The sequence below is a fragment of the Dermochelys coriacea genome, chromosome 18 (genome assembly GCF_009764565.3).
Source record: "Dermochelys coriacea isolate rDerCor1 chromosome 18, rDerCor1.pri.v4, whole genome shotgun sequence".
In the NCBI taxonomy this organism is placed as follows: Eukaryota; Metazoa; Chordata; order Testudines; family Dermochelyidae; genus Dermochelys; species Dermochelys coriacea.
In genome coordinates this window covers 8,058,204-8,540,908 of record NC_050085.1, presented here as the reverse complement: position 1 = coordinate 8,540,908, position 482,705 = coordinate 8,058,204, and the positions used below count along the sequence as shown (strand labels likewise).

Genomic DNA, 482,705 nt, shown 5'->3' with positions numbered 1-482,705 from the left:
CGTATTTATCCTGAGAGCACTTGAATCCTGACACCAAGCCCATCAGCTGCAAGAGCAATAGGACAGGTTCAGCCATCACGGATCAATAATGCAGGACCGTCCCCCTGGCCTGCTGGCAAGGGGAGTGACAGTAAAGCAGCAGCCCTGGAGGTGACTATGTTGGGGTGGCTTGTGGTGATGGAGGGACTTCAGCCTAGCCGGAGAAGCCATTCCCATGCTGCACTCAGCGGCTTTGGGTGAAACGCAGAGAGGGCTTTGGCTCCAGCGCTTGCATTTACCTGCTTTTGAGGTGACCCATGAGAACAAATGCGCTTTATGGTTCTCAGAAGTGTGCTGTAGCTGTGTGGGTCCCAGGATAGGAACCAGACAAGGTGGGTAAGCTAATGCCTTGTTTGTACTGGACTCTGGTTACCTTCCCCAGCCCTGGGGAAGAGCGCTGTGCCACTCTGCAGCTCGTCCCGGCCACCAACAGACGTTGGTCCAATAAAAGCTATTCCCTCACCCGCGTCATCCCTCTCGCTCTGGTTCGCATCAAACCATTCCTAGCTGAGCTTGACAAAGCCAGCGGAGAGACTGGGGTGTCCGGCTCCCACTTGGAATTCATGGGGGCTGGGCATTCCAAATGCCCCCCTCCAGGGACCTTGATCCTGCCCCGTACAAGTGACAACACCTGGCACCAAGCAGGGCAGGGCATGCAGGAAGGGATCCCAACCTGACCCTCATGGGAGCATGTTTGGGCAGCCACCAGGCTGCCCCAGACTAGCAGCAGGAAGGGAGCAAGTGGCTTCGTTAGCGTAAGGATCGCACCTGAGACCATGTGTCAGATGCCACCTTCTCCAGCCACATCCTGACCCCTTTTGCACACTGCTCTCTTCAGAGCAAGAGAGATCCAAGGGGCCGGAGACGTCCCACCACTCAGCAGAGAAGGCTGCACCCAGCACCTAGCCTCACTTGCACCCATGGACAGTCTGTTCACTCTACACTGGAGCACAATAACCGCGAGTTCCCTGCTGAGCACCATACGAGGACGTGCAGGAACACGTCCAGAACGAAATCAGGTAGGGTGCAGAGAGGGGCTGGATCTGTCCTGTTCTGTTACTCAACCCTGCCCCCACCAGGCGGAGAGATCAGCATGACTGGAGCTACAGGCAATGAGGTCTAGTCCACATGCCCAGGGAAACAGCCCACATCCAAAATGGGGGCAGGGAAGGGGAGTGACCAAGCAGCTGTCTCCACACATTAATCTGAATTCATTTCCATCTCGGTTCCTAGCACCAGCCTTCTTAGGTCCCCAGGCACTCTGGCTGCTGCAGGAAAGCTGGGTGGGCTGGGACAATGGCTGGGTAGGGAGGGGGCCGAGACAGGATCTCAGCCTGATCAGCGCAGGGAGTGGTCCAAGAACCACCCTTCTACTTTACTCTGTTCCTTCCTGGTACAAAGGACAACGTCAAACCCACCTGGGAAGGAGAGGCCCCAGAGCTTCCATGGGATGCATGCAATTGATGTGGAATAATGGTCACTGGCCCTTTAACGCTCAGTGGGGCAGGGGGAGTGCGTGTCTCTCTCTGTATCACAGGAAGCCCTCCCAACCATTCCTTAGGCTCCAGGTAGCTTGAAACTGCCTTGCTAAGGCCTCTTATCTCCCTCTACCATCTGCCCTCAGCCAGCCCTCTCATCTCAAGGGTTTTGAAGGTCATTGGGAATGAGCTGCTGGGACAGACTGCCCAAGGTTCGGGGGTCACTGTGAACCAGCACCACTGGAGGACATTGCTGCAACCAGAGACTGCTGCAGAGCCACGCCTGGAAGATGCAAACTCCCCGGACAAATCAAGATGCACCCAAGACAAATGGCTCTGCGGAGCTGTCTCGGTGAGCGCTTCCTCTACTCCATTAATCTTGGGACCTCATTTCCCCATGGGAGTCACACAGACCAACCCTCCTATACACCTCTGTGCCAACAGCCCCCAGACTGACATTCCTAGGCAGGGCAGACTAGGTTTGCTGATTGCTGATTGCTGCTGGAGGTTTATTTAGAGCTGCAATTACACCAGGACACCCTCACTTCCTCAGCCCCAACCATGGTCTGTTCTGAGAGCAAGGAAAGCATCAGGCAGCACCAGACTCTCAACTGGTGTCACTATAGCTATGCAGAGTTACACCACCTGAGGATCTGGCCCTAATTGCTTAGGAGACACTGCAGCTCTCATCAGCAAAATACTTGCTACAAAGCAGATCTGGGGGTCTTTGGTTGATGGCCACATTTTTGTTGAGATTAGCAGCCATCTCACTTTCCCCAACTAGCAATATACCGATTTTACTTCAGTCGATGTACAGGGGTGCAAGTGGGGCTCAGAATCAGACCCTCAGTTGCTAAGAACGGCTGAAGACTGTGAGTGAAACATTTTGTTCTGTTTGCTGCAGAGATTAATTCAGGCTGATTAAAGCTGCATTTTTAAAGACAACGTTAAAATCCTGCTGCTGCCCCATGAACACCATTCAGTGCAGAGACACACCTGCCGGCCTGGGCTGCATTTCCCTGCATCGGTTCTATTTCCCAGCTCTCCCTTCTTGGGAACATTTGCAGGACAAAAGGATCTTGGCTTTCACAGAGTCAGCTCTGCTGTCTTCTTCTCCCTCTTTTTTTACTGTAGGGTCTCCCTAGCAGGGGCATCACAATTTCTACAGCAGCCACCTCACTGCCAGTGACACAGAGATGGGGTTGTGATTTGGAAGGAGTAGCCAGACAGGACAGCTAGGCAGTTCAAGAGTGAGAGGTGGCCCAGTGGTTCCTGCTATAGCCTAGGACTCAGGTTCAGGTCCCTGCTCTGCCTCTCCTATGTGACCTTGGGCAAGTCATTTAAGCCCAGATTCTCATAACTATTTCAGTGCCTAACTTCCTAGCCTCCCTTTGAGGATCTGGGCCTCAGCCCCGCTGTTCCTCATCTCTAAAATGGGGGTTGTAGCACTGCCCTAGCTCACAGGGGGGCGGTGAGGATAAAGCCACCAAAGACTGCGAGGTGCTCAAACACTGTGGGCCCTGTAATGCTCAAGATGGAGACGATCAGTGTAATCTCGACGTTGTCATCAATAAGGATGGAAAGTTAATGGCTACTGGCTGTTTGGTGGCCACAGTCCAGTTCCTAGCAGAGAAGCATCCTGTACAACTGGCGCTGGTTGTCCCCCTTGTTGGTATTCCCAGCCGTGGGACTGGATGATAGAGACTGAGAGCCTCTCTGATCCCTAGAGATAGTCCCAGTGCCCAGACAGCATGCCTGTGCCATCCCTGCTCTGTAGATGTCTCTCCAGGTCAAGAGGTGGCTGGAGCATGTTCACATACTTCCTTAGATTCTCATCAGCCCCCAGACTGCTTTTACCTTCCGCTGGTTTTATCTTTCCATTCTGCTCAAACCATCTGAAGCGTTGATAGCCCGTGCCGAGGGTCCACACTGCGGCATCTTCACTGCCGTTCTTAGCCGGGCAAGCTCAATTAAAGCTAGCCCAGGTACACCTACCCAAGTTGCAGTCACACCTCCAATTGCAAGTGTAGACATACCCTCAGAGGAGGAACCCAGCTCCAAAAAGGATCAGTGCCCCCGAGTAGTTAAACTCTTAGGAACAGGAGTCATTTGAGACTATCCCACTCATTTTAACCCAAACCTACCGGATTCCGCCTTTTGTAAACCTGGAAGAAGAATTTCAAACATGCCCTCATCCAGCTAAGAGGCCCAGAAACTTTTCTTGACTTTGTGGATATTCTCTTTGGACCAAGGGTTCCACCTAGTGGTGAAATAGTTGTAACGGGTTTCTGTGGAGAGATGTTTCAGAGTAGCAGCCCTGTTAGTCTGTATTCGCAAAAAGAAAAGGAGGACTTGTGGCACCTTAGAGACTAACAAATTTATTTGAACATAAGCTTTCGTGAGCTACAGCTCACTTCATCGGATGCATTTGGTGGAAAATACAGTGGGGAGATTTATATACACACACACAGAACATGAAACAATGGGTTTTATCATACACACTGTAAGGAGAGTGATCACTTAAGATAAGCTATTACCAGCATGGGGGGGTAAGGGGGAAGGAAGAAAACCTTTTGTAGTGATAATCAAGGTGGGCCATTTCCAGCAGTTGACAAGAACGTCTGAGGAATAGTGGGGGGCTGGGGGGGGGAAATAACATGGGGAAATAGTTTTACTTTGTGTGATGACCCATCCACTCCCAGTCTCTATTCAAGCCTAAGTTAATTGTATCCAGTTTGCAAATTAATTCCAATTCAGCAGTGTCTTGTTGGAGTCTGTTTTTGAAGTTTTTTTGTTGAAGAATAGACACTCTTAGGTCTGCAATCGAGTGACCAGAGAGATTGAAGTGTTCTCCAACTGGTTTTTGAATGTTATAATTCTTGACGTCTGATTTGTGTCCATTTATTCTTTTACGTAGAGACTGTCCAGTTTGACCAATGTACATGGCATGCTTCAGATTGGGGGGCTGTCTGTAAGTCCTTACAAATACTCACCAGCAACCACACACCAAACAACAGAATCACTAACCCAGGAACCTATCCTTGCAACAAAGCCTGTTGCCAACTCTGTCCACATATTTATTCAGGGTACATCATCATAGGGCCTAATCACATCAGCCACGCTATCAGAGGCTCGTTCATGTGCGCATCTACCAATGTGATATGTGCCAGCAATGCCCCTCTGCCATGTACATTGGCCAAACTGGACAGTCTCTACGTAAAAGAATAAATGGACACAAATCAGATGTCAAGAATTATAACATTCAAAAATGTTGCTGTAGCTCACAAAAGCTTATGCTCAAATAAATTTGTTAGTCTCTAAGGTGCCACAAGTACTCCTTTTCTTTTTGTGGAGAGATAGTCCCTGCACTTTTTACTCCAGAGGATGCTATTGGACATCAAATATACCAGCTGTGTCAGTGACTTTTCCTGCTCTCCCCAGTTGCAGGGACACGGATTGTTGGCTGTTTCCATTCCTGGTCAGCAGCACTGGTTCACTGTGTAATGGCGGCTTTAAGGGGCAGAAGTTAATAAACTCAGGAATTATTTTTAAAATGTTCCCCAAATAGGTTAAGTGCAGCAGAAATTCAGAGATGTCCCAGGTCCTCCAGTATCAACTTCCATTCTGCCCTAGCTTTGCTTGGAATAAACCCAGTTCAGGCCCAGCATAAGCAGACACCCGACTTCTTGGGCATCAGTAGGGTTGCATTCGGCTCCGTTGCCAAAGAACCACGAAACCATGAGGCATGAAAGTTAAAACTAATTTATTTAAGAAAAAAATCCCGTCAAAAGGAAAAATATATTGATTACAAGCTCTGGAAGCTTTTGTCAGAATAGCAACAAAGAGATCAGCTTTATACAACAGAGCGAAGGTGGCTAGCAAGACAGGCAGGGCTGGCCCCCAGGTCCCCAACCAAATGTCTTCCTGATTCCCGGCAGTGTGAAGGGGAGATAAGGAGCAATTCCCAGCTAAGTTCCATTCCCGGCAAGGAGATCAACTCACCCCCTCCCTCCACTGTCTGTTAAAGTGCTGCAGAGAAGCCAAGGCGGGAAGGGGACATTGGAAGAGTCTATGACACGTACCCCAGCTGTGCCCAGACTCCCTGGTATAGGGATGCCACCCAATCTGTCGCTGGCTCAACCAAGCTCCGTACTGAGCGAGGATCCCCAGTGCTCACTGTGCACCCTGGCTCCCTCCCATCAGAGAGAGCAAGGTGCACATGAGCTCTACAGGCAGGCGAGCCAGAAGGGCCCCTCTCTCAGGTGCCAGGCGGAGCAGAGAGAGACCCCTCCATGCCCAACAGCTCCTTACAAAACCATTGGGAACAGACACAAATATGGCAGGAGGTTTGGCTGCGCGGTGGGGTGGGGAGAGGAAGGATGGTTTCTGGGTCCACCTGTAAAACATTAGGCCTCGAGCCTCAATTCTGGCTGGCCCCGGGAAGGGAGCAACCAGCAATTCAGGCTAGCAAGCAGCCAGCTCCGACTCTGAGTGGCTGAATATCTCCCAGTCACTGACCCTTTCCAAGTTGTGGAGATGCCAATGCTGCCTGGATTCTCCTCTCCCCTAAGCAATATCGGCCTCCCCCAAGTCCCCTGACACTCCCCAGCGGGCCCTGCCTTCCCCCAGGGGAGCTCTTCCTTCTCAGCTGGGTGCACACCAGGTTTGCAGTGGACTCAGACTAGGCAGCAAGCAAGGAGAGTCCCTCCTGCCCCTTGCTCTGCTTCTCCTTGACCCACCCCAGAGGACGAGGGATGGGAGGGAGCGCCAGGCTCCATCAATAAACCGAGGGACATGAGCAAGTGGAAAAGCACTGTTTTCTGAGGCAAGACCAATAAGATCCAAAGAATGCAGAGCATGGGAGTGCTGGAGAAATACAGAGCCCCTAGGACCTCCCCCACTCCCTTCCACCAGCCCTCCTGGCTCCTGTTAGGCCACCATGTCATTCCTGTCCCAGGCCCCAGCATGCATGTGCATCTCCTCCCGCCCTCAACCCCCAGCATGCCCCGCACACACCATCTCCGTCCCGCGGATAACCAGCACTGGGGATAAAACCCTTCTTAGGAGCCCCCATTTCCCTTCCGGAGTCACGTTCAGGGCAAAGCAAGAACCAAGACTTGCCTGAACCCAGAGCTGGGTGCAGTTGCAATCAGCGAATTCCTCTGGGTATGGAGAAAGAAAGATCCTCTTATCCCCTAGCCAAGGCCTCAGTGTTGAAGTCTCCCTACACCACCCACCCCTGAGGGGCAACAGAGAAGCAGGGCATCCCTGCCCTACACCCCCAGGAGGCTGGAGGGATGCCCCACTCCCACCCTCACAGATGTCCCAGGAAAGCAACAGGGGGTGGAGCAAAGAGAGGCTGGTCCCCCAGCAAGAGTCCGTTAAAACTACGGAGGAAAAGTAAGATAAAGCATAAGAGGCTCCGAAGCCCGGTTCCAAACCCTGCAGAGCCAGCCCGTGCCAACCTCAGCCCCAAAGGATCCCGTCCTGCCCCTCCCGGCTGCTGCCCCTAGCCTCCCGCCCCCTCACAATATATTATCACTATGATGTGCAAGTAGGTTTGCTCAGATCCCCCCACGCTCCCATCCCCACGTCTCAGCCCAAGCCCCGTCTGCGCCTCGGACACTCTTGCCCACCCCACAGCGCCGCTAAGAGCAAAGCATGATGGGTAGTTAGTAGACAGGTAAGACGCCCCGCAGCCCCACCCCCTCCCCCGTGCACCACCCCCCGTCCGCACTGCAGGCTGGAAGGACAGTCCTGGAGGGCGGGGGTCACTCCTCGCCGCCCCGGCCCTCCTCGCGGTGGCGGTTGGAGCCGGGAGCCTCTTCCACCTCCTGCTGGTGGTGGGCGTAGTGATGGGGGCTGGGCCCCTCGGCGGGCAGGTTCTCCTCTGCGTTCAGGTAGACATTGAACAGAGCCCCCTCGTGGCTTGGCTCCTTCCCGCAGGCCTGGCAGCTGCAGTGGAGGATCTTCTCCACCAGCTTGTCGACTCTGGGGATCTCGGCGTTGCCCGGGCAATCCAGCGTCACCTGGATCAGAGGAAGAGGAGGGGGGTGAGCGGGAAATAGTCCCCCTCCCCTCCAACACATACCCCCCCGCCCACTGCAGGGCTGGGCGGGGCACGCAGCTCGGAGCCCACTCTGCCCCAGTCCAGCTGCAAGCTCTTATGGGCAGGGTCCGTCATTTCCTAGGAGTCTGCAAAACCCACTGGTCAGTGTCCCATGTTCAGAGGATGCACGTCTGTTACAGCTCAGCGAGCCTCAAGCAGTAGAGCAGCCGTCTCCAACCTTTTGACACCTAAGATCACTTTTTGAACCGATGGGCAACTCAGGATCTAACCCGCCCCTTCCCCAAAGCCCCGCCCTGCTCACTCCATCTCCCCCTCTCGCTCTTCCCCGCCCTCACTCACTTTCACCGGGCTGGGGCAAGGGGCTGGAGTTCGGGATGTGGTAAGGGGTGCAAGCTCTAGGAGGGAATCAGGATGCAGGCAGGGGCTCCGGGCTGGAGCAGAGGGTTGGGGTGCAGAAGGGGGCTCAGGGTGGGGCTTGGGGTGCAGGAGGGGGTATGGGGTGCTGGCTCTGGGAGGGGGTTCAGGGTGAGGCTTGGGGTGCAACCTCCCGCTGGGCAGCACTTACTTCCTGTGGCTCCCTGTCGTTGGTGGGCGCAGCAAGGCTAAGGCAGGCTCCCTGCCTACCCCAGCCCCACACCACTTCTGCGCCCCTTCAGCCCCTGGGATAGGGAGGAGGGGGGACGAGGCTCCATGCACTGCCCCTCTCTGAAAGCACCACACCCCTCTCTGCACCCAAACTGCAAAGCCAGCCATCCCCAGGTACTAAGAGGGCCTCAGAAAAGGAGGGGTTACTCACGATTTCCCACATGGACTGCGCAGGCATGCAGGAGTCACAGTGCACCAGGGACTCCGTAGACTGAGGGAAGGTGTTGGGGACGCTGTAGCTAAAGCACTGTCCCAGGCAGGCCCTGTGAAGAAAAGGAAGGAGTAAAGCCCCATGTAGCAGAGTATTAGATGGGACTGGGAGCTTGATGCAAACCAGGCACGAGACACTCCCTGCTAGGGCTCTGGTAGCAGGCGGTGCTTGCGGGAGGTGAGGGAGGCAGCAAGATCATGGTCTTCTACGAGGACAGGCTGGAGATAGACGGATAGAGAGATGTCACAATGGGGAAAGAGCCAGGGCTTCTCTCTGCAGTCGCTCAGCCCCACAACCAGAGCTGCTCCAGCTGCCTCATGCAGTGATGAAGCAGGTAGCGTCTCAATGCAGAACCCTTCTCCTCCTCCCCATGAAAAGCTCCCCGTATGCCTTACAGTGAGTCAGCATCCAACGGGCCAGAGAAGCAAGGTGGGACTGAAGGACTTGGATGGAAGTGGTGAGGAGAGGAAGGAGGAGTCCTTGCCTTGGCTTTCCTATACTGAGACACATACGGCCTGCATGTGTGACCCCTGGGCTCAAGGAGTGACTCAAAGAGTGACCCAGTTGAACAAGATAAAGCTACATTGCCATAAACACTGTGCGCGCCCCACAGCCACTTGGGATGTCGGAGGGGAGAACTCAGATTCTCATGCATCAAGAGCCCAGCTTGCCACTTGGGAAAAACCAATTGCACTACAGGGCCTATGACACAGCTGAGCAGTTCCAAATCCATCCAGTAGAGGGCAGTGGTGTACACACAAAAGCCAGTTCGTTACGGTATCCTGCTGCCAGTGACCAGAGCAGGACCCAGGAGCTGTGGCATTGCTCTTGGACTCTTCCAGGAGAGGACATCACCAGGGTGACTGCAGCTTGAAGTCACTTGCAAGAGAGTCACACTGCGCTTTAATGACAGGTTTCAGAGTAGCAGCCGTGTTAGTCTGTATTCGCAAAAAGAAAAGGAGTACTTGTGGCACCTTAGAGACTAACAAATTTATTTGAGCATAAGCTTTCGTGAGCTACAGCTCACTTCATCGAATGCATCCGATGAACTGAGCTGTAGCTCACGAAAGCTTATGCTCAAATAAATTTGTTAGTCTCTAAGGTGCCACAAGTACTCCTTTTCTTACTGCGCTTTAAGTCTCTTAAGGGGGAAATGAGGGCTTGAGTGCATATTTCCATCAGTGTCTCCCTCTGACTCCAGCTTGGAGAGTGGTAACAACCTGTTCTAGGAACCTCCTCCTAGTTCTGGCTGTGCCACCCGACCAATCGATTCCCTACTACAGCCCTGGGTGGCTAAGTCCAGATGGTGCCAACTAGGGCCCTGATCCTGAAATTGACTCAAAATCTTCTCCCTTAGCAGGGAGTCTGCATCAGGCAAAGTAACCAACCTGAATAGTAAAGGAAATAAGTTGCATCTTGAGAAGCCCTGGGCTGCATTTCAGCCTACTTCCCCCGTACCTGTTCTGGATAGACTTCGACTCACAGCCACTGTGCCCCACAATCTGGGTGATATTCTTCGCCTCGCACCACGCGCTCTTGTCCGGGAAAAGGGCCAGTTTGTTAATGGGAGGTGGCGCGGCCAGGATCACAGCTGGGAAGAGAGCAGCCACCAGGAACCGTAACATCATGGCCAGCTCCACCGAAACCCTAGAACTAGAATCCAAAGAGCAAAGCTTGAGCAGGTGGGAAAGTGAGCCCCGTCCCCTCCCTCCCCACCCTCAGATCTCAAAGCGCCCTAGGAACCTTCCTGCACTAAGCCCCACAAGCCCCCTGGGAGGAAGGAGCATGTTAATACCTGTTTGCCTAGGTTCCTGTGGGCCCTGCCTCAGACTAGGGACCAGACGGTGAGCACTCGCCCATTCCACCCGGATGTGCCCTATAAATCAGGCCCTATATGATGATGTAAATGCTGGAGTCTGGTCCATCCTTCCTTTGCAGTACTGGCCTCTCTGCGAGCCAGGCATTTATCCATCACAAGCCAGGTTAGAGGAACAAGAGTGAACGACAGGGCAGATGCTGGGGGTTGTTCCTGATGGGGAGGCCTGGGTGAATCATTCCCTTGGGCTTTATGGGGGACCAAACCCAGGTGCCACAATGTGTAGTGGAGGATAGGATGGACCACAGCAATGGAAGCCGAGCACCTCTTCCATCACCTACTGTCCTGAAAAGGCACTCGCCCCGCTCCACCGCGGTCTGCTCCACAGATAGACCTGCTAGCAGAGAGGCCAAACCCCCTCCAACAATCTCTCCCTCCCCCGGCACCTGGTGCATCCTCACCGAGGGGCATGTGGTACCTGGCACAGCCCTAGCGTCATCCTGCTATGGAGACTGCAACAGAGCCTGGCACCCAGGGGGTTGGTGATGGCTCCCCCAGGGCCACAGACACAGTATAAAGTGTCATGTGTATGCCTCAGTACGACAACGGATCATTTCTCAAGCATGGCAGATAAGGCCCAGGGCTGCTCTGCCCTGAGGAACTTAGAAGCCACACAGAAAATAACAACAAGGGACCAAGATTTGCCCCTTTATTTCTTGTTTCCTTGCTCCTGCATCTGCCCCCACCTTCCCCCACCCCGAGCTTTTGACGCTCTCCATCATTATGCTCCTGCTGTGGGCACAGGCACTTGTTACCCATGAGCAGGTCCCGCACTGAGCAGCGTGGACCTGGGTGGCACGGAAGGTGTTGGGATGACAGGATGCCCCTTCTCTCAGAAGCTGGCAGTCTGGGAGGAGGCCACCTTGGTAGACTGTGGCGAGCTGAGCAGGGAAAGCAGAGATTCAACCATCTACTAGGGAAGATGGGGGTTTGTATCTAGTGCATCACCTCTCTGGCTGCATACACGCTCCACACATTGCCGTGAGAACTGGCCAAGCAACCAGTGCCAGCAGGCATGGTCTCTCACGCAGTGGAGAGATCTGAGTACTTGCAGACCTGGCCCTGTTTGCACACCAGAGCTCGCTGCCACCCCTAACCAGCTGGAGCAGAAATGGGTACAGGAGGGAGCTCAGCACATCAGAGCTAAGACATCCTGCAGGAACAGAACCTCCCACCAAGTTTCTCCTGGGGGACTGGGGGAAGGAACTGAGGTCAGTTATCACCTGAACCCTATACTGAAGGCGTTGGGCCAAACCACACCTTTCTGGAAGGGCTTGAATTCACAGTCACCGGTCCCTGGTTACATGTGTTACCTTGCACCACACACTTTTATCCAGAAAAAGAAGTCACTTACATCCCAGAGGGAGCACAGCCTATTGGTGAAAGCAAACATCTTAGAGTTAGGAGACCACACATCTGTTCCCAGCTCTGCCACCAACAGGCTGTGGGGTAACCAATTCACTGGATGCTATGCCTCAGTTTACACACAGTGTAAAAGGGAGATAAGAACACCTCACCATAGTCTTCGGAGGGCTTATTCATTTGGGTTACAAAACCGCCTTGAAATCCAGGTGGACCAAGGAACCAGAGGAAAGCCCAGTAGGTACAAATGGGCCTGAACCATCAAGTCAAGATCCAAATGGGCCCAAAGCTTTCAGGGCTGAGTCCGTCTCTTGGCAGCACTGACAGCAGCAGAGCTGGGGAGATGAGCATCTCTCCTGTAAACCACCGAGCAGGGCGCCCTGTGCCCCGAGAACCCTTCGCCTTTGGGTTGAGAAAGAGACCTGCAGGAGAGGCCTATTCCATTGCCTTGTCACATTTCCTACCATAACCCTCTGCCAATTCAATCGCAGACCGACTCAGGGCTGGCCAGCAGCTGATGCCTACCTGTGCCAGCAGCGATCTTACTCCTTCCATCGCTGCTCACAATGTGCCCAAATAATAATAATAAGAAAAAGCATCACAGGAAGAGGTTGAATCACTGTCTGGGGCTTGGTCTAGAGACTAAGCACTTGCATTACAAACCTCCCTCCCACCCCAGCCTTCTTCCTAGTTAATATTCATGACAACATCCCTTTGCCGTTCTCTGTGGTCTCCAGCTGCCGGGCAATATTAATTATCCCATGACTGTTTCACTCCCCTCCCTCTGGGGCTAGCCAGGCCACTTCTCTGACCCCTCCTGCAGCTCTCGGTTGGGGTAAGTGTGCAATGCATCATTCTGTGTGTTTTATATTCAGGGCCAATGAGGAAATCACCCATGGTCATTCGTTGCCAGGGAGCAGAGAGCTCAGAAGTTAGAAGTGAAGAAACCGCTCTGATTTCTGGTGCTAAAAGCAGCCCTGCAGGAGGTTGAAAGCATCTAAGAAGCAGGCCAGAGCTTAGTGTGGCTGTCCTTTAGAGCTGCGAATGCTTCTTATTACGGCCTAGGGCCACATACACTGATAGCACAGAACTCTGATAGCTGCAGCATCAGGACCAGGAATTCATCCTCTTTAGATCAGAAAGCACAGTGAATTATTGCCTAGGTGTGGCTGTGTGCCACTTACAGACAGCGGTCTTCTGCTGAGGAGCAAAGGGATCTTTCGCTATCTAGAGCCGCCTTCCATACACGATCAGGTTTCCTTGCATGCAGGCTAAGAAACTCCAGGCGTTTCCATTCCCAGAGGTTCTTCCCAGTTGCCCCATCAGGGGAGCAGAGTTTGTCTCCTCCCCACTCCAGAGGGGTTGAAAGTTTTAAAATGTGTATTTAGACTGGTGAGATGCAGGGAGAGAGAACTGTCCCCATTCCTGCTACCGCCATTAAAAGACAAACCACAGTCACCGTTAACAAACCCTCTTTCCATGGCTTTTTCCATTAGCTCAGAAACAAGATGCAACCAGTTTGCTCGATGGAAAGAACTAAAGGCACAAGCTAGGGACTCTGAAATCACACGCTTGAACCTCCTCCATATAAGCTCCAGGTTTCCTTAGCAGTCGGAGAAATAGACAGCTTCATTTCCAGATGTCTCCAGCAGGTGTTGCTGCAGGGCAACATCAGGTAGTGGGGTTAGGAAACCTCAGGCTGCATGCAAGGAAGCCAGGGAAATGCCCAATCTATATAATTTGTTTTTATGGCCACATTCAAATTTAGTGACGAGTGGGGTGAGGTTTTCGATTTGCATTAACCACAAGGACTGGGACTCGGTCTGTGAACTGGAGGATTTCTTGAGAGTGGAGGTATAAAATTACCCTGCTACACTGATCAGCATCGAATATTACTTGCCACCAGACATATGTTTCCTTCTAGGCCAGAAACACAGAATATATGGAGAGAGAGGCCTGGACCAAAGTGCCAGCTATTAATACCCCGATAACAGGGAAAAGCAGGCTTCATGGAAATAAGAGATTTTTTTTTCCTTCAGAGGGTTTGGATGGAGTTGTGGCTGGAGTCAGACATTTGGACTACTTAAAATACTAGTTAAAAGCATTTGATTTGTTATTTCCGTCTATTTATTTATCCAGTGCCTGATCCAAAACCCACACAGAAGCCAATGGAAAGAATCCCACTGATTTACATGGATCCAGCCCTAAAAGGTTTGCTGGAAGCATATTTGCTGGAAACACACAAAAAATTACAGCCTAGTGTCAGAGGAGGCTCTGGATAAGAGAGTCCCAACCCTCTGCCCCTCCTCTTGTCATTCAGATAATCTGTATGCAACTCTGCAGGGTGAAATGTACCAGATTAGAGAGTCCCCAGATGTTTTCTGTAAAATACGATAGTCTTATTTAGCAGCTCCTGTGACTCACGGATTCATACATTTTAAGGGACTCTTAGATCATCTGATCTGGCCTCCTGTATAACATAAGCCGTAGGCTTTCACCCAGTTACTGCTGCACTGAGCCCAATAACTTGACTCAAGTTTATCTCCCAGAAAGGCACCCAGTCTTCTGTCATCTCTCAGCTCCTCTGAAGGGGTGCTCAGCACCTTGGGCAACCAGCCCTTAGGTTGCAATTTATGAAGAGTGTCATTTATTTACTAGCCGTGATGCAAGAAAAAATCATCATTTTCTTATTGCGCTAATACATGATGCTTACAACGCAGGCCTGTCTCTACAAGCCTCACTCACACCAGCAACCTTCATCAACATGCATTATCCCAGAGTTGTCAATGTGCTCCTCACGTGAGTAAGAGTTTGCAGGCTCAGGGTGAGCTGCGTCGGGGATCTAGCCTTCTCACAGCTTCCACTGAAATTTAAGAAGAGTTGGGTGGCTAAATCCCTTCACCGGCTCAACCTTGGGTTCTACATTTCTCCCAAATTGAATCGTGGGGGGCCTGATCCTGCTCTCATTAAAGTCAACGGGAACTTTGCCAGCTCCTTGAAAGAGTGCACACTTAGGCCACAAATAATTGCTTTTAAAAAACAATGCGAATTGCACAGCAGCATCGTTAACCTTTAAGATATGTATTGGTTGGGGGGAGGAGTTCTACACAGGCTTACAGATCTGCCTGTGCAGATCTGATTGCAGAATCAGGGCTCCTGGAGACCCAAAGAGCAGCACGGAGTTCCCCAAAGGGGCATTAATATTTCCTCTGGGGTTGGCGTGGCACTTGCTTAGATATTCCAAAGAGAAAAGCGATTCCTTCTTTCCACAGAAGGCTTCTCAGGCTTCTCTGCACCCAGAGGCCAGTCCCAGCCTGCCCTGCGGTGAGGCAGCGAGCTCTGTCAGCACTTGAGGCCTGAGGAAGGGCAGGGTTCCGTGAAATGATACTTTTGCTGCAGATCGGAACCTGTCCATCATCACAGCTCCTTCACCAGGGGTGTCCAGGATAATTCCACGGCACCTGGGCTCCGGCCTCACTCAGGGACTCGTGTGAAAGACAAGCAGTATTCCTGCTGAGCCAGTGCACAGTCCCCCAGCCCGCATTCAGGGAAGCACTTTAGCGTGTGTTGAAGTCCAGTCCTTCCCTGCACAGGGAGGGATGCATTCTCCACCTGGGGCCTCTAACAACGCAGACCGCAAACGGTCTCATTTGGAAGGGCCTAGTCAGCCAGCCGGGGGATCCTCTACAGGAGATTTCCTTGCCCAGATCAAGGGCCCAATTCTGCATGGTGCAAAGCACCCTCAGATCCCATTGATTCACTGGTGAGAGCATCAAACCCTTAGCCCTTTAACGGGCCATGTTCACATAGTGTTTTAATTTGCTAGGCATGCAGTTGAGGCCCCCGTCCCAAGCTTCTAGTGAGCACTGGGGCTGACTCAAATGGGTAGGAAAATATCCTACTTGCGGGAGTTAGGGACTAGAGCTGGGGCTGAAAACCAGCCCAACATGTAATTGTGGCATGTCTGCATCTGGTATAGCTCAAGCCAGTCATGCGAACAGAGCTGCCACTAAACCTTCTCATCCGACAGCAGCCACTGGCTGGGAGACAAAAGCGCCGTGTTCCTTCTTACCCTGGGCCTGGAGGGGTGGAGAGGAAGGAAGATGAGGCACCGCAGCAGGTTAACAATCTTCTTATTAAATAAAGACATTGACCACATTCCTCCATGACAAGCTAAATTACATGTTCCAGCCCCTGAAGAAACAAGCGTGTTCCTAGCAGCGCTGACCCCCGGTCTGCCAGAGAGCGAGACGGTGCACACAGGGATTCTTTCTCCTCTCCACACAGGGCCACATTTTTTCCTCCGAGGCAAACCTTTTTCAAGCAGAAAGTTCAGCTCAGTTCCAGCAAAGCTCTCAGGCACTGTGAAGGTTCCCCCTCCTCCCTCACTTCAGGGCACAGCAATCTCCACTTCCCCCATGGACCATTCTCCGTCCTTTGCAGTCGTTACGGCAATTCAGACCCCCAAATCCAGCACATTTCTTCTCCTTTTGGGGCCAGACTCTGATCTCTCTCATTCAGTTGCAAATGAGTGACTCCACCGAAATCCATAGGGGCAGGCCATTCCCTGTGGGATCAGATGCGAGCCCGTAATGGAGAAGAATGCCAAGGAGTGTCTTTCAAGCAGGAAGATGCTGTATTAAGCAATACATCTGGTATCCACTGTATTTCACCCCCAATCTACCAAGCAGGCCGGAAGCCAGGGTCAGTTAACCTGGCACCTTGTGCTGAAATCAGATAAAACCACATTTACTCAATTACAACCCAACTCCCTAATCCTTTCCCAGAAAGTCACAGGGGAAAGAGCAATCCAACAAGCAGGCGTCTGATCCCAGTGCATCCTGGCCTAAAGAGTCCAGCAGCCGCTCGGAACAATCGCGCTGCATTCTCATGATGAAAGGACCAAAAGCAGCTTTTGCTCCTGATTGTCCCGTAACGACATTGCCACTTTTCGTCCAGCAGCCCAACCCCAACTGTCTGAACTGAGCACTTTGTAGGGCTCAAGAGACCCTTTGTGTGAGGCTAGTTAGATCAATAAAACTTCCAGGGCCATTTCAATCAGCACAGAGTGAGAACGGCACCGATACAGAGACCAAAGAGGAGCACATCTGGGAAAGAACCAGGAGGCCAAGGGAAAAAATGGCACGACAGGCAAGTCATTGCTGTTATTATCCCATAGACTCATGGGGAATTTGAATCCCAGCTGTAATGTGAAAAGAAAAGGAGTACTTGTGGCACCTTAGAGACTAACAAATTTATTAGAGCATAAGCTTTCGTGAGCTACAGCTCACTTCATCGGATGCATTTAAGCTGTAATGTGGTTGCACATGTGGGGTGTTCCTACCTCCAAATTCCCCATCAGAATTTACAGGGGTTAGGAAGAGTGTATCTCTGACCCTCCAGCCCTTCCTGCACACATGCGACTGAACCGAGATCACTCACACTTTCCAGCTGACAAAGATAGGATCAAACCACCTCGGAGATGAAGCACCTTAAAGATCAGCCCAAAGGCAAGGAGAGTGGCAAAGTTATAACCAAACAAATCTGAATGGAGGTGGGAGCTAGAAATAGAGCAAACTTTTCTTGGAATTTTTGTCCATTAACTTTCTGCTCTCATGTTTGCTTCCCTTTTGTGTCTGACAATGGCAAGTGTTTGTTCACCGGTGTTTCCCTTCCCCACAAGAAGATACAGAAGGTGAATCTGAAGCTTGCACATTTGAATTCTCCAGGGAAAACAGAGACCATTTCAGTGAAGACTCCTAAACATGCATTTAATATATTTTACTGAGAATGACTCTGAGGCAATAAAACACCAGCTGATTACAGATGGGTTGAGGGTGAGTGAGGGGAAAATTTTCAGAGGTGATTTTGGATGCCAAACTTGAGCCCAATTATCAGAGTTGCTGAGCATCCATCACTCCAGTTGAAGTCAATGGGAAATGCAGGGACTTGGCATCTCTGAAAATCAGACTCCAGGTGTCTCAAACTGGCATCCAAAACCGATGCACCTAGAGTCTACGGCCTCTTTTCAAAATGTTGGCTGGAGCAGCTTTATAAGAGAAAGACATTTTACTAGATCTCAGTGAACAATGGTATTACAGCAGCTTTCATTGGAGGAGCTCATAAGTTACACTAGTTAGTCCAGTCTCACAATCCCCATGAAATTCATTACACAAATGGGGTAACTGAGGCAGAAAGCCATAAGGTCGACGTTTTTGGAAGTGTGCATGAACTTCTGGGCACATGCAAATGTGGAGATCTATGCATGTGCACTCTTGCACTAACACTTTTAAGGCCTAACAGATATACCCAAAAGCTGGGCCAATGGCAGAACTGGAAAAAGGACCCAGAATTCCTGACTCCTGGTTTCCTGCTCTAGCCACTAACTCGTTCCTACTATCCTAAATTCAGCATTTAACATTCACATGGGGTGTGCAATATTCAACTGCTGGCAGTGAACCGAGGGCACCTCCTTCTGTATTTCAAGGATCACGACGGGACTCAATTGCCCAAGTACTCACCTTGGCATCTAAGAGCAGATCTGAACACTCAGGTTTGAAAACTGGCCTCTCAGTCAGTGGGTTAACGCAGCTTAGGTCCCATCTACAGACACCTCCATGTCAAGGGAGCACGTTACAGCACATTCGCCCTCTGAGCCAGCTGAAGCACGATCCCATTTTGCAGCGTGCTGTAGATGGGACCCGGCATGTCTGCAGAAGGGTGCTGAAGCCTTGGGTGTGCTCTGGAGAGCGGGTTGGGTACATGTGAGTCCACCGGGGCTAGACACTGGCATCACACCAGCACACCCAGAAAGCAAGAGCTGCGTTACTCGGCCAAGTCTGCCTGGGTAAGACAATCTGGGAGGATCCTAGTCTGGTCTGGGCCCAAAGCTCTGCATGGAGCTGAGAGAAGCAGGACCTGTCTTCTGCTCCCCAGGCTAGTGTGAACTGCACATGCTGCAGAGACAAAGCCCTGGGCGCAGGGAATGTTTCACATCCAAACCACTCTGGCAGATATGGACACCATGTTATCCAGCTCCTGAGGGAGTCGCAGCCAGGTGGTAGCCATAACAATGTGAGACCACCCCACCCACAGCTCCATGCTGCTCCTCTGACCTCCCTGGCAGCACCCTCAGGAGCCAGGCTGGCAACTTCCAAGCACCCTGCCACTTTGCAGAATTCCCCTCGCTGAAGGGTTATGGGCATGGAGCCCAAACTAACTGTGCTTCAAGCATCAGTAGCTTAAGCCCAGATATTCAGTACCTCAGAGAGCATCTCCTCCCCTCCCATCCTAAATCCCTGAGATCCCTGCAGGGACCTCAAGAAAGCAGGGGGGCAGTGCCAAGGAGGCAATTCTCCCCTCCCCTAGCAGCATCCCCTCCACCCATGGAAGCATATGGGACAATGAGTGCCCTAACATCAGCTGAGGGGTGACCAGTGGAATGACTGCTGAGGCTGCATTCCCACCCCCAAGCCTGCAGCTGTTCCAAGCCATCTGGAAATCAAACACTTGTGGAAAATGAAAAGATCTTGAAAGTTTTTACCCTCTTTTTCCAAAGGGAATTTTACACCAAAATATCAAACAACCTAGCAGGTGGGCGGAGGTACCGTTTGCAGAACAGTTTACAATAAAAATCTATTTATATCTGTTTATCTCATTCAAACTCTTGTGATTTTGCCAAATATATAGAAAACAGGGATACAGACAAGTTGTGAATAAGGCCACACACGGACACGGACACACACATGGCATCCTGGGGTTCTGGGTGCCTAACAAACACCCGGGCTTTATAAACATTACTTAATGAAGACTCTGTCCATGGGGAGGTCCAATCATGCCAGGGGCTGAGTGCCCTCAGTTCCCATTGCCTTCAGTGAGAGTCAAGTCTGCTCCGCAGCACAGAGCACCATAAAGGGCCAGGTCCCATGGCTGGCAACAGCTTAAATGTATTCTTTAGCAAGCACATGTTAAAATCTAAGGGGCCCGATCCTGCAAACCCTTACTCACCCAAACCATCTGCGTTCACATTGATTTGAATGGGATTATTCCCATGAGTCCTTTTAAAAGCATCAGACTCTTCACAAAACAGAACCAATCAGCCCAAGCCCTGAGCTGATTATCACCTGGTTATAGGAAGGACTTTCTAGCAACTGCACTATTTTAAAAAAAAATTCTGTTCTGTTCCTGCAATTGATTAGCCATTCCAGGTCACTGACCCACTATATTCTTCAGTCATTTTAATATATAGGAAAAGTTACCCACACTCTCCTCCTAGGGAGGGACCTTTCCAAGGAGCCCAGTACCAGATTTACAAGTGCTCAGTACCCACCAGATTGCATTGAGTCCCTTTGTGACCTTTATGGCCAGATTTGTGAAAGAGCTCCAAATCCAATACACTGAGCTGTTTGAAAAACTGATCACTTACTTCAGTACCTAAACAGAAGCAAACTTCTTTGAAAATCTAGCCCGTTAACAATTATATTATATACGTATATACAATTAACACATATATACTTCAGAAAGCTCAAGAGTATCGCTCCTCTGAAATAAGGAACTTTACTCATGCAGAGCATCCTAGTGATTACAGAAAGTTGAACTTTAAAAAATCCCAAGTCAAATAATATTCATTTACTTACCCAGACAAAACAAGGGCAAGTTTCACACCATTCTGAGCATACAACATTTTTAAATGAAAGCTGACAAAACCGAAGTTTTTTAATACTTTAAACAAAAATTAAAACCAGTGGAATTTACTTGAAAATTTGCATTTTTTAATCTAAAAGAATCTGCTTTTCACTAAAACGTAGTTAATTTTTTTCTTTTTGAACTCCGTCACAGAAAAATGCAAACTGCAAAAGTTTTTAGGAGACCAATTCTTTCCAATCCCACACTTGTTTTTGCAAGCCTCCAATTAACTTGATAAATGTCACAATGAAATAGACAGGGGAGAGGGTTATACATGAAATGTCTTGAAATAACTCGTAGGGGTAGCAAGACAGACAAGTGCTTAACCCAGCACAGAAATCCAATTTGAGCTGGGAGCTTTGGTCTTGCTCTACTGAGCTGCAGAAGATTGGAAGGAAATGTAAAAAAAAAAAAAAAAATCTAACTTGAGGAAGGTCTATTTCTTTTTAAAAAAATGAACCCAAAAATAATTTTTGAAACAGGATGGGTTTTGTGTCGTTTCTCACTTTGGGGCTGCTTGGTTGCATCCTTTGGAACCCAGAAGAGGCTAAGTATTATCCCTCTGCAAGTTTCCTTGACATATTCATTCACCCACATGAGCTTGGGAAGTTCATAGCAATAAAACAGATATGGAGGAAAAAGGTGTATTCTAGGTAGAATTTGAAGAAAAGCTCAGCACTCACAATTTGGCCAGATTTTCAGAAGAGCTCAATACATTGAGTGGCTCTTTTGAAAACCTGGCCCCCCGTTGCATCCGCTGAGCACTTGATAAACTAGCTTCATGCATCTGCAGAAACCAGCTCCGAAACCCACTGAAATCATTGGAAAAACTTCCATTGACCTGGATAGGCTTTGGATCAGACTCCAATAGGCAGATGGTGGAAAAAGCACAAGTAACTGCTTACCAGAATGTGAGGTGTGCAATATACAATTTGTGGTTAACACAAACCATTCATAATTCACCTTCATTTCTAATTTTCTTTCAAACAAAATATGATCAAAGTCAGTAAATTGTATCAACCTGTGACACAAAAATATTTTCTTTTCTCCCCTCCCATCTCTGAGATTTTTTCTTCTTCCGACACCTGTTCCATTAAGAGAGCTCTGTTGTCCTATGTAACTATTGTGGTAATCTTGCTACCACTGACTTCAGTGGAAGTGAGGAGAGACCTTGTGTTTGAAACATAGAAAATGTACTCGTTACTGCCTCAAACACCATGCTAGCAACAGCGGAGGTTGGGAGCAGGGTTTAGTAGCATCAAGGTGCACTAACGATGTGGACAGGGATGCGTGAAATGCATGCTACAGAGCCTTTATAGAGTGGCTTAGTCTGTAGCATGGTACAAAACCCTAAACCTCTTTCTGTAGCTTTATAAGTTTCTGCACTGGGAAGCAACAGGCATTTTTAAACACAGCTGCTAGCATCATTTCAGCTGTAGCGTTGCAAAGGCCTAGCTCACACATATAGACCCGAATCAGGGCTAACTTCCTCTTGTATTTTTACCTTGATCAGAGACACTTATTTTCCCAAGAAACAATTCAAACCTCACTGCTGCAAAGTGAAGAATGAAGCCGGCGCGACATTTTGAGCTTGGCTGGGATTGTCAAAGGAGCACAGGGGAATTAGATGCCCAAACCGCAAAGTACTTTGCAAAGGAGGGTAAGTATTATTATCCCCCATATTCCAGAGCTGCGACTCCACTGACCACTCCAAGCAAATTCCTTTTCCCCTGAATCCTTAATCCAGGGCTTGCTCACTAACAATACATCAATTACCCTATTGTGTCTCCACAAAGCACCTGGCTCAGCAGGAAGCTCACAGAGTTGCACCCTGTGGTAGCATTTCTCATCATGCCGTCCCTACTGAAGTTACAGCCCCCTCTCGTCTGTACCACGCTGACAGCCACTTTCAAGAGAGTTGGGAGTACAATCCAAACCACCTTCAGGAATGCTCTTGACATTAATTTGCTTTCACGCTAGAGCTTGATTTGTAACGGGACATCAGAGACATCCATCTAGCTAACAGATGGGATTTTCACTCCTCACACAGCCCAGTTCTACTCTCACTTACAACCTCGGAAACCTGAATCGAGTTATTCCAGATTTGCACTGGTGTAACTGAGACTGGAATCTGGGACAGCGTATTCATGCTCAAAACAAGCACAACTGGAATTCGATCACACCCATTATTTAAAATAAATAACTGCACTGGGATTTTTTTTTAATTGAAAATAGACACAGTTGAAAGCCATTTTCAAGCCAGAGACGGACGTTGTCTCTGATGCAGGGTACAGATGCCTTTAGCTGGGTCAGTCATTTATTACAGAACGTATATAAAGGATTGATTCAACTAGACTCTGAACACCTGGTGCTCACTCATGGTGGGTTCTCTCAGGATCAGCTCTGAGCTGCAGGGAGGAGGGGAAGGGGTATTACAGAGGAAGGAATTTGGGGCTAAAGGTCTGGACCTTTCAAAGAAGCCTCAGGATCATTCATCCCTTCCCAATAACCAGGGCAATATCCTGACTCCACCGAAGTGAACAGCAAAACTCCCATTGACTTCAGTGGGGTCAAGATTTCACCCCTCTGACTTTGTTTACCTGCCTTTTCAGCTGTGGGAAGTGCCAGTGGCACTGAAACAGCAGCATTAGCGTTAGGTACAATGATTTGGTATTCATTGTAATATCACTGGTACTGATTATAAAAAATCCTTGGCATTAGTATCAAGGCCTGGGGATTTCTATAGGGTTCCCAGAGTCACTTAGCAGCTCCAGCATCTCAGCTCAAGAGGCATTTTCAAGCATTACCAAAAAGGCCTTGGAGCCTGATTCCAGAGCTGTGACTCAGGCAAAACTCTCCCCACCTCCTTATCTGCCAGATTGGGCCTACTGACTTCAGTGAGATCAGGAGCAAACCAAAACCTTTTCCAAGCTGAGAAAGTCATCTTACTGCCACAGCCATTGGAGTGGGAGTTTTCTCCTCACACATGATGAGAAGACTAAAGACGCACGTTAGAATGCACCCAAATCGAGGGCCCAATCCTAGAGTCTTTCCCAAAGCCAAATTCCAAATGATTTCAAGGGGAATTTTGCTTCAACAAGATCAGGCCCATGATCTGCAGCTGGTGTAAATCAGTGGAGCTCTTTTGAAGTCAATGGAGCTGATTTACACCACCAGAGGGTCTGTCCCAGACTAATTCTAACTCTAAAAGCCAATCTCCGCTTAGCTGGTAAGGTAGAGAAACAAAAGTCTGAGGAAGATGGCAAACAACAATTAGCGGCAGTGGTAATGGAAAGCCCAGAAGGACTAGCTCCTAGTCCCAGCTGCTATGTGTAAATCCCACTAGACTCAACCCCCAGAAGAATCACTATCCTATATTCACTTGTTAGGTTAAGAGCCCAACCCTGCAGTGACTTCACTGGGAACTGGGAGTACTCAGAACCTCATGGGAGGTGCTCAACACCTTGCAGAATTGGACTCTTGGGCCTTGGGGTTGAGAGACTTTAGGGGCCTGATGCTGCCCGCACTGAAATCACTGGAAGTTCTGTAAACTGACTTCAAAAGGAGCAGGAACAGGGCCTAGTAATATGCAAGTTTCAGGGTCTGATTTAAAAGGACTATGGTTCTGGGCCCAATCCTGCATTCCTTGTGCTCCCAAAGCTTTCATCGACTTCAGTAGGGGCTTTGGTTGCACAGGGGATACAGAATTGGGCCCTCAAGAAGCATAACTAACCCACCCGAGCCCCCTACAACACCACAAATGACCAAATTGGACTCCACGACACAGGGTGAAGCCCCGATCATTGCCCTTCCTTGGGGGTATTTGCAAACGTGAGAGTCTCTATATTTAAGCTGAATTCCATTTCCTGGCCTGAAGTTTTAAGATTTGGGGCAAACCTCTCTCGTCAAGATGGGAAACTGCATTGCAAAAAGGTTAGATTGCACGCAATTTATTTTGAGTTGGTCGGAAAATTCCAAATAATACATAGCTCTTTGTCTAAACATATAGGGTGAAATGCTGTCTCAAGTGAAGTTTGTGGGAGCTTTGCAATTGACTTCAATGGGGCCAAAATTTCATGCATGGCATCTATATTGTAAAGATATCTTGCTTGTGTAATGTTCTTTCACATGAAATAATTCCACTGAAGTTGATGAGAGTACTCATATAAGCAAAATTTACACATATGACCATGCATTTACAGGATCAGGATCTATATGTATGTAAGAGGATGATATTCTGGTAAGATAAATGCTAACAAACATGTTAAAGTGTAAGGAGTTGTCTAGGTCAACTTTTATATGACATGAAAATACAGTACAGAAAATTCTGTCCTTGAAATATATCACTAATATCACAACTGAACTATCATTATATATGGAAGATGTGGAAATTATGTCTGTAACAAATTAATAGTATTATAAATATTTACAATGCACCTATCAAATATGAAATTTATTTTTATTATTATTATTACCATGCAAAATAGATATAGGTATAACATATACAATCATTTGTAAATGCTTGCATAATATTTCAGTGGTTTTAAAAGAAATATTTACTGTATTTGTCAGGTGTGTGTATATTTGTAAAAGCAGTACAATATATGTAATTAACAGAAATACATTTGGAGGTAAGTTTACAATATGATCATTTTCTTTCCAGTAGGAACATTTCCTTTCATTATTTTGCCCAAACTATTACATTTTTCTGATACTCCGGTTAATCAATGCACTTTAAGGATTTTGGTTAAATATCTCTCCCCCACCCTTTCTTATCTGCATCCAAAAAATTCATGAAAATTGATCAGAAAATCTGCACACCAAAAATTTGCAAATGATACAAAATTAAATTGCTTCTAATGGATGGGGGTTGTTATGTTTTTTCTTTACTTTTTGGGGGGCGGAAAGGACTAGGGTGTTGGCGGAAATATTTTAATGATTTCAAAGCATATCTCCTGAAGTCTTCCTCATCTGTATCTTATTTCTGTTTGTGGCAATTTCTCATCCTTCAAGCCATGAATCACTTTGGGGGGAAAAGGGGTGGGAAGAAGAAGCAAAAATCTGGTCTTGATAAATCAGGAAGAAAATGCAGCAGGTTTATTTTTTATTTAATTCAGAGAAGAAGAAAAGTTTTGCAATTGCAACAATGTCTAGCAGTTTGCAACTTTATGTGGATGAAAAGTGCTTTGGAGGGTGTGTGTGTGTGGGGGGAGGTTACTTACCATGAAGTCGATTGAAGGAAAATCCCATAAGGTCCTTGGCTAGAAGCTCCGAGGGAAGCCAGCAGATCGATACAGATCACTCTCCGAGGACAGAAATTTCAGATTGCCCCAGCAAATCAGCTACTAAAAAGAACTGGGATCTTCCCGCAATCTCCTCAGAGGAGAGAAAAAAAAAAAAAAAAACAAGGAGCAAGCCAAGCTCAACACCTCAGCTCTGTATCCTCTCCAAATCGGGAAATCGGAGGGGGGGGGGGAGAGAAAAAATATATCTGCCCCCTCTAGAAGTTTATAACATCCTCATCCCCAGCAGCAACAGCATCCTGGAGTGCAGGGAATCCAGAGGGATTGAGAAGGTCAAAATCCTCGCAAACCCAGAAGTGCAGAAACTTCCTCCACCACAAGCCAACAGGTAGGAAAGGAGCAAAAATAATTATGAATAATAACAAGTGGTTGAGAGCCTGGATGAGAGCCTCAGTCAGGCAACAGAATCCAAAAGGTGCAGAAGGTTCAAGCCCATCTGAACAGAATTTCACAATCAACTGGGGGGGGGGGAAGGTTGGACAGGGAGGAAAAAACTTTCCAGAAAAAAAATCAGAGGAGCCCCAGTTCACTCCAGTTCACTAGCGTGAAAGGCAAGAGCTGGGCTGGAAAGGCTGCAGAAACCCCCAGCCAAAACCAAACCCCAGTTGAGAAAGGTAATGGGGCTTGGGAAGCTCAACCTGGTACTGGAAGGATCCAGCCCCTCCAAGGCATCTGCTCCAAAAGATTCCCTGCCCGTGGAGAAATGCCAGAAAGGCAAGGAAGCCCAAAGCAAATGGCAAACTCCACTCTAATGCAGAGAGCTCTCTGTCCCCTCCTGGCTAGGCTCAGAATGGAGACAGCAGCACTGCACAGAAAAATCACAATCAGTCTGTCTCTCTCTCTCACACAAGCAGAGCAATTCCAGGCTGCCTTCAGTAAGGAAAGGGGCTTGACTCTGAGAGGATCTGATTATATTGTACTAGACAGGAATGAGCAAGCAGGGACAGGAAAGATTTAAAGTGCCCTCAGCCCAATTTCTTAGAGGTTTACGCTTCTCTCTCTCCTCTGCAGCTCACCCTGGAGAGGGGCCAGCTGCAGCTAAGCTACAGGGCCAGAGATCATCTGAACACTCCAAAAAACACTGAGAGGGTGTGTTGTTGTTAGTGGTTTTAATTTGACCTCAAACTATTTGTTTTTAATTTGTAGAGACCCCAGCCACCGCCTCTGTCGTCCCCCCCTTTTCCGAACATGCTCTTCCCTGACCTCCAGCCAGAGATTACTAACTCCAATCCAGTCCTTTATTCAAGCTCCTAACCCTAGCCACCACTCAGACTTGCTAGCTCCAGCAATGAGAAGAGACCCCTCTAAGGAGGAGGGTGGTGTAGATTACTGATGGGTCCAGTTTTTCAATGTGTCCGGGATGTTAGAGATCCAGTTGACTTGATCCAGTTGTTAATTAGTAAGGATTTAAAAATAAAAGTTTGGAAGGAGTATAAACCGCCCTACTTTGAGGCATAAACCCCCGTCCTCTCTACTTGGTGGGGGCAAGGAAGAAGCTTCCCTTATAGAGGTAAGTCATTCCATAGCTGCCTAGTCTACCTCTCTTGGAGGCATCTGGTGTTGACCACTGTCAGAGATAGGATATTGGACTAGATGGACTGCTGACCTGATCCACTATGGCGATTCCTACGGTCCTAATTCTCTGGGAGCATCATCATAAGGGATCCCTGCCAGTGAGATCGTGAGAGCCTCCTCATGGACCTCTTTGAACTTGGCACCATTTTATGGTTTAGCTGATGAGATGGCCTTGGCTTCTTATGGTACAATCAAGAGTAGGCTCAGTTTAATATCTGTTATGTCCTTTCTCTGTGCACTGTTTCTTGCCAATGCAGGAGGCTAGACTCAGGACTGAGCTCCACCTAAAACATAGGTCAACTTTGCTACATTGCTCACACCCTAAGACAGGGGTTGGCAATCTGTGACTCCGGACCCACATGCGGCTCTTCAGAAGTTAATATGCGGCTCCTTGTATAGGCTTCAACTCTGGGGCTGGAGCTACAGGTGCCAACTTTCCCTAGGTGGGGGGGAGGTACTCAATGCTCAACCCCTGGCTCTGCCCCCACTCCACCCCTTCCTGCCCCCCCCGCAAGAGCCTTCTGCATGCCATGAAACAGCTGATCAGGAGGTGCTGGGAGCGGGGTGGGGGAGCTGATGGGGGGCTGCTGACATATTACTGTGGCTCTTTGGCAATGTACATTGGTAAATTCTGGCTCCTTCGCAGGCTTAAGTTGGCCACCCCTGCCCTAAGAGATGTAGTTAAGCTGACCTAAGCCCCCGTGTAGACACTGCTAGGTCGACAAAAGAATTCTTCTGGTGACTAGTTACGCCTCTCTGGGGGGGGGGGTGTGGATTTATTACAGTGATGGAAAAACCCCTCCCATCACTACAGCAGGTGTCTACACAACAGTGCTTCAGTGGCGTAGCTGCAGCTGTATTGTTCTAGCACTTGTAGTATAGACGGACCCTCAATGATCTGAAAAGGTGTTTTCTTTGTCTAATGTGTATGATTCCCTTCATTTAGGTAACACCCTCATGATTTAATGACCGTACTTTTCCTTTGTATTGTACCTTTCTCTGGGGGATCTGCAAATGCTTTGCACACATCAATTAATGAAGTCTCACAAACTGGGGGCTCTTGTTATCATTATTCTTATAATTTATAGGGAGAAAAGGAGGTATACAGAGAACATAAGAACATAGGAATGGCCATATTGGGTCAGACCAAAGGTCCATCCAGCCCAGTATCCTGTCTGCCGACAGTGGCCAATGCCACATGCCCCAGAGGGAGTGAACCTAACAGGTAATGATCAAGTGATCTCTCTCCTGCCATACATCTCCACCTCTGACAAACAGAGGCTAGGGACACCATTCCTTACCCATCCTGGCTATTAGCCATTAATGGACTTAACCTCCATGAATTTATCCAGTTATCTTTTAAACCCTGTTATAGTCCTAGCCTTCACAACCTCCTCAGGCAAGGAGTTCCACAGGTCGACTGTGCGCTGCATGAAGAAGAACGTCCTTTTATTTGTTTTAAACCTGCTGCCCATTAATTTCATTTGGTGGCCCTCAGTTCTTTTATTATGGGAACAAGTAAATAACTTTTCCTTATTCCCTTTCTCCACACCACTCATGATTTTATAGACCTCTATCATATCCCTCCTGAGTCTCCTCTAAGTGACTTGCCTAAAATAACCCAGCAAGTAGGTAGCAGAGATGATAATATAAGTCAGCCACTGCAGCTGTATCTGCTGGAAAATAACCTTAGGAAGCATCCTTCTGTTTTTGCCTACACACAGCTTTGATGGACTCGGTCTGACAATCAGTTTTCAATGTTAGTTTTAGATGTCAATAAATTTTACTGAGGCTGTGCAACCTATTTAGGCTTGCCCGTTCCGGCTGGATGAATTCCTGGAGGTTTCCTTGCATGACATATTCTTTAATTAAAGATTACTCTTTAATTCCTGGAGACTCCAGGACAACCCTGGAGTGTTGGCAACCTAAACCTAGTAAGAGCAGTCTTTCTATGGTCTTATTGTTCTCTTATCTTTGTGCTTACACCATGTCCATCACTGTGGTACCTGATTCGTGGTAGGCATGTAGGATCACGGTTAGTTGTACAGGGGTATTAGGAACTCTCCATAGGAAAACTATGGTTGCGAGGAGGCCTGTTGCTGGCTTGCTGCCCATTCATGGTCTTCGCTTTGTTTTATCACTAACCCTGTAACCGGAGTTCAGACTTGAGGTGAACACAGGGGAAGGGGAGACAGGAGTTCTGGATGCTGTTGCCAGCTCTGCTAGTGCTATCTACTTGCTTGGTTATTTTAGGCAAGTCACTTACGCTCCATATACACCTCCTCCAAATGCACCCAAACAACATGGAATTGGTTTTGGTTTGCTCTGTTAGATTACGAAGCATTAGAATAGTTCACTCTGTTGTTTGCAGTGTTTGAAAAGCAGGGGGATAGCACCTGGCTGGGACAAGAGTGCTAGCTGTTCAAATAAAGGTAACACAAAGAATCTCAAGAACAACAGATTGAGATACCAATAGTCATTGACAGACCGTGCTGATTATTTTGAAAGCTGAGCAGCAAAGTACACTGATTCCTAAGATCCAGCAGTCGATTCTTACACCCCCACGTGAGGTCACATTCGTTAGGCCTCTTGTTTTCCCCCATGGACACTCCTGGTTCATGCAGGATTGTTCAAATGTGTACATATCCCCGCACATCATAGAATCATAGAATATTAGGGTTGTAAGAGACCCCTAGTCTAATCCCCTGCTCAAAGTAGGACCAACACCAACTAAATCATCCCAGCCAGGGCTTTGTCAAGCCAGGCCTTAAAAACCTCTAAGGACGGAGATTCCACGATCTTCCTAAGTAACCCATTCCAGTGCTTCACCACCCTCCTAGTGAAATAGATTTTCCTAATATCCAATGTAGACCTCCCCCACTGCAACTTGAGACCATTGCTCCTTGTTCTGTCATCTTCCACCACTGAGAACAGCCAAGCTCCATCCTCTTTGGAACCCCCCTTCAGGTAACTGAAGGCTGCTATCAAATCCCCCCTCACTCCTCTCTTCTGTAGACTAAATAACCCCAGTTCCCCCAGCCTCTCCTCATAAATCATGTGCCCCAGCCCCTTAATCATTTTCATTGCCCTCTGCTGGACTCTCTCCAATTTGTCCACATCCCTTCTGTAGTGGGGGGACCAAAACTGGATGCAGTACTCCAGATGTGGCCTCACCAGTGCCGAATAGAGGGGAATAATCACTTCCCTTGATCTGCGGGCAATGCTCCTACTAATACAGCCCAATATGCCATTGACCTTCTTGGCAACAAGGACACACTGCTGATTCATATCCAGCTTCTCGTCCACTGTAATCCCCAGGTCCTTTTCTGCAGAACTGCTGCTTAGCTAGTCGATTCCTATCTAGTTAGTCCTTTGCACTGCTGCAGGGCCACTGCCTTGTAAAACACACGCTCGGGCATTACAGCTGGGCAATGGAAACCTACCAGGAACACATGCTTATATCCCTCTGGAAGCTTCACTCTCTTACCCACTGCTGCTGTTCCAGGCCTGCTGACATGCACCCACAGTGCCAGGGGCTCCCAACTTGTCAGGACAGGACTATGAGCTGTGGGCGTGAGAGTTAAAAGAGTTTATTAAAAGTTAAAAACAAAACTGTTTCTTTTATTTCTGTTTTAATGCCAGTTCTATGGCTCCCTGCCCATGGCTGGGACTCTGGAAAACACCTGCTGGGAAAAGGAGCTGGGAACAGGGAGAATCCAGGGCAGCAGGGCGTGGCAAGGAGAAGAAGAACTGTTCTCTTAGATGTGTCAGCAGCTGGGATTGTGCTCTCTTTCTCCCTCCACTAACCCACATGTTGCTCACTATCTCACAAACATGTTCTAAGGGGCACCTGACCTTCATGAGGTGGGGATACAAGATATTTGGCCAGTCCAAGAGAGGTCACAGAAGGAAGGATGGGCTTATGGTTAATCCACTGGTCTGGGATTCAGCCTATCCTGGCTCTGCTACAGACATCCTGCATGACCTTGGGCAAGTCACTTCATCTCACTGGGCCTCTATTCCCCATCTGTAAAATGAAGATAATAGCAGATTTCCTTTTTCACACCTGCTATCTATTGAGAACGTAGGTTCTCTGGTACAGGGACTATTATCTGCTGAAGCAAAAGGCAACTTCCTTTTGCAGCCAAAACCCCCTGACATCAGCAGCAACAATCTCCACGTACTGAAATACATAGCACATATGCAGCCAGCCTTATCTTCCAACAGCTGCTAGCTTCCTTCAGGAGTCAAATAGCTAGTAATTCTGTCCCAGTGGAGTGAGGAGCTCACTAAAATCAGTGGAGTTGCACCAACTTAGGTTCAGAATAAACCCTTGAGATCGCTCCAACATATTAGCACAGGACACTGAATCTGAGATCTATGAGGGGAAAGGATTCATGGTGCAAGACACAGGCTGCGATTTAACGGAGCAATAAATGAGACGATCACATGGTCCAGGATTTCCTATTGCGAGTTCAGGTGGATGAAAGGAGGGAGAAGAATGAGGGTATAAGGAGGGAGCCTTCACCATACCAAGCTGGAGTGTGTGGCTATCGAGTCACATAGTCACGTATCTAGGAGCTGAGAACTGTGTGTGTATCACACACTCTTATGGATCGTAGCACTAGTAAAACCCCTCTTACACTGTCATGTTCTAGCTGAGCCCCAAGCCATGTGGGTAGGGACGCGGTGTTATACAGCTCAGACCCTTCTCTGCACATTCAGAAGACTGGCTTGACAATGCACCTGGCCAGGGGCACCATCCCAGCCCACCCCCCCCACCCCTTTTTATTAGCCATAAGGGTGAGCAACAGGGAGGAGGCGGAGCGGAGTGAGCAGGGGGCCAGGGCTTGGGGGGAAGAGGTGGGATGGTGGAGGGGTCTTGGGGAGAAGGGGCGGTGTGGGGATAGGGCTATGGTTCAGGTGCCCGTGGCCACCCCGCCTTTTAGGGTGCTTCAGCATTCATCTGACTGAATGTGCTGTGCAGAGATTATATTGGGAGAGAGGCTAGAGGGGAAGTCTCGGGCAACTGGGGCATTTGAGCTACTTGGCCTCATGCACTGCTCAGCTTTCGGCCCCGAGGAAGAGCTCTGGGTAAGCTCGAAAGCTTGTCTCTTTTACCAACAGAAGCTGGTCTCATAAAAAATATTACCTCACTCATCTTGTGAGCTTTAGAACAGAGAGACACAAGCCTTGAGCTGAATCTTTGTTAACAGACAGCCCTGACTTGGGGCCTGAGCTGTACAGGCTAACTTGGCCAGTGGGGTGGCACGGTATAAGTGGTATGGGTAGACTCAACTGGCAAGGCCTGAGCTGATGGGGCAAACTGACTGTCAGGGCTCAAGCTGTAGGGAGAGACCTGGTTAGTGTGGGGGCAGGGGCTGACTTAGGGGCACAGAGCCAGCTGGCAGAGCCTGAGTTCCATAAACAGACTGCCTGGCAGGGGTTATTGGGCCCAGCGTATAGGGCCGACCTAGCCAGTGGGGCCTGAGCTTAGGGAGAGACCCACTTGGCAGAAGCAGGGATGCAGGACAGATCCAGCTGTAGGGACTGACCAATAGGGACAGACCTGGCTGGTGAGGTGTAGTGTCTGACCTATATGGAGAGACCCCTGTGGCAGGGGCTGAACTTGGTTCTGATTAAAAGGATTTATCATAGAACTCATTAGAAAACATCTGGGCTTGGCAAATGATCTGGAATGTGCCTCAGCAGTGGGGAGCTCCTCTCTTCCTGAGTCTTGAGAATGTGAGCTCCCGCAGGGTAAGACTCGAGCCAGCTGTTTCCTCTAATCCCATCAGCCTTTCCTTCGACAGGGGTCCAAAAACTCAGAGAGAGAGAGAGAGAGAGAGAGAGAGAAAGAGAAAGCCCGGTTCCCACCCCTTAGTGGCTGGGATTAGTGGTTTCTCTGTGCTGCAGTGCCAACACATTTTGGGGCCCTGGGGCGGTACTTAAAAAAAAAAAAAAAGCTCCCCTCCCATCTCTGAGCAAGTCCAAGTGTGTTTAATCACTTCATTTTCCACCTTGCCCAATTGCTCTTGCCTCCAGGCATCCAGGGCCCCTTCCTCCCTCCCTCCTCCCTGCTGCTGGTAACTCAGGTCACACAGAATCTGTCTTCTATTAAATCCATGGCTGCAGGGACACTTTTGATCAGAGGGTCTGGGAATAGGGTATTGGCATTAATTCACAGGTGCCCTCTTGCCTTGGAGCTCAACTCTTTTTCGTCTACTTTAAAAATATGTTCTCTTTTACTCAGTTAGAAAAGTCTAAATCCCTTCTGATAATGATCTTACTTTTCCTACAGGGCTTTCCTCCCAAATCTCTCTCAAAACATTTTTTTATTACAGTAATTTTTTATATAACACAAATGCCTACAGGCCCCAGCCAGGATCAGGGCCCCCTCAGGCTGGACACTGTTCACACAATAAGAAGATGTTCTTGCACCAAAGAGCTTACAAAATATTTGCAGACTGTACAAACTAATAATATGTAGCTAGACACAGGGAACACTTTGTCCACTACTAGAATGCAGCCAGCACTGGGATCAACCTGGTGACTTGGCCCAAGGAATACCACATTATAGATTAGGACAGGAAGTTAAGAAGACTACTGTAAACTCACACAATTTTATGGTGAGTCACACAATGTTGGATGCTCTTCTTAAAAACCTATCTTCTGGAGTCCTGCTACTACATGAGAATCTCAGCTTTCATTTTTTTCTTAAAAAAAGTACGCTTCTAGCCATCATAGTTACTGAGAAAAACCTGAAAAGGGTGACCTGTAAAGGCTCAAACAACAGAAAGCAAATTTAAACTTTAAAAAAAAAAATCATGATTTTTAAGCCAATCTCATGAATTGTGACTTTTGAATTCTTAGGGTTGGCAATACTAGTGTAACCAATTGGAAAAGTAATGGTTTCAGAGTAGCAGCCATGTTTGTCTGTATCCGCAAAAAGAAAAGGAGGACTTGTGGCACCTTAAAGACTAACACATTTATTTGAGCATAAGCTTTTGTGTGCTACAGCTCACTTCATTGGATGCATGCAGTGGAAAATACAGTGGGGAGATTTATATACACAGAGAACATGAAACAAATCTCCCCACTGTATTTTCCACTGCATGCATCCGATGAAGTGAGCTGTAGCACACAAAAGCTTATGCTCAAATAAATGTGTTAGTCTCTAAGGTGCCACAAGTACTCCTTTTCTTTTTGTGGAAAATTAATGTTCCCCCCCCCAAGTGATTTGGCCAGGAGACTTATCTTAACACCTCTTCATCTGCAAGAAGCGTCATTGGATGGGTAACAAACATGGGATTGTCTTCACTAGAAGATACATTGAGGTTTGGTACCTCCATGTACATCTCCACCTTTTCTCTCACGTATACACAAGTTAACATTTCCGACCTCGAGACAGCTGGTCTACCTAGGAAAGACCTGGACCAACTACACAAATGTAGAAGACATGACTTGCATCAACACTAGAAAAAAGGTTGAGGCATAAGGTAAGGTAGCTAACCCACGTGTATTTCCCTAGCATATATGCTCCCTGTGATAAGACATGTCTCAAGCAAGTTTGGTAAAACAGCTAACATCTTCAAAGGGGTGGGGCTTGAGAGACTACTTCCTGCCCCATGCTGCCTTGTTCTACCTCACTCTGAGCCCTTTCCACTTGTGGCTGTGTCTCAAACCTGTCCAAATGGAATTAAGGCACTTCCCCAGTCCAGACAAAACAATAATTAAAAATCAGAGCCACTGCTGAAGCAATTCCTGCAGGACAAGGAGTTAACATTCCAAATTATTTCATGGACTACTTTAAGAAAGCCTCTGTTAAATATTATCATAGGTTCTTCCTGTGCTTAGAGAAGTCACAGTGACCTTTTCTCTATCTGCCAATCTACCTCTCCTTATGCCAAGTATGGCTATAAAATTCACATTTTAGCAGATAGTGAACTGGATCCTCCCCCTAGCCCTCCTGACACTAACATGTTTCCCAGGATTTAGGAGTGTTATTCCTTCTGCCTGAAACAACAGCAAATTCCATATGTTGCACACGGTCTTATGTCGTGCAGGGAAAGGCACTGTGCAAACTTTCCCACACAGGCCTTGAAATGCACCTCCAGTCCTGACCTGCAAACCCACCTAACTCTGCCAGCCCTCACTCTCCAACTGCCCCTCGTTCACTGATGCATTTATTGACATAGGAAATACTCCATCTTGAGGCAGATTATCTAGGATACCACACGATCTACAGAGAGAATTAAAAACTGGGCCTTATGCCCGGAAAACAAAACAAACAAAAACACCATCAACATTCCCTCAAATTAAAACAGGCAAGAGAGCATAGTACAAAAGGGAAGAACTGGTAACATTCATGAGGACAAAGCAATACGGATCTGAATAGAAATAGCTTATACTATACCTCAAAGGGGGACACAGACATATCCAGTGTGTGAGTTCCACAAATCAGATTCCTGAACTGAGAGGGCCCTGCTTCCCGTTCAGTTCAAATGAAATCATGGGATGGAGACCAAGGAAAACTCAGTCACCTCTAATGGCCTTGGGGAAGATTGATGAGTGTTTAAGTCCAGAAGAGACCATTAGAATATTCAGTCATCTAGTCTGATCTCCTGAATATCACAGGACATTAAATTTCACCCAGTTACCCCAGGATGGAGCCCAATAATTTTGCTCTAATACAATATTTAGCTACACATATCTTCCAGAAAGGTATGCAATCTTGATCAGAAGACATCAAGAGATGAGAATCCATCACTGCCCTTGGTAGTTTGTTCCAAGTAGTTTGTGATTAACAATCAGTGTTAAAAATGTGTGCCTAATTTCCAATTTGAATTTGTCTGGCTTCAGCTTCCAGCCATTGGTTCTTGTGATACCTTTCTCCACTAGGTTCAAAAGCCTTTTAATACCCAGTGTTTTCTCCCCATGAAGGTTCTTTTACACTGTAATCAAGCCACCTTTCAATCTTCTTTCTGAAGACAAACTGATGGAGCTCCACATTTTTCACTGTAAGCCCTCAAATATTTTTTAGTGGCTCTTCTCTACACCCTCTCCAATTTTTCCACACCTGTTTTCAAATGTGGACCCCAGAACCGGATGTAGTATTCCAGTCTCATCAATGCCATATACAGAGGTAAAAATCACATCCCTACTCTTACTCGGTACGCCCCTGGTTATACATCCAAGAGACTGCAGTGGCCCTTTTTGCCACAGCATCACATGGGGAATTCGTGTTAAAATTCTTTTCCTGGGGCCACAGCCAGTATTGCATCTCGGGGAGGAGGGCTTCAAAGACAAGAGGCTATTTTGCTAACCCATTGTGTCATTTAAACCACCTGCTTAGAGCATTCCATTTCTCCCTCCCCCATACCCCAGGAGCTCCACCCTCTCCCACCCTGACACCATTCTTCCTTATTGCTCTGCGGCAACTTTGCCTTGCAGAAAAAGTGTGTGAATGGGATACGAAGGTGCAGAATTCCTCACCTGCCATCAGGGGCTAAGTAGTTTCCCATCACAGGACTCGCACCTCCAGCTGGCTGAGAAAGCATGAGACCAGATAACAGATCCCCTGCGTGTAAGCACATTGCATTGCCTCTGTACCACTGGGTCACAAAGTAGTATGGTTCTGCTGTTTAGGCAATACCCTCCAAATTTCTGCCCTCCCTGGTGACACGCGTCTTCCTGTGTAATTTGTAACAGACACCATTTTAATAAGCAGCATTAGTATCTGCACTCTGTAAAAGTGACATTGGAGAGGAGACCAATATCCCTATTCCTGCTGGCAGGATAATGAATTATTACACCAATGCTCTATTATCCAAGAGCTCTAGGCGTCAAGCAGTGTTGGAAAATGGTTATAAAGTATGACTCAAAAATCACACACGGTACTTGCATAATAGTTTGTTCTTCTATAGCACCTTCCATCTGGAGAGCTCAAAGCACTTTATAAACATTAGGGTGAAATTCAACCCTGTGCAGATGGCCAACACTCAAAATAGGATTTAAGTGGTTCATAGACTTTATACTGGCTCACTGCACAAAGCTGAATTTTACCCATGAATGAACTAGACCTCTATGCCATTGCAAGATAGGTAGGTACCATTAGGCTCATTTTATGGGGGAGGCAGAGAGAGATTAAGGGAGTTGCTCAAGATCACAGGGAGTCTGTATTGGAGCCAGGAATAGAGCACAGACTGCAAACATTTAGACACCACAGTGAGAGGTGGTCTATAGATGCCTAAACACAAAGTAATCCATGTTTCCATAATAATCACCCATCAGTTTATGTTCCTGGGAGGTAGAACGGATATTATCTCCATTTTACTGATAGGGAAACGAAGGCACAGAGTAATTAAGTGACTCATGCAAGGCCAAACAATGAGTCAGTGGGAGAGCCGGGATTAGGCTCAAGAGATAGGTGCCTGCTTTGGGTCACTAAAGCTCTTTATCTCTAGTTCAAATCCAACCCTGAATTGGTAGTAGAGAAAGTCTATGAAAAAAACAAAGTGATGATTGTTTTTACCCTAATTTTTTAACTTCCTTGAGTCAACCGACAATACTATTAGTATCTGATGGCCATTTGGTGGCTTCTCTGAAATAATGTGGTGGACTTGGTCTAGTTTCCCCATGGACAGTCATCCACTTCCATGCTTGGCACCTCTTTTGGCAGATTCAACAGAAAGGGCAAAGACTGAAGGGTTTACAAATACTTAGCCCACAAATCTAAACTCCCACTTATGCTCCAGAAAAATTGCATGGTGGGAGACCTGGTTACACACTGGACAGTGGTAGCAGTAACTAACTAGGCCACCTGATTTACACTTTCACATGGTTGTACCTACAGATTAGGGAGAGTCTATGATCATGTATACTGCAATATTCATCCTCATCAGGTGATCCTGAGTGTGTCCCTCATCATGGATGTCCCCTATCCTAGTTAAAACACGGTTCCATCCTGTAGAATAGATGGAACTTAATCATCCAGCCTTGGACAGCAGCTTTGCTCTGGAATACATTTACAGACTGAACAAAGTTTTAGAGAATAATCTTTTGCAGGCAGCTCAACACAAAAATGGATTTGAGCCCCCCCAGTTTTGCTCAGATCTGCATCTGAAATGTTTGTCCCTTACCTCCATAATGAGCCAAAACAAGCCCTAGGATCCAAACATCACAGGTCAGGCTTTTCTCTAACATTAATTGGTGGTTGTTATCCAAATGGGAGCACTCCAAAGCTATTGAATAAACAATCATTCCCCATTATGTGGAAGGGAAAAAGATTTACAAAATGGAATCTGAATTGGTTTGCACATGACCATCTCTAGTGGCAAGTACTCCTAGTCCTGATCTGAGAGCCTCTGCAACAAATACTGCTGTTTGGAGAGATTTTAGGTGGAGTGCTATTATTTACCAACTTTCTCAGCATCTTTACAAGCTACAGAAGAGGACACGGTTCACTGCCATGAGGAACATACAGATCTAAATAGCTGGCTGTGTTGGGCTATGTGCTGCTAGCCAGCAGTCATAGTAGAGACAACAGGAATCTACAGCTGAATTTCCATAAACTGTTTTCCCATTTAGTTTTGATCTGACTCAGTTGCACATTTCACTGTGGGTGGCCCGAAGGCAGGGCTCTCAGAGCACTTGGACACAGTCAGCATTGCATTGTATTGTATTCTCCTGCCTGCTGGAACTTGAGTCCATTTGCCAAATTCAGTACTAGTCCCTTTGGCAGTTTACAGGAAATAGGGGCAAGTTCATTTGTTTTATTTCCTTCCACCAGGTGGGTCAAGCTACTGATCCAAAATAAGAGAAAGGATTGGATCCAATATGAATTCTTGTTCTCTGGAGTGGGCAGTTGCTCATGGACAGAAGTGTAGTAGTCACAGAGTGATAGGAGGAGGCCCTTATGTTGATGGAGACCCATAAGACATTATTTATAGCATTCAGGGCCAGTGATAAAGAGTAATCCTCTCCTAGACCAGGTACCTGCATGTGCCAATTTTCAGCTAGGAACAGATTTACAGAGGCCCAGTGGGGCAGAGGCAGGGTGGGCTGGTAAGGATCCCGCTCCACTGCTGTGAAGAATATTAGGTAGCAGTAGGCTTGAGGGTAGTGGTGTTGCTAGCTAAAGGGTAAATAAGGTTTAAAATCAATCTTTGCTTGCTTTGATCTGCAGGAACCAAAAGGCAACAGCTGCAGACAGCAGCCATGACCAGAATTCAAGGAACAGTGGAGGTGATCATTTCTTTGAGGCTTACCTCCACTAGTCTGGACTTGGGGGGCAGGAGGAAGGAGAAGAGTGATCCTAGCTTGCAACCTTGAAACCGCAGGGGCATTCGGGTAGGAATTCTCACACAGTTTGAAAATAGTTACAAGCTGCTTTTGAGGAAACACGTCTGCAGGCTGCATCTTGATCTTCAGGAAGAGAAGGGGGGCAACAGCTGGGAACACCAAGGCTAACTAGATCATATGAACCAGCTTAAGGGAAATGCTAGGCTTAGATAATAAGCATTGACACTTCTATTGTTTTAACCTTTTTCTCCCAGCATATATCTGTACAGATAAATATTTTATTTTGAACAAGGTGGCTGGTGTCCCTGCTGTCATTAGAAGTCCAAAGTCAGTTAGACAGCTGGAGGTAACACTGCTTGAAACAGGGAGTGCTGTAGCATGGTGATGTAATCTAAAAGTGGGGTGAAATTGTGCAATTGCATTTCAGACCAGTGCAGGTGTGCCTAAATACAGGGGCAGGCTACAGTTAAAGCTTAACCCCTGAGCCATAACACCTGTATGGAGCCACTCTCCTAGATAAGCAAAGAAAATGCAAACCTAAAGTCACAAATGACCTCTTGCTAGCCCAACTTAGCAGTACACCATCCTCATGCTCCAATTTTCTTGCAATCCTGTCCTCTCCTGGTTTCCTTCTCTCTCTCTCTCATCATGCCTTCAGTGAGTCCTTCAGAGAATCTTCTCCTCCCTCCACCTCCACCTCCAGCTGGGGGTTTCACAAAGCTCCGTCCACCATCCCCTTCTCTGCCCACACCTTATCTCTAGGTAAACACACAAATGCAATTGCCATCTATACCTGAGGCACACCGTGTTTCACAAACACAGCCTTCGTGGGAGGAAGTACAATTATTCCTATTAGACAAGGGAAACAGAAACACAAAATGGTTAGAAGTCTTACTCCAATGTCACACAGAGCCAGTGAGTGGAGAGCCGAGACTAGCATATAGAAATCCTGACCCCCCCAACCCCTAAGACTAGTCAGTGTCAGTCAGCTATCTCCCTTTACTATGATAAATCGGGGAGAATGAGATCTGCTGACTGAAAGGGCTGTAGCATAACTCCACTTTGATGACTCCCAAGCTACAAAGAGTAAGCAGCCTTTCTGGAGTCTCTGACAATAAATCAAAATTGAAGGATGGTTAAAGCAACTATCTAAGTCCTGGGCTCAGTTCCCAGCTCTGTCACATTGTGTGTGTGACTTTGGGCAAGATTATTTATAGTCTCCACCTCAGATCCCCATCCGTAAAGTGGGGCTAAGCCTGCCACTCTCTGCTTTTATTAATATTAAAAACTCTCCTGCACATGGACTGTTTTTTACATCACCAAGCTCCCTGGGTCCCTAGGCACCACTGAAATACAAAGAAAAGACAGTATCTTGATCAACACACTAAGAACCAAGATAAACAATATCAAGCTACATTTGTATTCCCCCCCCCCCCCAGCAAGCTCTGCTTTTCTGGTACTTGTTTATTCATTTCAAAGCCTCGGACAACATCTAATCAAGCTGTTAAGAAGTCTCAGATTTGTGGCTGGTCTGGCACTTAGGGAGCTGTTAAGCAGTCAAAAACAGTTCTAGTCAGCAATTTAAAAGAAAAAAAAAGATGGAAACATGGTTTCTTGATTCTTTACTACCCACCCTCTATTTTCCTATTATATTGAAATTGCACCAGGGATGACACAAGTAGTTCTTTTAGTGGAGAAGTTACTAAGTTCTCAGTGGGAATACCTGCCTGTTTTCGGCCTATATTGTGTGCACTCTGATAGGGATCCAAATTATGCTACAGAGTCTGAGCGGAAGCAATGATTTCAGCAGGCTTAAGAGGAGGAAAAATGTGATAGCTTCCAGATGAGCATATTATACTAAATTTAACATTCCTTTTGGTACTTAGAATTTCCACTTTTTCCCCTTCCATTTATATAATTAGAAATCAAGCAGCAGGAAGCCATTCCTATTCCAACCTCAGTTAGGAACATTACAGTCTTACTCCATAGAGTGAGACAGGAGACCTGCCCTCACAAGGAGCCATTTTACATAATTTATTTGGACAGGTTCAAGACCTATTTTTGAACCAATACAATTTAAATTAAGCTACAAACAAAGCCCAATTACGGGTTAGTTAAAAAAACAAAAACAAAAAAACAAACCCAGAACGGGGAGGTCTTGGGGGGGGGGGGGGAAGAGAACATTCAATCTAAATTGCTAGCTATCCCTTTCCAGTCCTTACCTCTTTTTAAAAGTCACAGTTTCTTTCTGCAGATTGAAAGAGGTCAGTACTGCAGTATGCACAATGGTGAATTTTACAGTAATGCTTAAAAGGGCAATATTCTCCAGGGCACACAGACAATACGTGCTGTTTTGTGAAAGGAAGTTAACTTTATGACCCTTACAAAAGCAGTTCACCTAAACTAGTTCAATTTCTCACTCAAGGCCAAGCCGCACAATCAGCTAGCGCTTTCCATACACAAGTGTTGGCAGAGAATATTTTTTTAGGGCGCCACAACTTTAAGATTCTTTTGTCGTTTACCCAGCCTGATGCTCTCCTCTCTGGCTAAACCCATTAGCTTCCCAGCCTATTAGCGCTGCAGCACACAGAGAACTTAAACAAAAAAACCTCTCCAAGCCACAGAGGAGCCGTGGCTCCAAAGTACACAGCTCAAATTAAAAATTGGGGCCAGATAAAATGATTCAAAACTGGAAAGAAAAAAGTTACTGTTTCCAATAAACTGTTTTAATGACCGATTAATGCTGCCCAACAAGGGAGAGGAGGTGGAAAAAACAAGGACATGCTCTAGCAATGGTGCTGGATGGTATCACAGTTTGGTAGAGTCCAATCCTGCTCTGGCGCTGAAACTGTTTTATCCAATGAATCTGTAGCTCTGGGCTAAATCTTCACTGTTGCTCACTCTGGGTACAGCCTGGCATGTTTCTTTAGCAAGTGAGATTTGTACTCAAACCCCTCAAAGGGATGTGGGGGTGGATGATTACTGTAGTGCCTATACCAACTCCAGTTACTGTTGCCCAGTAATATCAGGAAGGAGCTTCTCAAGCCTTTTCTGATCTCTAAGCACCTCCTCAAAGTCCACCCCCTTCCTTTTTTGGCAAGGTTTTTAAAAGCATTGTGCAATTTTTATTTTCCAGTGTGTGTTCTTTTTGGAGAGAAAGTTATTCTTTCCTCTGCCTGGCTCACCATGGAGTAGAATAAATTTTCAAAAAGGAAATATATCAACACAGGCCTTTAATGTTAGTGTTAAAGTTACCAGTACAGGAACAAGATAATGCAAAAGAGACCCTGCCACCAAAGGTCAGCTAGGAGAGAGCAAACTGAGAACAAATAGCGTACTTTTATTTAAAAAAAAAAAAAGTGTTTAAGAAAAATAAGGGGGGGAGGGAAGGGGGGCATTTAAACAGTTATTTACCTCAAACTACATGGTAAGCTCCAGAGAGAAGCTGGCACAATTAATTGCCAAAGCATTCCTTTGTCCCATTCCAGATATAAAACCTTAGACTTAATACAGAAAAGAGATTAGGGGCTGGGGGTGTGTGAAGGTAAAGCTCTGTCCGATAGCACATGGATCTGTTTAATTAGCTCACTATGCAGGGAACAGTTTCAAAGCCTAGCTCACTTCAAGACCCTTTAAAGCTTCAAGAAGCAGCATCAGTTAGGTAAGCCAGTAAACCAGTCAGATTTGCACTCTCCTATGCTTGGAGAGGACAGAACTTAGGTCTTAACAGCAATTGTTGTAGGGACAGAACACTGGAATTTGTGCGCCTCCTAAAACCAGCCCAGGCAGCTGGGTGTCCAGCAAGTGATGTGAGGTAGGGATATTTCTGTGAACTGGATGTTTGGTGCAGGCTGCCTGTCACAGTGGGAAGGAACACACAACAGCTGTCATTTCACAAGGACTTGAACAGTGGCTTTAACTAGGTGGTTCCAGCAGCTAGCATTACAATAGGAGTCCTCTCCTTCCACTCACACGCAAAGAAGCCAAGACACCAGGGGGTCCACTTTTGTTTTATTTATTTTTCAGAAGAGTTCCTCCTGGCACTTTCTGGAGAGAAAATACAAAACAAGATGCAGAACTTTGTTTCATGTACATAAACAGCTTGTTGGAGTATAAAGAGCAACTGATAAGTGTTTCAGAAGAACGTTGGCTTACTCCAGGGGCACTTCAATATTCCTGAGGAATAACCATGATTTCTCCTTTTGTCCCACTGGGATGTTCTTAAGTCATTAGTCACTGTTCCTGTAAAGCAAGAAGACTCCCATTACATTTTGTATCCTATAGCACCTTCTTCCTGAGAATCTCAAAGCAAGCAGTTTAGCCTATAGCACCCCCATGAGGCAGGTTAAAATTTTGATCCTTATTTGATAGAAAAGCTGAAGCCTGGAGAGATTAAGCAACCACATTCACACAGGAAGTGTAGAAACCAAACCTAGATCACCCACTGCCTGGTCTCATGCTTTATGCCACAATTAGTAGAACTTTACTGAATACATTTGGGGATACTTTGGGGGGCAGTATCTAGATTTAAGGGTAGTCTCCTGTGCAGGTGTTATTGCACTCCCCATTCACTTTGATAACCCAAAGAATGGATTCAAATGCTGTATAAAAAAGTTAAAAATCAAGTTCTAACATCATTTTCTAGGAAAACAGATGAGTGTGATAAAGCAACAATATTTTCCACACTGCTAACTACCAAAAGTGAAATAATTTCACTTTAATAACGCTGGTGCTTTTACTCATGACCAGACATTTTGGACAGAATTAATGATATTAACCATTAGATGGCTTCATCTCTCCCTTCCCTCCCTCCAACATGCTCAGACTCTTTGTGCCAGGGAAAGCCAGCAGAGACCGTACTGGAAACTTTGTCCTCAGCTCTAGAGCCACGGAGGCAGCTGTGCTTCTGTGCAGTATCCCTCTGATGACCTCATTCTCAGAGAGACCACCCTTGTTACAGAGTTGAGATTATGCCTTAAGACAAATATAAACCCTTGCCAGGCTAGACTCAAGTCGGCCTTCTATTTCTCAATGTTCTCAGACAGTTATTTTGCCATAACAAGCATCTTCCAACGGACAGTGTTTCCTAGAGTTTCTGGATTGGGTGTTCACACACCCAGAGTCCAAACTGGAGAAAATTTCATTCTAATTTATTTGACTAAAGTCCACAAAAATAAGACAACACCCCACAATGGTTTTATGTTAAACTCTCATGCACTTCTGTGGCAAACACTCCTAGATGGATCTAGAACATTACGGGGTTACATTTGTTTCACTCATACAAGATGCCAGCTACTCCATGTTTTTATCCAATATAAAAGTTTCTTTAATGTAAAGGGTTGGCACTCAGTCAATGGCAGAGCACATTTCCAGTACAATATTCTGAAGCAGGTGGGTTTGCTAGGACTGTAAAAGCCTGTTGAAGGCTAATCATTCAATAAATCCAGGGATGATTGACTTCATATTCTTGAGGTAAAAAAACAGGAAGAAAAACCCTTCCAGGCCTTCTTTATCCACCATGAAGGAGCCAAAAAAAATAAAATAAAATAAAATAAAATAAAAGGCATAGGACCATTCCCTCCCTTAGCCCCCTTTGAAAGGTCATTTTTAAGTTTTCTGGCAGAAGGTTTTAAGTGAGCACTTTGATGTTTTATAATGTAACTTTACACATGCTCAGGAGCATGCCTCTGCTACCGTGTCATCTCAGTGCTTTCAATGATGCATCCCTTCACAATGTCTTCTGAGTTCCACAGAAATAATCCCTATTTTATGTTTAATTTTTATGTGATGGAGTGGGGGATTTTTACCACCAATGCAAAAATCATTCTAAGGTGGTCACTTTGTGTGACCATAATCATGCCTATCATAATAAAACTAGATTAAATTGTACCAGCCACTTGGCTAGTATCACTATTCACCCAAGCCACTTACAACACAACCCTCTTTAGAGAGGGTGGACCCACAGTCACCTCTTTAAATTGTGCCATGTCTAGAGTCTAATGATTCCAAATTCATACGTTCAAACAGTCTACAGTTCATTTATCATCCTTGAGGACAAAGGAGACTTTATTAGTTTGAGTCATGAAAACACTAAGGCCCTGATCCTTCAATCAGATCCACCAGTACAGAACCCTGGGCAGAGCCCCACTGAAGTCAAAAGAGCTTCCTACAGGCAATGAAGTCATCCCCTCATATATCCGATCGCAAGACGGGGACCATGCCGTTTATGGTAAGATTAATTTTCCCATATTTCTTACACACTTGTACATTGTGGAAAAACCACCTGCAGCATCTAAGCTGATCCTGTGAAGATTCCAATGCCCTCAAAGAGAGATGGTATGTAGCATAAGTAAAGTCAAAAAGAATACACTGAATATTTGAAAGGATCTGAAAAGTTTGACCAAAAAAAAAAAAAGATGCCACACACAGGAGCTCTCCTCCAGCTAGTGGCAACGTATTACTTCTACGCTTGTTTTAGACAGGAGCAGGAATATTTAAGCACTGAATAGTGCCTGCATACATATTTTATTTTACTCAAATACTTACTTTTACAAACTTGCCATGGAGAAGATATGGAGACTGGAAATCATGCTGACAATTAGAATAAGCCATTCCTAATCCCATCCCTGACCCAAATGCAATAGGCCATGTCTTTCCTGTGTGTGGAGGAGAGAGAGAGAGAGAGAAGCAGAGAAACAAGAGATATTGAACATAAAAATGAGAAACACCGCATTAATTTCAAGCTATAATGACAATTTATCAAACAATGCCAAGAAGTGGTAGATTACTGGAAAACATGCAGTGTGCATTTTTAGGTTCTATGTATTCTGAACTCTCCTAAAAAAAAAAAAATCTTAGAAAGTTGCATTAGAAAGCAACAAATGTCATTTAGAGTCTAATGGGAATAAATCCACGATACAGTATTTAAAGAAGTCACATTAAACTATCCTAGCAATTTCAATCTGTGGATCTCAAGTACTCTACAAGTATTGATAAGCCCACAGTACCAGATCCTCAGCTGGTGTAAACTGGCATAGCTCCACTGATTTCAAAACAATTATGCCAGTTTACACCAGCTGAGGATCTGGTTCATTATATCTTAGTGCCTTCCAGATCAAATTTGCTCATCTTAAAAATAAGAGGATTTTTCTTTCATGACGAGTTTGAGCCAGAATCTGAAAGTCTGTATGTGGTTGGGTTTTTTCTTTTTTTTTTTTCCCCCTTTTTTAAAAACACACAAGCAAGCATCACCACTAATAAAAGGATCCTGCAACTGGAATTCAGTTAGCAGAACAGAATCCAGCCTTGTATTGGCTCTGCAGCATTAACAGAAGTTGTAAAAGTTATTGTGAACTCTTTGGGGGCAGACATGGTTGTAAGAGTTTATACAGAGCCTAGCAGGGGCCAAAACTCTGACTGGGTCCTTTCACCTCTACCAGAATGACAAATAACACACACACACAAACAGCAGGTTTACTGAGTAGAAAAGCAGTTATTTTTCTGACAATAACTGCATTTTGAAGAATATTTCATAACTTAGATCATACCATTAACAAAAAATTAAAACCACACACTTAACAGAGCAAACAGAACCTGCCAGTCTGCCACAGTTTGCATTTTGAAGTCATTTGCCTCTGTGCCTAGGAAGAATCTGGAGTCAGAAACAACATGTACTCTGCTACCTGTGCTAGAGTTGAGGATTATTCTAGTATCAAGAAAGTAATTTAAAAAAAAAAAAGTGAAGAGAGCGGAGACTATCTAGAAAGTATTAGAACCCCTGCAGGACAGGTTAGGGCAGATGTCTAGACATATGGCTAATTAGTATTTAGATGCAGGGTGTCTCGTAATTCCAGAGCTTTGTAATCAGAAGCCCGAATCCATGCCCAGCCTGAGTTCTGAGATGTTTCATATATAGTGACCTTGTTTGATCACAGTTAGAAGTCTTGCTAATTTCACTTCAACTAATCTATTTGGACAAGTAATGGACAAGTTGGCATAACATACTAATTAAGATTTACATGCTTCAAAGAATTCTGTTTAAGAGGTGTACCCAAACAATCCAATATCATGACAACAAACAGCTAAGAACATAGTGACACTTACTTTTAAAGAAGATAACTGAGAAAACAATTCCTAATCCAAAACCAGCACCTGCAAAGAGAAAATTGCAATAAAGGAGGAAGTCAGACAATATGTACAAATGGAAATCAATTCCATTCTTTTCATTAATTACTTGTTCTGACTCAGGAATGCCATCCCAATCTTTTAGGTTTCTCCATATCTAAAGAACAGGTAGGTTATAGGGTTGGCAATATTTCTTTTAAAAAATGCTTTAAAAAGTTAGATTTAAGCAAACAGACATATACCCAAGAAACCTACATACAAATACAAGAGACCATCCCATGACATATCCCCCATTTCTTATTAGAGAGTGAATCCTGGTCCCAGCAAAATCTATGGAAATTTTGTCACCAACTTCAATTGAATTAGAATTTGCTTTGTTGTCAATAGAAGAGAAAGCTCAAGGACACACAGTTCCACCTTCGCTTCAAAACCAAATTAATTTCCTTTTAGGTTTGCAGATTAACATCTTATTGTACTGCAAGTACTTCTAACTACTTCAATGTGCATCCTCAGGGCAATAAACTTATGATGCTTCCCACTATTCTATATCTTACAAAAGAAAGCTCAGGGCTGCTTTCTTTTACATCCACAGCATTCATTAGCCAGTGTAGTTAAACAGATTGGGAAGGAATACTTTTCACATCCTATATAGATTTAAAAATTTTATTAAAGCTAATGTTTAAAATCAAATTTACACAAGTTAAGAGGGAAGGTACTGTACCTCTGGTGTCAGGCTTGAGTTATGAGAAGTTATAAATATCGGTTGCAAGGTTCACAAGATACATACATAGCACATAACCAGTATAGACCCAGATTGCGGTGCAGGAATTTTTAAAGTGTCAGTGAAAAAGTGGTCTCGCCACCCATAGAATGTATTTAGAGTCCAAGTCAGTGTTGTTGTAGCGAACAGGTACATGGGTGGGGTGCATCCCCTTGGTTCATCAGGGGAGGAAGTGGGTTTTTCCCTGACCAGTGGTCTCGTTTACTCGTCCTACTACTGACGGTGGCCCATGATGTGCTCCGTGTAGATGTCTCTGGACCACTTGATAGTGTCGGATACCATGAGCTGTCTCACGTGCCAGGCGTAGCACCGATCGACTCCGCTCGCTCTCAGCTCGTTGTGGGGGTCCCACACACGCAAGGCGTGGATCTGGGCTTACACTGATTGAGTTGTAACAGCTCAGAATTTCTCCATCACCACTTGAGAAATTATTTAGCGTGTTTCAGAAAAAATGCTTCTGTAACTCAAAGAAAATTCTTTTCCCTGGAAGATGAATATTATGAATTTTGTGAAGAGCTGGGGAAGTTGTCAGTAGATTTTTTGTTATTTCAAGAACATTAAACAAAATAGCTAAAAATTCAAGTGCAATGGGAAAGTTCTGCCTTCAATTACCTGGGCAAGGCCACTGACTTTAGAGGGGACTGCAAAGGTAGAATAGCAAAATTCAGCCACATATGCACTTATTTAGCAAATGAGCAAAAGTTACAAACACACTTAGAAGTAAAAAAGAAAAAAAAAAGTGTCTGGGCTTGAATTAATTTTTTTAAGCAAAAACCCCACCATACTTAAAGTTAGTAGATCTCACCATTTACTGTCTGCACCTAGGATTATATTGTACTAAAGAATGGCTCCTACTACATGCATCAATGAATAAGGACCACCTTATACTCTCACTGTGGGTTGGGACTTAAAACAGCTAAGCAAAATGGCCCCAGGACCTAGAGTGGACAACCCCCAAAAATCACATATATCTACAGCCGCTTCTGTGTGGGCTGAGCCCCCTTTTTAGTTTGTTCCACTTCCCCAGGCCAACTTACACAGCCTGCAAAGAAAAAATAAGTAATGACAGCTCCCACTCTTTCATCACTCTTTGCTCCAATAAGCAGCTCTGCACTTCGCTGCCTTAGCGAATAATCTGTGAAGCATCACAGGTGCTTTTATTATAGAAAAACACTGCATTTTAGGAGGCGAGATAATGACTTGGTCTGAACAGAGACAACCGACCTTTGCTCTCAGAGAACCTAAGTTATCTTGTTAGAACAAGAGCTAGAAACAAGAATGGTTTCTGAAAGCTCTCTTCACTCTACTACAGCGTTTCAACAGAACCGATTATCACAGAGGTAACTACTTTACCAGGGCATTATGGTTATTACAGGGCAGGATTTCAAAACATGCAACTGCAAGGGAAGACGTTTGATGACAGCTTGCCAAGTGGTCCTGACATCAAACCCCCAGACATCTTAACAATTGAACATTTCACAGAAGGACAGATTTTCACTCGCCTCAACCAGTTTGCATAGTTTGCAGTTTGCATAGTTTAAAAAAAAATAAGCTGAACTCCTCAGAGCTCTTTAGATGCCTGGTCAGACTCATGCATTTTCTGAATTGGGGACACTAGCAAACACAATACTTACTAGAATCTTGTGTAAACAACTCTAACCATTCAGACTGTATATAAAAACTCTGGTCAGTGATGCACAATCTGGGAGATAAATAGTAGGTCACCATTAGCCATGGCTCAGTTACGCCTTTTCCCCAACTGGAGCTTCTCTTCAGTACCTTTGCAATAGCACAGCTGGTGTTGGCTCCAACAGAAAGTAATTATCCTTAATAGCATAAACAATCTACAAGTATTCATCAAATGGACAAACTGTTTGGCTTCCTGATCCCGGCCTCCTTCTGACTATCCTTTCCTACCATATGTGGCTATCCTGTCATTTTGTTTTGGTTTGATTGCTGGACTATAAAATCTGAATCTGAACTGAAAGCGATTACTTCAAGAAATTGGACAGACAGCACTAGGCGTTGTTTGAACTGTCCAGCTGAAAAGGGTAGTCATGCAGCGATACTGCTTTATAATTCCTGTCCAAGAGGAATTCTCTCTGCCAATCCAAACAGTTAGGTAATCAATGAGAAATTATTTGCAGAATGACAAATTCTACATCAGCCACACGCAATGCCCAAGTAGTTGCTAATGTCACCACATTTCCATGCTGTCTGTCAGACCCATATTCCTCTTTGCCACTGCTGTGGCAAACTGGTAAGTTTTGAAGGGTGTGATAAGAAAGAATTATATACTTGGCAGACAGGGGAGAAATAAACCCAAAACAACATCAGACATGTCCCCTCACCTTTAGGAGTCTCTCATCTTTGTCGGAACCACTAAGATTCCCCTCAGTTTTTCCCCCACTCAATCACTGGCCTAAACAGAAACCTATCAATGCTCTTTCTTAGCTGGCTGGTAGGGAAACTATAGAATGAACATACAAAGTCATTGCCTGTGCAAGTAGAGAGCAATATAAGGCCAGGAATGGAACCCACATGTTTCCACACTAGGCAGCCAGGCTAAGCCATATTAGACATTTTAATATAGAAAGGAAAATATGTTCTGCTAGGGACAGGAACATATTCCTACTGAACTCATTGCTTTGGTGGGAGTGCAGCAGACTAAATAGGTGACCTGGGTTAGGAAGAAAAAGCTAGGAGCTCTCGTTATCTGGGCTGCTGAAATTCAAACACGTCACAGGGGTGACAAGCCTGGGTTTCAGGGAAGGGACAGGAGACCTGGTTTAGTACTGCCTCCTGGGAATGACGATGTCCATCTTTGAAGCAACTTACTCCATCCTATTTTATCTGGAAGATGAGTAAAACGGCAGATCCATACTAGAAAATGGAGTAAGAGGTTTGGATTAGCTGGTAGATCTAGGGAATGGGAGAGGGCAGAAGTCTGTTACTGTTAATGTTTTTTATCATTTACATGAGGCAGAAGTTTCACAAATACGAAGCTAAAGAGGCAGACTCTTCGAGTTTTGTTGATCCCTGCTCCCAATCCCAAAGGCTGTCAAGCTTCATTCCACTCCCTACTGGGGAATGGGCTAGAAATGATGACGAACTCTCACCTGGTGGGAAATGTTGTGATCAGGAACAGTAAGAAGTGTTCAGATATTCTCCCCACCCACAGAAATGACTATTTATGGTGAGTCTGCTTTTTCCAGGCTGGTTTTTGCCAGTAAATATTGGTTTTAAACTTAAAACCAAAAGCCTAAGCTACGTTTAAGTTTTTATCCTGCCGGGTTAAGAAACTGTTATTGTGGATAATTTCTCACTCATCATCATCCCACTAGGAAGTAGTTGTGGTTATGTGGTCATTTCCTATGCGTCTCCAAAAAAAAAAAAAAAAAAAAAAAAAGGAGGAGGGGGGCCTAAGTCATTCTTTCTTGGAAACAAAAGGAAAAAGTGTTTCACTTTAATTTTATATAAAGTTACACTAGAGATAAACAATGGGAGAGCTTGCTGATGCGTTTTACAGGTTCAAGTTCTCACATGCTCAATTTCCTTTTAAAAAAGCAACATGTTGCTTCAAAGAGCCTCCCACCTGATCAGAGACACTAACTCTACAGCTGTTTCCACTAAAGATTGGCACCTCTGGGCCAGGCTTTAACTTCATAAACAATAAAACATGAAGGGTTTATCTTACAATAAAAACAAAACGAACATGGAAAAAGCTAAGGGCTTGATCTGTGCTGGGTTGCTTCTCACCTCCCCCATGCCCACCCCGCCACCTTCTTGCCCGACAGAGCCTCTTTGGAAGAAAAGGCCACCGGAAAGTGTAAAGAGCATTTTTCATCTTCTCTGACAGCTTTACATGTTTAACTAGAAAAACAGCCTCTTCAGCCCTTTGTCGTTTCAATTTGAACCCATTTATAGTCAATACCGACAGCGAACATTAAGATTCTATGTATATCTTCTTATCCTATTCCTGCCTAACAGTAAAGGCTGTTTATGTACAAGCAGATACAGAACTGGAATTAGGCCTCTAAGCCTAGGCTCTGTGCCTTTTTTTTTATTTTTAAAAAATACACTTTGGCACATGTACTTTGAGAGATCATTATACCCCAAATCAATCTAATATACACAAGAGCATGTGCCTCATACCCAAGAGGATATCATAAAAGGATCACAGATAAGCAAATCTTTGAGACAGACTTATGCCTCAACAGTACATCCAGGAAAAGATTCTTCTATAAAGTTTATCAATGCTCCCTTCAACGCACACAGTTAACATGAGTTTTAATAGTCTGTCCAAGCAACAGTGGGCTTAAGCAATTATAAAAACTAACAGTCATACTTAGATATGTTTTCCTTCTTAAAAAGACAGTTTGAGACTAAAGGTGAAAGAGTTAAATATGCTCAGTGACAACTGCTGTTACTGTGTCACACAGAAGTTTTCCAGTTTCTTAATGCAATTTTCTTTTGTAGTTCATTAGACAACTACATACATAAAAATAGCAAACTGCATCTCCCTCCCTTCAGGTTTTGTTCTTTTACATAAAGAGCTAAGGTATTAAACAAAATGCAGACTAAGCTGCTGGTAGATAGCTACTTAGTTCTAAGAAAGTAGTAACCTGTCTGTACAGGTTAAGCTTTCTGGAACTGAAAAGCTAGAGTCATCTTTTGAGATCTAGTCCTGGATAGGACTAGATAGAAAAAGGACAATGATCTTTCATAAAGCCAACTTGACTGGAGCAATGGCCACCATTAAAAAGTCTGGAAATTTCAGCAAACCATAATGAGTCAATTTTACTGTTGAAGTGGTGGTAGCAGCAGCTTTGGGGCAAAATGGCAGCTGTCAGCATTCAATTAAAAAGCTATTGAAAAGGATTAAAAATTCAGTGTGATAAGTTCTGAATAAATATCAATGCAGTAGCTAGGTAAGGTATTAGAACTTCTACTTTGTAACTTACAAAAACTATTTAACAACACTTTTTGCATAAATATTAATTACAAGCAATATTCTTTAATCAGAATTATGACACAGTGCTCCCCATAGTCTTGCCAAACTTAACTTCTTCACTGGGGCAAGATAAGGAAGGAAAGACCTATATAAAAATAATTGTTGTACAAAAATGCCTTTGTAGATTAGGACAGGGCAGTTCAGCAGGAATTACATTTCTAAGAACTAGTTTTCATTTATTAGAGGTGCTTAGGGTCCAACAAAGTCATTTAAGCAGACTCCAAACTATATTCCTCAATCTTTTTGAGGCAGGAATCAGATTTTCCCAAGTGCCAATGCTCAATGCCTTCTTTAAAAAAAAAAAAAAAAAAAAAAAGCCACAAAACAAACCACCAACTACTTTTCTTCTATTCGGTTGATGTTGTTCACATAGCAAACAGGGAAAACAGAAGGATGGCACAGGGGAAAACAGTGAAACCTGATTATATACAGTGTCTTGTCAAATACACAAAGTACTCTAAAAATATACAGCAAAATGCATTTTTACTTGGTTGTTGTACTGATTTGAAGTACTTGAAATAGGTTTAAAAATTCCAGATGTAGTTGTGATTAAGTCATCCCTTTAAGAGAAAAATCAACCAAAAAAAAATTGAAACACGGATTTCCAGGCAACCCCAATGCTACTGCTGTTTGTCTGGTATCCAAAGGCTGGCTTTAGATACTCAAAGGCTCTTCCAGCTTCTATTCAATACTTCCACAATGGAACAAAAAGATGCTACCCACACACTTTCCAGACATCCTGGGTAAAAACCTATACAATGGTATAGGCAGGTAGCTCCAACAGGAATAAGTTCATTTCACATCCAATGGTAAAAAGGCTGGTGGGGCAGAGGGAGAACATCCCCCTGCTTCTGCTAAAGGGGGTGGGGGGAGGAGACAAGAGTGAAGGCCTATGTGTAACCCAGGCCAGCACAGCATCTTGTCAATACTATACCAAGGCTTTTGTCCAGATTAAACACGTATGGATAATTTAGAGGGAAAAAATGTTACAGTGGTGTCTCACTCACTAAAGGAAATGCCATGGAAAGAAGCCTAAATCCTCCTCAAATCTCCAGCGAGGAATTTATCATTTACAAGGACAAGTGCCAGTAGTCCTTAAGTTCCTCAGAATTTCTTACAAAAATAAGTTTTATATATCAAGGAATTAAGAGCCAGGAAACATTCCCACCTACTGGCATCGTATCGCAGGGATAAAATAAATGAGTGGATGGTTTAGGACACCAGTTGGCTGAAGTCCCTTTCCACTGGCTGATTGGACTTTCTGGCAACATCATACAGCTATGTACCAACTCCCCAAGAATGCACAGCTGGGGCCTCATCACTGCACAAATATAGCGGACCAGAAGTCAGTATATTTGGCTTAATTTACATCATAGCAGACCTTCTTCTGTCCAGGCTTTTGAACAGGCTGCACAATCATAGGAATCCAGACTCAGAACTACCCCCCAATTTCTCTTCTCCCCTTGAAAAAAAAGAGTCCCACCCTGCAGCTGTGGAGATTGAAGTGAAGGCCAAAAAGAACTTCAGTTCTCTTCCTGCACACAACTTCAGCTCGTTAGCGGACCAGATGGAGCTACGAAGGAGGGAAGCATCTTCAGAGCTGCTTTCAGACACCTAAGGTTGGCCAAACAACTGAACACAAGCTGATCCCCAACTCAGGCAGCTTTTCTCCTTCCCCAACTCCCTTCTCAGAATTCCAAGAGTTAATGTGAGGAGCCAAGTTCTGAAAAATACAACTTCAACTCCAACCTCCAATGGCTGAATGGAGATGGAAGAGAGTCCTGGCTCAGCATTGAGTCCTTGCCCTGGTGTAAGGTAGCAGAAGTAAGCCAGAAGACATTCCCCTAGCTTCCCTTGCAGTTTGAAGTTAAGTCCTCCATTAGCTGCAGCATGTGGAAGGAGAGACAGCACAAATAAAGACAGCAGCAGAGCAACACATAGGAGCAACGGAGAATTCAAAAGAACAAAAAAATTCCCTGCAAGATAGGGCCCCAAAAAAGATTACAAAGAAGGGAAAAAATAAAAGTCACTTAGTTTTAGGGTGGGACTAGTATTTGAAGTTCAGCTACCATCTTTCAGATTGGGTCTAAAATGTGCCCCCCAACTAAAATCTGAATTTCCAGTTTGAAAGGGTAAACACCCCTTTAAGTAGAATACTGAAATAAGCCATCTGTCTAAGAAACATATCTTTTCTAGGATCATTTTGTACCCCAAGACTACCCATCTGTAATTTACTTAATGATATTTCCTCAGAACTGGCTTCATGGGCACACATTCTATATTATACTGAGAAGTGATCTCCCCTCTTAAAGTTCTAACTTGTTCTCTCTCCTCTCTGTGAGACAGGCTTCCAAAACAAAAAGGGACAAAAAAAGGTGTCCCACTTCTCCTCAAACAAGTTATTTATGCTCCAACGGCTGCATATTTTGTACTTGAGTTACACCAGAATGTGTATTGCTTATCTGTTAGTGTACATGTCGATAGATGGACTCAGCACACCTTAGAAATGCCCCTGTTGTGACTTAGTGAGGATGTAAAACCTGCCAAGTGAACTGTCAAGCTACAATGAAAATTGAGTTCAATCCAGATGGTGGTGGGGGGCAGTCAGCACAGAAATATGGACTGACTAAGATTTCACTAACTGTGTAGGTCACTTTTTACAAGATAAATTTGGACCCTTTACACCCTAAGGACAATACCACATAGCAGTAGTTTATAGGTAAATGTCAAATATTTCTAGCCTCTAAACAAAAACATACCTAAAAAAGTTAAGGAGTACTTGTGGCACCTTGGAGACTAACAAATTTATCCGAGCATAAGCTTTCGTGGGCTACAGCTCACTTCATCAGATGCATTCAGTGGCACTGTATGCATCTGATGAAGTGAGCTGGTAGCCCACGAAAGCTTATGCTCGGATAAATTTGTTAGTCTCCAAGGTGCCACAAGTACTCCTTAACCTTTTTGCGGATACAGACTAACACGGCTGCTACTCTGAAGCCTAAAAAGGTTGTTACACACATGCAACTCTATTTAAGGCAATAGGGTTATAGGCTTGCCCACGTGTAACTAAGGACAGAGTTTTGTCCACGATGGGTAATGAAAGCACTATTTGACACTATTTGACTTTATCTGTGCCTTTGCCAAGGACTCTGATGACTTACACATATGAGGAAACTAGAGACAGACGTAAGGAAATATGCACTACTCTAAAAAGTTTCTAATTAGCTGATTTTTTGTATTATTATTATTACTACATTGTCTAATTTTGATTAAGACGACATTACAAAGGAAGCAGCTGTAGTCAGCTTGATGTATATCAGGACAGGAAGGTCTGAGCTGGGGGGAAAAACAGGGAACAGGAATTTTCTACATTTGAGTTTGGTTATTTTTCCAGGGATTTTTTGGTTTAGGGCCCAATCCTGATCCCACTGATGTTCCTGTTTCTATTATTAAAATGGCAGCCCCGAGAGATTACACAACTGCCCTGCTCATATCAAGAGGCAGTTTAAAATGTTCAAGTACTTTCCAATGATGTTTTGAAATTTAAAGTAATTTTTCTGTAGTTATCCAAGGCAGTAGTAAAAAATCACTACTGATTTCCTTAAAATAAAAAAAATAAAAAAAAGGGGGGGGGACACATTAGAGTCCTTACACAAGACAAGGCGGCAATACAAGAAATCCAGATACAGTTAAAGACAGTTTTTAAAAGGCTTTTACTCCAAATGATAGCTAACATGCAAGATGACATTTGAAATCAAGCAGCAAAAAATAAACTAAAAAAAATTGAAAAGGCAAGTTAGCACTTTTTGTTTAAAGAAGTTGTGCAAGCCCTTTACGTTTATATAGCACAATGGGAGATGCTGGCATGAAAACAGTGAGCTCTCAAACCTACTAGTATACCATTCTGTATACAGCTAACAGATTCTCCATAGGACACTGTTCTAATTTATATTTCAGAAGGATCTTTAGTTTACCTTCCAAGTTTGCATTCAATTTCATAAACTAAAATTCTAGAGAATTATGCAACAATAATTATAAGGGCAGAGCTAACGGGTTTTCAAATCTACCAAAAACTATATCCACTTGGCGAAACATGTTTCTGGAGAGTATTTAGAAGAACCATTCAATGTAATAAAAATTGAACAGGGTCTTTATCCTAATGCCATACTGTGTATGCATTAAAGCTGTGAAATATTAATTCAATTAATTACCAGGTGCACTACATAAAAAGTTGTGTAACAAGTCCAGTTTTCAGAAAGGTCAATAAAGTTTTATAAGTAAATACAGAGAATCATAACCCCTTCATAACCATAGGAAGGATTACCAATAATTGCTGACACTGCAATACAGACAATTAATCTTACTGAAAATCATTCAGACTACAGAATAGGCCGACACTAGAACAGTTTGAGATTTTACCCTCAATATACAAAGACAAGATGATGCGAGCCAAGAGAAATCACATTTCAGCTGCTGCAGAAGCTAAAGTGCCTTTTTTCTCTCATAAAACATTATTAAATGAAGATTAGAGGCATTTCATGCTCAGATGTCGAAACAAACAGAGGATTAGAAAGAAATTAATATTACCACTATAGTCAGGGTGGGTTATTTATGAGTTTTTAGGCCGCAGCTTGGTCATGTACAGGCATATGTTGAAATAGTACAATATCCTCCAAATAATGGATTTCAACAGAGTCATCTGAAATAGAAGCCAAGAAACCAGCAGCTTTCCCAGAGTTACTTCTTAGTGACAAATGGATTATAGCATTTGTATCATTTACCTCACTTAATCATTTGAAAATCCTTTATACTACAGTTTCAAAGAGGGACCTTTGCTGTTTTAAATATTCCCGAGAACATCAACAATAAGAAACAGTTGTTCAAACTAGTATCCTTTTGTCAAAGTGAAGATCTGCCAATCTTTCAGCAATTATTGTCATTCAGAATAAATATACATTACCTAGAAGTCTTTGATACAAAGTTTAATCAACAGTACAAAAGAAGCAGAAGACACTGTATTTACCTCCCCATCCTTAGTCAAAGTAATAGTTCATGACGCAACTTGGATTAAAAAAGTTCACGTCCTTTTTAAAAACCCTGTAATATAGTTTCAAGCAAGAGCTTTTGCCATACGTGTTGACATTCTAACTGCTTGACTAAATATTACCATTTATACATTCCACAATTCTCTAATTTCATATTAGAAGTAGCTATGCCATTTTCAGCCTATAAATTAATAAGAATTAATTGATTAAGTGACGTTTCTCAATCTTAAATGCATAAATTCAGGTTAACAATCATTTAGAATAGTTTTAAATGTCACTTAAAAACTCCTTATATTTAAAGTGAAAGAATAAAGATCTAGTTCTCTTCTCTCAATTCACTCAATTTGGAAAATAAACATGGACAATATAAAGAAATGAAACTGACTAATGCATTTCTTTTTGGTTTCATTTTGCAACTGTCAAACATAAGTAACATACTGCAATGGTTTGGGCTGTAAACATTGAAAATTTTTGAATTCAAACTACCCCAGTCTTCTCCCTTTAAAGAGGCCAGACAATCTTGGAAAAGCCAGAAGTTAACATATTAGAAACAGCAGGTGCATTCCTGATCCACTGAAGTCAGTGGCAAAGCTCCCATTTACTTCAATGGGCCAGGATTTCACCAAGCATGTTCTATTGATGTCTTCTTTGTTTTTAAGTATTTATGTTTCAAACACACCGCACACAAGTGCGCAGCTGATTCAAGGCAGCACAGATCATGTGGCACATCTTAATGTCACACACCATTAGAGAGTGTTTCCCCATTCTGATGGGGAAAAGAGGGATCATTCTTATACCTTCCCTCAAGGCACATTTCTGTTGCTGAAAGTCAGGAGTATGAAAGAATTTATTGGGATGACTAATGGGGTCAAAAGGGGGAATATAAAGACTTGCAAATTGGGAGGAAAAGCATTAGGAGGAAGAGATTGGAGCATGTGTATGTAAAAAAACCACTGGTGGCAGGAAAATATAGTGTGTCTAAACAAGAAACATAAGCAGGATCATGCAAGCTTATTAAGATTCATAACAGGTATTAGCATTCAAGTCTCTGAAGACAATAGCAGCTCAAATGCAGAGAGGCTGCCAAAACAGCAAAGAGGAATCTCAATATGATAGTGCACAGGAGTCAGGATGTCAACAAAATGGCCTCCATTTTCAGTTTTGCTGATTTTATAAAGGCAGTTTGGTTTGGAAAAAAACTGACATTTCTATGGTTACACCAATATCAAAGTTGAGTTAAAAAAACAAGCAAATATGATGTTAGGCTTGTCAATGCACCTTGTATTGCAAGGAACTATTTGGTTAAATACTTTTTTCAACCATTGGCAATTTAATTCGAAAAATGAGTGAAAGCCCTGACATACATTTTCCTCTGATACAGTCAGTTCTGTCTAAAAGAAACCTGTTTCAGGGTTTTGAACTGATTTCATTAATTATACTGAACAGTCATGATATAGCTTTCAAAGTACCTAGCATGACTGGCAGGCTACATTTAAATTAAGTCCATTAAAGTACGTTAGACACTTGGATTTTAGAAGAGGTCTATTTTCGCAGTACATCACTGAACACAGACAAAGGGCAATACTGTTTTTGGTTCATACCTTAGGTGAATTATTTGCTTATTGCAAATTCTCTTCATTTTAACTTCTCAAATACTCCAACAGAGAAGGCTTTAAACGTATCAGTTATGAAGTCTTCCTCTTCTGCCTGCAAAAAGTTTACCGCTATTTTACTCTATGTAAAACCTAAAGTTGCTAGTGTCTTTGTGCATAATCTGGTTTCCCATAAATTCAACCAATTAAAATTTTAATTGGTCTTCTTTAAGTTGTGCTTTTGCATTTTAAAAGTCAGACCTGCAAAATTTTATTTCCCTCTTCTCCCCTCCATACACTAACACATTTGAAAGATATTTTTCTCTTGGTAAGCAGGAAAATCCCTTCCCTTTCCCCCAATAGTAAGTGTAGGCAAGCAGAATGTGTGACTGGACTGGTAAATATTCTTGACATTCTGCAGGCTGGGGTGAATTGATTTAGGCAACCCAGATTATAACACAGTTTGGCTTGCCACAGTAAATTAAACTTAACTGACCTGTAACTAGATTTAAAAGTGGGGGAGGGAGAGAAGTGTCCTAGTCTAGGTCTCTACCTTGGCCTATCCCCAGTGTCTGTCAAAAATGTGTTGCAGCCAATTTCAGTCACAATTGAGTTTAAACAACACTTAGTCATGGGTTTAAAGCCCTGTGCAGATATACCTAAAGTTTTACAACACTCTTTGCTCTTTCAAATAAACCACTGTCTAAACTGGAAATGAAAATATGTTCTAATGTGATGGAAAAAAACAGTCTAAACAAGCAGAAATAACAGTAAATTATGAAATGCAGACAGAGTAGCAACCCAAAAGTCTAAAATAAAGTATTGAAGTACAAGAGGAAATGTATAAATATATATTTTGGACAGTTTACTTGGAATCATTCCAGGAACTTAATCTCCAAGTAAAACAATACAGTATAATTACAAATAAGCTGTCTCAAAACAACTGAAGAGGAAAGCATGACAAACTACACAAGACAGAGGACTGGCTGTGCAAACCCCCAGCCATAAGTCAAAAGTTTACCTTTGTTAATCAAGACATCAACATTTGCTGTTGGTTTCCTCCCCACTCCAACGTATGAAAATTGCATCCTATGTTCAGTACACCACTGTTCAAAGACTTACATTTGCGGCTTGCTGTGACAACAGAACCTGGAAAACTCTCCAACAACCAGGACTTCAGAAGATTCATTTTCTTTTATTTGAATTATGTCAAATGGGAAAATTGTATAGAGCTACCCAAAATATTTGTTTTTCCCCTAACCATCACTTAGAAAAATCTCTCTGGCAATAAAACAAAATATTTTTATAGATTTCACAATTAATGGACACTAACCTTATCCAGAGCATGCATTTCCAATCTAAATTTGGATCATCATATTAAATACTGTGAAATCTGAAGCCATTGGCTATCAAAAGGAAACTAGGGAAACTTTGCGTAGCTCACCATTAATTGATGGTATCCCATATATTTTATCAAAATTATCTGATCTTCAAATGAGAATTATTCATTTGATTTCTCGGTTTTGTTTTTCTTAATAAAAAGAGCTATTCACCCAGCATTTTTTAATAAGTGAATTTAGTGCACAGAAAAATACCGGGGGGGGGGGGGTGGAGTTTACCAGCTGACAGCCCTGGAGGTTGAAATCTTCCATTGACAGAGTACGAGTAGCCACAATGCAATGTCAGTTAGCCCCCATGTCCACCCAGTCCTTGCAGGGACTTCTAACAAGTATGTCACTTTTGGTGATAGTTTGTGAATTCAGCACCTGGGCATCAGGCACTGGACTAAAGCCACCAATTCATTTTACACTGAACATCCATCACTACTTTCAGCAGTTATCAATTAAGCATCAGTAAGCTAGATGGCTCACGTACTATGTCTATGTTTTCACAGTGCATATTGCATCATTAATATTTAACAATACATTTTAATACTGTATTACTAACATAGCAACTTTAATGCAAAAAAAAAATCATCTTAGAGTGGTTTAAGCACCTCAACCCCCACATTCCCAGATGAGTGCAGTGCATATTTTGGCAATATATCACAAGGGTCTATAATGGGCAAAATTTTCCACCCTCAGCATCAAGATTTGACATTTCATTTCTCCTCCACAAACTTTCAGATAAAATATCTTCCTATAATATTGTCAGTTTCTTTTGATCACCCATCCAAACGGCAGCGACAAGTATAATCATTAGTCGAAAAAAAAACGTATCCTAAACTTACACATTTAGCTTTTGTTTTTCCTCTCGCCAGTCTCCTTGCCATACTAGAATTTTTTTTTAATTGGTTTTATGGACCTATTTATTTAATCTTGGGATTTGTTAAGTCATTCATCTTATGTACCCTGCCTAACAGTAAGCTACAAGCTGCTCCCCTACACCTCAGATGGCAGCAAGAGCAGAATGGAAGTGGAGACATTTCTGTTAAACAGACTGCAGCAGGCCCATTTTCCACAAGTTGAATTTTGATAAATAGGAGTGAAGTTAATGTGATTTGTAAGAAAGCTACATAATGAAATGATTGTGAAGTAATCATATTATATATTCAGTGTATAAATACTATACTGCTTACTGAAGATTATTCACTTTTTAAGTGACAGTATGCTAGATATCAATTTTCATGAAAGATGTCCTCTTTAGCATTTTTACACTAAGTCTGCTACAATTCATAGCTCTGATGGACTAATGAGTTTGATATCAATTCTAGTCAAAGTTCTCTCAGTGATACCATGTAATTTTTCTACAGTTTACTGCAGATTTACATTACACACAAGATAAACATTTGTCAAACACTCTTTGGATTGCGAAAATGCATTTAATCCCTGAAATAATGTATATCCAGTAAAAAACCAACACTGATTAAAATAAGTGAACACCCTACCAAGACAAAGACTATTTGTTAATTTTATTCTCATACACAGATGAGGACCAAGAACGTATCAATACTGAAATGTAATACTTCTAGCTCCCGTTAAATTTCCTGCAATAAGGTTTTGGCACCATGTCACAAACACATGTACCAAGGCACAATCTAACAGAGCCAAGATAATACTTAATTTGTTCGGACACAAAAAAAGCATCCTCCCATTTTGTATTTTTTGGTCTACGCTGAGCACTCTTGTTATAACTACTTAGCTATCAAGATGTATTGACAGCAATTTGGACAATGGCTGAAACAAAAGACATAATAAGAGTTCCAGAAAATAAACTGTGGAATCCGCAATTGCCCAAAAAGCAGACAACATTGTATAAAAATAGGCTACAAATAGCTATTTTATCATATACAGTATAAAGACTAAATACAGATTACATCATAATAAAAAACCTTGCACATTTATCTGGTTTTAACTATTATTTCAAGAGGCACCTTGGTCTACTGAACTTACTATAGGTCTGGAACTCCCCAGTTACATTTCCAGAGCGAAGTGAGCTGTAGCTCACAAAAGCTTATGCTCAAATAAATTTGTTAGTCTCTAAGGTGCCACAAGTACTCCTTTTGTTTTTGCGAATACAGACTAACACATCTGCTACTCTGAAACCACGTTTGGAGGATCAGGGCTTCAAAGACTCAACAATGATGAAGTGAGCTTATGCTCAAATAAATGTGTTAGTCTCTAAGGTGCCACAAGTACTCCTTTTCTTTTTAACAAACTAACTAAGTGTTTATCAAGACAATTCCTGATTGGTCATCAAACTAATCAGATAATCCTTCTAAAAGGAGAAAGGAATAATTGAGGAGTCATGACCAGACACCAAAATTAATTAGGTAGGAAGAATGGGGGAAGTGGGGAAAGGCTGTTTCACAGACCTTTTCAGGGTTTTTTTTACAACTCTCTGACAACAGAACTATTAAGTGCCACCAAAATGAGCAAATGGGATACTTGAGCCCGTTTTTCACTTATGAGCCTTATCAGAAGCCAAAGCCCTGCCACCCGGGGCTGAAGCATGTAACTTAGTTTTGCAGGGCCCCGGGCAATTGCCCTCCTTGCCACCCCCCAAACCCATTCCATAACCCCCAGGTTGAGAAACACTCATCTAGATGAGTTGAGTACCCTATGGAAGACCTCCGAGTACCCCCAGAGGTACATATACCCCTGGTTGAGAACCACTGCTCTAGACCCAGCACATGGCCCCAGAGACCCATTTCCCTGGTATAACAGCCCTCTGCTGCAGCCAGTTAATGTAGTTAGTCCTGTAGCTCAAGCTATGCTGAAGGCTCACAGTTCAAACCCTACACTGATGCATGGGGAAAGGAGTGGTTGTTATAGTTGCCCAGAAAATCTGTTTTTATTTTTTTTCCTTTCTATAAAAGAGAAAGTAGGAAATTACATGGGGGGAGAAGGGGGAAGACACCCTACTGTTCTCAACTTTGCAACCTAAATAATACTTTAATGTATTTTTATATGTAATTATATTAACACTTCTAGAAGACCTATTAACAATATCTGGACCAAAAAAGGCTTTTGAGTTGGAGTCTAAAAACTGAAATAATTCACCATCTAGATGTAAAGTGCTACTAGTAGATAGGAGATCCTAATTGAGGTAGTCCATTACTTCAATTTCTTTGTTTCAGCATAATACTTGTGACTTTGTGTAGCAAGATCCAGACATTAGACGAAGCTGTTCATAGAATGTACACTACAAAATATACAGTCCTGTACCATGTACATTGCTGGTTCAAAACTAACAGCACATAAGATAGTATCAAATAACATTTTTTTAAACAAAAGTTGTTTTATGTGCATGTCGACAGAAGTATGTTAGCAGATTTTTAAAACCGTTTCCCCATCCTGAGTGAAATGAGCAAAGACAGGTTTTATGACAAAGCAGGGCCTCATCGAGCCTCAGTAGGATCAGCCTACTATTTGAGGGTCTTGTACTCAATAGGAATAGAGATCTTCATGTCTTTCACAGACAAGCCAATCTTAAAAAGGAAGTCACCAGGAGGTCAAAAGCAGGTATGAGTGAATCAACAGGGAAAGAGTATGAAATAAAAAGAGAGAGGCACAAGCAGGCATACAGCTGGCACAGGAAGAACCATTCTGCACTGGGGATCCACGTGAAAACCCTGCAGCTTTCAGACATTGCTCTCTTGCTTGTCATCAGAATCTCCCCAAGGTCACCTTTCAAACTCACATTTTGCACTAGCACTTGGGATACAGTAATAAAAGTATCAACTAAAGAAACACCTGGGAGGAAGGCGGTGCAGAAAAATACTGTGACTACCTAGCAGTACTACAGAGAATGAGCACCAGCCACTGGCAGCGCCCTGCACTGCTGCAGCTTCATGCCCTGCAGTTCTTACCCATGCCCTAGGCTGCGTGTCACCATCAGAGCAGGAAACCGGGGCTCAGTCTCCTGAAGTGACACAGATCCCAGATCTGCCCGGGGCCTGTGTAAATCACACTCCCTCCACGGACCCACTCGGGGTCCCGGCTCCCGCTCCACAGACCGGCCCAGTGAGGTACCCTCCCCCCTCCCCTGACCGTCCAGGGTCCGGCTCGGCCCCCACAAACCCACCCACATCCCAGGTTCCACCCCCCGGCCTAACTCAGGCCCCACGGCGGGGGTACCTGGGCCGCCGCATAGCCCGTGACTGAGCCAGCTGCTGTGCCCCCGCTTCTCCCCGGCGCCCCAACCCCCTTACCCAGCTTGACGACCGAGTCGGCCAGACACCGATCCCACTTCCTGCCCAACTCGCCCTCCGACGCCATCTTGTTCCCTCCCCCCCCGCAGAAGCAGCGGGGCACGCTCATCCCCGCTCCCGCTCTGGGGCCAGGCAAGCATCGCGAGAGCTGCCACAGGCCGTTCCGCAAACCTCGCGAGCTCTCTCCGGCCCCCCGCTGGGGTTGCCAAGGTTACCGCTGCTAGGCCGGCCCTGGCTCCTGTGGGATTGACCTTGGGACCAGGCCTGGGCTGGAGATGCTGTCCTTGCAGTCCCCGCGCCTTTCCCCAGCTCCCCATCCCATAATAATGAGGAAACTGGTCTCCACGCCCCATCCAGCCCATGGGGCCTGCTCTATTCAGCTACCCCCCCCCCTCGTGGAGGGTCCAGCCGGTCCCCGATCCCCTGTAGGGTCAGATGTGCCCTGAAGGACTCCCCACCCTGTTAGAGGGCTCAGTCTTTCCTACAAGACACCTGTCTCCTCATAGGGCCCAGTCTGTCCCTTGGGACTCCCTTCTCCTGGCAGGACCTGGTACCTCCTGCAGGACAGTCACCCCCCATACGGCCTTCCCATCCCATGTCACGGACATGCAGGTAAAGGCTGCTGCCTACCCCGGTCCCTCAGATTACGTTGTGGGGGTTTGATCACCGTGGAGTAGGTCTTGCATCCCAATCACAGGACCCAAAACGAGAGGTTGGGAGCTTCTGAGGATGGGGTAAACCCTGGGGGAGAGAATCTGTGATTCCTAAAATGAGGTCAAGCGCTGGGACATCATATGACAGTGCAGAATTGTTGGGGGTAAGGGGGAGAATGTCACTGGAGCTCTTCACTGACACATAGGGTAGACAACTTTCTGATTGCAGAAAACTAAACACCCCTGCCCTACCCCTTCTCCGAGGGCCAATCCCCACTCCATCCCCCCTCCCTCCATCGCTTACTCTTGCCCTCCCTTGCTCACTTGCTCAATTTCATTGGGCTGGAGCAGGGGGTTGGGGTGCAGGAAAGGATGAGGGCTCCGGCTGCGGGCTCCAAGGTGGGGCCAGAAATGAGGAGTTTGGAATGTGGGAGGGGGCTCCGGGCTGAGGCAGGGGTTGGGGTGCAGGAGGGGATGAGGGCTCCGGTTGGGGGTGCAGATGTAACCCATACACCTCCAGGGTATGGTGTTCTGTCCCATCTATTGGCACTGAGACCACTTAGAGAGAGAGTTAAATGAGTCTGCTGTACAGCCTTAGCTAGCAGCCAGTTCGATTTTAGTTCATGCGGTAGAAGCTCATGCACTAAGCACTAGAGGTTCTGGTTCAATCCCGCCCGCCAAAAACCAGGGTCTGTTGCTGTTACACAGGCTCCAGGGTGGGGCCAGAAATGAGGGGATTCTGGACTGGAGCAGGAGACTGTAGGGGTGCAGGCTCCGGGCAGCGCTTACCTCAAGCAGCTCCTGGAAGCGGCCAGCATGCCCCTGTTGCCCCTAGGCAGAGGCGTAGTCAGGCGGCTCTGCACACTGCCCACATCCACAGGCGCCACCCCCACAGCTCCCATTGGCTGTGGTCCCTGGCCAATAGGAGCTGTGGAGCCAGCACTTGGGCCGGAGGCAGTGCATGGAGCCTCCCTGGCTGTCCCTCTACCTAGAGGCTACAGGGACATGCTGGCCACGTCCAAGAGCTGCGCAGAGCCAAGGCAGGCAAGGAGCCTGTCTTAACCCTGGGTCCCTGCCAACCAGACTTTTAATGGGCCAGTCGGTGCTGATCGGAGCCAGCAGGGTCCTTTTTTGAAGAGGTGTTCCGGTCAAAAAACGAATGCCTGGCAACCCTACTGAACACAGAAGTCTGCCCCCATGGATTGCAGGATCTGGGGCATAAGCACAAAAGAAACTCATGCATAGTTGTTCCTATAGCAAGTTTTTAATGTAAACAGGGATTTTTTTCCAGAGAATTATCCTAGACAAGCCTTACTATAGTTTATAGTACAAATTTCAGGGAATAAAATCCCTTGTTCACACTCATTAAGGAAACTCTTAGCAGCAACTGTTTTTGTGACAACTTCAAATCCTTCCACAGTCTACTGTAGCAGAGAGACAGGACTTTTGACTAATGACTGGTCATGTCACAGGGTGACTGGCTGATTAAAGAGATAATGGGCCCAGCCAATCTGTGACTCACTTTCAGCTCTCCTTCCTAGGTGGGAAAAGTTACTAGGGTTAAATCCAGAGGTGAAAGTAAGCTGATCCAGTCCGGTCCAGCGTACTGGCAAGAGCCAGTATGCCATGCCGGACCGGACTGGCTTCCCTGGCGGTGATTTAAAGGGTCCAGTACTCCTGCCACTGCGGGGAGCCCCAGCCCCTTTAAAGTGCCACCGGAGCTCTGGCAGCGGGGCTTGGGCGGGGGCTCCACGCAGTGTCCAGAGAACCAGGCCCTTTAAATCCCCGCCTGAGCCTGGCTGCCGGAGTCCCAGGGCTCTGACAGCCGGGCTCCAGCAGGGATTTAAAATGCCCGGAGCTCTGTGGCGGCCGGAGCCCTGGGCCCTTTAATTCACTCCGCCTCTGCAGCTGGTAGCTCCGGGGTGATTTAAAGGCCCCAGGGCTCCCAGCCAGAGCCCCGGGGCCTTTAAATCGCCTCTTCCAGTTGAGGCCACGCCCCCACTCAGGACTCGGGCGTACCGGTAAGTCCTTTAAGTTCCTTTCACCCCCGGTTAAATCGATAATAATCAGTAATAAAAGAAAAGCCTCCAGAGAGCCAAGGGAGGAGAGAAGGAGACAGTTTGTAGGGGAGAATACCTGCTTGATGCTGTGGTGTTCTTCACACTCCCCATGATGGCTGTGGGCCCTCTGAATCAAGTGAAAGAGGGGCTCTGTGAAGCAGGTCTGGAACATAGCTACTGTTGGGCTGGGGGAAGATGGTGTTATTCACAGAGCAGAGGGCTGTGGGATTCCTGAACCAAGGAGAAGTGTTTGGGACTGAGAAGCCAAACAATATAATCTGAAAAGATTTAGGTCCTGAAAAGATACTTAGGTGCCTAAATCATAATTTTAGGCTCCACTGTGATCCACAAAACTCCTACTGAAACCAGTAGGCACCTAAACTCATTTGACGCCTCAGTTTTCAGGGTAAAAGTTCGCTTGGCACGTAAGGGTATGTCTACACTACAAGTGCTACAGCAGCACAGCTTCAGCTACACCCCGCTAGTGCACTGCAGACAGTTGCTGCAGTGACAGAAAGGGTTTTTCCATTGAGGTAGTAAATCCATCCTTTTGAGAGGTGGCAGCGAGGTTGATGGAAGAATTCTTCCATTGACCTAGTGGTGTTGGCTTACCTGCATCTCAGGTGTGAATTTTTCACGCCACTGAGTGGTATAGGTAGGTCAACCTAAATTTTAGAAGCTGAAATTAAGGACTGATCTAAACCTGAGTATGCACACTGCTGCCTCTAGCCAGGTGTCTGAACACCTATCACTTGCCTAAGACCCAGATAATTTCGCAAACGGGCATTTGTCTGTCATGTACAGAGCCTGATCTGGTATTTGGTCCACTCTGGAAAAATACTTAAATATTCATTGGACCAGAGAGAGAAAGTGAGAATGACTGAAGTCCAGTGGTTAGGGCCCCCCCCAAGAAGTGGGAGTCCCAGGGTCTAGTCCCCCTGGTCCAATCACTTTTTCACTATTTATCCACTGTGGAACAGTTTCAACAGGAGCGACTGAGGAAGCCCACATCAGATTATCCCATACCTCAGTGGTTAAAGTACTCTCCTGAAAGATGGAAAACCACATTGAAATCCTTACTCCACCTCTGACAGGAAGGAAGGAATTGAACCTGGGTCTCCCACATCCCAGGTGCATGCTCTACTATCATGCATCCACAGGATTGGTGCTATGTCCCCAGCTTCGGAACAGTCTCTTGGAGGACCCCCTTCAATTTGCCAGAGCCCTCAAGGGTTCTCACCATTCCTTCAAGATAGGCCACTTGACCTTACTGCCTCCTAAGACGGCATCTCTGGGGTTTCAGCACTCCTGCTTCATACCATGAGCTCTGTTCAGTGAATCCAACTGAGATAGACCCCCTGGTACAGACTTGTAAGTCGTGTAAAAGGCACCCCAGAATAGAGAATTAAGGGGACACAGCTGTTCAACAGTGCAGATTGTATCCTGGGGAATGTCACATCACCAACCTGCCTGACTCCATGAGACAGGTTCCCATTCATGGATCTCTAGCACAGCTAGGTGCCTCCGCGGAGCCCAGACTTAGGTGCTTATCTGGGTGGCGTTATCAAACCCCCCTCTCATCAGCATATCCCATTGGCTATCTTAGGAGGCTCCCCGCCTAGCATGCTGACTTTTGTGGACTGCAATGTAAGACACCTGTCTTTCCCCATTCATTGTATAGTAAGCCTAGCTGCCTAACTCAGGCTTTGTGGATCACAGTGTTCTTCCTGTGATTTTCTAGGCATTGTAAATTCAGGTGCCATGATACTGAGCGTTGCAACACTAAAGTCACTTAGTGGATCCAGGCCTTAATAAATAAGATCCCATATAGGAGGATCTTACTTGAATTATTCTGGTCTCTGAGTGAGTTATTGCAAAAACCACAAGGTTGCTGAGGGTGGAGCACCTGCAGGACCATGCTGTACTTAAAGTGGATGTCCTCTAGGACAGCACTCTGCTACAGGCTTATTTTTCTGGGTCATCAAATCTAGTTTTTATTCATCAGATTTTTTATTTCTGAACTGGATCCAGGAAGATGGACCTTCTAGAAATTGCAAAAAGAAAAGGAGTACTTGTGGCACCTTAGAGACTAACAAATTTATTTGAGCATAAGCTTTTGTTATGCTCAAATAAATTTGTTAGTCTCTAAGGTGCCACAAGTACTCCTTTTCTTTTTGCGAATACAGACTAACACGGCTGCTACTCTGAAACCTGTCACTTCTAGAAATTAAATCAGTTAAATGAAACAAAAGAACAAGGCCATAACTAGAACACAAAAATATCCCTGCTGGGTTTGCCAAAATTTTCCAGAGGTTTCTATTGTTGTTTTTGAAATTGTCCTTGTGCCATAAAAGTTTTTGATCTAAAACAAGAATGGAAGATTTCACTATATTTAGTTTATTCAACACCCTCTCTCCCAGAAATTGCTTAACCAGCCCTATTAGCAGTGATGTTTATCTCATAAATATTATAAGCACATTTTTTGCCTTTGAAATGCATTAGATTGCCCCAAATAGCAATCAGCTTAAAAAACTTTTCCTGGAGGAGGCTATCCCAGTCCCCCTATAAGGGAATATTTTCTTCCCTTGCTGCAAATTTATTCAAAATCAAACATTGCCTTAACCTTAGTATACAAAATAGTGGTGTGTACCAAGTTACTTGTGAAAATACCAATAGGATCTGGCAGTTCTTTCCCTACCCAAATGAAGTGTTTTCTAAAACCACAGATCCAGTGGTACATCCCAATGTGCTAACTCCAACCTCCATTTCTGAGCACCATCGGCTCTGGAAAGCATCACAAGAAGATGCTTGGCGCCTCCAAATGCCTTTTTCCCCCCAAAATCAAATTCCAGAAATCAATATTTTAAAATAACCACGAAATGCAATCTTCTTCTTGGCAAAAATAAATGCTTGACACAGGCTAATGTGCAGTCTCACTTCACGCTTACTCATTTTCAGATGTTGTAGGCTCACTGTAAAGCTCTGTTTCTTTGGGGGTGGAGGAACAGGGGTTGAGCATTTGGATTCTGAGTGAGGTGCACTTTATTAATGGTCGGATTGCTGTATAATGGGTCTCAATGTATATGACAGCCTTGTATAAGGAACCTGATGTACAAAACTTTTTTTTTAGGACATGGTTCTAAATTGTTTAGTGTAATACTTTCCAACACCCAGCTTCCCTTTGAGAATTCTGTCTGCTTCTTTTGAATACTGGAGTTGCTGAGTGATCAGAGAGGGCACTGGAAAACATTATCCATTAACAATCTAGAATCCATTCCACCTCCTGGGAGAAATTAATGTAGATGGGAATATGTCCAAAGGCAGACTTTTCTCTCCATTGCCACAGTTACTTGGCAATTCGATCCTTTCAATGCAATATTGACTGTTTATTATCATATGAATTCAGGGTGATGTTTAGAATACACTGTTTGAAAAACCTCTTTTTGCATTTCACAGTCTAATATGCACTGTCCTTTCCCCCTGATATGCACTGTGTCCTTTTAGCCTGTTTTGTGAGCAGAATACAGTATATAGCTGTAAAAGAACAGAGGAGGTTTGAGGGCAGGCAAGTCAGAAATCCTTTCAAAATCCATGTTTGCCTTTAAGTTAGCACTTACCCCCAAAGGGCCAAATTCTGGCAGATTCAGGCATCAATTCAGAAATGTACTTAAGCATGTGCTTAACTTTAATCATGTGTTAAATCAATGGGACGACTCATATGCTTAAAGTTAGGCAGGTGTTTAAGTACCTTCTGATTAGGTCCCTCAGTGCAGTGGTTCTCAGCTAGGGGTCCAGGGCTCCCTAGGGGGCCTCGAGTACATTTCAGGGGGGCCTCCAAGCAGGGCCAGCAGCATTAGACTCCCTGAGGCCCAGGGCAGAAAGCCAGAACCTCACTACATGGGGCTGAAACCCAGGTCCCTGAGTCCCATCTCCCAGGGCTGAAGCCTAAGCAATGTAATTTCATGGGGGCCCCTGTGGCCTGGAGCCCAGGCAATTGCCCTGCTTGCTACCCCCTAACGCCAACCCTGGCTTTTATATGCAGAAAACCAATTCTTGTGGCACAAGTGGGCCATGGAGTTTTTATAGCACATTGGGGGGGCCTCAGAAAGAAAAAGGTTGAGAACCACTGCCTCAGTGCATAAGTGCCCACCCGACAACCCAAAGCCAGTGGGTACAATGTATCTACCGTGATTCTTCAATAAGTAGAGCCCTGTGCGGATACAAAATTTGTATCTGTATTCGACCCATGATCAACAAAAATGATCCATGGATATCCATATCTGCGGATTTGCAGGGCTCTATCAATAAAGCCATTCTGCTGACCCTCTGTGACAAGAGTCATTCACAGTTGATATTGGGCAGGTCCAGTTTTGGGGACTTGGCCCCCCATACATTTACCTGCATATGTCCTTTATCTCAGTAATGGCCCCTTATGCACAGATCCCCCCCCCAATTATTCCTGTAAGGGATGGGATGAGGAGTTATTCAAAGGACTATTCACAGCCAAAATATAGGTACTGTTTTATCAGCTCTTACTTGGGGGATTGTTACACCAGCATTTCCCTCACACTAGCCAGAATTTAGTGTGAATTCTCCCTCCTCTTAAAATACAAGTCAATGTTTTTAAACTATTTACACTGTCTCCTACTTTTGCTGCATTGGTGGTTTATTCCAATACTTTTTGGTTAAGAAATTCCAAGCAAATTTCCTTAATATCTGACTCTTCCATAGGATGAGTACATGGCCCCTTATTTTTGTATTTGGCACTGTTTCAGAGTCCTGTAGCATCTCTCCTGCCTATTCCCTTTAGCATTGTATTGACCATTACCTACTCTGCTACAGATTTCATTTCTCTGATATTTCATGAATTCCCTCCCATGCACAGATTATTTTTTCCAAGAGCAGCAGTAATCTGCGTAGGACAGGAGTGTAGGACGCATCTGCTTCACATGGTTCACACAGCTTCAGCACTAGACCCCATCCCACTGGATCTCCATTCACAAAAAAGAACAATCTCTGCATGAGTTTAAGGAGAATCAGATTGGGGCAAAACAATTCTATTCCATACTCGCCACCCTGGTTGAGATTTTTCACACATGCTTCATGTGCAGCCAGAAGCCAGTAAAATATTATTCAATTTTTGTCATTATCTTCATGGTAATGGGCAAGTAGATTTTGTGCCTGGGGAAATACATTTTTCACAACAATTTTGCAAGGCTGATGTAATGTAATCTTCATCAGTAAGCTGTATTAATAGTTACAGTCCTCAGGTAAAGCTGAATGAAGTGGAACTTTGGAAAATGGAACAACTTCTATAACAGCTGGTTGCTCATTCTGTTTCAAGTTGCTTGTGCTATGATTGTGAAGTTTGCCCCCAAACATTCAGTTGGAAGTTGCATTCATGTGGAAAGACTGATTTGAGTTTTTGCAAACTCACATGTTCAAAGATACCACTCTCTCTCTCTCTCTGGTATCTAAGCACCAATATGATGCTTCTGACTTTATTTGAGCTGTACTGTGCTGTGATAGCTTTTGTGGTTTGTTTTGTAGTAAAAAGACCATATTGATAGAGCTTTCCTAACAAGACGGCAAATGGACACAAATTTTTCAGTTCTATAAATTAATCTTTTCCATTGCTCTACATCAGTGGCTAATTCCATACACATTCTGACCAGTGAACTATGACTCCGGTGTTAAAAAAGAATCTAGGCCTCTGTGATTCTGTTGACTATCATACTGGTAAGTTCCAAAGGAAGTACAATGTGTCAAGGAAAAAGCAAGGGAATGGAAAGTTTTGTTTCTGTCTGGTGCATTTAATCAGCCTCTCCTTGATTCTTTTTTAATGACAAGGTATACTCACTGAGCAAGTCTGAGAGAAGTTCTTCTGAGAACTAATCTCACTTTGGCTGTTTCTGAAATTTTGCCTGGCCTCTTAAGCAAGCGAGTGATTTGTAAGTACAGGCTAATATATTAGGCAGCCATCTAGGACAATACTTCTAAAAAGAGCCATTAGTCCCAAAATGCACTTCTCTGGCTGTAATTTCTAATTGTGTGGCAGTCCCCCACTGAAGGGGTATCCCTATTTTTCCTTAGTCATGATGGGGAGATCACAGGTGTGCCTCAGAATCATTTACCTATCTGCTCCGGCACTTCATGTGAAGCACCACTGCAGGATACCTTCTAGGGGCTTGGCTACACTTGCGAGTAACAGTGCAATAAAGGAGCCTCAGGCTCACTAGCTCACTCCCCGTCCACACTGGCAAGGCACGTAGAGTGCTCTGTCTCTGCAGCTGCAGCTCTGCTGGTACTCCACCTCAGCGCATGGAATAACGTTTGCTGCACCAACACTAGAGCGCCACGGCGCCAGTGTGGATGCCCTGGTCTGTTATTGCACTGTGGTTGGCCTCCAGAAGTATCCCACAATGCCTGTGCTAGCCACTCTGGTCATCACTTTGAACTCTACTGCCCTGCCCTCTACCAACCATCAGACCTGCCCTTTAAATTCTCTGTGAATTTTGAAAATCCCCTTCCTGTTTGCTCAGCCAGGCGTGGAGTGCTCTCAGCAAATCTTTCCAGGTGACCATGCCTCCACGTGCCAGGCGAGCCCCAGTATGGAGCAATGGCGAGGTGCTGGACCTCATCAGTGTTTGGGGGGGAGGAAGCTGTCCAGTCCCAGCTGCGCTCCAGCCACAGGAATTATGATACCTTTGGGCAGATATCAAGGGCCATGATGGAAAGGGGCCATGACCGGGTCGCTCTGCAGTGCAGGGTTAAAGTGAAGGAGCTGCAGAATGCCTACCACAAAGCCCACGAGGAAAACAGTTGCTCCGGTGCTGCCCTTGTGACCTGCCATTTCTACAAAGAGCTGGACGCGATACTTGGGGGCGACCCCACCTCCATGCTGAGTACCACTATGGACACTTCAGAGGCTAGTTCAACAAGGCGAGAGGAGGAGGAGCAGCAAAGCAGGAGCGAGGGTGCTCCAGCAGAGAAAGACACCTCAGAATCCCTAGATTCATGCAGCCAGGAGCTGTTCTCAAGACAGGAGGAAGGTAGCCAGTCGCGGTGGCCGGAGCTTGGGGAAGGACAGACACCAGAGGAGGTTCCCGGTAAGTGGTTTTTATTTTGGGAAGGAAGTTATTCGGTGCGGGCTCTTGGGGCGAGGAGGGTTAGGGCTGCATGCATGCCGAGATGCGGAATAGGGCGTTGATGTGCTCTCTCACATCGCGGTAATCGGCCTCAGTGATCTCTTCAAAGGTCTCAGCCAGAACTCGGGCAATGCACTTGCGCAGGTTTTTTGGGAGACCCACTGTTGTCCTCATTCCAGTAAGGCTAACTTGTTCATACCCCTGTACCGTGAGGAGCGGGGGGACCATTGCCGCACACAGGCAAGCTGCATGTGGGCCAGGGTGGAAGCCCCATTGCAGTAGAAGACCCTCCCTTGCTTCCCTGGTCACCCTCAGCAGCGAGATATCTTCCAGGACAAATTCCTGTGGAAAATGTGGGGACAGTGTTCAATATAGGGGACCCCTTCCACTGTTGGCTCTCCCCAAGGCACAGAAACCCAGAGGACAGTACAGCCGTGAAACAATCAGTCACACTTGAACCTGTGCTTACTCACCATTTTGGGGTTCCCGTGGGTTATGTGTGCTCGCTTTGGGACAGGCAAATTATGCTATTGTGTAGACTGTGCTTGCCCTTCAGTACAGGGGAATCATTGCTCTGTCTGATGTGAACAATGCTGCCTCTGTTAAGTGTTGCATTTTGCCTTTACAGATGCAACCTTGAGATCTCAGCTGTCCATGTTATCAACAGCTGAGAGGCTGCAAAGAATCAGGAAGAGGCCACGTAGAAGCCAAGAGGACATGCTGCATGAAGTCCTGCAGCATTCAACTAATGAAAATAAAAAAGTACAGGAGTGGCGGGAGAGTAAAAAGAGGGTCCGCCCGCAGAATGCGGCTCACTGGCACCAAAGCACAGAGCAGCTGATAAGCATCATAGAGCACCAAGCGGACTTGATCCAGGCGCTCGTAGCCATGCAGGTGGAGCACTACCACGCCCGCAGGCCCCTGCAGCCCTTGTATCAAAACTCTTTCCCTTGTGCCACCATGTCACCTCCAAACCACTTTCCTCAACATCAGGGTTCTTACCGCCACCTGCTGCCTCCAACACCTGTAGCTTCACCACCCAGCCCTGAAAACTGTGACCCTTATCCACTGTACTCAACCCCCATCACCATGCAGTATAGCCATCCTGAAGTGCAGCACGCATTGCACAGCACTCCAGACAGGACATACGCAAATCTGTGATTGTACCGTTCCCCACCCCACCCCTTTGCCCTTTGTGTTTCCCAAGCAGTTGTGTTGTGTTTCTTTTTAATAAATTGATTTTTTAGCTTTGAAAACATTCTTTATTATTGCATAACATTAACATAAAAGAAACCTTAGCCCAGGAAAGCAATAGGTACTGCAAGTCAGTGTATCATATGTAGCAAACACAGATTCCTACCACACTTCACTCCCATGCAGGGCACCACACCAGACATTAGTGTTGGCTTTCAGCCTCAAATTGCTCCCTCAAGGCATCCCTAAACCTTGCAGCCCTGGGCTGGGCCCCTCTAATAGCCCTGCTCTCTGGCTGTTCAAATTCAGCCTCCAGGTATTGAACCTCCAAGTTCCATGCCTGAGTGAATCTTTCCCTTCACAAATGTTATGGAGGGTATAGCATGCGGATATAACCGCGGTGATGCTGTTATCGGCCAAGTCCAGCTTCCCATATAGAGAGCGCCAGTGACCCTTTAAACAGCTAAAAGCACACTTCACGGTCATTCTGCACTGGCTCACCTGTTGTTGAACCGCTCCTTGCTGCTGTTAAGGCTTCCTGTGTAGGATTTCATGAGCCACGGCATCAAAGGGTAAGTGGGATCTCCAAGGATCACAATGGGCATTTCAACTTCCCCTACGGTTATCTTCTGGTCTGGGAAAAAAGTCCCGGCTTGCAGCTTCCTGAACAGGCCGGTGTTATGAAAGATGTGTGTGTCATGCACCTTTCTGGGCCAGCCTGCGTTTATGTCAATGAAACACGGTGATCCACAAGCGCCTGGAGAACCATAGAGAAATAGCCCTTCTGATTAACGTACTCAGAGGCTAGGTGGGCTGGTGCCAGAATTGGAATATGCGTCCCATCTATCACCCCTCCACAGTTAGGGAAACCCATTTGTGCAAAGCCAGCCAAAATGTCATGCATGTTACCTGGAGTCACGGCTCTTCTGAGCAGGATGTGATTAATGGCCCTGCAATCTTACATAAACATGATTCCAACAGTCGACTTCCCCACTCCAAACTGGTTAGCGACCGATCGGTAGCTGTCTGGAGTTGCCAGCTTCCAGATTGCAATAGCTATCCGCTTCTCCACCATCAGGGCAGCTCTCAATCTCGTGTCCTTGTGCCACAGGGTGGGGGGGAGCTCCTCACACAGTCCCATGAAAGTGGCTTTTCTCATCCAAAAGTTCTGCAGCCACTACTCTTCATCCCAGACTTGCATGACGATGTGATCCCACCACTCAGAACCTGTTTCCCGAGCCCAAAAGTGGCATTCTATAGTGGCAAGCATGTTTGTGAATGCCACAAGCAAACTCGTGTGGTTTGTGTTACTCAAGTTGATATCATAGTTGGAGTCCTCACTGTCACTTTGGATCTTAAGGAATAACTTGACTGCCAAATGTGACGTGCTGGCAAGACTCATCAGCATATTCCTCAGCAGTTTGGGCTCCATTCCCGCAGATGGAAAGGGAAGACAGAGTGTGCAGTACAAAAACCGTTGAAAGATGGCACCAAAAGTGGACGGCAGCAAAGGAAATTCTGGGATGCGAACCGATGCATTATGGGGCGTTGGGACAGGACACAGAATGCCCCGCACTCCCCACCCCCTTCCCACAAGCCACAGCGCCAGACTGGGAAGAGTTGCTCTGTGGGATAGCTGCCCACAATGCACTGCTCCCAATGCCGCTGCAAGTGCCGCAAATGCAGCCACGCCAGTGTGCTTGCAGCTGTCAGTGCCGACTGCAGCACTTTCCCTACTGCGCTGTACGAAGGTGGGTTTAACTCTCAGCGCTCTACATCTGCAAGTGTAGCCATGCCCCAGGGCACATTTGCAAAGGATTCCAAGGCATGTCTCAGTACAACAGGGGCTCCTAATATGTGACTGACCACTGCTGGGGTGAAATAAAGCAACTCTTTGACAGTGCACAGGAACACTACATAATGCCAAAAGGAAGATAGGCTGTATGGTTAAGGCAATGGACTGGATCTCAGGGGTCTATTCCTCCATCTCAGATTCTCCCTGTGTAACATTAGGAAAGTCACTGAGCCTGTTTCTCTATCTATAAAATGGGATAGTGATACTTATTTTATTTTCACTCATTCCTTGTCTTACCTATTTAGATTGTAAGTTCTTCAGGGCAGAGACTATCTCTTGTCGGGGTGGCCAACCTGTGGCTCCGGAGCCAAATGTGGCTCTTCAGAAGTTAATATGCGGCTCCTTGTATAGGCACCGACTCCCAGGCTGGAGCTACAGGCGCCAACTTTCCAATGTGCCAGGGGGCGCTCACTGCTCAACCTCTGGCTCTGCCACAGGCCCTCCCGCCATTCCACCCCTTCCTGCCCTCTCCCCTGAGTCTGTTGTGCCCTCGCTCCTCCCTCTTCCCCCCCCAGAGCCTCCTGCATGCCATAAGACAGCTGATCAGGAGGTGTGGGGCGGGAGGGGGAGGCGCAGATCGGTGGGGCTGCCGGTAGGCGGGAGGTGCTGGGAGCGGGGTGGGGGAGGAGGGGAGCTGATGGGGGGCCGCTGACGTATTACTGTGGCTCTTTGGCAATGTATATTGGTAAATTTTGGCTCCTTCTCAGGCTCAGATCGGCCACCCCTGTCTTACATGTTTGTACATTGGAGCTCTGATCTCAACTGGGCCTCTAGGTACTACTGTCATAAATAAAAATCATAATGTTTATTATCTTCTTCTTACTTTAACCACATTTAACATTTGTATTAATGACTTGGAGGAAAACATAAAATCATCACAGATCAAGTTTGCAGGTGTCACATAATTTTAAGGAGTGGAAAATAATGAAGAGAACAGGTTACTGATTCAGAATTGGTAAACTGGGCGCAAGCAAACAATATGTATTTTATTATGGCTAATCATAAATGTATACACCTAGGAACAAAGAATGTAGGCCATACTTACAGGATGGGGGATTCTATCCTGAGAACCAGTGACTCCGAAAAAGATTTTGGGGTCATGGTAGATAATCAGCTGAACTTGAGCTCCCAATGTGACGCTGTGGCCAAAAGAGCTAATGCAATCCTGGAATGCATAAATGGGGGAATTGCAAATAGGAGTAGAGAGGTTATTTTACCTCTATATTTGGCATTGGTGCGAGTGCTGCTAGAATACTCTATCTGTGGGGTTGAGTGTGGAATTCAAAACCATTGGGTAGCTTTGTGAGTATCTTTGAAACACCGTTTTTGCTCTTTATATTTCCAAGAAGCACTCAGGTTCTCAGCCTCAAGCCAGCCAGTGTCACTGGTTTACAAATTCTGAGCGATCAAAACCACAGAACTGTCCCTTTACCATGGCTAGAAATGGAGGCTCTTTCAGCGGTAAATTGAATTTCAGAATACAGTGGGTTTATGAGAAGTCCTCATGAAAGCTCATATGCTTTTAAATTGCCACAAGCTTAAAACAAATAAATAGCTGATGTGGGGAGCTTTTATTTAGTTTTATTTTTTTACAGAGGAAGAAAATGAAAATTCAATTAACTCAAAAAAGTTTTCTGTAGGACCTCTGTCACAAAGCCAATAAGCTCTTCCATGCAGCTTCCCTGACCCATGCTAAGCACTGGAATAAAGACCATAGAAAGCATTTCACCATGCATTCCATACATGCAGGAGGATGACATTAAAAGCATGTCATGTCAGACCACAAATGCTTTACAAAGTTCTGGCTTAATGTGAAAGCACTTCATAATGCTAATAAAAAGTATTTATCCTTTTGCTTCCTTAAATACAGTCAAGTTTACAGGGAAAGCACATGGATTTTATAGTCACTGGTTGCAAGATCAAAAGCCCTGTTATTAATTGCACATGAATCTGACCTTGCAGAACTATTAAGCTGTCAACTGACATCATTGTTTGTCTCCTTTGTTTATATTCCTCTAATTTTTAAGACACTCTGTGCCTGACCCTAAGCCCCTCGGAACGCATTCAGTTTTTCTTGTGGTGGATGATCCTATATCATCATTTGAAGGAGATGTATGCAGTATACTAAACCTTGATCCAATGGAACTGAGCAAGGTGCTATCTCTGGAGGTAGTGAAACAGCTAATCCACCATCGTTTTCCTCTCTCTTCAGTCCGGTGCTACCGGTATCTCCCTCTGCCCCCGCCCAAACATTTCTTCTGCAACTGAACCTGGTGACAAAAGCCAGATCTTGAATGTCTTGTTTTCTTGTGGTTGTAATCAATGCACAGCTGTGTTGAGACATCCATATGCCACTGGATCTTAATTAATCTTTAGCATCAACATCTTACCTGTTGATGTTTAAATAAAAATAATATCATCTTACATTCATGTAGCACCTTTTCCATTCAAAGATCTCAAAATACCTTTTAGATGCAAGTAGCATCTCCGCTTAGCAGATGAGTTACAGAGAAGTTGAGTTGGTTGCCCAAGCTCACACACCAAGTAAGTAGCAGGGCTGGAAACAGAATTAATCTCTCTGGGCTCTGAGCCTCCTCCCTCTAACTGAAGTCTTGCTCGTCAACTTGTCTCCCCTGGTAGACTCCTGCAACTCTAAAGGTCTGATTCTCTGTTGCTGTGCACACAGTGCAGGCATTTACACCAGTGCAAAGGGGGTATCAGATGTTACCATTCCAATGTAGTAGCATAGGCACCGACATCATGGGTGCTCCAGGGCTGGAGCACCCATGGGGAAAAATTGGTGAGTGCAGCAGCTCCCCACCACAGCTCACCTCTGCCTCCGCTCCGCCTCCTCCCCTGAGTGCGCCGCATCCCCGCTTCTCCCCCTAGCTCCCAGCGCTTGCCCCTGCAAAACAGTTGTTTCACAGTGGCAAGCTCTGGGAGGGATGTGGGAGGAGCGGGATCGTGGTGTGCTGGGGAAGAGGTGGGGCCGGGGCAGGGATTTGAAGAAGGAGTCCAATAGGGGCAGGGAGGAGGTGGAGACTTTGGGGAAGGGGTTGGAATGGGGGCGGGGCAGGGGTGGAGTTGGGGTGGGGGAGGTTGAGCACCCACCGGTGCTGGGAAAAATTGGTACTAATGTGTAGTAGTACTTTGCACCACTGGTGTAAACAGTAGTAAATTACACTGGTGTAAATGGTGTAAAAGTACACAGCAATAGAAATCTGGTTCCTGTCCATAACTCACTTTCCACTCTCACAAATCCCTGCTGCTAATAACATTTATCCATCTTGCCCTCTGTCCTCCTCATTTCCTCATCCTGCCTTATGGGTCCCAGAAAGATGGCTTCCTTAGCTGCCTCTTGAGGTGTATCCTTTACATGTGACCATATCCTGAAGTCTCTTCTCTTGGGTAATGTTTAAACCTTGATTCCATCCTGTGCTTCCCATTGCTTTCTTCAGTTTTCACTCTTTTTAGTACAGCACCATGTCAGTGTCAGGAATTTCCCTGAACACAGACTCAGAGGACTTCCCATTTCCGCTTTATTCCAGCTGTCTATCAGTTGCCTTTACATTAGTGTGCTACACAACAGAACTGGGTAAACTCATCTCACTCTTTGTTGTCAACAATACCACAGCATTCCCAACTGAATTTGTTTCTCTTAGTTAAGAGAAAACCAGTCGAAAAGAAGCCCTTGAGGAATTCCACTATGATTTCAACAATTTCCATCCCACCATCAACCTCAGCCTGGACCAGTCCACACAAGAGATCCACTTCCTGGACACTACGGTGCTAATAAGCGATGGTCACATAAACACCACCCTATATCGGAAACCTACTGACTGCTATTCCTACCTATATGCCTCTAGCTTTCATCCAGATCACACCACAGGATCCATTGTCTACAGCCAAGCTCTACGATATAACCGCATTTGCTCCAACCCCTCAGACAGAGACAAACACCTACAAGATCTCTATCATGCATTCTTACAACTACAATACCCACCTGCTGAAGTGAAGAAACAGATTGACAGAGCCAGAAGAGTACCCAGAAGTCACCTACTACAGGACAGGCCCAACAAAGAAAATAACAGAACGCCACTAGCCATCACCTTCAGTCCCCAACTAAAACCTCTCCAACGCATCATCAAAGATCTACAACCTATCCTGAAGGACGACCCATCACTCTCACAGATCTTGGGAGACAGGCCAGTCCTTGCTCGCAGACAGTCCCCCAACCTGAAGCAAATACTCACCAGCAACCACACACCACACAACAGAACCACTAACCCAGGAACCTATCCTTGCAACAAAGCCCGTTGCCAACTCTGTCCACATATCTATTCAGGGGACACCATCATAGGGCCTAATCACATCAGCCACACTATCAGAGGCTCGTTCACCTGCGCATCTACCAATGTGATATATGCCATCATGTGCCAGCAATGCCCCCTGCCATGTACACTGGTCAAACTGGACAGTCTCTACGTAAAAGAATAAATGGACACAAATCAGACGTCAAGAATTATAACATTCAAAAACCAGTCGGAGAACACTTCAATCTCTCTGGTCACTCGATTACAGACCTGAGAGTGGCTATCCTTCAACAAAAAAACCTTCTAAAACAGACTCCAACGAGAGACTGCTGAATTGGAATTAATTTGCAAACTGGATACAATTAACTTAGGCCTGAATAGAGACTGGGAGTGGATGAGTCATTACACAAAGTAAAACTATTTCCCCATGTTATTTCTCCCCCCACGGTTCCTCAGACGTTCTTGTTAACTGCTGGAAATGGCCTACCTTGATTATCACCACAAAAGGTTTTCCCTCCTTCCCCCACACCTTCCTGCTGGTAATAGCTCATCTTAAGTGATCACTCTCCTTACAGTGTGTATGATAAAACCCATTGTTTCATGTTCTCTGTGTGTGTATATAAATCTCCCCGCTGTATTTTCCACCGAATGCATCCGATGAAGTGAGCTGTAGCTCACGAAAGCTTATGCTCAAATAAATGTGTTAGTCTCTAAGGTGCCACAAGTACTCCTTTTCTTTTGGCCTCATACACATATATTGCCTTTCATCTCCATGCTTTCAAAACCAATACACAAATTATCTATTGATTATTATTATTACCAGGGAAACATAAATATGCATGGCTCTTTTAAGACAAATCAAAAATAATACAGAGACAAATGTAACAAGATCACTTCACCCAGCCCTGAAATGTATACACCTCTGAGGAGGAACACAACAGCTGTTTAACAGAGCAAAGGAATTACTTTGCAACAACGTAGGATAGAGGAAAAAATCCTGTAACCAACTGAAAACTGCAAAAAGAATTTAGGGAAGGACTGTATAACTACCCAAGTGTAAATTGCCCCAAGACATTAGGGTTAACTAGCATCACATACTCTCTGCAAATAAGTGCTATGAGATCTTTAATGGCTCCAAGCGAGAAGTGCTCCCCCCCTTTTTTTTAGGTCTCATAATAAAGAGGGCACCTTCAGTAACACAGTACCCCTTACATCAGGGGTTGGAAAACTATGGCCTGCGGGCTGTGTCCAGCCCATCAGACCTTCTAATGTGGCCCTTGAGCTCCTGTGAGGGAGCGGGGTCGGGGGCTTGCCCTGCTCCACTCTTGCCATGGGTCTGCAGGGCTCCCAGAAGCAGCGGCATGTCCCCCCTTCAGGCTCCTATGTGTAGGGGCAACTAGGGGGCTCCACATGGTGCCCCTACCCCAAGCACCAGCTCTGCAGCTCCCATTGGCCAGGAACCACAGCAATGGGAGCTGCAGGAACGGTGCCTGCAGACGGGGCACTGTACAGAGCTGCCTGGCTGTGCCTCCAGTAGGAGCCGGAGGGGGGACATGTCGCTGCTTCCAGGAGCTGCTTGAGGTAAGCGCTGCCTGGAGCCTGTGCCCCAATCTCCTTACCCTAGCCCTGATCCCCCTCCTGCCCTCCGAACTCCTCAGTCCCAGACTGGAGCACCTTCCTGCACCCTGAACTCATTTCTGGCCCCACTCCAGAGCCCGCCCCCCCAGCCAGAACCCTCACCGCCTCCTGCACCCCAATGTCATGAGCATTCATGACCCGCCATACAATTTCCATACCGAGATGTGGCCCTCAGGCCAAAAAGTTTGCCCACCCCTGCCTTACTTTGATGCAATATGAACTCCTGAAATCACTACCACCACCTCCTCCAATGCTTACACATTTTTGCAGGTCTCCCATTCACAAACTGATCCAGCCAAGCCTTACTTAACTGATAGTATCTCAGCAAATCACAGCAGAGGGTGAGATGGCGGCAACTATAGTTACATACACAAAACTCTCTCCTTATTAAGATATCACCCAGATTGCAAATTACAGCTTACCAGAAAGACTCTGATCCCACATCTTAATAAACAAAAAAAGTCCTTCAAGCATGTCGTGCCATAAACAAGCAGAGCAAGCAGCTGGTCCTCATTTAAAGAGATGTTCCATCAATTTGAGCAAGAATTCGCAGATCATCTTAATGCAAATATTTCTGGGAAAACAGAAAGCAGCTGTTTATTCTTCTTTATACCTTCTAGCAGGAAAATAAAGTCCAGGATGCTTGTATTTCTGCCACAAAGAAAAACATCCTCTTGGCCTCAAAGTTCATTTGGACTTTGGAAATTTTTTAAAATAAACCAGGCTGCAATTTCCGTCTCCTGCTGTATGTTCCTTTGCTGAACAGCAAGGTGCAATTACAGCCTATAAGCAAGGAGGCTGGGCCTGAGCCCAACTAAATATACAGCCTGATAGTGCTGGCCTACCTATGGTGTTTTGAGGCAAAAGTCATAGGATCAGTCATCACCTGGTGTAAATGGACATACTGCTAATCTCCTCAATGAAGCTATACTTATTTACACTAGCTGAGGATCTGGTCCATGGAACATAGCGCTAGAAAAATGATATTAGGTCCATAACCCACCTACAAGATAGTGCAAGATTATTCCCTACTGTACATGTGATAATGTTTTGCCCAGTCTAGTTTTAAATGCCCCAAGTGATACCCCTTCTAGCGTTTCCCCAATGATACAGCCTAATAACTTTCCACTTTCCAGGGGCCCCCTGTCACTGAGCTAAAAAGATTGTCAGGCAAATTCAAAATGTGCACAACTGCATATCTAATTTGCATGTGCAGTGACAGATGACATATGTGCAATTTGGGTAACTTTTCATGAAAAGTCACCTATTTATCACAATGTAGGTACTATTATCCAGTTCACCTAGTAGCTGTGGTAAGTGTGCACTAAAACTTGTCTGAAAACCTATCCATTTTCAAAACTGAAATTTGCAGCTGCTTAGTTTATGCTATGTTACATTAAATACAAATCAACAACGGCAGAGCTCTTCCCTTTGAAAAATACTGTAACATTTCTGATATATTTAATGAGATTTAGGTTCAAGCAATGGACAATGGTGTTAACCTAGTAGAGTCAAATTAGAGCTGTTCCCTCATCATCTCCAGCCAGAAGGGTATACAGGCATGATATTATATCCATGGAAAATTTGAAGTAATTCCCCAAAGAATGCAGAGTTTCTGTTACAATCTTAATGCAAGTGTTGCACTCCCACAACATATCAGAGAATTTCATACCAGCTCCAATGACATTACATCAGAAGAGGAAGCATTTTGTGACTCCTCGTCAGCATTTCCAGTTTCCACAGCAAGCACCTCCAGGCTGAGAAAAGTAAATGGAGCGACAAAAGGGTTTTTGGTTTATGCTAGGGTCAAGTATGCAATTTGGATGCCAAAAAGCACTAACAGAGGGTCCTGCGGAACCTGGCACTCCAACTCTTGTGAAACACGGGCCAAACACTTGTTCCAAAAAAGCTATACAGGAAAGTGCTGCCATGAAATGGGCCAGTTCTCCCTTGGTGTTACTCTCCTGACTTCAGTGGAGTTATATTTGCTGTACAGTTGAACTGGGGTTTGAGTTGCAGAAGTACGGAGCACTCACGGCTACAACTGAAGTCAATGGAAGCTGTGCTTTGAACACAAGAACTTTTTTGTAATACTCAGTATTCTGAAAAATCAGGACTTAAACACCTCAAACTGGGCACCCAAAAATAGTAGACACTTCTGACTTTAATATCTCTGTCTCAGTTTTCCATCTGTAAAATGGAAATAACACCACTCCTTCTCTTCACAGAAGTGTTGTGGAATTAAATTCATTAATGTTTGTGAAGTGCTCAGATATATGGGGATATGCCCCACAGAAAAGCCCACGTGGAAATTAATATTTCTGTTTTCAGAGGAGGTTTTGAGTAGTGTTTGAATAAAGCCTGGGGTCGCACATTAAACAATAAGGCTAAAACAAAATATTGAATATCTGCTTACTCAATGACAGGTTTCAGAGTAGCAGCCGTGTTAGTCTGTATTCGCAAAAAGAAAAGGAGTACTTGTGGCACCTTAGAGACTAACAAATTTATTAGAGCATAAGCTTTCGTGAGCTACAGCTCACTTCATCGGATGCACTCTCCTTACAGTGTGTATGATAAACCCATTGTTTCATGTTCTCTGTGTGTGTATATCAATCTCCCCTCTGTTTTTTCCACCATATGCATCCGATGAAGTGAGCTGTAGCTCACGAAAGCTTATGCTCTAATAAATTTGTTAGTCTCTAAGATGCCACAAGTACTCCTTTTCTTTTTGTGAATACAGACTAACATGGCTGCTACTCTGAAACCTGTCATTGAGTAAGCAGATATTCAATATTTTGTTTCTAAGGTGCCTCAAGTCCTCCTTTTCTTTTGGCTTACTCAATGACCACCATCCGTCTCATGCATTGACTTGAGCCGGAGGTCCTGTGGAAAAATATTATGTAATAATGTAATTAAAGACGGTATCATAATGCATACGCACAAAGGGACCAAATCCCAGTTGCATGAGCAACCTTTATTCTCCCATTTCCTAAGTTTTGAGGGCACATTGTTTTAACATTTTTTCAGCTTATACCTACACCTCGCCCTTACCGCTGGGAAAAGCCTTCCAAACCCGACCCCAAGTTTAAACACATGCAGTGACGCCTGTCTGAGTCTGCAGGCAGCCTGAAACAGCAGCTGCGAGAGAGGGGGTTGGCCGCCTGTGTACGTCAAAGGAACAAGATTACTCTGAAGCCCAAAGGGTAACATTTCACACAGCAAAAAGAAAAGGAGGACTTGTGGCTCCTTAGAGACTAAGAAATTTATTAGAGCATAAGCTTTCGTGAGCTACAGCTCACTTCATCACACAGCGACACTCCCCACACCCTCCTGCCCGCATACCCCTTTGCCCATGGCTTGGGTCTCTCCTCCTCCCTGCCCGGATTGGTCACTCTCCTCCCTTCTGGCTCCCCCACGCTCCCTGCAGTTGGTTGCTCCCTCCTGCCCCCCCCCCCGTCTTCCCCCCACCCCCGAGCTCTCTCCTCCACGTTTGTTCCCCTCGCCCCATCTCAACTCCCCCTCCCTCGGGTTTGCCTCTCCCTTCCCCCTCATTCTGTCTTGGTTGAGCTCTTCTGTCCCCCCAGGGGAGAGAATGGTCTCTCCCACTCCTCGCTTCTCCCTTCCCCCCGCAGGACCCGTGCTGCGCTCCATACTTGGCGATGGCCCGCGAACCGCGTTCTGATTGGTTGCGTGCGGCGATGGGTGGGGCCGAACGGTAGTGACCCGGATGTGCACTCCTAGGCAACGGGCACGGCGGAAGTGGCAGGGCTGCGGCCTGGCTCAGAGAGAGACCGGACGGGACCGGGAGCCGCCGCCGTTGCTAGAGCCCAGCCCAGCGGAGCCATCATGGTAAGAGCAGCTCGGAGCTGAGGGCCGCCGGAGCGGGGCTGCCCCCACGCTTACCCTGGCGCCCAGCTCCCTGTGCGCTCTTCCCCGGGGGCTGTCGCCCCTCGCTCGGTTCTGTTCCCCGGCCCCTGGGGGGGCCCCCCCCGTTTGTCGCATGGTTCCCCCTCGCTCCCAGTCACATCCTTCCCCGTGCAGCCTGGCCCGCAATGGGTGCCCTGGGCGGGGAGGCCCCCTTCCTAAGGCGGGGCCCGTTGCGCTTCCTGCTCCCGGGCGGAGCGGGCATGGGTTGCCTGGGGCTCTGAGCAAGTTCCCGGTAGGTGGTGCTGGGAAGTGAGGAGGGATTTCGTGGCTGGAGAGTAGTGCGGGAAGGGCTGTGACCGGGTTGGATGATGATTTGGGGAGGGTCTGGGAAGAGGTGGCTCCAGGGTCTACATGATGTTGGGGGGAGGGGGAGGTATGCTTTCAGGGCTGGAGAGTGGGAAGGGTAGGGTTGGGGCGCTCTGCTAGTGTGATTTGGTGGTGAGGGACTAGATGTGTTAGCAGGTGCCTGGAGGGCTGCATGGTGTTGCAAGGGGAGAGGCTTGGAGGAGGAAGAAAAGGCTCCAGGCGTGTGGTGTCTGACATAGTGAGTGAGTCTCCTCTTTAAACCTTGACCTCAGGAGGTTAGAAGGGTGATGTCAGCTACAATGGTGAGAATGAGAGTCTTCTTGATGTTTGTAACAGATGAGGTACTGGAGTTCTTAACAGATGTTGTGAACTACTGCAAAGCTTAATTTCTGAATGCTAAGATTTCACGAGTCAACAGCGCATGTGCTAAAATGTTTAGGTAGCTTGTTTTACAACTCACTGTCCATTTCTGAAAAAAGAAAGAGTACTTGTGGCACCTTAGAGACTAACAAATTTATTAGAGCATAAGCTTTTGTGAGCTCCAGCTCACTTGATCGGATGCATATGGTGGAAAAAACAGAGGGGAGATTGATATATACACACACAGAGAACATGAAACAATGGGTTTATCATACACACTGTAAGGAGAGTGCATCTGATGAAGTGAGCTGTAGCTCACGAAAGCTTATGCTCTAATAAATTTGTTAGTCTCTAAGGTGCCACAAGTACTCCTTTTCTTTTTGCGAATACAGACTAACGTGGCTACTACTCTGAAACCTGTCCATTTCTGTTATATTATCAAATGAACATATACTGTTTAGTCCTTTACAGCTTTTCAGGACTGGTACTCTAATCCCGTGTTTTAAATGGAAGTGTAATTTGTGTATTTTTACTGAAGAACAAATGTAACTATGCAGCTGTAGCTTTTAAAATTAGCTATTGTGATTATATAGTAGCAACCCTTAAGAAAGATGCCTGGCTAAATTGTTATTGCTGCTTACTTGAATTGTCATTATAAGGCTTGGGCTTCTCAGCAAAACATGCAGACTTCTTTATTAAAGTGGACTGAAAATTCAGTAAATAATTTTAATACCTGATACTAGGAAAACATCTTGAAGGATAAGCTGATCTTTCCTCCTAGGAAAGTCTGTACTTAGCTCTAAGAATGTGCAAAATGCAGGAAAAGTCAGCTCACTTGCAAGACCATATCATGACTGTGAATTTTATTTTCTTATGTGGATACATAGGTTTGCTCAGTCTTGTATAAGGAGATCTGAGGCCCACTTAGTGAATGGAATAACCTGTTTTCTCAATATCTTCCAACTATTCTGAAGTTTGTTTAAAATGGACAGCAATTTTTACTTTTCATAGATTCCATTAGGTACTTCAGATATAAACAAGCACAAGACTGGCAACAGTGACCAAGGATCTGATGTAATCTCGTTTCTGTGTAGAGCCCCACTTAAGGTAATGCAGCTTCATGTGTGAGGGATGTCCCTGCATTCATAGGGAGACTGAGGCCCCAGAGTGGTGGTAGAATAGTTTGAATCTTACAGTTGAAGGTGTAAAGGGAATTAATATAGCTATATGAAGACTGGTTGAGAAGACACTACTGATATTGTAAAATAATACTTTGTTTTGGGGACTACTACTATGCAGTATCGGTATCTGAAACCTTCACTGGTGCTTTTAAGAACTTTAAGGCACAGTCCTTTATTTTTCCTCAAATCAGCTGGTAATAAGGATTTGCACTTGCTGTACAATTTAAATATTTATGTTGTGTATTACAGTAGTTTCTAGAGGCCCCAACCAAGACTCGGACCCCATTGTAAGTCATCGGAGGATGGAATCCAGTCATGGCTTGCATAATTAAAAGCTTCCTTGCCAGACTACATAAACTCCAATGGCAGCATGTTCAAGATAGTAGATACATGATTCTAAATGTGCTCACAAACATTCAGTTTTTTGTTATTGCTACCTCATGCAAAGAAGTGTAAACAAAATCTGAGTACCCCTCCCCCAATTAAATAAATATCAATTTAAATTGTCTAATGAATCATTGCCTGCACTTCATCTGTTAAAATTTGTGAGGTAGCTAAAAAGCACTGAAGCATGGCTAGTGATGCATGGGTATAATGCTGATACTAGGGTAAGTAGTTTTTGTTGCCTATTCTAAGCAGTTTAAGATTTTTTTCAGGGAAAGGGCTGTTGTGCAGGCACATTGGTGCTTGACAAATAAGTCTCTGTTTGTGGAGCTGCTAGCAAACCAGTGTTATTAGATGGTTTAGTTTTTCTTTTCGCACTTAAGACACTGTTTCCCGAATTTTTGAAAGCTGATCCCCATCCCCTGTAAGAAAATCAAACCAAATGCACCCCTCTTTCAACCCCATCCTGTAAGGCTGAAGGCCTACTGTCGTAGGTTATGTTTTCCATGCCCACTGGTTAGTCCTTTGTACCCCATCCTTTGGGAAATACTGACTTACAATTTGAACAGCACATAAGATCATAGAATATCAGGGTTCGAAGGGACCACAGGAGGTCATCTAGTCCAACCCCCTGCTCAAAGCAGGACCCCAACTAAATCATCCCAGCCAGGGCTTTGTCAATCCTGACCTTAAAAACCTCTAAGGAAGGAGATTCTACCACCTCCCTAGGTAACCAGTGCTTCACCACCCTCCTAGTGAAAGTGTTTCCTAATATCCAACCTAATCTTAGTATTCAAATGAAGTGTGTAAATTAACTTATCTTAAACTTGTTGAAAATTTGCTTTTGATCAGATTGAGACATTCAGTTTGAAAATCAACTTTTAGTATTGAACCCAATGATATGTCCTCTTACACAGTGCCTTTTATGAAGTGAGCTGTAGCTCACGAAAGCTTATGCTCTAATAAATTTGTTAGTCTCTAAGGTGCCACAAGTCCTCCTTTTCTTTTTGCGAATACAGACTAACACGGCTGCTACTCTGAAACCTTTGTTTACCTTGTTCTGCTGTACTGATCTGTAGAATAATTCATTCTCTAAACTAGGGTAATTCAGGTATAACTTCCTCATATTTGGTATAGATGTCCTATGGCATTACGCTATTCAGCATCCAGCTGTAAAAGTAAATGTACAGTGTAATATTGAGCTTAGGCTCTATTTTTAGAGCATTTAGTACTGTACTTGCACAGAGAAATGCCTCCTTTTGGAGGAGGCAGGCATTGCTGCCCTATTAAATTTCTACTTGTACTTTTGTCAACTATGCTTTCTGTCAATCTGCTTTGCTTTACAATGGACAGCTGATGAGAGCTGTGAGGACACAGAACTACTGTAGTGATGTCTGGATCTGTTACAAGATTTGACCATGCAACATACCAGTCTAATTCAGTTTTGACTGGATAGATGCTTGCTTCTGAATATGGTCTATGCATCTGCGTCTATATTCTCCTTTTACTCTAGTGCTGTTCTGTGAACACAAGCTGTAAAACAAAAATAACCCCCTACTCTTCCTTGAATTAGGTTCCATGGGGACCTGAATTTCTCTACCATAGTTACATATGATGATTTTTAAATCAGTGTATATGATCTTATGTGAGTGGGGTTTGGTGGCTTTTTTTTTTTTTAAATCTCACTTGCTAGAGAATCAGTACTTTGACTGGACGTCTACCATTGTGTAGTATTTTTACAGCATTAATTTTGGGATGTTTGGGCAAATGTCTTGTGGAGTTATGAAAGGTGTTTGTATTGATCTCCTGATTAAGGTGGGCTTCAAACTTCTGTGCTAAGCTCTGTTTTCACATCAATGATGCTTATTCAAATTGGAGTGCTTAAAATAAGATTAGCAGCCGTGTTATCCGCAAAAGAAAAGGACTTGTTGCACCTTAGACTAACAAATCTAGGTATACATCTTTTTTCAGATAATTTGGAGCAATAGAATTAAAGATGTGGATATGCAACTTAATCAAAAGTTGCCTGTCACTTCCCACTTCATGGTTTTGTGATGTGCATGTATGTGCTCAGCTATGGTAGTTCATCAAACCCAAATATCATACTATACTTGCAGGAATGGGTAAGTTTTAAACCATGGAGCACTCTGATGGGAGAGATTTAGGACTCCTCATGCTCTGGAGCTAGAGAGTAGACAAGCAAGTGTATTAGAAATTTTCTACGTTGAAAGAGGAGAACTGGAGGAGGAATGTGATGTGAAGACTCAAGAGGGGAACTTGGCCTCATCAAGTAATGTGGTGAAGAGGAAGTGTCTAGGAGCAAAGAAGCGGCTTCCTTTTCCCATGTCACCCTGGCAGGGATTCTGGGGAGTGAAAAACCCTGTATTGCTCCATTGTGCATAGGGTCCAGAAAGCACAAACATTTCTAGGCAAAAAGTTTAGTTATGATGAAGTTTGAGTGCACACAAAATTACAAAAATGTTGCATAACTTTTAAAAACAAATGTTAAAAACTTAGAATTTTAATTTTATAAACATCTGGATGTATGAAAACACACAAATGCAGTTAATATACCCAAACAACCTAGCCTCTGCCCCAGTCATGTAGGCAGACTTTTCAAGTTTAACTCCAGCTCAGAGTTGGCTGCCTGGAAATTCTCTTGGGAATCATTAAACTTAATCCCCTCTATAATTTAATCTAAAAATGAAGAATCCATACTACTGAACTTCCAAAAGTATGATGAAGTCTGAACTATACTTGGGTTCTCTTTTAATGTTGGTAACTGGCAGGTGAAATATAACTGGTAATAGTTAGTGCTCCTTCTTGTAATTTGGGTATTGTGTCAAATCTCAGTTGTAGACTTGGGTTGCTATTTCATTGAAATGTTTCAGAGTGGAGGCATTCCAGTGCTTGATGTAAGTATTTTTAAAGCCTTTATTTAGACTTAGAGAGGCTCTGGACCTGGCACAGCTCCCTGCTCAGCTAAGGCAATCTGGGGCCCTAGTCCAATGAAGTGCAGGCACCATGACTTTTGTGGGGGCATAAAACATTTTTGTTACAATTAATTTTTTTTAAAAGTTAACTTATTAATGTTCTTTACATGTAAATATTTTTTGTATTTACATGATGCTTCCAAATAACCATGTGACTAGACTGTCACTAGTATAATGTTTTTGACTGACAAAATTGTGGCCAGAACAAAAATTCATTTGAGAATCAGGCACACCACTATATAAAGGTTCCTATGACCACGCCCTGTTTCTGTGGCTCTAGCCAGCCATGGACCTGTCTCCAATTTGAACGAGTAGTGGCAAGTGCCACACACATGATCTCGCTTCTGGACTTGTGGAGGGGAGTGAGGGGCCTGCCACTATTCCTTTTTGAACCGGTTGGGGCCCTCCCTCTTCATGTGCAGTCTGTACCAAAGGAATAAGGTCTCTGTCTTCACCCATCCAAGCAGAAGATGCTATGTGGGCAACACTACTTCAGCAAGGGCCCTTCCAACTCAGACCTCTCGAGGGGTTGTCTGTGTCTTCACTGCAAAGTGGACTGGTTACCAGCTTGTGTGAAAGCAAACTACACCTCTTGCTATGCTTGCTAATCCTGGGTGAAAGCATCACTTAAGTGAGAGACTTTTTTGTATGAGAACAAGAAGGGGTTGGGGCAACATCTGAGTAAGAGCCAAGGTTAACTCTGCACTGCAAATATACCCTTAGTAATCCAGAGCCCACTATTAATTTTGTTCTTCTTCTGTAAGAAGATCTTGTTGGTTGTTTAGCTGGTACTTGGCTGGCTGTCCTGCTGACAGAGGTACTCGGTTTGAAACTGATATCCTGCTACCTGACTTCCCTGGTTATTTTTGCACTGGTGCATACTTGAATTAAAAGTGGCCTGTCATTACTTCAGATGGCTGGTGCCTGCAGTTTGATACTCTCCTCTTGCTGTGTTTATGTGGCACAGGCAATAAAAAAATATTATCTAGACTCTGGCTCTCAACGTTTCCAGACTATTGGATGATCCGAGGAATGGAAAACCTGTCTTACGAAAGGAGACTCGAAGAGCTTGGCTTGTTTAGCCTAACCAAAAGAAGTCTGAGAGGAGATATTTATAGAGAGCAATCATATATCAGAGGGATAAATACCACTGAGGGAGAAGAATTATTTAAGCTCAGTACCAATGTGGACACAAGAACAAATGGATATAAACTGGCCATCAGGAAGCTTAGACTTGAAATTAGAGGAAGGTTTCTAACCATCAGAGGAGTGAAGTTCTGGAACAGCCTTCTAAGGGAAGCAGTGGGGGCAAAAGACCTATCAGGCTTCAAGATTAAACTCGATAAGTTTATGGAGGGGATGATATAATGGGATAGCCTAATTTTTGGCAATTAATTGATCTTCAACTGTTAGCGGTAGATATGCCCAGTGGCCTGTGATGGGATGTTAGATGAGGTGGGATCTGAGTTACTACAGAGCATTCTTTCCTGAGTGTCTGGCTGGTGAGGCTTGCCCAGATGCTTAGGGTTTACCTGATCGCCATATCTGGGATCGGGAAGGAATTTTCCTCCAGGGCACACGGGCAGAGGCCCTGGGGTTTTTTTGCCTTCCTCTGCAGATGGGGCACGGGTCACTTGCTGGAGGATTCTCTGCACCTTGAAGTCTTTAAACCATGATTTGAGGACTTCAGTAGCTCAGACATAGCTGACATAGGAGTTTGTTATAGGAGTGGATCTGTGGCCTGTGTTGTGCAGGTGGTCAGACTAGACTATCATAATGGTCCCTTCTGACCTTAAAGTCTATGATTCTATACTGTACCCCTTTCAGGAGTCTGATTTGTCTTATATACCCCCCAAGTTTCACCTCCCTTAAAAACTACTTGCTTACAAAACCAGACATAAAAATACAAAAGTGTCATAGCACACTACTACTGAAATTGCTGACTTTCTTATTTTTACTGTCCAATTATAAAATTGGAATATAAATATTGTACTTGTATTTCAGTGTATATAGGGCAGTATAAACAAGTCTTTATATGAAATTTAAGTTGTACTGACTTTACTAGTGTTTTTTTTTTTTTTTTGGTAGCCTGATGGCTAGGCAAATATTTAGGTGTGTTGATGTACCCCCTGGAAGACCTCTGTCTAGTACCACTTAGGCAGAGGTGAAACTAAAAAAGTTGCTGTTTTTCTCCTAACAGTGCAATGGGGGCTTATTCTAAATGTTGTTCTTCCACTTCTTTGTGGCATGAAACTCGTGGTATGTGTCGGTCTGTGAAGGGCTAGATAAAGCAATTGTTCATTGAGTTGCAAAGAAGGTTAGGTAAGTAGTTTAGAAAATTGGTTGCTAGTCAGATTATTCAGATTTGTGTGTGGTGTGTTTTTTTTCTTTTTTATTACAATCTCAATATTGTACACCTATCAGTGTAGTAAGTAGAGCCAGCAGCCTCCAGAAGTAACGTCTTAAAAAGAAACTATATATGGTAAGGGTAGGTTTTCTTAGAAATAAAGAATTCTGTAGTGGAGTACTAAAAGCTCTTTATATATAAACTTGGCAGTTGAACAAGAATACTACTCAAGGTATGTTTCTAGTTTTAGCCTTCAGTTTTGTCCAGTTCTTCCTAGCTTCTGTGTCTTTGGATACCTCTATAGAAGGTCAGAACTAAAGTCATGCAAGCATAACGGTGCTTCAACTAATGTCCTATAAAACAGCAGGTTAGTGATCAATAGTCTCACAGGCTGCTTTTAGTTTCTTCACTTTGAATTGCAAACCCAAGTTGACCTTTGTTCCTACAGCCTGCAATGGAAAACCAGTTCCAAATATGAAATGCAGATGAGATCATTGCCATTCTATTTCTTGTAAAAGCACTAGGTTGACCCTATTCTGTCAGATCACTTAGCACAGACTTTTGTAGCAATGGAAGCTCTTTCTCATGGTTCATTAGTGTCAAATAACAAGGCCTAAAACTGGAGGATTTTAATGAGAAGCTCCAAGCAGGTATAAAGTAGTGTGCTCTCTCTGGGTATGTCTACCCTGCAGTCAGACTTCCCTGGCTGGCCTGTGGCAGCTGATGTGGGCTCACAGAGCTTGGGCTGCAGGTTGCAGTGTATACTTTTGGACTCAGGTTGCTTGGGCTTTAAGACTCTGAGTTTCGAGGGTCCCAGTGCTTGGGCTACAGCCTGAGCCTGGAAGTCTAGGCTGCAATTAAACAGCCCTATGCCCTGCAAGCCTCAGTTAGCTGGCATGGGCCAGACTTGAGATTTTAATTGTGATGTAGATGTACTCTAAAAGGCTTCATGTCTTCTCAAAGTGCTGTTACTCACACATGCCTTGTATTGAAGCTTCTTGCAAACTGCGTTGCACAGGAACTTAGCTGCAGAATTGTCCAAATGTGAACTTACAAGTTTTTTTATCTCTTACATTGAGAGAAGAAAAAGCATCAACTTTTTTTTTTCATACACTTAAGCTTTAGAATCAATATCCTGCACTGTTGCAGTAAGATTAATTTGCCTAAAAATCCAGAATACTTTTCATTTAGAAAGCATTTATTTCCAAAGACTTTTTCTTCACTGCGAAAGGATGTGTTTTACATCAAGATAGCCAACTCAAGTCAGAAAACATATCCAGAGAGACATCATCTTAAAACGTAATCGGCTTGAAATTTGTGAAAAGTACTTTTGGTGCTTTATGTGCACATGAATTCTCCTGACAATTCTTTTGGTTTTACAATCACTTTATGTAGAAGTTTCCCTCCTTTGCTTCTGTGTGAATGACCGTCCCCAAAACAGGAAATGAACTAACCAGGGTGGATGGTGAAGTGTTGTTAAATGCACAGGGAAAGGAGTACTTGTGGCACTTTAGAGACTAACACATTTATTAGAGCATAAGCTTTCGTGAGCTACAGCTCACTTCATCAGATGCATTTGGTGGAAAGTGAGCTGTAGCTCATGAAAGCTTATGCTCTAATAAATTTGTTAGTCTCTAAGGTGCCACAAGTACTCCTTTTTCTTTTTGCGAATACAGACTAACACGGTTGCTACTCTGAAACCTGTCTAAATGCACAGGGTACACTTCCTCTAATCTTTGTAGCACTAGCAGTTGACCAACTTTCACACAAGTGACTGAATACTTACCAAAATATCTTGCAGAATGACTGTTCAAAACCCATGTAGTTAAGGGCAGTCCTTCTAGGTCAAGTCCTGGAGTTGTCATAGGGGCATTGCAGAGATCAAACTGTACATCAAGTAGCTGGTTGAAAATCTGTTTAACTAGGAGGGATTACGTCTTTAATTTAACTTGCCAAAAGATGAAATTATGCAAAAAACTTCTAGTGGTAAGCATATGGCTCAAAATAATATCTGAAAAATACCTCATGAGTAAGGTTAAGATTTTTGTCATGGTTTTTTTTTAGTAAAAGTCACAGACAGGTTGCAGGCAATAAACAAAAATTTGACAAAAGTCTGTGACCTGTCTAGGGGACGGGCTGACAGCCTGGAGCCCCCCACCACCCACGGCAGAGGGGCGGGCTGGCAGCCCAGAGCTCCATGATGAAGTCATATCCTTACTCATGAACAGTTTTACAGAGTAAATGCTGGTCCTTCTGGTAGTGAACCTCAGTTCTGTTCTTAATGGTAGTTTTGAACAAGAACCTGTTTTGCTTTTAGAGTATGGGGTAGGAGAAAGCTTGTACTCTGCCTACAATAGTTGGGTCAAACCAGCTAATGTCTTCAGAGCCATGAATAGGCTTTAAAGCCATTTTCAAGATTAGGAATATGATGCCTTCTTGTTTTCAGTTTGAGTTTAAAATTTTGTGGGGACTTCAGTGTTTGTTACAAAAACTTTAAAAAGGGTGACAATAGGTGCAAAATAACTTTGCAGTTTTCTATGTAAGTGTTGGAGTAAATCACTCCTGTTTTTGTAAACTTTCAAAAAAAAAAAAAAAAACCCAAAACTCTTATGTTCTGAAAGGTAGCTGGATAGCATGTTTCATTTTAGCAAGAAAGTAGCTCACTGGTGGGGTGTTTCGTTTTTTGTTTTTGTCAAATGCTGATGGCATGGATAGTTTCTTTAAAACTGACAATGTGTGTATGTGGGCATAGGATTGACAAACAGAATGAACACTAGTGCTGAAGCCATTCTGATACTTCTGAGCTGACTCCCTGTTCTGGAAGAGATGGTGGCTTGGCTTGGTAACCAGGACCACCTTGCTTATCAAGGTACCATATCTCCTTTCAGAGTGTAGCTGGGACAATGGGTGACTCCCGGCACGCCCCCCCCCAAGTCCAGATTAGTTTCCTGTCCTGTAAGGAGAGATGACAGTTACTGAGCTGCCATCTCTTTCTGGATCCTAGAGTTGGGAGTGCCAGAACTCCCAGGACCTGAAAATCAGTAAAAACCAAATAATGGCTTTTATAAAAATCTCAGAATATTTTGGTAAAAACTTGAATAGTTAGAAGTATTGTAGAAGTCATAAATCTGATAAGTATTTTTTTACTAAGTCAAAACCAAGCAGTTGGAGAGATTACTTTCCTTTATCAGGAGACTGAAGGAAGTAGTGGGAGGAATCCATGTCTCTGCAACTTATTAAACTCGCCCATTACTTCTCAGGTTAGTTCTTGCATTTCCATTACTTAGATAAAGTTAAATCTGGTAAGATTTTTGTGACACCACTCTAATTTTCAAAGTTTTTGTGTATTTGTAGTCCACCACATCATTGGGCTTTCTAAGCTGTTGCAATGAGTGGCAGTAAACTGATATCTAGTGATGTTTTGTGAGCAGGGGAGAAGAAAAGAGAAATTCAGTACAATGTACGACTAGAGAGCTATTTTGTTGTCGGAATGCTTCACAAATTCTAATTTGGCAGATAACTTCCAGAGCTAATAGGGGAAAAACATTCTTATTAGCTCTCGGTTATTCACACTCCATGTTGGTGGGAGACAAAGTGGGAGGAGCAATTTCTGTTGGTTAAGGAGACAAGTTTTTGAGCTACACAGAGCTCTTCTTCACATAAGGTCTCAACTGGAGCTCTAATATTTAGAGATGAGCTTAAACCCTGAAACAAGAGGTTTAATATCCCTTCCAGAATTTGTTAGCATTTGCTCTTATAACTCTGGGTGTCCTTGTTATCCATATAAACATCCAGACTCTCCTTGAATTTTGAAGACAAGCTTACCAATCACTTCCTGGGGCAATGAATTCCACAGTCTAATTACCCATGAGGGTTGTTATCTGTGCTGAATTTGCTACCTTTTAATTTCATTGTCCCCTTGTTCTCATGTTATGAGACAGGGAAAACAGATGCTCCTGGTTCCCCCCCCCCACATTCATTTTACATATTTGTGTTTTGTTAGTGTTCTTGCTAAAGTAAACAATCCCAATCTTTTCAATCTCCATGTGAGGTTTTTTCCAGACCATTCTGAGCCCCATTTAGTTCTGCAATATCCCTTTTAAGATGGGGTGACCAGTACTGTGTGCTGTATTCCAAATGAGGTTATACTGTGGATTTATATAATGGCAGTATAGTTTTCCATCTTCTCGATCCCATTCTTTATGTATCCTTAACATCATGTTTGCTTTTTTGACTGAAGAGGTATTCATTGAGCTGTCAATAACGACTCCCAAGTCACAAAGCAATCTCTTAACAACCCCCCCCAAAAGCACATATGCTGAAAGTTTGAAAATCACTGATCTAGATTACACCTCTTCACAACTACTACTTTGCCCCAATAATGGCATGCGATCAGTCCTATGCATCTGCACACAGCATGTGGCACATCATCAACAGTAGTGGAGCTAAACTGTTTTAGGATATTTCAGGTTTTGATCTAATGATCTTGCTGGTCAGCCATTCTGTACAAAGGCAGCACCACAAATCTGATCCTGGGGGGGAGAGATAGAAGGGTTAGGGCGTGTCTATGTTAGAAATGCTACATCGCTTCAGTGTAGATGCTGTTTACGCTGATCGCAGCAGTTCTCCCATTGGCTTAGGCAGTTGTGATGGGTTCCCTCCAGGGTGCCATCTGGAACTGGGCTACCGCTGAGCCCCCTGCCCACCAACCTGGGCTCCTGCTCACACTGTATTGCTGTGACAAGCTGCAAAGCCCTCCAAGATTGCACTTTCACCAGCATTCACAGAGCTAGGGACACAGAGGGCCCGCATGCAACTGCAACTGGGTAACCACTAGCCTCCCAGCCTAGGACCCCAGAGCAGTACTGTCCTGCCCTGATCAAATCTGGCCAGTATGTGGGTTTAACGCTTGGTCCGCCTCTCCCTCAATGTGAAGAGGACCGTGCACACTTGTACTTACCAAGCTGAGATTTCCTCTCAGCTCATTAGCGCAGCAAGCCTGGGAGGGGGAAGAAGCGGAGCTGCGGCATGCTCGTGGGAGGAGGCAGAGCAGAAGTGAGCTGAGTTGGGAGGGCCGCAGCAAGGGGGGGGGCACAGAGGAACCATTCCCGCCCAGCTCACCTCTGCCTCCTCCCCTGAGCGTGCTGCTGCCACTCCACCGTCATATCGGGGTAGAGGTGTACAAACTACCTTTGCTTCACAACTTGGGCTTCCCAGGTTTTCATACACGGGCTAGAAATCCCTTTAGCCTGGGCCCATCACTTCCACCAGTTCAGTCTTTGTTCCTCAGGTGTTTCCAGGTGTGTTGTAGGGAGAGTGAGGTGACATCATGATGTCATTTCCCACTTTATATCTTTTTCTCACTTGCTGGAAAGCTCTCTTGCTTTGACCTGGCTCAAACAGTTTCCATTGTGTAGTTCTATCTCTGAGAAGTTTCTGTTGTACACAGTTCCTGGGGTAATCCTTGTGCTTGTGTGCATTTCCTCAATAAGCCATTCATGTTTGGCCTTTTTACAGTTGTACCTAAAAGGCTGCTTGTGGGTGTCTTCAACCTCGCCACATGTTTCAGTAACACAGATAGCCTAACTTCACATATGATGATGGCACATACAATCCAATGAGATCTAATGTCTAGCAGATCAAGACTTTTAGAATACCTCGCAAGGCATACTTTGTACAAAACATACCCTAATGACATGACCGTGTTGAATAAGGGAGTGCCAGGGTATCAGTGATAGATAAATTCTGTCAACATAGCTCTGACTACAGTGTGGGTAAGGTTGGCTTAATTAAGTAATTCAGAAGTGTGAAAGGTCACACCTTGAGTGACATAATGTAGCTGGGTTGATCTAACATTTAGTGTAGAACAGGCCTTAGAAAGAATGGAGAGAAATACACTAGAGAGGTGTAATATGAAACTGTTAGGCTTGCAAATTCAAACCCTCAAAAGTTAGAAAATGCAAAAATTAAGGTTGCCTGAATTTAACATGGGTGAAACTTTTTTTTTTTCCCCCTCTAATCTTGTTCTCAGAAATAGCCGAACTATTTCGGCTATAACTTTCAGGAAGAAAATTCAGCCTGAGGCAGGCAACCACTATGGAAAACTTCAGCCCAACTGGTTAGTTCGGCAAAGTTTTTATAAGCAACTGAAAACTGGGTCTTATAATGGAAAAGTGTCAGGCAGCCTTAATACTGGTGGTGCTGACAGCCTTGGCTATAATATACTTAATGCATCTGACAAGTGTTAACAATTGTGGTTCCTAGAAGGCAACACTCTAAAAGATAGCTTTGTTCTCAGGAGACTTCCTAAAGCCCACTCTCTTGCAGCCTTTGGTTTCTTTTTATAGATGACAGCTGCTCCTTACCAAAATACTCCTAACTAAAACAACCTGTTCTTTTGATAGATGCACGCCTCATCAGATCTCTGCTAGCTCATATCAAAATCTAACAAATATATGAAGCATTTGCAGGTGTTCTACATACTGCTTTTCAAAAAGAACTGTTTCAAGATGGCCTTCTGGTCTACCTTTGCCTTAAGTTCAGTGTGGCTAATGTGTCTGAGATTTGGAGAACAGATATCCTTTAGCAGTTAGCAAAATGTTCCATGTTCTGTGTAGAAGATACTTCCAAAATTGTTATGTCCATTTATTCTCTAGTTGACTTGGAGAAACGGATTTAATTTCCAAGGTCTATTGTCCTGGACCATTGTGAAGGTCTAACAGATGCTGAAAGAGCGCTGCACGGTGGAGTAACGATGGTGTGCAAATGGAGTTCTGGCAAACATATCCAGTATTAATTTATATCGTGCTGCATTGGTTAAAATGTGTAGCAAATTGATTGACTGTACTTTGCAGTTTGGTATTAATGTTCAAGAGACTAAATAACCAAGCTTAGCCAAATTTGTCTGAAGACAAAACAGTACAGGAAAGAAAGTTAATACAATTAACCCATCCCAGGAAGCAGATTCTCACAGCATTTTCAGTTTATTTTACACAGAAGTTGGGCTCCTGGGTTATACCCTTAAAACCACTCACATATGGGGTGCCTGTTTTCAAGTTGGATATCACTTTTTACATCATGCAAGACTATTTCCCAGTTGCCTCTTTTTTCTGGTACCTGATGTACACCTTCTATCTCTTCCAAACTGGAAGGCACTGCGCACACGCGCACACGCACACACGCACACACGCACACAGAGCAGGGTAAATCATTAATGAATTCTGTCTTATAGGTTTCCTATCCAGCTAGGCCAAATACTGAGTTATACTGTCACAAAGTATTGTGGGATACTTTGCATAAATGAGCAAGAATAAGAATAATAGAATTTAGCAAGATTATCCAATACTCAATTCATATCATGCACATAATACTTATGAATTTGGTGTGTGAGACCTAGATGCCCTGGCTAACAGCAATAAATTTTAATTGTTTGCAGTGTTGTAACCATGTTGTCCCAGGATATTAGAAGTTGGTCCAGTAAGAGATACTACTTCACTCACCTTGTTTCTTAAATTTTCATGGCAGTTTAGGTATGTTCCCTACCCAAAGAGCTTACATCTGGTAAACAATACATAGGGCAACAGTTAAGTGAGAGTGTGAAGGATTCCTAGAAGAAGTGGGTTTTAATCAGAGATTTGAAGGGATGAGTGCTTGAAGGACAAGAAATGAGCAATTGTTCAATGCACATGGGGTAGCATGAAAAGCAAAAAAGAGTAGGCAAGAGGATTAGGAGGTATAGTGCCCTGTTTATCTTAACATCCACCTCCACCCCTACAGATCTACTTCTATAGAGTGAGATTAAGTCTGAAAAATTGCTGACTTAATCTCAAAAGTCAATGGGACCTCCTATATGAATACAGGTTTCAGAGCAGCAGCCGTATTAGTCTGTATTTGCAAAAAGAAAAGGAGGACTTGTGGCACCTTAGAGACTAACAAATTTATTTGAGCATAAGCTTTCGTGAGCTACAGCTCACTTCATCCGATGAAGTGAGCTGTAGCTCACAAAAGCTTATGCTCAAATAAATTTGTTAGTCTCTAAGGTGCCACAAGTACTCCTTTTCTTTATATGAATACAGTTAAGTGTTTGGATCAGGGCCTTAACTTTTTTTTTAGTCTTCTTGTTTTTGACTTTAGCTATAGCACTCTTACCAAATTCATGACTTTGAACTAGTAGAAGCATCTAACAAAATGAGCACTTTGTTGCAATTTTAGATTAAAATGTATTAGGATAATTTAGTTTTACAAAGCTTTGGCCTGACTTTTAAATCTGTGTATTTAAAAAAAAAAAACAAAAACACACACAACATAAATTGTGCTTTAAAATCAGTGATTGATTCACATTGCTCCATCCTGGGTGAAATCAACACTTACCAGTTTATTAAATTCTTAATTTACCTTTTTTTTTTTTTTTTTTTGAAAATTGCTGGAACTGTTTGGAAAGGTGTAGGCTGAAGTGCAAGTATCCAAAAGAATAAAATGGGAAAAGTGGCAATGGAGGGAAGTCTGGGAGAGGACATGTGGCCAGCCATTTCTCAATGTAATGCTTGTATGCAATCAATTAAATCTTAATGCCGTATTTATTGGGCAGTGATTACTTCTTGCAGAAACTTTCCTGTTTATAGGACTCTTCTTGGCACCAGATGACAGCAATTAAATTACATTGTCATGTTTAATGGCAAGTTTTATAAATAAACATCCCTTCTAGTATTCCAAAGATAAACATTGGTGCACAAATCGTGGTGATTATGACAAGGTCAAGAAAAATAACTTTTTTTTCCAAAACATACTCCTTGTCCATGTGTGACTGCACTGTGGGAATTTAGGTTTGCTTTTCTCTTCTTCCTTCCTGTGTGCTCCTCAGCTCTGACTGGACAGGCAATTGAGAACCTCCTGTTGAACTTGTAAAAATTTAAAATATTGGCAGATGTTAAACTGATTTGGAAGATTTAGATTGAAGTTCATTCCTTAAAGTAGTAGTAGTAAAGAGGCACCAAACACATAATATACAGTAGATATTGACAGGTTTCAGAGTAACAGCCATGTTAGTCTGTATCCGCAAAAAGAAAAGGAGTACTTATGGCACCTTGGAGACTAACAAATGTATTTGAGCATAAACTTTTGTGAGCTACAGGTCCCTTCATCGGATGCATTCGGTGGAAAATACAGTGGGGAGATTGATATACACACACAGAGAACATGAAACAATGGGTTTTATCATACACACTGTAAGGAGAGTGATCACTTAAGATGAGCTATTACCAGCAAGGAGGGGGGGAGGAGGAAGAAAACCTTTAGTGGTGATAATCAAGGTGGGCCATTTCCAGCAGTTGACAAGAACATCTGAGGAACAGTGGGGGGTGGGGCGGGGGGGAGAAATAACATGGGGAAATAGTTCTACTTTGTGTAATGACCCATCTGTAATTGAGTGACCAGAGAGATTGACGTGTTCTCGGACTGGTTTTTGAATGTTATAATTCTTGACTTATTGCAGTGTCACAGAAACATGGTTTGGTCCCAATCAGATTGTACTTGGATATGATGGGACTAGTGGCATAACTAGACTGATGAACTTTATATCGTTCTTCATGAGGTATTTGTGGCACACATGTAAGAATACTCCTAGAAACTCTCTAGAATGAATCATTGCGTTTTGAAAACTGTTGAAGACTTAACGTTTCTCAATATGATGACTGTCAAAATGACAGTATTGCTGGATAAAGTGTGGTCACTTGGGGTGTCTCATGGACATGTATGATCAAACCAACTTTCTGCCTGGTGATGTCTCTGTGCAACTAGCTACTTCTGTGTTTAATTTTGAATGAGGTGCAATTTGTATCTTAGGTTCCTGTAATTATTTAAAATTTGGTTTCTAACAAAACTGAACCATTTTAAGGCTGTCTTGCTGTTAAGTACTTCATAATTGCAGTACAGCAGAAGCAAGATTAATGAATACTTGCTTGGTATCTAGGCACCTTGAGCAAAATTGTGAATGGTGAATTGATATTCCAGTGAAACCAATTTACTGACCTACCAGGTGTATCCAGCTGGAGGGGGACTGTGCAGCCAAATAGTTAACCAGTTTCATTACAGGATACAGCTGAGTCTGAGTGAAATCTAGGCTATTTCTGTCCCTTTCAGATCACCCAAAGATCTCCTAAAGCAGTATTGCTCTGTTCTGCCCCTCAGTTGCTATCATGCCTATACTAGGAGTGTCCTATCATAGGCTCTAGTCTAGTTTGGAAAATTAGTGCAGTGTAAGAGGCCTGTTTACCAGAAGGGATTAAATTAGGGAAAGCCTACTGCTTAGCACTGACATAGGTAGCCCAAATAATTGCTTCTCTGATAGCTAGATTGGAGGCTTTTTACATGGACAATAGAGGACTGAAACTAACTCTGGTTTTATTTTTGTTTTGAATAGACTAATTCTGTTCATGCTCAGCAATAATGTAGTCTAACTGGCAGGAGGCATGAAAGCAGAGTTAAGCAAACAACCAGTGCTGTGCAGCCTGTGGAGGTACTGTAGGTATCTTTTTGCCTCTGCACAGGTGGCATGTCAGTGTCTGCAGACCTTAAACCTTTCAGATTTCTCAGAAGCCCTTAGGTTCTTAAATAAAAGATTAGTCTGTCAAAGGGATAGAACTCAGTGTGTCTGTAAACCTACTTTCTGAATCTGAAGAGGCACAGACCAAAGCTCAACTACTTTGACTTGCAGTGGGCTGGTCTCCAAATCTTGTGAATGCACCTTTTGACTTTCTGTACATGCAGGTAATTGCATTTACTTGTGGAAGATATAGTAGAACCTCAGAGTTACAGACACCTGAGTTATGAACTGACTGGTCAACCACACACCTCATTTGGAACCAGAAGTATGCAATCGGGCAGCAGCAGGAACCTGTCACCCCCTCCAAAAAAAAAAAAAAAAAAAGTACAGAACTGTTAAACTTAAACTACTAAAGAGGGAAGTTTAAAAAGCTGACAAGGTAAATGAAACAAGCACAGAAAGAGTTCCCTTAAATTAAAATGGTTAAAAGCAGCATTGTTCTGCATAATAAAGTTTCAAAGCTGTATTAAGCCAGTGTCCAGTTTAAACTTTTGAAAGAACAGCCATAACATTTTGTTCGGAGTTACAAACGCCGGGGGAATGGAAGTTGTTTGTAACTCTGAGGTTCTACTGTAGCCATTTGTGCAACTATCTTTGGAAACATTTGAACACTCTTCTGCAACTGAAATGCTTTCATTTCTTCATGGAGGGAACTGAAATCTACATTCCATACTGAGTGACCACCTAAAAGCTAAATTGGACAATTCATTAAGCTGATTTCTGAGAAGTGTTAAGTTTTGCCATTGATACTCTGGCTTTGAGGTCTGCAGGTGCATGTTTTGGCTCTACAAATACCTGCATTTGTCTCTGTTTTATAACTGAATGTAAATTATAATGCAAATTGGGTATAGTGCTCATGCTTGGCAGGCTTCCAGTGCACATCTTGCTGCAAAGCTTAAACAGCTGTATTAGAGCTGGAGTTTACTGATGCAGGGTTGTTTGTTCTTAAGTAACTCTTGCTGATTCTAGGATCCTCACAACTTACTGTATCCTTACCAAATATTAACTGGTGTTGGTCAAATTGCTGTTGAGGGTAAAATCACTTTGAAAAGAATCAGGGAAACCATAATGCTTTTTGTGCAATGTGATCTGTGCAATCTGCATCCTCACTTATGACTGCAGTGACTCCTTTTTCTGACCCTGTTTTTATATACATGGGGTCCTAATGGTGGCATAAATACCAATAAAGACAGGGTGAATGGTATTTCTGAATGAAGCAATAGGATTTAGCAGACATTACATTTTTGATAGTTACTTCATTGCAACTTCTAATATTGTGAGTCTTGGCAGAGGGCTTCTATTCTGGAAATAAGCGGGATGAAAGGGGAAGACTGAAAAGAATACCAGATACAGGAGAAGGAAACTAAACAAACATTAATTATTTCTAGAGACTTACCTTAAATTTATTGTTGGCATTCTCTTCTGTAAGACAGCACTTAAAACAGATTCTCAGGAGAAGATCCTAGATAGCAAAACATCTTTACAGGAAACTTTTATTAAAGAAGCTTTAATCTAACCTAATGTTCTCAATAATGTCTTTGAGGTTCCTATGATTTCTAAATTCTTCTGTGATTTGAGTTGTAATAAAACTTCATTTAGAATTTTCCTCAGCACCCCTTCCTCCTCCACAGGAGTCATTACTTGACATGAGACAGTTTTCTCCTATCTGTACTTAATCCAGGAAATACTAAACTCATTAAATCCTGCAGCCTCAAAGAGCTTGACTCAACTTGCAGCCTCCACTTAATCGCCACTCAATGAGTATTATGTAGGAGTTTATGTAGCTCCCTGTATCTAAAGATGAGGTCTCTAGATTTCTAGACAATCTTTAAGATGTGATTCCTGTTAATGTGTAACTTTTTTTCTCAAGTGAAAATGGAAATCCAGGGAAGATGGAAAGTATGGAAATAAGCTTGTTGAGATTTTCTAAACTCTGCCCCGGTCAAATACAGAATAATCAGATTGACACACATCATATATTGATGGTCCCCAGAGAATGCCTTACTCTTCATACAGAGGTTGTGAAGATTTTCCACTTGCATGGTGTCCATGAGCAACCCTTGGAGTCTCACTTGCCAATTCAGAAATGTAAAAAAGGATAATAAAAGCAACTTTCCTCAGCATCTGAAGGGCACATGTGCCACCACCACCATTTATAGCATCATTAAACACAGTTCGTGTACCTGTATATGCAAACAACACAGGCAGTTTGCTTGCTTCCCTATGCACTTTAACTGGAGTGGAATTCTGAAACAAAGTGGTGGCTCTACAAAACCTGCCTAGTTCAATGCACCTCTTAAAAACCCTGCTTTGTGTTGGTCAGAATTAACAGCAGATCAGCAACATCTGCAAAATGGTACCAGAGCATTTTGATATTTATTTCAAAAGTGCCGTATTTTGAAGTTCAATCTTAGTGCTTTTTTGATATTATCTGTGGCCAAAATGTAATGGACAAGGCAAATTTTAAGAGGTGATATGACATGAAGATTTGGATCAGAAACCTTAATTAACATAAAATGAGGAGTACTTGTGGCACCTTGGGGACTAACACATTTTATTTGGGCATAAACTTTCATGGGCTAAACATGAATCCTTTCTCTCCACCTGCACCCTTTATGTCCCTCTTGTTTGAAAAGCCCTTTTCTTCGTACTTCAAAAGGATCAAAGATTTTTTTTGTGTGTGACCAAAATGCTGCTATTTCTCCATAGGAATGTGCATAAATGTAAGACACTTAGACACCAGGATGTCAATATGTGTAACTGACTCAGAAACCCTTTGTTTCTAAAGTGATGACATTAAGGAAGGCCAAGCCATTTTCTCTGTGCCTAAGAGGGGAAATGCCATGATAGCATAGGAAACACTGAAAGAAACAAAAAGAACGAGGAGTACTTGTGACACCTTAGAGACTAACAAATTTGAGCATAACCTTTCGTGGGCTAAAACTCACTTCATCGGATGCATGCAGTGGAAAATACAGCAGGAAGATGTAGATATATACACAGGACATGGAAAAAATGGTGTTGCCATACCAACTATAATGAGAGTAATCAGTTAAGCTGAACTATTTATCAGCAGGAGGGGGAAAAAAACCTTTTGTAGTGATAGTCAGGATGGCCCATTTCCAACAGTTGACAAGAAGGTATAAGTAACGGGGGTGGGGGGAAACATGAGGAAATAGTTCTACTTTGTAATGACCCATCCACTCCCAGTCTTTCTTCAAGCCTAATTTAATGGTGTCCAGTTTGCAGATTAATTCCAATTCAGCAGTTTCTCATTGGAGTCTGTTTTTGAAGTTTTTTGTTGTTGTTGTTGAATTGTGACTTTTAGGTCTGTAATCAAGTGACCCGGGAGATTGAAGTGTTCTCTAACTGGTTTTTGAATGTTATAATTCTTGATGTCTGATTTGTGTCCATTTAGTCTTTTACGTAGAGACTGTCTAGTTTGGCCAGTGTACATGGCAGAGGGGCATTGCTGGCACATGATGGCATAAATGACATTGGTAGATGTGCAGGTGAACGAGCCTCTGATAGTGTGGCTGATGTGATTTGATGAAAAACATTTGTAACAAGCTTGTAATATTTACAAAGTCTGTTGGCAAAACCATCTAAATTTAAGGGGAAATGAGAATTAAATCAGGGGTCTGAACCTCAATTTACCTTGGGGCCAGTGCCAGTCTTCAAGTCCTCCCAGCGGGCCAATGATGTTACTCATGCCACCTAGAACCTGCTCCCTAAAACTCCGCCTGCCTAAGGCTCTGGGAGGGAGTTTGGGTGGGGTAGGGGATTGGGGTGCAGGCTGTGGGAGGGAGTTTGGGGGCAGGAGGGGGTGTGGGGAGCGGGTGCAGGCTCTGGGAGAGGGTCAGAGGCACAGCACTTACCTGGGGCTCCAAGGTAAGGAGGCTCCAAGGGGTGGGGGCCTCCATCCCCACAGCTTCCCATTGGCCACAGGGGTGCTTGGGGCAGGGGCAGAGCATGGAGGCACAAACTATCCCCATCCTGGGGCCACAGGGAGGGGCCAGCAGAGCGAGCAGGCAGATGCCATTCAGCTCCACTGCAATCCCTGGGCCATCGTAAATCACCCGGGCGGGGGAGCACCCAGGGGTGCAGGTGGGGCCAAGGCAGAGACCTGGCCCCAAATCTGCTGGAGCCCCATGGGCCACATTGGGGAGGTTTGCAGGCTGCAGATGGCACATGGGCCGCTAGTTTGAGACCCCTGTCTTAAATGGTGCATTTTTGGATATATAGTTTAAGTAAACAGGTGGACCAACCACAACAGGATTCCTTAACTGCCTTGCTGGGTTACTTTCACTCTTGAATCTGGAAAATCAGATCTGTTGACTGAATGCACTGTATTCTAATATTCCACACTGGATAACTGATACCATTGTGCCTTTGCCCATAACCATTTTTGCTAGTCTGCACATGTGCGTGTTGTCTCTCCCTTGAGAAGCCCTGCACTAAATAAACAACTTGCACATGTCTGTTACAACACAACTTCATTACAATTCATCACTCTCAAACAGATGGGTCCAGACCCTTAATCCACAAATTGCAGACAGTACGGACATTACTTTACTCAGTATACTCTCATTCCAAAATCCAGTCACGCTGTAAAATGCTTTCTTTAGTGATGGTATTTAGTGTGGCCTCTCCCTAGTTTTCTAGCTGCCTATTAAACAATTCCAGCTGGCAGAGCAGGAACAAGCACTTCCGTAAGCATTCCCACGATCCTTAAGTAAGGAGCATGACCTTGCAACCATGTGCCACTTTTCCTCCCTTGATATGAGAGAGTGGGAGGTAAAGACAATACTTGGTTAGAAGGATCCCCTGCCTGGGGTTGGCTGCTGGAGCTGGGCATTCGTAGGCCATCTAAACAGTATCTTCCTCTAGGGATTGAGAGGTTAGGAGGGGAAAGCAACTTGATTTCTTTAAATGTGAAGAATGGAAGAGAACCAAACCAGACAACTCTCAACTTATCAACTATAGTAGATTATACTGTTGAGTTGTGAACTTGGACCCATTTGTTACAAAATGTCAATTTAAACTAGAGAAAAGGTGTCCTTTAGCTCAGGGGTTCCCAAACTGTGGGCCACAGCCTAAAGGCGGGCTCTGACAGTCCTGGGTGGGCCACCATGTGCAGAGTTGGGGGGCATTGCTTGGGGCATTTCTTCCTCTTTTATGTGAAGTGTGGATTTATTAAACCATAAAGCCAAAATTCTTTTCCTGCAAAGCAGCAAGAATACATACTGGACCGTTACTCAACCTTTTGTTTTTCTTCATTGAAAAATAGTGGGCAGCTCTAGATTACTGGATTTTTCTTGCTGTGTTTGCCATCTGAAGAGCAAGGGCTTGTTCCTTGATGGGAAGTGACCACTGGCCATGTGCTTCCCTTGTGTGATGCGAGTTCCCTGTTCTGTGAACACATCCTCTTGAAACAGACAAGCATTGTGACTGGAGTTCACAATAAATATCTGACTATTACTTGCATAATTTACAGGCATACTTAGTATCAAGAACACTTAATGTTCTAGCATTCCAGTCTAGTTACCATATTCTCATTATTCAAGGTGGAAATCAGGCTTTCTGTAGGAAGTCCATGTGTTCAACTCAAATCCCCAGAGTTGCTACTTAAAACAAAAAGAAAAGGAGTACCCGTGGCACCTTAGACTAACAAATTTATTAGAGCATAAGCTTTCGTGCACTACAGCTCACTTCATCGGATACATTTTGAAGTGAGCTGTAGCTCACGAAAGCTTATGCTCTAATAAATTTTAATCTCTAAGGTGCCACAAGTACTCCTTTTCTTTTTGCGAATACAGACTAACACGGCTGCTACTCTGAAACCTTAAATAATCAAGACGCTCTTGGAAAATGGGAACTCTGTGGGTTTGGGGAAAGCAATAGAGAGAACGAAAACTAAGAGCAATGTAAGGTGATGCTGGAAATGCTTGATAAAAATGAAGAACCAGCCTATTCTACAGTTCAGTGGAATTATGACCTGCTGAACCAAAATTTGAGCAAAAGTGGTGTTGAGATTACCTCTGATGCTACTGAATATAGCTTGTGCAGTGCTGCAACTTCTACTGATGGGTGCCTACTAGTAAGAAGTATATGTTTGAGGAGATGGCAGGAACAAGGTACAGCTGGTGAACCTACTGTTGCAGAAATGTTCTGAAATAAAGGGCACACTTGAGTGTGGCTGCAGATGAACTTTATTCATCACAAATTAATATCTATGGCATTAGTTAAATAGAGGAATTGGATAAATTGGAAGGGTTATTTTTAATGATGTGGTATTTGGTTGATTTTGCATTGCAATAGAAATGTAATTTCTTTAACCACTAAAAAGCATTGAAAGTTTCTGGTTTCTTGTAATGAATTGTGCCTCCACTTGCACTAAAGAGTAAACACTTCACAGTACAGTATGTGTCTTCATGATTAATCTCCAAGGGAGGTCGGAGAGGAAACACTACAGAGACCTCTGATTTCCACAACTCTTATATCTCTGTATCGAATCCTAAATCCTATGCATGGCTTGCGTTTCAGTCTGGTACAAATGATGAAATGCTGATTCTACTTAAGCCCTAAATTAGGACATTGTGTAAAGTGCCAATAAATACAACTAGGTAATTATGGAGAAAAATCACTGATTAACTGTAGAAAACAGGGATGTTTTGAGAACAAGAGGGGTGTTTCTGTGCTGCTGTCTGACAAAGAATGCCGGTTGCATCTAGTCTCATTCTACCTTTTGTATAAGGAGCAGCCTATGTATTTCTTGCTGTATTTCTTATTTAGCTATTTTGTGCATCCATAGTTTAAATAGTGTATACTATGGTGTTACCCGATAAACCACACAAAGCAGTGTTGGAACACACACTGGCTAACCAATCTACTGAAGGAGATCCACAACTCTGTCAGGATTTTCTGTCAGGCCAGTTAAATTGCAGACCCTACCACAGGAGGTGGGTATCGAAGTATGCATGTGTATCTGGACTGATGAACACCTATATTTTCATTAGTAAAGGAGGGTAATGAAGGGCTCTAACAGGACTTTAATCTATTACCTCAAGATGCAGAGATGTCATAGTATGTTATCATGCACTGGGGTCAGGGCAAGGCCAACTATTTCCACAGATATCTATATCTATGATCTGGGCAACTTTTAGGCTGTTTGGCCTATTTTGACTTTAGAATAATGTCAAGCAGGCCTTCTTACCTTTTTTCTGCTTCACCTTCTTGGTCAGTTTTGGTACATTAGTGTCTTCTAAAAAAATGAAAACTGGTGTACTAGATTTATTGATGGAGTCCTGATAAGTATCTACTACACTTGGATAGGAAGCTGTTAGTGAATGGTGATCAGCTGTGGTTAGCATGGAGCTTGAACTTGTCCCTGATAGGCATTTTAAGCCCTGGTCTAATGTGGTGGCTGAAGGCTTGTTAGCTTGCAGTAGCATTAGCTGCCACTTGGAGGAAACCCATGATTCTAAAGATCTGAACTGGGAGCCTCAAAAGTAGGCTCCTTTGCATCTGCTTTTTTTAATGCCATATTCAGTAATGCAGAAGTAAGTTCTTTTACTGTAGGAAACTCATGCAGTATAATATGAATGAAGTTAGTTGTCTGGTATAGTCAGAGATTACTAAATTCTATTTTAAATATATATATGTAGTTAAAAGGTGACTAACTCTTTGAAACTGGAGCCAAATCCTCTAGCCATATGTAGAACAGTATTGTGATGGAAAGCAACTGAAGTGCTCCTCATTTTGTTTAGCTGTGATACATTGTCTGCATTCATAGACTGAACAAACACTACTTTTCTGCACTAGTTGCAGGTGACCAATTTTTCTTCTTTCCCCAGAGTGACCAGCAGCTGGATTGTGCCTTGGATTTAATGAGGCGTCTGCCTCCCCAGCAGATAGAGAAAAACCTCAGTGACCTGATTGATTTGGTAAGTGGCATTAATGGGCTAAAAAAATACTGAGCATCAATAGGTGGGGCAGGAGAGAGATGGCTTATTATGTGACTATTCGGAGGTGTGGTGGCTTTGTTTGTAGTTCCTTCTCTGAAATCAACTGAAATTATGGCTTTGACAGTGCATCAGAGGTAGGTCCCTGACCTTGATGGGAAAGCCACTTCTCTCTCTCAGGTTACTTGGCTTTCCTTAATTTCTTATCGGAAGTGGGTGTTTCTCCTTGAAGGGTGGCTTTTTAAAATTAGAGAACCTTCTGAAAAGGACACTAATGCATGCGTGCATGTTTAATTCTGGGCAAGTAAGCATTAGCAACACTCAGAATGCAGGGTCATCCCAATTTTAAAGACCATACTCAACAATGTAACTTCTTTGCTATAGTTCATCAAAACTTCATATGATGCACTTCCCATCACTACGTACCAGGATATTTATATAACGGATGCTACTCCTCAGACTGCCTTCATGCTAGTCCAAAATGCGGTTTGGGCTGCCACAATTTGCAGTCTGACACAAGTTCCTCTTCTGTAGTTAAAGCAGTGATTCTCAAACTTTTTTGTTCTGGTGACCCTTTTCACACGGGAAGCCTCTGAGTGACTTTCTCACTGCCCCCATTAAAAATACAATTTTTATATTAAACACTTATAAATGCTGGAGGCAAAATGGAGTTTGGGGGTGGAGGCTGACTGCTCTTGCCCCCCATGTAATAACCTCATGCCCCCCTGAGGGGTGTCAACCCCAAGTTTGAGAACCCCTGTGTTAGAGTGATGTCAGATATTCAAATGCCAATGAATTAATTGGATTACTGTAGGCTGGGTATTCAGCATATGTTGCTATGAGGACCCCATTTTTAAACTTGAGAAGAGCAGCCCACTCTAGGTGGTCTTTTTCTGCTGCTGACAAATGCATGCTCAAATGGCTTGAGGGTGAATGTGAATACTTAGTGGGAATATTCTTCTAACAAACTTGGATGAGTGTTGGGAAGCTTAACTTTTCTCTAGAAAGACTTTTGGTCAACATACATGTTAGAACTGCAAATTATTGATGTGCTGGTATGGTGCCTGCTCCAAGAGAATTGCTATAATGCTAGTATATGAAGACTCGGAAACCTGGGATTTCTGAAGAGTATCAGATACTTCAAACCGAAAATGACTCCACACCATGTGGTCTGCAATCCAGTGAATATTTTTAAACTAGTTTAAACTTTGTGCAAGTGGTCAGATTTCCCTTCTACCCCCAAAGTATGTTTCACTTTTCTGGTGAATTACTGTGGGTGGAAACAAATTCCTTGTGAGGGGAGAAAAAAGCATAGTTAGATCTCTGCCAGACTGTACAGTCACTTTCTTTTTGGCATGAAGTATTAAATCTCCCTTAAAACTCAGGTTTGTGCCACATACACAATCTCATTTGTGGAGAAACAAAGCAGATCCAGATTACCAGAATATGGATATATTGCGCACACCCTATTTTACTGTGATAACTGGCAAAACTGATTTTGTTCTCTTGAAATATGTACAACAATCCAAAAATGCTTCCTTTGAATTTGATATTTTGACCTAGGCTTGCTTGTACTGCAAGCTTTGTGGGGGCAGGGCTGTGTAACTCAAAGAGCATCTTGCAGACCAGGGCTATGTTACTGTAATATAACATTAAGGTTAAAAGAGGGGGAGGCTTAACATAATCCATTGGCAAGAAGAATCCAATCTTAGTATGTGTTGACACTGGCACACTTTGAGCCCTGCGCCAAGGAGTTCAATTCTCAAAGCTAACATTTCTGCAGATAGTCAGGACTTGACTTAATTTTTAAAGCAAGAAACACTAGTTTAAGTGTCCTGAGCTGCTTCTCATGTTTATGTATAGAATAGTTGCTGCTTAGGTAATGGGTTCAACTGACCTTGTCTGGAGGGCTGCTCTTATGTAGCTGGACAGGTCTGCTATAAAGTATTATCATGAGTGGCCCCCAGGTCCTTCTGGATAAAGTAGTAGGTTACAGGAACTGTTCAGATTCGTAGTGTCTAAACAAGTCTTGCAAATCAGTGCACTTGTATGTGTTTGGGAACTAGAGGTGGTGCAGAAAGGGAAAAGACCTTGCAAGTTGACCAGGATTTTGATATTTGATCTGGTATGGTCTCTGCATATTCCTCCTTCAGCAACTGGAGGTGCCCTCCAGAAATAGAAACTGCAAAAGGGGCTGCAAGCTCTTGAAATGTGTGTGCTGATCTGGGTCAGACCGAGAACTAGATTGCATGTGCACGTTATGTGAAAAGGTTCAAGGAAACTGCTGCTAATGCCATGCTGTGACTTAAGTTGGTTTTCAAGTGTTGCACTGGCTTAATGAATTTATGGAGGCAGGAAGAGAAGATAAAGAAAACAGAACTATCCTAAAGGAAATAGCCACCACACACTTTGGAGGCATCTCATTCGAACATGGTTTAATCTGAAATGTTATACTTCTATTGCTGACTGGGAGTCATTCATTCAACTTCAAATAAAAATATAAGATACCAAACTGGTAATAAATCTAACATGTAGCCATTATCCCATTATTAACCTTTTATTACAGTGACTATCTGCCCCATCAAGATCACCCCCATTGTCCTAGGTGTTGTACAAACATACAGGAGACAGTCTGCACCAAAGGGCTTAGTCTAATTTAAAACAAGTGGGTGATCAGAGGGGGCTGGGGATGAAGGCAGAGGTTTATAATGCTAGGAACATCTGGTCACAGACAAGCTGTGTGCACAACTAGCAGATTCAAGGCTATTCTTAAATATTAAATCTGTCCGAACTGATCACCATCTTAGCCATTATCAGTTGGCAGTCTTCTACCATGAAGCCAATAGTAAGTTTTAATGTGGAGAAGAGTGTTCACTCTAAGGAGCTAAATGGAAGAAGGCTCTTGTAGGAGAAACAACTCTGCAGATGAAGGCTGCTCTCCAGATAGGAGAGCAGAAAGGAAAAGGTCATAGTGCAATGTGAAAAGTTCAGTGGGGCTCATCTAATGTAAATTGCTAGGAATAGCTGTAGTGGAGGCTGCAGAAATTGGAGGAAAGTTGTGTGTTTATGGCCTAGACAAGTGATCACACAATGTGGATGTGAAAGTAAAGGACAGATCTTGAAACGATGGAAGAAATGGCAATATTTGGATAGGACCTAAATGTGTACTGCCAGGCTGTGGAACTGAGTTACTGAGAGGTGATATTGGGGAGGGTGGTAAGGGTGTGGGGAGGAAGAGAAGACTTTTTGGAAGGGAAGTTTAGTAGCTCAGTTTTTTTTTGGTCAAGTTGATGGCAAAGGTCCTTGAGCCCGCTGTCAGACATGGAACAGGATGGACGGAAACAGCTCAAGAATAGAAGTGCTGACTTGAGTCATCGGGATTAAAATTGTGGATACAGTCATTTAGTGATAGACACACCACGCCCTGATCCCTGTAGGATCCTTACCAAGAGTGGAAGAGGACCCATCAAATGAGAACAGAAGGATTGAAGATCAGAGGTAGGAGACCCAGAAGGTGGTGTCCAGATGTGGTTGGCAGCACTTCAAGATTTTAAGGGGAGACGGTATATTAATTGGTATCAAAGTGTAGGGAGATACAGGAGGACACACTTACTGTGAGGGAGTCTTGTCTGCCTGCTGCAGATCACCTCCCCAACTCCACCAGCCTGTGACAATGCAAGCATGCTGGCCTCACTCTGTAGAAGTTATTGATAGGCACACACCAACCCACAAGTCTTCCAAGTGTCCCTCTGGAGTGCCTAGCCCCTGTTTCGCTGAACTATGTTTTACTCCCAAAGGAATAGTACACACAAGTTATACAATATTCAATTCAGGATCACCACTCCACATAACGTATGAATCTAAATGTTTGTTTTTAAAAAAAAAACAAACAAAAAACAACCCCACATATTCTACTGATAGTAAGTAAGAATATTGGAAACAAATGGTTACATATAAAACAATCATAATGTGCTTTGTAGAACATAAACTTAAGACATTCCCCTGTTTCCTACAGGATAGCTTACCCCAAATACTTCTTCAGCACTTTCAGCCAGCATGGCTGAGATCCCCCTTTCCTAAAACCAAGCCTGCTGGCAGCTTGTTGTCACAGACTGAAGGATGCCAAAGCATCTCTCTGCACCTGATGTATGATAACAGACTTCTGATTTTCACCTGAAAACAGCTGCCCCCTCTTTACCTCCCTCCTTTTAAATTTCCTTCTGGAGTCTCCAAAAGCTCTTCATTAGCATTAGACTCCATATGCTAACACTTCTGTTGTAAGATGCATAATGGTCCACCAGGAAGCTAAACATCTCCCACATCCTGTCTGGAGAAGTTTGTCTTGGGAAACGCTACCTGTGAGTGACCTGCCTTTAACTACAGGGCTTGGGGAACATAATTTTCAACATGTAGAACTCCTTGCATATTTTCCATGCATCTTGCAATGATTATGGTGACCATTGTGACACGTGCTTTCAGTAGAGACCTTACATGACCACCTTTGGTGAATCCAGGGGATCCCTGTACCACTATGAACCTCTGTTCCTTCTGCCAGTAGGCATTAAAAGCTTCCTGGGTCAAAAGTAAAGATACTTAAAGTCAAACTAAGTTCTTAAGCAGCATTTTTCTTTCTTTGCCTATCTGTAAGTTTGTTCATGGAAATATTTTTTGTCGTTTTGTGTGTACAGTGAAATTGATATTAACCAGTACTTGCAGATAAAAATTAAACCTTCCAAGCATGCTATAAGATTTTTAAGAGCAGTTTCAGCAGAGAAGGGTCTTGTGACCTCCAAGACACTGCTTTCCAGAAATTTCTTAAAGCTAATGCTGAAATGTAGAGTCAAAACTTGAAGCTCTGTCGTCTTAGTAAAGATAAAGTAATTCTTGATCTTGCTGCTGCTGCCTCAGACTAAGTATGTTGAATCTAAAGTATAATTGTGTGCTTAGTCTCATTTTAATCTCACAATGAGCAACAGGTCACTAATAGCTGGTAAATTCAGGAAAGAATAGACGATGCCTTCACTTCAGGTTTCCTGAACCTGTGGAATTCAGTCACATGAATTCACTCATATACCATGGCTGGCTTTAAAAAAAGCTGGATAAACTTCCTGAAGGTGGTTAAATAAGCTAAGGTCAAAGTGATCCACATTTGTGTGTCGCGACGTAAGCTATTCATTGCAGGGGTCAGGAAGGAATCTTTTCCCTGACCACTTGCAGGTAAAGCCCTTTGTAACTGGCTAGATTTGCATCACCTGGGTTTTTGGTAATCTCCTGGAGTCTCTTGTCCCTGCTGGAGGCCAAAGGTAGGATACAGACTCATTGGTCTCAATGATCTGACTACAGCAAATCTTGCTTCTTGTGAAGCTTTGAAGAATAAACAGTTATTAAAACTTGAGACAGTACAAAAAATATCCAGAACAAGTTGTCTAGGAAACTTCATGGGAAGTCTTGAATTAAATAATTGGTTTGAATCTTCTAATAGCACTGAAAATTGTTAGTTATTTCTAAATGTTTGTTTGAATTACTTTTTGGAAGGTGCTTAGTAGTGCTCTGCATGCTTTCCATCAGCAACACTCTCTATAGGCTTCTTGTTCATATTGAAAGGGTAATATGAAACAGACCAGTTTGGACCATTCCTGTTAGAATACGAGCCCATATGATGTGGTATTCCCCCCCACTATTGATAGTGCAGTCTCTGCTGGAGACTGAACATGAAACAGTCTCTGAAATTCATTAGAAAACCTCTTTGTCCTCGCTGTCGGATTGCCATAGGGTAAGGGTACACAAGCCTTGCAACAATGTCACACGGTCACCACTCCAAGAGCCAGAGGTCTGCACTGAAAGTGGATAAAAATCAGTTACTCCTTTTAAAAATTGTCTAAAAAAAAAAAAATCCTCAAATTTTATTTGAAAGTATGACGCTTAAGACCTTAGTTTATTATGATGTACTAATTTAAATATGCTGCATCATTGTGCCTTCAAATTTGAATGCGTTAAAAGATGCTGTTTAACTAGATACTGAATCGAAGGAAAACCTCTAACTTTTGAGATCTGTTCAAATTCTATAATTCAGTAAATGACATTGTGACATTTTAATATCCATTTTCATTCTTTACAGTGGAGTGAGTGCTGGTATTTACATTTTTCCAAATGTAAGCACTTTCAGTTTTTCTTCAGAAAAGATTTTGCCTTAAATACTGTTCAGTTTAGTTAGTAGGTTCAGAGAGTGTTTTTTCTCTTGACTAGGTGGTTCAAATTTCAGAAACTGAATAGGAATTGGAAAAGCAGGAAAGCTTATTTTCCCTCTTCCTATCTATCAATAAAAACCAGGTGGGAGAGGATGGGTGCCTTTGAAGCCAGGTTGAAGTCATGGGAGGTGGAAGTCAAGGGACTGAAACAATCAATTCACTAACTACAGTTAGTGGGTCCTTTTGTTTAATCATTTTTAAATGCAAAACCCCATCTTGATTTTTTTAATGTGTCCAACATATTTAAGGTAACTTTGTTTAATTAATAGTGCTATTTGTGCATTTAATTTCCAGTTTCCACCTAAATGCAGCCTGCCACAAATCACCAGTGTAAAAACAAAAACCTCCCCCTCCTGAGTTTTTTTTCCCTAACATAAGAAAAAATGTAAAAACGGACTATCTGAATAAATATATGTTGGCCTTTATAATTGCTTAAATATAGATAGTGTTGCCTCCTGGCTAGCAAAAAGTACCAAATGTAATGGTAAGGCAATATTTAGTTGCCAATCAACATGCTTTAATGGTTATACCAACCAATTTGAATCTTTTTTTTTTTTTTTTTTTTTAGGAAAATTAAGTACAAATGCAAAACCAGATTAAAATTGATTTTAAATCAGGGTTTCCTGCTTGCTGATTTTAAATAAGATTTTAATCTTCCCCCGCCTCCACCTGCACTTAACTTGCATTTATTTCCATATATTTACATTAATTTTGTCCATTTGTACTCCCATAATGTACTTAATCCCATGCTTCTGGGGAGAAGCACATTTTGGTATTAACAGTGCTACACATTCCAAAATCTTAAGTCAGGACCCCCCCAAATTGAGACTGTTAGCCTCAACTAATGTTGGAGGGTTTGGTTTGTTTTTTTTTTTTGGCTGCTTTGTTTTGATCCTTTAGAGTTCATGTCTCCAACTTTTTCACTGTAACATTGTAGGGATAGGAACTTCATTTTGTTTTAAATGAAAGCTCAGATTCTCAATCACATGACTCCAGGAGCTGGAGCTTTAAAAATTAAATTTATGATTAAATGGCAAGAGATGCCACTGCTGACATGTTACCTTATAGCTGTCTCCTTCTGTTTCCCTCCTTTTTCTATCCATTTTCCCGTGTTCCCTGCTAAAACCACTTCTGTCCTTCTTGTTCCTACCCAAACTTCTTTTCTGGTCTGTCTTCAGCTCTTTGCCAGTTATTCAAAAGAGGTACCTTCCTTCCCAGGCTACTCACAGCCTGCAGAGAGCTCTTCCTTTCCTTCTTCAAGGTCCTGACAATAATGCAGCTGTGCTCCCTTTTAGCCCACCCAGTATTTACTACTTAGTTCTGTTAGCAACTCTTAGGCACCTGCCTGAACAGACAAGTCACTTCCAGTGATTAACAATGGTTATGACAAACATTTTCTTCTACCTTCTGAATTCTGGCAGTGACTAAGAATTGCAGATATATTTGCCATGGACTGTGTGCTTGTATTAGGGTGACCAGACAGCAAGTGTGAAAAATTGGGATGGCGGTGGGGGTTAATAGGATCCTATATAAGAGAAAGACCCCAAATTCGGGACTGTCCCTATAAAATTGGGACATCTGGTCATCCTAGCTTGTATTAATTGTGGATTTTTTTTTAAATTAAGAGTGCAAACACAAAGCATTTACTGTGTTTATGAAATTGATATTGCGTTTTGAAAGTTTGCTCACAGCCCACCTTCTTCTCCTGTGATGCATATGGAAAATTTTCAAAAGGGCCTAAATGACTTATCCTCCCATGTCCCAAGGCATTCTGAAAAATTTACCCATGATCCTGTGTGCCATCTTTCAGTTGGGTTTTGTACAGATCACTGTCATAACCGACATACTGCTGACAACATTACAAGATTAAACAGAGAAGATGGTCTGGGTCTTGCATGCATGCAAAAGTTTCAATAACTAATGTGGCAAAACCTGACATCTGTAGGTTTATGATTTGGTTTTTGATTATGATTAGGTTTTTGTCAAACTGTTCAGAAGTACACCAGTATTAAATTCGTCATTTAAAATTCTTCTCTGTCAAGGTGGTATCTGTTTGTTGCTCATTAAGTATATTAATAAAAATTCAACCACTCATTGCCAACATGAACTTGCGCAGCCCCTTAAAACTAACTGTATATTACTGCCATCAAGTGTTCTTGACTGGGGAAAAGGGTCAGACTTGAACATGAAATAATAAGGTAGGAAGAAGACAAACTTTTTTGGGTCACTGGCCCTCATAAGACCAAACACTTTTCATTCATTAGCAAAACTGTTTGTGGTTTACCCTTTTGCCACATCTGTTGTTGCTTTCTCCCACTGCAGAGCCTGCAATTAGAGTTCATTAGAGACCTTGTCAATCATGAGACTCCAGAAGTCCTGCCTGAAAGAAGCGGTGCATGGTGCTGGTAATGTGCCTTGGCATGGAACGCTTTGCTTTGAATTTAATTAGTAATTATTTGTAAACAGACTACTCACAGGCTGTCAGAATGCACAAGATAACTTTAAAATCACTTTGAAAAAGACTTTAGAGTAGGAAGCTGCTACTTTTTAAGGATCATTAGCTTAAATTAGAACAGTGTTTTTAAGCAGGAAGTTAGTGTAACTGAAGCCTTGAAATGGGTACCTGACAGCAGTCCATGGGGTATGTTGGTGTTTAATAAAAGGTACTGTATTTGTCCATTAAACTGTTCAGTGTTCACTTAAACTGAATTGCCATGATGATGGACCAAATGGAATGATCCGAAAACATGGACACAATTCTTGTAACAGTACCTGCTATGTATTTACTTTAATTCATAGCCTATATTGCCTCAATTATTTATTCCCTTAGGTTGGTGTTTTCATTGTTTGTGAGAGAACTTGTGCTGTCAACAATTCTCCACCTTTTTAATAATTAATAAAAACCTTCAAGCATGCATCTACTTTCTTCTTACACCAAATTGGCAGGCAGATTTCTCTAGAAAAGGAAGGTAGTGAATGAAACACCTTCTGGATGATAGTTGATTTGTAGCATGAGTATGGTGGATCAAATTATTTCACCTAGAACAGGGTGTCAGATTTGGGTGGGGAAGGTGAAAGAAGCTGGTGGTCTTCATGTTCGGTACAGTTTTTTAGGGTAGCTGAATGGTTATCTTAACATGCTCAGAGTAATAGCTAAAAATATGACAAGGAAGCCTTATGAGGACTGTCTAAAAGTTGATGAAATGAAAAGGAGTAGTTTGTCACCTTACGAAACACTTTCTGAATCCATGTGCTTGTGGCAGGAGAACATTCCATGGAGGCAAACTTGTTTTAAAGTTTCGATCCTTGCAGGCTGACTATCTGCAGAAGCTTAGTTTCTGCAGAGTATTCATCAGAAGAGTGCTGACGTGGTATACTACTTAGTACAGAGTTAATGTAGTCTTCCCATAAGGAGGGAAACATGGTAAAAAGAAAAATGTTGATCAAGAAGCAACTCAAATGCTTCATGTATGGTTCCAAGATATTTAAAAGATGAAGTGCACTCTGGAATAGCTTAAGCGATTCCAGTGTTTACGATGAATGCATGGCTACTTCCATTCTTCAGATATTGGGAGAACGTACTCTTGAGGACCCATGTTATAACTGCAGTATAAAAAGGGGAATCTGATGGAAATGAGGTGCCCCTCTTTAGTCTGTGAGGATTGTTTTTTCACTCTGGTACTTCAGCTCTGCAGATCTTCCAGTCTCTACCAGTTTAAAAGACATCAGAAATGGTTATTAACTTGGATTCCCCCTTAGTACTGTTGGTAGGTTTTAAGCAGGGTGACTGACTAGACTATCTTCCTGACAAAGCAAGCCCCCAAAAGAGCATTAACCTTCACTACTTCTCAACATGCTGTCTAATCAGGCTTTACACTAGTGCCCCTGTGCCTGAAGGATTTTCCTGTTGAATACTTAATCTGTATGTAAACCTGGCTGGGTTCTTTAATCTAAATTGTACTTGTATAGACTGAGAGAATTTAGATCTAGGGGAACAAGGATAATATTTGCCCTGTAAAATAGAGGATTTTAATTAAATGTAATACACTTCTTGGCTGCAGTGGACATGCAGATTGGCCAAGGGAAGTAGTTGTGCTTACAACCACAACTTCATCAATCTTCCAGGTATGATTGCTTTATCAGTGATCTACCAAAATGAAAAAAATGGTGCTTAAATCCTTCTTTGCTTTGGTTTATAAGAAGGCTTTGAAAGCTGTTTAGACTTTTACAGTAGAAAATAGTTTTGTCGTCCCTCTTCCCATCCCCCCCCCCTGGCTGTAGAAGAATCTTTAAGATGATGAAGGAAATGACCAGCGTGGATTTAAAAATCAATGGTTTTCTTTTTAAAAATCCAATTTTTTATTTAAATCAGATTTTTAAAGCTTTTTTCCCTCAAAGCATTTGATCTGACTTTTTTTAATTACATTATAGCTCAAAGATATCTCATCATGGAATAGATTATAAATTCTAATTCTATAGTATGAGACAATATATTCATGTAATGTTTAAAAAACATTTTGTAAATGTGTTCCAATAGTTCATGGATAGGGACCTAATTTTATCGGGTTCCAAGGGCTTCTGTCTAGATTATTTAAGTTAATCTTTTTATCTACCCAATGGGACTCAGTGCTCGCTATAGAAGATACTATCAGAGATTTGATACCATCATTAGTTTTGCAATTCTCAGACTGCAGATTTGTGTCTCCATAGATGACATGCTTGTTAACAGCAAAAATGGTTTTAAATAAATAATACGGTATATAGAGGTGAGAAATAACAGACCTCAACTCTATTGTCCCTCTGCAAATTTGTGTACACAGTCAATCTCTTGCCTCTCTAAAAGTGCAAAGTTTCAAAAAGTTCAATGAATAGAAGATTGTTGGGGGCGAAATAGATCGGGACAAGGAGAAGAAATCTAGAGATAAATGTGAGAAGGGAGGGACAGGCTATATAAACAAAAGTAAAACTGTTTTTGAGCAGCATATTCCAGAAGTCTTGAGGTCTTTCTGAGTGTAGCTGTCATGGATTTGAGACCTACCATACCATTCTCTCATTAGAAAGGGAAACCTATAATGGCAGCAGGCTGTAAAAGAGACCCAGTTGGGGAATAAGAACCATTCAAGAAATATGTTTGCTGCTGATCTTTTAAAGAGAGTCTCACCAGTAAACTGGTGGAAGTCATATAAGCACTTGGATTCAGAAACTGGAAGTGATCTCACTTTTAATAGCAATAGCTTCTTCTGCCAGCATAGAATATTTTCTTCCTTTGGATTACTTCATTCCAAATTGATAAATTGTTTGGGACCTGAAAAGGCAGGAAAGCGTGTTTTTTCTCTTCCAGATTATGAACAAGCAAGAAAATGAAGGTGAAGACCACTGAGTTGGCTGCAGAAGCCAATACTTTAAGTTTCTCATGTTGACCTGGCTGATGCAGTCGATTTTAATTTTTGTTTTGCTTTTTTAAATATTTCATTAACTATTTTAGTTAAAACTATTTTAACAAACAAACCTGATTTTAAAAAACTTGACTGTTTAACTAAATTAAATTCATATGCATGTTTTTGTTTGCTGTTGAAGAAAAAAACCCAGACTACATAACGTTGTTGTTTTTTGTTTTTAATTAAATACACAATTTAAATGGCTGTCTGATGGTGATCTCCTCTTAATACAGCATTGCAAAAAAATCCTCCAATGATTTAATAATTTAACCTGTTAAATTTGAGATAGTTCACCTCCCAATGACTTCATAAATTTCTGAATCAATAACCTTTGGTCAAATGAAATAAACAATCACTCATTTTCTGATATAGCTGTAAAACTAATCTGAAATTTTTTCAAAATAAATCACTTAAAATCTAGTGTGTACCTTCTAGAAATGAAACCTACATCTGAGTTGTGAAGAATATGTATTAAGGTTATAACAACCACCAAGAATGCACTCTCATGTAGAAATCCGTGATTAAATAGTCTTCCTGACTAGTGATTTAAATCAAATCCATCCTGGAAATGACCTCAACAACGAAAGTTGAGCCTCTGAAGGCTTGTCTAAGTGGTGGTGTAGAGCAATATACCAGTATATACCACTACAGTTATATCTGTCTGGACACTCAAGTGTACATGGGAAGCTGCAGGAACATGATTATGCTGCTAAAGTCCCCATGCAGACAAGCCTTCAGATGAGTATGAAATTTTAGTCAATTTTAAAACTGTTTTTAAACACCTATAACATCAATTCTCTAAAAAGGAAAAGGAGGATCTTTGTTCATCTTCCATCCTTTCAATTAAGGTATTGAAAATAAAAAAGATGCTCTGAAACTTTACTGGATCAGTTTGTGAAAGTGCAAGACCAGAGTTGATATTTCTAATTCAAGGTGGAAAACAAGCAAACTTAACAATTTTGGGTCTTTGATGTATAAAGTAAAATGGTACAAGCTCAGCTTTTTTTTTTTAATTGCACAAACTAGCTTACAAACTAGTAAAGGAGGATAGGTTACAGTCTTTGCTTCGATTTTGAAGTAATTGAGGTACCTGCATGATGGAACACCATTTGAACAGATGCATCAGAGACGTCTTTGAGTGGATGGTCCCGCTTGGTTTTAACCATCAGAGGAGTGAAGTTTTGGAATAGCCTTCCAAGGGAAGCAGTGGGGGCAAAAGATCTATCTGGTTTTAAGATTCTACTTGATAAGTTTATGGAGGAGATGGTATGATGGGATAATGGGATTTTGGTAAGTAATTGATCTTTAAATATTCAGGGTAAATAGGCCAAATCCCCTGAGATGGGATATTAGATGGATGGGATCTGAGTTACTATAGAAAATTCTTTCCTGGGTATCTGGCTGGTGAATCTTGCCCATATGCTCAGGGTTTAGCTGATTGCCATATTTGGGGTCGGGAAGGAATTTTCCTCCAGGGCGGATTGGAGAGGCCCTGGAGGTTTTTCGCCTTCCTCTGTAGCATGGGGCATGGTTGACTTGAGGGAGGCTTCTCTGCTCCTTGAAGTCTTTAAACCACGATTTGAGGACTTCAGTAGCTCAGACATGGGTGAGGTTTTTCATAGGAGTGGGTGGGTGAGATTCTGTGGCCTGCGCTGTGCAGGGGGTCGGACTAGATCAGAATGGTCCCTTCTGACCTTAGTATCTATGAACTAGTCACCTTATAAAGTTAAAAGCTTGATATCGAGTAGAGGGCATTACCCAACCTCTACATATAACCTGAAGTTCTGCAAATGCTTTTCTCTTACCCTTAAACGTAAGCCCTGGTATGCTGCTGCTGCCACCTCTTAGCCATTCATGTTCTAATCTGCAGTGGAGCAACAAATTCAACTATACGTGCTTAACTTCTATTAGAATAGGGCAGTGGTAGGCACCAGGATCCATTGATGTCAAGGTACTTTTTAAAGAAACACTGAGCCTCAGGGCTGGTCTGCGCTAGAATTGCTACCTCAGCATATCTGTGGTGTTAGTGCATCTGGTGAAGAGACTCTATGCTGACGACAGGGGAGCACTCTTCCATCAGCGTAATTATTCCCCTTCCACGAGAGGCAGAAGCTACATAGAGCTGGTGTGGACAGTGCTTAGGTTGCGGTAACTTGCATCACTCTGGGGGTGTCTTTTTCAGACCCCTGAGTGATGCAATTTAGATCAACTTAAGCAGTAGTATAAACCTGCCTATAGTGGCCTGTGGCTCTGTTCTGATTCTTCAGAGATGACTGGGGAAGCAGAAACTAGAGCATATTTAAACCACTTATTCAGGCCTTCCCTCACCCCAAAAAGGAAGGGGAGATTAGACTGCTCCATAGGCTCTGCATGCAGTTCCCTAATTTAAAGGGCCCCTGAAAAGTGTTCAGTGCTTCCATCACAAATCTTTTTCTTTTCCAGGGGTTTACCACTTAACAAGTCTCCTAATAGACTGAAAGCGGTCTCTGTACAGACTACTCGGGTAGTGTCCAAGGAAGTAGTTTGTAGTCAGAACACTGACAAATGTTTGGGCTTGTATTCAACTTCAATGCGAGCCTTCCTCCAACTGTGAGTGATTCTTTCAGTTTCCAGATTGATTTGTATTTGGCAAGGACAAATAATTGTTGGTGTATTTATGTTGGAACTCTCTGCACCACACATGAAGGTTTTATGGATGCCTACAGTCTCAATAAAACACATTATGGACAGTCACTTGAGATTTTTCATTTATGCTGCAAGATGGATAAGAATTTTTGAAAAATAGCCTGGACAAAGCTCTACTTATTAAACAAGTCTATGGACAACTGATACATTTTAATGGCTCTAGGGCAAATTGATCTTAACGCACTAAATTAGTACGTACAATCCAGGGATCCAGGCTTCAATTACTTTGAATTAAAAAAAATTTTTTTTGGTCTATGGGTAACTTGCTTAGAATAATTTACTTTTAAGTGGATATTTCTTCTATATATGCAAAATTGAGTTCTGACATTATTCTGTGAAACTTCTTCTGCAGTGTACAATTTGAAGTATATTTAATGGCAATGTTGTGGGGTTGTATCCCCAGAGCCTGTCTTATACACACAGATGTAAAAATTAATATTGTAATTCCTCTTAAAATAATACTTTTTAGATCCTTTAAATAGAATGGAATTCTCCAAATTTGTATTTTGTGAGATGACTAGTCTGTTTTGAGCCCTAAAACTAAAAGCTTATCTGTGCAAGAAGCTTTGCAGCTTTCAGTGTCGTCATAGCTAAAGTGGCAAACCCTATAATATGGATGCAGTGGAGGTGCTTTGACTGGTGTAGCTTATTTTAGTTCTCATGCCAGTGTAAGCACACTTACAACAGTGTAACTACACCTATTCTAGGGCTCTTACTAGCATAATTGTCAGCAAAAACCATACGAACAAACACCATACCTTTTCCTGATACTGTTCTGCTGGTAAAATTTATGTATAGACCAACCCTAACTCTCTTGGAAAGATGGTTTTCCAAAAAAATTCTTCCTGCTATTAATAATCCAGACAGAGGAAAACTTACTGCTAGCTGTTAAGTTGTTTCTGAGTGAACCAATTTAAGTTTAACTCCAATTTAATGTGTGCATAGTCATGAATATTATTTGGCTCAACACCACTTACCTGGGATGCTCTTGAATCATCTTATCAAAACTTAATTGAACTTCAAAACACCTCCCTACAGTAAAAGGGTTTTTAAATCCACTTAATGGGTAAATTGAGTCTCAAATTAAAATTGAGACAGTGCACCACGATAGCAGCTGGAAAGGCAGTCTTGTGCTTTAGCCTCTGTACTCTCTCCTGTCGCTGACAGACATCTTTTGAAACATATTCAGCCCTGATCTGCTAAATACCTGAAAACAAAACAGTCAATGTGCACAACACCAGTTCCTTTATGAAGACAAAGATAGTCAAAGTTACAATGCTCAGTCTTCACAAGTACATTTTTTTTATTTTATTTTGACTTTTTGGCCAGCTGCACAGAAATAAACATCAATTCTAGGAGGGGTATGAGTAGTTCTCAATTTCATATTACAGCAAAAGCGTGAGGATTTTTAATTTTGGGTGGGACTTGCATAAACTAGGAAAGCAAATTAAAAGGTACTAACTATGATACAAAAGAAAAATGCAGAAAAAGGAACAAGCACTTGCACTAAAATATTTTTTCATGAGCGTTAAGTTAGACTTGCCAACAGTATGTATCAAAAAGTGTAGAATATCAATCAGCAACTTAATTGGATGTCTCTGGTCTAAAGATTTGGAAACTGATGTAATTTCCATTCTCTCCCATCTCTTCATCCCAGGAAAGCTGGGGGGTGGGGAAAGGAACTTTTATTGGAGGTGAAGGAGGAAACTCTAGTCCGTCAGCCAACTCCTAGCTGCTGAACGGAGGGGGGGTGGATCCGTACACTATATATACACACCAGTAGGTGTAGAGAGCAGGTCTGGCCTGGCGGCAGCTCTATTACTTCCCAACTGGAGCCCAGACACGCAGCAAGATGGATTTGTATTTCAGCTCACAAGGCATGCCCCGAGCACTCCAGGTGTCCCCTTGCGGTATCCAGCCCTTGTTTCACTGGATGCTCACAAAAGAATAGTACATGCTAGTTTACTAGTTACACCTCAGGATTACTACTCTGCTCAACACACAGCATTTAAAGAAATGTCTTTTTACCATAAACATATCTAACAGATTTGAGAACAAGCAGGTAGAATTAATAGAAACAAATGGTTATATGCAAAATAAAATCATAACGTGCTTTCTAGACCGTAAACTTAAGTAACAAGACATTCCCCTATCTTATGAAGGTTAGTTCTCCAAAAACTACTCTCCCGTGTCAAACAGCCAAACTGGCTTAGATTCTCCATTCATAAGACAAGCCAGGTGGCAGCTTGTCCTATCGGTGAAGGATGCAGAGTCTGTCCCTGTCCCTACAGTTAGGATTTTTTTTTTTTTTGCTTTATTATCTTCACTTACAAAAAGTACCCTCTTGTTTTTTCTTCTTGTAAATTTCCCTCCTTGAAGACTTCACAATCCCTTCATTAGCATCCAGCTCAGACTGTAAAAAGGCATTCATTCTGAAATATACAACTCAGTCTATATGAAGCAAGACTGGTAGGCAAGCATCTCCTAGCTGAAATAAACATGTTTATCACCTTCTGGTCATTATCCCTAACCCAGACCTTAAGGACCTAAGTGTCAGTATATAAAATGATTCCTTATATATTACGCATACGTACACTTCATGATTCTGATGATCAGTGTGACCCAAGCTTTCAGTAGAGAACTCGCATGATGCCTGTTGGTGAACTAGTATGAAGAGACCAGACCCAGTGGATCCCTGTAAGCTTTGTGCACCCCGTGGCCTCTGCTAATTAGCACCAAGAGGGCCGAGGTCATAGAAGCCCAATACATTAAATCACTCTTCTTTTTATATATAAAAACTCACTAACTGATCCATAAAAGCATAACCATTAAACTTGCAAGTTCAGATATTTGGAAGATCACACTGATGTTGATATGGAACCAGCTTGATGATGCAGCTTAAAAAAATGCACTCAGACAAATGAAGTACCTCCTCGCTGCTTGTGCTTTTGGTGCCTTTTTTTTTTTTTTTTTTAGTGGTATAAAAAAACATAAATCTCTAGAGGACTCTTGTTTCCTAGGCTGCACAGGTTGCAAAGAACATGAGGCCATAGGTGAAGCCTTTTGAGACTCATTTTAGAAGCTTGGAGTCCTGAAGACTAGATAACATAATTCAGACAAGCGAGTGAACAGATGGTTACCTGAATGTCTGGAGAGGGCAGAATGTTAGACATTCTGAGACACCTGAGAAACCTTTTGAAAATCAGAACTGCATTGCTGACAGCAGAGTGGATTCAAAAGTGAGATCTCTAATGTGGTACTCGTCAAAAACTGGTGGCTAGTATGATAAGCAGTGGGCAGTCAACAGCTAGATGTTTAAGTATTTGCTGAGGCTCTAAACTGAGTGTTTTTGCCTAAAATAAGGGGCTCAGGCAAACAGAATAAAATTCTTCTCAGTGACAGCCAGTTTTCCTTTCAAGTGGCTGTAAATAGAAACTCATCTAGTTAGGAAAGATTACCTTGATGGTAATTAAATACCTGATTTAATATATGTAAATGGTTAAAGGGACACATCTTAAATTATACTGTAACTTCGCTAATAATCTTAGATTTAAGTTGTCATTTTAATCTAATTTTCTTCATTCCATTTTCTGTTCTCTGTATTAAGCTTGGATAAAAATGAAATCATTTTCTCTTAGTACTGCAGTGCTTGGGTTGCAAATACTTGAAGGAATATTTTTTATTTTTTAAATAACCTTCTGTGGAACTTTAAAGAAATCCATACCTTTTTTATTTGTTGGGCTTTTATAAAAATACCAATTTTTGATCAAAAATTGAGTTTGTTCCCTTTTTGAAAACTAGAATAGCTGGGGAATAGGTACATCACTATAATGTACTTCATATTAGTGTTCAGAGTAGCAGCCATGTTAGCCTGTATTCGCGAAAAGAAGTACTTGTGGCACCTTAGAGACTAACAAATTTATTTGAGCATGAGCTTTCGATGCATCTGACGAAGTGAGCTGTAGCTCACGAAAGCTTATGCTCAAATTTGTTAGTCTCTAAGGTGCCACAAGTGCTCCTTTTCTTTTTTCATATTAGTGTGCTTCTCTAAATTATAGTTGTTTTTGTTACTGGTGACGTCTGCTAGATTCGTGACACAAGTAGATAAGACTTCCTGGGATTCATAAATTCTGAGGCCAGAAGGGACACCATTGTGGTGATCTAGTTTGACCTCTTGCGTACAGTAGGCCACAGAACTTCCCTGAAATTTCTAGAGCATAACTTTTTAGAAAAACATCCAATCTTGATTTAAAAATGATCAGCGATGGAGAATCGACCATGATAGTTGGCAAGAAAGGGGCAAATATTGGGGATTGGCCCTGCTTTGAGCAGGGGGTTGGACTAGATGACCTCCTGAGGTTCCTTCCAACCCTGATGATCTATGATTCTATGAAGATGTTCCAAGTAATTACTCTGACTGTTAAAAATTCACGCCTTATTTTCACTCCTAATTTGTCTACCTTCAGCTGCCAGCCATTGGATAGATAGTGTTACACCTTTGTCTGCTATATTGAAGAACCCATTATTAAATGTTTCCCATGAAGATACTTGTAGCTTGTAATAGTCACCCCTTACCCTTGTTTTTGTCAGACTCAAGCTAAATACACCGAGTTCCTAATCACTATAAGGCATGCTTTTAAATCCTTCTTAGGGCCCTACCAAATTCCCCATCATGAAAAACACATCACAGACTGTGAAATCTGTTCTTTTGTGGGCTTTTACCCTATGCTATACAAATTTCACAGGGGGAGAACAGCATTTCTCAAATTAGGGGTCCTGACCCAAAATAGAGGTAAAATAACCTCTACTTTTACTTGAGGTTCCCTTATTTGTTCCTCCAAGGCATTGCATTAGCCCTTTTGGCCTCAGCAAGTGAATAGATGGTTACCTGAATATCTGGAGAGGGCGGAATGTTAAACATTCTGTGACACCTGATGAGCCCTTTGAAAAAACAGAACTGCATTGCTGATGGCAGAGTGGATTCAAAAGTGAGATTTCACTTCCAGTGCCTCAGCCTCTCATTGGAAGCTCTTGTTCAGCTGATCATCCACCATGACCACCAAAAACTCAGTGTCAGTTGCTTCCCAGGATAGTCTCCCATTGTATCTATATGGCCTACATATTTTCTTCCTATGTATGTGTATATTTACTTTTAGCTACATTAAAACATAGTTTGCTTGTGCTCTGCTTATTAAGTGACTCAGATTACTATACCAGTGGCCTGTCCTCATCCTTATTCACTCCTCACCCAATTTTTGTGTCCTTTGCGAACTTTCAGTGACTTTTTTTTCCCCTGCTCATTAACAGAAATTTTAAATAGCATAGGGCAAGAGTAGATGCCTGTGGGATTGCAGCAGAAATGCTCATTCAGTGATTCCCTGCTTATAGGTACATTTTGGAACCTATCCGTTAACTGGCTTTTAATGCATTTAACGTTTGCTATGTTAATTTTATCTTTCTAGTTTTTTATCAAAATGCCATGTGGCACCAAGTCAAATGCCTTACAGAAGACTACACTAGATCAATACTATTGCCCTTATCAACCAAATTTGTAATGTAATAAAAATCAAGCTGTTATACTGTGATTGCTCATCAGATGCGTAACTGGTATAAATGCCTTCACCTGTAGACTATTGGTCAAAATCTAGGGCCGGTTGGGGCCTGCCAGATGGCAACTTTCAACTATTCAATGAGTTACATGGAATGAGGTGGTGCTTCAAAAGTTATCACTATGTTGCCAGTCACAGGAAAAAGGCCAAGGATTTTATGGGTATGAAGAGTAACCTACCATAACGCTTTAAATGTGGTCCCTAGAGATCTATTTTCAGTGCTCTGCAAATAACCTAAGTGTCACACTGCCTATGATGTACCTCTTATGCACTGAGCAACTTTTAATCGGGTCTGCAGAGTTGTCAGACTAGCACCTTTCTGTGGTAGTAAATTCATTTTTATATATATGGCAGTTTTAAATTTAACATAGACCCTTCCAACCCACCTCGTATGTATAAAGGTTGGCTGTTGCAAATATAATTTACATCGGAGTCTTGAGCCTCAAAGTTCATTTGAGTCTCACTTAATAAACAAAGCTTGTGTCAAATTTGTGAGCATGGACATATGATGGATCAAATTAAGATTGAGCAGCATATGTGGATTTGGGGGAGTGACTTTAATGGTGGCTTGTAAGCACAAAATGAGTGGAGCCAGGCTTCCTTTAAGTTTCCGCAACATCCGTTAAGCTGTGTCTGTGTTCTGGTGGAACAGGAAATTCTAAGGCTGCGGAATGACTCAGTAGAATTATAATGAAATTTTATTAGATGCTGGCCCAAAATGGAAGGAATGCAGTCTGAACTGGGTGGCATGCCAAAATGATCACTGTTATGAAAGTGCTGGCTAAGTGTTGGCTGTTTTTTGCATTCAAGTGGTTTTCTGATTGATGTTGACAATTTTTTTTTTCACTTCCATACAGTGACATAAGTCGTATAAGAATTCAAATAAAAATAAGAGCCTTAAAGACTTAAATGTAATTAAAATGTTTTGTTTTTAAATTTGGGGATGTTTGCTTTTTAATTAAAAAGCTGCATGCATCTTACGTCTCTGCAGATACCTGTATGTTGTAGCGTCTAATTCAAAGGGCAAACAGGTCCAAGTGCATAGTCTACCATTTTTCTGAAACTCAGTCAAGCTGGAGCTATTAGTACTTTAATGAGCCTTCCTTTCCAGCTCTCGTCCTTGGGCAAAATTCATTGACCTTTAACATCACCAAATTTTGCACATACTTTCCAAAATGAGGTTACTGGAAGGCTGGTGCACATTGTAATTTGGTCTTTAAGCATGGACAGGCCTACTATTTATATGCAAATTAACATCGCATAGCATTAGGATTACTGTTGTAAACACTGAAGTCTGTAAAGACACAAATTAAGGCTCTAGTAGCAACCTAGCCCACTGAGATTGCAAACTTAATATTTTAGATGAATATCTGTGTTGCTGAATACATCCTTAATACACGAGGGGGAGAATTCTACTGTCGTGCACACCCAGCTCCACTAGAAATTGCCTGGGTATATCACAGGACAAACTTGGGGCCTATATATATGTAATGTAGGAGTTTAATTCTCTTGTATTTCATCAATACACAAGCGCGCACACTCTCTCTCCTTTTGTTTTTGTTTTTGTTTTTAAAGTTAGATCATATCTAGATATAGAATCTGTTCTTGACCTTTTAATTCTTGATTATGCAGGTGATTCTGTTGGTCAAGCAGTGTATCAGGAAGGAACAATTATTAGGCTGACTGGCTGCTATAGAAGGTATACAATTTCAGGCTAGACACAGGTGATCACTTGTACTGCTGATATGAAAATGGTTAACTTAATTAAAACTCTGTCCAAATACCTGGCTCACTAACTCGGTGAAGAATACTGTTACACAGAAGACAATAGAATCCTTGTTCAACCAACATGCACTATAATATGGTGGTCTCATTTTCATTCAGTTTGTTTCCTTCATTCATTGTATATCTACTTAAAAAAGTACCACCACTTCATTCCATGGTACATGCTTGTGAATAGCCCTGCCATTTAAGCCCCATTTGAACAACTGAATTTGGTCCCTGGAGACTTGCCTTTTTGTGGGTTTTTTTTAAATTTACTTTGGGGGTGGTCTCCATACACCAACATGTGAAGGGGCAGTCATACCTATTTGAATGCCTATCTGCAGAAGTGAAGATACCTTGGGAGCCTCAAACAGTGCAGAGGAAGCCAAACTTAAATTTTAATTGTGATCATTGGGCCCAGGGTAGGATGATAGGATTATATACTCGACTCAGTCCTTGGCAGAACTTCTTTGGTTATAAATGGGGAAGTTTGCCAAAGATAAAGGGTGAAGTATGACCTGTATGTAGAAACTAAATTTAATTATTTCATACTTTGTCCCCCTTCAGCATCGCTAATTGCGGAAAATAAGATCACCTTTTGGAATCGGCCACTATTTTTGCCTTTTGATTCTCTGCCTTTCCCCTTTCTCTTGCTCTTTACCTCTTCCTTTTGAGTGTCCCACTTCCTTCTCCCCCTCCTTCCTTGTAACAATACCAGTTCCCTCCATATGTGTTTTGATCCCACCTACTTTCCCCGTCCGTCTGATGAAATGATACTTAGTATAACCAGGTTTTCCAGTAAAATGAATAGACCGTATAGGTAAGGGGGTTCTCATAGCACAGAACCAATGATTCAGGTTCTGTAAATTCCTGATGACAGACTGGTTAACCTTCCAGTGCAAGTTGTTTCTTTGCCTAGAATAAGTTTTTTTTTTTTTTTTTTCAATTAAATAGAAAGTTTCCAAGCTTCATGACTGCAATCTGAATATGCACTGTCATGTAAGTGCATGGGGCGGGCTGGGATGGGTATTTGACAGTCTTAAAGTGGGAGCGGAGGAGGAAGAGATTTAATGAAAGGTGCTTTTTTGGTATAAAATACTAACCCAAAGATTAAATTATTGCTGTATTTATTTAGTGTCTGTCATTAGCATGTTACATTTAGCATCTTGTATTGTTAAATGTACTGCTAGTCTGAACTCTGCAGACAACTCATGCCTAATGGAATACTCCATTCCTAATACACGTGTTGCTGAAGCATTTAAAGCTACAAATAACTTTTACAGACAGCTTTGAAACACCACTTTCACAATATAAGCAGCTCCACAACATGGAATGTGAAGGCCAGTGTGTTAAGTATGCCTGTAACCCTCTCTGAGAAAAGTAGTATAGCAGTTGTTACATAGTTGATGTAATAAATACTATAAAACAACTGCCCCGTTGGGCGACTGGGCCACGCTTAAGAGTGTTGTTTAATTGAACAAGAATAATACATTGCCCTTGTATAACCCCTTCGGTGAGGTATCTCAGATCTTTTATAAATCACTGTATTAAATCTCTCAACTTTGTTCTGGAGTAGAAAAGTGTCATTTTATTCCTAGGGAAACTGAGGCATAAATTTCCCTGCCTAAGTCACTTCGGAAGTCTATGCCAGAAAAAGGGATAGAATCCAGTAAGTGCATCATTGCAATTGATTACCCATTACAGCTTGCAGAATTACTCCTTCCACAGTATATCTAAGGAAGATGAAAAGATTGCAATCCTTATCAACACTTAAGATATTGTGATTATCTGTAGATGACATACGCTTGGGTCAGACAATGCAACCTCAGAGAAGTCCAGAAATGGTTTGATTTCAACCAGAAAGATGGGAAATGCTGACTAAAAATTGAGCCTGCCTGTCTAGTTGTGCAGCTAGTATTGCAAATAATATCCAAGTGTGGATGACTCTGCCCATGTAGCTCTTAAGGGAAATGCTATCCTTAACACTTGACTACCGAATTTTTCTGCCTTTTTCAGGATTTAAATTAGCTTTTTAATACTGCTTTAAGACTTTTATGAGATGTGAATTTATTATAAACTTTTTTTTAATCCCCCTCAAAGTGCTTTAGGCACTAAAGTAAACCTCACAACATGATTGTGAGGCCATCATTATCCTATTTGGCAGGTGGATAAACTGAGGGACTTAAAGGAACGCCATCTTTAATCAAAAAGAACAGGAGTACTTGTGGCACGTTAGAGACTAACAAATTTATTTGAGCACAAGTTTTCGTGAGCTACGGCTCACTTCATTAGATGTATGCAGTGCTGAGCTGTAGCTCACGAAAGCTTATGCTCAAATTTGTTAGTTTCTAAGGTGCCACAAGTACTCCTGTTCTTTTTGCGGATACAGACTAACATGGGCTGCTACTCTGAAACCTATCTTTAATCAGTTTCTTTGGAGTTAAAAGTAGTTGATTGTCCTGCAATTGTCCCCTGAAAGCGCTGCCTTTTTTTTTTTTTTAATAGTTCTATTCAGGTTCTTACATCATGCTCATTGCCATAGTATCTTAGTGCCAACTGAGTGCTTTAGGTGATATGACTAATATCTGTCATGTGGTGGTTTGTTCTTTCATCTTCTCTTTGAAGGAGAAGGGTGTACAGTGGAGCATCTTGTTTTGGTTAGGGTTTTATTTGTATACTAATTGCTATGTATCTATCAGAGAACAATGTCAAAGGAATGCACCTTGCACTTCAGAGTGAAGGTGGTGTGGTTTGTGATGGTCCATAATTTCTGGGGAAGTTCTTTTCCCTTCTCGGTCTGGCCCCAGAGAAAGTTCTGTCTCCTGTACAGATGAGTTCTAGACCCTTTATTGTGGAGCAGTAGTCACCAACACATTGATTGCGATCAACTGGTCGATTCTGGGGACTCTCCAGGTCGATAGCAATCTCCGGGGGCGTAGCGTGGCTGCTGCTAAGGCAGGCTCCTTGCCTGCTGTGGCCCCGCACTGCTCCCGGAAGCGGCCAGCCTGCTCCCAGGGAAGGGGTCTCTGCGTGCTGCTCCTGCCTGCAAGCACTATCCCCGCAGCTCCCATTGGGAATGGGGAACTGTGGCCAAAGGGAGCTTTGGGGGCGGTGCCTGCAGAGAGGAGCAGCGCGCAGAGCCATGTGCCCCCTGTGCTCCTCCCAGGGGCCGCAGAGGTGCGTTGGCCTCTTCCGGGAGTGGCGTAGGGCTGGGGCAGGCAGGAAGCCTGCCTTAGCCTCACTGTACCGCTGACCGGGAGCCACCCACGGTAAGTGCCGCCCAGTGGGAGGCTGCACCCCAGGCCCCTGCACACAGCCTCCTCCTAGAGCCAGCACCCTATGGGCAAGTGACCGCAGTAAGTGCTGCCTGGTGGGAGGCCACACTTCAAGCCCCCTCCTGCACCCTCAACTGCCTCCTGCACCCCAAGCCCCTGCCCTGAGCCCCCGCCCGGAGCCCCTTCCTGCACCAACAGCCTCTCACAGATTGCAGCTGTCACCCCCTTCTGCACCCCTGCCCCAGGCTCAGCCTGGAGCCTCCTCCCACTCTGCGAACCCCTTGGCCCCAGCCCAGAGCCTGCACTCCCTCACAAACCCCATCCCTTGCCCCAGCCTGGTGAAAGTGGGGGGGGGGGGGGAGAGCAGAGGATAGAGGGGGCAGGGCCTTGGGGAAGGGGCAGGGTAGATTCTTGGTTGCCCTTACATTTAAAAAGTGATCTTGAGCGTAGAAAGGTTGGGAGCCACTATCGTAGAGTGTTCCGTTGAGCCAGAGGAGAAGTTTTTGACCATTGCGTTCATCCCAGAGCTTTAGGCATCCTTTTAGTTAAGTTTGTGCCCTTATGTGGGTACAGTCTCATTGCTGTGTGTGTTTTCTGGCGGAGGTAAGCCAGGTTGCCTAAACCATCTCATGAATACAGAAAAATTTCAGTTACATCTTCTCTTATGCTGATTTTGCAAGGGGAATCCAGGTGGCTACGTAGCAACTTTTTTGCAGTGGAATTGACTCAATCTGCTGTGTCCTTTTAAAACTAAGTTCAGTTTTGCCTGATGAAGAATAGTAAAGAGACCTCTGCTGGTCTTCTACTGCACTTGCATTGTACGGCTTTTTCCAAACAAAAGTGATAGGAACAGAAGTGGATTGGAATTGGAGTCTGGGAAGAACGCCACTCTTCTCCCAATCATGTTTTCATCGCTATTACTCATCTAAATGGGCAACAAAATGAACAGCATGTTACTAGATTCTCATCTCTAGGGGATGGGCACTTGGCCATAAAGCAGATCAGAAGATGGAATGTATTCAGCTGGCCAGTTTTAGGAGGTAGAGGGAGTATAGTTCCTGAAGACAAAGGCATTTTGGATCGTATTGTACATGTGTCTGAAATTGCTGCGTATTTCGCTGAAGAGTTCATCTCAAGTTGCTCTCTGCCTGAATAACGATTGTAAAACTAATAGCTAATGGAAAAGAGGAGGAAGAGACAAAGTAGAACCAGATGAGCGTATGTACACAAATATATCATTTCACGTAGTTTGTGGTATGACACTTCTGATTTGTATCTCCTTTGTATGATCAACTCCTTAGAGTATTGGATTTGTCCAATTTTGGAAAAAGGAAAGTTTCTTCTAGAAAATGCTCACTACTTTTTTTACTCCTATGTTGAAACACTCTCTTTAAATTGCAGTTTTGAGCCCCTTGTCCCCTAGAAGTAGCTGAGTCTCCTAGCTTGAACCTTTGAATATCCCATATCGCAGGACTTGACCAAGGCGCATGACTGCTGGGATTAAATACTCTGCCTGCTTATGGGGGGAGGTGGGTGATATGGTCCCATTGAGAGCATGGCAATTTCAAAAGCTCTAGGTAATTTGTACATGGTGCCCAGTAGAGCTTGTTGGATTTACTTCCTCACCTGAATTTCTACAGGAAATTTATTTAAAAAGAAGAATGGAATCCATTTTGTGTTTAACTTGGCAAGCTACATAGATAAATCACCTAACTAAGGCCCCTACACCAAGCGGACTTACAGCCGATCTTCTGTATCCTACAGTAGCGAGCAGCTGCCAACACTCAGATCTAAAATTTAAGGAAATATCCTATAAGCCATTTAAATTCATTGGGAAACATTCTCTAATATAATGCTGCTATTTGAACCCTTGACTCAAATATCAAAAGCTAATAGGCAATAATATAGCTAAATGGCTCCCACAACTTCCATACGTTAGCTATGTCAAACCACAGATTCTTCGAAGTAGGAAAACAGGTGTTTGTTACAGCTGGGATTTTCAAAGCAGCTAGGTTCCCAACTCCCTTGGATTCCTTTAAAAATGCCAGCCTACTTTTTTTACGTACATCTTTCAAAACTTTTTGAATCCTATGGGTAACAGTTTGAAAGACACTTAGGTCAGCTAACTTTTAATGAAGTTTGAGCTAACTGTAAAACTCTAATACGTCTACAAATGGAAAAGCCAAGATATCACATTATACGGGCAATATAGCATGATACTGCTAGAGCAAGTCATTCTTATGTTACTTTATTTGATGGCACTGCTGTTCTCTTATTCTTAAGGGCATGGAAAGCGTATACTAACACAACATTAATTTCATTATTTTCCTGTCAGTGCAGCAGCAGCAATGATACTTCCATTTACAATTTCATTTTCTATAGATATCAACATAAGGTTTTTTAAGACTTGCTAATATTTTCCCTTCTAATGATTATAATACAGTACTATCATAGCATACTAAAACATTGCAATCTTGGTTTAAAACCACTTTATGAATTTTTAATGTAGATGCACCTAACTCCCCTCTCTACATATTTATATATGTTTTATATGACAGCCAAGATGGGTCTGATGTTTAACCTGTATAATCTCCTGTTATTAATGTGCCTGTCAGCTTTTTTTAAAAAAAAGCTATTTGTTTGATAAATGTTTTAAATTTATCCTGTCTGGGATACTTGCAGAAGATTACATGTATTATCAGTTTACATAGTGATTTCATGCCAGCATGAAACTGCATATTTATATTTTAACATTAGTGTTCATTTAAGTGTATACATAAGAGAGAAGAAACAATAGCAGAATCTTAAAAAAAACACTCACCTCAGATCTCTCCAAACAACCAAAATCTTGTCTATTTTAATTATATATGTGACACCAGACAATATTTACACCTAAATGTTATCCTTTTGTCTGTCTCTTAAATTCTAGATTCCACCCCCCCCCCCCGCCGATGAAATGCAAGATACACCAGTTGTGTTTAATAGTGGCTCTAGGAAGTGTTTGAGAGTTAGCCACCAGACTGAATATGGCACACTCTAGCGTGACAAATAGCAATTCTAAACTCTGTACAGGGGAAATGGAGGTGGTGTACTGAGGAAACTACTCGAGTGGGCAGATGCTATTATAAATTTGGAAAAGCCTGCAGCAGAGGGAAGATTGATATTGCTGGTATGGCTCATGTCAGCTTTTGTGCTAGAGACCAGAGGAAAGAACTTGCTCCGCTTACTTGTGCTGAGGCTTACACCAGCTTTGTGCTGCAAAATGTCATTACATCTTCCCTGCAATATGTCAGAAATTCTTTGCCATGTTCTATTCAGATGCTGATTTGTTCCTTTCTCCGGATAAAGCACAGGGTGGCAGCTGGGATTATGGATCCATTTAAAAGCTACCTGTGTAGCAGATATATTTTGATATTTTTTTTATTAGCCAGCATACTAATGTTTTGGCAGGTTGCCTGGAAAATATTCTAAACTCAACCCAGAGCAGGAGCCTCTGAAAAATAAGTCCTAGTGCATGGACAGCTTATTCTCTTAGCAGCTCTCTGGCTTCCACTCCATTATAAATATTTACCTTTTTTCATCAGTTCTCAACAATCTCTTCACTGGTCTTTGTTGGCAAGAAACTAACACTGAGAATGTATGTATTTAAATTTAGTAGACCATACTAGTGGCTGGATAATGAAGTCTGAAATTATTTGGGGGGGGGGGGGCGGAAGAGGGAGAAATAGGGTAGAAAAAAATCATAAGTGCAACTTTTTGGGGGCAAGTTCAGGATAAATAACTAGATTTTAGAAAACAATTTAGGCTTTTTTTTTTTAACTGTGGAGGTGGGATATTAAGTGGTAAAGTTTAAAAGTTTGTCCACAAATCGCACAACCTGTAATTAGTAGAGAAACCAGCCCCTTTTAATCTTAATGTTGCCCCCCGCATCTTCTTTTATTATTAGGTCCCAAGCCTCTGTGAAGATCTCCTGTCTTCTGTTGACCAGCCGTTGAAGATTGCTCGAGATAAAGTGGTGGGAAAGGACTATCTATTGTGTGACTACAACAGAGATGGAGACTCGTATAGGTGAGCTCATATCCCAGGAATGCAGCTGATCTCATGGAAGGATCGTAGTGCAAATCATTATTAAAAGACAGCATCACTTTCCCTTCTTCCTCTTGTTTTTGAGCAAAGCTGAGCTGAGATTGACCTCAACTTGCTAATGAAGAGCTTGATTCTGCCACCTTTGTTAGACGATACCTTACTATATAAGTAATCCCAATAGAACCAGTGGAACCATGTAAGGTGGTGTCCAACACGAGTAAGAGTGTCAGAATCAATCCCTAACATCTCCTGCTTCTTTACTCAGCACTAGAAAACCACTGAGTTAACCTTCCAAGAACCTGGCAATATTGCCATTAGTCTGATATCTTTTGGGGGGAGGGGAGTGGGAGAGCCACTACATACTGTGGTAGGAATGAGTTTGTATGGCTGGCACCATTTACTCTTGATTGAAATTTAGAGCAGAGGATCTTCATCTGAAAGCATTAAAACCAAAATTTAAAGAACAATTGTAAAAAGATTTAAAAACCCCGAAATGAATGAGGGGAGAACCTGGATCAGTATGGGTACACAGATCTGTGTACAAGTCATAATCACAAATCCTCCTAAACGAGAGTTTTCTGCACAATCATTCTGCGCAAATCCCTCTTCTGCATATTACGGAATATCTAAGTAGAAGACGGATTTGTGCAGAATGATTGTGCAGAAAACTCTCTTGTTTAGGAGGATTTGTGATTGACTTGTACACAGATATGTGTACCCATACTGATCCAGGTTCTCCCCTCATTCATTTTGGGTTTTTTTAATCTTTTTACACTTTTTAAATTTTGGTTTTAATGCTTTCAGATGAAGATCCTCTGCTCTAAATTTCAATCAAGAGTAAATGGTGCCAGCAGTACAAATCGGTGACTGGAGGGTCACAATGGAAATATTTGCAGAGCCTTAAATTGAAATTGTTTCCTTTTATCCAATACTTACTTCCTTCTAATGGTTGTAATAATAGTGGCATAGTCCCAAAGATTTTAAGAGACTCAACCTGTGCTCCAGAAAGTTTTGTGAATGTTAAATTGCCTATTGTTTACCCCTCTCTTACATGGGAGTACTAAACTACTACGTAATGGCCATAATTAATCTTTCTGTCCCAGGTTAGCAAAACAAAGCCCTTTACCGTTGTTACTGAGTATGTATATATTCTGGATTGTGATGAGAGAGGTTCCATTCCAAGGTTCTGGCTTCCATTGTTACTTTAAAGTAACAGCTCACATTCTTTAGTGGTGACAACTGAAAATGTTTTGCAGTAGTTCAGGCATGCCTTGCTTAAAAAGTAACACAAAGAGGTGGCTTTCACTTACTTGCATCGAATGGTCCAAGAATTCCATTCCAAGATGAACTTTCAGAAAACAGCCTTTTTTGGGGGGGAAGGGGGCGGGGATTGACCTTTCCCAAAAATGGACAGTGTATCTAGTGGTAGTCAGACTTGGAATCACAGGTTTTCTTCCAGTTTTGAGATTGACCTTCTTTGACACACAAATTAATTTGTTCTGTTTATCCACTTATATGGGATTATAAAAGGATTAAAAAGAATTATAATCAGAGCTGTCCCTGGGGTATGGTGAATTGGGGTGACTGCTCTGGGCCCTGCTCTTTGGGGGGGGCCCGACAGGCCAGTGTGATTGGCTGGTGCGGTTGGTCCCGGAAGTGACGGGTGGGTCCCGGAAGTGATGGATTTGTCACTTCTATCCCAGACCCCCCTACAGAGATTCCTGATTATAATACTAGGACTTTCATAAGCACTTCAAGATCCATGAAAGATGTGACATATATGCAAAGTATTATCCTAACTACAGATGATGGACATGGAGAATATATTGAGGCCCTTTTTATTTTGGGGGTTGAGGGGTGGAAGTGTGGTTGAGAAATGGCAGATTGGATGCAAAGTTGTGTAAGTAGCCTTGTCTGAGTTGCAGAGGTTGCATAAATTGTAGTGAATTCTTTAGATGTTCTGTATGACAGGAAGCCAAGAAAGAGAATTTTCTAAGGTGAAGTGTTCGTTGGAGTTCCATGAGATTTTTCCAACAGAGATGATTTGCTCAGGCCAACAAAGAGGGTCTGGAAATCTTGAAAAACTCCAGGATGTTAATTGGTTTCTGTATCCAAGTTGGTCAGTACCCAAAGTATGTTTGTATTTCCTTTGCCCAACAGGTTCCATAAGGAAGCTGGCTGCGGTCAGTATGGGCAGGGGGAGAACTAAAAGCCATGAGAGGAGGTTAGAGAAGCATTTCATTTCTAGATTGCTGACTGGAAGTGGTTATTTTCTGATGTTTGGCCTAAGTAAAGCAAGCTTGTAGTCTCTCCTCACTTCCAGAAGGAGACATTCCTATCTGTTCAGGGCAACTGCACCTGTATTCCCCCTTCGTGGTTCACCAAGGACACCCACTGTAGACTCACAGATCCTCAACTGTCTCCTCTCTTGGCAGAGCCCTGTGTGTGTCTTCCTCCTGACCAGGGCTTTTCCAGACTGTGTTTTATTCCCAGTAACTCAGGCTACCCAAACTGGCCAGTATGTGCACTTTGCCTTCTTTTAGAAGGCTATAAAACAACGTGATTGCCAGTCATCATAAGTTACCACATAACAATAAATAAGCACATTTCTTCTTAAGGTAAAGGCATTACAGAGAAATCCTATAAAAACAAGTTCCTAGACACATGCCAAAAACTTACAAGAGGTCATCAGTCAGTCTTATGGGCCTCAGTAGGCCAGAGTCCTTCCAACCCTTCCCAGAAAGGATTGCTCATGCCTCCACACTCATCCTTGGATAGAAGGTTCTGTCCATTTGCTGGATCAGAAAAAAGGCCCTGAGTCAGTTTAAACTTTAGCTATTTATCCAAAAGTCCTTTCTTTGTCGGTTGGTGTCTGGAGAATCCAGTTTGAACTAATATATGTGAGCCAGTGGTGGTATATCTGTGGAGGTGTTAAAACCTAAGTGAATTTGCTTAATCACCTCCCACTGTTCTCTGCATCTGGAGGAGCTGTGGTCAACTTCCCCATGGAATTGCATGCAATCTCTGGCCCATGGTGGTGTATAAAATTAGTACAGTAAAATCTCCCAAAGATGTTGCAGGAAATTGCTATATCTGTCATATGCCACACTGACATCTTCTCTGGCAGCCTCAGAATTAACGGGGATTAGATCATGGAGACTGCACTTCCCTATTCCCTCCAAGAGGTCCTTCCTCATCAGAGCTGATGCATATTGGCAGGGCATAAGGAAAGCTGGCAATGCTTCTTGTGCTGCATCTGTGCCATGGGTAGAGAACTTCAGTCTTCAAGATGCAGCCAAGCATCTTTCACTAGCCCTAAAATTAAACGGTCACAGTTCACTTGAAAATGACACTTGTGTGACACTATTGTACCTGCTCCAATTACTTGAAAGACCTGAGATTTTGGTAACTGAAAGGCACTAGAGAAAAACATTTTTCTCCCCGTTATTTTGTGTGTGTTTAATTTGTGCATTTGGCAGTCCTTTCTAGAAGGTCAGCTTCATTATTTTCTCTTTATAATTACTCAGATTATCTCCCTTTCTGAAAAGATCCCTTTATAAATAACTAAAGTGGAGTGGAAAAAGAATTACAATTTTTCTAAATAGATTTTTAGAAAAAAATTGACTTTAAAAAGTAATTTTAACTAATCAGTATTCTGTGTGAATAACATTTTAATTAAATATGAAGAGGGAAATTAAAGCATCTTCCTTTGGTGATAGGGTTAGTGATTGGCTTTTTGTTTTGCTTATGCTATTGTGCTTCTGCTCTGGTAGCAGCTGCACATTCATATGGTCTTGTAGGCACTGATTTGCGTTCTCCTGCAAGGACAAAGGTGTCTGGGGGATATCAACTGGCAGTGGAATCCAGAGCGTGAAGGCAAAGCTTTTTGATATAAAACTTCAAGGTCTCTGACTTCCTCCACACACTTCCATCCTAAGTATGTTTGATCATTTGCTTAAATGGAATCCTTATGGGGAGGCTGGTGCCAATAGCACAGTTTGAAACCTGTTAGCTGAAACAAAAAGCATTCTCTCTCTCAAGGAAATTAGAAGCCTGATTTTTGAAATCTAAGTGCTTTTGTCCATCTGTCTTTCTTCAAATAGTCTCCATTTAAGCTTTTAAATGTGTTCTGAGTGCTCTTCCACCAAAAACATTTTGGGTCGGGTTATGAATTTTTTTTAGATAAAATTACTGCTGGCTCCAGCTGTAATGGGTTGAAAATGCCACGATCTACTAGCCAGAAAAAATGTAAGTTATAGGTTTCTCTTAAAAATTCCATTCCTGCAGTCTGCAAAAGAGATCTAATACTTGCAATTAAATCATACCCACCTGAAGGAAAATTGGAACACTTGCACAGAGATTACCTGCTTCAGAGGCAAAAAAAAAAAAAAAATGAAGAGAATGTTGAAAGGCAGAAAATTAATTTTGTCCTGTCTTTTTAAATTTAAATTTAAATGAAGCAGAGATGCATGCTGCTTTTTCTTGCTCGTATTTATTTGTGAAGTGTGTAAGTCCTAGCATATCTTTGTGTAGTCATTTTATTTTTTTCATCTGGGAAGGTGAGTGAAACGAATAACTACCACTGCTACTTAGTGATGGTTACTGTTTTGCAAGGGGCTCTGGTCACACACACATCCTCATTGGGCTGTGTGGCACAGGGGTCTGAAAAGGTGAAGCCTCTTTTGAAGAGTGGGGCCTTAATATCTATGAAGAATAAACAGAATATTTAGGAATCAGGAAGGAAGGGTTAATGGCCATGAAATAGCTAATCCATTATGTACAAGATTTCATGTTACAAGCTAACATCTGGAGAAAGAAGGCACAATTGATCTATAATAGATTGGGGTGCTTCTCCATTCTAGGGCTGTATTTTATAATCCAAGTATAAAGGTGAATGCAGGACAGTCCTCATTCTGTGGAATGTGTTGATCCGGTTTAGTCCTTAAGGCTGAAAGTCTAAGTGAACAATGTTACATAGAAATTCCAGGTGCCAAAAACTGGTTTTGCATCACAGATCTACAAATGTAGGATAAACACTTTTGCTGTCAGTGAAAATGTTATCCGTTTCACAACCACTAGTATCTTTGGTGTTACCCAACAATCAGCTGGGATGAAATGCATTGGGGAGTTTGTTTTGTAGGAATGGCAATCTTCAACCTTGACCCAGAAATGTGGAATACAATGGGTTATTCTGACCCAGTGATGCTAGGTGAGTTACAATTTGGACAGTTAGTTCTGATCAGATTTTGTTTGCAGGGAAATAGTCTATGGGCAAATTAATACTGCAGCATAGGAATCTATTGAATATAGACCTTATGAATGATAGCAAGTCAGCCTCTAATATTTCTGTACTGGTGCCTTTTCTTCCTGTTAGTTCCTATTTTTATAGTCTCTCTCTTATCCATAAGCTTATGTAACATTTGGAAATAAAATGCTTTAGGACTTCTTGTTTATTGGCACTGCTTCTGCTTCTTGGATGAGATGAAAGAGCTGGCACTGGCCTTAGTCAAATTTTTAATTAGGAGTGTAAATAAAATTGAGTTTTATATAGTGAAGGGGATAAAGAGGTTGAAACATCCATTCAGAGTTACAATTCCTTTATGGGCAAAGGTTTTGAAACATTTTCTTTTATTGGATGACATTGAACAAATCCTGTAGTAGGCGTGGAAGTAAACAATTCTTTAAATTTAGGAGCTTTCTGACCCTCAGCTCTGCAAGAGAAGAGTTAAATTCAGATTATTTTTAGCAATATTGGGTAACTCGTGTTTTAAGCAGGTTAAATAACTCTGTCTAATTGGAGGAATTGTATCTTGTTCAATCATTTGCCATGCTAATACTTGTAGGTAGAACTGAAGTGTTACTATTCCCATATCACAACATAATTAGGTTCAAAGGGAGCAGGTAACAAAAGCCCACCTGTAAGTATGAAAAAGGTGACCTTAAAAGAGAATTAGATGTTTGGGAGGATGGAGGGGAACATGGAAAATTACTAACCGATCATAGGAGCAACAAGAGGGAAATCAGTGGGGGAATCGGCTCAACATCGTCGATATCTATGCTCAAGTGCCAGGTGTATGGGGAATAAGCAGAAAGAACTGGGAGTATTAGTACATAAACTATATCGTGACTTAATTGGCATCACAGAGACTTGGTGGGATAAGTCTCATGGCTGGAATATTGGTATAAAGGAGTATAGCTTGCTCAGGAAGGACAGGCAGGGTAAAAGGGGAGGAGGTGTTGTTTTTTACCTCTGAGGTTGAGAAGGAGATGGGAGGCAGATGAGTTGAGTCTCTAAGGATAACAGGGGTAAGAAAATAGGGATGATATCTATAGTAGACTGCTACCATCACCACCAAATTGGAAGTAGAGTTGGATGAGGCATTTCTAGAATAAATAACGGAAATATCCAAAACACAAGACCTGGTAGTAATGGGGGACTTTACTTTACTTTTCTGACAGCTGTCTGGGTAGTTAATAATATGTCAAAACATAAAATTTCCAATAAGTTCTTGGAATGTATTAGGGACAACTTTTTTGGAGTAGGTAACCAGGGGGTCATCCATTTTAGACTTGACTCTGACCAACAGGGAGGACCTGCGAAGTAATTGTCCCACTCTACGCAGTATGGGTGAGGCCTCAACTGGAGTCCTGTGTCCAGTTCTGGCCACCAAACTTTAAGAAACATGTAGACAAATTAGAGAGAATCCAGGGGAGAGCAACAAAATGATAAAAGGTTTAGAAGACCTGACCTATAAGGAAAGATTTAAAAAACTAGTCATGTTTAGTCTTGAGAAAAAACTACTGAGCAGGGGGATCTGATAAGTCTTTAAATATGTTAAGGGTTGTTATAGAGGATGGTGATCAGATGTTCTCTATGTCCGATGAAGATAGGGCAAGAAACAGTGAGCTTAATCTGCAGCAAGGGAGATCTTAGATTAAGGAAAGATTTTCTAACTTTAAGGGTAGTTAAACTGTGGAATAGGCTTCCAAGGAAGGGTGTGGATGGAGGTTATCAATGGAGGTTTTAAAAAACAGGTTGGACAAACACTTGCCAAGGATGTTTTAGGTTTACTTGGTTCTGACACGCCACAGAGTGCTAGACTTGATGGCTTCTCAAGGTCCCTTCCAGCCCTAAATTTCTATGATTCTATGCTGCATAGCTTCTATTTGGATGAACAAGACCCTTACTTCCTTGGATAATTATAACTTAGTAAGGTTAATCCTTTGTTGGTTGTTTCGCCACAAAAATTGTTTGATAACTTGATCTAGGAATTTTTATAATGGGGAAGGTTTGTAAGTAGCAGTCTTGCTGATATGTTCATTTTAACTAAATGAACACTGCCCCATAATGAGGGCTGGAGACGCTGGTTATTTATCAGGTCAGTCTGTATTTTGTTGAGTAGTGGTGGAGTGTTTAAAGATATTGTTTAGATTTACTGATGTTACCCCGAGACACACAAAAACTCTATAGGTGCTCGTCATAACTGAAAATGTTTTATTAGTGTCTGTCTTTGTGAGGGTGCAGTTTTCAGTTAATTTTAAGACCACCCAGCTTCCCAAAAGAAAGGAGTTAGATCTCTTCTCCAGGGTGCAGAAGTTGAGTATGTTAGCAAGTTGTCCAGCAACACTAAAACTTCACATTTCCAATTTTGACTCCTGCAATAGATTAGGTGATGGAAATGGGGATAGCCATGGGTTCAGAGGCCAATGTTTATAATAGGGGATAGGCAGCTTTGTGTGTTTCCTCTTGCCAGCTTAAAGGGCTCTGAATATATTAGACAATATGGTTTCAGTTGGCATTTGATTGATTCATGCACAAAATTTGGATCCCAAACTGAGCACTTCTAAGATTGCAATGAAAAGGACCAAGAAAATGCTGTCATGTGCCATCTGAAGCAAGAGTTGGAATGGGTGCATCACTTTTGTGACATTGTATATTGTTGCTATATTAAAGCTAGATTAATCAGTACGTTTAATAAATGTTGGGAATAGAGAAGTCAAAATGCTGGGAGACACCATAGTAAGAACATTCTGTATGTGAATGAAGGAGATGGTATATTAAGTACATAGTTCCAGGTTTTGTAGCCTGAAGATTAGATGGTTGGGTTTTTGTTTGGAATAACTGTACATTTTTTTGTAAATAGTTGGTGTGGTAAGAGAACTTCCTATAAAAACTGAAAGAGTAGCCCTCAGAACCTGCTTGGATAGGTTAATTGCATATTAGATTTTGTTCAGAGCACTGCTGTCTTTTACACTTTGATATTTTCTGCTGATTTGAGGAATGTTTCACTTCAGTTGGAACTTTTGCATGTCAGAACTATGCTTTTCTTCAGAAGTATATAGCAGACAAACTCAGAAATGCTATCTTGTTTAGTAGTTTTACCCAGTATATTTGAGGTTTTTAGCAGTGTCTTAAGAATGCCCACCTGCTTCTTTGGATGCCTTTGATAATCCTTTATAAATAAAGACCCATCGGTTATCCCAGATCAAATCAAATAACCCAGTGATAACCTAAGAAAAATTGATCAACCTCCCCACAAAGTCACCACCCGAGAACCATTTCACTAACCTTCCTTGATTGAGTCTATAAATTTGTTAGGTTTCAGATTATAAGTCAGCCAGCATTTTACCATGTTCACTTCTGCAGTAGCTGCTTTCCACATGTTCCTATGGCTCTTGAGGTCCTAATTCTCACAGCTGGTCCTAGTAAAACATTTGTCCACCTCAAGGTGATCACCTGACCTCTTTTTCACCCAATAAAACAATTGCTTGGAAACTGGAATATTTGATCCAGTCTGTTATGAAGGGCAAAACAACTGTTGATGGGAAAAGGTGTTCGGTGTCCATGTTAAGTAATGCATAATTGATTGTTGGAGAGGAGGGGGCTGCAGGGGCACGTCTCGTCAACACAGGTTTCCTGATCACTGGTTCCCTTTCACCTAGACGAGTAGCAAAATGTCATCTGGAACTGCAGAAAGACAACTTACTTTTCAAGACTTATGTGCTTTGAAAAAAAGATGGGAGGGGGCAGCATTTACGAACAGAGGCTGCAACTATGAACAAACAGCATATATATTAGATGAGTGCTGCAGACTGTATGGGATACTTGCAGGTTGCACTGGGTGCAGTTTCTATTTTATTCATTCCTCATAGGGTGCATTATAGAGGCTGATGTCCTGTCTGCAACTCTCTGATGCTGTCTGGTTTGGTTTGAGATTTTAGATCTGTTTTTGCACTGTCTTATGTGTGCGTCTGTTTCACTTATCAAAGCCTGCACTTTCGGGGGTGGGGAACGCTTGTTTTGTGTATTTAATCTTTCTGACTTGACAGAATTCTCTGGTAAACAAGTAATACAGTCTTGTAACATTCACTAAAGCAACTGAGTTTTCTTTTTTTTTTTAAATGGGAAACTGCTGCCTGAAAAGCCTTCCTGTGGCTGGATGTGACCCAATGACTTGACTCTTCCTAGTGTCTCACCTGTTGAGCCAAATCCAGCAGAGAGGAATAGGAGGGGAGTGAAATGTGGTGGAAGCAGAGGGGAACAGACTATTCTTTGTGCTTGCGTTAAACAGATGTCAAGCTAGACACCTCTTAGAGAAATTAATAACAAATGGCAGTTACTGAAGGAAAAGGCCCTTGCGTATGGACTACATTAAATCTGATGTGTGTTAGCAGACTGGAGCATTTTTAAAAATCACCTTTGCAAAGGCTAGGGATACCTTTTTAAACTAGCAATGGTTATACGCAGCTTGATTGTTCACAGGGGAAATGCAAAGGAGAATGTGGGCTTATAAAATGGGAATTCTAAAATTCTCAGAGGCAGGCACAAGGCTCCATCAACCCTTTAATATCAAGCATTTCACTGAGAGCACGCAACCTTTGCCACCTGCAGAAATTCATTAAAAAACCTGCAGTTTTACAAATCCTGTTTATTCTTGCTTAATGTTTAAATGTTTTCCTGATAATTGCACAAAAATAGTAGTCTGTTTTATAAAACCAGTTAGTAGAAGAGAACGTGAATCTTATTTTGTAGGCTATAATATTGACTCAAATCCTGACAAAACTCATGGTGTACAAAAATTCCCAAATACATACATACCACACCCACACCCAAAGAGCCACTACTGAAAATTACTCATACTTGAAAAAACAAACCAAGCCCCAAACATGACTGCACATATACTGGTAACAAAAGATAAGAGGTGATCCATAGGAAAAGTTAGAAGCTATAAACAAGATTTAGGAATCTGGGTCCCCTTTCTATCAATGTTCAGAAATGGCTGTTTATGATCCAGTTCAGACAGATTAATGGTTCTTGTTGCAAGTTCAAACATCTGTGGTTTGAGCCTACACTTCTCAAAGCCTTTCAGAGTTGACTTGATTGTCTAAGTTTCTTTTTTTTTTTTTTCCCTCTTGCCTCCCCACAGATCACCATGGAGTAACAAATACGATCCTCCTCTAGAAGACGGTGCCATGCCATCCGCTCGCCTGCGCAAGCTGGAGGTGGAAGCCAACAATGCCTTTGACCAGTACAGAGACTTGTAGGTCAATTCTACCATGTAGAACCCTCTGCTTTCTTTGCTTCCATCATTTACATATCTTGAGTCTAGGAAATACATTCACTTTACGTTCACTAGTAGCCTTTGAGTGTGTGTATTGAAGGTAGAAGGGCACACAAAGGCTTATTGACTGATATATTTTATCCATTTGTAACATTAGTAGAGTAAGGAGTGATCAAACATGTCAACTATTACTGAAGCCAAGCTCTGAAGGGGGTACGGAGGCAGAATTCTTTCCTGGCACACCTGCTTTTCTTTTTCTAACTGCAGTCCTGCCCTGGAATGACCTGTGTTCTTATTTGTCTTGACCAGGTTCAGTCTTAAGCCATCTGTTCTTCCTCTTTCTCCCAGCCCTCCAAAACTGAGTTCTCGGAGGGGGTGGGGGAAATCCCAACAGCAGAGAGTAAATTTTAAAGAGACTTGAAGTGACTTGTACATCCACTTGTAAAACAATATTTGCAGGCATACTGAAATATATTCAGTTGTGTGGGGTTTTTTTTAAACTTTGCTGTTAGTGCAAGGATCGTTCAGTAAGACTTGTATCCAAACAGTCAGGTCCTCCTTTTTCGCATCAGTAGAGACAGAATTCCATTAAAAGCTTTGAAACCAAGTAGAATGCCCTGTTTTCTGGACTCCAGCAGGCTAGACTGGCTAATTCTCCATTACTTTCCATTCCACGTGCCTGGAAAGTGGGAATTACCAGATCATATGTAGAAAAACTATTGTCGGGGGACAGTTTAGCAGTAGTAAATTGACAGTCTCTCTAAGGTTTTAGTGGCAACATTTCTAAATCGCTTTCCTTACTGAATAACTTTTTTGAAAGCTGAGGCTGGATTGGGTTTTAACTCCCCTTTCATCATAGGGCCTGATTTATTATCAGATTTAGCAAGGGGTTTGTGTAGTCCATGGTCTCTTAGTCACTGCTGAGATGTAAATAGTAATTCTGTTAATTTCACAGTGCATGCATAGATGGTAGACTGAAATATAAATGCTATATTATTGGAGATTTCTAACTACTATAAAAAGTAATGTGAGCAAATCTCAGTGTCTTATGCACGTGTTACCAGAAGCCAGTGATAAAAACACAGCCTTAGTTACTTACCATGGTTAACATTTAGACTATGCAGGCACTAACAAATGCAGGCAAAAAGTAAAGATTTTTAGTTCTTGACCACTTCCTTTCTTTTGTTCATCTGACCTGCTATCAATGTTTCTCTGGCAAAATATTAAATCTTGGTGCTTTTTAAAAAGGATAGTCTTCTGTAGAATACCACTGAGATTCTTAAATCTGTGTTTTGACTTCATGTTTTGTAACACTTTTATCTCTCTCTCTCGCACCCCCCCCAAACAAATGTTAAAGTTAAGCACTCAAAAGTTAGGAAATGCCAGAATTAAGGCTGACTGTGCAACTTAAATTCAGTCCCCTTGTGCGTTATGATACAATCTTTAATTATGTGATCACAAACTATTTTCCTTTCCCTGTGTCCTTGTCTGATCTCTGTTGCCCCTTCCCCATGTTGGTCGGTTTCCCCTCACTCTTTACGCAGGCAGTCCTAGTCTACATCCCTGTCTCCTAAACTCCTGGTCCTAGTCTACTCCCTCTATTGCTGCCCCACCCTGCTCAAATCCTTGTCCCATCAGCATTCCAGTCTGCCTGGGTGGCAGCAGGGGAAGCATTGAGAGCACACTCATTGCTCTCATTTCTATTACCCCGGCACCACAGCAGTCCTCAGTAGTTGAGAGCAACAGTTGCAGCAAAAGTCCTGTTCTCAGCCCCTCCAGCGAGCTTGGAGGATATCTTCAGAGAATTTAGCTGCCAAACTCCTTAACAAGCCTCTGCTGAGCATGTGCAAACTGAAAATTTTCTGAGGCTCATTATCTGTGCAAGTTGGGGCCTTTTTCTAGAGGGATAACGAAGGGCATATCCCTGACATAGAGGCAAACCCTTTCCAAATTTCAAGTTCCTGCTCTAAAGCATTGTAGTGCTAGTTTCTCAAACATAATGGTTGAAAAAACAAATTTTTAATGTGGGTAAAGCCATGTATTTTTCCCTAATTTTGTTCTTGGAATGGCGAAACCATTTTTTTCTGAAACTTAAAATAAACACTATCCGCTTGAGACCAACCACTTTGCGTGTGAAACTTCAGCCAGAAAGATTAGTTTGGTAAGTTATTAGCAAGTGAAAGTAGGGTCTTACAATGGGAAGTACTGGGAAGCCTTAACTATAGATGTTGCTATCTGTGCTTCCTGTAATACACTATGTAGGCAATGACTGTACTTGGTTAAAATGCAAGACCATAAAAGTCTACACTTATTATGCTGAATTTGTGTGTACGGTGCTATTTAGGTAAGTGTGACCTTTCAAACTCTTTATTCATCAAGAGGACTCTGAGAGCATAACCATGAAGAATACTGGAGTAATTTGTGATACCAAAGTCTTTGAATTAATTGTCCATTGGAACGACGTTGCACGGAAAATGTATCTCTGCCCCCTGTAGTTTTAAGTTTGAAGGGAGGAGAATGTTTTTAGTTATTTTAAACATAGATTATCAAGTCTGAACAGCTCTCATTATTGGATGCTTATGATTATCCCCACTGATTCAACTAATCATTTTAGTTAGCTAGTTCCATTGCATATTGCAGTGCTGCAGGTTAAATGCAATGATACCCAATCATAGTCACGCTCGGGAAATAACACCATGTAACACAGCTGTTACAGTTTGACTAGCTAGTATTGGATTTAAGTATACATCACTAAATGTTATGCCCATCATTCATATGGGGAAACTGAGGCCATTAATGCGCTTTAACAGGGAGTATTCAATATGTGCATGAAATTGGAAATAACCACATTTCTCTTCTTGTATATTTAATAAAAAAAAAGAACTTCAAGAATTTTACTGCTTGACTTGGTGAAGGTACTTCAGCCATGCATCCCAGCAGCCAAAATTAAAATTGTAACTGCATGCCTAGTTTTATTACTACATTTAACTTGATATGAAAGCAAGTTGTGACTGTTAACATTATTGAAAATAGATGCTGTTATTTCTTACTACAATATTTAAGGACTCTAGCAATCCACTGAGAATAGAATCCCCATGCTTTTCCAGCAAAGAGAAGTCTCTAGTTGCGGACCAGATCCTAAAGAGATGAAAATGAATTGGTCTGTGGAACTAAGGTGGTCCTAATTGTACCCCTGTCTCCTCTGATGGATTTACTACCTTTCAAAACAAGTTTAGTCTGCAGGAAGCAACACAGATTTCTTTAATATTTAGGTGAACCGTCCTGCAACAGGTTTGGAGTATGGTACAACGTAATCTACAGAAGTAAAAAAAATTGATAAAAGGAAATTGCATTCAAAGTTAATCTTTCAGTTTGGCAGGCCAACTTTTAGAGAGGCTTCGTTATTAGAGGGGATGTGTGAGGATTCCTTACGCAGACTTCTTTCTTATGTCATCAGTCAGAAACGACTGAGACACTACACACTGACATGCAGAGTAGTCAGACTAAATAAGAGTGACTGTGAAGGCAGGACTCCTTTTGGAATTTTATGATCGTCTCAGAAGTGCACTGATGGAAGAAAAGCGTGGCTTCTATTTTCCCGAATTATGCAAAAATTCCTTTATACCTAGGGAGAATTTTCAAACAGGGACCGGGAAACATGACCATTGTAAATGTTCATTATGTCTGAAATTGGAATTGTTTTTTTAGCTAAAGCAGGCATGGAGAGACGTCAACAGCATAGGTAGTTTCTTACAGTAGTCCTTGAGTCTGAATTTTCCTTAAACACACAGCTGGGTTTGGCTGTTAGCAATCCATGATTGCTCTGACTTTAAAAAATGCATAACTAAAAAAAAAAAATAATTCTGATCAGTGTTCACGGATCCTGCTGGCCACCAAACAGGTCCTGCCAACATGTTCCTAGTCATGGCAGATTGACTGGAGCTTTTTAAAAAACAGCCTCTTCTCTTTCTTCAGTTGCATATGACTTTAGCAGCTGATGTGAACAATACATACTACTGGAAAACTCGGGATTTCAAGCTTTCAGATAGAATAAACACTGCTTCTGAGTCCAGCAGTTACCACTGTAACAGCTGCTAAAATCATGGGAATTTAAGTGTGGGGAGAGCTGAAAGGGGAAAGCAATATGATAGAACGCAGCGATGCAGTTTTGATGGTCTGCTATAGCTGGGGGTGGGGGGGGGGAAGTGCTGCACATGCATGAGAAAACCAGAAGTAGCTCTGATTCTTGAAGTACCTGACTAAAGGTGTCACTGGTCTCTCTGGTTTGGCAGTGCTTTTTTGTGGCACTGGTCAAGGCCTGAATGGTGCAGCAATTCCAATACCCTGGGCCAGTGTGGTTATAAATTCCCAGTAAAAGGCGGACTTCTCCCAGCGCTGTAAAATGTCTCCAAATCAGGTTTGGAATTATTGTGTGTTAGCCTAGAAACATGAATAGGCTGCTGACTGTCTTAGTGCTGTCTTATATTAAAGTGACACAGCCTCTCTTGCGTGCCAAAAAAAAAAAGGGGGGAAATTCATGCTCTAAAGAAACCACATCTTAGTAATACTTTTCAAGTTGCAGGAAATACACAAAAACGCTTTGAATGATACTCTAGAAACTCATTTTCACCACTTCAGAATGTCTGTCACATTGAACAGACAGGTTCTCTGTTCAAGTGATACAACTTTTAACCATGCTTTTGTGTGGCAAACTTAAAAACAAAAAAAAACACACTTGTGAAGGTACCTTGCGTTGCTTGCACTGTTATGCTTGTCTTCTGCATTGCAGATGATGAGAAGGGAACCCCAGAACTTCCTTGATGACAGCAATGCCTCTGGGATTGTTAGAGCAGATGCTGAGTGTATTGCAACAGTCATTCAACAGGCTAAGTGTAAACATCTCCTTCTTCCTCCAGTTTAGAGGATGTTTTATATGCAATACTTGAAAGTGCCGCCTGAAACAGTTGTGCTGTTATGTTTATGCCAGAGGGATAACAGACATGTTACCAACAGCTAATATAAAATTTAAACATGAAGTATAATTTCTGATGCTCAAAAAAAAATTGAGAGAAGAATTTTAATGAGAACTCCAGGCTCTAGTATATATTTCCCCAGGCAGTTAAATGTCTTCCATAGTGAGGGTTCATCTTGGGGTTTGCACAAGCACTTTGGTGCTTTGGTGCTTTATCTTCACTCCAGCACTTTCCTTTGCTGATTAGTTGTAGGTACCTCTTGCTCACAGTTCTCAAGGTAACGTAAGTTGTTTGGTCATTTGTCATAGCCCTCAATGACAGTAAGATGCTGCAATGCGCTTGTTCATCATGGCAACATAGATCAATTGGGTAGATGACTTAAAACAGCAAAACTACTTATATTGCAAATCCCACCAGAGATGCTGCTAGCATGCCAGGAAGCACAGATTAGAAGAATCTTGTAGAGCTATCTCTCTGATGTTGAATGATGATTTAAAATTGGGAACCATATTGTCTTCTCCTAGTGCTTTCTGAATTTGAATTCTGGATTAGATCTGTCATCTTCGAATAATTTGATTTTGAAGCTGTATCATTAGTAAGCAGTTGTCTGGGATTATTGCAGTCAGACAATGTAATAGGCTTGACTGCACACCAGTCAGTCTGGGAGACTGCAGGCACGAATAATGGGTTAGATAAAAGCAAAGCTCTTCTTGACTAGGCCCAAAGTAATGCTAAGACCTTGGTTCTTAGAGTTCGTTCCATATGTCATATGCTTTATTTCCTGTTTTTAAAAGATTTCTGACAGATTATTCCAATATCATTTCTTGGGGTGGAAGAGAAATATATGCATCTCTTGAAGAATTGAGTGCTTTTGTGAGCAGGTTCTGTTCCCAACCTGTTTTTTTTTTTTTTTTTTCCCCCCAAAATACAGGCAACAGGATGTAGAGTTCAGACTCTCCCCTTTCCTGGGGTTTGGTTTTTATTAAATTAACAATAACATTGCATGAAGTTCAGCTCAGACTTTGTTCAAAGAATTGGCTGCTCCTAAGGTTCTCTGCACCAGAACTGCTCAGCCTATACCTTGGATCGTTTAGAATACTGTTCTAACCCTTTATATGCAGGTGGAGAACAAGTCACTTACATGAATGAACCATCAGAACCTATGTAGCAAGTGGTGATCCTGTTTGGGAATTGCTTCAGGAAAACAGTGCTTTATATAAATAATCTGTTAGATAATCTGTTCATATTTGTTCACTAGTGTCAGAGTCCTAAATTTTGGTCATCCGTAGACTACTTATTGGCAATTCATTTGATGTCAACACTTTAATCTGAAAACATGTTGGATAAAGCTTGTATTACAAAATCATATAGAATTGCTTAGAATAGTAGAATCTTGAGCATTAAGATACTACTAGGTTGCAGAATATTCAGTCTTTGTAGCCACTGCAGAATTGTTCATTACCATGTATACCTGGTGCCCTGTCCAATCTAGTTTTAAATAATTTCACGGATTGCCCCATATCCCTTGTTGTGAAACAGTCTCCCAGTTTTTGTCAGTAAGCCTTCTTATTCCTATTTAATCCTTCGTAACTGCATATCATTACTTCATTCAGCCATGCTAAACTCCTCTCTCCTTGCCAGTTATGACCTTATGCCGTTCCGTTTGATTTTAATTTAAATTCTCACAGGAATCTTCAGACAGTTGTTGGTGCATGTTAATTTCACAAATCTATAAAATCCAGTAGAAACCAAGGGGGGAAAAAGAGAACACTTTGCCAGGCAGGTAGGGTTGGGTTAACACTTGTGGAAACCAGAAGTGAATTCAATTTGAGTCTGAAGAAGTAAACTTGGTATTGATTCAATCCCTAGCAGATACATACCATACAATTAATAATCTTAAAATGATGTATTTCACAGAAACGCAGACCTCTTGCTTAAACGGTAACTTTAATTTTGATCTCTTGCCACCAGATTTAACACTTTTATACTGCCTAAAGCTAATGCCCTAATATCCTTTTGTTCATTAGTTTATTACTCCCATATGCAGTCTAGCATCTTACCCAATTCGGTTAAATCCTTGACTCTCCACTTCCCAAACTGAGAAGAATATTCCTTCAAACACGTGGTTGTAATTTATTGCCTTTAACAGGCATATGTGTAATTGATTGAAATCAAAGCATAATGAGGACCAGTGAGTCTGGATAAATGTACTGTAACGATTTTACATTCCATATTCCTTTTGTTTAGGGTTGGAAATAATCAATGCTTTAAGTAATCTAATCATCCCTTATTGTTAGGAAGAAGAGGCTTCTGAAGTGAATTAAAATAACTTCCCTGTGGAAAGATGCCTCTTGTCTGGCTTTTTTAGAAAATGATTTCAGGAAGATGAGTCTTGGCAGCCTTTGGCTGGTTCAGTAACCTGGGAGAAGTTTAAATGTTGACGTTCCATTTTGGGGAACCTCTTTGGTCGGTCTTGGGTTAAATAGGATTTATTAAGTTCTTGTTTGTGACAACTTGAAAGAAGATCACAAAGTGTTCTCATAGTCTTAATCATCTCATTTCTGAAAATGCACTGGCTGAGTAACACTTAATAGCGCCCGCTATCCTGTTGAATTGCAGGCTTGGTTAGTGTCCAAAATGAAGTAAGTTATTCAAGCATTCAGTTTGTATTAACTGTGCTGCAGCTGATACTGCTGCCATAGAGATCTTAGATCATGGATTTACAGAGGCCCTCAGTATAGTAGACGTAGCCTAAGTGAAGTGCTCACCACTCTTGTCCTTCCAGCTTGAGGAAGAAGTGTTACAACCAAGTTTCCCTATGCATATGTTTATACATAGATATAAGACTCCTAGTAGATGGATTGAGGTGATTGTTGGTCAGAAACGGCAATGAAATCCCATTGACCTAGGTAAACTGATATCGTACCGTTCTTTTTAGTCATCAGTGTTAACCTCTTTTTGCTTATAGTTTTAATCACTTTGTATTGTACAGACTTCATTTGCTGAAGTCGAATAATAAATAGTTCTCCTTGTTTGACCGTGTGCATCAGCTCTTCTCTCTCAATCTCTACACTGGCTTTATACAAGTTTCTTGTAAACATCCTCAAAACTCTTCCCATTGCTGCTCATACACATTTCTTATCCCGCTTTTCTACATCCACTTTGTTCTACTGATGGTGCCAGCCCTAAGTTCCCTCTAAGCTGCATAGCAGGCTATGAAGGGCCGCGCAGGCGGGGAGAGGCACCTTTCTCCCTGCCAAAGCCCCCGGGCAGCCTGCACCCCAAATCCCTCATCCCTGGCTCCACCCCAGAGCCCTCAGCCAGAGGCCTCACCCTCCCTCACCTCAACCCTCTGCCCCAGCCCTGAGCCCCCTCCTGCACCCCAAACTCCTCATCCCCAGCCCCCCCCTTTGCCCCAGCCCTGAGCCCCCTCCCACATTCTGAACTCCTTGGCCACACATCACCTCCATATTGGTGCACATAATAAAATTCATTCTGCACATGGATATAAAAAATTAGAGGGAACATTGCCAGCCCTTGTGAACCTACTTGGTCAGCTTTTCACACATAAGTGGCTGTGCCGCCTTCTATGTTATCCCTATATGAGCTCATTTGCAGTGCCGCTACTAAGTTAGTGCCTCCTAAAGGCACTGCTCTGTTGTAAAGCCTTTCTGGAAACTTGTTGAATGAAAATACTTAATGCATTCTGGGTGCTACCAGAAAGAAATACTAATATGCCACCACTTGCAACATTTTTGCATGTGTGCTTAACCAGCTGAGTTTCCTGTATAAGGAACAATCCTGATTCCACTAAGGAAATAGAGTATACCATGTGTTGGAGACATAATTAGTGTTTAGTTTTTACATCAACCACCAGTACCGTGCACTAGAGGTGGGGGGGTACAATCACTGAAGCTCAGATTTCTCCAGCCTGCAGTGTAATTTTCAGCTCTTGAAGTGATTAGGCAGCTGTGAGCTCTTTATGCAAGAGTTCTGTCTGTGTTTAGATGTAAACCTAGTTTTCCCAAACTAAAAACCATGGAAAGCTTTGAAGTAACTTTATTACCATTAGCTCACTGTTCCTCATTAATGCTTACTAGCCCTTTGTGATGGCTTTCTCTTCAGGCATGATAGTTACTGTGGCTTTCACAGTGAGGGCTCTGCAGATTGAATCCAGATGTGTTTGTTATGCATCCCAGCACTAAGGAAACCTGAGATTTTTCTATCCCACTGCTGGCTGGGGCTTTGCACAATAGGGTGTGACATCGGGATTATGTCACCCATGAGTCTTGCCTCTGGGTCTGACTGATAAGTACAAGATGACATCTCATAAGACCAGTTTAAATCACCAAAATGCAAGTCAGTGTAATGTTCAGATGCTTACAGAATTAAAAACAGGACAATTAGGCCAGCAAACTCTTCAGAGAGCATGCAGTTAGGGCCAAATCAGGGTCCCTTCCTTAACTTGCCTTTAGCCAGCTCAAAGCCTAATAAGAGACAGCTTTGCACTATGTAATTATGCAGGCTGGGATGAGTTTTTAAAAGGGGTGAGAGAGGAAAGCAAGATGAGCATATTGCGAAACATCATTCAGTTGCTGTTGACCTGATGCTTTTGCAGTGCTTCATTTTTGTGCATCTATATGCAGAATTCCTTCTAAAGCACCTTTGAGCATTCCGAGCATGCTAATCAGAGTTGTTCTCTCCCTTGGGTTCCCTTTCTGCACTATCCTTAGGGTCTTAACATCTGAACACAAGAATTGGAAAAGTCCTATTAGGTCATCCCTGTTGATGCAGCATTGGCCTCACAGCACACGTTCCTAGCGTAGGTTTCAGTGTCCCAAGCAATGAAAGGAGTTCTGCTGCTTCCTTAGGAAACCACTTTATAGCGTCCTACTTCACTATCAGGAAGTCTTTTGTAATATTCACACTACATTTTCTATTTAGCTTTCTCCAGTTCTTCCTGGCTATGCTCATTATCACACTGAAATCCTTTCTCTGGTATTTCAATCTTCAGTTATTTATGGATTATTTTATATCCTTCTCCCCTCAATGCCCCACCAGTCACCCTTTTAATCAAGATGTGTGCATTTACTTTTGATTCTCCCCCCCCCCCCCAAGCAAATGAGTGCTTCCAGCCTCTCATCACTCTTGGAATTCAGAGAAAGAACCCATCAGTTTCTCTAACAATAGGCTTGCTTCTGGTTGGTGTTCAGAACTCCTCTCTGTTCAGCAGAATCTGTGTACTGTGATTAATGTGCTGATCGTTAATAAGACACTAATGCTACCTAAAAAGTGACCTAATACCAGTCTCTGCATACGCCATTAGATTCTTTCTTAAATCACGGTTATCTGTACTGTATACGCTCTTTGCCAATTCTTGAGCCACATGTTTCTGTCCAAACCAATCTCAAATGATTTTTGAAGTAAGAATTTGTAGCACAAAATCAAATGCTTTACTGAACTCCACCTAAAATGGCACTTACGTTGCCCCTTTTCTAATTTTATGATTGTTACAAAAATTTTGATTCCTCAAGAGCAACTTAATTTGCAAAAGACCATGACATTGAACATTCCAGCTTTACCTCTGTGTGGCTGGTATTTTAAAAAGAGCCTCAGGGAGTTGGGTGCCTGACGTCCATCAGAATTCCAGACTCCCTAGGCTTTTTTGAAAATCCAAGCCTAGATGTTTAGTGACTCTTACCCCTTAATACTGCTAGGTCCCTGTTCTTGAGCCACTTAGAATGCTTATCGCCATACATTTGTAGGTGCAGCTGGTTGTTTGATAATTCCAAAGCTCTTGACGCCCCCTTCAACACAATGTTTGGCCGGACAGATGCATCAGAACAAGATAGTGAGACTGATTAAGGATAAACTTTCTAGCTCATATAGCTGTTTCTTATTGCTGAACATCTGAATCTGGGTTAGAGAATGTACATGTATGCTCAGAATAGAGCAGTTTATCCTTAAAAGTACAAGGAGAGATTTTCAAAGGCACAGATGTCAGTTAGGTTCCTAACTCCATTTGAAAGTCAAGGTACACTAAGCTACAGGTCTGTACGCAGTAAAAAGGAACTGGATCTGAAACTGGCCTTTGGACTATCTGATGGTTACGATCCAGACTGGGGAGCCTAGAAAGTGGTGGAGGCAGGAGTCTAGAAAGTGGTGGAGGATACTTTCAGTTTAGGTTGAGTACTACACTGCCATTTGCACTTCTGAAAGCTCTCCCACAGTGTTTTAAAGTATGCTGTGTTTTTAATGAATAAGTTGGTATCAGACTGTGAAGTAGGGTTTCCAGGTGCCCGGTTTTCAACCAGAAAGTCTGGTCAAAAAGGGGACCCCAGCAGTGTCCGGCATGACTGGACACCAAAAGTTCAGTTACTACAGGGGGGCAGAGGGGGAGGTGGCACCGGGCCATCAACCCATGTCAGCCCCTATTCAGCTAGGGTGGTCTCCTATCTGCATCTCGTGGGCATGCAGGCTTGGTATCAGGCTGCAGCTCTGGAGCAGAGGGAGCGGGGATGGGAGGGTGAGCGAGGGGGGAAGGGCCTGGGGAAGAGGTGGGAGAAAGGGGAGTTTGGTTTTCAGCAATTAGAAAGTTGGCAACTCTACTTAAAAGGCTAACTCATCAGTGAATAATAGTCCTTCTTGTAACTTGACTGGCTAGAGTAAACTTGATGTATGAATTAATATGCCATACAATATTTGTGCCAAGCATGATTTCAGTACATTTAATGCCTCATGCACAAGAAATGGTTTATTTTAGGCCTCCCATTTTTTCTGCCAAATATATTTTAATACTCAGTTTTATGCTTCAAATAAAAATAACATGTTCCTAAGTGGTAAGTTGAAATACAGAGATTGTTCTGTGTAGATCAGTAAAGGTGAATGATTGGTGAATTTAAGGAGGCTTAACTCTAGGTTTATTGCATCTTTCCTTAAAGCAGCAGGGTGACTTGTCCTGCACTTCCTAGATTCACACCCAAACAGCAGGTGGAGTAGCTAGTAGTGCTTTAGAGTTCTCCAGCCTAGTTTGTAAAGGTGTAAATCGTTTGAGAGCCTTCAAGATCTAATTCCTATCAATGTATTGCAGACCTGTAACTCCGCGTATCTTGCTGTAGTTTGTCACAAGACTGCTATCTGAAGCTGTTTACCCCTGTAGTGTATTTGTGATAATTTTCCTGAAGGAAGTCACTTACCTGTATTTAGATTTTGGGGCCTCCACCCAGAGCTGTAATTAGGCATTTTAGTGCCTAAGGCAAACAAGCATATTTGTGTTCCCGAACTGTTTTTCCATCCTCCCGGCTTTGCGCCCAGACAGCTGCCCCACTCACCCCGTCCTGATTACGGCACTGCCTCCACTAGGATCCTTTCTGTAACTATGTACGTCTAAAGAAAAGGAGTACTTGTGGCACGTTAGAGACCAACAAATTTATTAGAGCATAAGCTTTCGTGAGCTACAGCTCACTTCATTGGATGCATCCGATGAAGTGAGCTGTAGCTCATGAAAGCTTATGCTCTGATAAATTTGTTAGTCTCTGAGGTGCCACAAGTCCTCCTTTTCTTTTTGCGGATACAGACTAACACGGCTGCGACTCTGAAACCTATCATTATGTACTGAACTACTTGTTGAAATGAGTCTAGGACTCCTTTGTGTACCTCTGCAATTTGCCTCTTAAGAGACTGACATTCTAGTTTATTTTGGAACAGCATGTGTGAGCAATTGTAGTTTGCAGAATGTAAAACTTGTCTGCGACTTCATTAAATATGCAGCGGGCTCGCTACAGAATGGCCTGCTCTTGGTTACACTGAGTATTGGTGAAAGGCTTGCAAGCAGCAGATCTCTGCCTCTTGTGGTTTAATGAGCCTTTTCTGTAACTGGAGACAGACCATGGTGTTGCAAGGTGACTCAGTCTTTTGTGTTGGAGGCTAATGGTAGTTTGCTGGTGACTTCTCAGAGAGGTTTTGGCCCATGACATTTCAATCACTAAGTACAGTTGAATGTTTGGGAAAATTCCACTACGTGCATCCGATGAAGTGGGTTATTCACCCACGAAAGCTTAAGCTCCAGTACACTACGTCTGTTAGTCTATAAGGTGCCCCAGGACTCTTTGCCGCTTTTAAATACCATTGTCAAAAATGACAGTCCCCAATGTATTGAAAGTCACAAATGCCAGGATTCTAAGCAGCTTCTGACTTTTAGCTGTTCTGTTGTTTTGAATACTGTTCTCCTGACATGCAGCATTGTTAGTCTTTATAGCTCTCATCCAGCCGCAGTCCAGATGTGCAGTTAAGTGTAACTGGCATTGAAGTTACACATACCTAATTTTATTGGTATGCTTGCTCATAGGACTGTTGCACCTGTGTGTGCTGGAAATTTCTGTAAAATACCTGTACAGAATCTGCAGGCATATTTTTGGGACATGTTCATTAAACTGGACTGAGGACACAAACATCTTATTTTTTCTAGTATTCAGGGAACGTCCTTAAAGAACTTCATATGGCCACGTTCCTGAGTGTGTGTGAGATGAGGGGAAAGGAATAAAAGAATTTTGAGTCATCTCTAATGGAGCCAGTAAAAAGAATCATTTCCTGCTCGTTTTTCCCATATCAAACTGTCCTGTGCATTGTCATGCCTGTTATTTTATTGTTGAACAGTATTTTGTATTTTGTTGCTGCTGTAAATCTGGGATGGGGAGAAGGTAAACGGTGAAATTACCTGATGACAAAACTGAGCTCTTTCTGTAGCCTTAAAATCTTTTTCCATCCATGCGCTAGTAATATGTAGTCAGTTTGAATAATGGGCTTGCTGAAATTGGCCATTTTCTTTATACTTAAAAAGCAAAAATGCAAGTGAACAGTTGGTTTAGGGTGAGGGAGGTACATGATGAAAATTGTGCTGTCATGTGTCCTACCAGCCAGTTAAACTTCTGCCTTCAAATAGGCTCCTCTACTGAACTCCCCGTTGTATTCAGTCACCCATTAGAACTGCCAGAAAACAGCAGCCCTTTTGGTGGTGATCTTAATGCTTATAGACAAATGTTCAAAAGCATTTTTGGGAAACAATAGGACTCTTTCCTCTATCGATATCAAGAGACTTAGACTCGCTTCTAGGTGCTGACCAGCTGTTCCTGTTACACTCTGCAATTGCAAGAAGCATCTATATAATTATCTAGAAAAAATCAAAGTGAACAATGTCATTTTATCAAATCCAGTCTAAAGCACCACTTAACATTTTAAAATGGTTTTCATAAACAAATGGTATTGGTACTTGGCATTGGGTTTTGTGGCTTAATGTTGTGCTGCAAAAGGCATGAGCCAGATACAAAAACCCACCCGCTGTCTTTGGCACTAGATTACCAACTGGAAAATGCCCAAGTGTTTTTATGGATGTGACTTGGTTCTAGTGAAATTGAGAGCCATAGCTTGTTTTCATTGCAGTGTGATGGAAACTCACTTTACCAGTGTATAGTCCAAAATTCATACCAAGTGTTGTGGAAAGAGCTTTCCAATGCCACCAAACAACATCATTAATAATCTGGTCTTTAATGGTAAAATAAAGTGATCAATCTGTCCCCTTTTTTTTTTTTTTAGTGTGTGCTATTGGGGAGAAGGGAAACTTCCTCCCCAACCCAACTCTCTTGAAGTTATAGCTTTGTTCTGCCAAGCTATTACTCTCTAGAGTTCCTTAAACAAGTTTCCATCCTATGTGTCCACCCACCCAAACTTCAAACACTTCATAAAGCTTTGGATTTCTCAACTTAAATATTTTATTTTCACATTCATAAATTAGGTCATTTAAAAAAAAATTTTTTTTAAGTGTGACATTTTTTGTGTAAAAAGACTTTTTTTTTCCAGGAATTCTGTGGTTGAAGAGTAATGGACATAAAATCTGTGTACCTGACCACGACATTCAAACTATAAAGGGGTTCCAATGAAAAATGGCATGCTACTCTGAACTTTAGATGGCGAGAGTTATTGATATATTGGATCTAATGCCTTTTCAGTAACTCCAGGGATCTACTTTTTGTGCACAGTAAATATTTCCTGAAACAGAACTTTAAGTCTCTGAAACAGTTTCAGCATTCTTTATTGAAGGTTGGTTACCCCTTAAAGCCTCCATAATATAGGAGTGTGTCAACCAGCAGTTCGGCCTTCTGATTTCTAATAAAGGGCGGTGGCTGGTTAGTACAACCAACATGTGTTTTTTTTTTTTTTAAGTAGTCTCTTGCTGCAAAATCTTGCCCCTTCCTCCATGCCAAAGAACAATCTGGAGATATCCAGTCCTTTAAACTGAAGAAGTTTTGAGTTCCCAGCTATTCTTATTAGCTTTGGAAAAATGTATTCTCATTTGGGAAGCCTTGCAAAGCACCAGAAGTTGCACGGGAACATAGGAATTGCCATATTGAATCAGACCTGTGATTCATCTAATCAGTATCCTCTCTCTGACAGTGACTAGCAACCAGATGCTTCTGAGGAAGATGTACAATTATCTGCCCAACACAGCAGTTACAGGTACAACAATCTAGAAAGCTCAGAGGGGCATCACCAAGAGTAGTGATTCATGTAGACTGTCACCTCAAAGAAAAAGGTTCTAGCAGTTCTAGGAGCCTCTTGGTAGATGCCAGTTCTTCACTGTGTTTAGTTCCCTTGACCTGGTCCTGCTTTCCAGTTCACCCATGCATTTCCTTTCTTCATTATAGAAGGCATCAGTTTATGCCATACAGCAGAATTTTCCAAGTCAGTTGCCTACCGTTCTGCTTAGTTTTTTATTAAGTTCCTCTGTCTTATCTGTGGCTGACGAAGCTTTTTTGGATATAGTCCAGTCTTTGTGTTTCAAATCCATGCTTACAAATATAGATTTCAATTCCTGCCAATCTCTGTCCAATTTTCTGTTACATAATAGCCAATTAACTTGTAGCATCATCTTTATTTTTCCTGGAGAAAGTAAGCTTAAAGAAATGTTCTCTAAGCATGTTGTCCTGGGTTTATGTATTTATCAGACATGTCCCACATCAGTATGGGTTATAAAAACTGATTAGGGAGGAATAGAACCTGAAGCCTAAAATTTAGTCTCCATGTGACTTGGGCTGAAATCTAGTGCTTCTGATCAGTGATATACACTTTCTTCTCAGGAAAACCAGTGAATTTTTGGAATAATCAAATATTGGTGAAGCACACAACTAACATTTATCCCTTAAACACGACTACATTCAACTGTTCGCATTATTGTTTGGGTCTCAATATACCTAAGATGGCTATGGCAAAGTAACTTTATTGAAATAGCATGTTAGTATTTAAAACAATATTAATACTATATTTGATTCATTAAATATACAAAGACTAGTTAGTGTTTCCATGTGTGTGCTGTTAGTTCTGGCGGGAGGTTCTTCAGATGGTTTTATGTGGTTTCAAACAACATTTTAGCACATTCTTAAAATACCCACAAAAGCCTTTATGTAAAATCTCATAAATGTGAGTCACATAAAAATTATTTTTTCCTGTTTCATGTCATTGGGATCAAAGTACAGTAGGTAAGAATAAATTTCCAAAAAACCTTGTTGTAGTCCCTCTCTTAATTAATGTTTCAGGCTCATAAAATGTATAATGGGGAAACTGTCTGTATACCATTCAGTAAAATCACTGACTGCCAGTTCACCCACAGTGATTTTTAGCACACTTGCTATGGAGGCAGAATTAGTTTCTATTGTCTAGCCTTTCAGCCCTTCTGCTCTCTTCTCCAAGGAAGCATCTGTCAGGCTGGAACTTCAGGTTACTGAGGAACTGCAGGGTACACTGATCAATGCACAAGTTACAATCCATTCCCAGATGCTTCAGGAGAGTGTGAGGGTTTTTTTTTTTTTTTTTTTGTAACCCAGCAGAGTTCTGGCTTCAGCATGTCTGCTCAGTTGAAAGATGTTCCCTTTTTAATAGGGGTAATGTCTCTGGATAACAATTCTTCATAGGACAGTACTATATGCTTCTTTGTTACTAAATACCAAATCTGTGCTTGCTGATCCATAGTGAAGGTCCCTCACTGGACATTAACTGTTTATACCTGTCTCCCAGTCTTTAGCATTCTTTGGTATGATGGTAGATACGTGCCATAAGGAAGAATCTGGGCAGCATTGGGGTCACCGTGTGTGTGTGTGTGTGTGTGTGTGTGTGTGTGTGTGTTAAGCTTTGATTTGTGTCCTACAGATGCAGAGAGAATATTTGAGTAGAGTAGGCCACATTCCTTTACAATAATCTTTCTATCTGTTCACACTATTCTGTGGGCACTGAGTGGGGAGGACACATTTTACTGCTGGAACTGTCTGTAACATATCCGGAGATCTAAAATGAACAGCACATGGAATCAAACCTTAAATGCAGTTAATAAAAAGATTTTTGTCATGTTAATAATGGATTGGGGTTTTCCTTTCTTGCTGAAGGGAAACATGAAATTACTTGTAAATTTTAAATGAACATGCTCCTCAAAAGGCAATTAAAGTTAGGGCTGCAAAACTGTTTAACCTGGATGACTTTTTTTCCTTCCCTTGGCTATGAGCCTCTATTCCAGTGTGGGGGCTACCGCTCAAGCAGCCTTCTCAGATGCTTGCATGATCTGCTCTTGCATTCCTCAAAACATGGATTCTCTGATATTGTGTACACCCATAAGTGTACATGGTGAGCATATGAATAAAGAGCACTCATAAAATGAACTAGAGGTCTATAGCTATATGAACACTTGTCTCTTGACTTTTTCATCTTCCTATACTTGCACCAGACTGTGTGAACAGCAGACAGTGCATTAGAACCACACTATTATGAACAGTATACACATTAGGTAGTGGTAGTATACACATTAGGTCCTGTCATAACTAATAGCTAGCAGTATGAGAGACTAGTTTAAACAGTAAAGCAGAAACAAAAGCCAAATAAAAATCATGCTATTAAATGGTGTGACAAATCTTAAGCCTTATGATATGAGTGTTGAACTCTTATAGCTGTGTGAGTCACGGAAAAACCTATAAGTACAAAGTTAAGAGAAGCAGGGACTGAAATTCTTTGCTATAGTAGTTAAATTACTAAAATCTCAGTTTTCTGCATGCTGTCGGAGAATATTCATGCTTTACATCTCTTGCATAAGGAGAGCTTGAGATTCACTGTAGACACTCGCTAAGTTGGGAAGAAGGAATTGTAGTAATTTATGCTAAAATGCTATAGGATTACAGTTGCAGTCTGCTAAAAGCAAAAGGTAAACCATATGCTCCCCAATCCCTATGTATCTGTTTACTTTACAGTAGATGTTTAATCTACCACATGTATAATGTGGTACAAAAGGTGTAAAGCAGTTAGATCAGCAAAAGAGCAGGTGTGGGGTTTTACAGAGTTCATAGTTCTCAGTTTTGCAAGAATGTACTTTTTGGCCACTAAAAAAAAGAAATTCAATGTTTTAGGTTTATTCCCTGGTTTATACTGCTCCCAAAGCAGGATACCAGGTGGATTAATATTTAAACCTAGCCAGTGGCCCTCAGTACCTTCTCAGACAACGTGAAAAGTGCCTGCCTGGAGTGGTATACATACTGCTATATTACATGTCGACCAATGGAACAATTAGCATCAGATGATCATGTAAGTAACCTTGGCTTTCTGAAAAGGTCTCTGATATATTAGCGAGAAAGGCAGAAGCACACAAGCAAGATGTCCAAGTACATAAACGGCTGAAAGAGATTTTCTGGGCCACGACAAAACGTGACCGTGGGATCTACATCAACTCTCTGGGAGATGGTATAGGCCAGCTTGAAGTACGACCATCTGCATCAGCCTGTGGAGCCATCGCATGCCTGAGTGGCAGCCATAAACAGCCTTCTAACATTCCCATCACAAAATCAAGGTCTGGACAGAAGGAAAACAACACCACATTATGAAAATGTGCTGAATTAGGCATTTCTGATGACTGTCTGTCTGGATCTACGAGATCTGGCAAAGCACATGGCTGCTGATCTAGGGACAAACACTGATCCTTCATCACTCAAAATGTAAAACACCCATCCAAAAGTTATGGCATGGGTGTGCTGCGGGACTGATGGTATTCCACCTGGGCTGCTCCAAGGTGACTTGGAACCCCAGTGATCATTGGCCTACATCAGCCGTTAAGTGTGGGCATCAGGCAAAGTACCAGCCTCCTGCATGAAATCCATGTCTGTGTTGCTGTATGGGTCAGAAACCTTACAAGCAGACTTGGAATGGCTAGACATATTCTATATGCGCGGTCAGCCCCAAATCCTGAACATAAACTGGTTTGTCTTTGTGTGAAATGTCATCTCATAGAGATCTGGCCTTCCTTCAATCACTCATCATATTCAAAAGCAGAGGTGCATTCTTTTCAGCCATGTTGCTGGGATGGACAAAAACATTCCAGCACACCATACACTCAAACTGTCCATGGACACCAGGCATAGCCTGCAGGGCTGCCCCAGAGATGTGTGTATTCAGAGGATTGAGCCAGATCTGGAAACTTCACTACACCATGCCTGGTGTAGCACTATCAATGGTGGTTACTCTGGCTGGCCCAATGGTCCTCTGTAGACTGTTTGTTTGTTTAACTGGCCCTTCATTTCTAAAAACTTTGGTTTCAATCTAACTCTGATTGCAATAAATCAAAATTGTCAGCTTTCTTCACACAAACTTCAGACTGTAGCATAAAGCCACCTGTTGGTTCCCTTTTGTCTTAATTAGCAGATTTTACTATAAAGAACTCCCAAACACACTCGGTAGTGAGAAGGAAAAACTACACTAGAAAATACAGCCCTTACAAAGCAAGCTACAAATCAGGCTGAAAGTAACAGCTGTTGCAGTTAATTGGAATCGGAGGAGGAGTTCGCTCAAGTTGGATAGACATCCATAAATAGCTATTTCTCACTAGCCAATGTAAGGTTTTTATTTTCCTTAAGAGAAAAGTACCATTTTTATTAAAATGAATGATGTAAAATTATGCAAACTTAAGTTTTTGGGTATCTATTAGGCTCTCGACAGAAGTTTAAAAAAATGTTCTGGAATCTGAGATCTTTTGCTTATCTGGGATCTTTATTGGCTCTTTTCCTGCAGGTATTTTGAAGGTGGAGTCTCTTCAGTTTACCTCTGGGATCTGGATCATGGCTTTGCTGGTGTGATCCTTATTAAGAAAGCTGGAGATGGATCAAAGAAGATTAAGGGATGCTGGGATTCCATTCATGTGGTGGAAGTTCAGGTACATCCTGTGAGGCAGCTGATAGTCCTAAATGAAAACAAAAGCTAGTTAATTCCAGACAATAAAGGCGTACAGGTGCTCAGCTGAACAATGCAGTGTTATGTTGGGGCTGTGTAAACCTTTCCTCTGTTAATTTTTGAAGTCCCTTAAGCAATTTGAATGAAAATAAGTCAGGGCTGTAATCAAAAGGATCCCAGAAAGATTGAAAATATGTTTTCTGTGCATGTAACCATGAGCTTTTTTTAATGTAAAGGTCTGCAGATAAATATCACTAATTAGTAATAAAAATGGGATATTAAGGATTAAATTGCTTGAACTAGATTTGCCTTTAGGAAAGTGTGTGTGTGTGTGTGTGTGTGTGTGTGTGAGAGAGAGAGAGAGAGCGCGCGCGCGCACATGCACGTGCATTTTTAAAATATAAAACATTGGCTTCAGTCTGGCCATTCAGCTATGCTTTGCAGTCCTGTGGCGGCTATGTGACTCCCCTGTGCTTTGCCATCTTTTAGGTTTTATGTTTTAACTTCTCTCCATCTTCTTTCCCTCTTCTTCCCTTTCAGGAAAAGTCCAGTGGACGTACTGCCCATTACAAGTTGACCTCCACGGTGATGTTATGGCTGCAAACTAACAAAACTGGTTCCGGTACCATGAACCTCGGAGGAAGCCTTACCAGACAGGTACTACAATATACTAGCATTAGAGGACATGTCTGTCAAGGAATAAAAGAACCACAGCTGACTCAGGCTCATGGGGCTTGGGTTGAAGGGCTAGAAATCGCTGTTAGACGGTCAAGCTCGGGCTGGAGCCTGATAACTCTGGAACCCTCCACCCTCACAGGGTCCCCAGTCCAAGTACAAATGTCTATACAGCTATTTTTCTCCAGCCCTGGAACCCAAGCCTGGTGAGCAGAGTTAGCTGACCCAGGCCAGCTACAGCTTTTCTTTTTTTTTTTTTTTTCTTTTTTTTAATTTCTCTGTAGACATACCCAGAGTCTTACAAACTCAAGGCATGTCCTTTGTTGTTAGTATTGCAATAGCATCCAAAATCCCCCCATCAGGATTAGAGGCCCCATTGTACTAGGTGCTGTATACACTGGGGTTCCCTACAATCACAATTCATTAAGACAAGTAACATTTTTCAATGGTTATCCTGTTGCCATATGAAGTTTTTCTTGGTGGTGGTCATGTTATTAACAAAAATAATAAATTCAGTAGGAATTTGGGTTTTGTTGTCAGTCCTTTAATGCTGTGTTTGAAGTGCCCTTGCTGAATTTTCAAAGCTTCTACTTTTACATGCTTTCCTGATTAATATCCTTTAGGTTAGATCTTACATAAGTACAGATAGACTTGTTCATTTTGCTCCTGCCTGCCCTTACAAGATCAGGCTGCATTATAAAAATGTCTCTATCTAAAGCCAACCTGGCCTGTGAGATTAATCCTGTATTCTGTAGGATTATTTTGTTTGTTGATTATAATAACTTTGTGCATTTTTCCTAAGACTTCAAACATTCAGTACTTATAGAAGTGTTTGGCTGCTACTGTACCTGACTGTTGTAAAACAAATCCTAGTGATCCTCCCTTTAATGGTTGGTTCTTCATACCAGCATTTTAATTGTATTGCCTTTGCAGAAAAAGGTCAACCTTTTGAGAGTAGGGTGTCCAATTTGTCTAAATAGTCATAAGTGTTGCTGTCGAAGGCACATTTTATCGTCAGTAGCGGTTAATTGAAATACTGGTGGTGGCCAGCAATTCAGCTCCACGATGAGAATCTCCAAAATACACATTGCCTGTGATAAGGCAGACAATGTATACTCTGAAATGAATATAACAGTTCATATTGCTGTGAGTGTCTGTGCCAGGTGTGAAGGGGGAAAGGGACATGTATCCACGTAGCAGAACTGAAGCACTGTGTTGCTATTGGAAGCACCAAAAATTTGCTATAGACCTGCATGATTTTTCTATGTTGATGTTACAGAAGAAACTGGGAAAGCAAAAATATGCATCTGGAGAAAGTTGTGCATTACGTACTGTTTAAAATCCTTATAGTAATTATGCCTTGGTTATGGTCACCAGGACAAATAATTATTGCTAGGCCTTCCTAATGCTTTCAATCTTAGCCGTGAAATGGAGACCAAGGATTTGACTGTGGCCGTGGCCTTGCACTGCATGACAGCTCATGCCAAGGAAAACAATAGCCTGTTGAGAGTGATTGTCCTCAGTACATCTTGGCCTGCACTACTAGGCTTTGTTTGGTTTGACTTTCACTCTCTGAGCTTTAATGAGGAAATTCATGTTTCTGTCGTCATTTTAACAGCAGACCATGTAATTCATATGTGATGCATTAAAGCAGAGGCCTGCGTCCAATGTAAGTAACTATTTAAAAAAAAGCCACTAGGGAAATGATGCACTACTTCTGTACAAACAATGGAAAACTCTGAAACTCAAGTTAGCTTCAGATCTCAGATTTTTTTCTCCGAAAATGCCATAGTAGCTTTATTTATGTAAAATAGCTTTGTCAGAATCCAGTGCAAATGGATAATCGGCGAATATTTAGGCTCTTCTGAAGAGCTAGCATGCTGTGTGTGCAGGAGTTCTGAGGTAGTTGTATGTCTGTCTAGGGTATCGTGCGTAAGCAGTTTGCTTTAAGGTGGCTGGAGTTGTCAGCTAGAGTACTTCATGCTTTAAACCCTGTGTATCCCATCACCTACGGGGGTATCTTATGCCTAGGAACAGCAATATATATTTTCCTTGGTAGGCTTTTTATGCAGTCTACCATAAAGTTCAACATGTAAAATCATGTTTTTGATTGAATCAGGTCCTTAATTAGATCTTTCCATTGACATTTTCAAGACACTATATTTTAGGGTCACCAGTATAGTTTTGAAATAACTTTGGCTATTTGTTTTGGTTAACTCTCCATTTAAATTAGTACTGTATTGACCAACTTGAGGCTTGAAACAAGAATAGCAGATGTGTCCTTGTTTCACTGCAACCTTTTAAGTGTTCACTAGCGCCAAAATACTGTCTTGTGATTTGATGGCAGAGAGATTTTTGATGCCTCAAAAGGGAATTCTACCGAGAGTCGTAACTCGAAACCAATTTGGTCTCCTTGTCACAAATTGTGTACTTTCCTTCAATGACTAACTTGGTGGAGGAAGCGGGTGCAAAGGAACAGCTAATGTAATGCATCCAAATTCACCCACTCTGGCAGCTACAGATAGCTGGACAGGTCTCACACTGAAATGTTATGGTGCTGTGCTATGGGAACCATGTGCAGTTTGGAATGGAAACACTTGCTCCTCACTAATTCCCATTGCTGTTCTCTGTACTCTGCCTGAGGTTACTCTTGATGTGGCCAATTCATCATTACTGTTACATGCCTGCACAGTGGGGTCAGGGAGTTTTTTCTCCATTCTCACGTGTACCTCTCCTCTGCAGTTGTTTCCCATTGGCAGAGTATTGTTGGCCAGCACAAGAACCATACAAGTCCTGTACCTGACTTCTTCCTTGCCTTTTTTTTTTTTTTTTTTTTTGGCGGCCTTCATCTGCGACTCTTTTGAGTTTCTTTAGAAGAGTGGTTCTCTGTGTTTCTGCTATAGAATCCTGTTGCTGTACAAACTGCTTATCTATTTGAAGGGTCACAGTTAGGTTTTTCCTGAAAAATAAATACAGCAGACCGTCGCTAGAGCGCGCATTGCTATAGTGCGGATTCACATATAGCACATTCGCGGTGATGGATCCCAAATTTAAATATTTAAATTGGGATCCCTGGTAACGCAGCCCCCGCTATAACGCAGGTCCCATGCATGAATCTCGAGCCTCGCATTTTAGTGAGGGTCCGGTGTATTCTAGTTTGAGAATAACTGTTTATTTTCCAAATCAGACACTCTGATTTGTTGCAGAACTAGACTTCTGTTGGACTGAAAGGAGAAAAGATAGACTTTTATCACCAGAGTCACTATCTGTTCTGAAGACAAGCTTGGACGCAGTTCAAGAGAACTCCAAATTGAGGCAGTGCAGGCCAGGATGGAGGAAGTAACTTCCAGCTTCACATCCGACATTGGCAGGCTTCAGTAAATATGAGGGCTGAGGTTGCAACTCAGGAAGGGACAGAGTGAATCGGTCACTTATATGCAGTCTGCATTGACTGGGAACAACAGAAGGAAGTAGTGCACAGCTGAAAGTGAAACAGGCCATCTTTAACTTGCAGATAAAGGTGCAGCTCCTACAGGGAACAGGAAAAAATACCAGCTGTATTTAGGTCAAATGCTGTCCTCCAGTGGATGCAAGTAAACCCCAGACATGTTCAAGTCTGATGCTGGGCAGATGCTGTGTGTTATATCAGTTTTTGACAGATATGATGGCTTTGCCTTTTTTTACACATTGGAAATGCTTGCGTAGTGTGACAGGCAATGTTTTTTTGGGGTGGGGGGAACTGAGGTGTGATTTCAGCAGTCTGCACTTTTATTCAAGATAAGAGCAGCCTGCTCGATCCTGCTCCAGTTTAAGCAAAATAGATGTAGCCTTCAGGCTCCTGGCAGATAGTCAAAATAGCCTTTGGTTGGGCAAAGCTTTGATGCTCCCAGTTTAGAGGTAAGACTAACGGGTGCCTTTTGGAGACTCTTATTATGCACAAAGAACCTGTGTGTTTTTTGTTAAGTGAGGTTGAACGTTGCAAGGAAGTGCTAGTTTGCTGAGAAGGAAGCTGGCTCACAAGCTATAGTTTATCCACATCTGGAGGTGTGGGAAAGGAAGAATATAAATCTGGGGGGGGGGGAAATGTAGCCTGGGATTTCAGATTAAAGCACTGCAGATGTGTGATATTCAGATTTGAAATACATAAATAGTGAAGGTGGAACACTTGCACTGCTGGATGAAGGCTGGTCTGTTGCAAGCTGAGTTTTCCCTGTGTTCAGGAAGAAGTACCCTGTGATATCGCTGTGCAATAAAACACCAGTACAGACATTCTGCCATTTATCATAATAGGAAAATCCTCCCAAGCTTGGGCTTTGCAATTAGTCAAGCCATATATTTTAATCAAATAGAGCTTTCATGTAAAGGCCTATCCCACTGATTTCCAGATGTTGTAGAACTAAGTGAGAAGTAGGGGAATGTATTTCTACCAGAGGGCTCTTAAAACTTGTGGTAGTCACAGACCTTGTGCTCCCCCTTAGCAGATGCCTGGTTTCCTAAATGTGCTGTCTATGGGGCAGGGAATCGAACTGGTATTTACTTTGGTTCAGTTCAGGTTTGAGTTCAGTTGCATTCTGTGTATTTGGGTTTAATTACAATTCAAGCCACCCAAAAAATCAATTCAGTTACCAGTTTGAACTGGTTCACATCATATTTCAGTCTTATTAGAGATAAATTTAAAAGAGAGAGTGAGTTGAAACTTACAGTTGAAATCATTCTGATTTTTGGCCATTTGTTTGTTTTTATCTTTAACTTTACATGAGTTTTCCTATATTTTTCTGTTGTCAAATAAACATGATTATTTTCCTATCGGGTATCTATTTGAGTCAACTAACCCTCTTCTAGGATTTGCTCTTGAATATTGGACGTTTGTAGTGAATGGATAGATGTGAGTTTGGGGAATGGCCATGCCTCAAGTGGAGCATCTGGAGGGAGAAGCTGCTGGAGATGAGTGGGAGGAGGGCCTGTCCTAAGGGGGAGGAGGTTTGGGGAGCCATTACTTTGGGCTTGGAGAGGTATTCTGGGACCAGGGAGCATTCCACCTCTTCTCTCCCCGGGGGGAGCCTCAGAGGGTTCTTCTATCCAGCAATAAAAGACCCAAAGCACAAAGTTTCAGAGCCCAGGTCAGCTGGCTCAGGCTTGCGGGGCTAAAAATAGCCATGTAGACAAGCAGGCTCCACTGGAACATCCCACCACCTCCAGTTTCAGAGCTCAGGCTCCAACCTGGACCCAAATGTCTACATTTTTAGCTCTGCAGACTGGGCCCCCTGAACCAGCTGACTTGGGCTCTGGGGTTTGCTGTGGGTTTTTCATTGCTGTGTGGATGTACCCAAAGATGACTATTCAACCTCTCTGCCCTCTGGCTGCCTCACGTGGTGTGCAGGCAGCTCCTAAGCTTACCCTTTCCCTATCCATGGGCTGGCCTTCATCTGTTCTTCTGTGAGTGCTTGTTCATGTTGGTTCCAATCAGGTGTGCGCACATGCACGGGAGCTGGAAGATTTTTCCCACAGCAGCATCCATCTGGTCGGTCCAGGCACCCTCTGGAGTCGTGCCTTCATGGGGCTCAATGTAGAGCCCTGCCGACCCGCCACCCCCTCAGTTCCCTCTTACGACAGTGGCAGTAGGCTGGAACTTCCCGGAGTCCTTACTTTAGCAAGCGCATTCAACTTCAGCTGTTTGTACATAGTTAGTTTATCTTAGTAATTAGAGTTGTTGGGGGTTTCTTCCCCCCTTCCGACTCCCCAGAGCCATGGTATGCCTTAGTCCCTGGGGTTTAACAACTGTGTGGTCTGCATGAAGCGCATGCCAAAGAGCCATCATGCGCCTCGTATTTACGGTGCCTGGGGGAGGGGTCACCAAAAGGATCGCTGTAAAATCTGCCGCGAGTTCCGCCCTAGAACTCTTAAGTAGAGGCAGCCGCGACTTAAAGTGATTCTCATGGAGGCAGCTCTATGTCCCCATTCGGACCCAGGCTCAGGGGACCTGGGTCCTAGCACTTGCTCATCGACGCGGAGTGCTCCAGCGCTGTCACCAAGTTCAGTGCCGAGAAAGGACTCTTCCTGGGATGCTCGGCACCAGCAGGGCACCTTCCGAGGCCCAGCGGAAAGCAGGCATCATTCTCACTCGCTGGTGCTTCAGAAGAAAAAGAAGCCGGACAGTCTGTCACCCCTGGGTAAATCTAAGGAAGTGAGACCCCAGGCGGGCCACAGCTCGAGATCCCCTGTTAAGGTCGCGTTGACTCCTGCCCAGGCGAAGCAGTTGGGTCCGGGGCCCCCACGTTCACTGGTCGCTCCGGGCCAGCAGCTGCCACTTCCTTCGATGCCAGAAGCTTTTGAAGCTGCTCGGAATCTGCTGTACCTTACTGTGTCCCCTAGGAGGGAGGAACCTCCGGTGCTGGAGGTCCCACTCAAGCTGCCATCAGGAGGGAAGCCGGCAATGATGTCCAGGCATTCCCCCTCTCCTTGTCCTTCGGCACTGGCCCACTTGGACAGAGAGCTTAGTTGCTCCCCAAACTCTTGACACTCAATGCACCAAAGCTCGGCTCCTCCATGGTCTTCAGTCTCGGAGACCTTGGAGTCGGAATCTGACTCGTACTGCTCTTGGAGGAGTAGGAGCCGATGATTGAGGTCAAGGTGTGAGCTCCAGGAGTGGCCACCTCAGTGGCAGAATCCACCACAGTGGCCATTCTGGACCCCTGGGCCTTTCATGAGAGCGAGGGAGGGATCCAAGGGCACTGCTCCGCAGCGTCTTGGGTGACCTCAGCCACATTAGTCCCACCGTCAACCACGCAGCCCGCCTCAGCGCCTATCCACACACCAACGCCATCGGCTGTGGCACCATTGTCAGCACCGGCCTCAGCACCAGTGACTCTCCGTTGATCTCAGCGCTGATAGCAATCTCAGTCATGATGGACAATACAACAGCAATGCTTTACTTCAACAAACGGGGGTGGGGGTGTAGGTGTAGACTTCTCTCCCCTGTGCCAGGAAGCCCTCATGCTGTGGAGAGCATTCAGTACATCTGCAAGCGTCATACCTCCCTGGGGTACAGAACGAGCTGGTGGACTACCTCAGCAGGTTGTTTCACAGCCACAAGCGGTATCTTCTCCCAGATGTGGTGATTTCAATCGTCCAGAGGTGGGGCTTTTCCCAGATGGACCTATTCACCACACGACACAACAGGAAGTGCTAGCAGTTCTGCTCCTTCCAAAATCACAGCCCGGGCTCCAGCGCGGATGTGTTCCTCCTCCCGTGGGGAGGTTGTCTTCTATATGCCTTTCCGCCCATACCACTCGTTCACAAGGTACTTCTCAAGATCTGGAGAGAACAGTCATATTGATAGCAGCAGCCTGGCCCCGTTAGCACTGGTACACATCTCTCTTAGACATGGAAGCCCCAATTACCCTGCCGCTCTTCCTGGACCTTCTGGCACAAAGTCACGGTCATCTTGAACATCCGAACAGGGAGTTGCTTCACCTCATGGTATGGAAGCTCCATGGCTGAACCTGATGGAGCTTTCCTGTTCAGACCAGGTTAGACAGGTCCTCCTTGGCAGAAGAAAACCCTCTACAAGAGCCACATATCTTGCCAAGTGGAAGAGATTTTCAGTCTGGTTGGCACAGCACCATTCGTCCCTGACACTAGTTCAGAATAAATGGCACTGAGGCTGTCTCCTCCATCTGAAGTAGCCTGGGCTTTCATTGTCCTCAATAAGAGTACACTTAGTCGCCATTTCGGCCTTCCACCCGGTGCGGAGGGCCGCTCTGTGTTTGCTAACTCTGTGGTCAGCCAGTTCTTAAATGGGCTTGACAGGCTATACCCTAACGTCCATCAGCCTGTTCCTGTTTGGGATCTCAACCTGGTCCTTTCTAGGTTCATGGGACTCCCCTTTTGAGCCATTAGCGACATGCTCCCTGCTCTACCTCTCTTACAAGGTGGCATTCTGCAAACCTGTCAGCCAGGAGAGTGTCTGAGCTCAGGGCCCTAACATCAGACCCTCCCTACACTGTGTTCTATAAGGACAAAGTTCAGCTCAGATATTATCCTGCTTTCCTCCCAAAGGTCGTGTTGCAGTTTCACGTCAACCAGGACATCTTTCTCCCAGTCTTCTATTCTAAACCGCATTCCAGCAGCAGGAAGCAGAGGCTCCACTCTCTGGATGTCTACAGGGCACTAGCCTTTTACATCGAGAGAACGAAACCATTCAGAAAATCAGTCCAGTTGTTCATGTCATTGGTGGACAGAATGAAAGGTCTCCTTGTGTTGTCACAATGTATCTCGTCATGGATAGCGTCCTGTATTCGTGAGTGCTACCACCTGGCAGGTGTTCCTGCACATCCGATCACTGTGCACTCCACCATGGCGCAGGCTTCATCAATAGCTTTCCTGACTCAGGTTCCCACTCAGGAAATCTGCAAGGCGGTGACGTAGTCCTCCATCCATACTTTCGCCCCGCACTATGTGATTACCCAGCAGGCCGAGATGATGCAGCCTTTGGCCGAGCAGTGCTCCAGTCAGTGGAAGACTCTGACCCCACTTCCTGAGCTTGAGCTTGTGAGTCACCTGATTGGAATAGACATGAACAAGCACTTGTAGAAAAAACGGTTACTCGCCTTATCATAACTTGTTCTTTGAGATGTGGTGTTCATGTCCATTCCAATACCCACCCTCCTTCCCCTCTGTAGGAGTAGACGGCAAGAAGAAACTGAAGTGGTGGCAGGTCGGCAGGGCTCTATATTGAGCACCATGAAGGTGCGACTCCAGGGGACATCCGGACCGACCCACGGATGCTGTTAGGGGAAAAATCTTCTGGCTGCTGTGCACGTGCATGCACACACACCTGATTGGAAAGGACGTGAACACCACATCTCGAAGAACAACAGTTACAAGAAGGCAAATAACCTTTTTTTTCTCATTATACAGAGGCAGGCCTTGCTGGTAGCAATCTCATGCCTATGTTTTATAATGAAAATAAGATCACAGTGGTGTGTGGGGTTTTGGGGGGTTTTTTGTTTTAAATATTCAGCTTAAAAAAATGCTGAACCTTTATTCTAACAAGTAATACACTTATTTTTTTCTGTTCCGTTCCAGTTCAGGCTCAGTATGTAGGACAAAATGTATGGTTCAAGTTCAGATCCAGTTCAAGTAAAAATACTAGTTTGAACTAATTGTCCCTGTTCTGGGGTTGCCCTGTTTGCTACATGCATAACATTTCTGGGTACAATAGAATGGATGAGATTCACTGGTAATTGCACAAGGAATTCCTTCTGCTTCTTCATGTGAACTTGTCAGACTTTCCAGTTGTCCAGTCACATAATAGCTGGTTTTACAATGGGAGCGGGAGGGAAGGAAGAGCATGCATAGACCAGCAGAGTGCAGAACTGGTTTACTATCACAAGATGGGTAGTTTAAGGCTTTGAATATACAATTCGGGGAAAGAGGAAGGGCATATTTCGGCTGCATTGCTTGAATAGGTACATTTGAAGGCCGTGCACAAAGAGAAATCTTCAGTGGAGTTCTACAAAACTGTCAGTATTGAGATATGTGGAGTTTACACCCTCAATTTTACTTTGAGGCATCTGCTTTGAATTTAGAATTAAACTTAGTGGAAACTGCCAAGTTTTGCCTCACTTGGTGTCCAAACATTTTGACATTTTTCCCACCTCAGTCCCATGCTCTTCCTGATGGCCTTGGCTTGTGGACCTTTGGGCAAAACTGGTCATTTTAAATTCTCTTAGAGAAGTTTGCATTGCTCCATTCTACAACAGCTGTATACATTGATTGGGATTCTTCAGAATGACGTGGATGAATTTTCTTCATATCTTTCTACTATTCTCAGGGACACTCAGGATGGACCATAATACTTATCCAACTTGTATTTTTCTTTCATCTTACCTTGTTTTGCAAAAAGTCCAGACAGCAGCACAGAGCTGCTGTATTCTGCATGTGCGATATCCCAAGTCTCCAACTAGCTATCCAGAGCTTAATATACCCAGAAGAGTGAACTTCCCTCAGAGCTGGACTTGCAGCAGATGGCTCGGGAAATGAGGCAAGGAAGCCAGCTAATGCGCCTCAGATGGGAGAGGAGTGACTGAGACATGTAGATGGGACTTAGCTCATTCTGGAGTGTTAGCTTTTTTTGACTGAGCTCATTGGCAGATGGGGAGTGACAGTGGGAAGATGAGCTGCTTGTTAACATCAACTTACAGAATGGAATTTCCCCTCCAAAGTAAATTAACCCCCTTTTATAGCAGCTGTAGGCTTTCTGCTTGAAATCTTACATTAACAGCCCACTGAAGGAGCCTTTAAAAGAAAAAAAAGCTGCTGTTTGTATAACATGGCTGCGGACTGACTCCGAACTCCCTTAAAACAGCCTCTCATAACATCTGGGCTTCTACAGCACATAAAAATGTTTTCCTTCTGGCAGCAGATTTTATGGAGACGTAATAAAATACGTTTTACAAAAATAATTCTATTTTCAGATTGTGTTTTGCCAGTGAGCGGGGCCTGTCCAGGTGTGGAGGAGATTCAGTGGGGAGCCTATGGAAGTAAATCAACCATTCCCAATGCCCCAGTGTCCCACATTTGGTCAATATATTGATGGCCCCCCAATCTCACCATAATGTATGCTTGTTATAGTTCAGATTTATGTTCATACTCTCTGCGGTCAGATTCTTTTTCTAGGCAACATGTCTCTGTTGTATGTAAACAATCTGACTAAGGGGAAAATTAAACTTTCTTCTTCCCCCTCTCTCCCCTCACCTCCCAGGTTATTTTTTGTCTTCAAGGCTCCAACTTAATTAAATGCGCCTCCAGGCTTGTTAGACACTTAACTTAAAAGGAGAAACCTGTAGTTGCACTAGATTTCCAGACTAGACCTCGAGGGAGGGACAGGAACAGATGGATAAGAGAATTCAGTGGATTACTGAAACGCTGAAGAATCCCCTGTCTACAATATCTTTCTCCCTTCTTTGTGTTTATGCCTTCTCAGCACATCTGTATCGATTGCCTGTCCTAGGATTGATATTCACTGGTTGGCAGCATATCTACATTTAGCAAGAAGGATTTTCACCTAAGGCAGCAGAGAAGCCAATCTCTTCACTAGCACCACAGGTTTACAGATTACACGGGGCTTGCTGCGGTCTCCAGATGAATGCTGCCTTAGGTTGCTCTAAGTAGAGGCAGAGCTTTAGTCTCTAAGGTGCCACAAGTACTCCTTTTCTTTTTGCGAATACAGACTAACACGGCTGCTACTCTAAAGGGAACATGGTATTCTAGTGTCAGCTCTAACTTACTCTCAGTGGGGAAAGGGGTTCTAAGTCTCAGTTGGCTCATTGGCTGTCCCCTGTTCAGTTCCCTAAGCAAGTGTTCTGCCGTGCATAACTGGGGATTTTACTCATTAAAACAATAGCATCAATAGCGGGGCTAAACTTTGTCTTGGTTGCAGAAACTTCATGTTAAAAGTTCGCCATGTTAACTATATGTGCCTTGCAAAGTAGAATCCTCTGTGCCGAGTACTTCTTAGTGTCTAGAACACCTTTGCTCTTGCTAATAAGAGATGAATTTTGGTGGAACTTCCTATTTCTGTGTGCCTGCAGTTTGGTAGCAGCTGAAGGTGGGCAGTAACCTAAATTATCACCTAATGTTAGCAGACTGCTGTGGTCTTTCCTTCCCAAACCACAGCAGCTTGGGACATCCACTGTATTGCTCCCACTTCTGTTGGAAGATAAATAATTTCTAAAGTGCAGATAACTGGGAAGATCTGAAAATATCGAATTTGCTCCCATATGCAGTTAGAAATGGTGCTGAGATGAAGAATAAAAAACAGCTGTTTTACAGGGACTGACCCCAGATGTTAGACTGACAGCTCCATGCAATGTGCACCTCATCAATAGCTCCAATGGCTATGAATCCAGACAGCTTGTGTCCCCCCCCCCTTCTTTCTGTCCCCATCAAAGGATAATTGCATGCATTGTGTATCTACTGCAGCCACATAATGGACAGTGCGTGGCCAGCTCTGCAGTATACACGTATCCCCTTTAGAGATGAGAGGTGAGTGCTGGTGCAAACAGAAAGGGTCTCTCATGGTATTGTGGGGTTACTGCAGGTGAAATGGGATTACTGAGAAATGTCTGAAGGACACACCAACATGACACTGTCTCCAGCCTGGGGATAACTTGTCCTTCATCTGAGATGGTTGCTTGAGTTGGCTGGTGTACTGCTCACTAATGAGATTTGTACTTTTGGGGTTTCCCATTTGGCTAACAAACCATATGCATTTTATACCTGACCTTATTCTGAAAAAGGCTGTATTTACTCTACAACACTGGCATTTACCCACATTCTCCCATCCCTGCTGTTAGTATGTGGAACTATCATATATCCCTTCCCACCTTGTTTCTCCATTACAACTCGTTCTATTTCTTTTCTCTCCAGATGGAGAAAGATGAAACTGTGAGCGATTCCTCTCCACACATAGCCAATATTGGACGCTTGGTAGAGGTAAGTACATTGGGACCATCGTAGCTCTAGTAACTTGCATTGTACCGAGGCTAAATTTCCCAGCCATCTTTGCTGTCTGAGTTAAGACCCTTTGTGTGCTTCACAATAGTTCTTAGCTGTGAAAAGTCCTTCCTGCACAATTCTAGTCACTCTTTCCTTACCTTTCTCCCCCACTCGATACAGTAATAACCTTCCTTGAAATTGAATGGCTGTGTCCTTAGTATTAGTAAACACTTTCCCACCCGGAGTCACTTACAGAGTCATTGTGTTTGACAGAATTACTGAAAGCCATGCCATAGTGTACAGAGCTGCCCTTTCAGCTGACATGTCAGCGCGTAGGAAGTGCTCATTAAGTGCTCTGCAGTTACATTTCACAGCACTTGACTTCATTGCAATTGTCAGTCTTATCCTCAATGAACTATGAGTCAAGGATAAGATTGCATTAGTTGCTGGAAAAGGGGTGTGGAGCAACACTTGGTTGGCTGCTATTTTGGCACACCATATTTTTGAAAGAAGCTCTTATCCTCATCCATTTCAGACTTCATAGTCACTTTGGAAGGAGGGGAGAAAATTCTTAGTTAAATGTGTGTGCACATAATGCTGTTGCTAAAGACCACCAGACACTCAAAGCATCAAGGATAAAACCCACTTGATTTTGATCCTTTTGTCAGAGGAGGGGTGGCCAGTGATTCAGGCGAGACTGAAGTTGCTGGGGGAGGAAGTATCACTTCCAAACATATTGCAGTTGTACCATTAGCCACCAACTCGGAGAATTCAACTTTGTTCTATAGAACCCTTAACTTCTTGGGTTCCTTAAATGGCTGACTCAGAACCTGGGAGTTTGTTCTGTTAGGGATTGGGACTAACAAGAGGCGGCGAATGGGCTGTCCTGTTTGCAGTGGGATACAAGCAAGGAGTTGGATCCCTGAACAAAAACTGCCCTCTTGTGGTTCTGGACAGGTATTTTGTGTATATAGCCTTCCACAGTAACCAGGAGCAAAGTGAATCCTCAGACACTCCACCTGTTAAGAGAAGTGGGGCACACAGTCTGACATGAAAACTTAAATAACAGGATACAGTGGGCCAAATCATGCTGTGGAAAGCATTGCATCTCAGTACAGTCAACTGAGCCGGTGAAGGGGTACTCATAAGAGACTGTAGTAACTTCTAATAACCATAGAAACAACTGCAGTGATTAATAGGCTGGTTTCTCCCTTTCTTCTAGGACATGGAAAACAAAATCAGAAGTACGTTGAATGAGATTTATTTTGGAAAAACAAAGGACATCGTTAATGGGCTGAGGTAATGGACCATCCACAGCTGGCTCTTAGAATTCACTTAGCCCCTCTCCCTCCCCCAGCAGCATCTGCAGTATTGTCCCACAGTCACAGTGACTGGCATTCCTTTGCTAGAACTTCCCTTTTCCATATCTCCAGTTAGTCACCTCATTGTGTTTTGGAAACATTCACTAGTAGTGGTGTATTTAGAGAACATTTCTCTTACACCTTTTGACTACAGGAATTTGCAGCACTTTAACCCCTTGTTCCCTGTTCAAGAAAAGCATAGCACAATAAGATACTATAGCTTGATGAGATTATTTTTTAATGGGCAGCTTAATTATTCAGACTGAAGGTTTTATTTGCTGGGTAACTAAATTTTGACTCATAGACCTAAACTTATTCTTACAAATAATTCTCAAATGCCAAACAATCATAAGGAACTGGTGATTCTATGAAAACAGAGCTTGTAGTTTTTTTTAAATGCGCCACTTATTTTCTTCCCCACTCCCTCAGGCTGGAATGTAGTTTACCAGAGCAGACCAAGTGAATGAGCCGAGCCTGCTGTGTATTTCTGCAGGGAAGTTGTGTGAGGCTTTGGACCTTGATCATGTCCAGTCAGGAACTTTGCATAGCAAGTTCTGGGTTGGTGTTTTTTAACTCTTGGATGGGGGGGAGTGTAGAACTCAGAGGTGTTTGCTAAGTAAACTCTTCTACCCTGTAAATTGGACTCCCCAGCATAGTTCAATAACGCAGAAAACACAACAGACAAATATGCAGATTCTGCAGTTTCCATGCATACTGATGTATGAAAGCATCAGCAGGTCTGCCCTGCAATGGTAGAATTATGGTGCTGATAACACTTCTGCTGCCTTCCTAATGGCAGTTTGGCTGGAGTGGGACCTAGCATTTGTCACTTATTTAATGAAGTGCTGGTTGAAAATTGTCCCTCATTTTCATTGTGGTATGTGGGGAATTGGCCAGGCAGCTGCCATTAACATCACATGGAAATATGTAACTGATTATTTTTTCCTGTGTGAACCTTGCTGAAAATCTCTGTAGTTGAATCTATATTCTCCAGTACTTCAGTCTAAAAGAGCTAATATTTTGGGCATCAATGAGGTAATCTGTTTGGAACCGTTATCACCCAGAGTATCTGGGTCTGGCTTTTCCTTCTCACCTTTCTTGTTTCCTCTGACTCGTGTATTTACACTTGTTCTTCCTGAACACGTTCCTAGTGGCTTCCAGGATGCCAGCTGTCTGTTACTGGGTTCTTCTGACTGTTCTTTTCCCTATTCGACTTCACTCATTTCTGAACTACTCTCTGTAGATCTATTGATGCTATTCCCGACAACCAAAAGTATAAGCAGTTGCAGAGGGAGCTTTCTCAAGTGTTGACCCAGCGTCAGATCTACATCCAGCCTGATAACTAAACCAATCCAGGTACCCCTGCCTGTGAGGTGTGACAATCAGCATTAAACTAGGAATCACCCTGCCAAGAACAGGCTGTCTTACCTATGCATGACAACTGAAACCAGAACTAACCCCGTAACTCCTGCAGACTGATGACCAGTTTTTAATTTGTTTCACCCGAGGGCTATTTCTTCATAGAACCAATGAATGCCTTGATCTTTATTCCCACTGTATGGAGTTCTGTGCACTGAAACGTGGGGGGATTTGCCAGTTTTGTTTTGCACTCTGTCTTGGGGGGCAATTATACAGTAGATGGCCACGTACCCAAAGTGGTGGTAGCTCGTAGTCACTGGTTTGACCCAAAACCCTAGGACTCCATTACAATTGCACCATCACTTTTTTTTTTTACAGCAGCTGTACAGATCTTATAGAATACTCATTCCTTGTAATTTTACAGTACTCCTTTCCCTCTGAATAGAAGGAAGGTTTTGGAAGTAAATAGCTGTCCTTTCAATTGTAAATGATGAAATACAAAGGGCACTTTGGTCTTGGTACTTCCAAGGCCAATAGCAACCAATGCTGATTTCCCCCTTCCTTCCGAATCCTCTTTTTTGCCTTGTATATATGAGTCTTTCTTGGAGCTTGAAAATTCAGCTCCACTCATGCTACTGAAATGTTTCTAGCCTCCATTTTCCTGTGCTGTGCACAGCCCATTATAAAGGGGTTTGCTCATATACTGTAGGTTGCTCTTGGAGTTTTGATTGCTTAGGATGCATGGCAGTGACTAACCTTGGGCCAGTTTTAACCTTCCACTCCAATTCCTAATGAGTTACAGATGCCTTCTTAAACATGCTACGCTGACGGAGGGGAAAATGAGCACTGTTTGTTGATGATGGCCCAGAACCATTACTTTAACCTGTGACAAATGCAAATATAAAATGTATATATTTATATTAAAGCAAATGAATTCTCCAGAGACGAGAGAATGGAAATACTTTCTAATAACATTAGAAAAATAACTCTGATACAAAAAATGGACTTGCTTTTCAGAAACGAGCACCCAGGAATAACCTGACCATAGGAGAGAATGTAAAATATAGAATATATGGAGAGGAGTCTACTAAATTGGATGCTAATAGCTTTCCTGAGGAGTTAGCATCTCTTTAAAAGGCCAGTGTCATTGTTCTGTTATCTGATCAGTTATAAAATCCCTTTTTAACTAGGGATCTTTATTGTACCTTGCTATATAACGGCTGAAAGATTTTTAGCCATGTCCATGAAAGTATTAATAAGCAAAATCAAGGTGATTCTTTAAATGTGTGGCTTTTTTCTAAATCCATTTACTAAGAAAGCCAGGGGTCTATTTTGTCTGCAATACCATTCACATCTATTCTGCTTCACCTGCTTTGGTTACAGTTGATGATTGTAGATAAAGAATAAACTGGAGATGCAAATAAGTGCCTGAACAGAAATCTCTGGACATGCTGTACCCCAGTAAAGAACTGGGATAAAGGAATAGTATGTGTAAAGCAGAATTGTCTCATCATATGACTTTCTCACGAACTGCCAGCAGATATCGGAAATATCTCATCTGTAGCTGAAGATCTATAGCTGAAGATCTATAGCTTCAGCTCAAAAATAAAGATTTTTAAAAGTTAAACTGCTCTAATATCAGTGGTTCTCAACCTCTCCCATACAGTGACCCCTTGAGATCTGTTCACCATCCTCTTGGCGTTTGCAATGCCATGTTGACAGTTGCTCTAGTGGTCTGCTTTGTTGCAGCTGCTAACTCAAGAAGGAAAATACTCTCCCTCCGATCCCCAAAGCAGCAGCAGAAATGCCACTGAACACTTCCTGCTTAGGGTACCAGTGACGACAACAGCCCCAAGAGTTCCTTGTTGGAATTTTTTTTATTTGATGCGTTCTGCTAGAAGCCCATGATGGGGTTTGTAGCTAGTGGGCCTCCATTCCATAATGAAAGAGTACTTTCCTTCCAACAGCTACATCGTAGCTTATAGGAAAATACAAAGACTAGCTTCTTAAAAATCTCTAGCTTTCTAATGTACATTTTTATCTGTTTAAACTAAAAGCAATAGCTGCCCGAATGCCTAGGTGAACCTAATGCTTTGTGTCTCGAAGCACATGGACATACATGAGAGATTCACTATCTTGGTAATTTATTCCATAAAGCGGCTTTCGCAAGCCAGAGTTAAAACAACTCTCATTTGGACTCTGCCCTAAGAAGAGAGAAACTTCTTAGTCTTTCTGTAAAGCAGCTTCTGCTCTTTCCATGAGTAAGTGCATTGGAAGGGATGGTATGACATGGCTGCCACATACTGAGATATTCATTACCTGGACTATTTGTTAGGTCCTGCAAACAGGTCCATTGCAGTTTTGCCACAGAATAACTGCTGGATTATCTACCTTAACGTCATGATCACTTTGAGATTGATCCCCTCTAACACACAGTCTGAGGGACAACTAGATGTTCCCAAGATCTAATGTAAAGGATTGGGATTCTCCCCCCCAAAGAATTGGAGGTAGTGAAACTTCAGAGGAAGTATATCTGTGGTGACTCCCTGTTAGTGAATTTTGCTATATTTGCGGAAAAGTGTTCACTTTACCTTCTGTCCTCCGTATTTGCAACATGCAAATAGAGGTTGTTTCCTCTAAGCCTGCTATTGCCTCAAATCCCAGAAGAATACCTGTTAAAAATCACTGCTTTCAAATGTCCCACTTTAATTTGTTTCCTTCCTCCCAACAGGTCTGTGCAGACTTTTGCAGACAAATCAAAACAAGATGCTCTTAAAAATGACCTGGTGGAGGCTTTGAAGAAAAAGCAGCAAAGTTAAAATACTCTTCATGCTAATAAGACATGCCATGCACTCATTAGATTCCTTTCTTAGAAAATTCATTTTTCCCCAGACCCCCCTTTTTGGTTACATCACATCACAATTTGCATCCAGTACTATCCATATGCCGCCATCTTTCCATGAATAAAGCTGTACAAACTTTTTCAGTCTCTGAAGCTTACTTTGCACCACATTTTACTATCGAGACCTTAGAATATATTTCTGTAGAAGTCATGCATTTTTCCCCCTTCTCCCATTTATATGCATAAACACCATTCATTGTTTCTTTTCCTCCCCTCCCCCCTGCCTTTTGTTACATTGGTGTAAAAAATGTAAAACAAAATTTATTAAATACTGTGGTGTGTGAAAGAGGAAAAACTGGAAAAACATATTCCACGTATGTGTGGGGACTGGGCATGGGGGATGGCTGGTGGGAGGGAGGGAAGAGAGGGTGTTCCTCAGTGTTGTACTATACTGACTAAACCAGACTTGCAAGGAAACATTGATTTGGGGACCCACTGAAAGTTCTGCTCTTCTATAATAGCCTTGTTCCAAGGCACCTTTCTGTCAATTTTTATGGAATGCAAAAGGGGTTTTTGTTTTGATTTTTGTTTTTTGTAAAGCTTGAATTGAATCTACATCTTATACTTGAGCCTCCATACTAAAAACAAAAAAACCCACAAAATAAAAATTATAAAATCCTGGGAAGCAATGTGCATCCAGTGTCCTTTTTATTTCTTCTTCCTTCCTGTCTCATTGCTTAGCGTTTACGCTCATGATGCATTCTTTTATGGGAGTAGAGAGCAGCTGCCCCGTCTATACACAGACGTTTGTAATTTAAACTACTATACTGTATGGCCACAGAAAGCAAGTGAGCTCTTCTTGTCTCACACCAAGATCAGCTGAAACTTATTTGGTTGAAGGGAGACTATTTGATTTACTTTGCTAGTCACAGATGGGGTGCATCCCGCCAGCTTTATGTGGCTGTGTTTTTCATTAGCTTGCCATATTTTCAAGATGTTGGCATGAGGATGTTGGCACCCTGCTGCATTCTGGGATTGGAGCTTCAGGCATATAGCAAATGTGGAACAGATGTATTCTAAGAAGAATTAGAATATCTGGCATCATTGCGTATGTTGAACATATTTGAGGTAAATCCTGTTTGTTAAAGCACTCGGGGAGAAGAGAGGCTTAACCAACACTTGGAAATGTTAAATGTGGCCAATTCTAAGCAATGGCACTAGTGAAAAACTGTTCGACCACTTCATTTCCTCCTAGACACCTTTTTAACTTACGTAAGTGAATTTAGTGCTTGTGGAAGGAGCAAGACCTGTAGCTCTGTGGTCAGAAATCTACTTATTCACACCAAGAATGTCTTTCAAGTGGCAGTTGGAAGGCCTTTCTCTTGGAAGAACCATGTCCAGAAGACCATCAGCTTCCATGTCCCTTCAGTCCATGGCCTGTCTCCTGAGAGAACCAGCAGGGGTGCATAGTGGACAGACACACACTACACCACAAAACGACTGAGCCTGCCATGTCTCATCTCTGGTTTTTGAAAGTATTTACTTGCTACTGGGTTGGAGGAGGGACATGAAAGGCCAGGATGTAAGATGGCGGGTGGTTTGGTAGGAATAGGAAAGTGCATCTCACCCTCAGGGTCAGGTCAGGCTTTGACTAACGGTCATTTGGGAAATCTGATCCAGAGGGCTGCTCATGGAAGAAAGTAATAGACTTAAATGTTTTTGTAAAGAGTGACATTTGTCCCATGTTTGTCTTCCCCCAGCAAGCAGCACTCCTAGGAAGATGGGGGCATGACTCCCCTTCATAACTCAGCTCCTAATAGCTATCAACAGAAGCTGGGAGTGGATAAGAAGGGGTGGATCACTTTGGTTGCCTGTTCTGTTGATTCCCTCTGAAGCATCTTGCATTGGCCACTCTTGGAAGACAGGATACTGGGCTCGATGGACCCTTGGTCTGACCCAGAATGGCTGTTCTTATGTTAACACACTTCTAGTAGCTTAAGTTAATGCTGTTAAGGGAGTTGCCAATGTTTCCCTTTACTAAGTTGATTATGAACATCTTAGAAATTTGTTCAACTGGCTGCCAAGGAAGTGAGAGAAATGTTAGACTTCATCTGACTCTCCCCAGAACTGAGAACAATCTGGCCTGACCTACATATACTTTCTCTATCCTCAGCTGGCAAACAGCTTTCATTGGTGACCCATAATGCTGGGTAACACTTGCCAATCCTTTGCCCTATCATCTGTTCACCCTTGCTCTGGGCTAGATTAGCTAACCTATCTCCTTCACCTTACTTTCTTCCTGCAGTGCCAGTATTGTACCAGAGAGCACCTTTTACTTTAATACTGACCTCAGTCCAACTTTGCAGTTGCACTGTATGGTTTGAGGAAGAATGGTTTTGTGCTTGACCTTGGATTAGGACAGCTGGATTCAGTTCTCAGCTCTGCCATGGATTCCATGTGTGATCTTGGGCAAGTCACTTAATCTTTGCCTCTTGTTCCCCACCTGTAAAGCAAGGATACTTCTCTACCTCACCTGGGATGGTGTAAGGAGAAACTCATTTATGTGTGGGAGGTGCTCAGATACACCAGTAGTGGGAGAGATTTGAAGTCATTACAAGTAGCCAATAATTGGTCCAACTCTTTCCTTTGCTCATTAATTTACAGAGATGACCTATAAGGTATTCTTATTATTGGGAATATAAATTGTCTTCACAGTCTTTTTGGTTCAGAGGAATATCATAGAACTGAAGCAGCTGGCTACCTGTAGTCAATCTTCAGTTTAAGCTTTAGCCCAATTATGGTGAAGTGGTAGAGTTTAGTCAAGCTTTCCCATCAGTCTGAACTGCAAATGGGGCCTGATATGGGTTTTAGTAAGTCTATGGAGACACATTTTAAGCAGCTTTGAACATGCTGTCTGGTCTTGTGCTTTTTTGTTTATAGTGGGTGCTGATTAATTCCCATAAAATACAATGAGAGGGAGAAGGAAGCAAATGCCTGATGGGCTGTCAGCATCTGGCCTACAGAATTATCCTCTGGATGACCCTATGTGAATGTGAAATGAAAATGTAGGCATAAATATTGATTGAAGTACTTTTTTACTCTAATTATGCTGTTCCAATGTGACCTATTTAACATTCAGACATCTGCATGTGATTAAAGCCCCATGCCTGAGTGTTTACCCATGGGGCTTCTAGTGTCTCTAATACAGGTCATGTGAAAGGACTGGAGCTAAGGAGTAAATGTACATACTCCCTCCTTAAAATCTGCAACTTCAAGAGTAACATTTGAGTTTGTGGTGTTGCCATTTGGTTCTGTAATGTGGAACTTCTGAAGTTAGAGCAAAATTTGTAATAACTCCTGAAGTTTGAAAATAGTATGTCAACTTAGGCTGGGGAGCAGCATGTTCCTCCCTGCTGTTTCTAATTCTACCGGTTACCTGTTCTAAAGCTGCTTTCTCACAAGCTCCTCCTACCCCTGGTTAACTACAGGTGAGACTAATATTTATATGTTACAGGGATTATACTGCTAACAATACAAGCCTGGTCTACACCTAGATTTAACTAACAGAACTATTTTAGTGAGGGATATAATTTTTAAAATCAGCCATTAGTGATGCATCACCACTGTGAATGTAGTTAATGGTATAGCTTCTTCCCCTACAGGAAAATAAGCTGTAGCCTTATAAGCACTTTTCTACTGCCATCAGTGTATCCATACTAGGGTCGTTGTACTGTTTTAACTATACCTGTGTAAAAAAGAAAAGGAGTACTTGTGGCACCTTAGAGACTAACAAATTTATTAGAGCATAAGCTTTCGTGAGCTACAGCTCACTTCATCGGCTGCATTATGCTCTAATAAATTTGTTAGTCTCTAAGGTGCCACAAGTACTCCTTTTTCTTTTTGCGAATACAGACTAACACGGCTGCTACTCTGAAACCTGTCATTATACCTGTGTAGTTAGTCTAGAATAGTAGGATTTATGTAAGGCATTGTCTATATACAGTCAAATGAGAGATTCACGCTACCTATCCAGAAGCAGCATTGTCTAATGGGGAACATGGTGGACTGGAGACCTACGTTCCATTCCTAGCTCTGTCTCTGACTTGTGTAACCATGAGGGAAGTCACTTCTCTGTTCCACTCCCACCTTTTGGCTAGGTAAGGCTCTTACATAGTATCTAAGACAATGGGATCCTAAACTCCATTTGTCCTTAGATACAATTTTCTATTTCTCAAAGTACACCAGGAACAGCTCTGGCTTCTGAAGTACCATCAAATAGGCACAGGACAGGTGTCCCTCTAATACTGTGTCAACATACCTTGGGCAGGGGCAGGGAAGAGTTATCTCCCTCTTGCTGACTAATATAGTTAGCAAGTGATAGGGTCTAGCGTTGATAAGACTTTCAGCATCTGCCTGGAGAAAATGTGTGGCTCTAAATAAGAGGTTCTCATGCTTCTTTAAAACATGGACCACACTTTAATCGAGTATACCCACCTCCCTGCCTATTTGCAATTGCTTACCTGGAAAAGTAATTTAGCATCATGTAGCCGGACCAGAGGAATGGTGAGCCCCTCAACAGCAGTAAGTGGCCAGAGCCCATAGTTCTAAAACCTCATTTAATGTAAAGCCAGATCCTGCAGTGATGAGCACTGCTATAGCTGTGTGTAAAGGGCCATGATTTAGCAAAATATTTTTGAACTTGCTTAAAGTTAAGTATATTGAAGCACTCTGCTGAATTGAGGCTTCAGTCCAGAAATTTGAGTCAAACTTTGCTAATCACCTTTTGAAACTGTTACTTTGTTTCCATCTTCCTGAAAGAAAAGATAGTTGTCTAGGTATGACAACAGAAGCAGCTCCAACCCAGAGCTGGTTATATATAATCTGGCTCTGGCCTGTGTTCATCTATGCTTCAAATATTGCTATGGCAGAGAACTTGATTATAAAGCGTTGTTGCCTAACCTGGTTACAAATAGGGGCCTAGCTCCTTAACCGTAGTGAATTGGCATTGCTCCCTTGAATTTCAATATGCTGTTTTACACTGGCTAATCTGTTTTTTGTAGTTCCTGTTAGAACTAAAACATGGACTTGAATGGAAGAGTTTCTTAAACTGGCAGGATTTTCTGACAGTCAATCTAAGTCCATCCTCTTTTAAAAGGCACAAAAAGAGGGAATTATGAAACTCATGAATTAGTAATTATTAGGGTGAAAATCTTAATCTCTCCCCTCAAGAAAGTAGTGGGAGAACTCCTGGAAAAATCAGTTTAGTAGAAGCCAGTATGGAATCCAGCAGCGGAGAGTGTAATTAACTAATCTCTGAAAAATATTCCTACTAGGGCATTTCTCTTAAATTGAGCATTTGTAAGACATGTAACTTCTTTCCATCAGAGCCCTGGCCAAAGTTCAGTAATCATGCCATACAATTAAGTTGTCCTCCTGGCCTCTTCCTTATTTTAAGATCAGCAGCAAAACAATGCAGAAGGGATTAGTATGTAGGTACAGGCTGTGTTCTTTCCCTAGATTAGAGAGCTCTTTTGTGAGCTGCTTCACCTCATGTGAGGGGAAGGTTTGTAGCAGCATTGTGGAATCCTGATTACTAAGAGCTACCTCGTGACTAGACGAGGGAGGTTGTGTGGGGTTATACAGCCCTCTCATGGCTGAACCAGTGCTCCTGATTATGCAGAGCAATGCCACCAACTACAAAGCTATATGGGGGAAAGCTTCACATATCCTGCCCCTAAGTAGCTATTCATTTGAGAAAAAACAAACTCACTTTCCTCCCTCCCTTTCGTAGCAAAGGACTAATAATTTAGTGCTACTGTGAGCCAGGTATATTAATTCTTGGTATACTTTATAATGAAAAGTACAGGACTATGAACCCGGTTTCTAAGTCAAATGGACAAGGATGATGAAAATAACCTGAAGTTTCATTGTGCTCACCTGCTTGCTAGAGCCTGTGCTTGAGCTGTGCTGTGAACAGAATCACTACAGGCTGATTTCCTGCTCTAGGAACTGTACCTCCTATGCACCATCCAGCTGTTTTTAAAAAAAAAAAAAACCCAAAAAAACAACAAACTTCCCTTCCCACCTCTTCCTACAAAAGTTGTGATTTGAAGATTAATCTCACCACCTCTGGCAGGGAAGCTTAAAGGTAAGTGCTCCCTTTTCCCCTTCTTCCTTCAAAAAAAATATAGTGCACATATTGTGCACATCCCCTATGCCAGCTGAGTCTGGATAACAGGTTCGCTGGCTTCTTGAACTACTAATACAAGCAAGTGCTAGTTGTGTAACACTAGTGAACAGACTCTCTCCCTCTCTGCTTTACAACAGATATGGACAATATAAGCTGTGACCGGTCAGCCTCTTGCCTCCTGCTATTGGGCCAGTACTGACTACCCCTAAAGGCCAAATGTGCATCAGTAGCCACCAACTGGCCCATTGTTGCACCCATGTGGGGTGCAATGACCTAGGCTTGTTTGAAGTAGTAGGGATCTAAGGTATGTCTACACTGGAGCTGGAGCGTACCTCCTAGTCTCGGTAAACAGAGACATGCTAACAGTGGTCAAGCTAGCACACCAGAGATGCCATGGACATTGGGGCCAGGGCTAGCCCCCCAAGCTTGGACCCACAGCGCAGAGGAGGCAGCTCCTAGCTCAACATCTCACCCTGCTTTTTTTTTTTTTTTTTTAAATTAAAACCTTGCTGATGTGGCAGCAATGCCACTCTTGCAAGGCTGGGAGGCACTGTCCCACCTCTAATGGAAGTAGCTGCAGTAGCTCTATTTGACTCAGTAGAAGACTCTTCTGCAGTGTATTGTAATATGGAATTGGGGTTGAAGCTCTCCAGCTCACAAGCAGAGACCAGCTAATTTGACACAGATTTAGTGCCAGGTTGGGATGTTCTGCTTGGATTTTGCCCACTCCTGGCTGTAGCAAAGCTCTTGTCTCTAAGCCACAGAAAAGTCCAGGGTAAGTAAATAAATATTCTTCACATTTTACAAATGTGTAAGCCTAAGCCACAAAGAAGGCAATTTGCAAGGTCATAGTAAGAGCTAGGAATAGAATACAAGAGGCCTAGCTCCCAACCTCTTGTGCTTGCCCTACCTCTGCCAGTCAATACTGCCAGGTTAATAGTGGCTATAGATTCCCCCATTCACACATGGCTGTGCCGTACTGGTTCTGTCAGCTAGTTGACCTGTTTCTTCTGAAGGCTCTGTTGTAGAACACTTGGTTCTGCATCCCAGGAAGGGCCCCACTACTACTGAGTTGGTGTCGGACTCCACTGCAAAGTGAGTGCTCCATTTAGCTTTTATGGAATTATAACAGCTTTTTACCTCTTTTCCAAATCAGTTTTTCCATGGGAGAGGAGCACCCTTTGCAACTCAGGAACGGTAAAACCCAGTGAAGGATTATTACAGCAGTACTGTCCGTCTCTGGCCTCATACCCAGCATATTTGAAAGTTCTATCACCAACAATTCTACTTTCAAAGAATTGTGAAATGAAAAGGGGTAGTTAGTGTCTGGTTTAGACCAAAGTATGAGGTTAAGTCTCTCGGTCTTCTAACACCCTAAAATGGGGGAAAAGTAGCTTCTTCCTTGAGATCAAGTTTGAGAATCACCTCAGATTTAGTCATTACCTAGAGAGCTGCCACAGCCTCCTTAGCTACATGATGGTTCAGTAGGAACGTAGTCTAGACCAGAAGCTTTCACAATACATTTTTGGGTGGCCTCAGAGCATCGTCACTAACTCTTGCTAGTGGCTGCGCTGACCATTTTTCCTAAAATAACCAACTTTAGGAAAAACAAAATGTACCAACTTGTCCATCATTGTAAATTTATGCAGCAGGTTTTCAGACTCAGTAATAAATGTACAATTGTCTATTCTTTACTAAACCTAAACAAAATTAAAAAAGGCACTTTGTTGGCTTTTTTTTTTTAAAAAAGGTTTGCTAGCCATAAGTCTGCTGCTGTGAAAAGTGATTTGTTAATATCACTTTTCACAGCAGACTTACTCAGCCCCAGCAAGCCCTGAGACAAATTAAGCCCTGGATGGGGGAGATGGGCAGGGAGGCAGCGGGGCCTGGGGTTGGAGGCTGAAGCCTGCCCCCTGTACACCCCTGGGAAAGTGGGGAATTCACCAGCTGCCTGCCCCTCTAGTGTTTTTCCTTCAAAGGGGGGCAAGACCCAACCCCAGCTGGCAGCTGTGGGAGACTGGTGCGGAGGAGAAGGGGGCAAAGCTGTGGCCTATCACAGTGCAGGAGCCTGTGGCCACAAGAAAAGCCTCTGGTGGCCACATATGAGAAATGCTGGTCTAGGCCTATCCTGCTATTGGGCATCTGCTGTCTGGGGCAGTTATCTCCCAGCAATCTCAGTGGACAGCTAATAATTAAAACATGGGTAAGGTGAGGCTGTGGGTGTGGATATACTGCCCATCTTGAATGGTAGACAGCTAAGGTAGTCTCTGCCAGCATATCTGCTTTAGAAATGAAGGAAAAAGCTTACCTCTAGGGAAAGAATGGATGTGAAAAACTCACCCAGGACCAAATGAAAGTTCACAAGGAGAAAGTGAATGGCCATGGGTAGGGGGTAGTCACACCACAAGCCATTGTAAAGACTAAATTGTACAAGTGGAAGAGAATGGAGACAAGCCAAAACTGAAGTGTCATTTGAAATCAAAATAAAAGCCAAAGGGAGGCATGTTGGACAAAGATTTATTTTTCTAGAAAATATTTCGATAAAATTACATGTATTAAAACGCCTTTCTCCAACCCCAGCACTGGCCTCACTCCCTGCCTCAACTGCCAGAAGAATGTGCAACATTATTCGGATAGGCAAAGGGAGCCACCAATCATAAACCTTTAAAGGTGAAGTTAAATGGCAGCCGCTCTCAGCATCTGTGTTCATTTGCTTAAAACAGGAAGGTAGACAGCCTCATCTTTCCTCCATCCCCTAAAGATTTTTCATTCTTGCTAGTAATGTCTGATGCAGAGCTGGCTCAGGGCAGCCATCTGGAAGGGAGGAAGGAAAGTGGAATCAAATTCAGCTAGCTTTTAGAAGTGACTATGATCCAGGTACAGAAATTTCCCAATATTTAATCCCTTTTGAGTCATCACTACAAGCAGGTGAGATCTACCCGGAAAGTCTTCTGCAAGGCGGCCAAGCACTTTCTGCAGGAAGCATCATACCGCACATTGGCTTGCAACTTCTTCTGTTAACAGGAGTTGCCCAAAAACAGGTCTAGGAACCTGATGGCAACTCGCTATGGCTTAGTTTGAAGCCAGAGTTCTCACCAGTATCGATTCTTGCTTGGGGATAGTTCCTTTGTCAGCTCTCAAGGGGTTTATCTTGCTTGCCAAGCAGGGCCTCTCTGTCAGAAGTGCGAGGCCTTCTCTTCCGATAGGCAAGGAACTGGAAGGAGATCTGAGGAGGTGTTAAGCCTTATTTCCGTTACATAAGGTCTAGATAGGAGAAAATATGTAGCTTTGTCTAGGGAGGAAGCCTTTAGTGCCAGGGAGAAAGAGGTCGGGTTGTTTCTATGCCAACAGGTGCATGGCTACCATTGTAAAATGGGGATAATCATCTCCTTTGTAAAGCACTTTGAGACCTACAGATAAGGACTATTTCATTGTATGAGGGTAGTGACCGGAGGTCCCGAAGAGGATCAGGGACCCTTCATGCTAGGAACTATACTAAGCATTTATTGTTCCAACATTATTGTAAGAGATCACTAACACAGAGGGGAAAGACTTCAGCTGCAAAGCACAGGTTGGCTGTGTAACAGCATCAGCAAAAATCTGCCTCTGAACAGCCCTGCCCACCCACCATCCCAGAAGAGACCAGCTTTTTAATGGTTATTTGTGCAGAGCATTAGAAATAACGAGCTGGCAACACCACAGAAACTTGGGGCAGGGAGCATTACCAGAAGAGGATACAATCACATCAAGAGACAGGACCCCCAGGCTGCCAATCAGCCAGGGGACGTGATGAATGATGTAGTTGCCTTCAGCTTGCCCTCGGTCTGGGTTCTTCAGAAGCACACTTATTCCATACAGCGAGTTCCCCAGCATCACCAAAGCGAAAAGACAATATGAGACACCTTTGGTAGATTTTCTCTTGAACTGGAAGAGGAAGCCATATTAGAAGGGGCTGGAGAATAAAAGGACTTCCTTGATAGCGGAAATACTCTAGATATACCAGGCATGGATTCCCAGGTGATATGCAAAGGGAGGAGGATCTAGATGATAACTAAGCTTATTGAGTGCTGGTATCCATTGTTTGAAGGACAAGCTTCTTAGAGTGTTGGCATGCTTAGGGTCACTTGACCATGCTCTGCTGTGACCCTAGTAGATGCTCCAAGAAGAGCAGGGAAAATTAAAAATGGGAATTGTATCCTAGAGAATTGGCCAGCATCTGCATCCCTTGTTCATCTCTCTCTCGCCCCCCCCCCACTCCCCAAAGACATCCATCATAGCAGAATCCTAAATGATGGGGTGGGCTCAACAGCAATAGTCTTTCAGCTCCAGTTGTAAAATATTAAGCAAAATTAGAGTCCCACCTTTACAATGGGGAGAAAAGGCTGCTGCATGGAAGTCAAGAGGTTAAATCAATCAGGACCCATTGTGAAAATACAGAGAGATGGCCCTTGGGAAGGTTCTGGAAACAGTTGGTTATTGGCCTGGAGCCCTCTGCCTCTTGCATCAGCAGCCCTTAGGGATAAAGGAAACTCCCCTACTCCCAGCTCTAGAATCTCAGCGGAAAGGGAGCTCCTTTCACCTTCCCCCAGGGAAGATAACCCCAGCAGCAGGTTGGATCCCACCCCCACCTCCAGTGGGTCACTTACATTAGTGTAGATCTGTGGCACTCGGGAGAACAGATATAACAAGGAGGCGATCGAGCCAACAGTGAAGCCAATTATTTCCTTCTTGGTGAAAGGCTGCAGGGCAAGACATAACACCAAACTGTTATGCATTGTACAAGGCACATGCCCCAGAACTGTATCCTTGGATTTACAGGCATCTGGTGGCAGAGGTGAGGTCACATGACTGGGTTTAGCTGACCACCATATTTGGGGTTGGGAAGGAATTTTCCTCCAGGGCAGATTGGCAGAGGCCCTGGAGGTTTTTCACCTTCCTCTGCAGTGTGAGGCATGGGTCACTTGCTGAAGGATTCTCTGCTCCTTGAAATCTTTAAGCCACAAGTTGAGGACTTCAGTAGCTCAGACATAGGTCAGGGGTTTGTTACAGGAGTGGGTGGGTGAGATTCTGTGGCCTGCATTGCGCAGGAGGTCAGACTAGATGATCATAATGGTCCCTTCTGACCTTAAAGTCTATGACTGACCAAACCAGGTATGCACTGTTTTTCCACCTGGTCAATAGTTCTTTTGAGTTGCCTGGCTAGCTATTGGTTGAAACTGTCACATGACAAGATTGCCAGCTCTCCCTTTCTGTGGGACATTCCCATTTCAGACTGATTATTCATCATCTTTCTCACAAATCCTCAGCCTCCTCCCTGCCCCCCTATATCAAGAGGGGCTCACCTCCCATCCAGCCACATCCACTGCGGCAGACAGAAGAGTCCTCCCTTTAAATGTCACCGTTTCAACTGTGGATCCAGCTCTGCCCAACAAGGATGTTGCTGACACCGTTCCCAGAAAAATGAAGGCAAAGGCTGCATTAATTGGAGCAGAGACTGGGAAGAGAAAACAGAGGTGAGTTACAAAGTGCCACCAACGAGAGGGAGTTGCAGTGTCCATGCACTACACGAGGCAACCTGGATTCCAGTTAAATCTGCATCCCATCACCTCCAGAAAAATCGGGCCAGTGTCATCCTACAGAAGAGGGAGGCATCAGTTCCACAGTGGTAGGTTCAGATTTCTCTTGAAGGCAGGCCTTCCATAACCAAGTTCCATTCCTCACATGTTGGTACTGGGGAAGGGCTATGCAATGCATGCGGCAGACATTTAAACACATCACAGGTTAGCAGCGCCTGCCTTCAGTGCAGATATTTGATTACTCAAAAGTTAAAGAGTAAAGTCCCTCCTTTTGCCATTATAAGACCTCCTAGTGAAGAAAGGAAAAACTGTAGAATAAAAGCAATTCTAAAAATCTACATTGTTTCATTGTGGGTAGGTCTGCACTGAAGCCAGAAGGCGTAGCTTCCAGCTTGACGAGAGAGAGACCCTCACGCTAGCTTGATTGAGCCAGCGTGCTAGAAACTAAAGTGCAGTCATGGCTGCAGAACAGGCTAGCCAGCCCAACTATGATCCTGTCTGAAACCGTAGGCAAACACTGCGTAGCCCCTCCTGCACATGGAGTGTGGAGTATGTCAACGTGGATACTCTGTCTAAGCAGGAAGTCACGCCTCCAGCTCCACTCTAGGCACACTCTGTTTCAAGCCTGTGGCTGTATAGTTAGTACCAAGTAACTTCAGAGAGATTAAAAAACCACATTTGCTATCTCATGATAAGGCCAATTCATCCACTATGAAAAAGGAAATCATTCTGAGCTTAACATTCTTAAAAGGAACACTGCCAAGGCTAAAAAAATCCTTTAAGGTTTTTCTGTCTTAATACCACTCAACAGCACATACACCAGAATCGGGGCCTTAAGTAATTCATTTTGTGCCGTAGCCTCTCTGATTTTTGTCCCTACATGCTTGTGGGTTTTTTTGTATTCATCTTTAGCAATTTGTCTATGTTTCCACTTTTTGTTGGATTCCTTTTATATATTCAGGTTACTAAAAATGTTCCGATGGAGCCATATTGCTTCTCTCTTTTCCAGTGCCCCCTCCTATCTAAGGGGGGGGGGGGGGAGAAATCTTCTTGAACTTTGAAGTGACATTTCCGTTACTGCCCTTTTCAACAGTTTCAGGCCCAGACTATACCTGGTAAAGAAATTCATCTACCAAACCCTGTATCTACTCTTAACTCTGCCACAGATTCCCTGCAACACCTCAGGCAAGCCATGTCACCTCTTCAACCACCCCCGCAATCTGTAAAATGGAGATAATAGCACTCACTCCCTTCCTCCTGCCCTCCAAAGAGTTCACAGTCTAAATCGACAAACGGATGGAAGCTGGGTTATTTCTTGTTATGTGCAGGTGCTTTCTCTCTAGGCATTACTGCAATAACTGCTACGCTGCAAGTCACCAGGCTGGTTTTAACCCCTCACCCTTTTAAAGATATGTCTTAGTTTGTTTCCTCCTCCTTAGTGTTTCTTCTATGGCTTAATTAATTTTCATACGGTACTAAGTGACAAAGCTAGAACATAGATGGGAAAGAGGCACTATATAGGTCTAACTCTACTATAAACCAGTCCTATGGAGGAGTTCTACTTAGGCTCAAACACAGAATATCGATCAAAACACAGAGTAGTGTCTGGGGATTAGCAGAGGACCTAAAGTACAGCTGATGGCCATTAATACTACAGGAAATGCTCTAGGTGAGTGGTTCTCAAGTCGGGGACGGGCCCCCTGTGGGGGCTGCAAGCACATTTCAGGGGGTCTGCCAAGCAGGGCCAGCATTAGACTCACTGGGTCCCAGGGCAGAAAGCTGAAGCCCCACTGCATGGGGCTGAAGCCTGGGGCCCTGCCTCCCATGGCGGAAGCCGAAGCCTGAGCAATGTAGCTTTGCTGGGGCCCCTGTGGAATGGGGTTACAGGTAGTTGCCTGGCTTAGTACCTCCCTAATGCCAGCCCTGGTTTTCATATGCAGAAAAACAGTTGTGACATAGGTGGGCCGTGGCGTTTTTATAACGTTGCGGGGAGCGGCGGGCAGTGCCTCAGAAAGAAAAGGGTTGAGAACCTCTGCCCTAGGCCAGGGGTTCTCAACTTATTTACTATTGTGGATTGCATAGGCAGCTCTCTGTATGTTACGTGGACTGCATGCACACAAATATTATATTATACATACACAACCTGTATGGCCCTGATGATGTCACATGGGCCACAGCTGTGTGCTGATTGGGCCAAAGTGGCCTGCAGGCAGTAGCTTGAGAACCACTGCCCTAGGCCAGTATAGCTTTGGTTTATGCTTAGAGACAGATTACGGAAGCTCCAGGATGCTAAGAGATCAGACTCTTTACCAGGATAAGCAGCAGCTCAGAAATAGCTAGAGCTCCAGCTCCACAGGCGTTTCCATGTTTATAGATTATGTTGCAAGCCTTGAACCCAGTAAATGATTTCACTTGCTAGTCTAGTTGCCAGTCATTTTTTACTAGTTTACAGCTAACTGGTATTTACAGTATTTCTTTCTCAATACATTAGTGTTTAGGGGATTTTAAGATGGCTCTAGCCTGGAGCCCTTTGGGAATTATTTGGCTTCTTAATCTCATAAGAGAAATCAGATGCTCACCCCTGTGTGAAAGAGGGCCCTCCTATTGCTAACAGTTGTAATAGTGTAAATTCGTGATACTGCTACCCTGAGGTGTCCTTTGGCCACCATATCCCTGCTGTGCTCTCCTGGCTGAATGGGAAAGATGTTTAAACCCAGCAGGCTGCTGCTTGAGCTCCTCCCACAGCCATCTGCAGGAGGAAGCAGCTTTCAAAGTTGCATTTGCAAAATGTAAGTGTTGCCGGATTGCGTTAGTAACTATCAACTCACAGCCTCTGCTCTGGTTCTTGACTTTGTAGTAGAGGTAGAGAGACAACATGATCAAGTCTGCCAGCACGTAGTAAATGGCAGTGTAAACCTGCAGGAGGAAACACAGTCAGTCATATGGCAGAACTGCCTCCCTCAGCTCATCCACAGATGGACCCTCAGACTCTGCTCAGCCTAGCAGCTTTCCTCAATCTGATTACAGAGGATCAGCTAATGGTAGCTACAAGGCCCAGCCTGGAAAGCTCTCCCTTGGTCCAGCCAGAGGCATTGCATGCTCGCTCTTAGAGTCTCCACAGGCCACATCCAGAATGAGGGACTCTACAATGTAATAGTTATAATCCCAGTCTCTTACACAGTGCTTGTCATCAGTAGAGCTCAAAGCACTTTATAAAGGAGGTCAGTATCATTATCCTCATCTCTAAAATGGGGATAATGTAGAACTCTGGGGCTCCACTTTCACCACCCTGATCCAGCAGGAGAAAAGATGCCCTGCCCAGGATTTTCACCAACTAGCCTTGCCTCCTGTAAGAAAATGAATCACAGAGAGACAGACTATGCATGACACTGGAACAGCTCTTAGTCTTACAGAGCAAAACCTCCTTCCGTCAGGCTACAACCATGACCTAGACAGCCTCCAGAAACTCAGGGGCTCCTCTTTGGTTCAGTGCATCCTTCAGGAAGTCCACAGGGCAAGAGACGTTTCTTACCCAGGTGCTCAAGAAATTAATTTGAAAGTAAGTCAGCTGATCTTAGCTGCCTGTAATGCTGGATAGAGCAAGATACTGGCAGAGCTTAGACCCGGAGTCTCAGACTGCACACCAGCCTCTATCCTGGGTCAGATCCCTCTGTCAATCAGAAGGTGATCTTTTCTGATCAGACAGTGAGAAGGGTCTGAAGCAAAAGCCCTGAGCCAGACACGCCTGCATATTGGAGAGTTTTGGCTCCAGATCCCAACTGCATGGCTCAGGCCCATCTCTAGTTATTGTAACAATCTTGCTCTATAATAAAAGAACAGCAAGCAAAATCATGGTCATTCTTTTAATAAGTATCCTAACTCCACTCACTCCCCCACCACACACACGTGCACACACACGCAGCACTGGCTAGGGAGTCCCTGTCATACCAATGAGCTCTGTTTTCTCCTCCCTACCACCCACACAGATAATCTGGACACTAATCCTTGCCAGCCAAAATGCAAGTCACACAGAAAAACCTAAATCATTACCTGTAGTGGCAATTGATTGGCCAGGAAAGAGCCTATTAGATTTAAGGAATCTCCTCCTAGCCATCCCAGCAGGAAGTATATGGAGAGAGCCTGGTCCATATTACCTGTTTTACAGGCCTGGTAATATTGGCTGTGGAGAGAGAGAGAGAGGGAGAGTCAGTTCTACACAATCAATTCACCAGTACCCCAGTGGAGCAGAGGCCAGAGGTTCCTTGAATGTGGGACCCCCTGATGATCCGGATGCTATGTTAGTTTTTAAAACTCCACAGAGGAGTACAAACCGGCACCAGGCTAAGGGCTTATCTACGCAGGGAAATTTACTAGCAAAACTATTGCAGTCTAGCTTTATGGTACAGTTCTGCTGGTAAATTTCCTCACGTAGACAAGCCCGAAGGCACTGACTCACCTGTGGTTTTACCAGGAAGATCTGCAAGGAGCGCTTTCAGTGGGTTCCTTCCCCTCGCTATAATGTGGGCTGTGGCAGTAAGTCACATACATCAAGAATGCACAACCTTGAAACCCCACATCATTGGAGTTACTAGTACTGCTATTTTTTTCCTCTTGTGCCCTTAATCTGGACCTTGTTGAGGCTGTGGAAAACTGACTCTGCTGATCTACCAACCAATGAGTGCTGTTCTAACCCCAGAGGGCACAACTATTAATGAGGGCTGACACTGGAAGGGAAGGAGGGTATGGAGATCAACTGGCTTAATCCAAAAGTTCACTCTCTCCACTCCACAAGTTAATCACCTTTGTGCTGTGGGAAATCCAGAGCAGAACTACTTTAGTCACATAGCCCATGACTGCGGCCTGCCACCCTGCTGTCTGCCAGAACTCAGGATTATCAAGGGTGATGCAAGTGGAGAATGAAGGAGAATTGGCAGGGTTGTGTGGGAAGATGCTTGCACATCACCTGCCTGCACTGTGCATAGTGTTATCCACCTCTCACTTTCACGAGGGAAATGTTAGGTATAGTGATTAGAACAATAGCCCAAGAGCTAGGACTCTGCTTCTCTTCTTCGTTTTGCCACCAGTTCGTTGTATGATCTTAAACAAGTCTTGGTGTCTCAGTTTACAAGCCAAGCCCAACCAATGCTGCTCTGGGTCTGATCAAATTTCTAAGCCAGCATGTAGAGAAGAGACGCAGGCTACACCTCCGTGGCCACTCCCCCTTTCTGAGTCAGCATGGAGAACAGGTTTACCATACTTTGCAGTAGGGGGAAGTACAAGGTTCCACAGCTTCCCATCATAGGCAACCTTCTCAAAAAGCAGGTTTCCCTGCATTTGCCTATTGTGAGATGAAGAACTATTGTTAACTGCCAGCAAAAAGTCTGCTCAGTCTGACTCACAGTATCTGGAGCTTCACCGCAGAGGCTAAGACGGCATCAGATGATGATCCCAATCCCCAGCAGCAGCCGCAGGTGATCTGCAATTCAAACCACCTGCTGGAACCCTCCTGGGCTGGCCCTGGGGATACCCTGGTTCCTATTAAGCTGCCCCACAGCACATAGGAAAGGCTTCTATCAGAATCCCCAAGGAGGAGGAGCCCAGCAATGCACATCAGACTAGAGCATGGTTCCTGCTCACTCTTCTCTGGGTAACTTATCAGCTCAGTAAGTCTGGCTGACACAATCTGCTGATCCAGCCACATCCGTGTGGGTTCAAGAGTTCATTTCACAATGCAAACTGGAAGTCACTCAAGGCAGACATCCCATGGCTGCAAGAGGGGCAGAAGGGAAAGAAACCCCAATGTGCAAAAGGCAGGTTTTCAGGCCCACTGTAGAAGGCTACCTGTCCCCATCCCCCCCCCTTAAATCTATCCAGACAGAAATATTAAAGTCAGATAACAGGCACTGTGAAAGTTGCAGCAAGAACTTTGCTCTCCACTAGGCAGCCCCAGGTGTTAAGCAGCCCTGGTAGTTTTTTCACCATGTGATTTCCAGTGCAGCATTGTTCACCCTTCAGTGGGGTTGATGGGCTGTTCACTTCTAACAAGAGATTCCTGCCCCTGTTCCCCAAATAGGCTCTCAATGGGCTGAACCTCTATTTATTTTAAAATGGGATCCACAAACCAATGCCATAAGCACCTTCTTCTGGCTGACTTTGGAGCAGCAGGTAACTGAACATTCCCTGAGCTGGGCTAATATAGCCCCTGTCACTCCAAACTTAATACAACCCCTGTGAAATGCAGCTAGGTATGCAGCACACTGGGCAACAGGAGAAAGGGGAGGGACACTGGGGCAAACTCCCACTTGTACAAGAAGAGCCCTGAGCTCTTCAGTATCTAGTTTAGACAGCTCCTTGGTTTGTTTAGAAGCAGCATAGATGATTAGGATAGAGGCATCCTGGTTTCTGTCTCCCACCACCTCTAAACAGGTGGTCACCCTTTATTTGTGCTAAGCGCTTTAGAGATGGAAAATGCTAGATCACTTTACTGTAAATCAAGTTGTGTTGTGCGCATATCCCTGCTTAGCACAATATTTTATTCGGATTGAAGAGTTATGTATTTGAAGTAATATGCTAGGCACTTGCCAAACATTACCAAGAGCTAAGTTCCTGATAAGCTGTCAGCTGCGGGGCCATGCAGCAGCCTATTTAGCACCGCACAGGCACTCAGGCCCCTCCCCTGGCCTGAACTCAGCTCCGGACCTGCCGTGACCAGGGAAGGGGTGACCCAGCCCCAGCCAGGACCTGTCACAGCTGGGGTGCCCCTTCCCCAGCTCAACCCTGGACCTCCTGCAGCCAGGGGAGGGGTGGCCCGAACCCAGCCCAGACCTGTCACAGCCAGGGGAGGGCCGCCTATCCCACAGTCCTAGCTCAAGAGCTACTGCTTTGGGGAGAGGCGCCTCTCCACCCCCAGCCCAGGTGCTGTGCAGGGAGAGTGAGCCGGGGTGTGTGTGTGGGGAGTCCTTGCTCCCTGCCGTAGCCCTAGAGCACCCTCTTGCACCCCAAACCCATCATCCCTGGCTCCACCCCAGAGCCTGCACCCCCAGCTGGAACCCACACCCCCTGCACCCCAACCCTCTGCCCCAGCCCTGGTCCCCTAATCTCCAGCCCCACCCCACAGCCTGCACCCCCAGCCAGAACCCTTCTACCCACACCCCAAACCCCTCAGCCCCACCCCATGAATTTTGTTATGTGCACCAATATGAAGGTGATGTGTCATGCCATACATGTTTTTAAGGTCAGGCTTGACAAAGCCATGGCTCGGATGATTTAGTTGGGGACTGGTCCTGCTTTGAGCAGGGGGTTGGACTAGACCTCCTGAGGTCCCATCCAACCCTGTGATTTTTATGGTTCTATGTGCAGAAAAAATTAAAGGGAACGCTGACCAAGAGTGCTCCCTGCTCCGAATCTGCTCACTATCAGAGGAAAGACAGAGGTTGGGAAAAAGGAAATAAGCAATTTATATAGAGGTGAACTTGATTAACTATATGCAGTCTGACCAAAGCACATCTTTAATAGGGACTTAGATGTTGGCATGGCAGAGCCTAGATCAGATCCCTTGCATGTCTTCCAATAGTTTCGATGTCACTGTCCAAACAACTCACTTCTCTGCACCATGCTTTTTCTGTTGGTCTGGAGCAGACACCAGTGCACCTGGGAGGGTTATGCACTGTTCACTCCTGGCTCAGTTCATGCTTTGAGAAGCATCTATCACTCCCTGCTTACGTTTCTGAGTCTCCACACTTCATTCCACTGGGTAACGGCAATGGAAAGACATGGGCTAATTTGCCCTATGCCAAGTCCAACTGCTGCTGCCTCCCTAGGCAGCTTTTGTTCTGAATAAGAAGTTAGTTAGGTGTCCTGCTCACAGAGGGCTGATTGGCACCCACCCACTTGGTTAGGTTTTGCAGCCCAAGAACAGGCCTTGGGAAGGGAGAGTACAGCTTTGGGAGGTGAATGGATTCCACTGAGGGCAGTTGTTAGCCAAGGATGCTGGTATCACCTCAAGATCTGACCTGACCTCCAAGTCCCCGAAAGAGTGACAGCTGGCCTGAGATGGGGCTGCACCAGTGTTATAGGGGCCAGGAACAAACTGGTCTCTCTAAAGACAGGGGACCTACAATTGGAGAAAAGGGGATAAAGTCTACATGCTGGGACAGAGTGATCAGATACCATTGTGCCAGCTCTTCTCCAAGGTGCTGATGCCATTTCCCTGCTTTCCAGCTTTTGAGAGGATGGGAGTGGAAGCTTAGGAGGTGAAAATGGATGTGGCAGGGGGTGGTGTTGATAGTCCCTGATGGATTAACTGGCAACAGTAGCATCTCGCCCATTATGGGATTTGGGTTTTGTAAAACGGTTCATTGGTCGGGTGCCTAGCACACATGGGGAGATATTTGCCTGGATCTTCAAAATGTAAGTGCATGCTAGCTCTGCCCTACCTAGTACTTGCCACAGACTCTTCATAGAAAGGCTAGAACGGAGGCAAAAAACCCCCACACATGAAAGCAGTGAGAAGAGTTGCTCCTGCAGGTGGGCAGAGAACTCGTCCCTGAAAAACAAGAACTAAACTATTGGGGGAGGCAGAGCCATCAATTCCTTCCAGGAGATCCTGCCTTACGAGGGCAGAGAATGAGAGACTGCTTTCCATTAGTCACTAGCTATTATTTAGCTTAGTCAGTCACTACCCACCCTGGTCTAATTGGGCTAAGCGGGTAGCTGGGAGCTGATCGCCAGATAGACTGGGTTTAACCAGTCAACAAGGTAGTGACACATGCCTTCCAGTTACAGCAAGCACCCAGCCTTGACCCACTTCCAAATCTCCCTACTGACCGTTGTGCCTTTTATAGGGGTGTCTAGAACAGCAAGAGTGAAACAGACATGCTCATCAATTGTATGCAGATGGATTGCATTCCTAAACTCAAGAATGAGTCACTTCCTGGTTTAGGAACAGTCACAGCGGGTTAGCCCTAACATGGCAGTCCAGCCATACCCACACCTTCCCATTCCATGTGGGCTGTGGACTAAACTCATCTTCCAAGAGACTGCTGAGCTCACCCTCTTCAGACTGCTTTCCTCAGAGGTTTATGTGTACGCGTGATCTGCATGTCAGTCTGATGGGTGAGGGTGAGGGGGGGCAAAACAAGACAAAACACTGCTGATCTGCTAACTTGCTCACCACAATTTATGCATAAGCAGAAGTTCCAGTAGAGTAACTGCCTCTCTAATTGTGAAACAACCTCACTGTATATGTGTATATATATATATATATATATATATATATATACACATACATACATACATACACACACACAGTCTGTCCTTTTAACAGTTTTGATCTTGAAGGAGCCCAAAGTGTTATGAAAACTATACACACAAAGGAATCACTTCAACCACCGAGATGCACCTACCTTGTGGATGGAACACTACAGCTGTTTAACAGCACACAGCAGCACTAGCACGAACTATGCCTTGTTTTGTGTGGATGACAAAGTTGAAGCTGTAAATTGAACTACTATTCCTTCTCCACTAGCCCTCTCCCCATTTTAAACCCAGCCCTTTAAAGCCAAGACCAGTCAAGTGGCTGTGCTCAAGATCTCCAATGAAAGCTCCTGGATTTATGTTTTGGAAGCCATCACAAATGGAGAAGGACAAAACTCCAGCCAGATCTCAAATCCCCTCCACTGGGCATGCAGGACATGCACCTGGCCTGGCAGCATAAGAGTTTTACTTACGGGAAGGAAGCTGCTGCAAAGCAGAAGATGGAAACCAGACCCAACACAATACTGGCGAAGTCCCGGATATCCTGGGCACACTCACTGAACACATCCCACACCCATTGGGAGCCATTGGGACAGTCTGAGAAATTCCCTCCTAGGGAACCTTGCCAAAGCTGTGAGTCCATAGCACCGTTAGCAAGGGGCCAGCCCACCCTTGAGGGAGGAGGCTGCAGTGGTCAGACGGGAGGAGGCTGCAGTGGTCAGACGGGAGGAGGGATATCTTTGTCCAGAGCCAGACACCGAACCTGTTGGAATAAACGGGGAGAAGGAAAGAGCCTTGATTAAAAACAACAAGGGACCAGATGGCTCCTTTGAGCACTAGTTTGTTAGTTTAAAGCTGGCTCACCTTGCAATTAAACAGTTACTATCTAATGGGCGGTTAGTGGTCTAGTGGAGAGGTAGTCACAGACTGAACTCCTTTATCAGCAGGCCAGTCTCCAGAACTGTCAAGCCAGCACTAAGTTCACTATAAACAAACGTAAGGTCTACGTGGCATGTCTTTCCAGCAGCACACAGGATTATGACACACATCTTCTTGCTCAGCTTGTGCTTCTCACCAAAGCAAATGCTCAACAGATTTTTAGGAGAGTCAGGTGACTGTAGGAAGTAGATCTGGCCCTGGTCACCTGTGTTCATCAGCAATGACTGAATAAGAGATGCAGTAAGACAGCAAGGGGGCCCCTTTGCAGCTACAGAATATTTATTTCTTCCTCCTACTCCCTAGGACCTCATTTATTTTCCTTCCAAAGGAAGAGTCAGTGCAGAGAAAAGAAAAAGCAAAGGGCTGGGTTTGTTTTTTTAAAAAACTGAACCAGACACCTGAGAATCTGTCAGGCTGGCCTGGCTGACTGGCTGTGCAGAAACTCATGCTAGAGAGTCTCATCATCAAATCAACACACCCGAATTGCCTTCTCTTCATTGAAAAGACCAGCTCTGATCCTCTTCTCACTGGGGGCTCAGAAAGGGCCACTGAAGCCAGCTGAGTTAGACCAGGATAAGCAAGAAGAGAATTGGGCCCACTGTTGGACATCCACTGGCTCTGCAGAGACACGGTGCTGGCACTGGTGTGACATCAGCAATGGAATAGGCAGATCTTGCCCCTGTCCATGGAAAACTCAGGCTGTTTGTCAGTAAAGGGGCAGCCTTCAGTCACGCCAAGTTTTGGGAACAGACAAACGGAGAGTTTGAACTAGAACCAGAGGTGTGTTTCCCTCTTCTCCCCTACCCTCCCATGCCACTTTGTTCCCTCTGAAAGGCCCCATCCAAGGCAGCCCATCTCCCCCTGCATCTCTTCGCTGCACAGTAAGAGGGAGAAGACCCCAGACAGAATGCCACCACAGTGCCAGGCCAGATGATCAGAAGCAAGGGTGAGAGAACCTCCAACTTGATTAAAATTCCCCACCGAGATCCACTGGTTTAGCCATGGCTGGGAGAAAACTGCTGGCTGTTCAGTAAGTCACATCACTCCAGCCTTGGCTGAGGTATATGCCTCAACAGGAAGAGAGTGTTGCATAGCATAGAGGAGGAGCACCTGTAGTTCTGAACTGAAGTTCAAATTTACTGCTGTCCATAGCAACCCCAGAGAGCAGCATATGCAAGAAGTCAGCCAGAGGACACATGTAACCAAACTTGGGACAATTCACAAGCTATGGACTGTAAAAGCTGTTTTATCTGGCATATTGGGGGAGAATGCGGGGTGTCGATAAGTGAAAAATGCCAGTTAACTAAGAGAAAGGGAGTTTGGGTGCAGGAGGGGGTGTGAGCTCTGGGAGGGAGTTTGGGTGTGGGAAGGTACACGGGGCAGTGGGTTGGGGTGCAGGGTGCCAGATCCAGAGGAGCGCTCACCTCCGGCAGCTCCCCGCAAGTGGCAATCTGCCCTGGCTGCGCCTAAGTGGAGGTGTGGCAGCCAGCTCCGCACGCTGCCTCCACCTGCAGGCGCCACTCCCATTGGCTGTGGTTCCCAGCCAATGGGAGCTGCAGAGCTAGCACTCAGGGTGGAGAGGGGGTAGCGCATGGAGCAACCTGCTGCACCTCCACTTAGGAGCAGTTGGGACAGGTTGCTGCTTGCGGGGAGCCGCCTGAGCGCCCTCCTCCCAGATCCGGCACCTTGCACTCCCTCCCGCTGCCTCAAGTCCCCTCCCGCACCCAAACTCCCTCCCAGAGCCCCTGCTCCACACCTCCTCCCGCGTCCCAACCTCCTGCTGGTCCCACACCAAGTGGACTATGAACTGGAATTTCAACAAAGAACTGAAATGCTGGTTTATAGAGCTTTCCGGTTAGTGAAGTGCTGGATAAAACAGCTTTTACTGTATTTTGTTACCACATACTCCGTGGAGAGCTGGTCCCTATTGTGCATGAGATCACACAGAAATTGCTCCTGCACCCCCAAAAGCAACAGGGGGAGGTGAAAATTTCACAGTTAGGAATTCTGAGACATTTCCATTGGAACTCTTTTCTTCCACTAACACCCCACCATATCTTAATTAACATAGGCTAGATACAGCACTAACTCAGATCTCCACTGACTAGTGGGGATAGTGTGTTCTGACAATGAAAAGAGGTAGGCTTATTCTCTCCCTCCAGATTTATGTTGGAAGCAGGGCTTTCCCCTTCCTTTTCTGAGAAATGATTGTAGATTGAAATGTTTTCAGTATTTTGAGAGCAATCTACTGCCAGGCGAGCTACTGAGATGCCCCCAAAGCTTTAGCTACACATCACCCAAGGAGGACAGAGACAATGACTTCTCTAGCCGAAATACCTTTGTGAAAGGATCTTTGTTCAGAGTTTAGAGATTCAACTCCAGACATGAGATCAGGTGAAGCTGGTGCCAGTACATTTGTGCATTGTCAACTCTACTCAGCTGCAGATGCTGGTCAGAAAAGTTTCTATTTCTTATTACCACAACACCCAAGCCAAGCAGGGCTCTGTTACAAACCCCTAAAGTTGTTTCTTGAAGTACAGCAGCTGAAACTTGCACTTTGGCTACCCTTTGTAAGCCTGAATGACTAACTACAAGGTCTCAATTTCATACACAGCTGAGGTACCTCCTAGGTTCATTTAGCATGGTGTTTGTAATGCTTTACAAACACACTCACAGAAGATTTAAATTACACCCTATGAGCAGAAGGTGCATAGCAGCTGATCATCATGTGCCTACAGCGACTCACTTAATAATGATACTTTAACTCTGCTTCCACCAGAAGAGCTCAAAGCACTTTACAAAAATAAATTAAATCTCAAAAATACCTGTGAGATTGCTATTCCCATTTTACAGATGGGAAAACTGAAACCAAGTCTCAGGGGCTTGTTCAAAGCCAATCAGTCATAGAAGCCAGATCTCTTAAGTCTCAGGCCTATACCTGATCTATCAAGCAGACATTCAGTTGTAAGAGAAGAAAAAATAGTAACTGCGAAGCAGAGGTACCAACTGGTACTGATGGAAATACATGATGCCTACACTGCCACAGTTTAGTCACAGCTCTGTGGGGTCTAATGAGACTTGGATCTCATCCAGACTGCAAGGGCAGCCTTGGCACTGTCACAATACTTCCTCTCCCAAGCTACAAGCATACCTGAAATTTCAACAGCATCATGTCTGATGATTCAGAACTGCCCAATAAGCTCCCAAACCACAAGCACCTCGCAGTGACAGGAAAAAGTAACCTTAAAGCAAAATGAAACATAGCAATTGATTGTATTTCTAGGTTAATCTTTCATTAAATAAAATTCTGGTGTAGATGAAGGGGCGGGGAGGGGCAAAGAGTGGTTATTAAATACTAGTAAATTGGGAAAGGAGGTTCAAGTCATTCTGGTCTTCCCATAATGGTGGAAATCTCTTATCCTGTTCCTTCTGAGCTGTCTTCTACCATCTACAATTGTGCCAAGTGCTTCCAGGAACACTAGGTATTTCCTAGTAAAGCAGGTCCAGGGCAGAAATACCAGTGTAAGATTCTGCAGGTAGGCAAAATGCGCACTCCTTATTGGCATTTTGCACAAAGGGACAGAGGGCTTGTCACCCATCCTGGAATTTGGGTGACCATACTATAGTTCATCCCATTTCTCAGCCACCACAGGCCCACAAATGTCAGTTTAGGGGCCTATGAGAAACATCATTATGTTGGGATATTGGTTGATAGCAGCTGAAGTCCTGTTAGATCAGGGGTTCTCAAACTGGGGGTCAGGACCCCTCAGGGGGTCACAAGGTTATTATATGGGGGGGGTCATGAGCTGTCAGCCTCCACCCCAAGCCCCGCTTTGCCTCATTTATAATGGTGTTAAATATATTTTTAAAAAGTGTTTTTAAATGTATAAGGGGGGGTCACACTCAGAGGCTTGCTGTGTGAAAGGGGTCACCAGTACAAAAGTCTGAGAACCCCTGTGTTCGATCATCAGTTCTCTCAGCCAGAGATTGTTCCCCATCACAGGTGGGAAGGGCACACTTTTCCTGTGTTAACAGTAGTTTCTATTTATTTGGTTTTCCAGGACTTTCCATTGAATTAAACACTTCAGGATCAGCTTTCTGAGCTAGAGTCCAGTACTGACTGTTCAGCACTGTAGCTAGCAGTACCTTTGTAAACAACCCACAGCGCTAATGCAGTTGGCTATCACATGGCGTCCAGGGGTTAAAGGAAGGAGGAGCAGGGTGGGAGACAGGCTTAAAAAGTACAGTCTCTCCCTGGCTTGGGATAGCTACGGTCCCTTGCAGCTGCTTCTCCTTTCTGCCTAGCGTGGTGAAAACTCTCCCTCACTCAACCCTTCAATCTACTTTAATCTCTACTGTGCCCCGGCATGGCAAGATGCCAGTGCCAACTACGACCATGGGACAGGGGAAGAGACCATCCAATGAACCCTGCAAAGGGGGTGAAGAGAGAGAAAGGGGCTCGTCCCTGGGAAACAGTGGAGCGTCCTCCTGATCCGTAGGCAAACAGGCAGCCCCGCCCAGCGGACGAGGCAGCAGGAGACCTGGTTCTTGTCCCTGCGCACGGTCACTGACTGACCTTGAGCCAACCACGTCCCGTGCCTCAGTTTCCCCCCAGCTGTAGCGTGGGGGTAATGACACTGCTCCCCCCGCCGCACGCACGCTCTACAGCGGTCGGAGGCAAAGGCGGGCAGGGTTATGAGCGGAACTTGTGCTCGCTGGGGACGGGGAGGCGGGCGGAGAAGGAAAGGGAGAGACGCAAAGTACCGCGGGGCCGGGGCCGGGTAGCGGGACGGGTCCGCAAAGATTCAGGGGCCGCGCAGCCACCCCCGAGCCCCCAGCGCCCCCAACCCAGCCGCTCGCCAGCACCCCACCGGGCCCCCCTCACCGCTCCGGCTCCGGGCTTCTCGGCGGAGCGAAAGACGCCGCGGCTCCTCACCGCCCCCCGCCGGGCTCTTTGTCAGGCGCGGATGCCGGACCCGCCGGCTTCCCTTCCCGCCGCGGTGGGCCGACTCGCTGCCCGCCCAGCCCCGCCCCGCCCCGCCCCGCCCGCCGGGCAGGGAGCCCGGGGCGCACGGGTCCCGCGCGAGGGCCGTAATCGGGACACACATACCCCCCCCGGGCAATGCCCCCCCGTGCAGTTACCCCCCCCCCCCGCGGCAATAACCTGCACCCCCAGGGCACATAGATCCCCTCCTGGGACAATAGCCCCCCCGGGGCAATAACCTGCACCCCCAGGGCACATAGATCCCCTCCTGGGACAATAGCCCCCCCGGGGCAATAACCTGCACCCCCAGGGCACATAGATCCCCTCCTGGGACAATAGCCCCCCCGGGGCAATAACCTGCACCCCCAGGGCACATAGATCCCCTCCTGGGACAATAGCCCCCCCGGGGCAATAACCTGCACCCCCAGGGCACATAGATCCCCTCCTGGGACAATAGCCCCCCTGGGTGCAGTTACACCCCCAGAGGCAATAACCCCACACCCCCAGGGCACATAGATCCCCTCCAAGGGCAATAGCCCCCCCGGGGCAATAACCTGCACCCCCAGGGCACATAGATCCCCTCCTGGGACAATAGCCCCCCCGGGGCAATAACCTGCACCCCAGGGCACATAGATCCCCTCCTGGGACAATAGCCCCCCTGGGTGCAGTTACACCCCCAGAGGCAATAACCCCCACACCCCCAGGGCACATAGATCCCCTCCAAGGGCAATAGCCCCCCCGGGGCAATAACCTGCACCCCCAGGGCACATAGATCCCCTCCTGGGACAATAGCCCCCCCGGGGCAATAACCTGCACCCCAGGGCACACAGATCCCCTCCTGGGACAATAGCCCCCCTGGGTGCAGTTACACCCCCAGAGGCAATAACCCCACACCCCCAGGGCACATAGATCACCCCTGGGGCAATAGCCCCAAACCCACAGGCCACATATACCCCCCTCTGGGATAATAGCCCACACCTCCTGTGTGAAGTTACCCCCTCCAGGAAGGCTTACTACCTCTGAAATGCAAAAAATACCCAGCACCCCCACCCCCCAACAACAGGGCAACTCTGCAACCTCCCCCGCCCTTCAACAGCCACTTACAGTGACTCAAACCGTCATGCCCGTGGTGCGCTTGCATGGTGGGCAGACAGCTGCTATATTTTCCATCATTTTGATCTGTTATCGTTTAAACTGCAGAAGTGGGAACACTACAGCCAGCATCTTTAGCTGGACACAGAAACTTTTAACATTAGCTACCCCAGTGTATTGTGATAATAATGCAAATCTTTAGACCCACATAAAAAAAAACCTGGCAGATTTAATAACTTTTCTTGCAACTGGCAAATCCATAAAGAACCCAGCCAGGCTGGACAATTGCCGGCCAGGTGGTAACGTACTTCCAGGGGGCAATAACCCCCACCCCCACGGCACATATACCTGCTCCTAGGGCAATAGCACCACCATTGCCAGTACACAATCCACTCATGGGTGTAATAAACTCCCTGTCTCCAGGCCTAGGCCCACAAACCTTCCCATGGACAGTAACGGCCCAGGAAGAAAAATCCAGGGACTCATTCCTTTCCCCTCCCCCCATGCTATCTAGGGAAAGACTGGTTCTCTTCCCCCTCTATGCCCCCCCCCCCCAGTATCCTAAAAGGGGTCCCTTTGAGGCTAAAAGGATTTGAACTACACACACTGGGGGCCTTGTCGGCATGCGTGGATGTTTTTCTTTAATTCCTCCCCATGTTCTATAGCATCAGTGCAGCTCTAGCAACGATAGGAGCAGTGAGAGCACTAGGCCCTTACGCTTTTGACCATGTGTCATCTAGACCTGCTCTGAACAGGGGACCAAACCTATTAACTAGCCATAAATATGAAATGTGACAGGGATGGTGGCCATCAAACAGGTCCGGGGACAATACCCTGGTGAGAAGCCCTGCCTAACCACCTCTAAGTGCTGGGAGGGGAAGGGTGCTCGGTTTACTACCAGGGTGCTGTCCCTGGACCCAGCTGGGGCTGTCTTTGTTGCATCAGCCACTGGCTTACAGGCGTCTGATACCTGTGAAGCTCCAGCCCCTGGCAGCTGACAGAGAAAAAGCTTTTTGGTTTCCTCATCCCAGCCCCCAACTCCAGGGCCTGTAAAAACACACCTTTTTGCAGAGAAGACATAGGCTTTGTTGGCGTTTGGGGCTAACGCCCCTGTTGGGGTGCCGGGGGCAGTTCACACCTCTCTCCTTTGTTTCAGGCTGCCTGCAGACTCAGGCAAACGTCACCGCATCGGTTCACACTCACTTTACATTTCAGAGTAGCAGCCGGGTCAGTCTGTATTCGCAAAAAGAAAAGGAGGACTTGTGGCACCTTAGAGACTAACACATTTATTAGAGCATAAGCTTTCGTGAGCTACAGCTACAATGCATCCGATGAAGTGAGCTGTAGCTCAGGAAAGCTTATGCTCTAATTAATTTGTTAGTCTCTAAGGTGCCACAAGTCCTCCTTTTCTTTTCACTTTACATTGGGGACGTTTCCTTTGCAGCCACTAGGGGCAGAGACGGAGCTATTGGGCACACAAGATGGAAGCCATTGACTAGGGGAACGTATCGGTCCACAGTGAGCCGGCCCCGCCCCTTGCTAGTGAATCACACCCTGTCACGCGGAGGCGCATGCGCAGCAGGATGCTGCTCGCGCTGCGGCGGTTTGAGGGCGAAGTCCGGCCGCTCTGTCGCGTTCGCTCCGCCATGGCCCAGTCGGTGCGGCCCCTGGGCGGCCCGGCCCGGCGCCCGGCCTCGGTGCTGGGCACCATGGAGTTCGGGCGCCGCACGGACCAGGAGGCGAGCGGGGCGCTGCTGCGGGCCTTCCTGGAGCGGGGGCACCGGGAGCTGGACACGGCCCATATGTACGGGGGGGGCGCGTCCGAGCGCATCTTGGGGGCGCTGCTGGCGGGCGGCGACGGGCCCGCAGGTACGGGGGAGGGGGTCAGGGCGGGGGCTGGAGAGGTGGGCGGGGCATGGCATGGGGGAGGGGGGCTGGAGAGGTGGGCGGGGCATGGCATGGGGGAGGGGGGCTGGAGAGGTGGGCGGGGCATGGCATGGGGAGGGGGTCAGAGGGCGGGGGCTGGAGAGGTGGGCGGGGCATGGCATGGGGGAGGGGGGCTGGAGAGGTGGGCGGGGCATGGCATGGGGGAGGGGGGCTGGAGAGGTGGGCGGGGCATGGCATGGGGAGGGGGTCAGAGGGTGGGGGCTGGAGAGGTGGGCGGGGCATGGGGGAGGGGGTCAGAGGGCGGGGGCTGGAGAGGTGGGTGGGGCATGGGGGAGGGGGTCAGAGGGCTGGGGGGCTGGGGAGGGGGTCAGAGGGCAGGGGGGGCTGTAGATGTGGGCGGGGCATGGCATGGGGGAGGGGGGCTGGAGAGGTGGGCGGGGCATGGCATGGGGGAGGGGGTCAGAGGGTGTGGGGGCTGGAGAGGTGGGCACAGGGGGTGGGGTAAGAGGGTCTGGGGAGTTGGGCATGGGGGGCAGAGCATGGGAGGTAAGAGGGGGGCACTGGAGAGTTGGGTTTGGGGAAGGGGCTAAGAGAGGGTGGGGGGCTGGAGAGGTGGGCATGGGGGGGTGGGGTATGTCTTGGGGAAGGGGTTAAGAGGGGGGGCTGGAGAGGTGGGCATGGACATGAGGGTGGGAGTGGTGTAAGAGGGTCTGGGGAGTTGGGCATGGTGTGTGTGTGGAGAGGTGGGCATGGGGGGGTAGTTGGGGGAGCGGGAGCTGCCCCTGCTGAATACCTCCCCCCATGGATAGTCAGTGGGGCAGGGACCCTGGACTCACCACATTCCAGGGGAAGTGGGTGGAATCCCATCTCCTTTACCTGGGCTGCTCCCCAGAGGGGAGCAGTCTAGGGTCTCCCCCTCCGACATGCTGAGGGGAGAAGGGACACTGCTGGGGTCGCAAATGTGAGGTGTTGGGTAGAGAGATCGGCTCCCAGGAGCCTACAGGGGGGCTGTGTGTGTGTGTGTGTGTGTGTGTGTGTGGTAACAATCAGGGTATTAAGTATCAAAGGGTTAGCCATGTTAGGCTGTATCCACAAAAACAACGAGGAGTCCGGTGGCACCTTAAAGACTAACAGATTTATTTGGGTATAAGTTTTCGTGGGTAAAAAACCCACTTCTTCAGACGCAAGGAGTGAAAATTCCAGATACAGGCAGAAATATATATTGGCACCTGAAGAGAAGGGAGTATTGGGTTCTCCACTTGTAAGGTAACTCCCTTCTCTTCAGGTGCCAATATATACTTATGCCTGTATCTGGAATTTTCACTCCATGCATCTGAAGAAGTGGGTTTTTTACTCACAAAAGCTTATATCCAAATAAATCTGTTAGTCTTTAAAGTGCCACCTGACTCCTCGTTGTTTTAGTCAGAGCATTGGGAACTGCCAAACAATTAGGCCTGTCTCTGTGGACACACTGTCTCCCTCCTTCATCCCACTCCTTGGCCTCTCCACCAGAGAGCACAGCACTGACTGGCGTTTATGCGGCTGCACACCCAGGGGAACCCCAAAGCACTCAATGTTGTCAGGTTCCCCAGACTGGAGCCAGGTGTCACTCCCCTGGTCACTTGTTCGATTGCCCATTCTCTTATGTTTGGGCTTTATTTTGCCCTTTGCATTCATGAGTCTCGTGCCCAGTGTGCTCTGCGTGAGGAAGTGACAGAATTCACTTTGGAGGTCCTGTAAAAACAACTGCTCATCTCTGTTACGGGAACACTTTCATGTTTGCAGGGAAAAATCCCTTTAAAATCTAATCATCACTGATGCTGTTTACTTGATGCATTTGGCTTGGACAAGATTTAGGTGCCTAACTTTGCGCAGCCATATTAGGGTACAGAATAGTGGTCGTTATTATACGATATCTGTATTCTAGTAGTATGCAGGGGCCACATTTAGGATCATTGTACTAGATGCTGTACACATGAAGACATAGTCCCTACTCTGGAGAAGGTACAATCTAAACTACAGATTAATTTTGTGCTCCGTTGTGGGGAAGCAGGGATCCATTGAACTGACTCTGAAATAAACGAGTTATGCCCTATACATCAAGTGAACTGGACTAAGGGGAAAACAACTGTTACAGCCACTGTGACCACCCAGCCCTTTGAAGAAGACTAATGAGAGAACTTGTGTAGATTGCTGGATTGGGCCTCTAGGGTTTTACCTGTTCCCTTTTCTGGATATTTAGATAAGCATTAGCAATTCTGTAACCCTATTAATTTGGCTTTCCCTTTGTGTACCGCAATTTGCAGATGTTACCAGTCTTGCCTGGGGCTTCTGTAAGCTTGTACCATGTTACGCATTAATTTTAAGTGGTTTGTGCCCACTCCTTATCCCCATCCTTCCTTCACCCTGGTTACTAAAGATGAAATACAGAATTGGTTATTTTCAATCTGGTTCTGTCTCTGTCTTAGTGAAGATGGCAACCAAAGCCAATCCATGGGAGGGGAAGACTCTGAAGCCTGAGAGTGTCAGGTCTCAGCTAGAGACATCCCTTGAGAGGTTACAGATGAAGAGCATAGACTTGTTCTATCTCCATGCCCCTGACCACAACACCCCTGTGGAACAGACACTACATGCCTGCAATGAGCTATACAAGGAGGTAAAGGCAGAAGCCTAAACCTGTGACTGTCCATTTGGTTTTTGTTTTGTTTTATCTAGGTTTATTTGTGTCTTCTCCTGCTTTCCATTGCAGTGGGTAGTGTGAGTACAGTGGTGAGGGGACAGAGTTCCACAAGGCAGGGAGAAGAAAAATCAATGGCCCGTGTAAGGTATAAGCAGCTGGTACCATATAGTATTTCCAGGTGAATCATTTAGTACCAAAATAAGATCTCATAAGTTCTAACAAGCTTTAGGATTTCTGATCTTTGCCTCCGGCTTAAATTGGTCCTGTGCTATGTTTGGCATTAACAGGTAGGGAAATGAGTTTCTAAAGGATGTAAATCCAGGCCTTCTAATTCAAACAAAACAAAGGAAACATTTTTATTCCTATTGAGTCTTGTAAGTCATCCCCATTTGGAGAAGGGGCGATAAAAAAGGGCAACTAATTTGGGGACTAAAATCAGTTGACAGTCTGTTTCACTATGTTAATCTTAAACTGTTTGTGTAAATACATGCTGCAAGAGACTGGGATTAAATACTCTCTGTATTCCTCTACAGGGAAAGTTTAAGGAGCTTGGTCTCTCGAACTATGCAGCTTGGGAGGTGGCAGAAATCTATACCATCTGCAAGTACAACAACTGGGTGCTTCCAACTGTGTATCAGGTGAGGGTTGCAGATTTAATATGGTCTACCTGATACTACATAGACTCCTGCAGGTCTAGTCACTTTTTACCCAACCTGGAGCTAGAGGCACCTGTCCCAGTGCTGTTCAGGTGGGGACTACTCCTTCTCCAGGATGATGTCATGAAGCGTCATCCACTGAGGAAAATTGGAGCTGTAGAGTCTCACTGAGTGGTTTGGAAAGCCTAAGCAAGTCAAAATTCACAAACTTTTAATCTTGTTGCAAGAGTCCTGGGAACCTGTTGCTTTATTGTGGTAGGTTTTAGGAGCCCATGTCTCAGACCGGGACCCTATTGTGCTAGTTGCTCTGCAAACATTGAACAAAAAGATGTTTCATTTAGTCTGGTAAGACCTTTTTTGGACAAGTGCAATTAGAAAGCAAAGTGAGGTCACTACTCGGACATAGTTAAGAGGATACGTGTCTGTCATTTGTTCCAGCAATTTCCTGCATGTGAAACTGACAATAATGTAATGTTTATCAGTTCCATACAATGGTCCAGGAAATCCGTTTTTCAGCAGGCACCAATCTAGTGTGACCTGGGCATTCTCTATTCTGACTCCTTCCATATGACACAAAATGTATCCATGGAGGAGGAGGAGGACGAAGAGGGCTATTCCAGCTCCACTGGAATTTTGCACTGTTGATTTGAATGCAATGCAAAGACATTATGGAGCTAAATGAGAATCAATCTGTGCATATGCAATGATGGTTAAATAACTGTTGCAAAGGAACTTGCTGCTGGGACACACATTTCTTCAGGATGTTTGGAAGGGGTTAACATGGGCAGATGCCTGTCTGTACAAAAGGCACAGTCCTGCTAATGCCATGAGCACTGATCCAGAGCACTTGGTTTTATCTCTGAATAGCTGTAGACAAGACAAGGTGAAAGAAAAAGCAGAACCACATTTTTTTGAATGTTAGGTAATTTACCCTGCAGACGTGTGGCTGTGAAATTGTCATTACTAAATCAGGTCCAGTTGGTTGTGGGAAGTTAAAATCTGTGTGCAGCTTTGATGCTGCAGTTCACTCGGGTGCCCCTGGTGATCAAGGGCAGGGCAGTGACGGGCACGTCAGGAGTGTAGGTAAATGGTGCCAACAGTGTTGACAATCCACTAGGAACGGGACTGAGCCACTTCATATAGGTGGCCAAATAGCCATCAGATGGCAACACATCTGGATCATTATTAGCCTTCTGGATTCTCACCATCAAATAGGGAGCTCTTCCTCTTGCATTAGCACCCCATAAGGTAGCCAGGCCCTACTCTGAAGTTCTAAGTGCTCTTATTTGTTATAGGGCATGTACAATGCAACCACTCGCCAAGTGGAAACCGAGCTGTTGCCGTGCCTTAAGCACTGTGGAATGCGGTTCTATGCCTACAATCCTTTGGCTGGTATGAGCTGGGCAAGGGTGAGGAGGAAGGGTCTGCTAAATGGGGTGGGTGGGGGGAGGGAATTGAACTGAACCAAACAAAACAAAAATAGGTTGGTTGTTGGCCTACTCCCTTCTGAATAGGGCTCCCACCACTGCAGCCAAAGTGCCACCACTAACAGTGGGCTTAGAAGTGAATAACAATGGTGGAGGTGGGGTGACTGGGTGGCTCTGGGGACAGGACAGATAATGAGCTATAGAGCCCTCCACCTGTAAGTCACCATTGAATGAGTTGATCCCCATCTTTCCTAGTTTACCTGTATGTCTGTATGCCACCCTTACAAACAGGCCCTTTGTCAGCAGAGATGAAGGATTGAATTGGGCCATGAAAGCTGATCCTTTGCAGGCCAAGGCAGAGGCTACCCATGCTGTATTCATCTGTTTTCAGGGCTGCCAAGCTGGCACCTTTCCCCAATACTAGATTCATAAGAGATATTTACACAAAGTAAAATGACAGCTGTAATGACTCAAGTGTCTTGATGCCAAGAAGCCCGTCTTGCCGCCAAGAAGCCCGTCTTGCCTTACCAGGGTTCTTACTAGGGCAGAGGGCCACTTCACCATAAAGGGCTCGTTCTGCTGGTCAGAGCTGAATAGGTGGAGTTTTTACACCCTACATTTCAGATCTTCTTGCCCTGTCCCATCCTGGGGTTTATGCCTGGGCTGCAGGAGAGGCTCTGTGTACAGAGGTGCAGGAGGTCATGGGGTATACAAGGCTACAGTACTTTTTGCAGGCTGTAAAATTCCATCCACCACAAAATCCTGGCCACTAACAATAGCATGTCATTGAACCCCTGCAGGAGGGCTGCTGACAGGGAAGTACAAGTATGACGATAAAGACATGGGTCAACCGACTGGCAGGTTTTTTGGAAATGATTGGGCACAGACCTACAGGGACAGGTAAGTTTCCAGATGGTAGAATGGCAGAGAGACTGACCTTTCCTGAGGATAGAACAGTGGTTCTCAAGCGGGGGGCCGCGAGCTGGTTTCAGGGGATCTGCCAAGCAGGGCCGGCATTAGACTTGCTGGGGCCCAGGGCAGAAATATGAAGCCCCGCCATATGGGGCTGAAGCCCGGGGCCCTGCCCCCTGCCATCCGGGGCTGATGCCGAAGACTGAGCAACTAACCTTTGCAGGGCTCCCTGTGGTGTGGGGCCCCCTGCAGTTGCCCTTATTGCTGCCGCCTAATGCTGGCCCTGGCTTTTATATGTAGAAAAACAGTTGTTGTGGCACAGGTGGGCCGTGGAGTTTTTAAAGCATGTTGTGGGAGCCTCAGAAAGATAAAGATTGAAATCCCTAGGCTAGAATGTTACCTTTGATTCAGCCTAGATGAATCACCAAGTGAAGATGCAGGAGAAAATACAAATGACTGAAGTCTGTTCAGTGATGTTGCCCACAGGCAGGTGACCTCCCTCAGTTATTGCTGTCCCTGTACAGTGGTGCTTTGGCGGTCCCCTGCAGCACTCGGGTGGTGGGAATTTGTTAAATAGAGGGATGGTTTAATGATCATAAAGAGAACAAGTGTGGTGGCTTTATTACAGCAGGGGTGCTTTCTATAGTATAGTTCAGGGGTTCTCAACCTTTTTCTTTCTAAGTCCCCCGCTTCCCCCCCACACACACTATAAAAACTCCACAGCCCACCTGTGCCACATTAACTGGTTTTTTTGCATATAAAAGCCAGGGCTGGTGTTAGGGGTAGCAAACAGGGCAGCTGCCTGGGGTCCCATGCCACAGGAGCCCCCGTGAAGCCACATTGCTCAGGCTTCGGCTTCAGCGCCATGCAACGGGACTTCGGCTTTCTGCCGAGGGCTCCAGTGAGTCTAATGCTGGCCCTACTTTGCGGACCCTCTGAAACCTGGTCACGGTCCCTGAGGAGGCCCCAGACCCCTGGTTGACAACTACTAGTCTAGTTCCAGCTTTGCCACCAACTTGTTCTGTGCCCTTGCAAAAATCACGTAAATAGCTGTTTCCCTGTTTTTGAGATGGGGGATATTGACCTCCTGTACAGGAGGCTGAAGGTGAATGTTTGCAAAGTGATTTCAGCTCTTGATGAAAGGCCTACAAGAAGAACAAAAGGTAGTCAGGTTTTTCTAGCTAGCCATCTAATATCTAGTGCATCCTTAGTATGCTAATGGTCTGGTATCTGGAAAAGATGCAGGGGCATGAGCTGGCTGCTGTGAACTTGTTTGCTGTATATACACAATCTATTATACTAGCTATCTAAAACAAAAATTTAAATTCCACACCAGTGAAATAAGTTATTGAATCTGAAGCCTCAAGAGGCAACATTATGCTTGTTAAACAGTGACTGCAGCATCTCTGATCTCTAGGGAGGTTGCCTTTTGGATCACCCAAAAACCATGTGGGTAGCATAGGCCATAAGGGCTGCATAGGGTACATGCAATAGTCCAGGCACTAGTCTTGGACCTTTTGGAGGTAGGAATGCCCCTTTGTTCTCTTGCCTGCAGTATGGATCCATGTGTCAGTCGTAAGAGGAAGCCAGAGATAGCAGAGTCAGTAAAATTAATGCTCCATTCATGTGTCCTTTGCTGTAGATACTGGAAGGAGCACCATTTCCAAGCCATTGCCCTGGTTGAGAAAGCATTAGGGGAGACTTATGGCTCTAACCCCCCCAGCCTAACTTCAGCTGCTTTACGCTGGATGTACAACCACTCTAAACTTCAGGTAATTGCTTGACTTTAATATAGACAGTTGGTATGTACAACAGAACTCGAACGCTGCAACTGGATTTTTTTGGTTTTTCCAGTTGCAGTACATCAGCAGTGAAATCTGTCTTTTAATCCACTCAGACCCTACTGCTCTGTTCTTTTTGAAACATTACTCTGGTCTTCCAATGCCAGGCTGCTGCACACAGCAGACTGTAGGAGTGAATCAGCTCTACACTTCCTTCTCTATTTTGTCTCCATGGCCTGAAGGAAAGTGGAAGATGTTAAAACTAGAGCAACTAGCGTTTGACTTTTCTCAGCCAGCTACTTCCTCATGAGGTGATAAACTGGCTTTTCATATGGCTGGGAAATTTAATGGTTATGTTCTCTTCCTCCTTCTGGCCACCCACAGAGCATGAATTGGCAGGCTTTGAGGGGCTGGCGAGACTTGGAGGCAGGGACAGACACTGAGTTCTGGCCTTGTTAACAGGATTGCAGTTACGACATATTTCCCCAAATATCCAGTAGTTGCCAAAGAGCAACATTCAGCTGAAAGACTAACAGAGCTGAAGTCTGATGTTTGTTACAAGATGGGAGAGAAGTTGGTTTTCCTATAAGGTAAACTCCTCTCTTTCCACTGTAGGGTGCCCTTGGAGATGCAGTAATCATTGGGATGTCTAGCATGGATCAGCTGCAGCAGAATCTCACATGCAGTGAAGAGGGCCCTCTGCTCCCAGCTGTGGTGGAAGCATTTGATAAAGCCTGGCACCTAGTAGCACATGATTGTCCCAACTACTTCCGCTAGAAAATGGGGGTAGCAAATTTAGTGTGGGGATGGTAATCAAGTATTCTGGCATCTGAGACCTCCTAACCCCTTCCAAAGGGTTTCAGAGGAAACTTCACCCCTGGATTGGGGTTCCAGGTAGTGAACGTATTGGTGCCACATTGGGGTTGCCTTGCATTAGAGTTGAAGCTCTTTGTACAATCACAAGCCTCACTGTTTTTATGCTGATTTAATGGTAGCTGTACATGGGGTTCAAGCCATAATGTCTTGTTTTTCCTTAAAACTAAAAGCCACAATTGCCATGAGAATGTCCCTTAATAGGGCAGCTCCTATTTTCACCCAAGTACACACAATAGTGTTGTGATTCAGTGATGTAATTTGTATAAGGAACAGGCCCTGTGATATGACCAGTTGAAGTCTCCAACTACGAATGTGGATATTTGTCTTCAATCATCTGTCAGAATAAAGCATTTTCTAATGCAGGCCATGCCTGTTTAATTGAATTTTGGGTTTGTTTTGAATTTCTGCTGCAAGCTGTTTTAATAACAGCCAATCACAGTAGCACTTACAAGGGTAGTTGTGCTTAAAGCAATGGAGTTCTTTTTAGGAAGGGTGCAGGTTTCAATTTTGCTTGTGCTGTTCACTCATGAAGAGACTTTAGCCCAGTTACTTGTTCTGTTTCCAAGGCAACAGCTGTGTAAATAAGCCTCTCTGAAGATGAGAGAGGAACTTCAAAGTGCAAACTAGGCTTTCTGAAACTGTTTTAAGCCATCAGGATTTCAGCCCAGGTGCAGGCTTCCTAAAACATGTTAAATAGTAGAACTGCAGAAATAGCCTTAATGTAGTTTGTTGGCTCAGGAATGGGAACTATCCTGCCCATTAAGTAACTGTTTAAATAGCACTTTGTTTACTCCAGTCTAGCTAGATCACGTCCTCAATTCTTAAAAAAAAAAAAGTACTTGTGGCACCTTAGAGACTAACAAATTTATTAGAGCATAAGCTTGCATCTGATGAAGTGAGCTGTAGCTCACAAAAGCTTATGCTCTAATAAGTTTGTTAGGTGCCACAAGTCCTCCTTTTCTTTTTATGGATACAGACTAACACAGCTGCTACTCTGAATTCCTCAATTCTGTTAACGCACTTGAACCATGGACCTCATACACAGGACCAGTCCTAGGGGTGCCAATTTTGGTTGGGTATTCCTGGAGGTTTCATCACACAACAATCTTTAATTGAAGATTAATCTTTAATTCCTGGAGGCTCCAGAACAATCCTGGAGGACTGGCAACCCTAATCCTACCTCTGGTGGAATTTTCCATAGGCAGTGTGTAACCTTAAGTTGGGGTTCAATCTAGACCACTGATCACCAACTGGTAGATTGTGATCATGGAGCCTTTGACAGTTGATCTTAGTCTAGGGTTGCCAACCCTCCTGCAGCCAAACCAGGAGATTGATTAACAGTCCCATGGTGCAGCTCCTGGGGGAGTCTCTGTATGCTGCCCTTGCCTGCTGGCACCACCCCCTACAACTTGCATAGGCTGGGAATGGGGAACAGTGGCCAATGGGAATGGTGGGGGTGGTGCCTGCAGACAGGGTCAGTGTGCTGAGCTGCCTCTCCTTCTGCACCCAGGAGCTGCTGCTGGACATGCTGGCCAAATTCCTCCTGCACTCCAACCCCCTGCCCAAACTCCCTCCTAGAGCCTGCAGCTCCTCTTGTTCCCAAAACTCCCTCCCCCAGAGCCTGCACCTCAACCCCCTGCCCCAGGCTCAGCCCAGAGTTCCTTCCACACTGAACCCCTTGGCCTAAGCCCAGAGCGTGCCAGTGAAAGTGAGGATGGGGGAAAGCGAGCAATGGAGGGAGGGGGGATGGAAGGGGCAGGGCAAGAGCGTTTGGGTTTGTGTGGTTACTGTTATTTCTACATTTTCTTTGAGGTAGGTCCTGGATTGCACTTAAATTCAAAAAGCGATCTTGTGCTTAAAAAGGTTGGAGACCACTGATCTCGACTCTTGTAAGTGCCACAGGCACTAATTACAATTGGTCATGTGACTACTTTACCACCCCAGTGCCCCCTTCTATCTTGGTCATGTAGTTGCAACCTCAGTTCTGCTTCCTAAAGTCTTAACAGGATTTTGCCTGCTCCTATAGATTGAGTATTGTACACACATACTCCTCACTTCCACAGCAGCTCTACTTCAGAGGTTAGTTACACCAACGTTTAAAGTATAACCTTTAGGACTCTCCCCTTTTAAAAAAAAAAAATTACTCATTCCCTTTAAGCCTTGGAAGTGCTGGGCCAAGAATCAGTTACAGGAAAATCACAGGTATTCTATACTAGAAGTTGGAGTGAAGATAATTCTTCTATTTCAGTGGTTTTCAACCTATAGTCCACAGACCCCCTGGAGTCTGAAGACTATGTCTAGGGGGTCTGCCAAAGGTTGGCATTACCATAGAACTGTGGTTTTCAACCTGTGGTCTGCAGACTGCTTAAGATTTCCAAAGGGGTCTGCACCTCCACTTCAAATTTTTTAGGGGCCTGCAAATGAAAAAAGGTTTAACTACTGCTCTGTTACCATTATACACTGAGGAACAAGCCATGCCTAAGGGAAGCTGCAGTAGTTCTGGTGATGCACTGTTGTTAAACAGGCTCAGTGAAGACAGAAGGAACTTACTAAAAGATGGTAGAGGAAACTAGCTTAGTCATTACACTTCATCCTTTGGCTTCAGTGGTAATTTAGTCAGTATCTGCTCTCAAAGGAATAGTCCAGATTGTTCTCTTAACTTTTGAATCAAGACAAAACCCAACCTTCTAGGGATCCTAGGAAATATGAATTAGCACCTTCTACCCTTTGGAGACAAGTTGCATTTAAATAGTTGCTCTCTATACAACTGTCATTTCTAATGCAAAGTGAGCAGTTCAAAAGCAATTCTCTGTAAAGAGGAAGGATTATGGGGCAGTGGAGTAGATTTGCCAAGATATGGCGCAAGTTTGAACAATAAGCACAGAGTGGAAAGGGTTTTCCTTCTATGTGAAACTTGAGCCTGTTCTCAGGTTCTGCACATTTTCTCTTGGTCCACGGATGCTCAAAGAGGCTGCACAAGCAGGAATCCAAAATTTACACTTAATTTTATATATAAGCCATTTGCATCATCTTTGATAAATAGCAAGTCTGTGGGTTGATCAACTTTGTCCTGCTGCAACAGAGGGGGAGTACCCATGGGCTTCAGTGGCCTATTCTTGAAATAGAACAAACTGTCTCATGTCCGATAGCAGGTCTTTCAGTTAGTTGCCATTTTCTTCGTCGTCGTTATCCTCCTCCATCTCTGAGGTTTCTTTTGTCTCTTTCACCAACTGCTGGAAGTCTCCTGTCTCAGAATGCCACATGCACTTGATGGTCACTTTAAACTCTGCCATCTCATAGCCAAAGAGTTTCTGAAAGGGAGACAAGAACTTGTCACTCATACTGCTAGCCTCCTTGGGGCAAGGCTAGCTCCCACATTAACACTTTTAAACTGGGTTATGACAAAACAGGGGATGTAAGCAAGAATCAAAAGGTGCATTTTAATACAAGGATAAGTTGTTCAACTTGAGCTAGACCAAAAGCATGAAGCTATTTTAATGCAGACTTTTCCCTTCAAGCTCGATTAGATGGATCCCTTCCTCAGTCCATGCCACTCTCAGGCAGCTATGATTTTTACTGCTGGTTTCAAAATGCACAGTATAAAGCTAGAATGCAAAGGTAGGATTCAAATCTCAACATGCAAGCCATTTAATTCTTTTAGCAATACCTGATCTATCACCCATCATCCATTAGCCTGGTCATTTCTCTGTGTGTTCTTATAATTAAGCAATACCTGTCTCAGCACAGGGTATCAGCTGAGCTCCTTCATTTGCACTTTAGGCTATTCTTCCAGATGGTCATTAATCCCCAGTCAAGCATTATTGCTTAGCAGCCAAAACAGCTCTTAAGGATGCATACAACCCTAATGAACAGCAGCTATTCATTATGATTAATATCCAGAACTGGAGTAATTTGATTTGAGCACAAATGGTTTCACACACTGAATTAAGTTTACTGGCCACACTGATTTGTAATTTCATGAAAGATCCACAGGACTTGTTACTGGATGGAAATAGTGGCTGCCCCTGAACTATAGCTAGATAACTGTGCTGCTAATATGTTACTCACCAAGACACGAGCCTGTTCAGGGGTCAGAACATCCCCTTCCTTGCAGACTTCATAATCGGAAAGCAGTGTCACCACTCCTGCAGGAACAGGGAGGAAGAAGGGGATCCAGTCAGGGGGATGAATACCACATGGAGGTTAGAGAACAAATGGAGCAGCTGTGGTAATCAGAGCTCCCAGCCTGGTTCTCTATTGCTGGCATCATAGAGTAATGAAGCTTCAAACCAGCAGCACAATAAATTGTTCTGAATTTTACATAGGCTGACAGTTCTTTGAGGAAATGCAATATAATGTAAGGCATGTATCAGTGGTTGAAATTGATATACAGTGTAAATCCACTTCAGCAACTAATGTCTTAGCAGGTGTTTGCTTCATGCCTGTCCTCTCCCAAATGCTGAGTTCCCCCTGGCTCCCCCATTTTTATGCAATTACTAATTCAGGCCGATTCCTTCCTCCCAAGTCCTTTGACAGAAACAACAGGAGACTTCACATGACCGCCTATGGCTTTGCCAAGGCATATAATGAAATAAATAAATCACATCCTCCATGAGAAATCATTGTGACCTGCAGGTCAAGCCCAGCTGACTGATATGAAAAACCAAGGCATACAGGAGATGGGGCTTTCATAAGGTGCTTGGCTTATCCTGACCAGCTCTTAGAAACAAGAATTTTATGATATAGAACAAACAATTTCAGTGCCAACCATAGGAGGAGAAAGGGGTTTTTAATATTAGATGTTCCCTGCTGAACATATGCTCTGACTTCTGCTTCCATCATCTAACACTCACTCTGCCCAGCCTTCCTGCATATATGCTGACCAAGATGCTACCAACATTTATTGAATAAAAGCCAGTAAATCTGGAATAATTTTAGTGGCAGAGAGGGAATGATCATATGCCCCATCCAGCTCACATACCTTTCTTCAAAGCCGTTGGCAATCCCAGCTGCCGTAATTGAGGCTCCATGGAGTGGGGAAACTGCTCCAGGGGCCCTGTGTCCAGGCTCACTGTGAATGTTGCCTTGTTACCTGCCCGGGCAAAGTCCACCTCTTTGAACTGAGAGAACCATCTGGGGGGTGGGAGGAGGAAACAAGAGTATTACTTATTTAAGAAACCTCCAGCTGTAAAATAAACCTCATTTGGAATGGGTCAACCTTGGAACTCATCTATCCTACCCGAAGAGGGGCGGACATTGTGAAATCAGCATCTATGGGTTTTGTACTACTACCCATCACCACAGTATCCAAATGCTTTCCATGTAAAACAGATCAGCAGTAATAAAGCCCAGAGTAATTTTTTTTTTCCTGCAGGGGGTATGTGTCTTGAGGAGGATGGGAGAGATGGAGGAAAAGAGAATGAGTTTGTGAATGTTCTGCTGATGGTGGAAAAGCTTTACAAGGCGGCAGGGTTGCAGTTTTTCCTGCTTCCTCCTTAAAGAAATACATCCTTTTCAAGCTAGGTTTACAATTGCCCTCCCCAGCAAACTTCCTCTAGTTAGCCTGGGTCCACATGACGGCTGACAGGCCAACTTACCAAGAGATGTTCTACTGCTTCCACACTCAGTCTCTCCTGCACAGGCCAGCGATACCAGAAGGTGATTTGTATTTGTGTACAGTGTCCATGTGTGTAGGTAACTCTTGGGGACTCTGGAAATCTTTGTAGCCGTTTGACCATATGCTAACTTTACAGGTAAGTGCAAGTTATGTTAGAGCATGAGATTCAGGAAAGGAAAAGTCCAGTCAGATGTGTTTGTGGGGTGGTGGTCAGAGATTGCTCACCCTGTGGCATTAAGATTTTATTGTTATGGAGATTACCCAGTTTAAATGGACAAGCGTAGTTCAACATCTCCAAGAAAGCAGCCACGTGAGTCAGAGTGTAGCACCTCCCATTCCCTTTTCAATCATGGCATAACCTGATATCTTCCCCCTGCCTTTTCCACTGTGAGCCTTTCCCATCGCAACTCCAAAGGGAGGTATGCATAGAAGCATTTTAAGCTGAACATTGTCATGAGATCAGCATCAAAAAGAGCAAGAGAATTGCTGCCAATAGCGGCTTCTATTTCAGTGAGGGAGAAGAGGCTCAGTCTGAACTTCAGTTCTTTCTCAATCAAGATGCAACACTGGTGGCAAGTGTGCCATTAGACCGAAGCCCCTTTGTTACTCCTACAGATACTTACTCGTTCACTTCTTCTTTGGTGCGATTGGTGAACAGGAGACCAACTTCACCTCTTAGGTGTTTGCTGACCTGGAAAATAAGCAGCATGTGGAATTCAGCAGTGCGCTTATCCTGGACTGTGCTAAAGCCCCCTAATACCACGGAATTTACTCAGGAAGCCCAGATAATTCAGAGGACCCAACCCTTAGATTTGCAGATATTGATTCATCAGCCCTGACGTGTCTTGCAGCCCTTTGGTGTTGTGAGGAAGACTAAATTAAGGACAGGATGTAGATGACAAATTTATTTCAGGAGACTTTTCCTCCTAGCGTGAAACCTGTTCTGTGGCTGACAGAAGCACTGGCTTGGCAGGACATTCCAGATGTAAATTCTGGAGAAAGGAAATTAGATTGTGGGAGGAGGGAAAGAGTATGAATCACTGGGGCCTAAAAAAGAATTTAGCTCAAGATTCCCAGATGTTTGATCAGGAAAAGGCAGAGAAATCCCATTTGAAAAGTCACTATGATCTAGTCATAGAATTACTGAAGAAAAATTAGTTAAACAGAGAATTTTTGGACTCCTGTGAGGGCTCTTAGCACTGGAGTTTAGTTTTTCAAACTGCAGCAAGAATTCCGTAGGGCTGAGGCTCCAAATTATTTTTAAAGCTTGGATGTATGAATTCAGACACTAGCTGCAGTCCTACTTCAGTGAGAGGCTAAAAAGATGCGAAGACACATCTACTGGTGGAGGTCCTTCGAGCTCTCCCAACAATTGTGCCTCCACTGAAAGAAAATTAAGCAGTATTGGCTGAGAGATGCCACTTGTACCTGCAACCCAGATCTTCAGGATTGAGTTGCTATAGTACTAACAGGGAGTGCCCTCAATTAGGTATCTTGTCAGCAAGGCACGGTGATTTTACCCCTCACCCCCAAACATGCTGGAAGGAGGAGAGGTAAATACTGCAACATCCTCATGCACCCTTCCTTTGATGAACTGATAAAAAGGACAAAATTTCTTACTGTAGTGGAAGAACCTATGGTGAACAAAGCTACACTGATGTGAAGCTAACCATCACCAGAGTTAAAAGGCTGCCCACACTGGCAACGGGATTGTTGTCAAAGGCAACTTGCCTAAAGATCTACATATCAGTCAAGGACTGGCATTTATCGTCATTGTGGTAGTGCTTAGGCACCCCAGTTGTGGACCAGGACCACTTCATGCTAGGCACTGTACAAACACAGAGCAGAAAGATGGTCCCTGCCCCCAAAGAGCTGACAATCTAAGTATCTGAACCCCATTTACTGCCGATGGAAAAGTATTAATCCATTCTGGCTCTCCAAAGCAATTCTTTATTTTCTCTTGAGATTTACAGAAAATAAGGCTTACTTCCAAAACATGCAAAAGCTATGGAAGTCAGAACATACCTGGTGTAAGTTCTCCTTGTACTCATCAGCTGGCCCCCGTCCCAGTGCCACCATCATAACTTTGTTTTTCCCAAAGAAAATCCTATTGGAAAAAAAAGAAAAACATCCATCATGATGGGCTTAATACATCTGCAGAGTTGAATCAGGGATGAAGACAGGGGTTCTCAATCTGGGAGTTGCAGCCTCTCCCTTTTTAAGGGCCGGGGAAGGGGATCCTGAAATTTCTCTCTTGTAACCTAAGAATTAGGAAAGGTACTGTTCTGCCCCAAACAGGAGAGGGAAGGCAGGTGATAGTAATTGCATCACTTTAGCTCTATGTGCCAGTGCCTGAAAGATGCAGCTGCCATCGAACACTGACGTTTTTTAAATCCTAGGGTTAACCCCAGCACTGCAGCCAAGAGCCCCAAGCTACTTCCTGAAAACTATCATCTTGAGGGGTGGAAGAGAAGAAAATTCATAGAGCTCTTTTAGCAGCTTACCTCCCCCTCCACAGAAGTAAGTACAGTAATCTGTCTAAGATATGTATACACCTATAACACAATATTCATGATCACTAGCCACGAGGGGAAGCAATCTCGGAGACTACTGCTCACCTGCTGTGCTTCCAGGCACTTCTGATATCCTTCAGCTTGTTGTTTCTCATATTGGCAACAGAGAAGATGAAGAGGTGTTTGTAGGTGTCCACACATTTCCGCAACTATAGGAGAACATGATATTGAGCAGTTATAGCAAACATCAGAGAAATCCCCATTGCATACCAATGCATTTCAGCAACAGCTTAAACACAGAAGATGGGATGGGAGGATTGTTCAAAAATTCTATTCATGGCAACATCTCTAGCTCCCCAGCAATATCGGGCACTCCATGGAACTAACTATGATTTTGATGCGAGATTCTCCATTTGAACTAATCAACTGTAAAACTCAATTTTTTTTACATTAAAATAAAACTATGTATTATAAAACAAACACAGGATTTGTTAAACTCTCTCTCATGCTTAGCCAGTCGGCCATAGAGATTATTCACCATTTGGTCTGTTCCTGTGCAACCACAAAGGCTTGACAGCCTGAGAGTCCAACATCAGAACAGATTGATGAACCCATGTAATAGGGGGTCTGTCTCTGGGCTGCCTCCACCCCTTGGTTGGTGGAATTTTATTCCGGATGTTACAAACCACCCGGAGAATGTAGTTTGCTGGAAAGTCCTGTGGCATCCTTGCGACATGGCCAAAAAGTGTAAGGAGCTGCCTGCGGACAATGGCCCCAGTAGTCTGTAGACCCAAACGACCAAAAACATCTGCATTACAGATAAAGTCATTCTACTTTATGCCCAAAATACAATGTTGACATTTTGTGTGGAAAGCCTCCAGCTTTGTCCAGTCTGCACGGCATAGTGTCCATGTTTCACAGCCGTACAACAGTATGGGAAGGATACAGCTCAAATAAATCCTCAACTTGGTTGTCATACTAAGATGATGTTGATTCCATATCCTTTGTAAATGGCCCATGGCAGATGCTGCGATGCCAATCTGATGGAGAACCTCTGTGTGAGAATTGGAGGAGCTGATAAGTATAGAACACAGATAGCAAAAGCTGGAAACTGATTCGACAGTTTCGTTGTTCAAAGAGACTGGAGTTGCAGACGGACCTGGTCCTAGATTTTGCAGTTTTGTGTTTGACCATGAAACATGGAGACCATCTTAGCTAACTTGTCCTCTATCTGCTGGAGTGCCTCACGAAACCTGTTGGGGCTCTGTATTAAAAGAACAAGGTCATCAACGTAGTCAAGGTCTGTGAGTGAGAGATCGCCAATCTCAATGCCTATGGACCTGATGGAATGCTGCATTATGAAATCCATTGCCCAACAAAAGAGTGCAGGGGCCAGAACGCAACCCTGCCTAACACCAGATACTGATTTAAAAGGCGCTGACATCCGGTTCCCCAGATGAACATGGGAAGGAGTTCCATTATGAAGCTCTCTAATTAAGTCCAGCAGAGTGGTAGGGACACCTATGCCCTTTAAGGCCTTCCATAACATGACATGGACTACTGAATCAAATGCAGCCTTAAGATCAACATATGCTACGTTCAGATGCTTCCTGAACTCGCGGTGTATCTCTGACAATAAGCGAATGGCCAAAATGGTGTCTAATGTTGACCCGTTCCTTGTAAAGCCTGACTGTTGGGGACGACGCTTCCGATGTAGCAAAGGCTCCAGGCGTGCCAGCAAAATATGTGCAAACACCTTCCCCGGAATGGAGAGCAAGGTGATCAGCCTGTAGCTTTTACATTCACTGCGTGGTCCCTTGCCCTTATAGAGTGAGATCACAATACCATCCTTCCAGGCAGTCGGCAGGGTTCCAGTTCTCCACACCAGAAGAAAGATGGCCAGAAGTGATTCTGCTACAGGATCAATAGCACATTTTAGCAGCTCTGAGGGGATGCCATCAGCAGCAGCTGTGCGTCTGTATTTCAGTTTAGAGACGGCACACTTCATCCAATATTGGTACATCAGTACAAATGTCTGGATCTGGAACCGCAGCGACTGCCAGATCATCCAGTTCTGAACAAGCGGCAGCTGGAGGATGGTTCATGACACTGTGATAATGTTCCATCCAGCGTGAGAGAATGTCATCATCCGATTTACATGGATGGCCTTGGCTGTCGTTCAGGATGCTGTTTGTAGTGACTACCTCGACCGCTAAACTGCATTACACAATTCAGCCATTAAGCCCACTGTCCTGCCCCTGGTAGAAGCCAATACCAAGACCAAGAAGCCTCAGTAATGTAGTTGGTTAACTGTATGACCCAGTACACAGACAGCATGATGAATTCTTTTATGGCCCTTGTGGCACTCAGCTTAAATCCTGAGGTAGTTTTACTGTATGCATTGTAACTTAGACTAATAATGAATTCATCTGACAACAGTTTCTCAAACTGCTTCTTTTCTATATTTCTGGGGTCTAGCCAAATTGCCTCGGTGTGCCTCAGTTTCCCCACATTTGTAAAGCATGTCGTGAGACTTACTCTGTGTAAAGTACAGTAAGATCCTCACAGGAGGAGATTCTACAGAATGAAAAGAACATATCTATGTTTTTCTCCAATACAGAATGAAAAACTAAATGCAGCACCTTATGACATATGTTCTTACTTACCTCTTCTATTAAGCCCTGTTTGACTTCTAAACCTTTCTTTGTGGTTTTTGTTAGGGAAACTGAAAGGAAGAAGAAGAGCTTCAGCATCATTGATAACTTGGGCACTGCTTACGGAAAATAGAATTAAAAAGCACAGAAATGTGGCTGCCAAATACACTCTGGCCATCAGCTTTAATGAACTCAAAGACTTTTGACTCACTCCTAGAAGATCAGGTGCAACCTTCTAGCACTGATGCTTTGCTGGGAGTCCCCCCATGGTTGTAGGATCAGAGTTTCCTTTACTGATTAAAACCATGAGCTACAAACCATCATTGAAATAAAACATTTCAGGGTTTCATATTGCACTGATACGCAACAGCACGCTGCCAGATATTTGCATCATCCCTGGTAGGAAACAAGGAACTCATGAATAGAAAGGAAACATCTTTACTGAGGCTGCCGAATTGGTTCTATAATTCCCAAACCAACTAACACAGCCTATTCTGCCTAATGTCTGGACGCAATTCCCCCCACCCCCAACCTTAGTGGTACTTAGACCTCAGTAAGTGAGGAGTCCGGTGGCAACTTAAAAACTAACAGATTTATTTGGACATAAGCTTTTGTGAGTAAAAAACCCACTTCTTCAGATGCATGGAGTGAAAATTACAGACACAGGCATATGTGTGTGTATATATACACATACACACACACACATATATACACACACACACAGGCACATAAAGAGAGGGGAGTTACCTTACAAGCGGAGAACTAGTGTTGACAAGGCCAATTCAGTCAGGGTGGATGTGGTCTACTCCCAATAATGATGATGAGGTGTCAATACCAAGAAAGGGAAAATTGCTTTTGTAGCGAAGGTAACTTCCTTCTCTTTATGTGCCAGTATCTACATTTATGCCTGTATCTATAACTTTCACTCCATGCATGTGAATAAGTGGATATTTTTACCCACGACAGCTTATGCCCAAATAAATCTGTTAGTCTCTAAGGTGCCACAAGGACTCCTTGTTGTTTTTTGTGGATACAGACTAACATGGCTACCCCTCTGATACTCAGACCTCAGTGGTTCAGGAGCCCAATCAACATTACCCCAAAGAGACACCGGAGTCTGAATCCGTTGTTCCGTGTGTGTATAGATATAATTCTCGCAGTAAACTGACTGACCAAGTATTCTACGATAGGTTTAATCGCAAAGTAAAAGCAGCCCGGGCGGTTAATAATTAAATCACAGTGTTTTTATGTCCCGCGCTGCCCAGAGCCGCGGGACGCACAGTCAGGATCCCCTGGCGGCTCCCACGCCGCGGTCTGGCATCGCGGCGTTACAGCAGCCAGGTACCCGCTGAGGGTGGGGCAGACCCGGCCGGGGGCTCCACCTCAGCGGGGCAGGGAAGCTGCCGCCGAAACGCGAGTGGCCCTGCCCGACCCCGGAGCCGGAGCCGGAGCCTCCCGCCTGCACAGGGGCCCGGCGCCGGGCGGGCAGCGCAGAGGGGCCCCTGCGGTCAGCCCCAGGCTCGGGCAGGGGCAGGGCGCGCGGCTCGGGTCACTCACTCTTCTTGTCCCGCTTCGACTTAGGCATGGCTCGCACGTTGCTGCCCCAGCTGAGCGCTCCAAGGCCCCCGTGCGCCGCGAGGGCTGCCGGGATAGGAAGCCCCTGGAGGTGCCCGAGAAGGTGCCTGACTAGAGTTGCCCTTGCTGGGGTAATCCCAGCCGGCCCAGCGCGCCCTTTTTCCCCGCGGAGGCTTCCGCCTACGCCGCCGTTTAGTGCCAACACCAATAGCAGACCCTGCCCGGGTGGGGGTGTTTTTCCTCACTAAGGCGCCCAACAAGGCAGCCCCTGTGGGCGAGGCCCCCGCCTGGCGGGGTCGCTCGGGGGAGCCGGCGCGCTGCCTGTCGGGATAGGGCTCGGGCTCGGCGCAGCTTCCGGGGTCGGAGCATGGCGGCCGGTGCTTGGCCGCGGCTGCTCCTCCTGGTGCCCCTGGCGGCCGCGGTCTACGAGGATCAAGTGGGCAAGTTCGACTGGTGGGTGCTGGGGCCACATCCGGGTATTTAATTCTCCCCCTCATGTCCCCTGGGGTGGGGGGCTGGGCACCCCCCCGTGTCCACTGCGGAGAGGTCTGGACACCCCCCCCGTGTCCCCTGGGGTGGGGGGCTGGGCACCCCAGTATCCCCTGCGGAGAGGTCTGGACACCCCCCCAGTGTCCCCTGGGGTGGGGGGCTGGGCACCCGCCCAGTGTCCCCTGGGCTGGGCACCCCCCCCGTGTCCCCTGGGGTGGGGGGCTGGGCACCCGCCCAGTGTCCCCTGGGCTGGGCACCCGCCCAGTGTCCCCTGGGCTGGGCACCCCCCCCGTGTCCCCTGGGGTGGGGGGCTGGGCATCTCCCCTCCCCCGCACCGTTCTCTCCGGCAAGAGGGGCCGTGTCCGGGTATCTCCCGCCCATCCCTGGGGTGAGCCGGGGGAGAAGCGAATCCTGAGCGTCAACCCATTGGAGCCCGAGTCCGACCCCGCTGCCAGACTGGGCGTGAACGGGCAGAACGGCTGCCGCTGAGCTGAGCTTTGCGAGGTGAGCAGGAGCCTGCTGGCAGCTGAGCTCTGCCCTGGCCCCGAGCTGGCTGCCGGTCACGGGTGCGGGTATCTCTGGGGGAAAACGTGTCCCCCAACCTTGCCATGGCCGCGTGAGAGCCCCAGCTACAGAAACACCTGCAGCAAACAGGCCCGCACTGGCCATCGGAAAGGTGCATTAGCTGATCAGGTATTTGTCCTACTGTCTAGGATCTAGAGCCCTTTGCCTCACGAAGCTGCTCCGTGTCTCCCTTTTCTCTAAGGGATAGCTGAGGATGTCGATTTCTGCTTCCCATCTCACTGGGGAGGAAGAAAATGACCTTTGCACAGAAGTGACTTTCAACCTAAAGACATAAGAATTGCCATATTTGACTCACACCTAAGGTCCATCTAGTTCAAAGTCTTGTCTCTGACAATGGCCAGTTTTGTAGGAATGAGCATGAACTGTGCAGCAGGCAGACATGAACCTTGAGGCTTAACATCCCTTCCAGAATGATACAAAACTACTCGAGATACTTAAATCCCAAGCAGACTGCGGAGAGCTACAAAAGGATCTCTGAAAACTGGGTGACCGGGCAACAAAATAGCAGATGAAATTCAACATTGATAAATGCAAAGTAATGCACATTGGAAAGCATAATGCCAACTATACATATAAAATGATGGGGTCTAAATTAGCTGTTACCACTCAAGAAAGAGATCTTAGATTCATAGATACTAAGGTCAGAAGGGACCATTCTGATCATCTAGTCCGACCTCCTGCACAGCGCAGGCCACAGAATCTCACCCACCCACTCCTATGAAAAACCTCACCCATGTCTGAGCTATTGAAGTCCTTAAATCATGGTTTAAAGACTTCAAGGAGCAGAGAAGCCTCCCTCAAGTCGACCACACCCCATGCTACAGAGGAAGGCGAAAAACCTCCAGGGCCTCTCCAATCTGCCCTGGAGGAAAATTCCTTCTCGACCCCAAATATGGCAATCAGCTAAACCCTGAGCATATGGGCAAGATTCACCAGCCAGATACTACAGAAAATTCTTTCCTGGGTAACTCAGATCCCATCCATCTAATATCCCATCTCAGGGGATTTGGCCTATTTACCCTGAATATTTAAAGATCAATTACTTACCAAATCCCATTATCCTATCATACCATCTCCTCCATAAACTTATCAAGTAGAATCTTAAAACCAGATAGATCTTTTGCCCCCACTGCTTCCCTTGGAAGGCTATTCCAAAACTTCACTCCTCTGATGGTTAGAAACCTTCGTCTGATTTCAAGTCTAAACTTCCTGGTGGCCAGTTTATACCCATTTGTTCTTGTGTCCACATTGGTGCTGATCTTAAATAATTCCTCTCCCTCTCCTGTATTTATCCCTCTGATATATTTATAGAGAGCAATCATATCTCCCCTCAACCTTCTTCTAGTTAGGCTAAACAAGCCAAGCTCCTTAAGTCTCCTTTCATAAGACAAGTTTTCCATTCCTCGGATCATCCTAGTAGCCCTTCTCTGTACCTGCTCCAGTTTGAATTCATCCTTTTTAAACATGGGAGACCAGAACTGCACACAGTATTCTAGGTGAGATCTCACCAGTGCCTTGTATAATGGTACTAAAACCTCCTTATCCCTACTGGAAATGCCTCTCCTGATGCATCCCAAAACCGCATTAGCTTTTTTCACAGCCATATCACATTGGCAGCTCATAGTCATCCTATGATCAACCAATACTCCAAGGTCCTTCTCTTCTTCCGTTACTTCTAATTGATGCGTCCCCAACTTGTAACTAAAATTCTTGTTGTTAATCCCTAAATGCATAACCTTACACTTCTCACTATTAAATTTCATCCTATTACTATCACTCCAGTTTACAAGGTCATCCAGATCCTCCTGTATAATATCCCGATCCTTCTCTGAATTGGCAATACCTCCCAGCTTTGTATCATCTGCAAACTTTATTAGCACACTCCCACTTTTTGTGCCAAGGTCAGTAATAAAAAGATTAAATAAGATTGGTCCCAAAACCGATCCCTGAGGAACTCCACTGGTAACCTCCCTCCAACCTGACAGTTCGCCTGTCAGTAGGACCCGTTGTAGTCTCCCTTTTAACCAATTCCTTATCCACCTTTTGATGTTCATATTGATCCCCATCTTCTCCAATTTAACTAATAATTCCCCATGTGGCACGGTATCAAATGCCTTACTGAAATCTAGGTAAATTAGATCCACTGCATTTCCTTTACCAAAAAAATCTGTTACTTTTTCAAAAAAGGAGATTAGGTTGGTTTGGCATGATCTACCTTTTATAAAACCATGTTGTATTTTGTCCCATTTACCATTGACTTCAATGTCCTTAACTAATTTCTCCTTCAAAATTTTTTCCAGGACTTTGCATACTACAGATGTCAAACTAACTGGCCCGTAGTTACCCGGATCACATTTTTATCCTTTCTTAAAAATAGGAACTATATTAGCAATTCTCCAATCATTCGGTACTACTCCTGAGTTCACAGATTCATTAAAAATTCTTGCTAATGGGCTTGCAATTTCAGGTGCCAATTCCTTTAATATTCTTGGATGAAGATTATCTGGGCCCCCCGATTTAGTCTCATTAAGCTGTTTCAGTTTCGCTTCTACCTCAGATATGGTAATATCTACCTCTGTATCCTCATTCCCATCTGTCATGCTACCATTATCCCTAAGATCCTCTTCAGTCTTATTAAAGACTGAGGCAAAGTATTTGTTTAGATATTGGGCCATGCCTAGATTATCTTTAACCTGCACTCCGTCCTCAGTGTTAAGCGGCCCCACTTCTTCTTTCTTAGTTTCCTTCTTATTTATATGGCTATAGAACCTTTTACTGTTGGTTTTAATTCCCTTTGCAAAGTCCAACTCTACTCGACTTTTAGCCTGTCTCACTTTATCCCTACATGTTCTGACCTCAATTAGGTAGCTTTCCTTGCTGATCCCTCCCATCTTCCACTCCCTGTATGCTTTCTGCTTCTTCTTAATCACCTTTCTAAGATGCTTGCTCATCCAGCTTGGTCTACAACTCCTTTCTATGAATTTTTTCCCCTTTCTTGGGATACAGGCTTCCGATAGCTTCTGCAGCTTTGATTTAAAGTAATCCCAGGCCTCCTCTACCTTTAGATCCATAAATTCTTCAGTCCAATCCACTTCCCTAACTAATTTCCTTAATTTTTGAAAGTCAGCCCTTTTGAAATCAAAAACCCTAGTTGCAGATTTATTTTTGTTAATCCTTCCATTTAGTTTGAACTGAATTAGCTCATGATCACTTGAGCCAAGATTGTTCCCTACAACCATTTCTTCTATGAGGTCCTCGCTACTCACCAAAATTAAATCTAAAATGGCATCCCCTCTAGTCGGTTCAGCAACTACTTGATGAAGGAATCCATCAGCTATCGCATCTAGGAAAATCGGAGCCCTATTATTATTACTAGCACTGGTCCTCCAGTCTATATCTGGGAAGTTAAAGTCTCTCATGATCACGCAGTTTCCATTAGTATTTACTTTATTAAAAAGAAAAGGAGTACTTGTGGCACCTTAGAGACTAACAAATTTATTCATGAAGTTGACAGATTTCCACTCTATACGGCTAAATTCAGTGCCTTGCATAATCACAGGTTTCAGAGTAGCAGCCGTGTTAGTCTGTATTCGCAAAAAGAAAAGGAGTACTTGTGGCACTACATGAAGTTGACAGATTTCCACTCTATACGGCTAAATTCAGTGCCTTGCATAATCACAGGTTTCAGAGTAGCAGCCGTGTTAGTCTGTATTCGCAAAAAGAAAAGAAGTACTTGTGACACTCCTTTTCTTTTTGCGAATACAGACTAACACGGCTGCTACTCTGAAACCTGTGATTATGCAAGGCACTGAATTTAGCCGTATAGAGTGGAAATCTGTCAACTTCATGTATAAATTTGTTAGTCTCTAAGGTGCCACAAGTACTCCTTTTCTTTTTGCGAATACAGACTAACACGGCTGCTACTCTGAAACCTACTTTATTAAAGACATTAAAAAGGGCTCTATCCATATCCAAATTAGATCCCGGAGGTCCATAGCACACCCCAAGCACTATCGTAGGAGAGGCTTTACTAGTTTTCTTCCCCAATGTAATTTTTGCCCAGACGGACTCTGTCTTATCCATTGCTTTGCTTCTTATTTATTTACATTCTACCTCATCATTGATATACAATGCTATTCCACCACCTTTACCTTTGTTTCTGTCTTTCCTAAACAGCACATACCCTTCAATACCTGTAGTCCAGTCATGACTACTATTCCACCATGTTTCTGTTATCCCTATAATATCTGGTTTCACTTCCTGCACCAGTAGCTCTAGTTCCTCCATTTTGTTACCTAGGCTCGGAGTCATTGGAGTCATTGTGGATAGTTCTTTGAAAACAACCACTCAATGTGCAGCGGCAGTCAAAAAAAAGCTAACAATGTTGGGAATCATTAAGAAAGGAGTAGATAATAAGACCAAAAATACCATATTGCCTCTGTATAAATCCATGGTACATCTTGAATACTGTGTCCAGATATGGTCGCCCCATCTCAAAAAAGATATATTGGAATTGAAAAAGGTTCAGAAAAGGGCAACCAAAATGATTAGGGGTATGGAATGGCTGCCGTATGAGGAAAGATTAATAAGACTGGAACTTTTCAGCTTGAAAAAGAGACAACTATGGGGGGATATGATAGGTGTGTAGAAAATAAATAAGGAAGTGTTATTTACTCCTTCTCACAACACAAGAACTAGAGGTCACCAAATGAAATTAATAGGCAGAAGGTTTAAAACAAACAAAAGGAAGTATTTTTTCACACAGTCAACCTGTGGAACTCCTTGCCAGAGGATGTTGTGAAGGCCAAGACTATAACAGGGTTAAAAAAAGAACTAGATAAGTTCATGGAGGATAGGTCCATCAATGGCTATTAGCCAGGATAGACAGGGATGGTGTCCTTAGCCTCTGTTTGCCAGCTGCTTGGAATGGGCAACAGGGGATTGATCACTTGATGATTACCTGTTTCATTCATTCCCTCTGGGGCACCTGGCATTGACTACTGTTGGAAGACAGGATACTGGACTAGATGGACCTTTGGTCTGACCCAGTATGGCCTTTCTTCTGTGCTTAATGTTTGTTTTTATTAACTATGACGGCTCTGGATATTCTTGATATCCCTATAAATACCCAATGCTGTTTTGGATATTGTAAAGATGGGTTCTTGCAGGTTGTCAGAGACTGACATTTATTTCCAGTCCCTTTCAAAGTGCTCGTTTCACATCCATGGTGTCCTAAAACAGAATCTTTAACATAATAGGAAAAACATTCTCCAGCAAAGTTATCCAATTCTGATGTGACCTAGTGAGTAAAGCAATGGATGGGGATTCAGGAGACCTGGGTTCTAATTCTGGCTCTGTCACTGGCCTGCTGAGTGACCTTGGGTAAATTATGTAATCTATCACATGCCTCAGTTTCCCCCTCTGTAAAGTGGGGCTAAGAATGCTTATGTCCTTCGAACTTTGAGGTCTATTGATGCAAAGTGCTGTGTAGGAGCTAGGTATTACTAATAAACTTTTATTACATGTCTCTTCTCAGTTGCATGTTTGTTGGATCAGATGGTAGAAATCCATTGATGCTATCCAATATGCAGAGAGCTCAGGGAAGAATTTAATATGGTCCCAAAAGAGCTGTGAAGACCAGAAACTTCCTCTTTGCAAGGGGCCATCTTAATAGAAGCAGCACATGGCAGCTCTTTTCATTGATAAGAGTACATTGTTTCCTTTGGTAGTAGTTAGTGAAGATGCAAGAATGAGACTGGTTATACTGCAGTGCAACAGAGTATTAGACACTTTGTTTTCTTTGTGTGAATTTACTAGAAGCAGATTTGACATTGAGCGCCAAAATACCACAAAATTCCTTTCTTGCTCATTCAGCCTCAATTTCTCTTTTCATTTACAGTGATTTCCCCCCACCCCCGCAAGAAGGATTATAGTAGTGTTGTGGTTTTCCTCTGTCAGTCCTTAATAGTTGCAGTCAGTGCCACCATATAGTTTGTGTTCTGGCCACCTGCATTAATTTTAATAATCCTTTCCCTATTTTTCAGTAGGTTAAGTGGAAAGTGTTCTTTTTCTCACCTTCTTTGATTTTCCTGTTCCTTAGGAGGCAGCAGTATGTAGGAAAACTCAAGTTTTCTTCCTTGGAAGCTTCACAGGGCTCCAAGAAGCTTATTGTGGCTACTGAGAAGAATGTGATGGCTGCTTTGAATTCCAGGAACGGAGACATCTGTGAGTGAACTATTGTTTTATGACTCGGGATTTGCTATTTGTGTGGGAACTAATGCACATGCGACCAAAATTAAGCCCTGGCATACATTAAAAGTTACTCCTGCTCACACCAAAGCTAGCTTTTGGCACATAGTCCATTTTAAGGGTTGTGGGGTGGTTAACTAGACATTATTTTCCCTGGAAACAAGGAATTTTTAAAAATATATTTACCATTTTATTTAATTTTTTTCAGGCTTAGTAGCTTCATTTCTAACTTTCAAGTATCAACTTATGATGTGCTGGCATGACTAGTCTGTGTACTAGCTTACATCTAGAACTGTTCTTGACCAATACAGTGGGACCAAGAACTGAATGGGGCATAAAGACTCAATTTCTGTCTCATCCCAGAGGTGGTCCTTCTGGATAAGAATTGAGGCACATTGGAAGGGCCGTTTTGAGGAAACTTGCATTGGCAATATCTATACTGTACTTGGCCTGTGGTTAGATAGAGGATGTCAGTCTGTGACAATGCCAGTTGATACCTTTCTTCAGCATGAAATATCCCAGAGGGGAAAAAATTTCATTCCCACTTGACTCCTTGTTCCTTTCAGTGTGGCGTCATGTGGACAAGGGGACTCCCGAAGGAGCAGTAGATGCCATGCTGATCCATGGACAGGGTAAGCAAAGCATTTAGCCTTCCCTGTGTGATAAGTGTTCATTCCCATTACAGACCTCCAGCCAAGTGTGGACAGAGGGCTAAATTTGCTAGAGCTAATAGTCATGGTGAGCCTGTAGTGGATACAGGCGCAGTGTTAAAGATTGTGTGGTTTATTTCTTGGCCTGTCCTCTTTTAGACACTTGAGGATAATTTCCTGCTTATCTGCTCTGTTTAATTTACCACTTGGTGCTATCAGGATCACAGCTACACACAATACTTTTGTGACTGTGCATGGCATTAGGAATCCTGGACTCCTAGTGCTGAGAGTATAAGTGAACCATAAAACCTGAAATCCTCTGCACGTCATACAAATAAAATGACCTTCTTGACTATGAAACAGACCGGGTGTCTTCTGTGCAGTGGTTGATATCTAATGTTCTATTCATACCAGTGGAAGAGCAAGTAACCTGGAGGATGAGCAGGGAATTGAATAAAGAAGCCAATGTAAAAATATTTGATTTGTTGTTCTCTCCTCCCGGCCAGATGCCATCACTCTGTCTAATGGTGGGCGCATTTTGCGTTCTTGGGAGACAAACATTGGAGGGCTGAACTGGGAGACATCACTGGACGCTGGCAGGTGGGAAATCTTCAGTGGACTGTCTCTCTATACCCTTTGGAGAGGGGAATTTGCCTTCCTTGTGTGTAGTTGTGTTTTAGGGACAATGTCAATTAGCTATGCGGGTCATAAAGTAACTGTTGTGGGAATATTGTCCAGGTGCTGAATTTTGCAGTCATTTATTCAAGCAGGACTAATGCTATATCCTGTGGTAAACATGCAAAATTCTCACCTGCTTGGAGTGAATAGTGGGTTATGTTGTGTATCTGGGCTGTTAAATTTTCATGAGTATTTTGCAATGCTGAAGTGGGGGCGGAGGGGATTGAACATAGTCTACATTTATTGAAGGAGGAAGATTGAAATCCTTTAATTATACATAAGCTTCCCCTGTTAATGTGCAACATTCTGGACCTGGAGTTCCACTTTGGCCTGATGGGATGGTTGGTCTTCAGTCCCATCCTTGCCCTCTCTGCAATACCAACTGTTATGGTGGTTTGGTCGCACAATATTAACTATATCTAGGTAAGAGTAGCCATTTTTAAGAAAAATTTTGGTGTTGTGCCCGCTACCAGGGTGGAGCAGAGAAGGGCTGTTGTCTATAATTCTAGTGTTGCTATGACTCCACAAGCTGGGTAAAGTCTGTAAGTATTATCGTCTCACCCACTGTCTTTGGCCTGTGCTTAGTTTCCAGATGGCTAGTTTGGTCGGGTTCCAGGACACAGTGAAATATTTGGCTGTCCTGAAAAAGACTGCCCTTTCTCTTCATTACCTCTCCAACGGCCACCAGAAATGGGTGGAGCATTTACCAGAAAGGTACAAAACAAGGATAGATCACTACCTCACAAGCTTGTCTTAAGGGGGAGAGGACCCCATTGTTCCCTTTTGCTTCTGAAAAAGTTCTGCTTAGTATCACATGGGGGGATTTCATCCATTCCCTGCACATATGAGAATATAGACTCCTTGGGAGCAGGGACCTTGCACTGTACAGTATGAAGAGAAAATATTAGCACTATTTGGGTGATTGCGGGGAGGGAGGGAAGAGGGTCTTCCTGTGCATAAAGACAGGAGCACATCCATTTCTATTTACTGATTTTAGTGCAGGCAAATTACAGACCAATTGACAGCATTGTGATTTATGCACTGTATGGTACTAACATGGACTTGTGATAAAGTGACCATATGGTATCTGCACTTCAGAGTCAGTTCAGATTAAGATAGGGTGTGAATTTAAAGAGCAGTAGCTATTCCTGAGTGAGTCCATGTGTAGACAAATCTTTTGATTAGTGGAACAAAATAGATCAGGAGATGACATCTCTTATGGAGAAAAAGCAATCTAAGAATAAACTAAGCATATTACCCCAAACAAACCAGTTTGTGCCAGTAGCAGCTTCCAGTCAGAAAACGGGCCCACCCAGGTCGGGGAGTCCCTCTGTAATATACAAGAATGTTCTTAAAGGGGCTGATGTGATTGACTTCTGAAGGAAGATTAAAACTACTGAATAGTTACAACTAGGCTAAGCAGTGATCGCTAAATGAGACCTGACCATGTTCCAGTGACTGAGGCCAGTGGGAGAGGGAGGATGGAACAAGGTTACCTGAAGGAAGGAGGTGGAGTTGATAGGGGAAAAACTTTCTAATGGTGAATCTGGTTCACTTGTGAAATAGCCTCCCAAGGGAAGTGGAGGAAGTCCTGTGGCCTGAGACACCTACTATCCTGCACTGGCTTGAGAAGGCTAAGGGGAGGATGGATAAAGTGACCCAATAAGTTGTCTTCATCAATACTGTCTCTGGGTTTTCAATGTGTTCAACTGCAGGAGGCGATGGCTAAGGGGAGGAGTCCCTAAAACATTTATAAATGTTGACGGGCAAAAATTCTCCTATTGGCCAATGCACCTAGTTTAGCTGGTCTTTCCTTGCGAGACCTGTGATGACATTGAATAGGCTCCTAGAGCAGGGGACTTTACAGGTAGCTCTGGGCAACTATTGGAGAAGGTGATTCATTGCTGCTTCTCCTCTTGCAGTGAGAGTACCCAGTACCAGCTGGTGTATTCGTATGGAACCGGGGTGGTACATGCACTTGGAGTTGCTCCTCAAAGCCATTTGAACATTGTAACCTTCAACGTAGAAGATGGCGAAATTACAAAACAGGTAGAACTGATGCATTGATGCATGGTGTCAGCTCGTCACCAGGTTGGCTCTAGTGTGGATCCAATTTAATGAAAGCTCCCATCTGGGTAAATTGAATGTGATGTCTAGGGAAGTTAATTGCATTGCTGGCACATAGGTCAAAATGTCATCCTGTCTCCATGGGATGTCTCATGGGCCTGGAAGGAGACTTCACAGCTGCATCTCCCAGACACAGGGCTTGGAGAACATAGTAAAGTTGAGATCAACCTGGGTAATCTCAAGATGGATGGCAGTTTACCCAGGGTTACAAAATCCTGGATTTATGGGGATCCATGAAGAAGATCCACTGTTCATTGATAAATGGGATTCTCCTGCTTTTCACACAGGCTTAGTGTGACTAAGTTTAGAAGTGAAATGTAGCATTAAGCCTTTGATATCACACAGTGGCTGGCAAGATACAGGCCCCTTGCAAATGGACACAATCAAGGCTCTTTCTGGAATTTCTTTGTGGGGTTTTCCAATTGCTGCCTCTCTCCCTTTATTGCCCTGCAGCTAAGAGTGTCAGCTCCCTGGATGAAGAGCCTAAGTGGCGCCTGTTGTGTGGTGGGCGAGGCAGTACTGGTGTGTGCGGACTCTGACACACAATCGCTCTATGCTTTATCCCTGGAGACTGAGCAAGAAATGAAGCAGATCTCACTGCAAGTGAGCAATCCTGAAATAGCCTTGCATGTAAGTGGACATGAGATTTGCTGACCCAGTCCCAGGGGAGTGAGGAGGGGAGGGGTATTGGGGTCACTAGTTAAGTGCCGTGCTTGCGGGAAGCATAATCCACATCAGACTAATTTGGAGGAGGAAAAGGGAGATCACATTGCTTCCATGTAATGGTTGCTTTATGGGGTGATGATTTCAGCTCTTTAAATCTTGTTTTTTGTTGTATCATGGGAAGTAGTCCATCCTGCATGGATTGCTGGCAGCCTAATAGTCACCCCAGACCTCTGCACTATGGCTTCATGTTCAATCAGATACGGACTAACCTAATACATAAAGGTTGTATTGTTAGTGAGGAGGGGGATGTGTTTTATCGAATTGTGTAATAAATTTCCATCTTGCCATGTTTGCTTGTTCCTCTTCTCAGGCCCTTGACCTAGAATTTGCTGACAGTTTCCAGCCCAGGATTTTGCCCACTCAGCCCAATCCTGCCAGTGCTTCACGGGCTCAGTTCTTCCTGCAGCTGGCTCCAAGTCACTTCACACTGCTGCAGTACAGAAACGGGCTGCTAAGCCTCATCCGGGACTTCCAGCAGGTAAACAAAACGAACACAGCTGCAGATCCCTGAATAGAAGAGATGAACTACAGCAGAAATTCAGTGAATTGACGTCGGCTGGCTCCATCCACCAGTAAAACCAGAACCTTCATAAAGCACGCACTAAGCGTTATGAACAAGCTGTTGAAGGTCAAGTTTCAATCATACTTTCTATAGCATTGGTTGATCCTATGTACAGTAGCAGTTAAACTATTTGACATCAGTTCAGGAGGATCCAGTTTCTGACAATTGTCACCAACGTGGGAGTTTACTAATACAGGGTCTGTGCTGAGTAAAGAGGTGGTTTGCTGCTAGAAAGCACCTAAATGACCAGTCGTTCTAGTACATTTAATACTGCTGGTGGTAGTTCTTGTGGATCAGAAGTACATGAAATGACCATTCCAGATTCAGTGCAGTATTGTCTACAAGAGACTGGCCAATTGGGGATGGGCTCAGTGATCTAATAGGTTTCTATTAAGTAGATATGGAAAAGACCACCTTTTCCCGATTAGGTTCTTGTCTGTCTTTCTTTGACTTTGGTGGTAGCTTTCCATCTCTTGTGCATCTGAGTTTCATCTTTCATATTTAGTGGTATGACTGTTATGGGTGGGAACCCTGTTAGTCCTCAACTCCGAAGCCTCAGGCTGAGCATGCGAGTGTGAAAATCACCACCGCAGGTGAGACGCCTCCGTGGCAGTGCCTGGAATTTTGACAGGCTTCTGATTGGTCAGTGGTAAAATGCTAAAGATTACTGGTTCCCAGCATGAACCTTCTCATCAGTGGTTGTACCAGAGGTTGCTTCACTGCCTTGTAGCGAAACTTACTAGAGTCCTTCAATCTGTCAGATTTGCTTCATATGCTGAAAATGAACTGACCTGTTGGAAATCGGCTGGAGAAAGGGCTACTGTTCTAAACCAAATGAGAATTAAATCCTCTGCACAAATGTGTTCTGATTTTCCTCTCTGTTTTTCAGGCAGCTTTGGTGAACTTTGCAACAACTGGGGAGAAGACTGTGGCTGCTGTCCTGACCTGCAGGAATGAAGTGGTTAGTTAGTTGCACAATGGAAATTTCAGATTTGCTTCTAGTTCTAAAAATTTGAGGGTTTTTTTAGTTAGTTAGTTTTGTATTGCTTTTTTATTGTTACAAAGGTTTTGAGGGGCCACCGAAGAGCAGTCTTTTACCACTGTCCGACTGAATGTACCACTTTGACTTAAACACCTTAGGTTAGAAGAGGCCCAGGCCGGTAATTCTGATTTAGTCTCCATTGAAATCAATAGTAAAACTTCAGTTGACTTCAGTGGGGCCAAGGTTTCATCTGTTGTGACTATCCACATGGAGAGCTGCTGAGTGCCGAGCAAATTCAGGATGGACCATGGTGCAATGAATATACAGAGCGAGATGACTTTTAAGGATTGTCTACACTATGCGACAAAGCACATTAGAGGTAGAGTGCTCCAACATGCTACACTCTAACTACCCTGTGTAGACCCTGCTGGCATGACCTAAACAGTACGCAAGTTTGTGTTAACATAGTCACTATGTTAATGCGAACTAAGTACGTTTTAGTTTGTACCAGCAGGGTCTACGTGGACAGTTGGAACACAGCACATTAGAGTGCTCTGCAAGTCACATCCCTCTAATGCGCTTTACCACACTGTGTAGACAAGCCCTTAGCAAAATAAATACCTTATTGTTGGGAAGGAAAGGCTGCTGACTAGCTGATATGGTGATGGGCGACTAGACACTATCATTTTAAAAAACAAAATCCTACCTTTTGCACTGTTTTAATAACCAAATGCCCTCACCCATTTTTCACTAAAACCAGAGATTATTAAAAATGGAAGAATTAAAACAAAATCCATTTTCTGTTGATAACCGATGCTATTTAGTCTTCATTTTTCAATCTGAGGGGAATGTAAGATCCTAGTCAGTTACAACTCTGTTTAGTCAATTTCCCGTTCAGGTTCATTTTCAGGGTCTCCTGTGCTGAGCACTAGGGGATGAGATAAAGTGGGGAAAAAACACTCCTCAGACTCTGCTGACAGCCTTAGTGTAGCTGGATATTCCTGCCAAAAGCATGAATTAAACAATATTGGTTATAGGCTTCAGAACTAATACCCTGCTGTAATGAATGTGGTCATTTCAGCCTCTCTGAGCTAGTGGAGCAGGCTGCCTGTCTGCAGATACAGGTAACCAGCACTACTTCAGGTCTCATTTGGAAGGTTATCGTCACAACCCAAAGGGCTAAAAACATTAAATAAGAAAACTTCTATTTTGAAGAAACTGATAGTGCTCCATAATACAGCTTCCCTCCATGGGTTCACCGTCTCCTCCATCCCTACCCACCATCCCTTTAGCACGGTGCAAAATTTGTGTTGCAAATGCTGCAGGGGAATTTTTAAAAAATCTTTTGGGATAGAGAGGAAAAAAAGTCATGACATATTTTAATTGGTCTTAGGTTTTGTGTAAGGTATTTTCACACAACCTACATTTTGGGCCACGTTTGACTTGACAGTTTCCATATACAGTAGAACTTGAGAGTTACAAACACTAGACTTATGAACTGACCAGTCAACTACACACCTCATTTGGAACCAGAAGTATGCAATCAGGCAGCGCAGAAACAAACAAAAAAGCAAATACAGTACAGTATTGTGTTAAATGTAAATTACTAAAACAGAAATTTTAAAAAATTGACAAGGTAAGGAAACTGTGTGCTTGTTTCATTTAAATTAAGATGGTTAAAAGCAGCATTTTTCTTTTGCATAGTAAAGTTTTTCAAAGTTGTATTAAGTCAATGTTCAGCTGTAAACTTTAGAAAGAACAACGATAACTTATTGTCCAGAGTTACGTACAAGCTCCATTCCCAGGTGTTTGTAATTCTTAGGTTCTACTGTAACAGTGACCTAAAGTCTTGTGAGAGGAGGTACCCAGCTAACCACTCTATTTTTCAATAACACTTATCATTTGCTCAAGTTTGCAGCTGCTGAGCAGGGAGGCAGAACTTGTTCCTGTTAGACACTTAATGTTCTTATGTTTTCCATGCCTTTGTCATGCTCACCAGTTCTCTTTCTGTTCCCATGTTCTTTGCAGAAATCAAGAACTCCTGATCAGGCAGACAGCACTTTCGGACATTCCCAGAGGCAGGTATGGAAAGGAGCTTGTTGTCAGGAATTGTAGGCAGTCTTTGCAATTAACAGGCTGTTACTGTCTCTTGGGTTTGGAAGGCTGAATGGCGGAGGGGGACAGACTGTTACTCTGGAGAATTGTATTTTTGCATCAGCCCCATGAAACTTTATCCAAAAGCATCTTAAAACTATTCATTTCCTGAAACTGTATGGAACTAGATGAACATGCGACCCTCTCACAGCATTAAATGAAAGATCGGTTGCTTTGTAGACCCCCATTTCCCCACCTCAAAATGGAAAATGCTTTTTGAACGTCAAAGTTTATTTCAGAAACAGTGTCTCTGTGTAGTTAGGAGAGAGTGCTGCCTGGTATTTGAAGCAGAGCATTGGGAGCCAGGACTCCTGATTTCTATTCCCAGATCTACCATTGACTTGCTGTGTGATCTTGTAAAAGCTGTGTAGTCTCTCTGTGCCTCAGTTTACCCTGCAGTTTAATGTGTGCTATACCATCTACCCTGCGGGGTGCTGACACTCAAATTATTGTTTGTAAAGTGCTTTGAGATCTTCAGAAGAAAGGCATCATAGATCCCTGCTCTGTTCTGTCCAAATGGGCTCAGAATTACAGGAATTACTCCTCAGGAAAACAAATGGAAGCACGTGCAGATGCAAATGTCACCTAGAATTTGTTTTCTGTCCCAAACTGGTGTGCTGTTTGTGTACTGTTAAGCAGCTGCTGTGTTGTGCTCCAGAAATGCTTGCTTTTCAGTGGTGGGTGAATTGATCCTTGTAAAGAGTTTATTGTATACAGCACTTTGGAATCATTTGTGATAAAAAGTGCAGTGTAAGTAGATTACATGTGTTTAAGTCAGCTTGTCTTTTATAATGCTCTAGGAATACTTAGCCTGCTCCAACAACACCTACAATATTAATCTGTATTTGGTTGAAACTGGGCAAAGACTGTTGGATACCACGATTACCTTCAGTTTAGAGCAGAGTGGCGCCAGGCCTGAGCAGGTAAGTTAGGAGCCTCTCTCCTGTTGTTGAAAGTGGTCAGAGATGGGTGCATGGAGTTTCTCTTTACATCATACTTGTCTGTATCTTGAGGCTTATCAAACTTTTTCCTGCAGCCAAACAGACAAGCCCCTAATTTAAGGTAGTATGATCCATTGGATAGGATAGTAGTTTGGGAGTCAAGGAGATCTGGCCTCTACGTGCCTCTACCACAAACTGCTGTTTGACTGTGACCAAGTCATTTCATCTTTCTGCATCTGTTTCCCCAGCTGTAAAAGGGGATTAGTGAAATTTACCCACCTTTGTAAAACACAAGATCTACAGCTGAAAAGTGCTGCATATTATGACCACCTTTCCTGACTGGCAGGGCCGGTCAGAGCTCCTTGGGTGATCAGAAGGGATTGCTGGTAGTGAGAAGTGACTGCAAGACCACCCATGTACCCATGATGTTTTTGATCCACATATGGTGGCATTGCTTATCCATGGGTTTATAGAGCCTGGTTGTATAGGGCAGGATCTCATATAGAGCCTGGTTGTATAGGGCGGGACCTCATATATCAGGGGAGGGTTGACGCCGTAGAATAATATTGCCAAGCACAAAATAGCTGCTGCATTTGCCAGTGTGGTGTTGGCACTGCTGATGTCTAACTCGGTGCTTTAAAATATCTGAAGTATGAGAGTTGCTGTATGAAACCAGACTCTAGTCTGCCTCTAGATTTCTGAGACGTGTACCCCGAAGATAGCACCTCATCTATTTGTTGCTTTAGAATAGTGGTGCTCAATCTATTTACCATTGTGGCCACCTATGCAGCTATCTGTGTTATGTGGGCCACATCCACACAATATATATACTACCTGTATGGCTCTGAGGATGTCACATAAGCCGCAGCTGTGTGCTGATTGGGCCTGCATGTTGAGAACCACTGCTTTAGGACCTTAAATGTAACAGTGATCTTAAATCCTTTCGTCTTCTCCCCTTTGGATTGCGTCTTGCTTGTTTCGGGCAGGAGGTTATAATCATGATCATCTCCTCTTTCCTTGTCTCCCTTTTCCAGCTCTATATCCAGGTCTTTTTGAAGAAAGATGACTCTGTGGGTTACCGAGCATTGGTGCAAACAGAAGATCACATGCTCATGTTCCTCCAGCAGCCAGGTAAGTTGGAACCAGATTGTCTGGTTACCCCTGTCCTATAGTGTATCCTCTCTTGGCACTTGCAATAGTGCAAGTTCAGTGGCCATTGTGTCTAGTCAAGCAGATTATTTCCTGAGCTAAATCCCATAGAGGAGTGGGAAAACTAGGAATATCTCTCACCCCGACAACTTGAATTTTCCTTCACTACCAGAGCTGAGAATCTGATCCTGCAATGTGCTTTGTTGAAGCAACAGCCTGTTGGCTTTAGTGAGGCTCTGCAGGGTTTCAGGGTTCTGCCCACACAGAACTTATTGCAGAACAGGGGCCTGTAACAGCTATTCTTCGATGCCTTTTTGAAAAGAAGGGAAATTCCTCAGACAAAATATGGTGTTAAACTTTAGGGTGGAGTTAAGAGTCCATTTCTGTTGCTTGAGTCTTTGAGGCCTTGCAAGAATGTTAGAGGTTGAACTTCATGGTTTGGGTTTTTTTTAAACTTTTGTTTTTGATGACTCCAACCCTTTTGCAAGCCCTTCAGTGCTCAAGTCATGGGTGTGTACTTTCAACAGTGTCTCTAGTTTAATGAAGTGAAGGGGGGTTGTTAGTGATTAAATACCTGTGTGTTCATTATTGTAGTAGATAGTAAATATCGATATCCAAATTGCTTCAGAAATGTGGCATTTTGCGATTTATTAAGCAGCTGTTTACGTTTGTGAAGACCAGACAGAAGATCCTTCAGTCCCAAGTGTTAGGGGTATAGCTGTCAAGGGACTGGATTTGTAAGATCTTCATGTCTCCCGATTGCTCTCAGGAACGAACATAGCACAGATCAGGAAATGCACTTGCTTTTTTCTTTGAATCAACCTCTGTTGCCTTTTCTTTGTATCTCTCTAGGAAAAGTTCTATGGAGCAGGGAGGAGTCATTGGCGGAAGTGGTAAGCTTGGAGATGGTGGATCTACCTCTGACGGGTGCCCAGGCTGAGTTGGAAGGGGAATTTGGAAAGAAAGCAGGTAATAGGCAGGGCCCCACTCAGTGTTCCCTCTAATTTTTCCCACACGTGTGGAATGAATTTTGTTATGTGCACCAGTGTGGAGGTTGGGGGAGGGGAGGCCAGCCCACCTACTGGCACCTCTACCTTAGCGACCTTTCATCGCCCAACGAGACCCAATCACAAAGCCTTCTTTCCGGGGCCAGCGCAGATTACAAGTCCCAGCACACATTATGTCCTGGAGTGGGCACGCCGGACCAGCAGGAGGTGCATGATAGTCTGCGCTCCTTCACGGCTCTAAACCAATCAGAATATTCTCAACCATGAGGCATGAGAATACGAACCAAACAGCGCCTGAGTTGGTGTGAGGATTTGGACCAATTAGTGCCTGCCGTGGCTGGGCTGGGTTCAGGCCACCCCTCCCCCGACTGTGGCAGGTCCAGGGCTGGGGGAGGGGCACCCTCCTCCTGGATGTGGCAGGTCCCGGCTGGGTGGGTTCCCTGAGTGTCTGCATGGTGCTAAATGGGCTACTGCACGACCACGCAGCTTACAGGGAACTTACGACCCACTATTATAGATTCATAGATATTAAGGTCAGAAGGGACCATTATGATCATCTAGTCTGACCTCCTGCGCAACGCAGGCCATAGAATCTCACCCACCCACTCCTGCAATAAACCTCTCACCTGTGTCTGAGCTATTGAAGTCCTTAAATCATGGTTTAAAGACTTCAAGGTGCAGAGAATCCTCCAACAAGTGACCTGTGCCCCAGGCTACAGAGGAAGGCGAAAAACCCCCAGGGCCTCTCCAATCTGCCCTGGAGAAAAATTCCTTCCCGACCCCAAATATGGCGATCAGCTGAACCCTGATCATATGGGCAAGATTCACCAGCCAGATACCCAGGAAAGAATTCTCTGTAGTAACTCAGATCCCACCCTATCTAACATCCCATCACAGGCCATTGGGCCTATTTACTATGAATATTTAAAGATCAATTAATTGCCCAAATCATGTCATCCCATCATACCATCTTCTCCATAAACTTATCGAGTTTAATCTTGAAGCCAGATTAGAGCTGAACTTTGGCTGGGCTCTAGTTTTATGTTTTGTTTTTCATGCTTTTATAGTTTCAATTTCTCTCTCCCCAAAGCTGTAAACCAAGCCAGCTCTCATCCCAGATTTCTTGTGCAGACAATATGAGCAAAATGAACTAAAATAAACTTGACTTCCGGGTTTTGGGTTGGTCTCTCTAACTTTTGCATCCTCCTTCTAAAACAAGATCACACATAAAAGCTCTACTAATAGATTTTCCATATCCCTCTGGATCTAACAGACATAAAATGATAGGGAAATTACAACAACCAGCTTGCCCACACTTACCAAAATGCTTCTGTTCGATTATCCTGTATTGTCTTACCCTGAAGACTGAAATATAATTGCCTTTATTGTCTTTCTTGCCATCCGGATCCAGCCATTCAAGGTAACCCAAAGAATCACATGCAGTTCCTTTTTTCTCTTTGCTGGTGGATCTTTGTCCTCCCTGTTTGGTTTCTTTCTCAGAGAAGAGATAGATTAAGCATAGGACATGGCTCCTAACTGGAAGCCAATTCAGACTTCAATTGCCAAGATTTGGGTGCTTCACCATAAAGATGGCTCCTGTTATGCGAGAAGTGAAAGCAGGAGGCGTAAGATCAAGTACACTAGTTAGTTTTAGTTGGGGTACTTGCGGGAGTGATGGGGAAGAGACTCTGCACACGGTAGTGTTGCGGCTGGCAGGAAAGCTTGATCTGAGGCGAGCAGAGTGCCTGCTGAAGTGGGATATGGCAGTGTGTATTTAGGGGCTTGGTAGGTGGAGGAGCTTCTGTGATGGTAATGGGATATAATATGATCCAGGTGTCGTGGAAGGTGAGGCAGAATTTTCTTAATTAATATATACAAGTATGGCAGCACATGACTTTTATAGACTGAGGCACTAATCTGATTTGCTGGGCTGTGTGTATGTTTCCCCTGCTGTGGACCATTGCTTGTTGTGCTAACGGTTGTCACTGACTTGTTTGCAGACGGCTTGCTGGGGATGTTTCTGAAGCGCCTCTCCTCCCAGCTCATCCTGCTGCAGGCCTGGACTGCACATCTCTGGAAGATGTTCTATGATGCCAGGAAGCCGCGGAGCCAGATTAAGAATGAGATCAATATCGACAACTTGGCAAGAGATGAGTTCAACCTGCAGAAAATGATGGTGATGGTCACTGCTGCAGGAAAGGTGAGGAGGGCAGGGACTGGAAGCCATTCCTGGAAATGGAGCATACTATCCTGGCAATGGTGAGGGGGATTCAGTGCTGAAGCTGTGGTGGGAAAGGTGTCAGGAGACTAGCAGAGTGTCTTGTAGTGGAAGAGGGAACCCAAAGCAGAACGCAACATCTAGATGTGAAAGATACGCTGTTACATACATTGGTTTTTTTTTTGTCTCTTTGCTTCAGCTCTTTGGTATTGAAAGTAGCTCCGGCACCATCCTGTGGAAGCAATACCTACAGAACGTGAAGCCAGGCTCCTCCTTTAAATTGATGGTCCAGAGAACAACGGCCCACTTCCCCCACCCCCCACAATGTACGCTGCTTGTTAAGGACAAGGTGAGTCCTTTACACACACACCCACCCTCGGGTGGGTTTTACCTCCCCATAGTGAAAAATCCACAGTGTTAAAAATAGCAGATTTGTATTTTGTAAATGCTTTAAACAACAAAAAAAAAAGAAAAGATTTCACTCAATTGCTTTGTCCACTACATGAAGCAGAAAGTCAGCAAACTGTGTATGCTAGTTAAATAGGAAAGGTTTTCCCTCTGCTGGTCACACGACAGTATATACTCCACAGAAAATAAAAACACTCTTGCTTATTTTGGTGACATTCTGGACAGGCCACGGTAGGGTCTCATTCGAATTGTATACATCGTACGTGAACGCTGTGGGATCAGCAGAGACGAGGTGATTTGAGTGCACAGTATGTTCATCTGTAGGATAAGGAGCTCAGTGAAGGGAGAAAGGAGGTGTATACAGTTACATCCGAATATAAACCAAGCCAGCAGGCAACTTCATATGCTAGAAGAACAACCACCCTTCTCTGTGTTTGCCCTAACTAGTTTCACATCCTGTTGTCTGTTTCAGGAGACCAAAATGAGCTCTCTCTATGTCTTTAACCCCATCTTTGGGAAGTGGAGTCAGGTGGCTCCCCCTGTTCTGAAGCGTCCAATTCTTCAGTCTTTGCTTCTGCCCATCATGGATCAAGATTATGCCAAAGTGCTACTTCTGATCGATGATGAATATAAGGTAATCTTGGTCCTAGGGCAAAACGATCTCCATCTGCAGGATAAATATCTCCCCTGTCAAGGCAAGAAATAAGAACGTTGTCAATTAATAGTCTCATTCCCTTTGTGGGCTGACTTCAAGGGACTTCATCAAGATAAAACACATATTTAAAGCTATATCTTTATCTTTGTCATTAATAACCCCATTAGAAAAAAGAAAAGGAGTTCTTGTGGCACCTTAGAGACTAACAAATTTATTTGAGCATAAGCTTTCGTGAGCTGCAGCTCACTTCATCGGATGCATTTGGTGGAAAAAACAGAGGGGAGATTTATATACACACACAGAGAACATGAAACAATGGGTTTATCATACACACTGTAAGGAGAGTGATCACTTAAGATAAGCCATCACCAGCAGCAGGGGGGGGAAAGGAGGAAAACCTTTCATGGTGACAAGCAAGGTAGGCTATTTCCAGCAGTTAACAAGAATATCTGAGGAACGGTGGGGGGTAGGGTGGGGGGGGAGAAATAAAACTTTCCCCATGTTATTTCTCCCCCCCCCCCATCCCACCTCCCACTGTTCCTCCGATATGCTTGTTAACTGCTGGAAATAGCCTACCTTGCTTGTCACCATGAAAGGTTTTCCTCCTTTCCCCCACCCTGCTGCTGGTGATGGCTCATCTTAAGTGATCACTCTCCTTACAGTGTGTATGATAAACCCATTGTTTCATGTTCTCTGTGTGTTTATATAAATCTCCCCTCTGTTTTTTCCACCAAATGCATCTGATGAAGTGAGCTGTAGCTCACGAAAGCTTATGCTCAAATAAATGTGTTAGTCTCTAAGGTGCCACAAGTACTCCTTTTCTTTTTGCGAATACAGACTAACACGGCTGCTACTCTGAAACCCCATTAGAGTAACATAGAAACTTTAAAATATAACTTGCTCCTTGTTGTTCTTGCGCTTTGTTTACCTCTTCCATTTCATTCAGATTGTACCATGAAACTAGTCATTGTCTTCACGCTTGACTCTAGACAGTGTAACTCTCCTGGCTCTTGTGCATTAGGTGGCATAGTGCCATTTGTTTTATTTGGTCGTCTAATACTGCAGGGGAGAGCGACATTCCAAAACTGATGACTTTCATTGCAATTGAAAGAGAGAGTCACGAGAATCTATTTAGTCACATTAGGATTTGAAACCCCCATGGTTTTTAAAACAAACTCTAAATTTTCAATCTGCACTAAAATGATTCTACCCCTCTTTTTGGCCTCCTGGTGCAGAGGTAAAATACAGCAAGTCTCTGGCTTACAGACCAGAAAGCTGTGTTTCAAACACCAGCCACAGCCCCCTCCCCAGTGCAGATTCCCTACAGGCCTCTTTATGTGGATGCAGATTCCCTACAGACCTTTTTATGTGGATGGTAAATGCCAGGCAAAAATATAAGCCATTTATTTATTTACAGGGAAGGGTAGTGTTAGCTTCCCTATTACTCAAGCTGCCTCTGCCCTTGTTTAGCCAAATTCATCCTTAATTCAAGCCATTTACATCAGTGGAATTTACATCTGTGGTAAATTGGGCCCAGTAAACTTAACTGGACTAGCTTACTTACATATGTGAGACTAAAAATTGATGATAACTAATGTCTTTGTTTAAACTCTTCTTTATCTTCCCAGGTTACAGCTTTCCCAGCAACTAAAAACATCCTCCGCCAGTTAGAGGAAATAGCCCACTCCATCTTTTTTTATATAGTGGATGCTGAACAGGGCAAACTCTTAGGTTTCCGGCTGCTAAAGGTACAGAAGATGCTCTGTGTTATGTAAGAAGTGACATGTTCATCCCACAGAGTGGATGTATGGTGGAACTTTGCTGTCATTGTATGGGATTTTGGTTTGATGTATAAGAAGTAGAGCTGGGTATGAACTTCTGACCCTTCTCAAAAGCTTCCTGAATTCTTTGTAAACTCACAGTTGTAAATAGTCTTTACTGAAGAATCCAGACTTGACTCCATCGTGCAGTTTGGTGGGATTCCACAAGAGAGAGCAGTTCTCCCATATTTCCCTGTTAAGATGCACTTCGGAGCTGAGGCGAGATGAGAGCACAGTAGTTCAAGTAATCTTTCCCACCCAGCTCCCCAAGGCTGTTGCCTATTCTGAGAACTAGTTTGGCTGCCCTAGTCAATCGGCAGAGAAAGCATGTGATCTTCCTCTAGTAAAAAGTGTTGACACCTGTTCTGGTGATCTTCTAAATCAGCGGTTCTCAACTGGGGGTCCATGGCTCCCTGGGGGTCCATGAGCCCTTTCAGGCACCGCTGAAACCCTGAGCTCCGGGGCCCCCCCATGCAGCTGAAGCCGGGAGCGGCCTGGGGCTGAAGCCCTGGTGCTCCCCACCCCCAATCCCCCTGCGGGGCTGAAGCCCCACCCTTGGTGCCCCCCCGCATGGCTGAAACTCTGAGCTCCCCTCCTCCACCCTGAAGTCAGAGCAGTGGGGAGCTGAAACCCCGAGCTCCTCCCCCGCTGAAGTGGGAGCAGTGGGGCTGAAGCCCCGACATGGGCAGAATCCCTGAGCCCACAGGCAGAGTTAAGGGGGCACGAGGGTGTTGCCACCCCCCACCAAATTGCAGTGCCTTACCCAGAGTGGGGCAGTCAGGGGGGCAGCTCCACCTCCCCATATCTCCTCCTCTCCCTCAGGCCCCCTCAGCCCCCACCCTCTGGCCAGATCCTAGGCAGGAAGCTGGAGCCAGGCAGTGCGGGGCAGCTGCTCCTCTGGTTGGTGGTGCCATGAAGTGGGTGGCCGTGGCATTCCCCCGTCTGCTGCTGGTGTCCAGGGTTGCGGCTGCTCCTCAGCTCCCAGCCCCCTTTGACTGCTCATGCAGCCTGTCAGAACTGCCCAGGCAGGGTCCCGGCTCCGGGGCTGGCAGAGCCCTCAGGGAGCAGCCACCAGCACATTGCCCCAGACAGGTGAGTGGCCTGCTGAGGTGAGTCCAGGGGTGAAGGTGGCGCTTCCTCCCTGGACCCTGCTGTGCAGAGCTGGCCCGAGCCCTGCTGGCCCTTGCCCCCTCCCCCCCCCCAGATGTCAAACTACACGTATGCCCAAGGGTCCCACCCCTGGCCCGGAGCCCGAGTCACCCCCCCACGCTGGGCCCTGGAGTTTTTATAGCATGTTGAGGGGTTGTCGGAAAGAAAAAGGTTGAGAACCTCTGCTCTAAATTGCACTCTCTGCTAGCTGCAAATGACATGGATCCAATTCCATCTGTATGTTTTATGTGGGAGGATTGTGATCACCCACAGATCTGTACTAGACCAGTGGTGTTTAATATATTAATTAACAATCTATAAAAGGGAGCGAACAGTGAGGTCTCAAAATGTATAGGAGGCATTTAACTGTTTGCATTAGTTGAGACTAGAGAAGACTGAATAACACCAGAGGTACCTGACAAAGCTAAGCAAATAAGCGGCATGATGGCAGGTGAAACTTGGTGTCCACAAATGCCAAGTAAAGTACATTGGAAGTAATAAGTTGAACTACTTGTACACAGTGTTGGGGTCGACATTAACTGTAGCTACTAGGAAAAAGAATTTGGCTGCCATTGTGAATAGTTCAAGGCACAGTGGTGGACAAAAAGGCAAACAATGTTAGGATGAACAAATAATGGGATAGAACGTGTTATGCAAATAAATCACTGATATGCCTTCACCTGGAATGCTGTGTTCCCTTCTGATCACCCAGTCTAAAGAAAGATCTAGCAGAAACAGAGAGGGCCTAGAGATGGGTGACAAAAATGACTAGAGGTGGGGAAAGGCTGTAAGGATTGGGGACAACAAAAGCATGTAAAAGAATGAAGGGTGTACAGAAGATAAATAGGGAACCTTCCTATTTATCCTTTCTAATACAAGAATGAGGGGACATCTAATGAAGTTTATAAATTTGTTGCATTTAACTGATAAATAGAAATAGTATTTGAGAAAACAATTAACCTACGGAACTCCGTGCCACATGATATCATTGAAGCCAAGGTCTTAGGAGGATTCCAAAAAAGATTAAACATGTATCTGGATAATTTACATGAGACAGAATTTTATTTATATCATTATACATATAAAAAAAGACAGTGGAAGAACATTAAGGTTGCAAAGTCAAGCGCTAAAAAGTTGGGAAAGACAGAATTAAGGCTGCCTTTAATTCAGCACCCTTATGATAGTCTTTAATTACATGATCGCATTCCAGTATCTCCTTTGAAGACAGAGGCAGAATGCCAGACTGTATGGAGCACTGATCTGATTCACTGTAGGGAATCTCCCTATGTCCTATAAATGGAGACGGTGTCTTTCAGAGGCTCAGGAAACCTTATTTTGCATCTTGTCTCTGCTGTAGGATCTGACAACAGAGGAGAGCTGGCAGATGACCATCCCAACTGAAGTGCAGCGAATAGTGATCGTGAAGGGGAAGAGATCAAATGAGCATGTACACTCCCAAGGCCGTGTGATGGGTGATCGCAGTGTCCTCTATAAGGTATTGCAGACATTGTTAGCTGAGCTTTGGTGGCTGTGAGCTGTATGCTAAGGTTTCTATGGAATGTGGCACGGAAGCATCAGGGAACCTGATACCCACCTCCTGGGCTTGTAGACACTAAGCATGTTTTAAAAGCAACACTTAACTTGGTTGGAAAGATGTTTTTGCCAGCTATGCTGTTGTCTTGAGCTGTCTGGTAGTTCTCTTTATAGAGCATCCCATATATTAGCAACAAAGGTAGCAAGTCTAACTTGCTATTTATTATCTTCCTGATCCTTTTTTTTTTTTTTTTTTTTTTTTTAAAAGACCAATGCTGAGGTCGAGAGAAAGGGGGAAAAGGGGTGGGGAAAAATAATGAGACTTAATGTCCATCCTGGGATGCATCCGCACTTGTCCAGGCCTTTTACCAGACTGGTAAAGGGAGGACAGAAGGAATTAACTCTGGATTTGCTATGATCCTGTTCTCCCTCTCATGCTTCCCAACGTCGTCGTCCTCCTCCATCAAACAATTCTAGCCGGGCAATGGTGTTGTGAGCTTCCAGCCAAGAGATTGGTTTGGAAGTAGATTGGAGATTAATGACTCTAGGTAAACAGAGACCAAGTGAGTTACAGAACCATTGAGCGTGGTCTCCAGGAAGATGTCGCTGGCTGCTGCATTCTTGCAGAACTGCATCCCAGGTTGGAGGGGCTGACTGTCTGGGTGGGTTATATGGCAAGTGAAGTATTGCATATCAAGGCACTTGCCTTGGGGAAAGATTTTAAAACAAGTGTCTGATAGAACTTTTGTTCTTTTCTCTCCTGATTGGGGAGCACAGCTTTGTAATTCAAAGCCCATTTCTAGCACTGCTGGTCCTGAGTCCTGACCCGAGATGGGACAATTGGTGCCAGGTTTCTGCATACCCACCAGTGTCTCTAAACTTTACTGGAAGACAGGAGAAGCTGAATTTGGGCAGAGGAAATTTTCCTCTCTAAAAGTTTTCAGACAGCTATTAAAGACTATGGCTGTATCATGACAGCTGCGACTGATTATAAATCTGTCCTGATGATGTGTGCTGCTAACAGACATCTTGTTGCCACCATCTTTGGCTACATAGGTCTGGGATAATCTGCACAGATTGCTGCTGGCACAATGGTTATTAACTAGGGGCTTCCTCACATCTCTTTCCCTGTCCTTGTTAAAGTCTTTGAACCCTAACCTGCTGGCAGTGGTAACGGAGAGCACGGATACGCACCATGAACGCACCTTCATTGGAATCTATCTGATTGATGGAGTCACAGGCCGGATCATCCACTCTTCTGTACAGAAGAAAGCAAAGGGTCCTGTCCACATTGTCCATTCAGAGAACTGGGTGGTGGTAAGAAAAAGTTATTGCTGTAATCCTTTACCAACTGCCTATGCTGCCCAGGGAACGCTCCCTGACTCCACACCAGTAATTGTCCAGCCACCCTCTGTGTGAATTGACTTGTGCTGAAGCATTCTGCTCTGCCCTCCTGAACAGTGTCTTCCCCTCTTGTCTCAGTACCAGTACTGGAATACTAAGGCGCGCCGGAATGAGTTCACTGTGCTGGAGCTGTACGAAGGGATGGAGCAGTATAATGCCACAGCCTTCAGTTCTCTTGACCGCCCGCTGTTGCCTCAGGTCCTCCAGCAGTCTTATATCTTCCCATCTGCCATCAGTGCCATGGAGGCCACCATCACTGAACGTGGCATCACCAGCCGTCACTTGCTCAGTAAGAATTGGGTTAGGGCAAGGTGGAGGGATTGGATTACATGTGTGTCAAATTTTATATTCAAGAAAAGGTCACTACAGTATCTAGGGCAATCATCGGCCATGACTGTCCCAGGGGCTGCGTTAGAGAAAAGTATATTTTTAAAGCTAGCCTGTGATTTGAAGAAATAGTGCCGCTACAGCCCTTCCTTTGACTTAAATCCTGGTGCATGCTACTCTTCTGTGCGCATTCAGACATTGCGGCTGTCTGCGTGGGCTGTGCCTTCGCCTTTCACTCATGAGCTGCCTTTAGAGCAACAGCAGTATTCAGCCTAGCCCTCTGCTTGCTTCCACGCACCCTCCCTCGTCACCAAGTAGTGGACTTGGAAGCTCTCTCTGGCATGTTTCAGAGTAGCAGCTGTGTTAATCTGTATTCACAAAAAGAAAAGGAGGACTTGTGGCACCTTGGAGACTAACATTTATTTGAGCATAAGCTTTCGTGAGCTACAGCTCACTTCATTGGCTGCATTTGGTGGAAAATACAGTGGGGAGATTTATATACACACACACACAGAGAACATGAAACAATGGGTTTTATCATACACGCTGTAAGGAGAGTGATCACTTAAGATGAGCTATTACCAGCGGGGAGGGGGGGAGGAAGAAAACCTTTTATGGTGATAATCAAGGTGGGCCATTTCCAGCAGTTAACAAGAAAGTCTGAGGAACAGTGGGGGGAGAAATAACATGGGGAAATAGTTTTACTTTGTGTAATGACCCATCCACTCCCGGTTTCTATTCAAGCCTAAATTAATTGTATCCAGTTTGCAAATTAATTCCAATTCAGCAGTCTCTCATTGGAGTCTGTTTTTGAAGTTTTTTTTGTTGAAGGATAGCCACTCTCAGGTCTGTAATCGAGTAACCGGAGAGATTGAAGTGTTCTCCGACTGGTTTTTGAATGTTATAATTCTTGACATCTGATTTGTGTCCATTTATTCTTTTACGTAGAGACTGTCCAGTTTGACCAGTGTACATGGCAGAGGGGCATTGCTGGCACATGATGGCATATATCACATTGGTAGATGCGCAGGTGAACGAGCCTCTGATAGTGTGTCTGATGTGATTAGGCCCTATGATGGTGTCCCCTGAATAGATATGTGGACAGACTTGGCAACGGGCTTTGTTGCAAGGATAGGTTCCTGGGTTGGTGGTTCTGTTGTGTGGTGTGTGGTTGCTGGTGAGTATTTGCTTCAGGTTGGGGGGCTGTCTGTAAGCAAGGACTGGCCTGTCTCCCAAGATCTGAGAGTGATGGGTCGTCCTTCAGGATAGGTGGTAGATCCTTGATGATGCATTGGAGAGGTTTTAGTTGGGGGCTGAAGGTGATGGCTAGTGGCGTTCTGTTATTTATTTGTTGGGCCTGTCCTGTAGTAGGTGACTTCTGGGTACTCTTCTGGCTCTGTCAATCTGTTTCTTCACTTCAGCAGGTGGGTATTGTAGTTGTAGGAATGCATGATAGAGATCTTGTAGGTGTTTGCCTCTGTCTGAGGGGTTGGAGCAAATGCAGTTATATCATCGAGCTTGGCTGTAGACAATGGATCGTGTGGTATGATCTGGATGAAAGCTAGAGGCATGTAGGTAGGAATAGCGGTCAATAGGTTTCTGATATAGGGCGGTGTTTATGTGACCATCGCTTATTAGCACCGTAGTGTCCAGGAAGTGGATCTCTTGTGTGGACTGGTCCAGGCTGAGGTTGATGGTGGGATGGAAATTGTTGAAATCATGGTGGAATTCCTCAAGGGCTTCTTTTCCATGGGTTCAGATGATGAAGATGTCATCAATGTAGCGCAAGTAGACTAGGGGCGTTAGGGGACGAGAGCTGAGGATGCGTTGTTCTAAGTCAGCCATAAAAATGTTGGCATACTATGGGGCCCTGCGGGTGCCCATCGCAGTGTCGCTGATTTGAAGGTATACATTGTCCCCAAATGTGAAATAGTTATGGGTGAGGACAAAGTCACAAAGTTCAGCCACCAGGTTAGCCGTGACATTATCGGAGATACTGTTCCTGACGGCTTGTAGTCCATCTTTGTGTGGAATGTTGGTGTAGAGGGCTTCTACATCCATAGTGGCCAGGATGGTGTTTTTAGGAAGATCACCAATGGACTGTAGTTTCCTCAGGAAGTCGGTGGTGTCTCGAAGATAGCTGGGAGTACTGGTAGCGTAGGGCCTGAGGAGGGAGTCTACATAGCCAGACAATCCTGCTGTCAGGGTGCCAATGCCTGAGATGATGGGGCGTCCAGGATTTCCAGGTTTATGGATCTTGGGTAGCAGATAAAATACCCCAGGTCGGGGTTCCAGGGGTGTGTCTGTGCGGATTTGTTCTTGTGCTTTTTCAGGGAGTTTCTTGAGCAAATGGTGTAGTTTCTTTTGGTAACCCTCAGTGGAATCAGAGGGTACTGGCTTGTAGAAAGTGGTATTGGAGAGCTGCCTAGTAGCCTCTTGTTCATATTCCGATCTATTCATGATGACGACGGCACCTCCTTTGTCAGCCTTTTTGATTATGATGTCAGAGTTGTTTCTGAGGCTGTGGATGGCACTGTGTTCTGCACGGCTGAGGTTATGGGGCAAGTGATGCTGCTTTTCCACAATTTCAGCCTGTGCACGTCGGCGGAAGCACTCTATGTAGAAGTCCAGTCTGTTGTTTCGACCTTCAGGAGGAGTCCACCCAGAATCCTTTTTTTTGTAGTGTTGGTAGGAAGGTCTCTGTGGGTTAATATGTTTGTCAGAGGTGTGTTGGAAATATTCCTTGAGTCGGAGATGTCGAAAATAGGATTCTAGGTCACCACAGAACTGTATCATGTTTGTGGGGATGGAGGGGCAAAAGGAGAGGCCCCGAGATAGGACAGATTCTTCTGCTGGGCTAAGAGTATAGTTGGATAGATTAACAATATTGCTGGGTGGGTTAAGGGAACCACTGTTGTGGCCCCTTGTGACATGTAGTAGTTTAGATAGTTTAGTGTCCTTTTTCTTTTGTAGATTAGCAAAAGATGTGTGTTGTAGATGGCTTGTCTAGTTTTTGTAAAGTCCAGCCACGAGGAAGTTTGTGTGGAAGGTTGGTTCTTTATGAGAGTATCCAGTTTTGAGAGCTCATTCTTAATCTTTAAGTCTATTTCCCCATGTTATTTCTCCCCCCCACTGTTCCTCAGACGTTCTTGTTAACTGCTGGAAATGGCCCATCTTGATTATCACCATAAAAGGTTTTCCTCCTTCCTCCCCCCTTCCTGCTGGTAATAGCTCATCTTAAGTGATCACTCTCCTTACAGCATGTATGATAAAACCCATTGTTTCATGTTCTCTGTTTGTGTATATAAATCTCAGGTTTCAGAGTAGCAGCTGTGTTAGTCTGTATTGGCAAAAATAAAAGGAGTACTTGTGGCACCTTAGAGACTAACGAATTTATTTGAGCATAAGCTTTCGTGAGCTACAGCTCACTTCATCGGATGCATTTGGTGGAAAATGCATCCGATGAAGTGAGCTGTAGCTCACGAAAGCTTATGCTCAAATAAATTCGTTAGTCTCTAAGGGGCCACAAGTACTCCTTTTCTCTCTGGCATGCATCAGGAGGACCATTGGATTAGCCATCAGAGAGCAGACAGAAATGGTCATTGCTAAGAGAGAGGGTTTTGTTTTTTGTTTTAATGTGCAGTTGGGCTTCCCTCTGGCTCAATTCTCTCCCTTCCAAAGGCTCTGCTGGATCCTCGACGCCCAGAAATCCCTACAGAACAAAGCAGGTAAGCAAAATGCCATGGCAGTAATCCCCGTTCCCAGGCACCTGCCAGAAGGGGGAAGGTTGAGTGTTTTAATGCTTTAGTCTGGAGTACATTAATTTATCAGTTCTCTCTGGCCAGATTCAGAGTTATTCTTACTCTAAATTTAGAGAGGCTGTTGTCTTTATTGGCAATTGGACTGCTTTACTGCCAGTCCAAGTGTGAATAAATTAGTCTGGAACACAGTAGTCCAGAAGGCTATCAAAAAGCATCTGTTAGCATCATACTAGTGACTAGTATTCTACATAATTATCTATTTTTTTAGTGATACTTTAACTGATTTATTCCTATGGCCTTGAACCTAGTTGGTTGGTGTCATAGACTTTAGAAGGAGGTGGACACTACCCTAATTACAGCATGTCCTGGGCTATCAGTTTGTCTCCCTCTTCCTAATAGCCTTTACCAAGCATCATGGGTGAATGACTAAATTATCTGTATAAAGATTCTAATGTTGTATCACCAGACTTGAGTTCCAGATAACAGGCTGCTTAGGGATTTTACCCACTGTGCTGTGTTTGGTTGGGTTTTGATATCTGTCAAATATCTTTCAGGGAAGAAAATTTGATTCCCTATTCCCCAGATGTCCAGATCCATGCTGAGAGGTTCATCAACTACAATCAAACCATATCCCGAATGAGAGGGATTTACACCGCCCCCTCTGGCTTAGAGTCCACATGTCTGGTGAGTCTAGATTAGGGTTTCTTTTTGTAAAGCATGATGCAGGATACAACAGTATGCCATCACGCTCCCTTTCAGGGAAAGTATGTAACTTCAAGCCTTGTTATAAATCATTGCTTAATGATTTCCTGAACTGTACTTTGCTTGAGCAGAACCATAGGGATGGGCCTATTATTAAGGCTAAGATTTTTGTCAGGGATATTTTTATTAAAAGTCAGGGACAGGTCACGGACAATAAAGATAAATTCATGGAAGCCTGTGACCTGTCCCTGACTTACTAAAAAATATCCATGATTAAATGGGAAATGGCTGAGCCGCTTGCGGGGTGGCTGGGAACTCTGGAGGCCCCCACCACCCGTAGGGGCTCAGAGCTCTAGAGTCCCCCTGCTCCTCCCAGCGGCTGTGGGGGACCCCTGCTGCCCCTTTGCGGCAGCTGGGGAGCTGTGGGGGTCCACCGCCTCAGGCGGTGGGGGTACCTCACAGTTCCCTGCTGCCGTGGGAGGTGGCAGGACCCTGCAGCTCCCAGCCACCGGGGCTGAAGTCACGGAGGTCTCTGGAAGTCAGATTCCGTGACACAATCGTAGCCTTATCTATTATTAATGTATCTGGATTTCTGCTTGAAGCTGCTGTAACAACTGGTGGTCTCACTTTAGGTTGTTGCATATGGCCTGGACATCTTCCAAACCAGAGTCTACCCATCCAAGCAGTTTGATGTGCTGAAAGATGACTATGACTATGTGCTGATAAGTAGTGTCCTTTTTGGACTGGTTTTTGCCACTATGATTACAAAGAGACTTGCTCAGGTAAAGCTGCTGAACCGTGCATGGCGATAAGTGCATGGGTGAAGGGAACACTGAGGGCACCAGTGAGGCTGGAGAACAGGCTGGCTGGGATTCTGAGTAGATGATCATCTGCTGGAGTGCACACCACAACTGGGTTTAATTATATGTTATAAACTGTACGGTTGTGACGGAGGCCAATCTTTTTATCACATTTCTGCTGGAGACATCAAAGAGAGGAGCTGCCGGTGGAAGAAAAATATGCCTCCCCTGGGAAGAATTTCACCCAATGGCAAGGAATTAATGAGACGACAAAGCAACATTCATCTGTCCAGGACTTCATTGAATCAGTGTGAAAAAACCTTCTACAGTTTTTTTTTTTTTTTTTCCCTTCAACGCGCTAAGATGATGACATCACTTTCCACGAAAAACCTTCCCCACACTTAGCTAAGATTTGATATCAAAATACTAAGAATGTATTTCTTCCCCACTTCCGGGGTGCACTTTGAGACCAGTTGATGGCTTACCTCTTTCCTACCTCAACCATTACTAAAATCTTGGAGGAGAACCCTAGATTCACCACAGCTCTGATTGGAAAGCTAGATTTTGTAAATGCGAGCTACTGTACATGGGGCATGGGAAGAGGGGATGTTCATAAGATAGCCAAGAGACTATTAAGAAAATGATGCATGCAAACTGATTGCTATAATTTCCTTAAAAGGTTTGATCAATGAGGAAGGAGTTCAGGGAAACATGATGCTTACTATAGTCTCCATATTCTTTATTTATTGTGACTGCACTGTATGTTCTTTTTCTGCTTTTTAATCTTTCAAATGGTTGCACAACACAGACCTCATTGATTAGCTATTTCTGGGAGTTTTTCTCTGGTTTAAAAAAAAAAAAAGTAAATATTTTGAAGGGTTTAGCAAACCTGAGAGATGCCAGTTGCTGTGAAGTTGCATCTAAAAACATCTCACCTTTTATGTTATTTTGCCAAACAGCTAAGTTGATAACTTGAAACTAGGTTAAAAATATTGTGATTTAGGAGTAAAGAAGCCTGCAATTTGTTTTCTCTCCATGTATCAAGGATGTTCATTCTTGGTATGTATTCAGTATCTAATTTTAAATTGGAATAAGTTTTTACAATTATCTGTAACTCATTGGGAAAAAAAGTTCTAATGTTGGTTCTGAACCTCCTATGTACTGAAATGATTGCAACTTGGCATATGAAGCAAAGGGCTGTTGATTTATGTTTGGCTGAGATGTGATCAGTTAACCAGATGCTGTAACAAACTAGATCTTGTTTTTAACTTTGAAACTGGTCCACAGTTGTTTTGTGTGGAAGAGTGTGAGCAGAAAGGATGAGGAATATAAGGTCATTTCTGTGTAGTGGAGAGCAGGTCATCTAAATAAAAGTGATTTGATCAGTATCAATAAGCATGTCTGAATTTTCTGTTAGATCTTTTTGATTGGTATCTGTAGTTTACTTGTAAGTTAAGTATTTCTCCTTTTCTCCACTCAAAAAATGCAAAGACACTTGTTAAATCACTTAAGTGTAAACAAGAGGTAGTGGTGATGGCTTCTACCCCACTGCACATAATGTCAGTGCCTACCAGATAAGGCTGGACATAGGTAGTGGGATGTACCTCTCTTTTGAGCACTGCATAAAAAGCAAAAATGAGAACAAAAAAAATAGCAATGAGTTTCTGATAGTCCTCTAACTTCTTTTAAAAACTTGCAACTAATTAATATTCCAGATCTCACCTTTCATCTGAGAATTTCATTACTTTAAGGATTAATAAATTAGAGGTCACAATACACCCACAAGAAAGCTAATTAGCCTTACCAATTTTAAAGAAGGGAGAATTGAGGTTCAGAGTCAGTGAATAGCCTGAGGCACCTTGTATGTCACTAGCTGTCTGAGAGTAGAACCCAGCAGTCCTGACTCAGTGGTACCTGCTTGAACCAGGAGTACTCTTGCCCCATGAAAACAGTATAGAAATAAATGTGCTTAGTGCTGAAAAGAATGCCAAAGAAACCATAATGCCTGCGACAAAGAAGTTTATGCTCTAGGAGACAAAAGAAAACTAGGAGTTTGGTGAGGACACAGCTCATCACATATCCTCTGACTACAAATGAAAGGATGTTTGACGCTATGGTTCAGATCACTGTTTGTATTACTGTAATGCCTAAAGAAAAGGACTTGTGGCACCTTAGAGACTAACAAATTTATTAGAGCATAAGCTTTCGTGAGCTACAGCTCACTTAGCTCACGAAAGCTTATGCTCTAATAAATTTGTTAGTCTCTAAGGTGCCACAAGTACTCCTTTTCTTTTTGCGAATACAGACTAACACGGCTGCTACTCTGAAACCTGTAATGCCTAGGCATATCAACCAAGGATAAGAGCCCCATTGTATGAGGCACTGTTCAGAGAAGCATTAATGAAGACAATCCCTACCCCAGAGAACAGGGCTATGTGGTGAGAGGCCATAAAGGCAAAGACAAGGAGCTAGTATGTATTTACTCCCCTTTTGTTGGGTTTCTTTCTAATTGCTCAGAAAATAGTTTCTTTATACCTGTTTTACAAATGCTAAGAGGGAGGAACTTACCATACCTACTTCGGGTAACAGCACCCATCTCTATGTGAAAAGAAAAGGAGTACTTGTGGCACCTTAGAGACTAACAAATTTATTAGAGCATAAGCTTTCGTGAGCTACAGCTCACTTCATCGGATGCATTTGGTGGAAAAAACAGAGGAGAGATCTCTGTGTGTGTGTGTATATAAATCTCTCCTCTGTTTTTTCCACCAAATGCATCCGATGAAGTGAGCTGTAGCTCACGAAAGCTTACGCTCTAATAAATTTGTTAGTCTCTAAGGTGCCGCAAGTCCTCCTTTTCTTTTTGCGAACACAGACTAGCTACTCTGAAACATCTCTATGTGGTATCACAAGTGTCAAACTCTTAAACCTTCCCCGGAAGTTACACTTTAAATAACCCCAAACAGAGCTGTGCGAGGCCCTTTGCCTAGATTGTGCGCCCCATGGCAAGCGAGGTGGCGTGAAAGCGAACAGGGAAGGAGTTACAGCAGCTGGGGCTCAGACGCTTTGAGCCCCAGTGCACGTGCCTGGGATTGACCCAGCAGCAGTGAGCTGACAGCCGGCCCTCGGGCAGGATGGGGCCCGGCTTAGGGGCGCGGAGACTCCTGGCTCTGGCAGAGGGTTGGGGGAGGAGTGAGAGCCCCACGCCCCCGGCTTCTCCTGCACCTTGGCCCTTTACGGGCCGCTGCCTTCGCCGCCCCCGCCAGCGGCACAGCTGAGCATGGGATTGGCCGTTCACGCACGGGCTGCTCACGCGCAGCTTGCGGGGGGGGGGACGAAAATAGCCTCCTGCGCATGTGCCGAGATGGTGTTGACGCATCTGCGCACGCGCCTCAGCGCGGCTCCTCTCGCGCCCCGCCCCATCTTCTGTGTACGTCATACGGCGGAGCCGGAGCGCCGTGCGTCGCGCGCAGGCGAGGGAAGGCGGATTCGGTCACTTCCTGTCCCTGTAGAAGTGTTTCCTGTCTCTCTCTCTCTCTCTCTCTCTTTCCCTTCCCCCCCCCCCCAACCGAGGAGGCGGCAACAAGATGGCGGCGTCGGGTGGGGGAGCGGAGACCCCGGGGGAGCCGGGTTGGGAGGTGGCGGTGCGGCCGCTGCTCTCCGCCTCCTACTCGGCCTTCGAGATGAGGGAGCTGCCGCAGCTGCTGGCCTCGGTCATCGAGAGGTGGGGCCGGGGCCGCGGGGGTGTCGGTCCGCTTCTCTCGGCTCTGAGGGCGGGGACCTGGCGGGGTCGGAGAGCGCCCCCAGCCCCGCGCCTGTCCCTCCCGCCCCCGTTCTCCAGGCGCGGGGCTGGGGGCCCTCCCCCACCCCGAGACAGTCCCCTCCCCTTTCCCCCTGTGCCCCCGCCGGGCTGGGGAGCCCTCCCCGCTGGGGGGCGGATCAGGGCTGCGCCCCTCTAGCGCTGCCTAGCTAGCGTGAGCCGAGCCCCGCGCCTGCAGGCAGGCCCCGCTCTCGGGCCTCGGCGGCAGCTCAGCGCCGTCTCCAGCGGCCCCAGGCCGAAACTGACCAGATTCGGTGTCTGGCTGCTGTGGGCAGCTGCCGGCGTGACAGCAATGGATCCTCTGGGAGACCTGGGGAGGGCTAGATTGGCGGGCGCTCCGGGGCATGGGGAAGGTGTCAGCACTTTGTCTTTTCCAGACAGGGATGGGGTAGGGCTTAAATGTATCTAGCAGCCGCTAGCCCGAGGCTACTATGGAAAATGGAATTCCAAGCAGCGTCCAGGGAACGACACCCTGGTAGGATCCCTAGCATCCTGCCTCTCCCCAGTTCTGAGAATCTGGGCTTCTCAGATTGTGAGCTCCCAAGGGCAGCAAGTGGGGATAGGGTTCATATCCCCTTTCTCCATTTTTTGTAGCTAATTGGTGCCTTGTAAAAAAGATGAGCTCTGCCTTATCCTTGGTAATTATACCCTTCTCATATTTTTAGACTGTTGTTCTGTGTTCATATTTCTCTGGTTAAAAATGTGTTGTGATCTTATATGCTGCATAATGCAAACTATTGTGGTCCTTGGACGATGGCGTATGAGATCTTCACCTCATTCGATTAAATGGGTTTGGGTTTAGGTTCTGTCACTGAAACTATTTTTAAGAAATACGGAGGTGGCAGTTTTACTCAAAGGCAAGGTTCATTCTGATCTTGTCTGTCTTTCCCAGAAGCTGGAGGTCTCACACTATGCACTCAAAATGAATTTGCCATTGGAAATATTTTCTAAAGTTATTAATGCATGACTGATAGTTTATTAAGTAGTTCTTGTATAGCCTAAACTTTAAGTATGAATACCACTACCTTATGTTCAGTTAAAGAGAAATATAACTCTCAATTGCCTGTTAGGAAGCAAAAAAACTAAAACAATCCTAAACTTGACACATTAGGAAAACAGTTACAATAAAACATTGTTTTGCCAAATCAGACAAAATACCCTAAACAGTAGACACCTAAAGCAGGAAGCTTTTGCATGTATGTGTATGATGGTTCACCTAGAAACCTGCATATGTGTCTATGCTATTCAAGAATATTCTTGCAAATCCTGCTTTTGAAGGCTTCCCTAGCATAGTCTTTCTCTTGTGGATCTCAGCTGTCGAGTAGGCAAATTCATTACAGCCTTAATAAAATATATATTTCAAAAATGTGGATCATTGTATCGATGGCTGTCTTTGATCCTTTATGTTCTTTCTTCAGTAATGAAACTATTGACCTGATTTATGGATTTAGACCAATGATATATCATTATTGTGAGAACTGTTCTTGGAGGGCCTAATCTGATGTGTTGAGTGCCCTCCAGACCCACTGAAGCTTAGGGGAGTTGAGGGCACTCAGTGCTTTGTAAGATTGGACCTCCTGTTTCAGACTGTGGCCCCACTGTGGTGCTGCATAGCACTATGGATTTGAGGACCCTTAACTGAGGAAGAAAACGGAAGATAATACATATGATTATATTTTAAACCAGGCTCAACTTTTAGACATGGTAGAAGTTATTTTCAAAAAGATACTGTTGAATTTTCTAATTTGTGTATCAGCGGGTGTAATTCATGAAATCCATGAGGTGCACAGTTATCATCATGATCAGCATAATGTAATGCTGTCCGAATAAATAAAGAGTGCATGTATTTAAACACTCTGAAATAACTTTCAAAAACAGGACATGAACTATTTTCCTGAGAACTGCTGCTTTTGGCTCTTAGGTTTAGGCATTAACAGCTTAATGGAGGAGTTTTCATAATGACAGATGTTTGGCAGCTACTAAGTTTGGGCCCTCTTGCTTAAATATTGTAAAATTAACTTTGAATTATGAAACTAATGATGTGAAATTGCACCATCAACTTGGAATCCAGTTTGTATACAAAAAAGAGTTTTTTGAGTCAAACGGGACAGACTCGGGGGAGATGTTCATACATTAAGATAACTTTTTTTTTTTTTTGCTCAGTCTATTCCTCTTCAAGAGGGAGGTCTTAGTGATAACTATTGTACATAAAGGGCCTAATCCTGAACCATTAAAGACAACAGAAGCTGGCTCAAATCCAAACAGTACAATGGGCATTTGCTCATGATTAGAGCCTCTAGGTGCTACTGGAATATAAACAAAGATTACAATCTGTTTCTGACCCATGTGTTTCTCTCAGATGGTTCTGGTTGTGTGAAATAAGATTTCATCATGGTGAATGTGTAATATCATAAATTAACAAACATTTGTGCACCAACATAAGTTACATAGTTGAATGTTTTTGCTGTGCTTCATTATTTACAAAAACAGACCTGTTGAGAATATAAATTACTTATTGACTGTGTGACTGCTCTTTTAATAATAAAAAACCCAAATCTCTCATCTTCAAATCGAAATGTGCTACATTTAATTTCCCTGCTTTCTAGTTCCTCTGCCTTTGGCCTCATGTAACCCTGGGGGCATTTGTATATCACACAATTTGCCTTACACAACAGAACAGTAGCAATAGCTGAGAGTATCTGCCAAATTGTTGGATACGTGATCATCCCCAGATTGTTCTTGCTCATTCCCTTTAAAATACATCACGTATGGATGTTGCTGCTAATTTACGATTGTGCACAAAGAGGTAGAAGAGCAAAACCTACTACTGAATGTGAACATGTGAGAATATGAACTTTGGAGAGGTCTATTTTCAATCCTCTAGATTCTTTGGATTTATGGTGAAGCAGTCTGATTCCTAAATTACAGGAATAAATTGTACTGAGAACTTCCAAATTATTAAAAACTAAGCTACGTGCTACCCTAAATCCACATACAATTTCCATTTGTATTGGTAGGTGTTGTTCTTGCATCTGAATTAGGTTTACAACATGAGAGTAAAATACTGGCAGGAGGTAGGAAGGGGTGAACCTTAGAAAATCAGTAACAGTTTTTTTGTAACTGAATATCATGAAATGAAGCCCCTAGAATCTTACTGACTGCTGTTGCCTACGTAAAAGTTAAAGAAAATAGTTTTGAATTCAGAGCTACAGACCTGCTGTCTTCATCCCTTAGAGAGGGAATGTAGCACAGTTTATTTTATTTCAGATAAGTTTCACAATAAGATGGCAAAATGTGACTGGAAAATAGAAAAGGGGAAAAGATTAGTCATTAACTGATCGCTGCACAGGTCAGCAGGGAGTTGTTCCTTGTCTCCTCATCCTGGATGTTTAAGATTAGAGCAATGTGCAGGTAACGTAAGGGCGTGATGTATTTTGCCTGCTGGAGACAGGGTACCAAACCTGAGGGTTCATTTTTTCGATCTAGTACGGCAAAGTGTTTGTTCCTATGTGGCTGACTGACATTAAGAACTTCCTAAAAATAAATAGCTGCAAAGTACTGATAAATAATAAATGTGGTGCTGTGGAAATCACCGGAGCATATAACCAGACATGTAGACAGGATGAAAGAGTATTAAAACTTCCTCTCATGTTTCCAGGGATTTAAGATGAAGCTGTAGGAGTACTTCTAGATTCACTTTGGATGTGGGGAGAGTTTTGGTTTCAAATGCCTAAACTCTAGGAAGGCAGAAAACTAAGATAGGGATTCTTCAAGTGAATATTGGGAGAGGCAGATCATCCAATGAGATTAGAGTCAGGAAACTGCAAAGGTATCTTCCACTTGTTTTCGATTCATTTATTTTGAGAGTTTTTCCTCCACTCGTACCTTACTCCAATATTTCCTTCACTGTCTATATTTGATTTATTACATATCTGATGAGGGGGATTAGGGAAATCATTCTTTGTCAGTTTCTTATTGCTGCATGGTCTGCGACTGAACGCAGTCATGGAACTCAACAGAGGTCCAGACACACCGTCATGAAAATGTTAGCTGAGCACTGGGTCACTGTAACTGCTCTTGGATCTCTGTCTGCTTCCAAAGCAGTGGCAACTGGACAGGATAAAGTCAATCATGCAGTCAGATAGTAGGCAGGTACGGAGCATTGAAGAAAAACAATGTACTGAGAGGAAGGATGATAGTCTTGTGGTTGACAATGGACTGTGACTTGGGTGATGTAGGTTCAATTCTGCCTCTTCTGCAGAATTCATATTATCATGGGCAGGTCACTTAATTTCTCTCTGCCTCAGTTCCCCTGTCTGTGAAATGAGAAGTGCTTTCATTCTCTTGCCTTTTGTCTTCAGTCGTAAGGGCAGGACTGTATCTTACTGTGTGTCTGGGCAAGTCACCTTAATGGAGTCCTGATAGCCTCTCAGTTGAGTTCTCTAGAAGGTACAGGAGTATAAATGATTAATAATAATCCTATAGTGATGGGAAAATTCTTTCCCTCTCAGCAGAGCAACAGATTGTATTTATAACCTGTGTAAGTCTTGCCCTTGCCAGAAAATTTAGAAACTATTCCTGCTGCTTCCCCTGCCTCTGCTGAATTTAGGCAGGTTCCAGGGTTTGAACTGCAATATCTCATTTGTTACTGCAAAGTGTCTTCCGTCGGCCATCAAACCACACCACCGCATTTTTTGTGACCAGTAGGCCCAAGCCTCTCGTCCTAAATTACTAGTTCAGATCTGGTTGGTACTGAATGACAGTTACGACCCTCTGATGGCTCGTGTGATGCGATTCATTAGGTAGTGGGCCAGGTATCCACATCACACAGTGTCACCACCATGAGCACCACTACGTCAGTCACAGGAAAACCTGAGGACTGAATTAGCCCTTAAGACACAAGCTACCTTCTCATTCCAAGGGGGCCTATCCCTGCTAATGTTGAGGCATATCAATGGGACAGTGTGTGAAGCTTGATCTGCCACTGCTCATGCTATTTCTGCTCTGTGGTTAAGTTGTCTTCCTTCTCCCTGACTGTCAAACAAAGAACTAAGCTGCAATTATTTTTTAAAGATCTTTCATGCACATAGGGGTGTTTTTTTATTTTACTATTTTTAGTCCGACATTTGAGCTGACATTAACACTTCCTTCACTGGGGTGAGCAGTTTGTTTCCAGCATTGACATTGATTTATGTGGGGAGCACAAAAAAATCTTAAATGAATCTTTGAGGCCACATGTCTTTGCCTCTAGGACAGATTTCAGCAAATGTATTTTTCTCCAAGTGTGTGGCAGCTCTGTCAAAATTTCCCTTCCTTTTCTCTCTTCACAAAGTACGTTGTTATATTTGTCACTGTAACTGACTGTTTTGAACTCTCCATTCTGCAGAATTGCCTCCTGTCCTAGCACACCCCCAGCCAACAGTACAAAACTTATAGGCAGCTAAGATGAGAATGATTCTCTGTTAAAAAATAATAGAAGGGGATGTTGGGATTAAAGGTAAAATGTGCCAGACTCTTGAAGGCAGAAGGGCAAAATGTTTATTGCATCAGAATTCTCTTCTCAGATCCACAGTGGATTTTGACCTTGGCATTTTCCTCTCCCTGTTTATGCAGAAGTCCCCGTGGATGATGTCAGAGAGCTCCTTGCACATAGGGAAGAGCAGAGATGCTGCACTACTCTGTGGAAAATAGTTTTATTCCCCATGTTTTATTTTGAATGTATATTTGGAATTAAAATCATTAAATTTAAATCATCTTGCCTTCCATGTATTAATAAATGTCACATCTTCAAAGCATTCAAACATTTACTGTTATTTTTATACAACTGACTTGCTTTCCTGTTATGTTTTCTTATTGCAGTGAATCTGAAATCCTGCACCACGACAAACAATATGAGCCCTTCTACTCCTCCTTTGTTGCGCTCTCCACTCATTACATCACAACAGTGTGTGGCCTAAGTAAGTGTTCAGCATGTCCTACTTCTTGTCTAGTGACTGGGTTGTAATGAACAGGGATGTCATTCTTTTGGTACTTGCTTCAAGTCTGTTTTCTGAATCAGATGTTAATGAAGAGTTTGTGGGTCTGGCACTTGCCAGCGGTTGTTCTAGCAGTCTGTTTCACGAGTGTGGGGGAAGCACAGCCCTAAGGATCTAGGCATTGAAGTGAACTCTAATACAAAACTAATGGTGAACTCTTTGCTTTATGACTTTTCTCATTTATTGAAGCCTTTTAGTGTCATTGTAATGCAAAATAGCAAATGCTATTATAGCGGAAAAGAGTCCTGTGGCACCTTATAGACTAACAGACGTATTGGAGCATAAGCTTTCGTGGGTGAATACCCACTTCGTTGGATGCATGTAGTGGAAATTTCCAGAGGCAGGTATAACTATGCAATTTATACCTTCCTCTGGAAATTTCCACTACATGGATCCGACGAAGTGGGTATTCACCCACGAAAGCTTATGCTCCAATACATCTGTTAGTCAAGAAGGTGCCACAGGACTCTTTGCTGCTTTTACAGATCCAGACTAACTCAGCTAGCCCTCTGATACTAAATACTATTATAGTATCCCTTGTATCTATGGTGGCCTTTACACCTGTATAGATGATTATTCTTGCTTTACAGATGTTCCTTGTATATTATTGTCTAATAAAGAAATAGACTAAACTTAATCTTCTATCAATTCAATGTTTTTCTGCAAGTGGTTCTGTTGAAGTTACTGGGACTAAATATGGAGTGAGGTGCTATTTATAAGAGTATTGGAATCAGACCCTCTCTTGTCTCTCTCTCTTGCGCACTGTTTTCTTCAGAATAGTTAAGAATGTATTCCAGTGATTTAACTCTCGGAAGGTGGGGTTAAATGATACAAGCTTTTTACTTTTGTAGTACCCAGGAACCAGCTGCAGTCTGTGGCAGCTGCTTGTAAAGTTCTGATCGAATTCTCACTACTGCGACTTGAAAACCCAGATGAGGCATGTGCTGTTTCACAGGTGAGTAGAAGGGTGGATTTTGAGACTGGAAGCAAAACTGTATCAGAGAAAGGGTTCATGGCTTCTTCTTTCATAGTGTCTGCTCTAGTGTAATTCTGGGAGCTGTTGCAAGATGCAAAGTTATTCTAGAAATATTTAAGATTTAGTGCCCTAGAAGGGTAAGACTTGTAACACTATCCTCAGTTGGGTAGGGGTTGCAGTGGGGGAAGGAAAAAGGAGAGAGACAGGAAATGCTTCTGCAGGGATGGAAAGTGACCTAATCCACCGTCCCTTGCCTGCCTGCGACACATGGTACTTGTAACCTACTGGATCTTCCTTGTTAATGCCTTCTTTTTCCAGAATTCCTGTGTGCAGGCTTTAAGATGAGTGTTGCCTGCAGATTTGTGATTAAATAGACTTCAAGGAGCAAAATTAACTCTGAACATCCATTCTGATTTTCTGTTTTCTCTGCTTTACTTTAATATAGTGATCTTGAGAGATGCTTTCGCATTGCCAACTCATTTGTTCTTCTTGTGTAAGAAACAAACTCTTCTCTGGTCATGTGTTCTCCTCCTACAGAGAGTTTTTCTCTTCCACAAAAAGAAAACAAGTTGCTGAGTTTCACAATCAATTAAAATCCTAAAGGTAAATTGGCTTTTGCGGCTCAGACACAGGGTGATCGCTTACTTGTTCTGAGCCCGAGTGCACTATCGGAAAGATTGCTTCTCCAAGTGCTGTTCCGTATCAGGGAGAGGATTCAAGTCCTGGCTGCTCTCTTATCTGCTGTTCATTCCCTTCCATGCTCCTAGATGAGAGACCAGCTTTGGTCTGTGAGGGGAACATAAGAACGGCCACACTGGGTCAGAGAAAGGTCCATCTACCCCAGTATCCTGTCTTCTGACAGGGGCCAATGCCAGGTGCTCCAGAGGGAATCAATGTTGAGGGAAAAATAGGGAACAAGAGCACTTGGATTTGATTTGGTGTCCTTCTTTTTGTAGAAACACCTGATTCTGCTGATAAAGGGGCTCTGCACTGGCTGCAGCCGCCTGGACAGAACTGAAATTATTACTTTCACAGCAATGATGAAATCAGCCAAGCTGCCTCAGACCATCAAAACCCTCTCTGATGGTAAGTGCTTCAATGTAATCTTAGCACATGCTTGTTGTTTCAGTGCAGTACTTTCCTTGGGTATACAAAGCACTGCACTCTTCCTACCCTTGACATGTGGAATGACACTCTCCTTCTGAACCTGCAGTGGAGGATCAGAAAGAGTTGGCCTCTCCAGTGAACCCTGAACTGCGACAGAAAGAGGTGCAGATGAACTTCCTGAATCAACTGACATCAGTTTTCAACCCTAGAGTGCCAGCATCACCATGTCTTGCTCCAGACACCCAGGTGAACAAACAGCCTTAGACTAGAAGTGCCATGTTCCTAATACTACTGGTGTGAGCATAGGGGGGTGGGCAGAAGGCTATAGGAGATGAACAGGGAGCTTCTAATATATATACTCTTCTGCACTGGTTAAATCTCATTTGCATGTGGGTAAGTGTCAATGGGGTGGAGGAAAGTATGGTAAATCTTTTGGTGATTGATTTATCACAGTATGGAAAGCTAACATCTATGGAGGTGTGGCTCCTCGTTGAGTTGTGTTGCGTTGCAGATCAGTCTTGCTCCCATAAAGAGACCTGCAGTAATACCCCATTTTCAGATGCTGGTTGTCCTGTATTTCAGGAGTTCTCCACAGCCCAACTGTGCCACAACTGGTTTTCTGCATATAAAAGCCAGAGCCAGCATTAGGGAGTAGCAATCATGGCAATTGCCTGGGTACTCACGCCGCAGGGGTCCCCGCAAAGCTACATTGCTCAGGCTTCAGCCCCGGGTGGTGGGACTCGGGGGCCCTGGACTTCAACTCCATGTGCTGGGGCTTTGGCTTTCTGCCCTGGGCTGCAGCGTGTCTAATGCTGGCCTTGCTTGGCGGACCCCCTGAAACCTGCTTGTGGCCCCTCAGGGGGCCCTGGACCCCTGGTTGAGAACCACTGCTGTATTTAACGTCTGCTTGTTTATTAGGTGGAAGGAGAAAGTGATAATCAGACATCCACAGATCAAGCCTCTGCGGCAAAGACCAAAAGTATATTCATTGCTCAGAATGTAGCCAGCCTGCAAGAGCTTGGTAAGAATGAGCTTTTAATAATTATTATTATTAATTAATAAAAAGTGTTCTTGGAAGGTCCCAGAATGTGAGCCCTGCAGCTTGAAGTCCTCTACTGCAGAGATGCAGCATGGGTAACGATAGTGCAAGCCTGCCCTATATTACACCCTGCCATCCCTAACCTGAAGGAACTAGCTCTATGGGTGGAGGTTCAGTTCTTCCTCCAAGACCCACTCAGTGCTTTGTCCCTGCATTGAGATTGCCAGTAAAGTTGGTGGCTGTGATGTGGATACTTGTTTGTTAGGAACAGGATGAAGATGATGATTTTACTTTTATGCAAATAGCTTTGATACATAGAAAAAAGGCAGTGTAAAATGACAAGGGATGGCATATTGACCTGGCATGAGTGATGGGGTTGGGAGTCGCTACTGCATAAGTTAGGTCTTATGTACCACACAAGATGAGCATGAGACCTTCCATATAGCCACACAAACATTTTCTGTTACTTTTTTGGCTGCTATCCTGTGGTGCATTTAAACTAGATTTTTAACTTAAGTTTCTTTATCCCAATTATCTGAACTGTGGTGCCATCCCTATATTTCCTCACAACAAATTGCAACTGCATTCATTTTAAAGATAATGCCACAGGTGAAATATGGGGAAAATTTTATCCCCACTGATTTAAGCCCATGGCTCATACACTCTGTCACCTTAATTCTAGTTTTAAAGCCATCCAGTGGAACAACAAAGGTAAAACAATAGCCCATTTTTTTTCTGATTTATGTGTGATAGGTGGCTCTGAAAAGTTGCTGCGAGTGTGTCTGAACCTCCCTTACTTTTTGCGATACATAAATCGATTTCAGGATGCAGTGTCGGCCAACTCGTTTTTCATAATGCCAGCCACTGTAGCAGATGCTACTGCAGTCCGCAATGGGTGAGAGATTTCAATTTTTCTTCCTTTGTTTATATTGGGTATGTTATATGAGAGAGTGCAAATGTATAAGTGATACAGTACTGGCCACTGTCTGTCTTCTATTGATGCCAGAAAATCCTCTCCAGAGTGTAATGTGCTTTTCTTAACTTTCAATTGTGGTTATAGCTTTCATTCACTGGTGATAGATGTGACCATGGCATTGGATACTTTGTCTCTCCCTGTGTTGGAGCCCCTGACTCCCACACGGCTGCAGGATGTGACTGTTCTTGCCCTCAGCTGCCTTTATGCAGGTGAGTTAATGTCCTTTGGTAGCATCATGTTTCTAGAGATCAAAAGTCTTTTCTCTCTCCCCACTCTCCCTGGAGCCCCGAGTAGCTCTGCATTTCCTCTGCTTTGTAACCTGCACCTTTGAGACGCAAACAATGACCTCCTTCCTTCATAGAATCATAGAATATCAGGGTTGGAAGGGACCTCAGGAGGTCATCTAGTCACACCCCCTGCTCAAAGCAGGACCAATCCCCAACTAAATCATCCCAGCCAGGGCTTTGTCAAGCCTGACCTTAAAAACTTCTAAGGAAGGAGATTCCACCACCTCCCTAGGTAATGCATTCCAGTGTTTCACCACCCTCCTAGTGAAAAAGTTTTTCCTAATATCCAACCTAAACTGAGGGAGGACTGAACAGGACACTCCTTGAAGGCTGACTTTGATTGGATGGAGCAAGAGGCATGGTTGACTTGAGGGAGGCTTCTCTGCTCCTTGAAGTCTTTGAACCATGATTTAAGGACTTCAATAGCTCAGACATGGGTGAGGTTTTTCATAGGAGTGGGTGGGTGAGATTCTGTGGCCTGCGCTGTGCAGGAGATCGGACTAGATGATCAGAATGGTCCCTTCTGACCTTAGTATCTATGAATCTAAGAGGCATGCTGAATTCCTAGGGGTTTGCTCCCAGTCCATAGCACTAGGAACCAAGAGTGCCCTTTCCTTTTTGTAAACCTGGTAGTATTGTGTTCAGGTTAAGCAGGAAATTGTTGTAATGTCACCAAAATGTCCATGGACAGGGCTAATGCAGAGTTTCTGTGACTGAGAGCGCATTGGGTAGTGTTGGCAGTCCTTGCAAACCCATCCTTGGGATGCACAAGTTCAGTAATGAAACACTTCCTTAGTTGTCGTCATTCACCTTTTCTGCTTTGCTTTGTTGTTCAGGGCTTAGAATGTGTCTCAGAGTTTATCCTTTCGATTTGCTAGTTATATCTAGAATTCAGCCCTGTCTCCCAAGTGTGTGTATGCGCCCCAGAATTATGAGAATGTAATGAGTGTGTAAAGTATTCTCTATTAATAATTTCTGCTACATCGGATTCCCTCCTGAGTATTAGGTTATATGTAACTTGGTTTTAGAGTAACTGAAATTATCCTCTCTTCTGCCAACTGGAATGGTGAATATTCCTGGCCTAATCAACTCCATGTGTAGTTTCCGCACTGCTGGCTGTAGTGTAAGTGAACAGGAATATAGATTTCCAAGGTCAGCTCTTAGCTGTAATGTGGTCCTTTGCCCTCTTCTCTCATCAGGTGTGAGTGTGGCAACATGCATGGCAATCCTCCACGTGGGCAGCATCCAGCAGGTACGAACTGGATCCACAAGTTCTAAAGAAGATGATTACGAAAATGATGCTGCCACCATTGTACAGAAATGTGTAAGTTGATGGAGTGGAATGCAACTGCTTAAGGGAGAGGAGTTGTCTTGCTTTCACTTTATTTTTGTCAAGGATGCAAAGGAACATGACATAAGAATGGCCATCCTGGGTCAGACCAAAGGTCCATCAAGCCCAGTATCCTGTCCTCTGACAGTGGCCAGTGGCAGGTGCCCCAAAGGGAATGAACAGACAGGTTATCATAAAGTGATCCATCCCCTGTCACCCAGTCCCAGCTTCTGGCAAACAGAGGCTAGGAACACCATTCCTGCCCATCCTGACTAATAGGTCCATCAATGGTTATCTTCCATTAATCTATCTAGCTCCCTTTTGAACCCCGTTATAATATTGGCCTTCACAACACCCTCTGGCAAGGAGTTCCAGAGGTTGACAGTGTGTTACATGAAAAAATACTTTGTGTTTGTTTTAAACCTTCTACCTATTAATTTCATTTGGTGGCTCCTTGTTCTTGTATTATGAGAAGGAGTAAATAACACTTCCTTATTTACTTTCTGTATACCTCTCATGATTTTGTAGACCTCTATCATATCCCCCTTAGTCGCCTCTTTTCTAAGCTGAAAAGTCCGTCTTATTTATCTCTCCTCATACGGAAGCCATTCTATACCCCTAATAACTTTTGTTGCCCTTTTCTGAACCTTTTCCAATTCTAATATATCTTTTACTGAGATGGGGCGACCACATCTGCATGCAGTATTCAAGGTGTGAGCGTACCAAAAGACTAGAAGGAAACTCAGTTTAGGTCTTTCACATGGAAGTGCCTACCAGTTTTAACTGTTTGAATCACTGTTGGCTTCTCTTGGTCCCTGGCACTGGACTTGCTGACACCTGAAGAAAGATTGATACCAATATAAGCTAGTAATATCTGTGAGTTTGCAGTGGGGAGGATTACTGTGGAGTGGAACTGAGCAAGCTTCAGAGAAGGGTGTTTGAGTAGTACGTGGAATAGTTTAGTGACTTGTCTAATAGAACACTGCAAGATTACAAGGGTTTTTGGTTTTACTTACAGCTTGAAATCTATGAAATGATTGGTCAAGCCATCAGCAACTCGCGCCGTGCAGGGGGAGAGGTAATAATCGGATCCCACCAGGAACCTTTTCTTTGTTGTAACTGTGGTGGTGCATTTGGTCAGTTGGATTTACATTGGTGTGTCTGGTTTTTTCACTGTTCGAATGCTAGCATTATCAGAATTTCCAGCTGCTTGGGGCCTGGTGTTTGCTCAACAGCCTCTTCCTCATCTTGAACCTCAACCCCACTGCCCTGGCTGATAAGGGAAAGGAGAAAGACCCATTGGCTGCTCTTCGAGTCAGAGACATTATTGCTCGTACCAAAGAGGGAGTTGGGTCTCCCAAGTTGGGACCTGGGAAAGGGTATGTGACTACCTCCACTAAGTTAATCAGTTTACGCATATCACTGTGGTATTGTTCTGTTATGCTGTGGCTGTTACTCCTGAGTGTGGTTGTCTTCTTGAGGAGACTTCCTGCACCTACCCACCCCACCTTCATAATCAATCCCTTCATATTCTTTTCTCCTGTTTTCTTCCCTTTCAGTTTAAACTGAGTGAGATAACTGAGAAATTGCTCTGTTAATTTTGCACAAATTATATTGTGCCTATTTTTTAGCTAGTACTTAGTAAGAGGAGGGTTTTTTTTTTAATCTGTAGAGGAATATGAAGATTCCACTTCAGGCTTAGCGCCAGGTACTTTCTCAGGGTGCAGCGAATATATCTTGTATTGGAGCGGATGAGGCATTGTGTACCATAGGGTGAGCAGAACCTAGATTTCTGTCTAGCACGGTTTGGCACCCTTTAGTGAGCCTCCCCTTCCCCAGTCAATTCATGATTCTCTACAGTAGCAGATGCAGTTGTGGGGTAGTAAGAATGTGTCAGCCTTGCCCTCAGGTGGAAGAATATTTTCAAATGAATTATTATTTTCACTTGAACTAAATGGTAAAATTAATTTTCCTATTCCACTTATTGTGGAATTTAAATTGTATATACTTGGTCTGGCTGGTATTGCAAATGAGACGTAAAAGTAATTGCTATAAGCATCAGGCAATGTTCCTGATACTCTAACAGTTCACTGTTTGGATTAAAGACCTCAGAGGAGACAGTGATGTAAAATGGAGAGATTGAGTTGGTAATTCTTTGGCAGTTCCTATAGAAGTCAAGTAGATAGCATTAGAGTAGCGATTAAAATATTAATACCAAGACCTTTTCTTTTTCTGCAGACATCAAGGGTTTGGTGTTCTGTCAGTGGTGTTAGCAAATCATGCCATCAAACTCTTAACATCCCTCTTTCAAGATCTGCAGGTGGAGGCACTACACAAGGTGAGAAGGTGGCATTCTGATTTTCTTAAATAGTCTTCTTCATTGGAACATGCTTTAAACCGTCCTTTGATGCTGTCCCCTAGGGGTGGGAGACTGATGGTCCCCCAGCAGTGCTGAATGTCATGGCTCAGAGCACATCAATTCAGAGAATTCAACGTCTGATCGATTCCGTACCGCTCACTAATCTGCTGCTGACTTTGCTCTCCACTTCTTATAGAAAGGTAGGAGATGGCACGTTGATAGTTCTATTGTGGAACTTCTCTCAGTTAAACAGCGAGAGTTGCGTGGAAAGATCCGATTGCAAGTATCAACTAACATGCTAAGCAGAAGAACTTAAAACTGTGTTTGCTTATAAATGTTGCAAGTTACCAACCAGGAATTGGATGTCTCCCATTTTATAGCATAGGAGAGGATGTGACTATGACAGACTCTGTTCTCAGGTGCTCCCAGTGAACTAAGAGAATAATGGTTCTGTGTACAGAAGGGGAGTCTTCATGTTTCAACTGTTACGCAAAATGTCTTTGTGTGGGCTCTGTGTTAACCACCCCAGAAAATGATGGACGTAATTTAGAAGAAAGTCTTGATAGCAATGCCAGTAAGCAATTTGAGCAGAACTATAGTAGAAGGGAATAAAAAAATAAATGATGAGGATTTGAAAGTAAGTCTGTTCTTATCTGTTGTGGTTTAACTTGCCCTCCTATTCTTTTAAGGCTTGTGTCTTGCAACGTCAGAGAAAGGGTTCCATGAGCAGTGATGCAAGTGCCTCTACTGATTCTAATACGTACTATGAGGATGACTTCAGCAGCACTGAAGAGGAGAGCAGCCAGGGTAATAGTTTTCAGCAAGCATCTTAACTCTAGGTCTTACACTTTTTATTTTTCAACATAATGGAAGCCTGTGCACTAAACTTTTATCTCCCAGGACTGGATTACACTGTGGTGCTTAAGAATTAAACTCATTTGTTAGGATCAGTGGGCAAAAAGAAATACCAGTTATGCTCTGTAGGTACTGAAGTCGGCCCCCCAGCGTTACAGGGTTGGCAGTATCTGCTCCAAATGGAACTTTGAGGAAGACTGAGAATTCTCCCCCCTCAAAGGGGAGTCCCTGCCAAATGAAGATAGAACTCATTGGCCTTGTGATTGAAAGAGAAGGTGAAGTTGTAGGGCTGCTGGTATTGCCATTTACTGGGCTCCTTAGTGAACTAGCTGGTAGAAGCAATGTCATTTTGGATCTGTATCATTGTTTTCCATGTCCTCTTTATTAGATGATGACAGTGAACCCATCCTTGGACAATGGTTTGAAGAAACAATTTCTCCAAGTAAAGAGAAAGTGGCCCCACCCCCGCCACCTCCCCCACCTCCCCTGGAGAGCTCCCCTAGAGTGAAAAGCCCCAACAAACAGACTACTGGGGAGAATGGAAACATTCTGGCCAGCCGAAAGGACCCAGAATTGGTATGCTATGATCTCTGTGATGAATTATGTGATTGGTAAGATGTGGCACTGAACAGTGGCCAAAGAGGCTTCTTAGTCTAGCATTTAGCAGTTTAAATCCAGGCATTTTATTATATTGCTGATTTGAGAGTCTCTGGCTAGCTGGGGTAGAGGGTGAATGGCCATGGATCTGATTGCCAAAAATCTTGGCTTCAGAAAGAGTTGTTTTGCATTACTCTATCTGGAGGTACATATTAATAATGGCTGCTGTCAAGGGAGAGAATAATTAAGATAATATCGATTTAGGTTGGAGGGGATGAGGAAATGTGAGGGCAAAATTATAAATGAAAATGTTAACTGCACTTTGTCAGACAAACCATTCCTTTGGGTAATAGTGAAAATGAATGTTGATGTTAAGCAAGATAATGGATTTGCAAGCTCTTTAGACATCTATATGAAATACCAGCTGAATGGGAGAACCACTCATCCCAGTGGGTTTGTCTTGAAGACTAGAAACTGTGTAATGGCAGACAAGCAGAGTGGATGTACAGCAATCTAATTGTAATGAGAAGAGAGAAGTAAATCTGAACTCTAATTATTGGCTTGTAATGGAGGAAGAGTGTAGCTGGGTGGTGAATTATCTAGCAAAGAGGTTTTTTTGTGTAGTGTTTCTTTGACCACTATTGGATTTTGGTGTTTCTAAGATAGATGCATTTCTCTTTCTTCCTTCTAGTTTTTAAGCCTGGCTTCCAATATTCTGAACTTCATTACTTCCTCCATGCTGAACTCCAAGAACAACTTCATTCGCAACTACCTGAGTGTGTCTCTTTCAGAGCAGCACATGGCCACACTGGCTAGCATCATCAAGGAAGTGGACAAAGATGGGCTGAAGGGTGAGCGAGCAGAACTTCTTTACTCAGGGAACGTCTAGGATGGGGGAGTTCTACTTTACATGGGTTTTCTTTGTCCAGTGTTGGGATCATGGCTCTCCAAGTAGAGCTGTAGTAGTAATTGACATAATTTCATTTGTGTTGCAGGCACGTCAGATGAGGAATTTGCTGCTGCATTGTATCACTTCAACCATTCCTTGGTGACCTCGGACCTACAGTCTCCTACCTTGCAGGTTAGGATGTAATATTAAAGCATTTGTCTGGTGTTGAATTTACATGGAGAATACATTCTATGTTAGTACATCCGTGCTTCTCACTGTAGAGCCCCTTTTGAACACCAAGCAATGGGGTATTGTGGGGCTGGCAGAGGAGATACTTCTTGAGGCGATGCTTTTTCTACAGAATAGTCCCCAGAATGAAAACAGTTGGAGAGCAGCAGTCTGCATCAACACTCATTTGTAAGGGGTTATGAATTAGTCTCCTTAACTCCAGAGATGTTTAAAGGGAAAATTGAATAATTCTCCATGTCTAGGATGCTGTTAGTTTCAAAGAATCGTTCTGAATGTGCATTTTACTGTAGGAATTTCCTGCCTGGCTTTTTATGATTTGATCTCTTTTGCTTTAGTATATGAAAGGTTCCTTTGTCAGGACACGTACTGACCAAGCTTAATGCCATAAGAAGAGGGTTTGTAAATCTGTTAAAGTAGTGTATCAAAACCCTATGCCTTTTGTTGACTTTTTCTTTGAATTTTTTTGAAGTAATTTTTTTGTAGTTACTCTTTTTTTAAATCTATGTTTTTGACACACGTGAACAGAGAGCGAGCATAACTTCACTCAGTAGAAATGGAGTGTTAGAGTGGGGATGACCTCTCCGGTTCTGGTTAGAATTTACTGGAGACGTGGCACTTAAACACAGTCTGGCCAATAAAGAGGTAGTGAGTGAAGGGCCTTCCAGAGACTGTATTGGCGCTAGTTAACCTCTTGCATTGGTGTTTAGCATACTTAATTGATGTAATTAGAGTTTAAAGAGCTTCAGATCAGTGGTTTCAGGTGAAATCTCTCTTTTCACATGTCCATGTGTTCCTGTTTTTGTGGCACAATAAAAGTACCAGTCTGTTCTCCTTTGGTGGTATTTTTTTGTGTTTTTTCTCCCCATATCCCCCCAGTCTTAAGGATACCTGAGTTTTAGCTTTTGACAGTGAAATAGGATACATGATTAATGTCAGGAAGAGTAACTATAGACTCTGCAAATCTGTCTACCATTCTGCCAAACCACCATCTCTTCTGCCAGTATTGGGTCTCATAAGTGAGCAGGACTCATGATATTTTTTCTAGACTTTTTAATGTAACAAAAGTCCCCTATGGTGTAGATGGAGGCTTTAATAAAAAAAGAACAAAATCCCTCTGCATCTTTTCACTTGGTACCTATGCCATATTTTACTTAGTACATGTGCCAAATAACGTGACCTTCCAGAGGTGAAATACCACAAAATTAACCCTATATATATCCACTTAGAGCCCTAGCGTTTATTATCACTTCTGGATTGTTGAAGTCTTGTAATTACTTAAACCAACATGTAAGGCTTTCCTCTCAACTGTGTATCTGTTGTCTTGTGCCAGAACACTCTTCTACAGCAGCTGGGGATAGCTCCTTTCTCTGAAGGACCATGGCCTCTGTACATCCATCCTCAGAGTCTGTCTGTGCTGTCTCGGCTTCTCCTTATCTGGCAGCACAAAGCCAGTGCTCAGGGAGACCCTGATGTCCCAGAATGCCTTAAAGTTTGGGAGAGGTAAGAAAATGTTCTATATATCATGACTAAAAATAAGTGACCTGCTCTCTCCCATGACCGCTAACTTCTTAGGAGATGGTATTTTCTGTTGGACAGATTAATCCAATGACCAGACATTTTGTCTTTAAAAAAAACTAGAAAAATCCTAGAGGGGAAGGATGTAAAGCTTGGAAGATCTGGTTTATTTGTTTGGGGAGGAGTGGGAAAGATAGAGTTCTTCAAAAATGCCTTAGACAGGAAAATTCAGCCCCTGGATGAAAATAGGGGATGAGAACACTTATCAAAGTATCAAGACTCGATGAGTAGAGTATAGACTGCTCCAGTAGCACTGATTTTAAAAAGAAAAGGCAATAATCACATTCTTTTGGTGCCTCATATCAAGCCCATTATTGTGGTATGTGAGTTCCTTTCTGCCAAGCCTTGACCCCTATGTACTTGCTTTTAAATGTGAAATGTGTACAATAGTCTGGCTGACTTACAGCCTTTCCTCCTGGGGCAAATGCACATCTTTCTCTTTTTTAGCTTGTTATATTACTCTTGAAAAGTTTTTTGCTGTTTTTGTTTATATAGGGCATAAAGTCTCTTCCACAGTCTCACTTTAATGCATCCTTCAGTGAAGTTATGGTTAATTTGTGAAATCTCAATATTCACATAGTAAGACTGAGGTCAGAAACAAAACTCTAGTTGCACTGCTTGATCAAGTAGAAAGAAATCATTATTAAAATGTGCATCTGAATCAGTGAGCTTGCTTCAGGGAAAGTCCCCTCACAATAGTGTGATCTATGGATCACTCTTCAAAAGAACAAACTTCTTACTGAACCTCTTCCCTGTTGCTGGCAGGTTTGTGGGCACACTGAAACAAAATGCTCAGCAGGGAACTCTTCCTAATGACACAGACGATCTGAATATTGAGCACCTCCAGCTGCTGTTGCTTATTTTCCACAACTTCTCAGAGAGAGGCCGCAGGTCTATCTTGACCCTCTGTATCCAGACCATCTTGGAACTGACTGTGAACATGGACTCCCAGCTGCAGTCTGTGCCCCTTATCCTGGCTCGTCTTCTTCTGGTGTTTGACTACCTGCTTCATCAGTATTCCAAAGTTCCTGTATACCTGTTTGAGCAGGTAAGGGATTGAGGAGGCATATTTCCATTGCTTAATCAAATAATCACTTAGCAATGACCTATAACAAGTATCAGAGTAGCAGCCGTGTTAGTCTGTATTTGCAAAAAGAAAAGGAGTACTTGTGGCACCTTAGAGACTAACAAATTTATTAGAGCATAAGCTTTCGTGAGCTACAGCTCACTTCATCGGATGCAAATGCATCCGATGAAGTGAGCTGTAGCTCACGAAAGCTTATGCTCTAATAAATTTGTTAGTTTCTAAGGTGCCACAAGTACTCCTTTTCTATAACAAGTAGTCTCCTTGTTGTATTCCTGTTCCTGTGTGTCTCCCTTTTGGCATTTCCAGTAACTCCTTGTTCTGATTTCACTAACCGCATGCAAGGTTACATCCAGTTAGCAACACAATTGGAGCTGTTAATTTCCAGCAGCTGGTTTGGGTGGAGTGTTATGTGGCTTTGTACTCAGGCATAACGACTGCTCTAAATAAATACATGCTGGGCAGCATGGGTTACGAGTATGGCAAAGCCCAGAGCAGTAAACCTGCCTTGTTTCTAATAAGAATAGAGGCCTAAAAGTGCCTTTTTACTATTGTGTGTATTCTCAAATACCCTTCAGGTAAAGTTCTTTGGGTTTAGCTCATCTCTGTTGCTTTGTTTCAGTCTTTGGCACTGTTCCAGATTAATGAGATGCCAATGTTTTGTAGACTATTCTCTGGAGTATCTCCTTAGTATCTTGACAGTAGTCTTACTCCACTGGCTGAAAAGTATGAGAGAGTCTTCAGCTGTGTGCTCAGTGCTATCTCTGACTCCTCACAAGTTGGGAAAGTCCATGTGTTTTAGTGGGGGGGGGGGGGGGATTGTATATTTTTCTTCTAACCAGCCTGCCTTGTTTTCTGTGCGTTTTTTACATAGGTACAGTATAACCTGCTAACCCAACCTATTGGTTGGGTGAGTGGATCCCAGGATAGTAGTAGAAGAATCTCTGTCCCTCTATATCATGGATTTAAAGAAGTGGAAGAAAACTGGACCAAACACTGCTCATCAGGTCAGAAGGGAAGTTGTTCAGTAAAATTTTACTCCTAGCCGTGGGGTCGTGGTTGCATAATAAATGAGTGCTCCAGCATGTGGTGCTGCAGCGTGAAGTCAGAAGTCCCTTTCAGGACGTTGGAGTGTGGTTTAAGACACATTAGACTAAATACCAGGCTTCTTGTGAATAAGTTACTTGTAATTTTACACAGAAGGGGAGATGGAGGAAACCTGCAGACCTCTAGCATTGCTCAGCCATTGTTTATTGAACAAAACATGCTTTACTCATACGCTATATAGGTTTAGGAATATGATACAGTTTTTGTAATGTTTACTTTAAAATGGAAAAAGTACTCAAATGCTAGACATGCATCACTCAGTTAATCTATGCCTCCTTTTATGGGTATATATGTAACGCATACATCATCTGTTTAGCAGATTTTTACTCTAGCCTTAGGTGACTTGTTGTCTTTGAGGGAAAAAAAATTACGAGTGATGATATGCCAGCAGCATTGTTAATCTCTTCAACGGTTACATTTTAACTTTTGGTATCTGTGTCCCAGATGCAGTTCCACAGCCCAGATTCTACTGCATCCTGTCACCAGAAGCGTCGGAAGATGACCTGAACCGCCTAGATAACATGGTACCTGGAATTTCTTTAAAGACTTTCTCTGAGCCTGTATTACATTAGGGAAACCAGCGTAGAAAATGTCCGGCACTGTAATTGCGACGCGAGACAAAAGGTGCCCAGGGATTTCATTTAGTACCGCATTAAAAAAGAACTGTGTGTATTAGCTGAATAGATGTTAGTATAAGACAATAAACAAAGAGTTTGAATACTGAATAGTTAAATAGTGCACAAATCCTAACTCGAAAGCTGATATTTGGTGAAATAATCCCAGCTCACCTAGCCCATATATTATTGCAGTGATTTGCCCAGTGGGATATATAACGTCCACCTGTGTTGCATAGAAGTAAACTGCGACTGAAAAGAGATAAGAACTTTTCTGTCTCTGTAGTAGCTTGATTCTGTCAGATGTGCCAATGCCAAGAGTTTCCTCATATTCAAGTTACCTCTCAGCGCTTCTAGAAATGTGTCAGCTGTGGAGTTGTCTCCCCATCAGTTTGCCCCATGTTCCTTATGGCTTTTTTACACCTGCTGTCTTTGCTCACTAGAGTTCTTATTTCTGCAGCTCAAAAGAGAAAATAACATATTGGTGTATATGGTAAATTGCCCCATCCAACAAGGTTCCTGTTTGTACCTCCAAAAGGTGTTCCTTTCTTGCACACATTTAAAGCATCTTTGAGACTCTGACTGGGAAAAGCAGCAATTGACACACTTTGGGGTTATTTTGCTGGGAGTGTGTGTGGTGTTTTTAGTATATTTGGGAGAGGATCTGAACTAGCTATGGATGGGAATCTATGTAACCAAGGAGGAAACAATTCTGATTTGGCTTTTTCAATAGGTTTGTGAGGTCCTGTTCTCTAGGACAGTGAAGTATGATGAGCTTTATGCAGCCCTGACCTCACTACTTGCGGCTGGATCCCAGTTTGATATACTCAGGAGGAAGGAAAACAAAAACGTCACTGCACTGGTAAGGGCATATGTATGTGTTGCTATAACATTCTCCCTGCTGAGAAAAGAGAATGGCTCCATGCTGCTGCATTTTATACAGAGAGTCTGGGCTATAGTTGCTAAACTGGATTTTGGAGCTTAAAATTTTCCTGGTAAACAGTTGTCTTATATTTTGTCAATGTAAACTGGTGGGCCAACTCCTCATTAGCCAGTGCATCAAGTAGTATGCTCCCAGTAATGGCAGAAATTCAGTCACTTCCTTCAGGGAGGAGTTTATTCAAACCAAAACAGATTAATTACCTGGCCTGTCTTACAGTCCATTCCTTGGCCTGCCTGGCCTGTCTTACAGTCCATTCCTTGTAAAGCTTCTGCACCTCCCCATGCCTCATTGGTGTGAAGATTCCCCTTCCAGATCCTTTCTCCTGATTTTGGATCTCCTGCAGCAGCCTTCCTACTCCCTGCAGGTTTCTCTCCCTTAACTGAGCTGCTTGCTGGCCTTTTATCTGAAAGCCTGCAAGTCACCTGGTCATCTATCATATGATCCCTGACCTCAAACCTGTCACCTGAATGGCAGCTAATTAGTTATAGGTAGAGTTAAGACCACCTCCCTTTAAAGGCCATCCCATCCTGTGACCGTCAATAACAAGATGCACTCCTGTGTCTGGCTTATAATTCAGTGTCTGCTTCAAGCTTTTCCAGATGCCTAAAGGAATAATTTGGACCTTTTCATCTTTTGGGCTGAAGTGCATTCATTGGATATATTGTGGCCATAGTAGAATGGGGAAGAACTTGAGTGATGTAAATTTGTGTTGGTATTGCAGGAAGCTAGTTGGTGATACTTACGTTTTAGATTAATATTTCAGTTTTCGCTTCAGCTGAAAAATATAAATTGTGCAAAATGTCCTAGGTTTGAGAGAGTCAAGCTGCTGGCTGTGAGATGGTTCTTAAAGTTGGCTGGTTTTGTTTAGTGGTAAATGATAATACATAGTGCTACAGTTCTTTTAAAACATATAATGAGCTTCTGGATCATGATGCCTCCCAAATGTATTCAAGAGGTCTGGCTTGAATGTGATTAGATTAGATGAAAATTTTATGCCCCTTGACAGGGAATTAGGTGAGATAAGAAAAGTTGTGCCGCAAAATCAGCATGAAATGGAAGTATGGTCCATTTCACTCTAATCTCTGGAACACTACCTCCACATGCAGACACATCTAGGAGCCCCTGCTAGAATCACAGCAGTTGAAGCAGGGTGATTATAAATGTTTGCTTTCTGATGTATCCTCCACTGTCTTTGTTTAGGAGGCCTGTGCGCTTCAATACTATTTCTTGATACTGTGGCGGATATTGGGGATTTTGCCTCCATCCAAAAACTACTTGAATCAGCTGGCCATGAACACACCAGAGATGAGTGAATGTGATATCCTGCACACTTTGCGCTGGTCTTCCCGCTTACGTATTAGTTCCTATTTCAGCTGGATCAAGGTATAGCCCTTTCTTTAGAATTTACAATGTATGTTTTTTGACACGTTACAGCTCTGGAATTTGTGCTGTTGTGTTAAATGCTAATAATGATCTCTGTCAGGAGTAAGAAATGAAATTGTAGCAATGTGTGTCAGAGCTTAAAGAGGAGGGAAATATAAACTGTGCTAGGTGTATCAAAAGTAGTTTTAATCTCCCTAAGTGCATTTGAGGGGATTAAACCAGTTCTTAGTCTTGTTTTGTAACTTCTTTTTTTAATATTAAACAACATTAGTGGGTGTTTCTAAGATGGACGATGATCATTTTAATCTCTGCCCGGTTCACTGCATATGGGAATTGCAATGTTTGCATGGTGGTGGGAAATGGGGGTTAGTATTATATGGTGTTTAAAAAAACCCAAGTATCATAGCATGGTGGTGGTTCATAAATTGGTAATTCCACAGCCCTTCTATATTCCCTTAAATGTGATGCTAAATCTTTCTCTGCAATACATACAGGATCACCTTATCAAACAGGGCATGAAAGCTGAACATGCTGCTTCTCTCATTGAATTGGCATCTACCAAGTGCAGCTCAGTGAAATATGATGTGGAAATAGCAGAGGAGTACTTTGCTAGACAGGTAAGTTGATATGAATATTGGATACATATAAGCTAATGTGGAGCATTGATCTTTGTGTGGCGCATTGCTGTTGTAAATGTCTTCATTCTATTTTAAGATTTCCTCTTTCTGTGGGATCGACTGTACCACAATTCTCCAGCTGCATGAGGTTCCCAGCTTGCAGTCCATTTATACCCTTGATGCTGCAATTTCCAAGATCCAGGTTTCTCTAGATGAGCATTTTTCCAAGCTAGCTGCAGAAACCGACCCACACAAATCATCTGAGATAACTAAGAATCTGCTGCCTGCTACACTACAGCTTATTGACACTTATGCTACATTCACCAGGTATGCTGTTGACTTCGCCCCTCTAGAGGGATATTGTTTTCTTTTCTGTACTTGGCTCTTCATTTTGTGTTAGCTCCCCATCCCTGTAGTGTTCTTTTTTAATAGTCCAGCGTGATAGCTCTGTCATATATCACATAGAACGTACCATGTTAAATCAATAGAGAATCTAAAATCCATAGGTTTTATTCTTTTTCAAGTAATCTATCTGATCTTTCAAGACTTTCCTACAAGCTGCAAAACAGCTTTATCTCTGAAGATGAAACCTCTTCCTAACACCCTGAAAGAGAGAGAGCAGCATAGGGTTATTTCAGTGAGTTATTCTTGTGACTGTCAGGATGACTTGGAAGTGAGGCGGTTTAATTGTTAAGTGAGAGTCCAAAGCCTTTTAAACTGCCTTTGGCTCCTGTGCAGAAAAAAGTGAAAGTAAAGCAGCCCTTTTATTTTTTTCTTCCCCTGAGCAGCCACTTCTATTGGTAAGTGGCTTAAAGGAGCTTAAAAGCCCAGAACTCATGGAATGGTATTGTAGGATTTACAGGATAACAATTCAGAGAGTTGGTTCTTGAAGTTTGCCTTCCCGTCTGTTACTGTATTGGCATGTTAGTTCTGAAATGCAGAGCTGTTCCCTGAAATGAGTCCTTTCCACCCCCAACACAGATCTTACTTGCTGCAGAGCCTCTCTGAAGAGGGGTCCACTGAAAACAAACCTTCTGAAGAGAAGCTTCGTGGATATGCTGCTGTCCTGGCTATTGGATCGAGCCGCTGCAAATCAAATACTCTGGGTAAGGCTCTTGTGGCATTTAGCTGTGTTCCTAAATTTGTTCAAGGGAAACTTTTGATACAATATTGTAAAGGTTCAGCTTCAAAGCTGTGCTGGCAAAAGGTTCACTCCCCTGCTGCCCCCCAACCATCACCTCAAAGACTGGGGTATTGATTCTATGTAGTTCAGTCAGGTACTTGCACCTGTGGATTCAGAAGTAGTAGTAGTAATGCAACAGTGTGGGGGGAAATCATGAAAACAATAACTAGCTTAAGTCCAGCCAGCATTAAAATGGCTTTGCAGCTGTGTTGGCACGCTGCTGGCATAGCTGTCCTTTGAATTTCCATGGATTCTCATTGCTTAAATGTGTGCACTTATGGGATAGGCTGTATACTGTGTAGCAAGTGAAACTTTCAGAATTCCTCACAGGAGGGATTGTTGTTGGTTAACCACTTGATTAAAGCATTTTGACACATTAATACTGTTGAAATAACATCTTTTCACTGGAGGAGCTGTCTATTGCATGACAAGTTGCCCGAGGCTGTGGAGGGTAATGCAGGCTTTATTTTCTTAAGAGCAACATGACTTATTTGTAGAAGTGTGTGAAACGAGCCTCACCACCAGAATTACAGTTCAGACAAACCTAGCTATCCAGTTTCCCTTCAAAGTTAACTTATCTAATTCAGTTGGAAGCGCTCTGGCTTTTTTAAAGAGGGCCTTCCTGAATTCCAGCTTTCCTGTCTGCCCCTGTGAATTCCTTATTTTTACTCTCTCATTTGGTTGCAGGCCCAACACTTGTACAGAATTTGCCATCAGCAGTGCAGGCTTTGTGTGAATCTTGGAACAACATTCATACTAATGAGTTTCCAAACATTGGATCATGGGTGAGTCCAATCCTATGTAAGGGCCTTGAAATAGCCCCTAACTATGTAAATTGGTGAGAAAGTTGTCTACTATATTTTTTTTTTTTTTTGTTCAACTTCCATTAAACCGTAACATCTAAACATCTGGCAGTAGGGAAATAGTCTTTCTCGTGCTAGACATGAGTCATTATCTGCTATTGCAAAGGTATCCAAATTTTGCACAACCAAGAGCTACAAATTTTCCTACAAAGGAAGCAGATTTACTGCATCCTTCCCTTTAATATAGAGGTTTGGCCAGTGGAAATTAGAAAGTTCCAGTTCACCATCAGAACAGCCCTGCTGCTTAGTTCAATATGGAGGATTGCATGTTGGTGTGTAAAGTCTCCATGAGTGTCACATCCATATTTAGATGATGGTAACCATAGGCTACACTGTCAACTTCTGCAGACTGCAATTCCACCACCTTGCAGTTATTAGGGCAACAATGTGGAGGTTTTAAAAATCCAAATGGTGAACTTCAGCCATGACACACTGTGTTAACTCACATATGCTCATATTTTAGGCACCAAGTTACGCTTTCTGTGGTAGGTATTCATCCTGAACATTTGTTCTGATTCTTTTTAGCGCAATGCCTTTGCGAATGACACAATCCCAGCAGAGAGCTACATCAGTGCTGTTCAGGCTGCCCATCTGGGCACACTCTGTAGCCAGACTCTACCCCTCGCAGCCTCCTTAAAACATACCCTCCTCTCCTTGGTCAGACTCACTGGGGACCTCATCGTGTAAGTGAACATTTTTGTTCCGTCTGGTTTTGCCTGTTCTTTTGAACATGACTTGCAACTGACCATTCCTGTGTATGAGGAAAAAAGTTGGGTAAAAGACGCTGTGTTTTTCTGAATTTGAGACCAGGAATTGTACGTGAGAGAAAAATAACCACTCACTTGGCACTGGATCTCTAGAAGCCAGACTTCACCCTAGAGGGAATTCTTAGCCCCTTCTTGTAGAATGGGGGCACAGAATAAACACATGTCCCACGAAATGGAAACAATGGAAGCAGTGTGGATTGCTTTTTAGATTGTGATCACCAGGTGTGTCCTCTTAGAAATATTAATGCATAACTGGAAAGGAGAACAACAAACAGTTCTTCTATGGTGACTTTTATTCTCTAAGTATCCCAAAGCACAGAACAGGGTTCTGATACTGCCCCATTGTCTCCAGGACATACTAAATGATGCAGTGACTACTTAGGAAAATATTACAGGTATTTATATACCAGAGTGGCTCATCAGTTTTGGTGAGGAGAACTGTTTTGTTAAGTTTCAGAGTAGCAGCTATGTTAGTCTGTATTCGCAAAAAGAATACTGTGGCACCTTAGAGACTAACTAACAAATTTATTTGAGCATAAGCTTTTGTGAGCTACAGCTCACTTCATTGGATGCATCTAAGGTGCCACAAGTACTCCTTTTCTTTTTGTTTTGTTAAGAGAGGATAGATAGTTAGGGCAACTGAATTATACCCAACTATTTGAAAAGGGCTTCGGACTTAACATGTACCTAGTCTTCCATCTAGATCAATTTCCCAGCTCTGTGCCTGCTAAGCTATTTCATTGTGAAGATCTTTTACTGGTGTACTAATGGAAATGTTTTTGCTGTTTCTCTTCTCCCTTCAAGCTGGTCAGATGACCTGAACCCACCACAGGTTATTCATACCTTGTTGCCCCTTCTGTTGGAGACCAGCATGGAGAGTGTAGCAGAGATCAGCAGCAACTCCCTAGAAAGGATCCTGGGCCCTGCGGAGTCTGATGAATTTCTGGCTCGTGTCTATGAGAAGTTGATCACAGGATGTTATAACATACTGGCTAATCACTCCGACCCCAATAGGTATCAGATCATGTATGATGTGTCCCTTCATTGTGTGAATTGCCAAGCCGGATGGACAGGATTATCCTGATCCATTTGTTCATCAATGTTTTTATTTGTGCTATGGAAAGGCCACATATTAGCTTATTCTTTTCTGTACTATCTATGCTATTGTAGTTGCTGATTAAAACCTAACAACATTTTATCCAAGTTACAAAAACTTTAAATAATGCAATATCTATCTAAACAAGCAGTGTGGATTTGATGATCTACCTGAATTGAGTATTGGATCACATAGAATCATAGAAATGTAGAGCTGGAAGGGAACTTGAGATGTCATTGAGTCCTGCCTCAGTGAAAGGGGGTGTAGAAGTAAACTTAGACCATTACTGATGGGTGTTTGTTCAACCTGTTCTTAAAAACCTCCAATGATGATTACACAACTTCCTGTTGAAGCCACTTCCAGAGCTTACCTACCCTTAGTTATTTTTTTCCCCTAGTATCTAATCTAAATCTCCCTTCTTGCAGATCAAGCCCATTACTTCTTCTGATCACTGTCCTCCTTATAGTTGACCTTAATGTATTTGAAGACTGTTATCTGGTTTCCCTCCGCCTACCCCCCCATCAAAACATGCCCAGTTTTTTTAAGCTTTCCTCATAGGTCAGGTTTTCTAAACTTTTTATCATTTTTGTTGCTCTCCTCTGGACTCTGTCCAATTTGTCCCCATCTTTCCTGACACGTTGCATCCAGAGTTGGACATAGTACTCCAGCTGAGGACTCATCAGTGTTGAATATTTGAACATGAATAATTTGTGGCTGTTACTAGACAAATAGGGGTTGTACAGGAAGCATGAGATCAAGGCTAGAGGTGCTAATCAGAATCACTTGGTTAATTTTTCCTTATTGTTTGTTTGCATCGGGCTATTAAATTAGGCTAGTTAATGCCAGCTTTCTCATTGCAAACCAGACAGATTTAAGGCTTTTCCCTTCTCATTCTCCCTCTGTAAGTCAATGGGCATAATAACCTTGGAGAACCAGTACTGTTACCAACTAAACAAGAGAGGAAAAACATTTTGCATAATGATATTTAATCTTTTTAACATTGATTCCCTGTGGATGGAAGAAACTCAGAGTATCTACGACACGTCTTGTTAGAGAATGAAAATGTCCCTAGCTTTTGCATGACATGTGGGAATATTTGCTACAGGATGTATTTCCACATAACACAAGGGAGAAACTTTGGAATTGGTAGTGTGTGATCACAAAAGTGTGTGTGTGTGTATTATAATTATGTACAAACTTAATTTTTGTCGCAACAAAAATAAAACCCAAAATAAGTTAAGACAAAAATAACATTTTTAAAAAGGTCACGTGGCACAGAACATATGGTGTATGTTATATAATATATAAAACCAGTTAAAACAACAAAACAAATTAACTCAGCAGGTTACTTATAACTCATTTAAATTTTCACATCATTTAGTTAAATACAACAACCCACAGTTCCTTTTATAGATTACCGGTGCTTTGTGAATCCATGAAGTTGCACTCTCTCTCTTTTCCAGTAGGCATCTGAATCATCCTTTTCCCAAAGGGGTGGATGGGGTGAGTGTGTTAGTGCCCTCTGCAAAGTTAACTGTGAGCAAGTTTGTTCTGATGCTGAGACTGTCACTTGGCCATGGTCTGCAGCCTCTTTAGTCTGTATTTTTAACTGTTTGCAGGATTTCTTAACCCCTTTTGTGTCCTGCAGACACAAGACTGTTAAATATAATTCTTCAGTACACACTTTCTTTTTATGGGAGTTTTTATATTTCTTGTTGTTTACTATATTACTCTCAAAGGTCTCTTGAACCATGTCCCAAGGTTCTTCCTTGGCTAGGTTTTTCTATGAAATCCCTCTCCCCAAAGGAGATTATAAACTGTTTAATGTAGTGCTCCATTCTGAGAGCCTACTTTCTTATCTGGATATTTTCCAATGCCCTGGCTATGGCCTCCCTACAACCATCTGTGCGTTGTTAGTACCCGGAGTCTTAGGATTGCAACACTAACTGTGACAATAAGACATCTTGGAGTTGATCCCTCCTAGGGATGCCTATTGTAAAGTGGGAAACTGAGGCGTGATCAATTTAGGCTTAATCAATTTTTGACTTTATAAATTTTCAGACAATCATTGTCACATATAGTTTCTGATTCTATATGTGACAGATAATAAACAGGTAAGACCGAGCAGGAAGTACACTCTTCTTTATACTTAATCTTTGATCCACAGTGGCCTAGATGAGTCTATTTTGGAGGAGTGTTTGCAGCATCTGGAGAAGCAGCTGGAAAGCAGCCAGGCCCGGAAAGCCATGGAAGAATTCTTCTCAGAGAGGTGAGGTGATGGAATATTGCATTCTAAAGACTGCTTTTCTCCTGTTATTCCTTGTCTTGTCACACTTAACATTTATGGAATGCTGTTGCTTCTGTACAGGAAAGTGCAGAGTTCATATAATATGCACAAGGAACATGTTGCCCTTTGGAGAGATGTGGGATTTTGTAGTTGTGAAAAGATTCCCATGTGAGAGAGAGAGTTCTGCTTTGACACAGACTAATGTTCAATTAGTCGTCATTTCAGTGACTGGTTTTGTGAGTCTTTGGATACATCCGTTTTGTCAGAGGCAGCATAAAGAACCTTTTGAGAGAGGCTGTATTAATTTGCCTGTCAGTTCTACTTGTAAAGTAGCACCTGTTCTCTCAATGCTACCCCGGATAGCATTGGCTTGGTCTCCTGAAGGATGCCTTTTTTCCTGTCTTGGAGTATGAAGACAAGGTAGTGCGGATGTGAAACAGCAGAGCACAGCAAGAGTGTAGGAAGAGATGGACTGGGGGAGAGTTAATTACAGTTGCAAAGTTGATTGACATCCTTTACATGCTCTCTACTTCGTGTGTTCAGCCCAAGCTAAAGTAGCATGAGCTTGGTTTGTGTGCACTGTTGGGATGGGAGACGATACATGAGAAAAGATTGAGCAAGAAGATAATGACAAAAGATGTTGAAATCAGCTTTGGCCCTTTTGTGACAAAACCGTGGTTTGTCACCAGATTGCTCATGATCTGTGAGCTTCTGAGGTTTGCATACCCCTCTGAATTTGGAACTAAGGCTCTGTTGGCACTGCTCTGAAAGTATTGTATACAGCCAGATTGCAAAAACATGTTAATGTTGTGCTGTTAACCATGAGTTAGTACCTCAGAGAGTGGAGGAGAGGACACTATGAAAAAGGTGTGATTATTTTATCAGCAGGCTGAAATTGCTTCAACCAAACAGCTGCAATCATTTTTTTAACAAGGCTGTTCTGTTAAGTAGCCTTAATTTTAAGCTGACTGACTACAGCATGACTCGGTGGCTTTAATAAACATGGAAGGGAAGTAGTGTTGGCACTTGTTTTATATTTCCCTTTGGAGTGTAATTGCTTTGCTTCTTCATGGACAACCCATTAACATGGTTTTTGTTGTTCTTTTCTGGTGAAACTAAGAATGGAATTTTAAGAATGGAAGGTAGCTGCCTGCAATTCCATCCTTACTGTGCTGGGTGCAAGCTTTAGAGTTTTGTCTTGTTTAGGCATCTGTTTCCCACAAAGTACTCTGCAGCATGTGAACGGTTTCTGCCCTGGCATCTAAGATTGATATAAAGAACGGTGAAGAAAAGAGATGAGTGCATTTTTGAAAGGTTTGACCTGATGATTTGTTTTCTCTCATTCAATTAGTGGAGAACTGGTCCAGATCATGATGGCAACAGCCAATGAAAATCTCTCAGCTAAATTCTGTAACAGAGTTCTGAAATTCTTCACCAAACTCTTCCAGTTGAGTAAGTGACTGTGTTTAATCTCCGCATCAGAACTTTGATGTCCATTTAACATTTTTCTTGTTCTACATAAATTGACCTACGGTATGAAAATGCATGAAAGAAAAATTGTGGGGAGATACTGAAGACTAGGTGTACTCATTCCTAGTCACCTTTTGTGTGTTTTTTGTCTTCTGTCCCCTCCTCCTCCTCTCTCGCTTCAGTTTTCAGTTCTGTCACAGTCCCTCCCCTGACAGCCTCCCACTGTGCACATTTCCCCTTAATTATTTGCCCTTTCAGTGTGTAGTAAAAGCTTATTCTGCGTTAACTAGTATTTCAGCAATCCCTCTTTTGAAGGTGAATGTTTGCAAAGCAGACTGTTCAGCTCTCTGGAGGAGCAGGCAAGGGGGACCGTCTGGCAATATCTTCAATATGCATATGAACAGCTAGAGATGACCACAAGCTGGAAAATTACACAATTCACTTTTATGTCATGCTTGATTTAGTTACCCTCAGTGTATATATGGGGGGGGGGGGGAGAGAGAGAATGAATAAGTGTCTGGGGGGAATGAATGGAAGGACAGAATTAGAATGATGATGATGATAGTAACAGGGATAGCTGTGGGGTTGTCTCCAATTGCATGCCCTTTAGGGAATCCGGTGAATTTTCCTTTTAATAATAGAAGGAAAATTGTCATCAGGCCTGTTCAATTTACAGCCACAATATCAACCACTGATCATTCTGTCTCCTAGCTGAGAAGAGCCCTAACCCCAGTCTGTTGCGACTATGTGGCTCCTTGGCCCAGTTGGCCTGTGTTGAGCCTGTACGCCTACAGGCCTGGTTAACCAGGATGACCATGTCACCACCTAAAGATTCAGATCAATTGGATGTTGTTCAAGAGAACAGGCAGCTGCTGCAACTTCTGACAACATATATTGTTCGGGAAAACAGGTAGAGAACGATCTTATGTGACTTGCATTATATACTATTGATAAAATACATATTCCATAGACACTTTCTAGTCTATTAAATACTGCTGATCTCTCATTCTGTAAAGCCATCATCTTGCTGCTGTTCTCTAGTGTGTATTAATGTAGTAGTATTTGAAACAGGATGACATTAACATACCCTAGGGAACTTTTATTGTATGCCAGCAGGGCCCATATAGGGCAGTTAGTGTGCGACACACTAGTCCATGCTAGAATTTGCACTCGTCTGGTGTGGATTAATATACTGCTTAGATAACCCTCAGAAAAGTTCAGCTTAAACTGGTGTAGATGGGTGATTTAATGCATCTCAAACTTACTTTCTTGTTGATTAGCCAAGTCGGAGAAGGCGTGTGCACTGTTCTGCTGAGTACCCTTATACCAATGGCAACGGAAATGTTGGCCAATGGTGATGGAACAGGCTTCCCTGAGCTCATGGTTGTGATGGCAACTCTGGCCAGTGCTGGGCAAGGTGCTGGACATCTCCAGCTTCACAGTGCTGCAGTCGATTGGCTGGGCAGATGGTAAGAAAAATGAGACCTATGTTGGTGGTTGATTATCTTTATGTGTTGGACTTACTTCTTGGGAGTTTGATAATGGAGAGGGGAGAGCATGTGGGCTGCTATGTGGTTGCCCCATAGTTCAGAATGCCACCTGTTGGAATATGTGGTAGTTGGGATAAGTATCTTTGTGGAAATTTGTATTGGAACCATGGAGATCCTTAGCTTTTCCTCTTGATGATTTAGTTGCCACTAACTTAATGATTTGCATAATGCAGTTGTAAAACTAACGAACTAAATACTTGGGATCGTCATCAGTGAGGATTAAATTGATAACTTTTAAGAGCTGTTCTTAACTATCTTTTTTTTAACTTTATCCTATAGCAAGAAATATCTGTCTCAAAAGAACGTTATAGAAAAAATGAATGCTAATGTCATGCATGGAAAGGTAAGAAATGCTCTCAGTCCTCAGTGTTTGGTCTGGTCTGAGCCCTGGTCTGCATCAGAAAAGTTATACTGGTATAAGTGTTAGGGAAAGAACAGAACAGGTGATCATCAAGTTATCCATCCCCTGTTGCCCAATCCCAGCTTCTGGCAAACAGAGGCTAGGGACACCATCCCTGCCCATCCTGGCTAATAGCCATTGATGGGCCTATCCTCTGTGCATGTACAGTATCTGATTTTTCTTTTTTTTGTTGAACCTTGCTATAGTCTTGGCCTTCACAACATCCTCTGGTAAGGAGTTCCACAGGCTGGCTGTGCGTTATGTGAAGAAATACTTCCTTTTGTTTGTTTTTAAACCTGCTGCCTATTAATTTCATTTGGTGACCCCATAGTTCTGGTGTTATGAGGAGTAAACACTTCCTTATTTACTTTCTCCACACAAAAGGTTTTATAGAACTTTATCATATCTCCCCTTAGTCTTCTCTTTTCCAAGCTGAAAAGTCACAAGCTCATTAATCTCTCCTCATATGGAAGCTGTTCCATACCTCTAATCATTTTTGTTGCCCTTTTCTGAACCTTTTCCTATTCCAGTATATCTTTTCTGAGATGGGGCGACCACATCAGCACACAGTATTCAAGGTGTGGGCATACCATGGATTTATAGAGACGCATTGTGATATTTTCTGCCTTATTATCAATTCCCTTTCCTAATGGCTCCTAACATTGTTAGCTTTTTTGACTGCAGGAGGATTTAAGTATTCCTTCTCTTTTTTTCATATTAAACTTTTGCTTGCAGCATGTTACTATACTGGAGTGTACATGCCACATTGTGTCTTATCTGGCTGATGTCACTAATGCTCTAAGCCAAACCAGCGGCCAAGGACCCAGTCATCTTTCCGTTGATGGAGAGGAACGGGCTATCGAGGTGGATTCAGATTGGGTGGAAGAGCTGGCAGTGGAAGAGGAAGATTCTCAAGCTGAAGACTCGGTAAGTTCTCGTAGTGCGATGTTTGCAATTAGTAGCTGAAAGCCGATGCTGTTGTCTGGTTGTGGCAGCTGGCCTAAGTAATTCATCGTCTCCACAGTCTCCCTTATACACCCAATTAAATTGTTGCATGCAAATTAGCTGTAGAGTATGGGTTGTGATTGGTCGAGTTACCTCTGATATCACAGTGATCTAGCACTCATAGCATAGATGCATGCCTTACTGTAGCTGTACACCTCACGAGTGTAATCTGTAAAGTTCAAAATGTCTCAGATCTTAAAGATTGGAGAGTGACAGACCATGAATCCCAGTGATGATTGGACCTTGTGATATTCTTAATCAGAAGAGCTCTAAACCATGCTTGTAGCTGTTTCCATTGCTTCACATTGACTCAACAGGTTTCAGAGTAGCAGCCGTGTTAGTCTGTATTCGCAAAAAGAAAAGGAGTACTTGTGGCACCTTAGAGACTAACAAATTTATTAGAGCATAAGCTTTCGTGAGCTACAGCTCACTTCATCCGATGAAGTGAGCTGTAGCTCACGAAAGCTTATGCTCTAATAAATTTGTTAGTCTCTAAGGTGCCACAAGTACTCCTTTTCTTATTGACTCAACAGTTATTCTAGGCTCCAGAATGAAATTCCTGTAATCTTATGATGTAGATTAGTGGTGAGAGTCACAATAGCCTTCTATATTTATATGTGCAGCTTCCAGATCAAATGTAGAAAAATATTGTGTTTTGATTTATAAACAGTATAATTTTCGTGTTGGACAATCTTAACCTGGGATCTGAAAGCCCATCTGTCCCCTCTGTCTCTTAAATCATTGTCAGTAATAAAGATTTTGCAGTTTAGAACGTAGCTGACATAAGACAGAAGAGAATCCAGCTCTATCTTGTGTAGATAGATGAGTTTTTCATTGTTGACAAACAAGTCTTTACCTTTGTCAGTAAAGCAAGCAGAGATGTTGAGTAAGATGTTGCTGGTCTTGTATAGCTGGTTCTCTGACTTGGTTACGTTAATACACAATTTAACTGAGATAAGCTTTTAGATGTCTCTTTAAGATGAAAGCTGCCATAAGTAATTCATTCCTTTAAATTCAGGCCCCAATATCTTCTTTTAATTATTGTTCAATATTTCTTGGATATAAAATGAAGTGATTTTGTTTGGTGCCTGCTACTTTAGACAATGCTAAAACTCACTGTTTTCAAATGTGAATTTATCAGAGAATGGGTTTCTTTTGTATCAAGTGATGACTCCTAGGTAGGTAGGTAGCTAGATGTGTAATGCACTGACCAAATGATCTTCCCTCCTAAACAGGATGAAGATTCTCTCTGCAACAAGCTGTGCACCTTCACCATCACACAGAAAGAGTTCATGAACCAACACTGGTAAGAGTCCTCCAGGTTTTCCTATATACAGAATACCAGCCTGATCTTTCTGGCCATTCAGAATTGGGGAAGAGATGGTATGCTAAATCTGAGGGGCTATAATTTCTAACTTCTCTGGTTTCTTTTATACAGGTACCACTGTCACACTTGTAAGATGGTGGATGGGGTTGGTGTTTGCACGGTTTGTGCTAAAGTTTGTCACAAGGACCATGAGATTTCTTACGCCAAATATGGTTCATTCTTCTGTGACTGTGGAGCGAAGGAAGATGGCAGTTGCCTGGTAAAGGATCTTCAGGGCTAAATTTAAACTGTCCTGCAACTATTACAGGTTGCCTAAGTTTGGCTTTGCAAAGTCTTATATTGCACAATAGTTATTCTGTCATCAATATATGGGAGGGGTCTACTTTAGAATAAGCTTCATCACTCCCCTGTAATTTGCAGCTTTCTACTTAATGATTTCACCCCCTTCACCAAGAGGATCTCTATTGGCAGATCTCTTAATACTAATTAAGACTTTGCACCTAAATAACTGACTTGTGGTTTGTAGGGAACTTCATGTTGCCCACTAACCAGATCTCTGCTCTTTTGATGTTTCCCACCAGCTGCCAACAATGTTACTTTCTGTCTAATACAATGTCTAAAAGGAAAGTGACATGCAGGGTACAGGGTTATTGCTGTCTTATCTCTCTGAAAATGTACTCTGAAGAATTTAATTTTGCTCCAATTGAAATCACTGGGAGTTTTGTCATTGACTTAAACGGAAACTGGATTGGGCCCTCAATATTGCTTTGTCTTTCCCAGGCTTTGGTGAAAAGAACTCCCAGCAGTGGCATTAGCTCTACCATGAAGGAGTCTGCATTCCAGAGTGAACCCAGAGTGCCTGAGAGTGTCATCCGCCATGCAAGCAGCTCCCCGGCAGATAAATCCAAGGTCACCATCAATGATGGGAAGGGCCCTGATGAAGAGAAACCCAAGAAGAGCAGCCTGTGTCGAAATGTTGAGGGCTGTCGAGAGGAATTGCAATCCCAGGTATTGTTGTCACGTTAAAATCTCATTCAACAATCAGGATCCCTCTGTTTAGTAGTTCTTTGGGATTCTTTGTTCTCCTAGAATAAAGCTGTCTTTACAGTACTCAGTACTTCTAACTTAAGAGACTTTTACCATTTTGATTTAGTGTTATGCCTGTACAGTATTAGTGCAGGGAATATGTTCTGTGTTGAGAGTTAACACTGGATTTTTGTGTCTAATGCCGGTAAGAAGCAGTCGAGTTTGGTACAGAGTGATTGTGGAGTGGGCTGTACTGGTAGTTAGACAAGTTACCTGATTCTCAGTTGTCTATTAGGATAATGGTGCTGTAACTGCTTTTCAAAGGCTTATCTTGCCTGTGAAATGCCGCTGCTATGGAGATTTCATGGGTATGTCTTGTGATTTACTTGCCACGTCTGTTTCTCATAGGCCAACTTCTCCTTTGCTCCTCTGGTGTTGGATATGCTGAGCTTCCTAATGGATGCCATTCAGGTCAACTTCCAGCAAGCTTCAGCTATGGGCAGCAGCAGCCGAGCGCAGCAGGCTCTGAATGAGCTGCACACTTTGGACAAGACAGTGGAAATGACAGATCAGTTGATGGTATGATTACTGGCTGGTTTGCTAGCTCAAATGCTTGCTTATGAGCTGAGGGGAGGGATCGCTTTTGCCTCAGTTTTTAATAAGGGTAATGAGCAGCTTGGGGGAAGTGGGAGTGTGGCCAATGGAAACAAGGACATGGACATAGAAATTGCCACAACTGAGGTGGAAGTCAAACTCAATCAGCTTAATAGGACCAAACTGGGGAGCCTGGATATTCTCTATCCAAGAATATTTAAGGTACTGACACATGAAATTGTGACCCCAGTAGCAAGGATTTTTAATGAATCTGTAAACATGGAGGTTGCACCCTATGACTGGAGAATTGAAAATATAGTACCTACATTTAAGAAAGAGGGAAAAAATGTGATATGAGAAACTGCAGGCCTGTTAGTTTGACCTCAGTTGTATGCAAGGTCTTAGAACACATTTTTAAAGAGAGAGTAGTTAAGGACATAGAAGTGAATGGTAATTGGGATAAAATACTGCACGGTTGTACAAAAGGTAGATTGTGCCAGAACATCCTGATCTCGTTCTTTGAGAAGATAACTGATTTTCTAGACAAAGGAAATGCAATAGATTTAATCTACCTGGATTTTAGTAAGGCATTTGATACATTTTCACACAGGAAACTATTAGTTAAATTGGAGAAGATGGGAATTAATATGAGTATAGAAAGATGGATAAGAAAAGGGGAGGCTGGGTCAACCTGAAAGTAAATTGTCAGGCTGGAGGGAGGTTATTAGTGAAATAACTTCAGAGATTCCTCAGGGACTGGTCTTGCGACTGATCTTATTTAACATTTTCATTTATGACCTTGGCGCACAAAGTGGGAGTGCACTAATAAAATTTGCGGATGTCACAAAGTTGGGAGGTCTGGCGAAAACAGAGGACGAACAGAATATCATACAAGCAGTAATGGGATAACAGGGAAGGTCCACTCATGAATTAGTGACTGGTTAAAAGACAGAAAACAAAGGATAGGAATAAATAGTCAGTTTTCAGAATGGAGAGAGATAAGTAGTGAAGTCCCCCAGGGATTTGTACTGGGACCAGTGCTGTTCAACATTTTCATAAATGATCTGGAAAAGGGTAAACGGTGAGGTGGCAAAATTTGCAGGTGATGCAAAATTACTCAAGATATTGAAGTCCCAAAGCAGTCTGTGAAGAGTTACAAACGATTGCACAAAACTGGGTGACTGGGCAACAGAATGGCAGATGAAATGCAGTGTTGATAAATGCAAAGTAATGCACGTTGGAAAACATAATCCCAACTATACATACACAATGGTGGAGTCTAAATTAGTTGTTACCACTCAAGAAAGAGGTCTTGGAGTCATTGAGGCTAGTTCTCTGAAAAAATCCGCTCAATGTGCAGCAGCAGTCAAAAAAGCTAACAACATTGGGAATCATTAAGAAAGGGATTGAAAATAAGACAGAAAATGTCATATAACCTCTACATAAATCCATGGTACTCCCACATCTTGCATATTACATGCAGGTTTTGGTTGTCACATCTCAGAAAAGATATACTAGAATTGGAAAAGGTTCAGAAAAGGCCAACAAAAATTATTAGGTGTATGGAACAGCTTCTATATGAGGAGAGATTAAAAAGACTGGGATTTTTCATCTTGGAAAAGAGATGACTAAGATGAGATATGATAGTCTATAAAGTCATGACTTGTGTGGAGATAGTGTATAAGGAAGTGATATTTACCCTTTCACATAACACAAGAACCAGGGGTCCCCCAATGAAATTAATAGGCAGCAGGTTTAAAACAAAAGGAAGTACTTCTTCACACAACCTGTGGAACTCATTGCCAGGGGATGTTATAAAGGGCAAAATGGTAACAGGGTTCAGAAAAGAACTAGATAAGTTCATGGAGGATAGGTCCATCAGTGGCTATTAGCCAAGATGGTCAGGGATGGAACCCCATGCTCTGGGTGTCCCTAGCTTCTATTTGCCAGAAGCTGGGGGTGGATGACAGGGGATGGATCACTTGATGATTATCTGTTCTGTTCCTTCCCTCTGAAGCTTCTGGCATTGGCCACGGTTGCAAGACAGGATATTGGGCTAGATAGACCATTGGTCTGATGCAGTATGGCCTCTTGTATGTTTGTAAGATTTGTACAACCTTGAAGACTGGAGTAAAAGAAATGGAATTAAACTTAATATTGCACAGTGCAAGGTCATGCTCTTAGACAACAAGAACTTTTGCTATAAGCTGGGGATATACCAGTTGGAAGCAACAGAGGATGAGATAGACCTGTTTGTATTGGGCAATCCCAGGATGACTATGAGCTGCCAATGTGATGCGGCCTTGAAAAAGGCTAATGCAGTCCTAGGATAAATCAGGTGAGGTATTTTCAGGAGAGACAAGGAAGTGTTATCACCATTATACAAGACACTGGTGGGACCTCATCTGAAAACCTGTGTGCAAGTCTGGTCCCCCATGTTTAAAAAAAATTAATTCAAACTGGAACAGGTGCAGAGAAGAGCTGCTAGGGTGAGCAGCAGAAGCTACCTTATGAGAGGAGACTTAAGGAGCTTGGCTTGTTTAGTCTAACAAAATGAAGAATACGGGGAGATATGATTGCTCTTCCTAAATACATCAGAAGGATAAACACCAGGGAAGGAAAGGAGTTATTTAAGTTAAAGACCAGTGTTGACATGAGAACAAATGGATAGAAACTGACCATCAGTAAATATATACTAGAAATTTGATAAGGGTTTCTAAGCATCAAAGGAGTGAAGTTCTGGAACAGCCTTCCAAGGGGAGTAGTAGAGGCGAAAAATCTAGCTTGGTTTAAGATTGAGCTTGGTCAATTTTTATGGAGGGGATAGTATGAGATTGCCGGGAAGATGGCCCATGGCCCATCCACGACTGCTATTAGCAAATATCTCCAACAGCCAGGTGTCTGGCTGGTGAGTCTTATCCACAGGCTCAGGGTTTAACTGATAGCCATATTTGGGGTTGGGAAGGAATTTTTCCTGGGTTAGATTGACAGAGACCCTGGGGATTTTTCACCTTCCTCTGCAGCATGGCGCATAGGTCACTTGCTGGTTTAAACTAAAGTAAATGGTGGATCCTCTATAACTTGAAGTCTTTAAATTTAAGATCTGAAGACTTCAGTAACTCAGCCAGCAGTACCTTCATGAAAGTACAGTCACACGGGCCTATTACAGGAGTGGGTGGGTGAGATTCTGTGGCCTGCAGTTTGCAGTGAGTCAGATCAGGTGATCATGATGGTACCTTCTGGCCTTAAATTCTGAGAGTCTAAATGAAACTATTTCAATTGTTAAATCTCTATTTGTCTCTACTTCTGTGTGTTCTTTGTGCTCCACAATGGCTCAGGTCCCAACTCTTGGCTCTCAAGAAGGTGCTTTTGAGAATGTCCGAATGAACTACAGTGGCGACCAGGGCCAGACGATCCGACAGCTGATCAGTGCTCACATGCTGAGGCGGGTGGCAATGTGTGTGCTGTCCTCCCCGCATGGGCGCCGCCAGCATCTAGCTGTGAGCCACGAAAAGGGCAAGGTGGGTGCTGAGAAGGGAATGCGCTCCAATGGCGCAACAACCTAAAATCCATTGTAAAGTAAGATGAGAAGATTTAAAATGTTCCATAGTGACTAAAGAATCAAGCAGACTTCCTACGGTCAGACTCAAGGACTCTGTAAATGTAAATTTATTAGTCTCGGAGGTGCCACAAGTACACCTTTTCTTTTTGTAAATGACTAGACTTTTTTGGAAAAACCTCCCTGCGTGATTGTTACTTCAGTTGTTTCATATTTTAGGGAACAAAAATCTTGCTTCCTGCTGCAGAGATGCTGAGACAATACATTGATGGAGTCATATAAGAAGCTAGATACTGAGAATTTCTTTTTGTGGTACCAACCTTAGACAATTGACTTAATTTCATTATTTTGTAGATTACAGTGTTACAACTCTCAGCATTGCTTAAACAAGCGGACTCCAGCAAAAGGAAATTAACCCTTACTCGCCTTGCATCTGCACCAGTTCCCTTTACTGTACTGAGCCTAACAGGAAATCCCTGCAAGGAGGACTATCTAGCTGTGTGTGGGCTGAAGGTAAGGGTCTGACAAGCAAGAGAGTTCCTTTAGCTCTGGAAATGTGACCTCAAACCAAGCAGTGCTCCTCTCTCCCTAAGCGATGGGTTGTGGAGTTCTGATTGGCTATCAAAGATCTGAAGTCATTGTGGATGTTGCTAATTCTAGTTCTTGAATCACTTGCTAGTAGTTTAGTTTTGCTGCAGCTTCATTTACTATGTCAATCCTATTTATTATTTTAAACCATTCTTGATAATGCCCCAATAAAACAATGACACACAGGCCGACTGTCCTTTGTGCTACAGAAACCAAGAAGAGTGTCCATGTAAATAAAACTTCACTGAAATGGATGTGCTTAATATTAATCTGCAGCCACTTCTAGTACTGAGCAATGGGTGATCATTTTGTATTTTTTCAAATCTGTGTACCATTTCCGCAATTAAAGAAATACACCACCTAAGAAACCATTAGTCTCAAATATTTGAACAAACCCCAACAGAGACACGGTTCTTTTGCAAAGTCATTTATCTTAAAAACAGGGATGCTTGATTTTTTCCTATATGAATCCATTATTCATGTCTGGGGCTAGGGAGAGGTCAATGGCAGGAATGATGACCCTTGAATCTGTTTTTGCAGAAATAAATATATATATTTAATACTTGACTTCTTTTATTTTCTTGTCCCAGGACTGCCATGTGCTAACATTCAGCAGCTCAGGATCAGTTTCCGATCACTTGGTACTCCACCCCCAACTAGCAACAGGAAACTTCATCATTAAGGCTGTGTGGCTGCCAGGATCTCAGACAGAACTTGCTATTGTGACTGCAGACTTTGTGAAGGTACGGTCACAATCTGTGGATGATCCCTGATTGACTTGGTGCTATGCATTGCTTTTCATTTCCCGTGGAATTGACGTGGGCTTCTGGCAGTCTCCAGAGTCATCAGTGGACGTCAGAATAACACAGTGCTCTAATTTACTAGGAAAATTTGAGTTCTAGGAAGGGCATTATTGCTATCTCTAGTTTTCTAATATGTATTGCTATTCACCACTGTTAGTAATAGACTGTTCACAAAAAGATAAAAACAAAGGCCCACATTTTTGTAAGTGACCTCTTATTTTGAGTGCCCAACTTAAAATATTTAATTTTATTTACACACACACACACACACACACACACACACACACACACACACACACACACACACACACACTCACTCTCACACTCTGAGGTACTGAACACCTGAATCTCCCTTTGATTTCAGATGTGGGTGCTGATGCGTCTTAAAATCTGGCCTTGATTGTCTAAAATTGGACACTCAAAAGTGAAGGTCACTTTTGAAGATAGGGACAACATTTTCCCCTCTTCCTAGCCTCTCAAACACAGAAGAAAGAGGTCATTCATAGATCTAAGATTATCTTTATCTCCATATTATGGCACCTGAATAATCTGCCCTCCGGGATCCGCATCATTGTAGGAGTAGTTCCAGTCTGTGTTTATGCTCCATTAGGAAGAGCTGTGGGCTCACTGCTAATTCTCTTCCCTCTCCTCCCACAGATCTATGACCTTTCCGTAGATGCTTTGAGCCCAACATTCTATTTCCTTTTGCCAAGCTCCAAGATAAGGGATGTCACGTTTCTGTTCAATGAGGAGGGAAAGAACATCATAGTCATCATGTCATCTGCTGGGTACATCTATACTCAGCTCATGGAGGAGGCGAGCAGTGCCCAGCATGGACCATTCTATGTTACCAATGTGCTTGAAGTCAACCATGAAGACTTGAAGGTAATGGTGGCTTTCCCTACTAACTTTTTCTCTCCCTCTGCTCCTGATGGTAAGAAGCAGCAGTTTCCTTTTCTTTCTCCTGATCTAGATCAATGGGGAGTGCATTTTTTTTCTGCAGAGAGAAATTCTGACACTGACTCTGACACCACTTGGAGGGTGGTGGATGAGGGGGAAGGTTGAAATTAAACCCATTGATCCAGTCATCAAGAAAATTGAGCATGGTTTCCATGGTTGGATCTGAAGTTATGCCCAGCAGGATTTCACAGCAGGAAGATAGTTGCAGAGCAGCGTTACTGTCAGTACGATGCACTGCTAATGGTGCAGTACCTAGAACGGATGGGATCATCCACCCTTACGCAGGATCTGCAGAGACGCAAGCTTTTGTTTCTGTTCGGTGTCAACACTACTGTGGGCCTGGTGTTCCCCACCCTGGCTGGCTAGTTCAAAATATTTCCAATGTCCATTCAACATCACTACCCCAGTCTGCTTTGAAATGGGGCAAAAAGAGGAACTACAAGCCAAGAGGAAAGCACTTTTGGGAGCTGGAGATGAGGAGGGGTTGGCATGCAACATTCTCTCACACAGGTGCTGTCTCGTGCACTACCTACTGTCTGTCGACGTGCAATCTCAGTATCTTGTTCAAAAGTGCTTGGAGTATCTCATGGTGTGCAGCATGGTAATATTGTTTTCGAAAGTTGCATTCTCAAAGACCTTCGCTGTGTTATGTGATAGGTGGAAGGACAGTTGTTGAAATATTGCACTTGTTCAGGAATTTAAAAGTCTGACCACTCTAGAGCTCTGAAGATATTTGTGTTTAAATACCAGTGTTTTTTCCCTTGTCCCTACAGGACAGTAATGGCCAGGTGGCAGGAGGCGGCGTGTCTGTGTATTATTCTCATGTCCTTCAGATGCTTTTCTTCAGTTACTGTCAAGGCAAATCTTTTGCAGCCACAATTAGCAGGACTACCCTGGAGGTACAGCGGCTTTTCCCGATCAACATAAAGAGGTGGGACTGTGAGGGGCTGCCCCCCCTCCAATTTCTGTTTCTTATTAGCTGCAATGGTTGTTCCCAGTGAAAAAACCTAGCTTCCACTGCCCAAGGCTTTATGTAGAGAACCTTCCTGCAGTTGTTACATCTTACCATTTTATATGTCACCTCCTGCTTCTACCCTCTCTGTTTGTAGAACAGTGAGACTGAAACTAAACCCAGCTGCTTTTGCAGTGGGGTATATGTTTAGTTTGCTCACTAGGATTTCACAGCACACAGGTGCCTTCAGAGCGATCTTACTGTCTGAGTGCAGAGCTTCCAGTGGTGCAGCAGCTGGAACTGATGGGATTATCCACCCTCACAGAGGCTGAGGAGCAGGAAGCCTTTGTTTCCACTTGGCACAAGCACTGCAGTGGACCCTGAGCATTGTCCATATAAAGTCTTATTTTCAGGCTCCCCTGAGGGAAACCAATCTCTTATGCTATAAAAATGGCAAGAAGAAAATTCTTCTATCATTTGTTCTGACAATCAGAGCTGGGCATTCAGGCCACAGAGTCTCACTAGCTTAGCATGAAGCAGATATCTTGCATTCTATTTCCATGAATATCAGGTCCCAACATCTCCCTCACTCTAATCAAATGTGGCCTGGTCATTTTGCACAGGGGCTTTCACCTCTCTGAGAGTTAGATCTAAGTGGGGATTATGTTTTTGGGGAACATTTTCCTGTGCTTGTCTGTTTCCTCAGTGTTCATCACATGGCCACGGTGGAGCATGGAGCACTGTATCCACTAACACAGATGCTTTGCTCTGAGACCAGTGCTTTTCTATCCTGTCTGCTAGGATGCTGACAAGTACTGTGGTGTTTTGCTATCATCACTCCCCTGCCAGCCTGATAAGAGAGCTCTCTAGTACAAGGTTAAAAAGATACTTCAGATCTGGTTCAAGAGTAATTTTCCTGTTTTTATGGTAGTGTCACTAGAATTTTATATACCAAACGAATGGGGAAAGATGTTAAAGAACAGGGCTGGGTGTCAGGACTTCTGGGCTCTCCATGCTGCCATTGACTCAGCTGTGCAACTTTTTGCACTTCAGTTTCCCCATCTGTAAAATGGGGATAATACTGACCTACCTCCCAGGGATTTTCTGAGGTTGTTTCAATTAACCAAATGCTTTGAGATCCTCAGAATGAGAATTTTATTTATTTAGCTTGACTCCCCTTGCAGCTGCTTCTTGAGGTCATGTGAGCCTGCCCTTTTTCTCTTGCAGTTCAAATGGTGGGAGCAAGACCTCCCCAGCACTGTGCCAATGGTCTGAGGTGATGAACCATCCTGGGTTGGTGTGCTGTGTTCAGCAGACCACAGGCATTCCTCTGGTGGTCATGGTGAAGCCAGATACCTTCCTCATCCAGGAGATTAAAACCTTGCCAGCTAAAGCCAAGGTGAGTATTCTTTATCTTCTGCACTTCAAATTGACTTTCCTGTGTCTCTATCGCTGCCATTTCTTCCAGGTTTCCCTTGCAGTGATGTCTTATAGCAAAGTCGTCCTGGTAATAGCCACTAACACTGCACTTGAAAGTAGTGTTTCAATACACAAACTGACTTTCTCCAAACACACCCATGTTTTAAGGTATTTTCAACCTCTGTTTACTCTTCTTTCTCTTTCAAAGCCATTGAATCTCTTGCTCTGTTGTAGCCTCTGTCGTCTTGAGTACCTGCTATCCCTGATACTTGTGTGACACTTATGTGACAAGCTTGTTCTCTGAGGCAACAACTTCTCTGGATCTTTCATTTGCTGCTGTGTAACCTATTTCAGATCCAGGACATGGTGGCCATCCGTCACACGGCCTGTAACGAGCAGCAGAGGACTACCATGATCCTTCTGTGTGAGGATGGCAGCCTGAGAATATACATGGCAAATGTGGAGAATACTTCCTATTGGCTCCAGCCCTCCCTCCAGCCTAGCAGCGTCATCAGCATTATGAAACCAGTTCGCAAACGCAAGGCAGCTGCTATCAGTAAGGCTGCTTTCCTTTCATATTATGTCTAAGTTGCCAGGAAAGAAATTAATAATGGAATAAATACATGGCCTGTGACCTTCTCCCCAGAAAAAGAAAAGGAGTACTTGTGGCACCTTAGAGACGAACAAATTTATTAGAGCATAAGCTTTCGTGAGCTACAGCTCACTTCATGGGATGCATTTGGTGGAAAATAGAGGGGAGATTGATATACACACACAGAGAACATGAAACAATGGGTTTATCATACACACTGTAAGGAGAGTGATCACTTAAGATAAGCCATCACCAGCAGCAGGGGGGGAAAGGAGGAAAACCTTTCATGGTGACAAGCAAGGTAGGCTAATTCCAGCAGTTAACAAGAATATCTGAGGAACAGTGGGGGGAGAAATAACATGGGGAAATAGTTTTACTTTGTGTAATGACTCATCCATTCCCAATCTCTATTCAAGCCTAAGTTAATTGTATCCAGTTTGCAAATTAATTCCAATTCAGCAGTCTCTTGTTGGAGTCTGTTTTTTGAAGCTTTTTTGTTGGATAGCCACTCTCAGGTCTGTAATCGAGTGACCGGAGAGATTAAAGTGTTCTCCAACTGGTTTTTGAATGTTATAATTCTTGACATCTGATTTGTGTCCATTCATTCTTTTACGTAGAGACTGTCCAGTTTGACCAATGTACATGGCAGAGGGGCATTGCTGGCACATGATGACATATATCACATTGGTAGATGCGGAGGTGAATGAGCCTCTGATAGTGTGTCTGATGTGATTAGGCCCTATGATGGTGTCCCCTGAATAGATATGTGGACAGAGTTGGCAACGGGCTTTGTTGCAAGGATAGGTTCCTGGGTTGGTGGTTCTGTTGTGCGGTGTGTGGTTGCTGGTGAGTATTTGCTTCGGATTGGTGGGCTGTCTGTAAGCAAGGACTGGCCTGTCTCCCAAGATCTGTGAGAGTGATGGGTCGTCCTTCAGGATAGGTTGTAGATCCTTGATGATGCATTGGAGAGGTTTTAGTTGGGGGCTGAAGGTGATGGCTAGTGGCGTTCTGTTATTTTCTTTGTTGGGCCTGTCCTGTAGTAGGTGACATCTGGGTGCTCTTCTGGCTCTGTCAATCTGTTTCTTCACTTCAGCAGGTGGGTACTGTAGTTGTAGGAATGCATGATAGAGATCTTGTAGGTGTTTGTCTCTGTCTGAGGGGTTGGAGCAAATGCGGTTATATCGTAGAGCTTGGCTGTAGACAATGGATCGTGTGGTATGATCTGGATGAAAGCTAGAGGCATGTAGGTAGGAATAGCGGTCAGTAGGTTTCCGATATAGGGTGGTGTTTATGTGACTATCGCTTATTAGCACCGTAGTGTCCATCAGGATAGGTTGTAGATCCTTGATGATGCGTTGCAACAAAGCCCGTTGCCAACTCTGTCCACATATCTATTCAGGGGACACCATCATAGGGCCTAATCACATCAGCCACACTATCAGAGGCTCGTTCACCTGCGCATCTAGCAATGTGATATATGCCATCATGTGCCAGCAGTGCCCCTCTGCCATGCACATTGGTCAAACTGGACAATCTCTACGTAAAAGAATGAATGGACACAAATCAGATGTCAAGAATTATAACATTCAAAAACCAGTTGGAGAACACTTCAATCTCTCCGGTCACTCAATTACAGACCTAAAAGTGGCTATCCTTCAACAAAAAAGCTTCAAAAACAGACTCCAACGAGAGACTGCTGAATTGGAATTAATTTGCAAACTGGATACAATTAACTTAGGCTTGAATAGAGACTGGGAATGGATGAGTCATTACACAAAGTAAAACTATTTCCCCATGTTATTTCTCCCCCCACCCCACCCCCCACTATTCCTCAGATATTCTTGTTAACTGCTGGAAATAGCCTACCTTGCTTGTCACCATGAAAGGTTTTCCTCCTTCCCCCCCCTGCTGCTGGTGATGGCTTATCTTAAGTGATCACTCTCCTTACAGTGTGTATGATAAACCCATTGTTTCATGTTCTCTGTGTGTGTATATCAATCTCCCCTCTGTATTTTCCACCAAATGCATCCGATGAAGTGAGCTGTAGCTCACGAAAGCTTATGCTCTAATTTGTTAGTCTCTAAGGTGCCACAAGTACTCCTTTTATTTTTGCCAATACAGACTAACATGGCTGCTACTCTGATCCCCAGAAATAGAATCCTTCACAATCCAGTGAAGTCCCAAGCAACTCCATCAAAATTTTCCATTTAACTTCCCTTTCATGAGGAACCTATCTTACACAACTTTTCAAATGTCCTTGCCCATCATTCAGAAGTAGGACAGCTCTCTTCATAAAAATTATAATCAATGGGGGACTGGATGGCTAAGGGAGTTAGTAATGGAACCTTTCATTTCTAAATTGCTGGTTTGAATCTAGACTGGGTTGATGTTAAGCAGAATTCATTACCACCTAATGGTGATTTGAGTCTGTCTTGTCCCTAGTGGACACACATCCACATCACACAGTCTCTGCTACAGCTGGCCGCTTTGTCCGCTTATCAGAAAACCAAGGACTGAATGAGTATGCAGATTGGATTACGCCCTCTTTGTTAGAGGCCAGCATTGAAACACTTTGGTGGGATAATATGGGGAAGTGCATACTGCCACTGCCTATGCTGTACCTGTTCTGTAAAGAGAACTTCAGTCTTCAAGACTCACCAATTCAGAACCTTTTGCCAGCACTAGTCATATTTTTAAAAAAATTCCCTAGTGTCTAATGTTAACCTGTTATACAAGGGTCACTACTGAAAATAGGATAGCATCACATAGGCTCTTAGGCATTTGGCTCTGGTAATCACCTTACTAGTAAACACCAGGGTTGGGTGTTATGGGGTTAGCATGGGATTATTTTAATCTTTCAGCACGAATCTCATTTGTATGAGCTGCCGATAAGCTGAAAAAGAGGACCTTTCCTAATTGAGCATGGCATATGTCTCTGATAAATGCATAACTAATTAAAAAGTTATAGCATTCCCAAGAGATGTGCAGTCAGTCTGCAGCTGGAGCATTCTAGCTTTAGCTGTGTCTTTTTTTAGCCATTGGTGTCCTCTCTTTCAGCGACTCGCACCTCCAGTCAGGTGAACTTTCCAATTGACTTCTTTGAACACAACCAGCAGCTCACAGATGTGGAGTTTGGAGGCAATGATCTCTTGCAGGTTTATAATGCCCAGCAGATAAAGCACCGGCTCAACTCCACTGGCATGTATGTGGCCAACACCAAGGTAAATCAGATGCTTTGGGAGTTCTCTTAGGCATTTACATAATTCTGTCATAAGGCTGCTGTGCTCTTCATCCGATCATGAGCAGTTGTTTTTAGAAGTGTATGTTCTCATTTGAATGACCCACTGCCAATCCTGAAGACTACTGGCCTAACCAACCCTATCAGTGACTGGAGGATGGTGTATACAAATTTTGGTTGGTCACTCAATCTGAGTCCTCGTAAGAGCCAGCTTGGTATCAAACTTACAGCCAGTCGTCTGCCACTAGGAGCTTTAGTTTTGTACCTCAGCTCTACCACTCTTTCACTGTTTTTGTTTTTTTTTTGGCCTTTTCTCTCCTTGACTGCTGTTTTTCTCTCTGGCTCCATTCTTTCCAACGACAGAGCATCCCTCTTCCCAAATAAGAAGGCCTTTGAACCTCGTTTATCTGCTGCTCCACCCAGTCCTTCCCAGCAGGTCCATGGGGTTGCTACTCAAGTTAGGTAGTGTAAAAAGACAATTCCCAGGAAACATTCTGTTCCTATCGTGGTGTAAACTGACCTCACTGCAATGCTGATGGTGGGGCACAGGCCTTCCCATTCCAGGGTGGTTAGAAATACCCATCTTCAGCTTTCTCTTCCTCAGTAATGATTGTCGCCTGCAGCCTGGTGGCTTTACCATCGAAGTCACTAACAACAACAGCACAATGGTGATGACAGGCATGAGGATCCAGATTGGTACTCAGGCAATTGAGCGAGCTCCCTCCTACCTGGAGATCTTTGGCCGCACCATGCAGTTGAACATGACCAGGTCTCGTTGGTTTGATTTTCCTTTCACACGGGAGGAAGCCCTGCAGGCTGACAAAAAATTAACCATCTTCAGTAAGTCTTTGGTCTTGGTTTCATGCTTTAACTACCTGCAAGCTAAATGTGGGTGTCTGAGGGCTGTTCCACTTCAGCTGTTAGCGGGCAGAGGTTTCACCAGGAATTAGTTTTACAGGGACATAGCCACAGTTCTAATAATTCTGGGGTTCTGTAAAGTAGCTATTTATAGTGGGTCCAGCACCTCATTGCAGAGGACACGTGCTGCACCTCTAGTTGAGTTACAAGGTTTCTGTGCTAAGGTAACATGCAGGGAAAGACATTGGAAAATAAGACCAAGCTATGTTTCAGAACGGATGAGTGCTGGGTAAATTGAGGGGAAAACCCTCTCGTTTTGTTGGTATCAAAGAGAAGGAACTTCACTTCTGTGAACCTTCAAAATCTCTCTTGCTCATTGCAGTTGGGGCCTCTGTGGATCCTGCTGGAGTCACAATGATGGATGCTGTCAAAATTTATGGGAAGACCAAAGAGCAGTTTGGCTGGCCTGATGAGCCCCCAGAGGATTTCCCATCTGCTTCAGTGAGCAACGTTTGTCCCCCGAACCTGAATCAAGGAAATGGTACGGGAGACTTGGAGTCTGCTACCCCTGCTGTTGCCAGTGGGACTGTCCTGGAGAGGTATCTATATATCTTTCTCTCTCTATGTATGTGTGTATGTATATGAATTGTTTCTATTTGCCTTTAAAAGTTACTAGTTATACTGGTGCCCTGGATGCACTTGTGTGGCATTCTTAGCTGGGAGCTTTTACACTGGTAATGAAGTGTTCCTCATTTTCATATAATGTGACAATTCTATCATGCCACCAAAGAGTCAATGTGCAACTCTTCCAAAATGGTTTCCTGCTGCTCCTCTCTAATCTCCCATGCGGAGTTGAGGGTGGAGCTCCATGCATTCTCCTTCACATTTCCAATTTAGTCTGTGTGCAGCAACCTCAACCAGTCTCAGATGGCTTCTGCCTTCTTGCCACCTTTTCTTCTTTAAATCTGGGATCCTTTTACAGCCACCAAAGATCACAAAAGTTAGAGGCTATTTGAACTTAAGCTCACTTCTGAGGAGCTGTTTCTTCATTCCTCTTTTTAAGTTTGTGTGACCTTGCCCTACACATACTCTCCTCTCTTCTTTCTGTGTGGCAACTTCCTCGTAGGCCAGGGATTCCCAGGCTTTTCAGTCTTGCAGTCCAACTATTATAATACTAGCTATTGCATGAGAGCCTGTCCTGGGACTCATTCAATATCCAGGTGCGGATACCATGAACAGGAATTGGGAGTGTATTTGGTAGAGGACAGAGAATTTCTGTTGCTTTCCTTTTTTCTACACTCAATTGTCTATCCTTGCCTCAGGGTCTTAGTCTCTGCTGCATGGACTCTATGTGTAGCTGCAGAGCTAGTGGAGACAGAAGGTGGGAAAGTAAAATAAAGATAGATCAGATGACTCAGTGCAGAGAGAAACTAGTATGACTTAAAAACTAGCCAAATTCATTGCTGGTGTAACTTGACTGACTTCATTGGAGATGCACGGAGGTTAAGTGGCTCTTTGGAGGAAATTTTGAAAGGTCATAGGCACTTAAGTTCTGTGGAAAGTCACCTTTGAAAATCTACCCAATTATATTTTAGCTAATCAGTACTTTTTCTTAGGCTAGACCTTTCCTTCTTTTCTCTCCTCTGCTGCCCTATCTCCACCAGGTGTCTCCCTCTGTATGGAAAGTTGAGCAGTGGGACTATGTTTTCATAAAACTCAAAGCTAGACTGATCAAATAAAGTATTTTTCTTGCATCCACTTTATTCACTATAAAATTCCCAGCTGCCTGATGACACTAAAAATAGGCTGTGGACCCCTCATTGGGAACCACTGTTGTAGACAAGAGGCAGTTTCCTATGGAGAAGTTGGGTGTCTAAACTGTCTGTGTCCTTAACCTAGCCTTCAGTATTGCTTTTAACCAATGTGCTTGGCTTCTCTGTGCTAGATGGCCTGGAGCTCCTTTAATTTGTTTTGCTGTTAGGGAAGTGGTGTGCTGCCCAAATAGAATTGGAATTACTGTATATATCGCTCTCCCAGCTTTCTGACTCCCCATTTAATTTGCCTTTTGCTTAGAATGTGTTCCAGGTAGTTTTCTGTGAGCTTCACACATTTTTTTTTTTTCTTTTTCTTTGCTCCCCCAAAGTTCTGAAACTGAGTCCCTAACCATCCTGGACCGGTTAGTATGCCATCCTTTTCTCAGCACGAATGAGTGTGTGTCAGAGACAGAACACATGATGTGGCTTTTGTTGACTGTTTATTTTTTTAAGTGATATCTGCTTCTTTACATTCTGGTCATTGCATGGCAGAAGATTTAGCAAAATGTAAAGGCGTGGTGGATTGAGAATTTCTGCTGCATACAGTATAACTGTTGCCTGTTTGAAACTCCTCAGCTCACTTTGTCCCTCTCTTTTCCCCCTTTCTATTTCCCCGCTGGTTTTGTGGACATATGAGGGGAAATAAACTGTTCAGTTGTTTCTGTTAGATAAGTGACCAGAGAACTTGCCCAGTCCTTATATTGTTTCTTCTACCCAGTTTTTAATCTTACGTTCTGCTCTCTATCCTTGTTCTTTATGCTGTGTCTCCTCTTCCCTTTCCCCTTCTGATCTCTGTAGCTTTGCCCCTTTTACTCTGTTTGGTGTTGCTCTCTCCTGCTGTGTTGCAGTGCTCCTTTCGATGTGTCAGTTGAGTATTTCGGGCAGTTTCATTGCGAGGCGTAGAGTAGTGCAACCAGGGAGAATTGGCACAAGACTGCAAGTCCTGAACAAGACTTTCCCTGTGAGCAAGCGTTTTACTAATATGCCTTGCCCAGGGTCAAAAGTGGTCGACTGAAGGCTCTTGGATTTGGGTCTCTTTTTAACTCATGTTTTGGATGTACCTAGTTGCATGCCTAGTTCAGTTAATTTTACTGCTGGAGCATTTGGGATGAAACTCTAAATTGGAAAGAGTGCCCTCTGAAAATAGCAAGTGAGTAGAATCTTGCTCCCTTAGAAAAAGCATAACTGACTTTTTTCTCATGTGTCATACCAACCCTTGATCTGCAGTCATATGTACGTCTGTGGGCCATGGTGAATTGTTACTGTCAAGACAATCCAAGTTATCTCTGCCGCAGGCAGCATAAGGAAATGTTTTATCCTCTTTGGTAGAGAAAAGCCCCTGTCTTTCAGCTGTGGATTATTTAAGCAGTCCTAAGTTTGTCTGTGAGCGTGAGCCAGGTTTAACTCTGGTCTGTAACACAATGAAATGATATGCATGGTGCCTGTGGCAGGTTTTATCATGCTTTGATTTTGTACTTGGCATTTGTTAGCTGTTTCTGAGCTACTCATGACTGCAGCCTGCATAAAGCAAAGTGCTAAGGAGAAAAAAGGGTTGCTGTACTCAAGCCTGCTTTCCTTTCTCCCTTCAGGCTAGTAGTGAGTTCTTTAGAAGCACTGGAAAGCTGCTTTGCTGTAGGACCAGTCAACGAGAAGGCAAGTAACTTTCTGAATACATCTTGAGCTTTCAAAGATGCGGGAGGAGGAGTGAGATCAGCAGCAGCTCCTGCAGCCCTAAGGGGCCTGATACCAGAAGAGAGCTGCATCCATTTTGCTCAGAGCAGTGATCTGAAACTTGTTAGTGAAAAGCATTTGAAACTAGTTTTGAATGACAATTGGCATTTGCGTTTTATTGCTGGTGGGGGTTTTCATGTTGCAGAGTGACCTGGTTTGTGGATACAGCAGGGTGGGAGCCCAGCAAACTGAAGAGGAACTTTCTTGTGTATAAACTTGAAACGCTGTCTAAATAATAAAGGTAGCCTCATGTCAAAGCAATATTGAATCAAGGAGGAAACCTACATTCCTCGGAGGGGATGGTAATGCAAGAAGGATGAAGCAGGAGTGATTGAGAAGTCAGACTTGCATGCCCATAGCACTTTCAGTGGTACATTTACTGAAGGCTTTTTGTCTGTCCCTGGGAACAGGAAAAGAGCAAGGCTGCAGCTCAGGAACTGGCTACCATATTACTATCAATGCCAGCTCCCTCCAGTGTCCAGCAGCAAACCAAGAGTCTCCTGGCTAGCCTGCACACCAGCCGCTCGGCATACCATAACCATAAGGTAAGCTGTTTGAGGGTTTTCCAAGCCTGCTGTAACTACCCAGTGGCATGGCTGATGTACAAGATGCACCCAAAGGGCATCTATTCTAGGCAACATGTGCCTGCTGGCTGTCTGCCTTCAGCTTCTGCTGCCTGCCCTGCCTTTCTTTCCATCTGTTCTGTAGTCATGACACTTTGAAGATTTTGATGTGAATCCATATTTTACATAAAGAGTAACAGTTAATCCGGGAGAAACACATGGGTATCTTGGGACATTCTGAAGTTAGTCTGCAAATTATGTCATATAGGTCTGACGTCTGCAAGGCAACCAGGTTTGAATCAAATACCGTAGAACAGTATCAGGTAAATCATGGTTAGACCTGAAAAAACTAGTTATACCATAAATATGTAGACTACTGCATCATCTAACCCAGTAAACAGCTGCAAATAGGTACCCTGTTAAATTGTATAGAGAAATGAAAATCCCTTCTCCAAGTGGAATTTGTTTGTCACTGAGTGACTTCTGCTGCTGCTGACACATGCCATTGATGGTGGTGAAGAGTTAACAGGGAATTCGCTTTTTAGTGAAGGCTAAACTGTCCCATCTGCTCCCTCCCACACTGACTCTTCAGACCTTTGTTGCTGCTATTCCCTTGTTTCTCTTTGTCTTTAACAACCCTTGCTTTGCAGGATCAGGCCTTGCTGAGTAAAGCCATCCAGTATTTGAGCTCCTCCAGCAAAGAAGGGAAGGACCTGGACCCTGAAGTGTTTCAGAGGTTGGTGATCACTGCTCGATCCATCGCTATTATGAGGCCGAACAACCTGGTCCATTTCACGGAATCAAAGTTGCCACAGATGGAAACAGGTGGATAAACCATTGAATTTCTATTTTTGTCTGTCTTGAACTTTCCCTTTGGATAGTTGTGTATATTTTATGTTGTGTTGTATGTGCAGCTGCTTTATATAAGGGCTGGCAGTTCCCATATGCATTTTTATCCTCAGTGGTTCATGAGTGACCAAAGAGACTTCAGCTCACTGAGATGTAAAGGCTCATGTGTTGTGTATTCTCTCTCCTCTCTCCCAGACTTTTGGGGTCTGCTGCCATCTGTTCTATATAGAAGTTGGGTAGTCATTGCGTGGGCATCTAATTCAGAACATGTCATCGAGTGGTGCTGGTGGCAAGTGTCCCAGACTAGATCCAGCGCCAAGGCTTTAAGGGGGTCAGCTGAGGCTAAAAAAAGCCCACTGTTACTGGCCTGGGGGAGGCAAAAGTCTGTCCATCCCCCGCGCTCCTCCCCAGCCTCTAGCAGCTACTGGAATTGTTGAAGTTGGGAGAGTTGGGGCTTTAAATGGGGTCCCCTTAACCAAAAAAAAAGTAGAAGTGGGAGGGACAGGTCTATGAGGACAACATTCATTCGACATTTGGTAGCTTTCCTGACCAAGGCATTGGCTGCCTTTCAGCAGTAGTCAATGTAAAATTAACCCAGTCGTGCCTTGGTTGCTAACAAACCCTCTCCCCTGCCCTGCCACTAGTGATGGCAAGCTTAAAGCTCAACTCTGAGGTGAGAGCTGTCCAGAAGATCTTGTATCCACTGACAGATAGCTGGGGAGTGGGGAGGCAGGGAACATGCAATGTCTCAAATTATTTGGGTCTCAGGCTATTTAGAGCATTATACATCACTATAGAAAAAGATAGGCACCACTTCAAGCCCATGACGTGAGTTCCAGATTTAAATTATTTTTTCACGTTTTCCCCATTGCATAAAACAGTGGTTTGAGTGTTACAATTTTCCTGATTTTCTGTGACCAGAATCTTGCTTTGTGAGTCTGTGTGGTTCTGATGGTTACTTTTCTCCCTTCACAGAAGGAAGTGAAGAAGGACAGGAAACCCAGAAACACACTGAAGGAGATGGGTGTAGTTTTATCACCCAGCTGGTCAACCATTTCTGGAAGCTACATGCATCAAAACCCAAAAATGCCTTCCTGGCTCCTGCCTGCTTACCAGGTATATTAAAACTGAACCTTGTCATTTGCCAGAGTGAAGCTTGTGTATTTTTGAAGGAGCCCATCTGAAATGAAGCTTGTAAAGGGATAAAATGTTTTGATATTTGCTTGCATATTTCCCTGTTAAATTATATGAATTAATGCCGATCTAATGCTTTTATATCTTGTACAAATACAAAAAGCATAAGACGTGATGCCTTACATACTTCATCATAAGGATGGAAGTTTTTGCTGGTGTTGTAATGTTTTCCAAGTCATTATATTTTTTACACTATTAGGGAACTTGTCTGTATAAACTTCTTCTGGTCTTCATGTTTCATTATTTTTTTATCATGCCAACTGTGTGCTAGTCTCTTTACAGACAGGTACAAACAAAAGGGCCCTTCCTGAAGTGCTTAGTCTACATAGTAATTCACAATGCTACACACTTGTTCCTATTTAGGTCTGACGCATGTTGAAGCCACAGTCAATGCTTTGGTGGACATTATCCATGGATACTGCACGTGTGAACTGGATTGTATCAATACAGCGTCCAAGATCTACATGCAAATGTTACTCTGTCCTGTACGTAATCTTGCTGTCATTGTTTGCTGGTTTCTCCTGCATCACTGACAGTGTGAGGAGAGACTAACACAGGCAGGGTGGTAGGAGAAGGCTAGTAGTGTGTGTGGTGGAGGCTGTATGGTCAAAACCCCATGTATTCCCTAGCAACTTCTGCAGTCAGCTTCTACAGTCAGGCCCCTAGATTCTGAAACTCTGGATATTCTGTGGCAGTCTCAGATGCATTATAAAATGGAGGTTCTTGTTGAATTAAATGTGATTATGCGAAGCGCAATCAATGCAGTATCCCTGGTTTTATTTAATTTTATATTACATTCCATTTGTTCTATTTTGCCATTGACTTAATTTTATTGAGAACACAACTGACTTTATGGAAACTGGCAGGAAAGAAGCTGAAGTATTTGGCAGCTGGGGCTTTTGGCTCCTGGAAAGGTATGAGAGGTGGTTTAAGCATACTAGCTGTTTTGGCTATGATCAGCAGTGAAATAGATAAGTGTTGACATTTTAATCAGTACCCATTATGTGTCATAACTGGGACAGTTCATAGCAGCTCAGAGGAGCTATTGTTTCACACTCTCTGCAAACTCAGACAGTACTGAGTTGCTTTTATACTCCTTTCATGTTTTTAAGGTCATCTTTGCAACCTTAAGGGCTAGATGCTTTTTTTAATAAATGAAACTTTTAGAGGTGGGTACCTGATTTGTGATAAAACTCTAACACTGAAATCATGAATTACTTAGGACTCCTTTTATAGTATGTCCTTGGTCTATCTGTGAATTCCCAGTTTTCTAAAAGCAACCATCTGTTAGAGCGTCATCTGATATCCAACAGTATTGTCCTTTGCATAATATGGGAGGGGTGTTGGGGCAGGAGAGGCTGAAGACATCTGTTAGAGATTTGATACCGGTTCAGCATGCCAATGTAAAGTTAGTCACTCCTCACATTCCCTGTGATGAAATCTAGACATTGTAAGCTCAAAGTTGGTAGAAAAAAGTACAACATAATATGGGCAGAAGGAATGTTTGACCCGATGCTCAGACCACAAAACTGGCTGCTGAAGAAATGTGCTTAGGAGCAGGAGGCAGACATAGTGTGAAAACATCCTATGCATTTAGCACAAGGAATAGTGGAACTAGATCACTGTACTATTGGCATCAGTTGTGCCAGAGGTTGGGATTATAAAGAAGTAGAAATGAATGGTCAAGAATAGAGGTTATAATGAGGGAGAGAGTATATACTGTATGGTTGCCAGGGGGTAGCATGGGATAGATGATCATCATTGCATTAGGGAACAGTGTAAAGTGTTACAATGGCGGGAGGCAATAGCTGTGCTGTATGTTTGCATGATGACTAATAGAGAGTCAGCTGAGTATTTCTTAGGTGGATTCCTAAGGACTGTTAATATACAGTTAAAGCGGGAGAAGGTTCATGACCAATCTGTTTACATTGTAGGATCCTGCAGTGAGCTTTTCCTGTAAACAAGCTTTAATTCGAGTGCTTAGGCCGAGGAACAAGCGGAGGCATGTGACGCTGCCATCTTCTCCTCGCAGCAACACCCCTATGGGTAAGCATAGCCTTCCTCTCTGCTTTTGACCAATCTGAACCACCTTATGCACAATAGTTTGTATAAGATCATGTGATGTGAGCTCATTCTTAGCAAGGGGGAATCCAGTCCTTTAAAAACAACCCGCAAACCTGATTTCTCAGATTGGCATCTTGTGTAACGCTGCGTAATGTAATGCTCCCACTTAATAATATAGTTCCACCCCGTTTATCTAGTCTAGACTGCAATAGTGCAGACTGTATCAACATTTCTGTCTGTACTTTCATGGGTTTAAAAGTTGGCCGTAAACTTTTGCTCCAGGCTAAAATTAGCCCATCAGGTTTCCATCCAAGAGAGAAATATTTTTAGAACTTAATGTTTGGTGGAAGGTGCCATAGTAGAAACAGAAGTATCTGATCTATGGCTAAATGGAGGACAACGCAAGTTTCCTTCCGACCATTGTACCTCTGCCCTATTTTGGAGTAGCCACAGCTATGTAAAGTGTGTGTATTATCTACCCATCCAATTCTTGGTATGTATGCTGAGACTAGAACAGTGACCACCCAGACAGCCAATTTATTTTATGTAGCTGGGGTGGAGAACCTTTTTTCTATCAGGGGCCATTGACCCACATCAAAAATCAGTCAGGAGCCACACGCAGCTCCTTGGGAGTAGGAGGGGAGGTTACAGAGGCTCTGGTCTTCCCTAGACTCTGAAGTGGGTCCAGAAATGGGTACAGGGCTTGGGATGGGGCTTCAGGCTGTGGCCAAGGGGTTTGGGGTGCAGGAGGTGGTGTGGGCTCTGGGGTGGGGACAGGGATGGGATGGGGTACAGGAGGGGGTTTGGTGGGAGCTTGGGTGCGGGAGGGGGCTCCGGGCTAGGACAGGATGTTGGGGTGCGGGTGGGAGTGCAGGCTCCGGGAGGGAGCTTGGGTGTGGGAGGGGGCTCAGGGGGTTGGGGTGTGGGCTCCGGGAGGGAGTTTGGGTGCAGGGGGGGCTTCGGGCTGGGGTAGGGGGTTGAGGTGCAGGAGCGGGTGCGAGGTACAGGCTCTGGCTGGGAAGCGCTTACCTCGGGTGCTCCTGGGTGGTGGGGCTAAGGCAGGCTCCCTGCCTGCCCTGGCTCCATATTGCTCTGCTCCCCGAGGTGGCCGGCATGTCCGGCCCCTAGGCGGAGGGGTCAGGCAGCTCTGCCCATGCCCACAGGCGCTGCCCCTACAATTCCCGTTGGCTGCGGTTCCAAGCAAATGGGAGCTGCGGTGCTGGCGCTGAGGGCGGGGGCAGCACGTGGAGTTTCCCTGATCGCTCCTCCGCCTAGGGGCCGCAGGGACATGCTGGCGAGCCTGGGCTTGCAGCTACAGCCCTGCGGGGGGACGCCAAGGCTTGGGATGTTTGGCCTGTGGTGTGGAGACTTGCTGGGGGCCAGATGAAAAGAAGCCTCGGGCTGGAGGTTCCCCACCCCCATGTAGGCCAAGAAACAGTGATCAGAACAATTAGTCGCTGCCAACCTGGATGAATCTGAACTTGGTGTAAGACTTTTTTCCCCTCCCCCCCAATTATCAGTCCCCTGGCCCATCCATGTGGGTTTCCTCTTCCGTATGCAAGAATAATATTTTCCCAAAATATAGGCAAGTGGGGGTTGGCACAAGAGGGATTTTGGAAGTTCTCTCTCCTTCCCTCAGCTTTGTGTAGCTCATTTTCCAAAATCTGAAGTTTTCTTAGATGGATTCCTAAGGACTGTTAATATACAGTTAAAGCAGGAGAAGGTTAATGACCAACCTGTTTCCATTGTAGGATCCTTCAGTGAGCTTTTCCTGTGAGCAATTTTTTTTCTTCTCTTCCACCCCAAAAGTACCTAGAGGGTGTACAGCTTAGAAGCACTCAGGTGCTGAGCATTCTACCTCAGTTACAGTCGTCCCAGTCTTTGCCAGCCAGCAGAGTAAGAGAGTGGGAAAATACCCCGGGTCTCCCACATAGCAGTGCAGAACTCTGCCATTACGGACAGCACTGGTGTGTTGGTCAGCATTGCCTACTGCTCCACACATTAGCATGGAGAGAAAGGAATGAGGAAAGGGTGTGTTTGTGAATGGTATTTTTGTGGCCCAGGAGATAAGGACGATGATGACGACGATGATGCAGAAGACAAAATGCAGAGCTCTGGGATAGCAAATGGCGAGCATATTCGACAAGAGAGCCAGGAGCAAAGCGAGGTGGATCACGGGGACTTTGAGATGGTGGTGAGCCCAGAGTTCTTCTGTTTTGGAGTCTGTATTTTAAAAAGCACTTAGGTTTAGTTTAATTGCTGCTGTTCAACCCTAAGCACTCCATTGGATGGGGGTGATCTGGTAGAAGCTCTGTCTGTTTCTCTTCTCCTTAGTCTGAGTCAATGGTGCTGGAGACTTCTGAAAATGTGAATAATGGCAACCCTTCTCCTCTGGAGGCGCTCCTGGCTGGAGCAGAGGGATTCCCACCCATGCTGGACATTCCTCCAGATGCAGATGATGAAACAATGGTGGAACTAGCCATTGCCCTGAGTCTGCAACAAGACCAGCAAGGTAAGATGTGCATGTTATCTGAGACAGATTGGAATCCCAATTTCAAAGGGCCTTAGGGATTTAGAAACCAATCTTGCATTGAATTCCCTATTTGAGATGGGCACTTAATTCCCTAGAACCCTTTTGGAAAATCTCAGCCTACCTGACTTGTCTGAGCCTGCATAAGAAATTTGAGGCAAAGTTGGAATTGAACCAAGATCTCCTGACTCCCAGTCCAGTGCCTTAAAAACAAGATCATCCTTCCACTCCCAAATGACCATTGGGTACAGTGGATTGGAACTGGAGCAGATGAGATCTATTAAGCCATGAGAGGCAATACTACTCTTAAGGGATGGGGCAGATGTTGGTTAGGTGTAGTTTTAGCTTTCGTTCACATACATTTCTAGCATTGCCAAGTTGTCACAAAGAGCCTTTGTGGAGGAAGTGTTCTCTAAGGAGGGATTTGAATGAGCAGTGGGTGGCCAATTGGCACAGGAGAAGAGGCAGACTGCATCAAGTATAAGAGCTAGCATGAGAAAAAATACTTAGATGACTGGGGAACAGTTGGCTGAGGGGCTTGTGCAGAACAGAGCCAGCAAGATGGAATCAGGACATGTGGGGATAAATGTAAATCAGCTTAAAGTGTGTCCATTGTGTGTTACCTTGAAGGTATTCAAAGCATAAGGTTGAGTCATACTGAGAACTTGTCTACACGATGCCTTAGTCTGCACCAGCTGGCCCGTAAATTCAAATAAGCACCAGCATGGCGTGCACTAACTGGCCCATGTGGACTCTATTCCCTAGTGTGTGTTCATCTTATGCTATTTCAGAACAGTATTACTTTAACCTGCACTTGGGAACTTTCCGTGCACACCAGCAGGGTCCATGCAGTGCAATTAGTGCATATCATACTGGTACTCATAATTTACACCCCAACTTGTGTGGACTAAGGCACTGTGTAGACAGTTCAGGGATTTATTGACAGTCAGTGTTGTGTGTTCACCTCTCATAGGGAGCAGCAGCAGTGCACTTGGACTACAGAGCCTGGGACTGTCTGGCCAAGCCCCCAGTTCTTCATCTCTTGATGCTGGAACTCTCTCTGACACCACAGCATCAGGTAACCATTCACCACAAGATATTAAATTCTCTGCGGGCATCTTGAACCCTATAGTTACACTGCCTACACTGCAGTACCTTCTGCAGGTCAGTCATTTTGCATATAGTTTTGCCAAGCAGTCACCATCACTGGGTTCTTTGATTTAAAAATGAACAATCAGCCCCAGAAATCTGGAGTTCAGGAGGAAACTTTTCCAGCAGCCTGTGTCCCAGGTTGCATAGCTAAAATGTAGGTTTCAGAGTAGCAGCCGTGTTAGTCTGTATTCGCAAAAAGAAAAGGAGTACTTGTGGCACCTTAGAGACTAACAAATTTATTAGAGCATAAGCTTTAGTGAGCTACAGCTCACTTCATCGGATGCATTTGGTGGAAAAAACAGAGGAGAGATTTATATACACACACAGAGAACATGAAACAATGGGTTTATCATACACACTGTAAGGAGAGTGATCACTTAAGATGAGCCATCACCAGCAGCGGGGGGGGGAAAGGAGGAAAACCTTTCATGGTGACAAGCAAGGTAGGCTAATTCCAGCAGTTAACAAGAATATCAGAGGAACATTGGGGGGTTGGGTGGGGGGGAGAAATACCATGGGGAAATAGTTTTACTTTGTGTAATGACTCATCCATTCCCAGTATCTATTCAAGCCTAAGTTAATTGTATCCAGTTTGCAAATTAATTCCAATTCAGCAGTCTCTCGTTGGAGTCTGTTTTTGAAGCTTTTTTGTTGAAGGATAGCCACTCTGAGGTCTGTGATCGAGTGACCAGAGAGATTGAAGTGTTCTCCAACTGGTTTTTGAATGTTACAATTCTTGACATCTGATTTGGGTCCATTCATTCTTTTACGTAGAGACTGTCCAGTTTGGCCAATGTACATGGCAGAGGGGCATTGCTGGCACATGATGACATATATCACATTGGTAGATGCGGAGGTGAACGAGCCTCTGATAGTGTGTCTGATGTGATTAGGCCCTATGATGGTGTCCCCTGAATAGATATGTGGACAGAGTTGGCAACGGGCTTTGTTGCAAGGATAGGTTCCTGGGTTAGTGGTTCTGTTGTGTGTTGTGTGGTTGCTGGTGAGTATTTGCTTCAGATTGGGGGGCTGTCTGTAAGCAAGGACTGGCCTGTCTCCCAAAATCTGTGAGAGTGATGGCTCGTCCTTCAGGATAGGTGGTAGATCCTTGATGATGCGTTAGAGAGGTTTTAGTTGGGGGCTGAAGGTGATGGCTAGTGGCGTTCTGTTAGTTTCTTTGTTGGGCCTGTCCTGTAGTAGGTGACTTCTGGGTACTCTTCTGGCTCTGTCTATCTGTTTCTTCACTTCAGCAGGTGGGTATTGTAGTTGTAGGAATGCATGATAGAGATCTTGTAGGTGTTTGTCTCTGTCTGAGGGGTTGGAGGAAATGCGGTTATATCGTAGAGCTTGGCTGTAGACAATGGATTGAGTGGTATGATCTGGATGAAAGCTAGAGGCATGTAGGTAGGAATAGCGGTCAGTAGGTTTCCGATATAGGGCCACAGGACAGGCCCAACAAAGAAAATAACAGAACGCCACTAGCCATCACCTTCAGCCCCCAACTAAAACCTCTCCAACGCATCATCAAGGATCTACAACCTATCCTGAAGGACGACCCATCACTCTCACAGATCTTGGGAGACAGGCCAGTCCTTGCTTACAGACAGCCCCCCAATCTGAAGCAAATACTCACCAGCAACCACACACCAGAACCACTAACCAAGGAACCTATCCTTGCAACAAAGCCCGTTGCCAACTCTGTCCACATCTATTCAGGGGATACCATCATAGGGCCTAATCACATCAGCCACACTATCAGAGGCTCGTTCACCTCCGCATCTACCAATGTGATATATGCCATCATGTGCCAGCAATGCCCCTCTGCCATGTACATTGGCCAAACTAGACAGTCTCTACGTAAAAGAATGAATGGACACAAATCAGACGTCAAGAATTATAACATTCAAAAACCAGTTGGAGAACACTTCAATCTCTCCGGTCACTCGATTACAGACCTGAGAGTGGCTATCCTTCAACAAAAAAGCTTCAAAAACAGACTCCAACGAAGACTGCTGAATTGGAATTAATTTGCAAACTGGATACAATTAACTTAGGCTTGAATAGAGACTGGGAATGGATGAGTCATTACACAAAGTAAAACTATTTCCCCATGGTATTTCTCCCTCCCACCCCACCCCCCACTGTTCCTCAGATATTCTTAACTGCTGGAATTAGCCTACCTTGCTTGTCACCATGAAAGGTTTTCCTCCTTCCCCCCCCTGCTGCTGGTGATGGCTTATCTTAAGTGATCACTCTCCTTACAGTGTGTATGATAAACCCATTGTTTCATGTTCTCTGTGTGTGTATATCAATCTCCCCTCTTTTTTTTCCACCAAATGCGTCTGATGAAGTGAGCTGTAGCTCACGAAAGCTTATGCTCTAATAAATTTGTTAGTCTCTAAGGTGCCACAAGTACTCCTTTTCTTTTAGCTAAAATGTAGATTGTCGGTGAAACCCAAGAGATCAATTAGATTCAGTTAGCACTCTGCTTTAGAGCTCTTGTGAATTTTTCACTTCTGGAAGAGCGCCTCTGCTCAGTTTGGATACTTGCACTTAAAAGGTATAATGGCAGGTCTGATTGGGCACATCAGCAGCTCAAATTATTAGGCTTTCCAGATTTTTTTTTTTTTTTTTTTTTAATTAGGAAGGTTTTAGGATAGTGAACACAGCATATTTCTTTAACCCTTTTTGGTCTGTCTCCAACCGCAGGGCAACCCTTTTTCAGAATCTGTTCTCCGTTGTTTGTGAACAAAAGCTCATGCGCACCATTTTTTTGAGCACTACCACTTGTTCTAACAGATAGTTGATACTATTCACTAAGCGTGCAAATAATCCTCACTTGTGCATGCAGATATTGGATTTAAAGCAGTGCCAAAAAAGAGGGATGCTTGTACAGTGATGGAGGCTAGTCTGTGGTCCCTGGAGAAAATTTGGCCCGCGGTTTCTAACCTAAGAAGCAGAGCAGAATTTGCTTCTAAGCTCAAGTATCGAGAGCACTACTATTATAGTTTGTTTCAGATGCATTTGTTATGTTCCTCCTCTGTTCTTAGCGGTTTTAATCTGAGTTTAATTATAGCAAGAGATTCTTCCTTCATATAGTAGAGCTGCTGAAGTAACTTTTTTGTTTAATAAGCAACCAAATGTAACTCTTCCCAGTGTTGATAATCCCTTGAATTGGTGGGGATGTCTTTTCTGTAGCTAGACCCCCAGATTTCTCATGACATCTGTCTAGTCAGAGCTGTCCAGCAGACCCGAGAAGTAGTGAGGGACATTTCCATATCCTCTTGATTAGTTAATGAAAGTAGACACAGAAACATGAGGAGTCACTCTTGGCTTTTCTATAGAGCATGCTCTTTTAGAGTTGAATAAAGACGGTGTTTTTACTTGTAACAGCTCTCGTTACTCTCTTAGCTCCAGCATCTGACGATGAAGGCAGCACAGCAGCAACAGATGGCTCTACTCTTCGGACTTCACCAGCTGACCATGGTGGCAGTGTGGGCTCTGAGAGTGGTGGCAGTGCAGTGGATTCAGTGGCTGGCGAGCACAGTGGTAATAACACGTAGTGACTTATTTGCACAGTGCCTTCATGTTTGGGGCACTATTTAGATGATTGCACTGTGGTTATTTTATAACGATGTCTGAGAGAGACAAGGATATTGTTTGACAATAAGGAGCAATTCTTTAGTGCATGATAAGGGTATATGGACTATCGTAACGTTCATTTCAAAGTGCTTTACAAACTCCATATGCAGGATTCATTTCATAAGTTTCCTGTATTGGCTCCATTTCATTTAAGCTCTTGCTTTGGGTGAAATGTATATAATAAAAATTGGCCAATCACACACCGCTGCTATGTGATGTTAAAATAATTTGTACAGAAATAAAGCTCCTTTGGTCTTTGAAGATATCCACAGACACCATTCCCCTTTCCTGAATCCAAAGAACAGTTATCCCAAATGGTCATTCAGCTTTGCAGTTTGCTATGAGGCATAGTGGAGATCGTGTTCAGATGTGCTCATGTCATCTTTCCTTCTTCAGTGTCTGGCCGAAGCAGTGCGTATGGTGACACTACAGCTGAGGGCCATCCAGCTGGGCCAGGCAGTGTCAGCTCAAGCACTGGTGCCATAAGTACCACCACAGGGCAGCAGGAAGGGGATGGTTCAGAAGGAGAAGGCGAAGGGGAAGCTGAAGGAGATGTCCACACCAGCAATAGGTATGGAGCTTTATTTTCCCATGAAGAAATAGATCAGAGGGGACCCACTCATGTGCCATTGATGTTACGTTTTCATGGCGGGGAAATGGACCTAAGAGATGCTATAAATCCATAGAGAATAATGAACAGCTGTGATAGAGATCAGAGGCCAAAAGTCCACCTCACTGGTCTCCAAAATTATTGTGCATAGAGCAAGCCACTGTTTGCATCCATGCATCTGTCATTCTGACTAGTCACTTGTGTGTCCCATGAGACTTTGTCTGAGGAGTTATACTTGCAGGGATGAACAATCTGAATGGTAGACTAATACATCTAGTGAGCCACTCACTAAAACTTAAATCTTGGTAACATCTGACATTCAGTGGGGAAACATAATGTAGGCTGCCCAGGATAGTGTCTGTCAAGCATGCTCTATAGTCTTTTTAAAACAAAAAAACACAGTCTGCAACTATCTCACTGCAGTTTCTCATTGCCGTTCTCCTTCTTCTTTGACCTGGCAACAGACAATCAATCACTTTCCCAGGGGTGCCTTCTGCAGATTGGAATAGACTTGTGACACATGTCCCTGGTCAGTTTCATTCTGCGGGTAATTGTGCTGGGAAAAGCACTCTAAAGCAGAGTACTAATTGAATTCTTTCTCTGATGCCAGAGTTCCTTTTGCCTTTGACATTACTTGCCTGTAAAAGGCATCTCTGGCATCTATGATTTTACCTTTCTAATTTGGTCAGCTCAAACTTGTCAAGAAGTGAATTTTTGCTGACATATCGGGGTGTCCCATTTGTAATGCTTTTGGGTTTCACTTTTATTACAGGATGTCTTAATTGTTTCATGTCTGATTCTTGATATCTAACTTCCTAGACTGCACATGGTCCGTTTGATGCTTTTGGAGAGGCTGTTACAGACCTTACCCCAGCTGCGTAATGTTGGAGGAGTCCGTGCCATTCCTTACATGCAGGTAGCTTATTGAGGAAAGATCAAGAGACCCTGTTGTTTGGTGGTTAACAAATATCTGACAATTTTTTCAACAAAATTGTGTGTGTGTATTTTCCATCTTCCTCACCCCACCAATCAAATCATATTACAAGACCTTTCTAGTTAGGTCTTGCAGATCATTCGTTATACTGTTGTTTCATAGGCGGTGGTCTGTCCCCATGAGTTTCTTCTAGATTTATACTCTATAGATTGCTACTCCCCTTTACCATTCCTTTTCTCTTACCAATATGTCTAAACCCCTCTTGAGTATCCTTAGTCACTTAGGCAGACATGGTCTTTGCTGACCATACCAAATGTTGTTAATCAGATGTGATGGTATAAGCATGATTCATGGAAGAGAGAGTATATGAATCTGGGATTCCTCTGTGGGGTGTTTTATGGAGGTAATCCATCTCTCTCACAGTCATCATGGAGCCTCTCTTCACTGCGTCTCCAATTTCTGTGTTTCCAGGTTATTCTGATGCTCACAACAGACCTAGATGGCGAAGATGAGAAGGACAAGGGTGCTCTAGATAACCTTTTGTCCCAACTCATCGCAGAACTGGGCATGGATAAGAAGGTATGTTGGTGTGAGCAAACACTTGCAGCTTGCTAGAGCTCATGGGTTGGGTCCCTTCCTATTAAGGGGCATTTGAGGCAGAGGAGTTGTCCAGAGAGCAATGGGTTTGTTTTAAATAGACTTGTTCCGACTTTTTATTTCACTTGCTTTACTTTGTGAGGAGGAAAATGGTATTTGAGTATAACACTCCGCTGGTAGGACTGGTATCGGTAAGTCAGCATGAAATGTAGTTACAAATAGTTACCTTTTTATTCAAACTCTTAGACCTGGCTTTGGCAGTGATCTTGAACATCCAAGTTTATTCAGTATAGCTGTATACTTGGGGTCTGTGCTACCATCAGCACCAGGGGGATTTACACTAACATTCATTGTTGCCAGGGCCATTTATAAACAGGTTCCCAGGATCTTAGAGTTGGAACATAGCTGTGTAAAGTGACTGATCTCTCTCTCTGCAGGATGTGTCTAAGAAGAACGAACGTTCTGCCCTGAATGAAGTGCACTTGGTGGTAATGAGGCTGCTTAGTGTGTTCATGTCCAGGACCAAGTCAGGATCCAAATCTTCCATTTGCGAGGTACAATCTAGCATCTTTAAACTTTCTTTGCAAGGGGGCTATGCCTTCAGGAGTTCCCGTCCTTCACCAGGCGAAGAGTGGTGGGTGGGGGGGGGAGGGGACGACTCTCTGGAATGGATATTCTGGAATGAAGGATGACTGGATGTGCTTTGGTGCATCCTTGTGGGGAGTGTACAATATTGCTGCAACTTGGCTATCCTGGAAAAAGACTTTCCTCTTTAATCCAGCAGGGAAACCAGCAGGACAGTGAGACTGGATAAGTTTGTTCCAGTGGCAGTTGCTGAGTTAGATTCCATTGTTGATTTGGAGTAAAGGCAGCAGATAACGGTATTTCTTAAACTGGCCTAGCAAGGTTTATTTAAACCACTTTGGCACTGAAGGAGTTACAGGGGTTTTTAATGTGATTATTGGAAAGCAATATGCTGCTGTGTCAACGTAAAAGTCGCTAAGAGGATTCCTTAGATATTTGTTGCTAAAAGGTACAGTAATAAGGCATAAAAACAGTATGTGTGGTGGGAAGGAGATTAATAAAAAAGCATAGAGGTTAAAAATTTAGTCTGAACTGCATCAAATTTTAATGAGCTTATGAGCTGTGGGGTTTGTTTGGATTTACAGGGCTGCTTTAATAGTTTTATTTACAGTAGCTTTTTCTGTTGCCTTTGTTATTCACTTGAGCTTCCCACAGAAATCAAAGCTCATCATCATCTTGCAGAATGCAGGTGGAGTAATACCTGGGAGGGGCAGAGCCGTTGAGCAGCATCTACAGCAGTGACTCTTTCTTTAGCGGCGCTCACCCCCAACTGGCCAAATCCCAGATAAACAAATAGAAATCCCAATTTGAAAAAAAAAACAACTAGTCTTCTAATCCACAGCTCAGTGGCCTCTGGCACATGTGTTGAGGGGAGATTAGACTTAGGCGGAGATTGTGTTTTGTTTTTCTTTACTAAGCGCTTGTTCAAAAGAGTCTCTGTAAATATTTCAGTTGGTTTTTTTTTTTTTTTTTTAAAGAAACTCAAACCCCAAACATGAAAACTGCCTGTAAAGTTTCAGCAAAATCTGCCCTCTTTCCCCTAATGTCTGCAAATGGCTCTTTGGTGCTAGTGACTTAGTCTGCTTTACTGAAACAGCTGCTGCTTAGGAGTGGAGTAACTGTTTTATTCCCCTGTCAGTCCTCTTCCCTCATTTCTAGCGCCACTGCTGCTGCATTGCTGAGCTCTGGTGCAGTTGATTACTGTCTGCACGTTCTGAAGTCTCTGCTGGAATACTGGAAAAGCCAGCAGAATGATGAGGAGCCTGTAGCCACCAGCCAGCTGCTGAAACCCCACACTACCTCTTCGCCACCTGACATGGGCCCCTTCTTTCTCCGGCAATACGTGAAGGTGAGTTCCGCACCATGCCACATCGTAACCTGTATCAGCATCCAACCTCATGCATAGAGCTCTTCCTTGCCAAACTGCTGTAGGATTGTCTAATATCTGGCCTGCTGTTGTGTGTCTCTCCGTCGATTCAAAATTTGTCGCCTGCGTTCTAGAGTCCTTACTTACATCTGGGGCTGCTTGATGCTCTCTGACACTAGAGCCATGCTTGTTGCATTCCTGTGCCATGCAATTCTTGAGCTGCTGTCATTGTTTCTTTTTTAAACAATCTTTCTGAAGGGATGCTACTCTGGGGGGTGAATTCTTTTGCTTGGCAGGCAAAGATCCACAAACCACTGCTGTTTACCATGGCAAGGATGCCTTGCAGTTTACACAATTGCAGTCATGATTTACAAGCTAAATCCTTGGCTTGTTTAACCACCATGGTGTCTTTATTGTAAACTTCCACTGGTGTCAAGGCTTTGATTTATGCATCGGTGCAGTACAATGGAAGCCTAATTAAACGATAGAATGCTTTCTAGTTTGAAGGACAGAACGTTAAAATGCTTAAGGGCAAGGAGACCTGTTACACCATAACCACTGCATTTTATTACACTCGCCATAGGGGCGTACTGGTTTTGTGTTCATCTGCCAATCAAGAGTTTTCATTTTAGCTGTAAAGGTGTAATTGAGGAAAAAATGGAATAGCAATAAGGATTGTTCTGATTATGGGGGGAGCGGGAGCAAGCTCCCCTCCCCCCTAATTTACCATGCTTGGAAGATGGGAGTGTTCTGTGCTCACGCTCCATATCCCTAGCTAACCTACCAAGTTTCTCCGCTTCAGGGTCATGCAGCAGATGTTTTTGAGGCCTATACTCAGCTTCTGACAGAGATGGTGCTGCGCTTACCTTATCAAATCAAGAAAATTGCTGACACAAACTCCCGGATCCCGCCACCCATCTTCGATCATTCCTGGTTCTACTTCCTGTCTGAGGTAGGTGAAGAACATACGGTGCTCCTGGAAGTGGAATGTAGGATTTATGGGTGGTAAGAAAAGGGAGTAAATAGTGGTATCCTCCCTGGGAGAGCCCTAACTTTGGTGTGACTGATCTGAGATCCTTCTCCCACTCCCCCATGTAGGAGGGCTAGCTCCTCAATACTGTGTATGTCTATACCGAACAAGCATCTGTGGGAGCGCATGCTCCACAGATAGTGTTGCCATTACTATCCAAAGTTCAACACGGTTTGCTGGTCTAGAATCAAGAGCCTTCTTCTAGATAGTGGTCTAGTGTGAAAATGTGTTGCTAGTACTTCACTGATGTTCTTTAGAACAAATTATGGGTTTGGGGTGTGCATTTATTTCAACTAGCAGCTTAGATTTGTGGGTTCCCCCCACACACATACCTATTTCTCTAGGCAGCCACACATCGTCCTACATCTGTCATAACCTATAGTGCAGCTGTCAATTCAGGGGAAGGATTCCTTCAGTAAGGCTTGTTCTGGCTTTTAACCTGAGCTGATGGGTAGCTTGGATAACTATGGCATGAAATGGCCCTGCAGGATATCATTTCATAACCACTGGCTCCAGTACTGCATAGCATTGCTATGCAACTTCTTTCTGCCCGAGACTTGTGTTGATGGTCTCAGTACCTTCAAACTGAGAAGCTGCTAAATGCATTTCCATTTTCTCTTTACCTGTGGAAATAGTATTCATGTTAGCTTGACCCACCTTGAGATCTTGTGATTGCTGTGATGACATAGGTCAACTATTGATTTCGCAGCATTCATGTTGAATGCTTTGTCTAGTACCTGATGATCCAGCAGACTCCGTTTGTACGCCGCCAAGTCCGCAAACTCCTGCTCTTCATCTGTGGATCAAAGGAGAAGTACCGCCAGCTCCGAGACCTCCACACTTTGGATTCTCATGTTCGCGGTATCAAAAAACTCCTGGAAGAACAAGGGATTTATCTGCGAGCAAGTGTGGTCACTGCAAGTTCAGGCTCTGCCCTACAGTATGATACACTGATCAGTCTGGTAAGGAGAATTGTGTTTCAGTGGATAAAACGTATGTGCAAATAGTGAGAGAGGCATGTTGCGTTTAAAAAAGGTGACAGCAGCAGAAGAGTTGACTTGCTGCTTAATCCCATGTTACTCTCCATTTCAGATGGAACACTTGAAGGCTTGTGCAGAGATTGCCACGCAGCGAACAGTGAACTGGCAGAAATTCTGCATTAAAGATGACTGTGAGTTTTCTCCCTGACAGTGTTTTAGAGAACAGCGGCAGTTTGTAGTATGCTTAGATTTGATCCAGGGTTTCCGAGCTGTTTGCCGAAAGAGAGTGTCTGTTTTGACATTCAGCACAGGAGAACTGGAAGGGATAAAGAGGAGCTTGGAGTTGCCCAGGATTTGTTTCTACCACTAATTCAGTGTTTATTGGTAGCTTCTGTTCTGTGGCTAGAGAAAGTAAAAAAAGAAATGAAGTAGACAGTGTGCTCTAGTGGAAGAGCACTGGACTGGGAAATGAGAGACATGGCAATGGCAGTGCCATTGACCTGCTCTGTAGTTTAGGGCAATTGTCCCGTTTATCCTAACTCTGTGTATCCAGACAAATCCTATTCCCCTCGCTCTAGTCAGGTAAATAGGGTTCTTCTGTCTTTCAGAATAACCTATTGGGTAGAGCCCTGTGTGGATACAACAACGTATATCTGCATCCAATCTGCAGATAATTTTTGTGGATATCCGCAGTTGTGGATATCCACAGATATCCACAGTTTTGCAGGGCTCTACACTGGGGCGGGGCTGAGGCTCCAAGGTACACCCCCATCTCCCACTTGAGCCCAGTCGGGGAGAGCCCTGCGCGCAGTTATGGGGAGCCCGTGGGAGTCGCAGACTCTCCACCTGCTCTTGGCCCAGCGGGGAACCTGGGGGGTGGGGACGCAGTCAGGAGCTGCTCAGCGCCCCCCCCCCCGCCCACCCCCCCAACACACACACTGTGGGCAGATGGAAGGTTCACCGTGGTTCCCCAGCTGGGCTCCACGCTGGCCGGGGTCGGGGGGGAGTGTGTGTGTGTGTGTGTGTGTGTGTGTGTGACACCTGTAGAGCTGCTTGGGCTCCCCACCCAGGACAAGTGGAGGGTCCGCCATAGCTCCCCACAGCTACCTGCCTGGCTCTTACTGTGGCTGGGTGCGGCTCCAACTGAGGGGAGCCTTGGTCCCTCCACTTGCCCTCGGCAGGGGGCCCGAGCAGCCTCCGGCCCATGTCCCTGGCCCCCAGACTCCCTGCCCTCCAGGCCCCCCAGCCAGGGCAGGTGCGGGACCCAGGCGCCCCACAGCTGCCAGCATGGTAAGAGCCGGGCAGCGAGCACCTGCCCTGTGAGGGGGCCTGAGCAGCCCCCGCCCAATGTCCTTTTTGCTTAGGCTCCCCTTGCACTGTCCCTGCCCCCCAGGGCAGATGGAGGTTCACTTCACATTTCTCACAGCTGCCCTCCTGGCTCTTAGCGCAGATGCAAGGGCTCTGACTGTATCTGCAAAAATGGTCTGTGGATATAAAGCAGATACCCACAGATTTGCAGGGCTCTGCTTTTGGGGTGGTTTTAACTTTATTTTATTCCGAATTAAACTTTTTTTCTCTCATTCCTCCGCAGCTGTTCTCTATTTTCTCCTGCAAGTCAGTTTTCTGGTAGATGAGGGAGTCTCACCGGTTCTTCTGCAGCTTCTGTCCTGTGCTTTGTGCGGCAGTAAAGTGCTGTCTGTGACTTCATCCTCTGGATCATCTAGCACCTCTTCTGCGTCAGCTCCAGCAGGCACTGGGCAGTCAGCAACGCAGAGCAAATCCTCCACCAAAAAGAGCAAGAAGGAAGAAAAGGAAAAAGAGCGAGAAGGTGTGCTGCAAGCTGTTAGCCTATTTGTACCGCTATCTGTTCTGCAGGGCTCCTGGTAATAGAAATACACTTCTCCCCGGCTTTGAGATGTGCACGGCTCTTGGCGAGAGCCCAAGTGTGCAGAGCAGAAGAAACACTTATGAACACATGGCCAGTTTTGTTGTAGTTTGCATGTTTATTGGAATGGGTCAGGAATGGAGCCAGGCTTCCTTAAAACTGGTGCTGAAATAAATTTGAAGTGCGGAGGCCCTTCACAAATGCTTAATACATTTGCTGGGTCTGTAGTTCTAATGGGGATCATAATCTATCACAATTCTTACCATACCAACTTCCTAAGTGGCAGTGGTGAGAGTTGAAGCAGCTACTGGGGCTGCACACTCAGCCGCTGAGCAGCAGCTCCTATGTGTCTGTGCTCAAATTTTCCCCCGCTCACAGTCAGTGAATGATTTGGGGGGCCCTCTTCATGCCTATCCCTCACCTCCTGGCTTGTGTGCATGGGAAAATAAGTTTTAAATAAGTTCCTGTAAGTATTGAACCCGCAGCTTGAAGTCCCCCAACACTCCACTGTGCAACACTCCAGTGTTCTGCATCACATCATTACCTAGGAAGCCTCCTACACCACGGGCTCCCATGTGGTAGGGAAAGCCCTTAGGAGGTCCATTCTGGCAGCCGGGTGAGCTAATGGTATGGATCTTCCTGGGAGTATAATACATTTCTTAAACTCCCTGGCAAGCCTTTCAGACATTCACTGCTTTCATTAGTCACAGATGCTAGCTTCCATTTTCTGGAATAAAAGATGGAGGGCACATGCATTCAGAACTGTCTCTAAGGTGCCACAAGTACTCCTTTTCTTTTAGTAGAACCTCAGTTACAAACACCTGGGGAACGGAGGTTGTTCGTAACTCTGAAATGTTTGTAACTTTGAACAAAATGTTACGGCTGTTGTTTCAGAAGTTTACAACTGAACTTTGACTTAATACAGCTTTGAAACTTTACTATGCGGAAGAAGAATGTTGCTTTCCCTTTATTTATTTTTTGATAATTTACGTTTAACAGAGCACTGTACTCTATTTGGTTTTTTGTCTCTGCTGCTGCCTGATTGTGTACTTCTGGTTCCAAATGAGGTGTGTGGTTGACTGACTGGTCAGTTTGTAACTCTGGTGTTTTGTAACTCTTAGCTTCTACTGTAGTACCAACCCAGAAACTTGTTTGCTGTCGATGAACGCTTACAGTTCACACAGTTGTCAGCCGGGGATGTCTGCCTCTCTCTCTTCTGCCATGCCATCCATGAAACAGATACATCTGCCACACTTGTGATGCATTCGATCTATCTGGTTTCCTGTGCCCTTTTGACTTGTGCTGTTTGCTGTTCTCCAGGTGAGAGCTCTGGCAGCCAAGAAGACCAGCTCTGCACAGCTCTGGTGAACCAGCTGAATAAATTTGCTGATAAGGAAACGCTTATTCAGTTCCTGCGCTGTTTCTTGCTGGAGTCCAACTCCTCCTCTGTGCGGTGGCAGGCACACTGCTTGGCACTGCACATCTACAGGTGTGTGTTAAAAGGCCTATCCAAAGCCGCAGCTTTCCTCATAGATGGATCCTTTGTAGCAGATAAAATTATGTGGTGAATTAGAGTGCACAGACTTGTCAATCGCTGCTTTCTAGCACTTGAGTTCTGTCTGTGTGTTCAACACTGTGGAAGTCAAAAAATAGACTCTCTATCTAAAGGAGTTTACAGACTCAGATGGACAGGCGACAAAGTGCTTATTTGTCTGAAGTCTTGGTGTTCAGTTGCCCTTTCAGCAGGTGTTTAGAGGCCTTCAGGCTGATAGCATCATCTTGAGGATCTGTTTCCACCATTTTTGCAGTTAACTGCACTTGTGGCTCATTCACTGCCATGGATTTTGATCATAACCCAAAGGGAACGGTCTGTTTCTACTGTGTGGAGTCTGGGCTGTCTGTTCCATTCTGTACAACTTGGAATTCATGAGAGAATCACTTTCTTTCTTCTAGAGAGGTGAAAACTAACATTGTTATCAAATGATGCACATATCATTTATGCATAGGGCAAAATTTGGTGGGCTGAACTCCTTGAGCTTCCTCTGTGGTTAGTTGTCACAGGACCATTTAGCAGTATGCTAGACTTAGTTCAGTGGCGAGAAGAGGGGTGACTAAACAACATAGGTGATTTTGTTGTGTGTACTTTGCAGAAGCCTGGACTGACTGCGGTATATTTCTCGCCTGGGTAAATCCTATGAGAGCGGGGTATGAAAAGCGTATAGAAACTAATCTCCAGAAACTGATTTGATCTGTGATTTGTCCATCAGGAACTCTAACAAGTCTCAGCAAGAGCTGCTGTTAGATCTCATGTGGTCAATATGGCCAGAACTCCCAGCCTATGGCCGGAAGGCTGCCCAGTTTGTGGATCTCCTAGGATACTTCTCTCTGAAAACACAACAGACTGAGAAGAAGGTATGGTGTCACTCTGGAACAGCTGAAGTGAGGGCCTCTCGCCCACTTTTTTTTTCCTTGTAAATGTGTGTCCCTTCTCAAGGGTGAAGAGTAACTTTAATGGTCGAGCTGATCATACCTGCTGTTGAAAGGTTTTTTGATGGAAAACTTCTGTTAAATTTTCATCAAAACTTCACTTTAATTTCCCCCCAAAATGGGTTTTCTTAAAACAAAAACAAAAAAAACCCTGAAAAACATTTTCTCAATAAAATCTGAAAAACAAAAAACCTTTTGTTTTCATCATTTTTCACAGAAGAAAATCATTTCCCAACCAGCTCTAATTTATAGGTTTCTATCTGCTTCAACCCTAAAAAGTACTTTATAGTCATTAGTGTTGAACTAAAAGAAGGGCAAGTGGTATGGTTTCTCAGGGGCATATGGTATCGTGGGATGCTCGGATAATTGTGCATTTATATGCACAAGAGGTGAGAGCATTCCACAGACATTTGACAGTAATTTGATTTGTTAGCCAAGGGTTGCATCATCACTGCAGTAGAAGTCTATTTTTAGTACTAATGAAAGTCTCCTTCTCGTGGGTATAGAGCATGTATCCTCTGTGGAACTAAAAGGCTATGGGGAGGGCGGCTGTACGTCCTTTTTTGTGGTGTTAAAAATCATAAATTTGCTTTAAATTGGAAAGTACAGAAAAGATAGTATTACTTGCCCGAGTCACTGTTTAACTTATCTCTTCACCAGCGGATGTTGGTCCAATAAAAGGTATTTCCTCCCCACCTTCTCTCACTTGTTTAACTGTATTTCAGTTGAAGGAATACTCCCAAAAGGCTGTTGAGATCCTCCGGACCCAAAACCACATCCTTACCAACCATCCTAATTCCAACATTTACAAGTGAGTTCTTCCTGTCTTTCCTCCAGTACGTTACAAGAACTTTTCAGCTGCACTCCACAAGGGACTGTAAACATCTTTTGTTAAATCAGTGGTGGGGTAGGGCCTCAGCTGAAATCACAGACTTGCTGCAGCTGGTCTTAAGAAAACGGTCAAATGAAATCTGTTCTTCTTCTCTGAATGACTTGTGTTTAAAGCAGAGTGAGCAGCTCTTTTTAATGTTTTCTCTATCCAGCACGCTGTCTGGCCTGGTGGAATTTGACGGCTATTATTTGGAGAGTGATCCTTGTCTTGTCTGCAACAATCCAGAAGTGCCGTTCTGTGTAAGTGATCAGTGCTGTTTGTCTTCCCTTCAGACTGTAGAGATCCCAGCCTTTATAGCAGTGTAAATTGCCATGTTTCTCCATTCACTGGGATCCGGTTGTGCTGGCTGAGGATTTTAATAGCGCTTTTGTTTCTCTTCCCAGTACATCAAGCTGTCTTCCATCAAGGTGGACACACGTTACACCACTACCCAGCAGGTGGTGAAGCTGATTGGCAGCCACACCATTAGCAAAGTGACAGTAAAGATAGGAGATCTGAAAAGGACCAAAATGGTCCGGACTATCAACCTCTATTACAACAACAGGACAGTGCAGGCCATAGTGGAGCTGAAAAACAAGTATGTACTTCTCGGGTTTGGCAGTGATGTCAGGATATTTTTCTTGGCCAAAATAAAGTTTAATGTGGTGCTAATTGTTTCCTGGCATAGGATATGACACTTTCCTGAATTAGAGGACTTAATTTCACCTTCCAGCTCCTCAGCTAAGGCGCACTGATCAGGATGTGTACTTGCTGAAACTCCCTGGTCCCTTTTGGAGGATGGAGAGAAGAGAATCAACAATGGCCATGGCTGTAAAACTCCTGTACCTGTTTGATCCCAGAGTGGAAAGTCTGTTGGCATTAAAGTTGCTGTGCCCAGGATAGTGTAATGTGGTCTGGGAATGAAGCTGAAGTGAAAATGAGGATAATGAATGTTGGTTAAAATCCTGTTCACTATTGAAGAGTTTGATAGCGTCTCATTGAAGAAGCTGGCTGTGCATTGAGAGATGATTCTTGCTCCATACTAACTACCCCTGTGTTTTCCTTGGGATTTTTGAATTGAGAATTCCCTCACTGATGCAGAGTGGTCTCTTGATGAATCTGAGATAACCAGCTTGTTCACCCCCACCTATAGTAATTATTTTTTATTTTTTTTTTAAGCACATCATATAACAGCTTTGAGAATGTAGAAATTAACCCTGTCCAGGCATCCTGATGTGTCTTACAAACTGAAATTGTAGCAAGATTGTGTCCTTGAGCTGACCTACAAAGAATCATCTTTTAGTTCCTCTGTGCTGAAAGTCTCCATTTCCTGATCTAGTTGAGGAATTCAAAATGCCTAAGTGCCCCTGATCTGGCTTGGTTACCTCTTGCATGTCTAGCCCATTTCTACTTATATTCTTCTTTCTTCTCGAGACGTTTTCACCAGAATCAGATCTTTTTGGTTTAGGAATTAATCTATCCTGCTGCTTATTTCTAATCCTCAGTGACATCACAAGTGGTTGCCTAGCAGAGGATTCTAATTTCAGGTTGGAAATAAGGAGGAGGAGCAGATGAGATCTTTAGAAATAAATATCCTGTTTTCATACTGATGTCTTTACTAATATAGAGGTGAAAATCCATCTGTAAAAAATGTCTGTAAAATTTTTTTCCATGAAGCATCAACTGCTCTTTAATCCTAAACAGTCTCTTGCTATGAAGAGGATAACGGCTTGAAGTGTATTTCTGGCTACATATCATATCAATATACAAGCTAAGAAAATGAATCCTAGAACTGCTCTCCATTCATGCTGATTAAAATTGATTTTGAGTTGAGATTGTTGTGTTTGGCTTCTGTGTGCGTGGGTGGGAGATTACTGTTCTGTTAAATGAATGTTTCTTCCTCTCCTTCCCAGGCCTGCCCGTTGGCACAAAGCCAAAAAGGTACAGCTGACCCCAGGCCAGACAGAGGTGAAGATTGATTTGCCTCTGCCCATTGTGGCTTCCAACTTGATGATTGAATTTGCAGATTTCTATGAGAATTACCAGGCCTCCACAGAAACCCTGCAGTGCCCTCGGTGCAGCGCATCTGTCCCAGCCAACCCTGGGGTGTGTGGGAACTGTGGCGAGAATGTGTACCAGTGTCACAAGTGCAGGTGGGCCTATAATTCTTTAGAGGGATCCTGTTGGTATATATACTGAAATGCTTCCATCTACAGTATAGAAATATGGCAGGCATATAACAGCTCACAGCCACACTACAGTATCTTACAGCAGTACATGAAGACAAAATTTTGTTGTTAAAACGCACCCAATGTATTCAAGTAGTCAGGTATTCGTGAGGCTACCAACGGGTATTGTGGCAGCTTGGGTGTTTTAATGCCCATCCATCTCATTTCTGCGAGTGTGTGTGCTTGTGCACATAGAAGTTAAAGCCTTCCCCACTGTCATTCACACTCCACCCAATAAAACGGTTTTATTGCCCCCTTTAATTCTTCTGGTTTGCTTTTCAGATCCATTAATTATGATGAGAAGGATCCATTCCTGTGCAATGCCTGTGGGTTCTGTAAATACGCTCGCTTTGACTTCATGCTGTATGCCAAGCCTTGCTGTGCAGTGGATCCAATAGAAAATGAAGAGGATCGGAAGAAGGTGAGACTAGTACAAGTAGTTTCGTAACAAAACACAATATCCCTGAGACATGCCAACAATCTAGTGACGTCAGAGGTGGTATCCCAGCCGGGAGTGTTACGGAGGCAGTCTCCTTGGTGCCTGGAAGGGAGGGGGCAGTACCTTATGACAGTTCTTAGTGGCTAATGCAGGAGGTGGCATTGATTGTGGAGGTAAATTTGCTTTGGCACTGAGCCTTGTACAGGATCCCCTTCCTGTTTCTATACTGTCTTCCACATGCGCAAATTAAGGTAGTCTAACTAGATGATGTGCACTTAGGGCTCTGACTTGTGGCCATGATGACTTCCAGGAGCCCATATACCGAAAGCCTTGCAAGTAGCACTGCCTCTCACTAAGAGACACTGAGGCAGAAATGATGGATGAATCAACAGCTGTTTCTGCTGGCGGGTATAACACTATTTAAAAGTGGAATAAAAATCTTCTCTGAATGCAAGTGACATCAATTTTTTTTTTCTTTCTTCTAAGGCAGTAACAAATATCAACACTCTTCTGGATAAGGCTGACAGAGTGTATCATCAGCTGATGGGACACCGACCGCAGCTGGAAAACCTGCTGTGTAAAGTAAACGAGGCTGCTCCCGAAAAGCCACAGGTAATGTGAGAGAGACAAATCCCAGTATACGGCACAAGTGAGCTTAGCCAAGACCAGGCTGAATAAGACACTGGCCTTAATGCAGCATGCCAGAAAGCAGCGTTTTCTCAATCAGGATTGCGATGGAAGGGAATGAAGTGAGTGTGTTTTTGCTAGGGCTAGATTGAGTCCTGTGAATGCATAGGCTTTGCTCTTAGACTGCCTTTATCTAACCCATCCTCTTCTATAACTCAAACTATCGTTCTGGTTTCACACTCCAGGCGTACATGAAACAGCTTGCCAAGCCAGTTGCATGTCAATAAACTAGCCAGTACTGTAGTATGTGGTCTACAGGTACATGAGTCTCTCTGGTATTTTCCAGAGAGTGTAATTGTGTGTGTTTAGCCTTGCCTGTTTTGAAGAATCTTCCTCTTGCCTGATTAGTATGTTATGAAGTTTCTGCAGAGAATGGCAAAGAGGCCTCTCCTCTCAAGCAGGTTTTCGTAGTAGAAATCTTAATGTTTGTGTAGTCCTCCTATGTGACTACTTGTTGCTGTAAACTTGCTGGTTATTTTCCCCTGCTCCCTGTGTTTCAGGAGGACTCTGGTAGCAGTGGTGGGATCAGCTCCTCCTCAGCTAGTGTGAACAGGTACATACTACAGCTAGCGCAGGAGTACTGTGGTGACTGCAAGAATTCTTTTGATGAACTCTCCAAGATCATTCAGGTATGAATATTCACTTTGTTGTGAATCTGGGCAACCCAGTGTCCTAAATTGCTTCAGACAATTTATATAAAAAATGCAAAGCGAGCTGTGGCTGTTCTAAATTGACCCCCTGTAGTAACAATAAAGGCTGGACTGCAGAAGAAATTTTCAGTAAACTCATGAGCTACCTTTACTAAATGCTATGGCAGCTGTTAATTCTCAGGCCTGCGGACCAAACCCTTAAACAACATAAAGCATGTAATGTGGAGAGCGTTGTCTACTGGTTAGAGGAGGTGCCTGGGAGTCAGGATTCCTCAGTTGTCTTGCTAGTTCTGCCACTGATGTGTGGTGACTTTGTCCAGGTCACTTTGCCTCTCTGCTTTCCCCTTCTATCAGATGAGGATAAAAATTACCTACCTCGAAAGTGTGGTGTGAGGTTTATAAATTACTCGTTTTAAAGTATGTTGAGATCTTTGGATAAAAATGGCTCTATATGAAATATATAAAGTGACCATAACCTGACACCTGGATAAATTCAAGGATCATGATCATGTGCTGCCTCTCCTTTTTTTTTTTTTCAACATTTTGCATTTAGTTCCATTGAAATATGACATGTAAAAGTTAGTTTACTAACCTCAAACTTCCCCTGGGTTAGGAGGTGTTAAATCCTGCACAGTTTTAATTTCTTCTCCTTTTTTGTGTGTTTACAGAAAGTTTTTGCATCTAGAAAGGAGCTCCTGGAATATGATCTCCAGCAGAGAGAGGCAGCAACCAAATCATCCCGAACCACTGTCCAGCCTACATTTACTGCCAGCCAATATCGCGCTTTGTCAGTCTTAGGCTGTGGCCACACATCTTCAACAAAATGCTATGGCTGTGCCTCAGCCGTCACTGAACACTGCATAACGCTGCTCCGGGCCCTGGCAACCAACTCTGCCATCAGGCACATTCTTGTGTCCCAGGGCCTTGTCCGAGAGCTGTTTGATTACAATTTGCGCCGGGGCGCAGCCATGATGCGGGAGGAGGTCCGTCAGCTCATGTGCCTTCTCACCAGGTTAGACTCGACTCTGCATCTGCTTAGGACGGTTCATAGATGTTGGTTCCAGTTTTAGTGAGGTAGATTCACGAACAGAAAATCGTTTGAGGTAGCCTTATAACTAATGACACTGCGACCTGCTTTAGTTACCCCAGTTTCCCCCAAAGACCAGTTGAGCTCTCCCACTGCAGTGTTAACTGTGGATCACTTTGAGCACATATTGGCATTGTAAAGGACTTAGGGCACATCGGGTCAAGCTTTTCCGTAAGCACTCCAATTCAAACAAACATTTCTGTGTTTAAGTGCTGAGCCCTGGGAAGCTCTGTACTTGTGGTGGTGTATGTGAGTGGTCATACATACGCCTACTTGTAATAAGATTGTTTCTAGTGGTTTAAGTGGAATGGGAGTTGGACATCTTGAACTCTATTTCTGCCATTTGCTCTGACTTTCTGTAGGTCAACATTTTAAACAGTACCTGCAGTTTTTGAGTGCCTCCGTTTGAGACAGCCTAAATGTGGTTTTTAGAAGGTACTCAGTGTTTCAGCAGGAGTTTTGGATGGTCAAAACTTCAGAAAATCGGGCACAGGATCTCCCAAATTTTTGCATCCTAAATAAATTACTTTTGAAAATTGGACTTTAGTATGTCTGTTCCTCTGTAGAAGTTCATTCATCAAGTTGTGGTCTTATGTCAGAAAAGTGCTGGTTGGACAAGCTTGCTATACGTTTTAGATGAATCAGACTGAAATGAGAGGTGCTTTATACATCTGAGAAATGTCTGCAGACAGTGTTTAATAGTATTTTACTTTGCTTCTGAAATCAGAGACAATCCAGAGGCCACACAACAAATGAATGACCTAATCATCGGGAAGGTTTCTGCAGCTCTGAAAGGACACTGGGCTAACCCTGATCTGGTGAGGAACTCCAGCATTTTACTATTTCTTTCTCCCCTACCCCTTTCCAGTGGCCTTTTGATTCTAATAATTCATTTCTGTAAAGCGGTGTTCCCAATCAATCCATAGTCAAGAGGGCATTTCTGTCTTGGTAAGCACTATCCTAGCATGGGCCGGAGTCAAGCACAACGTGACATCATGGTGGGCTAGCTTCCCCACACAGCACTGCCAATACATCTGTCCTTTTAGCACTCTGTCCTGGGCCTCTCTCAGACAGGTTGCCAGTCATCTCAAATAGAGGCTTTGAGTTGAGATCACCAAAATTAATGTACCTCGAACCCCCTAGCCTCCAGATATTGAAGAGGCAGCAAGGACTGTACTCTGTCCCCGAGCCTTCATAATGCTTTGTACATTTTTCTGTTGCAGGCTAGCAGCCTCCAGTATGAAATGTTGCTGCTGACGGATTCCATCTCGAAGGAAGATAGCTGCTGGGAGCTGCGACTGCGCTGTGGTAAGTTCAAACAACTAATAAGAGAGTTTAATTTAAAAAGCATGAGTTAAGGTGTCTGTGAAATACAGTGTAGTAATCCTAGCACAGATGAGCAGGTAACTGGGGTCAATAGAGGTGGAGTCAGCTGTAGGCTTTATGGGGGCAGGATGTACAATAGGAGTGCTGGGAGGAGAACATGGAGGGAGTAGACCTAGAGCAGAAAGGAAGTGGGATCTTTTTCCTACCATGGGCAAGTTTCTCTCCATGAGAACGTGATAGATCAACCGAAGGATATGAGATCTTGCCTTCTGTTGAAGACTCTGGATTTGTGTATATGGCAGTAGTACTTCTTCCAGGGATTTTCTTAGCCTTACTGCATACTCATTAATGGCATTAAATCCCTGTGTCCTCCTTTCAGCTCTCAGCCTCTTCTTGATGGCAGTGAACATTAAAACTCCTGTAGTTGTTGAGAACATCACCCTAATGTGTCTGCGAATTCTACAAAAGCTGATCAAACCACCTGCTCCAACCAGCAAGAAAAACAAGGTACCTCCCTTGACACTTCAGACTGAGCAAAGAGACAGTTAGCTGACTGAAATCTGAGGTACAATAGTGTGTGTCAGAGAAAAAGTACCATATGTATGGATTTCCTGTTCCCGGTCACTGCTGCTCTAGAAGCTCAACACCACATGCATTGGAATCTACTGACGGGTGGATATATCTAAAGATCTCTCTACTTTCTCCTGCATAGCTTTAAGATGCATAGGAAGAAGGTCCTCAAGGCAATGACTGTTACTTTATAGAGGTTCTTACAGGACTTTACCTAGCTTTTTTGAAGCAAATACATCTATTGATTTTTATCTCAACTGAAAATTTGTACATGTAGAGCTGTAAATTTTGATGAAATATTGATCAACTTCTCTGTGTGATCAGTTCACAACTGGAGCACGTGTCTTGATCCTGGTGTCTGACTTGGATTGTCCGATGCCAGACATGGAATACGGAACTCCATAGCAGTATCAACCTTTTACATTAGAATCAAGCATCCCCATTTAAATAATAGGTCATCAGTGTCATGGACATAAAGTGGGGGATATACGCGGATAGCTCAGTATCATTTGCACTGAAGTAAAGTGGGCTAATCTTACATAATTGAAACTTGTGCTCTGATTACATAGAACACAAACCTTGCCAGTCTAGTTGCCTCTCCTCCTGTGGAGAACTGTGTTTACCTATCCATTGTACAGGCATGCCTTATTGTTCTGCCACAGGAATAGTTTCTCAGGGGAACAAAATTTGCTTTTTGAGCCTGTCACAGACTTGAGGCTTTCCCTTTGCTTCCTAGGACATCCCTGTTGATGCTCTCACCACTGTTAAGCCTTACAGCAATGAGATCCATGCTCAGGCTCAGCTCTGGCTCAAGAGGGATCCCAAAGCATCATATGAGGCCTGGAAAAAGTGCCTCCCTGCAAGAGGTAGAGTCCTTTCCTTTTACTTATCTTTTCTAAATGGAGTGAAATTGTGCAAAGAACATTTGTATATGTCCAGGTTTGAGTGATGACCTAGTTAGCGGGTCCTAGAACTGCTTCCTGTCTCCTTCCCTCTTGTTGCAACTGATATAATCTTTGCACTTCTACTTCAGCTGCAGAACAAGCAGATTCAGCTCTGCAGTCTCTGAGGTGCTGCTAGGCCTGTGGCTCGACCCCTGTGGCTGGAGAGTTCTTGGAATAAAATCAGACACTGGAGGCAGTATGGTCTAATGGTGGGAATACAGGGCTGGGCCCTCAGAACTGAATTCTACTTCACACTCTGCCACTGACTTACTTTGTGGCCTTGGGCAAGGCACTTAATCTCTCTTTGCCTCAGTAGGCTTTCTATAGAATGGGATGATACCACCTCCCTTATAGGGCTGGTGTGATGAATAATTGTCTGTACATCATTAATTCTGAAAACTCCATCCCTTCGTAATATAAATTTACAAAACCTCAAGGCTCATGGGGTGAGCAGTTCCCAGTTTACCAATGTGATTATCAATGTACAGTATGATTATAATATGCAGGACTCACCTAGTGTATGGATCTTCTTTACTCTCACTTGGAGGATTCATGCCTCTTCGTTGATTTGGGTATAATGTGCTATGCATACCTATGGTGCTATAGAAATAATACATTAATGGCAACTTGGGTACTTAAACAAAGGGCCAACTCTGTGCCATAGTGTCAGCACATTGCAGTAGCATGAGAGGAATTGGAGTTCCGGATTCCTTCAGACCTGACACGGCAGTGGGGCTATTCTCTGGGAACATCAGGAGGGAAGTACTGCAAAAATCCTCATAGCCAACTCGAGAGCAGTACTGATGAGTTCCCAAGGAAGTCATGTTTCAGAGTAGCAGCCGTGTTAGTCTGTATTCGCAAAAAGAAAATGAGTACTTGTGGCACCTTAGAGACTAACAAAATTTATTAGAGCATAAACCTTCGTGAGCTACAGCTCACTTCATCGGATGCATTTGGTGGAAAAACTTTTTCACCAAATGCATCCGATGAAGTGAGCTGTAGCTCATGAAGGTTTATGCTCTAATAAATTTTGTTAGTCTCTAAGGTGCCACAAGTACTCAAGGAAGTCATGTGTTGCATTTCTTGGCCAGAAAGAAGGTTGGCCCAGTAGAGGATTGAAAATGGCAGCGGAAGGGAGCACAGGAGGATTCCTGGGGTTCCTAGAGGGGTTTGGAGGGTTTCAGCATGAAAAAGAAATATAACGGCATGGAATCCTCTATTTCCTCAAAGCAGGGTGTTTGTATTCACAGGGCAAAGGAACTCTTTAAGCTCCTCTGCACATAGGGTTCATAGGGAAAGGCAGCTGACAGTTCCCTTAAGCTGTGTTGATATTTTAGGTACAGAAGCCAATGGGAAAGCTCCTAGCAGAACTGAGCTTCGCCAGCTCTACTTGTCAGAAAAGTATGTTTGGAAATGGAAACAGTTCATGAGCCGACATGGGAAAAGAACCTGCCCTCTGGATCTCAAACTGGGACATAACAACTGGTTGCGACAGGTAAACATCCTGGAGGCATCCAGTGCACAACCCAAGAATTGTAGCCTGTGTTAACTTCTTAATCATTGATGGTTTTTATCTCACAGCTCTAGAACTGGTTATTGGTAGTGTTTCTTTGTATATTTGCTTTACAAGCAAACCATGAGGTGTCAAAGTAGCTGTGGTTTGGAGACACTATGCCCACTGCAACCTTTATGCGAGTGGGTCGTTGTCAGATAGCTGGAAGAAAAGAGGGATTGCCCCTTTAAGGACTTCTTTATAGCAGGTTGAGATTGGGGGAAAGCTTTCAGGAATGACCAGGAAGGGCAGGAAGCACTTGGAGCTGGGGCAGGACAAGGTCTCTGCATTGCCCTTCTTGCTGACTGAAAGAGTGGGATGGTATTTGTACCGCTGCAGACTTGTAGAGGCCCTACTGACTGGTTGAAAAAACCCCGCCTAGGGCTGGGTCCATGAAAATCCCATTTTAAAACAGAACTCCCAGCTTCCTGCCTTCATATAAAACTCTCTGGACCTTTGAGTGACCTTGTGATAACCACTGACTTTTTCCTGTCCAATCACTATGTTTTGGTTACCATTTGTTTCAAGAATCCTGCACAGAACCCATAAGCACTACTCCTTAATCAGCTATATGGGCTGGCATTAAACAGTGCAAGGTCGTTCATTTTCTCTGTTAGTTCTGTGTGGCTTAGCATTCTGCCTACAGTGATTTTCACACCTCACCAAATTTTGGAGCAAGAAAGATTCAAATCAAATCTAAAGGCTTGTCTGCAAAAACGCTTCGTTCCCAGCAAGCTTGGGTGTAAATCTATTCTGTACTAGCCTGCTACACAGCAAGTGTCCATGTGGATGCTGCTGCCATGCACCAAAAGTTCTCTAGTGCGCTTTGATCTACCCTGCTTTGAAACAGGGTAGATTTTTACACCCCCATTTGCTGCAAAGTAAGTGTTCATGTAGACAATCCCTAGGTCTCTGGCATGGCAATACAGAGCACTACTGCTACGCCACCAGTTGACCCCATGTTGGTCTCATTTTAGTGACTGTCACTAGTTTATCTATCCGCATCCAATGACATCATGTGTTTTAATTTCCCCACCTTAGGTACTGTTTACTCCTGCAACACAAGCTGCCAGGCAGGCTGCTTGCACTATTGTGGAAGCTCTGGCTACCATCCCCAGCCGGAAGCAGCAGGTCCTCGATCTCCTTACCAGGTATCTCACAAGGTGCTTAGCTTTGTAGCACCAGAGTGAATCACATAATTTGATTTCTCTGATTCCCAATAGAACTTGCCCATCACTCCTTTAAGAGTTCTCACCTCAATCCCTAGAATATGGCTCCTCTGGGCATTTACTGCTTTACAGGAGCAGCACTTAACACTGATAGAACTGGTATTGGACAGAAAAAGCACAAATGGGGAAAGGCAGGTTCCTTACAGCTCTTCTCCTACCTTGTTTCCTTACCATCTATCACAGTAACAAGGTGAACCATGCCTGAGATCCCTTTCAGTTCCTCTCAAGTGCTGCACCCCTTAGGTGACAGGCCTAGCTTCCTGATCCTCACTCTGAGTGGAACCACATAGTCCAGCCACTCTCCGTCTGGATCCTCTGGACCATTCCGCATCCATGTTAATGTGACTAGCTCAGCTGCTTTGGACACCCTTAAGCCCTTTCATTCCTAGGGTCTGTGACCAGCACGTTGATTAAAATGACTCAGTCTTCAAATCAAAGCATTTTGTTCATTCCCCAAGAGGTACAATCGGCACAGGGCAATGGGTAAAATCAATAAGTCTTATGCCGTAATCAATCCTTGCCAGGTTTTGTAAGTTTCCCTCAGCTCACCCCCTCTCTGGGAGAAACAGACCGTCCTGCACACAGCATACTCTCTGTCTGTGTGTTCCATTGCCAGCCTGTCAGCTTCCACTGACACTCTCTGTCCACTCAAGCACCAACCTTTTCTGGTCCTCTAATGGTTTGATCTCTCTTCCCAGCCTTGGCAAAACAGCTCTGTCACCAGGGTTGGAGTTGAGGAGTCGTTTCTTCACAGCTATAAACCTGGCTATTGTTTGGAGTATTTATTGGGATGCCCTTATCTAGGCCATTATTTTACCTTTCTTATTTGTTTCCTTTAACAATCCCTTTTGATCTAACTCCATAGCAAGTAATCCATCATAAACGCACAGAGGCATGCACCATATTTATAAAAACAATTATAGATATTTCCCAGGTTGCCACACCATCCTTAAGTTCTGAGTGTTTCTTGTCACTAGGAAGCAGTTAACTTCTGTTTCCCTGTGTTAGCTACTTGGATGAGCTGAGCATTGCTGGAGAGTGTGCTGCCGAGTACCTAGCTTTGTATCAGAAACTCATCAAGCCCGCACATTGGAAGGTCTACCTAGCAGCAAGAGGCGTTCTGCCCTACGTTGGCAACCTCATCACTAAGGTACGGATATGTAAGAAGGAAGCAAAGTAAATAGCACGAGGAAGCTTGTGCCAACCTTGCAGTTCCCTTCAAGCCCCACAGTGTCAGTCTCCTCACCTGATTTCTGCACTCTGAGAGCTGCACCTGTTTGCTTTTGTGCGCAATTCCGAATTTCTCTTTCTTCCCCATGAGATCAGTTGTATAAGGTTGGTATTTCTGAGCTGATGCTTATTACTATGGGCAGAAATGGCTATTGTACTCTTAACCCCAGCCGGCCACTTCCCTTTATTTCAGTACTCCACAGGCAACTGTGCCAAGGAGCAAAAATGTCTGGTACATTGACTTGGCAGCAGCTCTGTGCCAAAATACCATGTACTGGCTGACGGACTGAGCGGGCTCAGAGAGCAAATAGTGACCACAAAGCAGGAGGATTAGGTCTGCTCCAATTCCTCCAGCATGAATTATGGGTTGTTTGGAGGGAATTGTTTTTATGTTACAGTTTTCAAGTTATTGGGTTTCAGCAGCCCTTGATACTCAAGTTTATTGCAGTGAAATCCAATCCTAGACCATAGCAAACCCTATTGGAACCTGAAGAGGCTGAATAAAATGTTACAAGCACAGTTCTGTACAGTACCCCTGGTGTGCAATGGAACATACCAGGTGCATCCTGACATCACATCATGCGTAATGAACAATGCCAGCATGTGCGATGGTTGACCAACAGAGAGATGGGTAATAGAAACGAGATGAGAAAGTGGAAGAGAATCGGAATACAGCTTGGGCACCAGTGGACAGATTGTCGTCTTACTTTGTTCTGCAGTTCTGGCTTTTACATAGCCAGCCCCAGTCCTCTCCTGGGTCCCTTAGCAACACGGTGTTTTTGTTTTGAGTTTGCTGAGCACTGATCAGCCAGTCATTCCTGGCACTGGTAGTTTGCTTTGCTGCTTTGTCATGTACTTATGTTATTTTTAGGAAATAGCTCGTTTACTTGCCCTGGAGGAAGCCACACTCAGCACTGACCTGCAGCAGGGATATGCCTTGAAGAGCCTCACAGGTACTTAGTTGCACCCTCCACCCCCATATAATGGTCACATATTAAGATCTGCAGCATTGTTCGCTGCATTTCAAAAGCATGTAGCAGTGTTTCAAACTGTACCCCAATGGTAGGTGTAAGTGTTAGTAAAGTCATTCACCTGCATATCATCAGAGCTGGCTTGAACATAAGAGGCCAGGGGAGTAGCCAAGAGAAAAGAGCCACTGTGGCACTTCCAGTCCCTCTTCAGACACACTCCCTAGGCTGGAGAGAAGAGCCCCCAATCCCACAAGTGGAGTTTGGTGAGGAGGTTATAAGCCCCACACTTGGGAGATTGATTGCTCCCATCCCTCTCCTCTTCTCTGATCACATTCGGTGTAGCATACAAGCCATCCCCATCCCAAAAATGGGCCCGTCTTTTCACCTGAAATCTTTTATCTTACTTATCCAATGTTCTCCTAAATAAGACTGGACACCAGAAGTCACTGCAGGCCATTTCATTTTCTTGTTCCCTTCTCAGGATAGTTCTAGATTTGCTGGCCATGTGTAATTCATAGCTAACAAAGCAAATAGAGTCCCATGGTTCCTGAATCTCTCCTGTTTTCGTAGGGCTTCTCTCTTCCTTTGTGGAAGTGGAGTCCATCAAACGACACTTCAAGAGCCGTCTGGTGGGCACAGTCCTGAATGGCTATCTCTGCCTGAGGAAGCTGGTAGTGCAGAGAACAAAGCTGATTGATGAGACCCAGGACATGCTGCTGGAGATGCTGGAGGATATGACAACAGGTAGAGCCAACTGGGTTCCAGGAATTCTGACTATAGGTTACCTGAGAAGGCAAGACCCTGTAGTGCAGCTCCACAAAGGAACAACTTCAAGGACCCCACAACAAGGATTTTCATGACTTTGGCCACCACGTCATGTTGGTTTTAAAGCACGTTGTACAACATTTCAAAACTATGGCATGACCTATACTAGCCCTGGGATTATAAACACGAATGTAGGCCAGTGGTTCTCTCACTCCCTCCCTTCATCATGCAATAAACTTAGCAAACAGAGCCCCAGGCCATTCCTGGCCACAGGGAAATTTTAAAGAAAATGCCTGGAAGAGACCTTGATTAGTTCCCAGGAATTTCATGCTTTGTTATGAAAGGATCATTCTCCTGTGGCACTAGCATGCAAAGCAGTTTGTTAGTTACCGTGAACCCATAGCAATTTCCCCAGCTATGTTAAACGGATACTTTTCAGAAGAGAGGTAGCCTTGAAGTGTGCTACTTACTGCTAGAGGAGGTGGTATATATGTTGGGCTAAAAGGAGCCCACTGAAAAATTAGATTAATATGAAATGCCCCCTTCTCTTTGCAGGCACAGAATCTGAAACAAAGGCATTTATGGCAGTGTGTATTGAAACCGCTAAACGCTACAGCCTTGATGACTACAGGACTCCTGTGTTCATCTTTGAGAGACTTTGCAGTATTATCTATCCTGTAAGTGAGCAGACACCTACAGTCGTTGGCAGGTCTTGTATGTCCTCAGAATGAAACAAGCTTGTCAAAATAGTCAAAATAGTTGTTTACACTTCTTCAGAATAGATCCCAAAGCTGTGCTGACTCCACTGATATTTGGTTTGATATTAACCAATGTAGAATTCTACTAGTGTGCTGGACCCATTCTGGGACCCCATACCAGTGCTGGGTTCCTTTGCCATTGCTGAGCAGGAGAGAAGCCTGAGGCTTGGCCCTAATGTGCGGTGAGGAATTTGAACATGATTTGGTATTATCAGATCTCCTTCAAGGTGTGTAGATACAGCAGGGGGAGCTAATGATTCTACTGTCTTAGAGAAAATCCTGGTAACTGATATGAGGATGAGAGACGTGTGTAGGGAAATCCTCACCCACTCTCCCTTTGCTTTTGCTCTTAAGGAAGAAAACGAAGTGACTGAGTTCTTTGTAACACTGGAGAAAGATCCCCAGCAGGAAGATTTCTTGCAGGGAAGGATGCCAGGGAACCCCTACAGCAGTAACGAGCCTGGCATTGGGCCGCTCATGAGGGACATCAAGAACAAAATCTGTCAGGACTGCGACCTGGTGGCTCTCCTGGAGGATGACAGTGGAATGGAGGTGAGAATGCACAGCTGCTGACCACATGCTGAGAAACATGGGGGCAGGTTTCTGGGCAGGCTGGTGACCAGCATCAGAGATGTGAGCTTGTGCTCAGATTTTTATTTTTTTTTTTCCCCTCCTTTCAGCTTCTGGTGAACAATAAGATCATCAGCTTGGATCTGCCTGTGGCTGAGGTCTACAAGAAGGTCTGGTGCCCCACCAATGAGGTATATGCTTGTGGCCCCCTTCTGTGTGTTTTTTAAAACAATACCAGATGGGGTCAGCTTTTGTCTCTAGTGCCGAGTTGCTCAGGATCTCTTCATGCACTCATTTGGGAACTGGAAAGCGCTTCTGTTACTCATCCATGCCATACTGGTGGTTTAGAAGCACATAACGCTGACGTAGCTAAGAATAGTGACCGTGCTGCACTTATGCACTTGCAGAAATCTGAGCTGGCTTCTCAGACAAGGACTTTTCTGACCCTTCCTTTAAGAAACAGCTGCATTTTATGTCACTGCCTTTCACACTCCATCTGCACATGGCAGCTTGATATACCTATCGCCTGGGACACCAGATTGCTCCATTATTCTGCATTTCAAAGACCAGCCTAAAATGTCTGTGCAGCAAGAGTACCTGATATCAATAGTATTTTGTACTGCTGTAGTGCCTTTCATTTAATGATCTCCAAGAACTTAAGACATTAATCCTCACAATGTGTCTTCGAGGTGACGGTACGTATTGCCCCATCTTACTTCTGCAGAAAAAGACCATGAGTTTAAGGGACTTGCCCAAGCTGTCACAGCAGGGAGGAGTTTGTTCTCTGTTCTATTTCCACTCTGCAGTCAGGCTACTGTGATACCTTGGGCACCTGTCAAAAGGTGTCTGCCTTGTTTGTGAGGGTTTAGTTTAGTGGATAGCACTAAAAAGGAAGCTGTCGGTGTACATCTTGCATGCAGAAAATGTGTGCCTTACCGCTCCTTCTAATAGCACTGGAGATTATTAAGGCTGACTGAATTTTTTAAATCTTATTTTATATTTCTTGTTTATGCACAGTTTACTCTTTGCATTTTGCTCACCTTGAACAAGAAAATGTGACTTGGTCACTTTCACTTTCTGGTTCTCAGTCACTGTCTCAGTGTTTCATTTCACAGTGCTGCTGCAGCAGATTCAAATAAATTCTGTTTGCTTTGAAATAATACCAATGCCTAGCTCATATGAAGTATAGTGCTGTTCGTTTGGGGCAGCACCTCTGATCAAGCTTGTGAGTTAAAACCTTTGTGGTGCAAAATGAAGCTTGAAGCTAGTTGATAGTCCCCTTTTTCCATTAAGAAGCAGTGCTGTGGATGGGGAAATGAGTTCTGGTCTTCATGGTGCATGTGAGCTGCCAAAAAAAGCAAGGCTGAATAGTCCATGTGCTCCCCTCAGACCTCTTTTATGTATTCAGCATTTGGAAGTGCTGTTTGTGTGAGATGTTCTTCTGTAGCCAGTGTATTGCTTTCCCAAGATGCACTGCTGGATGTGAAAGGCTGAGTTTGTTCAGCATTACTGTCACTAACAGCTTTCATCTGTCTTCCTTTGTGTGCATTGCTCCAAAGCACTTCTGGAGCTCCATCTTGAGTTCCCTAGGAAATAGACAGGCTCACAAGAAGCTAACCTCAGGCCTGTTTTGTTTCCCTTGTCTCTCTCTCTAGCTTTTTTTTGTTCATCTGCCATTTTACCAGGGCCCCTGTGGTGTTAATTGCTGGTCTCTAGCATGGCCTTTGAGCAGATCTTCCCCCAGGGCTTTCCCGGTGCTTATGTATTTGCTATGACATTAAGCGCTGCTTATTCCACATTAGGCTTAGTGCGCTCTCTGACAGGTTTTTTCTCTCAAGGTCTCCTGCTCCCAAAGCTATGGGGGGTTTTCTGCTTTGTATTCAGACCTATAGTGTTAAAATGATAAGTTCAGTGATACACGCTCATCCAGTGTTTCTGGCTGGAAATGCATCCTGCTACCTGACCCCCTTCCCACAGGAAGGGAGCAGCTAGTCCTTTACTGTGTTTGCACACTTCCTAATACCCTGTTTTACTTAAAGCTCATCAAAATGCCATTTATTCTTTTTTCCTTTATTTCCCATTGCTGAGAGACTTGTCTGTTTAAAAGCACCCGTCTAATTAGCCTCTCTTTGTCCCTGATTTATTGAGCAACACCCCATCCAATTTATTTAACAGTCTTTTCCAGGATTGTGCCATGGAATCAGCTGAGAAGAGAAGGTTGATTTATAGAGCAGGTACCTTCTCCGAGGACAGACATGTCTCATCAGCCCCCTTCTTCTTGGCTACGTCTTTCACTGATGTGATACCACAGTGCAGCCTATTACTAAAGGAATCTGTCATGAAGTCAGGTGACTTAAGAGGGAGAGCTGTTAATTAGACATACAACTTTGGTAATGGCGCTTGTTAGGAAACTGACTAGACTAAATGATGGTTTAGTGGGGTTTTATGAGGATGTGGTTTTGGAGAGACTCCAGAAAAGATAAAAAGTGGAGAAATGAGCCCTTGCAAGAATTTCCCTGCATTACCTTCTGCTTTGGGGTGAAATGAAACTGAGGCTTAATTGTCTGTCATCTCCTCTAAAGGGAACATCATTGGACTACTGGTCATTTTTAGAGATACCAGCATAGCAAACGTGACACTTGTCTAATTCTTCTCCCCAGGGCGAGCCAATGAGGATCATTTATCGCATGCGAGGGTTGCTAGGAGATGCGACTGAAGAATTCATTGAGTCGCTGGACTCCACTACAGGTAAGGCATTTGTTTTCTAAAAACTGGAATTAGATTTGGAGTGTGGGGCTTGCCACAGAAGGATGGCACCATTAACCTTACAGCACTGCGCGTATATTTCACTGACAAACATTTCTTCTGCTATATTTACCTCCTGTGCCAGGAATAGATTAAATAATCAACACTGTAGCTTATAATATCAGTGTGGCTACTTATATAGCACCCCCTCATTGTAGTATCTGGGCACTTCATAAACATGAATGAATTTATCCTCACAGTCCCCCTCTGAGTTAAGAAAGTATCATCTCCATTTTATAGAGGTGCCGAAAGATTAAGCAACTTGCCCAAGGTCTCTCAGGAAATTTTTGGCACTGTTTGGAATCAAACTCAGTCCAGTGCTTTAATGACATGACCATCTTTTCTCTGACTTCAGATGTCCCTGAGATTAGAAACTGTTTATATTGACCTTCAATTCTGACTTTAGTTGGTACATCGGAACGTGCAGCCAGCAGCACTTTGGAGTTTTAGACTTCATGTTAGACATGGAAGGAACTTGTGTGTCAAAATCCTTTTTTAATATTCTTGCTCATGGTAATTTTTCTCCAATTTGACCCAGCTGCTTAACTTTAACCCTAGCTGGCATTGGCAATTGTAGCTTAATCTCCATTTTTTACTTCAATGCCTCACTCCTTATGGTCAGCTGTATAGTCCTATTGATGTGTCTGCCTCCCTCCTGTCATAGTCTTTCTTTCCTGTAGATGAAGAGGAGGATGAGGAAGAGGTTTATAAAATGGCAGGTGTGATGGCACAGTGTGGAGGCCTGGAGTGCATGTTGAACCGACTGACTGGAATCAAGGATTTCAAACAAGGCCGACATCTCTTGACAGTGAGTCTGAGCTACCCCAACTCATGGCAAAGAGACTGTGAGAGTAAATCCATAAGCAGTCAAAAAATCTCCTTTTCGAATAGCTGCCTACCAACGACTCTCCTGTACAGCAGCTCACGTATTGCAATAGAGTTTAAATTCACTAATCCATGTCTAGTAAAATTATAGCAGTTTCCTCCTTTCTTTCTCCTTGTCCCTTTTAATCCCCTCTGTTAACACTTCTTCAGAATAAGCCTTTGAAGTCTGTGGGAGTTGAGGGCACTGAGCAGTTTGCAGGATCAGGCCCCCGGTTGTTAGCATGACTGTTCTTTGTGTTCGAGAATCTTACTGGAAAATCACAATCTTCTTGGGATTAATGGTTTTGGAGGGGTCACACCTTGTGCTTTCCAAGGGGTTAACTAGATTGTTTGGAGCTTTTAAGTTCACTTCCATCCTGCCAGCCCTTTCATGGATATCTTGTAGGTCCCATTCTCTGTTTCTTTGCAGGTGCTGCTAAAACTGTTCAGCTACTGTGTGAAAGTGAAAGTGAACCGTCAGCACCTGGTCAAACCTGAGATGAACACTTTGAATGTCATGTTAGGAACTCTGAATTTGGTAAGGAGGAATTTTGGCCTACAGTAGATTTTGGTACCCTTGGCTCACCTTTTGCTGGATGGTAAATCGTGCCCAAAGCCATCAGTGTAGCTTGATGGTGGCATCAAGAACACAGATTCGGAGTTAGTATGGAGTCCATGTCTTTGGGTGATTACCCGAGTTACCTGGAGAGTAGCATTCCAGGTAACACAATTTTTTTTTATCCACACCTTAGCTGAGATCACATTCATGCCCTTCCTCAGTAATGAACAGGATCCTCTTGCACAAATTTACCAGGACTTCTGAAAATTTTTCATCTGCTCGGCTGTATTTAAGCTACCCAAAATTTCAGTCATACTTGCCTCGTAGCAACCAAAAGAGAGCTTAAATATCCTCTCAGTGCTGGTCTAAGCTAAGGACTATCAGCCCAATTTTCCCTCTGTCATCTATTAGTGATAGCTGTTGGTGCTGTAGTGACTAATATCATCTTCTATGCAGGCCCTGGTGGCTGAGCAGGAGAGTAAGGACAGTGGAGGAGCAGCAGTGGCAGAGCAGGTGCTTAGTATCATGGAGATAATATTGGATGAGTCTAATGCAGAACCACTGAGTGAGGACAAGGTAAGTGTTTGTTTGTTCTGGGTGCCATGGAGAGGGAAATACTGACTGGAATCCAAGGCTTGTAAATGTCTTGTTCAGTGGTACAGACCTTCCACGGTCTGATGGCACAGCTTAGACTCCTTGTACAAACGGTAAAGACTGCATTGGGGACAGAAGGAGGAAGAGTGACATTGAACCAAAAGCGTTGCAAGATTCCTACCAAACTCTCTTGCACGGTAGCGGTGTGTTGGGTCAGAGCGACTCGATCAGCTGACATAGAAAGAGGTGAATCTGCCTTGTCCTTTAGAGTGCCTTCATATGAACTCTGAAACCACACTTGGTTTTCTGAATAACTGGCAATGTGAACTATGAGTACTTGTGGCACCTTAGAGACTAACATTTATTAGAGCATAAGCTTTCGTGAGCTACAGCTCACTTCATCGGATGCATTTGGTGGAAAAAACAGAGGAGAGATTTATATACACACACACAGAGAACATGAAACAATGGGTTTATCATACACACTGTAAGGAGAAAGCTTATGCTCTAATAAATTTGTTAGTCTCTAAGGTGCCACAAGTACTCCTTTTCTTTTTGCGAATACAGACTAACACGGCTGCTACTCTGAAACCTGTGATTATGCAAGGCACTGAATTTAGCCGTATAGAGTGGAAATCTGTCAACTGTAAGGAGAGTGATCACTTAAGATAAGCCATCACCCACAGCAGGGGGGGGAAAGGAGGAAAACCTTCCATGGTGACAAGCAGGTAGGCTAATTCCAGCAGTTAACAAGAATATCAGAGGAACAGTGGGGGGTGGGGTGGGGGGGAGAAATACCATGGGGAAATAGTTTTACTTTGTGTAATGACTCATCCATTCCCAGTCTCTATTCAAGCCTAAGTTAATTGTATCCAGTTTGCAAATTAATTCCAATTCAGCAGTCTCTCGTTGGAGTCTGTTTTTGAAGCTTTTTTGTTGAAGTATAGCCACTCTTAGGTCTGTGATCGAGTGACCAGAGAGATTGAAGTGTTCTCCAACTGGTTTTTGAATGTTATAATTCTTGACGTCTGATTTGTGTCCATTCATTCTTTTACGTAGAGACTGTCCAGTTTGGCCAATGTACATGGCAGAGGGGCATTGCTGGCACATGATGGCATATATCACATTGGTAGATGCGCAGGTGAACGAGCCTCTGATAGCGTGGCTGATGTGATTAGGCCCTATGATGGTATCCCCTGAATAGATATGTGGACAGAGTTGGCAACGGGCTTTGTTGCGAGGATAGGTTCCTGGGTTAGTGGTTCTGTTGTGTGGTGTGTGGTTGCTGGTGAGTATTTGCTTCAGATTGGGGGGCTGTCTGTAAGCAAGGACTGGTCTATCTCCCAAGATCTGAGAGAGCGATGGCTCGTCCTTCAGGATAGGTTGTAGATCCTTGATGATGCGTTGGAGAGGTTTTAGTTGGGGGCTGAAGGTGATGGCTAGTGGCGTTCTGTTGTTTTCTTTGTTGGGCCTGTCCTGTAGTAGGTGACTTCTGGGTACTCTTCTGGCTCTGTCAATCTGTTTCTTCACTTCAGCAGGTGGGTATTGTAGTTGTAGGAATGCATGATAGAGACTTCAGCCTGGACCAGTCCACACAAGAGATCCACTTCCTGGACACTACGGTGCTAATAAGCGATGGTCACATAAACACCACCCTATATCGGAAACCTACTGACCGCTATTCCTACCTACATGCCTCTAGCTTTCATCCAGATCATACCACTCGATCCATTGTCTACAGCCAAGCGCTACGGTATAACCGCATTTGCTCCAACCCCTCAGACAGAGACAAACACCTACAAGATCTCTATCATGCATTCCTACAACTACAATACTGCCATCATGTGCCAGCAATGCCCCTCTGCCATGTACATTGGCCAAACTGGACAGTCTCTACGTAAAAGAATGAATGGACACAAATCAGACGTCAAGAATTATAACATTCAAAAACCAGTTGGAGAACACTTCAATCTCTCTGGTCACTCGATCACAGACCTAAGAGTGGCTATACTTCAACAAAAAAGCTTCAAAAACAGACTCCAACGAGAGACTGCTGAATTGGAATTAATTTGCAAACTGGATACAATTAACTTAGGCTTGAATAGAGACTGGGAATGGATGAGTCATTACACAAAGTAAAACTATTTCCCCATGGTATTTCTCCCCCCCACCCCACTCCCCACTGTTCCTCTGATATTCTTGTTAACTGCTGGAATTAGCCTACCTGCTTGTCACCATGGAAGGTTTTCCTCCTTTCCCCCCCCTGCTGTTGGTGATGGCTTATCTTAAGTGATCACTCTCCTTACAGTGTGTATGATAAACCCATTGTTTCATGTTCTCTGTGTGTGTGTATATAAATCTCTCCTCTGTTTTTTCCACCAAATGCATCCGATGAAGTGAGCTGTAGCTCACGAAAGCTTATGCTCTAATAAATTTGTTAGTCTCTAAGGTGCCACAAGTACTCCTTTTCTTTTTGCGAATACAGACTAACACGGCTGCTACTCTGAAATGTGAACTATGTGAGACACACTGAGAAATGGGGCTTCTCTCCCTCCCCTGAGGGTACTATTAGCCCGGTGGATCTGTTAGCACTACTATTGCTTGAGTCAGACCTCCTTTCGGGTAGGGTTAGGTTGTTTCGACCCGAGAACATTTTAACAGCAGTTGCATGACGCCAGGTATTGATTAGATGGGTTGATACAGCTGTTCCATTAGACACGTGGAAATCTGCTAAAAATGCAGTTTCTCCGTGACTACTAGACTTATAGTGTTGCTGTCTTGTTCTTTATCATGCTGTCTTACTGAGATCCCGAAGCTCTGATTTCCTCCGGATAGGGAACGGTCAGTAAAACACTGGAATAGGAGGATTTTCCTGAAGCCTATAGGTTAATCCTGAACATAAATCATTCTCCTCTTTGCAGGGTAACCTCCTTCTTACTGGTGACAAGGATCAGCTGGTAATGCTGCTGGATCAGATTAACAGCACTTTTGTCCGCTCCAATCCTAGTGTGTTGCAAGGCCTGTTACGCATCATCCCTTATCTGTCCTTCGGGGAAATGGAGAAAATGCAGATCCTGGTGGATCGATTCAAGCCCTACTGTAACTTTGACAAGTACGTTTTGTGACGTCAGCAAAGAGCACCAATTAAATTAAAATTCTTAATAAATCAGCATCCTGGATGCTCCCGTTTAGTCTAATGGATATTTACAGGAGAAGGGGAGTCTGGGTGGCAGGTGGGAGTTCTGGAGAGCTTATCTGGGCTGTTGTGCGTGTGTTAATCTGCAGAGTGAACCATTATATCTACTGGGTCCATAGGAGAGCCCTAACTTGATTGCTGTTTCCTCTCCTCACTCAGGTATGATGAGGAACACAGTGGAGATGATAAAGTTTTCCTGGACTGTTTCTGTAAAATAGCAGCTGGCATAAAGAATAACAGCAATGGGCATCAGCTGAAAGATCTCATCCTCCAGAAAGGCATTACACAGAATGCACTCGACTACATGAAAAAGCATATCCCCAGTGCAAAGAAGTAAGGGTCACTTTGTGGTGTGTGGTAACCATGTGTATTCCTATCTCATTTCATCATCACCAAATGGAATGGTCTTCCAAGGAGAGGGTTAGGACTTCCATCCCTGGAAATGTTTAGGCTCGATGAATCTCTGGTGAACAAACTCTTGAAGGGACAGAATTACAGTGGTGGCACATGTGGATTAGATGACCTAAAGACTCTACCAGCTCTAAGCTTGGTTACTCAGGTGCACCAATTTGCCTCATTTCCTGGCTGTATCTTATCCATCACCCTAAAACAGAGCTCTCATACTGAGGGTCATCTCATGGGCCTAAAACAAAACCTGAAGCTAACAATTGAATGAGGAGCTGGCTGATAGTGTGTGCAGTGTGGAGGAGGGAGTGTGAACGTCATTTCACTTACCATATTAAGGTTTTATAAATAAATGTCTAAAATTTAAACGAAATATTTGAGCTCAGACAGGATGGAACAAAATAGCCCTTCTGACTGTAGGTTTACGATCTGTGTGTGTGGAGGGGATGAGAGAAAGGTGGCCATCTTTCCTAGCAGCCTGTATAGTGCAAGCTGGCTGTTGGCTGGAAGCTAGATACCTTTCGGTGCTGACGATTATCTTTCAGCTGTTGTATGTTTTTGCCTTCTCTGTGTAGTTTGGATGCAGACATATGGAAGAAGTTTTTATCTCGTCCAGCACTTCCTTTCATCCTGAGGCTCCTTCGAGGGCTTGCCACGCAACATCCTGCCACACAGGTAAGGATATAGTCTTGGAAACGGATCAGGAAGCAGGTGGCTGGCTTGTATCTGGGAACTTATATGGTGGCTGTAGCTAGATCAATCTTTTCATAGTAGTATCTGTGGTTGAGTTTGGAGAGCAACGTTGTTCTCATACACAGCTGATCCATTAGTCTGGAAAGAACTATTGGGTTGACGATGCCCATTCAAGCAGAGAGATTCTGACTAAGTACAGTCTGGTTCCCTGTAGCTCAAGATCGTTCTTTTCTGTTGAAGTTTCCAGTTCCTTTGAAGTGCAAGGTAGAACTATAGACTCTGGCTATGATGGGTTTCCTATTGTCTAGGTGGTGGTTTATAGGCTTCACTTCAGTAGCTTATATGACAAACTCCTTTTAACTCTTGGTTACTCTCAATATATGTAGCCTTGGTATGCAGTTTTAGGGCATGAATCAGCTGCATTGTGGAAGACTGAGAGACACCAGTCTTGGGCGCCTGTAGCATTGCAGTGAACTACTCCCCTTAAAACGCTTGTAGTGGCCCAAAGCTCTAACTAGTCAATCGGTGACTGCTGCAGGTTGGGTTAGATGAAATAGTTCGGGTCTTGCTCACATTTTCCTGAAGAAGCTGCTGTATTTTAATCTCTAACAGGTACTAATAGGTACAGACTCCATTACAAACCTGCACAAATTGGAGCAAGTGTCCAGTGACGAAGGTATTGGGACGTTAGCTGAGAACCTGCTGGAGGCACTCAGGGAACATCCAGAGGTGAACAAGAAGATAGATGCAGCCCGAAAGGAGACACGTGCAGAGAAGAAGCGCATGGCCATGGCAATGAGGCAAAAAGCCTTAGGCACTCTGGGAATGACGGTAATGCCTATCCACAGTAATGGATTCCAATGCTCTATGGTGGATGTTGTATTCCTATCTTGCTAAAAATGCCACCGAATGTCCGTCCGTCTGTCTGTCTGTTAAGTGCAAGACAAATATTGAGTAACCAGAGCTCCAGCCACATAATTTTTGCATGACTTTTGGAAGAGTGAAGGTCATTTACCTGTATCAGGGTGGGAAATCTTTTAACTCTCTGATGCTAGCAGTTTGGGGGCTCCAACTATAGCAATGTTACGCCTGCAAGAGTCCATTGACCATAATCTTGTCATCTAGTGTTCAGTATATAACAGCTTTCCATGCGCTGGTGGTTGCCTTTTGTAATATAGAACTGCAGGAAATCTCTGAGGTCTGAAAATATTATAAATCTGACTTAATCTTGATCGGTAACTCTCAGTAGCAAGATTATGGGAGCTTCCCAATTCTGCTCAGAGGCCTGTGATAGCTGTACAGCTTGAGCAGCATTCTGTGCTCCAATGTTCTCTGCTTCCAGTAAGTAAGATGCTCTGAGATTTAGCAAATATAAATTCCTCTCTGGTTTTATTCTCCTAGTATATTTGACTTGTTCTCTCTTTTTCAGACTAATGAAAAGGGCCAGGTGGTAACAAAGACTGCACTCCTCAAACAGATGGAAGAGCTGATAGAAGAACCAGGATTGACCTGCTGTATCTGCAGGGAAGGATATAAGTTCCAGGTACAGAACAGCAGCAGGAAAGCCCTAATGTGATACGAGGAAAATCACCAGTGTGCGCCCTGGTGCTTGACAGAGACTTGATGCCGTGACACTGTAGGGCCAGGTGATCTCAGGTTTTGTTCCTGGGATCTGTAGTTCTCTGCTGTACTTTGGAAATGAGGATGGTACTCATTAAATCTCTTCTCTGGCTTCCCCTCACCATCTGCATGAAACCGAGCTGATTGTCCCTGCACAGCTTAGCTCCTATGTATCCAATTCTGAAGGAATAGGGAATGAGATGTTTATTTCAAGTAAGGAGCTGGAGTGGATTTCGTGTAGAGCCCAGCTTTAGTAACAATCCCTCCTGCACAGGTGCCGTGGAGGGGAATAGTACAAACAATGCAAATACAAAAAAACTCTTTGAAACCACAGCTAAACCCTAGTGAAGGGTCTCACCTAGATCATTCACTTACCTTGGTGCAAGTCTTAATAATGGATTTTAAAGTTGCGTATCTTCTGTGGTTTGCTTCTACTTTCAGTATAAAGTGCAGGTTAGCAGTCTCTGTTCTTAGCTGGAGAGGTATAGGCTCAGCAGAATGTAATCTCCACCCATCTCTTCTGCTAGTGGCATATTTTGCCAAGAGGCTTCTTTCTCCAATTTATAATGTAGTCCTAACTTCTTAATTGTCTACATGATTCCCCTTCCCAGGTGGGGAATGTAAATTGGTGAGTGGTTGCTTGGGAAAAGCTTGTTTGAACCTAATAACTGGCCCTTATCTCTAGGAAGGTAACTCTTGAATGAGTGGCAAACTACTAAATGCTTGCAGATGCAAATATTTCATCTCTAAGGCCCCACCTAACTTGCAATATTACAAAAATTGCGGATTCCTCAATATTAGACTTCCACCACAATTTTGAAAGCAGGAGCCCCACCATGGCTGTCCTGGGGCTAAGAGCGGGAGCCCTGGGCAGTTGACAGCAGGGGCCCCTGCCCCACTCTCATCCCGGACAGCCGACAACAGAAAATCATGGAAAAATAATAATGAACTTTATTAACACAAATAATAAGGTCCATTATTACTTTTCTGCAATTTTCCATGGCTTGCCTGCAACTCGTCTGCAATTTTTTGACAATTCAAGTAGGACCTTATTCATCGTTGTTAAAGCTTCGGTTTGTTACAGCCTACAAAGGTTCTGGGTATTTACACTTTCACCAAGCGGGTTGCACTTGAAGAGTTTGAGAACAAGCCCCGAAAGCAGCAGGGATACAGCACAGTCTCTCATTTCAACATTGTCCATTACGACTGTCATCTTGCAGCTGTCAGGTAAGATCTGATCAGTCTCTTGGGTCATTGTGCTTGAAGTTACCTATCATGGTATATGCATGGTATATGTCCCTTAAACATCCAACACAATGCAAAATGCAACTCAGCACGAACATGGTTATCCAGAGATCATTGTTCCATCATCCATCCAACAGCTGCTGTCCTCCAACTTCATTATGGCCACCTTATACAGTAATTTCAAACATTAACTAAAATGAGTGCATGGTGCTGTGAAGTTGGAAAGCACTATTTATAAAGGGTGTTAATGGAACTAAGCAGCTATGGAGTGCCACCATTTTCATTTACTACTTAAAGTAAGGGTAGGCAGTGTGGCCAGCACCGGATTAGAACTCTGAGATTTGGGTTCTAGTCCCAGTTTAGCCATTGGCCTGCTGCGTGATTTTGGGTGATTCATGTTCCCTTTTGGTGCCTCAGTTTCCCTATCTGTAAAATGGGGATAATGATATTGACCTCCTTTGTAAAGCATTTTGAGCTCTATGAATGAAGAGTACTGTAGAAGATCCAGGAGAGTGGGGGGATGGTGATATTAGACAAAAGCTTAACTAATTGTAATCCCTTTATGTATAACCTCTTTGTCAATACAGACTGGCTCGTGGCCGGGAAGAATGGGAGAGTGCAGCCCTACAAAACGCCAACACCAAGTGTAATGGCCTTCTACCAGTGTGGGGGCCCCACGTGCCAGAGTCTGCTTTTGCAACCTGCTTAGCAAGGTGAATATAGAATATTACTCTTAATGTTGGTTTGTATTCAAAATAGATGAGCTGGGGAGTTACTGTATGATACATATGTGTGAACAAGTCTGACTGTAAGTCCCAAATGGAGTTTGCAGTGCTACAAACAACTAGGAGCCATTACTGATCACCAGAGTCTACAATGCCCCCGTCTATCAGCGACGTTCCAAATTAACATACACATGTAACGTATCATGCCGTCTTGCACAGACTGGTAAGGTAGAAACATGAAAAACAAATCCAGCCACTAGGTGAGCCCAAAATTATCATCATCATCATAACCCTTATGGTTAGAAGGTCCTGACTGCTGGCATTGCAGGGTTGGCATTTGTCTCTGCTAAGAAATGAGCTCCTTGCCACTGGAGAGTTTTGTACCTCTCTCCCAAAAAGAACCCGTATCCAAGTACTGGTGTGTTAGTGGTAGCTGCTAAGAAGCTATACGCAGCTCTCTCTCTGAATTATTGAGTGTCTATTGACTTTTGTGTTGTGGCTCTGTTTTTAATCATTCTAAGGCTTTGTTTGACTCTCACTCTGCATTGTATTTTTAAGGAAGTTTAGTACTTGCAATTGGGCTCAATTGCTAGCAGTGGAAAGTAAAGGGAGGATAAAGTAGTTTAATCTTCATGCTGATTATTAAGAAAGGGTACCCGTCGTGGTGGTGGGGAGGACAAATCTAGTCGACACCAGCAAGTTAGTTGCATAGATTGCCAAACTGTGGTCAGATGTTAAATGATTTTCAATCACTGCTGAATTCTAACCACTGAGCTTGAGCGGAAGAAGTCCATATCCCATTACCAATTCCCTAAGCCATATAGTTCTATCCTTTGCGTTTGTAATGTTGTGTTAGATATTAGAATCAGTTGTACCTCTAATCCATGTCAGCCAAGGAACCACATCCCAGGGCCTTGCAGCGGGGAAGCAGTGCTGATGGTTATGCTCAGGAAACCCACACTGAATTGGATTTGCCCAAGAGAGATGAAAGAGCTCCCTTTTCTGTGATGTTAATCCAAGGGGATGGGTATTTACATTTTAATTCTGAGCTCTGACTTGTTTGCAGTATGGGAGGAGAATTTTGACCTGCATTCCCAAAGGAGTGAATATATATGCAATATAATCTATTATGTTTTTCCCCAGGCACAACACATACCTCCAGGAATGCACAGGGCAGCGGGAACCCACCTACCAGCTCAACGTCCATGACATTAAGCTACTATTTCTCCGTTTCGCTATGGAGCAGTCATTCAGTGTGGACACTGGAGGAGGAGGAAGAGAGAGCAATATACACCTCATTCCATATATAATTCACACTGTGCTTTATGTTCTTAACACGTCAGTATCTCTTTGTGTGTCTTAGCTGTCTTTCTTCCTGTTAGTGACAGACTGAATCTCACAGAGCAGGTCTCCAAATGATAAATGTATGCACAGCTACCAGTCTCCACTGGGTATTGCTGTGGGAGGTGGAAGCCTTCACCAGCTTGTTGGGATCAGGGGAAGATGGTAGAGGGAAAGGAGATAAATCTCTTAGCAATAGTGGTACAGCCCTGGAGTATGAAATGCTGAACGGTTGCATTCCAAGTTGACAGTGGAGCAGTGAACAGGAGAAATCTTGATCCTGAACCTCACGTGCAGGATGTGTTAGTGCCACAGTGCCTACTGTCTGGCTTACAAGGGAGGTGATGGGAAATGTTGGAAACCACATAAAAGATTTAAAAGGAAATTTAATTAAATCCTTAAGGCAGGTTGTTACAGCTGTGTTTCACAGAAAACACAGCAGCTTGTGATCATGTAATTTGGAGACTGATTTAACAAAAGCAAATTCCATTTTGTGTGCAGTAATTATCTCCATGTTGGACAAAGTAAAAGAGTTTTCAATTTATTAGAGATTAAAGGGACATTGTCATATTTTTGGTGAAAAACCCCCAATGATTCCCTCACCTGTTTGTGAAAAATGTAAATCTGCTTAATTTTTCACCACTTCCCTTCTTTTTACCTCTGATCTTGGATAATAAACTAGTCTGTTTTGCTTCCAAGTTCTCAAGTACTAGCACTAATCAGAGAGAAGCTCACCACTGAGATCACATGCAGGGTGCTTGTCACTCACTGCTCAATGCCTCTGGGAATGTCTGAAACAAGAGCCATTAGCTGCCCTTGCAGGGCATGACCTGCTGCAGGTGGATGAGTTACCAGCTATTTTGGGCCCTGGGTGTGGGGAAAATTGGACAAGGAGAAGCTAGAGGAAGCCCCCTAGTGGATACCCAGCCCCCTCCCAAGGGTTTGGGACAGTCTCATGGCTGGCACCACTGAATTCAAAGCACTAGCACTGTAGTTTGAATTGCTGATGCTTCAGTGAAATTTTTATATGTCTACATGGTCTGCTCCATTGGAATTTAAAAACAAAATATAAACATTTCTATTGATTTTTAGTTCATGTAAAAGCTTATTTTTACAAAATCTAAATTCCAAGTCCCGTTGCAGCTGTCAGTGTGTCTAACTGCACACACATCTAGCCAGCCAGCATCTAAAGTGTCTCTAAACAAATGGGCCGTAGGTAATATTACATTATAAAGTATGGTGCACAAAAGTAAGGTCCATAGTCCTCTTATTTCAGTAGCAAAGAGCAAAGGAGATAATATTAATTGGATGAGGTATCTTAGAAAACAAGTGTTAGAATCCAAGCCCTTTATTCCAGAGTCACTCCAAATCAAATGCAATAAAACTGCAGCCTGTCTATCCCTGGATCAGTCAACACTTGGGCAGTGACACAATTTATGTATTGCTTTTAATATCTTTTTCTCCAGATGCCACTGTATTTTTCTCCAATTCCCTTGTGAGAAGACAAATTAAGCTAATTATGTAATTTTATAGCTCTGCTTGGCAGCATTTGAGAGCCCTGCTTTGTGAGTTTGTATAAAAATGCGTTGTACAGCCTGCTGAAATGATTCTTTTAAAAGAGTGTTTAACAGTTCTGCAGTTCCTACATTTGCTGACCAACTAAGATCAGCTGTAGAATGCAGCCAATGAGAAATGCACATACCACTGGCAACCTACAGACAATTCATATCTGCTGGGGATACTGATTTATCACTCATTTCGTTATAGGGGTTTGTTATTAATTTCAAAATGCTGGGTAATATCTAGCAGGCAGCCTCATTCTCATCGGTCAGTGCATTGGGTTGTTTATGATCACTGGGTACAGGGCCCATGAATCTCTTAGGCTTGGGTTATCTATACAGCTGTAGGCTGTGATATAGTTATGTTTTTGATTCCCCCATAAGACTGGAAAAGAAAGGAGTTTTCATAAATAAAGTTTCTTTGTTTCCTTGTTTGGTGGCCTATATCTTACCCTTGATTGCTATAGGGAGGGATAAATAGCACAAGTTGATACAAAGATCTAGCCATGGAAAAATCTATAGTTAAGTGCTTTGTGCTGCCTGTGGGATTGGTTATTTTAGCTCTTCTGGCTGAAGCGGCTGGCATCTGATTCTTCCCCCATACTCCCAAAAGGGAAGGGATTTTTTAATAAACATTGCCCTCTGGTGGAGAGAGAGATGGGTTGCCTTGGGATCCTTTCTGCTGCGTTGTTCTGCTAGAGGAAAAAGCTAGTCTGCAACCACTACATGTGTGTTTGGGAAATCTGAGACAAGGAGACATTTGGGGGGAAACGGACTCCAGTTAGGAAATAAAACACTGGTTGATTGTGTAGTGCTTCTCATGCCCGGGTTAGTTGTTCACTCTTCCCTTGTATTCCAGAACCCGAGCAACTTCCAGAGAGGAAAAGAACCTTCAGAGTTTTATGGAGCATCCCAAGGAGAAGTGGGTGGAGAGTGCCTTTGAGGTGGATGGGCCCCATTACTACACAGTTCTGGCACTACACATCTTGCCCCCAGAGAAGTGGAAAGCCATGCGGGTTGAGATCCTCAGGAGGCTGCTGGTTATTTCACATGCACGTGTGGTGTCACCAGGGGGAGCCAGCAGGTCAGTAATCATCGCCGCTTTTGCCACCTTTCCATTCACTCAGAAGCTGCCCAGTGAACTTACTGGTGTTACCTTCCTAGTAGTTTGAGCTGCATAGCAACATGTCTGATGTAGGGCTGTCAATTAATCACAGTTAACTCGAGAGATTAACTCAAAGCAAACTAACTTGATTTAAAAAATAATCACAATTCATCGCAGTTTTAACTACACAGTTAAACAGGAATAGAATGCCAATTTAAATGTATAAATATTTTTGGATGTTTTCTATATTTTCAAATATATTGATTTCAGTTACAACAGAGAATATAAAGTGAACAGTGCTCACTTTATATTTTTTATTACAAATATTTGCACTGTAAAAAAGATAAACAAAAGAATTGGTATTTTTCAGTTCACCTCACACAGTACTGTTGTGCAATCTCTTTATCATGAAAGTGCAATTTAAATGTAGTGTGGGTGGTTTTTTTACATAACTGCATTCAAAAACCAAACAATGTAAAACTTTAGAACCTACAAGTCCACTCAGATCTACTTTTTGTTCAGCCAATGGTGAAGACAAGCAAGTTAGTTTACATTTATGGGAGATGCTGCTGCCCACTACTTATTTACAATGTTCCCTGAAAGTGAGAACAGGCACTGTAGCTGTTGTTGCAAGGTATTTACGGGCCAGATGTGCTAAACATTGGTATGCCCTTTCATACTTTGACTTTTGTTTATCTTCTTTTACTACGATTAATTGCTGTTAATTTTTTTAATCATTTGACAGCCTTAGTCTGGTGCTAAACAAAAGTGTTTATTTTTTTTTAATAGTCAAGATTAACCTTTTCTATATATGATTTAAACAAACAGTGTGGATGGATGCAGGCACAATATATAATTATATGCACTCATTATGATGCATTTATGCACATGGAGTTTCTTCTGCTGTCTTCCCTATGATCAGAATTGATCCTGGTACCAACAGCTTAGATTAGTACACACAGATTTTTTCCCAGGGAGATTGCTTTTAGTAGTATAACCCACTTTGCATATTCAATCCCAAAGAATGCATTTCTGTCTAGGGTGATCTCAACGAGAGGAGAATCAAGTAAGTAAGAACCGGGAAGTTACAATCAATGAGACAGCATTGTTGCTTTATGCAATGGTGCAGGCTAATTAGTTGGTGGTGTTGAATGCTGCTGTTTTATCAGAGAAAAGCTAAGGCGCATGTGTGAAGGAATTAAAAGAAGGTTTAAACTCCAAGAACTCATCTTTTATTTCCTTCTCTCCTAAAGGAAGCAGTTCAGTTTAACTTGTTGAACTGCAATTTAAGAAACTGTTGTCTGTAGTTCACTTAACTGACATGGTCCAAACCTATAGATAACTGTAAACAGAACATTAAAAATCAGGCCAGTGAAGCATTCAAGTGATCCTGACAAGTTTAGCGGCAAAGAGTCCTGTGGCATCTTATAGACTAACAGACATATTGGAGCATAAGCTTTTGTGGGTGAATACCCACTTCGTCGGATGTATGCACATATTGGAGCATAAGCTTTCCTGGGTGAATACCCACTTTGTCAGATGCGGCACCTTATAGACAAACAGATGTATTGGAGCATAAGCTTTCGTGGGTGTATACCCACTTCGTCAGATGCATCTGACGAAGCGGGTATTCACCCATGAAAGCTTATGCTCCAATACGTCTGTTAGTCTGTAGGGTGCCACAGGACTCTTTGCCGCTTTTACAGATCCAGACTAACACAGCTACCCCTCTGATACTTGACACGTTTAGAAGGCTCAAAAATTGATCTAACTTCTCTTCTGAAACCGCACCACAAAAGCAAATTATGCTTCCTTTAAACCCTGCCCGCCACCCCCTCAAATATTAGCAATCAAGCATGTGTATTGTACTATAATAACAAATAACTGCCCCTGCTTGGTGTGGGGGGAGGGGGGGACTGTTTCCAAGAAGGGGGACCGAGGGAATTGCAATTTCCAAAGGTGTCATTCTAAATAATAATTCATAATTAAGGATAAAATATTCTATTTTGGGAAATGTCCGTTAAGATGATTTATCAGTCATTCTTCCAATAGTCTGTCCCATAATCACATGCCTGGTAAAAGTCATTTAGTTGCAGCAGCACACAGCACAACAAACATCTAAAGAGTGCGTTTCTGAGTCATTTGAATAGCATTGAAGTGGTCTTCTAGCCCAGCAGAAACGTTAGTCCGCAGTATTGATTTTTGTTTCTGTTGTCCTTGCTAAACCTGTCATACATTCATGTCCACTATCTATTTCCACCACTTCTGCTCTGGAGTTCTTGGAAAAGTAGGTTAAGGGTATGTCTACACGGCCCACGTTACAGCACGGCCGTGGCAGTGCTGTGATGTGGGCAGTGTAGGCATGCTTTATCGTCGGGGGAGAGCTCTCCTGGCGACTTAAAAAAATAAAATAACCACCCCGAACGAGCGGTGGTAGCTTTATCGCTGGGAGCATGGCTCCCAGTGATAAAGCGCTATCTATACTGGTGCTTTTCAGCACTAAAACTTTTGTCGCTCAGGGGGAAGAGGGTGTTTTTTAACACCCCTGAACAACTAAAGTTTTAGCTCTGAAAGTGGAAGTGTAGACACAGCCTTACTGTAGGAGACATTCTCTGGCAGGCTGCCTTCAGCACAACCACCTTACAACTAAGACACCGGGGCTGTAGGCTTTCACAACGTCTACAAAATATTCTAGAAAAAGCAAAGCCCTTCAGTGAGTTGACATGGGTATTTCATTGGTTTAATGCTGCTGAAAACCCCCAGAGAAAGTTATACTGGAAAAGGAAAAAAAACAAGTATTTACTGCACCTGTCAAATATTTCTGCTGAATGTGTCCAATACGAGCATCTTGAAATGGGAATAGCAAGAATTCTACATCCACCTACCCTGCCCCAAAGCCTCAGGAAAAGCCTCAATGACAAGATAGCTTTCAGGGCATGTGGCAAGGCTTATTCAAGAGCTTTCCCTTTCCCTTAGGCTGAGAGAGAATTTCAGAGTATTTAACTGATTACACTCAGCCCTCAGATAGACAAACATAGGGTCTTTTTGCTTGTGAGTCCTAGCTGACCTTAGCTGTTGGGGTGGAACATGGAGATATGGTGGCCTTTAATGCACTGACGTGATGTTTAAGTTAAAACCAGCACCTTAAATGTTATGCTAAACCTAACTGGAAGCCAGTTGCAGTTTCTGGAGCATAGTGTATTTGCTCCATGTGTAGGACAAAGCATAATAAGCAGATTGCTGCATTCTGCACTCGCTGAAGTTCCTGGGTACTTTTTTAAGAGTAACACCATACAGAGCACAATTGAGCAATCTAATCTGGAGGGGACAAAGGCATGTGTAACTGGCAAAGATGCAGTCTCCTTTCCAAGTGAAGATGGGGAGAAAAGCACTTTGCTACTGCTGCTGTGTGTGCATCTAGAAGCAACTGAGGATCTAGTAGGGTCCCTCGATTGCAATCGTTAGTAACAAAGGTACATGCACCCACCCACTTAAGTAAGAGCAAATATCACCTGTGCCACCGCCTTTGGCTGGTTGTTTCCTCCAGCCACTCAGCATCGCTGTGTTCTGATTGCGTTTCAGTCACGTACAGGGAATGCCAACTGGGTTTGCTCTATGGGGCTGATGGAATGCATCCCATTGTGTCTCACTGTCACATATAGTGAGGGCAAAACCAGAAACTCACCATATCCCGCATGAGAGCATTCGCAAGTCCCTTAAGCCATTGCCCAACAATACCGTCCATGTCCAGCTAGAGAAAAAATAGGATCCACTCTAACCCATTCCCATCCAGGAGCTACAAGGGTCACAATTTAATTGTCAATGGTATCAAAGGACCTGATCCTCAGAGGTGATGAGTACATGCATCTCCTATAGACACCCCTGATTGAGGCACAAAGATTGCAGATAAAGCTAAAAGAATTCAGTACAGACAATGAGGCACTTTTTTGAAAATTTTAGCCTTTAGTCCAATGCCAGGAAAAGATTCGTCTAGTGGGCCTAGTGTGTTAGGTTATTACTGAACCAAGAGTTTTAGCAAGAAAAACCCTATAAACGTATGATTCGCCATGTGGATCTGTGTGAAATTTGAGGGGAGTGGGATCTTATGGATTTTTTTCCGTGCTCCTGACTCTGACCTTTGTAAAATATTCATGAGAGAAGTGAGGCTTCCAAACTGCTAATGTCTTACTTGCAGCTGGAAATCCATGCATAGCTGATGAGCCTGAACCAGCTTACGTTAATGCAAATATAGCAGCTATTGTATTGAGTAGCTGTTCCAGATGGCAGCTACATAGACTTAACCCACAAGGGCCTTTTAGTTTTCAATTAAAGGAACAGAGTCCAATTATATCAAAACCATTCAAATAAAAAGAAATTCTGTCTCAACACTATTTGGGAATCCAGAATTAGCCTCACTCTAAGTTGCTCTTCTTCCCGTGGAAATTTAGTCACCTTTACTAATGGGTTTTTCTTTAAATAATTGAGCCTAGCTGCACAAGCAGGCTCCCACCTACAAAGCGCATGTTATAAGGAGAGGGAGGGACGGACACACACACACACACACACACACACACACACACACACACACACGGCTTATAAAACAATCTATGTATGAAGCAAGACCTATACCTTTGGTGGATTTTAGCTGTGTCCGTAATCTGAGGGTGCCCTTTTGCCTCTTGCTGATCCACAGCAGTGGCAGATGAACTGGTTGTAAATCTGTACAATATGGGGAGGGAGATGTTTCTAAACTTTAAAGTGACAAACGAGAAGCAGTGTATGGTGAAATAAGGCAGATATACATACACAAATTATGTAAGAAAATTCCAAATCCATTAGGAGTGTTGGCAATACATCCCACCTTGCCAAGGGCTATTGGTGATTAGCTTAATTTTTTCTCTTAAAAACTCTTAGCTAAGCGATCCCTGTCTTTCCCCACCTCTTAACGGTATATAACACTTCTCCAGATACTGGCGTGTTGAAAGCAAGCTTAGGAGGACTCTTGGGACAATACTAGAGAGTCAGTCTGACCAGAGATGGAAATTCCCACATTCGCTGGTGGGGTTTTTTTAAGTGTCATTTTAACTGGCTTAAAACTGACCAGGGTCAGGCCCCTCTGGTGTTAATATACTGCTCTTAAAAAGACTTGTTTATGAGTTTTTTAAAAGGTGGCAGATATTCCAGTCAAAACTACAGCTGAGTGTCAGGCTCTTTATCTATGAAGGTAAAGGATGAGACGGTTCAAGCACAAGTACCATAATTAATCATTGTATCAGAGCCATTGAATAAGAGGTGCCGCATGGTTGAGGAGACTGAGCATTGGACTGGAGATTAATTCTTTTTCCAGCTCTGCCACTGACTTGCTCTGTGGCTTTGGGTGAGTGTTTCTCCCTTCTGTAAAAGGGACTGGTGTTGGCATCCCCGTCTCAGAGTTTAGTTACAGCTTGTAAAGCAATTTATAAGTGCTGAGAATCACAGGGCAGAAAGGTCTAAGCCTAGACCAGCATGGTAATGCAGATGTTTGTTCCACATGCTAAAGCACAGAACAGTGCTTATTCACAAAACCATTTCCCGTGCGTATTATTGATAGGCTTTTGGCTGTTACAGCATTCATGCTATTCATCAAATGAGTTACAAAGCAGAGTAAAGTGATTAACTCAGAGCTTGATTTCCTTTTCTCCCAAGACTGACAGATAAAGCAGTGAAGGAGTATTCAGCATATCGCTCTGGCCTTCTCTTCTGGGCCCTAGTAGATCTCATTTACAACATGTTCAAGGTAAGATCTGTCTGGAATCAAGGTTGTTGGTTTGTTTGGGGTTTTTGTTTTGTTTTTATGGATGCTGTTAAAATCAATCTGCTCTGTTCCTTTGAAGGGTAGGCAGGGCTTTAAATCCCTTCTAAATTTCAAACTCTGCTTGCTCATGAGAACAGGAGGGGTGGTACAATATATGTCCACTTGTGATTACCCCTCTCCCCAGCTGTTGTCCATCTGAAGTAGTAAGGCCTTATGATTTACAGCCCTTCTCTCTCTCCCTCCTCCCTCTGCCCCTGTTTCTCTTCCTGTTTTTCTGTCCTCTGTTCAGGCATTGTTTCCAAGATTCTGCACTGGAGCAAGTGGTTGGAATAGCCTTTGTTGCTGGGGTGGGAAGGAAGTCCTGGCCTTGGACCCTGCTTGGGGTGTCTGGCCCTGATCAGAAGGGATAGAGAGGGATTGATAAGACACACTCTTCTTTTGGAAAGTGTAAAAGCAAAGCCCAGTTAACCTATAGCTCCCTCCCCAAAGCAAGCAGACATTTAATTAAGGTGAGTTGGAGAAGGAAAACTCTCGGGTGCTTTTTAAAACTCTATACAAGAAGAATAGAAAATCTGAGTACTAGGCACCTTTCTTGTGTAGCATGTTTACAGGAGACAGGAAATCTCAGCCCAAAGGCAAGGCTTCAGAATGGGGCATCAGGTTATTGAAGTCTGCATTTTCTAAAGGTTGTAGGCAGTGTTGTTGTAGCCATGTTGGTCCCCGGATACTAGAGAGACAAGGTGGGTGAGGGATCATCTTTTATTGGAAAAACTTCTGATGGTGAAAGAGATCAGCTTACGAGCTACACAGAGCTTTTCTTCAGATCTGGGAAAGGTACTCAGTGGGTCACAGCTCTGTCTGACCATGGATTTAGCTGTGACATTTTGATACCTTTCCCAAATCTGAGAAGAGCTCTGTGTAGCTCGAAAGCTGGTCTCTTTCACCATCAGAAGTTGGTCCAGTAAAAGATGTTCCCACACCCACCTTGTCTGTCCGATTTCAAAAGGGTTTATTATTCTGTAGGCTAAAACAAACTGACTTGTCCCTTTTTCTCCTCCTCGTAGAAGGTGCCTACTAGTAACACAGAGGGAGGCTGGTCCTACTCACTGGCTGAATTTATCCGACACAATGATATGCCAATACATGAAGCTGCAGACAAGGCCCTGAAAACTTTCCAGGAGGAGTTCATGCCAGTTGAAACCTTTTCTGAATTTTTGGATGTGGCTGGTCAGTATTAACTTTACCTTTTTAAAGGCTGTTTTTGTGTAATTCAGGACTGGAAATTTGTAATTTATGTAACTTGCTTTTAGAAATATGTGGAGGGAGGTGGGAGGAATGATGGGATCTTAGACCACCTGGTGCCTCCTAGGTCACTTTGAAAAGCATTCTTTTTGAAGAGTCTTCTGTTTCTCTCTGCAATCTGCATTCACCTCTGTAGGGATGTGTGGGTGAAATACACTTGTTTCCTAAAAATTCACCTTCTGCCATTTCCCCATCTGCAAAATGGAGATAAATGAGAATTATCTTTGTAAAGGGCTTCGAGATCCATCAGTGAAGAATGTTGTAGGATATATATGCTGCTGCTTCCACAGCTGAATTTGTAATATGACACAATTACTACAGCAGATGATTCCAATTTCAAGAGGATTGCGAAGGAATTAACAGGAACAGATGAACTTCTAAGCAACAATGTTCCTGTGTTCATTTAAAGATCCCTAGTAATAAGAACCAAATGAAATGTAAAACATAAGCTATAGGAGTGGAATTGTTTAACATAGGGTGGTCTTCCACACAGCAGGAGCAGGGGCTTTGGACACCTATTGTATTTTAGGTCTTACCCTTCTGTATTAACAGGGGCATCTTGCTGCTTTTTAACTTGGTTTATATTTTGTAGGATCCTCTCTAGTTTTTGTAAGTTCATCATGGGTACTGAATGTTTCAGTATTTGATAGGGTACCAGCTTCCACAGGATCCATATCTCCAGAAAACCAGAGAAACTCACCCACTGGGGAGCTACTCTTCATCATTTTATCCTGCCCAACTCCTATCCTTACTAGTTAGCAGTCATTATGCTCATCGTCCAGCCTCTAAACAGAAGACGCCAGTATCCTCAAATAACTTTTTGATAGCAGTATCTGTGCTACAGATGCTCCCCACTCTTCTGCATCAGCTTCTAAATGTATGTGTAGTGCCAATATTTTCTGGCATTTCTACATCACTTCTGTAGGTAGGTTGTGAAGTTAAGCACCAGACTGAATTTGTTGCACCTAAAATGAGGCCATGACTGGAATCCCCAGTTTAGACATCACTGCCAGTCACTGGTGTAGCTGCACTAGTGCAAACCCTTTGTATAGGCAGGATAAACAGCTGTATGCTGCAGTTTGCCCTGGTAAACTGCACTGGTGCGAATAGCAGCTTTACTTGTCTACATTGGGATTGGCACTGACTGCTCTCTTCAGGCCTTGTGAGTCTGTTAGCCAAGTTGATTGACATGGGTCTGCTGTTCTCAGATCTCAGCAAGCATATATTTGCTTTAAAACAGTATTCTGAGTGGCCGGTCTGTGACGAGGCCAGTGGTGGTTGTAGCTTGCCTGTTTTCTGAATCTACCTCTGGGTGCCCTGATGGTAAAAGATGCCTGGTGATTCAGAAGGGCAGGCAGCTCCTGACTAACTTATCTGTGCTGTTTTTTCAGGACTATTATCAGAAATCAACGACCCTGACAGCTTCCTCAAGGATCTTTTGAACTCCATTCCCTGAGCATAGAGAAGCAACTTGCAAAGATCTACAGTAGCTTGCCTTCCATCTCTTTGTGTTCCTCCTTGTGCAGCCTTTTCCTCCCCCAAGTAGTGCTGCATTTTTTTATTTTCTACACTTTTTTTTTTTTTCTTGGAGTGATTTGGGATTTAGGCTTCTCGTTTTATTTGGTATTTCAGTGCTTCTATCTATAAAGCCTTGTGTATTCCAGGCGATTGAAGGAACTTGTACAGACTGAGGAATCCCAGCCAGTGAATCTTAACACTTTTTAGTGTGCACCTCTTTGAAATTAAATAAATTAAACACAAAAAAGGTCAAGGTGGGTTTGACTAGTAATTTAACCAGCCAGTGACGGCCTAAACGCCAGGTTCCCTTTTGTCTTGTATCTCAGAGCTCCTTTGTTACTGCAGTTCACTCGGGTTCAGGGCTGTTGCTCTCTTCAGCCCATAGTGTGGATGAAGAGCATGTAAACACCAACAGAGTTGTAGTGGTCAAGGACTCAGTTTGGGACGCTATATTTACTGACTCATTTTTCGTACAATATAAAACATTTTCTCTTTTTGTTGTGTTAGAGGTCTATGGAATGCAAGGACAGCATGTTATGCTTGATTCCTTCGTAGTTATTCTGAAGAGAGGATCGCTTTCATCAGTGCAGTGATTTCTCTTAACGCCTTGTGTGTTTCTCCTTTCATTGAGCCTACTGGGATTTAATATTATAAATGATTGATGCATGTTTTCTGTACCGAGGTCTTTCTAGATTCCATTCACTCTAGGGCTGTCTTCAAAACAAGAATGCACACTAATGGGTTGGGTAATTTACCATACAGGGAGATCTCACCTATACAGGGGATAGAGTTAAGGAAATTGGACAGTTTTGCAATTAAAACCTGTTCCTTGGTATCTGATAAAGTTTTGATTCCTTTGAGAACCGTGTGGGGAATAGACAAAGGAGGCATGTCAGGATGGCTGCCGGTCCTTTTAATGGTATCAGGCTTGCATTCTGTCGGATGTACCCTAGTTTGAAACCAGGCATCAGTCTCTTTGAACACAGCCTTGGCTCTTCTCAGCAAGTTATGCATGTTGGTAACTTACCTTTGCCATCATCTCTGCTGTCGTGTCACCAGCTTCAGTCTGGTTAACCTGGAATCCAATAAAGCTTTCCCCATCCTTCTGTCTCTGTATGAACATGAATTTCAGCGAATCAAACTCAGTCCCATAACTTAGCATTGGGTGACCAGTAAACAGTAGTTCAGAAACTGAATAACTAAGCAGACCATCTGATGTCATTATTAGCCTTGGGCATGTATTGATAAGAAGACAGGTGGTGGAACACTCCTTGGGAGGTGTCTCTGGGTGCTCAGACCAATTCCAATTGTCTGATTAGATTCGGGGGGGCGGGGTTGGAGTACAGAATAGCCAATAGAACAGTGGGGGTGTTTATTAAGAATAGATTGAGGCAACATATCTTAAGAGAAATGCAAGGGAAGTTTCAGAGGGATAAATTAAGCTCTATCTATAGATCTTCCTTGCTCTGTAAGGCACTGATAGCCTGGGTGGAGAATGAAGTATTCTAAGCAAGTCTATCTCAACATAGCTCCCTGTCAATATTGATATGTGATGGGCCTTGTCCATGCACAAACTTGCACAGGTTTAATTAAAGGTGTGTGTTAAAGATGATTCAAAGACCAAAATCCTCTGTAGACCTTCATTTCTGATTATACTGATGCAGCTTAAATAGGTTCTTTAGCAATTTAAAGTAAATCGCAATAAACCACTCAACAAAAAAGTGTCTATGTAGGATTTTGCACTGCTTTAATTATATTTTATTTTTAAACCAGAACAATTTTTCCCATGTGTATAAATCACAATGTCCCAAAGGCAGGATTATGACATGAGAGCAGTCATAGAATCCAGTCTGTGATGGGACATGTCAAATTGTGGGGAAGTCTACAACTAAGATTGATGATTGGTCTGGTCTGTCTTAAATATCTTAGAGGGAGCAAACAGTGTGTTGACTACATCTACAGAGCATAATAAATAGGGAGGGACTGACCACCAGTGAGGAGATAAAAGGAACTAGACTATTTAGAAATGGGCAAAAAAAAAATCAGCTTTGGAAAGATTCTAGCTAACATGTAAAGAAAACTAATCTGAAAGATAGTGATGCTAAGACTCGTTTGCTTTCCACTATTACCTAAGATACGAGTTTGCAGTGCGTTCTGGCTGCAGTAAAGCCCAATGTAATTTTAGTTACACAGGCGCCTGACTCCTAGGGCAGGGGCCAGAACCACTGCTAGGCATAAGCAAACTAAGCAATTGCTTAGGGCCCCAAGCAACTCAAGGGGCCCCCCTGTTAATTATTATGTGGGGGGGGATATTCCTGCTTAGGGCCCCCAAAGGGGCTGCACAGACACTGGCAGGGACATAAGTGTGGAACCATCCTTGGAATTTAGTGTTCGATTCTGGGAACCATGATAAGATATTGACAAATTAGAGGAATTTCAGAAAAGAGCAATTGGGGACTGATGCAACTGACTTCACCAAGCCTGTTAGTTCTTAATCGATGACTTGGGACAAGAATAATGACTGTACAAATGTTAAAAGGGGCCAGACACCAAGGAGAGAAAGGAGTTATTTAGGACAGGAAAGAAGGGCTACAGCTAGGGAATAAGAGAATCTAGTCTGAATATCGCGGGAAAATCCTGATAGTGAAATTTAAGGCTATAGAAGAGTTGTGAAGTGGTGGATGCCCCATTGCTTGGGACATCTAAAATGACTGGATAATACATGAGTCAATGTATAACAGTGAACAATGCTTCACTGGCTGACCTGGGATGAACTGTGTTACCTATGAGATCTGCTTCATTTCTGCATCTATGAGACAAGTGCTTCCCCAAAACAAAGATCTGAAATGGTTGCAATTGGACAAGCCAAGCAGATTGCTTATTATTTAACATTTGTAAATAGTGTCTCACAGCGAGAACAAAGACAGTCCCTACTCCATTAACATCAATATTCTCTTCTTTCGCACCTGCTCTACTGGGAAAGCCCCATTAGACAGAATTAACTTTTTGTCTTTGCTGAAGTTGCAATGCTGGATATTGCAATTGCAGCAAATGATTCTGTGAATCGTATTAAAACCAAACCATGTGAACAATCAAGAACCTGAAAGTTGCTCGTTTGAAAAGACCTAGCAACAAGGTTTCCAGCTGCTAATAGAATGTGACTTATTACTTTGTCTTCATTAGCAATTTTAAGAGGAGTTCCTGTTCATATGCCAGCAGTTTGAGAACTCTACAAACTTCTTGTTTCTTTCCCTCCTGCTCACCCTTGCAGACAAGGAAACTTTAGAAGTCCTGGAGTTTACAATCAGATCATGACAACACTTACACTGATGAGGCTGAAATCCATCAGCTCCTTAAAGGCTCTCCCTCCAACACAGTTTTCAACCCTTTTGTGAGTAATTGCTCTGGTACATTTCTGGTAATGCTACAGGAGATGAACACAGTGTACGGTGTGCCTAGCAATAGCTCCCATCTGGATTTTAGTGTAGCAGGGATCTCATTGGCCCAAATCCCCTCCTCTCATGTTAGTATTTGCACTCTGCATTTTCTCCAGTTGTTATAAACACCTTTGCTACTTCTGTCATGTTCTCTCTATTCCAGAATACTAACTGTTGATGTTTTGCAAAGAAATTGCGCCCTTGACTTCTTGACCTTTCCTTAGCTCCTTGTGGTTCAGAATAGTTTTCGTACACTTATCCAGTAGAGTGGTCTGGTGTTCTCTTGTCTTCCTAGAGTCAGACATGCAGATCTTTTCTCTAGGCTCTGCACACTGAAATCCTCCTTTGTGTTCCTCTGTTGTACCTACACATTTTTTTAAAGACTAACGTTGTGGTGACAAGAAGCACACACCTTACTGCCTCTATACCTCCCTGCCCCGTTGCAAATTAGTATTTCCTCTTGAAACGTGGGATACACATTTCTGTCTCTGTTTTGTCTCTGTTTAGTTGCCTAGAGTATTTTCAAACAAACACTGAAACTGCTACTGCGGAGCATAAACATATACATCGTGAACTGAAATACCTTACAAAGGTTCTGAGTTTCCAGTGCAACAAAGGCAAAGCTTAATTCTTCTTTAATAGACAACAAATGGATAGCTTGTGGTTAAAGGGACTCAGGAGATGGGGGTTTAAATCCCAGCTATGCCACACAAACTACCTGCTTGGGCAAGTCACTGAATCTTTGTGCCTCAGTTCCCAGTCTGTAAAATGGGAAAAATAATCCTCCATTTCTTATCTATTTAGACTGTAAGCACAGTACCAAGCTCAGTGAGTCCTTTGGCTGGGGCTCTAAGTGCTACCATAATACAAACAAAATCCCTTTCATCCATAACCATCATCGATTCCTCCAGTTCCCCTAGCTACAGCTAGGTTGCTTTCAAAAAGATGTGGAGGCACTGCCTGGTGGGCCACCAGCAAAAAGTCAAGGAGATAAAAATGAGCCAGCACCCTCAGAGCCATGTGAACACCTCTCACGTACTTGCCTAGCACGAATGTGTTTACATTGGCAGAAACCTCCCACCACAGCGTTGCTGGACTGCTTGAAGCAGTTTAACAGTACACCTTGTTCACCACAAGATCTGTCAGTTGTTGTATAACAATGGGGCCTGGAGAACAAGCAACTCAATCATTTAGGTTTTGGAAGAACAAGCAATGTGAACTTGGGGAGAGATGCAGGAAGAAATGTAGCAGTGGATTGTCTCTGTTACAGTATGGCTTGAAATGATGCAGTCTCCTTGCAATGGCTGATTTTCCTTCATTAATGAACCAGATGTTATTCTGCCTCTGTTTTTTGTTAAGCACTTTGGGGTCGGATTTTCAAAGGCGCCTAAGGGAGTCAGCCACCCAAATTATTGAAATTCAAATTCCCTTAGGCTCCTTTGAAAGCTCAGATGCAGTTTAGAAAGTTGTTTGGTCTCCACCAACATAGGCTGCCACCTTCCTCCTCCTGAGTCAAAACGCAGTTTGCTCTTCAGTATTTCAAACTCAGGATTTGCCGGCTCCTACTATGCTTTGAGTTCTGTTTGTTGGCCGTAGCATTGCTCCGTTGCCTACACTGAATTACCTGAACTGCTTCTCTGCCTTCTGCTCTTAATCCACAAAAAAACAGAGATTTATTTGGCTTCTTGCCCTTCAGTTTATATCACACTTTCTTTAATATCATCTCTTATCCACCACTTGTGGTTTATTACGACTATGTTTGTACTGCAGTATTGCCCAAAGGCCCTAGTTGGAGCAGGACACCATTGTACTACAAACTGTACAAACCAATAAGACAAAAGACAGTCCTTGTCCTAGAGGCTTAACGCAACCCAACATCTTTCTCCTTTTCCTATTATAAAACAATAAAATCATTCAATTCTCTAACACAATTACAGCCACTACCACCAGAAGTTCTTGTTGAAATACATATACAATTAGCATCCCATGGGCAAATACAGTTAGTTTCCATCTTGTATTAACTAGACTACGGGCACTGATATATAAAGACAATTCTACACAGTCATGGAACCTGTTCACTGTCTTAAGAAAATAAGAATGGCCCATGCTGGGTCCGAGCAATGGTCCATCTTGCCCAGTATCATGTCTTTCAACAGTGGCCAGTGCCAAACACCTAAAAGGGAATGAACAGAACAGGGCAATTATTGAGTGATCTATCCCTTGTTGTCCAGTCCCAGCTTCTGGCAGTTAGAGGTTTAGGGACACCCGGAGCATGAGGTTGCGTCCCTGACCATCTTGGCTAATAGCTATTGATGGACTTATCCTCCATGAACTCAGCTAAATCTTTTTTTGAACTCCGTTATATTTTTGGCCTTCACAATAGCTCCTGGCAATGAGTTCCACAGGTTAACTGAGCACTATGTGAAGGAGTACTTCCTTATGTTCATTTTAAACCTGCTGCCTATTCATTTCATTGGGTGACCCCTGCTTCTTGTGTTCTGTGAAGGGGTAAATAACACTTCCCTATTCACTTTCTCCATACTATTCATGATTTTATAGATCTCTATCATATTCCCCCCCACACACACATCCCTAGTCATCTTTTTTCTAAAATGAACAGTTCCAGTCTTTTTAATCTCTCCTCCATGGAAGTAGTTCCAGACCCCTAATCACTTGTGTTGCCCTTCTCTGTATCTTTTCCTGTTCTAATGTATCTTTTTTGAGATGGAGCAACCAGAACAGCACACACAGTTCAAGGTGTGGGTGTACCATGGATTTATATACAGTGACATGATATTTTTCTGTCTTATATATTCCTTTCCTAATGATTCTAACATGCTGTTAGCTTTTTTGACTGCTGCTGTACATTGTGTGGATGTTTTTCAGAGAATTATCCACAGTGACTCCAAGATTTATTCATTTCTTGAGTGGTAACAGCTAATTTAGAACCCATCATTTTGTATGTATAGTTGGGATTATATTTGCACTTACCAACATTTGAATTTTATCTGCTATTTTTGTTGTCCATTCACCCTGTTTTGTGAGATCCCTTTTAACTCTTCACAGTCAACTTTGAAGTCAACTATCTTGAGCAATTTTGTATTGTCTGCATCCTTTGCCACCTTACTGTTTACCCTCTTTTCCAGATAATTTATAATATGTTGAACAGCAGTATAGATCGGTGGTAGACCCCACTCTTTACCTCTTTCCATTGTGAAAACTGACAGTTTTACTTACCCTTTGTCTCCTATCTTTTAACCAGTTACTGATCCATGAGTCAACCTTCCCTGTTATCCTATGACTGCTTACTTTGCTCAAGAGCCTTTGGTGTGAGACCTTGTCAAAGGCTTTCTGAAAGTCCTAGGACACTGTTTTGACTTATCCACATATTTGTTGACACTCTCAAAGAATTGTAATAGATTGGTGAGGCAAGATTTCCATTTCGACAAATCACGTCGACTCTTCCCCATATTGTGTTCATCTATGTGTCTGATAACTCTCTGTGCTTTACTTCTGTTCTGTCCTTTTAGCAAGCCTGGCAGGCATAATCCCTTTGACAAAGAATATAGATGAACCAAATAATTCAAAATGTTTCTTGTTTACCATTTTCTGGTGTCTTCCTGCTGTTGCATTAATGGGCTGAGGGAGTAATACAATACTTTGCAGTCCAATAGTGGCTTTCGGTGAAGGATCTCAAAGTGCTTAAAAAACAATAACTAAGTCTCATGACACCTCAGGAGGTAAAATAGATTCCTTCCCCATGTTGCAGATGGAAGACACAGTCATCAAGAAGTGAAATGACTTCCTAAAGTCAGCAGCTAAGTCAGTGGCAGAATCAGGAACAGAACTTCTGACTCCCACTCCTGGATTATGCTCCTTTTGGCAGAAGAGAATAAACAAACATTTTTAGGACACTTGATCTGGTCCTCCTCGAACTGAGGAACTGATTCTAGTATGGCACAATAGAACCACTGGCTGTATAAACTTCCCTATAGAGACCTAATGCACCTCAGCTAAGCTGCAGCACCTATTGCTACCACCAAAACACTGTATGCTGTTGAGTCCAGCCTTTCACGTTGCCTCCAACTTCATATTTAAATCAGTCTAAACAAACAGCTCTATCTATCCTAAAAGCCACCGAGTGCAGAGATGAGGTTTTCCCAGTTCTTTTCAAGCAAGGTCTAGGCGTATCTGGCAAGACTCTATTTAGAAAGCTATTGTCTCCAAAATGTATCACGTTTATGATACGTGCCTGATTCTAGATTACAAAGTCACATGGGCCTGTACATGCTTCTCAGTGTTGATAGGTAGCCAAGCCTCCTTACAGCAGAAAATGTACATTTATTGCCGTAAGCATGGATGATTAACAGAACATGAGGGCAAAGAGAAAACGTGATACTTGGCTTGGAATTAACAGTGTCGAATTATTTTAAAGCATCTTTTATAAAATCCTATCATATGAATGTACCACTTTTATCTTTCCAAGAATTACTGGAGAGAGAAACTATTTATCCTCATCCCCTAAATTAGACCGAACACGCACAATCTGTCGTACTGATCTCGACTGAATTTTTAAAATGCTTCACTGGGCAGATTGTTGTGCAGTATTGACTCCTTGTGCAACAGGAACATAGCTGAAACCAGTGGTTCATATAGCCCAGTATCCTGCCTCAAACAGTAGCCAGCTGCAGATACAAGAAACTATATAATGGATCATTTGGAAATAGTCTTTCCCCCAGGAGAAGTTTCCTCTTACCCCCTCAGTCAGAGGTTGGTTTGTGTCCTGAAGGATGATGGTTTAGAATAACAAGAACCTCTTTAATAAGGTTTGGAAGAGACAAAAACAGAAAATTCACCAGGTGTGTAAACAGATTCAAAGAAAAGGCAATTCATCATGATTTCCCTTTCAAGTCAAATGCTATGTTCTCCTGCTTGCCCTCATTTCTCGACATATGCTCTATTTGTTCATCCTTGCTTCAGGTGCTAATGTGCACTGCTTGCCACAATAAATTTCAATTACCTATCTGCCCACAGCTTGCTACACCTTGTTAATGTTACCAACTGGTAGCATCTTGCTTTGAAGGCATGTATGGTAAACGTGAGGCATGTTGGAAAATGCTTACAGCTCTGATGAGTAGATAGAGATTAAACACTGGGAAACACCCAGAATCAAGATTATAAAACCCAGGCAAACAAGAATGCTATGCTGAGACTAGGAGATATCACCATCATGGATAAGGTCTGCAGAGGATCAATATTTTGAGTCAAAGAATTGGAGCTGTTAGAAGCTTTGACTCTAAGAACCTTGGGTCATGCTACTGCCTGCTGCTAGGGTCAAATATCAGGAACTAAAACAGCACCTTTTCTTTCATGGTGGAAAAAGGTCACATCTTCGGCAATTGTAATAAACAGCAGAACAATGTTGTTTATTCTTGTTCAACAGAGTGAGGAAGTGCCCGCTAAATTGACTGACTTAGCTTCCTTTCATTAAAGTGTAGGGTTAAACACGGAGCCCCTTCTTGGTTTCCTAAAGGAAATCAGGGTGTTTGTATCAGAGGCTTGCTAGCTTGATTTAGCATTCATCTTAAAATGTGTGGAAATTTCCGCACCTCTGTGTCTGTGAATGGTTCTGGCTTTATTGCAGGGAGATTGTCTTGGAAAATGGCACTGGTGTGTCCTTTTACCTTGAGTTTGACCTAGGAAGGATAGCCTCCCAATCACACTACATCCCTCGCTCCTGCTTGGTCTCTAAGCCTTGTGCATGGTTCATTCCTGACCATGCTCTCTCCCTGAACCAAGTATCTAGGACTTCCTTGTGAGCTCCCTTTCCTCTGTTGTTCTAGGCAAGCATCTAGGCCATTCTAACAGGCCTGGCTCTTTTCCCATGAAAACCTTCCTTTCTTCTCTTCTGAAAATTCCCTGGCTGGCTTTCACCTGACTTTGCACATCCTGGCCCTCGAGAGGGAGACATTTATTGATCCTTTAGGGGGAGTTGCATATTGGGAAGAGGGTGTGTGCAGAAGAGTCCAGCTGAAACGGATGGGAGGATATATTATGTCATGGGAAATGGGTGCCTCCTTGCAGGAAGTAAGTTTTACACCTTTACATTCATGTCATTGCCAATTGTATTAGTTCTGGTAAAGGCCAAGATGATGCTGAGATTTTAAAGTGACTGGGGAAAAGTTTGCTCTCCAATGCCCAGAATATAATATAATTTTAAAAAACTTCTAACTTTTCTCCGATTTGCTTATGAAACAAGCTATTAACTGCCTGCTACTCACACAAAAGAGACGCCAAGACATTTACAAACACAGCAGCAAATCCCCAAAGGGAAATTGCTGCCAGATAAAGAATGGGGGAGGGAGGGAGAGAGAGAGAGAGAGAGAGAGAGAGAGAGAGAGCATAAGCCAAGGGAACTGGCTTAAGATCTAAGAACAAAATTTGGAATAATAATCCTCCCCAGAACCACAGGGTCAAATTCTGATGGGGCTGAGTCTGCCATTACTAATCCACAGTAGACAACCTAAATACCCTGCAGTTCTGTAACTGGATGGGTTCCTAACAGACAGCCACCAAGGTCAAGTCAAATACTCTGCAGTTCTGTAACTGGAGGGGCTCTTAACAGACAGCCACCAAGCTCAAGTCAAAATTCAAACTGAAAAAAAAATTACCTTTTGGGTCTACGGGGCCACACTCCACTTTGATAATCTTCCTTCCTTCCTTCTGTGGATATCCATTAATATCAGCGGGCAGCTACTCGCATGGAGAGCTGGATGCTAAACCAAGTCCTGCTCTGTGCTTCTAAAGGGTGAATTTTAACATTACAATTTTTTTTTCATAGCTGAGCTACACAAACGTGATCCCAAATCAAGTCAATACAAGGGCCGCTTGCAGCAGCACTCAGAGAAGCTAGAGATGGAAAAGACATATTAGTTTGGTCTTGTTTTCCACAGCAAAGAGAGAATTAGATAAACCCAAATGAACGGTATTCTATGTAAAAATTTCCTAATGTTTGCAATCTTCTTAGCTGTTGTCTCTTGGGGCCCCAACTGAGAAAAGGACTCTGTTTTGTTAGGTACTGTACATACACATAGTAAGAGACAGTCCCTGCCCTGAGCACCTTACAGTCTAAACAGACAAGCCCGATGTTCTCATCTGATCAGTGCGGAACTGGGGCACAGAGAGGTTGTGACTTATCAAGGTCACAAAGGAAGACTAAAAAGAGCCAGATAATGAACGCTGATCTCTTGTATTTTAAACCATCATTTTAACCACACTTGCCTCCAATGGGGTTGCAAAAACTGATAGCAGAATTTGGCCCCTTACAGATACCCTGGTGCATTTTATTGCTAATGGAAATGCAATCAAATTGCATGACAACTAATGCCTCCTTTTAACTCCAGTTCCCTTTTGCCTTCCATGCAAGTGTTTACAAATGGGATGAAAATGAAAATGAAAATGTATCCCTATCTGTTACAGCACTAATAATGAGGCTTTGCATTTATATAGCACCTTTCCTCTGGAAAGGTTAAAATGCTATGCAAACAATAATTGAGCCCTATGGCAGTCCTAGAGATGTGGTCGTGTGAGATCCGTTTTACACAGAGACAGTTTAACGCCCGTTATAGAAAGTGTCCTAGACACCTGAATTAACTAGGTTCCTAGAATGCTTGGTTGCTGAACTCTGCTGATGCTGTTATACCAGAGGAACAGCCGTTTCAGTACTTCAGAGGCACGCTGTGCAAGCTGCCCCAGTCCTCACACAGCTCCAGCAATTCTTCTGACCTACAACCCTGTTCCAGACCAGGCCTTCTGTGGATCATAGCCAGCTAATCTTGCCAAGCTGTGTGGTCGTTTTATGAGAGACTTGAACAAACCCACTGAACTCATTTTCAGTCATAATATAAACTATATTATGAACTGCAATCTCTTGATTAAAGGTTACTGCATTAAGCCAGAGTACTCCCTCAGCCCAGCAGAATTGTGATATCAGTATTAACTGCTGCTTCCTCAATACTACCACCTGATACCTACTCAGATAGCTGTGACACTAGCAGGAATGTGGTTACCATTGTAGCCAATCTCCATCGGTAGAATGGAGAATACAATGCCATGGACAGAGAAGCAAGTGTCCCTCGGGCTGGAGTGCCGCCAAGTTTGGTTCTGAATGTTGCAGGTTCAATTTTTCCCTAAGGGTAAACCTTTTTTTTATTGCTTGCATGTTATACGCTCCCCATCCCCCAATTTCTGCTACTGAACAAAGTTGTCAGAGTAGCAGCCGTGTTAGTCTGTATTCGCAAAAAGAAAAGGAGTACTTGTGGCACCTTGGAGACTAACAAATTTATTAGAGCATAAGCTTTCGTGAGCTACAGCTCACTTCATCGGATGCATTTGGTGGAAAAAACAGAGGAGAGATTTATATACACACACACACAGAGATCTCTCCTCTGTTCTTTCCACCAAATGCATCCGATGAAGTGAGCTGTAGCTCACGAAAGCTTATGCTCTAATAAATTTGTTAGTCTCTAAGGTGCCACAAGTACTCCTTTTCTTTTTGAACAAAGTTGGGGGCAGAAATGGCCCCCAGAGCCTGGACATAGTGGGGAAGAGAAGGTGGTATGTTTCCCCTACACACATGCACACTCCAAGACTAGGTGATGCATGCTAACATGGGTGAGAGCCAGGAGGAGTAGGCTAGCCACCATCCCAGCACCAGGGCTGGTACCAAGGCCCGAGGAACAAACATGCACATCATAGGACTCTTACAGAGACAGTGTGGTCCCTTGGATAGGGACTGGGAGTCAGGGGACCTAGATTCTTTTCCTAACTCTCCTACTGACCTGCTCCAACACCTTGGGAAAGGCACTTCATGTCGCCATACCTCTGTTTTCCCTCTGTCAAATGGAGATGACAATGGCCATTCTTTGTAAGGGACGATGAAGCTGCATGGATGGGAAGCACCATGTAAGTTATCAAAATACTAAACAGACCCAAATCCTGATGTTTAAATCAACCCCACCAGCTTCACAGTGAATGTACAAACTCTAGCTGTCACGTTTATTGGTGACATCTTAAAATGTTTTGTATTCTCATATCTTATTAACATTTTACTAGCGAGGATAATATGCTGTTTAGCAGTTTTATGCACATGCAGCCACAGTTTCTACAGGTCCCAAAGCCAAACAGGGAATTATAACACCCCCCCCCCCCCCGCTTCCATCATGTTTTTCCCAACACATACGCCACCCTCTTCTCCCTGCCCTTGATGTGGGTCTGAGAACTTCAAGAGACGCCAGGGTGATGTTAGCATATTAAATAAGCATCATCTACAAAAACACACAATAACCTGAAGCACAAAATCTCCTGTCTGGTAAAAGCAGATGTTCTTCCCATTTCTTTTTTCCTAGTGAGCCCTGGGGCTGGAGGGAGGAGAAGTGAGTTATCAATCAGAAATGTTCCTTGTTTCCTAACTTTCCACTTACACGGGGTGGGGGAGATGATACAGAATACTTATATAAGCCTGCTCCTAAGCCTCTCCCCCACCTCCCTCTAAGCATTAAGGAATTTAAGGAGGTTTCCACACTGCAAGAAAGCAGATCTTCCTTTTGGGAACACACCACCACCTTAAAACCCACTTATGGGATCACATGTATTTCCTTCCCTAATAAAACTAAAAGTAATTTGAATTCCTAAATCAAAAGTATTATTGAGTTTTCATTCAGTCCCTTTTGTGCAGCAGCTTATAGCCAAAACCAGCTGTCCCGCACAGCAGGTTCTACCTCACCTCAAAGATCCTAAATTCGCGATCTGCTCACATAGAAAGCCTGGACACCTAATGCTACTGAATTCACTGCTGATGTTGGAAAAACATCCCAACTGCTAGCAATTAGGCATCAGAACCAATTTAGAATTATTGAGCCAAATTCTGCTTTCATGGGCACTGGTGTGAATTCAGATTAACTTTGTTGAGGTCAGCGGAGTAACTATAGATTTACATCAGAATAAGTGAGCGCAGAACTTGATCCCATTGACTTTAACCTCGTAGAAGAGAATTCTGAGTGGTTGCAGTTTGAGGGAACTCTCATATCCTGCCTGGACTAGTTGACTCAATTAAAAAAATAAAGTAAACAGATGGCATGAAAGATAAAGTTCACATAAAAAAATTGGAGAATTCTTAGACTCTCCAAGGTTATAAAGTGGACTAATTATTAGAGAGACTCTGATATTCTTGACACAAGAGCTTTATCTTGCTTGGCATAACTCCTCCACAAAAAAGACGATGGATTTTGTTGCAACAAAAAAAGCAGTGAGAGAATTTAATGACAGCTGCAAGCAGTTTCCATATGGACTTTCAATGGTGACCTTTGTTTATTTTTTGGAGATGTAAGAACATACAAAAGAAACAATGAGGGCAAAATCTTAGATTGGAAGCAATCTGATTTCCTTTAGAAGATATTGTGGTTCTTTTTTCCTATGGCAAGTGCAAAGAGAGTAAAATGCTTCTTTATTGAGAACTGACTAGGAGCTCAGTACTATATAGAACAAAGAAGAGACATGGGCCCTCCCTACATACTGTTTAGGTACAAAAACGAAACTACAACATGAGTAATGCTACACCCAGATAATGCACCAGGAAATCAATTGGTGAGAAAAACACAGGGTCGTGCTGAGGGTTGGTGTAGGGTTTGCTAGGGCTGACAGGCTGACAGAGGAAGGTGTTTCCAGGAGGGATTTGCAGGAGAGGGTGCGAGCACGGTATACCAGATCAGAAATGGAGTTCCAGGTACAGGGGGACCCTGCAGGAGGAAGGCCAAATAGACATAGTGCCTAAAATGGTACCTGCAATCAGTGGGCTGTCTATATTTGGGGCTCCCAACATTGTTCATAACTATGGAGAATTAGCACACATTTTCTTAGCAGAGGCCCGGCAAATTCAGCAGCATCCAGGATCAGTGTATGTTATTCCCTGGCCTGTGGCCGCTTCTCCTCTGGAACTCTAGCCCCTGGTAACACTCTCTCTGTGGCCTTGTGTTCAGGTTTCAGAAGTTTTCATTAGCATGTTTGCACATTACCTCACTCACAGGCTAGCTTCAAATCTTAATGCACAGTCTGAATGGTGTTTCCCAAATGAGAGTTGCACTGTCCCTTTGTCTCTCAATATATATGTGTCAGCTTTTCTTTTTCTTCCTAATTTGCAGATGGGTCTAGTGAAAGGAACTGGCCCATTTCAAAGGATCCTTTTGATTGTGGGGAAGGAAGAATATTTTTTAAAATATAAATTGCATTAAGTTCTTCATATCAAGGCAAATCAAAATTAGAGGTTACAACATATGCTAAAGGGCAATTCACTAAACAAGCCCTAGCCACATATCTATTTGTTGCTGACTAGCAAACGAGAGAGGAGTGTAAGCAGCTTCACTGCTGGAGTTATTTTTCTTTATTAATTCAACACAAGGTTGCTAAAATTCCAAACATTCATCCAAATTGCTTTGATCAGCGAGTTTTCCCATCACTAATGTTTTCGAATGAAAGGGAGAGTTATTTAACATAAACACAGTGGAATGATTCTGCCAGCGAAGTTGAGGGGAGGACAGAGACCCCCCCCCATAGGGCCATGAGTCCAGAGGCCCCCCGTACAAGTTATAACAATGTTTAGCTCCTACACTGCCCCCCAAAAACAAGGCTCCAACCACCTTCCCCCTCCCCAAACATTCCCTATCTCACCTCTCCTTCCAAATTTCCAATTTCTCTCCCTTTTCCAAGCAAGCTCACTCCATTTTTCCTTCCCACCCAAACACTTCCCACTGAAAACCCTTCCCAACTCCCACCCCCAAACTTCCCTTCACTCTCCTCACATCCCTTCCCACCCCATTCCCTGCCCCAAATGACTCCTTCATTTCTCTTAACTCCATCCCTCCCTCAGTCCCCCCACCCCACTCCCTGCCCCAAATGACTCCTTCATTTCCCTTAACCCCACCCCTCCCTCAGCTCCCCACATGCCCCACTCCCTGCCCCAAATGATTCCTCCATTTCCCTTAATCCCACCCCTCCCTCAGCCCCCTGCACACCCCACTCCCTGCCCCAAATGACTCCTCCATTTCCCTTAACCCCACCCCCCCTCAGCTCCCCACACGCCCCACTCCCTGCCCCAAATGACTCCTCCATTTCCCTTAACCCCACCCCCCCTCAGCTCCCCACACGCCCCACTCCCTGCCCCAAATGATTCCTCCATTTCCCTTAACCCCACCCCTCCCTCAGCTCCCCACACGCCCCACTCCCTGCCCCAAATGACTCCTCCATTTCCCTTAACCCCACCCCTCCCTCAGCTCCCCACACGCCCCACTCCCTGCCCCAAATGACTCCTCCATTTCCCTTAGCCCCACCCCTCCCTCAGCTCCCCGCACGCCCCACTCCCTGCCCCAAATGACTCCTCCATTTCCTTAACCCCACTCCTCCCTCAGCTCCCCACACACCCCACTCCCTTCCCAACTGACCCCCTCAACCTCTGTTAGCCCCAACCCCTCCTGCCCCTCAGTCTCCTTTAGCCTTCCTTCACCTCCCCATGTGCCACCTCCTGCCCCATCCACCCCTCAATCTCCCTTACCCCCTCCTCCAACACATCCTTCATTTGTTCCTCCCCAAGTGCTATTTCTCCCCACTGGTGCCCAAAGTCCCCCCTTTCTCATACATGAGCCTGAGTCTGCTGCTGGGCAGACCCGCCTCCCCCCCGGAGTGGGCTCGTCTCCTGCCCCATGGGCTGAGCCCCACGGGGCCTCCACTGCCTGCCTATGGGCTCCAGAAGCTGGGAATTGGAGCGGTCCCTTGCGGTAAGAGGCTGCATCTGTATCTGCCTCCTTGCTGAGCCGCAGGGGTCCTAGAACTCCATTGGCTGCGGAAAAAAGGCAGAATTTGTGTTTTCACATTTTGTGAAAAAAACCAACAACATGGACAATAAAACCCCATTTATCTGAGCCCCCATTATCCATCTCTCCCTATTAACCCAACCGGGGCTGACAGTCTGAGCCCGGGGCTGCAGGGCTCCGGTTATCAGTCCCGCCACCCAGGCCAAAGCCCCATAAGCCCTACCACCCAGGGCTGACAGCCCCAGCCCTGCTGTCTGGGCCGGTAGCTCTTTGCCCATTCTCCGGATTATTCGAATTTTAGATTATCCCATCTGGTCCCAGTCCCAATTAGATCAGATAAATGGGGTTCCATTGTATATTGTGGCTCGGGAAACTAAAGTTGAATGTTTCATTTTTATCATGGAAAAACGTGGATTTTTATGGTTTTTTTATGGGAGAATTTGGGGGGGGGGTTATCACAGAAAACTAGGATCCCTGCTGATCATCCCCTGCACAGCTGCTGGAGGAGGACCATGTTGAGTTGCAGTCAGCCTGGTGCCTTCCCTCCCCCAAAGTGGGGGACTGCAAGCTGTGGGGAGGAAATTTGTAGAGGAGCTATCCCCCCCACACTAAAATTACACCCATGCTTGTTCATGAATTGTTTTTCTTTAAAAGCTATGTACTTTGGGACCTTGCAAAGGCAGAAACCCTCCTGGGGCAGGTTGTCTCCAAGCTCACATCCCTATTGGAGAAGTCACTTTTAGGATCTTAACTGACTTCTTACCTGTCTTCTTTGCCTATGAGATCTCTGAGCAATTCCCTTAAGCCCTATTAGTAAATGGAATTGTCGCTCCAGCTGAATATTTTAGGGACACAGAAATTAAACAGGCTGTAACATATACAACAAATCATATCAGCTGGCCAGACTTGGGCCAGCACGAGTACATAGGAGTGGTTTAGGTGTGTGGATTGGGTTAAGTGAAGGGAAAATGGTGAGAGTAATAAGGGGTGAGAGACGACATAAAGGCAGGGTGCAAAGAGCTTGGCTATAAGGAAGGTGGGAGATTGTAGAGGGATTTGAAGTGGGAAGCAAGGCAACATTTTAGATGGACTGAAGTGGGATGCGATGGGAGACCTGGCAGCAGTTTATTGTTGTATATGTTGAACTTGAAGCATTTTGCTGTTGAAATCTTTTTTATGGTAATTAATAATAATTCTTAGTGATGTCATTTTCAAAGTGCCGTGTAAATTAACAAAATAACCCTTGCAACATCCCTCTGAGGTAAATATTATCCCTACTTAGCAGATTGGGAAATGGGAAGATTAAGGGCCTAGTGCTGGGGTTCAATTCCTCAGAGGTTTGAAATCTCTAAGTGACTTGCCCAAGGCCATGGAGCAAATGAAAGCTAGAGTCAGGACTAGAACTCAGGAGCTCATAGTTCCCAGGCCTACATTTAGCCTATTATTCTTTCACTGCTTTTATGCTTAATTTTAATTACATGTTTTCCCTACTGGTTTGTCACTGATGGCTTCACAACCACTGGGTCAGCCATCAAGTCTCTAAGCCAGCAGTTCTCAAACTGTGGGTCAAGACCCCAAAGTGGGTCAGGACCCCATTTTAATGGGGTTGCCAGGGGTGGCATTAGACTTGCTGGGGTGGAAGCTGAAGCCTGAATCCCTCCACTCAGGGCCAAAGCCAAAGCCCAAGGGCTTCAGCCCTGGATAGTGGGGCACAGGTTAGAGTCCCCCTTCCTGGGGCAAAGCCCTTGGGCTTTGGCTTTGGTCCCCCACCCCGTCCCCCGCCTGAGGTGGTGGGGCTCTGACTTTGGCGGGGCTCCGGCAGGCTCAGGCTTCGGTCCCCTGTCCTGGGTTCATGTAGTAATTTTTGTTGTTAGAAGGGAATTGGTTATATCTTGGTGCTTACTTGTTAGCACTAAGCACCCAATAAAAGATAGACACGATCTCACTATCAAAAGCTTACCCCCCGGAGTGAAAGATTGATTTGTGAACATATTTTCCCTTCCGTAGGATTCCCAGAAAGAACTTGGCAATATGGGTCTAATGATCTAACTTATTACTGCCTTCAGATTTGATTGCTTATGTGCATTCAGGATTCCTGCAAATTCAGGACCAGATTATGCTATCCTTTCTCAGTTTGAGTATTACCCTATTGGACAAGTAATCCTGAAGATTTCAGTGGGTCTACTCATGGAGTAAGGTATTACTGAACCTAACTAGTGGAACTTCTTGTGGAGTCTCATACTATACAACCTGTGTAACAATCTGTGTGACAGAATCTAGCTTTCAGACCTTAAGCGAGAGATTTTATTATCTATCTTCTTAGATATTACTAAGACACCTATCACCTTCGTCTAGAAAGAACATAAATAAAACCTCATTCTGAATGTCTCAAGAAACTCTAGAGCAGTGTTTCACATATTTAATCTCTCATGAGAGTAACTCATAACAATCCATGTTTAATCATTTATTTTTAAATTATCAAATATGATTAAATTCAACCCAATCCAACTCCATAATACTTTCCCACATTTGCTGACAAAAACAACATTCTAAACAATTCAGATCACCTTCAAATATATTTCTCTATATTTCCCTGACACATACTTTGTTCCTCCCTTGGTTCAGCCTGTTGATGTTTTGTATGTTGTAAGCAGTTCTGATATTATGAGCTCATTGACATAGTATAGCATGTGCTGGCACAATAGAAGACTCTATCTGCTATGGGCCATCACCTGTAGTGCGGATTTAGAATAATTGAAAGCTGGGTGTGTATCTTTCATAGCACTCCACCCAAAGTCCTCTCCCTGCTAAAAAACACACCAAGATATTAGAACATACCAAAGCAGAGCCACGCCAACAGCTGCAGCTAATGGACTCAGTTTGCTGACACAACATTTCAATTTGGCTTTTCTGTTTTATGCATTCTGAGCAGCCAATTTAGCCTAAAATGGTATAAATCCCATGAACAAACTTCTGTTAGTTAACAAATTCTCTGCTTTTGATGTCAAGCCCAGGCAGTCCCATTTGGTGCAGTCATTGCTTTGTGGTGCAGGAGATAGGGACCTACAAGTGACCTTAAGTGGGTTCACAAAGCACATCACAAAAACAAGACATGCTCTCCAGGGGTGAGAAGGCTGTTATGACAGTATTTTGTACAAGTGCCTCCTGCCAGCTGGAGGAGGAAGGAATTGATTAATTAAGGATTCACAAAGTGGGGGCATGCAGGTCCTTAGAATGAAAGGGTGAGGGATACTTGGTTTCATATGGATTACTGCAATGGGGAGAACCAAACAATCCGAGGATATCAAGTATCTAGTTTAGAAAAATAGAACTAGAGAGCAATGAATGGCTACAGTATTAGCTCCCAGTTCACTTATCCAAGCACTGGAAGCAAGTGTTCAGAAATCTTGACTAGTGTGGCAGTCCCCAAGAAATACTTTGACTTATCAGTTCTCTCCAGATTCTTCTGATTATGTCTGACTTAATCGCAGGCCTGGTCTACGCTACCGAATTAGGTCAACATAAGCTGCCTTATGTCGACCTAACTCTGTAAGCGCCTACATGACAATACAGCTCCACCGATGTAACTCTCCCACTACACCAGCTTAATCAGTCCACATCTGCGCCTGCCATTCAGAAGCTGTCCCACAATGCCCCACTCTGACAGTTGAATCGGTGCAAGTGCTCCTGGTGAGGACGTGCACCACCGACACAAAGAGCATAGTGTGGACATGCAAAAGTGATTTAATTCCTATGGTGGCTGTATGTTGACGCAGACTTGCCAAGAGAGTGACTTGCCCAAGGTCACACAGGAAGTCTGTGTCAGAACAGGCATTTGAATTTGGGTCTCCTATGTCCCAGGCTAATGCCAAAGCAACTGGACATCTTTTCCTCTCACCAGGATGATCCTCATTCATCGTGGGCCATGAAGTTTTGTCAGAGTAAAAACCAAGTGAGAAGCTCAGGATTTGGTTCCTTGAAATCAAATCCAGCTTCAAATCAGCTGAAAAATCTGCAAAGTTACCCAAAAACATAAAAATCAAAATGCCCAGCTAACTATTGCTGAAATAGGGACTTAAAAGGGAGTTAAAAATACATCTGATCAGCCCACTGAGCACAGGGATCACCATAGTTCTGGGTTTCACCTGCCGCTGAATGCATCTTTAACTCAACTTTAGTTAAAAAAAATTGTAGGAAAGACAAGGAAGAAATCTGTTCAAATCGGATCAACCCCACAACATTAATTATCCAATGGTTACCTGCTCAGCACTTAAATTAATCAGACCAGTATTTTACCTTATTAAGGGTAAGAGAAAAACTTAACAGTGATGAGACTCAAATGATAGAGACGTGTGCTGAGTTAGTGATCTAACTTCCCACCATTATAAATGAGAAATTGCTGAAGTAATTGCCTGTGTCTCAAACACATACCTGTGCAGTGACCTATATAGCCTCATTGTAACTAAATATTGCTGGGGTATTCGCCTGTATCCACTCTCTATAAACATAAATAATTGGTTACTAAAGAAACAAATAATATGAAGGAAGACTCCAAGGAAATAGTATTGCACAGAAATGTGTCTCAACCATTGTAATTAGTGCCTGTTGCACAGTCAATAACACCTTCTATCTTACCTGCAGAATCCTTTCCTACTGAACTCACCCAATCATCTGCTTGGGTCTATTCCAGGTGCTTCTGTTTCCAGAATGTTTATCATCACTTCACACATCTCAAAGGATATAGAGATACCACTGAAATCTAAAATGCACCAGGAATAAGACTGACCCAGTCTGAGATCAATGCTCTTAGGAATACAGAATCCTTTAACAGTTGAACAGTCACTGATGTATGGCAACATTCTTTTGTTGGACATAGTCAACTTCACTTTAAATCTGTGGTACTTTCTCTAGTATACACCAAAGCTAAGTGCACAAGGATTTGAAGAATTGTGAGCTGAGGTCTGCATTTCATCCACAGGACAGTAGTGTATATTCCCTGTACCTCTATCTGTGGTCAGTATTTCCCAAGAGGAAACCAGAGTTAATGGGTGCTCAGCACTTCTTAGGATCAGGTATTCAAAAAGGAATGCAAGGAGGAAGAAATCATGTTGGACCCCTCTAACGAAGCACTACCTCTTGTTAGATGACTCACTTTTATTATAGTACCAGCCAAATCTATGATCGAGTCATGACCAAATTAATTCTAGAACATTGTTCAAGTTCAAATACAACCTGGGTTTTGAAAGCCAAGCTGTGTTCTGTCCATAGGTGCTGGAACTAGGGGTGCGGGGCTGGGAGGTGCTGCAGTACCCCCTGGCTTGAAGTGGTTTCTATTATATACAGAGTTTACAGTTTGGTTCAATAGCTCTAAGCACCCCCACTGTACAAATTGTTCCAGCGCCCCTGGTTCTGTCTGGCTTGTGTATTACCACCAGTAATAGAGAGTCTGCACATCAAACTCTGCACTCCTTAGGGCCCAATACAACTCCCCTTAAATTAAGTGGAGCGACTCTTGTTTAATTCAGTGGGGCGCGATCTGTCCTTCACATCTGTATAAGCCCTTCATCATCACTAAGGAGGTGTAGGTGTAACCGAGGGCAGAATTCTGAGCACAAAGTTGAATCCTGAGACTGCATCAGCCAGAATAGAATTCTGCTCATGCGTGTCCATAGCTGTGTTTGGTTCTGCAGTGCTAACGTGAGCGAAAACCAAATACTTCACAAAACAACTTTTCTCCCAGAAACCTGAGCAAATCATGCACTGAACACACATGAGGAAGGTGTCTGTTAAGTAAGAAGCTGACATTTTTTAACACAATTACTTTACCTGTGTAAATTTCACACCTAGACACAATTTATATTTAATCAGTAGAAAATATAAGGGCAAACCCACTAAAAAAATCATATTTTTGGAGGGTGAAATATCATATGTGGGCAAAAAGGAAACCGTAGGAACAAACAAACTAGTTGTACCTGCATACTCCCCATACTACATCCTCCTGGAGCTAGTTACCAATGCAACAAACAACTGTGAAATAAACTATTGATGATGTAATTCATTCCTTCTGAATTATCAATCATAATAGTCGGTTAAAGGAGCCAAGTATTTCTTTAATGTGATGATGTGATTGCCACAGGAATTTCTGAGACAGTCTGACTGTATTCCTTATAAGGCAAGGAGTGATTGGCTTTGTGACTAATATGCCCTTTTCTTTCCCCACTGAAGCACACCTTGCCTGTTAAATTGTCCTGTAAAGACAGAGACGCAACCTATTTGTCTTAGTGAAATAACCATATTGCTGCTGCAGAGTCTGAGTCACTCATGAAGTCACCGTGGCCATATCTGTAACGTGCATATTCTTGTCCCTCTTCCCACATGCCCATCAGTTTCTTTCCTCATTCTTTGCTCCTTAGTGCCTCCTGCTTTGCATCGGAGTGGCAGGTGAAGGCAGGATCCATGGAGCCTTAGGATCAGGCTGCTGGGGTTGGAGGAAGGCCTGGATTTAGCAGAATGGCAAGCCACTATGTAGCCTTGGATAAATCATGTCACCTCTCTTTGCCTTTGTTTCCTCTCCCACCATTTTCCTATCTGTCTATTTAGATTGTAAACTGTTCAAGGCCTGCAGGGACTGTCTCTCACAGTCTTTGACCAGTGGCTAGCTCAATGGAGTCCCTGATCTCTAGTTGCTACTATATGCAAATAATAATGATAGGGCCTGTTCCTGAGAGAGTGCTGACCTATGGGAAGGTGGCGTATGTGTGGATTCAGTGCAAGGAGCTCCTGACCCTCAAAGACCATGTACAGGCTTTGCAGACCAGGATGGCTGAACTGGGGGAGGCTAAGGAAGACAGAGAAGTACAGAGATGAGGACTTTCCGATAGACAGTAGAATGGTCCCACCCCCAGACTGACAGCCTCTGTGCTGTTGTGGAGGATGAAAGTCTCAGGGAAGGAGAACATCCAACTGGAGCAGAGGGAAACGACCCCATAGTTAGGACCCTCCTTCCAGATGATGTTGTGGTATCCTCTCGCACTGAAGATACCTCTCCCAGGGAGGGAACTCCAGTTATTAGGAAGAGACAGGTAATAGTTATGAGGAATTCTATCATTAGAAACATAAATAGCTGGATTTGCGATGACCAGGAGAACCGCATGGTGATTTGCCTGCCTGGTGCAAAGGTTGTGGATCTCTCCAGACATCTAGATAGACTTATGCTTAGTGCTGGGGAGGAGCTGGTGATTGTGGTACATGTAGGTACCAATGACACAGGGAAGGATAGGAGAGAGGTCCTGGAGGCCAAATTTAGGCTGCTAGGTAAGGGATTGAAGTCAAGGGCCTCCATGGTAGCATTCTCTGAAATGCTTCCAATTCCACGCACAGGGCCAGGTAGACAGGCAGAACTGCAGGGTCTCAATGCATGGATGAGACGATGGTGTAGGGAGGAGGAGTTAGATTTATTACGAACTGGAGAAAGGGGGAGCCTATACAGGAAGGATGGGCTCCACCTAAACTGAAATGGAACCAGATTCCTGGCACTTAACATTAAAAAGGTCGTAGAGCAGTTTTTAAACTAAAGGCTGGGGGAAAGCCGACAGGTGCGGAGGAGCACGTGGTTCAGACAGAGACATCCCTTAGGGGAGGATCTATTAATGGAGATTCTCTATTTCCTAGTAAGGAGGAGAGGATAGAAGATGGACTTGATTTAGTCCTAAGTGCAGCACAGAATCTGGTCTAATGCCATACTGTAGCATTTAATTTCAGAAAGGGGCACTACCCAAAAATGAGGAAGTTAGATAAATAGAAATTAAAAGGTACAGTGTCAAAAGTGAAATCCCTGCAAGCTGCATGGAAACTTTTTAAAGACACCATAATAGAGGCTCAAATTAATGTACACCCCAAATTAAAAAAACGTAGTAAGGAAAACCAAAAAAGTGCCACCGTGCCTAAACAACAAAGTAAAAGAAGCAGTGAGAGGCAAAAAGGCATCCTTTAAAAAGTGGAAGTTAAATTCTAGTGAGGAAAATAGAAAGGAGCATAAACTCTGGCAAATGAAGTGTAAAACTATAATTAGGAAGGCCAAAAAAGAATTTAAAGAACAGCTAGCCAAAGACTCAAAAAGTAATAGCAAAAAATGTTTTATTTACATCAGAAGCAGGAAGCCTGCTAAACAACCAGTGGGGCCACTGGACGATTGAAATGCTAAAGCAGCACTCAAGGATGATAAGGCCATTGTGGAGAAAGGAAATTAATTCTTTGCATCAGTCTTCACAGCTGAGGATGTGAGAGAGATTCCCAAACCTGATCCATTCTTTTTTGACAAATCTGAGGAACTGTCCCTGATTAAGGTGTCATTAGAGGAGGTCTGGGAACAAATTGATAAACTAAACAGTAATAGGTCACCAGGCCCCAGATGATATTCATCCAAGAATTCTGAAGGAACTCAAATGTGAAATTGCAGCACTACTAACAGTAGTTTGTAACCTATCATTTAAATCAGCTTCTGTACCAAATGACTGGAGGATAGCTAATGTGATGCCAATTTTTAAAAAGGGCTGATCCTGGCAATTATAGGCCGGTAAGCCTGACTTCAGTACCAGGCAAACTGGTTGAAACTACAGTAAAGAATAAAATTGTCAGATACATAGATGAACATAATTTGTTGGAAAAACAACAAGGAGTCCAGTGGAAAGCTTATGCACAAATAAATCTGTTAGTCTTTAAGGTGCCACCGGACTCCTCATTGTTTTTGTGGATACAGACTAACACGGCTACCCCTCTGATAATTCGTTGGGGAAACAAAAAGAAAAATTGCTATAAGATTTTTTTTTAATTAGTCCATGACATCATCCCACAAACAGTGAAATGATTGGTTAAAGCCGCTGGGAACCAAAAGGACAGAAGAGGAGCATGAGTCACTGAGCCCTTCTTTTTATAGGGGCAACACTTTTCTAAGCCTCACACTTCCTTTGTGAGTTCCTATTTCCAGTTTCAGAGTAGCAGCTGTGTTAGTCTGTATTCGCAAAAAGAAAAGGAGTACTTGTGGCACCTTAGAGACTAACAAATTTATCTGAGCATAAGCTTTCGTGAGCTACAGCTCACTTCATTTGATGCATCCGATGAAGTGAGCTGTAGCTCACGAAAGCTTATGCTCAAATAAATTTGTTAGTCTCTAAGGTGCCACAAGTACTCCTTTTTGCCTATATCCAGTGCAATCTTCAGAATTACCTGGGTGCAATTGAGGAGCCCAGGAGAGTCAACCATGTCCATTGGTGGGTTCTGATAGACCAGTATCAATAGGAGCTGATTTTTATGCTAACTCCCTGCATGTACAGTACACAGAACATCACAGGCAGGTTTGAGTTGTGATTTCTTTAGAGGTCCGCTTATTTCTTAGTGTAATACCATAACAGTTGTGATCAGTTGAGGTGCCCAAAGATGCTGGGCTCAGGGTTAGATGGGAGGACCTTTCAGTGAAGGGCCCTTATCACTGGCATTTATTTCTACCTCATCCCCTTGATCTGGCAGAGCCTGGATTTGTTGCCTTTCAAGGTCTGTCGTTCTACCAGGCTTCTCTTGAGATGGTGAGATGACTGATAAATGGACTGGATTTGGAGGGAGGACCTAATTTGTGGTGGAGGTGATGTATTTGCAGATATGGGATGAAGCAAAAGGGGGAACATTTCTGAGGGGGGTGAACTGGAGAGTTTTATGGATGTTAATCCAATGGAATTTTTGTCTGTGTCTTTAGCACCTAGAGCTTTAGGAATTGAAATAAATAATAGTAACTAATGCTGCAGTACTGTGCTATATAATTATGTACACTTAAAGGAGTACTTGTGGCACCTTAGAGTCTAACAAATTTATTTGAGCATAAGCTTTCGTGAGCTACAGCTCACTTCATTGGATGCATGCAGTGGAAAATACAGTGAGATTTTATATACACAGAGAACATGAAACACTGTAAGGAGAGTGATCAGGTAAGGTGAGCTATTAGCAGCAGGAGAGAAAAAAAAACTTTTGTAGGGATAATCAAGGTGGGCCATTTCCAGCAGTTGACAAGAACGTGTGAGGAACAGTGGGGGGGGGGAAGTAAACATGGGGAAATAGTTTTACTTTGTGTAATGATACATCCACTCCCAGTCTTTATTCAAGCCTAATTTAATGGCGTCCAGTTTGCAAATTAATTCCAATTCAGCAGTCTCTCGTTGGAGTCTGTTTTTGAAATTTTTTTGTTGAAGAATTGTGACTTTTATGTCTGTAATTGAGTGACCAGAGAGATTGAAGTGTTCTCCAACTGGACAGTTGCTACATAAAAGAATAAATGGACACAAATCAGATGTCAAGAATTATAACATTCAAAAACCAGTCGGAGAACACTTCAATCTCTCTGGTCACTCGATTACAGACCTAAAAGTCGCAATTCTTTAAAAAAAAAATTTAAAAACAGACTCCAACGAGAGACTGCTGAATTGGAATTAATTTGCAAACTGGACGCCATTAAATTAGGCTTGAATAAAGACTGGGTTAGTGGATGTGTCATTACACAAAGTAAAACTATTTTCCCATGTTTATTCCCCTCCCCACCCTCCCGCCACTGATCCTCACACGTTCTTGTCAACTGCTGGAAATGGCCCACCTTGATTATCACTACAAAAGGTTTTTTTTCTCTCCTGCTGGTAATAGCTCACCTTACTTGATCACTCTCATTACAGTGTGTATGGTAACACCCATTGTTTCATGTTCTCTGTGTATATAAAATCTCCCCACTGTATTTTCCACTGCATGCATCCGATGAAGTGAGCTGTAGCTCAAGAAAGCTTATGCTCAAATAAATGTATTAGTCTCTAAGGTGCCACAAGTCCTCCTTTTCATTTTGCAGATACAGACTAACATGGCTGCTACTCTGAAACTTAAAGGAGTATCCATTAGTAATGAATATAGGACTCCTGGGCTCTGTTTCAGCTCAGCCACTTTGTAATTTTAAGCAAGTCACTTTTCTCACTGTGTGCCTCAGTTTCCCCATCCATATAATTAGTGTAATTATCTACTGTTCCCTACAGAGGGTGAAGAGAGCTTTGATTATCATTTCTAAAGTGTTTCTGATGTGCTGGAGAAGCACAAAGTATTATATGTCATTATTAGTGTCCTCCAAAGCTGTTTGAAAGAAGCCTCACAATGTCCGGTGAGGTGAGTAAATATTAGCTCCATTTTACAGCTGGAGAAACTGAGATACAGAAAGGGAAATGTCACACTAAAGATAGAGCAGCAAGTCAGTGGCAATATCAGATATAGGACTGAGGGATCTGATTTTCCATTGCACTGCATCTTGTGCCACCATGACCAGGGCAAAGTGAATTAAAATGATATCACTCTGTGGAGTAGGATAATGAAAAGCCAGGCACTAGGCATCCTGAGTGCCAGTCCCTGTTGGAACCACTGGACCACATCCCTCTTTGGATAAAACAACTGTAGTATGCCTGGACTTGTATTAATTATTGTTATTTTATTTTTATTTATGCACAGCTACAGCTAGATAGTTATTTAAAAGCAAAACTCTTTCCTATTTGTTTTCCTCTCTCTCCAGTTAAATAAATCCTACTCAGAACACCATTATTTAAATCTGCTATTGTCAGGCAGTGGAGATCCTTATAACTGAAAGAATTAATGGAATCCCTATAGGAATCAGCAGTAATGGGGTATTCCGTGAGCTGTTAATTCTGCACTGCAAAGAGCTTTTAGAGAATAGCCCCTCGCTAACTGTGGCTGCTTGACAGAAATTCTGTGGCAGCGAGTTAGGTCTGTGGTTGCACAAATCCTTATGGAACAAAGCTTTCTGTTTCTGGGAAGAATCTGAACCTAATCCTAATTAATTGTTCCTAGGGTCATTAATTCAAAATGATTCACTTTCAGGAGACAAAGTGAAACAGTAGCCCAGTTAGCAGCATTAATACTACCCTCTTACTGAATGGGCTTAATTGTCTCCCTGCCTCCAAGACCCTTTGAATTGAACTTGCCAGATAAAGAGCGGTTTGGGAACCCGGTCCAATTTGTGAGCTGCATCTTACATGAACACTGTTACTGTTTGGGGAAGGCATCCCATCCTCCTGTTGAATTGTTCTATAGTACATCCAGTGATTGTCCATGTACTGGGCTGTCGTCTGTTACAAGACGTGACATTATGCATGAAGGGCCTGATCCAAAGTCAATTAAAGTCAATAGAAAGATATTCAGTGACTCAGTTGCTTTGGATCCAGCCCCAGTAGATCTGTTCACCCAGATTCTACCGTGATGGTTGCCTCATAAATGTGCCTAATAAACAGCAATAGTGAACATAATCTCACAGGACAGGTACCAAAGCTCACCCATTAATTAGTTACACTAATTAACTGACCATTGTGCCACCCTCCCAAACATGGGGACATTCTTGCTTTCTAACTGTTTCGTGCCTCCTTGAAAAAAATGCCAATTTTCAACAGGAATTTCCTAGGTTGTTCACAGGGCTGTTTTGCTGACTACATTTTCTCCTGAGATCACTCCTCTCTCTCTAGTACAGTGTACACCACAGTCTCCACAGATAGCATGGAGGAGAACTGGGAGGATGTTGGGAGGTAGCTATGTACTTCTCAAAGGTCAAATTCAGCCTTTAGTTATGCAGAAAGGCTAAAAACTCCTTCTTCTGTAATGAAAGCTTAGATTCTGGGGAATTACCCAGATCAGTGAGAAAAGCTTACATCTTCTGAATTAATGGGTTTTGATTGTCCCTGCTAATAACCCGAAACTTATCACTTGCAGCTTTACTAAATCCTCACATTTTGTAACAATTGTAGCAAATTTACAGTGCAATATATGCTGAGGATGGAAAACTTCCTGGTGAGCTATTCCCTTTGCTTGTTGTCTCCTAGCATGTATTGTCCTCCTGAAATACCTCAGAGGTATGACAACAAGAAGCTCCCATGTTGTCTCCAAAATTCATACAAATTGGCAACTGAAGAGCACCCGGAAGTACTAGAGATTAGAGCCCAGATCATGGGGAAAATGCACAGGAGGGCCACAAGCACTGTTCCCTCTGAGCTGTGCACGCGCACACAGATTCTAAACCCCGCGCACACGACGAAAGACCACACGCACAAAAATTTGCACAGAAGCACAATTTGCACAAAAGAATTTTTTTGCACACATAGCCTGTCAAAAATTTGCACAGAAGAAATTTTTTGCGCACATGGCCTGTCAAAAATTAGAGGGAACATTGGCCGCAAGTCAGTCAGAAGCTGGAGATTTTGCTAGACTATGGTGGTGTTGGGTGCCTCCCTGTGCAATGGAGAGATCCTCCGAACCTGCAAATCTCCTAATATTTCTTTCCAGATCTTTGAACATCTATGGAGGACCAAGATATTAATGAGGAAGCCTAGTATATCTGTGCTATCCCTAAGGACCTCAGTATGGTTTCTTCAGACTTCCCACTTATGCCTGGCCAATCATCCCCCATTTCAAAGCACAGAGCAGAAGTTCACTAACATAATGTCAACAGGGTCAGCATTATCTTACAGGGGCAAAATCCCCACAGGTCTGATGTTGATGTTGCTATGGAGAGTGGCTCCTCTCCAGCTTCATTCACACAGCCATGTCCTCCTGCAACCACAGAGCCCCATACTCCTGGAATTTGCATCAACTGACTTCAATGAGTTTAGAGAGAAGAGCCAGGGGGCTGTCACATTGGCTCAACCCTCCTCCCTCCAACAAAATGTTGACCGTAGCAATGGATTTTTGGCTCCTTTCAGCCCCCCCATGAAGGGAATGATCAGCCCTAGATTATAACCCACAAAATAACCATGTGCATAAAAAAATCAAATACATAGGTAATTTAGTTGATAGGTTCACTGCTACTCAACATCATTAGTTCTAGGAAGGGTAGTTTAAATATCAAATGGTGAAAGGTGTTTTAATTGTAGCCCTCAAAAATGAATAAGACTTCAACATATATTAACTGGGTTTTATATTTGATGAGAGATAATCATGTTAAAGTGTTTCTTTGAGCCATCTCTTTAACACAGTGCCTCCACAGGCACAAATGATGTCACATTTTTTTCCCAGCGCATGAGGCCAGCTGTAGTGAAAACATGGAATAACAACAATAACAGCACTGCCACTCCTAGAACGCCTTCCAGTGGAGGATCTGAAAGTGCTTACAAACAGTCATTGGTTGAGCCATAGAATTTAAATAGCTTCTGCTGTAATAAGTAAAGAAGCTGTCTCACATTTGGTTTGTAAAGCAAACTGTTCGCAAATCCTAGCCCCACTGAAGTCAATGGGAACACTCCCATTGATTTCATTAGGGCCCGGATTGCTCCCAGTTCAGTGAATCCCAGTTCAGGTTCACATGCAACTAAGCCATGCTGCCTTCCCTGTGTATTGTGAGGTTGTGCACGTGAGGTCTGTGTGAGTTTGGATGGGACTCACAATCCTTCTCCCCACTTGCAAAGTCATAGAGCAGCATGGAGCCCTTCCCCAATGTTGCAGTAACCATCAATTCTACACCTGCTGTGCCCCTCCTATCTCTGCAAGGACTGGATAGCAGATCTGTTTAGAGGTAACCTTAGTGTTGGTCCCAGCTGTGGTGTGTAAAAATTCAAGGTTGTCTCTTTAAATTCTTGGGGCGGGGGGATGTTGCCTGGTCCTCCTTGCCAGTTAGGGGCTCTGTATGGAAGCTATGATCTGGCCCTTGCAACAGTCAGTCAGAGTAAGGTGTGTGAGTGAGTTGTGGCTCTGTCTAAGGGCCAGTTTTGTCTCTCTGTTCTTGTGTGCTGTCATTCTGAATTCTAAGAAATAAAGTAGTGTTAGGCTGCAACTTTCCAGCAAGAGCATTTTATGTTTTTATCTAACTTCTTGCTGCATATGCTGTGAAACATACCACCACCTTGCCTCTGTGCCCCCTCCATGCTAAATGCTAGAAAGCTGCAAGGAGTGCTAGTCTGCAGTACATCAGAAAGGAGGGAACTGATGTATTTGAACAGGTTCCCCACATGCTGTACTACTTCTCATGCAGCAGAATCATAGCAATCAGTGCCTTCAGTGACCTACAGGATTTAGTTGTTTAGTGGCAAATTCTGCACTTGCTCGTGCAATCCCACTGATTTCTGTGGGATCACGATTTCACTGGGAGCTTTCCCTGTATGAGAGTTGCAGGAATGGGCTTTAGTGCGTAAATACTGCTTCATGTAGGGTCCATTATCATGCCACTATGTGGCAGACAGCACTAGAATTACTGAAAAATCAGTAAAATGCTTGCAAAATAAGGGGCCAAGAAAGAAAAAAAATATTTTAAGATGATAAACTTATCCAATCTAATGCTCTATTACATTACGCTTTAGAGAACTCATCTGACTACTAATGCCTATACAGCGCTATGTAATTTTTGCCTATGAGGCAGATTTAGCATATCCACCCTAAATCATTATTTAAGCAAACAGACAGAATAAGTCTTATTTTATGACAAATGTGTGCACGCCTAAGGTGCATTGTGAGGCACGAGGAAAAACTGCATGTGTGTGAGTATGTTTGTCCACCTCAGAGGACGTGTTATATTTTGAAACATCTCACCCAGCATGTCTTCTTGTCAACATGGTGTGATTTCTCAAAGAAATACTTTGTTTGCTTAAGAGCTTTTGAAAGTGTAATATGTGAACATACCTTTCCTACCACATAAAGAAACTGCATTTTATATATAATTCTTTAGTGCAATATATTTTTCATAAACAAGAATAAAAATATTAAAATTGTCACCAATTGTTTTTCTTAAATGAAGTAAAAATAAATAGGTAAACCAAGCTAAAAATCTGCTTTTATTTACAATGGAGTATATCTGGATTAAGATTGTTAACTCTGTTAAAGATAATGAAGTAAAGCCAAATTTACACTAGTGTGAGATCAAAATCTGGTTCCTAAGATTTTTATTTTCCTGTAAAGCATCATGCACTCCTATGGTACTACATGTATAATACAATTAAACAATATCCCTCTGATTTTTGAGCAGCTGAGATGATCTTCTGGAGAGAACAGATCTGCAGGAGTAGGGAATGTTTATTAATAATATAATTGTAATAGTATAATATCAATATTAGTTGGCACTTAAATAAGGCTTCCCACCCTCAAACTATAATACAAATATTAACTAAATGTCATTATATAATCTAATCTTATTAATGAAATAACTGTAATAGGTCTAAAGCTAAATAGAGAAGTATGATAAATCTTTTATAGATCACAGTCCTATTATGTGACTTATATAAACCAACCCTTCCGGGACATGATTCTGTGAAGTGTTGAATGCCTTCTAACCACTGGCAACTCCCAGTGGGGCCTATTTGCAGCATGAAGTGTTTTTCTGGCCTCAGAGGCAAAAAGGTCCCATTAACTTTATTGGGAGCAGGATCATGCCAGTGGCCTATTTGAAAGCGAACGTGCCATTCCTATTGTTAATCTAGGCAGGTACGCCCTAATGTCTACTCCAAAATTGGATCCAGAAGCCAATGCCACAAAACAGCAAATACTGGGACTAAATTAAAGCACTAAATAGCAATTCAATCTGTATTATTAGAATATATTAGTGTGTGATAATTCCAAACACTCCTCCTATTTCAAAATTGTAACAATGAAGTTGTTGTAAAAAAATCCATGTCCTGTTAAGCATTCTTATAGCTTAAGACCAAGCACAAGGGTACTGTAAAGGAGACAATTACTAACATAACTGCAGGCTGGCACTGCAGAAGGCAAATAATGGGGAAAATGTTTATTTCATAAGCAAGGCCAGTTTTTGCAGCTAGAAGAATAGGCTGCCTGGATTTTAATTATGCACTAGGCAGAATCAAAGCCTAGTTCTTGAAGCTCTGTTTACATCGGCCAGGGAAACTAGCTGTTCCTAGTGAACCTTATAAGCAGGGCAGGAAAGCACAAGGAAAAGAAGAGGCTTGTCAAGGCCCTGAATCCCGTGCAGGCTTCACAATACATAGGTTGCTGAGCCCCCTCTCTTGAATTTAATTGGTGACTGAGGCAGTTTGGTTCAATGGCTCTCAGCATCCCCACTGTACAAATTGTTCCAGCACCCCTGATTCCCTTGGGATCCACAGCAGCAACCTTTGAGTGGGAGGAACTTAGTGGCCGGATCCCCACTTCCAGATGGGTTTCAGAGTAGCAGCCGTGTTAATCTGTATTCGCAAAAAGAAAAGGAGTACTTGTGGCACCTTAGAGACTAATAAATGTGTTAGTCTCTAAAGTGCCACAAGTACTTCTTTTCTTTTTACTTCCAGACGGGATGGAGATGCACCCCTAGCCAATGATAAGGGCAGCCCCTGTAGGTAGGGAGACCATAGTAACATCTTTCTGGCCAAGAATGGCAGTTGTGCTCAGGTTTCAGAGTAGCAGCCGTGTTAGTCTGTATTCGCAAAAAGAAAAGGAGGACTTGTGGCACCTTAGAGACTAACACATTTATTTGAGCATAAGCTTTCGTGAGCTACAGCTCACTTCCTCGGATGCATTTGGTGGAAAAAACAGAGGGGAGATTGATATACACACACAGAGAACATGAAACAATGGGTTTATCATACACACTGTAAGGAGAGTGATCACTTAAGATGAGCCATCACCAGCAGCGGGGGGGGGGGGAGAAGGAAAACCTTTCATGGTGACAAGCAAGGTAGGCTATTGTGCTCAGCATGCTAGATGTCTCCTGCGGCGGGGGGGGGTTTGATGGCTCCTCACACAAGGCTGGGATGGCTTCCTCAGTGGCTCTCAGGCTTTCACGGAATCAAGGACACCGTCAGTGTTCCCCGCAGCTGTTCATAAGCAGAACCAGGGGCAGTGCCCTAGCTCTGGACCCTCCTCTTTAGAACAGGGGCTGGTTGCCCCTTGTGGACCCTGGCCACGAGCAGCCGGGGCCGGGGGGGGTTACAGGGCAGAATCCCCGCAGGCTCCCGGGGAAACCCGGCTCGAGCCATCGCGCTCCAGGAACCGGCCAGCTGGGAGGGGGGAGGGAGTTCGCGCGTGCACATGAAAAGGCACGGGGAGGGGCGGAGCCATCCCGCGTGGGCGCGGCTACAACTCGAGGGGCGGGGCCGTTTCGGAAAAGACGGCGGTGGCTCGGGGTGGGCGGGGCCAGCCGGGCAGGGCCTGCGAGGCGGAAGAGGGAGGCGGGGCCACGGTGGCAAGGGGGCGGGGCCGTGCCTGCAGCCGTTGGCGGAGGCGGGGGGGGGGCGTGGCCCGCGCGGCTGCCGATGCCGAGTCCCGCCCCGCGTCGCCGGCCTCAGTCAGCCGGCGGCCGGGCAGCGGCGCTGGATGCGGCAGCGGCGGCTGGCGCAGGAGCGAGCAGCCGAGGCCGGGCGCCCCCCTCGCTAGGAGACTCCCGGTGTGCGGGAGGGACGCGATCCTGGGCCGCCCTCCCCCCCCCTCTCTTTTTTTTTTTTTACCTCAGAAATAGTCTCCCCTCACTGCCCCCTCCCCTCTAACCGCCACTTCCGGTTGAATCTTCCCCTCCCTCCCCCCAGCCGGGTAAATACCCGCCCCGCTGCTGACAGGATCCCAATCCCCGGCTCTCCCCCTCCGGCCGGGAGGATGATGAACTCGCTCCTCTTCGGGGAGATGGCCCGCGCCTCTCCGCCGGCCCGGCCCCCGGCGCCTTGGGCCCGGCAGCCCGCGGCTGCCTCTGCCGCCGGTGACCACGGCGCGCGGACGACTGGCTCCAACATCCACTGCTGAAGGGGCTGACGTTCGGTTTCCGCTGCTTCCTGGCCAAGGTGCACGAGCTGGAGCCGGCGCAACCGGCTGCTGGAGAAGCAGCTGCAGGCGCAGGCAGAGCGAGCGCGCCCGCCGCTTCCGCTACAAGACCTTCTCCCGGGACCAGGCCGTGCAGACCCGACTCGGGGCCCCCGGCTCCCGGAACACGGCGCGCGGCCGGCCGGCCCCGCCGCCGCCGCCGCCGCCGCCTCCCCGCCGCAGCGCTACGGCCGCCTGCCTGGCACCATCTGGAGCTACACCCCAGGTGCGACGCACCGGCGGCGGCGGCCTGGAGACCCTGCAGGGGCCCGGCGTATCCTGGGTCCACCCGGACGGCGTGGGGGTGCAGATTCGACACCCTCACCCCGAGATCCGGGAACTCTACAACGTGCTGGCCAAAGTCAAGCGGGAGAGGGACGAGTACAAGCGGAAGTGAGTGCTGGGGGGAGGCCTGAGATGAGCATCGCAGGGAGGAGGTGAAGTCGGGCAATGTGTGGCTCCCGCGTCCAGCTCGCTTGTTTTTATTGCATGGGGGAGTTGAAGGAAGGAGAGGGTTTGGGGGACCCCTCGGGGCAGCCGTCCCAGGGTGAGGAAGCGATAGCTAGGGTGAGGAATCTGAGACCCATGCGGGAACGTGGCTTCCCTTCCCCCAGACTTCCTGTCTATGGAGAGGTTTCAGAGCAGCAGCCGTGTTAGTCTGTATTGGCAAAAGAAAAGCAGGACTTGTGGCACCTTAGAGACTACACATTTATTAGAGCAGAAGCTTCGTGAGCTACAGCTCACTTCATCGGATGCATTTGGTGGAAAAAACAGAGGAGAGATCTCTGTGTGTGTGTGTGTGTGTATATAAATCTCTCCTCTGTTTTTTCCACCAAATGCATCCGATGAAGTGAGCTGTAGCTCACAAAGCTTATGCTCTAATAAATTTGTTAGTCTCTCAGGTGCCACAAGTCCTCCTTTTCTTTTGTCTATGGAGAGGAGGCGATGGAGTTGGAAAACTTGGGGGACCCTCCTCGAGAGAGAGTTTGTCCCTCCCACCAACCTGGTTGATTTTCCTGGGGTAGGGTGGGGGCACTCCGCAAACTGGAGGCCCTTTGGAGGTTGAATGGCCCCGCTTTCAAGCTTTCTGTACATCCTCTCTCAAACGGAGCATTGCAAGCTTAACAGATAGATAGATATTTTAAACCCGTCCTCGGAGAGGGAAGCGATCTACTATTAATGTTTGTTTACATAATTAGCCCTAATTTAGCTTGGGAGTTGAGAACAGGTTAATCCCCTTTCATAGTCGGTTTCACTTTCTGGCTCTTGTGATTTAGCTCAGTGGTGCAATATTTGGGCTGCAAACGCTGCAGGGAAAGGTTTGCAATCCAAACTAAAGCTGTTTCATTGACACTGTTAAAAAAACAACAAACAAAACACCAAACACATACAGCTTGAAAAATTTAAATTCATCTTAAATTTTTGTTAAGCCTGGGAGATTTTTACGTAAAATTAAATGAGTCTAAATGCACTAGACATACAGAGTCAGGTCTATGTGCACTGAGGGTGGGAGGCCAGTAAAAGTCAGTAGCTGGGATCCTGGCGACAGATTTCTATATGCAGTGGGTGCCAGGGCATCCTGAAGGACAGACCTGGACAACCACTGTTAAATTCTGTTGCCTTTTGGTTTAAAGGGGGTCTGTCTCTTGCAGTTTGGTTTTGTAGGAGGGCACATTCAGACAACCCTGTTTGTGAGACAGCCAGGGACTGGCATGTGGCATACAGCACATTCTGATTGCAGTGCTCTGCATGGATGAGAACATTGTGTTCTTATAAGCTGTTAGTTTGTCACTTTATGGTGATGTCCTTGCAAATTAAGTGTCTAAAAAAATCTTTACATTGGGGAGGTGTATGCTACATGAATGTATCTTTTTGGGGTTGCTCTAGTTTGTCCCTGTGGTCATGTTGAACAGACTATTGAAGCTGGAAAATGGCAAAATTAATATATTTTCCCTATTTTAAATTTTGTTGGCTTAAATTGGAAACCATGCGCAGTGTTAAAAATCACTTGTAGATGTGACAGATGGAAACTTTCTTTGACTACTTTTAAAAATAGCCTTCCACTCCTGATATTTCCTTGCATCTAGCTGTGTGAACCATGAAAATAAGATAATCTGGGAAATCCCAGTCCAACTGGTTTCTACTAGTTGAGTGGCTTTCAGTAGTATGACTTCTGTGGGATGGGAACTCAAGTGTAATGCTGAAAAGTAGTTGATGGCTTTTATTCCAGGGACATCTCTCATTTGCAAGGCAACGTTTTTTCCTTTAAGGGCATCATATCTGAGTAACCCAGTCTTATCTATTTGATTCTTCAACTCCCATAAATTGTACCAGTTATACTGGTTATGTGATGTGGATGTCTGTACACTATGAAACTACCCTCCTATTTGATAACCCATTTTTAAACCGGGGTAATAGGCCTTTAGAATGTCAATGGGGAGCTTAGTGCTGTGACAGGAGTTGATGTCAAAATTTGATTTGATTAAAGGGAAGTGGGGTGTATTTTTTTGTCTGTAATAGTAGGCACATTGTCATCGGCTTGTTTTGTTTTCATTCTCTATACTAAGAAGATGGGTGGTGACACTTGGGAGATATGTATTCAGCCTTTTTTCTTTAAAAAAGTTATCCCTAGGATGTGGGTCATGTCATCAGTGACTAGTGCTACTTTTTCTTTTTTTAAATAGATGAACGGTGCTCTCTTCCGGAGGAAAAGGCTAAGGTTGTAGTCTGTGCACAGATTGCACTGCTTTAACTTTGTGTTTAGAAATTGATGAAGTTAAAGAGGTACAACCCCTAGTGTGGATGCGGCTATACTCGTATAAAAGTGCTTCTACCAGTATAGTGCTTTTGGGCTAATCACCTTTATACCGGTATAACTGCCATCCACACTAGCAGGTCTTACTGCTTTAATTAGATCTGTTTCTAAACTGAGGCAGTTAAAGCAATACAAAAATTGTGTACATAGTGCTAAGTGTGTACGATTGTGTTAACATTCTGAGTCCCCTTGGAAAGACTTGCATTTTTAATGTCCCCTTCAATATGGTATGTCCATTACTAAGTAACTGATTATTACAATTCTAGTTTGCCTTTCCTGACCCCCTCTCCCCTTTCTTGTCTGTTTAGTGCCCTGCACTAGTCAAACCTATATTTTATGTGACCTGGTCTTTGGAGTTGATTGTCTTTTTCTTGTGAGACATCTAGCAAATTTTGTGTGATTTAGAAAATATTTATGCTGTTTACTTGTTCACTCAGCTCTAGCAGTAATAATAGATTTCAGTTTTACTTTTTCATGCACTACCACAGTATGGAAATGCTTACATTGCAAACACCATAGGGACTGCTTACTTCCCAAACAACAATCAAATTTTTTTTTTTTTAATGAAAACACTTAGCATAATAGAAGTGTAGGACTGGAAGGGATCTCGAGGTCATTTGGTGCAGTCTCCTGCACTCAAGGCAGGGGCTATTTAATAAAAAGCTGGCTGCCCAAATGGATTAGAATCTGGCCCCTCAGATTAAGAGCCTGATGCTCTGCTGACTGAGCTAGCTGTCGTTGCCAACGCTTCTGTTGTGTGTTTTTTGTAAAATCACATTTTGGGTTTAAAGTATCTGGATAGTGCCCCCTGATGACTGAATTACTCCTAGCACAGTGGTCTCCAAATAAAGAAGCAGTGGGTTTTGTTTCTATACTTTTGGAAAGAACATTGTCAGAAAAAAGAAAAGGAGTACTTGTGGCACCTTAGAGACTAACAAATTTATTAGAGCATAAGCTTTCGTGAGCTACAGCTCACTTCATCGGATGCATTTGGTGGAAAAAACAGAGGAGAGATTTATACACACACACACACCCACACACAAGAGAACATGAAACAATGGGTTTATCATACACCACTGTAAGGAGAGTGATCACTTAAGATAAGCCATCACCAACAGCGGGGGGGGGGGGGGGGGGGGGGGGGGGGGGGGGGAGGAAAACCTTTCATGGTGACAAGCAGGTAGGCTAATTCCAGCAGTTAACAAGAATATCAGAGGAACGGTGGGGGGTGGGGTGGGAGGGAGAAATACCCTGGGGAAATAGTTTTACTTTGTGTAATGACTCATCCATTCCCAGTCTCTATTCAAGCCTAAGTAATTGTATCCAGTTTGCAAATTAATTCCAATTCAGCAGTCTCTCGTTGGAGTCTGTTTTTGAAGCTTTTTTGTTGAAGGATAGCCACTCTTAGGTCTGTGATCGAGTGACCGGAGAGATGAAGTGTTCTCCAACTGGTTTTGAATGTTATAATTCTTGACGTCTGATTTGTGTCCATTCATTCTTTTACGTAGAGACTGTCCAGTTTGGCCAATGTACATGGCAGAGGGGCATTGCTGGCACATGATGGCATATATCACATTGGTAGATGCGCAGGTGAACGAGCCTCTGATAGTGTGGCTGATGTGATTGTCAGAAAAGAACATGTGCATAAGTCTTGCTCTGCAAAGATGTAAGAGGAATCTGGCTAGCTTGCTTACTGTTAACTTGGAAAACAGACCTGTGTGCAATACTTTTTCTCTTAGCAAATGAATCTCTCTTTTTGAAAGGCTACCATCTTGAGGGGGAATGATGGAGAGTCATTACTTGGGTGCTCTAAACTACTGTTAGCAAACTTCATCTTCCTTGGAGGAAGAGAACTAATATAGTTACTAGGTGTGTTACAGTGCTCTTAGATGCTTTCCTCTTAGGTCAAGATGGTAGAAATCTTGAAAAGAGGTGTCTTGCATCAATGGCAGTGGTTGGTTCTAAGCCTTTTTGAAGAGATCTGTTGTCTTACTGGCTGTAAGATACCACTCTCCTATGCAGAATGTGATTCTGAAAGTAGGATTCAGTGTTTTAATACATTTTTTTTTTTTTTAATCCAAAGCAGTATATTTATGCTCTGGTGGGTGTGACACCTAATCAGGCAGGGCACAATTGTCAGACACTTCTTCCTTTGCAGAACTGAATAGGTGACGAATATGAATTCTAAGATTCAGAAATAAATTCACCTGCAGTTTTTATAGCATATTTGCCTTTCCAGTATGGAGTACATTGGAAAATCTATTTTGAAGTGACTTACTATTCATGTTATTGGTAAGATATTTAAGTTTGGTCCATGCTCTTTTTAATTTGGGAAGCTAATAATGCACTGGGGGATTTGTGATAATATGCTAATATTCCAGGGGAGAGTTTAAGCATAAGAACATGAGTGGTCATACAGGGTCAGACCAGTGGTCCATCTGGTCCAGTATCCTGTCTTCCAACAGTGGCCAATGCCAAATGCTTTAAAAGAAATGAACAGAACAGGGCAATCATCAAGTGATCCATCCCCCGTCATCCACTCCTAGCATCTGAAAGCATGGGGTTGTGTCCCTGACTATCTTGGCTAATAGCCGTTGATGGACCGATCTTCCATGAATTTATCTAATTCTTTTCTGAATCCGGTTGTGGTTTTGGACTTCTCAACATCCCCTGGCAATGAATTCTACAGGCTGACTGTGTGTTGTGTGAAGAAGTACTTCCTTATGTATGTTTTTAAATCTGCTGCCTATTCATTTCACTGGGTGACCGCTGCTTCTTGTGTTCTGTGAAGGGGTAGATAACACTTCCCAGTTCACTTTCTCTACACCATTAATGATTTTATAGTCCTCTATCATATCCTCTCATTTTCTAAGATGAACAATCCCAGTCTTTTTAATTCCTCCTCAGATGAAGCTGTTCCATATCCCTAATCATTTAAGAGTGGTAGTAGCTATGTAGTCTGTATCAGCAAAACAAGGAGGAGTCCTTGTGGACCTTAGAAACTAACAAATTTGTCTTGGCATAAGTTCTAGCCCACGAAGCTTATGCCCGAATAAATTTGTTAGTCTCTAAGGTGCACAAGGACTCCTTGTTGTTTTTGCTAATCATTTTAGTTACCCTTCTCTGCATCTTCGCCAGTTCTAATATATCTTTTTTTGAGATGGGGTGACCAGAACTGCACCTGGTATTCAAGGTGTGAGCATACCAGAGATTTATATAGTGACATTATATTTGCAGTCTTATCTATGCCTTTCCTAGCGATTCCTAACATTCGGTTACCTTTTTTTGACTGCTGCTGCACCTTAAATGACTATTTTCAGAGAACTATCCACGATGACTCCAAGAACTTTCTTGAGTGGTAACAGCTAATTTAGACCCTATCATTTTGTAAGTATAGCTTGGATTATGTTTTCCAATGTGCATTACTTCACACTTATCAAAGTTCTGCCATTTTGTTGCCCAGTCACTTTGCTTCTGAAAATTCTCAAGAAGAGATTGTGAAGGAACAATAAGGTTGTAAAGCATATTGTCTGGTGGTCTTCCTTTTTTACCCCAAAACAAGTAAAATTAATCCTACTGATAAATACTTTTTACAGTTGCCACTTAGAAATGTGTATCAGCCCTTAAGTATACATCTTATAGGAAAATACACTGATACCAAGATGTGTGACAGATGACTACATTACTGAGTTGTGCAAACACTATTGCTAGTAGTCATGTTTGTTTTGTTTCTTTTTTGTTACACAGTGGTTATACAGTCTCTGTACCAAGCAACCAATTCACATAAGGCTTCTGAGTCTTGGTGACAAAAATATTGTCCCCTGTTGAAACAGTTGCAATAAGCTCAATTAGTGGATTGCAAGGTGTGGCTAGCACAATTTCCTCTTGAATGTCAACGTCCTGTAGTTTGTGTAGCCTGTTTAATGCTAGTAGGAAAAAAATCATGTTCAAAAAAATTTTTTTTAAATTAAAACTTCCTTCTGCACAAATATGAAAATCATGCCATAGTCGTCACAAGCTGAAAAACACAGCAGTCAGATTGAGAGCAGCTTTTGGTAAAGCTTTTGTCTAAAAAATCTGAAGGTCATCAAAGATTCTTTATCAGAAGAGGTTCCACAAGCAAATTTTAAAATTACAAATGGCTTCCAGACTGCTTAATTTCCCACGCCTTTTTTCCACCTATGAAAGTCTAGATTTTCTTGGAACTGCAGCAGCATCTTATTATGAGATATAATGTTGAAACATATATAACCTTTGGCTAATAATTTATGGTCAATAGAATGTTCTGATTTGTTTTAAAATTACAAATGTGAGTAAAATCTGGAGCAGATATGAGCAAAAGTTCCCATGAGGAATCAGCTGACTAAGGAACACCCTATGTAGAACTAATTTCCCTCCCCCTCTACTATTTTATTCAAGGATACATGAAAACGGCCGCTTCGTTTAAACGTTTTTCTGTTTCTCTTATCACTCTGAATTATTAATTCTGGATAATTATTAAAGTAGCTTCTGATTCTAGATCTGCTCACAAGTCCTTTGGTCAATTTTTGACATCTGGTAACAACACTTCACTATTTTTAACTCCTTTTCTGTTGCTATTGAAAGACCTATATGCAAGCAGGAGAAACTAACTATACAGGGAAACTTAGATTAACTGTATACAAAGTAAGTAAACCAGAGAATCACTTTTCCAGTCTTTCAGTAGATGTTATCTTAAATGTTACTTCTAAGTTTTTCTTCCTATGACAAAGGACACCTGCATGAACACTGATTTATTTCTAACTTTTAGGAGGTGTGAGAAGAAAAAAATCTTCATTTTCTTTGAGATACAGTGGATTTGTAGATGTTATATAAATGTGAATTTTTAAATTTTATATTGGATCAATGCAGGCATTTTGCATATGTATAACCATTTGCCTGGTTACCCAAAGGATGATCAGTGGGTTTAATTGCAGGGATGAGACTGATGTAGAACTAAAAGGGAGTTCTGGCTTCTCTCATCAGCATAGCTTGTTATAAGAAGAATCCTGTTTCAGAAGAATGGTTAATGATGCAAAACTGTAAACAATATTGTCATAGTTTAGTCTAGTTATTGTGTTACATAATCGCCTTATTAATGTGTTAAGGTTTTAGCAAGTGAAGTAGTGTAGCTGGGATCTAATCAATGCTATTCAGAGGTGAGCTTAACCACATACCCACACATTGAAATGCATTCTCCTGGACTGTAGGAGAATGTCTGTCTTGACTATTTGAAGAGGCAGCGTTATAAATCAAGGTTAAACATAAGAGGGTGACACCCCAGTTTATGAAATATACCAAAATGTGCACTGCATGGAATTTGGTTTCTAATATGCTGTTCAAGACAAAAATGCACATGTTGAGATTTGTGGGGGTTTTTTTTGAGGTAGGTAACAGTTCAGGTTCTCACCATTTTAGGCTCTGAGGGGTGGGTGGGTGTGTGTGTGTGTGTAGCTCTCCCATTAAGATCTGGGAGCACCGTGACTGTCCAAATATTCCTGTGTGTGGCCAACAAAAGTCTGTTGAGTTTGTGAAAACCCTCCTGCAGTCATTCCATATTTTTCTCTCTGAATAGCTTTAAAAAAACAAAACAAAACTCTGCTAGAGACCTGCTGATCAGTTTGTCCAGAGCTTCAGTTTGAACACTTGGATGGATTATATTTTATGGGTTTAAAATTGCTTTTAATTGGTTGTTATTTAGAATCTACCAGATATCGAGGGTTTTTTTTTTTCTTGTAGCAGTCGAAAGAAACTTAACAGTTGAGCTGGAAATAGTTGTTTTTCCTCAGGATGGTCATTTCATTTTGAAGATTAATAAAGTCCAATTGAAGAACAAGAGATTATCTCAAATTTGCTGCAGCTGGATAGATTTCCATTGTCAAAGGCAAAGCATGTCAAAACTAACTAGATCTGTTTGTTTTTTGTTTTTTTTAAAAGGAACTTAATAAAATTTTGCTTAGGACAAACTCTGTAGGTATGTCTAAGTAAACTTTTAACTTAAAAATCAATGGTAATATGATGCAAATGTGTTTTTATTGGGTCCCCATGTATTATAACATGGCTTCTGAGGTGAACAGAAGAATTTCTTCAGGGTACTAGATTTTCTCCCCTTCATTTTCAGTTTGTTACAGAGCTAGTAATGCCTTCTACCTGTAAATTAATTAATGTACTTCCCTCTAATTCGTAATTCCAGTATATTTCTGCTCTCCTTTTTACAGTTTAAAAGGGCCAGTTGGCTTTTCAGTAAAAGTGCTTAGTAGAGAGTTCATTACCAGTTGGACAAACCAAATTCAGATACTTCTCACCTACCCTTGTTGAAGGAAAATTCTGAAGTAAATGCTCATACTTCTGAAATTGAATGTTAGTGTTAAAGGAATTCTAGCTGTTAACAGCAAGAGATAATTTCTGCTTGAGGAAGGGAGAAAATTATCTGATTGATCCCAAAAACAATAGCTGTGCTACAGAATATATCATTACTAGAAATTAGAGAAGCAGGTTTTTTTGGCTCCATAACTCTTTTGTTACTTAGACTAGTGATTTTCAGCCTTCTTTTCATTTGCAGACCCCTAAACAAATTTAAATGGACCCTCTAGAGTCTGCGGATTGAAAACCACTGACTTAGACTTTTTGTAGTCTGGGTGTAATAAATGTATTTGTCTCTGAATTGTGCTACTGTGCTATTCTTAATGTTGATGATGCATCTTTGTCCAGTGTTTGTGATTAACATGATTTTTGGAAAAATCTGTATCAAATCTTTCAGATTCTGAATTCTAATACAAGTAGAAATTAGAGTAATTGGCCAAGGAGTGAGGGCTCTTATGCTTTTGGGAAGAAGGCAAGGTACTCTTTCCCCTTCAGTCCTCCCTTATATACATTGCAGTAGTGCCACAAAGACCCAGTCAGGATTGGGTCCCTTGCCCTGAAGAATTTACTCATGTCTTGTTTAAATTTGATTGTCCTCCCTCAAATAGTTTATTACAGGGGTGACAGTAACAATACTATATGGTTACATAGGCTAACAGTGTGAACCTCTGAATCGCACTACTTAAAATTCCCTATTACATTGCAGCTTCTCTGTACCCCTTTAATGTTTGCCCCCTGGAAAAAGTCATGTGGTTTGTGGTTTTGTCCCCTTTATCTATTACCATTGGTTCTTTTTTATTATTATTATTATTATTTTATTTTATTATTATTTATTTTAAGTGTAAGTTAGCTCTACAACTCAGATAACTGTCCCTTCCCTGGGGTGTCTGTCCCATAAAGGGATAGGAGGCAATAGGGGTTCCAGAGTTCTCCACTCTTTGTTGCTGTTGAGTGGGTCCCTGCAGCTGTCAAGGTACAAAAAAGAAAAGTCAATTGATGGAGCATATGCGTGGCCACTGTGGTCTGGGATTATGGAGGTGCTCTCTAGAGTCCTTGTTATATCATGGGGTAGTTCTGCCTCTGGGAGTTGAAAGGGGTACCTCCCTTCAACACAGCTAGCTGTGTGAGGTGTGGCAGCTGGGGTATTGTTCCATAGAAGGGGTTCATCTTCCCTCACTGTGATGCCCCCCTCAGAGGAAGTGGACAAGGAAAGTTCTAGCTGAGCTCCACACAGGTGCTTGGCTCCCATTCTCCCTATTAATGAGGTGCTTTGAGCTTTTCGGAGCTATGCTTTCCCTGTCACCCCATGAGGCTAAGGCGGGGTGGACCTTCTAAGCCTTTGGAATGGAGGGAATCCCTCTTGTATTCTGGTTAGGGTGGTTGAGGAAGACTTCCATGCCTTTTAAAGGATGGCGTCGTCCATGGAAAATAATGCAGTACTTGTCCTCTAATTTATAGCTTTTAATACACCTTTTCAATATTTTGGAGTCCATATGAATCGTAAGCTCAGGTCTTCCAAAGGCTGAAAAACCAGATTCTGAAGTACACTTGATAGAGCAAAAACAAGCTCTTTTAAAAATCTTAAACCCAAATTGTCTCTGAAGACGTGCAATTTAGGAGTCAAGCAAAAAGAAACCCAGGAACAAGATATTTCTAGCTATTCATTATGTGTAATCATAGGCTTAAATTGCTGTATAGTAATGCATTTCAAGTGCTTGGCTTTCTGTAACTAAAGAAAGAATGGGAAAAAAGCAGCTGCTTTTTTGTGGTTCAGATTTTTGTGGTAATGCTCTGCCAGGATTTTGAATTGGCTTCTTGCATATGTTTTTTTTTTTTTTTTTTTTTTTTTGTCCTGTTGACTGCTTTCTGATATCTTCTCAGGGTTCTGTTTTTAAAGTGTGTGTGTGTGTGTGTGTGTGTGTGTATTGGTGTGTCTAGACAATACTAAATGCAAAGGGGTGGAGAAACCATTTTTTTCTATTAATACAAGAATTGGAGATGTTTGTTATTACCCATTTGGGTTAAAATCGTAAACTAAATTAAGTGTGCTAAAATGGGGGCCATTAACTGAAGCCATTTGCAGCTTGGAATTCCATTAAAGTTTTCCCCCAGATATGCTTCCTTTGCTTAGTAAAAGGTTATCTAACACTGTCCTGTGAACTTGGTTTGTAGTAACAAACAGATCAGCCAGCTTCAACTGGGATTTGGCTCAGTAAGCAGGGCAAAGAACCAGCATATCCCAAAGTTATGCTTGTAACAGTCAGTTCTCAAACTAACTAGGTTCTCCCCCAAACGAATCCTCTGATAGGAGGGGGAGAAAAGTATCTGTCACTCAGATCCCCACTCTTGCATGCTATACATGTTAATTCTTAAGATTTTTAGCATCAAGTCTCATCCTCTTCTGTCTCTCACAATTTGTATGGAAACCTCTTTATTTTTGACTTGTGAAGTTTAAGGAAAAATTCTTCTTTTTAGCCTCGGTTTTGATGAGCAGAACAATGTAAGATTATTATAATGTATGATGGCATGTCAGATGAGCACATGGCAGTAGAGTTCAGATATATTGTGAAATTGTCTTGTTTGGGATCCATGAGTGAAAGTGATTGGCTAGTGGCCAGAAATCAGTATGCATGTCAGCTCTGGAGAAGTGCTGTAGGAAGGAGTGTGGGGCTTCTTCCCAAAATGAAAGGAGGGATAATGCTTTGGCTGCTTTTCAAACTGAACTTTATACAGGTTTTCTTATTGCACCTGGCTCTGTCATCAAATGCCAGTGTCTAGAAATCCAGCGGTTTATCAGATTTTTCAGCTCTTTTACGCATCCACATGTTCAGAATTGGTGTGCAAGCAGATAGAATCTTCTGGATGTTGTTGTGTTGGAGGAATAGATGTGCTGCTTTCTGCCATGCACAGTGGGGTCTTCAGTAGCAAGATTGTCCAATTTGAAACTGTTTTCACAATCATGATATTAATATGGCATTGGGTTAAAATAATTTTTAATAAAACTACTCTCCTATCTGGCTGTAATATTGAAAATGTGTTTAAATCTCTCTCTTTGCCTTGTATGTATTCATTGAGTTGTTGATCCGTATACAAAACATTACATCGATCCTGCCCCTGGGTCTACTTCAATAACATAGATAGGCTAGAAAGACTGGTGCTCTGTGCCCATTAATGATGTTTCCTGCTTGTTAGTGACCACAGAACTCCACATGGTAACAGTTCAACTAGATTGAAGTTGAATCACAGATGATGCATGTCTTGAGTCTTTTTGTTCGGGCACTTCCATCCCTGCATAATTCATAACCACATGACTGACAATGACTGGACACAGAACTCTGAAACATCCTGCTGGAGTTCATGTATCCAACTTGCACCAGAGATCACTGCTTGGAAAAGGGTTCAAATTAACACAATCTAGTGAAGGAAAATTAGTAGCATCTGTTTAAAATTTTCTGAACTAGAACTTGAAAATTAGCATTTGGGTTTGGATCAGACTTCTGGTTAGATTGATGAAACCAGTACTCTTTTGCGGATTAGAGTTCTCTCCAAAGGCACTCAGTCCTTCTAGTCTTGGCTTCTATCATCCTGGAAATTTCCAAGGTATACTGTCCCTTAATAAAGGGGCCAGTTACATGGGATCTAACACACAGTTTGCATCATTACTGTTCGTAATGTGCTTCAAAATTTACTTCATCTTTAATCTGATGGAATGTCAGTGGAGTTCCTTTGGATATGTATTAAAATTATAACTGAAAGCAAAGCTTGGCATTATGGACAGTCCAAAAAACGTAATTTAATTTTCTCTTTGGATGCTACAGACAAGATAAATAATTTTGTGGTTTCCCAATTTAAATTGTTTCACAGATAGGAGTTCAACGTGCAGAGTTGTTGTAAACTATCAAATAGAAACATAACTTGGGATGCAGCTAGCCCCAGTATTTTGTAAAATGCAAGTTATGTGTAGAGGCTTGTTGCATTAGCACAGAATAGTTTTCATTAAGGTTTTTAATGTACATTGTTTATATTCATAACTGAAGGTTAACATTGGGTCTTACATCTGAAGTATCATTAAAACAGAGAAGTTGGATCCAAGACAATTTCATCCACCACAGGGCTTATGTTAAACTCAAAACAGGTGTGCAGCTATTACAAATAGGGCATAATTGTTAAAATAGTCTTTTAAAATATTCAAGATCTCCTATTTTTTTTTTTTTAAAAGAGGAAATAATTGTCTTCTCCATAACGGGTGTTAAATCACCTGCTTAATTCTGTTCTCAACTATAGATGTCAAATCTTGGAAATCAAATTGTCCGTGCTTAATATTTTGCTGATTGGTAACATAGTGTAATTCCAATGAATCATATCTGTACATAGAAAAGGAGTATTGTGGCACCTTAGAGACTAACAAATTTATTAGAGCAAAGCTTTCGTGAGCTACAGCTCACTAACACAGCTGCTACTCTGATATCTGTACATGATATTGAGTAGTTGTTGGCATACTTTGTTGGTTTCAAAAACTAACTGCTGGCACAAATGCAATCACAAAAAGCTACTCATGTACGCAGAATCTCTTAATTTTTTTTATTTGGGTGAAGGAGAGGAAGTATTGGCCAGTTGACAGTATCCTGGAGGAGTCAGGCAACCTGGGCTTTATTCTTGATTCTGCTGCAATCTGTGTGATAATGGGTAAGTCTCTTAACTTCTCTTTGTTTCCTCATTTGTAGAATGGAGATAATGCTTAAAAGCACTTCTTATAAAAGGTGAGATGCTTAAATGAAAAGCAGTTAAGTACAAGTATTATACACAGTAAAACATCCTTTCTGCTAATCTGTATTCTTATCCACAGTGCAACAGCTGCTAGTTGTCAGTGACTGAGCTTTTGTTAAAGGGACACAGCTACACTGGAAGTTAAATCTCGTTTTCAGGGATGCTGTTTGGGATTTGTCCTTTTGAAGAGATATGTTTTGTGGCTGAAATAAGCTAGCTGTCTCCCTAATTAGTCTTGAAATGTAACAAACTCCCAATGATAGTATTTTAATAATATGCAGGTAACAAACATTCTGCTCCCTAAACTCCGCTGCTTCTCTTTCCTCTTTCTTGGTGCTGGATTACTCTATCCCTTTGTACAGTGTATTGTGGGAAGTTTTTAGTTAATAAATTCCATGTAGTTGTTGAAACTTGATACAGCCTCTTCCACCTTTTATTGTATTTAGTCAGTAAATACAAGATTATTTCCCTGAGATTCCAAGATCAACATGAGATATTGTAAGGGTAGACTATATTACTCCTGCTGTTATGAAATAGTGCACATGTGCAGAATTCAGCAGTTATACCAATATACAGCTTAGAGAGATTCACCTTTTTCAGTTCTGGTTTCAAATCATAGAATATCAGGGTTGGAAGGGACCTCAGGAGGTCATCTTGTCCAACTCCCTGCTCAAAGCAGGACCAATCCCCAATTTCTGCCCCAGAACCCTAAATGGCCCCCTCAAGGATTGAACTCACAACCCTGGGTTTAGCAGACCAATGCTCAAACCACTGAGCTATCCCTCTCCCCCAGTGCACAGTTCATCTTTATTTCCAAGAAATGCATGAAGCATTTATTGTGTTACTCTCTTCCCCCGTTGCCCCAAACTGAGTAGCAGCTTTAGCTGATTGGATAGGATTTATTCCCTGTGCCATGCTTATGTGGCTTTCCTGCTCACTGGACTTTGATTTAATTTGGGTTTTGGACACATGACTCAAAGCATAGCACTCTTTTCATTGTGTGCTCTTCTAAAGACGAGGGAGGGAGGTAATTTTCTCAGTCACTGTTCTCCTTGTCTATCTGTGCATTAAAACAAAAAGAATCCCAGATTGTAACCCTTGCAGTGTTGCATTGGTCTTCCTTAGGGTGGGAACTTTAGTTGAGCCCAGTTACTATCATACTAGCATCTGGGTATTCTTGATAACTTTAGTAATAGAAATGCATGATTCTTGCACAGGTACTTCACACGCTTGTTCCTCTCAACAGATGACATTTATCGATGAGCAATTTTGGCTTTAGTCAGTGTGTGCATGGAACAGCATAATGGGGTTAATATAATTTAGGTACTTGGTACTGGAAGAGAGCAGACTGTACAAACATTTTCCAGTGTAAGAGGCTTTTGCAAGCTTAAATGTGTTTATTTCTGGTAGGTGTGACCTGTACTCTTCATCAGTATATTTAACGCAAAGATGCAGAAAACTTGTCTGGAACCTGTGGTTTCAGTGTTTCTGGCAGCCATAGAATTTGAGATACTGTACTTGTTGAAAGCTTGCTCTCACCATGTTGGTAACGTGAAAAATCAGCTATGTTTATTTGCAGCTACAATTTCTAGCAACAAGCAAACTGCAGCTCTCCCCACCGGAGAATAGTCAGGACCTCTCACGTAACTTAATGTTGCTAGCTTCTTTTACAGGAAGATATCTCAATGCTATATTCCAGTTGAGACTGATTATTTGCTCTTAATTCTGCTATTGTATCTTCAATTAGTGGATACTGGATTTTGTTTGTAAATGAAGTGTTGAGGTTAATCTGGAATTTATGAAATTGCTGCAGCAAAAACAACGAGGATAGACATGTTACCTTGGGACTGACTTGCACCTGTACAAATATGCTGAAATCCTAAATCTTGATTTGGGGGCTCAAAGACGTAATTTGACTGGCTCTCTGTATTTCCCAACTGCTTACACTTCAGTAGTCTTATTAAGGTTTTAAGTCTCTTCTGCAATCCTTGTCTTCTCAGCAGCCAAACTTCAGTGCAAAGTACCCTTATTTTCCCCAGAGCTCCTTGCAGCAATCACGTGGTGAGGAATTGGTAAGATTCAGTGTTGAAACAATCCATTGAGATCGTGATAAATGGAATGTTTTAAATGAGTGCTGTAAAAATGCAGGAAATTAATTGCCTTTTAAAAATTGAAGAATACCGTAGCACATTAAGCTATAGTCATAAAGTAGGTGACAGAACCAGAACTACAAATACGGTCCTGCTCTATTCTAAGACATACCCTGGATAATATAAAATTTAACTTTTTTTGTTTTTGCATTTACTACTTCCTTACCTCAACCTGGAAGCCTGCCTGCTTTACCAGCTATTCATGAGTCTCCTATACTGTTAGTGACACAAAATTGCAATGAGAAAACGGAGTGATTCTGGAGGATATCTTGCAAAATGATAGATTGGTGAGGAGGTAATTTATCATGTGAAGGAGATCTAGGCCCTTATTGTTCTGTAGAAAGTGTCAAGGAAGTAACCTGCTTCCCTGCCTGGGCTCTATTGCTAATTTGCTTTTCGGGTACCTTCCTTGTAGTCCTCCAATTAGATTTCATATTGGAATGTAATATTTTAAAATAGGTTGTTTTTCATTATTGAGCATCGGAAGCCAGTCACTTCAAAGTGTGGTGCTCATGTGCGCTTACTTGTAGTACTTTTTACATATTGGCACAGGCATAAGCTAATAGTCAGATATTTTATACCACTCCCTTTTGACTGCTTAATAGGAGTTTTTGTTTTTCCCTTCCACTGACTGAAGAAACTAACATAGGGTCTTGACTTGTCTTACTGTTCTTGCAAATTTTTTTGAATCAACATTTTGTTGTATCCATGCCCAAGCACTTTACAACAGTGATGGTCCCACTGTAATCTGAGATCCTAAAGCAAGTCTGCTACACAGCACCTAGCATTGTTGTGAGCAGTGTCTTTTAGATAACTTCCAAATTCAGGGCACTCAATTGAGGGAGAGTTAGGGGAATTGAATTATTGAAACTGCACTCTTAACCAAGATGTGGATAAACCTTTGTAAGATCCAGCAAAAAAATGTAGTCAAGCTAAATATCATCCCAGGTGGTACAACTAATGCTTTTGTAAAATACCTGGAGTTGGCAGTGAGGAGAATGCCAGGTGTCATAAGAGATTGTAACAAAAAGTTATGTAGTGTTTTTCATCATAGTATAACAGGGCCCAGGTGTCTTGGTATCTCAGTTTGAACTATTGTCCATCAGAGCTCCATACATCAAGATTAGCTGTCACAGAAACAATGACTTTTAGGATATCTCAGACTTGTGTGTGGGGAAATGTGGCATCTTATTTTATTCCAATTCAACTATAGCTTTTGTACATCCTTAAATGAAGGAAGCGAGATAGCAACACATATTTAAAAACACAATATTTGTAGTGAAAGCAAAACCCTCTTATTTGGAGGTGACTGGATTATAAAGCAGTAACTATCTTAATGACTGTGAAGACTCTCTCTCTTCTCAGTTTTTATTCCTCTAGTAAAAATTTTACTAAATTATGTTAATTTTACTAGATCAGACTCTTTAAACTACTATGCTTCCCTTTGATATTTGAGGAAGAGCCAAGATCTTTGAAAGTTTAACCCCCATGGACAAGTTGAGAGCTTAGAATGTTGAATTTCAAGGAAAATCAAACTTTAAAAAGCAAAAGTATTCTTAGGGCCGGTCATTAGTTTAGTTTAATTCTAGTCTATGCTGATAGGAGCTGAAAATCTTATCTGATTGTGATCTACTTAAGAGGACTGCTGAAAGACCACTTCCTAGTGGGTATCTGCATAATAATGGAAGCGTAGATGTTCAAGTCATAACTTGAACAAGTCATAGACGACAAGACACAACCGGACAGTCCCTACGTAAAAGAATAAATGGACACAAATCGGACATCAGGAATGGTAACATACAAAAGCCAGTAGGAGAACGCTTCAGTTTTCCTGGACATTCTATAACAGATTTAAAGGTAGCAGACTTCAAAGAGAAACAGCAGAACTAAAATTCATTTGCAAATTTAACACCATTAATTTGGGCTTGAATAGGGACTAGGAGTGGCGGGCTCATTACAAAAGCAGCTTTGCCTCTCCTGGAATTGACACCTCCTCATCTGTTGTTGGAAGTGGACTACATCCACCCTAGTCGAATTGGCCCTGTCAACACTGGCTCTCCACTTGTGAGGTAACTGCCTTCCCTTCATGTGGCATTATATAATGCCTGCATCGGTAATTTTCACTCCATGCATCTGAAGAAATGGTGTTTTACCCACGAAAGCTTATACCCAAATAAATCTGTTAGTCTTTAAGGTGCCACCAGCCTCCTTGTTGTTCAAGTCAACAGTTGGCATTGTTTGTTAATCTTGGTACTCCCAAGGTAGTTCTTGAGCCACAGAAGTTCATCCGATTTCTTACTTCTGAATGGTTCCTGGAGGACTATGGTGACCCTCCCCACTGGAGTTGCATACAGTCCCTGGCTTACATTGATACATAAAGTATTCATAAACTTAATACAGTATGGTCCTCAAAGATACTGCATGGGATTGGAATATCTGTCACAATTGCGTCTTGTTTGTTGTTTTGTCACTGATAAACTGAGCATGCAAATATTCACTGTTGGTAACTCATGTAAATATCTTAATTTGTATTCACTTCTAATTTGTTTAAATATTTCAGAAAACTTAAAAATGCTGCATTTTCCTGCTCTATTCTATTAAGCTGTAGCCCATAGTTTTTCCAGCAATGATGAGGATGCCGGAGATGAGCTGTCAAAGTGAATCACTTGGCATTACCAGGGCACCATAATAGCATACTGTATTCCACAGTACACACTAATCAAGCAAAAACAACGAGGAGTCCTTGTGGCATCTTAGAGACTAACAAATTTATTTGGGCATAAGGTTTCATGGGCTAAAACCCACTTCATCAGATGCATGGAGTGGAAAGTACAGTAGTATGCTGGGCCTCTAAAAGCTTGTTTCAAGTGACCTTTTTAGTGTAGGAGGTCTTAATTCAGAAATTCTCACACATTAACACTTGCAGGCAGATTATTTCCGTATGTTGGATGCTCCAAGGGATTTCAGGTATTCATCTGCACAAATACTGACTGCAAAATAGTTTGGAAACCCTAGGCTAAATTTCTCATCTTTGAATAATATGAGAGGCCTGGAAATTGACTGAGCAACATGCATGTGTTCCAAAACACTACACTTCTTCTGCTCCTCAGTTTCTCCAAATATTTAATGTTTGTACATACACAATGCGATATCTATCAAAACATTTAAATTTGATATGAATTCTAGTTATTACAATAGGATTATATTGATAGTTTGTTTCGATCACTCAGATTTAACTGCCTTCTTTTCCTTCCCAGAAAATGAAGCTAAACCAGTTTAGTATAAAGGTACATAATTATATTATTCAGAGGTATGTTTGTCTCCAGAGGCCTTGCAGTCCTTATCTTAGATAAACATCCAGGGTGGCATCGCCATTCTGCTCAGAAAGGAAAATTTGAATACAGATGATGTTTCACCCTCTTTCACCCCCCCTTTGCAAGTGATGTAACTTTACAAATAAACATAAAAATGCATTTCTTCGGGGTCTTTAATGTCTATTTTCTATTTACTTAACCTCTCACTGTATAGCACCTGTTGTGTTACTTCTGAGACTTTCCCATTTGAAATATTGGCCAAGCCAGTCCATTTGATAAACAGCAGTCCTGTATCTATGTGGTCTTATACTACCACTCCAAGGCCAAAATATTGGAAACTCTCTCTCAAGAACACCATTCTCTTGACATACTGAAATATTTCTAAAGCAGCCAGCTGATGGACAAGTAGGAAAACGTATTTTGATACACATTATATTAAAAGCAGCTGGGTTAGCAGGCAAAATTTATCTTAGTGTTGCTTCTGCAAGGAAGCACTCTATAAAACATGAGTTAAATATTTAACGTGCATTCTGGATGTTTACAGTAACTTAATCTGCTTTTCATATAATTACCAATTACAAACGGAATTATTTTGGCTCATTTTAATCTACAGTTATGACAGTTATAATGCTATAGGAACAATGTAGCATGTATTTTTGCCCCAGATATATGATAAAGCCTTGATGGTAATTGTTTTATATAGAGCTCAGAGGGTATAATAGGCAGTTCTTTACACATTTCAGTTTGAAAATGAACATATTTGGAATGAGAACTTTCCATATAATGAACTTGTAGGAAAGAGGACAGGTTGCTACTTAATTGCTAGACCGTTTGGGTCAGATGGAGATGACCTTTATCTCAGTGCACCAAGTTAGTCCACCTAAGCCCAGATTAATTTGAAGCTGAAAAAGGTGCTCTTGTGCTTTCAGGTTATTCCGGATGAGCAAGGATGATGGCCTATCAGCCTAATTACAGGGACCATGATTTCTCTTGTTGATGTTGACTGGCTGAGCTCTTTCCCTGGTGAGGGTTACAAATGGCTTCAATTTCCTGTTGGTCAGTCAGTATACTGCAGCACTGAATTCACTACAATGCTTGTGTAGCAGAATTAGTAGAGTGGAAGGGGGGCAATCCCCAGGTTCTCATATTACTGAAGAGATTCTTTTGCCCCAGCGTCCATTGGGGGAGAAGGGAAGTACTGGAAACTTTTTTTAACCATTCTAAATGTGTAATAACTCCATGTTGCTGAGGCTTTGCACATAGTTTAGAGAAGTGTAGGTTTGTTGAATGGTTCCAAGTACCAGCATAAAGATTTTTACAGGAATAAATGAGATACTAAACTGCTTGCCCTGAGGAATTGTTGGCGTTGGAACCTCCTGTGGTGTTTTAGCTTAACTTCAGTATTTACATAATCCAAAAGATACTTTTCTAAACACTCTGTTATAAACTCAACTATTTTCTAAAGGGTAGAGTGGAGATTACAATGCTCGCTGCACTTGGGTCCTGATCACATTCTAAAACTAGGTCATGTAATGTGTTTTTTTCCCCCCTGACTATAGAGGAGTGGAGTGCTCCTAACCTTCTCCCTTTTCTCCCCCAAAAATCCAAAAAAAACCCCACGCCCTTTTCCAGCTCAAGTTATTTGGATGTTGCTTTCTCTTATTTCCCTAAGAAGGTTAGCAAACCCATCTGGATCAATTACCTGCTCTGGTATTGAAACTAGTATGTTTCCTAAGCACATAAGTAACCTCATCAGGTTTATTTATATTGTCAATCCTTTTTGTGACTGTCAGGAAGGATCTTTTATGTCCGAAAGAATCCAGCCAACAGGTCACTATTCACTCAAACGTGAGAGACTTCAGTACTATTAGTACTACTAATAATTCCAGCCCTCCCTTAATGTGCAGGCTTTGCAGAAGAAGGTTTTGCATGCATAGATCTGCAATGTCTTGCATTGCATTAGCAGACATAAGAGGAGATGGGGTGGAGGAAATCACATGTAGCTAGTAATTTGACTACTGTTCTTAAACATTCATAGTTATCAGTGATATAGTTTCAGTACCCACAGTTGGACAGTGCCTTATCCAGGATTTACACTTTATTAATCAAAACTCTTATTTTACGGACATGAAACAAATAATTTTCATATGAACAGCACAATTGTTTAGGTGTGGAGAGGAATTACTTTAGAAAAAATTGCAGTAGACCTCTTTAAACTAGAGGACCTCCTCCTTCATATTCCACTGCACTAGTAGTTCTCAGATGTAACTGCGCTGACGTGAACAGATGTCACAGCATTGCATATAATATTTTCTTAAATGCTATATACAGAGAACTCTTGCCATCTGGCCTACTTCAAAAACAAGGGTTGGTGTCTTGGCTTCCCACTGATTTGAGACGTACATATATTCCTTGGCATGCTTAAAATGAACTCACCTAGCTTTGTCTCCATTTAGCTACAGAGAATCCTGTGAAATGGTAGGAAGAGAGGGAAAGGAAAGAAATTCAATATACTCTGAGTAGCTTTCCCAGACCTGAAGAAGAACTCTGTGTAAGCTCGAAAGCTGGTCTTTTACCAACAGAAGTTGATTCAATAAAATATATTACTTCATCTACCTTCTTTCTCTACTACACCAGTAAATGAGTCTAGTAAAATCTACTTGCAGGGGTTCTGTGCTCATTCCTATAGAATAGTTAAGAGCAATTATTCCCAATACATAAGTTACAAAATTTTGAGAAAATAAAAGCTTTCCTTGAGAACAAGAGTTTGCTTTAAGTCAGTTGGTAGTGGAGACATTTACAGTCATGATCTGAATGCAAGTTGACATAGAATCCCTGAACTAAGTTGCAGTTAGAAAATAAAGGAGACTAGGATCTGTGAATCTGGTCTCCTGCTAAAACTAGAGGCCAGCAATATAGACTGCTTGATGGCTTCATAAGTTATCCATTACTACAGTATGGTCCTTAGCCAACATAAGGGATTGATTTCACGACCTTCATTCTAGATAGCACTATTGTTTCAAATTAAATTGCTATTGCTTTTGTCTCCTGCTGTGAGAATCTATCATAGATGCTAACAATCATGAATTTGTTGGTAAATTAAGACTTTTCAGTTCTCTCCGCTGACTTTGTCACAAAGCTGAGTATAACTTGTCTTATTTCATTACAGATATCAGTCTTAAACTTGAACGATGTAAACTCCTTTTCAGCAAGCTCTCTCTCCACTGCTTTTTCTTTAAAACATTGTCAAAAAGATTGCTGAGACCCTGTAGCACATACAACAAACAGGCTGTTCTGTTTTTGCTTGGTGACTTACTTTGTTCTGTTTGTTATTACTTGAAACGGCTTAAATCCTACTTTTTATACTTAATAAAATCACTTTGGTTTATTAATGATAGGTTTCAGAGTAGCAGCCGTGTTAGTGTGGATCCGCAAAACTAACAGGAGTACTTGTGGCACTTTAGAGACTAACAAATTTATTAGAGCATAAGCTTTCGTGGGCTGCAACCCACTTCATCGGATGCATGGAATGGAACATGTAAGAAATATATGTTCCATTCCATGCATCCGATGAAGTGGGTTGCAGCCCACGAAAGCTTATGCTCTAATAAATTTGTTAGTCTCTAAAGTGCCACAAGTACTCCTGTTAGTTTTGCGGATCCACACTAACACGGCTGCTACTCTGAAACCTATCATTAATAAACCAAAGTGATTTTATTAAGTATAAAAAGTAGGATTTAAGCGGTTTCAAGTAATAACAAACAGAACAAAGTAAGTCACTAAGCACAATGAAGCAAAACACGCAAGTCTAAGCCTAATATATTAAGAAATTTAATTACAGGTAATAGCTCACCCTCAGATGTTCCAATAAGCTTCTTTCACAGACTAGACTCCTTCCTAGTCTGGGCCCAATCCTTTCCCCGGTACAGTCCTTATTAGTTCCAGCAGACATCTCAGGTGGTAAGCAGGGGGTTTCTTATGACTGGCAGCCCCCTTTGTCCTGCTCTACCCCTTTTTATAGCTTTGGCACAAGGCGGAAATCTTGTTTCTCTGGGTCCCCACCCCTCCTTCTAAATGGAAAAGTATCAGCTTTAAGATGGATTCCAGTATCATGTGACATGGTCATGTGTCACTGTAAGACCCCCTAGTCTCCATTCTTCCTGGATTGGCTTACAGGTACACAGGAAGGCTTGCAGGTAAATTAACCATTTTATAACCAATTGCCCTAGTCAATAGGAGCCATCAAGATTCTAAACCACCATTAATGGGCCACACTTTGCATAATTACAATAGGACTTCAGTTATACTTCATATTTCTAGCTTCAGATACCGCAATGATATATGCATACAAAGAGGAGGAACATATTCAGTAATTTCTAACCTTCGTTATGATACCTTACAAGAGACCTTTTGCATACAGCTGTGAGTGTGGGACAAGCTTCACTCAGAGATTTTCCCTGACTACACATCAGCGAATCCACACAGGGGACAGACCCTATGAAGTAGCAAGCCATGGATCACTTCATTCAAGAATGCTGTGCTGTTATGTTAGAGGGAGGCTTCATGGAATCAGACATTCAAATAAAATTGGCTCAGTGTAAAATGTATTAATCGGATAGCATTTAATTTGTATTTCAGTAAGAAACCAGGGCTCTTGGGCCTGAAATTGGTCTCTTTGAGATAAATCTGAAGAATCCCTATACAGTACAGCAGATAATGTATAATCCCTATACATTAATGCTCCCCTAGCTTGTTCACAAATCCCAGCTCTTGACCCACATCCCAGTGTAATCGGAGTACTGACTGTGTGCTCCGTGCTGTACAGAACATGGAATGGGTCAGTTTCCTGTCCTGAGGATCTTAGAGTAGGGGTTTAATAACAGACAGTGCTCTCAGGTGTAATATTAGTAGACAATCTTATTTTAACAAAATACATAACAAAAGACTTAGTGTAATTTGTAATCAACAAATACGTATTTTGTTTTGACAAAATGCATCTTTTGTTACAACATCCTTGAGTCCTCTATAGTGTTTGACTTGCTAATTCAGACTTTTCTGCAATGTATGTCCCTAGTTACTGCAATGAATTGTTGGGATTCTGGTGTTCATCTTGTACACAGGTTCTTCCCCTGACCTGCCTACAAATATGGGGTCCAGTATGGGGCAGGATTTGTGTTACAAGGGAACTAGGATGCTGCAAACTCTTAAGGGTGTGTGTGTGAAAAGGATTTATACACTTATACGTTAGAAAATTTGACCAAGAGATCTTGATCTTTCCACTTGCTAAAGTACATTCTCCTCATAAGCAGGGGCATCCTCTGTCAGAAGTAGTATCACTGATGGTCTTTCTCTGACCAAACATGAGTTTTGAAACTGGATTCTTTGTATGGCAGCATAGGTGCTACTCCTGGGGCAATATGCCAATTAGATGAAATCAATGTGTCATAATCACAATTATAAACCTTGGTGGCGATATCTAGATATCACTGGATAGATGGGGGGAGACTAGATTAATGGGCATGTTACTACAGACCTAAACAGAAAACGAGCATGAGATTGCTATGAGCAATCTCAAACTATTAAATTGGTTGGGCTTCAACATGCTAAACATCAAATCTTGTGCCAACATTAGTGAAGGGTGGGGCACGCCCTGCCCGTCAGAGTTCACCTAAACAAAATATGGGCGTCAAAAGCCATCAAACCACAAAAGAACAAGTGATGTTGCCACAAGAGAGCAAAAGTCTCTCTAACCTGTGATTGCAGAACATGAGCCCTTTTGGGCAACACCTAAGGTATAATTAACTTAGCCTGGCATAGAATGCACATATTTTCTCATCTATGTCCTTACAGGTAGGACACATCACAGAGAATGCATCTTAGATGCTTTATATATAAAGGATGAGCAGTACTAGGTGTGTCTCACATGCCCAAATGAAATATTGACATCTTTGAGTCTGTTTGTTTTCCTGTGTTTTTGTATGCTTCTTGTCCTGTGAAATGGTTTGACATTTGAACACTTAAGTTAGGGTTAACAGGCTTTTGCAGCTAGTATTTCCATTGGTAGCATATTGATAGTGTTCAGGTGAACTTGTGCTTCGAAGAGAGTTCTTTTGTGTGTCCCAAGTACCATGACAACAAGAAAGCATAGCAATAATCAAGCTTAAGCAAGCCTCCTGTGTGGTACCCCGTAGAGATGGAAGGACAGAGGGAAAACCTCAATAGTACCATAAGAAGAGTTTCTTGTCTTCACAACATCCTACAGCAGGGTTTCACTGCTACATTTTTTCATTGAAATTCTTTTGATAAAATAGGAATCCTCATTTAATGGTGAATGAGGAGTACTTTATCTTTTTTGTCAGTAAAGGAGTTGATAATGTGGTTCAGACATAACTTTTGGCTTATCAACATGCTGAGCTCTTTTGGAAATCTGGCTCTAAATGACGACAGTTTCCCTCACCACTCAGAATCCTACCTAAACTTTATATGCTCATACTGGTAAAGAGATGGTGCAAGATCATGTTGCTTAGCCTTGGTGATCCAGGGAGCGGGAAGCTGGTTTAGTTGTGAATTGTCTGTCGATAAGGATTCAGTATGGATGTTTGTCTAGTTCCAATGAAAGTTATGAATAGTGGAAGCTTAGAGCAATTTACACCTGGGTACTATCAGATTTCCTTGTAATCTCCACCTGTTTTCTTTTGAATAGCGGCTCATCTAAGTGTTGATCTCTGTGTACTGTTCCATTTTCTAAGGAAACATGGGTGTTTGAAATGTGATTCAGCTGTATTACAAAAGCAGTGTTAGTCCTTGCAAGGCTATTCAGCATCCTCCTATCTTGTTAGTTCAATGTCTCAGGCTCTAGCTACTCCGTCTCTTAAAAGGCACACAGTTCTTCACTTTGTGCCAAGCTATGTAAAATACTTATTCCTAATCACATGATTGCAGAGGCAGTTTGAGGCCTGAAACTGCAGTGATTGAATACATTTGGAATGTAATGTCGCATCTGGAAAAAGGGAAATGTATCCTTAGTTTTATCTTGACTGGCCCTTTATGTTCTAATAACTGTAATATAAGCCAGTAAATCTGTGAATTTAGAAGGTAATCATAACATTTAAATGTCCGCCCTCAGTAGAGCGGAGGGGAAGAGTATAGTCAGTACTGAAATTGCCCTTTCTGAATTTTATTTTTAAAAACAATCCTACTAACCTTGGAGTAGGCTAGCAATAGCCTTTTCTCAATCTGTACATTCAGTTTAGCAACATTTGCCTCTCCAGCTCTGAAAGCTACTTTGGCTGCAGCTGGAAATCATAGGAGTTTGATGTTTGAGCCCAGAAATAGCTATATCTGAGACTAGTAGAAGCAGCTGTCTAATTAACATCCTGCAGTACAAATACGAGGACCGCTGTTTTCAGCCTGGTAGTCCGTACAGTCACTTCCCTTCTGTGTGTTGTTGTTCTGGTAATTCCTGTCACCTCTCTTTCTTCAGAGCAGCAAACACCACTGCTCCAATGGGAAGAGCTGATCTGGTTTCCCACTGTAGTCCTGCCAGGAAACTACAGGCTCTCATTTATGCTGCAGGGGTAATGCTGATTAAGCAGGCTGGCTTTCTCTCTCTCCTTGGGAGGAGAGGGAAGGAAGCAACATATGTGTTGAAGTGCTACAGAAGCATCTTCATAGGTCTCTCACAGCAGCACCACTTACATGTTGAGCCTATAAGGTTGCTTAGAAGCAGAGGATTTTTAAGGGCATCTGAAACATGCTGTGGCTGACTTGCAGTTCAGCTCTTGTGTTGGAAGAGAGTAACTGAGGGGGCAGAAATTGGCTAGCCTAAAATTCTGTAGTACTGCTTAGTACGTGTTTCATATGTCTATGCCAATGCACAGTAGTTAGGATACCCTTGGGAAGGTGCTGTCTTTTTCTTTCTTATTGCAATTCTCAAATGTACAGTAGCAGCAATTGCCCTAGTAAAAATATATATGGATGTAATATTTAGTAAAAAAAATTTTTCCTGCAGAGCAGTGTTGTGTTCGGGCATGGATGCAAATAATGGGTTAAATCTCTTCATCTAAATATAATTAGTATTCACAGTTTCAACAGCGCACTGCAGTTTTCCTAATATCTAGTTACACTATCTTGCATTTACAACTGACAGCATGCTGGCAGCAATGCAGTATGAATGACTAAAACCATATGACCCATCCTCAATGTAGCTGAAGGGGACCATATTGCATGTAGTGAATTTAATATTAAGCAGTCAGTTACAGTCCAGAAGGTGAGATGACTAAATGAGGTTTGAAAAATAACAATGCTATTTGTACATGTGACTAGCAGCCTAAATGCAGATAGGACATTGGAAATGAAAGCTAAAATATTTGTGGCAAATACAACTTCCTGCCTAAATATTTTAGTCTGTTTGGCAGTAAATCATTGGCAGAGAAAAGACACTGGTAATATCTTTCTGTACCACTTTAGCATTCAGTTAGATATTGGAGAGTTGATATAGTGCTACCATGCCAAGAATCTCTGCCCTGCAGTGGCAGGGGAAGAGTAAATGCGGTCAGCCTGTCATATTGTACACTAGTGTAGGGCTTAGTCAATGCTGGTGCTACTGTATTAGGATATGATAAATTCAGGTGCCGCTGGTCATGGATTAAGACTGAGAACTGCAGCACACCCACAGCTGCCTTTGTTCTTCCCTGCTGAAATGATCCTTTGGCATTTAGCTGCATTTGAAATGCAAACCTATTGCAGTCTGTGAGAGGGTGTGTTGGGGCTTATGATATAGTATGTGAATTCAGAATTGTTTAATGTGACACAAACATCCCATAAAATCCAGTCTCCTTAACAGGTTTCTTTTGTAAACATGAAAATATGGTGAAATTATTCCTATTGGAAGACTTAACACTGTGCTGGGAAGATTATGAAATTGATCCAGAAAATACACACTCTCTCTCCTTTCAATATTCTTAATCCTATCATATTTGGATTAAAATAAATATTTTTTGGGGGTAGATGGCCATATCCATGACTTGCATCTTCTAATTTAGCTGTAAAACTATTTGTCTGAGTGTGAACAAAAATAACTTTCCTTGCATACCTTGTTATAATTAGAGACTACAGGAGTGTTTTTAATTGTCATTTGGTAGACAGTATTTACTGGATTAGTGCAAGCAAATTTCTTAATGGCAGTGATCAGTCATACTCTAACTAGGTTTTCAAATTCCCAGGCTCTGTCAGGGGATTTGTTAAATGAAAGGTCTGCGCAGATTTTGTGACCTGCTGCATTCCAAAGGGTTACATAACGGAAACTTTCTGTTGGAGGTTTAGCTGTCTGAGTCAGTGGACCCTGTTACCTTTAACAGAAGCTTGGCTTCTGGCACCAGCAGTTAAAACTATAAAAAGAAGCTTTATTCTAAATGGGAGAATCCCTTGTTGCCTGATGAAGCTACTGTTTTTTGGGGCTCAATTGGCTTTAGTGAGCTGGGAATGCTTTAGACAGGTTTTCCAGAGATAAAGCTTTGGCTTTTACTAAACTTGAGTGAATGAGTGTCCTGTAGGAATGTTTCTCTTCAAGAATAGTTGCACAAGCTTGGCCCAAGAAAGGTGATAAACGACAATTCTGTGAATGTTAAAATCCACTGAAGAAACCTTGTTGCCATCCTCCCCCAGAATTTATGTTGCATAATTCTACAATACTTTGTTCACCACATATAGCTTTCCATGTGTGAAGGGAAGATGGCTGCCAGATATTTTCACACTAATCCAATGATGGATTCATAATTCAACAATGTTAAACTAAAGTGTCAATTATAAATCTATTACTTTGGCATATATTCTAAAGGGGCACTGTCTTTAATAATTTTTTTAAATGCCTTAATGTTTATAAATACCACATCAGATTAGGATTTATCATACAGCATTTGAAAGTTTACTAGGTACTCTGTTTAAAAATAAATTCTTAATTAAAAAAGACTGTTCAAAGAGCTTAACGTAATAACATTTAATAAAACTGATTTTAAAAAAAGTTACTTTTACTCTCATCTCTCTTTGATTGATGGAATTATAATCAGTGTTAATTTCAATTCCTGGTTCTCCTAGTTAGTCCAGTGTTAGTCAGGGTTGCATATATTGCAAGGAAGGTGTAGCAAATCATGCAATACTGCAGATATGCATTATGGGTTTTGGTGGAGAAGATGGGATTCTGTTTCTGGACTGATGGGTATTGGTCACTGATGGAGCAACTGTTTCTCCTGGCCTGTGTTTCTATCGCTATTAGGCCAGACTTGATTGTTGGCAACCTGGAAGAAAACACAAAACCATGCAGTTAGGTCATGAAACCTTAAGACTTAAGAAAACTGGAGAGGGGGAGGATAATTCAGAGTGATTTGAATAGAACAGGAGCACTATGTAGAGGAGTGGCAAGGATAAATGAGAAAACCTGGAAATTCTGAGGGTAAGCCAATTGGTGGAGTACTTACCACCAATCCCCTACTTCTGTTATATGATAAACATGGGAAAACTATTGGTGGCCATCAAGAATGATACAGGGGCTTAAATGAGAATCTTAATCAAAAGAGATGGAAGATGAGGGGAAATCTTGGAAAAGAAATGAGGGGAACATTGAAATCCAAAACACTCAAATGGGAGACAGGTGCTAAAATGCTATCTAGCTGAGTTCATACCTCCTTTAGTTTATGGTGGACATCAGCTCAAAGGACAGTGAATATTAAGATAGCACCAATAAACATTTTAAAAATAAATGAAACAGCCCCACAAGATTTTCTTCAAAAAACTGCTAATGGAAAGGATTGGATCCGGGCCTGATGACAGACTTCTTGGCATCTTTCCTTTCTTCTGTTTCAGTGGTTGTGCTCTATTTTTTTCATGCTGACCTCCCTTGCTTCTCATGTTTAATTATTTTTGTCAGACATGTCAGCAAACAGCAGGATTTTCAGACTTATGAACTGCTGCTTTTATTGAACCGGCCTGAAGTTTGACAGATCAGATCTATAAATGTACACGAAGAAATATTTATTTTGTATATATATTTACACTCAATATCACTCATCCTAAATTGGTCCTATTCACTGGCATTAATGTATATTTTTAAAATATTGGCTGGTAAGAGGTAGCTTAAGTAGCTTAGTCTACTTTTGCCTAAGTTGGTTCCATGATTTTAGCATTTTCCACATGAGGCAATGTTATTAAACAGTCTTCATCTTCTCTTCTCTCCTGATGGACCAAATGTCCTGTTGCTTACCAGCTCCCCATTTCCTGTGCTTGGGAACTAGAGTTTTGAGTCATAAGCATAAAGTTCACTGATGAGATGGAATGTGTAAAAAATCATTCAGGACTGTCCCTCCTTAAGATGCAATGCTTTTAGAAATAGTGTGTGTGCCCTGCAGTCTGAGACCGATGGAAAGTTTTACCCTCCTTTAATGCCATCTTGGTTCCCACTATGTGCCTCTTACATAGAATCATAGAATATCAGGATTGGAAGGGACCTCAGGAGGTCATCTAGTTCAACCCCCTGCTCAAAGCAGGACCAATCCCCAATTTTTTCCCCAAATCCCTAAATGGCCCCCTCAAGGATTGAACTCGCAACCCTGGGTTTAGCAGGCCAATGCTCAAACCACTGAGCTATCCCTCACCCCCTCGTTACTGTCACATGCATGTCATGCATTCATGGACACCCATGCAGGATAGATACTCTGCTTGGAACTGTACTTCTCTGATACAACTGGAATAAATATAGGCTTTTGAAGATACTATCATAAAGAAAGCTTATCACTAGTCCCTGGAGTTTATAGGGCTAAATACCAGAAGTAGCAAATTTGCTGACTTGTCTAGATTTTCAATCTATTGCTGTTGCAGTGTCCCATTTTTATACATGTCCACATGCTACAGTTGAAGAATAAAAATAGTGTTAGTGGATAAACTAATTAAACTCTAATTGCTACTTTGAAAATTATCAGTTTGTGCACATGTGGCTGAGACTGAGGGAAGCTTTCCACTGGATACCTACAATAACTATCTAATCTTTTTATTACAAGAGATAAGGTAAGATCTTTGCGGCTGGAATAAACTCAACCAGAAATGTTGTTCTGATTTCTGCCTGCAAATCTTTTTTTCTTTCAGATGGGAGGAGGAACTGGCAAAGCGAATGGGTCTGGAGTCTATTGTAGAAACCATGCAAGAGGTGGGTTTTGAGTGGGATCTTGGCTTTCCTAGTACCAACCACCATTCCTCCAACTCTTGAGCTAAAATACTTCACAGTATAGGTTTTCCCACTTTCATGTGGTCACTTAAAATTAATATTTCGTCTGGATTAATTGCTCTTTGATCCTAAGAGTCTTGAGCCCTTGTAGTTATGGCAGCTGAATTACCTCCTGCTGGATAGAGCTGTTAATATTCAAAACCTTAGATTGCTTGATGCTGAATTTTGACTGAAGCAGGAGAAGTGCCTTGATTCACCTAGTTCAATCTGCAAGGAATGCATCTTTATTCTTCTGTATGCAATAAATGGGATGTTAATCCTATATCAGTTCTTTTGCAGAAGGCAACTCTTAACTTAATGAAGGTAAAGGGGTGCTTCTTTGGAGTGTTCAGCTACAGTATTCCAAGCCATTAGCCTCTCATCATGAGAACCCTTCTTAATAGAACAAAACCAATCCCTGAATGTGGGTTCTCTTAACATTGGAAGTTCCTGGTGTTCAGATTGAAGTAGGGGAAAATATGCTGATACAATGCAACCTCTGGACCACACTCCATCTAAATATTCTCCTCTCCTTCACTCCCACTATGCTCTTGGCTGAGCAGCAAGGTAGGCCGGTTCTGAAACTAGCCCATACTCCCTCCACCACTTGCATTTGTAGCAGTGGGACTATTGAGGTTGGTGCAGGTGGTACGGGCAGGCTTTCAAGAGCTGATATTCCCTTCCAGCTATTTTCCACCTTTGTGAAGCTTAGCAGTTAAGTAAATGCTTTCAGATATTTAGCTATTTCCTTATTTTCTCTCTCATAGGAGGCTCAAGAAGCTGAAGCTGTCCAGGAAGAGTTAAATGAAAAGATTGAGCAACTGAAAGCAGAGCTTGTTGTCTTTAAGGGTCTGATGAGTGATGTAAGTATCCTGGGAAATAGAGTGGCCCATCCCCACCTGCTTTTGTGAAATCTGTCTCTGTCATGCAAATGGCTTCATTCATTAAAAGGTTATGGTCTTAATGAGTGCTGCTTTGTAGTTAGTATTATGGCTGCCTTTATGATCTAATGCATCAGACAGATCACTTCCTCCCCCCCCCCCCGCGCTTCCTGTCTGGTCTGTGTAGAGATGCATTAAACTTGCTGCTTATCCCATAACCCTGACTTCCCATTCCCTTCTCACCAGCTAGCAACGACCTCATTCAGACTTGCAGCCTTTGAAATGATGCATTGGAGAATCCACATGCTATTAGAGTAAAAGTTCAGACATTATGCAGCCATTGGTACTCTTATAATAAAGGGTGATTTTGATTTGAGTCATACAAGCAATTATTGTCAGAAAAAAAATCTAAAAGAAGCTCTCCCAATTCTACCTTTGTGAAAGGCTCTTATCAAGAATATCCCAGTTTATCTGTGTCATTGGTTCCAGGATATGGCTTTGTCTGCAGTGTTGCTGTCTCCTTTTAGAAAACTTATGAACTGTGTATATCTCTGGAGTTCTACCATTGTCCTCTTTAAGTCTATAATTTTCCCCAAAGCTGTGGGATCTGGTAATGTCATAACTGACAGTTTTGAGAATTTTATCTTACAGTCTGGCTATAGTCATAGCATATTATCTGACTGTCAGTGTGTAGGGCTAGTATGCAAATATAAGTGAGAGGAAAATGTGTAAGTAAGATGAAAGAGCAGGATTTTACGGTTCACCTGACTTCTCTTTTACTGAAGAGGTGCTGATGCCAGCAGTGTAGCTAAAATAATTCATGATGCATATCTAGTCTGCAATTTTATAAGAATTTTATTTCCCCCTCACCTTGGTCTGATGCAGATTTGCAGAACCTGCTCCCTGAAATCGCATCCATTCTCTCAGGGCTGCTAGGCCTACTCCTAAAAAATTCAGCAGTTCACTGACCCTCTCTTTGGGTGGTTCATCAAAAAGAGAAATACTTGCTGGGTGAAATACAGTCTAAAGGAGAGCAATTTAGAGAGACAAAGTAGGTGAGGTAATATCTTTTATTGGCCCAACTTCTGTTGGTGAAAGAGACAAGCTTACACCAGAGCTCTTCTTCCAGTCTGGGAAAGTTACTCGGAATGTGAGCTATTTGTTAGAGCTGCATCCTTCCACTGTAATTTTCTACTGTGCATGCTGAGGGAGGTAGTGACTACAACATCCTGTTGTATTTGAAGTACAAGTGCTTCCAGCCTTTCTGAGCTCTGCAAGGTAGAGTTAAACAAAGTGGTAGAGAAGAAAAGCTGTGTGGAAAGCCATAACTGTTTTTGCATAGTTACCCAATAATATTCAGGACAAAAAAAGCCTAACTAAATGACTTGCAGGTTGTTTTTTGTCCTGTTGACAAACTGAATAGATAGAAATACTCTTTATCAAAACTTTTATCAAATGTTTTCATGTTTGTGTAAACCTTTTTTTTTTCTGAATACAAACATTTTGATTAAAAAAAAATCTTCTCTAGTCTACTTAAGTTTCATGTGGAGAAAGATTACCCTGGATGGAGGAAATTATAAACAAAACAAACCTTTCTGATTTAGTTAGCAAAAGCATTTCCACTTGGAAAGTAGTGCTTACAGAGTAATACACGTCTGACTAGTGTTTTCCCAAATACTATGTGAAAGCAGGCTATGACTTGCATTCAGGTCAGTCCTTCCCAGCAAAGCAAAGTTTGTTTGTTTTTTTTAGCCCAGAAACTCTACAGTTGTAAATGGAGAAAATCTCCTCACAATGATGCGGCGACATTGCCAATGGGGAAGGAGGAGCAGCTACTTACAAATAATATATATAACTTCTGTCTAATGTGCAGCACAATATGATGCAGTGGCATACAGTACTCTGCTGGGACAGAAGACAGATTAATGTGGGTATTACTTTTGCTCTGTACCAAACTCACATGGACTTCTATAGACCTAGCCCTGTTTTAACTTTTTTATGTGCGTGTGTGAGATGTATATGAAGTTGGTGCACAATTTTTTCAGAGCAGAATCTGACTAACTTTTCTTTACAGTGAAGTGCTAACTTCCTATCCGAAGTGGGCAAAAGTGATGAAGTATCAAATCCCTCATCTTGTTCTTTGCTTGCTTAACAGGTTTACGTCTTTTTCCCCCCCATTTTATAGTTTCACTGAGTCCATAAGAGTTGACTTTTGCTGGGTCTAGGAGTCACTCGTTCCCATAGCAAAGAATCTCAGTAGCTAGTTTTCATTCTCAAACACTTGCATTTGTTGGAATCAGATTTTAAAGTGTTAATTCCAGTAGTTGTCTCATCTATACTATCCTTGTTCCACCTTTCCCTGGAGAACAGGCGCAATGTGGTGTAAGAATGGTGTGCTCCGGGTTTATAGAGATACAGTGCGTATCCCTTCACTCCTGAACTGTGTAACAATAGAAGATAATCCACTACTGTCCTTCCTGCAGCCCATGACAGACCTGGACACAAAGATCCAAGAAAAGGCCATGAAGGTGGACATGGACATCTGCCGTCGAATCGATATTACAGCCAAGTTGTGCGATGTAGCACAGCAGCGCAACTCTGAAGATGTTTCCAAGATATTCCAGGTGATTAGGCCCTGAATTTTCTCTAGGGCAGGACAAGATGATGGCAGTATGAGGGAGGGAAAAGAGAGGGAATGTTGGGGAGTTTAGTTCACGCTCAAACTTCATCCAACATTCTCAACTTCTTTTGGAATTTCTCCCCAGTAGGCTTCTTTTCATCCTGAATCTGTCTCCAACTGTAACAATGATCCATGTAATCTGCTGTAGTATTAAGATTTGAGAGTTTATAGAAAACCTTCCAAAGAGAACTCAGAATGTCCTTTGAACAATACTATTAACGTTTGGTGGTAGTTTACAAGTTACTGTACAAAAAAGCATCCTGGGATTCTATGTTCACCTAAATGGTTCCATCAGATTTGCTCTCTTCACAAGTAAGAGGATTAAACTTCATGCAATGGACTTGCATCCTGTGATCTCCAAGATGAGCCCTTATTTTTTGGCTCATACACCATGAAGAGAAATAAATAAATTCTGACACTGATGGTTAGTTAACTACAATTACTTTGATATGTGAGGGTAAATAGAATACAGTTTACTTTCCCATAGCTATATTGGCTGTGCAGTACTAACGGGAAAACTAGTAACTTAATTTGCTCCAAAAGGAAGCCATTATAGCTCAAAATACACACACAATAGAGCTATTGAGTGATCGAGTACCTTTAGCACAGTCACTTTTTTGATCATAACTGCATTTTAAATTGATCATTGGCCCTTCCAACTTACCTCAACTTTCCATCTTCAAATAAATAGATCTGACTTTTTTTAATTTTTAGTACAGTAGCCACTAAGGGCTGCACTGTACACACAGGTTTCTTTAAAAAAAAGTCCTTGCCCTTCTCTTGAGCCTTTCACATGGATATGTCTTAAATGTGATGAACAGTAAACTCTCCTCCATTCCAAATCAACTTTTTAATGTCTTATAAAATGCTTAGCTAAGGTAAACATGAGTTTTCATTAGTGTTTTTTTTTGTTTTTTGTTTTTTTTTGGTAATCTGGACAGAAATTGATTCAAATTACCTACTTGATAGGGGGAGAGAATTGCAGCTCCCCTGTGTTCAACAGTATTCCATTTTTCTAAAGAGAGATCTTGACTTTTAACTGTGATAAGTGGTTAAACTGTGCTACTGTTCTAAATTGAGTACACAGTTTTGATCAAGTACGCAATGGTTAAAATCATCAGCGCAAAGGGCAACACCAGTCCTGAATGGTTCAGTTAGTAAATTAGTGAAAATTAAAGAATTTGGCATTTATTGTGTGCTTTAAATGTGTTAGCGACTGCATCACACCATCTGTAAATACTCATGAATATTTGTGCCGAAATCCCACTGGACAAAAGAATGATCCTTCACTTTGCAGGGTTAGTTTTTGGTTCTCTTTGCACATCTATCAACTGCATTTATTTGGGTTTGTCCAAATATTTTCACAGTTGAGTTCCCACATCTCTTGTACTGTCAAACAGATGACTAACAATCTCTGCCTGCGACTGTGGGGTGGGAATAGCAAAGGAATCAAGATTACCTTTAAAAGAGTGTTGTGTACTTTCTGTGAGTGTTCAGCTCTGAAAGCACCAGTCTTGTGATGGTAGTGGCAAGAGAGGGAGAGTACTGTCATTTCTCTCAAGCCTGCTGCCTGGGCATTCTTGCCAGCTTCCGCTTGGCCCCTGTATCGTTCTAGCCTTCGCATGCTTTTTTTTAGCCCATATAATGTTGCCAGTGAGTACATCCTGTATGTAGAGCTCTGGCAGTCTGCAGCTTGCTTTGCTCTGTGCCATTTTGAACTGCTTCCTTTTGCTCTACGTTTACCTCTTCCTAATAGATATGATTCCTGTTCTTAATGCGTGCAGTCACTCATGCACCTGAATCCCTGGGTACTGATGAACCATTATCTTCCACCTAACCTAACACCTCTCCTTTCTTCTCTCTCTGCACCCTTCAGTGCAGCACCTCAGTTGAACCTTCCAGTCACTGCCCTTCTCTCCAATTAAGGTTGCTTCCAAAAAGAAAGAACGCAAGCTAACATCTGACGATGACCTCTCTGAGCAGGATGGAGACAACAGCAGATTATCAGATGATGAAGTCAGCTGTTCTCTGAACATCACAGATGAAATGAAGCGAATGTTTAATCAGTTGTGAGTATTCTGTAGAGTATGATGTCTTTATTATGGGACTTTCAGGTCAACTGAGACTCCAAATTCAGATTTTTGGTGTTGTCACAATCCAAGGCCCCAGTGTGTTTCCACAAACTTTCTAAATGTCCAGTAAAAATATTTTTTTCACCAAATATTCAGCATTAATTGAACTCGGACTGCAGAATTTTGGTATCCCATAAGACTGAGTGAAATTTAGATATAAACAGAAGTGTAACTGAACAGTTTATTTTCACTATCCACACCGAGTAGAATGCAGGCAGCAAGTAGCAATAAATAGTGAAATTAGACTTCTAAACTTTTATTTAATAATCACCCTGCTTGTAGCTAATGTGGATCATGCTCAAGAATGAAACTCTGCCCATATTTATATGGTCTGGCATAAAGGTTTCCAGAGTTGAGATTTTTTTTTTTTCCTGCATCTGTCTTTGTCCGAGTGGAGTTTGAGAATGTGAGATTTGAATAGATATAATTGTTTTTCCTTAATTTCTTTGCTAAAAGCTCAGTTCATAATATGAATACAGAATTTCTGCAGGAGGGTTTGGAATTAACTTTAGCCAACCGTCATGGCGATTCTGTCTAGGAACTCCAACACCAGAATACCTGAATGCATCTGATGAAGTGAGCTGTAGCTCACGAAAGCTTATGCTCAAATAAATTTTTTAGTCTCTAAGGTGCCACAAGTACTCCTTTTATTCTTGGGTAGGACACTAACCCCTCTTCATTGTGTCTTTCTTATCTCTTCCCACGCAGCCCTACATGCTGCTGGTGTGTTTTTTGCTTTCCTTTTTTCCTTTCAATTAATTAGTGACGCAAGCTTTGCAGTAATTTATGGCTTCATTATTAAAATGCAACAGGCTTCTACAATGGTTTTTTTTATAAACTTGATTTAATAAGAAAAAACTCCTGCATCAGCAGCAGCACACAGAAATCCTGTCATTAACTTCAAATGTGGTTGATCTAAATAACACTGAATGGTCATAGGTTCATTTAAGAGACCTGTGATAAACAAAGGTATTTCAAACTTACATCCCCTTGGGTTTTGTGGTAATCGATTTGTGGGTATGGACTCATACCAAAACAAGAGATGAAAATAATTCGTTTTTGAGCTGTAATTAATGAGGCACATCATTAAAGCACTATTAGTGAAAGGTCCTGAGTATTCAAATAAAACAAATAACCATCTTTGAACAATGAATACAGCTAAAGCAGACAGCAGTTTAAATTGTGTGGTCTTTGTCTTTTCAAACAGTGAGCTCTTAGAGTGAAAAGAACTCTATGATTGAACAGACTATGAAGGGCGGGTGCATTAAACTAGAAGTTCTAAAAATAAGCAAGGCTGGTCATTAGTAGACGTACGTTCCCTGCCTGTCCTCTTGCCAAGTTCTTTAACTTCTTCATAAGATACAGAGTTGGACTCAACTTCCGGCTTGATGTGATCATCTTAAAAGGAAATGAACTCGGGAAACAAAAATATGTCTAAGCCTGAAACAATTGAGAGAATATAAAACAAGAAGCCTCCCCCCCCCCCCGCTCTGCTTTAACAAGGAAAAGAAATAAAGTAGCAAGAGTAGAATTTCCATTCTGCTGCTGTTCAAGTGTCTCAAGTCTCTTCTTTCTTGTAACTTTAATTTACTTAGCAACTGACCAAATTAAAGAATTAAAGGGACTCTGTCAAATTAAAAATTATTGCAGGCTATTTTTAACCTATGTTAATGAAACTATTACTCAAAATGGAATTTAAATGAGAAAGGAAACAGGATTTTTTACTCATTATGCGGTTTTGTGCTTCTGTTTGGAGAATGAAAATCAGTGGAGTCAATTTAATTTGTTCACAGTTGGTCTCTTTCTTGGAACTGCAACATTCGATTTGCAAGTGCTTCAGGCGGAATGTTTGTGTAAAAACTTTCCATTTGACTCTTTAAAAAAAACAATCCATGGGGACCGTTCTATTGGCCTTTGCTTTTGGGAATGTTTAAAACTACATTTTCAGTCAAACTTGTCTGCAAACTAGTTCTACAAACTGCATTTTCAGTCCTCCTACGTAACAGAATAGTTTAAAACATTCTTGTGGTTTAGCAACTGTTCAGTGCTGAAATAGCAAAATTAAAGCACCATCTAGAGACCAAAACTGGAATTGTCTGTTTAAAGTAGATTGAATGTTGACAAGATTCCAGTACTCTGTTGCAGGGTGGGGAGAAACCCAATTGTCAGAGCCTTCCAGACAGAGCAGCAGAGCCTGTTTTAATAGCCTTTAAATTTTTCAGCTGTTGCATTTCTATTTCTCTTATTTTTCTCCTATAGTTTTAATGTAGTGTTTTAAGGCTGTTCTTTTGAAAGTATTTCCAAGGCTGTGGAAAGACGTGGTTTTGAAATAATTTCTACCCTTTTTTTTTAATTGCTCTTTTAACAGGCGTGAGACATTTGATTTTGATGATGATTGTGACAGTTTAACATGGGAGGAGAATGAAGACACCCTACTTCTCTGGGAAGACTTCACAAACTGCAATCCTTCAATTGACCTGCAAGGAGAAGTGAGCTGAGTTGTTCTGTTTTTCACTTGTTTCCCATTTATTTCCTTCAGGAGATGGCACACTGTAGTTTATCATGTATAGCCACTCTCAGCCTTTGTATCTTTGGCTGGTGATTCAGTTGGCCATGAAAACTTGCTTTTTCAGATCCTCTTAGCGGTTTTGGCTTGCTTTCTGATACTGATCTACCCTCCATCAATCTTGTCTGTTTGCTTCCTCAAAACTTAAATATAACGTTAAAAATAAAATACAAGGCAAAAGAAACTAACAAGATATTTTTTTAAACGAATGCATCCCATGATCTATTGCTTTAAATCTTATCCTTCCCATACTCTCACTCACTGTTCCCTCTAAGCTGTGTACGCGCACACAGCGAACACCGCAGTCACAAAAATTTGCACAGAAGAAATTTTTTGCACACATGGCCTGTCAAAAATTAGAGAGAACATTGTTCACACTTGCTCATCATCCCTTGAAGTCATTTAACTACCTTTGGCTGTAAGCTCCACCACTTAGGAGCCCTTATCTTACTTCCTGTGTAAAGTGCTATGTACAGCTGTGGCACTGTGGAAATGATATCTATTTAGATAATCTGTGTAGAATAGTATCCACATTTCCCAGATGTGATGAGCTTGAAGACCTTGGCCATCCAGGTATTTTTATAAAATGTCTTTTGTTATATGTGGTGCGGACAACGCCAAAAGACTTGAATTACCGGGCTGGATAAGGTCTCTGGGATCTTCTGAAACAATGGATCCTGTGCTTCTGTCTCCCCTCTTGATAAAGCCATCTGGCAATAATCTCATGGAGTTTGCTGTTAATAAGATTTCTAAGTCTGTTTGAAATAAATCTGATTGCTACAAGCTTCCTCTTTTAGAAAATTTTGAGTGTTTGAGACAGGCTTTGGGAGATAAGATTTAAACAGGGGCACCCTAGAGGTGTATACACTGTTACTCCATTACTGAGTAGCATGACAGCTCTGCGTGAATAGGAATTCTGCCTTTCTCACTCCATCACCACTAGAATGTAAAGATGCTGAGGCAGCTGTCGCCTGAATATTGTCTTGTGTTGACTGCCAGGAGTGTGTTAATTTACATTTTTCCATTTGTGTATCATATGGCACATGCTGAAACTGCAGAGATTACTTAAGAGCTAAGACTACAAAATACTGCATATTTAGCTATATGTCTTCTGGTGAGCCGGGAGAGTGCCGGAATGATAAAGTAATGTAACTGTGTGCTGGAATTAGTGACAGATTATTTGCATATAGCCATGTGTGCATGTATAAGCTCAGTTATCAGTGGCATATTACAGAACTCAGACCTTCTGTGGTGTAGCTCTAAAGGTTTTAAGAGGCTTAAATCCTTCTGAATGAATATTACACAAGGAAAGGGTAAATTTGCCTTGTACATGGAGATTCTGAATTAAGACAGACTGTTTGAGTGTGTCTGGGCTTTAGCATCATAGTGGTTTACATGCCCGAGTCTCCCCCAGTAGAGTTCTTATTCAACACCCCAGCCACCTTCATTTGTGGCCTCCTTCCTTAAAACCCTTTTGCATGGGAAAAGAAGAAAATGGGATAACTCTGGTAAATCATAGGCCCACTAGCCTGACATCGAACCCAGGCAAACTCATGGAAAGGCTGATATGGATGCAATATTTAAAGAATTAAAGGATGGTAGCATAATTAATGCCAATCATCATAGTCTTATGGAAAATAAGTTTCATCAAACAAAATTTAACTGTGATGGTATAAAGAAAAGGAGTACTTGTGGCACCTTAGAGACTAACACATTTATTTGAGCATAAGCTTTCGTGAGCTACAGCTCACTTCATCGGATGCATTTGGTGGAAAACACAGAATGCATCGGATGAAGTGAGCTGTAGCTCACGAAAGCTTATGCTCTAATAAATTTGTTAGTCTCTAAGGTGCCACAAGTACTCCTTTTCTTTTTGCGAATATAGACTAACACGGCTGCTACTCTGAAACCTGTGATGGTATACTTAGCCTTCTGTAGGACCTTTGATTTTGTCCCTTTTGACATTGATTTCTGTATAATGCACCTTTTTTTTTTTTAAATCAATGTTAAATCAATGTTAAAATCAGTGTTACTCATATTAAATGGATTAAAAACTGGTTAACTGATAGCTCTCAAAGTAATTATAAATAGGTAATTGTTATCTAGTGGGTTGTTTCTAGAGTGTCCTATAGGGATCTGTTCATTGCTCAATGTTTGGTAGTCGTAATCTTCCAAAATACCTCCAGTATATCATGGTTGGTTTGTCTGGCACTGGCTACACTACTAGTGTTTATTCAGTGCAAACTCCTTGGAGCAGTGGCTGTCTCTCCTGCTGGAGCAGTGCCAAAATCACAGACTTAGTAAATAAGGGTGATTAAGTTAATCTATAAACCAGATTTCCAAAGCAGTATTCCTTGTTTACAAATAAACTAACACTTCTGAAAAATTATTTCAAACCATAATTAATGCTAAGATTTTGTCATGGCTACGGGCAAAAAGGAAAAGTCACAGAAGCCTGTGACCTGTCCCTGACTTTTACTAAAAATATCATGATAAAATGGGAAGGGCCTGGTCAGCTACAGGGTGGCTGGGAGCTCTGGGGCCCCCACCACCCGTGAGGGCTCAGAGCTCCAGAGCTGCAGGGGATTCCCCTGTGGCTGGCGGGGAGCTGTAGAACTTGAAGGCCCACTGCCTGAGGCAGCAGGGGTACCTCACAGCTCCATGCTGCTGTGGGAGGCGGTGGGACCCTGCAGCTCCCAGCCACCAGGGCTGAAGTCATGGAGGTCTTTAGAAGTCACAGAGTCACTAAAGGGCAGATTTTTAGTTCTTTAGGCACCTAGTAGGATTTTCAAAAGTATCTAAGCACCCACACCCATTGAAATCAATGAGTTTTGGACGCCGAAGGGTGTTTGAAAAATCCTACTAGTGCCTAAACACCTTGAAAAATGTGACTGTATGGGACAAATCCTGAAGGCATTATCCACAAGCAGTCATAGTGGATAAAGGGTGGGGTAGAGCTAGTTCTGTAATTAAAGGGCTACATGATTGGGACCTAAATGAGCTATTCCATAAACTGTTTTAATCTGTCCCAACTAACTGGCCTGTAATGTTGTTCTGTAGCAGGAGGAGAATCTGGGAAACTTGATCCATGAAACAGAATCTTTCTTCAAAACAAGAGACAAAGAATATCAGGAAACAATAGGACAGATCGAGGTGAGAGTGCCCTGTGAAAGAAAAATACTCTGCATAAGGATTTATTCACCATCTTAAAAATCTGTTATGAACTTCAGTACTGTGGGTATACTCCCTGGGCCAAATTGTGTGCTCCATTTCAGACCATTGAAGATGATGGAGTGTATATATGTAACTGCAGAACTTGACCCTCAGCCTCACATCCAGTATAGCACATCCCTCCTCAATAGTGCAATAACTTACTTGAGACTACTATGTTGAGTGAGCGTAATGTTGTAACTGGGTAAAGGATAGCTCAGATGAGTATAAATAAAAATACTTTGAGATTTTGTCAGTTTTCTACAACATCCTCTCTTTCTCTTTGGGAAACCCCTCTAGTTGCTAAGGAATGATTTCAGAGAATGCCAGGCTGCACAAGTATAGTTTCTCAAGATCTTTATGCTCCATCTGTGAGCCATAAAATATAAATAGCATCTCACAGGCAGTTTTCAAGTTTAAGGAATCACTGTACATTGACAAACAGGATGCAAACAATTAGTAGCCGAGAGCTGTTGAAAGCAGCAAAACTAAACAGGATTGCAGTACTGGGAAGTAGCTGATAAATATGGTAACCTCAGATAAGATGGAAAGTAAGGCTGCCCTGTGGACCTCATGAATGTGTATGGAATAGGTTACTGGAGTGCTTGCATGACATTCAATATGCCAACAACCCGTAAAACTGGACAGGACGGGGATTTAACGAGTCTCCTTGTTATATGCTGACCACTGTCTCTTGTTTTGGATAGCTGGAGCTAGCCACAGCCAAGAGTGACATGAATCGCCACCTCCACGAATACATGGAAATGTGCAGCATGAAGAGGGGCCTGGACGTACAGATGGAAACCTGTCGTAGACTTATCAAAGGCTCAGCTGACAGGTAAATAGGATGTTCCTTGGTTCTCTGCTGCTCTCTAAGAACTCCTCCTGCAGACACATTGCCTAACAGTCCATTAAAAAGCAGTTAAGTAAAATACTTCCTGTTGGTGCTTTCTTCAGTTTAGAAGGGAAGTTTTACCTTCCAAAGAGGCTTGATGCTCACTGTTGTGTTTGAAGTCTTGTGTGTCATTTGCGCACTCAGCTTCCACATTCCCATCAGTAAAACGGGGCTAGTGATACTCGCGTTTGTACAACACTGAGATTCTATGGATGAGAAGTGCTAAATATCACTATTAATACTCATTAGAAAATGTAAGTCCAGATACAGTGACATAGGACACTTTTTCACCTTATCTGAGGATGGAAAGGGACCCTTTTTTCTTAAAGTGAACAGAAAGAGCAGTGTTTAACAGCATCACTTGCTGAACTTTGTCTAAATCTTTCTCTACTTTCTCTGCAGAAATTCTCCGTCTCCCAGCTCTGTAGCCAGCAGTGACTCAGGAAACACAGACGAGATTCAAGATGAGTTTGACAGAGAGACGGATGTGGAGCCTATGGTCAGCTGATACATAATCAGAGTATTCCAGTAAAAGGGAAAATACAGAAAAGAAAAAAAAAAAGTGAAAAAATAGAATGCTGACCGAACAGACTAATAAGCCCTGACAGGGTTCCTGAAGACTCATTCCGATATGCATCCCCACCCCACCCAAGGATTGGTGCTGTACATTTCTACTGTTCTACAAATTACAAATGCAGAATTCTGTAAGAAAATATGGTATTTTAATTGTGCCTTTGCCCCAAGCTGAGCCACTTTGAGCTCTAATAAAATATTAATAGCAGGTGTTTTTTATAAGAAAAATAAAAGGGGGGAAAAAGAATCTGGACGCAGCAGAGAATGGTGCTGGAAAAGTTTTGGGTGTTTCAGTAGACTTATGACTTACCGAAGTGCTGCACTGATTGGCGAAAGGAACACTGTGGCAAAATGAGCATGGAACACAACACAATTACGGTATGATGACCACAGCTGTCTGACCAAAAAAAAAAAAAAAGTAAACACCTCAAAATGTAGCCGTTAACCCCATTTAAAAATAGCAGTGGGTTAGAGGCAGACTTTAGGCTCATGCAATTATAAGGTATCTAAAGGAATCTCTTTATGCCATCTATCTGGGTGGAGGGGCCTTTGGAATCTGCACAAGCTTTTTGCCTGAGTCTAGAATCCCAAGAAGCAGTTCTCAGCTCGGTGGCAAAGCAGATGGACAGGGTACACTGGGGTGGGAATATCACCGTTAAACTACTATGCAAAAAAAAAAAAAAAAAAAAAAAAAGCTTGCCTTATTTATATGGAATGTTTGGTCCCTGCTGGGCTCGAGTTATCTCTTGGTGAAAGGAAAGCTAAAAAATACAGTTGCACATGTTAGTTATCTGTAGAGCTTCCTTTGTGGAGGAATGTCTGTTATAATGCCTTTGTTTCCTGGGATGGGATTAGGAGGGGGATCAGCCCTTCAGTTCCTGAATTTTTTTTCCAATACTTTTTTTTAATCATAATAGTTGCAGGTCTTACTTTACCGTCTGGGATATAAGCAGCATAAAATGCAATTTCATGAGCAGTGTGGTTGAAGCATCAGGGTAAACTGACACACCATGCTATAGATGTAGGCTTGAGATGTGACATCATTACAGACCACTGTTCTTTGGAAAAGCTGAAAATCGGAAAATACTGTAATGCTTTTTAGGGCACAGTAAAACGAATCCTAAACTACTGCTGCTCTGGAATTAGGGAATAACAGCCATGTGCTTTCTCTGTGAGAAAGCAAGTAGACCTAGGCCTTACGTGTCTGTTCATCTGTATTTTAAACCAGAGAAAGCAGCATCAAAAGTCTAATTTATTTACTTTCTATTCAGGGAGCTGGTGGCATGAGATGGGCTGTTCTTGGTTATAATTAGGAGTTATCACAACTTAGCCAAGAGAAAAGGGGAATGGAAATCTCCTGACTGTACACAAGCGGAAGACCGTACCAGATTGTTTTGCAGGCCACTGTTGAAGACCTAATTAATATCTCTTAGAAGTAACTATGTAGCTAGTGACCATTTTAAGACTTAGAGACTAAATTTCAAATTATTATTTTTTCCCCCTTTCATGAAACTCCTCCCAGAGAGGTTGGAAAATCCTGGGAGTGAGAGTGGTTTTCTTTCCATACTATTTCATGTAGATTGGACAGAGAAATGTCAGGTTTTAGCATCCTCTCAGTGTTAAGTGGGGCTGAGATGGCTGTTTTGTACCCATCTTGAAATAAAATCAGGGGATGGCATTGTGAGAAAACAAAATCTAGTACACAGAAGAGTGCTGCTTTCTCCATAACAGAGCACAAGCCTCACTAAAGTAGTGTCTGTATTAGGCAGAGAATGCCTCTTGAAATTTTGCACAACTTGCTTCACTTTGGGGGGCAGTATAACCCTGACAGATCCTTGCTTGTACAGTAGCTTTGTGTACAGTACCATTTTATCAACTCTTTCATTGCTCTTCCCATTGAGTGTCCTGTGGCTGACTTCTTAGACCCAGACTGAATTGTGTGTGCCATCTGAAACGTATGGCCCCCACCATATCTTTCCAGGTGGGAAGAACTACTGTGATGAGACCCTTCTGGATCCACAATGTGAGTTTAAATTACTCCCGTCCATGAAAAGAACTGTAACGCAAGGACACACTATTAATTTTACTTTTCTTGCTGTTTGAAACATTCAAGCCACTTGTGCATAATCTCTTGTTAGGAACTCTTTTATCAATCAGACTGTACCTCAGTGGCCTTTTTAAAATGTTTCATTACGTGTGTAATATTGTGCTTAGGTCTTTTTTTAAAAGAAACCTGTATTCCAAAGTGCTCATTCCTAGCAACTCTTATCTAGCCAAAGCAGTAAATTATGTTCACTAGGAGTGGGATTTGTGGGGTGGGGTGCAAAATACATGTCAGTCGTGCCCTTTTGATAAGGGAGTGGGACTCCATGTTTTCAGTTAAAGTATTTTTAAGGTTACCAAGCCTCTTTGAACCTCAGCTGCTAAATATATTAGGTTTCTCCAAAGGTTGAGACCACCTGCCAAAGCTGAATGTTTGTAGTTCGTTCTCTAGTGACTTTGGAGGAAACATTGTTTATAACAGGAGTTGGTTCCTGTAATGAGACAGCCTTCCTGGAGACTTCCAGTCAGCTGCCCTCAGATTATGAAAACCTCTTTTGTAGGGGAGAAGTTGAACAGTTAAAACAGCCGTCCTACTTAGCTGCTGCTGCTTTCTTTGTAAAATGCAGTGTTCTGCAAGGAGACTGGTGCAATGTTTTACCTTTTAATGGTTGGCACGTCAAGGCAGGGACAGAGAAGAGAGTATCCTGCGTTAATAGAGTGAAGTGCTTGAGGAAGCAAAATTTAGTTGTTACAAGTAATCTGTAACCTACAGTTCATCTCATAGCCATAATTATGAGGAGCATCTGTAATGAGGTTGCATTGTTTGCAAGTGTAGGAGGTGAGGGTATCTGTATAGTAAAGAATAAGAAATAATGTGTATGATGATGAAATGTGTCTGATGGTAATAGCAATGACCATGGTTGTTGTTGTTGTCTGTTTTTTCTATAACCATATGTAATCCATTTTTAAAATTTGTCTTCATACTTGGGTTTGGGGTTATATTTTAGTCAAGGCAGTGGACCTGATAGCTAGTGGGGTCAGCCCCTTGGTAGTTATTGAGTCGATCCCATGGTCGTTTTCCCATGAGGTTTTTTGTTTAGTTTTGTTTCAAATGATGCTGCTGATTTAGCTGACAGTGGTCCCATTTTGTCTGTATTTAACACATCTGTAGTGACCAGATCAAAAGCTTGCCAGAAGAAAAATTGTGAAAATGCTGGAAATCATTTTGATGACCTCTTTTTTCCTTTGTAAAGCTGTAAATACTTTTTTTATTTTCTATTTTTAACGCAGTGTCATATTGACACTTTTTTAGACTTATCAGTAAATCCTCCTCATTGTTTTTTTCCTCATTTTTTTAAGAGGATTTCAAGAAAGCAAACTTCTTTTTGCTTGTTAGCAGTGTAATAAAGTAGATCAAATTCCTAAAATGGATTTGTACAAAAACAGTGTTTTCGGTGAATAAATCTCAGTGCTTTTGTGGATGCATGTTCTTCAAAAAGTCCAAAGAATCATGTGGTACAAACGTTTTTCAAGGATTTAATAAATACTACGTTAGGTCCGGCAAGAAACAAGGAATGAAAGCATTTTTTAAAGTATAGATTGGAAAAACATTAAATGCAACTAAGAGAAATGAGTAATCTATTTATAAATAAACACAGTTTATTCTATTTTCTAGATATACATTTTTTTTAAACATGCAAACAGAAATCAGTTAGCAAATACAGGTCTTCCTCTGTAAAGTATTCTCTGTTTGATGGGACTACAAATTCTCAACGCTTTCAAGTATCAGCATGAGAAACAAATGTAACAGGTGTGGCTGGCTGTGAAACACTCCTCCCATCTCTTCCTCATAGCAAGAAAAACATATGTTGCGAACGTTACTGTAACTGCAGAATTATTTTTCCCCATCTTCACTGATTCTAATGCCTTCTACTAGAGGGTGAGCATGGATGACATCTATTCTGCTAACCACAAATGATATTTCAGATGCATATTTTACATTTTTCAAATTTGACCTAGAATAAGATTTGTATTTTATCCTCTAGCAGGGTAGAATATATTAGGACTGCAATTCAGACTTGAGGGGCCTGATTGCTAATTTCCTTACACCAGTATAAATGGGGGGTAACTATGGAATTATACCAGTTGGAGATCAGAATCTTTCTGTATGTAGGAAGGCTTTTTAGAACTGTTGCAATTTCGATATGGTAAAGGAAATATTAACATAACATATTTGCTTTCAAAAACTGAAATTTCCATTGTCAGTCCAGACTCAGGGCTGGTCTACACTACATGGTTAAGTTGACTTAAGTGTCGCAACTCCAGCTATGTGAATAATGTAGCTGGAGTTGATG

General features: G+C 43.2%; 10 protein-coding genes and 3 long non-coding RNA genes across 30 annotated transcripts; 7 read left to right on the top strand and 6 right to left on the bottom strand.

Annotated features, from left to right (window-relative positions):
- Positions 1-5,266: 5,266 nt before the first annotated feature.
- LOC119845062 (neuroblastoma suppressor of tumorigenicity 1) lies at positions 5,267-27,602 on the bottom strand. Its single transcript, XM_038376814.2, has 4 exons — positions 25,589-27,602; positions 9,902-10,096; positions 8,384-8,495; positions 5,267-7,546 (listed from the first exon to the last, which is right to left on the bottom strand). The coding sequence occupies exons 2-4, from the start codon at positions 10,069-10,071 to the stop codon at positions 7,289-7,291; spliced, it is 540 nt and encodes a 179-aa protein (XP_038232742.1). The 5' UTR covers positions 10,072-10,096; positions 25,589-27,602; the 3' UTR covers positions 5,267-7,288.
- Positions 27,603-43,541: 15,939 nt separating this feature from the next.
- MICOS10 (mitochondrial contact site and cristae organizing system subunit 10) lies at positions 43,542-65,907 on the bottom strand. Its single transcript, XM_038377109.2, has 4 exons — positions 65,757-65,907; positions 47,651-47,698; positions 46,094-46,203; positions 43,542-43,789 (listed from the first exon to the last, which is right to left on the bottom strand). Exons 1-4 carry the CDS (start codon positions 65,863-65,865, stop codon positions 43,781-43,783), a joined length of 276 nt encoding a protein of 91 aa, XP_038233037.1. The 5' UTR covers positions 65,866-65,907; the 3' UTR covers positions 43,542-43,780.
- Positions 65,908-75,166: 9,259 nt separating this feature from the next.
- On the top strand, positions 75,167-77,278 carry LOC122457102 (zinc finger protein with KRAB and SCAN domains 2-like). Its single transcript, XM_043500198.1, has 3 exons — positions 75,167-75,578; positions 76,246-76,294; positions 77,233-77,278. Exons 1-3 carry the CDS (start codon positions 75,197-75,199, stop codon positions 77,276-77,278), a joined length of 477 nt encoding a protein of 158 aa, XP_043356133.1. The 5' UTR covers positions 75,167-75,196.
- Positions 77,279-88,264: 10,986 nt separating this feature from the next.
- On the top strand, positions 88,265-193,991 carry CAPZB (capping actin protein of muscle Z-line subunit beta). 3 transcript variants are annotated; one of them, XM_038376443.2, is made up of 10 exons: positions 88,324-88,466; positions 114,572-114,661; positions 143,645-143,766; positions 154,212-154,325; positions 174,410-174,551; positions 175,109-175,225; positions 187,676-187,741; positions 188,967-189,043; positions 190,349-190,461; positions 193,196-193,991. In XM_038376443.2, exons 1-9 carry the CDS (start codon positions 88,464-88,466, stop codon positions 190,449-190,451), a joined length of 834 nt encoding a protein of 277 aa, XP_038232371.1. In that variant the 5' UTR covers positions 88,324-88,463; the 3' UTR covers positions 190,452-190,461; positions 193,196-193,991. The 3 variants fall into 3 exon arrangements, with proteins under 3 accessions (XP_038232372.1, XP_038232371.1, XP_038232373.1); XM_038376444.2 differs by lacking the exon at positions 190,349-190,461 and having other exon boundaries at positions 88,265-88,466; XM_038376445.1 differs by lacking the exons at positions 88,324-88,466; positions 114,572-114,661 and adding an exon at positions 128,895-128,954.
- Positions 193,992-201,996: 8,005 nt separating this feature from the next.
- On the bottom strand, positions 201,997-220,430 carry SLC66A1 (solute carrier family 66 member 1). Of its 7 annotated transcripts, none has more exons than XM_043500120.1 (10): positions 220,152-220,271; positions 218,418-218,508; positions 215,192-215,311; positions 214,801-215,090; positions 209,123-209,252; positions 207,901-207,988; positions 204,839-204,990; positions 204,143-204,235; positions 203,235-203,420; positions 201,997-202,722 (listed from the first exon to the last, which is right to left on the bottom strand). In XM_043500120.1, exons 4-10 carry the CDS (start codon positions 214,968-214,970, stop codon positions 202,627-202,629), a joined length of 915 nt encoding a protein of 304 aa, XP_043356055.1. In that variant the 5' UTR covers positions 214,971-215,090; positions 215,192-215,311; positions 218,418-218,508; positions 220,152-220,271; the 3' UTR covers positions 201,997-202,626. The 7 variants fall into 7 exon arrangements, with proteins under 7 accessions (XP_043356055.1, XP_038232364.1, XP_043356057.1 ...); XM_038376436.1 differs by lacking the exon at positions 215,192-215,311 and having other exon boundaries at positions 201,997-202,310; positions 202,593-202,722; XM_043500122.1 differs by having other exon boundaries at positions 220,133-220,156.
- A 2,463-nt stretch (positions 220,431-222,893) lies between these two features.
- Positions 222,894-231,944, top strand: AKR7A2 (aldo-keto reductase family 7 member A2). The gene is made up of 7 exons (XM_038376433.1): positions 222,894-223,211; positions 225,698-225,885; positions 226,443-226,547; positions 227,861-227,957; positions 228,793-228,892; positions 230,547-230,676; positions 231,301-231,944. Exons 1-7 carry the CDS (start codon positions 222,914-222,916, stop codon positions 231,460-231,462), a joined length of 1,080 nt encoding a protein of 359 aa, XP_038232361.1. The 5' UTR covers positions 222,894-222,913; the 3' UTR covers positions 231,463-231,944.
- Positions 231,945-234,547: 2,603 nt separating this feature from the next.
- On the bottom strand, positions 234,548-244,059 carry MRTO4 (MRT4 homolog, ribosome maturation factor). 3 transcript variants are annotated; one of them, XM_038376434.2, is made up of 8 exons: positions 243,903-244,059; positions 242,358-242,416; positions 239,797-239,900; positions 239,204-239,285; positions 237,802-237,869; positions 236,543-236,694; positions 235,630-235,706; positions 234,548-234,872 (listed from the first exon to the last, which is right to left on the bottom strand). In XM_038376434.2, the coding sequence occupies exons 1-8, from the start codon at positions 243,928-243,930 to the stop codon at positions 234,723-234,725; spliced, it is 720 nt and encodes a 239-aa protein (XP_038232362.1). In that variant the 5' UTR covers positions 243,931-244,059; the 3' UTR covers positions 234,548-234,722. The 3 variants fall into 3 exon arrangements, with proteins under 3 accessions (XP_038232362.1, XP_043356162.1, XP_043356161.1); XM_043500227.1 differs by lacking the exon at positions 243,903-244,059 and adding an exon at positions 243,626-243,809; XM_043500226.1 differs by lacking the exons at positions 242,358-242,416; positions 243,903-244,059 and adding an exon at positions 240,381-240,570.
- Positions 244,060-244,084: 25 nt separating this feature from the next.
- Positions 244,085-277,844, top strand: EMC1 (ER membrane protein complex subunit 1). Of its 4 annotated transcripts, none has more exons than XM_038376431.2 (24): positions 244,220-244,373; positions 251,095-251,219; positions 251,810-251,875; positions 252,400-252,493; positions 253,157-253,285; positions 254,494-254,620; positions 255,152-255,301; positions 255,735-255,902; positions 256,876-256,947; positions 258,997-259,050; positions 259,923-260,045; positions 261,098-261,194; positions 262,065-262,181; positions 263,631-263,639; positions 264,220-264,419; positions 264,637-264,786; positions 265,318-265,479; positions 267,129-267,248; positions 269,827-269,964; positions 271,146-271,319; positions 271,485-271,695; positions 275,377-275,461; positions 276,049-276,178; positions 276,829-277,844. In XM_038376431.2, the coding sequence occupies exons 1-24, from the start codon at positions 244,288-244,290 to the stop codon at positions 277,006-277,008; spliced, it is 2,967 nt and encodes a 988-aa protein (XP_038232359.1). In that variant the 5' UTR covers positions 244,220-244,287; the 3' UTR covers positions 277,009-277,844. The 4 variants fall into 4 exon arrangements, with proteins under 4 accessions (XP_038232360.1, XP_038232358.1, XP_038232359.1 ...); XM_038376429.2 differs by having other exon boundaries at positions 255,152-255,328; XM_038376432.2 differs by lacking the exon at positions 263,631-263,639 and having other exon boundaries at positions 244,085-244,373.
- On the bottom strand, positions 277,346-279,580 carry LOC122457106. The gene is made up of 2 exons (XR_006276431.1): positions 279,327-279,580; positions 277,346-279,134 (listed from the first exon to the last, which is right to left on the bottom strand). It is a non-coding gene; the product is annotated as an uncharacterized LOC122457106 (long non-coding RNA).
- A 507-nt stretch (positions 279,581-280,087) lies between these two features.
- Positions 280,088-399,689, top strand: UBR4 (ubiquitin protein ligase E3 component n-recognin 4). 5 transcript variants are annotated; one of them, XM_038376453.2, is made up of 107 exons: positions 280,088-280,717; positions 286,673-286,770; positions 287,700-287,803; positions 288,781-288,910; positions 289,038-289,177; positions 289,850-289,952; positions 290,724-290,865; positions 291,031-291,155; positions 292,433-292,557; positions 293,582-293,641; positions 293,752-293,942; positions 294,802-294,901; positions 294,985-295,122; positions 295,612-295,729; positions 296,166-296,353; positions 297,066-297,225; positions 297,370-297,455; positions 298,843-299,012; positions 299,853-300,135; positions 301,046-301,178; positions 301,723-301,802; positions 302,626-302,754; positions 304,036-304,218; positions 304,713-304,835; positions 304,933-305,162; positions 305,817-305,941; positions 306,706-306,803; positions 307,407-307,564; positions 308,453-308,662; positions 310,912-311,013; positions 312,383-312,483; positions 313,213-313,411; positions 313,782-313,970; positions 314,331-314,394; positions 315,187-315,378; positions 316,692-316,762; positions 316,895-317,042; positions 317,564-317,791; positions 318,218-318,388; positions 321,742-321,924; positions 322,317-322,475; positions 323,141-323,293; positions 324,011-324,238; positions 325,087-325,244; positions 326,493-326,664; positions 327,039-327,240; positions 330,334-330,497; positions 331,138-331,354; positions 331,755-331,971; positions 333,516-333,548; positions 334,776-334,839; positions 335,328-335,462; positions 336,131-336,305; positions 337,305-337,445; positions 337,887-338,008; positions 339,458-339,569; positions 341,651-341,781; positions 341,922-342,099; positions 343,091-343,195; positions 346,681-346,818; positions 347,308-347,482; positions 348,341-348,437; positions 348,927-349,034; positions 349,490-349,606; positions 350,776-350,985; positions 351,806-351,955; positions 352,768-352,995; positions 353,126-353,204; positions 354,605-354,841; positions 356,219-356,387; positions 357,166-357,310; positions 358,111-358,196; positions 358,429-358,516; positions 358,661-358,854; positions 360,170-360,409; positions 360,767-360,905; positions 361,410-361,535; positions 362,111-362,239; positions 362,929-363,272; positions 364,075-364,165; positions 364,571-364,655; positions 365,053-365,180; positions 365,980-366,109; positions 367,525-367,682; positions 368,781-368,890; positions 369,977-370,118; positions 371,070-371,151; positions 371,740-371,913; positions 372,490-372,611; positions 373,047-373,244; positions 373,373-373,453; positions 375,923-376,010; positions 376,748-376,875; positions 377,362-377,469; positions 377,947-378,066; positions 381,006-381,196; positions 381,440-381,613; positions 382,261-382,360; positions 382,991-383,209; positions 383,808-383,921; positions 385,083-385,225; positions 385,831-385,956; positions 387,112-387,306; positions 389,728-389,952; positions 395,659-395,749; positions 396,832-396,994; positions 398,461-399,689. In XM_038376453.2, exons 1-107 carry the CDS (start codon positions 280,581-280,583, stop codon positions 398,523-398,525), a joined length of 15,531 nt encoding a protein of 5,176 aa, XP_038232381.1. In that variant the 5' UTR covers positions 280,088-280,580; the 3' UTR covers positions 398,526-399,689. The 5 variants fall into 5 exon arrangements, with proteins under 5 accessions (XP_038232381.1, XP_043356150.1, XP_038232383.1 ...); XM_043500215.1 differs by having other exon boundaries at positions 280,461-280,717; positions 341,654-341,781; positions 346,687-346,818; XM_038376455.2 differs by having other exon boundaries at positions 280,461-280,717; positions 341,654-341,781.
- Positions 391,609-394,012, top strand: LOC122457105. Its single transcript, XR_006276429.1, has 2 exons — positions 391,609-392,054; positions 392,151-394,012. It is a non-coding gene; the product is annotated as an uncharacterized LOC122457105 (long non-coding RNA).
- A 33,786-nt stretch (positions 399,690-433,475) lies between the features above and the next one.
- IFFO2 (intermediate filament family orphan 2) lies at positions 433,476-482,018 on the top strand. Its single transcript, XM_038376845.2, is given in 16 exon segments — positions 433,476-433,527; positions 433,530-433,563; positions 433,565-433,626; positions 433,629-433,687; positions 433,689-433,727; positions 433,729-433,812; positions 433,815-433,913; positions 433,915-434,084; positions 465,254-465,314; positions 466,139-466,234; positions 468,736-468,876; positions 470,859-471,001; positions 473,433-473,553; positions 476,691-476,783; positions 477,548-477,678; positions 478,138-482,018. Coding segments are annotated over 16 exon segments (1,476 nt in total). The 5' UTR covers positions 433,476-433,490; the 3' UTR covers positions 478,244-482,018.
- LOC122457048 lies at positions 472,272-476,042 on the bottom strand. The gene is made up of 2 exons (XR_006276322.1): positions 475,541-476,042; positions 472,272-475,292 (listed from the first exon to the last, which is right to left on the bottom strand). It is a non-coding gene; the product is annotated as an uncharacterized LOC122457048 (long non-coding RNA).
- Positions 482,019-482,705: the final 687 nt, after the last annotated feature.

Excerpts from the sequence above, each read along its gene's own strand:
- SLC66A1 (XM_043500121.1), bottom strand. The coding sequence starts at position 214,970 with ATGGACTCACAGCTTTGGCAAGGTTCCCTAGGAGGGAATTTCTCAGAC. Across the intron at positions 204,991-207,900 it reads CAAGAACCAGAGCAGAGGCT|TCTCTGCTCCAATTAATGCA; the intron begins GTGAGTTGATAG and ends TTCTCTTCCCAG. Across the intron at positions 202,723-203,234 it reads TCCTGTCTCTTGATGTGATT|ATCTCCTTCCAGTTCCTTGC; the intron begins GTATCCTCTTCT and ends ACACCTCCTCAG.
- MICOS10 (XM_038377109.2), bottom strand. The coding sequence starts at position 65,865 with ATGAGCGTGCCCCGCTGCTTCTGCGGGGGGGGAGGGAACAAGATGGCG. Across the intron at positions 47,699-65,756 it reads CGACTCGGTCGTCAAGCTGG|GTGCTGGTTTTGGATTAGGA; the intron begins GTAAGGGGGTTG and ends TTCTCTTTGCAG. Across the intron at positions 46,204-47,650 it reads CTCAGTTATCTTCTTTAAAA|GAAAGACATGGCCTATTGCA; the intron begins GTAAGTGTCACT and ends CTCCACACACAG.
- LOC119845062 (XM_038376814.2), bottom strand. The coding sequence starts at position 10,071 with ATGATGTTACGGTTCCTGGTGGCTGCTCTCTTCCCAGCTGTGATCCTG. Across the intron at positions 8,496-9,901 it reads TCGAAGTCTATCCAGAACAG|GGCCTGCCTGGGACAGTGCT; the intron begins GTACGGGGGAAG and ends TTTTCTTCACAG. Across the intron at positions 7,547-8,383 it reads CGCAGTCCATGTGGGAAATC|GTGACGCTGGATTGCCCGGG; the intron begins GTGAGTAACCCC and ends CCTCTGATCCAG.
- EMC1 (XM_038376429.2), top strand. The coding sequence starts at position 244,288 with ATGGCGGCCGGTGCTTGGCCGCGGCTGCTCCTCCTGGTGCCCCTGGCG. Across the intron at positions 244,374-251,094 it reads CAAGTGGGCAAGTTCGACTG|GAGGCAGCAGTATGTAGGAA; the intron begins GTGGGTGCTGGG and ends CCTGTTCCTTAG. Across the intron at positions 261,195-262,064 it reads CATGTTCCTCCAGCAGCCAG|GAAAAGTTCTATGGAGCAGG; the intron begins GTAAGTTGGAAC and ends GTATCTCTCTAG.
- CAPZB (XM_038376443.2), top strand. Across the intron at positions 175,226-187,675 it reads GAGGAAGCCTTACCAGACAG|ATGGAGAAAGATGAAACTGT; the intron begins GTACTACAATAT and ends TTTTCTCTCCAG. Across the intron at positions 187,742-188,966 it reads ATATTGGACGCTTGGTAGAG|GACATGGAAAACAAAATCAG; the intron begins GTAAGTACATTG and ends CCTTTCTTCTAG.
- LOC122457102 (XM_043500198.1), top strand. The coding sequence starts at position 75,197 with ATGATGGAAAGGGGCCATGACCGGGTCGCTCTGCAGTGCAGGGTTAAA. Across the intron at positions 75,579-76,245 it reads GACACCAGAGGAGGTTCCCG|ATGCAACCTTGAGATCTCAG; the intron begins GTAAGTGGTTTT and ends TTGCCTTTACAG. Across the intron at positions 76,295-77,232 it reads TTATCAACAGCTGAGAGGCT|TCCAGCTTCCCATATAGAGA; the intron begins GCAAAGAATCAG and ends TTATCGGCCAAG.
- UBR4 (XM_038376453.2), top strand. The coding sequence starts at position 280,581 with ATGGCGGCGTCGGGTGGGGGAGCGGAGACCCCGGGGGAGCCGGGTTGG. Across the intron at positions 360,906-361,409 it reads ATGAAGAGGATCGGAAGAAG|GCAGTAACAAATATCAACAC; the intron begins GTGAGACTAGTA and ends CTTTCTTCTAAG. Across the intron at positions 368,891-369,976 it reads GTCCTCGATCTCCTTACCAG|CTACTTGGATGAGCTGAGCA; the intron begins GTATCTCACAAG and ends TCCCTGTGTTAG.
- MRTO4 (XM_038376434.2), bottom strand. The coding sequence starts at position 243,930 with ATGCCTAAGTCGAAGCGGGACAAGAAGA. Across the intron at positions 237,870-239,203 it reads ACAAGGAGAACTTACACCAG|GTCAGCAAACACCTAAGAGG; the intron begins GTATGTTCTGAC and ends CTTATTTTCCAG. Across the intron at positions 235,707-236,542 it reads GCCAACGGCTTTGAAGAAAG|GAGTGGTGACACTGCTTTCC; the intron begins GTATGTGAGCTG and ends CTGTTCCTGCAG.
- AKR7A2 (XM_038376433.1), top strand. The coding sequence starts at position 222,914 with ATGCGCAGCAGGATGCTGCTCGCGCTGCGGCGGTTTGAGGGCGAAGTC. Across the intron at positions 225,886-226,442 it reads GCAATGAGCTATACAAGGAG|GGAAAGTTTAAGGAGCTTGG; the intron begins GTAAAGGCAGAA and ends ATTCCTCTACAG. Across the intron at positions 226,548-227,860 it reads TGCTTCCAACTGTGTATCAG|GGCATGTACAATGCAACCAC; the intron begins GTGAGGGTTGCA and ends TATTTGTTATAG.